Source organism: Rousettus aegyptiacus, unplaced genomic scaffold (assembly GCF_014176215.1).
Source record: "Rousettus aegyptiacus isolate mRouAeg1 unplaced genomic scaffold, mRouAeg1.p scaffold_m13_p_8, whole genome shotgun sequence".
Classification (NCBI taxonomy): Eukaryota; Metazoa; Chordata; class Mammalia; order Chiroptera; family Pteropodidae; genus Rousettus; species Rousettus aegyptiacus.
Window position 1 is genome coordinate 61229926 of NW_023416311.1, and position 576716 is coordinate 61806641.

Sequence of the window (576716 nt, forward strand, 5' to 3'; positions counted from 1 at the left end):
CTTCTTTAAAATAATATACATTCTTATTTAAAATTTTGAGAAAAATCAATTTTTTATAAAATTGGCAAAACATGAATACTTTTTGAAGATGAATAATGATGATACTTGGAGGTTTATCATCCTAATCATTAGACTTTTATGTATGTTTGAAAAGTTTCATAGTGAAAAGAAAAGAATGGTATTTTAGACTTCTATTCATCATTTATACCTTACTTTGTATAAAGATCCTTAGAACAATGCGGGGGGGGGGTGGTGAGGAATTTCTAGTAAGATGCTAGGAGGGCTTACTTCAGAAAGACGCATTCATATCAACCAACAATAAAAAGTTATCATTTTCCAAGCATTTGGAAATAACCCTTTCCCAACCAATAGGATGAAAAAGGCTGAAAGGCCAACAGTACAAAATTGATCTGAAGATAGCTACTAAACATTTTTGAAAACACAATGTCTTTCCATTAGACTAAAGTTGCATTACAACACTCCATTAGTGTGTCTGACTAGTTGTTATGAGTCAATATCACACCCCAACTTTTAGAACATTATGTCATAGTTTTGTAGCTATTATTTCTTTTGTGAACAACGAATCTTTCTTTTCACTATAGCTTTGAGTTATTAAGGCAAATTTAGAATCTAAAATAAAAATAGTATGCCATTTATATTAGTGAGCATCAAGATAAAATAAACATAAATATTTACAAATATATGTATACAAAACCTCTGATTTCTATTTCAATTTTAAGATTCAATATTCTTTGATTTGAAATGAAACTGTTTGATATCCATAAAAGGCACATTTGTACTGAATTCTCACTCAAATTTTTCTAATTATGTAGCTTCATTTTTATCAGGATTCACTTCTGCAAAAATGTTAATTAAAAAAACAAGAGGAAAGGGTCGGTGAATGTGGTGTGTTTTTTTTTTCCCAAGCCAATCTCTCTCATGGATGATTCACCCAAAAGTTAAATCATGTTTATTCTCATCTCCATCTCTGATTAAAGAAAGAAAAGGGGGAGGGGGAAGACAGTGGGGTAGAAGGATACAAGAAAAATCAGAAATCGAAATTGTTTTCAAGTATGTCACAGATGTAAATGAAAAAAACTGGAATAAGACTGAATTATTTTATATAATAAAATACAAAAAAGGAAAGGAGAGGAGAAAAAATATGAAGGTCTTTTGTGGTTTTTTGTTTCATTTTGGTAGGCAGAGAGAGAAAAGAATTTGGGGAATGCAAGATGTGTAAAAAGGTTTTTATGATGTTTTTAAGGGTGAAATATGCATAATTCACTTTCAGAGTCATGCTTGTCTTTATTTTAATGGGTTTCCAAGTTGACATGGGACTGACGTTGCAATAAAGTAAGCCCGGTTTTATTTGTTTTATTTCAATAAAATGAACTTCACTTATGTTAATCTAAAGCATGTGTGTTAATGCAGCTCCTTAAGGTCACCGTTATAAAGATGTTATGTTAATTTTATTATCAATTACTCAAGTATTAGTTAATGTTAGTTCAAAAGACTGGGAGGGGACATTATATAAGTTATATAAGCCCTCGTTGTTCATTCATTTTTCCACTAAATTCAGGAAACAATATAATGAAAAGATCACACGCGTTGTTTTTACCTAGAATAGCTTGTGTTCCAGATCCACTGTATACAAATCAGATGATTTTAGGCAAACCAAGCTTACTGAACTTCAATTTCCCTCTATATATAACTTCGATGACTATATTTTTTAGTCTAGAAGTTCTATTTGATATTTTTTCAATATTGCCTGGTACTGTTAAAAATAATGTCTATACACACACACACACACGCACACACACACACACACACATATAGCTAACACATATATATATGTATATATGATTCAAGATATGGATATATATCTATATCTCAAATCATTTGTATTAGGTAGCTAGTCAGACATGAACAAAAGAATAGGGGCCTAGCCTAGAGTCCACCCAAAGAATACCCCAATTGGTGGTAGAATTCTTGGTACGCACATGCACACTAGGCAGTTATAGCAGCCAGATGTCAATCAAAATGAACTCACTTGCCAATCACCTAGGAATGCCTTTGGAACCACCCATCACGGCCCAAATATAAGGCAGATATTCTCACTTCTGGGTCCTTTTTTTGCCCCTCTGGGCTCCCCTCCCTTTTTGTCCTTCTGGGTTCCCTCTCTTTTTGGTGGTCTTTTTACACTTTCATAACCATTTTGGCCCCTTTGTGTTGGTTACAGCACTGGGACCATGTGCCTCCTTGGGGCATTCTTTGTCTTTCTAAAACATATTTTTTATAAAGCTATTAAATCTCAATGACCTGTAATTCTTCACTGCGTCATTTGAGGAAGAGCCGAGGAAAAATGCTAACTACATGTCTGTGCCATCGTTATCCCTCTCCCTCTCCCTCCCGTTGGGGCAACACTGAACTCCAATTGGCCCTAACAGTGACATTTAACACATACTTATATTGTAGTCAATATCTAAAAATTCTACTTTCTAAAGTAGAACAAATAAAGAGAGCACCACAATCAAGGGTTACCAGGGAAAGGGTATATAGAGAATCCCAGCAATTTTTTTGAGGCAAGGAGATGGAACTGGGAATGTGGAAAGGCCAAGGAGGTTGGTGTTTACAAATAAGAATATGAAGGGGAGAGAGAGGAGAGGGAGAGGGGAAGGAGATGAGGAGAGGGAAAGGGAGAGATGCAAAGTTACTGGATTCTGTTAACCAATGTCACCATAATATAAACAAACAAACAAACAAATAAATGTAAAAGGATAGAAAAGGTATACCACACTAATACAAATCAAAAGAAAGTTGGAATGGCTATATTAATAACAGACAAAATAGATTCCAAAGTAAAGAAATTACCAAGAATAAACAGAATCATTTCATTGACTGATTTGGTGTTTGGTTCTGTAAGTCTCCCCAAGAGTATTATTAACTTTGATATTAATGAACACACTAGGAGAGGATAAGTAGGAAGCAATGAGTTGGCCCTGAGGCTGGGAATTTCTTGGCTTGAAGGTCTCCAGGCCCCACCCTAAGACAACCTCACAGTTAGTTCACACTTTTAACTTTAGTTTTCAGTTTTCTCTTCATGTTTGACCTCTGAGGATCTCCTCTCTTTCTTGCAAACTCAAGTATACACTTAAAAGTATGTTTGTTATATTTTATCCAGCATTTATTTTGTTTTGTTTTGTTTTGTTTTGTTTGGTGTTGTTTTTTTGGAAGTTTTTCAGATATAGATTGACACATTGCTGGTAACGGAAATCTATCTTCCTCTAAGTGAAATGGAAGTAATAGTGGCCATCTTATGATGAGGGTAAAACTTAAAGATAATATTCATGAAATGCTCAGCATAGTACCTGGAGCATAGTTAGTGCTCAATATAGTTAGTTATTATGGGGTGGAAGGTGACTATGGAGTTAAAGTTTTGAGATTACAAAGCTCTGGAAAGAATGTACTCTGGGGAATCCAAAAATAGGTTAGACATGAAGGTCCTGTTAATTTTGTAAACTTTCTGTAGGAATTTATCAAGACTTTTTTTTTCAAAACTTTCTATTTTTGTATCAGCTATTGTAATTTTTTTTTCTTTACATAAAGTACTCTTTGCTTTTTGTGAGGAAAATTGTATATAGAATGGTTTAATTATCTGAGAATGATTACTGTCTAAAGGTACCATGTATTGGATATGGTATTAATTTAATTGTGAAAGAAGGAAAAGTTCATCTGTATCTTCATTAAAATTAGTATTGAAGATAACTGAGACACAAAAGGAAAGTTTTGCCCTAAAGGAACTGGGATTTGAATTGCATATATACTTGCAAAAAAGCAGCTGACTATGTTACCAGAAAATACGTGCTTAAAAAAAAGTTAGAGCTAATAAATACAATGGGATGTTCAGAAGAAAGAGAGCACTTTGGATTGAATTTGTCAGGAAGGACTTAACAGGGAATGTGAGAATGGTTAGGAAGAATTTGGTAGAGGGGAAGAGAGGGCTGGCCATGGAAGCTGTAAAATGAATAACTAAAAAGGCTGGCCTAATTAATGGGGATAATTTGTAAAAGGAGCAGTGAAAAAAGAGAAAAAAGCACATTGATAAAGGCCTTAAATGTCAAGGCCTTATATTTTAAACAGTAAGAGCAAATGAAGAATGAGATGAAAGGACATAGTGAAAGAGACTGTAGTTGCCAATCCCAAATATTACATACTCTTTTACATATGTTCTTGCACTAGAACATGTGCTCCCTGAGAGGGGGTTATGCTGCTTTGTTTACTACTGTAGTCTTAGCATTTAGGCCAGTGCCTAACACAGGAGCCACTGAATGAATGAATGGATGGATGATCTGGCAGCAGTGTGCAGAACTAACTAAATGTAAGGAGAATTTAGAGGCAAGACAACTAGTTAGGCATAAAGCAGGTGTAGTGAGAATGGAAGTTAAAGCAAATATGACAAAACCACTGTACTAGGCCCTGAGGTTCTTGAAGTAGGAGTTGTGACTTGCTCATTGTGGTAGTTTTGGTACATGGTATGGTGCTTAATGACAGTAGGCCCTTGATAAATGTTTATAAAATGAATGAGGGAAATGATATAACTTAGTGACTCTATTTCTTATGGGGATAAGGCGGGGAAGGGAAGGGCATGGAATACGACTTTGTTATTTGCTGCTAATATTCAGTTAACTATTTTTAACAGATAGCATTTTTCTGTTTGCGTTTATAAATGTGCATATAATGAAAATGTCCAAGTTGTAATTTTACTATTGAGTACTCCTTTTTATTTTAGTATCATGGAATTTGAAGGAGGACCTTAAAAATCCTGCCATTCTTTTTTAGAATTTAAGGTCAGGTAGTCGAAGGAACACTTTTCCTGTTTATAGTTAACACGATATCAAGGTTCTATTACATGTTTTTTGAATATGTGTACTCCTTTTCAAATGATAACAGATGTGACCATCCTAATGAGTGTATTTCTTGAAATAGAGCAGAAACTTAAATAGCTAGAATGGGCAGGATACCAAGGAAACAGACTAATCAGGCAGATGGTGACTGTTTCCTAGGGAAAGTCTGAGTAAACCAGTAACTCGGCATCAGTAATCTGAAAATAAAGGAACATTTGTAGGCATGGAAAACTTAATGATTTTCAATATGTTTTTCATTACATTATAATAAGTCATTAGATCTATATATACATTTTTATTCATTGCCATCAATCATATGATGAAATTTGGTTTTATTTTGTTCTCTCTTCATAATAAAATTTTGTCAAAAAATTACTTTTTCATAATTAAGATGTAGCAAGAGGCAGCAATGGATTTCTATTTTTGTAAAATCTTTTGAGCGTTTCTATTGGTCTTTTGAAATTAAACATTTTGAAATAAATTGATTCCTAAATGTAATAAAATTGATTAATAAAGGATCGAGCTGTAGTTGTAGAAAAATAAAAATCATAATTAACTGAAATGCATTTGCTAAGAAATAAAATTTTGCATTAAAAAAACAGAAGTAAAAAAACATATCCTAGCAGGAAACCAGGAACGGAATAAAAACACAAAAAGGTACCTCTGGCACAATGCCCCGAAGGTCAATAACCATGGCCAAGAGCATGAGGTAATGCTAGAAATAAGAAAACACCATGGGTCAGATCCTTGTCGCTGACCCTAAGACTGTTAGTGATGATGTAAAAATGTAATCTGTGTAGTGATTTATAAAGTTGTCATATATTGCATCTCATTTCTATCTCATAACACCCTTGTGAGGCAAAAACAGTTCATATCTTCATTTTACAGGTGAATAAGTATATAGAGATAAATTAGTTTGCCCAAATATACAGTTACTGAGTAGTAGAGCAGGAACTAGAACTGAATCTTCTAATTCTAATTCAATATTGAAGAATAGAATAATCAGGAGAGTGGCTATCAATCAAAGAAATGAATGTGTTTCCTTTAGCATCTTAATATGTAAACACCCCATGATTTGCCTGCATACTTACTACAACATGCTGTATTTAGTTTATGAAGCTGACGCTTTGGGATTAGTATTATTAAAAAGAAAAAAAAAATCCCTGTACCTAGTTTCTTTCCAAAAGCTTGCAAAGAGTTTGCAGTTTCATAGAAATTTCCTTGCATGAATTTTTTGTGCTTTGTTTCTCTTAGTGTCAACTAAGAGAAATTAAAAGGAACAACCACAAAACAAAGGGAATCTGATGAACCTTACAAGGGTGAATGATTCACATTGATTTCATAATGCTTAAGGTATTTCCCACAAACATCCAGGAAGGATAGGAAAAATGAATTTGAAAAAGGTGGTGAGGAGGAACTAACTTTTAGGGGACCTGCAATATGGTACAAGTGCCAATATCATCTGGTGATCCGTTTTCCAAAGAGGGAAAAACAACTCTCTACGGAGCACAGTAATTTCATACTTTGAGTCTGACCTTCTTCATCTATCACAAAATAAAGTTTATTTATTATACTTTAGGAGGCATAGGAGTAAATGGAGCACTTCCAATATTCCAATACCTAAAATCCTTGTAGTTTTCCAGGGAACAAAGACTCTGATGTATACTTTTGCAATTCTCCTTGAACGTAAGTATAAATGCTAAAGATTTAATTGTTTGCAAAGCATGTGTAAATGGAAGTCTTTGGTGCAGGCTAACCTCAGTTCACTACACCCTTTTTCTTTTATTCCTGGACAAAGTTTTAAACATTACCTAGCATTACTTGCAGTTAAGTATATCCATAAGACTGAATTGGAGCCAATGCTGTGGCAGTTTTAGACCAGGTCCATGTAATCCTAAATGCTCCTTCCCTTCTCATTTGCTGAATGCTGATGTCCAGAGTGATCTTGGAAGGCATACATGGAAGTTGGCAAAGTCACCTTTAGTTTGAACTACTGAATGACTGTAGTGGGTGGGTGAAAAAGAAAAAACCTAGTCTACCTGAAAATCTTTAGCTGCCTTGGTCTGTTTATATATGAGAGAAATAAGTTTCCATTATGTTGGAACTATTATATATTTTGGGTCGACTTATTACAGCTTAGTTAGTTAGCCTACCTTAACTAATTCAGTGCCTTAGACAAAGTGCACCACCAGAAAATATACTTATAAATTTATTCTTTTCATAAATGAACACAGTTGCCAAATCTTTCCATGTATCCTACTCTTTTTACCCGAGAGTCTTCACTATTGCCTCACCTTTGAGCTTCTTGTATCGTTTCTAAAGAAAATGATGTGTTCCTATGTTATGTTGGGCTCAACAGTATAGGCCCATTCTATCCCTAATCTCAACTGTTTCAAGTCCTTTAATTTAAAGGGCATTTGTCAGTTCAGTTAAATTGTCTGTCTACTGAATATAATTTTAGATTAGGGGCAGTCAAGATTGTTGGCGACAATACTACCTTAGAATCTGAGGCACTAGAGAGCCCAGGGTATTGCCAGCTTCCATGCGGCCACTCTGCTATAGTTAGGGCTTGGAGTCAGACTAGACTTCTATTACTTCAGACACTAATGAGCCTGAGGGGAGTTTTGAAGACATAACCAGGAGAGTGTGGGAACTTCCAAAGAAGTTTGATTTGTAATCTGGATGCCTGCTATTGCAGGACAGTGGGGAATTAAACATTTACACTCTCAGGTGAATGTATGTGTTAGCTATAACCCAAAAGGGTAGAGGGTACCCTAGTTATAAATAAATTTACATAGATGTAGCTAATCTATAGAAACTTTAGGTAGAGGATGAAAAACAGAAAGGGTAGATTATGAGATTTCCTAGCCTCCATTATCACATAAGGCAATATCTTGCAGTAAATCACACACACACACACACACACACACACACACACACACACACACACAATTTACTATAAGTGTTATATATATTCACATATACATACATATATATGTGTGTGTATATATATATCATATTGATTCTACTTCTCTGGAGAACCCTAACTAATAAGAGGTTCACCCCATGAGGCTTTAATTCTACACTGTGACTTGTGCATGTGTGACTGCCAAGCAATCCTATGGCATCTTATGCCTCAGAATCAAAAAAGAGTCCCAGGACCGGAGGACAGGTGCCGTTAGGTCGTACCTACACGAATTTGGCTGAAGTTCACAAGAGTATGTTGCTTGCTGAAATTGCTGCTGGAATAAGTATACAGAGGCCCCAGAGGCCCCAGACACTGGTGAAACCAAGATGAATAAATAATTTTCCATTACAAAGACAATTGTTCCAAGTGTGTATGTTACCTAGCAGATTTTTAGGGAAAAAAAAAGTGCTTGTATTTAATAAGTTTCTCAAAGATACAAATAGTATTTTCACACTTAGTGAGAAAGTAAATTGTTTCTGAGATAATAGAAATAATATTAATAAATATTACGAATAAAAATAAAATAATTACAAATACAGTACAAATTAAAATGCCAAAAATCATAAGAAAAGTATATGTTAAAATTGTGTAAAAATAAATTTTAAAACTTACTCAAATTGAAAAATTTCTCTAAAAGTTTAAATTACCTAAATTAACTCAAGAAGAGTAAACTTTTTCCCAAGGATATAGCCAACAGAGAAATTAAATTGGCAGGCAAAAATCTATCCTAAATAAAGGCACTAAGCCCAGGCAGTTTCATAGGTAGGTTTTACTAACACTTGAACTGATTAACCTTCCTTATGAGTATACATGCAAATATCTTAAAGTATTGACAAATTAAATTAAACAAGTAGTTTTAAAAATATGTAATGGTCAGGGATGGTTATCCCAGGAATAATGTTTAAGGATTATAAACTTCCCATTAATATTAGGAACAAGCAAATAATGTTCATTATCTCCACCAATAACTATCATTGCTTTGAAGTTTCTAACCAATGAAATAAAATAAGAAATAACAGTTCTATAGTTTAAAAGAATCAAATATTTATTATTGGAAGATTATTTGTATAGAAATCCAACAAGAGTTAAGGAAAATGTCTGCATATATAGTAAGGTACCGAAATCAATAGAATATCTGTTTGCCAGCTGCTAATGAGATTGACACCATGCCTTAAGATTATATTAATAAAACTATATTACTGTTTAAAAAATATATTAATATACCAATAAAACAGAACCCAAAGACAGGAACAGACATACATCTGTGAGAACTTGGTATATGACATTACATGGCATTACAATTGATGGCAAAAAGAAAAGATTACTCAATAGTGATGCTGGAACAACTGATAGTCATATGGGAAAAAATTAAATTTCTACCTCACACCATGAGTATTTATATACATAATCATACATATGTAAAAAGATAGAATACTTATATATGTAATCCTACTTATGTAAAAATGAAAAATAAAATTTAAATGCTATATATATGTTTATATATATATGTGTGTGTGTATGTGTGTGTGTGTGTATATATATCTATATATATGTATATATAAAAATAAAAGTGTATGTGTACAGAAAATAGTTTGGCAGAATGCTACACCAGACTATTATATCCGATAAGGCTTGAGATGTGAAGGGTGAATTTTCACTTGTAACTCTATATTTCTGTATTTTTGAAATTATATGTTTATATACTTCAGTAATTATTTTTAGAAAAAGTCAGATATCCATTATGTGGGTAATAAACAAAGTACAATTTTGGAAGAGAATTCAACAAAATATAAATAGTAATTTTTTTGGTTGTATTACCCTTTCTAAAATATTCTACTTTTCTAAGTATGTGATAATTTTGCAATTAACTTTTAAGTGAGGGGGGAAAAATATATACAGTTGGTGACTATATCAGACAACTCTTATGTACTTCCTCAGATATCCTTGTTTTACCCCAGCCACCACTATTGTAATTAACGCTGAATAGGCTGTACTTTCCTGCATCTAGGTGACCAATTTGTCAGGGCTTCAGTACAACAGCACATTTTCTCATACCTGTGTCATTTGTCTCTTGTCTTCTACTGCAGGACTTCCCTGTTGCCTCTGAATTACAAGAAGCTGTAGGACCCACTCAAAAACCACGCATACCCAACTTGTAAGTGCAGGAGAGTAATTTCCTGTAGAGGGAAGTTTTTCCAATGGGAATTAAGACCTGGCTTGTAAATTCTTCTCCCTTTTTCTCTTATCGACTCTGTGTAGAGAAGCGGTAATTTATATAGTCCTCTTGGAAGACAGTAATCATTTGTGCTTGATAACAAACAGTAGCAACCAGGTAATGCACTCTTCCTAATGACACTGCTTCACACCCTTTTTTTCTCACTCTTGCTTCCCTGAGATTGGAATCTACAAAGTGATAAGGCATAAGATATTGCCAGGCCATACTTTCTGGGAAACCTATTTTTTTTCTGGGAAATCTATGCTAAACTTATGAACAATCTTCTCAGAAGAGTTAATATGAAAAATGTTTATTTTATAACTGTTATAGTAAATAATATATTACTAGTAAAAACAACACTGTGACTGGCTCCAAAGGGGCATCATATTAGATTGGAAGGATGCAAATTGAACAAATTAAAGTTTTAAAAAGATCTTTACACTATTCCTGCTAATTAGAGGTTATAATTGAAATGCAACTATCGGTATACATTTTTTTTTAAGTTAGACACTGAACTTATATTTAATTATAACTGTTATTTATATTATAACTTCAAACAATAGTACTTACTTAATCTTTAATTTTGGACTTTTAGACAGTAAGCAACTATTAGAGTTTTACCTGTTTTCTGAGGTAAATTTCCCCAGAAATTTAATGTTTTTTTTAAAACTTATTATAAATTACACATTAATTCTTATTAATTCTACTGTTTTACAGAAGAATATGTTCACATATATAACTATACAAATGAAAATTTATGGAACTATTTTACTTTTTATAGAATAGAAAATATCAGTTTATTTATGTTTTCTTTTTGTGGCTGTTTTCCAATACGACTTTTTATAAAAGTAGATAGTGTGCTGGGTTTGGCCCACAGGCTGTAAATCTACTGACCCTTAGACTAGAATTTGGATCACACAAAGGACTTGGAACTCAGGGGATAGGCACAGGCTGCAGATACAAATGAAGGAGACACCTAAGAATGGATAAAGTCACCCAGGACCAGAAATGAGAGCCAAGAACAGAATCCAGGGAAACACTGACAGAAAATATAAGTTTAAATGCTAAAATGTAAATTAGTTGGGCAGAAGAGGACTCACACCTGCAAAAGGAAATATAATCTAAATAAACCACTAATAAATACATGTGTAATGCCAAATATTTTGAATTGAGGCTCAGAATCAATAGCTATACTTAAAGTATGAAATTAATGATAGATGATACACAAAATATTTGATAAAGCAATTTATCAAATTTGATTTATCTCAAATTGAACAATTAATTTATATTTAAATGATGAATAAGAAATTAACATAATGTTGTAGCACGATCAAATCTAAGACCCATGGAACCATTAGCTGGAACCATTAGCCGGCCAGCGACTGACTCTCTCCACCACATGGGGTCAGAGAATCAGTCCCGCGGTTCCAGAGGAGGCAGTTTATAAAGCCTTGAACCACTCTGGTTAACATAAAGCAAGCAGATTACAGAAGCAGAAGTTGGCCTTTAGCATATCTTTGAACAGATTACCACACCCTGGTTAAGAATCAGAGTAAATCCTTAATGACAGCTAAATGGAAAATTTTCCACTCTTAATACATCTAGAGAAAAGGATCATCTGCTTTTTGCCTTCTACCTTTTTAGATGGTGATTAAAATTAATTCTCACAATTTATGAATATTATTTTCCCATTTATTGGGCTATCTCTCTCCTTCTCTATAGGGCATAGATATCTGATGATTTCATCACTAACATGTACAGAATTTTTTCAATGTAGGCATTCACTGTGTAGTTTCTAGAACATTGTCTCCACAGTGAGATGTATATCCCCAAGAAGGGGTGCCTCATCAAAAGATAGAGATATTAAACTTTATTTATGTTTAATATATGAATTGACTGGAGATCTATATCTATGAATCTGACTAAAATTAAACTTTTTGTCAACTATTCATACTTCACATACAGTACGTGAGGTATGACTGAAGAATGAGTTCCGTGTAGAAGATTTTTCACTGGTACCCACATTTGTATAAAGCCATATTACCATGTAATGCAGTTTATATGTTTGTAACTGCATACAAACTTCATTTCTTTAATGTAGGTTTTTTTTTTGACTAAGCTGGTTTTGCCCAGATAAGAGCATTATGACTCACTTGCTTTTTTTTTCTGCCCTTATCCTCCATATGCCTGCTCCTTTAATCATTAAGCCTTAGGACATAAGATTAACCAAGCCTCAGGTCTATAATCATGAGAACAATAGGTTTGGGCTTTAGACTAAGGATTACATCTTGGCTTTAAGAGTGTTTCAGCCTCAGGTCCATCAAGGCAGAAGAACTCCACTGGCCATTGGGCCAGACTGGATGGCTCCATGGCTGATTCCAGAACTGGACACAATGATCAATTACCTCATCCCCCTCTAATCATCCAATCAGTAACACCCACAACTCCAACTCCCTTAGTTCCCATGACTTCTGATTTTTCCCTATATAATCTGTACTCCCAAGACACCCAGGGAACCAGGCCTTAGAGCGATAGCTTTCCTGTGTCTCCTGGACTTGCTACTCTTTCTCTAATAAAGCTTACTTTGTTTGCTGCAAAACCTGCATGTATCTGTTTTGTGGCTTAGACACCTGCACATAGACAGACCCCTTTTTGTCCTGATAACATGTTTCTGGTTGAGTAGAACAACTGATTATATCTCCTATGTTATCTGAAATGTTATATAGAGGAGATGTTATCATGAACATATTTAAACAATAGAGGTTCATACTTTATCTCAGGGAAAAGTATTGCTTATGTTTGGAGCCTGAAGGGAAGGCTTATGTGTTACATCAGCATCCAGCAATGCAATCCTCTGGGCCTGGGAGTGAGAGAAAAAGGTGAGTGTGGAAGGGAATGAGAGAGCCAATACAAAGCTGCATTATCAAGTTTGCCGCCATTAAAAGCCACAGCTCAGTTTTACATAATCATCTTTCATGAGACTGTATAAATCACTAAATTTTCCTTTCATCTGTGCCTTGGAAAGAAAAATGGAAAAGTAATAATCTCTAGCCCTCTTCCTTCAAAGATTGTGACAGGTAATTTTATCTGTCAACTTGACTGGGCTACTGGGATGCCTAGATATCTGGTTAAACAATTTCTGGGTGTGTCTGTAAAGGTGCTTCCAGAAAGATTAGTATTCAAATTGATAAAGCAGATTGTCCTCCCTAAAGGAGGACATCATCCAATTTTAGGGCATGAATTCAACAAAAAGTTGAAGAAAACTTGAATTTGCTGTCTGCCTGGCTGTTGAGCTAGGACCTAGATTTTCTCCTGTTCTCAATGTTCCTGGTTTTCAGGCCTTCAGACTCAAACTGGAATCTACCCCATGGGTCTTAGGCGTTCAGGCTTTTGACCTACATCGTTGGCTTTTCTGGGTCTCCAGCTTGCGGATGGCAGATTAGAGAATTTCCTATCCTATCACCATATAAGGTAATAACTTATAGTGTATGTGTGTGTGTGTGTGTGTGTGTGTGTGTGTGTGTGTGTGTGTGTGTGTATCCTGTTGATTCCATTTCTCTGAAGAACCCTAACTAATACAAAGGTTCACCCTATGAGACTTTAATGGTCCTGCACTTGTGGCTTGTGCATGTGTAAATGCCAAGCAGTCCAGTGGCATCTTATGTCTCAGCATCGAAAGAGAGTCCCAGGGCTGGAGGACAGGTGATATTAGGTTGTACCCACATGAATTTGGTTGAAGTCCACAAAGTCTGTTGCTGTAATAGCTGCCAGAATAAGTGCACAGAGGCCCCAGAAACTGATGAGACCAATGAGTAAATCATTTCCCATTACAAAAATATTGTAGTAAGCATTTTACCTAGCAGCTTTTGGGGCAGGGGGAATGCTCATATTTATATGTTCCTCAAAGATAAAAATAGTATTTTAGCAATTAGTGAGAAAATAGCTTGTTTTTGAGAGAAATTTGTGTTACAGAGAAAATGTTTTGAATATAAACCTTAATAAGATATTCATCTTTATGTGATATTATAGCTGAAAATGATTAAGTATAACACCTACAAATACTTCTACATCTGCACACTGAAAGAGAATTTTCCAACTTATTCTAAGTTACCCAAATAAAGAATTTCAGTAAGTTTTAAGTTCATTTGCTACAAAAATAAAAGTGTTGTAACTTTTAATAGGTTTAAGAAAGACTACTGAATCAGGGTAAATTGAAATTTAGTATATAAAAATTACTGAAAAACTTTGTATACTTGGTAGATGAGATTGAAAAAAGTATCAGAAAATGGTAAACATAGTCGATGAAATACTTTTTTCATTTGAATATAAATGTTTTTGTGAAATCTTTTTTCAGCTAAAAGCCATTAAATCATGTACTGATATAAACTAAACTTAGAACCAGATCTTTGAATCACTCAATTATAAAATTTAAATTAGGATTAAAAAAAAACTATTTTCCATTACAAAATGGTGAATTATACAGAGACTCATGGACAAGGACAATGGACTAGTGGTTACCAGAGGGTAGGGGGGAGGAGGGGGAGGGGAGGTGAATGGGGAAGGAGAACAAAAATAAAGACTAGATAAATTAATTAATTAATTTAAAAAAGAGTGAATAGTTTTAGTGAGAACAAAAAGCTTTTATAATATTAATAATAGAATTAAATAGTAGGTGTAGATGTAGTTTATTTCATAGAATTTTCATCCTTTAAAATCTTCTATAATAAATATCTTTAGAATAGCAATACGTAATTTATAAATAAATAAATATTATCGTATATGCTCTAACTTCTTGATTGATAAGAGTGTGAAATTAAAAAGGAAGACATTTTACAAAGTGTTATTAGTTAAATAATAGTATATGTATTTTCCTTTATAGAGCTATGCTGTGTTGTCTTTAGGACAATATCTTTGTAAGCTTAGCTGAAAGGGAACTCTGTGGTTTCTTATCTAGTTTTACTACCTGTGAACTCTTGGTGGTAATTCCTAGCTACCTTTCTAATCTTCTCTCCTCATTCACTTAAGACTTCAACTACTGACTCACTGCCTGCCCATACATCTTAATTCTTGTCATTCTATTTAGTGATTGCAAGAACCATGTGAATGAAATCCCCTAAACTTTAGCCTCTGTTCCTTGACCTCCTCTCCTTCACTCTCCTCAATTCCACTTTTGTCACCTACTCACAGGAGCACTGAAATTTCTTATCACTGGTTGAGGAAACACCTCCTAAGCCTTCATTTAAAGTATCCTACTTTATTACCATTATCTCCTATTCTATTTTATCCATCTTGATCCTCCATTGCCATAGATTGTTAACCACACTGTAACCTCCAATCTATAGACCCCTCTCCTTGTCTGCACTTCAGTAGCTGAACATTGGTGGAAAAAACTAGGCAGCTGACTGATAATACATAAAATTCATGATCAAAATTTCAAATGCTTGTTCGATACTGCCTAATATTTTTTGTATGTTTTCCTAGTAAATTTGCTTTTCACTTTCTCAGATGGCTGTTCCAAACCTTCTTTTTAGACTTAACACCTCTTCCCTGAGCTTAACAGAGAAAATAGAAAGCATCCGAAGGTAAACTCCCTTATCTTGCCACACTAAATCTAACCAAACACTAAATCTAACCCTGTTGGTTACAGTGAAGGTAATATCTGTGCCCCAATCAAATGCAAATCCTTCTACTTTTCTCTAGATTTAATCCTTTCTTTCTTTCTAGTGGACTAGGATCAATTTTTTCCCTACCTCTCACCCCTTTCCTGGATTATATCAATTTACATACCTAATGGGTACCCTGTTAAAAACAGAAAAAAAATAAACACTTCTGTTGATCTCACATTCTTCTGCAGATATTGCCCAATTTCTCTGTATCTTTCTACAGAACACATTGAGTGAAAGGTACTCACCATTACCTCTTTATTATTTACTTTCAATTAATACTTGACCCCATTCTAATCCAGCTTCCATTTCCAACTCTGCACTGAAAACCCTTTGTTAAAGTCTCCCACAATCCCTGTATTGCCAAACTTAGCTCCTCTGCTTTTCTCTCAGTTGATGCCTTGACAGCATTTGACAAGGCCAAACACACCCTTCTGGAAATCTTTTCTTTCCTTGGCTCTGTGACATACCCTCTCCTGGTTTTCCTCTTACTTCACTGTTGTTCCTTCTCTTTGCCAAGGTTCAGGGCTAGCCCTTTTTTTATTTGTTCTCTCAGACCTTTCTCTTTAAGTGATCTTATTCCTTTTCATAAATTTAAGTACTTTATACATGCTAATGGCTTTCCAACTTAAATTTCTACTCCGATGTCCAAAACTGAGCTTTTGATTTTCTTCACAAGTCTAGTCTTTTACTACTCTTCTTCATCTCAGTATTTAGCACAACTATTCGCCTATTATCTTAAATAAAACTTAGGTATCAGCTTTAATTTCTCTCTTTCTGCAATTCCCCACATCCAATCCATCATCCAGTTCTTTTGTTTCTACTACCAAAATATATCTGATTTTGCCAATTTCCTTCATCTGTACACCGCTATCCTAGATTAAACAACCATAATCCCTTTTTTTGTACTATCTCCAATAGCTCTCTAACTAGTTTCTTTCCTTCCTTTCTCACTCTTATTCAAAAATATTTTTTCACATAGCAATCAGAGTTATCACTTAAAAACATCAATCAGGCCCTGTGGCTTGTTTCTTAGACTCATTCAATAGCTTTTCAACAGAAGAAGGAATAGATCCCTACTTCTTAGGCTGGCATACAAAACTCTGTATGATGTGGTGTCTATCTATCTCTACAAAGTCACCTCCATCATGTTCTCCCTTGATTACAATATGCCAGTCCCAATGGCCTCTGTTTCTCAAATTCCTCAAGTGTTTTCTTACACCATGGCCTTTGTAATTCCTTTTCTCTTTGCCTACAAAGCTCTTAACTTAGCTTTACTGTACGGCTAGCTCATTTTCATTCTTTAGGTCTCAGTAAATGCCATCTTCCCAGAGTTGTTCTTTGTCTGTTCAAGACATACCTACACTGCGTATAGTTACTCTTCACTGCGTCTCCCTTCACAACATTTATCACGATCTCTATCTACTTATTTATCTATTCATCACAGGATGTAAATTCTATGTAGGTAAGTGTTATGTATTATTTATTATATATCCTTGGAGTGTAATACAATGTTTGGCACAATACAAATTCTCAATAAATACTTATGAAAAAATAAATTAAGCATCTCTTTTTCTTGACTTCCTTATTGCTCTTCAATTCACATTTTCTTATTTGACCTCTTATGGCCATCTATATTATCTGCTCAGGCTGCCATCACTAAATATTTCTACTATATATTTACAGGACATCCTAAAATATTCTTTTCTATCTCCCACAATGTGTAATTGTGCTAAAAATAGTCTCTAATCCCTTAGTATATATTATTGAAAAGATTTCGTTTCCCAAGAGTTATATTATTTATAAGGATGAAGTCAGCTTTTTCATTGCATGGTTTATTCTAGTTTAATAGTACTTTGAAACATCATCTATTTTAGCATAGCCTGTCTATTGGCATATTGTTTATAAGTCATGTTCTGCCCAAGCTCAAGAACAATTACTTTAAAAAATTCTGTTTGGAGAAGTGGTCATGAGATTTGTGAGAGATTAATGTTAACAGGAAGTATAATATTTTTCGAGAGTGGGTTTCATCAGTTTAGTTCCCCTATTCTTTAAAACACAAAATTTTAAATGTACTCATCTGCTTAATTTCTCTAAAGTACGTTTTAGAGCTGAAGTATGAAAAAGCTGGTCACAGTATTTATGAGATAACAGACTTTAAAGAATGGTGAAGTTTTAAAGAACACATGAATTAAAGCAATATTTACTCTGAAATGTCAACTCATCATTCTCATAACAACCCATGAGTAAAGTATAATTATTTGTCATTTCTTAATAAAGAAACATGCTATGTTGAGTGATTTCTCCCAGCTCTCATAGCTATTTTTAACAGAAATAAGTACCTGTTTAAACTTGGGTCTCAGATATCAAGATAAATGCTTTTAATAGTATAATTGGCCTTCTATATACTTTATTCACTATGCTAATAATAATAAATTATATTTAATACAATATTTAATATAATTTATTAAATATTAAATATAATATTAAACAAGAATTTGTTATTATTACTATTTGGTAGGGAGATCAAGTTTTACTTTGTAACTAACTGAGTACTCACTAATCCACAAGGGTAGTATTAGGTCATTTAGTTCATAATTTCAAGAAGTTCGGTATCCTGTAAGTCATTGGAATAAAATGTCCTGCATATTTAATGATTATTTTCCCTATGAAATCTTTTTAGGTATTCAGGTATTTCAGTAGTTGAGACATACTTTTACTCTGCTTCATCATCTAGCAACTTGCAGTGCTCCCAGCTATAGACAATGGAGCCCAGCAGAGTCCAGATCCTAAGACCATAGGATGTGGACATATTTCTGTATCAGACTATGGCCTGGTCAGTAGCCATGACCCCACCAGGGAGGCCCTTGGACCTTCCCCCCATACTAGGTGCTTTGAGGGCCACAAATCAATTCCTAAAGATACTTATCATCCCAAATAAGCCAGATTTATATATTCTAAATCCTTCTCAGGTGGCAATTAGAAAATTTTAAGTTAGCACCAAATAATTTGAATCAGGTAATTAATCTGTTTATCTGAGATGAAATTCAATTAGCCTTATCCTATGGAATTTAAGTATTACAAAACTCAGTTTATCAATCCAAAATACCACTCAGCAGTGTTTTCTGGAAATATGGGATATCTACCACTGATAATATCCAAGATGATATTAAGAGATACCAGACATGACATGAGGTTCATGGATATGGCATTAATTAGCATTGAATCACATGTCTATGTTATTTTCTCTGCAAGCATCTCTCAAACTTTATAATTATATCAAGGAGGAAGTCATAGTTTGGTGTTCAATTGTGTCTAAATTTCTTGAATCCTCTATTTTAACAAGGCAGAGCAGGTCTCCAACAGAGAATTTTCATCTAGTAAGAGACTGGCTAAAATACACTACCAAGTTTTGTTATTTATACTCTATTGTATTATTGGTTACTGTTACTTTCTTTTTATGGGAAACGATCCTGATTTCCTATTTGTGCCAGGGACATAAAGTTTCTTCTTTGTATACATGTATTTAAGTAAAAAACAGTGAATAAATTTGGGCAAAAAAATATGCTAGTACTGGTGATACTAAGATAAGACAAATAATAAAGAGGATATAGAAATGCCAAGATTGACAAAACATTGGCATAGAATATCAGGAAGCTAATTTTGTCCTCAGGGGGATTCTGCTGTTAATTTGTTAGTAACCATGGGCACATCACTTAATGTTTCTGGGTCTCAGTTTCCATACGCTCTATTTGAACAGTTTGTGCTAGACAATCTCTAATGTCTTTTTTTAGCAATAAGGTTTAGAATATAATTATAATAGTAGTAAAGCCAAGGGTGAGGTTAGGATAAATTTTGTTGGTCAGAGATATATTTTCAGGGCAAATAGATTTTGTGCATATATATTTTCATACATGAATTTTGGAGTGAGTCTCTATAGTGATCAAATCACGAAAATGCTTCTTCTGTCTTCCTTACTTTTCTTTCTAATCCAAGTTTACCTGTGCCTTACCACAAATTGGATTTCCTCTCAGATAGCAATCTAGTGTATACATCATCAATGAAAGATTATGCTACATAACAGCCTAAAGTTGTATACCCCTTTGGAATATTAGTGTTTTAATTGTGAACTCTTGGGAATGGCAATTCAATGAACCAAGGGATGACTGTAATAATAGAATATCAGGCCTGTGGGAGAAATTTTGAAAGGCTTTTCTAATGCTTCTCAAATATCATTTGACAACTATCCATAGCATTTACGTATAACTCATTCAAATTCGTCTTGTTGCACGGCAAGGAGAAAATCAATACTAGAGTTAAAAAGATCTTAGGTTCTAAAAGAAGGCAGACACTCTTTGTTAACTGCCACATTCCCATGGTTTTAGAGTTTATATGAAGATATCTTAATGTTTTTGAGAGGATCAGGTTCCTTGTATATTGTCAAAGTCCATGTATCAGTTTTTATTATAAAGTAGAAATGAAAGCTTCATTTCTTTTCTTGCTTTAATTTTAATCTGGAATGTCCAGTACTGGCTCTACTTCTGCCTCAACCTACTTTACTATTTTTTAAAGGAACCTTCTCTGTCCTGAGGCTAATCCCAACACAGTCCTATCACATCAGTATACTAGCCTTTAGGTATGGGATGGCAAAATATTTTTCAGAAATTCTCCCTGTTGCTTTTGGCATTCAGCCAGACAGCAGTTCTGAAGGACTCACTAAAAATTTAAAGAAAGGCCTTTTTTTTTTTTTTTTCTTTGCAGATACACATTTTATTGTTCTCTTCTTTTCCATACCCTTAGTCAAAAATTGGTTTTGGGACTGGGTATTCCTACAAATTCAGCCTACATTCAACTGAGATGAGTCTGGTCTCCCTTTACCATGTTTTTGCTTGGCTCTGCTATACATGATTTTGTTTCTCCTATTCTAGACAGTTGTTATTTCTTCTTGGTTGGTTGGCATCACAGTAGATTCTGATATTAAAAAACAGGTTAGATTTGTTTAGTCCATGTCTAGTGAGGTTAGGTTCTTTGGGTGGAGAAAATGATTTAAATGAATCTCACCCATTTTGTAACAGCTCCATCAAAGGCTGCTTACAAAATAAGGCAGATGGATTTCGAAATTGCTGTTTTGAATGTACATCGTGGAAGTCTACTGCCAAGTTTTTCATTATCTTAAGTGTCTATTTGTTAATTCTAAATGCCAGCCAAATTCCAGCCATTTCTCACCTTTTAATTGCTAAAATCTAGAATATAAAACTTGAGGGAGAGCTACATTATTTGAGCAATTTTGTTCATAGTTAAGAAAAATATTGCAAGTATAAACCACCCAAAATACACATTTTTTTATTAAGATTACCTCCAAAAGAAAATGGCAATGGAAAAAGGAGCCTCTTTCCCTTATATGTATCCTGTCATGCTAAACTTTAACTTCGTCACAGGGAAATTATACTTCATATATAGCTGGACTAGGGGAGCAAGTGATGCTGTACGGAAGGGCAGGAGTGAATTTAGGAAACTTGTTACATTTAATTACTCAGTTGTGGATTAAAATACTACAACTCTGGATTATAGTTATGATTATTAATTTATTTTTTATTTTAGCCAATTGTTCATAGTATAGAAGTTTTGGGGACTGTTTAGCTAACTTTAGAGAATTCAAAATGTTTTCTCCAAATATTTATATAATAAAATAATGATGACTAAGAGCTTAGTTGTGATTATTTGTGCTTTTAATCTTATTTCTTTTTTGAATTAATGTGGAGAAAAATTAAATAAATTAAACATCCAAGGAAATAGTTAGACATTTAGACTATCTAAATATCTCAGACCTATATATTTGAATTTTTTCCAAATTATTTGCATTTCTTCAGTTTACTGTATTATATGCTACACTACATATTTTATACTTTGACCTCTAGGCCTGATTTAGTGAGCCTGTTAGGCTAAATAGGGACCCAGTGAGTTTGGTACTTTTGGGGACAAATGATTCAGTGATTCTAAATGCACATCCTGAATGTTGTCTTTGCTCCAGGGTCTTAGTCAAGTCATTTCACCTCCATTAGTGCCAGTTCTCTCATCAGTAAAGTGAGAGTATGGAGGCTTACTGTGAAGATTAAAGATGATGTATATAAAATGCACAGTGTATGGTAATGTTTGTGTTTTAAAAATGTTATTAGTTGTAATGATTCATATTAAGCAAGAGTACACTACAAGTTTGGTCTATATTCTTTCTAGATGTTGGTAGCATAATTATCATTGTTCAAAGCTAATTTCCAGTTTCTAGCCCTGTGGCTGGACATATTTTTCTGCTACTGTAATAGTGTTGGAGCCATAAATCTTCCTTTTAATTATATGTTATGTAAGTAGAACAATTAGTAATGGCTTTATAAAGATTACAAATTTATTTGTAAAATAAATCAACTACATAGAAATACCTTCAATACCCATTTCTTACATTGATGACTGATTCTTTTACTATAAAGTTCATAATGTAATTTCATTTCTATAAAAACCAACTAATACCTCTAATAACGCATCTGACTCAGTTGTCAATGTTCATTACAATGTACATATACTTCATCAAAAATTGAACAGAAGGCTTTCTCTATTTAGGAATATTAGTCTCCTCGATTAATATTTACTAAAAGTCCATGAAGTATGAGATATAGTCCGATTGCAAGATATGATTATTAAAGTTCTAAGAGTTTACGATAAAGATAATATGGAAAATTGCAAGACTGATTTGTCTGCATTGCATAATAGTGTCATCTAAACTCTACGAAGGCAGAAAATCTCTGTTTTAACTGCTGTATTCTCTGGGCTTAAAACACTTCCTGGAATAGAATAAGCACTGAAAAAAATATTTGTTGAATAACTGAGCTTAGACTTATTATATTATAAGCATTTCATCTTTTTATATTTAAGTTTTGTGTCTTAAATATATACCAACATAATATGTGAATTTGATATCACTTAAAAATCATTGAATAAAAATTATCTTTGTGATAGAAAAGTGAGCATTTCTTAAAGTAAGCCTTTACTTATCTGATGTAAATTGTAATTATATATTATATATTCTCTATACACAAACACATGTGTGTATATATGTGTGTGTGTTTGTGTGTAGAGTATAAGGGAATATATACATATGTATGGAATATTCTCTGTAGATACACATACATACTAAGTACTTAAGTATAATAGCCAATCACTTGATGATGCAAAGATACTGATTTTGAGGAGCTCTATCACTGTGCCTGACACATCATAAATGAAATGCTCAGTGAAAATTTCTTGACTAAATGCACCTGACTTAATGAAATGTCACATATGTATACATATTCTGTTTTGAATATACCTATTTATTATGCACATTAACTTTTTGTTGTATTCTGGGAACATGGAGCTAAATTATTTAAATCACTAGATTTTAACCTTTAAGATTTATAATGTAGGTCCATAAATTTGTTTTTGAAACATCTCAATAGTGTTAATTTCAAAAGCCAGTAAGAATTTATTCATGCCAAACTACTTAAAATAACTTAAAGCAGAATTTAATTGTTGATACATTTTACTTTTAGTTATATTTTTCTCTCATAAATGAAAATACTCCTGACCATTCTTTTACCTCAACTTTAGGTAACAAATTTAGATTCTTTTTATGTGAATTTTTGTTGTTGTTGTTATAGCAGTAGCACTCTAGAACCCTTGAGAGCTCAGGTAGAATGAATGAAGGCATTCAAGATGTTTTTAATTGTATTGAAGCAAATGATAACATTAATCACTTGTGGCATTTTTTGTTGTTGTTCTTAGGTTTTGTTTTGTTTTGTTTTGTTTTGTTTTGTCTCTGCAACTCTAAACCTTTAGATCTGAATCAAAGTACTACTTCTGATGTTCTTGATAACTAAGTCCAGGAAGTTATCCCCTAAATGTGAAAATATTTGGAATATAACTATTGAAATGAAAGAAAAGCATAGCTTCTTTAAACCCATAGGAGTATTAAAATGTTATGAAAAAGAGAGAAAAATTATATTTTAACCAATTCTATTTGCCTCTTTGTCTGCTTCTTGTGATATTAAAAAAAAATAGCTGCTATTCTTGAGGAGAAAAGAAATTTTTGTTACATTTTGGCAATGTGTGTGTAATGTGAATGTGTATGTGTGCCATACATGTACCACACACATATATATGCATATATATGAAATTAGTGGCTATGTTTTCATATACCACCCAAACCCATAGACATTACCTTTCATATGCCTTGGACAACATATCTCAGACTTTGTTAGAAAATGGTGGGACTGTTCTAATATACAAACTACTTTCTTGGAATTTGGATTTCTTAGTATACTGTAATTAACTCTTTCAAGATAAGATATCATTTTCTTAAACTATGAAATAATGTCACCTGATGACTCTTTATTATCCTGAGTGAAAAACTATCTCAATCTGATAAATTAATGTAGTCAGTCCCCAATTTAACCACAAGTTACTGTCTAAAAGTTTGTTTGTGAGTTTGCTCTCTGAACATGGAGTGAACATATATTCTCAGAGAAGCAAATTTTTAATATTAAGACCAGTAGTAGATGTGGTATAAAATGGGAGATCTTCAGTGACAACTGAAGTATTCAAGATCAACATTAAATATAGGGCTTTCTGTCTTATGGACATTTATGTGGCTATAAACCCTGAGCAAAGACTGCAGTTTTGAATTCACTGTCAGAGCTTCGGCAAGGTTAAATTTTACAAAGACTTTCCTCCCAGAAAGAACAGAAAGTAGTTGACTGTCTATAGGAGCTGAATTCACTGCTACTTAGAGTCTTGTTCATGATCCACTTGTGGTCTCTACATGTTCCACCTTACTATTTGGCTTTATCTTTAGTAGTATCACAAAAAAATGTATTTCATTAGTATCCAAGTTCCTTTCACTTAAATATTCTTTAATATTTTTTTTCTTACAGTTAATAGGGACATTTCTGGATTTGTTATCTCTTGGTTCTTCAGAGAATATAATGGAAAATCTATTTAAAACTACAACAATACAACTTTTTAACAGACTGTATGCTTTGGTTACAGATTATTTCCCAACCAGTTTTTGTGCCATCCCCTTTTGATGATGGCTAGAAAATGCTAAGAATAAATGTCATCTTTTTCATTTGTGACTTCATTTATTAATACTGTGTTCTCTATAAACTTTAAGAAGCATGGGTCTTCAGGAAGAATACAGTTGCCCTCATGAGAAATATTGAGAAATGCTTTCTGAATGTGTGATTAGATTTTGAACAGTCTTCTTTGTCAGAGGGATCCTTCTGACTGAGTGTGTTCTGTGTCCTCCACAGTGTGCACTAGGATTGAGAGGAATTTATTTCTATGCATATATTCTGGACATACATTCCCTCTATTCTGCTATCCTTCTGGCAAAATCTCTTTCTCAAAATGCTTTGGATGACATTTAGAGAAGTTTATTCTTTCAAATTTGTAATGAGCAGGAGGAGAGCAGATTCTACATATGACTTTTCTCAGGGCATCAAAATTGACCAAACTGGTACACTTATAGGCCACCATTGAAGTGATTGATTAATAAATGTATACACAAGATGATATGCAATACTGTTGCCTAAGAAATCCTCACGATTTCAGTGTGAAGAAGGTAGCACAAGAATATCCTTCAAAAAGCTGAGACTTGTAAAACTTTGTGGGGACTCTATAAAATATTCACAAAATTTGTCATGTGGTAGGCCAATGATGAAGCTTCAACATGTTCCAAATATTAACATCAGGTTGAGTATGATTTCTTAGCAAAGTGTGGGATAACTATAAATCGGTAACAAATGAGTATTTTTAAAAATTCTACATATCTGTTATTAAGCAGCAATGTTTTTTTCTTGGCCACTAATTCTGCTTAAGAAATTTAAGTCTTCAAAAATGACAAGATGTAAATGTGTCCATTAAAATACGATAAGTTTATCAATCATCTAACATATATGAGGCAATATTTAGTAGATAGTCTCATTAAGGAAAATGCATGGGCCCTGCAGTAATTCCATGAATTGTTTTCTTTTTTCTCCTTCCTGTGTATTTTATAATACTTCTATAATTAGCATATATTACTTTTAAACATAAGATAAAATATCAAGAAAGAAAAAAAAGAGTATACGTCTGACAAGAAACAGTTCTCAAACCAACCCTTGAAGGGTAGCCGATAACAGGAATGATCTAATTTATTCCTGAAAGTGAAATTTTTTTTTGTAACTCAGAAATTCAGAGAAAATCAAATCTGATATATATGCTGACTTGGTAAGGAAATTATACTTAAAAAAACACCTTCGATTTTCTCAGAAAAGAGTAAAGTCAGTACTTTCTCAGTATTTACATTTTGTTAAGGGTAGCAACTAGATTTATTTAAACACAACAGTTGAAGTAAACTCAGCATTAACTGTTTATGGCCCAGTAGCCAATGTTGTTGCTGTTTTGCCTATGTCCTCTGAGCTCAACCTGAAGGTCATCTGCAGCTGGGTGCACAGTTGTAGGACCTGACAACAGCTTCCTGCTTCAAGTACTTACATCTCTACTTTAGAACCGTCTCTGGATACGTGGAGGAATGCTAGGCATAAGAATAGAGCTGGCTAGCAGTGACTTGAGTTAATCCTTCCAGGAGCAACCCTCTAGCAAGGGATTTCTACTCCGGTGTCCTCCTCTCAAGATAATTGGAGTTCTATATGGTTTCTCAGAGGGTCCTAAGTAGAATTGATCTATTACTCATTATTTTTTCCCAGCTTTATTGAGGTATAATTGACATATAAAACTGTATATATTTAAATTGTGCAACATGATGATTTGATATACATATACACTTATATGTGTATAAACATATACATTTTGGTACACAAATAAGTACCATGATTAAGTTAATTAAGACAATCATCACCTCACATAGTTACTATTTTTTTGTGTATATGGTGAGAATGCTTAAGATTACTCTCTTAGCGAATTTCAAGTATACAAGAGTATTACTAACTATAGTCACCATCCTATACATTAGGTCTCCAGAACTTATTCATGTTATAACTTAAAATTTGTACTGTTTGACCAACGTCTCCCCATTTCTTCCACCCCCTCAGCCCCTGGCAAACACAACTCTATTCTTTGTTTCCATGGAAACCTGCTCATTATTAATGTGTCCCTTTTTGGTTTTCTTTCCTTTCCAATCTCTCTTCCTTACTCCTCACTTCTCAAATAAACTACTTGCATCAAATGCTTATGTAAAGGTCTGCTTTCTGACAGGGGAAAATAACCTCAGGTATATTTCCATCCTAGATTTTAGATAGTTTCTTGAAGCTGAGGGCTTTTTCATGTTTACTCTGGAATCTCTGATACCTAACATGACCCTGGCATGAATAAAGTTGACATATTTTCCTAGGTCTCAGGTAGATCTGAATCTAACAGGAAAGATAGCCACACATCACAGAACAAGATAGACTAAATTTCTTTCAGAGGTTCAATAAAAGTGCTATGGGACGTGGTCGTGAATTATCAATTTGCACATTAGCAAAGGCTTCCAGGAGGAGGTGGTATTAAATCACATGTTGAAGGATGTTAAGATTTGGCAAATGGAGAAGAAAAAGAGAAATGAAATCCAGGCAAATAAAAGTAATAGCAAAGCCACAGAAGCGTTAAGGTACACATTATTTTGGAAGAAAATTATAGCATCCTTGGGCTAAATCTCAGGGTGCATAAAACAGGAGGTAAGAAAGCAAAATAAATCTAAATTAGTCTATGGCAGCCTGGTCATTTGAGGAAGCCCTGAAGAATGGAGGAAGAATGTTTCAGAACTGTACACATAAAGCTATCTTTTTTCATGTGACTTCTAAAAAAATTCTCGCCTACGCATTGACAGTCACTTCCTTTGCTAACATTATTTTGAAAGTCTGACTCACTAATAGAGCATTTTCCCCCCTGAAACTCAAGACATTTATATATTTTCCTTTTTCTTTTATTTTTAAAGAAAAGAGACAGATGCTCGTCTTCTTGCCTAAAGTTTCAATAAATGTTTATATCTTTGTTGTCTATTTTATTACAATTCATTCCTTAAGCCTCCCACTTTGAAGCTATCATGCAGCCCCACTTTTTCCTGAAGAGGATTATGATGTAAGTAGCTCCTTTTCCTTATCATATAAATCCAGTTGGGGACAGGACATGCAGAGAAGCCAATGAAACACTCATGGACATATCTGGGTGGGACAATCACTGGTCTAGAAATCAGGAAACCTGAGCCTTAGCTCTGGATTTGCCCTAACCCAACTTTGTGGCCTTAGGCAAGTCATTTAAATGTTCACTGTCTATAAAATGAGGTGTTGGACTAGGAGATCTCTAAGATCTATTCTAGCCCTAACTTACTGTGATTAAGTCAAGCTCAGAGGATAAAAGCAAGTCTTGTACATGTCAAACACACATGCATGGGTGTGGGTGCACACACATTACTTGAAAGTTGATGACATTATAACTTTTTGAAAAAAAACATTTGCAAACATCGTTGCCACCGATTCCTTTAAAAGGTCTATTTTCTGAAGACTTAAGGTAAGCCCCATCAATTAAAATAAGCATAATAATGCTTCTATAAAAAGTAATTTTCTAAAATGCATCTGGTGGCACCAGGCCTTGGGGTATATTCCACCAGTTGCTGTAAGATAATAGAATTTCATTAAGAAATTAATCCCATCAAAGAACTAGATGTGGAAAGTATCATATTCCCCAACAAAATGTAAATGTAGACATTATTAATAGAGGATAGTTTGAGATCTATGTTCTTTAAGATAGTGTTGTTGCATAAAACATAAGGTTAAAAAATTTCAGTTGTTCCTATATCCATATACTTCACATAAAGTAATTGCCACAGAAACAGTCATCATTATTTTACTACTAGCTTCTTTTAACATGTACTTTCTAAATGAAGTTGTTAGTTGTTTTGTTTTTTAATTGAGAAATATTTGAAATTATTCTATGAGTGGTTTTCCTTATGTGATATGATGGAAAGGTTTTAACTTATAGAGAAATAACTGTGGAAGCAGGAAGCTCACAGACCAGCACCAGCATGAAGGAGTTAGTCCTAGAGCCCAACAATAGCTCTTGTTTGAGAGCACTGAACACAACAGCATTCTAATCTTAACATTTTCAATTTAGAAATATGAAGTAGACTACTGGTATTAACAAGGGAATCTGAAGAGAAAAACTGCTGTGCTTGATAAATATATTTTTAAAAGTCATGTTAGATTTTAGCAATCTTTAGTGCCTGATTGTTTACTTTTGAGACATCAAATAATTCAGAAGAAAACAAAACAAATTATAGTTTGAACGATGACAAAATAACCATTTATTTTTGAAATGTTTGAAAATGTGTCCAATGTCCTTCTTAAGACAACATTCTAGATCCACAAACATTATAGTCACGAAGATGGTTTTGGTGAGAAGTGGTGAGAAGACCAGGCAGGAAATGTGAAGGGAGAAAGAATTGCATTCATAGCTTGCTAATTCTGTGCCAGGTAGCTGATTTAAACTTTATATTTTAATTTATATAATCTTCACAAACAACTCTATGAAGTAGGTGTTATCTTTATTTTACAGTTGAAAGAATTGAGATTCATTACAGTCAATTAACTTACCTAAGGTAGTATAGTGGTTAATGTTAGAGATATCATTTGATTTCAGGAACTGTGCTCTTTCTAACATCATGCTGCTTTCTGCATCAGATTATACAGATTATATACCTCTACTGGAATTAAAAGTGCCTACTGTACATTTATCTTTAAAGAATAATAATAATAATAAAAACATTATTTAATTTTAACACAAGTGTGGAAAAGTTCCTAGAACATAAGCCTGACATTGTTAACTGACTGCACACTCAAGTATCACAGGGCACACTTGTGGCAGTTGGTGGGACCTCAGTTTCATCTGACTGAAGGTTTGATGCACTTGATGGGAAATATTGAGTACTGGACTGTTGGGGGCCACTGACTGGCCACCAGGAACTTCTTGGAACTTGAATTCCAAGCCTTGTTGCCTATTACCAGGATTGGACTAGGGTGAGGTAAATGAGGCATCTGCCTTGGGAGTAAAATTTAAAGGGCACCCAAATGCAGTAATCAATATAAATATTTTAATTTCTTAAAAAATAAAATCAGAAAATTATAGTTATGTGCTAGCCACTTGTTTTTGCAATTAATATGAGGGCTCCGAGTTCCATACTGTTCTAGTGATCTTTCTTTATCTCTCTGGAGTCTAGGGAACAGGAAAGCTCTGACTTAGTAAAATCAGAACTAAGGATTACTTCCTGGGGCCAGGTACCCTGTTTGGGGGATCTGGGGACAATATTTTCTCTGGTCCTATCCAGCAGGAATCTCCTACCTTCTTAGGGTAGGAGCCAGCTTTGGGTGACCAAGTGTCCTGGTTTGTCTAGCCTGTCCAGGTTTTAGCAGTGAAAGGACTGCTTTCTCCAATACCCTCAGTCCTGGGCAAACCAAGACAGCTGGTCATCTTAATGAAGGAAATGCCTTAGAGTTGTACTATTAAAAAAGGAGAATAGATGGATACTCTGCTTGGGGCTGACTCTTTAACATAAGTGGAAGCAGAATATTTTAATCTGAATTTGACCAGTAACACTAAAGTCATACTAACCTGGGTAAGGTCACGAGGTAATGTAATTTGTGTGTCCCCAGGCTACACCAGCCTATACCACTGTATGGAAAAATCATAGTTCCAATGAATTCCCTGGCAGATATCCCCACCTGCTATATTTGGTCCTCCAACTCACTTCAAAATCTATTCTACTTATTTTTAGAGTCCCTAGAAGGTATTGCACCAGTGATATTGAATAAATCCTCTTAGGCTCCATTGTTTGACATGGACATTAGTGACCATCACTGCAATAGAAGGGTTGAGATTTCTGAAGCAGCCATTGTCAACACTTTCTGCAGGAGTAGCCTCCTGCTTTATTTAGTCATGCTCCCTGACTATGATTTGCTTCCCAAGTCTCTCTTCTTTTCACTGTGTTTTCTGCATCTTTTCCCCAACACTCTCAAGTGAGATCTGAATGAAAGTCTAATGAACTTCCTAAACAGAGGCAAAATTACCATGAAGCTGGACAAAGCACAGTTTCAGGGCCTTTGAAAAGCTCTATACTAATTCTGTATCACTTTTCTTAAGGAAGACCCCTAGGTCTATGCTCAGTACTGAACTGTGTCCCCTCAAAATTCATATGTTGAAGCTCTAATCTCCAATGTGACCATACTTGGAGATAGGGCTTTTAGGAGGTAGTTAAGTCCAATAGAACTCATGACCTTAAGAGGAAGATCTCCCCTTCACATGCACACACACACACGTGCATTGCACACTGACGAAAGGCCACATGGAAATACAGCAAGAAGATGACCATCTCCAAGTCATGACGAGAGCTCTCACCAGAACCGGACTGTGCTAGCACCCTGATCTTGAACTTCCAGCCTCCAGAACTGTGAGAAAATAAATTTGGTTGAGCCACACAGTTGATGGTATTTTTATATATATATATATATATATAGCTGAGCAGTCTAAAACAGTTTTGTGGGTTTTTTTTTTTTTTTGGTAAACTTATATTTAAATTAGGTTTACAAATTGGAATCTTTCTCTGCCACCCTCAACCTGAAATTATAGTGATAATTTATGGCCCAGAGAGCTGATATCAACAAGGAATAGAAGTATTTTTTACTTTGAGAATGGATAGCAACTGAATTGCTAGGAAGCTATTGTTGTGAGCACTGGAAGCAACCACAGGAAGAGAATGAAAGCCACGAGGTGGGAAGGAGAAAGAGGTTCTTTTGTTTAAGAAATCCAAGGGACACAATTTTGGGGGAGGGGCAGTAGACAACACTTCTGAACAGTTGGGCAACACAGCAAAGTGGTTCAGAGCATGGCTCCAGACAATATACTACTTGTATCTATGTGTAAATGGATATGTCACATAATCATTCTTTGTCTCAATTCCTCATCTATAAGGTGGAGTAAACAGTAGTAGTGACCATATCATAAAGTTGTAAAGAACAAATTTTATAAAATGAGTAAAGCATTTAGAACAATTACTATTGCATAGAAAATGCTCAATGACTATTGCCCACTTCATTTATAATAAGTTTCCAGTATTCCCTAAATCGATGACATTCTTTTTTCTCCAGTGTACAAACTCTTGACTACCCCTTGTATCTTATAACCATATACAATCCATTACTATTTCTTGTCATTTTATCTTCTAGATATTCAATTAATCCACTTCTCTCTATCTCCACTACCGAGGGCGGGATTTCTGAGAAAAAAAGTATTTTTTCTAGCTTCCCAGCGAGGGAAGTGTGGCTAAAAATTATGATGGACTTAGTTTTGCACTGTTTACTGTGTAACTTATAATTTATGAATGGTCTTTTAATTCATCTAGCTTTCCCTTTCTCTCCCAACCATGGGTTCTCTACACCTTAGGAAAAGTGAATTTTTCAAAAGGCAAATCTGATCACATTACCCTCTTTTTTCCATACCACTCTTCCAGCTTAAAACTCTTCTCTTTGTGTTTAAGATGAAAATCTAGCCTGACTGTTACCAAACTCCCTTTTACCCTTCGACCATTCTTTGCCTCACTCCTATCCAAGCCATTTAGATTTTCTTTCATTCCAAGATGTACTAGGTTCCTTTCCACAACAGGATCATTGCAGTCTTCTCTCTGCCCTTAGTGCTCCCCTTAAGCCTCGCTACTCCCTTGCCCGGTTAACTCCCACTAATTCATCATAACTCAGCTCAGACATCCCTTCCAAAGGGATACTTGTCTTGATGATGATTGTCCTAATTTCCAAAATCTAGGTAAGATTTCCTTATTTAGTCAATTTCCTTTTTTCAGACTGTAAACCATGTGAAAGATCATGTCTAATTTTGCTCACCATCATACCTCCAGTGCTCAGCAGATTGTTTGGTTCACATATGATAATAAACAGTTGTTGAATGATTAAACTAATGAAAGAATGACCTTTGGGGCAGAGTTCCATCTGTTTTACTTTTTGATGTTGTCTTTACACCTACCCTGCTGACACGATGCTTTAATAATTCTCAATATGGCCTGGGAAACATGGGTTTTGAGTACTATCATTTTTTTCCAAGTCATATTAAATTATCCACCTTCGCTGAAATATTCAAACCTACAATTATCTAACAAATTTATCTAAATGTCTAAATGCAAGAAAATATATCCAAACAGCCTTCTCAATGTATAAAATTCAGTTGTGCTCGCTGTGCATTGAATCTTGGAAGACTGGAAACAATATATTGCATAGAAGAAAATATAGAAACTAAACTCAAGGACCTTGGACTTAAAGAGAATTTTATGAATTTGACCTCACAGGCAAGGGAAATAAAAGCAAAAATAAATGAATGGGGCTATGTCAAATTGAAAGTTTCTGCATAGTAAAAGAAACCGCCAAAGAGATAAAGAGACAACCATCTGAATGGGAAAATATATTTACAAGTGATGCCTCCAAAAAGGGCCTAATATTCAAAATATACAGAAAACTCATAAAACTCAATAATGACAAAATCAAACGATCCAATTAAAATATGGGCAGAGGGCCTGGACAGACACTTCCCCCAAGAAGACATACAAATGGCCAATAAACATATGAAAAGATGCTCAACATTGCTAGCGATTAGGGAAATGTAGATCAAAACTATATGAGATACCATCTCATACCTGTTAGAATAGCTACTGCCAACGAGAGAAGTAATAACAAGTGTTGGTGAGGATGCAGGAAAAAAGAAACCCTCATATAGTGCTGGTGGTACTGCAAACTGGTACAGCCACTATGGAAAACAGTATGGAGGTTCCTCAAAAACTAAGAATCTATCTACCATATGATCCAGCAATCCTTCTGCTGGGTATTTACCCAAAAGCCTTGAAAACCTGTATCTGAAAAGATATTTGCACACCGATGTTCACAGCAGAATTATTCACGGTGGCCAGGACATGGAAGCAACTGAAGTGTCTTAAAATAGATGACTGGATAAAGAAGCTGTGATACATACACACAATGGAATATTACTCAGCTATAAGAAGAGATGAAATACTGCCATTTGTGACAACATGGATGGACTTTGAGATAATCATGCTAAGCAAAATAAGTCCGACAGAAAAAGCTGAAAACCACATGATATCACTTATATGTGGGATATAAACCTAAAAGCGACAAACAAACTTGATAAACAAACAGAGACTCATGGACATGGACAATAGACTAGTGGTTACCAGAAGGGAGATGGGAGGGGAGAAGTAGATGGGGTAAAAGGGGTCAAATATGTATGATAGAAAAAAGTCTAACTGTGAGGGGTGAACATACAATGCAAAATACATATGACTTACTGTACACTTAAAACTTACTGGATTTTCTTAACCAAAGTCACTATGATAAAAATAAATAAATAAATAAAATATTGTAAAAATCTCCATTCAATAGGTGGGGAAACTGAAAAAAAAAAAGTGTATAGACCAAAGAAGCTTCTCTTTGAACATTTTTGTAAGAGTCACAAGTTTCAGGTAAGGTAGTTTTAGGTAAGATGTTCTTTTCCAACTTCTTTTCCTGCTACTCTCCCCTGACTCACTCCTCTCCAGATACAAGGGCCTCTTTGTTGTTTTCAAACATTCCAAGAAAGCTTTGCCTTTGGCTTTGGGACTGGGTATTTCCTTTCAAGGAACATTCTTCTTTAGTTATTCTCCTGAGTATTTTCCTTGTCCACAAGTGTTTCCACAACAGTCACTTTCTTATGGAGACCTATCCAATTAGATGGTTCAACCAGCCCCCTCATTCCACCCAGCTGACAATCCCTCCCCATCTCTTTTACCTTCTCTACTCCTTTTTTTCCCCATAGCACTATCATCCTTTAACATACAGTGAATATTAGTTATTTTCTATTGTTATTTATTGTCTGTTCCCTCCTCTATCCATCTTCCCTCCTTCCACCCCAAGATAGAATACTGAGTTCCAAGAGGGCAAGGTTTTTTTTTTTTTTTTTTTTCCACAGATGTGTCCACAACACTTAGTACAGTGCCTGATATATAAAAGTACAAAAGGTACTTAATTAGAATTTGTTAAATGAATAAAAAAGGCTTATGTAATTCACATGAACTGGGAAGTACATATCAGCTAAGGAGGCAATAGAATGATTCTCATATACATCTGCTTTTGCTGTAGCTGGGAGGTACAGAAACAGGAAGCAAAATAGATGTAGGGTTTGTTTTGTTTCCCAGGAGAAAAATTGCCTAGAAACTGTTTTTATTAACTACCCAGTTCATAGTATTTCCTAAGATTAATTATATCTTGCATTTAGATGATGCTTTCAAATTTTTTCCAAATTTCAAAAGGTCTGTGTTTGATCTTAGTTCATTTCAATCCCTATTTAACAATGAGAAAACTACAACGCAGAGAGGCAAAGACTTGCCCATGTGTCACACTTAGCAAATGTGACTTCACAGAAGGGTAGTCAAGTTTTCTAATTCCGTATGCTTTCTCATCACATAGAGAATACAGGAGGAGTACACCAAAAGACAGTGTGTGTGTGTGTGTGTGTGCGCGCGCTGCAGAGTGTGATGTCTGTCAGTAGACCAATAGACCAAGATGAGAAGACAACAGAGCCAAATCATTAGAGCTCAAGGTGAACATTGCCATTTACAATGACCTACATTTATTGATCAGTATTCAAAATATGTTTTAAAAGCTAAAAATGATATCTAAAGTATATTTCAGTGTTCATTAATGCCTGGAATGCTATAAAATTTAGACTTCATAAGGGGACTTATTATTATTTTTCCTGTTTCTTATTATGAGACTACAATTGTTTAGAAAATTAAGATCAATACTGAAAATTTGTCATTGTTTTTCAATAGTTATCAGCTCATGTCCTATGAATTCTCAATATTAGATAGCAATTTTTAATCTTTGTTCTCAAGTATTTATCAGATATTTTGTTTCTGGGATACACAGTTGTTAACTGCAAAACTATTCTTTTAAGTGTCAACTTTCAATCATTTAGCCATTCCATTTCTATTTTTTTCCCTAGCAGCTGTTCTATTGATTGTCTAGAAATTATCCCTTCTCCGTTTAAAATTAAAACTGAGTGCTAAATAAAAAGGTTATATATAAAAAAAGCATGGTGAAATAATAAGAACCCATGCAATGCTTTAAGAAACTGCAATGTACATGCATTACACACACACACTTGGAATGCATATATACAAATTTACTAATTAATATTGGCTTCATTGAAATAATTCAGGAATATATCAAATACATTAAGTGCATACTATGTGCTTGTTACTTTGTTAAATGCTAAAATACAGTTTTAGGGTGTAGGTATGTTATTATCTTCATTTTACAGTTGAGGAACTGGAAGCTCAGGGAAGTTAAATAACCTGGTCAAGCTCCACAGCCAGTACATTCCAGAGACAAGATTAGAATTGAGTTCTGTCCTGATTTCTAAAAGCTTGAGTTCTCTTTTCCTGTTCTCTCCTTTTTCTTGAAATATTTTGAACATAGAAAAACTAAACAGAGAAAATGAAAACTTATGTACCTACTGCTCAACTTAAGAAATAGAAAATTATAAATATGGTTTTATCCCTATTTATTAATCTCATTCTCCCTTTTCCCCCCTCCTTAGTGCTGAATATGTGTTTTTCGTTCTCATTTAAAGCTTTATATGTTTATTATATATGTGTTATTTGATGTTTTTAAATTTCATATACTATTTTAAAAATTTATATTTTTACTCAAGATTCTTTTCATTGTTTTAGAGTATTCTTTTGTTTGATTATAGCACAATTTTTCATCCATCTCTATTGACAGATCTTTAGGTTGTTTCCAACTTTTAGAATTACTTTAATTTTTGACAAGTTTCTGGGTTTAAATGATGTCACTGTTTTTTAATTTGCATTTTCCTGGTTAGTGCCAAAATGTAATATTTTTCATATACACATTGACAATTAATATCTACCTTACTATAAATTGCCAAGTTTGAGCATTTTTTTCTCTTTGTTCTATTGTGTTGTTCATCCTTGCTCGCTGATTTTATGATGATTACAGATTATAATATCTGTAGATATCTTCCTGAGGTTTCAAAAAATTTTATCATGTCTTTTGATATACAGACACTTTTCATATGTTTAAAGGCAAATTTTCTTTCTTTTGCTGTAAATTCTTTGTTCCTGCCATTTGCCCATTTACCTACTTTTTTTTTTTTTTTGCTGGTTTTTTTGGTCTGTTCCTCAAAATTTAATTTTTAAAAAATTTTAAGGGCAATCAGTTTTTTTTCTGTGGTCTGAACCGCATCTATTTTTCCTACTTTTGCAGTTTGCCTTTGACTTATGTTCTTCTGTTGTCTTACAGAAGATGATTTTTATGGAGCATCATTTAATCAAAATTTAAATGACTTTCGGAATATAAGTCATAGTTAGAAAGGCCTTCTTTCTTCCAAAGTTATAAAAAAAAATTACTTGTTTTTTCTTATATGTTTGTGATCTTGCTTTTTACATTTAAATGTTATATCCTTTGAGAATTTACCTTATTGAAGTATTGATTTAAACTTATCTTGGCTACTCAGTTGTTCCTAACTTCATTTATCAAAAAGTATATCTTTATTTCTCTGACGTGAGATGCCACTGAATTCTTACATGCAATTGAGTCTATTTCTGAACTTCCTGTTATGTTCCATTGGTGTGTCTATATGTACCGTTACTGTACTATTTTCATGATCAGGAATTCATAATATAGTTTAATATATGGTACAGCAAGTTACTCCTCATCATACTTTTTAATAAAAGTTTTCCTAGTCATTCTTGCTTTAATATTTTTCTATGTGAATTTTACTATTCGTTTGGCCATTTCTTTTAAAAAAAAATCCTCTTGGAATTTTATCGAGATTTGCTTGAATTTAAAATTAACAGGTAAAATTATTATCTTTAAACTGTTGTGTTTTTCCATCTAAAATATAGAATGACATTTCATTTATTCAAATCTACTTTTGGGTCTCTCAGGGTACTTAAGTTTCTGTACTATAAATTATGCATTTTTAAAATAGCTATGTTTCCAGTTATTTTAGGAGTAACTACTTATTCTTAGGTATTTTATCTTTTTGTTGTTATTTTAAATTGAGTCTTTTATTTTATCTTCCATCAGGTCATTGTTTGTATAAATGAAGACTATTAATATCTATATATTAATCTGATACCCCACTGAATTCTCTTATAGTTTATAGTTTAAAGTAAATTCTTTTGTGGTTTCTAGTCATATAATGTCTCATCTTCAAATAGTGATAGTTTGTTTTCTCTTTCATATTTTATACTTGTGAGCCTTTTTCCTTTCGTGCATTGATGAATACTTCTTTTTTGTTGCATTGGTTATAAAAGACAACTTCCACCTTGGTTGCTGTCTCTCTAGAATCACTTGGTTAGGGGATGTCATGCCTTTACACACTTAATTGAGTTCAGTAATCATGAGGTTTGATTCTTAAAAGGCACATGGGGATAGGTAACAAGGCCTTGGCCTGAACAACATAAGAAATTAAAATTATGCCTCTACATAAAGCTGACACTCAAAAGTTCTCAAAAAAGAGGGAACTCATATTCTATTGGTTACACAGACCAATATATATAGAGTATAGCCAATGAGACAAACACTTTGTGATTTTATATTTGACTTAGAAATATCAGCAAGCACTCATGAGTCCATCCACCTATCTTTCTAATTAAAAAGATCTTACCAATTTCCAAGCTTGATCTATCAAAAGAGTTGGAAATAATTACTATCTAATAGCTGTGAGCACCTTGAAATACCATTTTTCATTAAAAAGTATCTGGGCTCCTTGGAGAAATGGCTGATTCTAGAACTGATACAAAATATGTTCATTTAGCCAGGGATACCATTTGCCAGGAATCAGGGAAGCTATCAAATACAAATGTGGTCATATTAAAAGGATGCATATTCAAACTTGAAGGAGGTCCCCTTGACCTAAGATGAGACAATTTGAACATCAAAAAGATTTATGATGATACTAGATTAAGGTACAACAAATATATAAAAATTTACTAGTCCACAATGAGACAAAAAAAGACACAAAAAGTAGAACAACAATATCAAACAAAACGATCCAACCCCAAGATATTGATTCCCACTGAAGTTTACTAGGACATCGATTTATTACTCTGACATCTAATAAAAAAGATCAACAACAACAAAAACAAAACAAAAAAAACTCCTGAAATTAATAACAGATTATAGCAAAGGTGCAGGTTACAAAGTTTATATACAAAGTGGATCATTTTTTTATATATATCAGCAATGAACAAGTGGAATTTGAAATTAAAAACACAATACCACTTTTATAAGCATCCCCCAAAATGAAATACTTAAGTAGAAATCTAACAAAATATGTATAAAACCTACATAAGGAAAACCAAAAAATCTGATGAATGAAAGTCAAAGAACTAAATAAATGGAGAGATATTCCATATTCATGGAGAGACGAAATATTGTCGAGATGTCAGTTCTTCTCATCGTCAACTATAGATTTGATGTAAGCCAAATAAAAATCTCAGCAAGTTATTTTGTGGCTATCAACAAAATCATTCTAACATTTATGTGGAGAAGGAAAAAACACAGAAAAAAAAAAAACCCTCCAATAATGAAGGAAAGAAACAAAGTTGAAGGACTATCTGACTTCAAGACTTATTATAAAGCCACAGTAATCATGACAGTGTTATACTGGTAAAAGAATAGACAAATAGGTCCATAGAACAGAATAGAGAGCCCAGAAATAGACCCCCATGAATACAATCAATGAATCTTGGACAAAGATGCAAAGGCAATATAATGAAGACAAAGTAGTCTTTTCAACAAATGGCCCTCCACATGCAAAACAAATCTAGACACAGACCTATACCCTTTACAAAAATTAATTCAAAATAGTTCATAGACCTAAATGTAAAAAGCAACACTAGAAAGTTACATAAATGAAAACCTAGATGATCTTGAATATGGTGATGTTATTTTAGATACAATATCAATGGCGCAAACTATGAAGAAAATAATTGATAAGCCAGACTTCACTAAAATTAAAAACTTCTGCTCTGCAAGAGACAATGTCAAGAGAAAAAGAAAGGCCACAGATTGGGAGAAAATATTTGCAAAAGACATTTGATAAAGGGCTATTATCTAAAATATAACAAAGCAACCGAAATGTCTCAAAATAGATGATTGGATAAAGAAGATTTGGTACATACACAATGGAATATTACTCAGCTATAAGAAGAGATGAAATACTGCCATTTGTGACAACATGGATGAACTTTGAGATAATCATTCTAAGCAAAATAAGCCAGACAGAAAAAGCTAAAAACCACATGATATCACTTATATGTGGGATATAAATCTAAAAGCAATAAACAAATTTGATAAACAAACAGAGACTCATGGATATGGACAATAGACTAGTAGTTACCAGAGTGGAAAGGGGAGGAGGGAATGTAGATGAGGTAAAAGAGGTCAAATATGTACATGAAGAAACTTATGTACATATGTACATGACTTACTGTTGAATTGTACACTTGAAATTTACTGGATTTTGTTAACCAAAGTCACCATAATTAAAAAAAAAAAGTGCGGGGGCGGGGGGAGTCAATACAATTTGAAGTGAGAAAGTGTCCAAATCTATTTTTAACTTATGTGCAAAATATTTTGCTTTAATACTGTTGTTAAAAGACTATGTCTACCAATTTGGTGATGGACAGGGGGAGGGAGTTTGGAGGGCTGGGAGAATGGGGCGAAGGGTTAAAGAAGTACAAATTAATAGTTGATAGATAGTCATGGGGATGGAGGACACAGTACAGGGAATGAATTTAGCATTAACATATTGGCTTTGTGGAAAACCAGAGAAGAGAAGGAGCAATTAGGGGGATTGTTTTATAAACTATATAAATGTTCAACCAATATACTATATATTTGAAACTAATAAAAAAAAATTTTAAAAAGAGACTGTACACAGATGACAAATGAGCATATGAAAAGATGTTCCACAGCATATATAATCAGGGAAATGTAAATTAAAACAAGATACTATTACACACCTATTAATATGGCCAAAATCTGAAACACTGAGAACACCAAATGCTGATTAGGATGAAGAGCAACTGAAATGCTCACTTAATGCTGGTGAGAATGCAAAATGTTATAACTACTTTAGAAGATAGTTTGGTGATTTCTTACAAAACTAAACATATTCTTGCCATATAATTCAGCAATTGTGCTCTGATATTTACCCAAAGAAGTTGAAAATTTAGGTCCATGTAAAAAACCTGCACGTGAATGTTTATAACAGCTTTACTCATAATTGCCAAAACTTGGAAGAACCAAGATGTCCTTTAGTAGGTGAATAAAAAAACCGTAGTACATCTAGACAATGAAATAGTGTTCAGTGTTAAAAAGAAATAAGGTATAAAGTTATGAAAAAGACATGAGGGAACCTTAAATACATATTGTAAAGTGAAAGAAGGTAATCTGAAAAGGCTATATATTGTATAATTTCAACTACATGACCTTTTAAAGGCAAAAATGTGGAGATATAAAAAGAACAGTCATTGTGGAAATGGAGTGAAAGGGATAAATAGGCAAAGCAAAGAGGATTTTTAGGGCAATGAAACTATTCTGTATGATATTATAATGATGGATACATGTCATTATACATTTGTCCAAGCCCATAGAATATACAGCTCCAAGAGTGAACTGTAATATAAATTATGGACTTTGATTGATCACGATGTGTCATTGCATGTTCATCTACTGTAACAAATGTACCACTCCGATGGGAAATGTTGATAATGGAGGAGACTATGCACGTGTGGGGCAGGAGGTATATGGGAAATTTCTGTACCTTTCCCTTAATTTTGCTATAAGCCTTAATTTTGCTGAGCCTAAAACTGCTCTAAAAATAATCTTAATACATTTTTTAAAAGTAAGAGGTCTGTGATTGGAGTTAAATAATGATGTATTTGGCAATTATGAGTAAATATGAAATACCTGAAGACATTGTCCAAGTTATCATTATGCAGAAGAATGGTAAATTAATACTATTCCTGCCTTCTTGGTCATGAGATAGTTCAGAAAATGTAAAGAGGCCTACATATTCAGCTTGGTGTAAACATAGTGACCAACAGGCTAATGATATGTCCTCAGAATGATCTGAGAAAGTCCTCAGTACCACACTAGTCATACCATAGTATATTTGTTTTTCCTCTACTTATCTGATCCAAAGTCAAGATAGATTACTTGTCTGATTTGATTTACACCTTTGTCTTTCCTATGAAACTGTTAAGTATTCAAGGTGAGGGATTCTGTCTTATTCAAGTTTGTCAATGATTATTTTTGAAGGAGAGAAAGAATCATTTTAACTAAAGACAGAATTCACTTGAACTCACACATCCCAGGCCTAAAGAAGCCAGGTTACCTGCCTATTTGTAAAAATTGGCAGTTAATGCCTACTCCACAAGCTTACATTTTTTCAGGTTGGCATCAAATTCTCAATATACAGCCTTTCTGGAATATCATAGTGACAGGAAAATCAATCTCATGAAGTATTCTCTCAACAATAGCAATGACAACTCTTCTTTCTTCCTTTTGCTAATCTGGATGTGTGTTATTAACTATACAGAGGTGGAAAGCTAGAAGCTGCTGTTCACATGGTGTTACATGAAAAAAACTTAAAGATTCTTTGCCTCAAATTATTTTCACTCTTCTTTAACTTTATACTTGCAAACCCTGTATTTTTGATAATATGAAAGGCCCTAATTGGATACAGAATGAAAATGTAAAGTGATCTAGCTACAAACTGATAATTAACTTGGCCACTATGACCTTCTTACCTCACTGCTCCCTATGCTTTCCCTTTCGAGCTTTACATCCAGGTTGGAAAGACAAACTTTTTGGATGGAAGAGGATTCCCTAGGAAGGGCAGGACCTGGGTTTACTTGCTGAAAATGCCAAATAAACTGTTAAGATCTATTTAGGGTTAAATATAACTAAATTCCTAATGATGAAGAACAACTCAAAAAGGGAAGATCAAGGTGTAGTGACAGCTCTGGGGAGCATAAATACCACATATCCTTGGAGTGTAGAAAAGCAGTCCGATATTTCCACTTCTTTGGAAACTGTAGATAGTTTATTTTCTTCTTTTAAATAATCAATACTGGGATTTGAGGGTAGATGATCTTATCCAAATGTCAATCCATGGAATTTTTCATATGTCCGAGCAATTTCTGAATTTGACCGAAAATGTACAAGCCATAACAATCGAAAGAATATTTTCTTTCAAATCTCAGGAACATACAGAAATCTCAGCAGAGATGCTGTTGTTCCACTCATTTTGATAAGCAACAAAATTCAAAGCTTTATATTTTATTCATCTAAGATTTTAACAAGAAATAATCTGAAGAGGCTCATAATAATGGATTGTCTAAGCAGAAAGGGAATATGTATTCCCAGTGTTCAATTATGGAGTGAACATCTATGCAAACATCAACCATGAAAGAATATGAACAAAGCCTTGGATAATTAAAATTCTACAAGTTACAGCACAAAAGGGATAAGAAATACATTTTTCTCTTTTCAGTCAATTGCTTTTTAATTATTAGGAAAACAGAGCATTCTATTGAACATCTGTCAGTACTATTTTGAGTTCTCTAGCATATTTTTATGTTTAATTAAAGGTTTGTTTTCATATTACCCTGAACACTATTCAGGGTATAAAGGTACAGAACGGGGACTAACACATTAATACGCAGGAAAACTGAACATATACACTGAGCCTACTTATGGTATAAACTAATTTAAATACCAACAAGCTATGGAATGTATCCATAAATAAAACAAATAGAAAATGTACTCTTTCAGCAAAAATTCGGTTTTAACATACTCAATAAATGCAATAAGTGACCATAAAAATATGAAAAATAAACCAGAGGTTAATTATTCACTTTATAAAAGGAGTTTTTATTTTAAAAGTATTTTTTAAAAAGTATTTCACTTATTTGTTAAAACTATAACTCAATTTACAAATATTTTATTTATTATTTCCTTCAAAGGATGCTAATAGTTGCTTAGTATAAAACGTTCTTGTGTGAACCAGGAGGTACACTTATGAAAAATTCTTGAATGACACTCAGAAATATCTTAATCTTACATATATCTATTTCTTTAATTTCAGTGGGGGTAATGAAACAAAAATAAAAGGCTGGTCATAAGTTCCATTTTTTTCAAATAAGCCACATAATCATTACGTGAGCTGCTTTTATGATGAAACACTACAGGTCAATTTTAAGTATAAGAGAATAAGTGATCAGAGACATTGTACTTCTATCATTCTGTTTTATTCTAAATTCCTTTTCTGTACTTTTTGCTACTCTTAGTCTTCCTCTCCTTTTTTTTTGTCTCCATTATACCTTTGTCTTTGTCTTTGTCTTTGACCTATTTCTTCTTTCATTCCTTACTGTCTACACATTATGTCTACAGTGGTACCTAGTGACATTTCTAGTATTGCTTGGTTCTCATTAGTATGTATTATTATATTTGGGTATTAGTAAGTTAGTATATATATGAGTATATTAGACTATAGCAGTCTGGTCCATGGAATTTCTATACTATCCAACTCAGTGGATACATGAAAGGCTTACTACTGAGAAGGCTTTATCTATGAAGCAAGCAGCCACATTCATATTTTAACTTCCTTGTATTTATATGCCCTAAGAGAAGTTTCTCAGAGCTTGACTTTATTTTCAAAGGCTCTATTTAAATACTAATATCAAACTCTGAAAAAAAAAAGAAAAAAGAACTTCCAATATTTCATAGCAAGACAGGGAAATAATTACTAGTAAATCAGATGAGGTGGATAAAGCAGTTCTCATGATTTCTAGTTACGTTCATCTACAACATACCTGAGAATTTGGCTTGGTAAATACACAACAAAAACACTGTGAAGAAGTATTTGAAGTAGAATTGGATTGCCAAATTTAAAAAAAACTGCAATATTCTGGAATAAATGGGTCTTAAAATAGTGCTTTTTTTTTTTCCTCCTCAAAATAAGCTGTGTCACTACTTTACAGACATAGCTGTTGCTAATATTTTTCTATTCCCTGTGTTACCATCCATGTCATTTGAGTCAAAGAATGAGGCATGTATGAACAAGTATAAGGGCCGTCTCCAAACTAGTGAGTGGGAGACATAAAATAATATGACTGCCATAGATTTGCATATTAAGATTTACAGATTCTAGTGGTGCCTACCATTTGTGATGCCACCACAAAAATAGCATCATATTTTTATACTGAACCTATTTCTCTCAAAATGTAGCTAATGCCATAATCTCTCATGCATGAGTCAGGTGCTTGAGTAGACATTTACTTAGTCACTTTCATATTTACTTGAATTAGATAAAAAGAAGAAAGTTGATGTAGACTATTAATAATTAAAGTTATATCCCTTATTGATAAATCAATAGAACCAAATATGGAGGTAGAGTAATACATAAAGTTAATTTTTAATGACCTCATTGGAGTCATATAAGAAATGTTATATATTTTCTTTTACTTTAAACAAATTAATTTTTTTGACTTCCTGTGGTTCTCTTGAGTGTCATTTGCCTCAGAGCCCATAGCGTTAGTTTCTTCCTCACTCTGATTTCTTTTCTACTTGGTTAAGGTTACAGTATCTTTTTTTTTTTTAAATTAGTTTCAAGTATTCAGTACATTAGTTAGACATCTATATAGTTCATAAAATGATTCCCCCAATTGCTCTCTCTCCTCCCTGGCCCTCCACCGAGCCATCACATTAATGCTAATTGCATTCCCTCTGCTGTGCTTGTGACCGTCCATTAGCTATTAATTTGTACTTCTTTAACCCTTTACTCCATTCTCCCAGCCCCACAATCCCCCATCCTTCTGTCTGTCACCAAGTTGTCCACTATATTTGTGAGACTGTTTTTGATTACTTTGTTCTTTTTATTCCTTAGATTCCGCATATAAGTGAAATCATATAGTGTTTATCTTTCTCTGTCTGACTTAAATACTTTCTAGGTCTATCAAAGCAATATCTTTTTCCATCCCCTTCCTTTAAGTCTGTGTGTGTCTTTTAATCTGAAGTGATCTCTTGAAGGCAGCATGTAGGGGTCTTGTTTTCTTATCCATTCAGCCACTCTATCTTTTAGTTAGAGTACGTATTCTTTTCCATTTGAGGTATTTATTGATAATAATGTAGTTGTCATCATTCTTTATTCCTGTTTTTGATACATGTTTTTTTCTTCTTAAAGAAGTCCTTCCAACATTTTCTATAATACTGGCTTGGTGGTGATAAATTCCTTGAGCTTATTTTTTTTCTGGGAAGCTCTTTATCTGTCCTTCGACTCTAAATGATAGCTTTGCTGGATAAAGTATTCTTGGTTGTAGATCCTAGGTCTTCATCATGTCGAATATTTATGCTGTCCCACATAGTTTCTTTTGAGAAATCAGCTGCCAGTCTTATGGCTGTTCCCTTAGAGGTAACTATATGCTTTGCTCTTGCTGCTTTTAAGATCTTTCTTTGTATTTAATCTTTGGTATTTTAATTATGATGTGTCTTGGTGTGGGCCATTTTGGATCCCTGTTTTTTGGAGACTCTCTGAGCATCCTGAAGTTTTATGTCTATTTCCTTTACCAGGTTAGGGAAGTTTTCCATCATTTTTCTTCAAATAGCTGTTCAACATCTTGTTTTCCTTCAGGTACACTGATGAAACAAATATTTTGATCTTTAATAGTGTTCCATATGCTCCTTAAATTATATTTATAGTCTTGGCATCTTTTTTCTTGCCAATCTGATTGAGTGTCCTTGGCTTTCCTGACCTCTAGATGGGTCATTTGATTCTCTTCTTCATTCACTTTGTTTATCCCTTTGTTTATTCCATTTAATATACTTCTCAACTCAGATAATGTGTTTTTTATTTCAGACTGGTTCCCTTTTATAATTTCCATTTTTATATATTTTTATCTTTGTTGAAGTTCTCACTGAATTGATCTACACTTCCCAAAAGTTCATTGAGCACTTTGTAACCAGTGTTTTGAACTCTGCATCTGTTAGATTACTTGATTTAATTATTTCTGGATCTCTGTTCTGTCCTCTTATATGAGTTCTGCTTCTTTGTCTTCCCATTTTGGCTGCCTTTCCTTATCTGTTTCTATGTACTAAGCAAAGCTCCTAAGTATCCTGGTCTTATTTGTGTGGATTTGTGAAGTAGGTGTCCAGTAGCACAGTCCTGAGAGGGGTTCAGCTGCAGGCCAAACCTCTACTTAGCCCAAGCCTCTACCCATCCGGGGCCACCTGTTAAAATTTAGCAATCAATCCACAGATGTTGTTGCTTATAATTGCCTCAAAAGTCCACACCAGAAACCGAGGCCAACTGCCTCTAGCATGAGTCTAGGTGCTGCTCAGCAAGGAGCACCTGACTCACTGAGGGTATATTTGGATGTGGCTTAGGTGGGGCTGCGAGTTGGGGGACGTGGGGTTTCAGAGAATCCTTTGGTGGAGTGATCTCTGTTATCCAGTTTGATGACTTCATGCCTATGGTGACACTGTGTCCGCGTGCTGGGAGTGGGGAGGGTTCAACAAGGAACAAAGGATTTTGCCTACACTTCTGTACAGAGCGAGTCTCACCTAGGCCCTGCTCCGACAATGTCCCCCTGTAAGTTCCTGGTGCCCCCTGTGTGCAGCCGAACTGGCACTAGTTCTCAGAGTGAGCAGTTCTGTCACCATGAAAAGCTGCTCCCAGGCACAACCACTTTAAGAGGCTTCTGCCTCTACTGCTGCCGCAGCCTCTGCCTCACTCAGCCGCTTGAGACTGGGCAGCCCCATGTCCTCGCTCTGTCCTACCTCCTGCCGTTGTAGGGTGATTTCTTCGATTTCTCCCTAGTTATATGGCTTGTTCATCTAGATATCAGGCAATTTTTCCTTGCTGTTTGCTTCTTGTTTCTGTCACAACTTTGATTTGGTTGCCAGAGGGATGAACAGAGCCTCTACCATCTATGCCATTTTTTCCCCTCTCCTAACATTACACTATCATAATTGAGTTGCAAATGTCTATTTATATAAAAAGGCTGTGGATAACCTTACACAGTTCACACTCCACCTCATATTGCTGTGGATTGCCTTTATGTTTTCTATTCATTTACTAATCCAGAATATTGGGGAGATATAGCATATACTTGTAGATTTGTTTATATTTTGAGAAAACATTACTTGTCCAGGTGACTTCCACGTTCAATCACAACACCCTCTTGTGTGTTAGCAAAGGAGCTGCATCCTCAATACCAAAACTCTAAAGTTGTTTTACCTTTATAGAGTCCTAGAGAAGGATATTCATTCCAATTACTTGTACTTATTCACTGATAATCTGACAGTTTAGGTGTTCGAAGTCATGCAACTTGTTAGAAACTCAAGTAAAACCAAAGCCACAGGCTTCTAGCTCTAGTTTAGTGTCTTGCTCCTTCTGTAACCTATTTTCTTGAATATGTGTATACTCACTATACTTAGAGTGTAGTTGGGTATGCTACTGATAGAGTTTTCAAACAGAATCAAGTTCACACCTAACTGTTTTTTGGTATCTTAAGAGTCAATAGCGATTAAGGTTATAGATGAAGGGGCATTTCACAATATTCTCATATACCATTTGTGTGTGTGTGTGTGTGTGTGTGTGTGTGTATAAAAAGGAAGGATTCTATTAGATGACTCTACTGTTCCTTCTAGTTTTAATAGTCTCTGAGTCCATGAATCATCCCAGCATACATTGGTATGCAGCAAATGGCAAGAAGGAGGCCTTTGCAAATGTAAACATTGTTCTAAATTACTTTAACGCACATTTACTGCTGAAAATGTAAAATAAAAATAACAGTCACAGCTGAAATTAGTATTTATTCTTTCTTTAATTTTGCCACCCTCATGCTTTTCTGCCCCCACTATTTTCTCACCTCATTCCCATCAGTCTGAGTGATGTTCTCTCTCTTTAAATGCAGTGTGGTAGAATCAAAAGAGCATCAGCTCTGGCATAAGATAGAAACAGTATTTGAATCCAGGCTTAGAACTACATACTTAATCTTTCTCAGAGTTTCTTCCACTGTAATAGAGGTTACTAATATGAACCTGTAGAGACAGTTTTAATGATCTGGGCTTATAAATAAAATATGCTTAGTACAGTGTTGTGATGATAATAATGATAATGATCAGACCCTTACCTTCATAAAACAAGTGTTCGGTAAACTTGATAGGAAGGGGAGAGGAGGAGGCAGAAGGCCCAGTTTTGTCCCCTCAAATGTTATGTTGTAAACTCACTTTTCTCTTTGCTCTTATAATATTTGGCTTTACCCAAGTTCAAGGGACAAAATAATTCACTGCTATCTTAAAAGTTTATTTAAATCACAATTCTACTTTGGTGGACTCTAAAATTACTGCTTTCAAGTCCTCAAACCATGATATCTGCCTGAATAATTGAAATATCTTAAGGCATACTTTTTATCTTGCTCTATGTTGCTTATTGCTTATACTATAAGAGAATCTTCCTTGGTTTCAGATGAAAGTATGATGGGGCAAAATGCTGAATTTAGTTAATAATGTGTAATTGTGGTTAGTTAAAATGAAAACCTAATATTGAGATGTACCAAGTAGGAAGAAGAAAAGATTGAATAGGGAATACATTATGAAAGAAAAGTGAATCTAAGCCAATGCTTGATATTCCTGAAGTGAAAGCAAGTGGAATGAAGAGAGGAAATATACAAATGGTGAAATATTTAGGGATAAAAATATCTCCTAGAAAAAATAAATTATTTTGTCTTTCATGGCTCCTGTCTTCTAAGATTAAAGTGAATGCACTGAATGCATTTTTTAAAAACTTACTTTACTGGTGATAAAAGTAATTTGTTTATTGTAAAAATTTCAGAATTTATGAAGAAGCAAAAAGGAGAAAAATAAAGATTGACCCTAAGATAATCACTGTTAACTTCTGGTATCTTTTCATCTATCCATTTTCTATGCATATATGATCTTATTTCATTAAAAAAATTTGAATGTTAATATATAAATAGTTCAAAAACTTTTGATTAAGGATTTTTTTTCTACAAGTGAAAAAGTAGTAAAACTGTATAATGAATCCCCATATGCCATCAACAATGATCAAGATATGGCCATCTTGTTTTATCTATACCTTCTCCTATTTCTCCAGCTTTAAATTATTTTAAAGCAAATCTATATGACTACCATTTCATCCATAAATGCTTCAATATTTACCTCTAAACAATGAAATTTTTTTACAAAACAAACCACATCAGTATTAATCACGGACAAATTAACGGTAACAGTAATTTCCTCATACCATCAAAGAACCACTTTTCTCTCTCTCTTTTTTTTTTTTAAATCTGGTTTCTTTGACAATAATATTGTCATCTTTTACTTGCAGTATAAGAGTTTGTTGTATAGAAAAGTTGAAGTAATTCGCAATGATTAAAGATAGGAGTATCAATTTTTCTACATTTCATCCCAAATTTTTAAAATTATTGTCAGTTGTTAGATTAAAAACAAACTTAAAAAAAAAATTTTGTCCACTTTTACTCTCGTCAGTTGCTTATTCATGCCCTTTACTTAGTGACTATTGAGTTAATTGCTTTTTCTTATTGATCTGTAAGAGTTTTTCACAAAGATGTGTATATTCTCAAACTGTTCACACTCTGACTAGTATTAGAATAATTTTACCTTATGTTTTCTATTAATTTACTAAGATAGAACAGTGGAGAGAAACAGTATGACCCATGGATTTATTTATATTGTGGGAAAATGCTATTTTCCCAGGAGACTTCCAAGCCTGGTTACAATGCACTCTACTCTGTTTCACAATGATATTAACCCTTTATCATGTATATAGCAAATATTTTTCTTATCATTTATTTTTTACCTTTGTTTACAGTATTTTTTTCTGTACTAAAATTTCCTTATCTCAAGATGAACATAAGAGTATAAATTTTTTAAATGTTTTTATCACTTTATTTTTCCATTTTAAAACCTTAACTGAATCTGAAAGTACTGTAATATGAGACATGAATTAGATTATAAGTTTACCTTCTCCAATTGCTAGCTAATTGTTCCACTGCATTTGAAAGGCTATTTTTTCCAACGATTCAATATGCTTTTTTATCACCTAAAATATTTTATATACTAAATAATTTCAAAATGTACATTATATGTTTAAAATATATATATTTTTTGATATACATATATATCAAAAGCAGGGACGTAAGAAATGAAACAAGTTTTAACTGAGTAGAAAGAAGACAGTTTGCCTAGGGTTGATGGAGTGTTTAGCTGGCATGTAGAAAAAAGAACTAAATAATTTTAGGGAATAAACCATCAAAACTTGTATAAATGGATGAGTAAAATAACATCTGTGAACAGGCAATTTTTCCCATCTCATAAGTTTGTTGAAGACATATCACAGAGTAGAGTTTGCTCTTCCAAGCTTACCTCTGGGTATAAGCCCCCCATACCTTTCACTTATTCAACATTTATTTAGCCTCACTATGTGCCAGGCATTTTGGTACATGTTGATTATGCAAAAAAGAATAAGATTTAGTCCATGTTCTTAAGAAGTTCAAACTTTCATTGACTGCACTTATCTGTCTATGGGCCTAATTCTCTTCCCAGACTATGACCTTCTGCAGGACAGTCTCCATGGTTTATTCATGTTCTAATCCCTAGTGTTTAAAATAATTCTTGACATATAGAGCTGCTAATCAATGAATATTTGTTGAATTCTGTGGGAACACAGTACCATTATTTCCAGGGTCATTCATACCCAAATCCATCTGTCAAGAGTAGGTAAGAACCATCTACTAAGCATTCACTGTTGCAAATAAGTGACTTTTTCTCCCCTGCTCAGGTTGCTCTCAATGTTGCCAGGATAGATAATTTTCTTTTTCTCCCACTGATCTACCTCCATCCCTGCTGGCTTCTAGTATATCAATGTTCTCCAGCTACCCAGTCTTGCTGTAAGGTTTTCTCAGGCTGGCTAAGTGCCTCTATAGAAAGTCTATAGAGGATATCAACCTGCTATGATATCCTCTCCTTCTCTTTTGGTTTTCAATAATTTCTCCTTTCTTCTAGTCTATAGTAGTGACCAACTGGCAGCTAAGAGCCTTAGGTTCTTGATAATCCTTCCTGGTTCTAATATATGTCTCATCCATTCCTTTTTGAATAATCTCGATGCAAATAAAACCTCTTCAGATTATACTGTTAAGTGTGACATCTATTTGTTTGCTATCAATATTTATTATCATTATCATCATCATCATCATCATCACCATGATTATTACTTTACCTCATGAGCATGTGAATATTGAGGAAGATAGGTAGGGGTGGAAATGTGGTTGTGGACATGAAAGAAAACAGTTTTGTTTTGGAAGGAATCTATAGTATGAAGAGTACTTCCAAAGACTATTATGATCCTTTGGCAGAAGAATCAGTGAAAATGAGAGGAAAAACTTGGATATCGCTAAAAAATACAGGTGCTCAGAAGGTATGGCGATCAGTTGATGAGCCACCATGAGTCATGACATTTATTTTTTAATTTATTCTAACCCAACATTAACTATGCCTGTCCTGGAACTCTCAATGTTTTTGTTGTTGTTGTTGTTGTTGTTGTTTGTTTGTTTCTTGATAAGTTGCCAAGAAAACCTATTTGCCATTATTATATAAAGGTTGACGACACCATCCATCCTAAGAATTCCATTTTACTCATATCAGTTGAGCTACAAAATCCTTGTCAAACTTTTTGGGAACATATTCTCAGACTTTCAGAAGTAAGTATTAAAATATTCCAAATGATATAATTCACTAATCTAACTTTTACTTTCCTTCATTTTCATGGTGCATTGTGTAGTGTTCACTTTATTTGTAAACATAGACTCTAAGGGAATAAAGTAAATTGCATATTTTTACCTTTGGTCACTTGACTCGTCAATCTGGTAGATCATTCATCTAGTGCTTGCTACTATGTTTACCATTATACTATAGAAAAAGAAATATGTAGATAAAAATACCCTAGACATTGTACTTATTTCATTTATTCTTCTATTCAATAAGCTTTTATGGGAACTAAAGAAATTATAGATGTCATGATAGTTAGGCACTGAGGAACCATAAATGAATAAGATATATTTTTTTCAGGGTACTTAAATGAAGATTGATGGACTGCGAAAATGAACTTCATTAAAAATAAAGCCCCTTCCCTTTCTGGTACAAAGATATAGGAAGAACTACTTTATCTCCTTTGCAAGCTTTTTAAGTGACTGTTACAGGAACGATCTCAAGGGCATCTCAGAGAGTGGAGCCAAAGTTATGCATGATTATTGGTGTTTTTGGTGATGAGGGATATGTATAAGTTAACTTATTCTACATTCTGAGACTTCTCTTTCAGTATTAACATTTTTATAATATTATCATAGTTGTGAAATGCAACTCAAGTATACAAGTTCAGACAAAATAAACTTCAGGTTTTTTTTTTGTTTGCTTTTTTGTTTGTTTGTTTTTGGTGTAAGGAAAAACAAAACATTGTAAAAAGCCCTTACACGTGTGCAGCCGAGAAATGCATGTGACTTTTTTGGTGTACAAACCATTGAAATAACTGCAGTAGGTACTTGATGGCACTCGCCCTATCATCTTGATATTGAAGCAACTTTTCTGTTTATTAAATATATTTCTTTGAAGCAACAGTACAATTTCATCATTCTCCACTGAATAAACATTAATTGGGAGGTGTCATATGCCAGAGAACTAGGAACTCTTGCTTTAAAGTCACTATTTAATTCATGACTTTGCTATTACTCTTGTCTCCTTGCATTTCCTCATGGCATTCTATTTCATTAATAATTGAAAAATCTCTAGTCTTAACACACTTCATTTTTATGCACTTAAGCTTTTTTGGCTGGCATTTGCTGATATTCCTTCCCAGCTGTTTTTATTTCTGATGATACCATTGTATTTTGAAAAGACATATTTTTAAAAGGCAAAAGGAGCATTTTTATAAATTCTATATTAGTAGGAATATTTCATGTTTATATAGTTTTTGAAGATGCAATAATTGATTGAAATAATAGATTTTTTTTTTTTTTTTTTTTAGTATTGCAGATAGGTGCTTATTTTCGTCATTAGATAGATGAGTGTTGGCACTCTTGAGGAGCTATGTCCTCATGTCCTATTGCCTAGAGTTCTGACAAGGCCCTGCAAATGTCCAGTGCTATTCAGGCATGAGTTTGTATATTCTACAAATAAACAAGTAAATAAATATAGAAGCAACCCTGGACTGTAATTGCAAATGAAAGCAAGAAAGTAATACTGCTTCTCAAGAGAAAATGTATTAAGATCTGAAAGAGTTAAAATTAAAATTAACAGTTATTCCTCCATTTTAAGAGAAGTAAAAGTGTCTTCATTTGCCTGTTCATATTAGACAGTCCTATTTTAGACATGTTGAGAACTTGGATTACTTAGAGAATGACTTTAAAGCACATTTAAAAGATTTAATGGCTTTTTGTAAAGTCTTTATTATCTCTTCTTTGAAGAACAGGGATGTGTAAAAGAAAATTAGATTAATTATTCTATTAAAATTAAATTTTCTATTTTTTTTATATACCACCAAATAATTCCCTTATTTAAAATATTTAAGATGGTGCTGACTATACAGTATGTACACAAGGGAACTACAGAAAAGTACAATGGCCTGAGTGCAAAACCAATGACTTTATTCTTAAAGTCTTCATAGAAAGGGATACCCTTTCCTTATCACACATTATGATGAAACTGGTCCTTGTAAGAATTCAAGCAAAGTAAAATGACCACACACATAAAAAAATATCAGCCTAGTTAGGTTTTCTATTTTATAAATCTTAGAAGCAGATAAGTGAAATGTCAGACATTTTGTTAAAAAGCAGTTTTTATATTAAGTATTTTAAATAATGTTAAATATTATCAATTAAGTTAACTTTGTTCAAAAGCACCAGATATTTCTTCTTTTTTTTAGGAGAGGAAGAACAACTTTTTTTTTTTCTTCTTCTCAATCTGGTTCTTACATTAACTTGGCTACAGAAACCAAACTGTTTAAAGCTGTTATAAATAATTAACCAAAAAATGATGTTCTGCAGTTTTTGAAAGTATACATTCTTTTCAAATATTACTGCTTTAATTTTAGGAGCAGTCTTTAAAGAGTGAAGCCAAATGCATCCAAGAATATGATTTTCTCTCATTAATATGTTCTTCGCATTGATAAAAGCATCTTATTTTAGGTAACGTCTTACTAATGGCCTCCACAAAACCCCCTAGTCATCTACATTCATTCCATACGTCCATGTCAGTGGTTATCTGCCACACAAGTTAGTTATTGTTTCCAAGGATAGAAAGTTTTTCATGTGAAAAATATATTTATCTTTGAGAATTTACATTTTGAATTGTGTTTTTAACTTTTCTCATAGGATTGTATTAATTTTACATTTTAAGAAAGCACTTTTTATAAATTGGAAAAATGTTATTTAGATATAAATTGAGTAATTACTGCCATCAAATGTTCTAGATTTTACCAGCCAGTGATTATAAAATAAGATCATATTTTCTTTTAATTCCTTGATTATTATAGCTTGACCTTTGCCATTTTAGTCACTGGAAATAAATCTTCTCTTCTGAGAGTTTTCCTGGGTCCTGCTCAGGAGCAGGTGGCTCCCATCCTGCACATTGATCCCTCTGTTGTTGGCCCTGCTCATGAGACTGCAAAATGTATGGGCTCAGCTTTCCTGTCGTCCCAAAATGATCACTACCACTGCTGCCTTTCTGATCTAATGCAAGCCTGACTCTTGCGCTTCTCCATCTGAAAATGAGATAGACCCCTCCCTAACTCTCCACAGTACAACTGAGACCAGGTTAAAATGTTAACTGGACTTTAATGAAAGGCTTGGGCATCATGGAAGGAAAGAAAACAAGGACAGTAATTTACTATTATTCTAAAAGTGGCACTCTTAGAGTAGACAGGACTTCGAATCTCTTGCTGGTCCGGCTTCAGGCTAACTAACATCTGGCCAGGAATGTCCCAACAAATCCAAATTCCCCATCTAAATTTCTAGGCCCAAAGTGAAGATGCCTTTCACACCTAACCAAGACTCTAAATTCGTATTCCTTGCCTCATATTGGAGTTCATTTAGGATGGTTGACAATCAGAAGATATATTGACTTCAAGGAAAATTCTACACCCAGGCATGAAGCTGTGGTCTTGTGTTAAAAACCATTGAAAAACCCTATAACACTATATAACTCATTGGCGTTTTTCTTCCCTAAGTAATACCTCATTTGCATATAGTCATCCAGGTGAGAGTGTGCTAACCTTAGTCCAGCTTCTTTTTAGTAGTATAAAGTATGGGGCAAATTGTGCTTCTGAGACCCTCCCACCATCCTCTCTGTCCTTGTTTTACACTTCAAATACTCCTGGACTTGATAGACAACTCTGCACATATGCTGCCATTGATACTTACAGTGTGATTCGAATCCAGTTTGTGAAAAGCAGCATTTTCTAAAAACACATCTGTGAAAGCTCATTTAAAACATTCCCCAATTTATATTATTAAATCTTAACTTTTTGTTCTGAAGCATTCTCACTGAGAGTTTTTTCACTGACTTCAGAATTTTCTTCTAAACAATGAATTGATACTCTTCTGTTTATTTTTTTATTTTTTTCCCCTAGCAACAAAGTAACAGGCTCCCTCCAGGACTCCACGCAAAAATGTGGGATTTTTCTCGCTACTTTGAAAGTAGCACTTTAGGGATCTTGTAGGGATTGTCAGCTGCAGAGAGAGCAGTGTGAAGAGGAAATCACCGAGTTTTAAAAAAATCTGAAGTTTTAGAACCCAGAGTACCCTTTAAGAAACTACTCTAAAATTCAATGGCTGCCTTAAAACAACACTTTTTATTCTCGTAAGTCGCATGTGGGTAAGGCTGGACTCTAGAGTCTGGGCTCTGATCTGCTGGCTACATGTCGGGTTCAGGCCTGCTGCATGTGTCTCATTCTGGGGCCCAGGCTGGAGTTCAGTGGTTGCTGAGGCATGTTTTTCTCATGGCAGATCCCCAGAGATCAATGGGCTACTTCAAGCGCACAAGCACATTTCAAACTTATGCTCGTGCCATGTCCACTAGTATCCTATCAGTCAAAGGAAGACATATGGCCAAGTCCAAAGACAAGGGGAAGTTCAATTAGCCTCCCCACAGCTTTCCACAAAGCTGTGGCAAGAGTGAAATATATAATTCTTTTACAAAGGTGTAGAAAATTATGTCCAATAATTCAATCTCCTTTTCTGGACTACAGCAGACTTTGCCTAATTCTATAACCACTATCTTTTGTGGCTAGCCTTGCTCCATATCCTCATCAGTTGATTCAGATGATTTGGTCACTCCTCTACTTAAATCAATTATAGGAAAATTATACTTCTATTATAGAAAAAAATTAAACTTTTTAGTAAGACCAATGGGTTCACTATGGTTAGTTTTATAGCATGTTTTTATTTCTATTATTTTCTCTTTCTCTCCCCTCAATGTCTAAAGTTATGCTTTCCTCTGTTACCTCCTAAACATCTAAACATTTTTAAGGCTCATAGTTTTGTACAGGATATTTCTTCCTACAGAAATTTATTTCATTCATCCAGCAAAATTTATTAAATGCCAGGTACTCAGCAATATTAGAAATACATTGGCGAATGTATTTCTAAGAGAAGGTGCATTCTCTCACCCTCTTATAGGCTTTCTGTGGGAATACGTTCTTTACCTTGGTAAACGTGCGGTGATCTTTTGGGGTATAATTTTGATTGCCTACACCTTTCTCTGCTTTCTCCAGAGGGAGTTAATTTTTTCCTTTGCAATATTCTCATACCACTTTTCATCTGTGTGGCCAAATAATATTTTGAGATTATTAATGCCTCCTTCCCTTCCCTTCCCTTCTCTTCTCTTCCCTTCCCTTCCCCTTTCCCTTTCCTGTCCTTTCCTGTACTTTTCCTTTTCCTGGCAGGGAAGGGAGGAGGGGGGGGAAAGTAGCGAAAAGCGATAGAAGAGAGCGAAAGAAACGATGATTCCGTAAGAGAGTGATGGAGGAGGAGGGAGTGCTTTCGGAGGTTCTTTCTTTTCTTTCTTTCTTTCTTTTCTTTCTTTCTTTCTTTCTTTCTTTCTTTTCTTTCTTTTTCTTTCTTTCTCTCTTTCTTCTTCTTTCTTCTTCTCTTCTTCTTTCTTTTCTTTTCTTTTCTCTCTTCTTCGCTCTCTTTCCTCTCTCTCTCTCTCCTCATCTCTCTCTCTCTCTCTCTCTTCTCTCTCTCTCCTCTCTCTCTCTCCCTCCTCCGTCTCGTCCTCTCTCCACACTCTTCTCCTTCTCTCTCTCACTGTGAGGTTATTGCTCTCGCTCTATCTCTCGCTCTATATATATATCAAACCCCTCCCTCCCTCTCTCCCTCTCTCCTTCTCTCCTCCTCTCCACCCCCCTCTCTTTCTGTTTCTTTCCCTTTGCCATTCCTGTTATTTTTTGCCCAAGGCAATTTTTTTTGGCGGGGGGGAGGGGGAGGGGGACCTTCGTCCTCCCAAAAAATCACATTGAGGACATTTTGATAGATGACCATAGGAAAAATATCAAGATAAAACAGTGTATAATTGGAGGTGGAGAATCTAGGGAAAAGTGATGGAGAACATAGAACCTCTCTCCCAGATAAAAAAGATTTTCTTGGCCTGGTGAAGGGAAGAAGAGAAAGAGATCTATAGGTCCCAGTAACAGAGAGGACTTAGTATTCACCAAGCATGATGCTGTTAGTAATAACAACAACAACAATAGCAATGATAATGATAGCAGCTGTTACTTAACATTACTACAAACCAGGTATTGTGCTAAGCACTTTATATAAATTACCTCATTTTGCCTTCACAACAACTCTATGAGGTAGACAACGTACACACCTGTACTTTGCAGATGAAAACCTGAAGCTTAGGAAATTTAAAAACTTTCGCCTGAAGTTTCACAGATATATGGCATGCCCAGGATATAAGTGCAAGTAATGCCAAAGTCAGCCTTTGAAACAATTCATGATTCAGCCTCTCTACACCTAAGCTCTCAAGACTGGCTGCCTAAGGAACTTAGAGAAAACCATCTGCAGCTATGTAAAACTTCTTGTTTCTTCTCCAGGATGCAGAGGTGGGCAAAGGCCCCTGGGTCTGAGGAGTTCTGCATACAGGACAAACAATACCACCTCTGGAGGGCAAGTCCTCCACTCTCCTTTCCTCCCCAATTCCAAACGCCAGGTAAAAAGGTCGGAGAGAAAGAACTAAGAATTAGCAAGGTTAAATTTTTTTTTTTTTTTTTACTGGCCTGGAAGATGGAGGTTTGGTGTAAAAAATAATAATCATCATAAAGATAATATGTATATTTCTTGTGCATGTAAATTTATAGGATGAGATTTATACCCATTACATAGATTATCTCTATTCTTGCTCTTATCATCACTTGGCATTATAAATAGAGCTTTTCCTGTAGATTATGATCAACTAGAAGTTAGGACACTTCTGTTACTTGACTTTATTATCTGCACATAGCAGAGTACCAGGCATATGCTGGTTGAATGGATTATCGAAATACCCTTAGCAAGAATTTTCTATTACTCTATTTTTGCCCCCTTTAAATTCTGTTCATTTAAAATGTTGGAAGTCTTTGTTGTGACTATAAAGCAAATCAACGCAAAAAGCTCATACTTCAAATATTCTTGTTCTTAAAAGTATATTTTTTCTCACCCCGTTATTAGTATTTCTTATTCTAAGATTATGTACTGAAAATAAGCCTGAGAATGTAACATGAAAACATTTTAGACAAAATGTTCATTAATGACAATATGTAATTTCTAATGGCAAGGGGTACTTAGACATTGTAACAAGAATAGCTGCAGAATTTATCAAGAAAACAATGTTGATGAGTAGGAAGAGGAAATACATTCTCATTCTCGGTTGAGGACCTATGCCAGAGAGAGAACTGCAATAAATGACTCAGCAGAAAGTCTTACTACTGTCAAGGGCCAGAAAGCCAAGCACTGTCACTGGAGAGGAAAACAGGGTAAGAAATCAAGACTCCTCTGAGTGTTGAAGCAACTTAATGAAAATCAGAACTATAGTTGATATCCATAATGAAAACAGCTACCCAATTAATATGCTGCCCTTCTTCCTCCCTTCCTCCCTCCCTTCCTCCCTTCCTCCCTCCCTCCCTCCCTCCCTTCCTTCCTTCCTTCCTTCCTTCCTTCCTTCCTCCTTCCTTCCTCCTTTCTTCCTTCTTCCTCTCTTCCTTCCTCCCTCCCTTCCTTCCTTCCTTCCTTCCTTCCTTCCTTCCTTCCTTCCTTCCTTCCTTCCTTCCTTCTTATTCCTTCACCTCTTTGTGGTTCATGAGCTTAGGTCCTGTGAGCTCATCTATTCTAAACTCTCACTAACCTCAAGTAGAACATTTTTCTTTTAGATATATATCGATGTTTACAGCTTTTATTTGAATTCATGGAGAACAATTATGTCAGTAACACTAAAGTATGTGACTGAACTTATAAGTGTGAACTAAAACTTTAAAGGAATTGAGGAAAAGCAGCAATTCTTATGTTCATTTCGTCATTTACTCACAGACCATCTAGTCACTATCCAATATTTACGACGTGTTGGGCATTGCTCTAGGTGCTGGAATTCACAGGTTTACTGGGGAAGCAGATATGCAAATAAATGCTATGTGTAAAATAATGGGCACTAGACTAGAGACATTCTAAAGTTCCCCAGTAGCACAGAGGGGAAAAGCAACAGAGAAAATAGAGGAGAATTTCTAAAGAAGGGGGCTTTTGAGCTGGATTTCGAAGGATGATAAGAAATTTGCCAACTGACTCAGAAGAGAAAAAGCACTCGGGGGGGGGGGGGCAAAAATAGCATGTAAGAAGAACCAGAATTATGAAAGAGCATAGCGTATTTATGGATTGGGAATTACTGGATGACATTAGCGTGAGGTATGAGAAGAGAAGAACGAGAGATGAAGTAGGGGAAGAAGGCGAGGCTGTGATTGGCTTTGTGTGCGGTACTTAATTTGAGACTGTTACAGCTTTGATTGACAGTTGTTTTTTGATGGCACGTTATTCTGTTGGCTAGTTGTGAATATGCTGCTTCTCTCCACTGATGGCAAAATGACGCTTGTGCCGGGGTGGGACAGCTGACCCCAGCAGAAACAAAACTAGAGAGAGTGCAGAGCTGGTCAGTTTTTACTATGTAGACCCACACATGACATGTACCCACGTCTGTTCTTGACTTACGGGGGTTTGGTATGTGTGTGTATGACATATTTAGTTCTATCACTGGTTTAAAGAGAAGTGGGCTGGAGTGAGGTATAAATCTTGGAGCTCACTCAAGTACCAGAAATTCTTAATTACGCCTCTGCTCACGATTACATGGACAGAGTTGCCCTTCAGGTTCCTCTGAGACATGAGTAATAGGCATAACATGTGAATGTTTCTCTAACCTACCCCTCCCTTAGTAAATGGGTAAGTATTTTAGTTCAAGAGAAAAAAGGAAGCATAAAGGAACTGGTGCGAGAGATAAAATCCTTGAGAAAAAGTTCTTGTTAGTTTTTCTCATAGGTTTAATCTTTTTTTCTCAAAATTAGTCAGCATGCTAGAGTAGTTAAAATCAAGCTTTGGAGGTAGATCATTCTAGGCTCTTATTCTGACTCTATCAATTAACAGCAAGCCGGGTGACATCTCGTAATCCAAGTTCTCATCCGTAAACTGGGCAAAACAATACCTATGTTGAGAATAGTAAGAGTCAAATGAGGTAATGTGTAGAAAGTACTTAACACAATGCCTGTCATACAGATATTGTAAACTATGCAGCCTTTGTCGGAGGTTTCCCATAAAGGATCTCTGCATCTGAAACACATTGGTCACAGCCTTTTCTTTTTAAATAAACCTTTATGCCTATTGCCATATGCAATATGTCCTGTTCATTTCATTTGTCTCAGTCATAAATCTCTGGCCCTCCCCTCTCTTCTAACACTTTCTGTGAGGAGCCATCAGGCCCTACTCCGTTCTCTGGGCAGCACTTCCTGTTCCCCCTTTTGTTTCTGTTTTGACACCTTTGTGCCTGTCTGTAGATAGTTTTGTTTTTTTAATAATAATGTCGAGGAAGTATTTTTGACCTGTGAGCCCATTAACAATTAATATGACTCTACATTTTCTGTTTGCTCTTAAAAACTTGCTTCGGGTTTAAGAAAATCTGAGATCTTCTCTTCCTCTTTTTAAGTTGGCTCCTTAGTCATGAAAATTGGAAAACTAAAAACTGAAAGTCACTAGATTTAAATACTTAATCATTATACAGCCAAATACTATTTGTTATGCTAGATAATTTGATAGTAGAATAGGAATGTTAAGAATAATTGGCTTATTTCTCAATAAAGATTATTTTTATTCTAACTTTAGAATCAGGAATTACCTTTCATTCTTTAATTTTTTTCCAAATAACGTAGTAAAAGTGACTATCAGAGATAAATTTTGTATGATTATAATTTAGCATACAGAGAATGAGATTTCAAATTAGAAACTCTTGGGTAAAAGATGATGCATATTCTGGCATCATATTTGTTTATCTATTAACTTACCATCTCAGTTCCTCTGTCTAAAACGGAATCAACAAATCCTTACTTTCCTTTGTTTATAAGGAAGTAGCAAGGCTGAATAAAGTTATATATATGAAATGTTCTGTGCTCATTGGAGGAAAGCTACTGTTTAAATTCAAGGTATTATCATGGGAAATGATAAGAACACTAAAACAGGAATATGCACATTGATTAGTTCCTATCCTGACCTTCTATGAGCTTCACCATGCAGCTTTGGGGGTTCCTGTGCATTTCACTGTCACAGTCATAAAGTTGACAGGAGGACCCTCAGTTACACAAAGGAGGTGTAAAAGGTCAAGGACACTGTCATGCATAATATGCTGTAGATAAAGACCTAGAAAATCATTTTAGGTTTTTGTTGCCATCCTTGAGGGTCCCAGTGTTATTTATAACAGAACTACCAGGGTGTATAATCTGAGGCATTTTCGACTTCAATTAAAAATAGAAAATTTAGAGTAAGATGTGTATGTGGGCAGAATGAATAGCAGAACTGGCAAAGCCTGTTCCACCCTTCCTTCCTTTGTAATCTGATCTATAGTATCTTTTCTATTGTTTTCCGGCACAAATCTAAATTCTTTGTATCTAACAGTGTCTTAATATTCTGAACTTTAGGTACATTTATTAGAAGTCATTTAGGTTTTAATTTTCTCATGACTCAGTTCAGTAAATATCCCAACTAGTGTAAATATCTTTAGCTTTGTGTTGAAATCTTTGTTTTGCCTTGTAAGCCCAATATTATCTTGTAGCAGGTGCAGATTTTGTGTTTTCTGAGTTCTTAATGAACATAAATCCCTAGTAGAGATATTTTTCATTCCCTGCATGCCATTGTTCTGATAATGCTGCTTAAAAAACACAGAAAGATCCTTTTTTTAGATTCCATGTCTAAGCATATATTTCAAGAAAGGCCAGTGTTCATCAGGAAATGTGGAACTGCCTACGGGTTTCTGTAGATATATGCATATGTCTTTGAGTAAGTTTGCTAGAGATAAAAGCTGCTTTATCTATTGTAACCCTCTGGTTTCAGGGCAGTTCACAGAAAGTATGTCACACCATGAAATTCTTATAAGCCCCTTCTTGGGTTCCTGGAGTCATTTAGTTGTTAAAACATAATTCAAAATGATAATTGCTAGAAATGGGCATGATCAGGAAAGTGTTCAAGGGCAGCACTACAAATAAATATAGAACATTTACAAGCCCACTTTTTAAAAGCTATTTCCATTTCCCAGACTCTATTTAAGAGTTATCCAGGCGAGGGAAAAAAAAATGAAACCAATATTTTCTACATTCACCTAGTCTTTGTCATAATTGCCCAGAAGCAAGCATCTGTTTGTAAATAATAGAATGATGCCCTGATTTCTCTGTCTCTGTCTCTCTACCTCTGTCTCTTTCTCTCTTTTGTTTATGGAAGTAATGACATGGGTGTGAAATCTCTGAGGCCAGTGATTGTGATGTAACTAAGGTTACTTTTAGAATACCTTGCAAATGGCTAGACACAGAGACAGATCCTGTCTTTATGACTTTTTCTTGAAGGTTTAGAAAGTTGTATACCAATCCCAAAATAAATACAAGCATAATAAGCTCCTATCAATTATTCACGAGAAGCTTGTGGGACTGTCAGATTCACAGTGGCCGATTTTTGAAGGAGTAGATGGATTCTTCTGATCTCTATCTCCATTTTGATCTTGCTCCAGAGCTAGCGCCTCACATTTTCGACCACTGCTAGACATTTTTTTGTGAATGCCTCTTTGTCAGTTAAAACTCTACGTGGCTAAAGCTAAACTCTAAGCTTGGCTCATATGCTTAATCTTTACTCCACTGAGTCAATTGACAAAATCTATCAATGTTCTTTCCTCCCTCATTCCCTTTCTCTCCTCCTCTCCCTCCTTCTTTCCTTCCTTTTATTTATCTGTGTATTTATTCAAGCATGGTATATTAAGCATGTCCTTTATGTGGATCTCTGGGTATACAGACATCAAATCTCCAACAGGGAGCCACATGGTTCTCTATCTTCCTTCTTTAGTGATAGAACTATTTAAGGGTTTCCTATCTAAATCTTCGTTTTCAGTCTTATCTTTTTCTCATCTTCTCACCAACCTCCTCCCCATCCTACGTAGTGTTACTAAATCAGTTGTTTGCAAAACTTTCTTTAGAATGTATCACTCTTCAGTTTTAAAAAATCTTAATTGGCTTTTATTTTCCACAGGAAAATGGAAATTATTTGAAGGGTAGGGGTGGGGAGAAGCACTTCTTTTCTATTCGTGTTCCTCAAGCCACAGCTGACATGTCTTTTCAGTGGATGTCCTCTTACCTTCTTCATATGCTCTGTCTACCCCGGCAGCACTAATCTGTTCACTACCTCCGAATAAGCCATATGTCTTCTTAGTGCTATGTTTTGGCCATCATTTTCTTGGAAAATCACCCTCCTCATTATTCTACCATCGCAAATTCTACCTTATTTTTCAGAATTTGTTTCAATATACAGGTCGACCATTAAAGCTTTCCTTGTTCCTCTAGGCCAGAGGTTGACACATTCTTTCTTTTTGAAGGGCTAAATAGTAAATATTGCAGACTTTCTGGGCCATATGGTCTCTGTAACAACCACTCAACTCTGCCTTTGTATCAGGAAAGCAGACGTACACAAAATGTAAAGAAATGAGTGTAGCTATGTTCTAATAGAACTTTGTGGGCATTAATATTTTACTTTCAAATAATTTTTGAATGCCATGATGTATGATTCTTCTTTTGAATTTTGTTCAACCAATTTAAAAATACAGAAAGCAGTGTTAGCTCATGGGCCACATTAAAACAGGTGGTAGGTGTGCAGAGAACTTTAGTAAGGAGGCGAAAGCAGAGTTTTTATTTTATTGTCAACATCTATGATAATATCTTTAATATAATGAGTGCTCCATGAAAATATGATGATGTGATTTAAGCAAGTTATATGAGTTGTTCTGCCTCTGTATTTATGTCAAATAAATAAGAAATAACTTTTTAACAGATAATTTGTTGCACAATTACTATCTCTTTATGTGCTCATGTGTGAAGTTAAAATGTAACTAGAAAGAGGGATAAATATGACATAGGCTTATTTTTTCATTATAATTAATATAGAATTTATATGGAAATATTTACTTGGCAAATAAAATAAGTTAAGAAAAGAGTATGACAAAATGGGAGTTTGTAAAATATGTTTTCAGAACCAGGACAATGAAGATATCCATCTTCAAGACCTCTTAGGCCACCTAGAAATCAGCATTATTTAGTGTTCCATGGATCCAGACACTGCAGTTATGGGTGATATTGACACATCTCAGTATCTGTGGTCTGCCTAGGCTCACTGGTGGTAGAGCTCAGGCCACTGAATAAGTTATGGCTATCATAGCCATTGCAAATAGTGACAGCCTTAAATTTAAGAAATAGTTGAATAAAAAGTTTTACATTTGATTAAATAGAAAGGTAGGTGTTTCTGGGTATTAAAAAACATGCCACAAAGGAAGAAAATACAGGCATTTTCTCCTTTCATTAACTTTATACTCATCTCAAAAAAAAAAAAAAAAAAAAAAAAAGAACACTCTTCTAAATAGATGAGGGGATAGAATAAGCTCTGTAATTCTTTTGGTTTTTATATTTGTTGCTAGTTTTTCAGGCCAGCTGGCTAAGCAGGGACTATTTCTAGCCTAAAGGAAGCTCTAAGGAAGACCTTGTGATTTAGTTGCTAAGTAAGTATTTCTGCAGATGCTGTTATCTTTAGGTAATGATGCCCTACTTTGCAAATGAAACTATGCCTTTATTTTGGAGGAATAGTTGAATTTCTTAAATTTTGAGGCTCCTAATCTGGGATTCTGCTATTAACTACTGGCGTGTCTAAAGATACTGATACTCATTTATAAAGTAAAGTATTGGTTTGAATGGTGTGCAAACTTCTCTCTGGCTTTATGACTCCACTTGTGTTTTAAGGCCCATGAGGACTGAAAATATCCTGGTTTCCCATGCAGAATGGAGAATAGATTTCCTTGTCTAGATCATGTAGGGTGGAACTCCCAACACCCATGAGGTGCAGATATGAGACCCTATCAATATCCAACAGAAAGGTGCACATTGTAACATGGATAATTAGGTCCCTTTTCACATGCACTTCCTGCTTCTAAGAAGTCCTTGCTTATGAAAAGATGTAACAAACTCTCTGCTTTGTCACTGGTGGTGATAGTACTTTAAATAACTCAAATTACTATGGGTTAAGGAGGGTTGAAAACAATATACATTTTTTTTTTTTTTGCCTGTGGGAGCAAATCATGATTTATTTTCAATTGCTCACTTGTTCTCTTTGCTAAAACTTAGTTCCATATCCTTGTTCTTCTCCTTTTCTTTTGAAATTCTATTTTCCACCTTATAGTAAAGTTAAATGATTTGTAAATTAAGTTGTTTAGTCCAGACAAATATGACTTCCTTGGTTCTCTTGATTGTTCTGATCACATTTGTGCAGCAGAACTGACCACCCTGGCCTTCTGGGGCACACTGTGGGGAAAGGAAATGAGCACGATTTGGGAGTCAGATTTACTTTCAAATAATAATTCCGTTGTTGGCTGGCCATAGTAAACTGGGAAAATCACTTAATCTTGAGGCTTAGTTTCGCAATCTTTTTTTAAAGACTAAATTAAATAGAAGATACAAATAATCTAACACTATTTAAATCAGCATAGGAATACAATAACTATTAATTTCTGGTCCCACTTCTTCACCTGGGCCTCTTTTGCTATTGTTATAGTCTGGTAATGGGGTACCTACTATTTTCATGACCGTGGTCATATGTTACAGTGAGGTATCCTAAAAATCTCAGAATTTTTATTGTATGCTGGACTCCCTACCCACTCCCATTCTCCACCCCTGTGCTAGCAAAATATGAAACAAATAGTTACTCTTTTGCACAGTTTCTTACAAAGGGAGAGCTAGAACTAAAAAGTAGTTAACACTGTAGAGAATCAGTGAGGAAGGTGGGAGTAGGATCTGAAATTCTTGCTTTCTCTAGTGCTAAGATAAGTATTATTAGATCATGTTTTCTGCTAGGAATATTTTATAACCTATTTTGTGTGGGCATCCAGAGAAATGGTTTGATATTTTGTTTAGTTAAAGGGGAAAAAAAACCTTAGTACTTTTAGGCTGTAATATTTTTTAGTGCACAGTATGTTGTGCTTCAACATTAACATTAATAAAAAAAAAAAAAACAGTTAAATAAACAGGTCCCCAAATCTATTAAAACATAACACCTGAATCTGGCCCTTCACAATCTTAAATTCCAAAGTGAAGTTTCATTTAATATCAGTGAGTATTAGCTGCTTTAGCACAATATAGACATTCTTTGACTAATGATCATCTTTGGTCTTTACAAATCTTGATTTGGTTTGTGAGTCAGTTTCTTTAAAATTTTTGAAGTGAATTGATCTGAACAACGACTATGAAAATGCCTACCCTCCAAAATTGTGAGAAAATAAATTTCTCTTCTTATAGAGCAAGGGTTTCCCATGTACATCTTTCCTTCTGTCAAAATTCCCTTTAATTCTTTTTTTCTTTAATACCACTAAAATGTGACTGACAAACTACCTGTTCATAAGTATATTAAAATTTCTTTTACAAACAAATATTCTATATTTGGATTTGAGACAAATGAAGTTGAGCTTTTCTATCAATTATAACAAGATCTTACTAAATAATCTATCACTGAGATAATTTTTAAAAAGTTGGTTCTAAGATAACATCTTTCTTATTCTTCTTGTTTTATTGTGTTTACTGTCTTTCTTGTAAAATAGACCATTTTCTTACCTTATTTCCCTTCCAATTTTCCCTGCCCTAATGCAGACACTAATGTCTCTTCTGTGCTCATATAATAACTTCCTAAATCTTCCCACCTCTCGCCTCTTTCTACCTCCACAGACAGCAGAATTATTGTTATGACACAATTTTTTTTTCATGGCAAATTTCTTCAATAGTTTCCTATTATTTAAGAATACAATCTAAACTTTTACAACATGATAGCATATATTCTTCATCATGTAACTCCTGCATACTTGCTCTGCTTTGTGTCTATCCCCAACCTCCCAAGCTCAACACTTGTTTTACTCCCTAATATTTATTACCTATAGGTCCTCAAATGTATTGGGCTTTAAAATAAGTGCCTATATGTCTTCGATGTTGTTCTTACTGCCTGTTATGTTTCCCCTAATATTATCTGACCAACTTCTCTTCTTTCAAGCATTAGCTCAGATGAAATCTCATCTATTGGTGAGTTCAACTATACTACCTTCTGTGCTCCCATTCCTTATCTATCTCCATACTAGATAAATAAAACTAATAGCTGACTTTTTTTAAAAAAGATAAACAAATTGACCAATGATTAGCTAGACTCACCAAGGTAAAAAGGGAGAGGACTCATCTAAATAAAATCAGAAATGAAAGAGGAGATATTATAACTGATATGATAGAAATATATATTATACACACACACACACACATAACATACACTAAAAGATGACTAGGAACAGTTTATGCCAACAAATTGGAAAACAAAAAAAGAAATGGATAAGTTCCTGAAAGCATACAATTTACCAAGACTGAATCATGAATAGAAAATCTGAACTGACTGATTTCTAATAAGGCAATTGAATCAATAATCAAAAGCCTCCCAACAAACAAAAGTCTAAGACCAGATGGCCTTACTGGTGAATTCTACCAAACCTTAAAAGAATAAACATCAATCCTTCTAAAATTCTTCTAAAAATTGAAAAAGGATGAAGGACCACTTCTGAACTCATTTTCCAAGGCCAGCATTACCCTGATACTAAAACCAGACAAGGATTCCACAACAAAAGAAAATTACAGGCCAATATCCCTGATGAACAGCCATGCAAAAATTCTCAACAAAATGTTAGCAAACTGAATTCAACAATACATTTTAAAGATTATACATACACATGATCAAATGGATTTTATTCCTGGGATGCAAGATTGGTTCAACATTCACAAATCAATCAATGTAACGCACCATCATAACAAATGAAGGATAAAAATCAAATGGTCATCTCAATAGATAAAGAAAAAGCATTTAACAAAATTCAGCATTCATTCATGGTAAACAGTTCCAACAAAGCCCGCAGAGAGGAAACATACCACAACATTATAAAGGCCATATATGACAAGCCCACAGCTAACATCATACTCAACGGTAAAAAGCTGAAAGCTTTTTCTCTAAGATCAAGCACAAGACAAAGATTGGCAAAACTAATTAAACAAATTCACTAAAGTTGCTAAGGATAAAAATCAATATACGAAAATCTGTTACATTTCTATACACTAATAAACTATCAGAGAAATTAAGAAAATAATCATATTTATAACTACATCAAAAAGAATAAAATACCTAGAAATAAATTTATCCAAGGAGGTGAAACATCTGAAAAAATATAAGACATTGATGAAAGAAACTGACACAAAAGAAAATATTCCATGATTATGGATTGGAAGAATCAATATCATACAAATGTTCATATTACCAAAGCAATCTACAGATGCAATGCAATCCCTATCAAAATTCCAATGACATTTTTTTACAGAAATAGAAGACAATTTTAAAATCTGTATGGAACCACGAAAGACCTCAAATACCCCAATAGCAATCTTGAGAAAAAAGAACAAAGTCGAAGCATCACGCTTCCTGACTTCAAATTATATTACAAAGGTATAAGTAATCGATACAGTAAGGTATTGGCATAAAAACAGACATATGGATCAATGGAACAGAGAGTCTAGAAATAAACCGATTATTTTTTAACAATGGAGCCAAGAATATACAATGGGGAAAGACAGTCTTCAATAAATGGTGCTGGGAAAACTGAACAGTCACATGCAAAAGAATAAAACTAGACTTCTTATACCATGCACAAAAATTAACTAAAAATAGATTAAAGACTTGAATGTAAGACATAAAAACATAAAATTCCTAGAAAAAACCTAGGTGATCAGCTCCTTGACATTGGTCTTGGTGATGATTATTTTAGATTTGACACCAAAAGCAAAGGTAACAAAAGTAAAAATAAACAAGTGAGACTACATAAAACTTAAAAGCTCTATCCAGCAAAAGAAACCATCAACGAAATGAAAGGTAACCTATAGAATGAGAGAAAATATTTGCAAATCATATATCTGATAAGGGGTTAATATCTAAAATATACATAACACTCATATAATTCAATAGTAAAAAAAGAAAAGAAAACAAAACAAAACCCAATTCATTAAAAATGGCAGAGGCTCTGAACAGACATTCTTCCAAAGAGGAATGTACACGGCCAACTGGGACGTAACAAGGACAAGGTGTTCAACATGACATACCACCAGGAAAATGCAAATCAAAACCACGATGAAATATGAAATATTATGTCACACTTGTTAGAATAGCTATTTTATATATAATAACTATTTTATATATACATATATATAAAAGCTATATATACACACACACACACACACACACACACACACACACACACATATAAGCAATAACAATAGTTACTAAGGGATGTGGGAAAAAGGAACCCCCATGCATTCTTGGTAGGACTGTAAATTGGTACAGCCACTATGGAAATCATTATGGAAGTTCCTGAAAAAAATAAAAATAGAACTACCATGTGATTCAGCAAGTCTACTTCTGGGTATTTATCCAAAGGAAATAAAAACTCTATCTAAAAAAGATATGTACATCCCCATGTTCATCTCAGCATTATTTACAATAGCCAAGACATGGGAGCAACCTAAATGTCTATTTACATGGATAAATACATAAAGAAAATGTGGTATATAGATATACAATGGAATAGTCAGCAATAAAAAGAAGGAAATTCTGCCATTTGTGACAAGAGGGATGGAACTTGAGGGCATTTTGCTAAATGAAATAATTCAGAGAAAGACTAGTATGATCTCATTTATATATAGAATCTAAAAACAAAAACAGAAGCCAAACTCATAGATACAGAGAACAGATTGGTGATTTCCAGAGGCAGGAGTGGAGTGGGTGAACTAAAATAAATAAATCTTGGGGATGTAGTGTACCGTACAGTGTCTATAGTTACTAATACTACCTTGTATATTTGAAAGTTGATTAGAGAATAGTTCTTCAAAGTTCTCATCACAAGGAAAAAAATTTATAACTATGTGTGGTGATGAATGTTAACTAGATTTAATATGGTGATCATTTTTTACCATATATACAAATATTGTGCTGTCACCTGAAACAAATATAATGTTACATTTTATTTATGTCTTAATTTTTAAAAATTCCAAAAACTATGCTTTAAGAAACTGGAAGAAAATTTTTCAGAATTTTAATGGTGACTGTTGCTGAACGGTGATTCAAAAAAAAAAAAACTTTTGTTTATCTTTTCCAGTTTATGCATACTATTTTTATAATTGGAAATTTATTAACTTTCAATATATTCCATTGGCCTTAGCATTTCCTCAGAGTTCTAGAGATATAATGAATAGTTATTGTTGCTGATAGACATGTTTCTCCCAAGTGAGGTCTAACTCTCTTTCATTGCCTCAGTTTATTCCAACCTGTAATAGCATTTCTTGTGTTGATATCTCTTGGTTTTGTGGAAGGTCCTGCTTTCATGAAAATAACACTGCTCATTATCTTAAATAATGCTAAGCCATTAAGGAAAACCTTTAAAATGCATTTTCAAAACATCTTAGCAACTTGCTAAAATCATACTTGAAGAAAATAAAATTGGAGATGGACTATAGTGTATATTTCCTACACTATGCTCTCTTTTTAGTTGTAATAAAGATTTAAAGGTCATGTTTCTACTCTAGATAACAACAGAGGGTCTTCCTTGAGTAGGTCAGTGAAAGTATATGCCAACTATCTGTTCTTTCCTATTTTTATATTTATTCTGCTGTTCATTACTGGTTTTCCTCTGGGTGGTTTTTATTTGTAAGGCACAAACATGTGGTCATACTTTAACTCCTTGCTCTTTTCTTTCATATTTAGTATTAAATGGTATAGTTCTTATTTCAATACAGAATATTTAACTATATCCTCTGAGAATAAATTGATCTTTTCTATTTGCTCTTTCAGCAAATGTTTTGAGCAAATTACTTACTAAAAATATCCTCTTTTTCTTCTGAATCATTTAAAATGATTATTTCTAAAGGAAGTGTCTGACTCACAGAGATGCTTCCCTATTTCCAGTCATTCTGAGCACCAAACCTAGAGAGCAAATAAATCAAACTATCACCTGAGGAACTTTTGGAAGTATAGAAACAAAACAACAAAGAGAAATATTTTAATGTTGGTTCCTTCCATTTTCCTCCTAAGTTTTCACTTTGGCCATTTGCTTTTCCAAACTGGTTGCAATGTCTTTACACGACTGAAACAACATGTGGATTTTAATGGATATCCTGTGGTACTACTGGTTTTGTTACTGGTGTTTGAACTGAAATATTTTCAGATCATCATTTTGGCATCATGTCTACCACTTACAGAGATAAAATTTGGAACTGAAACAATATGTCAATTAACATGTCCTCCTTGGAATGTACTGGATGTCCCACACTCGAAAGGCTCAGCACATTCCTCGAATGTCTTTTTCTTTTGGTGTTACTGGCCTGTCAGTGTATGACACCCATACAAATAGCAAGATTAAAATATGTACTATTTTGGGGTTCTTTAAAAATAAGATACCTGCAAAAGTGCAATCTAAAAGCAGAGGGTTTTTTTTTTTTTCTTTTTAAGGAAAAATTACTACATAAGCATTTCCTCAGGTACTACTGTGACACATGACCTGACTGATAAAGGAAGAGGCCTTGCCAAGATGCCAAGACTGTCAACATTTTAAAGGAAATTCTAGTTGCAGAAACAGAGATGTTAACTGGCACATAAGCTATTGAAAGCTTTCATAGGTAATAAGTATTTTGTTTAGAGAAAAGTTTAGTTTGCAAAAAAATAATTACTGAGATTTGGGGAGACACAGCTCCAATGAGTCGGAGTCACAAGGAATATAGCTCATCACTAACAATATAATTTGAAGATATTCTTAACAACTGGTCAGTAAAAATCAAATAAAAGCACATGATTCTTGAAATATCAGGAGAATTATTTGGATATTGACCATTTACATGTTCTCATAAATGAGTAAGAAGTGAATGAGAAAAAAGGATTTAAATGTTTTTGTATATAATCATGGGGTGAATGCAATAGAATATGTGGAGCTATCACTTTAAAGGTAGAAAGCCACAGTTTTCTAATGTATAAAACGGAACTAATACTTCATATTTGGGGACTTTTTGTGGATTAAATATACTATTATTTTGTAAGTAGTTTGTCATGGGAATGATGCTGGAACTGGGATGAGACATTAAAGGTAGCTGAAAATTGGGAAATTACTTCTACCTCATTGGGGACAGTACCCAAATGATAATTAAGGAGGTTTGGAAATGAGAACAGGGACACGGCCGTACTGGCTACTGTGATGTGATGTATTGCTTTGTCATGAAGAACAGCCAAGAGAATGAAGAGACAGAAGAGAAAATAAGAATTAAGACGGTTGAACTGAATGAGTGGATTGAAGTATTATAGGTGCTGAAAGAAATGAAAAATCCAAGCACGAATTGATAAATAAGAAAATTGCCTGAAACACCAGCTGATCTTGACTGAAAGAAACAATGAACCATAATGAGCAAAGCTAATTATGGAAGTTGATGGAAGATGTGATCTCTTTTATGATGTGAATTTGAGGGAGTGCATAATATAGCTCCCTGTATGAACATATTCACTTACTTGTCCTCAGGATTCATATTTGATTCCCACTACCTATCACATTTCTTAGCCCCTAGAATACACTAAATAAATATTTTTGGATAAAGAATGAATGTCTTATGTTGGGTTTCCACCTCCTCACCCTCCAGAAGTAGACTCTTATAAAATAAGGATTTAAATGTAAGTACAGCAGGTCCTTAAATAATGTATTTTTGTTCAACGTCATTTCAGTATAACATTAATAAGGTGCCATGGAAACTTTTGCTTATGTCAATTAGCTTGTGGTAAAATCGTTTTCATTATGCATCATCTCATTTGAAGTTCATGTGAAGTAAGAGGACTTACTGTAGTTTACTTGGAAAGTAATCTCAAGACACCCCATTATAAGAGTAGGGAAGTGAGAGAAAATGGGGAAAGGACTCCAAAAAGAGTATGTGAATGAGCAGGTTACCACTGTGGGCCACTGGGGCTTATTTTCACTGAGACATCTGAGAAATACTGTAGAATCCCCATTCTTTATTAGTTGCAGGCTGCTGCTGAGGACATTAACTCCTTATCACCCTCCTCCTAAACATGCTCCTATGACAGAGAAAGTCCTCAGGCGGAGACTCCAAGGTGTTTGGAATAAAGAACTGTAGCCTGTACAAGAATCCGCCAGTACTGAGGAACCATGAGCAGCGCCCTGGTAGAGTCTGCTACAGTGAATGAGCAAGTGAGTGTGTGAGTTAGTGGCTGAATAAATTACAGCTTCTTTTCTTTGTATATATGTAGGTCATTCAGTCTTCAAATGACCAACACTGAAATGCGAATGCCTAAGTGATTATCAAGCCCCACAAATGAACGTTTTATTTATCTTCTTTGTTAAATTCTGGTAAGAAACATTTTAGAGGAAAAGAGACACTGGTAGGGAAAAAGCCATTTGATGAAGTGTATATAGAATGGGTGATCAAGAGTCCTGAAAGATAAATTTGTGACAGCAATGTTGCTTAGGACAGAGCTTTTTCATGCAGATTCTGATAATAGTTATCTTATGTGGTAGGATAAATATAATTGTAACCTGGAGAAAATGTGAAGAATGTAAACTTCCTCTTTTCCTTTCTCTCTCCCTTCCAAAATAAATATAAAGTATTAAATAGTTTCCCTCATCTTCCTATAGGATTTGAGAATTCAGGTGATAATGATACAAAGTAAGATCTTCCAATTTAGAGAAAATTAATATTTGTTCCCTCCCTAATTATGGTGCTTAGAAAATTTTCTAGGATTTTGAACATTCAACCCTAAATCTATACTTGTCAGACCTTAGCAGGAGCCTAAGGCTAACACAGAAAGTCAGAATTTGGCTCAATATATTCACCCAGAGAGGATTGTCAGATATATTGCATTTACTAGATTGTGAATTTTTGGTGTCCATGTTCACTTTTTTCCACAAATATTGAAGAGTACTTATATTTAAACAGGATTGCACCCTCGCAAGAAGTACACTTTGTGAGCGAGTTCAATCTTTGGAAAATTGACACACTGAAACGGCATTTTCTTGCTACCTGCTTTTTCTTTGTCTGTGTTAATGCAAAACACTTAATATATCCTGTTATTAAGCTTAAACAGCTCATATTTTAATTTTATTCACTGGTTATTCCAAAAAGTGGGATTTTAAAAATACCTGGAAGTCAGTTGTTTACTGTCGGTGCTTCCAATTTTATATTTTTTCCTGTTAGCTTTTCTTTTATTTAGATGTTGGGAAATAAATATAGTATTTTATATTTATCAAAATATCATTAAAATAGACTATTTCTCAGTTATTATTTCTTTTTACCACTTCACTGAATTCTGACTCTAATATATAATCACTACATCTTTCTATAGATATTTTTCCTTTTGAATATTTAAGTTAAATATTATTCCACTTAATTTAATCCCATTAAATATTTTATATTTAAACACTTATTTAATTGCTTCATATTCAAAATATTAAATGGTCATAATCTCTCTACTTGATTCTGATCTTGCTAAAAAATTACTGTTCTCAATATTTTTTATAGGTTTATTATAATGACTATATTTTTTTTATTAGCTTATAAACCTCTGTGGTATCAATGTCAAAAGGAGATATTACACTCTCTAATGATAGGTATCATTTATGGAATTTATATAGAGCATCTGAAAAACAGAGCTCTGGCTATGTTCTTAAGGATCAGAACTCAGCTATAACAATATGAAGAAATATTATTCAAAGTATAATAATAATTACTAATACCTCTCCAGGTTATTCTGTACTTCTTTAACTTAGAACTATTAGATCATTAAAAACAATATTTAAGTGTTAAAAATCATTGCTACTTAACACAGAATCTTACAAGATATAGAAACTACAGAAAATATTTTGATAGAGAATATGGTTAGAAAATTGTAAGAAACATATCAATTAAATCTAAAACATCATCAACCATTACGTTGTCTCAATATTTGTTTCTTTCAGATTAAAATAAACCCTATGAGATCATAGCATCGGTAAATTTTAAGAAGTCATTTCTATTTTTTAATAAAAAGTTGTCATATTACCTGATTTGGGTCATTTTGAAACTAGAGTCCTAATTGAATGAGGAATATGTAGATTATGTTTTATATTTTTCCATCCTTTGTAGTTTACAAGTATTTTTTATAAACAAATGCATGTGCCTGTTTAAAATTTTAAATTTTTCAAAAGATTTGTATAATGAAATGAACTTTTTCTCCCCTGATAACTGTGCCATAGCTTCCTTACCAGAGTGAATTGATATTAATTTTATATATGTCTTCCAGATATACATATACATTCACAATATAAGCAAAATTTCATGATCTGTTATATATAAATGACAATTTATCTTTATATGTCCTTGGATTGGCATATTATACACATAGTTTGGCGACTTACTTATTCACTTAATAGTTCTTAGACACTGTTTCATGACAATAAATTACAATTCTAACCTACTTTAAAAAATAATTATCTAGTATTACATCATATGAAGATAATTTATATGTGCCTTCAGTATCCTATTGTCAGATGTGTTTCCATGCTTTTCAGCGATGAACATTTACAGCAATCAACATCTGTTTTTATACCTATGTCTTTGTACCCAGATGGAGGTATTTCAGTAGGATAATTCCCTAAGTGCAAAATTGCTGTTTTTAATTTTTATAAATATTGATTTTCATAACTATCTACCAAGTTCTCTTCATTTATAGTTTTTACCAGATACTAATTTAAACTGGAAAAGTAATTTAAAGTTTATTCATTCTATTGGCTCTCTCAAAACTTAGTGTCTATACCACTTATTTGTCACTTTGCCTAGATGACTTTACATTTATTTTGTTAGTCCAAAATAGATTTAAAAGTTTTTGAAGACTGCTATAATGCCTTCCATATTTTGGTATTGCTAACACTAAGCAATAAGGCAAGTTCTATTTAAAACTCCTCTAACTTGTAACTTGAAATATTTGGCATTGATACTTAATTATCAAAGTAAATGGCTAATCTCAGTGATGCTTTAGTGTCCATTTTCTCCTTGTATTAGTAAGTTATTGCAAAAACTTGCATTTGAACAGAAGTGGAAAATGAATAAATATTACAAATAGCATGTTTTACATGATATCACATATGATATTGCTTTTATATTATCACTTTATTAACTTTATTTTTGAAGACTGCATCTGTGCATCAAGTCACAAAGAATAAAAAGATCTTTTTCTTTTATGAGTCCCTTGGGCAGAGCAAATCCTGAGGCCCTTGCTCTAGAATGTTGCATCAAGAGTTCCAAACATCAAATTAAGCAATATTAAAAGGAAATCTCCATTCTGTGGTACGAGGGGGCTGATTACCTCTTTTGCTAATAGAAAGATTAAATTACTACAAAATGGGAAAAAAATGATTGCATGTGTTAGACAACTGCAAGTATAGCACTAAAGACAGTTTAGGCTCCGCTAAAGAGACGTGTCTCTCACATCTGAACTGTATACTGAGAAGGCAAGTTATTTCTAAGTTTAGTTATACTGTTGGATGAGGAAAGAAAGAAAACTATTAAGTTTCACATGTTGTTTGTATTCAAATATATTTTCTCAATTTAAGATCCTCAGCTATTTCATTCAGTGAAAGTTGAAAAGATTCAAGAATAATGATGTTGCATTTTTGTATGTCTCAGGAAACACTTTTTATGATAGATTGCCTGTGAACAAGACCACTATTTCAGACATTGATAAAGTCTTCTTCACATGATAGTTTATATGAGAACATTTCAGACGTGTTTTAGATGTGACTAATTTTAACAAATCTTATTAACATTGTATCAACTAGTTACATGTTATAGCCACGGTCTTTTGCAAATCAGGGCCTTTTTGTTTAAAAAGATGGCATAATTTGAGCCTTTGTATAGCTACATTCTTGTTTTTGTAATAACTCATGCAAACTTATATAATGACTATCAGAATATGTTTGGTTTTAGTGTTTTATTTTAATATAAATTACCACTACTATATTTGTTTAATATAAAGAAGGAAATTTATTATTCAGTGCAATTGTCAATAAAAAGTAATAAAAATTTTTGTTAAAAAAATTGAAGACTTAATTGAATAGCTTTGATTCTTTATTGTCTTTGGTTATGTATACCTTTTAGAGATGTAGATTCATTTTTACCCTGTAGGATTTATTTATTTGCCTTTTCAGGTTGTGTTGTTACCCTTCTTCCTAACATGGAAAAGAAAGAAAGAAAGAAAGAAAGAAAGAAAGAAAGAAAGAAAGAAAGAAAGAAAGAAAGAAAGAAAGAAGAAAGAAAGAAAGAAAAGAGAGAAGATAGCGAGATAGATGAGAGAGAGAGAGAGAGAGGGATGTAGGGGTGGGTTGTTGTGGATTCGTTTTCTGTGTTTTGTTATTGTCTTCTCTCTTTCCCTTTCTTTACTCTTTCTTTCTTTACTTTCTTTCCCTTCCTTCCTTCCTTCCTTCCTTCCTTCCTCCTTCCTTCCTTGCCTTCCTTCCCTTCCTTCCTTTCCGTGACCCCAAAGTTATGGTTGTTAAATGGAGTACATTGGACAGACATATAAATAATGAGTACTGTGAAATAAATCTAAAAATATAAAAGCAGCTTTGTTTGCAATGATAACCAATATAACTAATTTAAATATGAGGTTTGGTTACTGCAATAAGCTAAAATCAATTTAAAATTATTTGAAAGAAAATCGAATGGAGATTCAGGCTGTATTTGTAGAGTTTGAAGATCAAGCTTTAAGGGTTTATATTATTTAGTGGTGATTGGGCCATGTCATTTGTGATACTCCAGGGCAAGTAGCCTTAGGGTGTCATGATATGACATGCTGGATCAGTAAAGTGAAATTATTCTAAATGACATCTCTGAACTACTGTGGAAAGTTAGCTTTCTGAGAACTTAGCTACTGAAGAAGCACTTGGCTAACTAACAACAGATCTCTCTGCTATTGCAAAGAGTAATTTCTTTTTTTCTTTTTCTTTTTCTTTCTTTCTTTTCTTTTTTTTTTCTTTTTCTTCTTCTTCTTCTTTTTTTTTTTTTTTTTTTGCCAGCATTTAAAACACAGCCTGTTACATTTAGGAAGTTATCAGTATAAGCAAAAATGAGGGGAGAAGGCAGAGAGCAGTGGGAAATGTGTGCTTGAAGACTCATTTAGCTATAATGGCCATGCCAGGTGTGGGTAATATTTAGGAAAAAAAACTGAATGCTATACATATAGAATGAAGAGAATTAGTTTTTTTATATAGATGTATTAGAACTGGCTCTGTGTTATACTGGCAGTTTGAAAATGTTTCCTGAAGAAAAGGCTGTCAGATTCTGCTCTGAAACCAATAGAAAAGGACTCAGTCTCAATCAAATTTTCTATTTCGCTTGCAGAAACCCTATAAAATCATGACTAATTAACACTGAACAAAAGCACCCAAAATAAGCATAAATCCTGCTCAAAGACTTCCTGAAAATATTTGTTCATCAATAAACATTTTTTTGAGGTCCAGGAAATATGAAGAGCAAGGCTAATAAGATTCCTACTGTTTTCAAAATTACATCCTAGTTGGGAGACATACAATCAAGTAAGCATATATATTTATAATGTAATTTCAGATAGTATTAAGTTCTATGGAGAAAATAAAATAGAATGATGTGTAGAATGCACCTGGTGTGAGAGTATTGTAGGGAGAGTCAACAATACTCAAGGAAGGCATCCTAGATAAGGAGACAGTTATGCTAAAACCTGCCTGATGAAAAAGAATCAGCCACATGAAGATTTGGAGGAAGGTCATTCCATACAGAGACATACCAACTGTAATGCCCTTGCAGTGGGAACAATCCAATAGAAGCAAGCAAGCAGCATGGTGAGAGTAGAGAGAGCTGTGTAGTAGGAGATGAGGTCAGGGAGATAATGAGAAGATCTGCCTATACATGGCCTAAAAGTAATGACAGATTAGACTTTTGCTCAAAGTACAAAAGGAAGCCATTGGAGAGTTATAAGCAGAGGAGTGAAACAATATTTATGATTAAAACTATCACAGTTTCTGAAACTAAGAAATTACCTGGTACAAAAGTGGATGAAGATTAAATTATAGATAGGTAAACTTAGAAGTGGAGAGACTAGTTGAAAGTTATTGTGGTGGTCTAGGAGTTTGATAATAGTGATGGGATTATGATGATTGTAGCGGAGATGGTAAAGTGATTAGATTCAGGGTACATTTGGGAGCAGAGTGTACTTGCTGAGGTTTGGATGCAGGGAATGAGGGGAAGAGAGGAATCAAATATTACTTCTAGGATTTTGCTTTGAGAAGTTGGTGAGACAAAAGATTGGGGGGTGCACCAATTTATAGGAGAGGAAATTAGAAGTTCGATTTTAGACATGTTAAATTTAAGATGCCTATTAGATGTCTAAGCGGATCCTCACTACAAGTCTGTCTGTAGTCTTAGCAAACTAAAGAGTTCTGTGGGTAATCAGCATTGTTCTCTTGTGCTTGCTGTCCTGCAGATTCCTAGACTGAGGGAATAACAGGAAAAAAATCACTTTTTCTTTTATTCAACAAATATATATTCTAAGCATCTATGCCATAAGCATCATGCCAGGCACTGTTCTAGCAGTTTTAGACAGGGCAATAAACAAGATAGAGTTGTATTCTGCATTAAACTTTTTCCCTTTCAGGTTTAGTTTCAAGAGTGTGGGTGAAAATGAATGACTCATTTCCTTTCTTTACTAGCTAGTACAAGGCTGGCGATCAGTTTGGTCTCTGTTGCATCACACTTCTTTGGTATTCAGTAAAACATCCAGAAGTAGACTTAGTAACCTGAATGTACAATGTCACCTGTCAAAGTCCATTAGTAATGAATATGACGTTAACAGTACTATTTAATATATTTTCCCTCCCATTATTCATCCTATCCTTTATTCTTATATCATTTATTATTTTATAAAGTACCAGAGTAAAATAAATGTCTGAGCTTATGATGATTAATAGAAATGGCTAGGTATAGAAATAATTCAGTTTAAGCTTACCAAAGACTCACCGAAATACTTCTGGGTAATTGGTTATTGCAGCCTTCATGGAATTTCATTAGCAGCAAACTGAGGTTACTAAAACTAAGAAATTACTTGGTCTTTTTCAATATTGATGTGATAGACTGTAATACCACTTACTTAATAAAGTTTTTGTTTTCTTCTATAGAATTCTAAACCAAAGAGAGAAGCAGATAAAAAAATAACTTTTCATTTGTGCTTTGAACTAATTCTGGTCCCAATTAAGCTTCTGGTGAATCAAATTTGAGACATAAAATCCAGTCAGCCTGACTGCTCGGCTTCACTTAATATCCTGCACCCCCCCCTCCTCAGCCTACATTAAAACTGGTTCCTCCAGTTTCCATTTGAATGATGCTATCATTCGAATGAGTTGTGCCAAACTGAGATTACTGTGTGCTATAGTCATAGTCTGGTTTCCTGTCTGGTGAAGAAGTGTTTCATGGTGGTTAGTAGCACTGGCTTTAGACAATTAAACTAGAATTTGATTCTGGCACTACCATTCACCGTCTAGATGACCTTGGGCAAGATTCTTATTCTCTCTTTACCTCAATTTCCTCATCCTTGTGTATGTGTGAGACTTAAATGAGTTAATGTAGGTGAAGTACCATGCACAGGGCTTGTCACAGGCTAGGCATTTGTTTATACACCCCCAAAATATTTGAATGCCTTTCACTATTCTGGGCTCTGGAATAAAGCAGGGCAAATGAGACAAAGTCTCTACCTTCATAATCTTGTATTCAGGCACTCCATGCCCTCAATTCCTTTCTTTATCATTTTCTTTCCTCTCAGATAGCTCTGGGTAAAATAGTAACATAGGAGGAAAAAATGTATATTTTATCATATATTTCTTTGTGTTGATGTGGCTCACCTCAGGCTGTCCTTTCAGGCAGCCTCCACTACGGGCCTTCCCTGCACTGCTCCCCACCACCCCGTTGACACTCACCTGCTTATTCTGTGTCTTATTCCCTCCCTTCCGTCATACAAGGCAACTCATAAAGGAGTTTCTCAGAACTGACACAGGTCTAACATATTACCCTATTTGAAGGCTTTGCTTAGTCTCCAGAAATGAATCTCCAAAAGTAGAATGTTGTAATTTTGGGAATGTATAAGACAGTAGAGGGATATGGAGAAGCTGCTGTGTCTGCATGTTCATGAAGTGCTATGTTTATTAAACCTAGACTGTAACATCAGTATCTTCTTCCCTTCCCTTACCTTCCATGTGCTTTTCCACTTCCATCCCTTTCTCTTATGTTCATGTCCTTCACTTTGCACAAAATATATGTATCCTAAAGCCAGCTTGAATGCTGTGTCCTCCTCTGGCCTTCTCAGTTGAAAGAAATTTCCCTCCTCTGTCCCTCTCTGGCCAGTCTTCCCAGTATTGTCTGCTTATTATTTCTTCATCATTCCTCTGTATCCACAAACTGAATTAGGACATGTGAGAATGTGAGGCATATAAAATTCAAGTGGGCAGCTGAAAGCTGGAGCCAGGTCAGGGCCTTTCAGAGGCTGAGCATGTCATTTCCTTTTCTCCCTCCCTACTTCTCACCCTTCCCTTAAAATTTATTTTTAAAAAACTGAAAGAAGTTTGTAATATGATCATGTATGAAACAATAGTCATAATATATAAATTACAATGTAATAATTGTTATTTATAAAAAATATTTGGGGTATTATTAAAAAGTAATTTGTGATACACTATAGGTATCTACTAATGGGCTATTAAAATTTTACAGTGAACAAGATCTTAAGTGTATGCCAGAGACTACATGTACAAAATAATTCAGATTATTAGAAGTTTATTTTGAGATCTTATTGAGTGAGACTCCACTGTGATATATCATATGCATGAGCAGTTGGGTCAGGTGTAGATAAAATCAGTAACCAGAACATTAGAAAAATGAGGGAGATCATAGGAGGTTAAAAGATACAGGGGTAGAATTCTAGGGAAGGGATGAGACAGTTTTGAGGAATGGTGCTCATACTAGTTTAAGGCTTGGGCACAGAGTTTGAATGCTTTTGGTTTTCACAGAATCAGGGAGGTAAAGAACATAGAGACCTACAAAGAAGGCCTTCCCATGAGAGATTGGATTTTCATAGTGGTGGAGAAAGGGTATCAAGTGATAGTCCTGGTAAAGACAAAGAGAAGAAATTTAAGAACTTAGCATCTTTGGTGGACGTGCTTTGGAGCATCTTCGCTCATAATCCCTTTCTCTGAGACACTATTTCCTATGTAGCACTGGTAATGAACAGGCCCAATTAATTGGTGACCCCCTTACCAGAAAGAAAGTCTGCAAAGAGAATGGAGAGGACCGAGAATTTGTACAGAGAGAAGCAGAAACTAGATGCCATGTGAATCCTGGAGATGAAATGAGTTGTCTCAGTCTCTTGACAATTTCAGTTCCCTTGAATCCTGTTGATACGTTAGATTCTATGGGTCTGTAGCATTATTTGAAGCTCCCTTGCTTTATATCCTACAAGCGAGTCATTGTTTTCTGCAATGAGTCCTGATTAGAACAATATCTGATCTATTGTTGAAAATTGGTAGTCTCTTGCTGTCCCAAGAACTTTAGTTCTTAGTCATAGATATAGGGAGAACTATAACTGTTTCTTCATCTCAGTTAATATAGCTATAGCCAGTTCTTCATTTTCAAAAGGGAGGAGTGTGTGGGCATACTTCATGTACTTCATGCAGTTGGTTGGAGCTAAGTTAAGGCAGAAGAAGACAGCTTTTAATGAGGCCTGAATACAGATTGATGGATGTATTGTTTAGGGCAAAGACTAACCTCTGAAACAAAGGGACCCTTCAAATATGATAGGTCAAATTAGATTAAAGTTTATCTCTTTTTAAAGTCATAGTAATAGGTGAGTTCTTCTACTTAAAATCGGTCGTGCCATAGTCCTTGATTACATGGTGACCAGCACCATGATCATACAGGAATGGAAGAAAGGCAGCAAATGCTTAAGGCCAGAAGCTGAATTTGTCACACATTACTCACAGTCATATCACATTGGCCAAAAACTCAGTTATTTGACCATATGTAGCTGTGAGGAAGGCTGGCTAATGTACTCTCTACTTTGTGTCCACATACCTAGCTAAATAACTTTCAGTATTCTATCATTAAAAGAAAGAAAGGGGAGCAATTACCTCACGATTTCAGGGACCACTGGGAAAATTTGTAGTAAGCAGGAGATAGCTGGAGCACCGCCTCCTGAAAGAGTAACATGGTTTGTGTTCTCCTCTCCTTCTTATGTTGACTGAGTTTGGGGTTTTATTCCTTTCTTTGTTTGTAGTTTTAATTCGTTCATTAATTTTCTTTTTTAAACGTGCAATTTGTTTTTGTTGTTGGACATTTTGGACCTCTAATTCACTAAAAGGCAATCAAAAATCACGCTTAAATGTTATTCATTTTTATATAGCCATTAATAGTTTTATTGGGTATTGAAGGGGTGTCAACAACTTTCTAAAAAAAATAAAATAAAAAGGTCAGTTATTGCTGATTTAGCCCTCTGGATACATTAGCAAGGAAAGTGTGTTTCACTCTGATAAGCCTCTGGGGAATCAAACATTTCTATTTTAAAGCAGAAAGAAATGCCAGCTAGTGGCTGCAGGTGGGGGATGTGTGCGGAATATGTAAAACACACTTTTATAATTTATTTAATTCTTCAAAAGTAGTTGTGTGATAACTCTGCAGGGGGTCATGATAGGGCAGCATCTATCAAGCAAAATAAAGGCAATCAGATGCAGCAAAGCAAAGGAAGGACACAAGAACCTTAAGCTGAAAAAACGAGATAGTCATTCTTTTATAGACAGTGCGTCAAAAAAGTACATTAGTAGTACATTAAAAAATAACCTGACTTTAACTATATGCAAAACTCCTATATTTTTCCACATTTTTTTTTCTATATTAGGTTTGGGAACAAGGAGCAGAAAAATCAAAGTACTCTGCTATAATTTTTGCTCTTATGGGCTTACTGCCCCATATGGGCAGGTCGAGGTGATGGGACCTTCTATGACCTCGAGTCAGATATAACTTGCTTTAAATGAAGCTCAGAGAAGAAAGGTTCCATGAAGTCATGTAGCCAAGATTCTTGGGAGAGATTAGAAAGAGTGAGGCAGCTAGGGGGCTAGAATGGGTGACTACTTTAGATACACAATGTCATTTATCCTTTACAATACGTCTGAAAATTGGCTTTTTAGACTCTCTCTGGATTCCAAGGTCTGTTGCCTGCTCTAAATTCAGTAGTCTCCTGCCCTCCTGGCCTTGTCTAATAAATATGTGCTTCTCAACTACTGCTTTGACCTCAACTTTGACTCTAGCTTTTGGCACAGGTATTTAGAAAATGTAGAATGCTTCATTAGATCCAGTTTCCACCTTGTGATCACCTGCGTCTGAATTTCCATCAGAGTTAATCCACTCTGGTGTCTAAACTTTATTTTCTGCCTTAGCATTGCCTCAGGTTTTCTGAGCCTGGTTTTTCTCCTCTTTTTATAAACTGCTGTTTCAAACTTATTTAACAGTACAAGTGATGAACCATGCATTTCGATTGTGAGGAATAGACCTAAAAATGGTACAGGAAATCGGAAGAGAAAGATTATGAGAAATTTAAGGTAAAGAATAAAGGTGGAAGTGAGTTCTGAGTGAGGCTTTAAAGGATGAGGTGTGTCCAAGGCAGAATGACACCTCGGTGATGCCCTGGAGTGAAAGCAGCTGAACATTCTGGTGATGCATAGAAAACAGTGCCGAGTGAGGTGGAAGTGTTTGGAAGAATGTGTTGAGCTGCCCTAGGGCTGAACCCTTGTTCTTGTCTCCAGATACCTGTGTGTATACTCTGCTTTCAGTTTTGGATACCTCCCAGAATGACAGCTTTTGAACTTCCTTGTTGACAGGCTTCCAGGGTCTTGAGAATGATTAGCGGCTTTTAATATACAAGTCTGTTCTTTGAATCATAGACTATATCCATTTTTTGCTCATAAATGACTTAGTACTGACCCTATATTCCTTCAGGTTTCATTTTTGTTCAGTCCTAAGTAAGAGTTCTGTGGATGAAAAGGGCAGGGAAGATGGTCTTTGAGTACAGAATTCAAAGAAAATTCAATACTAACCTGTAAGGGATTTGCAGTAATGTTAGATAGAGTAAAACAATGAGAAAATAAAATCTATAAATGTATAAGACACAAAATACAAAGCTTTGTTTTACCATGTAATATCTTTTTAATATTACATTTTAATTATTAAATAAACTGTCTTTTAATTATTAAATAAACTGTCTCTGGTTTAGTCACAGAAGAACACAATTATGGCACTCTCTAGAAGATTTATTTTTCCAAATGCTCAACACATGGACCCTAAAAACTAATTGCATGTTTATTTTTTATGTTACATTTGCTGATGGAAGTTATATCTAAAGTTAAAAAATATTTAGCAGATTCATAAGGATGCTTTTCAGACAAAAATTTGACAATGTCCTTTTAGCTTATAATGTAATGCTATGTGTGGAGATGTGGCAATGAAAATGTCTTTCCGGAGAAAACACTGACACCTGGAAGGCTTCTGTCGACTTCCAACAAAAGCACTTCAAAAAAACTGCAGATCAGATGCTATGCAAATGTGTTTCTATTTAGCATACGCCATCAAGTACACTGTATCCTGTTATTTCAATCACACTGGAATATTTTAATACTCATTTTAGGATTTTTTTTTCTATATGAATACTTCTTATAAAAAGAAATTTCTCTGTTAATTATATTGTTTATTAAAATAAGAGAGTCTCGGTTCTGAGCACACCCAATCATATTGCTATCCTTTCAATCACTAGTGCACTTTTCCTATAGTTCACTGATGCTACTAGTCATTTTTAGCTTTCTTTACCTTTTTTCTTCCTCTCTCCTACTTGGCTGTGAATGCCTAGAAGACAGTTTCCATGTTCATTTTATCTACTTTCTGTATAACGTCTTGCTTAAAATTGGTGCTCAAGGGAACAAATTGTGTTGTGACCCTATTCTTTTTCATTTTGTACTGTAAGCTCCTTGAGGTCCAAAGAAAATATCTTATTTATAACCCCTAGCGCCTATTAGATTCCTTAGTCTGCAGAAGCACTTAATAAATGATTGTGCCACAGATCCGTGGGAATTATATGCAAATGCTACATTTTATCTTATATACCTCTTTGTCTTAGTGTTTTGTAGAAGAGAAAAGCTGTGTTCAGACAAACCACAGAAATCACATGAGCCAGTCCCATTGGTTCTCTAATTACAACAGAAACAGCTGTACAATGTTGCTAATAGATCATAAAGCTCCAAAGAACAATCTGGGACGGGTGAAAAATTCATATCGAAATACGGGGGTATATTCTAAAGAGTAATTTTACTCTATATTGTTTTCACATTCATGTTTGAGAGACAAATGTGACATAAACAAATCCATTAATTTTTTAAATGATAATTATCAAAAATGATGTGAAGCCTCTTCAACATTGGTATCCAAGGAAGATGGAAAAGCATTATTTAAAGGCAATCTTTTGGTGATATTATGAGAACAACATCAAGAGGGTTGAGAAGGCCACCTGCCACACAGTTGAATCCACATATGAATATAAAATTATACCTATGAGTTACTACCAATTACCTGTTATAAATTACATTTCGAATAGTCAAATATGGTAGCAAAAGCAGAAAAGGTTGCAAAAAGGACAAAAATGAAAACAAACAAAAAAACCTTGATAATATAGAATAGGATGTTCAAAATAAAGAATGTGATTTTTAGTTTTGTAATTCAATCAAAATCCCTACAAGGATCTTGTTGACTTACTACATATATCACATAAGCCTGTCTTGATTTGTGGGTGATTGCTTTTTCTGGATCTGTGTTAGAGGTTGAATTAGTAGGGATGTAAAGAGTTTCTAGTCATCTTTGTTGATATAGAAAGATAAAACACATGATATCATTTTGCACATATTTCAAAGGCTAATTTTTATAAAAACAAGGAGGCAGCTCCAAGAACATAAATAGCTGAAGCAAGAGCTTTTATAAAAGTAAACTAAATTTGGTATAAAAGGAAAGAAAATTTTTAGAAACACAGATGCATGACAAGAATACAGTATAATAAATCATCCCAAGATTTCAAAAGTAAATTATTTTACTTAATTTGTCTCAAAATTAGCCAAATTTGTCTCAGAATTTTTTTTTTGTGGGGGAGTTGAGGGGTTATTTTTTAGAATCTCTTTTATAACTGTCATAGGTGATTGTTTAGATCATTATTCTATGAAGATACAGATTTTTAAAGTTCAATATGAATTTTGGCAAAAATAATATCTATATTCTTGAGAAATTAACATTAAATGGCAAAGGACAGTAGGCAATATTTTAAAATTGGGTGTAATGTCATGCTACTAGTGCTGAAGTGATGGCATCATAATGCAATACCTGTGTGTGGTGACTGGTGCCGGACAGCTTTGTATAGATTGCTGTAGCAAGGTCAAGGAAAAGAGAGAACAGTAATTTTGATTCCATTTTCCATATCAGTGTTATCATTTCATAATTTCTAAATTCTAATCTGGAGTTATTTTGTAATAAGCATCTCTCACTGTATTCTCTTTGTTCTCCTTCCAATTTTTATAAAATATGTGACGAAAAAGCACAAGTACTATTTTTGTATCTCTGTTGCTTAATAATGATGAACTACTAATTCAGTCGATTCTGTAGGTTATTCTAAATTTCTACTTGTTCAGAAGACCAGGCAGCATTGAGGCTTGAGCCCTATCTTTTGAGAGTCTTATTCAGTCAAACAGGGTTAGGGCTGGGAAATCCATTTATTGACAATCTTCTCAGATGATTCTGACAACCAGCCAGGATTTTATATCCTGAAGTGTGTCCTCTTTTATCTCTTCTTGAGCAGAAAGCACCGTAATGTTTCACTTGAGATTAATTAATCTCAATAATGATTAATTAATGTATTATCTCTTCTACTTCACATTTGCATTTTAAGGTGGCCTTCAATGTATTAAAATAGAGCATCAGTTCTCTTTTGAGATTCCACAACTTCTGGAATTAAGAATTCAAGTGGAGTGGTTTACTCAGTCCAAAAGGTGCAGTCTACTTCCCAAGGCCAGTTTAAGAGATAACTAGCGAGTCTAATCAGTTCACTACTGCATGTGCTTCTAGCAGTTGCACAGTATTTGATGGATGCTTGCAATCATCCCCCTGGAGGCTAGATCCTTGTTTAGGCCTAAGCTCTACAGTTAGGCTTTCTGGTTAGAGCTCCCTTTATATCATTCTCACATGTTTGCCAAAACAATGCTGGTTGTGTGGTCTTCAAGATTAATTGTGTGTATGTGTGTGTGTGTGTGGGGGGGGGGTGTTTGTGTGTGCGCACGCACGTGTGCCAGAATCAATATTCTCTCACAATTCTGTAGACCTTCATGATAAGCTTATTGCTTCAGCCTAGCCTACTCTTTTCTTAGGGTGAGTTGGTGACCTCACTGGCTAGCAAAGTAGCTCTCAAACTTTAACTTGCACTAAAATTACCTAGAGGATTTGTTAAACATAGATCACTGGGCCCCAACTTCTGAGTGTCTTTCTCAATAGGTGTTATGGACTAGATTGTGTCTCCTCAAATTTATATGTTGAAGTCCTAACCCCACTACCTTAGAATGTGACTATATTTGGAGATAAGGCCTTTAAAGTGGTAATTAAGGTTAAATGAACTCACAAGAGTAGGGCCCTAATACAAAATGACTAATTTTTTTTTTTTTTAAACAAGAAATGGCGAAAACTCCAGAGATGCTCAAACAGAGGAAAGGCCATGTGAGGACTCAGTGGGAAGGTGGCCATCTGAAAGCCAGAGAGAAAGAAAGCTCAGGAGAGACCAAATCTGTGAACATATTGATCTTAGACTTCTGGCTTCTAGAACTGTGAGACAATAAATTTCTATTGTTCAAGCCACCTGGTCGGTGGTGTTTTGTTATGGCAGCCCTTAGAAACTAATACAGTAAGGTTGATGTGGACTCAGGAATTTGCCTAATAAATTCTCAAATGATGTTGATGTTGCTGGTCTGAGGACAACACTATGTGACCCACTGGACTAGCAAATCTTTGACTTGTTTTGAAAAATTATATTAAACTAATATAAGTATGGTACTTGCCATTCTGAGTTATACTGAATGATCTAAGCTTCTTTTTAGTTCTCCCTGCTACTCTCGTTAGTCTGAGGTGCTGGGTTTGTCTCCAAAACCACAATTCTGAATTGGGAATAAAAGAGAAACTTATTAGTTAAAAAAAGAGTACAAAAGAAAAACTATTAATGAATTGCTGATTTAGAGTAGTGCGAAGGTACTGTAGGAAGTGTAAGAAGAACATTAGATTGGGAATCTGGAGAATTAGTGGTCTAAAAACTTGGGTGTGGCTTGATTCTACTCCTGGCTATCTATAGGACTGACTGTGATAAACTTAAGAATTAAGGCTACTTTTTTGTATAAAGATAGCACTAGATTATATGATCTTTAAAGTTTCATAGAATTCCAAGATTTTATAGTTTATCCAATAGCTGTTAATGAAATCTTGAGCAGTGTGATGGAGAACCTTTCTCAAATCAGTGAATGGCCAATGATATAGTAATAATAATAGTAAATCTTGGGATTTTCCAATGGGGCATGTAGTAAATAGCACTCCTCTTCCTTATTAATAGAGGCCATGTTGGAAGTTGTGGCTCTAAGTCTTATGTACTAATCATGACAGTTCTAAATTGAAACAGGCCTCCCAGGTAAAATTTAAGGCACAGAAAAACAGAACATCTTTGTTCTTGATGCTTCCTGGTGCTAAGTATAAACAGTTATTCTTTCCAAGTTTACTAAACAAAGAAATTTTTCTCCAGAGGCAGAGCAGAAAAAATAGAACATGTAGAGAGGCCAGTGCAGGTCTCTGGATCCAGAAAAGATTCTCTTTAGTGAAAAGATAAGCTCTATCTCCCACAGTCCTCACCATCCCGTGTAGTTGATGAAGTTTGCAAAGATGAACCACTTATCCAGGGTCACACAGCTGAGAAAGGCAGGGAGCCATATTCTGACTACCTCCAGAATTAGCATTCCTAACTACTCTGCCAAAGGTTTAGCTGCAGGGACTGAATCTGTTGGTGTGTGTGCAAATCCTCCTACTGATATATAAAGAAGCTAAGCCAAAGTTAAATGCCTGGACATCAACGCTGATAATCAACCATCACAGCAGCCATTTTCTTTGTGTATATGTTTATGTAAGTTTAAGGGAAGAAATATATCTCCTGCTTTTCTGATTCTTCATCCCATTCCATCCTGCTTGACCTGAAGAATGCTTCAGATTTACTTGGTATAGTCCTGCTATTGAAGAACTGTAGTAGTTTTTGTTTTTATACAAATACAAGACTATTATTCTATTTTATTAAAATTCAGAGATAGCAGGCTAAACAACATAGAAGCACATTATTTCTCATCATTCCCAATTATTCTTCTTTCTAGTTAAAATGTATCCCATATTCTTTAGTTTGGGGGAGGACTACGCCCCTTTAAATTTCACCAAAACTTTTGAATTTAGAAATTAGATGAAAAAAAAAGTTTATGAAAGTTCATATTCTCTCTCTCTCTCTCTCTCTCTCACACACACACACACACACACACACAAATGCTAGTAACAACAGATGCCTCTGCTTGCACGAACAGATTTATCCTAAATCTGGATACAATGAACTCTTTTTCTTTCATTAGAAAAGCAGATCTTTGGCCAGATTTAGTGGAATATTTCTCTCTTGTGAGTTAACAAAATTATTTTAGCCTGTATTTTAATTATGTAAAATGATGGAAATTTAATTCTTCATCATTTTTTAGGTATTTCTACATAATATTCTCTAGGGTCTAGCATAAGGCTAACATATAGTCCCATTCATTTGCCCATTCTTTCATAGATCCTGGCTTGAGTCTTTAACAAATGTAATATTTTAATATTTATATTACCAAGCAGTTAGAGAACTTCAGGTTTTAAGACGTTCGGAGATTATTATAGCAAACATTACTATTAGGTTAATTAGCTAACTGATCACACAGAAGATAATAATAGGAGATTTTCACTTTATCTGCTTGTCAATATATGATGCTAGACAATTTTTACAGGTATGAAAGACTACAAGAATGGGGTAAATAAGGGAAACTTGCATTGTTATATAACAAACACTTGATCTTTTACATACTCATACATTTTATGTGTTCCTATTAAGCTAAATTTGGGTATAATTTCCTGAGGAATGTTAAAAATAACTGACATTATCCTTTCTGTTTCATATGCTATGTTAATTTATCCCCACATTCAATCACACGATTTAAAAGGACAATATTTTATATAAGGGTTTTAGCAAGTACTGGATTATTGGATTATCAGTTGTACTATTTTTTCCTAGTCGTTGCTAATCCTTCCCTCTCAGTGGGCAAATTAGATTTTTCTTTTTTCTCTTTTTTCTTTTCCAAAACTTTACTCAAAAGGTTTAATTTTTAAATGCTTCCATATAGTTTTCTCAGTGACATACCATTTTTTACATACTATCTTAGCTCTTAACTTTAACAATTTTACTTTAACTGAATAAAGTTAGTTTTCTATTTAAACTGCTTGCTTGGTATTCTAATGTGTACTTTTCTGGCTATTGGAAGTTAATTGTTACAGAAATTGATTCCTTTTGATGAAATTAATACATAAAATGAAATCACTCATTCATTTGGCATATAGTTATTTAGCATCTACTATGTGCAAAGGGATTGTAGCTGCCACAGGAAGTACAATGATATGGTCGTTAACCATAAATTTCTAGGAGTCAAGGATCATGTCTAGGATAATTTCACAGTTTTGTCCTCAATACTGGCTGTGATGCTTGGCATGTGGTGGGTATTTATGGAACTACTTCCTGAATAAATGAATATCTGATATGCCTTACTCTAATTTATCACCTGATTGTTGTCATTTGTATTGTTTTTCCACAAATTTTTAAAAAGAAAATGTTTTCCATAATTATTAATTGATTTACATAAGTTTTGGTTCATAAGTAAAAGATAATGAAGATAATGAGCCTGTGCTATGTAAAATTTATTGTTCCTAAAGTCATTAACAACCTAATAGCAACATTATATGTCACAAAAGACCATTCCCAAACAGTTCGAATTTCTCAGTAATAACTTTTTAAAATCTCATCATTTTCTTATAAAGAACAATAAATTAATGGAACCAAATCACAGAGTTTTCTAATCTGTGGTGTTTAGAATGAGGAGAAAACAAGAATGCCAGGGCTTGGATTGGCAGCTAAGCCGAAGACTTGAAGTAAGTAGTGTTTTCTCCATACTTACATGGGAGGAAGGGTGCGATAACGAAGCATGAAGTCTGGGACTTGCTCACAAATTCTCCTCTAATGTTCACTTAAATACATGTGCACTGCTAAGGTTGAGGAGACAGGCAAGTTGAGGAGATGTAGCCAAGGGGCAAAGCTGGAGAACGTGCTGCAGCTCTACATTCCTGTTCTTACAAAATGAGAGTTGAGTCATTTGTCCCTAAGATTAGAAGGCAAGTTTTCAAAAGTATTATGCTCAATTTCCAGTGTCTATTTTGCAAACAGAATAGAAGTAAAAATTTCTTCACTTAATACAATAAGAAAATCTAAACTTCTTACCATGATGCATAAGAGCCTACAATGAACTGTTTCTAGCCAAATGTCTGATCATATCTCTTATCACTCTCCCCTTTACATGTAGTCTTTACGACATGGACAAGCTTCATAAAGTCTTTCCTGCCTGTAGGGCCTTTATACTTGCTATTTCTCTCCCTGGAATGTTCTCCTCAGATCTCCCAATAGATTCCTCCCTTTCATCTTCGGATATCTGCTCAAATGTCACCTTCTAGCATGACCATCCCTGGTTACTATTTAAAATGGCTTCACTGCCTCTTGGGCACTCTGTTCTTGAGTAAGCATGGGCTTGTTTGACCTCAGATCCCATCCTTGCTGATCTGTGCCCCTGGACTGTTGGACATTGAGGCTGACCACTTGCAGGCCATATTTTCCAGGCTGGTATGTCAGCTGGCTTCCTATTGCACTTGACCAATGGGTGGCATTGACATAGAGATGGATAGAATTTCCCTCCCAATTCTCTCTGTAGTGGCATCTCCCACAGTACCTTATTTTTCCACATGTGGCTCTAGCTTACTCCTTCAGGTGCACTATGGTCCAGCTTCTCCCCCACAACTCCGGTACCTAGTATTTGGTTAACACGACCTCCTTCCTTTGTCCTTCTCCAACCCAGAACTGGTAGTAACTTTCTACTATTGCTAATCTCTGGAAAGTCTCACTGTCCTGTTTGATTCTTCGGCTCTTCCACTAATTCATTACCTTTGTTTTAAATAGAGTACTTCCTTGATTATATACTGACTAATATAATCTTATCACTCTGCCTTATTTTTTAAAGATCCCTATTGGTATCTGTAATTATTTTTGTTAATAAGTGTGCTGTCTGTGCTACACTGTGGTGCTACTGTTTTACCTTAGTAGAACGTAAGATCTGAGAGGGCAGACACTTTGTCTTATTTATCACTGTGTTTTTAGCATTTAGCACAGTGCCTGGCACATGGTAGTCGCTCAATAAACATTTACCGAGTAAAATAGAAGTCTGGATGAATTTCTGCAGGTTTTAAATATAGTACCAGTAGTGGTACACACAGTGTTCTCATGCTAATTAGTTATTTAAACACCAAAACAAATGAAAAGGCCATTTTTTTTCTAATCCAAATGGAAATATGGGTGTTTTAATTTTTTAGAGGAGGGTGAGAAAAAGCACCTAAGAAATTTGATTCTATGAGAGTCAGTGTTCTAAGCTGGATCAAGAGTTTTATAAATCTAAATGGATTATTCCTATGAAGCTGTGGTGTCCCCATTCTTAACAAGTGGTCTTTAATATATAGCTATGTATGTGCTTTTGAATCATAATTCTAATAAAGGCCAATTGTTTGATTCATTTGACAATGTTGTGATTTCTTCTAGTTTGGGGAACATCTTTGCAGACAAAATTGATATATTATGTTTCATCCTAAACAATGTCCTCCTAAATATCACACAGATTTTATTCTGTTGGTGGCATCACCTTTAATAATTCTACTATTGAAGGTATTTTCAGTTTGCTAAAGACAAGGCTTATCTTGGAGACCTGTAAAGTTTTTGTGGAATAATCAAGACCGAAATATATTAAAAATTGAAATTTACAGTTTGGAAAGTAGTTGTGGAAAAGCTAGTGAAATATTATACATATTTATTGGTTTATTTGTGAGTCTTCCTACCTACCTGCCTATTCATTCACTAGTATACAATCATTAGTAAACATTTCTGCCTCCAATTCAAAAAGTAGTTTTAAAGGTACTTATGATACATGTCATATACAGGATAAAGAGAATGAATGGTCATGACAATTAGAACAGAAGTAAATAGAACAGCAAGAGAAATGGGATATAAATTTATTATACAAAAAGCATATCATAATATTCTTAATAGTTCCTAGAGGTAGGTCAATAGTTGGTTCTGAGCTTTCTAGCAACTAAAACAAAGAAAAAATCTGATGATTTACAAGTTCACAGTGTCTATAGGGCTAACGCATAAAAAAAAAATTAGGAGAAGCTAAGTCTTTTCAGGTACTTAAATCTGAAAAGATTTCCATTGGGTTCTATTAAAAGGATACTGTATATCCTCCTTTAAGCGTGACAAACATTGCCTGGGCAAGAAAACACAAGAGAAATGTGAACTATAATTCCAAATATGGTAGGATTTCAGAACTGGATAGACAGATCTTGTCATTGTGCCAGCACAAATGAGCTGAGGACGTGCCCCAGAGAGAAAGCCTGATAGTTTTGTTATATATCATTTAGTGAAGGCTTCTAATTTGATAGGTAAGGCATCTGGCTTCAATAAACAGCTTTCTAAAAGGCTTGCAGTGTATGTGAAATGCAAGAGTTAGGATTCTAATTCTAATCAATGTCTCTGACTCCATAGTCAGTGTTTTATAAACAAACTAGATGAAAAATACAACTTGATTTTATTTCCCCAGTTCCATAATTCGGTGATAGATGGAGAAAGGCTGAATATAGGTATAGCCCAGGCTGTGAGTCTACAAGCCAGTAGGAAAAGAGCTTAGATGTGCAGGAGTTTAAAAAAGCAGGTTTGCCAGAAGAGAGAAAGAGCAATTGGCTGGTGGGTGGGGGTGGGGTGGGGTGGGGGTGGATCTAATATGTAATTGTCCAACCAATATACTGTATACTTGAAACTAATAGTAAAATAAATTTTATAAAATCAAGGAATTAAAAAAAATAAGCAGGAGTTTGAGTGTTAGTGTGATCGTGTAGAAAAGAAAACGGATGTTGAATCGGACATACCTGATATAAATTCTATCCCTGCCATCTCCCAGTTGTGTGACTTAGACAAGTTATTTATCATTCTAGAGATTCCAATTTCTTATCTATAAAATAATAATAATATATACATTGAAGGATTATTTTAAAAATGTAATTACATGTGTATAACAATTGGCAGATAGCAAGTACCCCATGATGTTAGCCTGTACTGTACTTATGATTATTACCGGACAAAGAAGTAATTAAAAAAGCAAACAATTCGATGTAGAGAATTTGAAGGTCAGGACAGGTAAGAAATAAAAATACCAGACTGGAAATAGAAAGTCACAAATTATAAAAGACAAATCTAAACATAAGATCAAAGAAGCCATGGGTACAGGAGGCAGCACAGCCAGGCAGACAAGATAACACATTCTAATTTTCCAGAATGGGAAAAGCTTGATTAAATCGAGAATGGCTCGATTTAATGCACCATTATATTTAATTCAAGAAATTTTCATTTGCTTTCTCCTGGCACAGGAGCCTGTTTCACCACTTAACTCACTTAGGGGACTGATGTTCATTAAAGTGAAAATGAGAGCAGATCCTGACCTAACGGGATAAACAATGTTCCTGCAAATCTCATCAAAAGAAATACATACAGTATTTTCCAAAGCTAATTTTGAGTATACATACATTTAAACTCATGCACCCCCCCTTCACAGTGCTGAGTATTTGTTTTAAGTTCTGAGTAACACTGAGAAAAAGAAAAACAAATGAAACAAAAATCTATTCTTGCCTTCTTTTAACTTATAATTAAGTAGAGGAGAAAAATACAAATGTGAAACAAATTAAAGTAAATATATAATTGTATATTATGGCAAGTGTTATGAAGGAAGTTGATGGTAACTGTTCAGACTTTGGTGTACGATAATACTACATTAAAGTTTTACTGTTCGTAAAACGACAAATGAAGAAAACGATGACCAAGATGAAACAGCACAAATCGAGCACTGCTCATCACTCATCACTTTAAATTTAAATATTAGATGGATTTAGTAGTCAACATGCACAATATCAAGAATTTTGATTGCATTTTAAAAAGAAAAAAATCTTTATACATTTCCCAAATTAATTTGTTAAAGTTAGTTTAGCGTTGCTATTTCTATTTTTGAAATGAGGAAACAGAGCTACATAAGGGATAAAAAAATCTTTATGACTAAGTATTATAAAATCAAGTGCCAAAATCCTTGGTATGTCATCCAGAACCTTCACAAGAAGTTCCTCACCTTCCTTCAGATTTATTTTTTACTTCCTTCCTCATAAATGATATATTCTCATCTAACCCACTACTTTAGAAGTATAGCTTACAATGTCCTCCTTTTCTGTTTTTGCTCGTTTTCCCCTTACCCAGTAGAAATGTATTCTTTCCCTTTCCTTCTGAATATTGAAATCCTAGTTATTGCAATTTCCCTTCCTTTATGGAATCTTCTCAAGTTTCCCTACTCTATTAATTGCACTTTATTTATACTTCACTTTTGGTTATTGCATCAAGAGTTTGCAAGTGTCCCTCCCCCCCGCCCCCGCCCTCGCCCTCCACCCACCCCTTCACAGTGCTAAGCATTTAAGTTCTGAGTAACAGTGAAAAAAAGGAAAACAAACAAACAAAAAGTCATCTTGCCTTCTTTTAACTTACAATTAAGTAGGAGAGACAAATATAAATATGAAACTAAATATATAATTGTATATTATGGCAAGTGTTATGAAGGAAAGCAAAAGCTTATTAGGAGAAAGGCTAACGAGGGGGACCTATTTAGATTTAGGGTGAGTGGAGTGGGACTTTCTGAAGTAATATTTAAACTGAGAGCTGAAAGTAGAATATCTTTTTATTGGAGTTATTTGCATATTTGGGTATTCCCCTATTCCCTTGCTGGATTTAAATTCCTGTGTGCATATTCATTTTTATCTCCTCTTCAGGATCTGCCACAGGATCTTGACTATTGGCAGGTTCAAAAAACTTTGCATGCATTGAAAGAGATCATTCACCTAGCAAAACCTAACTTGGTAAATTCATCTTGGTTCTGAATAAATGCTTTAAGTTCTCTGTTGTCTTGAACTGGACAGTTTGGACTAAGTCCTCGATGGATCAGGAGGCACTGGAATGTGAGTAAGAGGAGAAGGAATGTTGTTGCTGGCCAGGTCTTTACCACAAGATGAAGCTCAGAAGATATAAACTCCAATTCTGCTCATATTAGTTTTTAATCCCTTAAAATCATTGGGAGGGCATTCTGTGTGTAATCTTTGTTTTTTTTAAAGGGCTTGGGGATTCTATCATCCAATTAGGGAAGATCAATTTAAAATGTCAAAACATGTGGAGACTATTATAACTAGAACACATTTAATAACTGCATTTTTTTCTTTTAGTGGAGATGCCTTTATTTCAATTTATCTATGTGGGTTTTTAGTAGCAATGCCACTGTGATAAGTATATAAACTATGTACTATTTCGCCACCCTCACTAAAATTGATTTTCCAGTTAGATACCTCTAAATGACCATCTTCCTTTTTGAGTCAGTAAGTTCTAACACATTGCATCTAGAGATGATCGAACAGGGGGGATATGAAGTATTTTGGCTACAACACTAACTTTTCTTTGATTTCTAGGGTGGATTCAACTGGTCTGGCTGGGGAGATAAGGGTTCCCATTCTGCTTATTTGTCTTTGCTTCCACTTAAATTTGACTTTCAGGATAAAACAGCCAGTGTTGCTTTTCTGAAACTGATGAAAAACTCAAACAAGTAATCTGGGAAAAGAGGCTGAATCTAGACTTTTACAGTAGAGGATGTTTGTCAAATAGGTTATGCAGGTTGTTGAGTTCAACTGGAGAAAAGCTTAGCCCTCCCCTGACCAAAAAAAATCAAAGCCTCCTTCTCAAGTAGTTCAGGCCTCGAGGCATTTTTGAGTGTGGTAATTCTTATCTTTAACTAATTCAATATAAGAATATGACAGTGTTAGAACTGAAGTTAAAGGATTATATAAAAATATTTTACTAAAATGGAGGTTTCAGAATGGCAGCATTTCTCTTACAGCTAGACCAGAAAAAAAGAACATTTTCCCACATGAAAAATACACATAATAGTTTGTATGGACTGAATAGAAAATTAGCATTATTTTACTTTATTCTTTTTGTAGTAAAAACGTAACTGGATACTCTATTGTTGGAACACCTTGTGATTATTCGTAAGACATTTTCCAATTAATAGTATCGGTCACTTAGGTGTATAGCTCCACAATTTAAGTAGCAGCCTATGTTCCAAGATGTATTTCATGTTATGTCACTTTATCAGAAGATTAATATGCCACTGATACTTTTAAAAAGAACTTATCAGTATAGTAAACAAAATACATATTATAAAATAGTGCAGGATTTTAATTTTCAGTGATTTTTGTCTGCATGGGTGTGTTAGGTTGGGGATCAGCTGAAGCTGTTTCAAATATTTGATATTTCAGGAGATTAGCAAATTTAGACAGCTAAGGATTCCCTTCATTCTTCTTGGGATTAAACCAGCTGTTCTTTTTTTTTATGAGTAGTGCTACTTTGAGGAAAGGTTAAGAAAAAAGTTAAGACATGTTTCTATGACTGAGAAGTCATCTTTTGAGGAACAAGGGATTACTATTAGTACCTATGGAGATTTCTTTTATGAACATAATCAACAGACTTCATTTGAGAATTAAGGATGAATGAAATATGGACTGTACTATATGATCTTGATTAATTCTAAAAAAGTTCTTCATGGTTCTATGACATGCAGTTGGAATCATATCCTGTGAGAAGTCAGCAAATGGAAAAAAACAAAACAAAACAAAACTAGAATGGGAAGAGGTTAGAAGAACAGCATCCTGCTGGCTGACCTAAGGACATTTTTAGACAAACAATCCTAATCACTGACGGCCTGTGGCAGATTATTTACACATCTCTAGTGTTAGTTGTTATGTGGCGGCCTCACATTATTTCAGCTATGAAAAGGTGACATTGTGATGGTGTCAGGTTGAAACCCCATTTGAGAGAATCCCACATTCCACAGTGACTAATGACTGGAAATTCTGGCTTGATAAGAGAAGGGAGAGAAATGAGAGCACAATGAAATAGCATTGGCACCAGAATACTTATTTTTTAGAGGAAACATTTGAAACTGATCACTTATATTTAACCATATATAGGCATATCTAAGTCCCTGTTATGGGCTTTCATGTCAATCTGTCTGGCCATATACTATTTCTAAACCTCTAATATTGCCATCAGAAAGTGTTCTCCCTCATAGTATGTGGAAAAGATTTTGGAAATACTGTGAAAAATTTTACAGTAAAACTCTGTCTTTTTACAAAATATGCAAAAAATAAAAATAAATGAAGTAAATCTATTTTCTCTGTCCTTCCCCAACGAAATGCTTTTTTCTCATATTGGTGTATATTGACATTGGCTCCTTGATGGTGGGAGGCAGTGCTGGTTTATCTAGAGGCTTTGGAGTCATAGCGGCTTAAAATTGTTTAAAACTCAACTTTTCCACTTATTTAGAATCTGTTAAAAATTTGGTATCAGTAGTTATAGTATTATTATTGCTCAAGTGAGGAACCTCAGCAGCATTCTCAACCTCTCTGCTTATTCAGTTTTCAAATGCGTTTGGTTACCAAACCCTGTTCATCTAATCTCATAAGTAAGTTTTCAATAGTCACCTCCTTACTAACTACACTATCACAGCCTCTGCTACTGCCATAGGCCTTTATTACCGCTTACTTGGGTTTCTAAGATAACTTCTTTTTAGGACAGTCTTATTCCCATGTAATTCTTTTTACACTTTACCAAAAAATAATCTTTTAAAAATGAAAATCGATAATGTCATGACATGTGTTAGAAGACTTGCCTTTTTTTAACTTCCAGCATAAAACTGTACACAACACTCCTTTTTTTCCTCCTATAACACCCAATGGTACCTTATAGGTCATTCAGGCTGAAATAACCATTATTGCCCCCATTTAGGGGGCCTAGAATTTTCCCCCTGCTGACTTCCCTCTTATACTGTCCCGACCCCCAAGCACTCTAACTCTTACTGGTTCTGACTATGCAAATGAAATGGAAATACCTCTGAGAAATCTTCCCTTATTCACCATAATGAATTTGGTTTACCTTCCTCATGTCTCAATAACACAAGCCCACACCTCTTTCTGCGTACTTGGACTTTATTTTTAATGTTAGTTTTTAGGAATGGCTTTATCATTGAATTGTGTTTTATTTACTTTCAGATCTCTAGCAAAGTCTCAAGCAATTTAATAAACAAGATACAAAAGTTTGTTAAAAAGATGAAAGTCTCAGGTTTAAGGTTAGTAATTCTAGAGGCGTTTATATTTTGAAAGAGATCAAAGATAGTAGAGGCAGAATGTAGATAATAGGAATGTCTCAAAATGCTTTGAATAATATCAGGTGGTTGGCTATTCTATCAGTTAGGAATATCACTAATATAACTAATATTACTATCAGTCATAGAGATTTGAACACATTAAGGTTTGTTTTTATCTTGTAATGAGAAGTCCGGAGGTAGTTAAGTGCTGATTCAGTGATTCAAAAATGTCAGGACAGGGGTCTCTGTAATTCTTTTAGTCTTTTTCTTAAGGCTCCCAAATAGCTGCCAGAATTCTAGTCATCAGGATCACATTCCAGGTGGGACACAGGAGAAAACAGAAATTTCAGGTAGAAATGAGAGTGCCAAGAAAAAAATGTAGGTGAAAACTTAACACGTCACTACGGGGAACTGTGTGGAACCACTGACAAATCTAAGTGACTATGATACTTGATTAAATAACTGAGCTTTATTATACTTCTCCTTATTAAGTTTAATAATGATGAACTTATTGGCCCTTTAAAAGATTAGCAAATATAAGAATATAAACTGTATTTCAGATGAAAACTTATGTTTAGCATATTGATCTATTTAATTGTGCACAATTTATTTTTTCCATTCAATCCCGTCAACAAAACCCTTAACTTGCCATTATTATTTACCCAAATTTATTGATTAAGTACTGACAGTGTGCCAGGTACAGTGCTTTTCGTTGGAGATATAGAACATAGGACAGAAGAACAACCGTCTTGCCCTCTAGAAGTTTACTACCTAGTGGAGGAAAAAAAGAAATCAACAGGTAATTCTTATAGTAGGTGATACATTCTATGAGCAAGGCAAGCCTTCAGAGTTTTGAACAGGTGGCATCTGGACCCACTCCTGTCTGGGCATGGGAGAGCAAAAACCAAGAATACCTCCATGAAAGAAGCTCACCTATTACTTTTTTTAAGAGGAGTAATTGAGGGATCATGACAGTATTTCCAAACAGATTATAAAACAGACATTCAAATATAGATAGGTGTGGGTTTATGATATACTACAAGATCAGTAAGCTCTGGATATATTTTTAAGGATTACATTCATACGCCTGTATGAATCACTAAATTCTGAAATATTATTCTTGCAATATAACTTCCTTTTCAAAACTGTTAACTCCTAGAGCATAGAACCACAAAGCTATACCGAGATATGAATGCTGTGATCACCTTGGCTCACTCACCAGCTGAGGAGGTGTTATCTGAACATGTAGAAGTGTGATGAGTTCAGGGTGAAATATATGCTTGTGATATCTGGGGAACATCTGAATGGAAAGGGGAATAAACAGTGTAATAAAAAAAAATCTGGGAAACTTAAATGTAAGGTCTGGAATAAAAATATAGATGTGAATTCCTTCACTCTACAAATATTTATTGATTATGTAAAGTTAGATGCTGGAAATACAATGATGAACTAAAAAAGAATTCTCTACCCTCAACATGTTTGTATCACGATTATGGAGAAAAGGAAGAAAAGGTTTTAAAGTGGTGATAGGTGGCATTTAAACTAGGAAGCTATATTACTTCCAAACTGCAGAGAAAGTATACCAAGTGAGAAGAGATGACTCATTATGAAATTTGAAGCATATTAACTTTTAAAGGAAAGTGATGATAGAAAAAGAGAGACTCAAAACAGAAGTTGAAGAGGAACAGCTTAAGAGGTAAAAAAAAAAAAAAAAAAATCAGAGAAGAGTATATCACAAAGCAAGAGAGGTATGAGTTTGATAAAGGGAGTCAAGGGTCTCAAAGGCCAACATAAAGGGCAGGAAGCTCAGGACTGAAGGTGTAAAATGGATTGAGAAATTACAAGGTTATTAGTGATCTTGAGCAGGAGCAGATTTGGTTAATTGAAGAGATGCAGAAACATTTCCATTCGAGGAGCAAATAGGAGGTAAAGAAGAGATAATAAGTGTCATCTGCTTCTTTCATGAAACTTGGATATTGTGGGAAGGAGAGAAATAGGGAAATGTAAATTTCATAAAGTCTTTTTAATAAATATTAGATTAAGAAAGAACCAATAGACAGGATGCATCTAAATGTAAGAAAAGATGTAGATAATCTATAAAAGAACATTTCTCAAGGAATTCAGAGAAGGTGGGATCTAGAGAGAGGTTTGGAGGAGTTAGCAGTTGGGCATCTCTTCCACTGAAATCTGAGAGAATATGGAGCTCCAGGATTTAGGGACGAGTATGTCCAGGAAAGTTGAGAGAGTCCTTACCTGATGGCCTATATTTCTCTGTGAAAGGGGCCTAACAGCCTTCAAGGAGTAAGGATTAAGATCTTCAAGAGTGTGGTGAAGGTTTAAAATGCTGTCATGGGGAATTTGAGAGAGAGAGTTGCTTAAAAGCCCATCAAAAGATTGCCAGATGGTCTTGAAATTCCATCTGAAATTAAGAAACTATGACATTTTTGGGGGGTGGGGTGGGGGGGGTACCCGTTCCCATTACTATGTGATTTTTCTCTAGAGTATTCAATAAGTTAGGTTCAGGGACAGAGGAAGGCCATAGTTAAATAAATATGTTGTTTTAAGACTGAGGGCAGGTCAGTTGGGAAAATAAAGGGGTAAGTGATTTGAGGGTATTAACAAAAGTTTGTCAGAGCCTCCTAGATTTCTACCCCCTCAAAAACTTGAACTGTCTTTTGTAGCTACAGCACACTGATGTACTGAGAACATTTAATCCTCTAAGGCAGCAGTCCCCAACCCTTTCGGCGCTAGGGACCAATGTTCCTATGAGAATCTAATGCCTGCTGATGTGAGGTGGAGCTGAGGCGGTGATGCCAGTGCTGGGGACCAGCTGCAAATACAGATGAAGCTTCTTGCACTAGACTGACGCTCACCTCCTGCTGTGTGGCCTGGTTCCTAACAGGCCCTGGGTGAGGGCAGGGGAGCCCTGCTGTAAGGTCTGAGCAGGGCCAGAATAGCCAGGGCTCTCAGGTTTGTTACCTCCAGTGGCATAAGGAACCTGGAGCATTAAAAATGTTAAAATACAGTGGTACACTTAATTAAAATAGTAAAACAAAAATGTCATATTTTGTATTATGTAATGCAAATGGTTGTAAAGCACTGCATTAGGCAATTTATGAGATCTATGCAGGTTAGGAATAGCAGTGATGCCTCCAGGAAGTTTTGACTTAGAGGAAATAGTTGTTTCCATAGGTAGAAACATGAAAAAGGGGAATGACAGAGCTGCCAGGAAAAAGTTCTGTGGTCAGAGAGGAACACGGAAATAAAGATTTCAAAGATTTAGGTGTGGCTTCTCAAGTATGATTAGCTGGACTGGAGTGGAGGGGTGGAGCAAGGATTGGGATTTGGGTTAGATTTTCCCAAGAGACGTTTAAGATCACCTGGGATAATGACAGTCAAATTTGCCAGCATCTCTCTACCTTTTCCCCTTAGTCCTTTTCTTTTCTCCCTCTGTTCTGCTGAGACTTTAATTAAGGATTTTAAGGATGCACATAGATGGAAAATGGAAGATTATCAGATAGATACTAGGGCAGCTCTAGGAATCAGAGCTAATCTTTTTCTTTCTCATTTGAATAAGTGGTTCCATGGCTAAAAATAAGTTTAAAGGCCATACATCAAAAGAAATAGATCCACTAAACACCCTTCAGTAACACTCCATAAATTCTAGTTCATTCAATTGAGATTCAAGCTGCTTTAGATTATCAAAATAATTTTTTTTTTTTAATTTGAAGCCTTCTTTTCCCACCTCATAAACCACAATGGCATAAATCTTATATTAAGATCTGCTTTTCAGAGCATCTTTGTTGTAGATGATACTATTTACTTTTAATGTTTACAGCTTTGTGATTTTTCTGTGAAAAATAACGCATCAGATAACTGGAGTTTGTTCATCATAAACCATTTTGAAATGATACTGTCTTTCATAGATATGTCAAGATAATCCTTAGTCTATAGTGTGGTTAATAAAGACTTTTAATATAGCTGAGGCAGTTCATGATTCTGTGGTTGGTCATAGTTATAGTTTCTATTTGAGGCCTCTACTTTTCACTTCAAAGACATAAGTTTAAGAGATGATTGTATATAAAAAAAGATTTTGTGGAAGCCTCAGCTGAAAATTCAGAACTGTTCTCACACCATTATGGGGAGGGAATTCTTTATTTCTCTCTTTTACTGTTCTTTTATTTTCTTTCTTTACTTTTTCTTTCTTTTTCTCTCTTTTACTGCAACTTTAGGCAATTTCGTTAAAGACTCTTTAGGAGAAATTATGGTCTTTACTTACCAAAGAACTAGGTGCTAGATTATGGCTCATGTTAGTCAAAATTTAAAAACTATTATCTAAAAACATTGCAGAAAAATTCAGCCTTTTATGAAAGACTACATTTTGTAATTCCAGCAGGATCAATGTGGTATAATGTTACAAAATTGCTAGTAAAACAGAATTACATAATTTTTCAGTATAAATGCAAATATATGTAGTCTTACTGCTTGCTGTTCCAACAAATTGCAGTCATTCAAAATGAAATGTAATAGGCTTCTTTAAATGATTTGTGGCAATAATTTTTAAATCTATATTTGTGAAGAATGAATTGTTCAAATCTAAACATAGGAGAGATAACTTGGCAATCTGTTTATAGACATTTGGACTGAACTTTCACAACAGGAGGAAAATAAAATTAACTTATTCAGATTGTGTTTATGTTTAAGATAAGGGGAAAAAAGTGATTTCCGCTATTAGATCAAGTGTTAACATGTAACTGCAAGAGGAGAAATAGTTTCAGAATGTTCTGTGAAAGTAGCAAAAATGAAATGAAAATCTAAATGTGTGATGAAAAGTGAACTATCTCTCAAGGGCAGAATTTTCAAAGGGAATTTACTCTAAAAATCTCTTCAGATGTTCAATCTGTAATATGAACATTTAATCTTTTTTTTTGCTTAGCTTTGAAATTGTACCCATTTAAATCTGCCTTGTGTCATTTTAGAAAGGTCTATACATTTAAGGAGGTGTCTGAGTTATTTCTTGAATTAATGCCAAAGGCAAGATACACAGTCTTTGAATTTATCTTACAGGGACAAAATCAGAAGGTTTGGAGGTTATAATTTTAGAGAGACAGGGAAATGCATAAGGACAAACCAATTCCTGTATCTTGTTTATGGATTGTTTGGAAGAGACAATTTAGTCTGTGTTATTATTCTAGAGAACTTGAAATGACTGCTATATAAGTTTATTTTTAAATAACTTAATTCAGATTCTTATATATTGAGACTATGAAAGATTCTCTTTTCATCTCGTTCAGAGGTATAAATTTTTAGAACCCTTCCTATTCATCTTGTGATATGCTTGGAATTTTCCCAAAACATGAAGAAGGATGGAGCAAGACTGTCCAAAGTGGAGGAAAGATAGAGAATTAAAGTAGCACATTTCCTATCAAGTAAACTAAATTGACACCTATGTGGAAACTAATCCTCCTTATCCTTTCAAAATAGCCCAGAATTGTCTGTTTTATAACATAGTGCTTCCTGTTTCTACTTTGTATTGAAATATATTTAGTGTAGAGAATTAAACATACATAACTGCCTTTAAATTAACAGCGGAGAGATATTTAAAAATTGTTTTAAAGGTGGATTTTCCCCTCTTACTAAAGTGAATAAAGTTCATAAGCCTACAAGCTATTAAGCTAAATAGCTATGTGATTCTCTTCTGAACTAATGGCACCTGACTAAGTATATTGCTTGAGACCTGTTTTAATAAGTCACCTCTTACCTCATTTTTTTCTAGGTTTTCCTCACTGTAGACAGGACCCCTCAGTAGATCTCTTCACTCTTGAAGTAAAATCATTTTTTTTCATTAATTTAACTCATTCGCTTAGGTATTAGTTAATTAAATAAGTATGCACGAATTTATTTGCTCATCTGTTCATTAAAATAAAACAAAAGAATATTGAACAACTACTCAAAATGGTGCATAGTTCGGAGTGCTTGGGGGAATTCATTAATGACTAGTACGTGACTCTTTTGCATAGCTTGCAGTGTACCAGAAGGTGTAGTGTGTCTGTGTGTGTGCTTTTTAAAAACTATAATACAAGGGAAAAAATAATGCTTCAGGAGAAAAGAGGACCATTACTTAATTACGTTCATAAGAAGAAGAAATTAGCTACCTACTAGTTCAACATTTCATTTCCATTAACCTCTCCAACTTGCAACCAGGAATCATTTCAAATAGATTATGTCAGGAGAAAAAAGATGCACAATTGGTTGCTTAATAGAGATTTTGTTTATCTAGCACTTTCTGAATAATTCTGGACTGTAGGCAGCTTTATCTGTTTCTAGTTATTGACACCCAGATATCTTCCTGCCTTCCTCACAAATCAGCTTCCTCTAATGTATGGTGCAGGAGGAGTAGAGAAGACAGTTCCATCTAGCTGGCTCTTTTCAGTCCCCTTTAAGGTCATGCCTTTTACCTCCAGCTACTCCTAGCAGTTTTCTTAAGGTTACCAAACCAGGCTTGGAAAATCTACAAAATTTGTTTTATTGTACATATGGAATCATTTCAAAAGGGGGTTATAAAGTAGTATAAAAATATTTTAAAACTTAATAAATAAATAAAACTTTCCTCAGAGTATCACAGAGAAGATACCTAAATACCTTCCCAAGATGCTCTCATGAGAATTTCTCAAGTCCCAGTTGATTCTACATCCCTGAGATCCTTGCCCTCTCTCTAACATCTTCAATTCTCTGTGATAATCTCCAACTACCTTTTCCTTTAATTGTCATCCATTATCAGTAATGCTCCCAATCTCTGCTTGCAACTCCATTCCCTACATTTGTCCAGTGTGAGGTCTTTATCTGGAGAAGAGCCTCTAGGGTCCTTAGCATGGTCAGAGACAGAGTTGAAACCTAAGACCTTATTGTAGTCTTTGGTTTACTTACCCTTTGGCCAATTGAACCAATGTGAAGAGTGGACATATTTATTAAACTATAACATGCCAAAGGTCAATATTCACCTCTCCCAAATACAAGTATTAACTTCCAGGGACAGCGAACTCCAAACCCATACCAAGAAATGAAATATTTCCTTAATAAACAAATTCTATTTTCCTTCCCTGTTTATGTCATCCACACACAGGCTCACATCATCCACACACCTAATCATATCATCCAACAGACTTATTTAGTGGGGCTTATTCATGTGACATCTGAGTTTCCCAGAGCAACAAGAAGGCAAGTCTGAAGTGCAAAGCACTTTCAAACCTCTGCTTATGTTACATTTGCTGAAGTATCACTGAGCAATGCAAATCACATGATCAATTCAGATTTAAGGGGTAGAGAAATATGTTCCACCTACTGATGGAAGGATCCACCAATTTATGTGGCAAAGCTATGGATATAGGGAAGGAAAGGATTTGTGGCCATTTAAAAAATCCATAAGATTTGTGTGCAGAGTAGAAAAAAATTGGTTGTTCCTGCTTAGAACCTACCAGAATAAGAAAGGGATTACATTGTGCTACAATGGCTGGCCCTTCTCTAATCCAAGAAAGGGTATGAGTTGATAGTTCTTTACTTCCCCACAAGTCTCCCTTTAATCATGAGGAATGAATGATGTTGAAGAAAAGAAAATTACTTATTTTTTCCCATTGCCATTGGTATTGATAGAGTCAACTCTAGAGACAGTAAAAATATTAAGACAAAATAAAATAGCATGATTTTGTCATGCTTTAAACTATGGGCTTAGTGTACAGAAGAGTTGAAGTTACTATCTAGCTATGTAAAACAACCACTCAATTGTTGCTGCTGTTTTTCCGGTTTTTAACTTATTTAAAAATATCTAGACAAGACACAGATCTTTAGCAAAAAAGATATATTAGTAATGTAGAAAGCTGACACAATTTGAAAAATTTCAAAATTCCTTGAGTCAAGATGTTATCTCCTAAAATACCTATTAAATGTATTTCTAGAGAGCGAGGACCAAGGAAATAAAATCGTAAACCGAAAGCAAAACTTTTCCAGTACAGAAATTTTATGAAAGAGGTTGAAGGAAAATATAGTCATATATGACATTGAGGTGTCTAAGAAGTCAGAGAGTAGTATGGGTGTTGGATACACACAGAATTTTCAGAAAGGGGAAGATGTTGAAATGTATATCACTTACTTGATATTCTGCCTAGCACCTGGCTGTTCTTGTGTAATCAAATTCTGCATGCATATTTTTGCTTAATTTGGTATTCAAGTTTCACCTTTCAAAAATAATTTGTGACATTAATATAGGAAAAATTGTTGCCAAATTGCATCAAAATATGAAAACTTTATTAATGAATCGACTTTTTTTTTACCATGTTTTTTTCTTTTAACTAAAGAATAGGATTAACTGCATTTGTCTTACATATTTTTTTAAAAAAGGAAAAATCTGAGGAAAAATTTATGTGACATACTTTTATTGAAAAACAGTCCAATAAAACTTCTCAGTAAAAGCCAGGGTAGGATGGACAGAATCTGCACTTTACATATTTGTATTTCCTTTCACTCATGTCATCATATGAAAAACTACAAAACATTTACTACAAATGATAGTTAGAAAACATATATGTTGAGTTAACAAGGTTTGTGGCCAATATTCTTGCTGTTTATAATCTACCAGAATCCACACAATACACCCCACAGATATATAATTAAATAGGTGACTAGAAAACTGAACAATTGAAGTTGGGAAGTTATAAGTGCATTTTATGGGTTTTTTTTGGTGTGAAAGTCACATTCTACATGCATGCTGAGACCACCTGGGATGGGGTCGAATGACATCTTTCTGAAAGAGAGAAGGGTTTATAGATGAGATAGTATTTCATGAGTTTTTTCCTATGAAAGAAAGGGGAGATTCTGACAGCACCCTAGGTTCTTTATTCTTCTGATATTATTGGTGGTTTGAAAATAGCCTTTATATTATTTTTTAATATAAAAAATTTCCTCCAATTTCATTGAGATATAATTGACATATAACTGTGTATAAGTTTAAGGTATATAACATAAAGATTTTATATACATACATATTATGAAATGATTACAAAAATAAATTTAGACCTTTCATCTTAGTACTGAATTCTTGCTATTTTTATATTGGCATTAGACTGAAAATTGGTATATCATTAGTTAATTGAAAAATATGTAGATAGTTATAATTGAAACTAATTTTGTTTAGATTTTCTTCCTTCTGTCTACTTCAGTACAAACATATACAGATCTCAGACACCCTTTGTGGGCATTCTAAGTCAGAGAAGGCTCTTTTTACAGAAAATGTGCAGACCACCCAGCCACTGAGACGTTTTATGTTCTAGGATCTAGTTTCCTCGTACATCTGTAGGCAGCTCATGCTTTTATCTTCTCAGCTAAATTAGTTCCTGCATGTTAAAAAAGGGGAAGTGGTGAACTGCCCCCACGGAAGGCTTTATTTGGTTTTTAAAAGCGGGTTTGTTACAATCCTGCTGTGGTTATTATAGGAGACAATTTTAGCACATTGAGCTATGTGTTTTTCAGAGGAAGTGTTTAAAGAAGAATTTTGCAAAATGTTGAAGGTTAACATTTCAGCCCTGCTAGTTGTTAAAGGTCAGGATATGTTTTATGATTAAGTTTGAGAGAATTCTTGGGTAATGTGAGTGACAGGAATAAGGAAATATAGCACAGTGCATGCATTTCCACACTTTCTTGTTCCTACAACTTACTTTTTAACATACACTACTGAAAATTCTTTGTTTCATTTTTCTTCTACTGAATACTTTGTTGGAAATAACACAAAGGACTTTCCCAAGTGTTAGTGGGTGGCAATTTTATGTACCAACAACAGCCTAGTGTTACCATAGTGAAAGAGGGCACTGAGAAATGTCTTGATCTTTCTTAAATTATGGATCTATGTGGCTCGTATTTCCACATATGCAGAATCCTTTGACTCAATACAATAGTACTGCTTGTTTAGGACACATTATTGGAATAATCTGTTTGTTGGTATGATGATGTAATAACTTGAAATCTCATACATGTTATTAAAAAAACTGGACATGCAAATTGGTGTTTTATAGTTTTTAATTGTGTCTTTAAAATCATTACTTTGATTTGTAAATTTTTTGGGTTTTCACAAGGAAGTAGTTGTTTTGATACCATGTAGAGAAATCATACGTGAAACCATATCACTGCTTCAGTCCCTCAAACATGGCAGGCGCTCAGTTAATGATGTCGAACATATTACAACCAAACAACTCATAGTGTGAAGGAAATGTTAATTATCTATAAGAAACTATTAAATATCTATTAAGCCTAAAATGTCTTTCCAAAAGAATAAAAGAAATTGGAAATAACTTAAAAATGTCAGTAACTAATAATCCTTTCTCAAGGATCATCCGAAGAGACCCAAAAGGCTAATTATTATACAAAGCATCTCCATTTCAGAAATATTAATTAGGAAGACAGATATTTGCCAATAGTCTTTTTTAATCAGGTAAAAATAAATTCTCCTTATAGTAACTGTATTACACTTAATAAGGTCTTGCTATGGGACAGTGTGCAAAGTGACTTAGAGATATTAATTAATTCTAACAACAACTGGATGAGGTAGATAATAATATTACTTCCATTTCACAGATGAGGCAATTAGAACATAGGGCAATTAAATAACTTTCTTGGGTTTGAAATAACAAGTAAAGAAGCAAGGATTTAAACCCAGACACTAAACACTGTAATACATGCTAAGGTACTTAAAAAATTAAGTTTATATGTTCTGGTAGAGAGCACATGGTTAGTAGCTGTTGTCAACTTTGAGATTCTAGTACTGAATCTCATTCCATGCTCTGCAGAGCTCATAATTGTCACTGATTAAACTTGTGCTCACTCCCTTTACTTTGTAGCAGACTCTTATTTCTGTGCTGGTTTGTACAGAAACATAATTTTTGTTTTTATTACTTCGTTCTCTGCCACCTTCTTACTCCCTTCCTCGCCCCGCCCCCCCCGCCCCCCAACTTGGAACTGTATAGATTAAAAAGCAGAATTTTATATCTGTTTTAGTTAATTTTTTTTCCTGATGTAACACTTTCCATAGCAACTCAAACTACTAGTATTTTTCAAGAAGTGTTTATTACAAGTGTTTTTGTTGTTCTTGTTGTTTTTAAATAGAACAGAGAATGCCAACGAGGTCTCCATCCCTGCAGAGACTAGGAGGAGAGCAAACATTTTATGAGTACATGATAATGTTTATGTTAGAAAGCAGGAGAAATAGTACCTGTCAGGTTGCCTCTATTTCACTCACTAGTTAGTAATTGTAGGCTTGTGTGTTGCAAACCTCTCTTTAAGGCAGGCCTTTTCCAACTGCTGTTCTTGTCACTTAGTATTGCTTTTACTTCTGTTGCCTCCCCAGCCACAGGCCACATTCTGACAGCTCAGCAGATTCCAACTATGGTTGGCTCCACCACAGTTCCTCCTTCCCTATCTCTAATCTCTCAACGCATAACTCAAGATTCAGCATCCTGCTTTCCAGTTGTGACTTTTTAATCCGCTGCCCCCACTTCCTGTGTCATTCCATTATTTTCAAGTCTATCAGTGATAAAAATATCATTTATTCATTATCACAATTTTTACATTTAGTTTTCTTTGTATTTGTTTCACATAACAGTCTAGCTCCTCAGAACTAGAATGTTGCTCTTTAATACTAACTAGGGACAGTTTTGAGTGCCAATAGTTACTGCTTTGAAATATAATAAATATGAAAAGTGAATCAGAGTACACCACACCCGCACCCCTCTACCCCTACCCAAGTCCCTACTTCTCAGCCTCTGTGTATCTCTCAGTAGTTTTCTGGTAGTCATGTATAGGCATCTATGTATTTATAAAGGATTGTTGGAGTTATATTTAATATGTTTATTTTATTCTTCTATTATCTAGTCTGTCATTTCCTTTTTCAATGCTTCCCAAATTCATCTTTTCTTTTTCAAGCATCCCGATATTGGTCAGATCCTTATGATAACATACCTTAATTATGGATTTTGAGTCAGGGCTAAAATGCATAAATTAACTCATCTTTCCCCAAACTCAACCTGCACAGCTTCATAAAAAATCCTTTCTGTTGTGTCACCCACAGTTATAGAAACTATAATGTCATCTTGACCTATAAATTTCAAGTTCCTCACCCACATATATAAGTCTGGGACTACCTGAACTATACGAGTTTCTTTTTTTTTTTTTTCATTGCTTCCTAATATATGCAGTCTACTTTGCCCAGACTGATTTTATTCGTTCTCTTTCATACACCTCACTCATTCCTATCTTTCTTCTTTGATTAAGTTGTTTCTGGGAATCGAAGTTGTCTTGGCTATTATGCTTTGCTTATACTACAATTAGATTCCCCTATGTACCATTCATGAAATATTGCCTAGACATTTAATCCTATTAGGAAAAATATACAACTTTCTTTCCTAAATGCCCATTGCAAAAAATTTTACTCTGTGATTTAACTCTTAATTGTAAATCATTCTGTTTCTTTGCTCTATTCAACATTAACTTACTTTTTAGATTAGGGGTAATTTCCTTATGTTTATATATTATTAAGTGTTCAAGAAGCATTCTGGTTCAAAATTCTATCATAGTCCTCATTATCAACAAAGCACTTCTACATTTTGAGAACAGGAAACAAGTGGTCAACTTCCAAAGGCTTGGGTTGATCTTGCTAAGTGACAAAGAGATTCTGGGAAGAATGCTAAATCTTAAGTCGTCTTTCATTTTTTTCTGCTTCTGAAATAAATAGTACTTACTGTTAGCAGCAACTTACAGATTTTTCTGTTCATATCAGGAAATACTTTGTAAGAACAGATTCAGGTTACTTTTAAAAAGAGCTTCAGCAAGTCATATGCTATGTTTGCCATAAGTTCAAAAGTGAGAAGGACTTTTTCTTGATTTCTTAGTGCCTAGCTCCAGGCAACCAAAATACATCAAAGTGGTTGAAAGGACAGAGCATAACTTGAGCTCCCTCCTGATCATCTATCTGTGCAGTATATTCTCACCATTGAAGGCTACTGGTTGCCTGGCTTTGTTTCCTGCTCACTAGACTGCCTGGTTGATGGGCTTAGGGTGTGACTTTGCTCATTTCCTTTTTGTCACCTCACAAAGCCCTGGTTTGTTTGGTTTATCTAAGACCTCTGTGCTACCTAGCTAAGCCTGGCTTCCTGTGCTGTTCACTGTGTCTCCATGGTCCCAGCTCAGCTGGAAGAAAATCAACTGATGGTCTGAAAGTTCACCAAGTTTTTAACGACTTCCGCAGACTTCTCACTTTTCCCTCAGTGTTAGCAACAGCCAGGTCAGAGAAGAAGGCAGAAGGAGTGATTCAAATATTCAGATTTTAGCATAATAAAAATGGCCAACTTTTTGGTGGATGAAACTGCATGGGGTAAGGGAGAGAGTGGAAATTCTAGGGCAGAGCACTATTTTCTATTGTGAGTATGTATTTGGGTTTACTAATACTTCCCATTACCTTATGTTAGGGAAGTAGTAGAATTTTGGATCTGGGGTAAGCCAGATATCTAGATTTGGAAAGAATAGTGTTGAGCCCATAGTAAATATTAGGAACAGATGGAGTTTTAATAGTGAAAAAGAAATAGCTTTTTAAGAGAAGAATGGAGGAACTATTGACCGTGAACACTGAATGCATACGTTCCTTTCGCAACCAAGCAGGGACTGTGCAAGAGAGAGTTTTTTAAAAATTGTTGTACCTGGTAGAAGATCATTGTATTAGGCGGGAATTTTCAGATGTCTTCCTTACAACTACCTCTCTGAAAGGGGTGGATGCAAATTCAAGAGATATGGATGAGGCCTGTAGATATGATGGGACAGGCTTATACAATTTTTTTGTGGTGGGGGGTGAAAAGTCAACCTTCTGAAAATAGTGCATACCACCCAAGGGCAAGGAAAAACCACTTGCAAGTAACCATGTCTGTGAAAACTCTGAGGTTCACCATAGACCTTGGAATGAAATCTTGAGAATTTGTATCAGTTTACATGTTAATTGGTAGAGCCACTGTGGAAAGCAGTATGAAGATTCTTCAAAAAATTATAAATAGAACTACCATATGATCCAGCAATTTCACATTTGGGTACATATCTAGAGACAATTAAGTCACTATTTTAAAGAGGTATCTATCTCTGCATGCCCATGTTTATTGCAGCATTATTCACAATAGCCAAGACATGGAAACAACTCAAGTGTCCATTGACAGATGAATGGCTAAGAGAAAATGTGGGATACACACACACACACACACACACATGTGTATATTATTCAACCATAAAAAAGAAGGAAATCCTGCCATGTGTAACAACATGGATGGACCTTGAAGGCATCTGTTAAGCGAAATAAGTCAGATAGAGAAAGACTAATACTGTATGATCTCACTTATTTTATATGCAGAATCTGAAAAAAATGAACTCAGAGAAACAGAATAGAATGGTGGTTGCTAGAACTCAGAGAAACAAAGAATAGAAAAGAATGAGTAGATGTTGGTCAAAGAGTACAAACTTTCAGTTAGAAGATGAATAAGTTATGAGGATCTATGTATAGCATGGTGACTACAGTTATCAATATTATATTGTGTAGTTGAAAGTTGTGGTCCTTTAATGTTCACCATAACAACAACAAAATGGTAATTATGTGAGGTAAAGAATATATTAACTAACCTTATTGTGGTAAACATTTCATATTATATATGTGTATCAAATCATCACATTGTACACCATAAATTTAAACAATGTGATATGTCAATTACATCTCAATAAAGCTGGGGAAAGCTAAAGTGAGTCTGAGGTAACTGCCAAATAGTGCTCCTTGGTTACTTTTGCTTTGCCACCACTACTATTATGTAGTATTACATATAATATAAATAGTATATAAAATATAATTATTTAGTATTTTAATGCATCATCAAAAATACACAACAAACACTTCTGAAATAATACTCTATATTTTAACAAATTGGGAATGAGAGCAAAATGTCCAGAATAAAGACATTGATATATATTCTTAGAATTTTTAAAGAATGACTTGGTGGTTTGGGGTACTAACCTGAATATAGATTTTAAGACTACTTGACATTACAATCTTCTCAAAGAATAATCTGGGAATTCCATTTCTCAAAGTAGTAGGTGAAACAAAAGCTGAAAATTCTTCCATACATTCTGATGTATGTGTGGTGCATACCAAAATTTTCTGTTTTCTATACAAGGAATATGCATTCTCTAATTCTTATGCTTTTTCATATTTTAATTAAGTTATGGTTATAAATCCTGATATGAATATAGATAATTAGACAAATTTAAAGAGTGTAGGCATAATATGAAATAAGCTAATTTTTGAAAAATATTTTTTAAAGAGTATGAATTTAATCTAATAAACGTTTTAATTTAGGTTGGCTTCTAGTTTCAGTTCAGTATTTCACAATGACAAAGTTAATGAAAAGCAAAATGAGAATTGATAGTCAAAAAAATATTTTACCCTTAGAAAATATTCAACAATGATAATCTTAAGTTTTCTAAAATACCCCACCTCCTCATTGGGTCCTTTAGAAATTGAAGTTGGTTCACAAATTCTCCAAATTTAAAAAATTGACTTTAGAAAAATAATTACATGGAAATATATCAGTATAGTGTCAAGAATCATTAATTCATTTCTATAATTAATGAAATATTGAAACCAGCACTTTGAAGGGGAAATTTTCTTACAGGAGTACCTTGTGCTAGAAAGTGTGATCTCTGGAACAAAATTCCTAGGTTCAAGTCCTATGTCAGCCATTTACCAGCTGTGTGACCTTGGGCAAGTTACAGACATTTCTGTGCCTCAGTTTACACATCTTAAAAGTGGGGATAAAATAGGACTTATTTCAAGTGGTTGTTAGGAAGATGAAATGAAGTCATTTAAAGTACTCAGAACATATCCCAGGCACATAGGGAGTTTTATGTAAGGGTTAGGTGTCATTGTTATTGAAGCACACAAGTTGCAAACTAATTTACTGCAGGTTGCTTACAACACTTTTTTCAACATTGAAGTATCAGAAGAATGATATAGATTTTTAGCTTCTCCTAGCAAATGAAAAAAAAATCTGGCCATATGGCAACAGGGTTAGTGGTCATAAATAACCCTTACCACTCCTGGGCCTACTTTTCTTGTTCTGTTCAAGTTCACATTCATTCTTGCAACCCTGGGTGAAGCCACAGTTCCTTCAAGGCCAAGAACATTTGTGCAGCAGGAGGTGCTGATGGGAACACCCAGGACTGAATTTCTGCTCTCCCCTGACCTTTTGAAATTAAGCACTTAAAAAATATATATGTAAAAATGACAAGGTTTAAAAAAAGGTCAGTGAAGACTATATCAAATTATTTTCATAAGATCTATAAATGTCTTGAGAATGTCCTTTTCTTTCTGTCCTCTGCATTTTTTTTCTCCTCTCCTCTCTGGGCAGCGCACGAACGCGCCAAGAAGAGTGAGAAGGAAATCGCACGAATGAAGCGCAGGGACTGCGCACGTGACGTGAAGTTGAATTTCCGCATGCTGTCAGGGAGAAGGATGAGCGATAGAGTTGGGCTTTGTCTCTCTCAATCTTATCCTCACTCCCTCCCTCCCTTCCTTCCTTCCTTCCTTCCTTCCTTCCTTCCTTCCTTCCTTCCTTCCTTCCTTCCTTCCTTCTTTCCTTCCTTCCATTTTAGGCCCTTGCAGCTTATTGAATTTCAACTGTCTTCACCTTTGTCCCCATTCTGCAGTCATTCTTTCACGTGCACAGTCTATGCTTTTCTTTGGAAATAATCCAGATTCAGCTCTTAAAATTGCAAGCAAGTTAATCACAAGATAGTTCCCAAGTAACAGCTATTATCCTTACCCATCTGTCCATTTTTAAAGCTCCCTTTGTTTCTTTACCTGTGCTGTGCTTAATTAAAGCGACACTTCTTTTTCATGTTTTGTTTTGTTTTGTTTTGTTTTGTTTTGTTTTCCCAGTAGGTAAGACCCATTAGCCATTTAGTCCAACAGAAAAAGAGCAACTATGAAAATAAATCCTATCAGGGAAAACATCAATATTGAAATATTTCATTTTCACACCATTAAAAATGTTGTTTTAGCCCATGAAACTCTGAATATCTAGATCCTCTAATGATAAGGACATCACTCATAGATCTGACATTATTTAATTTATCTGAGCAAATAAGACAGTTTTCAGGCACCTTTCCTTTCATCTGAAAGAAATAGTTCAAATATTTGTGGTTACATATGCATTAACACCCTGATGTTAAGGTGATAAAATTCTCAGATTTTTCTAAACTTATACTGTGTTTTTTTTATATATAAGATCTTAACAGAGACAGCATTTACTTTAATCAGTGACAAAATGTCACTCAGACTCCTAGGTTGACTCATTTTAAAACTTATTTTAGAAATGTGTTACAGTATTATGCATTAAATACAGATTCAGATGATATTCTTTATGGTTTCTCTGAATTGCAAGAAATAGGTATGATAAAATGTTATGCATTTCAATATATTCTGCTTCAAGTTGTCAGTTGATCATTTAATAGTAAAGTTGGTTTTTTTCCTTTATATGTGATATTCAGATTAATTTTGAAGTTGATCATTTAATAGTAAACTTATTTTTTTCCTTATATGTGATATTCAGATTAATTCTGAAGCTGACATTTTTTTCACTGCATGGAATACATTCACTGCTTCAGCTTACCATAAATTTTTTTATCTCTTCATACTCTCCTTAAAAAAAAATAAAATCTTTAAATTTATAACTACCGTCCTGAAATATCTCAGGAAACTTAATCTATATTGACATATAAAAATAGCAGCATACTAAAACTTTACTCAGGGGCATTACTTCTCTGCCACATCTCTAAAAGTATGAATTTTCAAACTCAGACAGGTAGAAAGGTAGACAAAGGTATTATTTTTACTGTTTGGCTTCTATTTTTAATTATTTTTTTAGACATTCTAAAATAAATTTTAAAATGTAATCAGTAGGTAATAAAATCATCTTTTAAAAATTATTCATTAAAAAAAATTTCTAGAAGAAATACTACCTAGTGCAGTTCTTGGAACATAGGAGCTACTTCATATATGCCTGCTGAATGATTTATTTTATCTTGTATACTATCCAAGATGCTTAGTTGTTTAGAGAATTATTTTATAAGATGGTTTTACATTCAAGGACTCATAAGAGCATAAACTTTGGAGGATTTGATAGGCCAGTCTCAAATAAATAGATTTGACTCCAATGTCTGATGGTATTTTTGAGTCATGGAGGTATCTGCCAAGCAAAGAGCAACCAGGGGAGGATGGATAGTGTGTATAAGGGACTTAGAAAACTTTAACATGGGAAATAGAGAGATGTATTATATATGTTTAGTGTGGAAATGAGAACGGTAGGAAGAACATCCTATCTTTAAATATTTGAATAATAACTAAGATATCCCTTCTCCAGCGAAAAGTTCCACAGTAAAGTAAAGAAAACATATGCTTGTTACAACATAATGAAATACATAATGAAATAAGCTCTAGTGGAGTCCCCTGAGTTAGAGAAAAGGTCAGTTACTGCTCTGCTTGGAGGGGTTGGTGAGAGTTGATCAGGGAGATTCCCCAAAGAGGCTGTCTTTGAGCATAGTTTCAAAGGTGAGCAGGTGTAGAATGATTCATATCATGACACAGCCCACCTCTGAAGAAAGCCCTGGGATAAATTCAAGAATATTTCTCTTTAATGGCAAACTATCAAGTTTGGACAAGAGAGTTATTTCTGTCACTTGATCTACATTCCTCACTTCTGAGCTGTGGCATAATGTAGCATGTAATGGCTAAAATGTATGAAGTATTTTTCAAACTGCTGACTTACAAGTGAATTATTGGACAATATTTTTCTTTTTTAGGTTTAGCAATAATTCAACTGATCCTATTTATGATTATCTATTCTTGGTGATAAAGTTTTTTAAAGAAGGTGAGCAATTCTGTGAGATTTTTAAAAGTGTTGATATTAGGTGGCTAAGCATTCTTATATTTCTATTAGAAAAAGAATTAAATTTCATATTTCTAAGCAATATTTTCACCTAGATAACATTTTCTTTATTTTATTTTTAAGATTGCAAACAAAAGATCTCCAAAGAATTCGCTATTTTCTTCCATATCAAATTGACAAGCTTCATTTGTTTGGAATTTTATTGTATTAAGTACTTAGCTATCCAGTTTTTTTAAGATCCTGAAAATAATTTTTAAAAATTAGCAGAAATTGGTTGCTAACTGAAATTGTGGATTATGCTTCTCTGAAGATATTTAAAAATACAATATCTATTTAAGTTGAGAGATGATCTGTCTGATTCTAGAAATGAGTTCGTTGATCATTTATTCACTCACTCATTCATTCATTCATTCATTCAGGAATTATTTTTTGAGTGGCTATTGCTCATAAAACACTGGAGGTTCTATTTATAACATGTTATAAACATGTATACAAAAAAGGAGCTAGTTCTTTCCACATTTATATTTCAAGTCACTTCAGAAAGCAGTGCAATTTAGGAGAAAGGGTACAGCTTTAGAGTTAGCCTGGTTTAGGTTTGAATCTGAGCTCTGCTACATAGTAGCTGTATAATTTTGACAAGTTATTCAATGTCCTGGTTCTGAATATCAAACAAGATAAAACCTATAAATACCTATAACAATGTCTAAAATGAGTAACTATTCAATAGCCAGCATTATGGCCATGCAAACAGGCACAGTTAATTTAAAAGATTAGCTTATTTGCTATTTTGGAAGCATTATGGAATGTTGACCAATTAATAATAATGATTGTTTATATAATTATTCATATTTAAACAGTTTGAGTAAAAATTCATAAATGTTTTACCTTAAAAAGGCAGTTCTGGGTGTGAGCAAAGTAGACTGCTTTTGACATTAGGGAAAAAAATTGTTAATAATGTTAAATCCCATTAAATTTGTACATTTTAAAAATTTTACGTAAGAAAAAAATAGTTCTTTATTTTCTATTTATGTGGATGAGAAAAAAGAAATACAAGTAAGTTTAATAGCTTCTTTTTATTTTCTTTAGTAATTTCTGTAACTTATGAAATCTCATCATTAAACTTTACAACTCTTTTTCCTATGTGTTAAGAGTTCACTTCTCTATATTTCTCAGATACTCAGTTTCAGATATTTTGTGCACTATTTTCTGCCTTTCACCTTTTGCCTTTCAAAACACTTGTGTGGAAATAACACTTATAAAGTATTATTGTGCTGTAGTCATATAAGCCCTTTTCTTTCTGTGTTGATAATTGAGCCATGACAAGAAAGTAATTATTAAACCAATATTCTTTTGTCTGACAAGAGGTTATAGAACCCAACTATGGTTTAAAGTGGACTAGAAAATATCTTGGATCCTGTGGGTCCTGGTCATGTCAAAACTATAGAATCTAGTGTAATAAATTGGAAACATTTGATATGGAAAATAAATCTGGGTTTACTCTAATACTGACCTGGCCTTATTCTTGGGCTCCAACATATCCTTGGCCTCTCCTTCAGAGAAACCAATTCCTTAAATGTGTATTCCTAGACCTCATATCAGAATCTCTGTACTGAAGGACTGTCTACATTTATTAGGATTTTCAGAGACCTCTCCTGATAGAGGAATATCCCAGAGCTCACAAACCACTCTCAGTGGTTTTGTTGGGCAGTTGTAGGGCATTTCAGCTTTGCACTTTCCATTGGTAACATCTGCTTTTCTCATATGTTTCAGTTATATAGAAAAGATTTCTAGAGGATGTCAAATGCCCTTATTCCTTTCCTGGATATTTTTTAAAGTATATTTTCATACTTCCCCACTAATTAAATTCTTCCTTTTCCTTTTCCTGTTTAAAAAATTCATTGTGTTATACAAAATGGAAGCCTTGATTTCAGGGAAATAGGCTACATTATCATTTACTCCTTTAGCTGTCAAAATAGGAAGCGATTCCACCAAATAAGAAAAGAAATATGCATTAAATCTGTACTCTTTTAGAAAATGTAGTCGGCAAAGTTCAGTGTGAGATAGAGTTTGGCAGTTGTGAAAAGGTAGGAAAGAGACCAGAACATAATAGCTTATTACTTATATGTAGATACTTGATCTTTGCCTATCAATTTTTAAAATTATGATCTATGTTACCTAAGCTGAAAATGACAACCTATATGTTTTGTGGTTCATTCAATTCATTTACGGTTGAAATATATTGAAAATATTCTAAAAGTTGGGCCTGATCTTCCCATATTTGCTGCTTCGCTTGTTAGCCACTATTCTGAATGGATTTCCATAATTATCCAACTTTAGGAAGTTCACTATATGTTTCTCTAAATATAAACTGGTCATAATGGTGTATCCTTACAATCTGTATCAGTCATTTTAAAGCAAGATTAGCCTTTAAATTGCCATTCTAAATTATAAAAATTTCAGGATCTGAATATTAACTTTTCTCACATTTGAATGAATGTTCTTTATAAATAAATCATCAAACTACTAAGTTTTTGCACAATGAAGGAAACCATCGACAAAATAAAAAGGTAACTTTATGAATGGAAGAAGATATATGCAAATAATATATGTGATAAAGGGTTAATATTAAAATATTTAAAGAACTCATATAACTCAACATCAAAAAAAATAAACACCCATTAAAAAGTGGACAGAGGACCTAAATAGACATTTCTCCAAAGAAGACATATGGATGGCTAATAGACATAAGATATTCGATATCACTAATCATTAGAAAAATGCAAATCAAAACCACAATTTGAGGTCACCTCATACATGTCAGAATGGCTATTATCAAAAAAGTCAATAAATAACAGTGTTGGCAGGGATATGGAGCAAAGGGAACCCTTGCACAGTGTTGGTGGGATTGGTGCTGCCACTACAGAACACACCAGGAAGGTTCCACAAAAAAAATAAAAATAGAACTACCATATGACCCTGCAATCCTACTCCTGGGTATTTATCTGAAGAAAAATAAAAAGATATATGCATTCCTACATTTATTGCAGCATTATTTATAATAGCCAAGATATGGAAGCAACCTAGTTGTCCAAAGATAGCTGAATGATAAAGAAGAGTGGTATATATATTATAGAATATTACTCAGTCATAAAAAGGAATGAAATCTTGCCATTTGTGACAACAAAGATGGACCTAGAGGGTATCATGCTAAGTGAAATAAGTCAGACAAATATCATATAATTTCACTTATATGTGAAATTTATAAAACATAATAAATTAACAAACAAAACAGAAACATACATAGCTACAAAAAACAAACTGATGGTTGCCGGAGGGGAGGAAGGTTAGGGAATGGATGAAAAAGGTAAAGGGGAACAAGAGGTACAAACTTTCAGTAATCAAATAAATAAGTCATGGGGATGTAATTTATAACATAGGGAAAACAGTCAAAAATATTGTAATAACTTTGCATGGTGATAGATGGTTACTAGACTTATTGTGGTGATCATATCGTAAGAAATATAGATATTAAATTACTAAGTCATACACCAGAAACTAATATATTGTATGTCAATTATAATTTTAAAAAAGAAAGAAGGAAGGAAAGAAATCAACCAAATATCAATCAGTATATGTCTAATGGGTAACATACTAAACTTATTTTTAAGAAACAGAACTGACATGATATCAATTTAATAACAAATTCTATTTCAGCCCTAACCATCACACAAGGAACTGGTAAAAGCCAAGTGTAGTTCATTTTGATATATGATACATTTACCATATCTTATATTTAAAATGCAATTTCTGTTTAAAAAACTAGCTGAGTCTTCAAAGAATTATCATTCCATTATTCATAGTAATTGAAATTATTTTCAGGGCTTCCATCTTCTGATATGGTTTGATTTATTAGTTTTTATAAATTATACATAATATATAGATGCTAGTATAGGTCAAAAAATAAAATGAATAAAAAAGTAGTAATTCTCCAGCCTTCTTGAGATAGCCAATCATAGTTTGGTGTGTATCATACCAAACAGCTTTTTATGCTCTTAAAGACATAGATTTATTATTTTATATAATCAGTTGCGTGTGTTTGTGGTGTGTGTATGTGTATTATATCATTTATTTTCTTTTGATTTTTTTTTACAAAAATGGGTGTCATAGACATTCTACAAGGACAATACAAGCAGATGTAACTTACTTTTTTAATAGCTGCATATTCCATATTGTAGACATACCAACTTCCTTCTGATGATTATCAGCCTATCTCTAGATTATTGTTACTACAACCAATGCACAGTAGAGTATTTTGAGGCTAATGCTTTAAAATTCAAAGATATGTGTGTGTGTGTATGTATATGTACGTATATATGTGTCTATACACACACATAAAACATATAGTATATAACTAAAAATATCCGAGTGTCATCAAAGGATAAGATCCTGTCTCAGAAAAAATTTATGACAAAGAGCTTTTTAAAAGATTATTTTTCCTGCAAGACTGATCTTCTGACAGTTTTATTTCCACTTTGCTGATGATCATATTTGCTTAAATTTTATTAAAATTCTTTCTGAAATCACAAACTTAAGATGTTTATTCCTTATCAACCATTATTTATCAAAGAATAATGTTAGAAAACATTTCCAGGAACTGGCTCCTTAAAAAGTCATGTTGAGAATGGCTTAATGTTTTGTAACAATCTATTTGAAATTATTTTTTTAAAGTTTAATGATTTATTTCACAAATTTTATAGATATAGAAGTTATATTAATGCTACTAGTACAGGAGAAAGAAAAACCTGAAGAGAAACTGAATTTTCATGAATAAAAATGTAGAACACCAAGCAGTTCACTAGACTTTTGCCTAGAATTTTCAAATTTTAAGTGGGTTTTCATATTTTATTTCACTATATGACATATATTCCGGTTGGATGAATGTGACAGATGCTGCACTTATATTTACTGCAAAATTACCCAGGAGCAATTTATAATTCAGCAGACTTCATTAAATAGTAATCTCCCTCTTATCCATGGTTTTGCTTTCCAGGGTTTCAATTACTGCAGTCAACTGCAGTCCAGATATATTAAGTAAAAATTCCAGAAAGAAACAATGTTTTAAACTGCATGCTATTCTTAGTAGTATGATAAGGTCTTGTGCCTTCCCACCTGATGTGAATCATCCCTTTACCAGCCATGCTGTATATACTATCTGCGGCTTAGTCACTTACTAGCTGTCTTGGTTATCATATCAACTTTTGAGGTATTACAGTACTTATATTCAAATAATCCTTATTTTACTTAATAATGGGCCCAAAATGCAAGCACAGTGATGCTGGCAATTCAAATATGCCAAAGAGAAGCCATATAATGCTTTCTTTAAGTGAAAGGTGAAAATTCTCAACTTAATAGGCATTTTACTACTTCACCCCATTACAAGTAGAAGACAGGTAAATATAGTACAATAAATTATTTTGAGAGAGAGCCATCACATTAACATAACTTTTATTATAGTATATTGTTATAATTGTTCTAGTTTATTATTATTTTTGTTAATCTTACTGTGCCTAATTTATATATTAACCTGTATCATAGCTATGTAAGTTTAGGAAAAAAAAACATAAGATATATAGGGTTCAGGACTATCTGCCATTTCAGGCATTCTCCGGGGGATCTTGGTAGTATCCCCCATGGATAAAGGGGGAACTAATGTATTAGTAATTTTTTATTATTTGTATGAATTAGCTTATGCTTCTCTTTCTAAGTGGTATGGCTTCTCTATCATTGTGGCTCAGCCTATGGCTACCCTTTGTTTTTAATTGGTAATTTGATAATTCAATAAAAAAAAATAAGCTGTTGGTCCTGATCTTTCATGGATTGCTTCAGTGCCTGTAAATAATGTTCTTTTCCCTTTTTCCTTTTCTAATTATATCAATTCGAAGCACTTAGGCTTAAATTAAATTAAGGGAGACATTTGAGTTGATATAAATAGACTAAACATTTATATGTATAAATTGGCTAACTATGCTTCTAACATTCATTTATTTTTGTATTTCGCCTCGAATATGCAAACAGATGTGCAGTAATGATTCCAAATGTTTTTAAGAGTTGGATTATATTGGAGCAGTGTCTGGTTAACCTGAAGGAGAAAATGCAACTGATATTGATTGGCATGTCTCTACTTGGAAAATAACCAATCAATTTATTTAACAAAAATGAATGTTTTTGTCAATAACATCCAGTTTTATTATTGAAAATATCCCTTAAAAATAATTGTTCTCTTGAAAAATGAAGAAACAAAGATCATAAAATGTGGGAATTTTATCAGTGGTTAAAGCTATATAGCAAGTATAATTTGGATTTGGACTAAAGTTTTACTTTGATATATATATATATATATATATACACACACACACACACACACACACACACATATATACTCACACACATATATATATGTGTATATATATATATTTAACAAAATGATCTCTCTTAAACTTGACAGGGGAGAGGAGTAGGATGTGCAGCTTTATAGAGCAAACATATTAGCAAATCACTTTCAATATTTAAAAAACTCAATATACAATCATAAAATAAGAAAAATCTAGTCATTAAAGGCTTAGGCCTTTAATGGGTTTCTACAAGCCTCATACTCAATTCTCTACACACTTGAAAGCAATAATATTAAATTTCTTAACTATAATTTAACTTCTGCTACTTGTTTATATTGTTTTTTTAAAGTGATTTTTCAATTATTGCTATTTATAATCATCCAAAACACATTTGTGAACATTTGTTATGTGCTAAATGCTATGTGCTTGCAGCACTCAAGCTAGATTTGCTTTTTGCAGTGAATGAAAAATTTCAATTCAAGATTAATCAAAGCTCGACAAAATATTTCCGATTTCTTGATTTATAAAGTATCACTTTTCTCTCCTCCTAGTAATCAGTGCCTATCCTGTTTAAATCATGTAATCTATTTGACCTGTAGTTTGTTTCATCATGCAAACATTTTGGAACACTTACAGTCTAAATGGCAGGCTGAGCTGATGCTGAAAAAGACACTCCTTCATTACGGATACATAGAATTACAGAAAAACTATTAAAATTTTATAGCTATATGAAATTACATAGCAGAATTTCAAAAGAAGAAAGTTAAATCTCCAGGTGCTGGAAACCAAACAGTAACAAGTAAGGTAGGTGGGAGTTGGAACTGTGTGACCCACAGGGTAAATCTTTAGAGTTTGGGATTTTAATGGCAACAGAACAGCAGGATTCAAGATTGCAGACTGTGTACAGGAGAGACTAGCCCTCAGCTTTTTGCATAAAACTAAGAGCTGCAAATATGTAGTTCCACTGGAAACATGCTTCATTCTTATCCTAGGAAAGGGTGTCGATTGTAGTCACTCATCCTAAACTGTGTAGGGAAATACTGTCAAAAGCCTTGAACTTTTATGATCTTGTGGAAACTCTCAGCCAAGAAACTAACATGAAATCTAATCTGAAACTAGTGAATATTAAATCCCTCAACAGAACCAATATCAAAACTGTCTCAAAGCAAATGTCTCCTTAAAAAAAGTACACGCAGTACCCCTCCCCGCAAAAGACAATTAGATGACCACAGCAACTTGCTCTTCCATTTGTGAATAAGAAACTACTATGGGACTTGCCTTCTTGACAAAAATAACCTTAATCTTTATCTTACACACAGAAGTTAAGTCAAAATGGATTATAGACTTAAATGCAAAAGCTAAAGCTACAAATCTTTTAGACGAAAACAGGAGAAAATCATTGTGACCCTGTGTTAGGCAAAGATTCTTAGATAGGATACAAAAAGCAAGATCTATAAGAGAAAAGAATCAACAAATTAGACTTCTTCAAAATAAAAAACTTTTGCTCTTTCGAAGACACCTTTAAGAAAATAGAAGAAAATATTTCAAAACATATACCTATCAAAACACTTGTCTCCAGACACATGTAAAGCTTACAACTCAACGGTAAGAAACAATTCAACTAAAATATGTGCAAAAGTTTTGAGAAGAATTCTCAAAAGATAAAATATAAATAACCAATAAGCACATAAATAGACACTCCATATTATTGGTCATCGGAGAAATGCTGATTAAAACCACAGTGAGATTCCATTACATTCTTATCAGAATATTAAAAAGACTGAAAAAGTCAAGTCTGGGCTGAGGAGTGATGGTGGGAAAATAAAATGGTACAATCAATGTGGAGGACAGTTTATCAATCTCTTACAAAGTTAAAAAAAGAAGTTTGTTACATTACCCAGCAATTTCACTTCTAGGTATTTATTCAAGAGAAATAAAAAGATACATATCCACAGGGATATACAAACAAATATTCATAGAAGATGAAAAGTAAAACAACAACAACAAACTAAATATCTGACAACTGGTGAATGGGTAAACAAAATGTGTTACCTCCATACAATGGAATATTACACAGTCATGAAAGGAATAAACTATTGATACACATTAAAACATAAATAATTCTCAAAAGTATTATGCTATATAAAAGAAGCCAGAACCAAAAAAGTATACACTATATGGTTCTACTCATCTCAAATTCTAGAAAAAGATAACTAGTTTAGAATGACATAAAACATATTAGTAGTTTCATAGGATTGAGGATGGAATAAATGACTGCAAGGGGTTAAGAGGGACTTTTTTGTATACTTGAGAATATTCTACATATTAAATGTGTGGTACTTTTTACTGTATGTAAATTATACTTCAATAGTGCTGATTATGAAAATCTTAAAAAACATTTTTTACCACAGAAGAAAAGCTCATAGAAGAAGCTTACTAAGAACACAAAGAGAATGTCATAAAATCAAATGCCATAAAAGATAGTCAGTAGATGCAGCGTATAGGATAAGTCACATTCAAGCCCAAATAAAATTAGGGATTTGGATTGAATATACATTATACTGATGTGGTTAAATTTACCAAATCTTTTGTCAGCTTTATTAGAGCAAATAAGTGTACTTCAAAGCCTTTTAGAATCAACAGTCTCTTGAAAAATAAATCTGCTTATGATATAAACTATTGGGGCTGCTTCAAACATAACTAATAATATGTTTATATGTCCTCGATGCATACTGGCAAGGCTGGTATATGACCACTTAATGAACGAATACTAATGAGGAATAGTTTATGTGTAAAATACTCTGATCAGTAGTTCAGAATCCTAAAAAAAAAATTATATGGTCTTTGTTCTCAAGCAGTCTTCAAGCTTAGTTAAAAAGACTAGACTAAAAATGAAACCAAAGATACATTTAACATGCAGAATACATGAGATGTATAAGTGACAATAGAATTGTAGAAGTTCAGAAAAAGGGAGATCACCAGATTACTGTTTCTCAGAGTGTGGACCATGTTTCCTGGTTCTTTACTGGATGACTTTAGTTGTTACACAAATGAACTTCAAACCAAGAAAGTCATTCCTTTGTGCAATTCTATTTCTCTCACAATAATGTCAGGAGAAAATCTAAATTTGGCGCTATCACATCTTTACTGCATCCCTAGTATTGACTAATCTCCTCTCTCTCTCTCTCTCTCTCTCTCTGCCCTTACCCTTCCCCACCCATGCACCACCCCAGCCCTTCCCCGTCCACTACCACCAAAGAGAAAGCAGAATCAGGATCAGTGCCTTAGACAGGAAATAGCATCTAGTAAAATTTTTAAAAAATTATTTATTTTGCATTTTTTCTCTTTATAGTTACCTTTTATTCATGATCAATAATAGTTTTCCATTTACTAAATCTGTATCTTATGTGTAATATTTTCTACTTCTCCTTTCTTTATATTATTCTGAAAATCTAAGAACACAGCGCAAAGCAGAATTAGATAACAACAAAAACCAAAATTCCTGCTTCAGCAACTTTTTTTAAAAGGTAGATACTATTTGCAAGATTTAAAATCTTAAACTTTAGCATTCTCTAAGCCTTTTGATATTATTATTATAAAAATGAAGAAAAATAAATATACTCATATATAACAGAAAATCCTTCAACAAAACTAAAACCGTTTTAGCTTCTGCTTTAAAAATACTGACTATACTGATTTATGTCTGACTCATTACTAATACTTGGAATTTAGGAAGTTGCACTCCTTTGAAATAGTAGGAAAAAGTCAGTCTTTATCCTTAGGGGATTATGGTAACAGTAGGTTTGACTGTTCTAAAATTCAGATTTTTCTATTAAAGTTATCCAAAGAGTAAGAAAAAGAATTGACTGGAACAAGTATAATTATAAGTAATATTAAAAGCCACAGGTAACTAAAAACTTTGCTACCTATTGAGAATAGATTACTTTTGTAGTGACTTTTAATTTTTAATATAACAGAAGCTCATTATAATTGTGATATATATTTCACTTTTTTTTTTTTTTTTTTTTTTGAGAAACCAGATTTTTAAGCCTAGTATACTATCAGATACTTAATGATACCTAATAAATATCTTTGGTGAAAGAAATGAGATTTTTTTTCAAAAGTTGACAAAAAGGATTAGGAAAATCAGCTCTAGCCAAAAGATAGCTTTACGTTTGTTTCCAGATTTATAACTGCCTAAAAGGAATTTAGATAGAGAACCTGCTCCAGGAAAGGATATCTCATCACAGATAACTGTAATTTAATATGAACTAGATGTGATAGAGGGGAAAAAATCCAGCAAGGCCCCTTTAGTAAAAGTCCTCTCTGTGTGTCATTGTTAAAGATGACCCAGGAAACATTTATTTACCAAATATTTGTTTTTCTATCTCCAAGTGAATTGTCACCTTGACCTCTGGTTTCAGAGCACATATCCCCTTTGGTCCTTAGCTCAAGATGGCATGTAAGCCTCAACTACTCAATGTATCCTTGGACTCATATTCTGATGAAATTGCTGTATGTACATACATATTAAATGTGTTTGCTTTCTTTTGTTAATCTCTCATGTTAGATCATCGGTCTAGCCAGAAGGATTTAGAAAAGTAGTAGGAAAATTTTAGTCCTCAATGTTATCCATATGTTGCCATGTGTAACATTGTACTTACAGTCAGGAGATAAGAGTGGATATTATAGATTATTGATTAGGTAGAAGAAAACCATGCTGTTACAATACCATTTCTAACGCTTCAGACTTATAGGGGTCACTAGGATAGCTTTTCCCTTCCCCACTGGATTTTGGTAACAAATAAATTAATTTATCACATATGAACTAAACCGTTTCAAGCAGAATTGATTGATATTACATAAGATGTTGGAAGATAATGTTAATAACAAAACTTGCAAAAAGCAAATAATATAGAATAGAATTTCAATATGTTTACTTTCTTTGGGTAATTTTCTTAGAAGAAAAAATTCTCTCAAGACAAGATTAAAAACTATTTGAAATAAGTTTTAGTTCGTTTTTGATGAGATTGATTTTCCTTTTTTACCAAAGGCCTTCTTTCATTAGTTTAAGTTTTCTGTACCTTTTTTTTCCTCTCACATGACAGATGAGTCTCAGCTAAAAGACCATGTATTCAATTCAGCATTCTACTATCCAAGAAACTTTTCTTTGAAGAGTTAAGGGGTTTGGTCACCACATTTTAGCAAGATAAAACTATTTTAAATTAAAATAATTTAAAAAATATTTTTACATAATATATAAAATTAATATATTTACTTAAATTTAAATAATAGTTCTGTTCTTCAAACTTCTTACCACATTTTTTTACCACCTTCTTTAGAGGGTTTTGTCATGTCGATGAACTGTTATTGTTTGTTAGTGTGTGTGTTGGTGTGATACAGTATTCTTCAGTGAGTGAGGAAGAATAACGTGAGGAATAACTCCTAAAAGTTAGGGAATCACTTTTCAATTTCCAATTGGGAGCAACTTCAGAGGAAACATCTTTAAATGATCAAATGACAGAGCTGGGTAGGGTACAAGTAAAAATGTCTACAAATAAGGATTTTCAAAATAAAAATGGTAAGTTGTACTTAATCTTTTCTGGAAGCATATAAAATTGTGTTCTTCTCTGAATATGAGAACAAACATTATATACTCCTGTAGGTTTCTTTCTAGCTTGTCTGTTAATTTCAGTATCATTTAAAATCATTAGTGAATCTGAAAATGTAAAGCAAGAAAAAATAAACCTAATTAACATTAAACATATTTTTCTAAAATAGAAATAATGTTTGAACAAAAATGTAATTATATTTTAAAGCACATTTAGAAGTATCTTATCATCTCTGTACATCAAATTGAAACCAATACTTCCAAAAAACGAGCTCATGCTTTTGACCATTAGGTTTTCAGTTTTCCTAGTTTTGTTTTTCAGTGACATATGTTTAGGTTTAAAAGGATTCTTTTATGTGAAGATAAGTAAAATTATTTTAACTTATTTATATACATAAAAATATTTAGTGAACAATTATTTATTTATATAAAACCCATTTAGTAAATATTTATGAATTTTAATAAATATTTGTCATTGTTTTTAATGTTATATTGTAAGAAAAATATTTTTGCTAAATGTAATTGTTTAATCATATAATGAATCCTGAAATTCATTTTAAAATTAAACTCCACAGGGGGGCACTGTTTACTAAGCAATAGTTAAAGTATGGTGTTCTCATAGGGATTAGAGTCCTTAATAAACTACTGTATTTTTTTTCTGTCAAATTGGTCATCTACTGCAACTGCTGAAAATGAATACTGAATTCTTAAGGGTGGAAATGTAACTTTTTTTTTTCCTATAAATTGTTTTATGTATACCTTTTATAAGTATTGAAAAACTTAGAAAACGTTGAATTTGATTTCCTGATTTATATTTTTTGTAAATGTTTACAAATGAAAAATATCAAGAGAAAGTGAATAATAAATATTACCTAGGCATTAGAATTTTCACCAATGTGTATTTACAATATAAATAACAGTAGTTGGTTGAATAATGGCAGGTGTGGGGGAGTGGTTAAAATGAGAAGTTAAAACATTTAAACATGAATATAGTGGATTTATAGACACAGGTAGTAGAACCTCCTTCCTCTTTTCTTTGTTGTCACATCCCTTTTCCTTGCCAGAGTTCATCATTAAATATCTATCCTGCTTATAATTAGTTCAGTTATTGAGACCTTAAAAATATATATATATTTGGAGATATTTTCTTTATTTTTTCACTTTGCTTTGTGTAGGATAGCCTATTCATTCATCTATCTGACACAAAACTTTGAGGAAGTTGCTACTGATTTTTATGATCTTGTGATCCATAAGATAATGATCTGAATAGTTGTCTTTTACATTTGTATCATTTATGCATTTAATTAACCCATAAAACCAGTGATGGGGAGCTATAAACAGGGAATTCCTGTAAATAATACAAAATAATTCCAGTGTCAAGGAATTAAAGCCCATTTCCTGGTGGCTAGTACACACACTTAACTGGGTCAGGGATCTTCAAATGTTGGGATTGCTGATGTGTTCAAATATCTACTGGGTGTTTGATGTGAAGAAGGTTCTCAGTACACATTTCCAATGAATTGAAAAAATAAATCTTTAAACTTCTAGCATAAGTAAGCAAATTAAAAAGTTTTTTTTTTGTTGTTAAATGTAGGGAAAGATGGCATGACACTGAAATAAGAGCTAGAAAAATGAATAAATAATTCATTTTGAAAGTTATATTTCCAATTTCTGGGTCTTCAACAAACAGAAAATCAAATAATATAAAGTTTGTTATAAAAATTTTAAACCATGTAGTGTAGAAGTTAGCTGGAATTGAAATTCAATGACCTTTGTTATAAAGAATAGATATAGTGACCACATCCTTTATAATGTAGCGGTATAGTGACCATATCCTTTACAAGGAGAACAACATTACCATTACATATATTTATATATATATATATAATTTTTTTTTTCCACAAAGAGATAAAGAACAATACAAGATCATGGGTAGGCATGAAGAGCCAGTGAATTTTGAACATTAATATTAATATGACCTGACCTGTGCCTCCTGGTTGGAACTTGAGAATTTTGGTCCTGACCTATGTGAACAAAAAAGGGACCACATACTAAACCTGACAAGCTCAAGGGGAATCTGCATGGCAGGACTTACAAACTTGCCAACCAAAAATAACCACACGGTTTGGTCTGAACATAAAAATTCCTAACTAAGCAGGTTATGGTTGGTAGTCACGTCCTAAGCCTGCAGCTTCCTTGACAAAGATCAATCTTTATGCATCTAGGATAACATACTTTTGAAATGTCAGAGTAATTTTTCTTCCATACCGCTTTTAGTCACAACCACTGGCACCAGACAGAGTAGGAGGCCATAGAACCCCTCACTGTTATCGTGTTGCCCTCATAACATCTCTATGTGCTGTATTAAGAATTAACTATTCTGTACCCACCAAGGTAAAAGTATGCATTTCTCCATTTTGCTTTTGATCCAGCCCTAGAGATTTTCCTAATTCTCTTTCTCCTGTCCCCGAAATCTGTCACCAATGGATTTCATGTAACCCTCCTTATGTCTTCTCCTTTGATTCCAATGTACAAAATAAGCTGAAAAACTGCTGGTCTCCAGAGGAGCATTTTCTCAATCTGTTGAGATTTTGCTTTCAGGCATGTTCTCAAAATTTAGGCTTAAATAAACTCTTGTAAAACTTTTCTATAGGATGTATGTTATTTTGTCAACACTTGAGTATCATTGCAATTACTCCAGTGATAAATGCTGAGATGATGTTTGGGGGTTAACTAATAGAAATGTATTGATTTAATTAACTTTGATCATTTGCCTTCAATCCTTTGTTCTATTTTGGTTGTTATTTTGGTAGCTTCCTGTTTGCTGTTTGCTTTCACTATTTTTTTCCTTTAATGATAAAAATCCTTTCAATAATGAACCTCATCTCTTAGACATAGGGAAGCTTTCTGCAAGTGACTGAAGATAACAAATTACTGTTATGCAATCTCTGGTCTAATAGCGGTAGGCAGGAAGGAGACACACACTTCATCCTACTTTCCTGTCCTATCCATGTTTCTTTCCTCTTCTTTGGTCTCCTTGACTTTCTGCTCTGTTTTACCAGCTCAAGCTGCCTCTCATGTTGTTCTTCTTTCTTGGTTAAAAAAGATTACCTCCAGGGCAGCCTCATTTAAAGGTATTTACATGGTAATAAAGAGTAGTTCTTAAAACCGAAGGAATAAAATCCTTGTGTGAGGCAGAAAGGCTTACTGTTGAAGAGCACAGACTCCAGAGCAGACTTTCGGAACTGAAAATCCAACTCAGAAGTTACTAGCTTTATGATTTCAAGCATAATTACACACCTCATTGTTCCTCAGTCTCCTAATGTGTAAAATAGTATCTATCTGATAAGAGGACTGAATAAATGAATTGTACAAGTGTAACCCTGCAAATCTTCACTTCTTTAAAAAGACTTTTTATTTTCTCTTTGATCCAAACTGGCCTTAGGCTCACTTGCTTCTTTTCTTTCCTTATCCTTCTGCATACTGCACAATCACTTCCTTAATCACTAAGTCTTTAGTTTAGCATCAAACAGTCTTAGGAACGAAGCCTCAGGTCTGTTGACCACAGAAACAGAGTTTTAGGTCAAACAAAAGATAACATCTTAGGCCTCCACATCCATGAAGGCAGAACAACCCTACCACTATCCTCTGGAAACCGACAGAACAAATGCCACAACTGACCTCAGGACCTAATGCAATGATCAACTGCCTCCTACCCTAGCCCTGACCAATCATGAGAGCCCCGAACCCCTATATAACCTATCCCCTATACAACCTATCCCCTAGAGGCCATCGGAGAGCCAGGTCTTGAAAAGCTAGCTCACCTGTGTCTCAGGGCTTGACATCATTTCCTTAAATAAACCTCTACTTTCTTTGCTGCAAACTCTTGTCTGTGTCTTTTGACTTTGATGAGTAAAGGCAAAAGGAACCCCTTGAGTTGGGCTATATAAGTAAAGTTTTTAGCAGAGTACCTGGCATATAACAAGTGCTACTTGACTGCTAGCTGTATTAGGAGTAAGATTTTAGACAACTGTGTGTGGGAGAGGAAGGTGTTGAGGAGGCCTTTGGTGGTTCTAACATTTTTTACATTACACCACTATTAAGTTATATACCTGCTTTACCTGAGAATAAAGTCTCTTGCAACTGTGACCTGGGTTGGGTTATCATTTGCTCTTTCTGGATTTGAAGGACATTAAAAGACAACAATTTTGAGCAAAAAAAAACTTCCCTTAAAACTAAGAAATAGATGTTCTAAAAGCATCTGATGTTTTTATTATACTGAAGCACTTTCCAATATAAAGACATTAATCATATGTCACTCCTCAAAATTTTTGTTTTCTTTTTAATAAGTGGTCACAAAGTTTGCTACAGATAAGTGTATACTCATAATGTGTTTTTGATATTTATGCACAATTCTACAACTCCTCTAATACTAATACTGTTTATAAAATGTAAATTTTTTCTTTGTGGAAAAATTTAATCCTTTATTATATTATTTTTATTTGCATCGTATTTAGGTTTTAGAAAATAAGACTATTCTCAGATGACCTTAACTTGGCCTTCCTACAAAACATATTATTAAAGCAATTTACATGGATATTAATATTAATTTATAGCACTACTAAGGAAATGTTATATGAACTTGATTATCATTTAGCATTGCTAAATCTGTGACTATTTGATGCTTTTTTTCAGGATGTGGGTGAAACTAGAGCAAGAACATTAATTCATCTATATTTTGGTGACAAACTAAAAGCACAGAATCTGTGTCCTAAACCATAATCAATCTCCTTGTTAAGACTAGTTACAAGTTACAAAATTTGTGGGGGCACAGTGCTTAGGGATCCCTGTATCATATGATGGCCAATTGGAAAGTTCCTGGTAGATACTGAAAGCTTATTCTGTAATTGCTTCCTTTGCAGTTTTAAATAATGTTCTTAATACCAAATGAATACTATTTGTTTATATTTTGGCAGAGTTTGACAGCACCCCCAAATAGTAAGTGTCTACCATTCAAAAGAACTTTGGAAAACTAGAAGTTTATAATTTCCTTAATTAAATTACTCATCTCTTAATCAGTAAAATCTAATAGACTATTTATTCTTTTATGCAAAACATACACACTATGGTGAATACTCTAGATCACCAATGTGGCCTTTTCTGCTTCGTAACAGCTTTGGCAATTCATACCAGTTTAGTCTATGTCTTCTATGTCCCACACCCGGCTGTTAGTCACACACAGAGAAGCACATAAAAAACTTAGAATTGAGATAATGTTGGAATTCTCTCAGTACCCCTTCCTCCCTGTACTCTCCAAGGAAATGTACTTTATTCCTTCTCTGCAAAGTACAGAGTATGCTATATTCAGTTTTTCTGACTAGATAGTCCCCTTTCATGTAGTAACACACTGAGCTCATGAACTTAGGAATCATTTTATTAATGCTGATGGAATACTGTTGAGACATAAATATGTTAAAGACAGCAGTGAGTTGCATTTTCAGAATTATTGGCATAAATAAAAGCTTTTGTTCTATATCTTCTCTTTTCTCTTTTTTTCTTATCTTATTCAGGTAATTGCATGTGCAATGGGAAGATGTAGGCTTTTTTTTTTTTTGTATTTTATAACAGTTTCACTTGTTGCTTAATAGTAAGCCCTCTATAAATTGGAGGTTATGAACTTAAATAAACATATTACAATTTTGACTTATAAATAATGATTTCAAACATTAAACAATCCCAGTTAGATAGCATGTATTCTGGATACACCATATAGGTTGGTTCTGTGCCAATACCTGAGTCATTTTTAGGTGGGTACCTATGGATATGCATTAAGGTATCCAGATAGCTGGTATAATACTTAGTCCATAGTTGATGGGAGTCAATAAATCAAATTGGAATGGGATACAAGTTGGAAAATTAGAGTTCAGTAAATATAAATCACTAGAAAGCTGAACATAATTTTTTCTTCTCAGTCAGTTTAGAGAATGATTATAAAATAATAAACATATATAAGTTTATCCAAATCTAGTCTCCATTTGAATGAGTTAGAATAGTTTGCTTTATGATCTAGTGCAGAACCAACAAACTTCATAACTAATAACCGGCACAACAGGTTCTTTTCATTAAATTATTTGTTAACATCTGTGATCATTAGAAATTGGAAAATTAAACTCAGAAATTTTAATTGGGACCACATGTAAAGTATATATGAGTTTTTGATTAATAGAGAGGAGCAGGGGAATTGAGGTATGTATAACACAAATTAAAATGATAGTGCAGTAAGTAGGCTAATATGTAGCAAAGCAGTTTATAATAAATACTAGTTTGGGAAACTGGTTAATGTTGAGTTTAACTAAGAATAGAAAACAGTTGAAATCTGAAAATAATACTGCATTGCATCTGGATCATGGTGACCACAATAAATGTTGGTTGGTTCTTTTTCTTTTCTTTTAGCATTATATTTTAAATATTTATTGATTCTAATAGGAATTTCTGATGTCTGGGTTTACATTTTAGGAGTTAATCATCAAATCATTTCTCTTCCCTGCTATATATTCCCACATCTACGCTACTGTCCCCTTTTCTGCTTTTAATCCATGAAATTCTAAATTCAATAATTCTGCATATGAATTTTTACTGTACACATTGCAGGAGTTGAAGTGTAATTGAATTTCTATTCTTATCATTAGCTGACAAAGTGACTAAGAAATCAAGACCTGAAGGAACTCAGGTTGTTAGAAAGAAGGTTTCTGTGACCCTAATCAGAGCACATTACTCACTGTTCACATAATTTTCTTACATGATCATAATATAGTGAATTTCTAAACTTGTAAAAAAGTAAACATGAAACATTAAAAGCAAGCATTTGAATATTAGTAAAACCTTTGAGTCTAACATTTGTTCCTAGAAAGTTATCATTTTTCACCAGACATATAAACGGCCAGAAGGTAGATGAAAAGATACTCAACATCACAAATCATCAGGGAAATGCAAATCAAAATCACAAAGAAATTACCTCATACCTTTAATAATAGGATGACTATTATTAAAAATAAAGGTAAGTGTTGGTGAGAAGAAAAGGGATTTCTTGTACACTGTTGGTTGTAATGTAAGTTGCTACAGCCACTATGGAAACCAGTATGAATGTTCCTCAAAAAATTAAAAAATAGAACTACCATATGATCCAACAATCTCACTTCTGGGTATAAACTCAAAATAATTGAAATCAAAATCTCAAATGTATATTTATACTCCCATGTTATTACAGCATTATTTATAATAGCCAAAACAGAAACAACCTAAATATCCATAGCCAGATGAATGAGGAAAGAATATGTGAAATATACACATAATGAACTATCATTCAGCCTTCAAAAAGAAGGAAATCCTGTCATTTGGAACAACATAGGTGAACCTTCATGGATAAACATGAATCCTGTCATTGGAGGAATTATGCTAAGTGAAAGAAACTAGACATAGAGGAATTAAATATTACCTGATCTCACTTATATCAAGAATTTAAAATAGTCACTATTATAGAAGCAGAGAATAGAATGCTAGTTACCAAGGAATGGGAGGGGAGGGGGAATTGGGGAGCTATTGGTCAAAGGATACAGAGTTTCAGTTATGCAAGATGAGTAAGTCCTAGAGATCTACTGTACAGGATATGAGTATAGTTAAAACTATAGTGTATACTTAAAATTTTGTTAAGAGGGCAGCTCCTATGTTAACTGTCAGCATAGAAAGAAAAAAGGGAGGGAGGAAACTTTTAGAAGCTAAGTTTATGGCACTGCTTATGGGGATGTAAATACTTACCTTCAAACTTATCAAAATGTACACATTAAATATGCCCAGCTTATTGTATATAAATCATATCTCAATTAAATATTTTAAAACCAACGACTTAAAAACTAGCACAGAAGTAAAAGTTCTTTTCAAATTGCCAACTATAGACTCTATGGATTAAATAACACTCTCTATTACCCCTGTAAAACATTCTAACACACTCAAGGCAAGCAAAATGAAAGTAGATGGCTACTCTTTTGTCCGTTCATATTTTCTGCTAGCTTTAGTTGTGTGTCAAATCATACACTAGTTGCATTTGCTTTTATAATTATGCATTTTAAATAATATATGAATAAAAAAAGGCATACACACAAAGTATTGTTTCTATGAAAATTTGAATGCTTTGAAAACAAGCAATACAAATTGGCTGAAAAATTGCTGTTGAGTGAAGTATGGGAAAGACAACTAACTATAAAAGACAGGAAATGTATAAAAATCTAGAATTTAGCACTCCCATTATATGTGTGTGTGTGTGTGTGTTATATATATATATATTCATTTTAAAGAAATGAGAAAAGAGATGGTGTATTATGGGTGTGAAAAATATAAGAAAAATGTTGTGGAATTAAAACCAGTGGGCACATATCTAAGCAAAGGGTGGCCCTACCAAAAGAACATCAAAGGAATGTACATTTACATGTTCTAGTTACCGTCTAAATTTCAGTAGCTATTGAATAAAAGTAAAAGAAAATCTACATATTACCATTTCCTTTATTTAAAATTACTTCTGGGTTCACCGTACTATAACTTCTCTCCCACTAAGCCACTTGTAGTGAAGACTACTGGTTGCCCATCCAGTCTGCATTGTTTCTGTTCTTACCAACAGAATCTTAATTTTATCTGTGGTAGTATGTACCCTACTATAATCCCCAGTGTCTTTCACAATAAGAGGTGGTCACATGAAAGAATGTTGGCCCATGAGATGTAAGAGGAAGTAACTAAGGCCATTAAAGAAACCTGTCTCCTATGACATGTAGCTCTTTTCACCCTTTGTTCTTCCCTTCTAACCTGTCGGAAAGGCCAGGTTGATGCTTGGAGCTATGGCAGCATTCTTGAGAGCATGAGGATGAGAGTCATTCTTTAAGACTGCTGTAGCAGAAAGTTAAAAGGAGCCCAGTCTCTGATGACAAACGAAGTTACCATATATCTTTAGTTTTCCTGGCTCTAGAATTCTTTTATGTTAGACAGAAAAAAAACCAAACTCTCAAACTCCTAGTTTAAGTTTTTGCTTTCTGTTTTTTTTGTTTTGTTTTTGTTTTTGTTTTTTAGTAGCACAAGATAATTCTTACCTGATTGCTGACCCTTGCAGTTGACATGGGTTCCTGGGTCAAAGTGCTGTGCTGGATATATGGTTCAGTCATTCTCTGTGACACAGACAGTTTACTTAATTCTCTGTACCTCAGCTTCTTCAACTACAAAATGGAATTAAAAATAATCATCCTCACAGAATTGTTGAATCAAGCAAATGAGATGATCTGTGTAAATGGCTTAACACTTATCTGTACTATGTGCTCAGTAAGTGCTATTTTTAACAAGGTCATAAATGACTTTAAATCTCTAAATTTAGTGTATTTTCTCAGTACTCATTTGATTTTTGACATACTACTACACTAAAGAACACTTTTTCCTCTTTGAAACTTCTTATTCCTTTTTGAAACAATCTTATACATTGAATTTAAATGTATCTCCCTTTAGGATACAGGCAAAATTACAAGACATAATAAGGTCCATGTACATCTGGGTACAGGGTGGAAAATCATGTAAAAATATGGTACAGCAAGCAGAATTTCAAAAGTCATAAATAGAGAAATGTAAAATGGAACTTAACATTTTTGTTCTATTTTATTTCTTCTTCTGAGGTACCATCCTGCCTGATGTGGAAAAATCAATCTAGATACACATTTGTAAATTTAGTGAAATTCAATTGATTTCTTCCTTCATCATGTTGAAAGAGCGAAACTAGACTGTTTCTCCTTTATTTGCTCCCTCCCCTCTACGGTTGATATCACCCCTGTTGCGGAGGGTAGTCTTACACAAAAATAAGTAAGGCATCAGCCACCCATTTCTCAGTCATGTGTTAGTTCTGTGTTGACTTTCTTTGAGAAGTCATTTTGTTCCTCTGTAGTATTTTCTCTCATGCCATGAAAACAGATAATTTCTAAGTGGTCCACTTCTCACCCTTTGTTTCAAAAGGATGCAATTCTTTTTCTCCCATCAGAGAGATCCCTGCAGACATGCCTAATATTTTTTCTTTCTCGGCCAATTTAAAAACTCTTTCCCATAGTTACAGGGCCCTCTCCTACAAATATCTGGGATTATAGGGGGTTCCAGCTGTCCAGGGATATTAATTCTGTTACTGACACCCCTTGCCCTTGTCTCAGTAATCTGACTTTCATACCACATGGAATCAATGACACCAGTAAGACTGTCAATTCCAGATTTCCAGATGAATGTGTGAGGCACATGAGAGCTCCTCTCTGGGATCCACCATGTCCACTGCTGATTAGCACCCTGCCTGGTCTCCCCTCCAGTTTAGTTGATGGCAGTTTGCAGAGTACAGAAACAGGTAAAATTCACAAGTTTCTGTTTCTTCTCTAAGGTTCTTCCTTCTCTCTAGCTCCTGGGATCTTAATCTGTTATAGTGAGGATTGTTATAGAAGGCAGAATAAAATAGTTCTGTTTCATAAATACCATTTCCAATCTCTATGTATTGTACTTCAATTAAAGCCTTTCATATTTATGGAGACATATGATTGTTTTATACATATTTCATGGATACAGAAAAAAGTGTATGTTCTTTGTTCAAAGGATGAGACATTCTTTATATTAAATTAAGTGTATTGGTTAAATTATTACATTTCTCATGACATTACTTATTTTTATTTTCTACTAGATTCATTCAGTTCCAAAAATAGTATATTGAAGTTGATCACTATACATTTATTTTCTTATTTAAAACAACATATTTGGAGTCTCTGTTTTAAGGTCCACACAAATTTGAGACCAATTGTATTTGTTATGATTACCTCATGTTTCTCTTTTTCCTGATCACTGATTTTAATCTTTGTACCAAATGTGGCCTATGTAAGATAATTCAAAATATATTTCTGGAAGAAAATTTGCATTCCTGACAAATTGCTTACACAATTTTCTAACATATTTTAATGGGATTAAGAGTGCTTCTTGAAAATTAATTACTCATTGACACAGCTGACTGTCCATCAGGAGTCTAATAATCTTCAAGCAGATATTCTTTTATTTTCACCTTGTTACTTTTTAAATCTAACTGCCCTACCCACTCTTAAAGTAAATGTCTGAACCAAGTAAAAAATGTTTAAATTGGCCTGTTTTAGGTCTTTTGCAGCAAGCTTGAAAAAAAAATTAACACATACTCATATCTAAATTTCTGAAAAGATTTTTTAACAGTTCGAGTGATACTGTGTCTGATATTCACATAACCATGCCTGTTTTCTTTTTCTTTTCATTCACCTGGTAATTATTTATCCAGTTTTTGGTTTTCAACCATATAAAAAAAACTTTGTATTAAGTGTCTTTTTTGGGTATATATCTTACAGCTGACATTAGGGTTTTGATACTCTCTGATGTCTGATTTTAATGACCGATTCGATCTATTAATATTAGTATAATTACTGACATACTTTATTTTATTCTTTCCATCCTAATTCAGGTTTGTTTTTTTTTTTTTGTCTTTAGGAAAAATTGTTTAGACTTGAAAATGTAGCAAGGGGATTGCTGAATGACCTACCCTTTCAGTGAAGTCCTGGGCCATGTTCTAACTCGTAGCTGACAGCTTTTCTGGGGATGTTGTACTTGAACTCCTTAAGTGCTCTAATAATTTTTCTGGTAAAGTTGCCACCTGTCTCCTTTGGCAGTACTATGGGCTGACCATGTGTTCTGTTTATTTTGAATCTCTAGTATACTTTGTCTGCCAGCTTTTTTATTGGATTGCCATTCTCAATTTGTTGGCTCTTTGATTGTCAAAGTATAAGAGCTAGCGGTCCTATTGGTGAAGTGAGAGGTGAGATAACCTTCTGCTCTGAGCCAGAGGCACAGGGTCTGCTGAAGAATCTTCTATGTTCCCCGAGCTCCTTATACACTCAGTCTTAGGAGAAGCAAAGACTCAGCCCAGCCATTGTTGAATGAACCTATCCATATATCTCTGTGATGTTATCTATTTCATGGACGTTTTTTTGTGATCCTCACCCTGAGGTTTCAAAATTCTTTTTCAAGTGTTGACTGAGTCATCAGGAGGTGGAGACACTGGGGAACACTGGTCCAATTTTCTCCTTAGGGAGTCCCTCAGACCCTATAGCTTCATCTCCTCCCAGGTTCCCAGGAACCCAAGCAGGTTTTATCACTGGGCAGAGGTAGGTAACTTGGAGCTGCTAGCATAAATAAAAAGAGCCTTGTCAGGTCATCATCTCTCCAGAATCTCCTTGAGAACTCAGGTTTCTCTTTTAAAAACCAAAATTTTTGATATTTCACTTTCTAGTTTACTCTCAGACAATACTGAAACAATGGGTGCTTTCTTGTCTAGTTGTCCAAATTGGTGAAGGGACACCAAAAAACAGATGATAAAAAAAAAAAAGAACACATCAATGAACACTTCATGTATCTTACTGCTTTGGCTGTGTAGCCCACTGTGAATACAAAGTACCTGTATCAGGAGAGGGCTTAGGAGGACAAAGAGGGGAGCTGGCAGACACTGCTGCTGCAGAGGGAATTCGAGACCTGATGGAGACAACTCAGCAGGTAGCTGCTGAACAGGGCTCACCTAGGAAAGGGGTAACTGGGGGCACTAATATAGGATTTATCAAAATAGACTGGGAATTTTTTGGGGGGGGGGGTATGTATGTCTCTGCAAGGAACAAGGAAGCACATAATTCTAAAGCCAAATAACAATTCAAGAATAGCAGGAAATTTTCACTGCATTATTTGGGGAGTGTCATTACTGAGTTGAGTAAAATCTTCAGAAGCTCTGATAGTTACCTGGTATCTAAGAATCTAAATTCTGTTTAAGCTTAGCCACAAGCTAATTGGGTAAGTTGGGAATAGATATTTGAAGTTTTTCGGATTTAATTCATCATCTCCAAAATGAGTTGTTCAACTGGATTAGCCTTTAAGATGCAGGGTAAATTCAAATTCAGTGACAATTCTTGATAGGTCATACACTCAGACACGTACATGCTGGGATGTATGCACATCTCTCTCTCTCTTCTGCAACTCGGCCTCCCTGTTATAAGTGGCTTAGAATTTGGAGGGTAAGTGATAGAAGGAAGGTGCCCTTTTGGGTTAATATACTTCAGGCACATATAACTATAATAACAGTGGAACTTTAAAAAAAAAAAGGTCATGTGTTTATCTGGAGGCAACATATTTCACAACTGTGAATACTGTTCTGATGGCTTTACTGAGTGACATACACATGGCCATATTTGAGTGGGGCCTAGAGTGCAGAAAGACTCGGTAGTAGGTCTAGGCAGGATGTAAGAGGCTTTGACCTGCCAGATCCTGAGGTATCAGAGTCATCTGTGGTAGGAAAAAATGCTGTGTAAGTTTGTGAGGCTGATGGCTAGCTCCAGTGGGATAATTGCAGGATAGACCCTCAGAATCTCTGGAGCAAAACCATGCTATTTGAGCATTCTAGAAAAAGTTTCAATTGTGTTTCTGGACCCTAGGTGACAAAGAGCTCCAGACAATAAGAGATCAAGTGGCCTTGTAGCCAGAACTTCCCATTATGACCTGGCTTCTGTAAGACTCACTAACTCAGATCAGTTCATCATAAGACAGGAATGGCACATCTGGGATCAGTCATGAGCATGGTAAGAGAACACAAATAAGCTATATAAACAGGTGGTCCAAGCTTCCATGAAATCCACTGCTGTTCCACGAGTGCCTCTCCCTCAATTAATACCATAGCTGCTGTGGTGGGTAAAGGGTTTCTGACTGCTAATAGAGGGAAAAAATGATGCAGCTTGGTTCATGATGGGATGATGGGTTGACTTATTGTGTTATGCAAACCATCAATGTACTAAAAACCCACTTAGTGTACTAAAAACCCATTTAGGTTGACCCTGAAAAAAATGGGGGAATGGGAAAGCCTCCCAATAGACCAAGCTATAGGCCTGAGATAAAATATTAATATATATGGACTCATGAACAATGGAAATAGCTTGGCTGGTTGGTCGGGGACATAGAAGAAGATTGGATGAGGTTTGAGCTGGAAGCATGTGGATGGACCTAAAAGACCAAGAGACCTATGAGCATAAGTTGTGATGATCTTTGTATCAAATGTTGGCACCCACTGTAATCATGAAAGAAGAACTAAACAATCAAGTAGATGAATCAGTCAGCTTCTATCATCAACATACCAAGTGCTAGCACAATGAAAACATTAATAACAACCATGGCAGGAGTGATGATGACCATATATGGGCACAACAGCATAGCCTCTCACTCACCAAGACTGATCTAGCCCCTGCCATTGTTGAATATTCAACCTGCTAGCAACAGAGATCAATGGTGAATCCCTGAGGTAACACCACCTTTCTAAGAGACCTACTTGCCCTTGGTGGCAACTTAATACATCAAGTCCCTTCTATCCTGGGGAGAGAATCATCTTGACAGAAACAGACACATATCTGGTTTGTCTTTCCTGTGTGCAGGGCTTCAGCTAGGCTCACTATCTGTGAATAAACAGACTGCTTGATCCAAAACACAGGATCTAGTATAATAGCCAAGGAATGTACTTTATAGCCAAGAAAGTGTGGTAGTAGGCATATAAAAGTATAATTTACAAGCTCCACAACATGCTGTGCCATAGAGGAGCTGATGGCCTGATAGAGAGCAATAGAACTGCCTTAGGAATAAGTTGTATTGAGATGTAATTTACATACCATTAAATTCACTCATTTTAAGTGTACATATCAATGAACTTAAGTATATTTAGAGATTATATAACCATAAGCACAATGTAATTTAGAACATTTATATCTACCCAAAAAGAAACCTCATGTTCACTTATAGTCACTGTACATTTTTACCCTAGAAATGTCCTTTGAAGGCACAGTTGATGCATCAGCTTGGAGATGATACCTTATAAAGATAAGGTGCCATCCTTCTAGATACAGGGTACACTTAAAATAAATAACCACATGCCTCCAATGGGTAGGGTGCATGAATCTTGGAGCCCAATGGGTAGGATACATGAATCTTGGAGCTAATTGTTAGAAGAGTGGATCCTCTCACCATAATCTCAGTGATCGACTTGGAAAATTTGTCCTTTCTGTCACTGCAACTCTAGATTATGTGGTTCTATAAATTTTGGTTCACAGAGAGGTAATGCTTTCACCAAGAATCACAGCAAGAGTTTCATTAAACTTTTAGCTACACATGTTACCTGGTCACTCTAGGTGTCTTTTTTTTCCCACTAGATTGGTAGAGAAAATGGTTTGACAATCAGAAGGAGGTATGGCTGTTGCTACAGAGTGAAGTCAGGGAATAATATAATTTGGATCCAGGTGATCTATGGGGGATACTTGTTGTTAGTCCCCTGACAAATTCTGACAGTAATTGGACATGTTCAGTAGCCATACCCAAGAAGGGCAAGGTTTCCAGGAATTCAGACCCCTCGGGGCTAAAAGTCTCAATCATCCCATTTAGGTAAGCTATGTAGACCAGCAGAGGTACTTGCTGAAGGTGTGAGTAACCTAGAATTAACAATATAAGAGGGAAATAATGATTATTAATCAGCCATGAAACTAGCTGCAGCCATGGGGACTGTAGTTTGTCCCACTATCCTTTTTCTAATAAATTTTCCAGCATAAAAGAGACCAATCAGAATACGAGAGGAGCTGTATCTGGAGTAAATTCATTATATAAAAGAAGTGGATCCAGAATGTACAATGCCGAACTGTACTGGGTGCTGTAGTTCACCAACCAGAATCCACTCGGAATGAGGCATTCATCTCCCTACCTGCTGGGAGAGTTTCCAGCTCATGACTGAGTTGAATGCTTCCTTTTAAATTGCCCTCATCAAAGGAACTTCCTTGGCCATAATTGTATCCTCTCTCTAGGTACATTTCACATCCAATCACTGGTCTGTATATAGGTACAGAGGCCCAGGTCCTTCTATAAATTGAGAACATCTCTGAAAGTGCCATCTCAGCTTCGGAGTGCCCTATGTGAGTGACTGAGACCTCGAATTACAGGATAAGTGCTCCCTTTGCCTAAAACCACATTGGAGGTGTTGCTTCCCAAAAAGTACTCGCACTCAGTTCTCTGAGTCACTCTTCTTCCTGCAGAATCTGACCATGTCAAACGTTTGACTTTTTTAATGCCAGGATATGTTATAACTGAGTCTACCCTCCAAATTAAGTGAGCAGCTGACAATTTATTTACTAAATGTAATTACAGTAAACAGTTATTTCAGTCCTTCTTCTTCCCACTCACTTTTAGTTTAAGCAAGTTTTATCTCTTGATTTATTAAAAAATTGTTTCAGTTTTCTAAATCCTAACCTACAAACGAGTGCTATTTCAAACTGGATGTCTTTTTATCTACCAATCTCATGAATTTTATTTTATTTTATTATGAGAATTGACACACTACTTGGTAAAACATAGATTCACTAATAGAGTGGAATATTTTATATACTGTTGTAAGAAAATCTTTTCCATCAAGGTTAGGTGTATAATCAATTATGTGACCACTTGTTTTCATTTGGAAGAGCTGCAGCTAGATTTGTTGTAAGGAACAAATCACTGATCCTTCATTAATTAACTAAATAAGAAGTCTGCCTTGCAAGGAATATTAACATTATGTTGGGAAAAACTTAACCGTAGCTAGACTTATTATTATTATTAATCTATTACAACATAATTTTATGTGAAAGTCCAATACTCAAAAGTTACTTTCTTCTTAAATACACCTTTAAAACTATTTTAAACTACATGATCTTGTACCTTGGTAGTTAATAATTAAATTAGTAGCCCATAATTGAAATAATAAAGTCTATGAATCTCTGTGAAATGAACACATGTGCACATATGCACATACACACCAATACACATACCCCACATGCTCATATTCAACATAAATTTCCTTAAACACACTAATAGTATAATCATGAAAAAATACTTATTAGCATACTTATAGCATATACTTAAGACAGTATGATTTCTGTGTAGGGATAAACTACAAATAGAACAGGATAAAGAGTTCAGAAACAAACCATTAGACGTATGTTTACCTGGTTTATGAAAAAAATACTGTATATATGGGAAAGAATGCTTTATCTTTTAAATAAATGGTGCTGGGCTTAATAGATAGCTATCCAGAGGAAAAAAGTACCCTGGCTTCTACCTTACTCTATATACAAAATTCTGCTCTAGGTGGATTGCTGAAATAAGCATGTAAAATAAAGAAAAATTTTAGAGCAAAACATAGAAGTGAATTCTTGTGACCCTGGAGTAAGTAATCTTAAATAGGACATAAAAAGTATTAAGCATGAAAGAAAATAATTTAAAAACTGTATTATATTAAATGTGAAAATGTCTGTTTATCAAAGGATGCCATGAATGAAGAGGCAAGCTATGGGTTGGAAGAAAATATGCAGAATCTATATGTGTAACAAAAGACTTCTGTCAAGCTTACATAGAGTCCCTATAAATCAGTAAGAAAAAGACAGATGATCCAATAAAAAATTGGCAGGATTTGAAGAGACATTGTGGATAAAGATATCTGAATGGCCAGTAACCTTACAAATAGATGCTTAAATTTACTAGTAATAAGATTAAGGCAAATTAATCCCATATACAATATGATAAAATTTCATAGGTACCAGCTAAAAGTTAAAAAGAAATGTTGGTAAAGACATGGAGAAACTGGAATTCTCACATACTACTGGTAGAACTGTGAATTGGCACAACTTTGGAATAAACAAATGAATATTCTAGCAACAAGTAATTCAATTCCTGGGTTTAATAAAAGTTATACATATATTTTTCAAATTGTATACACTAGAATGTTCATATCACACCCTTTATACTAATAAAAAAACTGTATGTTGCCAAAATTCCAATTAACAATAAAATAGGTGAATAGACAGAGTGATAACTAAATAGAAACATGAATGAGTTACTGACGTCTTTAGAAACAATATAGATAAATTTCATAAACATAATAGCAAATGAAAAAAGCTCATAAAAGAATGCTTACTGTATGGTCAGTTTACATAAAGTATGAAAACCAGAAAAATTAATTTATTCTTTTAACTCATTTCCCATTTTCTCTGAGAATACTTGCCAGTAGTGCTTGCAGCTGCAGCGTTTACCCTTAGATATAACTCACGGATATCGTCCTAACCATAACCCCAAAGTTTGCCACAAAATATCTTGCTTTTATTATTTTTGCATCTAGTATATTGATAGCCATTGGAAACAAATGACATCATTCTATTTATAGCATTCTGTTTTTAATAGTGGTATTTCATTTTACAAAATACAGTAATTCTTGATCACTGAAAGGGTCAAATCCGAGATATTCTGCTTTGTGTTGTTCTGTGCTTTGAAATTTACCACAAGAATAAAAATTATTAAATACTGATCATCATATACATTTTTGTTACATTAGGATTAGAGATAAGTATTGTTTAGAAATAGCTCCAAGAACAGATTTTATATTTTATTTTCACATCGAAAACCGGTCAGATTTGTTTCAGCTTCAAAAATGTGTTTTATGTAAAATTAAATTAATGCTGGCAGAAAGCTGCTTTTTGTTTTTTTTTTTTTCTAAATGGGAAATGGGTTTAAAGTCAGGATAGTGATTACCTTGATGGTATAGTGACTGGATTGGAGAATGAGGAGGATCATGGGTGATTATTTATTTATTTATTTATTTGGTCTGAGAGCTGGTTATACAGATTAATACGCTTTATGCCGATGTACTGAGCAATATGCTTAAGTAACTCAACTCTATGTGCGTTTAGTCAATACAAATAAGAAATGATATCTTTCATCTTTTGAAGAAATAAAACCCCTTAGGTTTATTTTAGTAGCACTCTGACTTTTAGGTGATATGAATTCTCATTTGCCTATCTTTAGTCTTATCCTCATACTATAGAACATTTTTTACCCCTATGTTACTAGTAGTTATTTCTAGGATTTCACACTCAGTATTTCAGGAGAACATGACATCAAAAATCTTTGTTATTCTTCTCAGCAGTCTGTTCTAACCCAGAGATACATAGGCCTGTGTGTGTATCAGATTCATCTCTGCATAATTTGACTCAGTTTGTCTGATTGCAGACTCCAAGTATCCTTGGTACATCTGATAATGGATGAAGATCGTGAAACCACTGGACTAGGCTGCTAAAGAGCATTACGTTAGCATCTCTGTAGCTGTCTTGACAGCAGAAAGGTTAGGGATTAGAATTTAAAAAGTCATATTGGACCATCTGTACCAAAATTACACCCTGGCCTCCAAGACTTTGACTCATTGCATCTGATGGTATATGGGGTGGTCAGGAATTTGAAATTTTAAAAAACAAACATCCCAAATGATTCTTATAGTCACTAAAATTTAAGAAATATTATTCTGAATTCTGTACATTTCTTATTTTTTAAAGGGGAAAAATCAATTATTATAGCACATAGTAGTGCCATGCTACTGTTCCAAAATACTTTCTCCCAACTTCACAGCATCTCATTGTTCTAAAATATACATCATTTGCTAAAATTTAGCAAGGGTAAAAGTGAAACTATTGGAGATTTAAATAAAATAGTTACCTAACAGTCCCTTGGCAGTTTACAATTTATACAATTTAATTTTGACCAGCTCTTTTTAGCTAGAAAAAAAAAAAAAAAGTATTTGTATCTCTTACCAGAGACTGTAACAAGGTTTTAAAACAGAGATAGAAAGTGGCTGCAGCACAATCCATGCTGTTCCATAGACCGTAAGGGTCAATTACTCTCTATTGCTGTCTGAATGGCAGTTCACTTTCCTAAACGATTTCTGTGACCACGAAATTCATAATAGACGACTGAAGCAAAAGAAGAATGCTTTTTCACTGCCCTCATATCGACGATATTTTCATTAAAAGCACTTGCTTGTTATTCATAGTCAAAATAGAACAAAATAATTTAACTTTCATATAAAGAATCCATATTTTATTTAAAGACTCATTTTAGTACATACTAAATGTTTCCAAAATTGCCTACATACAGCACTCATTAACAAAATGTCTAGTAATCCCATCTAAAGAAATCAGGATAGGATTTCAGTTTCATTCTCTGTAATGTTAGACCCGAACATTACAGCTAATAAGGAGCTATACTACATCAAGGGGGCTTGCAACATAGATGACAAGCTTTGCTCTATTTCCTCATTTCTAGGGTTTATGGCAAGCCATTATTTTTACTATTGAAGTTTTCTGTTTTCTGTTTGCTCATATAGTAAAAAGAAAGCTGAGAGGGCTTAAAATGAAAGCGGCTATAACCATTTCCTCTAATAAGAAGATGAGTGCAAAATGGACTACTAGTTAAGTGGACAAATCATTTTTCTTTCAAGTGAAACTGTCCAGTTTCCTGGATAAAATCTATTTATGCTGAAAATTGTTTTCATGACTTTGATCTACTGACTGTTATTAAATCCATAAAACAAATCACCATCAAAGTAATTCAAGTTTCAAGCTTATAAAGATTTTTTATTTTTGGCAAGAGGTATAAGATACACTGCCCAAAGTTCACTGCATTTTGTTTTTATCATTAATATTTACTTATGTAAGTTACAACATCAAATAAGGGTTGCATAAGGGGTGTTTTGATCACACTCTGAAAATATCTAAGAATCAGTCAGACTGATCAATTTGGGACAGAACTATTTTAGGAAATATTTTGAAAACTACAAATACTATCTTCCTTTAATAGAGTATTGCAAATTGATAACAGTCTATTTTATTTTATTCCTCTAATAGAAGAGGGGTTTCTCTTTTTCTTCCTTTCTCTCTCTACATGTGTGAAGGAACTGTTTATACGATTTGGGGCAGGGGGAAGTAGAAGAAAAATTTCAATAAAATAATGTAGGATTAAGTCCTCAAAGCTGCAGACCATAACTAAAAATTATTAAATTTATGAGGGGGAAAACTAATTCTAAGCTACATTCAGCAGAGACTGAGTAATAACAGCATGAAGGTATATTGTTACAAGAATCAATATTTGAGTCTTTTGTCCATGTGAGACTATGTCACAGCAGATGAAAGATTAGAAATTTGTGTATAGAATACATTGCTGAGGGAGGTCATCAAGAAGAGTGACCCACCCGTTTGACTTGCAAGCTGGACCCAAGCTATTGGAGGCTCCCCTCTCTCCCTGGTGGTTGGAATGCGCACTCTGCTCACCTTCCCTGTGCTAGAAGCTGCCCAAGGACACAGCCTTTAGATAGAAATGTAATGATGAGATCGTCTGGATTGGGTACATAATTGAACCCTGTTAAGGTCTCCTATGTACTTGAACGGCTCCGTTAAAGCTTCTATATAAACTTTTAAGATTTAGTGGGTAGGTGCAGAAAACTACTCATATTTGTGGCCACCCAAGATAAGCCTCATATAAGAGAGTTTCTTTGTTTATTAAACCTGTCACCAGTCTGGAGTGGTCTGCCTCTTTCCTCGGTCTCTCCTTGCCCTCCGTGTCTCTCCTTGCCCTCCGTGTATGGGGCTGGTTTCGGATTACACTTGGAAAGCTCTCAAGGAGGTTGTGACTCAACATACGTGATGCTCTTTTCTTTTTATACCATATGCTCTAATTTTGGAGATTGAGGTGTCATCTAACAGATTGTTTAATCTAGACGATTTAATAACAACACATTTAAAACAAGATTCTAATATATATTATGCTGTGTGGTCATTCTTTCCCTCATTATAGTAATTTTATCTAGGTTAACAAAGAACAGAGTAAGATCCTCTACACTACCACCATGGAATTAAGAAATATTTCCTCTTTTAAGAAAATAATTGTATAAATCATTTGGGAACAGATTAGCTTTCTACTTTTTAATAAACCAACTTGAGGAACACTTAAAGTATTGGCTAGGACTGTCCCAGTCCAGAAGTTTCAGCTTCGATGTTTTTAAGGTAGAACTTAAAAAGCTTTCTAAGAGTCTCTGAGGGGTTGGGGGTTGGGGGTTGGGGAGGGAGAGAGAGACTCAAATAAGACTACTTAGGATGCTGCACAGACAGAAGTTTTGAGTTCTAATTTTGTTTCTACTGTAAATCAGCTGACAGATGATAGGAACATTATAACCTTGGGATTCAGTATCCTTACCAAGAAAAATAATGTATAGTTAATTTTTAAAGTTTCCTTAGCATTTAGATATTCTTATTCAGCTGTGTTTAAATAGAATGCATCATTTTTTACTTTGATCTGTATGCAGGGAATGATAATAAATTAGTGAAGGTATGATTAATTAATTCTGGGGGCATAGGTTGCTAGTTTTGGGAATTCTTGCCAAGCCTGTAAGAATTCACTTCTGGGTGCTTAATATAAAGGATGACTGAAGCTCATGAAACCTAAATGAATAATTGAGTGTGGCTCAGTGATAAAGAACTAAAATCATATTTAGCTCATTATAGCCTAAGTTTTTCAGACCAGTGAAGATAAATTTAAGTATGCCCCTTCGACTTTTAGGGGATCTAAAATGTCATATTGGCACCATCTATAGATATTCAGAGTGAAGGACACCCATGACTATTTCATTTTATGAAAATTCATTTCTTCCTTTTATTTAAGCTAAGTAGTATTAATTTCGATTAATCAGCAGAGATACTGAACAGTGTAATCTAAGCCACAACGAACATTTGTCTAGTCGAACTACAAACCATTCAGACAAACACCATTCCTCTTTTACCAATTTATATTCTGGAACCGTAATATTTATGTTTGTAGTCTATTCTTAAGAATTTCTACAACTTCTATAAAATGTTGAAGCTTCATTTTCAATAGTGAGTAGCAAATAATTTTAATGTTTAAGTAATCAATTAAAGTTTCATTTTAATGATGAGTTACACCAAGCCTATTTTAGTTTAGAATGGAGAATAGCTTTTTATCTTAGTACATTTTCTGGGAAAGTTCAATTCCGAAATGCAAAAGAAACACTATAATTAAAGACATGTCTGAATGTCTATATCATGAAGTAGAAATTAAAATAATTTTAGAAGAGTGACCTTATTAGTCTGTAGGGGGGAAAGTATATAGTTGAGTCATTTTGTGAGATCAGTTGCTTATTAACCTAATTTTTTAGGGACAATGACGGAATTGATTGAAATGTATGACAGATACGCTAAATTTGTTAAAAAGTTTTGATGAACAGAGGGGGAAAGCACTTTAAAAAATTCAAGGAAAGCAGGATGTGTCTGAAACCATTTTCTGTGGGAGGAAGCAGAAGATAAAAATGCATTTTAAATGCATGTTCAGGAATTATTTGCTAAACCTTGCTCCTTTACTAATAACTACAGTGAGTAAAATAGGAACAATTGAGAGTAAACTGAACCTGAGGAATCAAATAGGTGACTTTTGAAAACAAAAGCAAAATCCTTGAACTCACTCCTCTTGCTGTTTTTATTCACCAGCCCTTTCTTTTACTGCTTTTCATGTTTTGAATACTTTGGAAGAAAAGCAATAAGCAACACATTAACTAGCTCTATAGATAATTATTGTTTCTCTGACACTGTTTTTAGGTTAACTAGTAAACCCTCACAGGTTTTGGGCTTTATTTCTCCAAAATCAGTATTTCAGTATGTATCAGCTATAAGAAGCTTACATCTCTGAAAATGGCTAAAATGTTCTCAGATACTTCCAAATCAACAGAAGAAAATACAAAAAGGAATTCTATCAACTTCTATGGTGATCTTACAACATTAAACAAATTGAACCATCAGAAGAAGACTAGAAATGGGAGCATTCTAATTAATTACATTTTTCTATTTAACTGATGTCTAGTTTCCAAATCTTTGTTTCTACTCGCGCTAAAAGTAAAATGCATTAATCCATGTTTAGTAAGCACTCTATATTAGATGTTGAAGTAGGTATAGATATCGAGACTAAATACTAATATCTTGAAGTGCTCCATACGTTTCTATTTACTCACAATCCTAAAATATGGGCTTATTTTGTTAGGTCTTGCTGTCTTTTCTCAAACTTACAGGTTTACTAAAATTGTAGTTAAAATCTTAAATCTTACAGACACTTTCATTTATAAGTAAAAATGATTTGCAAAGATGCTATCAATTGTTTTGCATTTATAATGGTGCTTTTTAAAATACAGGAAGTGCTTGAAAGTGTGTATTTCTTTAAGTACCATAAATGTTCTGTAGTTTTGAACTATTAATTTATCAAATAGACTAATTTAAAAATGTGAAATCAGAGGGGAGTCAAGATGGCAGGGTAGGTAAAAGCGGGGTTCGCCTTCTTCCAGTACTGCATTAAAATTACAAGCAAATTATAAGACAATCAATGTGGAGAACCAACTGAAGTCTAACTGATCATAACACATACATCCGAAGATATAAAGAAAAAGGTGCATCAAGACTGGTAGGAGGGATGGTGATGCAAAATGGGCTGGTCTCGCATAGGCACGTGGCAGTTGGGCACCAGGAGAGACAGCATGACTGCAGAGGTACCCCGAAGGAATAAGGAGTCCTAGCCCTACACACGGCTCCGCAGCCCAGGGTTATAGTCCCTGGAAGAGGAATTTCCATAAAGTCTGACTAAAATTCGAAGGAGATTCCAGCCATCTGGGTGAGCTGGAAGGAACCTGAAAACCCAGACATCCCTCTTAAAGGGCCCGTGCACAGACTGACTCACTTTTAGACACTCACCCTGGGTGCCAGTGGAGGCTCAGCAACTTGGGAGGCGCAAGAATCATACAGGGAAAGACTGAATTGTGTGGCACAGGAGCGAGGGCTAGAGGGACAGTAGTCTTTGTTCCTTTGTTGGGTACCCCTCTGTGGCAGTCTACAGACAGGCGCCATTTTGCCTGTGTTAACCATCCCCCCACATGGCCAGTTCTGCAGCTGAACTGGCCTGGTGAGATCAGCCCCTCCACCCCCATGTCTCCCTGGGACCCTGCCCCACCTAGCCCACAAACTGCCCCTGGCGGGTCCTTTTCTAGCAGTTGGCCCCTCCCCATCCCTTCCCTGGGCTGCACAGTCATTGCAGGCAATGTTCCTTCACTTGCTACCTGCGCATTTGAGGGAAGACATTTAGTGGCAAGCCACTGGTGCCAGCACTAGCTGCAGTGTGTCTTGGGTGGATCACAAGGGCCTGCGGGCTAGACATGAATGGCAGCTGGCCTCACTGTGATTTGTGACTTTTGCAGGAGTCCATGGACTTAGCACTGGCAATAATTGATTCTGCATTAACTAGGCAAGAATGGCTTGTTCCACCTCTTGTCTCCCTGAGATCCTGTACCACCCAACCCACAAATTGCTGGCAGCAAGCCCATTCCCAGGCAGCCAGCCCCACCCCTGTGCTTTCCCTGGGCCTCAAATTCCACAGCAAACAACCCTCAGCTTGTGTGGCCCAGTCCGTGTGAAACCTGTGCATCCTGGGAGAGACTTTCAGTGGCAGGCCAAAAGCCCCATCCCTAGCTACAGTATTTCTTGAACAGACTGAGGGTATCTCCAGGCTCCAAGGTGGCCTTGCTATAATCTGAGACTTTTATAGGAAGCCACAGATTCAGCACTGGTATAAAACTTGAATGTGCATCTGCAGGCAGAAACCAGCTTGCTTTACCCTCCTGACATTCTGAAACTCTGCACCACCCAACTCGCATACCACCCAAAGGTTTTTCCAGCTGTGAAGTCTTATAGGGGGCTGACAGGAAGCTTCAGGCCTTGGTAAGCTGCCCCAGGCCCAGCACATTCTCTCCCACTTGTCTTCAGAACCAGCACAGGCAGCAACCATCCACAGCTCACTCTGTGGCTACTACAAGGTAGCCTCAAGCAATCAAAGGCAGTGGATGGCCTTGGCCTACTTGGGAAATGTAAATTAAAACCACAGTGAAATATCATCTCACAATAGGCGCTGGCAAGATGCAGAGAAAAGGGAATCCTTGTGTATTGTTGGTGGGATTGTAAAATACTACAGCCACTATGGAAAATAGTTTGGAGATCCCTCAAAAAATTAAAAATAGAAAAACCATATGACCCAGCAATTGCATTTCTGACATTTATCTAAAGAAAATCCAAATTCTAATTTACAAAAATCTCTACACCCCTATGTTCACAGCAGTGCTATTCATAATAGCCAAGATGTGGAAGCAACTTAAGTGCCCATCAATAGACAATTGGCTAAAGAAGTTATAGTACATATATACAATGGAATTTTACTCAGCCATAAACAAAATGAAATCCTACCATTTGCAATGACATGGATGGACCTAGATAGAAGGCATTATGCTGAGTGAAATAAGTCAGACAGAAAAAGATAAATACCATAATAGTTCACTTATATGTGGAATCTAAGAAACAGAAAGAACAAAGTAAACAAAAATAGACTCACAGATATGGAGGATAATATGGTAATTGCCAGAGGGGAGGAGGTTTGAGGTGCTAGATGAAAAAGGTGAAGGGATGAAGAAGTATAAATTATTAGAAGTACAAATTAGGAAATGTAGGAAGACTGGAAACAAGTTTGATAGTCCCTGGATTTGAAAAATTCTGGACCAATGCTTTTCGGGACTGGATCAATACCCCTGGGAGGAAGAGCTCTCTTTCCTTTCCTCTCCTCTGCTCTTTGTCACCACATCTCTTTTTCTGCATTTTTACCTATGCATTCATTTGTTGCATAATATCACATTTTTTTCTGGATATTACAGTGTTTTCCATAGGTAAACATGAAGTACAGACCAACGGCAGTGTGTAATAAACCCCTGGAATGAGATTTCTTATGAGACTTCTCCCACCTAGCTCTTCTTTCACATATTTGTGTTGTACCAGGGAAAATGACTCAGATAATTTAATAAGTAAACATGTTATCGAGTCATACAGTGGAGAATTGGATTATAAACACCTGTTTTATATGGTAAAACTAACTTTGAAACATATCATTAAAAATTAAATTGCTCATAGCCTCACTATAGTAACTATTCTTTTCTCTCAATCCTTCTAAATATTCATACATGTGGAATTATTGTAATTGTCCTTTATATGCCATTTTGCTACAATCATTTTTTTTTTTCTGTATAACATTTGAATTAAGAGCTTCTATTTTATCACTTTTTACATTAGAAAAGCTGGCAACACTGAGGACTTACTACGTTCTAGGTGCGAAGCTAAACTTAATACACACATTTTCTTATTTATATAAAATAGGTCAGAGGTAGTTATTATTATGTCATTTACCAATAGTTGGGACAATGAAATAATTTGTTCAGTGTCATCCAGGTAGTAAGTGATAGATCAAGGATATATATAACCAGATGATCTGATCTTAGAACTTATGCATTTAGTCAATATACTGTAGTGCTTCTCACAACTAACAATGTATGCGAAAGAAATAAGGACTAGATAATGTAAAGGGGTGAAGAAATAGAGGTATATAAAATTTATGTCAGGAATTTAAATCAATAAATCTGAATTCCTTTACTAGATTATTCTCTGTGGTTCTCCCTTCTCTCACCCCAAAATAAGAAATAGCTTTAAGGATGTAACTTAGTATTCCAGAGTTTTTAAAAGGAATATACTTGTCTCTGGGTTTCAGAACTCACCAGAAGAGAAGTAATCCAGACTTACTCTGCATAAGGCCATGGGCTAGGGAATCCAGGGAATATTTATGGGTGAATCTCTGTAACAGGTATCGGAACATATTTAAGTAAATTATACTACACAAAGCTACCAAGTGGTTAGTCGCATTTACAAAAGAAACTAGCAATACTGTGAATGTTAGGTATAAACATAAAAAGGGATTTTTTTTTTAAATAGTAAAATTACGTAGAAACAAAACTTAAAAGTATTTCAAAACACCATTTTGGAAGAAATTCTTTGGCCTTAAGGAAAAGACAACTTTCATTTTTTAAAGGAATTATTTCATCTCTAGAAAATGTGACCTTAGAATAGTCATATTTCTGATATGTGTCCAGGAATTCCTGTGTCATATCTTTGAGTATACCTGTGGGTCTTGAGGAAGAAACAAAATTTCAAAAAATTTTTAAGACTCTGATTTACTATGGAGAACAGTATCTACAAAATGTCATTGGTTAAAGGCCATCTGGAAATTAGGAGAACCAAAAAGGAATTTAGAGACTGTATCGTAATACTCTAAAGGTAACAATTAGATATTATTTATATAACAAATTCAGGGAGAGTTAGGAAATAAATGAGGACATTCGAAGAAAACATGAGAAAAATATATGCTCAGAGAGAAAAAAATGGAGAGATTACATTAGTTTTGTTCTTATGGAAAATGCAATATTTTCTCTCTAAAAATTTTAAACAAATAGGAAGTTAAAACTATATCAAATCGTAATAAATAAATCGGACTAGAGCTACCTGATAAAATATGTGAATAAAATCTAGGACTTAGCTAACCTGAACGTTTGACAAATGGAAATCGACCTTATTAAGAAAGCATTTTAAAAAGGGGCCTGAACACTAACATCTTGATAAGTTGACTAAAATTGTAGTCTGATTCATTCGAACATTAATCTATAAGTAGAAGTGTCTGAGATTATGTGAAAACCCTAAAACAGTTAGAGTGACCGAATCCACAGTCTGTAATGAGAACACACATATTGTGTATGTTTGCAATTTCCATAAGTGTAATTATATACAGTAAAAGTGCTTCCATGTGTCTGGGTCCTGTAAAGAGTTGGCTAATCAAAAGTTATTTAATCCAGGAGTACCTTAAATGTTTATTTAACTTAAAACATATAAATGTTCATTAATTAGACAACCTTCAGATATAGAATGAATCCTTTTTCTGTGCCTGTTCATTGTTCAGAGTTCTGTCTCATCTTTCTTAAATAAGTCATACATATACATTTATTAAAATTTCAGTTTTAGTGTCTCAGTATTTTTACTATGTAGAAAAACATTAAAGATATTGTGAAGCTGAGTGCAGAATCATCCTATATTTTCATGATGACTTCATCTTCTACTACTTTTTTAAATAGTGGTTTCATTCTCACATAATTCAATGGCTTTTTTTTTTTTTTTGTCTTAGACTTTATAAAGCCTTTCCAAAGCCTTTAACTTAATTTACATGTAACAATGACTTTGTTTTCACACTCATATTTTTCAATTAATGCACAATTTAATTAAATTATATAATTATAAAGATGATTTCACAGTAGGATACAGATTTAAGCTAAAATAACATTGGCCTAAAGAAAAAAGAAATTTCATCTATCCCCCACAGAAAATCTGGTTAGATATTTTAAGGCTGACTGACTGGCTCCTAATAATCATTAGGAACAGTGCCTCATTCTAAGTAGTTGCTCTAATGGTCCAACTAGTGCAAAATGACTGCTCCCATTCCTGCCATTACATTCACATTCCAGCCAGAAGCAAAAGGGGAAGTTAGGAAGAGAAGTATATGCTCCTTCATTTTAATGGCATGACACATAACTTGTATACATCACCTCAGCATATGTAGTCGCATTGCTATATCTAGCTACAAAGGAAGAAATGTAGCCTTCAGCTGGGTGGCCTTGTGTTCACTAAAAGTTCTATTGTTACACAAAAACAAGAGAAGAGGAGAACAGATGTTGATATTGAGAGACATAAAGCAGTCTCTGAAATAGTCAGATCCATTAGCCAGCGATTCTTTTGAAATTAGGCAAATGCTTTTGTCGATTTTGCTCTGACTCCCTTTGTCATGCCATACCACATGAAATAAGGAACTCACAAGGCTAAAGGACTTGCCTAATCAGAATCACACCTTCCTGCTAAACCTGGCTACACAGAATTTCAGAATTCCCTGTGTGAACATCCCTGGGCCTACTTCTAGGGCTTCAGGTTGGTCCTTTGGAGGGTGAACTGCATGCACTTCAGGAGTATAAAAGCATGTTGGGCAAGCAGGCTGGGAATCTCACATGTGTATGACGTCCTTTGTAGTTTAGACAGAACTGGAGCTGGGAAGAGAGTGGGAGAGAGTGAGTCAGCTTGCCCGGCACTGGAAAATCCCAATACAGGACTCAGAGGAGTTAGAAAAAATTTAATTTGAATCTAGCCTTGAAGTTCATTATGTAGCTCATTTTTTTTTCTTTTAATAATCAAGCTTTTATTTACTTATTGCAATAGCATTGCATGAGGCTGGGAAAAGCTGTTGGCTCCCCTTGTTCCATTTTCTCCTCCCATGGAAAGGCAGAGTCAAGGTGGATGAGCATAGGCAGAGGGGGCAGTCTCACTGTAGAGGAAGTCCCAAACAAAAGGCCCCTGCTGTTTTATGGACTTGGGACCAGGGGAGGAGAAGACAAGTGCTGAATACTGAATCAATGAAGAGTGTCTTCAAGGCCTCCCCAGTAAGGGAGTCCGGCTGAAGAGCCTGAGAGAAGCCTTGGCTAAGGGGCCCCCCAATAAGGTGGTCTCTTTATGGAGATGTCCTGGTTAGGAATAAGCCTTGACAAAGTAAAAAGATGGTATCAATTATCTATGGTTATGTAACAAACTATGTCGAAACTTGGTGGTTTAAAACAACAATCATTTAATTGTTTTTGTGAGAAAAGTTGCACAAGGTGTAGACTGGGGCTGGAGGACCCAAGTTGGCCTCATTCATATATTTAGAGCTTTGCTGCTAGCTGCCAGCCGGGGCACCCTCTTTTCTATATAACTTTTCTTTCCATGTTTCTTTTAAATCACTGGAGAGTCTATCATGAGCTTCTTTCCATGTCAGCCAACTTCCAAGAAGTTGAAAATGGGAAGCTGCAAGTCCTCTTAAGGCCTAGGCCCAGAAATCATTCCTCTACCACAGTCTAGTGCCCAAAGCAAGTCATAGAACCAGTTCAGATCAAAAGGAGGGTAAATAGGTTCAACCACTTAATTGAAGGAGTGGCAAATTCATATTACAGAAAGGCATGCAGCATGGAAGGTACTGGTATCTTCATCTGAGAAATAATCTACTGTAAACATCTTTTATTTAATAGTTACTGTTTTTCTTTTTTAATCTAGGTATGATACTTCCACTTGTATTCTTGCCTCAGTCTCTGAAAACATTAAAGATGTATCTGTCTTTATCTATCCAAATATTCACTTACTCCTGCATATTCTTCTTTCTACACATAAAATATCTTTAATGGAGGCATCCAGAGTCCCATCTAGTTCTTGCATTCAAGTTCAAGTTCTCTGAGTGATGTTTGATCCTTTCCACTGAATACAAAAGACCCAATGTGACCTGGTGACCTATCAACTAAAAGGCAAGTTATATAAGAAAATATCAGAGACCACCAGGTTTTTTATGAAATTAAGTAATAGTAGACTAACCCTGTAATCTATTTAACAATAATATTTCAAGGACACCATGAGAGCTGTGTGACTCCCAACAAGAGCATATAGTCCATTTGCCATTTCCTGAAGAATAATTGATAAGGCAAAAGGATAAGGGCCATGGGGGACCATAGACAGGGTTATACACCCAGGGAACCAAACTTCCAACTCTGACCAAGAAACTTACTCTGCTGCCCTGGTGGTTTGCCTTCACAACTGCCATGTATTTTCTACTTTCCTTCTGAATGGAAGTTTCTATCGTGGTTATACTGTTTCTACTTCACAGCTGTATAATGCATGAGGTAAAGGAATAAACCATGTAGAGATCTGAGTAAGAACAAAGTCTTGATGTATATAAAAAATAGCAAGATGATCAGTGTAGTTGGACTCAAGCTAGAAAAAAGGAGAGTGAGAGTAAAAGAGCGAGAGAGCAAGAGAGCGAGAGAGCAAGACAGAGAGAGAGAGAGAGAGAGAGAGAGAGAGAGAGAGAGAGAGAGAGAGAGAGAGAGAGAGAGAGATTGAGAGAGATTGAGATAGAGAGAGAGAGACAGATAGGCCTGAAACTACAGAGTGTCTTAGAGGTATAAGGACTTTAGCTTTTACTATGAAATAAGACTTGATTGGTGGGTTTGGGGTAGAATAGTTATCTGTAGAAATGAAGATATTTCTCTTTCTTCTTCATGAAGCATGCTTAAAAATTAAAGGTCAGAGTAGTGGCTAATCTACAAATTTGTCATGACCTGCTCCAGTGTTATACACATTATCTGGGCAGACACAAGGACAAAAAGCCATATTAGCAAGCATAGGCCAATAGAATTTCCTTTTTTGTATCCATAAGTAATCCAAAATAGTTAAATTTAAGTTTGGGATACATTTTCCAATATTCAAATGAATCACCAATTTCCGGGCAAGGAAATTGAAAGATGGTAGCATAGTCACTGAAGGAAGATCTTACAAGTCCACATAAATGGACAGAAAAGAAGCAAGACACTTGAATCCTGGCTTGCCATAGAACATCATTGGGGCAAAATAATCTAAACCATACTTATAGGATGATAAGCTTGGGAATAAAATTCACCAGATCTGAAATAATGATCACTGTGCTTTTAACCACTTCTCAGAATGTGAGAATTAACTGTATATAATTAAGTAAAACTAATTCTGCTGAAATCTGTCCATACAGCCTATTGCCATTATACACCCACTGCAACCGCCATACATCTGTGGGTCATCATTACAATTACCCTTTTCCAGGAATCTTAAGCAATTTGTCAGAGGACATCTGGAAATAAACCTATGATAATTTGAGCATGGTTTTTTAGTCCTATAAACCACACTGTCTCTCTCCAGAAACCATGATTCCAATTTAATTCCCATGTCCTTTGGGGGAAAACAATACTGACAATGTGAACGAATTCTAAGTTCAACTAAAACACTAAATTCAATGTGAATTTGTAGTGAATAAGGACAACTTTTTAATAAACAGTCTAGTGTAGCAATTTAAACATGCACTGGCAATAAAAAGACATAACACTCACTCTACTTTTCATATCTTTACAAAGAGAACAATGAAATTTAAAATATTTTAAAAATAAAATTTAAATATATAGAGTCTCTGTTTATTGAATTAATTCTATCATAATCCCAGCACCCGAAGTCAGCCATCACTGACATTTAAACATCTTTCCTTTTAGTTCAATCTTTTTGTATTGACTTTTCTTTTTGACAATGTTAAAAATATATTTATAATTTAAATATGCACATAATTTTACCTTGCCATTTTACTTAACAAGATATTGAAGCGTTCTTCTTGTCATTTTATAAACTCACCAAAATATAATTTTAGTGTAACATTTCTAAAATATTATATTATCATGAACTTCACTGCCTAAAATTCTTCACTAGCTCCTTACCACCTTCAGTATAAAGTCTTGAACTTCTTGATGTAGCATATTAGGCTTGTCATGACGGGCCCTTTCTAACTCTAGTTTTTGGATTTCTCTCTAATTTCCCAAAGACTAATTTGGAATAACTTACGGTTCTTGAACCAATCACATTTTCTCACTTTTTGCATAATTTCACTCTTGGCCTTCAGTGCCTTTACCATTATTACCTGATAGAAAAAAATTTCTACTGATCTTTAAAGACAGGTTTAGAATTAGTTTTCCGGGGCAGTTGTTCTTGACTCCCGTTCCTTACCACCCAAAGCCCACTAGTTAATTTGGGTTTCCCCTGTCCTGTGAGCCTCAGAGTACCCATGCGTGAAGACACATGGTCTGGTTTCTACCTCTACACTAGGAATTTGCATGAGGGCAGGGACCTTGTCTTTTCCATATTTATATTAGTTCTTAGCATAGTTCCTGATACCTAGGAGGCATTCATTTACTATATGTTGAAAGAATGAATAAATAACCACAAATAAATTCTCTTATCTGTGTCCCTTACTGAGGCTTTGTCCTCTCCAATATAATCACTCTACCTTCCAAATTCCAAACTGTTTTTATCTACTGCCAAGTTACTGTTTTTAATGAACTCATTCACTTTGGTCTCTTTAGGTTTTAGGACTTCATCTGCAATTTGCATGGTAAATTTTGCTAATAAAGTTAATGAAAAATGTTCATTAAAATGAATTTGAAATGAAAAACAAGGGAAAAAACTGGTAAAGATATCTAGGAATCTACAAATTTTAAGTATGTATACTGAATTTTACATCTGACAAATATCCAAACACAAATGATGGTATTTCTAATATTAATGCAATTATAAAATTAAATTCTTAACTGGGTAGCAGCTGCACAAGTTCTCCTTTTTACTTTGAGTTGAGAATTGACGTGGCTACCTCAGGAATGCAGTAACTGTCCCACACTAAAATGTCTTCATAGTAACTTTTGTCTAGGTATTAATAGATCACGAAGGGATGAACTTTATATGACTGTGTTTAGTTTCAGATTCATGAGCTTGAGCAAGCTATTTAATTTCTCTGAGATTCAACATCATCATCTGTAAAATGGACAGAATAATAATATATGATCCACAAGGCTTTGAGTATTAAATATATAACTGTATGAAAGAACTCTGTATAATATCAGGCTTGTAGTGATTTCTGACTTCATAAATATTTTGAGTCTATTATGCCTGACCAGCTGTTTAAGACTGCTAAGCTCCTTCACCTTGTTATCCAAAGTTGTCTTCTAATCTCTGTCCTACAAAATCCATGGCCCAGTCTGTTTCTTGTCCCCACTAAAAATATCTCCTCTTTTTCTACTACTCAGATGTCTGAGTATTTACCCAGCATTTGAACATTGCCAATTAATATATAAATATTTCTTCATAAATACAAAATCTCCATTTGTACCATTAATATAATATTATATATGAAAACATTCTGAAGAACTTTCAGAATTCTTTGCACATGAATGCTATGTGTTTTGGTAGATGTTCATTGTAGTAGTCTTAAGTTTACATTGGAAGGTTAGTGTTTTGTAAGATATTTGAACATTTACAATGAGAAAATTACTGTTTTTGCATGCATAGAATAATGGAAACATAAATAAATAATGAGTTTTTTTCCTCCTTAAATTGCTTACAGTCTAATAGGGAAAAAGGACTTCACTTTAATCTCTTTAAGATTTCTAAATAAAAAGAACTCAATAAGATTTACATTTTTTTAGAGGTCAAAATGCTCAAATACTTATATTTATTTTGCAAAGTAAACAGCATTAAATTATCAAAATAAATCTTGCTACGACGTAGTGAAAAAATGAACTGAGGATACTATTTACAAGAATTATTGGGATCTTTCTTGTAATTCTACCAAATTTATAGAGTTATATTTAGGTGTGAGCTAATATTTTTTTGAGGTTTGTTTATCTGGGTGATAGCACATGCTCGTATCATGGCTAACTTACAGCCTCCGTTAATTTTTAATTATAAACATGTGTGATAGACTAGTTTTATAGAACTGTTTATAGATTTAATCATTTATTCTCTCTCTATTTTAAAATTAAAATTTGGAAACTTCTTCAAGTTTAAGAAATTAATCAGTGTGCATCAAAAATTTAAAGTTGGATTCAAATTGGAATGTAAGTTGATTCATTTACATGCTATGTTATTATTACCTTCACTATGCTTTCTGGTTAAAAAGATATGAAGACTGTTTTTTGAACATAACCCCCAAAGTATACAAAAATATTACATTTAAAATTCCTTATCAAATACATTAACATTTGGGATCTGAGAAAACATCTATGTATTTCCAGAGCCAGTGGGAATTCTCTCCAGTGCTCACTAGGTTGGAGAGAAAAGGTTCTACTGTGGTAGGAAGGATTAGGTTTAACTTAAATTAAAATTTGTATGAATAAGTTTATAATTCAGAACTAAATGCTAATATGACTCAAAGAGAAATTATTATATTTAAAATATACTTGAATATATCTGTTTAAGTCATAATTACGAAGTAAAATATACCCCAAAATAGGAAATTATACATTATCCAGTCATGTGAATAACCATGAGGTGGTGCTATTAAACAAGAAATCGGAAACCACTGAGCAGGAATTTTCCATGTTTCTTTTGGCATGCTAAATCTCTGAAGAGGCACACTGAAACTGTTAAATCATAAGGAAGCAAACACTGGGAACTTAAAGGGACAAATTACTAACTGCTCCATCTACCTCATTTCCTTAGGTCATTTTATTTTTGAAACATATTGCAAATAACTAAATTTGTGGTTTTTTAGAACTGGGAACAATAGTGAGGCTTGAAGACCCTCAGACAGAAAGCTTCCTCCCTTAGCGAAATGTCTGCTGTGAGCCTATGTGTGGGCAGGCAGAAGAGCCAGATCACTGGGAAGGCAAGAATAGAGGCCGTTGTGTTCTCTCCAGTTTACATTTGTCAGATTCTCCACTGGGCAAGGCAGCCCCATGGGTTTGGCAGAGAATGGTTTTGGGCTGAGCAATATGGAATCTTTTGTGAAACAGGCACTGGCTGATTTATATTATTGTAAAAACAAGTCTTTAAAAAGTGTCAAGTAGAAAAGAAAGTTTTGCCTTCGTTAACTCAAAATAGTTTCTATTATTTTGAGCCATTTGAAAAAAAACATCAAATAAGCTATATATTAAAACAGATATTTTCTTTTTCATAAGACGTAGCTATACATGACAGTAACATTATATCTTTCATGAGACTTCTAAGACTGAGTATGGGCTAAATTAGAGTTTAAATTCTACCTTTTTCCTCCAGATAATATGTATGGTTTCTTCAAAATATATGTGGTACCTAGAGTTAAATCCCCTGGTCCTTTAAAAGGAGATACATTTGGAAATGGGGGCAAATGAGGGGAAACCACAAAAAAGTTTCTCATCTCAATAAAAAAACTTTATAATGTGAGTTGGGATTTTCAAAACATTTAGGAAATACCTACTAAAAGAAGCTAAAGAAACCAGTGGGAAATAAAGATGTCCAGAGGGAAAAATATAAGTCAAAATAAGAAAAATGAAAGTAGTTTAGACTTGTGGCATATGTGAGTAAAGAATTCTATGAAGTTTAGTGCTGTTTTGAATTTAAGAGGAATGCTGCTACTTGAGTATAGTAATAGTGGGGGAGGGGGGAACCCAATTTCCTTAGCGGCTTATATCTATGTCCCCTCAGTACCCAAACACACCAACCTATGCTAACTGCTAGGCATGTCCAGTAGTGGTGGGATTTTAGTCATTCTTACCTAGACCAGATGGGAAGGTAAATTAACAATAGATAAGGAACACCAACAAGAAGGGGTTGAATTTGAAAACATACAAGGTGATAAAGAATGATTCTGGCATCTTCTCAAGCTGCAAACCCTATCTTGCTCCTTTTCTCCACTGCTAGGTACATGCTACTGATGAATCAATTTCTTTTTAACATTGGTTTTTCCATATTCTACAATCTGCTATCCCAGTTCAAAACACTGCATGATTTCACCAGATTCCTCCAAATTGCCCAGTAGAATGGTATTTTTTTTTTCCCAATCATCTTCTTTGACACCTGACTCCATCTTCCACTAAAATGACTTCCTTTGGTTTCTATAAGAGGTCTCCCCTCCCCTGAACCTCTTAAATATACTTCTCTATCTCCTATTCAGTCTTGTTCTTTGGATATTGACATCCCTCAAGTTCGCTCCAGGCTTCTTTCTTCCAGCACAACCCACTGTCACAGTATGAGCTTCTTCCCTAGACCAGGTTCATCTTCCAATTCTGTGTTGATAAATCTCAAATCTATGCTCAGTACCAGCCACTACCAGAGCTACAGATCTCCATATTTCATTGTCTGAGGAACATCTCCAAAAAATGTCCGCAGACACCTAAAACTCAGCATGTTTGACCTAAAACTCAGCATGTTCGTTTACTGACAGCTGGTCTTTCCTGCCCAATCTCCCCTCACTTCTGTTTTTCTCAATAAAGAGAGCACTATCAGTTCCCCATCCAGAAACTTTGGGGTCATCCTTGAGTCTTCTCTCTCTTATATCCTCCACCTCATATTCATCAGTAAGTCCTTGGAATGTTTCATACATTTTAGCATATTATATAGGTGGGTTTTTTTTTTTTTTTCTTTATATGTTAAAATACGTTACACATTTGTGCCTGCCATCCATCTTTTTGATCAGATATTCTTTTTCCCCTGAACTGTTTCAATAACTTCATAACTTGGTTCTATTCTAGGTCCTATTTAGTCCTTTATTCAAACTAGTGCCAGATCTAACTTTCTAAAAGACAAATAAGATCCCACACCACATTTTCATTCTTACAAACCTTTTCTGGCTTCCTATGATCCACTGATTAAAATCTAAACTTTCTAACATGGCATTCAAAGTTTTTCATAATCTGTCCCTAACATACCTTTCCAGCCTCACCTCATCTCTCTTATACTTAAACCACTTCAATCTTGTCATCACAACTATAGCTTTGCTAATTCTAGTCTCTTTGCCTCAAATGTTCCTTTCTCTATTTTCCATATCATATTGATCAAGACTCAGATCAAACATCAACTACTCTATGATACTGATCTATATTTTTCTAGTACCTATCACATAATAAGAATTCTGAGTTTTCCTTTTTCTAAAATTGTAAGAGAATTTCAAGTCATTAGTCAAATAATTCATTTATTTTGAATCAATTTTTATGAGTAATTAGTTTGCTTCAACTACATGCTGGGCCATGGAAGACAAAAACGAATCAGACTTAATCTCTGCCCTTGAAGGACTTAGAGTGTATTAGGTAATAAAGACAGAGAAATACATTATAATCATGCAATTATCCAGCCCTTTTGCCTCCATGACAAATATTATTTCCTTGTCAATTCCAAATGTAAATTGTCTGTATACCACATGGATCTCTCTGTTAGACCTCAGATACATGTCTCAGGCTCATCCAATTCCTTGAAATCTATTTTCTTTTTTTTTTCTTTTTTTTCTTTTCTTTTTTTTCTTTTCTTTTTTCTTTTTTTTGCATGACCAGGGCTTGCAGCTTGCAGAACTAAACTTGTTTTCCTCTGTCCTCTAAAGCTGCCTTACCACCACTTAATTTTCTTGGGCTTTCCTAGTTTTCTATAAAGAAAGTGAAGAGGCACCCTCATTAGATGGTTTTTACTACCATATGTTCACTGCTAGGAAACAGTGCGGAAAGGAAGTAATACGCAGGGAATTTATCAAGTTTAAGAGGAACTTCTAAAATTAATTTAGTGTGCTCTGGCACATTGTTGCTGGAGTAATTGGGTGTCCCACTGGTATTCTGTTTTGAGGTTTTTATTCCAGAATGTAAACTCACTGTTCTCCCTCCGTCTTTCTAACTCCCTCTCACTAAAGAGCTTGCTTACCCCTCTGTGCTCTGGAGGTCCCTTTCCATGCAAGGAGGCTAGAAAGGTCTTTCAGAGTAGTATAAAGGGATCTAGCCATCATCAACTTGGATGTCCCTTCAGATTAAGGGGGGATTCACATCTCTATAGACCTTCTGACCTGAAGAAACCTAAGTCCACCTGACCCCATAGGAAGGTTCACTTTTAGTCTTTACCCTACAGAAACTTATTCTAGTCCTTCGGTTTACAGTTTTGCTACCCTAACTTTCTGTTACAGATAGCACCCACTTTTTTTTTTTTTTTTACTAGTATACTATTTCTTCATACACCTGAATGTTTGTTAATAAGTGGCAATGTATTTTAAGGCCAAGAAAGCACAAGCCTCACTAAAACAGTGAGCTCTAGGAGGACAGTAATGTTTTTATGTATACTAATTTCATTTGTTGACTTGTCATTAGTGCCTAGAATAGTGCTTGGCCTTATTTAAAAGAATAAAGACATTATGTTATAGTATATTAAATTGTGATAAATCGAATTGATTGAAGGGAATAATGCACTTAATAAATATATTTTTTATCTCAAATAATGCTGAGTGCTAACAGAATTCAAATATTCTGACTTTTCTAAATGCGGCTAAGAAAATAATTATCTGTAACTTCAGCTTTTTTAATGCAGCTGATATAATCAAAACAATTTCTTTTGTTGTCAATAGTACTTATAACAATGATATATCTAAGTATCTAATTTCTATATCAAATTTATTGTTAATATTAAATTTTAAAATACTTTTATAAGAAAACCTTATCTAGTGTGCTAGAGGGTAGAAGTTAATATTTTTAATTAACTGAGATTCAATTAACATAATTCTTTTTGAGTTCTTAAAGACTGTCATTCTAGTCAGTGCTTTCCTTTAGTTACAATAAATTTATGTTAAATGGTTACAAAGACAAAAACAATACAAAACAACAGCATAAATCCAATGTCACCAATTTACTCTTGTGTCTATCTTCTGGGAAACATACTCTCAAACACTATATGCATAATATCAAGTAGAATTCTTCATAAAAACTGCGTGGGGCTCAAGAATCTTAGTTTTAATGAGTACCCAGGTGAATCTGGTGAGGGCAGTTGATAGATTACAATTTGAGTATGTACCTTGTTCTCAGGGGTCAGACTTGCCACATATGTAATGTAAAAATAATGCAGTCATTATCTTTAAAAAAAAGTCTGTACATAAATTCTGAATACTAATTATTTAGTTTCTTATGCTATGTGATTGAATATATTATTGTATTTAATATTCAGTATTTAGTTTGGTTAATTCTAGATTAGCATATGTTGTTAATTAGAACATGAACTCTGTATGAAGACTGTGTGAATCCAAATCCTCATTCTATATTATTTCACTTTGTGACTTTAATAAATTTTCTTAGTCTCCCTGGGTCATAATTTGCCAATTGGTAAAATGGCCCCTTACCTCATAAAGTTAATGCCAAGGTTAAATGAGTATTTGGGAAATAGTAACCACCAAATAAATGTTAACTATGATTATTCGGATTGCTTTGTGATTTTGTCCATGATATGGATTTAAAATCTTTTTTTTTGTATTTTTTAAATTATATACACAGATCTTATGTGTACACCCTAAGGTTTTCCCAGAAGAGTCCCAATTTATGCCTATCATCTAGGAATTCTCTTGGGATTAGCCTTTGTCCTGGACAAAAGTATCATAGTTTGGACAATAAATTAAATGGTTGCCTTTAAACATATATACTGTAATTGTAGATTTTGAGAGCACAGAATTAATAACTAAGTAAATATCAGCCAATTACACATAAAATTTTTTTCCTTTCCCTTTAGACATGAGATTTGTAATTTTGTAGTATTGTGGACTGTATGCCAATCTGGCCCTATGAACTCTTTTCATTTCTACTAGTACTTGAACTAAGTGAAGCTTCTTAGAAGCGACTGTGAAATGGGCACATTTTCCAGTTCCCCTGCCCTGATCCCCTTGAGCTCAAGATTAGCTTTGTGAATCAATGTTCATGACATTACTTGCTATGTCAGTGAGATCTGTGGCATTTCTTCCACAGCCAATTCTGCTAAATAAGTTTCAAGAATTTTATCTGTATTAGTTTGAAAACATAAATTTCTCTATGCTTTCAATCTCCCTTTCAATTTCCTAAGTTAAATAACTGTCTCATGTATACCTGATCTAAGTATATCCACTTTTCTTTAATGAGCATATGTTAGAATATGTTATCTAAACCTAATCAGAGAGCAGATACTGTGACCAATAATTGGTAATTGGCTCTTAAATCTCTGGTGCAAATTAGAGCTGAAAGTTGATTTCAATGTAGCAGAAGAGTTTGAAGAAATAGAATTGCTCGCATTTTCCCTGTTTGGGGCTGAATTACGTTTCTCTCTCTTACTTGAAAGCCAAGTTGAAGTTCTAAATGATGGGTCTCCTGGAACTGTGGATGCAGTAATATCTGTCAGGGAGCAAATAAAGATTTTTCTGCTTGACCCAAAAATGTCATAGTGTGCCATACAACAAGCAGCTTGACTCTATATAGGTAGTACACAGCTTTTTTTTTTTTTTTTTTTTTTTTGCTTTCAGAACCTGTGTATACAACCTAAAGTATTCCCATTATAAAAAAAGAATACTCTAATTGTAGATATTTAGCATATGCCAACTGAAACTGATCTATAATTATAAGCAATGATTTAAAGAGAGGGAATGTAAATATGTGAAAACACGAGTACATATGAACAGGCCAAAACAAAGGAAACCCTATCAGTCAACTTTTCTTGAAGCAACATTGCATCTAACGTCTCAAGCAAATACCAGTGTAGAATGGGTGTCATGAGTGTCAAAATGGTTGTTGAATAAACTCCTGAATGAATAAATCTTGAGTAGGTGAATTTTAGTGAATAAATGAGTGCAAAAGCATGTTAGTTGTACCATGGCTACTGTGTTTCTATTGCAGTGAAACACTAGTAAAATTAAGGCAGCACAGTTATAGTTTCTAAATGCTGAGTAACTGTATAAAGTATTGCCTTAGGGTATTGTTATGCATTGCTCACTGTAGTATATGACAATATCCAATAAAAAAAAAATGCTTAAGCCAAAATCCCAACGAAGTATTCAATAGGATAAGGATTGATATAAAAAGTTTTAGTATATTTATGAGGATTATAAAATTAGCTCGAAAGTTGCTCAAACTTGGATTGGAAGTGGAAGGAAGGAAAAGTAGAAGGATATTACATAATTGATGTCTTAATACCCCCAACATCTTCTGCCTGTCCTGAATAGAAATAGTCCAAGACAAACCATGAAGGATGAAAAAGGAGAAGGCTGGGAATTGAAAAATGCAGTGACCCTAGTTGTAATCACTGATGTGAAAGAGAATACCCAGCTCTCCAGGGGACCTCTGGAGTGTGTTAGAAAGGATAGCCGGCATTGGCCTCATCTATGGGAGACCCTACTAAGTACTGAATCAGAATGCCAATTTTGCCTATCTACCCAATGTCAACGGCTTAACATCTTCCAATCATTTATGCTTTCGACCTTTTGATTTCTAAAATGAAAGCAGGTGAATTACAGTCATGAGTTAAGATTTTGAATTCTCAGTATATTTTTGCATAAGTTCATTGACCTTATTAAAATTTCTTTAAAATGGCAAACATAGCTAAAATACATTATTTTTATTTGAATATATAATTTCTCTCAGAGGGGGAAATTAGAGAACAGTTTGTCATTTTGACAATTAGAATCTGAGGTAAATTTTGACACCAGGAAGGCAAAACTATTGTATACCATTGTCCTAACTTTATATATATCAGTTCACTAATTGGGGGTCAGGTTCTGATGCTGAAAAATTGAAGAGGATTTTTTTCCTTTAAATAAATAGTATTTGCTATAACTCTAGCAAGTATTTGAGTAGTCACTTTATATAATTTTTTTAATTTTAAAAATAAATTTTGGTAATCCTTCAAAAAATTAAAGTAAGCATCACAGATTTTATGGCAGTGGTGAGAGATGGGTCAGAAGCAAGTAAAAATGATACAATTTATTAAGTCTCAATTTTGTTCAGAAAAAGAAGGCAGAAAGATGTGTCACTTTATATAAACCAATTCAATCATTGTCAAACACATCATGAGGTCCCTGTCAATTTTACAAGAAAACTTGCTCTTCCAGTCAATATTTTCTTCTTCAACTTATAAACATCTTCTGACTTTTATCACTTTATAGTGTTTTGAAAATTCCCTTTTCTTCTGAATAAGATGTCACTGATGATTTGGCAGCAGGACTTCTCACCCTCTGAAATGTTTGCCCCAGTCTGAACTGCCTTTACCTTTGTTCATCTGCTCTAACAGATTACCAGATGCTCCCTGCAAATAGTGATTATATATGTCATTAGCTTTAGTGACTCACATTCAATTTCTAATGCTGAAGGAATGGCTCATTAACTCCTTTAAAAATTTTCTCAAAAAGGTTGATTCTATCTACTTGTCCTTCATTTAATTAGTATCTAGCCTGCAAAATAGAAAAAACAGAAGTTGTACTAAATGACATCTTGGACCATAGAAAAAAATCATGTTGCCAGAAGAGTATATTTAAAAGAATGATTAATATCTCTGGATTTGATAATCAAAACATTTTGACACTAATGGCAGTTTTAATGATTACTGTAATTTAGCTGATGGGTTCATTAATAAAACTCTGGGATCACTTCATAATATTTAACACTGTGATCACTACAGTTAAGGTTATAGAGAACAAGACAGCAATTCCTTAGGACCTATATAACATGCTCTCAGCACTATGGGCTGGAGACTGTGCATGACAATTTCTGGCAAACAATTAACTATGAAAGTCTTGTCTGCTAGTAGCCCTTGGTTCTGCCTTTTACGTGGAGTGCCCCGTAGCTCTCCAAAATGACTCACCTACCAAGAGTTTATTTTGTAAATTATAGCTGCTTAGAGAGGAAGTAAAAAACACAAGTATTATCAAATTAATAAAATACTTTAATAAAATAACCTTAAAGTAATGTTCTAGACCCTATTATAAATATGAGAACTTAATAATATTGGTTTTGATGCAGTAATATAGTATGGTGTGGTCAATCATTTGGAGAGTAAAGTTCAAGCAGCTTCTGTGAGATGGAAGTTTCTTCTATGAGGCCTTGAAATCTAAGAGGTTACGACTGAGTTCATCTTTCTCAAATAAAATGTGAGGTTATAATACCAAATAACACTTAATCAAATCAATCAGTATGTCAGTAACTCTCTGGTGATGTTAGCTAACTCTAAGCATATCAGTTGGCCATTAGGAATTTAGTCATTATAATTTTAACACCTTCAGGGTCCAGTTCAGGTAGTGTTCAGGGCCTGCTAGAGGCTATAATATCCAATACCTGAACATATAGCTAGAGAATTATTTGGCTAGATGTATCCAATTTTCCTCAATGTCAGAGAAATGGCTATGATATCAAAGTAGATAGTTATAACAATAACGAATATTTGCTGAGTGATTATAGTGTGCTAATTACCTTACATGATATTTTGCACAAGGCTTAAACTACAAAGCGGTAAAACCAAATCATTGTCAGTCCATATTCATTCTTCCCTCCTTCTACAGCAAAATAATTTTTAGCTGGAAACATTAAAGGCCAGAATAAAGATTACATTTCCTAGGCTCCTTTGGCCATAAAATTAGGCTATAGGTGGCAAGTAGAAGTGTTATCTGGTATCTGGGAGCCTTCTTTAGGAGATAATGCTCATATAAACTCTGTGCTAGGCTCCTTTGCTCCTTCTTCCCTCCTGCTTTTTGGAATATACATGTGCTATTTTGGACCACGAAGTTGAAGCTACATGTCACATAGCAGTAAGACAGAAGGAGATATATTCTGACACCGTAAAGTGCTATTCAGCCTGGACTTTTATAAAAGAAAGAAATAAACTTCAAAATTGTTTTTACTACAACTATGATTTTCTTTCACTTGTGAACAAATCTAATTCTAAACCCATCTAAACAGATAGCGGCTAATTCCAAATCTGTGATTAATAACTGCTTATTCTACTTGATACATCATTAGTAAATGGGCAGGTTCTATTTATGATTTTTACTTTTTACTTCTGACTTGTATCCTACTTAATGTTTTCTTTCTTCTTCTCTGTCCCTCACTCTCCATCTAAATAAGAAAATTTTCATTCTTCCAAAGTAGCCTGTATTATAAAACATCTACAGCCACAGCCCCACCCCCACCCCCCACACACACTCAGAGCAAAGGTATTCTCTTATTCAACACCATCCAATAAATCAAGAAAAATGATATTATAAACTCAATTCATTCTGATGTATGCTTCAATATACCATTGGGACAATGGTACGACACAGGGTGACTAACTCTGCCTAGAAATCTCAGAGGTTTCACCGAAGTGGTATTATTTGAATAGAATCTTAAATTAAGTAGAAGGAGGTAGACTATTTTGAGCAGAAGGATCTGTAGAAAGCAATAGCACTATGAAAGCTGATAGCATATTTTTGAAAATAAAAAAGTTTACCATGTAAAGAAGTAGAAGAGGATGTAAACTGTGTCATGTTCCCAAAGAGCTTCTGTACAATACTGAGGTCCCTTAGGGACATCATTAGGGACTTTTAGATCTGAAATGGTATAATCATTTTTATACTTTAGAAATATAGAATAAGTAATGAGAGGGAGTAAAGTAAGAAAGGGAACAATTAGGATATTATTGTAGTATTCTTTCAATGAAAGTGGAGGTAGGATAAGGAGATGGATTCCAATATTTGGTTAGAGACTTAGTGGTTCTTATGGATGGGGCAGACAAATACTAAGATCTGGAAGAGAAATAGAATTTTTTGAATCTTCAACATGTAGGGTAAAAGCTGAAGCCACAAGGTGTTTTAAATCCCTTAGGAAAAGGACATAGAGTGGTAGAGTGTTAGGGTTGAGTACAAAATCCTAGGAAATAGGTAAGAAAAAAAGGCTGTGAAATAGTCTTTGGGGTGGGAGAAAAATCAAAGAGAGTAGTCAAAAAAGCCAAGTAGGAGAGAGAGAAGGTGGGACAGGGAAAAGTAGGAATATTTTATGATTATTTGATTAAAGTCTGTCTTCCCTACGAGACTGCAGCTTAGTATGTTTTGTTCACCATTGTATCTTCAGCTTATAATTGAAGTTAATTACCTAACGTAATAGTTAATTATTAAATATGTGTTGAATAAATAAGCACCCAATCAGAGATTTATTGAGGTATAGAAGGGACTCAGAGTTAGATTTTTGGGAGAGATTACACCTAGTATAACCCAATGTTAGAAAAAAAAGTAAAGTTTAACATCCACATTCTGCTTTTGGCTTATGAAAAGAGTAAATAAACTGCATTTTAGGCTTCCATATAGAAAGAATGTGTGCTTTGTGTCACTTATCAGGAGCTCTTATTTGTTAAATTATGCATTCTAATTCTTAGTTCAGAAACCATGATAATTTTATTTAAAGAGGCAGATTTTTAATAGGCACAGACGTATGTGACTACTGTACTGAGGGAGAACACCTTGATGAAGAGACTGGAAAGAAGCACCATGCTTATACTAAAAATTTCTGTTGAAGCAAGAGCAAACTGTAAACATGTAAAAAAAAATCAGAAAAATAAAACAAAATTTTGTCTCTGAATAGAGAACTGCATTTTATCAAAGCAGAATTAAACCCTGGGGTTTAAAAATATAGTCCCTAGCAAACATCAGTACCAAGAAAAAAAGAGAACTTGGATGAAGGAAATGTTAACAAGAACTCATGTCGAGATAGCATAGGAGCCAAAAAACAAATTGAGACTATAGATGTCAGATATATTTTTACTGGAATCCATGTTGGAAAATTCATTCTAAGCTAAAATATAAAAATAATAGGTTAGGAGTTTTACACTTAAAAATTAAATTGCCAGGCATGGAATATAGAGTATCTTCATTTAGTTTTTAATTTCTCTTACATAGGTGGTTCTCAGATCCAGAGGGTTTAAGAATAAACAAAGCAATGTGCTGTTATTACGGTTAGCGAATTTTTTGTATTCATGCAATTTTATTTCCATTCTGCTTAGTTTAAGCACACAGAGACAACAAAACTATGCTCAATTTGACCTTCTATAGTTAGGACATAGAAGTAATGAAATTTCAAAATAAAATTTTTATAGATTCTGTTATGCTTAATGTTTAACAGGAATAGGAAACACTATTACCCAGCACTACCCAGTTGTTAATCCTGGGGCTCTCCTTTCTCAATATTACTACCCCCCTGGGTGTCGAAGACCCATAACTGTCAATTCAAGAAGCCTATAAATGTCATTCCAGATAGAGTCCAGCAAATTCTTGGGTCATTGGCAGGACTCTTAAACTAGAAGTTCCATGGGCAATGGGTAGGCATCTGTAGATGGAAGGCCCATCCAACAACTGGAGACATCCTGCTATGTCCAGGTGATGAGTTATCTCTATGTATTGACTTCCATAGGACTCCCTGCTGCTAGCTAGGGTGATGGGTTGTCTACCCATTAGGACACTACTTTTCTCCCCATGGTTATTTATCCACAGGTCAGCTTCCCTTACCTCCTTCTCTATGACTCTCTGTAAGTATGTGTTCCATCCAGCTCCTTTTTCCTATCTCCCTCTGTCCTCCTCCCTAGCTCAGATAAACCTGCATTCTCTGGGTGTGTATATGCATTCAAAGTGGTCTGTTTCTCCACTGTTCTTTATTCTGTTCAACTGTTACAATATAAACTCTGTGCCCTGCTTCCCTCTTGGCCTCCCTTCTACAATGACCACTTGCTCTATTAATTATTACTGTATAAAATCCTACTTTTCTTTGAGGCAATATGGATATCTCTGACTCGCTGGTGGTAAGGTTCTCATACAAGTGGGAAAAACCAAACACAAAGATTAGTATTTCAAGATGCCTCACTACAAATGGTAACATCCATGCTGTTGATATTGTATGCACAGATGAGGCTTTATCTGGATTTTGGATTTAAAATCAGCATATAAACATGAGAAGTGAGCATTGTGTATAGTGTTGCTTTTATTCTCTCTCTCTATACATACACGTAATGTTATTAATATTAAATGATGAACTGCAGGATATCTTTTAAATAAACATAGGCCAAAAGAGCAATCCTAAGTGTAGGACAGCAATATTGGGAGTTAGAAAAAGTCTTTTCCCATTTACTTACTCTCATTCTTTTTACTCAGTAGCATGTGAACATAACCTGTTCATATGGCAGAGATATTTTTCTTTCATTTTGCATTCATGACTCTAAGTATCCTTCCTCCTCTTTTTTATTGATCTATTTTCTACCCATCCCTCAAGAGCCCCTTCTTCTGAAAATTTCTGATTACCTTAATCTACCTTAAAATCTTTGATCTATTTTCTACCCATCCCTCAAGAGCCCCTTCTTCTGAAAATTTCTGATTACCTTAATCTACCTTAAAATCTTTGAAAAGTAATTATGTTAAAGGGGATTTTTGTCAATTACATATGCTCAACAGCTTGTCCAAAGAAGAGTTTGATATGCATGTGTGTGTATGTGTGTGTGTATGTATATGTATGTATGTATGTATGTATGTATGTATATGTATGTACGTATGTGTGTATGTATGTATGTGTGTATATATGTATATATATACATATATATGTATATATATATGTATATATATATATATATATACATACACACACGGTGTGTGTGAGAGAGTCTCAATTGTATTTAGCCATTGTTACAGGTTGTAGGATGGCTAATACACCAAGATTTGACTAGACCAGTGAAAAATTGTTACAGGTTGTAGGATGGCTAATACACCAAGATTTGACTAGACCAGTGAAAAATGTAGCAAAGGAGTAGAAAAGTTGGCACAGATAATCTGAGATATGACTTTTTGAACTAAAAAATCATTAGTTAGATAAAATAATAGTCAAAGTTAATTAATTCTGTTAGACCAAAGAGAATTCAATCAACAGGCAATTCTTATATAATTTTTAATAGACTAATTGGAAGAAACAAATGTCACAAAATGCTCATTATCTATTAAAGATGTGATATCAAATTTTTAATTTGAATTCTAAGAAGCATAGGAAGTATGACAACTGTGAGTTTAATTAGCTTAAACTGATAAATTACATCTTAAAAAAATAAAGATTATATACCACTCAAATGAATCCTTTCACATAAGTTTAAAATTTATTAGTGAGTGAAGAATCCACAGACTAATTATAATAGTTGCTAGGTTATAAATATAAAAGAAAAAAAAAGAAAAGTTTATGTATTTTGTCAAAGACATTTTAATTTCTCTTGTGTCCCCTGTCTCAGGAGCAAAGGAAAAGGCCACAAAACTTCAGGAGAGAGTGTACTTATTAGCGTTATCTACTTTTGCATTTTATCTACTAGAAATTGCCACCTTGTCTTCCAAAATATTTTTCCAAGTTACAGAGCAATATAGTCCCTTCAGAAAAGACTTTTTGTTCACCATGTATTTCTTTAGCTTCCTTTTAAGTTCTATGTTGATTGAGTATTGATAATGAAATGAAATCTCAGAGAAAGAAAGGGAAAAAAATCTGTAGTAAATTTTTTCTATTTATTAGAGAGGTATTTATCACATATGTGGAACATTTATCTTATCTCTACTAATTATGCATTTTCATAATAAAAAAACAAAAAGCAAAGCTTTTTTTCATAAAAAACTCCAATTTGCATGAGTAAAAGAGATTAGGTTTTTAAAAGTATTTTTGTCTTTCAAGTTAATGCATTTTGGAATGACATTCCAACAAAAAGCTATGGCCAAGGTACTCACACCATTGTTTATACTCTTTTTTAAATAGAAATGCTCAAATTTAACTCTTTCTCCATACACACTAAATGGTCTATCCTGTTTATTTACAGCTTTTAGTTAATAGATCAAAGACATCAGCAGTGATGACCCTATTGGCAATATAAATCTCTATAACAAGTGTCCCAATTTTCAATGGGCAGGAAACAGGCCAGAAAAGCTACCCCACTATGAATAGGGTTATTTCCTATCAAAAAAGAAGAATGACTCAGAGAGGGGAACCAGAACCTCAGAGAATCATTTCTTGGGAGCCAGATGTGCCCTAATCAAATATCTGAAAATACCTGTCTAGTAGGAATACAGAATTGCAATGAACCAGAGACTGCTCTGTGTCGACACTGTTTCTTCCTTTCTTTGTATGGGAGTGTCCATGTAGTTATCTGTTTCTTCATTTAATGGTGTGTGTGTGTGTGTGTGTGTGTGTGTGTGTGTGTGTAGGAGCAGATTCACAGAACTATCCATACCAAGGATTCAGCTATCTTGGCTGAATCGAAGATTAATTACATTATCTTATTGGATATTATATAGTTGTACTGGGTATTTTCAGGTAGTAGATTCAATAATCATACCCTTTCTGTATTCTCTAAAATCTCCATAGTGTTTATTTTAGAGCCAAGTATTCATTAGATGCTTAATAAATATTAAATGATGAACATGACTACATTAATCTAAGTTGTCCTAGACTACTTGCACTATTGGTGCTGACATTTCTTTTGCTTATTAAAACCATTAACAACATGATGTTTGCGCTTTGCTACTATAACATGACAGGTGAGGAAGCTTATGAAGGTGACCTAATTCAGGGATTCTCAAGTAACTGGCAACTGACTCCGAATCTCATGATGGAATTAAAGAATAATCTACTGTGTGAATTGTTCTTTGGGAGATATTTGTCATCACTTTTTCTGTCACTGCCACGATAGAGGTTATCTTTGTATATTATTTGAGAAATATTTTGACAAGATGTCCTTGTTTCAAGGGAACACTTTGGTAAAGAGTAAAAAGACCACTGATCAGCCAAATGAGACAGTTAAGTGAGCGATCTAAAAGCTCAATTTCATAACTGAGGAATGCTTGGTGAACTATTTGGGGTAAGCTTGTGCTATGATGCATACTTGAGAACTGGTTTTCCATTATTCATAGCCCCACTAATTGAAGCCAGAAACTTTATAAAGCCATTTTAAATAGATCCACCTCTCTTAACAAATACTTTAGTTTCAACCTTCAGCTTCTATGAGGAATAAAGTAAAGGATAAAAAGCTACAAAAGTCTCGAAGTTCTTGAAATCCTGCTGACTTCCTCAAGGGTCTTCTAAATAATGCTATTGCATGCATCTTAGCCTTTGACCTGAACTTACTGTTTGGAGGTTTGAATGTTGAGTTACTAATCAAAGAAAAAGGAAGTTTTGATACTTCTTTAAAAATTATGCCTAGGAAAAAAACCACATGAGCATTCACAATAGAACCACTTTTTCCTCAGTAGCTTATAATGTGACATAAAAAAATGATTTATCTATTATCTGGTTAATACAATCAGCCAAAGAAAGGAAGTATGACATTCTATTAGATGCATTTCCTGTTTCTGTTTTTGTTTCTTAAGTGAATTATGTAGAACTAGTCTCTAAAACTAAAGGCCATTTTTGCAGTGTAAAAGAAGTGCCTTTTTGAAACCGAAAGCCATTAGGATAAACTTTATCACATACATACACAAAATCACCCTTATATTTTGAGACCCAAAGCAAAGTCATTTCTTACTAACAGAAAGGACTACTTCACCAGTGTTATTACTTCCATCACTATCAACTATTATTAGGAAATTTTTAGAGAAAAAAGTTTTTTTGACACGCCTTACTTCTTTGTTTTTAGAATATTCCTTCAACGATAGTAATTGAAATAAATTTCCAAGATAATGCTTAAGTGAAAGATTTGATCTTTTGTGGTCCATTGATTTTGTGATGGTTACAATGGGAAGGAGAGTAATCCTATAAAGCTGAATCTTCTTCATCTTATCTGACTCAGCAGACTTCTACCAGGCTGATGAGCCAAAGAAAGTCCGGCTGGTTGTATTGGTGGCAATAGGAAGTCAGAACTGCTTCTCATCCTAAAGCACTACATATGGAAATATCTCTGGTGAAATCTATTCTTAAATTCTGTGACTGTAGGAAGATGCCACAGGAAGAAATTATGTACTGGCTGGTGATGGCGCTGACTTCCAGTGGGAATCTGTGTCAGTGTGGTGAATGAAGTCTTTTTGGTGATTAGTCTAATGCTTTGAGAATTCCCTTAAATTTCCTTCGTAATGTTAAAGAGCTAATAGAAGCCACAGGGAGCTGTTGTCTCTGTTATTTCGACCACTTTTAGTCCAGCAGGCTAAGAGGCATGATTATGACATGCCTGCAGCTTTGAAGGAGTCAGGCAATGGGTGTTCTTGCCAGGGCCTGGATTTCCTCCCTGTCAGATGGAAAAGTTAAGATGGAAAAGATAAGAAAGGGAGTCAAGTTATGCACAGAACTATTCCATCAAAAGATTGTTCTAAGCAAAGTGATATTTTCACTGAATACTCCAGTTGATATCAGTAAGAGCATCTCTTTCCAAAGTGACATTGAAATTAATAATATGTAAATTGAGGGTTGAATATAATAATAATATATTTCCACTCATGTTTCTGGTCCTTAGTCCAAGAAAGACAAGAAAAAAAAAAAACATTTGTCTTAGGATGTAGACTTGTTCTTTTCTGGTCATTTTCTCTAAATCATCTCATTTGCTGATAATAAAATGTTTACAGTAAGCTTTAACATTCTGAGAAAGTTCATGTTTAATTTCTTAGCTTTTATCTTCAAAATCTGCTCATATCTATTGATGGGGGACATGATAAATAACATTACTATGTTAGGAGTATGTGGATGATTTACACGCCGTTTGGATGCCATTTAAACCTGAAAAAAATATATATATCCTTTGGTTGTACTTATATTTTGCAAAGTATTTTTTAAAAAACTTTAACCACCTCACTGTCCTCCTGTCAACATAAAATTATGGGTTTTGGCATCACACTAACCTGGATTTAGATACTAGTCCTGTTACTGAAACATCTTGGGATTTTAGACAAATTATACTATGTAGTGGGCAATCAAGAAATGTTGGCCTCTTTTCCTGACTTTTTCTTTTTTGCCTTTAACATGATTAGTTATCAGAAATATATGATTTCTTTGCATGTTAATGTTCACTTTCCTATGCATAAAAAACAATACACTTGCTGCTCAGGGGCCTGGAATGGAATATATGCGACCATATTACAAAAATGTAACCAGAACACACACATATACACACACACTCCATTTCTGGAGCTGTGTTTCTCAATCGGTAGCAGTAGTGTCTCCTTGGAGACGTGTGAAAATGCTTTGGGTTATCATGATGACAGAGGAGCATTTCTGGTATTTGGTAGGTGGGACCAAATATGCTAAACATTCTGTAATGTGTGGGATAGTCCTGCACATTGAAGACCTGTTCTAATAACAACAACATGTATGATAAACATTCTCCAGAGGAAACTCTACAAGAAGAAAATTTTTATTAATGTAAAATCTTTAAAATACCTATTCCTATCACTTGTTTTTACCAGAATCCCTTGTAAAGATGGGAGTTGGTCCAGAAATGTTCACCCACTTGCTTTCTCTTTCCCCTTCACATTCTCATTCTCTCTCTCTCTCTCTCTCCCCCCCTTTCTCCTTCCCTCTCTCTTTCCCTCTCTCCCTCCCTATTTCTAAGCACAAACTCTTTCTCTGACAGTCATAGGCTTCCATCTTTCTTCTCACTCCCCATCTCACATAATAATTGTTGTTGTTGTTGTTGTTATTTTGCTGCTTCCACTTAGCCTGTCTCATTTCTTGCATTTTCTCTGAATTTTCTCTTTTTCTTTTAAGAGACCTCTAGAGAGAATTGCTATGCAAGAATCTTTTGCTCTTAAGAAGATGGAAGAAGGATAAAGGGAGAATTTGATGACTCATTCATTAATAATGTTTATTACTATTCCACATATAGAAGTGGTGTTGCTGCTGCTGCCAGTACCTGAAGTCCCAAGGAGTATGAGAGAGACTATGCAGAAGGACCAGGGGTGGAGAACAGGTTGCCATTCCTGTCAACACTTTTATGTGCATGTTCCCCAAGGCAAACAGAAGGAAACCAATATTGATGGTAACCATTTCCTGAAGCTGACTCTGTAAGAGGACAACTTAGGTGGTGTCATCAAGAATCTGTGCATCTATTGAATTGGAATTATACACATAATGATATATTTTTATGATAATGATTGTATTTTCTATGCATTATCTTTAACCATAAGTGTCAATATCCATGACATATAGGTGTAAAAAATATTATGTGTGTTCTCAAAGTCTTAATTTTTTGATAAGAACAGGGGGATATATTTATGGTTAAAATATCTCCCCAAATAAGAATAAACTCATAACAATGTTATAAGCTATTGAAGAATTTTTATTATATACAAAGATAGTCAATGGTAAAAGAAAAAAATTTATGCGAATATATAGTATTTTTCTAATTGATAGTAGGAATCTTTGCAATTGACTTTCTCCGTACGTCAGTCACATGGATCTCTGAATCTCTACATTAACCAGATAAGAATTTTGTATTTCAAGAGAATTGTAAAAGCAAGTATCCCCATATTAATCTATCCTTTCTGTCCTCAACTAGGGCACCCAAACATCCATATCTGTCTTAAAAAAAAAAATTTGTGGCTCATAAATTCAACCTTAATTATAATCACTTACTTTTAGAAAGAAACAAAAATTGTTTCAAGTATAGGAATGTTAGAGTATCCTAGCATAAGAAATGTCATAAACACATTACATTCTTACTTTATTTTTGTTCCTTATGTTTTCCATTAAGAATAATTCAAATAGAAAAAGAACAGAAATGATATTCACATGATAGAGAGAAAAATCCCTGAGGAATAAAGCAACTCTATTAAATATTAGAAAATCTATTTAGTGTTTTAGGTTTTAAATTTACTGTTTCAACAAACTATTTCTGAGGTGGAAAAAGTACCTCTGGTTTGCTAAAAACTAATACTGAATTTTGCTTTAAAGGGAGTGCTTGTAAGAGTCCACTGAGCTATTGTTATATTTAGATGGTATAAGTAGTTGTTGGTTAAAGGAAAATAATTGGAATCCTGTCTTAAGAAAACCCTCATCACAGGAAGATAAAGAATAATACTGAGTTTAATACATTTGAAACAATTAAGTTTTCAGATTGTTTTTTAGCTGAGGAGGGATCTCTAAGCCATTTATTCTACCTAGCTATCATCCCTTCATCAAGATTGCATTGTTCTGTAATCTGATTTCCTTGATAAAAGTTCCTGCATGAAATTGACATAAGGCAAATATTCATTCTTTGATGGTGAACTTGCTTATAATGTTTTGTTGGTATTACACATAATAATTCTATCATCTCCTTCATCTATAAGTCCAAGAGTAAACAGTATTATAGCCTCTTGACTTTGTTGAATAGAAAATTATTTTAAAACTCTACTTATAAAAGTTAAGAGTATGGTACAGGTAGATTGAACTGAGTACTTGATCAGCCTAGAATGAACACTGGTCCAGGAGTTGTTATGCTTGACTTTGAGGCCTGGTATAAACTTATCTCAAGTCATCTAATTCTGGTAATTTCCTCAGTTCTGATATGGAAATGATACATTACCTCCCAACCAGCTTTAAAGATAGTTGTGAGCATTATTTAGCAATTTTCTGTGAAGCACATCCTCCCCCATAAAGTTAATCCCCCTGCTGATTCTGTGGCACCTTGCAAATCGTTATGTTATTGCACTTGGACTTTAAAAGGGAATTATTTACATGTCAATTCTACATTAATTTGTAAGATTCTTGAGGTAAATTGCCCGGATTTCATTCATCTTTTTATTCTTAACACATAGCATAAAGTCTACTATATAGTGGGCATGCAGAAAATTCATTCGCTGAATAAATAAAACATTCTGCAAATTGTAAAGACTGTATATTAATAGTGATAAAAATTAAAAATTTTAAACCTACATGCCCCCTTTTTTGATTGCATTGTTTTTCTCTTGCCTATGTTATTACCTGGTTTCCAATTTTGTCTTTGAAATGTTTTAATATTAAGTAAATGCTTATTTGTCTAAGTTAGATAGAAAAGAAAGTAATTAGGTAAATATCCCTTTTTAACTGATGTCAAAACAGCTGGAATATTTTAAATTAATTTTTAATAAGAATATAGTATAAGCACTTAATTATGTATATAAAAATACAAAACTAATTCTTTCTTTGGTAACTGATAAAGCATTGCAGCATCAGGGTGTGCCTTTGGGCCATAGAAAAAATAAAGGCAGGAAGGGAAAAAATAAAAAGAGGTTAGGAGAAAAAAATTAATACTTTTTTTCTAGCCCTATATGTACTGAGAAAGAAAGAGAGAAAGAGAGATCTTTAGTTTTACAGAAGAGATAACTAAAACTCAGAAAGATTAAGTAGCTTGTTCAAGGTCACATTTCTGATTGGTAGCAGAGCTGACCAATTATGTCTAATTAAAAAATCTTGTGATCTTTCTACTAACCACTTTTAGTGCTCCATAAATGAAGTTACTTGGTACAAGATAATTTAAATTCTGCTAAAAAAATGTTACAATGAGTTAAGTCAAAAATATATATCATCCTATTACCATACATTGCAGCCAAAAACTCACTCTGCTCTGTGTTGGGTAGAGCATACATCTTCATTCTGAAACCTTTGAGCCTTCAGTAGCTTTATCTGACTTAACAAATTTTATTCTGTAGTTTTCTATCACCCTTTTCGTTGAAAGAAGCAACTGATATTTGGGTGTCAAATTAAGGTATTACTTTCCTGCACTAGGTTTTTGAGTTTAGTAGAGTTCTGGGATTCACAATCAATTAATTTCTTGGACATTTGTAAACAAAGTTTACAAGATATTCTTTTTATATGATTTTTATAACTGAGTTAGAATAGCATTTTAAAAGTCAATTTCACTGAAAAGAAAAATTTACAGCCTGACAAATATGGATTCATAGATTTCTCTTTTCACTGAATAATTTCAAATATTCCTATTATTCTTTTTGAAAAGTGACATGCCTTATTTTTCCTTTAAATTCCAGCTCTCTCATAAATTATCGAAGAGATTTCCTTGGAACATAACATTTGAGGGAACAACCTTTGAAATAAATTCTCACAAATATAGTGATTTTTATTTTATTGAATATAATTTATAAATCCTGAACTGGTTCTTTTCTGAGGGACTTTTCAGAAACTTGATGTGCACTGTGATTCTTAGGAGGACGATTTAGATGAAGCAAATTTCCAAATTATTTATTATTATTATTAGTTGTAATATAGCTACTAACATATCCTGAATACTAGCTTTGGAAATGTTGGCATAACTTTGGCACTTGAAGCGTGAGTGCATGCTCACACGCACACACATACAACACACATATACACCCCTACATACCACCAAACAGACATAGCAACCCCCCCCCCATGAAATAAACTAATCTATCTTTAAAATAAAATGCCAAAATAAGATTGTAATTATGGTATGCATAGTTATAAAAACCTATCAATTCCTGAAAATAATGTTATCATATTATTAACCTTTACCAACTAATATTGTGCTGTGCAATTTGGAAGATACAATCAGGTATAATATGTTGTCTCTTACTTATAGAGTTTTAAATCAAATGGAGAGACAGAGTATATACACATTCACAAATAAATATAATGAAAGGCCAGTATATACATGTCAAATAGCAATAAATAGTACAGAAATCAGAGAGGGGATGAAGAAATCCTTGTGAATTCAGGTAGTCATTAAAGCTTTATAGTGATGTAAGGTTCAAACTGGACTTTATATGATGTATAGGAATTACATAATTAGAAATGAGGGGGGAATGTTTTAAACAGGGGGATGTCACATGCTAAATGATGAAGTGATGACAATGTGAAAAGTCTGTTTGGGAGATGGATGTGACTGGACCGAAAGCTCCCTGTGCAAAACTAGGAATGAAACTGGAAAAACAGTTGGTGAGCACTGAAAACCAGAGTTATGCATTTAGACCTCACCTTATTAAAAAAAAATCTTTGAATAATATTTTAGGAAAATTAACCTGGTAGCTACATGCAGTACAATTTGAAATGTGGTGAAGGTAAGGGGAAGGAGAAAGAGAACAAAAACAAGTGGAACAAGGTCAATAATGTACACTGAACATTTATGGGGACCATAATATAAACTACAACCTGTACATCTGTGTTCAATTACTTTGGAAATAAAATGAAGATAAGGAGCAAATGGTATCAAAATGTAGGCCAAAGAGTAAAGAAATTTAGGCAAAGAAAAGTTAGAATTAATGCAGCAAGTTAGGTCCCTGATTAGCAAGATTGAATTATTTTTCAAAAAAGGGACGATCTTTGCATGTTTAAAGTTCAAAAGGAAAGAGGCAATGGCGGAACGACTGAAGAGAAGATGTGCTTAAACATAATTGGTTTCTAAAAAGGTTGGAATAGAAAGTGCATAAAGATGATCTGGTCTTTGATAACATTTAGATACCTTTATTTTAAACCTAGATGGAAAGATGCAAAGATGGATACAGGTCATTCCATCATTATTTCCTTAAAGAACCACTACAGACAGAGGGGACTAGCACACTTATAGAATAAATTATAGAAAAGTCAAATGACTTTGTCACACTAAATGCTGTTATTCGTCTACCTGGGAAACTTAAGAAAAGAATTTTCATAGAATTCTGGGGGTAAGTGGTTGTACTTATTACAGTGTTAAATTTAAGTATCTGGTATTTTAAGACCAGGAAATACGCTCTAGTGTGTTCTCCAGCACATATAGCTCTCAACAAAATCTTCGGAGGGACAAGTGACTTGAGATTTATTTTAATCAACAAAATAATATAAATGTTGATATATTAAACTTATGTTGTTAGGTCACTTAACTCTGTATTTAAATATATAAATTTATAAACAATTGGGTTATGTTATTTATAAATCAATGAACATTTACTTAACATTTTAAATTTATCAAAATATTGGGCCGACATTTAAAGGTAACATAGACCTATTATATTTGGTCATTATCCTTGAAGAGCATACCATACAGTTGGAAAGACTACACACACACACACACACACACACACACACACACACACAGCCAGTGTAAAATACCAAATGAAAGGTAAAGCTAACAAGAATTATGGGAATTCAGAAGAAAGATTTAAGTGATCATTGAGGGGCAAGGCCTTAAAGAAAAGTGTAGCTGTCATATACTCTGAAAATTAAATAGTGATACCTATTACACAGTTTAATTTAAAATGTGCTTTTAAAAAAAAAAGCAGACATAATAATTCCAGGTATATTTACTATAATTTGTAATACATATTATATTCATGAGTTCTCTTTTATTCATAACTAAATTATTTTGGACTCTCATAACCTTTAACTACATATATCTATATATATATTTTTTCTTCTGAAAGTAATGCATGATAGAAGGAATCTTGGAAAATATAAAGTATATATACACATATGTATATGATGTACTAAAATATAAATAAAACATGATACCACTAAAGATAAATACTATTAGCATATTGCCATATGTCTTTCCATGGCAGGTTTGAATATTTTAATACATCTGAGTCTGTATTGCACTTCTTGACTAGATTCTTCATCAATAACTAGAAATTTATCTTTATATCTTTCTATTGAGAAAATCACCATTTTTTCTTACATGTATGACAAGCAATAGAAATCACTGCTTGCTTTTCATAATAGATCAGTAATTTCCTCCCTTTTAAATTTTATGTAAACAAGAGCTTTTGCCACTCACAACCTGTTTTCAAACTTAAATCTGAAGAATACTTCTTACACGTATTTTATTGTAGTTAAAAGTCCTCTTAAAGTATGAATTCCCTTTTTTTATTATAAAAGATACTTAAAGATAGTGATTTTTCTTGATTATAGATAAATGACTTACGTTCCTCCCTCATCACTCCTCCCCAAGCCACATATGAGATGTTCTTTTTTCAGAACTTTTTCGGTTTCCAAGACACTGATTCATTCTACAATCATTACGTGCTCTGGAGCTGGATGAAATTCTGAGAAATCCGGCAGCTGATTTCTATAAAAGGAAATTCTTAATCACGTTAAGCACAGAATGATCTGTTCTGGAACAAAAGTCTCTGACTTCTGTTCTCACATTATTGCTTCTTTGAAAGGTCATGGGAAATGCTAGCATGTTGTTTTAATCATGTTGAAGAGTCACAAGCAGGATTTTGAACATGAAAAATTGGACTTCCCAATAATTGAATATTTGTTCTGTTGTTTGTGAGTCAGTTGTGTTTTTTTTTTTAAATTTAAGAGAAAGAAACTCAAAAATAGTGGTATACCACAAGAAACTCTGCTCAATAGCTTAGGCTTATCAGAGCTTGCTCCATTTATTAATGGAAGTAGCTCAAATCTACATAGAGTAGCATGTATCTACTCCTTTAAATTTACTTTTAAAAATATACTTATAAACAGCATTTTTATTGAAAGATGGCAAAAAATAAAAAAGTTTCATAGAACTTCTTCCTTGAGACTATTAGTTTTTTTAACTATCTAGTATTTTTTTTATATTTATAAGCACATTTAGTCTATTTTTTCCATAGATTCACAGCATTCATACTATTCTGCACCATATTTGTCTTTTATATCTTTGCATCTTTAAAAATTATCTTAATAGCATATCTTAGAAATTATACTATATCAGTGTGCGTCTATGTGTATGTGTTGTATTCATTATTACATGGTTTCTTTAAATAGAAATTATCTTAATAGCATACCTTAGAAATTATACTATATCAGTGTGTGTCTATGTGTATGTGCTGTATTCATTATTACATGGTTTCTTTAAATAGAAATTATCTTAATATCATACCTTAGAAATTATACTATATCAGTGTGTGTCTATGTGTACGTGCTGTATTCATTATTACATGGTTTCTTTAAATAGAAACTCTAGAATTTATTTGTTCTCTTATGGATGAATATTCAAGTTGTTTCTGGTATTTTGACATTTCAAAAAATATTCCAATGAACATTATTGTACATTCTTATCTTTTTAAGTATGTGAAATAATAGCTGTAGGATAATTCTTGTAGATGTTACACAGAAAGAGGATAAAGACACAAATTCATGACTATTTGATTCCAAGGTGGTAAGTTTGGAGGTTTATCCCCAAACCACTAAACTGATTTTAGTAAAACTAATAATGTCACTTGACCAATCAGAAAATTTTGGTTAAAGCGAAAGAGCCCGTGGTCAGCTGCTTGGGTTGCAGGGTAAAAGCCTTAGAGGAAAAAACCTTGGATGTAGTTCAAGTACCTATTAGCCTTGGGAGCTATCCATAGTACTGAAGAGCTGCCCCAAGAAAGCGGTCTGATCAGTGGACCAGAAATCTCAATCTTTTGATTTTTATGTCTCTCCTGCCTTTAATCTTGCCCTTGAGATTGTAAACACTTCTAAAGACAGTTATCACACATCTGCCCCTTCTTTCCTCATTCTTAACTCACCTCGTCCTTCATCTGCCTCAATACAAGTCCATTATGCCTGTTTTTTTCTTTTATTTTCCAACCAACGCCATCTGTGACCCCTTGCACAACTTGGTGTTAGGATTTCAAAAGAAGCTAAAAATGTAGCAGTAATGTCACTTGAATTTGCTAGTTCCTGACAATGGTCTCAGTTTATATAGCTATCCACAAATATATCAATAATATATCAAATACATTTCTGTTTTACCAGAGTAAACTTTATCTTGGAACTTTCTATGGCTGATTTTTGACCAAAAATAAATTATTCATGTGAATCATAATTGTTTGCAAATTTCTTCTTAAAAAAAGGCTTTTTTTTCTTCCTAATGAAGGCATGAAAATGTATTCTGTTCTATTTACTTAGTTTTGATATCTTGACCACTTAATACATTAAATATTCATGTGGGAATATCAATATTTCTAGAGCTTTCAGTTGGTAAAACGTCAGAGAAGACATTTTTCTATTTTCTTTAAATTTATATATTCTTTGAAATTTTCCCACTAAAGAACTCAGATTGCAAAGGGTGTATCAAGGGAAGAGTCTAATAAACTTCTCTCATCTAGACTATATACATGAGAGATTGATTGATCCTCAGTGACAAGTATGAGAAAACAGTCAAAATTGGCTTAAACACAAGGAAGTTATTTGTTAATGTGCCTGAAGAACTTAGCAATACAGCCTGATTCAAGAGCCTCAGATATCCACCATCACTTAGGTTCTCTTTTAATTTTAGACTTTGGTTTTTCTGTGTTTACTTCTATCTCAAATTCATAACCCCTGGATGGTAGTATGCAGAAGCTTCAGCTTTACATCCTTCAAGATTCAAACTCAATAAATCCCCTTTGTCAGCCACTCTAGCAAAAGTCTAAATAAACATTCATTGTTCTGATAGCTTTGCTTTTAGTCATATTACCTATTTCTAAACAATCACAGTAGCCAGAGGTATGAAACTTATTGATAAGCTTAGATATAGGTCATTCTTCTACCTTGGAGCTGGGAAAAAGGTGAATTAGCCCACTTATAGAAAATTTAGGAAATTCTTATTGAAAAAATATGAAATGGCTAATAAAAAAAGATAAAATAAAAACAAAAGTGAAATATACTACATAATAGGTGGAAAATATACTGAGGTGTAAAACTAAGTGGTAATAATTATTTAAATCAACATTTTCTTATGGTTTTTATGAGCATTGTACCTATTGACCCCAATAAGAACACTATATGGTAGGTAATATTTTTATAATTTTTAATTATATTTAATTATAAAAATAAATTGTATCTTATACCCAATTACCTCCCTCATTGCTCAAATTGAATATATTAAAACAGGTAAAAGCTGTTCTTAGAAACTTGTAGAGATTTAGCCTGGGGATTGATATTATATTTGCCAAACATAGATAATGAATATCTTGCTTCTCCCAAACTTATCATACAATTCTCTCAGGGTGCACAGCATATGAATAATGATACTTTTTTTTTTTTTTTTTTTTTTGCCTAGAGTACCTCTGTTCCCTTCTATAAATGGGGTGGTTGCACAGTAGATAAGCAAAACTGGCACATCATATCATCCACTTATATCCATCTATTACTATGCTTGATCATTAATAATCAAAGTAATAACCTGTATAGAATTCATTTTCAGGTTGTGTAACATTTTATTTGTATTGTCTCCAAAGGCATTCTTTCTTTCAAATTGCCCCTGGAATACAGCAACAGTCAAATTCCTGTTTTTGGCTCTTTGGATGGCTGATGCAAACAGTGTTACTTTATACTACTTGTCTGTTGTCCACTCTCATTTATTTGTTCCTACTGTCCTAGTCTCATTCTGTTCTTAAAACAGCTCTATTAACAATTCTCTTCCTCTTACTTTAGTTCCATATTACATTTAACAGATACTTAGGTATGATACTTCAGAATATTCTTATCCTGGCTTCACATCACAGTGCTAATAATTCTGAAATTCCTGGTTGTCCATAATTTTCCTAATTTACATTTTACATTTTATTTATGGTATAATAATGCTTAACATCTATTTAGCATTTGTACTTACTGACTTCTGATTTTATATGACAGCTTTCAAGTTAAATAACTATTATATCAATAAGGAACTCAAATGCTGATTTGGTTTACTTGAGAAAAAGGGACAAAACATATACAATTAGTGGTTAATAATTAGAATTCTCATCCCTTTCTTTTGAGTTATTCTTAAACCACAGAATGTACCTAGAGGACTGCTACTATACACATATATTACCCTTTAGAGGTATGTTTTCTATACACATTCTCACTTAGAGAGAGACCCTAAGCAGCAATTATAATTTTTTCTTGTCTCTAGCTTGAAAATAAGTGAAAGGATAATGTTAATTTCTCCATAATTAACATTGGAATAATATCGAAATTATAAGAATAAATAAGAGCAACAAATTATAGGGTATCATAAGGCTAGAAGAAATCTCATGAATTCTACTGAGAACTAATTAAAGAGATAGAGTTTATATAATACATCTTATTGTCCCTTAATTTTTTCAAAGGTGTTAACCTTTTGTCCCCTTCAGTACACTGCAATTTCTTTGAGCACTAGGACCATAGCATTTGTCCTTTGAAATTTTAGGTTCTTTCAATGTGGAGATCAAATTTAACGAATTTTGAATGCTAAGACTAGAAATACAGCCAATAAAACAGAAAGAAATATAAAATATCTATATCTAGCCATTACTAAAAATCAAATAATGGTTTCATCCACAGCCACTTAAATTATTTACATGACTGTGATAGGATAATATTTACTAACCTCCCCCCTTACCTGAATCACCAAAGGGAATCTTGTATTTTGTGATGAACTTCAGAGAAAAAGACTGGACTAGAGAGGCAGTGAAACAGATTGGTTAATTACACTGGCTCTGGTACCAGACTCCTGGATTAGAGTCTGAATCTGTCATTTACTAAGTGTGGGAACTTGGGCAATTTACTTAACCAATTTAAATCTTTAAACTAGGGATTATTATTATAATGTTGTTCTGAGGATAAGATGGGTCAATATAGTAAAGTTTATAGAATCAAGACTGCAACATACTAAACGTTAAATAAGAGTAAGCAATAATTATAGATAGGAAGAAGGGGAAACGCTTGACAAAGAAGTCAACAATCTACAAAATAAAAAATTGAGAGAAAACAGAGGGAAAGGGAGTAGGAAAGGGAACAGTGAGGATAAAGGGGAAATTTGGTGAAACACTGTGGAGAATGATGTGATCTGAAGAATGTGGGGTTCTCCAGAGCAGGAAATAAAGGAGAGAAAGTGGTACAAAATTTTGCAATGATTGATCATGAATTATATTCTCTTTAATATACTGAGGACCATGAATAAAGAATGAGGATGCTTTTTAGATTTATTGCAAGAGAGGGAGAGGATTTGTGTGAATTGGATACTATTAAAGAACCCAGGATATAAATCCTCACTTTTATAGGTTATATTCATGTTTTCCTTGGTACTCTGTCTTTTCTGTTCAGTCCTTCTGGTTATTGAGTTAAAACCATATCCCTAGGCAGATATGAGTGAGGGCAGAAATGCAGAGCTTATACTCCCACATTCATGATATGGATAGGGCAAGGGATATATCAACCCTCTCATGAGCTCATAGGTGCTGAACAAAAGGTTTTACCATGATCATTTTCAACAGAAGCAGAGAGTTTGGGCCCTTCTAGATCTAAGGATGCCTCCAGCTGTTTTTTTAATTGTGTAGGCCTGATACTTATTATCATAGTTAGTAAAGAAATCCAGTTTTAACAAGCTGTATAGCACTCACATGATGCTTATGAAAATGCAAGTTTTAATGGCTTTTGGAAAGTAAAATAATACATATACATTAAAGTTAAAATCCACATATACTTTGACCCATTGATCTGATACCTGGGGATCAATTCTAGACAAATAAAAGCACGTTATGTAAGAATATGAATACACATACATATGAATAAATTAGAGCTATGCTCACTGATTTGATTTAGAATATTCATGACTTATCATTAAGTTAAAAAAATTAATACACTGGGGTGGGAAATAAAAATGAAACCTGCATCAACGTACAGAAATATGAGCAGCGTAATACTGAGAATATGTAAAAAACAAGATGTAACTCATAGTATTATTGTGAATATATTAGAAAATAAATATGCATATGAAGAAACAATCAACAAAATGAAAAGGCAACCTACAGACTTGGAGAAAATAATTGTAAATCATATATATGATAAGGAGTTAATATTTAAAATATATAAAGAACTCATATAACTGAAAAGCAAAAAAATAAAATCAATTTTAAAATGGCAAAAGACCTGAAGACACTTTTTTTTTTGAAAAAAGATATTCAAATGACCAACAGGTACATGAAAATTTGCTCAACATCATTAATGAATAGGGAAATGCAAATCAAAAGCACTGTGAAATACGACCTCACATCTGTCAGAAGGCTTAACATCAAAAAGACAAGAGACAAAAAATGCTGGCAAGGACGTGGAGAAAAGGAAAAACTTGTACACTGTTGGTAGGATTGTAAATTGGTATAGCCATTATGGAAAACAGTATGAAGGCTCCTAAACAAAATAAAAATAACTACCATATGATTCAGCAATTCCACTTCTGGGCACATATTCAAATGAAATGAAATCACTATTTCAGAAAGATAACTGCACCTCTATGTTCACTGCAGTATTATTTACAATAGTCAGCACCTGGAAGCGACCTAAGTGTCCATTAACAGATGAATGAGTAAACAAGATGTGTGTGTGTGTGTGTGTGTGTGTGTGTGTGTGTGTGTTTATACACATATACATATACACAATGGCATACTATTCAGCCATGAAGGAAATCCTGCCATTTATAACAACATAAATGGACCTAGAAGGCATTATGCAAGGTGAAATAAGTCAGACAATGACAAATCATATATAATTTCACTTATATGTGAAATCTAAAAAAAGAAACAAATAAAACAAAACTCATGAAAAAAGAGATTAGATTTGTGGTTACTAGAGCTGAGGTGGTGGGAGGGTGGAGACGAGGAAACTGGATGAAGGTGGTCAAGAGGTACAAAACTGCAGTCATAAGACAAATTAGTACTGGAAATGTAAGACATAGCATGATGACTATAGTTGACACCACTGTATGGTATATTTGAAAATTGCTAAGAGAGTAGAACCTAAAAGTTCTGATCACCAGAAAAAAATTTTGTAAGTATATGAGAAGATGAATGTTAACTAAACTTATTGTGGTAAGCATTTTACAATATATATACATCAAGTCATTAACCTTATGCAATGCTGAATACCAACTATATCTCAATAAAACTGGAAAAAAAAAGAATGACTAAGTTAATTAACTTTACACAATTATCAGTACCACTGAACTTTAGTTTCTCTGAACATTTCAGAGGATCAGAAATTTGAGAACCAGTAAGGAGCTTAGATATTATCTAGTTGAGTCATCTAAATTTATAGAAGAGAAATCTGAAGCTGAATAAGAAAAATGTTATACATGGTCATACAGGTCTTTAGCAGTAAAGTTATTTATACAGACTAGAGGTTTGACTCCCAGTGCAGTATCCTTTCTACTATTAACAATTCTATAAATAGCACAAAATACTAGCATCCTCTTATTCAAGGTCAGGATTTCTTGATTTTAGATAAATGGCAATTCCATATAGGTGTAATGTTTTTATTAGAAAGTTATAAAGATCAACCTCAAATAGTGTTTGATTAGTTACATGAGCATGGAAATAGGACATGTGAGATTTTATAATAGGTCTTTCATCCTTTTATGAAACTTACATTGTGTCATCAATTTTAAGCGGGTTAATCGCTGTAGGCCTTTTGAGGAGATGACATGGTGGGATAGAACAAAGGATGCAAGGTAAAGGACAGGATGAGGAATGGAAAAGTTCTCTGTGTCCTATTATTTGATTTTCTGGATGAGAATGTAAGTTCTTGAACCACACTGGTTGAATTTGAATCTGAACCCATTGTTTACTGACTGTATCACTTTGAAAAATTTACTTAATTTTTTATGCCTAGTTCTACTCCATTAAGTCGGGGAAATTAATTGGTCTTACCTTTAAAAGTTGTTGTATAAATGAGATAACACTAGTAGCATGCTTGGAATAGTGCCTAAAATGTAGTAAGCAGAGAAGAGATATTAGCTATTATTATTATTGCCTTCAATACTAGTCTCGGGACAAGCAGTGTACCACATACCAGGACTGGCATTGGGGCTGCTTTTTCAGTCTAATAGCCTTCAATGCCACATCATCTCCATCACTATTTTTGCAGTAGAAACACTGCATAAAAATTATCAAAGTCTATTTTCTCTTCCTCCTAAACTTCTGATGGACTCCTAAAGTGAGAGAGACAGAAATTTTTCCTCTGTATTTGCCACCCATCATATAAGAGACCCAAAAAGGGAAGAGTATTTATTTATGCCATGGATATTCTTATAACATGGTTTCTCTTAGAGATGACAAAGTCCTTGATGTCTGAATCTAGATATCTTAGTACTTATACGGTACCCAGAATAATTTGTTGTTCAAAGTTGTCTGCCTGTCTGTCGCTGTCTCTCTGTCTCTCTGTCTCTGTGTATCTCTATCTTTCTCCCTTCCCACCCCCCCTTCTTTCTCTCTCTCTCTCGCTTTCTCTTTCTCTCTTTCTCTTCTCTCTCTCTCTTTTCTTCCTTTCTCTCTCTCTTTCTCTTTCTCTCTCTCTCAATACATGTCATGAATAAATCATTGAAAGATTATAAAGACAGGAAGAAATCTGATAATAAAAGAAAAAAAAACTACATAGAGAATAAAGCTTGCAAAGCATGATTTGGTTAATTTAAAAATGCATTGAGATGAATGGAAATTATCAATAACAGAAAGTGGACCATCTGGAAAGAAGGAATTGAGAGACATTTACCTAAAACAAGTATGCCTGGAGTGAGAAGGGAATGAAGCAGAAATATAGAGAAGCAGAATAGAAAGAGTCAAGGAAAATAAGAAGACAGAAAATAGGCATGAGAGGCAGTCACTGAGTTTTATAGGAGGATAAAAACAGTACTTTGAGATAACTGGGCTTTTGGCAACCAAAAAATGGATAATAACAGGCGTGATAAGCATGAAGCCTCTGTGAATGTCTCTTTACAGACTATTTGTGACTCACTGATGCAGCTATTTCACAAGAGATTTGTAAAACTATTTGAAAGAAAATTGAGGATACTGTACACATAGGACTTTTTATAGTTCATTGTGATTATTTACTTTTTGTTGTAACATATAAAACTATTGAAAACTATGGCAATGATCTTCCTTCAAAATTTTGTGTAAATTGTTTTATTCTATATAAAAAGCACATCAGATTGGAAATGTGTAAAAAGGATACTTCTCAGCATTATTTTATATCCCTGAAGCTAATTCTATGCCAAGTAGATGTTACAAATTTTCTGTTGACTATTATACAAATTTAAAAAACCCAAGCCATTGAGTCATAGGATAGTTTACGGCCCATTAACAATACATTCGCTTCTCAGAACTGTAAACATGGCCTTATGGATCTTAATGTAATTGTTTAGGATGAGTGTGTTGGCAAGAACTGTTGGAGTCTGTTGACACAGTCTGGAAAGCAACTGTGTTTTAAGCAAATCTGCAAAATGTTACCAACTCATTAAGCTAAGAGCTTTATGGCTCAGTGTTCTAAAGCAATTCTGTGAGGTACTTCCAAATAAGGCTGTGTATATTCATTTCTGGTTCTGCCATGATTAATGTGTATATAAAAGGCATATAAAAGGGGCTGACTACAATCCTCATTGCATTATGCTCATGATGTTTCATCATTATTGTTGTTTTTCCTTAACATTATTCTTTCATTCTGTTATATAACTAAAAGAGTGTAGAGAAGCATTTATACACATTCCATGAAATAGATTTCTCTGTATTTAAATATACTGTAGAGAATGCAAAAGTGCTTCCAAAGCTATGATCCATAGATGCAACATTAATGAAATACATTCTCACTTATCTGCATGTTCTTTTAAAATTTAGTCTACCAGAGACACTTGGAATTGGAAGGCACTTTAGATATCAGATAAGTACAACCTTGTACTTACTGAAGCAACACTTTCTAGAGCATCTCTATTAGACTAAGATTCAATACATTTCAAGTAAGTCAGTCTTGATTCAGTTAAAGTGTTTTCAATTGGAAATGGAAGAAATACAGCTCAAACAAGGGGAACTGGTTCTTAAGACTCAAAAATTCAGTAGTGTTTCTCATGGGTGGTTTGAAGGTCTTAAATTATATTTCCTTCTCTCCTCACCTCTTAATCTTGCTTTTTTCCAAGATGAATTTCTTCCCCATCTGCTTTCTCTTTGTGGTACCACTCAAGGCTCCAATTTTAACATCTCAATGGCCAGCACAAAGAGAAATTCTGATTCTAACAGTTCAAGTCAAAGTTCTAGATTTGAGTATAGTAGACTGACTTGCATCACAGACTCACTTTGAAAGCAAATGTGGCCCAGGGAAGAAGGTAGACATGGAACATTCAAGTTTGGTCATGTACTCACACAGGAGCAACTACCAAACCATGTGATTTGTTAATTTAAGTGATCTGACCTGGATTATTTTCATTTGTCTCCCTTCCTCATCCTCAACAACAGTGAGGCGCAATTCTTTGTTCTACCTCTTCAGTCAATTCCCTCTCATCTGCTGCCACTGATACTGTTTTAATTCAAATTATCTTTAATTCAAATTGTCTTTCCCTGACACAATGGTTAGAGATACCTCAGTGCTTCTAGTCTCTCTAAACTCTTTTTTTGTATTGTTGTTAGAGAGATCAACTTGAAGTCCATATTTTATTCCCTCCTGCTCCACATCTATCCATTCTTTAAGTTCTATCCATTCTTTTTCCATCTCAAATTCTACCTTCTTTAATTTGAGATCCATATATCTCTCTTCTAGCATCCCATAATTGTCTCTACCTTTACATTAGACCTTACATACCTGTGTCCTCTGTTAGACTGTGAGTAGTTAGAGGGCACAAACTACATTTTATTCATCTTTGTATCCACAAAAGTACTGACAATGAGGCCTTCCTCAAAGTAAGATTTCAGTCAATGTTAGACAAATCTAATGAATGAAATGCCAAACCGTCCAATATAACTAATAATTGTTTTAAGAATGCAATCTGGGCATAAGTAGTCAAGGAAAGGCATATATATTACTAAGTAAGATTTGGTAACCCTATTAAATAGAAGCTGAAGGTAGGTCTCAGTGTCTGGTCAATATCAGGAGATAGTTTTCCATGGGTCTCTTGCATTTCTATAAATCTAGCAAGTGAAATATTGACCACTTTTATCTATATTTTCAAAGATGTTTCTATTGCAAACATAGCTGTGGAAAACAGAGATATCTCCCTCTAGAGCAAAATGCATGTTTGCATTTTAAAAGGTTCAGGTTTCCTAAGCTTAGGGTTTCTGCCCTGTAATACAATCTACTTCAGGTACAGGTGGCACCTAACTTGGTCCTCTTCACAGCATTCCATGGGAATTGAAACTTAGGAAGCTAATATAAGGAAATGGTAATACATACTCTAGCTACTGCTGTTGTTGAGAGTTACAAAACCTTTGCCTCTGTCTCAAGTGTTTCATTTATGAAACTCTGGCAGGCTGACTTATTAATTTTTAAGTAGGGAAAATCTGCGAACCTTCACAGTTCTTAACAGTCTGTGCCACAAATAGACTCTAGGAGTTCTTATTTACCTTTGGGACTTTGGTTTTCACAGTGGCATACCACATATCACACCCATGATATACTACCGACAGTAGTTGTACTGATAGAATTCCATATTCCATAGCACTGATAGAATTCTAGTCATCATCTTGAATGATCTCACTGGATATTTTAAATATCTAGGATGACAGAGTCAACATTTTACTTATAAAATCCATAAAGCACAGCAAGCAGCAGCGGCAGCAAATTAAAATTACAGCTATAGTTACTGATCACCTGTTATACATCAAGTGCATTAAATGATTAATTCATTATGTTTTTGTTCCTTATATCAGTGACAATACCATCACCTACCCAGTTGTGCAAGTAAAAAATCCTGTGTCTCTTCCCTGAGTTGTCACTCTTGCTTTCCTCTGTACGTAACTAGACTTTTATTTCTAGAGATCTATTATTGCTTGAGTCTTTCTATTTCTTTCCATATGCACTACTTTTATCATAATCTCCGCAATAAATAAAACAATCTCCTAAATCTTCTCCTTCCCATCTTGTGACCTCCACCATCAATTTTGTACTGAATCAAAGCAAAAATTCCAAAATGGAAATTTGACCAAATTATTTTCTTAAAAAAAAAACCCACTATTGATTCCCATTGCCCTCTGGATATAACCTATACTCATAAACTACAGCTGCATTTAACAGAGACTCTAAAGGACAGTGGATTAAACAAGACAGAAGTCTATTGTTTAAGATCTGAGAAGATCTCTCGGATATCATTCTGAGGATAGATCATTAAAGGTTGATAAGGCAATTCTGTCCAAGATGGCTACATACTATTACAATGTTCCAAGAAGTGTGATGGAAGAAAGGGGGGAAAGAATGGGCATGTTTTTTTCTTTATAAATACATAGCTAGAAATTTGTTGAAACACCTTTTGCTTACATTCTATGCCCATAGACATAATCATATGCCCATAACTGACTAGAAGAAGGTTGAGAAATATAATTTGTTTTCTGTGAGCCCATACGTCCAACTGAAAATTAAGGGTTTAATTATTATGCAGTGGTGGGAAAATGGATGGTGGGTGACCATGAGTTTTAAATCTGACTTCCTCAGTTGAATTATGAGCTCCTTGATGACTATGTCTCAGTCATACACGAATTCCAACATTTGATAAAATACTTCCATATAATAGCTGAATAAATATAACTGAATGAAAAATGAATGATTTTTATGTTCATAACATTATTATAAATGTGAACATTAATATCTGCATTTTGCATATGAAGTAACTTGGGTTCAGAGTATTAGATAGCTCAATGACCATGGAGATGACCGACTCAGGATTAAAACTTAGATCTATCTGACTCTTCAGTCCTGGATCTTTTTACTCCACTGCACTGTCATCCCTTTTAACTTTACAAAGTTTCCAGAACATTTTAAAATAATCATGATTTATCTCAGTCGTATAATTCCGGATCAACTAGATTTCTTGGTCTCACCCCTTTTCATGAAAACACAGAGTGGAGAAAATTTTGAGAGAGCACCTAATCTTGGTTTTCTCTGATTATGGGAAAGATATTCATATGAAAATTTACTTAAAACAGTAACAATCTTTTATTACTCTACTCTTCCTAAGGGGATGGATACATCTGTTTCTCTGTGCTTTTTAACCGGTTTTATTTTTTAATTAACATTTAAGTATCTTTAATACTTAATCCGCTTAATAGTATTTGGGAAAGCAAAAAAGAGTATAATAAATACATGAAAAAATTTTCTGGACTTTTTTCAGGAAGACATTGCAGAGACTGCTCTTTAAAAAGATGATGATACAAAGGGCTCCTTTAATCTTAGCTGAGAACTCATGGTCTCAGAAGTAATCTTTGATATATTTTTCACAAAGAAGCATTATGAACTAATTATAAAAATGTACACTTTTAAAAATGAACATTTGGTAATATAAGAACTGGTTAAAAATGGTGGTAGTGTAGGGACTGAACACAAGGAAAATCCCAGGTACTCACTACTTTTTATTATTATTATTTTTTTAAATTTTAGTTGATATATCCACTGCCCATTTGTCTTTTCCATCATCTTTGTAGAAACATGAAATCAAAGAATTAAAATTCCAGCTACAGCTCATTAAAATATTTGTGATCTATATCTATATATCTATTTAAAATGGACGAAGCTTGGAAATAAAAGGATAAAGAAAATTTTATGTTTTATAAAAGAAACTTAAAATATATTTAATTTTAAAAAACAATATCTTGTACGAGGGAGAGTGCCTGTTTACATTGGCCTTGAGGTTGCAGAGAAAGCAGTCTTTTTCTTTTTGTATATATTCTTGCAATTGTGAAAATTGCTCCATGGCATATAATATATTGACTTTGGCAGATTGTATACAACTAGTTTGGCCAATACAGTTATTTTAAATTAAATTGACTTTCTTTGAAATGTTTAATTGGAATCCTTAAATTGCTCAGCAGACTCACAGTCCAATTGATTGCCTATCTCCCAAAGGACACTCCTTGGCCACAGACTTCCAAAGTGTTAATTGCTTTACTGCCCAAAGCTCTAAGGACCAGAAGGTTGTGAATTGACTTGATGCCTGACTCAGTTATTCATTTACAATATATTTACATCCCACATTATTATGCAACAATCACAGATGCCTTGGTATTCAGTTCAGAATGTCTGTCTTAATTAATTAGTTCCAATATATATTTTAAAGTGAGATGACGTTCCCTTTCTCAAAGACTTTGAAATCTGGAGAGTAGGGGTGATGGTGGTCAATAGTGATATATGTTGAACATAAGCCCTAGGAACAATGCTGACAATAAAGTTTTTGAATAGAATTTGGAGACCTTTTCATTTCTCTCAATTCTGAATTTCCCTTTGTCCTTCTAGACTTTGTGGACTGGGCAAGAACACAACATATCTAAAATCAGTTTTGAAAACTGACCAGGCATTCTGAGCCTTAAAACAAGAAGTTTAATTCTGCATCATTGAAAGGCTATTTAGAAGGGTATTTATATATTTATTTGTTTATTAAAAGTACATAAAATGCATAATATATCCTCCACCACAAAATTTTTAATAAAAAAAAGTATCTCACGAAAGAAATACTACATGTAAGCAGGAATTTTTTAGTTATGCCAATTAGAAATAAGATTTTCTTCCTCTCTTAAAGAAAAAGATGGGTGAAAGAGATATCTACTTTTATTTTTGTCATCTACTATCTCAAAGGAAACAGAAGCCAGTGTAATACTTTATGAGATAAAGACACAGATTATGGAATTACAGGATCATATGACTGGTTTATCACTTTAAATACATAATCACTATATAGTTTACATTAATATATTTTTGCTTATCAATCACAAACAGAAAATTGGCTTCATTTATTTCTCAGTATTGAGCATAAAATAAAATTTCCAACTAAATTCCAAATATCTATCAAATCAGATACTCCTTATCTGGCTCCAACTCTGACCTTATTATCTACTACTTGTTTTAATGTGGTCTCTGATATAACCAAAAAGAACTGCTCACTCATCCTAGGGTACCCTCTTAAGCTTGTTGATATCCATGTCTTTGCTAATGTTGATGTGTTGTTCTGGAAAACATTTTTTTCTTAATTGCTAGAGCTAAAATTTTACCTACATTTGAAGTCCCCTTTAAATGCCTTTTCCTTATCTACCACTGTTCTGTATTAAAGGATGGGAATAATACCAGTAAGATCAGAACATTATTCTTTTTATTGTGCAGAGGGGCTCAAGAGCAGAAGTAGATGGGTTAAGAGGTTGTTGAAATAATCTAAGAAAGAGACAATGATAACCCAGACCACAGTAAACTCAATGGAAAAGGAAAGAAATGGGCAGATTGTATAAATAACTTGGAAGTAGAATCAACTGATCTTGCTCATGAATTAGATTTGGGCATAAATAAAGAGAAGAAATAAATATTAATTCCCCCCCCCTTTTTTTTTTGGCTTGAGCCAAATGAGGAAGGTTAAGAAAGAAACATTATCTGAGAAAATTGAAGAGATCATCTTAGGCTATATTAAATTTGAAATGTCTATTAGAGATTCTGATGGACGGGACTGGGGAGCAACTGGATATAAGTTTTGATCTCGGAGAATGCCAGACTATAATCATGAATATGGGGATTGATAGCACATAATACCTTTAAAAGTCATGAGAATAGATGTAATCATGTAGGGGACAGGAAAGGACCAGTACAATAAAAAGAAAAAAAGAGTCTGGTTTGCAGAAGAGGGTACTGTTAACTAGTACCAAATGCTGCTTAGAGGTTATGAAAACATGGAAAAGTACTCATTAATTTTGGCAACGTGAACATTATCTCGAACTTTGACGAGGGCATTGATCAGGAAATATTTGGAGTAGAAGATTGATATAGGTAGAAACATGAATTGAAAGTAGAAGATTATTATAGGTAGAAACATGATTGCTATAGGTAGAAACATGAATTGAAAGTAGAAGATTATTATAGGTAGAAACATGATTGCTATAGGTAGAAATATGAATTGAAAGTAGAAGATTATTATAGGTAGAAACAGGAAATATTTGGAGTAGAAGATTATTATAGGTAGAAACATGAATTGAAGATTATTATAGGTAGAAACATGAATTGAAACATGAATTGAAAGTCAGGAAATGTTGGAAAAAATTAAGAAGTTTATCTAGCAATGAAAAATACCTAGCATTGAAAGCTGAAAAATAAGGTAGAAGTGAGTGGAAAACGTGGTGTTGATACAAATTTCTCTTTTTTAATATGGAAGAACATGTACATTAATGGGAATAATCTAGTAAAAAGGGGAAGATTGATGATACAAGAGGGGAAAAATTAGTCAAGGCAGCAGAATTTTCAAGAAGACTCCAACGATTAGATCCATCAGACAAGTAAGTGGGCACTGGCCTCAGATAGGAGGAAAGGTGGTCCCACCTTTTATTATGAAGTAGAAAGAAGAGAGATGCAGCTGCAAGTAGAGCATAGATTTGGAAGTGGGAATGTGAGGGATCTGGAATCTGATAGCTTCTATTCTGTCAACAAAGTACTAGTTAAGGACTTCTGGTGTGGGAGCTGCTACAGAAAGCAGACCTGAAGACTGAAGGAAAGAGAAGAATTGTAAGAGTTGTCTCTGAAAGTGGGAAAGTAATTTTAATGCAGGAGCAGATAATTTCATGGGATGCTTTTCTGTGCCCAATTGAGATTTGAAATAAAAATTTCTCCATTTGATCCTGTGATTTTTTTCACTCACATTTAACTACATCTGGAAAGATGCAGAAGAAATCAGATTACTTTTTATTTTACATTAGAGTTAAGTATTTACATACCTTATTTTTTCTCTAGATAATAAAGTATTAAGGAAATAGTATGGAAAACGATATAAGGAAACAATGTAAGATTCACATCCGTATTCCCCACAGCACGTAGCACATTATAATCCCTTAATAAATTTATCAATACACTTTGGAATGAACACTTTCTTTCCTGTCTTTGTAAAGTGGGTAAAGACTTTTTTAATTTAGAAAAGTAAAATAGCATTATTAATTGTAATAAGGAAATCAATGGAAAACAGGACTATCATATTTTTTTGTCACATTTAAAATGAAATAGCCTTTTTTTGTTCCTTTGAGTTTTTTAAGAAGCTCAGAGAATATGTTATAATGAATTTTTAAAAGTAATATCCCAAGGTTGAGAAGTACAAGAGTGGCTGAGAGGAAAAGGAATATAGACATTCAGAACATTTCAGCAGAGTGCTTCACTGAACTGTAAGTGCTGAGGCAGTATATATTGAATGCAAGTGGTAGGTTGGATCTCTTGCTGGAAATGCCAAAATGAATCACAAAATAGCTGAAATTGTGATGCCTGCTTGTCAAACAATGTGACCTAAAGCTAATCTTGATGTGGAAAACCTACTTGCGTATTAGCAGAAATCCTAACATTTAAAAACCTTGCTGTGAAATCTCAATTTGCTATTCAATTTTTAGGGTAACTTGTATTTTAAATATTTGCATAATTTATAGTAAGCATAATGGACTTTAGAAAATGTGTTTTCCAGACTTATTCTTTTGAAACTAAAATATGTATGTATATTCAAAATATACACCATAAAACAACACAGAAACATGACCTGTCACTTTGGAAAATAAAGGCTGGCAGTTGTTATTGTTTTCTTCTTAATTGGCCTTAAAACAATGCAAGTGAATGATAGTCTTCTCAAAAACTCATATACCTGACAGCTTGTCTTTATGTGAGGAAAAAAAAAAAAGTTAAAATGAAAGAGTCAAATGAAAATGATGAATGGAAAAAAACTGCTGAAAAGTTGTTTCGGAGAATTTTTTGGCTTTTCCCACCTCCCCCCCGCCCCCCGCCCCCGCCCCGCTTCATTCCCAGAGAGAAACAGAATACATTAACTAAAATTTGATCCTGTTAAAGAAAACTTCAAAAAGAGAATTTCTTTGCTTATAAAAATATATCATAGTATTATTATAACATGCTGCATATGTACTTATCAATTGATTTCTTGTACATATACACAAACCAAAATACCAACACAGATTCAACTCCTATTTACTGAGTACCTATTTCGTGAATGGCAGTGTTATACAAATGTTGACAGTAAACAAGAAACAAAAGGTTATATAAAGATAATGACTGATAATGTTTAGTTCGAATAGTCAGTGAAGCCTTGCTGATGAGATGATATGTGAAGTAAGATCTGAATGATACAAGGGAACATATATCCATGAAAAGGACTGAATGAAGATTGTTCCAAGGAGAGGAGGAAGTGAAGGGTAGCTTCAGAAATTTTATATAGGAAGATCTTAGAGATTTACTCTTTGGTAGGAAAATCAGGAGAATTCCTAGAACCTATCATTTCATAATATGCACACTTCTTTTAATCAGATTTCATATTCATTTATTTGGGCTAGATTAATGGAAAACATGATGATGTTAAAGCCCTCATCCTTCTGTCTGGATGTTATTATGTTCTATATATTCTTTTCATAGATTTTAAAAAGTCCTAAAAGAACTTTTTATTCTTTGTTTTGAGGAAAGTATCACTGAGGTTGGAAGTGAATATTTTCCCTAAAAGTTAGAAAAGACTTTCCCCCAGAGGTAAACTTTAAACTACTGTAATCTGTTGCTGTTGGCAGGCTCACATGAGCTTAACTTCAGATCAACAGAGTTTACATTTCACCCTCAAGGGAGATGCTATGGTCACCTTGTGTGTATACCCACAGGAAGTTCTTTAACAATATCTGTTATTTCTATTCAAGAAATCAATAGACACTATAAAACCTGTGAGACCATTAATCTTTCCTATCAGGAACTATGAGGTGGAGAATTTAAAAAGTGTTTTTCTCCTTTTGGAGAGAGAAGGTGTTAAGTGTGAGACATTACAGGGCTTTAACTGGCAGCCTTCTGTGGGGGCCACATCGATATTTGGGCTTGCTGTAATGGAATTTTCTCTGATGTTCCCAGGCACAAGTAATATTTAGATATGGACTTAGTCATCAACCAGTGGTTTTCACCAGTCAAGTTTCCCATGAGAAGTGAATGATTGGCCTAGACCTTATACTTTCTTCTTTCAGAGCACTTATAATTAATGGAAAGCTGCCTGGTTTTGTAGGGAGGTAGTTCTTTCAGACAAGGATACTATTGAGGACCAGAGTTTGGGGCTAAAGTCTAAACTAGAATTTTATTTGAGAGATATCATACAATTCACTTAACTTCTGTGTCATCATAAAAAAAAAATCAGCCTTACTTATATGAATATGTAACTAGTACACTGATCTTTATAATCAAAAACAAAAAAATTGGCTCTCTGGGGAAGTGCACTGTAAGGTCTTTAGTAGCCTAAGGCAATGCTTCTTGAGCATTTCTTCTTTTAAAAGTCTCGGTCTTGGATTTGAATTTGAAACTGTAATTAAGATCTATTAGCTTTCTCCTTAGGAATCAAAACAACATGGTATTGGCAGAAAAACAGACACATGGACCGGTGGAACAGAATCAAGAGTCCAGAAGTAAACCAGAATTTATATGGGCAAATAATTATCGACAAAAAGCCAAACACATACAGTGGAGAAAGGAAAGCCTCTTCAATAAATGATGCTGGGAAAACTGGAGAGCCACCTGCAAAAGAATGAAACTAGACTGTTGTTTATTACCACAGGACCTTGGACTTAAAGAGTATTTTATCAATTTGACCTCAAAGGTGAGAGAATTAAAAGCAAAAATAAATGACTGGGACTACATCAAACTAAAAAGCCTCTGCTCAGCAAAAGAAATCATCGGCAAGGTAAAGAGACAACCATCCAAATGGGAAAATATATTTTCAAGCAACACCTCCAATAAAGGTCTGATATCCAAAATATACAAAGAACTCATATGACTCAATAACAACAATAAAACAAACAACTCAATAAAAAAAAAAAATGGGCAGAATACCTGAACAGACACTTCTTCCTAGAGGACATACAAATAGCCAACAAATATATGAAAAGATGCTCAACATCACTAGCTATTAGGGAAATGCAAATCAAAACTACAATGAGATACCATCTCACACCTATTAGAATAGCTATAATTAATAGGACAAGTAATAACAAATGCTGGAGAGGACACAGAGAAAAAGGAACCCTCATACACTGCTGGTGGGACTGAAAATTGCTACAGCCACTATGGAAAACAGTATGAAGTTTCTTCAAAAAACTAAGAATTGATCTACCATATGATCCAGCAATCCTTCTATTGGGTATTTACTCCAAAGACTTGAAAACCCATATCCGAAAAAATATTTGCACACCAATATTCATAGCAGCATTAGTCACAGTGGCCAGGACATGGAAGCAACTGAAGTGCCCTACAATAGATGATTGGATAAAGAAGCTGTGGTACATGTATACAATGGAATATTACTCAGCCATAAGAAGAAATGAAATACTGCCATTTGCAACGACATGGATGGACCTTGAGATAATCATGCTAAGCAAAATAAATCAGACAGAAGAAGTTGAAAATCACATGATATCACTTATATGTGGAATATAAACTTAAAAGCAACAAATGAACAGGACATGGACAATAGACTAGTGTTTACCAAAAGGTAGGGGGAGGAGGGAGCAAGAGGTAGACAAAAAGGGGGTCAAATATGTGGAAACAGAAAGAAATCTAACTATGGGAGGTGAACATGGTGTAAATATACATACGCCTTATTGTTAAAATGTACAGCTGAAACTTATTGGATTTTGTTAACCAATGTCACCACGATATTTATATACATACATACATAAAATATTTTTAAAAAGTCAATTATACCTTAAGCCTATGTAGGAGCAAATCAAGAACAAAGCTTTGATTTCTGTAAAAGGTGTGCCATTGTTTCTTTTTCTATATCTATTTACCAAAGGGAAATAAGAAATAAACCTCTCTCCCAGTTTAGGTTGGTAAAGCACAGAGCTTTCCATGGGTGGCAGGAACAGTCAGTGAAACGTCTTGGGCTCATGAGCTTAGTAGTGGGTGGTAGGGGCTCAGGTAGTAGAGATATTTCTTGAGGAACACTGAGGTCTATGGAAAGGTTCATCTTGGGGGTGGCTTATTCAATTTTTTTTTTTTTTTTTTTTTTTTTACTTATTTCATATGCATTGATGGCCAGAGCTTGGATTAGGAGAGGCCTCTGCCAAGGCTCCATCATATCCATATATTTGTGAGATATCTACTATCTTTGTCTCTGTACTCAGGGTTCCCTGTTTTGACAGATATATCTTATTTAATATTATATTATTATAATGTTGGATTAATTACATTCACTACTTTAGCCTTCAATGTGTGCTTAACAATTTTAGTTAAATCTTCTTTGCCATCATTTTAAGAAATTCCAAAAGAAAATTTATACTTTACATATGTTTGGACTATGGAAATAACTTTTTGTTTTTTAAAGTTTTACACCAGCCTTCCATACACATAAACGGTATTTTCACAGCACCCTTGAACTGGAGAATGAGTCATTATGAAGTATTATGGGAAGGAAAGGGGATAGGAGAATCTATTCTCTGATATGTTAAAAATTAATCCCACAAATCCTCCTATCCAAAGGACATGCACATCTTTTTTTTCAAGTTTGAGAAACTGGTGCAGTAAATTTGAACATTTGAGTCATCAAATTAAGATATATAAGAATGATTAATAATAGACTATTTATCAAGGGCTATATTTATTCCAGCCATTTTTCTTCTTTCATTTCTCTTCCTCTCTTTCTATTCTTCCTTCTTATTTTGCTCATCTTCACTTTCACCTGTAACCTTATATCTTAAGCCTAATCTCATTTTACCTGTCCCAATACAATTTACTAAAAAAAATGGAATAATGTTTTGGTTAAAGTTTGCTCAAATTTTAAGCTGTCCTACATTCTCAGAAATGTATACATATGGCAAGCTTCCATAATTTAAAAAACAAGTAATAAAATTCTAGCAAGCAAGTGTCCTACTTCTGTTTGAAATTTGGCAACCATGTTCTCAAAAGTTAATATGTATAGTGCAGTTGGGTTTATGTAGTTAAGATAAACATCATCTGTGGCAATTCCTTCCTTAAGTGTTTTCCATATGGTTCAACAGCAGGAGTGATCTTTGTCCAATTCATTTTCAATATATTGATGTTGCTAACTACTCAACATTATGTCATCACAGAGTTCCTATTCTCTGTGAGAATTTGCTGAATTTATCTTATTTTTTCCATAACATTTATCTGATCATACTAGGGGATTTGTGATCAGGACTAGTTAGGTTTTAACATTTGGAATTTATGGTAATTGAAATATATCCTAAAAAGTTATAATTACATGCAAATACCTTACTCAAGTAAAGACTGACATATATAAAGCTATACCCTATTCTGACAACAGGCATTTATCAAGTCTCTATTATGTTTGTCTAAAAAAATTGGATTTTAATTTACATCTTGAAGGATTTTACTTAGAACTCTTTTAGTGATCAAGTAGAATTTATTTAAAGTGTTCCTTGATTTCTGCATTAATTTAATGGTCACATAACTGTGTAAAGTTAGAAACATCTGTATCAAACTTCTAATATGACAATCCAGTGATGTCTTTCATGTAAACCTTCACTTGATTTATTGTCTGTCTATATAGAGTGACATTAAAAATTCAGATCTATACTGTTCTTTTGTACTTTTACTTGTTCTCAATTTTCAGTTCAAACCTGATTCCACAATGCCCAATATACTTCTGAGAAGTTAGTAGATACTTAAGTACTGCATTCATAGTGATTGATTTCCTTAAAAAGACCCATGTTAAAGTTTGTATTAGGCCTCCTGAAAGAAATCTACTAAAGCCCAGATTGTCAAATATGGTTGTCTATCTCAAATCAAAGTAACCAGATAAATACCAAATCTCCCTCCCTTCTCCTGTAAACCGACTTTTTAGGCATTCTTTACTGTGATGAGAAAGAGACAAAGTCTTAAAGATAACAAAACAGACACTTTGCATTTGTGTAGTTCTTTAGAAAGTCAATATCCTGTTAAATTATAGGCACCAATAGAGTAAATAATGCGTGCTAGGCAATGTGGCAACAGCTTTCTAGACCTTATCTTTTTCTCAATCACAGGCTTTTGAGAAAAATTGCTTAGGTTTACATCTCAAGTCTTAACTCCACCACTTACTACTAGTTAACTAATCTCTCTGTAGTTATTTCTTAATCCTCAAAATGAACAGAATAACAGAAGAGATATCGAAGGGCTATTGTGCAAATTATAGGAGATATTTACGTACCAAGAGTTTAACTATCACTATGTGTGACACATAAGTGCTCAAAAAATGTTAGCTTTGGTTTACATTGCTCCTAACAAATACCGTGAAAAGAGTTATTTTTATAAATGTGCAGATAAAGTTTATATATCATACTTATACCAAACTAATTTATGAAAATGCAAAGATAGTTCTTTTATTTCTCAGGATATCCTAGATTGTAGTGTATAAGACAAAAGCTCAATATTTTAATGACTTAAAATTACAATTATTTCTTGTTCATGGTATCTTTTTATTGAGAGTTGGCTAGAAGCTCTGTTCCCAAGTTATCACTGTCCTCACTCCAGGACAGGCTGATAGATCACTCAAATAGTCACATGATAGAAAGAAAGGAGGCCCTGTTGGTTCTCGCACTGACATTAAATGTTCTGACCCAGAAGTAGCACATATTATTTCACTCACAACCTTCTAGCCAAAACTAGTTATGTGGCCACACCCAACTACAAAGATCCAAGCAGTTCGATTCTATTATGAGTACTAATAACTACCACAGTCCTCATCATTCACTTATTCACTTCAATTATTTAGTTTTTATAATATGCTAATCACTTTTCTGGGCACTAGCAATATAGCAAGGATATGGCATAAACTCCCATGAAGGTTTCAGTCAAGAGTAGTAGATAATAAAAAATGAAAGAATAAATGGATAGGTAAATTATTAAATAAGAAAAATCAAATATTAAAAACTATGTGAATAATTATAAAAGAGTAATCTCATAGGAAGTAATTTATTGGTTACTTTAGATTGATAAGCAGAGAAAGTCTCTCTCTTAGAAACAAGACCTGAATAGCCATTAAGAACTGGTCACATAAAGATGGAGGCAGGGAGTACTCAGAGTAGGGGGCATAGCAGTGGAATGATTTCAAGATGTAAACACCTTTTCTGTGTTTGAGCAGATGGAAGGTAGGTGTGGAAAAACTTACCTTCTTCACACTTACCTTCCATCTGATTGAGAGGGAGGGTATTACTGGACAAATGATAGAAGTAAGCCAGGAAAAAATTTTGCATTTTGTTCTGTTTGATAGAAGGCTAAAGGTTAAAACATTGGAATAGTATAAGCTGGTTTACAGTTTTAAAAGATTTTACTGGGTGTTGTGTAGAAATGGAGTATAAAGGGTTAAGAGAGAAAGATGGGAGTAGACAGATTTAAAATATATTCTCAGGAAGGTCTACAGATCTTGCCAATGAATTCGATGGGGTTGTAAATATAAAGATAAATCAAGAATGGTTTCTCAGGATTTTTGCCTTAAACATCTGGATGGCAAATTAGTACTAAAATGGAGGAAACTGGGAAATGAGGCAAGTTTATAGGGTGAATGGGGTAGGACTACGTGGTGATGAAGTCAATTTTTAGATGGTTAATAGACAACCAAGTAAAGACATAAAAATGATAGTTAGATAAATTAGTTAGGAGACTAGGCTAAGTTTAGAGATATAGATAAGGAACAACTTGTTAACCTGATGATATTTAAAACCAAAGTGCTGGATGAAAGGACCTATTTAGAGTATGTAGACAGGAAAGAAAAAATTACCCAGTAGTGAGTCCCAGATCATTCTAATATTTAGAGTGATTTAAGGAAGAGGCATAAGCAAGAGACTCAGATAGAGTGACCAGTGAGTTAGAAAATAATCTCCCATTGAAGCTAGGAGGAAAAAGGATTTCAAGAAGAAATAGATTGTAGTAAATGTTTTTGAGAGATCAGTAAAATAAGAACAGAGAAGTGCCCGCTGGGTTTAGCAACATGGAGGTCATTGGTTATCTTATCAAGAACAGTCTCTGTGGAATAGTATCAGGAGAAGCCTTTGAATGAGCTGAGGAGAAGCTACGAGGTGAAAAAGCAGAGGCAGAACTTTTTTTTTTTTTTTTTTTTAATAATAGATGATAGAATTCAGAGAAGAGGGAGAATGGAGTGAGGAAGATTGAGAGTGAGGAGAAAAGAGAAATTTGATGGTGCAGAGAAAGAATAAGTTCAAGAACAAAGATCTTAAAAAGAAGAGGGTGTCTAGAATCCAGAATAAAGTGAATTCCAGTAGGGACGGTTCATTCATAATTATTGGAAGGAAAGGGAAGTATCTGTGCAAATGGAGGTTTACTGTTAGATTTGTGGAGGGAAGAAGAAAGACCACTGGTTGTATTGTTTCCTTGTAAAATTTTAAGTCTGAGGTAATATCAGCTGATGTTAAGGAGGGAAGGGAATGTGGGTGGTTTTAGGAGAGAATTCAAATTGTGAGATAGTCAATAAGAAAATATGGAAATATCACTATGTTGTTTTGACTGATCATTTTATATTTGTGTTCATGTATAAATATAGTGAGACTGATTAGTCAACTTGATTTTAAATTATTCTTTAGCAAAGATAATTTTTTGGGTGCAGGCATGGGAGACAAAAATAGGTTAAGTTTAACCAGAGTTGAGGCTTTGCCTATGAAGATGGAGGAAGAGATATATAAAAGAAATAACTGTAACCTAGTAATTATAGTGATAGATAATGAGCTCTAAATTTAATACACAGAGAAGTGAGGATATGACAGGTTAGAGGGTGGGTGGTTAATGGTAAAAAAGTGGTATGTTACTGGATTAAAATCTTAAACTTTGGGGATAGATAAACATATAAATAATTAACTATAAAACAACATGATATATTCTATCTTTAGGCAAGTTTAGAGTCCTATGGGAATGATTATTTCTATCTGGGGTCAGGGGTCAGGGAGTATATCTAATACACACTACCTTCTCTCTAAGAATTATGCTAATTCTTTAGAGCAGAGGTGGACCTTTTACTACCTAAGCTGTAAATAACCTTTACAATTTGGAGAGCTAGTCACAAGCTGTTTTGAGAACATAAGTGTATTTTTCTACAACCATCCTTTATTCTAGAAACAGATATCAGTTAGAAAGCCATTATAGTAATCTGGGCACATGGAGATGCACTAAATCTTATCAGACTCTTGAGTGACAACTGAAATGAAGAAATAATACCCTGTTGGACATTTGATCTAGTGGACAAAAAGAGGGAAACATTAAAGATATAGTTTGGAAGACTAAAAGAAATAGAATATCAATGTTAAGAAAGAGAACCTGTCTGGGAGAAAAATAGTTGGCATTGGGAATGAGAGATTGGAGGTGGTTATAAAGCATGTTTTGTAATCAGGTGGAAATACAGAGTTGGTGTGCCATGACTAGAAATGAAGTCCGGGAGCCGCCAGAATAGGAGTAATAGCTGACCATCACATTCATCAAGATGATTCTCAGCCCAAGAATCTGTAACAGTTACCTATGTTATCGATTTTACTGTTTCCATACTCTGTTTCATTCTAGATATCAAACTTCTTCTTTCACTACTTCCTTAGTCGGCCCAGACACCTAACCAACTTACACATAGCTGTGCCTGTAGCCAACCTGAGTGCATTTGTTTTGTTCTGTTTCCTTTATCTGTAATGTTTTCCCTCTTTCCTCGGCATACATGCAAATCTTATCCATCTTGAAGTCCACTTTCCCATAAAATTGTACTCTAGACCTAAATTATAGATGTACAGTAGATACACAAATTCTTTTTACATTTAGGGTTAGTACTTGCTCTTGTATTAGCTATTAATTTTTCCATGTAGTTAGTTTCATCTTCCTAAATGGGTTTATTGGCAGTAGTGGTATAACTGTAAGAGCGCGGGATTTGGAATCTCAAGTTCTGGCTTTAAAACATCTTTAGCTACTTAACTTCATAGTGCAGATGCAAGATAATTTTATAAGCTGGCTTCCTTCATCTATAAAATAAGGATTGCAGTCCTTAACCTACAAATTTATTGTGGGAATTATGTGAAATAATATGATATTAGAGTTTTTCATTGTGTACAATAAAACACTGTAATTAGTTGTGACAGCTAATTTTATGTGTCAACTTGGCTAGGCCATATACCTAGATATTTTGTCAGACATTATTCTAGATGTTTCTGTGAAGGGAATTTTTTTTTTTTTTTTAGGTAGATTAACATTTACATCAGTAGCCTTCAAGTAAAGGGAATTACTCTCCATAGTGGGGGTGGGCCTCATCTAATCAGTTGAAGGCATTTAATAGAAAAAGGCTGACATTCCTGAAAGAGGGAATTCTGCTAGCGAAATATCTTGGTACTGAATGTGCAACTCTTCTCTCCATTCTACTGGCCTAACCTGTAGATTTTCAGGCCTTCACAATTATATGAGCCAATTCCTTACATTAAATTTATTTATATAAGTGATTTAATTCTTATAACAGCCCTATGTTGTAAAACTTTCCCATTGTACAAATGAGTAAACTGAAGTACCTGAAGGATAAAAAACAAACAAACAAACAAACAAACAAACAAACTTCTAAGGACACAAAAAGGACAGAACAGAATTAGAACTCAGACATCAGGCTCTATGGCTGGACTTCCTAACCACTACTTTTTGGTCTTTATTTATTACTAAACAATATTATTATTGTAGGGCATTTATTTTTGGTTCCCATATGTATGTCTCTGTTTTGATTGGCAAGATAAATAAGAATTAGAGGAATATGTTATTTCTAAAGATTTTAATCCACTATGCACCCATGAAAGTTGCTCATTTGGTCACCACCCCCCCATCCACTTTAGTTTTTTAATCTTTTTGTATTAAAATATGAACATAACATATGTGGTTCTAGACAAGGAGTTTTACCTAATTCCACCCAGCCCTGACATGAAAAACTGGACATGTACAATCTGATAAATGAAGCTGTAGGGTCTATGAGTAGCAATAACATTTGGAGTAAATTCTGAAAATTCAGCACAGAAGGCAAAAGGAGGAGTACATGGTATATTTGGGGATATTCATTTGCATCTCAAGTGAAATAAAGTTTGGGGACAGAGAAGCAGACCATTCAAATGATGTAGCAGAGTGCATTTATTGGATGATTGTGCAAATTTTCTTTCAGTGAAAAGAAGAGCCTCATTTAAAACTAATTTGATCTTGGAGGAGCTTCGACAATTTTTTTAATCTTATTAGCATTACATAAAGCTGTATTTTTTAAGAAAAAAATTCAGGATAAACTGAATTCTGAATCTAAATTTTCATAAATATTAAATACATATATTCTCAGCCTTGTATTAGGTACTATGAAATCTATAAGACATTTAAAGTACCAGCAATGTTTATAAATCAGAACTAAATTATAGCATAGAGTGTATTATTTTCTTTTTCTCTTAAAGGTTCTTATGTTTTCAGCTCTAATAGTATTGGGTTTCAAAATTAAAGGCTGCATGACTAAAAATGAGAAGAAATGCTATTTAAATTGTTCTCCATTTTCTTTGTCCTGTAAGATTAATTACCTGTCATTTTCTTTGAGAATTTTACCTTCTTTTGATGATCCTAACATAAGTAGCTTAACAAGGAAGAGGGCAAAAGTCTTTCATGATGACACTACAGAATCTCCATCTGTAAATTATATGGTTGTTTGAATTAGTTGGGTATTCTTTGTGTTTTCTGAAAAGAAGCATGAGAATGAGGAAGAATAGCAATTCAAAACTATGAATCTACTGCTTTAATATTGCATGTAACCTGGAAATTGAAGTTCTGGGAGTACATTATAAAGAGAGAGACTTCAATGAACAATATGAAAGGAAAGAGAATTAATCTCCAGGAGGAAGTTCTCAACATTTAGTTGGCTTGCTGGAGTGAACCTGGATAAAATACAGGTATGCTGAATGATGTATAGGGTGTTTGCCAATCCTTCAAGCTGAATTTTCTTACCTCTGGGAGAAAAGGTCTTTTGTGTATGTGCCTTTGTTCTTTTTAGAGACCATAACCCTGTTTTATCTGCTATCTGTGCTTCAGCAGGAAGTATGTCTGTTAGTGTCAGAATATGTACAATGATAGCATTGTGAAGGAAATTGTACAAAGGAAGGGTAATAGAAGTGAAATTTACATTTAAAAAAATGGAATATTTTGAAGTTCATTTAGGATGTTTCTGTATATTCGGTGTTATAATATTGAACTCCCACATCATTCTTTAAAATGTATTCAAAGTATACTATCATGAAGCACAGCAGGAGAGAACTGTTTTGCCCTGTTCAACTACGGGAAAACTCAGGTAAAGAGGTCAGTTTAGCCCAAGAGCTAAATGGAATAAGTCCAAATACTTTGGAACTTTTCTGACTTACTGTTATTAATCTATGTTTACCTATGTATATATTATGTCACTTTAATTGTAGTAGTTACATACCCTCTGGAGTAGCACTTATTTTATCCTCAGAAGGGTTACTCCTCAGAGCAAATCTAATAAAATTTGTAGAGGTTGGCATTCTGAATGATGACCCCAGAAAGACAGCAAATATAAGGCGTGTTACGTCAATATGAAAATGGATGAGTGAGAGGCTCTTTCCAGAATTAAATCATGATTCTCTGAGCACAAAAGCCAAGCAAAGTTTGTTCTTCATTTGTCTTTCTGAGTCCCCACCTCTGTTTCCACTCTCTCTCTATTCTTCTTTCCCAGTCTTCCTCAGGAACCCGGATCCCCATGTGGAGCCTCTTTAATACCAGGAGCTCCTTCCGAGGTGTCTCACTTATAGCTCTGAAATCCTATCCAAATAACTTCTCCATTTTGGTTTTTACTCCTTTTTTTTCCCCATCAAAATTCAGCTGTCATCTATCTACTCCTTCAGGAGACTACTATGTAGCAGGATTTTAACACCCCTCAAATCACATCCTTCTCCCCACAGGCTTGTGTGTACATTAACATCAGAGGTTCTATCTCTCTGTTATGGATGTCCAGACTGAATGCAACTTTTATTTTCCAGCTTCTTTCTCACTCTGGGCCCTGTCCATACTCTTTTCTCTGTATAAAAGAGAATGTTAAAGCAAAATCAGAGTAGGTTACATTGTGGGGAACAACATAGTGGTCAGTTAAAATATTTGTTAAAGTCTATGGCCATGCTACCCTTTATAAGCCGGATCCTGTCCGATCTTGGAAGCTAAGCAGGGTCAGGCCTGGTTAGTACTTGGATGGGAGACCACCTAGGATGACCAGGTGCTGCAGATATAAAAAATAAAAAATAAGGGATTGTAAGCTGACAAGGTCCTTTCAATCTGTGAGGTCAACCAAGGGTCTCCTCGCCTAAAAAATAAAAAATAAATAAAATACAAAATAAAATAAAATATTTGTTAAATAGATGTTATTTCAGAATGCAGAACTAAATTTCAAGATTAGAAACTGGTTTTTTATTCCTTTCTAATGTATTCATTACCTGTATGCATTGGCTAGAGTTATCTGTTGGATGAAGATGGGAAAATATCTTGAAAACAAGGTAGGAATGATCAGAAAAACAATGATGCACATTAGAAAATGTCAATCAATTAGGCTGTTACTTGGTTTAGTAGACATAAATTTTCTAACCAATGATTTTGAAGACCACTCTGATAAAGTTTAAAAATGCTCCTTTGAAACATAAAAAAATTTTGATTAGTCTTTCCCCTTTTTTCAATAATGTCTGAAGAAAACTATCCTCACAATAAAAGACACTAGGAATAATTATTTTGATACTTTATGAGAGCAATATTAATAAGTATATTGGAACAGCAGGTATAAACTAGGACAGTGTGGTGGAAACCAGGCAGATGGTTACCTTTCCAGGTAGCATATGGACATTTTAGCTGTATTCACACAGAGCAGGCAAACACCATCAACATTACTTAATTTCATCAGAATTGTGTCCTTCTCTCCCAATGTTTGTATTTAAACTTGTTAGTTATTAAAAGGTCTTTATGTAAGTGTCCCGCCCTGATAAGTGTGGATCTATTAAAATGTTCTGAAGAACATGGCAATATCCCAAGTCTCCTACTTGAGAGACATGGGCCTTGGTGTGAGACTTTAGTTTCAGTGTTAGTTTCCCTCCCTTCGGTTATGCAAATTCAGCCTATTAGACCCTATGAACGTCCGTTTTTACATCCATTAAATGGGGGTGATGTTAGTACCTGATTCATAGAGCTGCCATGAAGATTAAGAGAGATAAGGCATTAGCAGAGTACGTGGTGTATAATGGTGGTCCCAAAACGTTAATGTTAGGAGAGGCAATCACCGTGGGCCCTGAGCATCCTGATTGACTCCTACTGACTTATCTTTTTCTCTTTTTATTTTTTTGTGAGGCAACCCTTGCTTGACCTCACAGATTGCAAGGACCTTGTCAGCTTACGATCCCTTATTTTTAATTTTTTACACTTACAGCACCTGTCCTTCCTAGGTAGTCTCCCATCCACGTACTAACCAGGCCCGACCCTGCTTAGCTTCTGAGGTCAGACAGGGTCAGGCTTGTTCAGGGGGTCATGGCCATAGACTACCTGACATTCTTTACTCAGGCCATTCCATAGCATTGTGTTTGTAGTGAACAACCTGAGGGAGGGGAGGTAGAAGATCAGGCTTGCTTACTGCTTGCTTTAAAATGTGAGTTTCCCTGAGTGTTTCTCAACTGCAGTGCAAACCTGGCCTGCATGTGCAGCATTCATCTGGGCCCTGTGCATCACTGCCATGGAACTTGGCGTCGAGGGGTGCCAAGGCAAACATGCTGACCTTCATGCCACCTGCTGTGCTTTTGTCTCCGACCCAGGAGTCCTATGTCTTAACCAGTATCTTTGAGACAGTATCAGGCTAATTTATTAGCTTGTAAGGAAGGTAAAATCAAATCCCAGACTCAATAGTTTTGGCAACAAGGATAGGATACTGAAAGACATGGCTTTCTAGTAGGACAAACCTCAAAGTTTGGGTTCAGTGATATGAAGGACTCCTTGGGATTCAGTAACGAGTGCTCTTGCCCAAGTCATGGGCAAGGAAGAGAGGGCAGAGTAATGGTCTCTTGTCCTATCTGCTAATGAGGCAGGTGGTGAGAGGAAAGGTTGAAACAAGCTGCCCAGAAGGTGCTTAGGTTTTTTTCTCTCTCTCCTCCAGATCAGAGGAGGAAAGGATATTACCATGATGATGGGGCAATAAGTCCACACTCTAGAGCTGAAAGGCAAGGTGGCTGTGATTATGGAGGTGAGAAATGTACAGAACTGAAATCAATTCACACCTTGCTACTTGACAAAGACCTTTGGTTGGACCACTGGAAGTTTGTTTTGTTTATATGCTTGAAATGTAAAATAAACACAAAACTGTTTCTAATAGTGCAGAGACAGCTGTTCTTATGTACCTGTTGTGGTCTAACTTAGCTGGAAATGGGGAGAGAACACTAGATGTGAAGTGAGCAAAGTAGCTGAGGGCTTTGAGGTCTGGAGTCACAGTGGCATGGGCAGGGGCAGAAAAGGGCCCCTGGGTCCTGGCACTCCAGTGTTAGGAGGCACACAGGGAAGGAAGTAGCACTGCACTTTGACCCCTCTCTAGAGTAAAGGACCAAGGGAGGAGAAATGTCTTCCTGCCACCTCACCGTCTCCTGTAAGACAGCCTCGTCTGCCACCCTGCACATCATGCACCCCTTGCTGGTAGATGGTGTGGTCTCCTGGCAGCTGTCGCTGCGGCCTAATAACCCATGTACTCGTTAACTCAGTCTATGTTCCCTTAGGGGAATATGGTGCTCAGATTCAACTGATGGGTTTTTTAATTATCCTTTTGGAGGTGAAATTTGCATAACATAAAATTAACATTTTAGAGTTAACAGTTTAGCACATTCACAGTGCTGTGCAACCACCACCTCTAACCAGTTCCAACTGATAGGGTTTTGATGGGGCTTCTGGTAACCAAGAAAAGTTAAAATGACATTGTAAGACCTACTAAGCTAACTCAATATGCTTTCTGTGGTTCCCATATCTGAATGTAATGGAATGATGCATCAGATGCTTGCACTTCCGTCTTATGAGTGCCAGAGGGGATTTTCTCTCTTAGGAACTGTTGTATACACTGTCTCCTCCGGGGTACTTTCTCTGGAAGAGAAACAATAAAAATTCCAGGAAGAAAAAGGGAAATCACAATTTTAAATGCAAAGATGTCAGGAATATTTGAGAGGTCATCTTCCAGCGAAATAGTGCCATCTGCCTGATAAGACATCTCTTTTGAAATGCAGCTATTGGTCTGCTACTACTAAGCTCTTATTGAAACTGAGTGCCTTACTTAAGGATTCCTTGTGACTTCCCAGCTTGACATCCTTATTTCCTGCTGAGTCAACCTGAACTTGATGACTAACAAGGTGTGTAGGACCTGATATGCCTCACTAGTCAAGTGGAAATGGCATATTCATTAGTGTGGCTAAGCTGGCCTTAGTGTCATTTCAGTTTTGTATGAAAAAAGTAAATTTTTTCCTTTGAGAGAAAATTATCCCTCATTCCACTACCTGAAGTCACGCAGCAGGAACAATGGAGCTCTGGATTTGCAGAGCTTCCCCTAAATAACTGGGCCTGGTGCACAGATAATTCAGTTAAGTTGACACCTGATGGCATCCACTGGGCCGCTGCCACTATTTAGCCTCAAGGGCAGCTCTGTGAGACCAAAACGAACACAGTCAATCCTCTTAGTGAACAAACTCAAGGAAGTCCTCATAGCCTTGGTTAATCCTCACCTTGATCCCTTGATAAATCTTGCTATAGTCTTATTGTCCCCTGGCTGTTGTGGTGGTCTAGCTGTCTAGCTGTCTAGGTACTTGAACGATGACATTAGACTGGCAGATTAAAGGCATTCCTCTTCAGGCCAATGGTTGTAGCCTGTTCTCTTACCAGACAAAACAGAACAAGCAGCTGATAAGCCATACAACACCCAGGTCACTGCCATCATTACCAGGATTTAGCATCACACCAGACATGGCAATACAGACATCATCATAGATTGGGCACACGGGAAAGAAGCCAATGTTTTAGAAGCAGAGCTACCACTGTATGTTAGATTTGTGATTCCAGCAAATATTTACCCATTTGTCTTGCAGAGAAGGAAGCCACATTGCTAGGAGGCATTGACCCTGTTTGGTTCTGACAAATTGAATACATCAACCTTTGACCCCACCCTTTCAGGGCTACTGCTGTTATCTTACCACTGTTGAAACTTTTTCAAATTACAGTGTTACTGTTCCCATTTGATCAGTCAACTCCGAATACATCACTATGGACCTTGAAATTAAACTGTCATGTTTTCAGTTTTCTAGTCCATCTAGAATTCAAAAATAGCAGGCTCTTGTCACAACTAGTCCTAAATGGGACATTAAGGTATTTGATGAACATTCCACATTCCCTATCATCTTCATGCATCAGGTATTGTTGAGCACAGGGAAATCTTCCTTAACAAGCAATTCAAAATATATCTAAGTTCTCCTCCCACCCTCCTCCTTGTTTATACACCTGAATAAGGCAGTTTGGTCACGGAATGCTACTGTCCTTAGAAAGTGTTTATTTTTTGGAGGTGGGAAGCTGTCCTCTTGGTAATGATAAAGAGGAAAACAATTGAGGTTATATAGATATATTCTAAAAAATCAGAATTCTTCCTGACTACTCCTGGGCATGTCGCTTCTTTTTTCTGAAACTGCAAGCAAACCCCCTGTATGTGCAGTATCCATCTGGTTCTCTGCACCACTCCTACAGAAGTTGGAACAAAGGGAACCAACACATCATGCTGATGCTGATGGTGCTTGCTGTACTGTAAGTAATAAAATCCTTTGTCTCTGAATCCGGAGTCTTGTGTCTTCTACCAAAATCCACAAAACAGTAACAGATTATGTAATAGCTTGTAAGGAGGGCAAAATCAAATCCCAGACCTGACAGTTAGTGATAACAAATTGCAACTTTCTATCCTTTGGTACCTGGTCTAAAGTCCAGGTGCTTGAAGCTTTCTCAGTACCATCAAAAGGAAACTCAAAGATATTGTCTAAGCCTTACTCTCAATAAGCAGGTGTTAAAATCAATGAAAATTGCTTTTATTTTGCCGCCCTACTAATAAGCTAATTATTAGGTGTTATGCATAATGAAGAGAATCATCTATGAAGTTCAGATCTTACCTTTTCTAAATTACAAATTTTATAATTGTCAAAGATAGTGAAGTTTGGGGAAGCATTTATGTTATTGTTTACTCAAAATTAGTGGAAAATAATTCAGCCAACTAGCAGTTTCACATGCGATAATTTAATACGCTTAAATTAAGCTCCTTAATTTAAGATTCACCTGCCTTAATTTAAATCTCTTAAATTAAGGCATGAAGATCACAATAAAATAAGGATTAAATAATATCTGAGATTTTAATTAGGCATTTATTTTTATAAGAATTCTGCTTTACAAAAGGAATTGTTCTTCCCACAGCTGGAGCAGTTTCATGTGTGCCTTCGAAAGAAAATAAAACCAGATAACCTGAGGCCTTGGAAATGTATGAAGTGCCACCTCATTGCTGCTAAGATTGTGTAGCCTCACTTTCCTGCTGTTTGCCACCCACTGATCAATCAATTACAGGTAATCAGCAAAAAGTAGTAGCAGTAACCAACAGGGGAGATGACACAGTTTAAACTGCCAACCTGTGAACTCTTATGAAAGGCACGGCCTGAAGAAACACACATTTTATTACTATCTAGATTCTATGATTTATTGTCTTCATCAAAAATATCACATAAAGGGTATGGTTCAAAGAGAGACAGATTTTGTTTTTAATATTTTTTGAAAATACGTAAGTAAAAAATTGGTTTGGGAACATGGCTTGGTTCTAGTATCTGCAAAATATTCTCAGTGATAAGGGCTTGCTTTGTTCCACAAAGGGCTAAAATCCTTTCCTCCAATTCTGAGGTGAAATCATTGTTTTCTTATTGATTTTATCCAGGTCTCCCTGACATTAGTGAACTATGAATTTGGCATGGCAGCCCCTATGTGAGATATAGAATGAAAAAAGGGGATTTTGAGCTCTGAATCAGTAATCACACTGACCTGATAATGAATAATTTTGAACTTCCAGATACATGCTCATAGGTTGTATAATAGATTATATATATATATATATATATATATATATATGCACATGCATACATTTACACACATACATCTTTCACTTCCATATTGTTTGATAAAATTGTTATTTGTACATAAATATTACATTTTTTAAATTCATTTTATTATACATCTGTTTTGAATTTCTAAGGTACTACATAAAGGTCAGTACATTAATTGATTTCGTGATTTCTTATTTCTTTTATGCAATACCTATTAAGTACAAACTATTAAGCCAATTTTATGAAAAAAAAGGAAATAATATAGAATCGGTACATGAATACTATGTAAGGTCAACACTAGGTATATTTATATACTATAAAAGAAATAACAAAAAATGTAAGATTTAGAAGAGCAAGGTCACTTCTGGCTTTGGAAGTGAAGGGAGGTTCACAAAGAAGATATGACTGAAGCTAGGGTCAGAGTATTTGTGATGAGGCTGGAATACTTTGAATTGTTAGATGGTCAAGGTTGATTTATCAGAACAACACTTCCCACAACTTGTATTTTATTTTGATTGTATTCTCAGAAATGTACCTGATTAGTAAAGTTGTTCATATCTCAAAGCATGTCAGGTTCCCCACAGAAATTTAATATTTTAGTTCAGAATTTTCAAACTTTGGTCATGCCCACAGAAATAAATATATTTTATATCATGACCCAGTACACATACATGCATATTCAGCTAAAGCAAAATGTTGAAAAAGCAATAGCTACATTGATTAAATATTTTTTCATTTTTATTGAGGTATAACTTCTACAGTGAAATGCACAAATCTTAAGTGTGAAATTTGATGAATTTATACATGGAGGTATATAATACCCTCCATGTTACCACAGCCTTGATCAAGACATAGAACATTTCTAGACCCTAAGAAGGCTCCCTCATGGCTCCTTACACAAAAGTACACAAAGAGGTAACTGATATCTGGAGCTTCATCTACACAGAGTAGTTTTGCCTGGTTTTGAATTTCGTAGGAATGAAATATTTGTCTTCTTTCAATCAACGTTGTGTCCATGCTACCTACTTTTATTTAAATTTCAGATAAACAACATATATATGTGTACTTATATGTATATATGTATACACACACAAAGATATAATTTACATACCATAAAATTCAGCATTTTAAAATGTACAACTCAGTGTTTTTTTTATTTTATTATTTTATTATTATTATTTTTTAGGTGAGGCAACCCTTGGTTGACCTCACAGATTGCAAGGACTTTGTCAGCTTACAATCTTTATTTTTTATTTTTTACGCCTACAGCACCTGATCTTCCTAGGTGGTCTCCCACCCAAATGCTAATCAGGCCCGACCATGCTTCGCTTCCGAGATCAAACAGATTGGGCTTGTTCAGGGTGGTATGGCTGTAGACTCAGTGGTTTCTGTACAAGGCCTGAGTATGTTGAGTCATGCAACTTCCTGCTTATGCCAAGACCTAGGGTTAGCCAGAGATGACAGATAGGATCTTCTCTGGTCTTTCTTGAGCATGTGCTCAGTTCTGGACATGTGCACTGTCCACTGTTTGCATACGGCCTTCTAGATTCCTAGAAATATATTATAACTTTCCAAAGCTTCCCATGGTCATTACTTCTTGGCTTTTTCTTTTAGGCTTTTCTGTTAGCTTATTGTTTGCACCAATTATTACCTATGAGGGTAGCCATTTTTGATGTTGAACAATTGCCTCTGATTTTTTTAAACATGTGCCTAGGGAAAAGGTTGTTTTCAATAAGCAAATTCCAATCATGTAACAAAAAGCTAGCCTGTGAGTGCCTTCTTCAAGGGAACCACCAACAGGTCAATAATGACGATTCTCTGAGAACGTTTTGAAAGAGCTTAGTCCTCCTTGGGTCCTGTCCAGTAGTTGCCAGTGTTCTGAATTCACCATGATTGTGGCTGTTGGTTTGCAGGTCTACCACAGGAGTAGGGCAGAGGGATATGGAAAGGTTAAATGCCACACAGTGACCTGTTTTTTACCAAGAGTGAGCCAGGTTCTCAGTTTACTGAAAACCTTTGATTAAATTCTAGAGTTCCGAAAAAGTTGATTCTGACAATTTTACCATTTTTATTGCTTTTATGGAGGAGATACTTTTTGGAGATTCTTACTCCACGAGATTTCTTGATATTACTTCAATACTCATTATTTTATTGTTTTATACACTGAAATTTTTTTTTAACTGAAACAATGGTTACTACTCACTAAATGATTTTATGGCCTACTCATGGATTCCATTCTACAGATTTAAAAATCAGGATTCCAATCACCTAAGGGAATTTATATAGTTTTAGTACCAACAAGCATACAGTCTTACAGAGTACAAAATTGATGTAATAGCAATAAACAGTACTGGAAAATCATGTACTAGCATATAAAGAAATAAAACGTGAGACGATGATGGATACTACAGGATAACATACTCTCAATGTGCTTATTTGCCTTGATTATGAAGCAGTAAACAAAATTAATTTGATTCATATTATCTATATAAGTAAGCTACATCAAGTCTCTACTTTATGGGCTGAATTATGTCACCTCCATATGTTGAAGTCCTGACCCTCAGTTCTAGAGAATATGACTGTGTTTATAGCAAGACCTTTAAAGTGGTAACTAAGGTAAAGTGGGGTCATATGGGTGGGCCCTAATCCAATATGACTGATATAAGAAGAGGAGATGTAGACACAAACAACACACAGAGGAAAGCTCATGTGAAGACAGAAGACGGCAATCTGTAAACTAAGGAGAGAGGCCTCAGAAGAAACCGAACCTGTTGACACCTTGATTTTGGACATCTAGCCTCCAGAAATGTGAGAAAGTCAATTTCTGTTGTTTAAGTTACCCAGCCTGTGATATTTTATTTCAGTCTTAACAAACTTTATATATATAATTTGCCCGTGCCTCTTTTTCATTTACTTTTCCCATTTAATCAAAATAACATTGTCCTCAATGAAGTATTTCATAGGAGAGGCATAAAGTCCTAAATCCTCCCATCTCCCACAAATCCATTCTGGCATGTATTTTGGAGATAATTATTATAGTTTTAAATATTTTTTTCACCTACCCAAAAGAATTTTCTTGTAGGTTTTTGAGTATTTTTGAAATTGAGTAAAATGTTAAGATCACAAGATCATCTGAGATAAACTTGTTCTTCCAGTGCTTTTTCCTATCCTATGAGAGAGATACAGTACCCATCTTACTTTTCTCATAGGTTAGGCTACAAGTTTCCCTCTGGAAGCAGATTGTTATAGAGGTGTGATCCAATTTTCTCTGCTTGAACAGTACTTTTGGGTTGCTGAAACCTAGTACCTCCAATTCTAAGCTGAACTGGATATATAGAGAGGGGATCATTTCCCTAGTTTGATCTGCTCCGTGGTTTTAACCCTATTTTCGCAGTAGGTCTGTTCATTGTGGTCCAAACCATCGTAGGGAGAAAACCAGATATGTGGAGGTTTACCCACTTTTAACTATGACCTGTAACCTGCTATGTTATTTCACCTGAATTCAGTATGAATGTGCAATAGCATCAAGGTTTTAAGGTCTATAAATCTCAATCATAGTATAAATAACTGTATCTTCGCAATCCTCACACCAGCCAAATATCTTTTATATGGAACTTGTTTTAAGCAATATTATTTCAAAGAGGGAGACTTTTAAACAGTATTTTTATTTTTTTAGAATTGGTTCTTCAGCTGTTTGTTTATAATATTTTTGTGGAAAGAACAAATTATATTTCTGTTGCATAAAGCTGATTTTTTTCCCCTTCACGTCAACTTGATTTATGGGATTTTTTCCCTCTTCCTTAATAGCTCAGACAAGTTATGTGCAGTGGATGTAAAAAGTTGGCAGTGTTTAAAGGGCATCATTTCCACATGTGTCCAGATACTCTGAAAATGAACACCAAGAAATTGGAAATAAGCTTGTCAGCAAACTATTAAAGCTTTTATTAAACACTCAAATCTTACGTACTTATTTATAACATTTGTATTGAGCATGTGTGAGCTGTTGGTCTAGGAACTGACATTTACTGTTGTGGTTGGCTATGACCCTATATACCAAAAGAAGTAAATGATTTCGTTTGAAATATCTCCTGCATAAATAAATTTTGATTAAAAACACTGTAAGAAATAATATAAATAAATCAGTAATAATATAAATAAATAAATTCCCTTATAATACAACATCTGGGACTTGGAGATGGTATTTTTTTTCATTACCACAGTAACAATTATAGGTAATATAGATGGAATGGAATTTCAAATGGTTTCATCATGATATTGAAAAAAAAAATAATGGTTTAAATGGTTTAAACACTTGAAAAATAAAAAGACATATGGATACTCTATCATATGCAGGAGAGCTTCTATAAAACACTTTATATTATTTTTCTTATTTATTTTTTGATTTCCTTTTATCAGGAACGTCCAGAGGACTACATTCGCTTCTTAAGCCTCTAAGCAATAAGAAATTCTTGATAATGGTATTTTTCACATGTGAACTAACTCAGGAGGGGAAGTAAGTGCTGCCATGCTGTGAAGCTTCACAGTGGCTGAACATCAAATTCTAAAGACTCGTAGGCATCTGATTCGTGTTTCAAAGCAGTGAACTGAATGGTAACCTGTGCTTTTTCCCATCCTCTAAGCTGAGAATACTTAGGCAGACTTTTAGCAGCCAGGGGGCCCGTGCCTAATACCATGACTATATTCTCAAAGTATTTTGACCAGTTGAGCCCACTTTCAAAAAATAAGATACATGAAAACCAAATTTGCAACAGAGAGATTTCAAATTAAATTCTATTTAATTTGAAAATGAATGTTTAAATCCTCAAATAATGTAGCATCAAGCTTCTTGAAATGATGAGCCTAAGTGAATTTTATAAATGCAACTTGATTCAGATTGAATTCAGTTTAAGAGGTTACAGGGCATTGAGGTCCAGCATATCAAAGAAATGACAGGCAGGGTTGAAGAGTTTCACTCTAATGACAGGGGCAAGGACTGCGAGCCTAGAAATCATGAGTGTAAGATAAAGTATAAGATTGCATGGAGCAGACTGGTAAAGTCAGTTTAATTCAGGAAGGTCAGTTTATATATCTGATAAGACGGTTTGTCTAAATGATTTTGGAACTCTTTCAAGTTTTTTTACATGTGCAATTTACTGAATATATGTATTGTGGATACTAATAAAAGGAAAAGGTAATAATCAATTAAGAAAGTTTGCTTATTTGATTTTAAGATAGGAGAAGGGCTCAACTTGAGTTTTAAGGAAATACAATATTTGGACTGTTATCCAGAGAAAATATTTAGTTGGAGAGAACAGCAGAAGAAAAATGAAAAAATAGAAATGACGCTGCATGTGTGTAGGGGAGCTGAGTGTTGAAGAGATGGTGGTGGTTAAATGGAGCAATTATGTGTCTCCAGATACTGGGGAAGCTTGAATGACGAGATAAGAAATTTGGATTGATTCCTAAAGGGCGCAAAGTCCCATGACAGAAATTTTAGCAGAAAAGGGAGGTTGCAAAAAGAGGCATGAGGGAAAATTCTCTGGTTCTGTTTTACCTCCCTGGCATCACCTCTCACTTTTGCTCCTTTCACACTCTACGTTCTTGCCACTTTGAGCAGGCGTGACCTCTTTCGTTTCAAGCCTTTTGTATAAACTTCATAGTGGCTGAACATTATCTTTTTCCTAGATGCCCTTCCCACTTCCATAGCCTGGTTAATTCTTACTTGTTTTTCATTCTTCATTATGGTTACGTATTTGGCATTCTTCAGTATTTCCGTATTCAGTGTAAATGTGACTTCCTCCAACAACATTCTCCTAACCACTCTCTCACCTTCCACACAAATTTAAGCTGAATGACCCTTTGGGGTACTCTTATTGTTTGGTGTAGTCGTCAAAGCACTTATCTCTGGAATATTCTTGTCTCATGACTGGTCTGTACCTCTTTTAAAGTCTAATCTTTTGCAGATGCTAATCTGTAAAACGGATAATGATATAATGATATCTACGTTACATGGTGGTCATAATGATGAAATACCTGGTGCAGAACCTGGAATGTAGCAGCTGCTTAATGAATGGTAGCTATTACTACCACCATCGCTACTCCTATGATTTACTGTTCCGTTCTTTTAGATAGAGAGACTGAACTGTCCCAGAAATAGTGCACGAACATTTGGAAACAAAACACAGAGAATGAGGAATAAAGAAATAAACTGAAATAAATGGAAGGATTGGTTCTGGCTTCTTAAATTGCTTCTTAGATATATTTCATTACCAGCTGCTAGAATTCACTGCAGCATCTTTGTTGGGATGCATCATTTGGAGATGTGGGCTTTCTAACCCAGGCTGATATGGTTGTCTCCTGTCAATACCTGTCCCCACCCTCTTTTGAAACAAATCACTTCACATTCTCTGGCTCGTAACCCTGTCAGAGGGAACAATGGATGTGGGATTGAAGCAATTCACATACAATTCACAAAGAGCAAGGCTGAGGATAACACTACAGTAAGTGATTCAAAACAGTTCTGCTCCCTTGGAAACCATCCTCTGCCTCCCACCAACCTGGCCTCTATATCTTGGCATTGCTGATCTGCTGGCTGCTTTTCCTGCTAGCTCTCTTTTTGCTGGCATTGGCACACCATGCATCTGGCAGTCTTCGTGTCCATTACTGAGCTCCTCTTTGGAAGTGCCAGGCTTTCAGGGGGGTACTTAGAAGCCCTTCCAAACATTTGAGCTTATGGTTGGCTTGTTACAATGTGCATTTAATCCATTTTTTGGTGTGTGACCTGATGTATTCTAGCTGATTTATAACTGTATTTCAGAATAAGGGTAAAAAGAATAGAAAACATTTTTTGACCTTCCAGAAAAGGGGTCCTAACTACATTTGTTACTATGTCATATTCATGTACATTCCCAAAAAGAATAACATAGAGATATATATAAAATAGATATAATTTTAGCTAGAGATACATCCTGAAGCTTTTAAGCACAGATGATTAAAACCAAACAGTAAAAATATCCTGTTGTACATGAAGTTTCTTACTTGCAAGCTGGTTTACAAATGTTCTTTTAATGTTGTTTTCCACAGGATCTTAGTCAGTTGTTTGGAAAATAAACCAGCAACTACTCTCTGTAAATAACACAATCTGCCTGATTTTTCACTGCTGGTTTTGGCCCAAATATAAACCCTTTAGGAGTGACAAGGGGAGAAAATTCTCTCCTGGTGTTGCCCTTGGAATCTGACTCAGACAGCAAATTGAACTGGTAATCGCTATAGCATCTAGCTAACTCCTCTTTTGTCCATTTCCTTTCTCTTTAGTCTAGGAACCCAATGTTGTTCTCCAAATCTGCAATGTTTAGAGACAACTAAATGTCAATGTTGCCAAGCCCTCTCCCTGCCACACCTAACCAATTACACAACAGGACGGACCTCATGCTTATTCGATTTTTCTACTTCCACTTCTGAACATAAGCCACTTTCTTTCCCGAGGAATGCAGGCTTGGTTGTATGTGTCAACCTATTCATCAATGAAATTTGTCTAAGTTCTTCACATATATCATCTGGTCAATTCTGAAAATACTTTAGATGGACTTTTCTATAAGTCTGCTTTATATGGGTTCTATGAATCAAAGCAATTTTTAGATTTCCAATTTCCTCATGAATCATAGATCAAATCTGGGGTACATTTCTAGTCTTAGTTATTCTTACATTTAGCTTATAATTTTCACAACATGGGGGATGAGTTGTACACAATAGAGGCACTTTGGAAAGCTGTTATATAGGTGGTGGTAGTTGTTATTTTTAAAACTGTACCAACGTAAGAGGACTTTAGGCAAATGACATTTATCAGTGACATTCTCTCCTGTTACCACAGGACACTACATATTCCTCTATTGTCAGATTTTTCATAATTTTTTTTTGTTCTGTATTTTTTTTTTGATATAAGTAGAATTGTAAACTCCTTGAAAACAGTACTTTTCTTTTTTCGTTTTCCCCCATAATATCTGACAATAATGGGTACATAAATGAGATACAATAGATGAAAAACAAAACAGCATGAGGTCCTAAAAGAGATGCAAATAACGAAACCACAAGTCCTCCCACAACAAAACAAAACAAAGTCATCCATAGTTCTCTTGTGTACTTCATTGTGCAAATGTTATTGTAGACCCTAATTGTTTTAAGAATGACTACAATATCGTTTTCTGTTTTCAAAATATTTTCTCATTACTTGTAAGAAGCAGCCCTAAACTTCTCAGAACACTGAGTTATCTTTGTTTGATCCTCTAGAGTCTTCTTAAGGATCTCTCCTTTGAGGAGCAATCGCTATTAGTCTTAAACTGGAGAGAGTATGAAAAAATTGGCTGAAGTATAATATAAATTGATAGGATGACTACCTCTAATGTTGGTTGTGAAATAAAAAGATAAAGCATAAATTTTCAGGAAACTGACTTAATTGTATTATTATTTTTTTTACAAGATCTAGTGAGCTGACAAATGGCATAATTACAGCATAGTGTTGCGTTAAGCTCCATCCACCCTTCAGAGCAGCTGAGAGCCTTCTCTAGAAAATGGCCTACATACAAGAAATGTGCAGATGAGTTTAATCATAGGAACTGCATTTGACCCAGGCACAAATCTCTTTAACAGTAATTAGCATACAGTTGAGGCAAGAGCAGCAGATGTTATTTTGCAGTTTGAAGAATCTGTTTTAAAATTCACTGAAAATGTGAACCTTAATGTAATGGTTTGACTTTCAGTATCTGGCCAACTCAAATAGAATCCGAAAGCTCTGGTCTTCTTTTAGGCCAGTCCACGCATCTCTAATAAAACAAGAGTCTGTGGGGATGTGTTACTCTTGGCTTTCAAACACAATGAAATTGACAAAGTTTACTTCTATGTAAATGTGGGTAGGGCATGAAAATGTGGCTGGACTGTCTCATCATCATCTCTGAATGAATAAAAATGGAGTTTAGACAAAACACATTGTGTGCATCATTTTGGTTTTCTTCTCTCATTCATGAAATGAAATAAAAGGTGGCATCCTAGTCCCCAGAAAGTTTTCCTTTGCTTGTAGAACAGAATATGTAGGATTCTAAAGTGTTTACCTCACTGTGGAAGAACTGTGAGATCAGTATTACGGGAAAGAATCACAGGAGGCTTGCATACAGTCCTGATTGCTAATGTCACTGGCAAACCATACACCTACATTTACGGGAGTTAGAGGTGGTTTGATCAGAGGATTGGTGCCAGACTATAGAGTAGCTCTACCTCTGTCCCTAGAGTGATACTGCCAGGATTCTTTCCCCCAAATTCGTTATACTTTATTTCAGCAAACAAAACTAAACTACCTGAAAAATAAATAAATTTTGACTAAAAGACTCAGCAAGCTCATAAACTTCTCTTGTCCAACTCTTCAAAATTCTCCTTTGTACTTAAGCCCTCTATAATTTTTGCTTAAAATTTTTCCAAAGTATTTTTATATATATTATTTATTTTTCTAATATTCCTCAGAATTCTTATTACCTTTATTTCATAAATGAGGTCATTATAGATCAAAGATATTAAGGGATTACCTCAGGCTCACACAGAAAACTAGAACCAAAATAATAACTTTAGACCTCCAATGATGTGTTTTTATAATTTCTGCCTCATTTCTCTCGCCAATTTAACTTTCTTATATTATATGAAATACTACAGATATTACATGTTTTCTTATATGTATTGAATAGATTTATAACTTTCTCTGAGATGACAGATTTGAATTTGGCAAAAATAACTTGAAAATTTGTAGGATCTATGTTATCTAGGCACTTTGTTTCACTCCATTTATTGCTCCCTTCTTCTCTTCCCCCACACCCACCCCCAAATATCTACTCTTTGCCTATAAACTATTATGTATTGGTCAGGTCTTCTGATCAAATGACAATATCTTTTTTGCTGTTAGAGAAATATGACAAGAATTTTTATAACAAATGTGGAGGATCAATGAATCATAAAAAGAGTGGAAAGATATCATTAAACTCAACAGATTCCTCCTTTCTGTTTAACAGTTGACAAACATCATTGTAGAATAAAATAAGGCAGGTGGTGAGAATACACACAGATATAATAATTGATAAATGGTAATTATGTCTTGTATTGTGATGCTCTGACTTCCTAATGGACAAGCGAGAGAATGGAATTAGTAGAGAGGTGTTCTCTGGGATGAGGATGAGAATGGGGATGAGAAGGTACCCAGGAGCAGTTTGAGAATCAGGGATTCAAAAAGAATATCAATCAACTATCTAATTTCTTTCAAATAGGTATCTTAACTATATCTACTTTTAGTGATGACATATGGCCAGTCTAACCACCTTTCATTTCTTTTCATAACTTTTTCCATGCTTCCATTCTGGCTCTATACAATCTTTCCTGTGAAGGATTAGGTCATTTCTTTGGTTCCTGATCAAAAAACTGAATTTCCTTGAAGCTGTTCTCCTACTAATCAGCTCTTCTTCTATGCAAGTGCAAAGGTAGAATTTGCCCCCTGATCGACTGAAAAATATCATACTGCTTTCCATTTTGGTCCAGTTCTAAATAGAGCATAATGGGTAAATGGGTAGAAGGACAGTGAACTGTAACAGTGAACTAAACAGCTCTTTGTGTCTCCCTTTTATTTGATGTCTCATTGCTTGTCATAATCCACAACTATAATGTAAATTCTATGGAAGCAGAGGTGTTCTCTATCTTGCTTTCTGTTTTATTCCTAGCAAGTAGCTCAATAATGGTCATCAGAAAGAATAAAATCATAAATGAGTAAATGAATGACCAAGGAAAATAAATGGAATGTCCTATGGGAAGATCTATACAAATCTGGGTCTTTATTCATTCTAACTATGTGCCTTTCTACTTGGAGAAACATTTTTTCTTGGTGTTGGGGATAACAGTTTGGTGACTATGCTTTGGCTTTCATTGTGTATATGTAGAGGTTTCTTCCTCGGAAAGACCAAAAGGCCAATCTTGCATAAAAAGCAATCTGTCAGCCTGCTGATGGCTTTTGATCAGTTCCAGCTACACCATTGGGCTTCTTATTTCGGTAAAATATGCCTTTCCTAAATCATTGTGACAACCTAACAGTGAGAGTGTTTACTGCTAACAAAGGATCAGACTCCAAGACAGAGAGGGACTGTGCAGAGTGGAGGAGGACATTTGCATCCCAGAATTGAAACCAATGGTCTGTAACCATACAATCATCTAATCCATTGAGCAAGACAAGGGTCACCTCCAGAGAGGAAATTTTCCTTCCCTGACAACTACAGGACAGAGAAGTTGCTAAATTGCATAAGAACATGACTGTAAAAGGAAAACCACCCTGGAAATTGAACAATGGTTCTGGAGTACTTGGTTACCCCATATCAAATTTAGCTAGCCAGAATATTTATTTTATTTATTTGTATCTCACTTCTTACAGAAAAGATTTAAGGTGAATTTGCTAGAAAATAGTATGAAGTAAAAATTATATCTGTTACCATAGGAAGACCAAGGTAAGAATCATTTAAAATATCACATTCGATTTTTGAAATGTTTTCACACTTATGTTGTATTTTGATATATTTCATGTTTTAGGAAATCACAAAATTAAAAAGTAAAGCCACACTGTGCAGGCCTAACCCTGCCTTATGATTAGCACTCTTCCTGACTCCCACACAGCTCATGATCTTGCATACTTATGCAAAGTATTAGCCCATGATTAGCTGCATTTCAACAGCTCAGTGAATTAGAAAGTAATTTAGACATTTAATTTAAAAAAATAGCATGTTTTGAAATAAATATATAATAAATTATGTATATGTACTAAGCTATGATTAGAAAATATTTTATAACAATAGTTGAATTTATTGAACCAGTATTATGAAGTGTTTATTATAATTTGAATCAATCTACCTTTCATTAGTTTATGTAATCCATGCATATAGATGAAACATCTACTTTGTGCCATATGCCAGACTTTATGTAAGCCATTCAAATTTTAGTGATGTCATATGACTTTCATTTCATAAATAAAAAAAAGCTTATGAAAAATATTTAAACATATAAATGTAAAGAGAAAAACCAAATTCTGATAAAATGATCAGAATCAATAGTTTTCATGATTTTGCACCACTTTGTCTATTCTTGCTTAGATTTTTTCCAAAGTATTTAAAAAATCCCTGTTATGTCATTTTACTACTACATAGTTCAATATATTTATAAAAATGTGGAAAATTTCTTATGTATTTGCAATTCTATTAATATAATTAATACAATTAAAAATAAATTCTTGGTGTCACCTAATTATATTAAAATTTCTCTATATAATTACTTTTCGATCTTATTTAAATTTAAAACATTATCTCCAGATTATTTCTCTTTTTTTTTTTCATCTTTGCTTCAGATAAAGTCATATTTATTTTTATAAACCCTTGAAAGTAATCAGTTGACATCATTCTGGTGTTTTTACTTTTGAAGAGGAATGAATCTAAAACCATCTCTTCCAGCCCTATCTTCCCACTTATCCCATGGTTGGAACTATGCTACTTTAGGAATAATATAGAATTTAAATAAAATGTGGTTTTGTAATTATAAGAAATACTAAGACTAGATCAGAAATCACTAAAATAACTTGCCTGGACTTTTCTTGTATCCTTTTTAGTAGCCGTGCCTTGTAGAATCTGAAAAATTCTGCCAAGATTAACTACTCCTCTTCAAATCAATCAGAAAGCTTTTGAAGACTTAACAGAAGTGGCATTAACAAATGTTTATTGTACAAAGATTATTATAAAATACAGTTCCTGCTTCTAAGCAGCTTAGGGTCCTTTGGAAATGTTCATTACTTCTTCCTTGAGATTTATGTAGCTATGCAGAATCCCACTCTTATCCCACCATGAATGGAAACCATTGAGAAAGGGTAATCTCCATTTTCAGCTCTGACCAAATTTTAACAGGCTGTGAAGTGAAAAAAGTAGAAACTCCTCACTACTGAGATTTAGACATTGTAGAATCTACCTTTAGAACACCCTTTATAACACATAGTGTACTTATTTAGTATATTGATTTTTATGGTTTGACAGGCCACACTTATAGTTGGCTCCTACCACAATCAATCATTCATTCATTCATTCAAAATTTATTGAGTTCATATTTTATCCAGTAATATAAAGCATATTCCAGGAGTGCAACTCTAGCCAAAGTCCTTGCTCTCAAATAATATAGTTAATTAGGGGAGACAACTGAATTAAGTAATGGTTGTAGAATAACAGGAACAATTAGTATTTTGCCTTACCTCTGATATTATTCTTACTCCGCAATGCTACTGACTACAGAAACCCATGCTTTTGTTCATTTTCTGGGTAGTCTCCTCACATTGCGTCTGACATTTAATCTTGGTCTTATCCTTCCTGGTCCTGGCTTCCTGTTCTATCTCTTGCTTACCGAGAATGCAAACCACTTTCAACTACAGTCTAGACATGAATCACTTAAAGTTACTTCTAATTCTATAATTATAAAAGGATTGGGGAGAGCCAGAAGGAGAGGCATATGTTTTACATAAAAGTTGAAGTCTGGATATAGTCCTTTGCTGCAGAAGTTTTCATGGAATGAATTTGCAAAACTATATCCAATAAAAGGAGAATATTTTTACAATGTTCTAAATAAAAATTTAGAAATTAAGTGATTAATAGCATTAAAGTCTTGGGTAAAATTGACTTAAAATGGATGAGAAAATTCCATCTGTCTGTATCTATGGACATCTGAGGGATCAGTTGCATACATTTGGGTTTTCAATTAGCTTTACCCCAGGGGCTTAAAATTTATCAGTTTTCACCATCACAAATTATTAAGATTTCTGTTCATATCTTCTATGAAGTCATGACATTTTCCTACCGAATGTGATTTTACTTTCTACGTTTTCTCTCTTGGCTTTTCTTACTGTGTATATTAAAGTAAAGAGAATAAAAATGGATCAAATGTGAGATATTATTAGTTTGCTACTTGAGTAATACTTTTGATTGGAGTTTAGTTGTCTCAGGTTAGTTCAGATTCAAAAGAGCCAAGAGATTTCCTTGTTCATCCCATTTAAGAATAACACTTTGGTGAATTTTAATAAAGATGCCATTCAGATAATTTTAACTTGGGAAATACCAGTTTTAATACCAGTTTTAAAGCATTAAAACTGGTAAATTTTAACGCTTTACTTCTTACAAAGCAGTGCATAAGTAAGTAACATTGTGTTTTGTTTAATTTTCACAGCAAGCATATGAGGAGGAGAAAAAGGAAGAGAAGCAATGAGGCATCGAAGGAGGAAATAACTGCTGTTTTTCACTTGTGCATAATATATTTGAAGGAAAAGCACTGGCTATAATTTCCTATCTTCCACTTTTAGCCTCTTCTGTAGTTATATACAAATTTTGAAAGGGGAAACTTCCAAAAGTTTGTAAAACACAAAGCAGTATTTTTCTGGGCTAGAAGCTATTATAAACCCAGACAAGGATTAAGATACCATTCCTCTAATCTGGGGTCACTGGCTGCTCACTGCAGCATGGATTAATAGACCAAACCAAACAACAGTGAAAATGCTTTTAACCAGAGAAGAAACAAACTTTTCAGATTTTAAAATTAAATCATAATTTTTAAAAGAATACCATTTAATTTACAGGAAATATTAACATCTATTTTTAGCAAAATATAAAATAGGAAGGAAAATAAAAATGTCCTATTCTCAGTGTAGTGGGAGATTCTGGCGAGGCAAACCAACACTGCTCATTCATCCAAGCCCTTTGCTTATCCTGGTGATAAGACTAGGATAGAAGCTTCATTAAGCTAAGAGAACTCTCTGTTCAAAATCTGTTAGCATTTATCTGAGCAAATGTACTTGCTACTTATTCTCTTGGGCTATGGAAAAGAATTTCAAGATTTTAAGAATTCAAATAAAACCATCTGTATTATTTTATTCTGAATATGTAAGCTCCTATAGTAAAGTACTTTTGGATGATGCCTAGCAGAGAGCCAATGTACTTATATCATTCATAAACTCATTATGATGATGATAGTGGATGAAAGAAAATAACCCTATTCCTTATCCTTCTATTAGCTTCCTCTGTCTAGAAAGTCATATCTCTTTGAGTTAGGCAGCTGCTAAAAGAATGTACTAAGTGCTCAAATATTTTGCTGAATATGTTTCCTAGGAGATGACCAATGTAAGTATTTGTGAAGAGACAGAGTCCACCAATTAGAATTCTTTATGAGTCCTTTTTTAAAAATGCAAGGTTCACATCCATGATTTTTGGCAAAGAAATACTGGTTAGGGTGATATTTAGAGTTGCAAGATGACATATCTTTGAAAACTATAGGATTTATTTATTTGATAGTTGGTTTATTTTGATTTCCTTGCATACAGAATTCTTTACTTGGATATTTTTCTACTACACTTGCACATGTGAATAAACCAAGTTAGATACTGTATTCCAATCAGTCTTATGGGTATGTGCACTAAATGACTAGCTCAAATACGTATTGAGGAGTGGGGGATTCAGTTAAAAAACACTGTCGGGAGGTGAAGAGGACCTTGATGCTCTAACGGCTTGTTCTGGCATGTCCCCAAATGGTGTAATATTGCATGGCTAATCAAAGAATGGGCTTGGCTGGAGGGCTTGAGCTGGCAGTACTCAGTGCAGGAATGGTGCAGAAGCCTCAAAGATGCAGGATATACCTAAAAATGTTTGTGCTGCTTCTCTTTTAATCACCTTTTCTCTTCCCTCCTGTCTTTAATCACCTTCCCCTCCTCAGGAAGGCTGGCTGCTAGGAATGGCACTGGCTTCTTGGCAACCACGAGTCTCCTCTATCCCATAGTCAGTATGTCCTGTCTGTTTTTCCTCTGCTAAAGTCCTTTTCTCTAGAGCTTTCTGCCAGAGCTTCCACAGTTTTGAATCCTCAGCTCCATAGTGATGGTTCCAGCTTCTCCCTGGACTCTGAAAAGGTGGGGGTCTTTAAATAAACACAACCATATGTGTTCTTACTGTTCAAATCTGATTTTTATTTGCTTTCATCTCTAGAAATTCCTGAACTATTTTTTATCCCAATTGTACACTACTTTTTACTGTTTCATACTAATTTTAATTTTTTTTTCTAATTCAATTCCTTAAGGCTTCTTCATTTCCCTGTTAATCTCTTATTTTCTGCCTCTTCTTCATGCATCATTTTTATATCTGTCTCATCTCAGTGGGGTAGTGGAAAAAATTGAGAATGTGAGTGCTCAGGATCAATTGGGTCAACCTCTATTACTGGCAAATGACCTTGAACAGGTACCACCTCTCTTTCACTCAGGCTCTTCATTTGTGCAATGAAAGAGTCAGACCAGATGACCTGACCTATAAAGAAATCTTTGTCTTAAAACTTCTATGATTCTATGATTGTTCCTATTCTTGTCCCTCTTGCAACTCTGTTTTTTAATGTTCATTTTGTAGCAACTCCATCTTTCCCACCTTTCCCTTGCAGTATTGAATAATTTCATCAGGTTGAAATTAATTTCAGATTTCATCTCCTTAAAAGAATTCTTGAGTGACCAGAAGTGGCCTACCATGTGACTTATATACAAGGGTGGATTCTATCAGAATTAGTTCTGTCCCCTTGTATAGATTTCCTGAAAGTTCCAGTAAGGCTTTCTTTCAACAGCCATGACTTCAGAACTTCCTCAGCATGCCTCATCCAGCTTTTTATGTAACCTAGGTTTTCCATCCAGAGAATTTTAAAATACCTTGAATGGAGCCTTAGAAGTTCAATTTAGTACAGACTGCAGTCTCTAAAGTAAGTGGTCACCAGAATGGAATAAACAACTTCTGCAAGCAAAGTAGCTATACGGGGAAACAAAGGTTACAAATGCCTTCATAAATCTCATCAACTAAAACTATCACATTTGTTTTTACAAACACAAGAAAAACCCCAAATTAGAATTCAACCTATGAATATACACAAATACTTGTATTAGGTGAAGAATGATGAGTAGGAGAGAGAAATATTTCTTTGCCAAGTTAAAGTTTGTGAAGACAAACAAGGTTGGGCCACAGAGACATTATTTGTAGTATTTGCTGAAGATGTAAATTGAAAATCTTACCAATTTTTCTTCTCTTTTTATTTTACATATATTAGGAGCTTTCTGTGATTTACTTATTATTTTGGAAAAAAAATGTTTGGCAAATAACTATTTAAAATCAACCAAACTCACTAATCAAAATGTTCCATAATACCAATTATCACTTCTCTTAGAAATATTTAAAATATAGTAAGAGGCATTAAATAACATATATCATTTTTGGAATGTAAGTAATGTAAAATTCACCTTAAAATATAAACAAAAGTACTATTTTGAACTCAAAAACTTTTACTACTTTATTACTTATAGTATAAATATAAATATTTTGGACATTTTTCTTTCATACTCAAACCACAAAGAGACAATAAATATACATAATACTTTTGAAAACAGCAATAAGATGAAGATTAAAAGGAACAAAATGTCACATAGTTCAACTTTCAATGCTATTAATAAAGAATACACATTTACTCACATGACACTAACCAGTCCTGAGAGCTTGTTTTGACATTAGAGATTTTAAAGGCTGCTGTGAATAAAGGTGATAATAAATAAAGATTGGTAATAATGTGAATAATAATGTGCTTAAATTTACCATTACATTGATGGATGGATTTTCTTTTTGCTGTGAACATTCATAACACTATTTCTGTCCAAATAGTCTAGAAAAAGAATTCTGTAGTTGTGTACCAATGGTTCTTAAATTTTAGCATGCATTAGTATTTCTTGAGGGCTTGTTAAACCACAGATTGGTTGGCTCTACTCTCAGAGTATTTAATTCAGTAGTTGATGGTGTTTATTCAGGAATCCCACTTTGAGAACTATTGCTTTATATAATACTCAAAAGTCACCTAGTCCATCCCCCGACCCTGCATAGGAGATAGTGAACAAATCATGAACCATGATTATCAGGCCTTAACTCCATTCAATATGTCATTACAATCTAATTTCAAAAGTAGCTCAAATAAAGTAGAAACACTAGGCCACAGGACAGGGAGCATAACAAATAATATGAAGAACTGTCTTAAAACTGGTCATTCCTGGTCACAGGAACAGGTAATAGATTACCAATAGGGGTCTGCCATTAGGAGTTATAACCTTCACCTTTTACTTTCTCTACCCACAAGAGCCCTTCAAGGAAACTGTTACTGTTGCTGTTGGGTGGATGCCCCAGCTTTCCCAGCACTGCAGAAAGGAGACTCACATCTGAGAAATGAAGGCTAAGTAAAGGAAAGACGTGAGGGAATGGTTGGCAGAGGGCAGTGCAGTTTTATTTTATTCACCTATGACTCCAATACCTGGTACTTGGCACACAATAGAAACTTGTAAAAATTGTGTAGAATGAAATGAGAGAACTTTTGCTTTTGCTCTATTTGAAATACTGTATGATGTTAGGAAAAAATCACTTTTTCTACGTGAGCCCATTTTCTCATTCATAAAGATGGCTGAGAGGAATATCCTCATTGCAGGATATTTTGAGAATGCTGAGATAATGAATACATCTGTACTGAAAAATGCATTATAAGTCTAAGAGATGTTTCTGTGTTAACCTTTTCAAATATTCTCAGATATTAATATTGAGTGGCTAAAACAATGTCGAATTTCTCATTGATTTTTTTTTTTATTCAATAAGCTGTCCCTCTACATTGTTAGAATAACATATCCATCCCCACCGCCTTCTAGACATGAAACTCGAAGGCGTTTTCCTTTTTAAATTTTTAAAATTATTTGTAAATATTTTTTATTTTTTCTAAATGTTTTTAAATCAATATCAAGTGAACTATAAGACAACCAATATCTCTTACATTATTCTTACTTGACCTTTCTGTCAAATTGATATTGTTGATTATTCATTACTTGAAATTCTTGTTATTTTTTATACCAATTGTGTACCATTCTCCTTTTGAATATGCTTCTTTCTCTGTGGTTTCATGGTTCCTCTACTAGTTTTTCTACTAGCCTCCCTTTAATGCAAAGTTTCTATACTTTTGTCTTTAGATAGTTTGAATTCTTATCCTCTATGCTGTGCTTGACAATTGTATCTCATCTATTACAGACTAAATGTCTGCATCCTCCCAAATTCATATGTTGATGATCTAATCCCCAATGTGGCTATATTTGGAGATTGGCATTCTAAGGAAATAATTAAGGTTAAATGAGTGCGTAAAGGTGGGACCCTGATCTGATAGGATTAGTTTCCTTATAGGAAGAGACACCAGAAGGTTTGCTCAATTCTTTCTTGATGTGCACACACTGAGGAAAGGCTATGTGAGGACACAGTAAGAAGGCGATAGCCTATATGCCAAGATACTAGCAAATTCAGTTTCTGGTAAGAGCCCTTAATAGAAAGTGAATTTGCTAGTACCTTAATCTTGGACTTCCCAGCCTCCAGCACTGTGAGAAAATAAATTTCTGTTGTTTAAGCCATTTAGCCTGTGATATTGTGTTATGGCAGTCTGAGCAGACTAACGTACCATCTTATGGCTATAACTCTCGTGCCTATGCTGGTGGACCACAAACTCAGGCTTCTTGTCCAGTTATGTATTTAGCCATCTGTTTACAAGTTCTGAATGACCGACAGGCAGTTTATACCCAGTGTATCCAAACATAGCCCATTTTCTCTCCCCTCAAAACTGCACCTCTAAATGTGTTACTTATCTGAGTGACTTACTTACACATCACCATTAATTCTGTCACCTAGGCAAGAAAGTTGGGAACTGTTCCTTTTTAAGAGATGTCTGCTTCTTCTAAAATCTTTGAAGGCAAAAACCATGTCTTTGGACATATTTATCTCTAGAATGATATTCGATACCTAGCAATTGATAGACACTTAAAAGTGAATAAATTAATAATTAGGTATATTCTGCTACTTTGTTTGCTATAACCCTACACCTTTGAGCCAGCCAGATTGAATCCCTTGCCATCAGAAGAAAACTATGACATCTTACTAGTTACTGAGCACCATTCTCTGCTACACTCATCCCACACATTCCAATCCTGCTAGTCTTGTAATATAAACTTTTACAATTGTCTCTAGTTTTTGGTCTTGCATTTTTCCTTTGGACTTGCCAACATCTTCTTTTGGTCTTGATTTCTCTGGCTTAACTTAGACTTCCTAAGGGTTTGATCATGGAATTTGAACTCTAGCTATTTCTGTCTTGGGCATCTTGTGGAAATTTTTTCACCCTAACTCTGTTCACAATACTTTGGCCAGCACACTGGCCATAATCATTACATTTCTCTTTGAGGTAGGGGGTAGGTAGGCTTATATACATATTTTAATAATAGTAGCAGTAGTTGGTTACTGAGTGTTTAGTATTGGCTGGGTTTAGTGCTAAGCATCTAAACCCACAAAGAGCATAGAGTATCTCATTCATTTCTCATATTCATTCTATAAAGGAGATAGCTATTTTTCCATTGTCTCCATGAGGAAACTAAAGTTTAGAGAAATTACAAAACTTATTCAAGGTTATACAGATAGTGACACAGATAGGCATCAAGTCAAATCTTAAGCACTGCATTTTAAACCACAACTAAACTTGAAATTTTCCAATTGTCAATTTAGTAGATCACATCTGAGCATAAGATGCGCAGTGTGAACCCAGCTTAGAGTATATCCTGTCAATGCTGTGTAAGTTATCTGCATAATAGAGTTCATAGGTTGATTGCTCAACTGTTCTGCAGTGGTCATTAAAATAGACACATAGGTTAAGAGTAGGAGCAAAAAGAATGTCAGTTCTGCAAGTCCATGTGAAATAAAAAGTTTATTCTTTCAGAGAAATAGGATTAGAAAAGATGCTTTCTGACACATATCAGAAGTGATTTAAGAAGCTTAATCACCCTTGGGCACAGGATAGTGCTTCCATTAATGTTTTTCAAGAGGAATGTCATGGGCTGAGTTTTCTGTCCTAAGCACAGCTATGGAGCATATAAAATAATTTGCCTGCCATAAAAAGCACTGGTTTGTAATTGCAAATGTAACGGATTAACCAAATGCCACACATGTGACTCTTAAGGAGTCCATTTAAAATAATAACCTATTTAGAATAATCACTTAAAGTGTATCCTCTCTAAGCTGCTCCTGGAGGCAGGACACTTAAATTAGTTTAACAGGAGTGTTGTAAAAAGAAAATTTGCAAACTGCTTGTTTAATCGCTTTCTTTTACAGTTGGCTGTTCTTGTAATGTATCAGTGGTATTAGGTTAATTTTGTTCTTTATCCTAATATATTTAATTAAAGGAAAGGAAATTATGTCTTAAAAAGATATTCATTTCTTTTTAGTTAAACTGTGCAGGATGGTTTCTCTAAGGGTAGGATCCAGACCTCAAAGGAGGTCAAAAGAATATTAGAGAATGCTATGCAGAAGTGAGTGGAGGGATCCTAACAAAAATGTTTTCCTTCCTATGAGCAATCATGTAATTGATGACCTCTTGCCACATTGCCTTTACTCTGTTAACAGCTCTATTTTCTCCGCGCGTCTCTGTTATTACCTATCATCTTATTAGCAAATCAAAAAAATACAATGAGTTGTTATGTGCACACATATTATTGAGTTAAGATCTTAGAGAAACTTACAAACTAAAATATAGCATATAAATGGGGATCTAAAAATTATTTATGCAGACTTTTATTTACCTTATAAAGCTATATGTATATATTCAGTTAAACATGAGACTATCTCCATATAGCACTCTTTCTATTGGATATATGTAAAATAAAAAAGGCAAAATTACTGATAGGAACTATCCTAACATACAAATTTTATTTTGTATTAAAAAGTAAACATAAATTTAAAACCAATTCAATTAATTTTCAAGTTTTTATCAAATGAAAAAACTTAATTGTCCTATAAGTACCAGAATTTAGTGTAAGAATTCTTAGCTTGGAATATATGAACCCTTCCTGATCCCTCTAAAGGGTCTGTAAACTTTGACTGAAAAAACTTTTATTTTATTAATCTCTAACTAAAATTTATCATTGCCTTAAAACAAAAATAAAAAAAAAACTACAGCAGCATAATCGGTTTCTATAGTTTTGCCACCAATAGAAATTATAAGTATTTTCATATCATATTACAGTTCTGGAAAATATATTGAAATATTGTTATACTTATCATTTTGAAAATATGGTAGTTATTAAATGCATTGTTTGATTTTAATTACTGATAAAGTATCACTATTAGGGTGAACCATATGAAATTGCCAATATTTGTATACTTTTACCTAAAAAATAAGTTTGTATGATTCAGTTTAATGTAGTATCATATCAATTTGTTTTTTAAAAAAATATTTTGATAACTATTTCAATAGAATTTTTGGTATATTTTATGGGTTTTCTTTTATGCTTTAAAACCACTTTTTTCTGAAAAGTGATTCATAGGCATCTGAGATTGCTTAAGGGGTCTATGGTACAAAAGAAATTAAAGAATACCAGTGGTTAGAGTTTTGGCTCTTGATTCATATAGAAATTAATTTGATTCCCAGTTTTATCACTTAATAGCTGTGTCACTGAGTAACTTTTTTATGCCTGTTTCCTCAAGTGAGGTACAAAATGGTGCGTGTACAATGATTTCCTCATAGAACTAAGGGAGACAGTGGATGTGCATTGGGATAATACACAATAAGCATGTTACTTCTACAATGACTCCTGCTTTATCAATCATATTTATTGCTTTTCTTGTTTTAAAAATTCATTGAAGGTGTTGTGTGTGTGTACGTGTATGTGTGTGTGTGTGTGTGTGTGTGAACGACTTCATACTTGTTATGGATTGAACCATCTCCCCCAGAATGTGTCTTGATTTGAAGATGGGGTCTTCACAGAAATAATCCAATTAAAATGAGGTCATTAATAAAGGCCCTAGTCCAATACAAATGATGTCTTATCAAAAAGGATAGGGGGAAATGTGGATACAGAGACAGATATATACAGAGGGAAGACAATATGAAGACACACAGGGAGAATGCCATGTGAAGACCAAGGATTAGAGCAAAGTATCTACATGCCAATGATTGCAGGCAAACCACTAGAAGCTAGAAGATGCAAAAAAGGATTCTCCTACAGGTTACGGAGGGAGCACGACCTTGCCAGCACCTTGATTTCAGACTTCTAGCCTCAAAAACTGAGACAGTAAATTTCTGTTGTTTTAAACTACCAGGTTTGTAATATTCTTTGTTACAGCAGCCCTAGGAAACTAGTAAAACAGTATTATAAATTATTTTAAATTTCTCTACTTCTGTATATGTCTTAGTACACCTTTTTGAACACAATGCCATTTTGTGTGTTTCTATACATTTCTTTATTTGTATATGAATCCTTAAATCTCAATTTAAATTTCCTAACATAAATTAGAACTTAACATTAAAAAATACCTCATAAATGACCATAATTTTCAGAATTACTATAAAAAAAACATTTAGAGTACAACAGGAACTGAATTACACCAATAAATAACCCTATAAACATTTTATTGCTCATTGGTTAGATTAATATACTAATACTAATTTGTCATGAAACACTGCCCATTTCAAATGAGGTCTATGATTACTGCTTGTATAGAATGTCACTGAAAGGACTTTCCTGGAAAAATAAGCCAAAGAATCAATTTTTCTCAGTTGTAAAAGAGTAGCATTGTGATAAAATTGGTGTTTCACCTCATATAGTGTTGTATTCTGTGCTATTCTAAAGGTCAGAATAAGTTATAGGAATTCCTTGTAACCCATGATGCTCCTTAAACAGAAGCACTAAAACATGAAAAGAACCTGAAAAAAATTTTCATTGTAATCTTTTAAGGAAACGATCACATACTCTGATATTTAAGATTTGCATCCATATGAAAAAACACATCTTATAATCTTCTGAAATGTGGGTACAATTACGAAGTTAATGCACATACAGTCAATTGCTAATACCTGATAACCTTAGTACCGGTGAGGGAAAATCCTGTACTGCTTGGGGCATGATTTGAGTGTCCCTGAATTTAGTGGGAAAAAAAAAAGTCAGCTATTCAAAATATTATTTTTTATATGGTACCTGTGTACAGTTAAAGAAAAGTTGTATTTTTTTCTTTCATTTGGGACAAAATGCTTTCCTTCTGAGCTTATTTTGACACTGCAAATGAAGAAATATATAGCACATTAAAAAAATCACATAATAGCATTTATACAGACATTTTTCATCCAATTTTCAGTGCAAATAAAAATAAGATCCCTTTCACTCTAGTATTCCATGTTGCTGTGTGCTCTGGTGTTGGTGAGAAACTCATAAAGGCATAAAGAAAGGTCACAAAATGCAGAAAAAATATTGATGGTTTTAATTTTCAGTAACTTAAGAAGCTACATTACAATATTTTAAAAATCTTGTCATAGTGATAATTCCAAAGTACTATTGTAAAAATTCTACAGCACTTTTGCTTCCACCCATGAAGGCTAACTTCTAAAGGAATAGCCCTTCTTCTCTAAACAATGATAATCCAGATGCTAAAAATGAAGTAACTATTATCAAACATTGGATTCTAGACAGCACAGGAATGTGACAGAACCTGATTAGAAAAGGGAAAGGTGAGCCCAACACAACTGTCTGATGGCAGTTTTCAGGACATCGGTGGGAGAAGAAACCCAAACAGCCTAGAGATCTTGCTGCCTGGAAGAGACAGAGATGAGTGTAAGGAAAGCTTGCATGCACGTGGCTGAGTTCAGGAGAGGAGAGCTGCATAGAGAGGGAGCCCTGGAGATGGGGAGAGAATTTCCTTCTCAGTCTTGGGCAGAGTATGAATCTGCATGTAGACAAGGTAGAACCGGAGGCAGAGGACATAGAGCAAACATTCCCAAAGTCACAGAGAGCAGAGAATAGTTTGTGTGTCTAGATAATAGACAGGAAAAAAATCTCAACATACAAGGAATGTTGAGTAGAGTCTTCAGAAGGGTCCCACCTTAGTAGTAAGGTTAATATATTCCTAGAGTAATGGCTGCTCTGAATCTTTACTCTCAAAGCTTAAAAAGAAGTCTTAAAAAAATCAAAATGATTCCAAGTAACTGTGTGTCTGGCAAAAAATGCAACACTCTTTAAAGGACTATAACACAATTCACTCAAAAATGCAAAATTCACATTTGTATCTAGTTAAAAATTACTAGGTTTACAATGAAACAGAAAAATTTGACTCAATCAGAATAAAAATCATTTAAAAACAGACACAGAAATACAGATTATGAAATTATCAAATTTCTTTAAACACCAATTATAAATATCATAATATCAACATCGCCTTCATAATAAGGCATACTCAAGCCACTTTATTTTAAATTGCAATACTCCTACCCTCCATCCCATTCCCCGCCCAGTTCTCCTACTTTCTCTGGTCTATTTTTTCACAGCTCTTCACCTTCTATTACTACGCATAAAACTATTATTTATTTATTTTTATTTATAAAATTATTATTTAAAATCTATCAAATTTTTTACTTATTTACTTATTTAATCCATCTATTCATCCACCCATCTACCATCTGTTTCCCCCACTAGAAACGTAAACTCTGTGAGAGCTGGGATATTCATTCATCTGTCTTGTTTACTGGAATAACCCCAGAACCAAGAACAATGTCTAGCACATAGTAAGAGTACAATAAATTTGTTAAATTAAAGTTATTGATCATTTTTATTTGGTATTTTTGTGGTAAACATGCTTGACTAAACATCTTCGCCATAAGCATTTTTGGTACATACCTAATTGTCTCGCAGGCAGTTTTACCACAAAAATAAAATAACAAAAAATAAAAGAGGGACATCTAAAAGGACATAATATGAAAAATTAACAAAATTAAAAAGCCTTGTAAAAAATAAAAATACATCGTCTTGTAATTATTTTTTCCTATTATTACACATTTTTTTTCATCTCCTTTTTTTTTGATTCATCTCCTTATTAGGCATCACACTTTTTTTTTTTTTGCTACAGTTTCTTCATTTAGAGAGGTATCAGTTTCTAACTAAAGAAATGATAATTAATGCTGTCGTGAATTAGTAGCTACTTCTTTTGTGTTTGCCATGGCTTGGTAAACTTTTGGTTTTGAGAGATGGAGGGGATGATTCTGCTAATTGAAAGATTTGCAAACTGAAATGTTATTTTCTACTGTAGTATACAGTCTGCTTTACATGTAGTTTTGCAATCTGGCTTTACATATAGTTGCTATCATCTACTATTTTAAGAGCATCATGTCTACTTGTCACTGCATAGACCATTGTGAGGGCTAAGATTTTTATAATATAAAAATGAGAGTACTGAAAGAAACTTATCAGTGGAGAAATCAAACTGACAACTAGCTTAAACACATTAAGTCTGTTAATGTAAAACAAACTTAACTGGTTATTTTATCTTTTATGGCAACATTGCCTTATGGCCAATTAGTTGTGAGGGGAAAACATTTTCTGCAAAGATATTTATGACAAAAATGCTTGGGGCAAAAATACCTGGAAACTGTCTTTTATATTCATGAAATTGTGCTAGGTTTCTGGAAGCTATGAACAAATTAAAAAGCATCAATCTTGGCCTTAGGTCCATTGGTGTCAATATAGCAATGTTTAGTTACCCAAACATAGGGTTATACAACTCAAACTCTTTCTTTGGAAATGCAAACTGAAAATTAGTTCATGTCTGTATCTTCTTATTTTTCTTAACAGTTTAAAAATCATTTGAGTCACCTCTGTAATGAGGAACTTGAAGATATAATATTAATTTACAAATAAAAATATGATAAAAATATTAATATAATGTAAATGGATCTCAATAAGACTGACACTAACTAGAAGAAACAAAGTGATAATTATGAGAGAAAAATGAAAGAAGATATCTTGAGTACAAAATTTGATTCTGAGCTTCTTTTAAGCCATGGCAAAAAGGAAGTATAAATATAATATATAATTACTGTTATTAAACCAAACAACAGTAACAGTGACAAAAAGCAGCATAAATATTGTCTGTAGAGGCAAAAATTAAATTCCTGGTATTAAAGTCTAAGCAAAATTTGTCACTCAAGTTATATATTTAAAATATACAATTTATAATATATGAGAGATATCTTCAAGTCCAATTTTGTAAAAAGTATAGAAAATAGTTTTCATAAGTCTATTTTTCGAGACAAATATTAGTAGAAATCTAAGCTTAACATTAAATAGTAACTTAGCAAAGGGGTTCATACGTGTAGTTACAATAAATTACTGATGAGATAAATTGATGCCAAGATATGGTTTTCTAAAATATCAAGCTATTTTTCTTAAATAGTATTTGTAGCAATGGCATTTTGACAGTATCCAGGTGACAGTCAATTCAAAATTGACCTTCTTAAAGAATGAAGATTTAGTATACCATGGATAAGTATTACATGCTAAAAAAAAACAAAGTCAGTGATATGTTCTAGAAGCTGAAAAGGCTAATCTGCATTCTAACCTTGAGATAGGTCAACTGTCCTCTGCATGTGTGATACAGGTAGGTGAGAGAGAAAGGTATACTTTTTTTTCTAAACGAACCATTTAATTTGTTCACATGGCTAGAGATATTGTTTAAATGGAGGTCAGGGATATGCTCCATAAAGTTTGTTTAGATGATATTGCTTTGAGAAATTTTAAAAGCAAGTGTTACCAATTATTTGTGCCATAAGATAATTTTGATTTGTATTCTACAGAATGCTAGTTTTGAGTAACAGTGCAACCTGGTGGACCAGCCAGAAAGAAGAACTTGCTAAGGCTAACTCTGAAGTAGCTAAAAAGCTGAGGTAGCTATTTTTCAATAAAATTATATTTTTAATGTAAGTTGAACAACTACACACTAGGAGAATCCTTTTGAAGCCCAGTATTTATTCAATGAATAAATTCAAAAGAAGTGATTTGGTTTGATCACATTCATTAAAGTTAAGCCAGTATAAAAAGAATGTTACATTAAATTCACTTGGGAATATTAACAAAAAGATTTAAATAAAATAATTATCAATTATCTATATCTATAATATTTCTAGTAATGAGCAATCAAATTTAAATTAAAATGCTATTTATAATAGCTCAAAATTATTAAATACTTTAAGATTAATCTGATTACATATATGTCAATCTGATACTAAAAAATACAAATTTCTGCTAAGAGGAAGAAGACATAAATAGAGAGCAATACCATATTTAGGGGGCAGAAGAACCAAATATTGTCATTCTCCCCAATCTGATTTATGGATTTAATCTTGTTAAAATCCTAGAAGACATTTTTTGGAGAAACAAGCTGATTCTCAAATTCATATGAAAATGGAAAGGATCTAGAATAGTCAGAGTCTTGAAAAACAATAATAAAGTTGGAGGACTTAAACCATCTGATTCAAAACTTATTATAAAGCTACAGTTACCCAAGACATTGTCATATTGGCATGAAGACAGATAAATATATCAATGAAATAAAGAGTTCAGAAATAGATCCACATACACATGGCAAAATTATTTTTGACAAAGGCTAATTCAGTGAAGAGAACATGGTCTTTTCAACATTGTCATCATCGTGCTGGAAAATTTGGATATCCATATGTAAAAAAATGAACTTAGATGCATACATCACACCATAAAAAAGTTAATTTGCAATGAATCATAGATCTACATATAAAACCTAAAACTATAAGACTTCTAAAGGAAAAAAAAGGGGAAAGCATTTGTGAACTTGGGTCAGGAAAAGCTCTAAAAGCATAGTACAAAAAAAGAAAAAATAATTAAAATTCATTAAAATTTAGAACTCTGTTCTTTGAAAGACTTCGATAAGAGAATGAAAACACAAGCCACAGACTGAGAGAAAATATTTGCAAATCACATGTATGTTATAGGACTTGTAGCCATAATCTATAAAGAAATCTCAAAACACATAAATAAGAAAACAATTTAAAGAAAATATGGCAAAAGATTTGAACAGACACATTTCCAAGGAAGATATATAAATGGCGAAATAAGAACATGAAATGATTCCAAACTTCATCTGCTATTAGTAAAATGCAAATTAAAACTTCAGTGAGAAAATACTACAAACCTATTAGAATTGCTAAAACTAGGAAGACTGACCATGTCAAGGGCTGGTGAAGATAGGGAAGAACTAGAACTCATACACTGCTGGTAGAAATATAAAATGATATGCTACTTTGTAAAAACAGTTGAACAGCTGCTTGAAAAGTTAAACAGAACACCATAAAAGAGGTAATTTGTAATGAATCATAGATCTACATATAAAACCTAAAACTATAAGACTTCTAAAGGAAAAAAAGGGGGAAGCAAAATGCAGCCAGTATTTCAGATACACAAGGACTCAAAATTTTTGCCCCATATGTGATGTTTCTCAGGAATGTACCTGAAGGGCACTGTAAGAAATAAAAGAGAAAATAAAGCAAATGAAACAATGAGGTATTGATGCCAGAGAAAAATGAAAAATTGACCAGTAAGAGAAATAGTCATAATATATTGTCTCAGGAATAAATAGTATTTTTGTAATCATGTTAATAAAAACACCAAATATTCATTTAACCAAAAATTATGATACACTTTTATTATTATTTATGCCTACAGCACTTGGTCTTCCCAGGTGGTCTCCCATCCAAGTAGTAACCAGGCCAGACTCTGCTTAGTTTCCAAGATCAGACATCAGGCTTGTTCAGGGTGGCATGGCCATAGACCATGGGCTGTGGCTCCACTGGGACACAAACTCAGGACCTTCTGCATGTAAAGCAGATGTGCTAACTGCTACACTATGGAATCATGTCCATGATAGACTTTATAGGAAAGATTGGGTAAGGGAGAAAATATGATGGGGGCCAAATAATATACCATAGTAAGTATTTATTGCAAACCAACTCAAGTTAATTGATTTCCAATTAATCCTTAGATTTAGTAATACAGAAGCTTCCAAAGAAGACTGAAGTGGGTATAGCTACTATTCAATATCCTCAAACCAGGTATTAATGAAAAAGCCAGTCTCAGAACAAATGATGTCACACACAGTTTTACCTGTGCCATAAACATCTATCGGCAAGAAGGTACATAGACAGTTATGCACTTCAAGAAGTCTCTCTTCTTATCCTTTTAGGTGTTCTGACCACATCCAGGATAAAGAATTTATCAGAGATAAACAAGAAGATGTTTTCAAGGCAAGTTCAGCTAATCTTATGATCAGCAACTGATGACCAGAGTCCTTCCAAATTAGTCTGTTCAGAAGACCCTCTAGGAATTAAATCCAGGGTCGACTGTAAGGGTATAAACTCCAAGCTTCTCTAGATTATTTCTATGTACAGTAGAGGAGTTTTCTAAAGTATTGTAGCTAGTCCACATATCTTGATTTGCTAATTGTACAATGAGAGCTCATTCGAATTTTCCATTTACAAGCCACTCACTAATTTACTTATGGAAAACCATTTTTCTACCTTCATTATTCTAATTATCAAATCCTGTAATGTAGGAAAAAAAAAAACTAAACAAGACAGAAGCATTTGTAGTAACAGCCTCTGGAGGGTATTTTTTCTGATTAGAATTGTAGCTAACTACGTCTAAGGTATGATTAGAGTAAGTGCCCACACATAGGATACAATTAAGCCAACACATACATGTTTCATTCTATGCTGAACTATTCTAAAGTATTATTACTAACATAATGAAAGCCAATAGATGAATGTCTAAAATGAATAAAATAACTAGAGATACAAGCATATTATTTAGAAAGTTGAATGTAAATATCAGAAAAAGGGCTGAAAGAGTTGAAAGTGGTTAGCCCCCAGGGATGAGGGATGGGGTGATGTGTGGAGTGGGGCAAGGGATTATCACTGATTTTAATTTTAAGTCTTTTGGTACCATTTACATAATTTTAAAGCCATACACATATATTTCTTTGCTAAGGATAAAATTAATTTCAATAAGACAAAAGGTGAAAAACAACAGCCAGGATAAGAATCCTCTCCTGGGGAGCTAAGAGGAGCTTCCAGTCCCCTAAGTGGGAGAAAGGGACAAAAGCTTCTTGTCGCCCTTGTTTCAGAAAAGCATTGCAGTTGTTCCTGGGATCTACTGATGTGTGCACTTTTGCTGTTCTCCTTTGAATAAAAGATAAAAGATAGACAAGATGATAATAATAAAATTAAAATTACACACTAAATGGAATATAGATGAAATACTGAAAGGAATATGCTTTGCTTCAAAGCAAGAAAATTCTACAAAGAGTTCAAGACCTTGATTTGAATTAAAATGAATAAAAGTAGTTAGAAAGTTTCTTGTATTATACACTACTTTATAAAGATCTTTATAAGAAGAATTTCAGGGACAGGACTGAGTTCAGGGCAACACCCACTCTGAATCAGACTGTGCTAGCTGCTGCAAGAGCACAGTGATAAATAAGACAGCCTTTGTTGTGAAAGTGTTCATGTCTGATGGGTTAAAAACAAACTTAAGCCAGTCTGCTGATGGATATTACCTAAGATGTAGAGTATCATTGCAGTTCTCTAAACATGGCTGTACATATGCCTTCTTACTGGTGGTTTCCTCTGCTGGGAATGAGCAAACTCACTTTTGGAAGAGCTAACTTCAACTTAGCTAAGTTTTTCAAGACTGAACTCAAAATTTGCTTGTGCTATGAAGTTTTCTATGATTTCCCTCACCGATTTAGACTGCCTGCCCCTTCTCATCTCCCTTAGCCCATGTCGTATCATATTTCCATAATTATACTTATCCAACTAAAATGTAATTGCCTTTCTAGATTATCTTTTCTAAAGAGATTGCACTTTTTTTTTTAAGAAAAAGGTCAGTAGTACTTATTATTGTTAAATAATAACATAATGCTAGATACATAGGTGCACAGTTAACATTTGCTGAGTCACTACTGAGGAATTTATTCTGGGGGATGATGATGAAGATATCTTAGATGAGTCGACACCTAAATTGAGATTTACAGCATAAATAGAAAGGCATTTACAGGCAGGCAAGGTAAGGGTAAAAAAATTTTAGAGAAAGAGAGAGTTCAAAGACAGAATGCTTGAAACACCATATAGTATTCAGAAGATTTATTGTAATTCAGAATGACTGAGAAAGGGAGATATTGGAAACACAATTGAAAAAATAGTCAGAAGTCAGATCACAAGATGTCCTATATTACATTTATATGGGCATCATCCTGGCGGTCATGGGGAACTATTTAAGCAGAGAATAAGATGTGTACTTTTTTTCACACACAGAAGAGTTCACTGTTTATATATATATATATATATATATATATACACACACACACACACACACTTATTGTGTAATTTTCAAACAACAGAAAATATAAATTAAAACATAAAGAAAAAGGTATAAGAAAGTATAAGGAAAAAGTTTTAAAATGTTCACCACCTTGAAACACCACTATTAACATTTTGGTGACCATCTTTTCTTGCATCTCTTGTTAGGTACCCACAGAAGTATAACACACATTTTATCTGAACGTAATCATATAATACATTCTCTTTCTTCCTATTTTAATTTATCCATTTTTCTCCCATTCTCCTCCCTAATTCCCATATAATGTTAATCTGTTATTACATGTAAATAATCATGTATACATACAATTTTTGCCATTGAGAGGAAATGGGCTCATATTATATACTATCCTCTTCATTTAACTTTTCCCACTGCATAGATTGTGAAAATCCCTTATGTCAGCTGGCATAGATCTGTCTTTTTGATGTCTACACAATATGCTGTTTGAATGTATTAGAATTTATTCAATCATTTACCTATGGATGAGCATTTAACATGTCTACAAATTTTGGTACTGCCAACTATTGTGCAGTAATTTATTTAGAAGTTTAATTACAGCAATTGCTATTTTCCATAGACTAAATTCTCAAGAATGGATTGAAGTGCAAGTTTAGTTTTAATTTTAATAGATATTGCCAGATTTCTGCTTAGAAATGGCTGCAGAATTCATTTTTGTACCAGAAATGTATGAGAGCATCTTTTCCTTGTATATTTGCAGCCTGTACATACTTTTTCAGCAATTTACTTATTTACCTCTAAAGAGACAATCAAGTGCTGGGGTCTAGTAGGAGGAAGAAATCTATTAAAATATTAAAGACACGAAAGTCCCCAAACCATAAGTACAAGAAGCTTGATAGGATAAGTAAAATAAGCAAAACAACTGGTTGACCTTTAGTAAATGTCCCCAAGTCCTAAGCCCTAGGAATCCAAAGAGTTTGTGAATCTGTTATTTTCCCCCTTTTTTTTCTGCCTCTCTTGCCAGACTTTACTGAATACTTGCTGAGGAGAAGACTGTTAGATGTGTTTTCAGTGGAACCAATGTTTTTTCAGTAATAGGAGGAAGCCCTTAGACAGTGAAGGGGGTTGGAATGGGAAGAGGAAGTGACTGTTGGAGCCTAAAGCTGGGGCTCAAAGGGCCTGTGTGGCAAGGGGTGGAGGGCTGAGGTTTAGAATGAGGGGGATCTAATAAAGGTGGAGTGTGATACTGGGGTGGGGGAGCAGATATTTGGCTGGGACTTCAGGACCTGATTGGCCAGAGGTATTATATTTTCCAGGTTTTATCACCCAGTACACTGTGAAAGCAGTCATGACTCCAATTAAGAGGACCAGTGAAAACTCCCCCTTCTAATCCAAGTTTTCATGTGTGAACCAAAGATCTTGCACTCTTTGCTAAGTTCTTTGACAGTAGTTAAATAAACTTGTGACTATGCCACTGAAAGATGGCAAGTTATCCTCTGCATATCAGATTTGAAAGTTATACATTTTCAGTAGTTTTTCTTTAAAGGTTTTTTTTTTACTATTTTTATTTCTTTAAAAATAGGTCATTCATATTTTTATATGTGGTTATCATCTAATAATCAGGAAATTTGATTTCTTAACCACAACATTCCATTTTGGTATTATGTCACAAATGATTTTCCTGAGAGAACTAGCCAGTAGTCACTGGTTTCTAGTAAAATCCTAGACACTCCTTTAACTAATAAATTCTCTAATCATTGTAATTGCCATTGCTAGCCTTATTTGACCATAAAAAGCAATAACTAGAAACAGATAGCTCATACTTCTGTGTACTGCTTGATGTATGACTTCACTCAAAACAGAAACCTTTAAATGGCATTAATATAGATAAAGGCATCTAGAAGAAACACTGTCAAGATTTGAGGACTGGGTGTATGTGGTTATATTTAATGAGTAAAATTTTAGGAATAAATGAGTTTAAAAATTCTTTGGGGTACTTTAAAAGAGAGGTCATGTGAAAATCCAAAGAATGATTTATTTTTATGCTTTGAAACAAAGGAAATCAGCATGAGGAAAGGCTGAAAATTTTGAAGAAAATGGTTACTTACTAATATACCAACTGTACATATATACAAAAAATTGTATGTAGCTTCTTAAGGGTGAATTTTACTATTAAAATTCCAAGCATGATGGATTCCCATTATTTATTTTTGTCTTATTTCATTCTAAAGATTATGTAATATTTCTTAAGAAATTAACATATTTTCATGCAACTCTACTAATCATAGAAATACTTGTTTTCTTTCCTAAAGAGCTAACTATAGGCATTTAATCTTTTAATCCTCATAATTGTACCATAAAAAAAGTGTTTTTTTTCCAGCTGAGGAAGCATCACAAAATGGGTATCTTTCCTAAAATCACAGAGTTAATAAGGAAGAAAGCTAGGACTTGTACCCAGGCAAGTTTGATTTAGACTGTCTGCATGTGTACACTACTCTAGAACATCCGACAGTAGCTATGCTATTCCCACTGTAGAGTCTTCTTTCCTCAGTTAGTACTTTCCACTGAGTATGCACCAGTCCACCAACAGAGACATTACCATATCTGCCACAGGACATGGTGGTAATGTAACCTGAATTTTTCAATGTCATGTGACTTTAAGGATAAGGTTACCATTCCCTTCAGAAACTCAAAGAAGTAGGAAATTGCTATGAAGTGGGTAACTCAATGACATCCAAAGTTGTTTTTGATGAATAGTAGGAATGTAAATGAATATTAGTTAACTATTTATAGCTTTCTCCAATCATATTTATAGAGAATACAGTTATTAAAACTCATAATCTTGACATGATAATTTACCAATTTCCTTCACATAATCAAGTGTGTTCTACACAGATGATCATCATCCCCACTTTACTACACATGCCACATGGTGGGGCCAGTTGTTTTCAATGTTCTGTAACTTGAAAGTGTTTAGAACTCATACCTTTGACCTTAAGTTGATCTTTATTTTACTCTGGGTGGTATACAAAGTAATAACAGAAATCCCGTCAAGCTTTGTTGAGCATATTTATTGTTCAGTGACAAAGTTGAAATCACTTTGTTCTAACAGTTGACTTCCACCGAACTTTGAAAAAAGTAAGCAATTACTTGGTTCAAGTTATTTAGCAAAGTGAACGTTTGCTTAGTTTAAGCTTCCAGATTTGATCTGTCACGTTAGAAATGATAAGACCCCTAAGCAATTATGGCATTTGTCATTTGTTGCTCTATTTTATATTTCCCTAAGCTCCAGACGAAAAATAAATCTCTTGATTGCTCCATGTATAAACCAGCCGGTCACAGCTATTGCAGAAAGAGGTGTTTAGCAGTGATGAGACTTGGTTAACAAAAGTAATTTTTGACTTTTCTAGTTTTTAGTCTTCAAGTCTCTACAGAATAAAATCCAGATGGACCAAGTAGCTGAATGTGCTTTGTACATAAATGGTTAACTTCTGGTAGATATCTTCACATCAGTTGCTTGATTCTGCTCTTTATAGAAAATCAAAAGAGTTGCTTGCTCTTTGACTTGGGGAATTTATTGTTTTTCTATTTTGACAGTCGTGTGGGAAAATAAGTTGCTCTTCAGGGAATAAAACTTAAGTTCCCATCTAAAAGTATGGTTTAAATATTTTTCCCAATACCAATTATTTAAATTAAAGCTCCTTTTACTGAGAGAATGTATAACGACTATTTAACTTCTGAATAACATTGTGGGGAGACAAAGATAATTCATAAAGTTCATTCATCTTTTCCCTGAGAATTTGTAACCTATAAATGACTAATATGGAAGATCAGGAGAAAAGAAACCACTCTCCACTCCAAATAAAAACAAACAAAGAGAGAAACCTTTATTATTAGAGGGAGAAAATGATAAAGATAGAATTTCAGTTTCTTCAAAGATAAACTTTCTCTTATGTGTACTCTTCAGTTTCTTAAAAATGCACATAGGTACTGAGTAAGATTTATTATACGGAATTGCCAGCTATAAAATAGTTAAAAGCTGACAGATGCCTACCAAAAATGATGGTATTAATTCTAAAATAGTTAACTATAGCTCCTCTCGCTGTCTACATTAAAATGGCAATATAAAATTTCTTACAGGGCCATTCTTTAATAAAACAAAGTTATATATTTTTGAGAGAATGGAATTTTTCTGTTATCTACTAAAGAAGAAGGACATTTATCTATTCCTTGCAGTACTACATCAAATTTTAAAGATTAACATGAAAATAAAAAGAAGAAAAAACTTCAGCGTTTTCTCTAGTGGAATCTGTTATCTAATTCATCAATAGTCCATTCCTCACAACTCTGAGGCTTATGATAGAATTAAGGTATACATGAAAGGTTAGTAAATTTCATGTTGAGTTAATACAGTTTGGTATTTAACAGATTCCTGTGCATAAAGAATAGAAAAAAGTATAATAGTACTATAAACTACTCTAGATTACTCCTCAAGGATTTCTCTGTAATGTTACAATGTCTCTAGGGAGACAAAAAAGTGAAGAGTTGTTTAATTATCTGTTAGTCTTTGTCTAGATTTTCATTTGCCCGAGAAGTTTAGATTTATAGTTGTTTGAAAAGGAGATTAGAATAAAATTAGGTGGAATAACTTGCAGCTAGTGAGCCTAACTTTGGGAGTGACCTTCATAGAATAAATCATATCCCAATTCCACATAACATCTCAAATATCTGAGAGTAGCAGTGGTATTTACCCTGACATATGGGTGTCCTCAACCATTCCTCAAAGGATATGTGAAGTTCCCTTTACCATCCTCCTCTCTTCAAAATTATTCTGGTAAGATCCAATTCCAATATAGAAATGTTATCATCAATATCATTCTAGATATTAGAATATTATAAATGTCATGATGAATATGCCTTCAGATCACATTTGTTCCTTGGCAGACAAATCACACAGTTGAGTCATACTAAATTTAGAGTTAACTATACCTATCATTCTTTCCCATGCATGCTTCCTCTAAAACCAGTTATCTCCATTCTGCTTTGATCCAACTTATGTCTTTAGATTATAGTGCAGGGCCTATAATACACTTTATCAAATTTCATATTCCTTGATTTTCCTTATTTTATTTACTTTAATGTTCTTTTGGATCCAGAATTTGACACTGCTGTATTTGCTGTCCATTCTGGCTTCCCATCATTGGCACATTTGCAAAACATGCCCTCGATGTTTTCATGTAAGTTGTTAATGTAAATGTTAAACAGGGTTATGTACTGTTACATGACATCTGATAATTGCCTCCAAGTTATTATCAATTAGTCAGCATCTTAATGAAAATGATTCAGTTACTAATATATTTTTAAATATTCTGATAATGTATTTATGTGTTATCTTATCCCTTGATGAATTTTAGTTATATCCTGCCTGCCATTTTTTCCTGATATAGAAGTTACTCGCTGAAATTTATAGCCCTTGCTTTAAAAGGATTTGTTTACAAAAACAAGAAAAAAAATTCATATGCACTTTCATAAAATTCGATTTTGTTTATTTTTACTGGAAACCCCAAGTCTTTGTTAATTATAACAAATTGCTTTTAGAGTTCAAATTTATTTGGTCTTATCTATTAACAAAATCAAAGAACTGAAGGTTCCATTTTCAAGGCTAGGTCACAATTTTATCAACTGTTGCCCATTTATATGGGGATTAATGAGCTTCTGGTTATTAAAGATTGTGTATCTTCCTAACATAACAGTACTAATTATTTTGTAGTAATAATATGCCCTCATTTCTTCTCCTAGATTAATTTTTTGCTTGTCATGATAAGAGCTTTCTCTTTTTACCTGATTATTTTTTTCATTTCTTATTCATAATTTGGGTGATCCAGAATATCCGAAAAGTTGTTAATAAATGACTGGCTTCATATGTCCAATGATACTCTAATATTCTTTCCTAAGACATTAGCTTAAAGGAGAGCCATTGTCCTGAATGTATATCAGGGTTTTTCTGGCCTCATTGTCATTTCTGCAACCATTTATTTTTTTCCACTAGAAGCTGATATTCCTATGTTTTGATACCTAATGTAGCAATAACATTTGTAATGAGTTCCTAAGAATTTACATCCACATAGTTAAAGATATAATTCCACATCTAAATAGATAAAGGAGGGGTCCATATATACTATCTGATATTTATTAATATTGACCCAAGTTAGTAAAAGTAATTTTAATTGTCAGATATTTTGAGTGTTATGTTAATAGTTTTTATAATAGTCAATATTACATAATTAAATATAATTGTGTATTAAATTATTATACTGTATTATTAAATAGTAAATAATTATTTAGTAAATGGGATGAAAGACAAAAATTTAATCATTAATGAACTGTTAATTTTATAAAAATATATTACGGTTAAAATTCACAACAATACATCTTCCTGATTTATTTTGCTCTATCACCATTCTCAGAACAAACACCTTCAAATACTGGATGTTTAATATAGTGCACCCTTAATATCACCATCATACAAAAGGCTAGCATAATTCAAATAACCAAGCAACCATCATTTCTACAAAGACCCATCTGTCTCTAAAGTAGGTCTTGCCTTGTGACTAACCCTACGTTGATCTTTCAGAACAAGGAACCTCATGAATAATTTAGAAAGAAGATCACTGGAGCCCTACATACTATAATGGGTCCCAAAAGGGAAACAAGAAAAATAGAAAAAAAACTGGAAAGGAAATAGTCAAGATCTAAGGCACTAGTTCTCAACCAGGGGAAATTTTGCTCCTTGGGATACAATTTTGATGTCACAATTTGAAAGGTGCTCTGGGATCTAGTGGATAAAGGCCAGGGATGCTACTAAACATCCTGGAGTATGTGGGACAGCACTGATTTAGAATCAAGTTTTCAATTTTAAAGCCAGATTTTTGTTTTGTTATTAAAAATTATTGGGTGACATTAATAAAATCAAGTTTCAAGTGTACAATTCAACAGTATGTAGTGTATATACTGTTCACCACCCAAAGTTAGATTTCCTTCCTTCACCAAATATTTGAGCCCTTTTGCATCGACAAATGTGTAAGAAGACTGAAATGATACCAAGCACATTCTCTGACCACGATGTTTTGAAACTAGATATCAACTGGAGATCATTTTGTTTTTTAAATCCTAAGGGCACAGTACCTTATATAAAGTGAATCTATTTTATATTGAAAATCAAGGGAGTGTCCATGGGATTATACTGTCAAAACTTTGAACTTCCATTTCTTCTTATATTGTAAACAGCCTGGTGAGCAAGGATTGGCCTTTATTGTGGAGACATACTTCTGGTGAATCCCCAGAAAGGTCATGAACAAATGACAAACACTCTCCTCCATAATCTCCTAATAACACAATATTAGGAAAACAGCAAAAGATATGGTTTATAAAATGAAATTAAGGACTGTGTTTAAATATTAGATTGACTACATAATGCATTAAAATGTTTTTATATGTATTGATCTTCAGAGATGGATAGTTTTTCTAACATTTAAAGAAATTTTCTGCAAGAAGATTCCAATTTATAAAGTGTCCACAATATAATATCTTTAAATATATCTGAGAAAAATTTAGAGAACTTAGATAATTGCCATGAAAACAAGAGAATATTACATCACCCTTTCAAATGTTTTATTTGAGAAAAAGAAAGGGTTTTTAAAGATCACTATTTCAATGAGTCAGTTCTCTCTTATTTCACACTCAAGTTTGTATCATCTGCTTTTGGAAAAGAATAAATATTCAGTGATGACACAATGAATGCTATAAATTAAACAGAAACCTAAACATGTAACTAGGTAGAGTAAATGACATTTAATAGACATTAGATTTTACCTTTTCAAAGATACTTTAATAGGACGATCCCTAAAATAACTCATTTACTACATATAGTTGAACGTCTTACATCTGGATAGTTCTATGGTGCCCAAGGGAGACTGAGGATGAATTGAGAAGAGTGAAGCCAGAAATAAGAAAAGAGAAGCTAAACTCTCATTTCTTTCATGTGAAGACTGAACAGCAAACCTATATCTTTTGTGCAAAACAGAGAATACAAAGAGCAGCTTGAAGCTACTGGAGTTTCAGAAAGGTAGATTCCATCTAAGAGGAAATCAAAGGATGAGAGTTTTAATTTCTTTCCTTGTTTCCCTCTTAGAGAAATAAGAAAATCTATATTAACTGTCTTAATGAAGCAAAAGAGCTTCTGACATTTGGAATTCATATTTCTTTGGTCCTATGGTTTTTATGATATATTTATTTATATCTTAGCTTAGTGATGAAAAGCGATGAAAAATTCATTGTTTAAAGAAAATTAAGGAATCAGAATTATGCCAATATAGTTTTACACATTCATTCATTCAATTAGTATTTGTTACGAACATAATATATACTGTACAAGTGATACCAAAGCACCAAGATGTCAACCACACCTTAATTTATGTTTCCAGGGATGAGTGTGACAATACTAAAGAGGCTCTTTGCCTATTCTCAGAGATGAATCAGAAAACATAGGGTTACATTTTAATATAAAAGACCCAAGTTAGGAAGAAATGAATGCTACCTTTTGTTAAAAAGAACACTGTGCTGGTTACGAAGTTAGTTTCTCGGTTTCAAATCAGCATTGGGATATTAGGGCTAGGATGTAGCAAACTGCTTTTCTATTTATTTGACAGACAGATGTGTAAGGGGCACGAGAGGGAGCCTGACGGGCTGAAGGAGAAGGGAGAGACTGCATCTTGCCAGGTCTCTGCTGGCTTGCTCTTTTCCCATTTACTATGAGCAGCACCTTAGCCATACTTCTTCACGTTGGCAGGAACAGTTTGGGGTTTCCTTTTTCTACCATTTAAAAAAGCCAGCCTCATGGCTTCCTCTTAGAGCAGCCAACACTAGCTGGCAGCACTCAGAGGTCTGAGCTCCAAGGGTTCTTCCCTTAAATTTCTAAGTTTTAATAATTCCTTCTTCTTCTCTTTATACCCTCAGCACTAAGGGGGTAGCTTCTTCCTATATAGTTTCTATTTCTATGATGTGTTAGTGTTTTCTTGCCTTTCAGTCTTCAACACTTAGTTCGAAATTATTTATATTAAATAATTTTTGTTAAAATAACAAGTCATTTCTGACCGGACCCCAATTGATATATTAAGTACTCAGTAGATAACACATTGTACTGATTTATATTAAGGCTTTAATAATATTAGTCATAATCAGGATCACGATAACCCACCTGTACTCTGTAATTGTCAGAGCAGAACACTAAAGTTCTTGTGGTTGATGAAATTTTTGTAGTAATTATTTGTGGTAGATTATTTAAGTAAACATGCTTAAGTGCATTAATATATGAAAAACATTTAAAACAGCACCTGGCACATAGAGGACTGTGAGGACTGTGTGTGTGTGCACACATGCATGTGCATGTCTATGTATGTGTGTTTATGGAAATCAATTTATCTACAGGGTGATGGCCTAAACATACATACACACATATCTTACATAAACAAAATAAGATTAAATAAAAGATAAAATATGACTGTTCTGCAAGTAGGTAGGTACAAACTATAAAAAGTCATAGCAACATTATCTTTGATATGTTTAGTTTCCCAACACATATTAAACAACAAATACTTATTGTTAGAGATGTCAGTTTTTATGTTTCTTATGGGGGGAATGTCTCTGCAACGAATGAACAAACTTCATATTGGATAATTCAGTCTTACATCCTCCATGCTGCCCATGGTCTAAGGTACAAAACAGAGGTATAAAGTTCAGCACCACATTCATCTAACTTGCAATGACCTTGTGTAAGCATACTCTGTATACTTCCATTTGAATCATGTCAAGGAGATAGTATTTTATCACTTGCCCGATTTGACCCCTACAAAGTAATCTTGTTTTACATTTCTGATTTTGTTTTGAAGTGCAAAAATTTGCTCTTACCACCATAAATCACTGGATATTTTATTTGATTAGAATTGAAAAAAGTCAACCTTTTTCATGGACATGTGAGATTAGTAATTTTAAAATTTTTAATAACTCATGTAAGTTATTGATATTCTCTTTCAAAACTCAGAACACCTGAATAATTGGTGTACTTCTGTGTGAGATTGGGATTTTTGTACTTTTTCCCTGAGATCTTAGGAGAGCTTCATCCTAGGAGACCAGTGAATTCCTGTTAGTCTTGTGGGTTTGTCTGATTGCTGTATATGCGTGTGCTATTAAATACACTCCAGGCAAAAGTGATCCCTTTAATTTTCCATTAAAAAATATAGTTTTCCATAAATAATGCTTCTTTTTTAAATGCTCATGAGATATGCGTTTGCTCGTATTCACAACACACAATTTTTTTTTTTTCCCCAGAGAAAGTTTCTGAATCCTACAACATTCTTCTCTCCCTCCATATCTAGATTAAGTCAGACTCAGCTGGACTTCTGATATGTTTTGAGTGTTTGAGGAAGGACACCATAGAAATCAAATCTTCCTAATCGATCCCATGTTGTATTTATCACATCCCCCACAACTGCCTATTTTTTTTTAAGGATTCCATTAAATATAATAACAAACATTACTAAAAAATAGTTTATGAATCCCGCTATGTTGTCTCTGTTAGGTATTGACATTTTTCTCAGTTGTTTAGTTACATGAAAAGGGTTTCTTTCAATTATCAAACAGATGTATACAGATACAGCAAATCCTTAGGCAACCACCCTGTAAATTGATTTCCATGAACATTACAGCAAGTTATACGCGTATTTTGATCTATTTTTAAAGTTGATTTAGAATTCACTGTAATAAGTTATGTTCTGATTCTCCCAGTAGGTCCAGAAGTTCTATAAGCTACTTTAAAATGCCAAGCATTGCACACCAAAAACCTTCACAGATATTTCCTGGATTCTTAAACACAAAAGAAAAAAAAAGCCTTCCAGTTCCTATGAAAAGTGGAATCTAGAATTTCTTTCTTCTGAATGAAACTTAAAATTAATAAACTTTTCTTGTAGATTTGGTAAGAACCATCCAGAGTAAGATTTTTTTTTTATTTGTAGAAAAATATTAATTTTTACTTATTATTCTCTGAGTCTAAGGCTGTGATTTTTAGCCAAGGACCACTATTTTTTTTTTTCAATTATGTATCCTGATCTTGAAAGAACTCCCATCATTTCATTTGATTTCTATATTACAACTTACTATTTTTTTTTCTTTTTTTGTAAATCCAAGCCAATATTTCATGTGGAAGGTTACAGAAGAGGAATTAGAAACTATGGTATGGTATGGTATGATAATAATAAAATAGATTCCACTTTTAATAGGAACTGGAAGGCTTTTTCTTCTCTGCTAGTGTTTATCTAGTAGTTTCCCATTTAGATGAATTCTTCAGATTAGCTAACTACTTGCTCCCTTAGAAGATGAAATCCAGGGTAGGTTCTCTTCCATGTGTTTTGGAGTGGGGAAAAAGGAGCAAGGGAGGCTGGAGTGAGAGAAATTTCAGTTGTGTGACAAAAGGAACTTTCAGGGAATGAAGCAAGATTTGTGACTGGACTGGAAAACTTACCCACATCAATCTTCACTGACCTCACAATTTTGTTTGGGGTCAGTACTCTGTAACAAATAGGATATTGAGGACACATTTTTTAAATCTATATTTTAAACATTTTATAAGTCTTGCTCAAAAGTAATAATTAGAAAAACAAATGGTATAAAGAATCCACTTTATGCATGGCCCTTAGGTGCTTTTGACTTTTTGGAAGAAGGAACAAGGAAAAGTTGACTGAAAGCAGGAAAAGAATGAAAAAGGAAAACAGATCGTTAGTTACAGAATAACTGAGTATTGTTAAGGAAATAGGAAAGTTTGGCACTATAAATTGGAGTTGGTTTATATAACCACTCTGGCAAAGTTTAGAAAAAAAACAGGTAAATTCATCAAATATTCCATTGTAATGTGAAGCATTACTTTTTCATATTCTGTATGTGTTTATGAGAAGAAACTATGTGCTCTAATAAAAATAATTTTTGAGTTAGATAAAATGGTATCCAAACCCACAGAAATTAAAGATATAAAACATTTTTCAGACACTATAAAGGCAAAATAGTCCTTTTTTTTTTTTTAGCTATTTTGTATATGTGAGAGAATAAAATATCCAAATAAGTCATAGCTTTCTTGCTTAAATTTTGTGTGTTAGAAACCACTAGGTGACAGTGTAACTTCAGAACAAAATGAGTACACCTTTTCTGAGCTCACATTAACCCTGAGATGTGAAATTTTAGCATCTAGGCTTAGCTACATTTATTGTTAGAGACAACAAAAACTACTACTTACAGAGTTGCTTTCAGGTTAAAAAAAAAATAAAAGCTTAGAATAATTGTTATTATCCCAGTTGACTCCAATTTCTCTCTACAACACTATCAGTTGACTCTTGGTAGACCCCTCCATGGTTTATACCGACATGGTCAGTGTTACTGACCAATGATTCAGAATTGGGGGCTGGCCATGTCAGAAAGATAAATGATGTGATTGGATGTTTGGGGCTTTGAACCATGTGATATCAACTCAGCCTCTGAAGAGGGGAAGAAGACAGCAGACTGAGTTCAACCATATAGACAATGATTCAATCCATTGTGTCTACATAATGAAACCTAATAAAAACTAGATATGGACGCTCAGGTGAGTTTGCCTGGCTAGCAATACTCCGAGTATTATCATACATCTATATTAATGCTGGGAAATTATCTTCCTGAGGACGTGGACGCTTCATGTTTGGAAACCTCCCAGCTCTCATCTATCCATCTCTCCTTTTGGCTGGTTCTGATATATATTCTTTTGCTATAATAAGACTGTAGTTATAAATACAGCCTTTTTCTTGTATTCTGTGATTCATTCTAGACAATTGTCAAACCCAAGGAGGTTGTAAGAACTCCTGAATTTGTAAATAGCTGGTCAGAATTAAGGGTGGCCTTCTGACCCCCAAAGTTGTGGCTGGTTTCTGAAATGAGGACAGATTTGTGGAAGCCTATCCCTTTAACCTTGGGTTTGACGAGATCATGGCAACACATGAGACAAAAAGCTCATGTTCAAATTAGTTTAACATACTTTCATAGATATTTTAATTTTTTCTCAAAATCAGCATGCAATTTTCCATATTTCCCTCAGGTATTAGTGACACTTGCCTCTGAATACCTCTTTTATGTAAGCATTGAGTCAGCTCTTTTTCTCCAAGAATAATAATTTATGACTTATGTATGAAAATATTGGTTTGAGGATTGTGACCTCCTTGTAGATTCTTATGAGAGGAGAGTGCATTGTATATATTTCCTTCTAAATCTGAACTGCTCACTTTCCTATTCTGCTTTTAGAAAAAGTGTAACCCAGAGAGGCAACAAATTGAAAGGAATAGGTATCTTAGGCCAGTGTTACACATCAATCCTTCTCCCAGGGTGAAGAAGGGGCCAGAGATAATCTGAGAGCATGGCACAATAGGACTACAATTTTTAGGCTCTACCTAACCCGAAGATAGTGGACATTTGACATTTCTTTGATCCAGCTTCAAATCTTTTCCTTCCCACTTCTCTATTAGCACCTTGATTTCCCTATCTGAGGCCATTTCTCCACTGGAGGTAGACTTGACAGATGTAGTGCCTGGCCCCACAGTCCCTCTCATTGCCACGGGAAGTCAGAAGGGCAGATAAGTGACTTAAATTCTTTCAGTTGAGAGCTTTGATTTCTCAACAGGTGGCTTAAAGTTCCAGGAATAATTAAAAGTCAGTCAGCTTTAGGTAAGTCAAAGTGTTCCTCTCTCTCAGATTCAGTTGCTCAAAACTTTCCAATAAACCTTAGTTTTTCCCTTAGGTAGGCAGTCATATTTTGTTGCCTATAATCAAAATCCCAACTCATAGAGTGACCTGAATTTAGAAAGTGACTTATAATTGTGTTTTAAGGTAAACAAACTCCCTAAAGTAGAATGTACTCTACTAGTAATGGCTCTAAACAGAATTATGTTCATAAGAACCAGGCGGGATGTAAAAGAACTAGAATATGTTAGTAAAGCAAGTGCTGCTTCAGACACTTAGAAAATATATAAATAACCTCAACAATAGTCTGACCCATGACATGGCATGAAATAAAGGCAGAAATGAAACAAGTGTCAAAGAGTAAATATAAAGAAATGGGAAAAATGTTGTAATAATTAGATTCTAAGATATTTCTTTCCTAAATAAGAAAAAGGATTAAATCAAAAGATGCATAAGTATATTAAAACATTGTGTTATAACTCAGAAATATTTACTAAAGATCTACCACATGCCTAACACTATAAAATTACCTTTCTTCTCTCAATAATAGAAGATGAGGTTAGAAATAAGAAATCACATCCTAAAAAAATCTATTTGGAAAGATTTAAGGGCAGATAGTAGTTGAAATTTCCTATGGAAGATATATAAAAAACAATTTTTATTTTCTGCTATGAAATAGTTTAGATGTAAACCCAAGTTAGAAAACCCTCAGTATTCTGAATTCTGTACGACAAGCAAATATTGTTAAATTAAAAAATTGTTTCAAAGGAACCCTCACTGCCACTACAACATTGCCACTAAATGTGATCAGAGAAACAATAACATCATGAACACTTTGGAACCTGTTAGAAATGCAGACTCTTAGGCCCTACTCCAGATCTTCTGACCCAGAATCTGCATTTTAACAATATCCCCAGGTGATTTGTATGAGAAGTATTAGTATAGAACACAGCAAACATTTTATTGTAAACCAAAATCTCCTGCTTTCTAAGCCACTTTTTACAAGTCGATAAGGCATCTTTAGAACATGAATTAAATTGCTTAGCTCACTAGGATTTGTTTAATGCAGTGAAGTTCTAGGCTGAAAGAATTAATTATACTGACAAATTATATTCCAGGTTGAAACTATGTGGCCATTTGAATTAATCTGCAGACTTAAATCTAGAAAAATAATTTTAGTGATGTTAACCTAATTTCTGTGATCATGGAGCAGAAAAAAGAAGAATAAAATTCTTTACTGTTAAACAAAAGGGTCGCATTTAGCTGCAAAAAGTGAATTCCCTGTAATAATACAGAGCAAAGACCATTTTTTAAACCATACTTTTAATAATTTCAATTTGAAAATTTTAACAGATGTGCTCAATACATATGAGATACACACATACACACACACACACACACACACACACGCACGCACGCACGCACGCACATAGATGTATAGATAGATGTCTTTATCTCCAAACCCCAAAATACATGCCTTTGCATCGTCCCCTCCTACACTGTATGTGCAGTACAATAGAATCTGGTGAAAATGATGAACTTTCTATACTGGAAAAACATCACCTCCTCCTCCATGCTCCCTTGGATCACTTGTCCTGGGGGAATCCAGCCACCATGTCATGAAAACACTCAAGCAACTCTACGGAGAGGTCTATGTGGTAAGGAACTGAGGCCTCTTGGTAACAGCCAGCAAATTCAGTGAGCCATCTTAGAAGCAGACATCCCCAGGACAGTTTGATTGCAATCTCATGAGAGTCTCTAAAACAGAATCATCCAGCCAACCACTGTTTCTTTGACCCACAGAAAGTATGTATAATAGATGTTACTATTTTCTTAGAAGTAATTTGCTATGTAGCAACAATTAATGCTAGATATAGATTTAGTGTGAGATTGGTACTACATTATATCATATAAATTCTTTCTACAATGCAAATTTTAAAATGATCATCTGAAGTAAGTAAAGTTTTTGGAGATCACCTGATGTAGAACCTTATCTGTACAAAGGCCTCATTTAAGCCAGTCAAGATAAATTAAAACTATCTGATGGTTTAGGAAGCTATGTTCTATAAGCTGTTATAAAGATCATCACAAAAAAAAAAAAATTTGGTTTGCCATGAATGTGTGATAGTAAAATAAATAAATAATTATTTTTCATGTAAAACCGTATAAAGTTGGGAAGGCCAAAAATTGAATGAAGAATCAAACTCTTCTCTGGTTCATTTTACTTTTTTGAGTGACTTCTTTTAAAAAAAATCACACACATGTCCACATGATTATTTTTCTCAAAATAGTTTAATTAGTATAAATAAGAGTTATCATATAATAAAAAAAGATGTCTTCCTAATAAGCAAAATTAAAAGGTGTTTGAGGTTGACCAAAAACCAAGGTTAAGAGTGTATATATGTAGCCTACGTGCTTGTGAGTTTAGGCTAATTAAATTCTGGGCTTTTGCAGCCAGGAGTTTTGTCTGAAGGTGTTACTAAGGAGGTGTGAGAAATGATCTTTGTTGGGTCGGATAACTCAGTAATTCGCTCTTTTTGACAAAAGCTAGAGCCAAATATAATTCACCTCACTCTCTCAAGGTAAACAAGACAGAGCTGAAGTCTATTGGAATTAGTCTAATGCAGAATAATTCTACAAGACCAATACAAATTGTTGACAATCCCACAGAACATGGAGATATTACCACAATATAAGGAAGAAATCATCATAAAAGCCAATAACAAAATAGAACTCAAGTGTGAACTTTGAGTATTTAGGTTAATAATGTATAAATAACAAAAACTAATAAGGAAGGCCTTCATTAGAATGAGTCATTTTTCACCAACCGGTGTGGGATTAGAAGAGAACGGAATTCACAGATGATAAGGAAAGGAGGGCACTCTAAGTCAGAACAGAGATAATTCTCTTAGTCACATTCAACGAAAGTTTCACCAGTTCTTTCAAAGTTTTTTTGTGAGGAATAAGAAGTCAAAAAACAAAACTCTACCATTTTTCATTTATAGTTTACAGATGCAACTTGATCAGGTTAACTACTTAATAGGCGACACAGATATCACTTCATTTGGTTATGATTAGTTCATTGACTCTCTATTCTTTTGTTATATGGCTCAAGCTTAAGAGCTCTTTAACTTGGAAGGCAATATATTGCAGCAAGTTCTGGTGCATTTAGAGTACATGGGAATACAGTCCACATTTTGGCACCTGTCTGCAATTCTAGGCATTCAATTTCACATGGGCACAATAAAAAATATGGGCTCAATAAAATTATAATTATCCAGATTATATAAATACATATTTTGTTTTGTTAGAATGGAACAATCGAGGGAAATAACAAAATTTTGGATATTTAGTTGTCTAGGTTAAATTATTTTCTGAATTCACTGTTAAAATTTATCCCTGTCAAAAGGGAGAATGTACAAATATTAATGGGTTAAAGAGTTCAGTTAGCTCTAGGTATATACCATCTTAGAAAAACATACCACTGCAATGGAAGTACTGTTGCCCCTCAGAGTTGGACATAGTGGTTTGTTACTTTCTGCAAACTTAGGAGAAAATTTGATTTTACCAACTTGGTATTTAGGGAAAGGCAGCAGCTATCTTTAAAGAATTGCCAAAGGAAAGGGCTCACTTTTCATATCTGCTTTGTATTTATGATCATGATCCTTCTCTTGCAAAGGCATCACTTTCCAGTCAAAGCAATGAGTCTCCTTCATCCCCTAAGGCCTCCTAGTAATGATCATTCTCATATATTTTTAGTGAAGCTATAGGCTGTGGTCCAAGAATCAAGAAGCTGTTTTTTTTTCCCCCTATTTCTGAGGCAGATTCTCTATAAATCCTTGTAGCAAATTTTTCCTTCCTGCCTGTTTTCTCAAATGCAAAGTAGAAATATTTTCATGATTTTCCTCTTCCTAGCAGAGTATAGCTGGAAGAAAATTTGCAAGCTTCTTGGGAAGACCTGTCACATAAATGCCAGATATTATTTTATTTTTCACTAGGTTAATTCTAGTTTAAGGGGGGCAATCAGGGATGAAGGGCAAAGAAGGTGGTAGCTTCAAGAGTAATTTGGTAAGTGTTTTAGAAGAATAAACTGCTGAGTCCTGATTTCTAAGGCTTTAGTAGGAATACTTGGAACTACTCAGCAGGTGACCCACCGTAGAACTGTTGGCTGGGTGTATATACTCCTGGCACATAATAGGGCTCAGGAGTCTAGAGAACAGGAAACTATGAATCAAAGAAATGAAAAAAGCTTGGAATAAAGTGATGGTGGAAAGAATAAAAGGAAAAAGTAGATTCCCAAGATCTATGCACAATTTAAAATATTACACTTCTATTTCAGGAAAATGCAACTGTTTCAATTCACTGTGCACATAGACAGAGTGTTTGGTTAAAAGCCTAGAAAGAAGCAGTTACCTGTCACTCTTTTGCCAAATCTACTTGAATGAAAGATTTTCAAAATCTATCTGTTTTTCATTGGATTTTAAGGAGGATTTTATTCTTACTTCCACTGTATGTTACACTCCTCTTTTCCTTTTTATTTCAACTCTTATAGTTCATATCTCCTCAAAATTTGTACTACTGATTCAACATTCTGCCCACTCCAATCCATCTGAAACGCTGTGACCAGAATGATCTCAATATTATGGCTTTCCACTTTAATCTTTAAGAAACTTCCTCATTTTTAAACAAATAACATTTACATTCCATGTTCACACATCCAAAGCCCACCACAGTTTGTTTTTAACTTACCTCTTTTTCATCTCCCACATCCTTCTAATAGCAAATCTAAGGTCTGGCCATTCTGAGTTGCTCCCCATGCCCTAATTAGGCTTGCACCTTACTTACTCTAGACTTTACATATACCTTGCCTTTAGACTAGCATGTTTCTGATGCTTTTTCAAAAGAATTTAGGAAAACCCATGTGTGGAATTTCAGACTATGTCTCATTTCCTGCCTCTACAATAATTTTTCTGATCCCCTGATTTGAAAATAAGCCCTCCCACATAACGTTAGCTTATAATATATATGTCCTATTCATATAACTACTTAAATTATAATTCATTCATTTGTTATCTTTTCCAAGTTATTTAGTCACTCATCAAACATTTACTGGTTCTATATTATGTGCCAGAGTCTAGACAGGAGTTGGGGATATGGAGATGTAAGACCCAGTATTTGTTCTTGAGTAACTCAAAGACCATTGTGAACACAAGTGTGTAAGCAAACAAAGAGCACCGTGAAACCTGCTGCAAATAATTGATGTTATCAAGTACAATATGAGCAAAGTGGAGAAATATCTAAACTACTGAAGGAAGTAGCAATGTAATTTAATTTCAAAAAAATCAAAATTATATTAATAGTAAAATGAAGGGCCATATTTGGCATTCTAAAGTACAGTAAAATTCTCTCAAGTACAATTATTATCACCACTTTTGGATGAGGGAACTGAGACTCAGAGAAAAATTAGTTGCCCCAGGCCACACAGCCGGGAATTAGCATAGCCAGGATAACATCTAGCTCCACTGGAGAGAAAAGGGTCAGGACATCTGGGAAGGATGGGGTTGGGGAGTCATAAGTGGAGGGAGACATTCTTCCCCCTAATAAAGAGTAAGCCATCTTATTTCGTAGACTAGGTCTTACACAAGTTTTCTTCTTATATATTGCTTGTGTAGTAGCATCTTTAATAATAATTTTTAAAAATAAATATATTGAATGTAGGCTAAAATATAGGTTAGTCTGTGCCAGGTAAAAGTCATTAAAACTTTAGACAACTTAGTAAGTAAAATCCCTTATTACCAGGCAGGTTTGAAATGAATTGGGTCTAGACGGAGAGTCAAGAGATAGGCCAAGTTATTAGCTTTATTAATGATAAAGGCTAGGTCATAAGTCCATTAACCAAATGGCCTGAAAGAAATTTGCCTATTGCCACAGCCAGCTCTAGAAAACAGCAGGCCTTTACTGCAGAAGTGCAGCCTTCGCCACTAATCCTGCCTCACCTGAGTACATGCAGTCTCCTCAAAGAGATGGGGAGAGGAAGGACAGGGCAATACCAGCCATTCCTGCTCTCAATTTTACCAATCCTTAGATCCTTCTCCTCCTCTGGAAATGAGAAAGTAAAGAAGCCAAATAGGCAAAGAGTATGGTTTCAATGGATTCTCTCCACATGAAAATGCATGGCAAGGAAAAAGGACTTAACCTGCACTAAAAACTGCTTGGTTTTTCTTATGCAATACTATTCAATTGAAAATGAAAGGAGATTTAAGTGGAAGTTAGAAAATCTGGCTTCTAATCAAAACTAATTAGTTCTGTGGCCTTGAAAAAATCGCATGGGCATATTTCCTCATCTATAATTAATACTTAAGAGTATTGGGCTAGATCATTTCCTTTCAGCTCTAAAATTCTACAATTTGGTAATGTATGAGACAACTCTCCTCAACTCTACTGCTGTATGTGGAATAAAAACCTTTTACAATAATTACAATCATTCAATGTTCAACTTTCACTTGAAGGAATTACTGGCATTTTATAAGGTTTGTGGTTTAGATTCAAGGAAGTGAAGCTTAAAGAAGATTCCTCAGGAAAGAGACAAGGATGTCCATTTTTACTGCTTTTATTTAACATAGTTTTGGAAGTCCTAGTCACAGCAATTAAACAAGAAAAATAAAAGCCATCCGAATTGGAAAGGAAGAAGTAAAACTCATCATTTGTAGATGACATGATGTTATACAGAGAGAATCCTAAAGATCCCACCAAAAAACAGTTAAACTGATAAATTCAGTAAAGTAGCAGGATATAAAATTAATATTCAGAAAATGGTTGCATTTTTATATACCAATAATGAACTATCAGAAAGAGAAATTAAGAAAACACTCCCAAATATAATTGCATCAAAAACAATAAAATACCTAGAAATAAAATTAACCAAGGAGGTTTACAGGTCTCTTAAGACCTGTTCCCGGAAAATTATGTCACTGAAGACAGAAATTGAAGAAGATACAAATAAATTGAAGCACGTACTGTGTTCATGAATAGGCATAATTAACATCATTAAAATGTCCATGTTACCCAAAACAATCCATAGATTCAATGCAATCCCTATCAAAATATCAATGGTATGTTTTACAGAATTAGAAAAAATAATCCAAAAATTTACATGGAACCATAAAAGACCCCAAATAGCAATGAAAAAAAGAACAAAGTTGAAGGTATCACACTAGCTGATATTAAACTATACTACAAGGCTACAGTAATTAAAACAGCATGTCCCTGGCACAAAAACAGACACATAGATTAATGGAACAGAAGAGAGAGCCCAAAAATAAATCCACACTTACACACTCATTTAATATATGACAAAGGAAGCAAGAACATACAGTAGGGTAAAGACAAGTCTGTTTAATAGGTGGTGCTGAGAAAACTAAATAGATATATCCAAAAAAAAATAAAGCTGGACTACTTTCTTTTACCATATACAACAATAAACTCAAAATGGATTGAAGACTTAAATGTAAGACCCAAAACCATAAAGCTAGAAGAAAACATAGGTAGTAAACTCTCTGGCATTGCTCTTGGTAATTTTCCCTGATACATCATCTTGGACAAGGGTACAAAAGAAAAAAAAAAAAAGTGGACTATATCAAACTAAAATTTTTTTTGCAAAGCAAAGGAAACCATCAGCAAAACAAAAAGACAACCTATTAAATGGGAGAGATTTTCTCCAATGATACATCCAATAAGGGTTACTATGCAAAATTTATTAAGAACTCATATGACTCAACACCAAAAAAAATTTAATTAAAACCTGGGCAGAGGATCTGATTAGACATTTCTCCGAAGAGGACATACAGATGGCCAATAGACACATGAAAAGGTGTTCAACATCACTAATCATCAGTAAAGTGAAAATTAAGACCACAATGAGATATCACCTCACACCTGTCAGAATGGCTATCACTAATAAATCAAAAAACAAAGGTTGATGAGGATGTGGAGAAAAGGGAAGACTTGTGTACTGTTAGTGGGATTACAAATTGCTACAGCCATTGCAGAAAAATGGTTTGGAGGTTCCTTGAAAAATTAAAAATAGAACTATCATATGATCCCACAATTTTACTTCTGGGTATTTATCTGAAGAAAACCAAAACACCAGTTCGAAAAGATATATGCACCTCTATGTTCACTGCAGTTCTGTTTACAATTGCCAAGATATGGAAGCAACATAAGTGCCCACCAATAGATGACTAGAAAAGAAGAGGTGATACACATACACAATGGAAAATTACTCAGCTATAAAAAAGTGAAATCTTACCATTTGCAACGACATGGATGGACCAAGAGAATATTATGCTAAGTGGAATAAGTCAGACAGAGAAAGACAAATACCATAGGATCTCACTTGTATGTGAAATCTAAAAAAATAAATAAATAAATGAGGAAACAAAAACAGTCATAGAAACAGAGAACAAACTGATGATTGTCAGATGAGAGGGAAGTTAGGGGGTTGGGTGAAAAAGGTGAAGGGGTTAAGAAGTACAAATTGGTAGTTACAAAATAATCATGGGGATGTAAAGTACAGCATAATATTGTAATTACCGTGTATACTGTCAGGTGAGTACTAGGCAAATCTGGGGATCACTTTGTGAATTAGATAAAGTCTAACCATTATTCTGTACACCTGAACCTAGTATAAAATAATACTGAATGTCAACTATTTTAAAAATAGTACACTAATTACAAAGTATAGTAGGAAATTGTAATGAAATCACTAAACTTTAAAGCTACTCAGGATCAACACGGTCTTAGAGTCACCAAGAGATTACTTTTGAAGGTTCAGGAAAGAACCCAAAAATGTGCACACTGTGGTTTGGTTTTGTTGTTCCAAATACCTTGCCAAAATATGTAGTTAGATTTTTTACATGGTTATTGCTTATACCTAAATTCTACTTACCCATTAGGTCTTGTTTTGTACATGCCTGAATTAAACTCAAAGGGTAGCTCTAAAAATATCCTATATTTTTGAGGCATGAGGGATGGAATGGTAAAACTATTTGAGGTTATAAGTCATGGGATTTTAGTACTATATCTTATTAGTGAACATATATTATTATTCTGGAAGAGCAGAGTCCTTATAGAGTAGTAGTATAAAGTAAACGATGTTTTACAAATGTGTTGAAATAGCGAAGTGATAAATTTGTTGATTATGATGCATACATAAAATGTTTAGTTGTCTTGATATAGTCAGAGATTTTTCAGTGTGTACTTAGGCCATTTCCCAAGTCCCCATCCTTCCCCAAATAATGCTAATCTCTGAAATTGAGAGAAGAGAGAATGATATCATTACTCTATTAGAATGCACTTAAGGGCTAAGAAAATAGAAAAAATACAGTGAGACTATAATAAAATTTATGGAGTTTTCTAAGCATAACCAGATAAAAAGTACTTAACATTTACAAATTTCTCTCTGTGCTTTCACATTATTTAAAATACTCCAAATTTCAGTACCACTAAAAAAACTGAATTTACAATTTAAATTTGGTGGGGTAGGAGTGACCTCCAGCCCAAAGCTTCTCTTTTAGAGATAATTAGACATATTCTCAAAGAGGCTCATTAAATTGGTAAAGCCATGGAAACCATAAACAGTGGAGCTAAGAGGAGTTCTTGGTTTCTAATTCATTGTTCTTGATTTGGCCCTACTTCTCTACCTTTAATAAATTAACAGAAATAGGGCCTCTGCCTCTCCTTGTACACGCTCTGGTATAGTAAGTTTAATTCCGTTCTCTCAATTAATCATTTCGTAAAGGCCTCCCTTCCACTTCACCTTTTTTGAAATGAAAACATAAATAAATAACCCCAGGAAAAGTGATCTTTTACTTTGCTACTCTATGCTATCTTCCCTATCTTACCTTTCCTCCAATCTTTCTGGTAATGTGTGGACTGGTTGCACAGTATTTTCATATCTGGGATAACATTATGTTCCCTGTTCTATGGATGCTCAAACAAAAAACATGCTGTGCTTTCCTCATCTTCCTCCTTTCATGTTTCTTCCCTTTCCTTCCCCCCCCCCTACTTCCTCCTTTACTTTCTCCTTCTTAATTAGATTCAAAGCAAGATGGATGTCTTTGCTCCCAGTCCACTGTCCTGAAAATAAAATCTATGGCACGGCAAGAAGTACTTTTTTTAAAAACCACAGACATAATTGTAGACACTGAACACATTGAGAAATAACTCCCCAAAGTTTTCTATTTCTCATTAACTTTTAAAAGCCTTGCTGACTACATGTGCTCATTACATCGAGTTGTAAATGATGTTTGAAGAGAATGAGTCCAGCCCACTCACTGCACAAAGAGAATACAAACAAGCATTTTGCTATTGCTTTTCCAAGGTGATACATGCTATAATATTGAGCAGAGTTACTACTATGAAAATCTGAAGTCCCAGAGTCTCGAATCACTGAAAAATGAATATGAAATGAAAATATATAACTTGTTCCATGTTAACTATCTCACCTTCCACCAGCTTATTAAATATAGGTAAAAGCTTTCTTCTCTAAGATAAAGTGCCTCAGGAGGAACTCTGACTTCTTATTCTCTCTTACAAATAATTTCTCTTTCTTCTCTGGCCTGTTTGTTATTAATAACTCTTTGTTCATGCTGGAAGCCATAGCTATTAGTGACTAATGCTGGTATTTGAGTGAACAGGACAGATGTCACTGATGGCCACTTCTTTTCCTAGGCAAATTGAATTTATTTGCTGTTGGCATTCATAATGAATATTATTATAGTTCTATCTTTTTATCTGAACATTGTAGTGGTGTTGGGGTGACTGGAAGGGTTACATTCTTGATAGCCATAATTGTCTGTTTCTCATGGTCTTCTGAGTAGGGAATCTGTCATATCAAAAGGTCCTTGAATCCATCAACAGAAATTCTATTAAAGATCTTTCTCAAAGTAGAAAACTGTATTTTGAAAACCTACTCTTTTTAAGATAAATGTTTTTTATTGAGAAAAAAAATATATGTGGAAGCATCATAAGCATCCTTTATGCTTAACTTGGTACTTTGGGATGAGCAGAATAAATACCACCCTAAATATACTAACCCTATAGCATTAGGGACAAAACTGTGCCACGTAAGGAAAAATACATGACTCCAGAGAGTACACGTTGATATTGGTTACCTGGAATTACCTATGAACATAAATCATGCTTATGTTGAGAAAATAATTTTCAGAAAAATCAGTCCCACCTAAAATCTTTTAAACAGATTTTTTCTAGGCTACCAGCTTGAGGAAAAACAAAGAAGGTATGAGGTGACAAAAACAGTGATATCTAGCTGAGCTTCTGCATTGTAAATTCTGGAAATCAAATTTGCCCAATATAACGTTCTCTTTGCTGCCTTATATGACACTGTCACTTCTAAAGTCATTGCCAAGTTCCTCCATGTTTTTGTTGGTAGCATGGGGAATGCTTTGCTTTCCTTGACCTTTCCATTAAGACACTGAGATTACTGTTATTTTTTGCTGTCATGGCTACTGAGCATGATCATGTCCACCATTTTCACAGCAACTGCTCTGACTCATGTGCTTTTGCTGTACCATTTAAATGCAGGGCTGCTGCTCACTGTCCCTGGGACTTTGAGATGTTACATCCTTCTACCGATGTTTCTCTTTCCAAAACCTGCACTGATCGCCTTCTCTAAGACCCCCAGTCCATATTTTAGTATCCAGGGCTCCAACTTTTCTGTTATCCTCCATTCCCCTAGGTTGGGCAGCACCTGGGGAAATTTATCTAGCCAGAAAAGGGTGCTGTATTATCCCATACCCAGATAGTTGTGGTCTTTATTCTGCTTCCTCCCTTTATTTCAGGGCTGGATATAGATGCCGAGGGTAATTCTTTCTTGATTTCCCCTCAAAAGGAAAGAATCTCATGCTACTGCCTCTTATATTAAGTTGCTTGAAGTTAAGTTGCTAGACATAATCAGAGCTCCCATGTTAAAACTTGCAGATCTGACTCGCTGCTTTTTGGAATCTCTTTGAGTTTTGAAAATATATTAGATTGTAGTCCATGATTTTAGATAAATCAACTCCTAAATAAATTATTACTGTGAAGTAGGCAGTATGGTACACTGAAATCGGAGACTGCTTACAATCCTTGCCTTGCTATCTACTACAAGCTGCGTGACTTTGAAAAGAACCCCATATGGTGGTTGTGAGGATTAAATAGGATAATACATGGAAAGCTCTGATAAAAATGTTTGAGACAATATCCAATTAGAGGACATCATCAGAGAAAAAAACCTCATTCATGAGAGTAACACAGAGGATTAAATACCTAGAAATAAACTCCACAAGAAATGTACGAAATATATATGAGTAAAACTTTAAAATTCTCCTGAAAATTACAAAAGTAGAATTGAACAAATGGAAAGACAATTCTGTTTTTGGATATGATGACTCAATATCCTAAAGCAGACAGTACTCCCTTAGCTAGTTTATAAATTGACCAAAACCCCAATAAAATGTCAACGAGCTTTATTACAGAGTTAGATAAGTTTATACTAAAATCCATAAAGAAAAATGAACATGCAGGAATAGCCAGAAAAAAAAAAGAATAGCCAGGAAAAAAAACCAAAAATGAATAAAACCTACCATTATCAGATATTAAAATATACTATAAAGTATCTATAATTAAAATAGCATGGTATCATCACATGAAGAGACAGACACATCAGTAGACTACAAAGCCCAGAAATATATCCAAGCAGATATGCAAATTTAGTATAAGATAAAGGTGGTATTTCAAATCACAGAGACAAAAATTGACTTTTTAATCATCAGTATTATGACCATTGGGAAGTCATTTGGAAAAAAACATATAATTAGACCCATCACACATTTCATGAGACTAAATTCCAAATGAATTAGAGACATAATGTAAAAAATGAAATCATACATGTATTAGAAGAAAACATGGGTGAATTCCTCTTTAACTTTGGCGTAAGGAAAGTCTTTTAAACTATGACTAAAATTCAGAAGTAGTTAAAAAAAATCAGTAAATTTGACTACATTAAAAAATCATGATAAAAAAAAAGTCAAAAAAGATCTGATAACCTGGGAGAAAATATTTGCAACATGTATTAGAGACCAAATGTAAATATCTCTAATACATTAAAAAAAAATAAAACTCTTAAAATTGAGTAAGAAAGGACTGAAAACTTTAAAGATAGAAAAACAATATATACGAACAATTCAGAAATATGTATTTTATTCATGGCCTCTAAACATATGAAAAGATATTCACACTCATATGTGGAATAATACAAATTAACAAAACACTGAGGTACCACTTACAATCTATAAGCTTAGCAAAAAATTGAAAAGAATAACAATTCAGTTTATTAGCAAGGCTTTGGGGAAATTGACACATAAATTACTAAAGAGAATACAAGTACTTATTTGAGATTAATATATTTTTAATTTTGAATAGCCTGACATTTTTTTTCCTAACTGGCTGAATGTAGGATAGTCTCTAGGAAAGAGTGAAAGACACGGGATTTTAAGTCCTCATTAATACACAGATGCCACTTGATAATGAATGATGGAGAATAAAGCTCTTGGCATAGTGGTTCACCATTAATAAAAAGTTTTTTTCTTTCTTTTTTTTTCTATTTTTTTATTTCCTCTCTCCTTCCTTTTCTACTTTCCATTTATTATTTAAATCCACATGTAGTTCTTTAGGTAAGATAGATTAGTTTCAGAGAGCAGCTATATATGTGCTTTAAACTTTTAATTCTCCTGAAATCTTTGACTTTCCACCAGTTTGCCTTTAGTTTATTAACGATGAGAAATATTTCAAATGTTGAATTTCTAGTATTCTTCTTGCTGGTTAGAAATAAATTTCATTTCATTTCTGCTAATAGACAGTCTTTAATATGTAGATCATATATTACACAAAATTTAAACTTTCCAGTGTATGGTTTCCTCTAAACCAAAATGAAAAGGTTTTTATGTGGCCATTAGCTTTTTTTGAAAGGAAAAAAAAAAAAAAGATCTTCAACATCTCCTAGGCTCTCAAGTTGCAGCTGCCTAATGTCAGGTTCAACCTTTTTTTTAAAATTTTTTATTTTTACTTCAGTGAAAGAAAGAAGAAAATGGTGCCACAATTTTTTTTCAAAAAATCCTAACATTTTCCTAACATCAATGTACGCATAGTCTCCCTCATGTCTGAAGAATTGGAGCTCAGTAAAGGCTGCCACATAAAACTATCTAAACAGCCTAATCAGTTCAAGCTTCTGTGTCTGACTAGAATGTGCTTGTAGTGTCAGGCTTTCTTTTTCTTTTGAGTGTTGTTCGCTGTCATCACCTCCTACACAGTCTCTGCCCTTCTAGTCTTATCTCTCATAAGAGGTTAAGAAAAATTGGAGGGAGTTGCTGATCAGCCAGCAGGAACTGTCAAAACATCAGTCATTCTGGCCTTCCTCGAAGAAACAAAACAAATTATTCTCCCAGTCAGCCTCCTCACTGCCCTCTGGGCTCAGGTCTAAAACTGTCTAAACTCTCCCATATGGCTCCCCATGTGTGACTGTGTCATTCCATCAGAAAGCCACTCAAAAGGCATTTTCTCAGTTTGATTTGTATTTTCCTTTTATCTCTAATATGCTCCCTGGAGCACAAAGATTTTCTTTGTCTTGATTTGTTTTCCTACATGCTCAGTTTCCTTTTTCCTTCATGTTCCATAGTCCACTTATTTACTATATTTAGGAGCAGGAAACACACCAACAATTTTTATTTGTTCTAGATTTGATACTGTTATATAAAGCATTCTATCTTTATTTACATTTGTGCGAAGTCAACAAATTTCAAAAGATTTAGATTCCATTAAACCACCAAATGTTTATTTTTAAAAATAAACATTTTTCTATAAATAGTTTTCAGAAAAAGGCTATTAATTAATATATAATATTCCTGTAGTTCAGGTACAATCTCCTAAAAATTAAATAGAGTTAATACACATCTGCAAATGTGAGGAAGCAATGACATGTGAAACCAGTTTGTCTTGTCCATTCTAATAGTGTAAGTAGTACCACTTATCTTAAAACTCAGAATGCTGTAAAACTGTTGTATGGTCAAAGAATTTACAATCTAGTCATGTTGACAAATGAATAGAATTGGAAGACAGACTATAGACAAAAAATGAAGACCTTAGAATTTCATCCTTAAAATGCTTAGAAATAAATTTCAGCAGCCTTAGGAAATGAGGAGACTTCTGTAACCTGCTATAAAGAGTAAATGTGTGTGTGTATATATATATATATATATATATATATATATATGAAGAAAAAAAAATGAAAGACTTAATCAGAGAAGAAAATGAGTTTGTGTTCATTCTGTGTTTTTGATTTTCCAATTCATGCTCATTTTCCTCCCAGCAATATCCCAATGTTTAACTGATTCAGCTTAAGCATGAGAGTAACTCTCGCTTGGGATTTTAAGAAATCCAAATCCATGATGAATTGTGAGAGATGATTTATTATTGAGGGAAGGAAGATTTTTCTTCTTCCTTTCCATTTTGTGAACTAATACCAACTCAGAATGTCTCCAACTTCTCTGAAACAATCTAATAAGACATTTTATGGTAATTAACTTTGTTTAGTTTTCTAAAGACTCATAGCTCCCATGGGTTCTGTTTCACCTTTACAAGTAATGCTGAAATCCAAAAGGTCCAGGGGAAGGTATGGGAGAGATTCACTGAAAATAATGTGTCCTGGGCTGTAATCCTGCTGTAGCTGCTGCTGCTGCTACTGCTGCTGCTGCTGCTGCTACTACTACTACTACTACTACTACTACTACTACTACTACTACACACATACCACAGATATGTATATAAATGTACAAATGTATAATAATAATAATAATCAACTATTACTGCCCTCGTCTGATTCGATAGAACATTTTTAATTGAAATATAAGGTAAAAGTCCTTTTCTTTTCTCTCATAGGCCCTAAAAGCCTTAACAAGCATAAAAGTGATGAATCTGAGTCAGCTCATTAACATCATCATCAATTATATAAAACAAATCCTTTTAATCCTGTTCAGATGCTTAAGTAAAGCCAATTATTTTATTTATTATGTTTAACTCTAGTCATATTCACTTAATTGCTAGTTAAATTTAAAACACAACTGAAAGGCTGAGAGTGCCTACCTACACTTTATATTGGTTTACTTGTTCATTCATTTTTACTAAAATATTTGTCACACTCCCATCATGAACTAGCCTCTGAGGAAACGAAAGCAGAAAATGTGGATGAGGTTCTTACTTTCGAAAATACTATATTTTGGTCTGAAATAACCAGTTAAAACAATAAACTAATGGCAGCATTTTTTGTTTTTCCTCAAAGGATTAGTCAATTTTTTAAATATAATAATTTAAAAATTAATAAATACCTACTATGTGCTAGGCACAAAAGATACAAGTATCAATACTTTAGGCAAAGTCCTGTCTCTTAGAGTGTCTACTGTCATTAATTACTGTAGAGTTTCCATTAAGTTGAGGCTTTGTTCAGAATTTTGATATATATGGCAAAGATCAAAAGAAAGTCACATTACCTTAAATATTCATTAGGATGGTGCCACACTAGAGATCAACACACCCTTGCTCCATAAGTCTACCAGAGACAATCTCACTGTCCTCTAGCCCTAGTCTTATAATGAATCACTATTTGGGGTTCCAGATGAAGTAAATTATTTGGCTTTGTGGTACAACACCTCCCCCAAAAGTATATTTTAAAAAATTAGTATCCCACTCAGCTTGGTGATGCTTCTGTGATGAGAGATATGTAGGAACTGAGACCCTATGTTGAAGAATTGATTTATATTTGCCAACTCCTATACATTCCAGGGCACGAAGTCACTGAATAGAACTGAAAAGAAACACCTACACTGTTGAGAACAATTGACAGTTAAGATGGCAGAATAGGTAAATGCTATGTTACCTCCTCTTATAACCTCCTCAAAATTACAACTATAACACAACTATCATTGAGAATCACCTGAAGTCTAGCTAAAGTTCTATAACTAAGGATATACAGAAAAAGCCATGTCAAGACTAGTGGGAGAGATAGAAATGCTGAACAGGCCATTCTCACACCCACATATGGCAGTTAAAAATTGGGAGGGATATCTTATCTGTGAGGTACCCCCTCTGGGGCAAGGGATCTCAGCCTCACACTGGTCTCCCTGGCCCAGGGTTCCAGTGCCAGAAAGAGAAGTCTCCACAACTTCTGCCTATGAAAACCAGAGAGGATTACAGCTGAGTAAGAGAGAGGGCTGCTGGAGTACCAGACATTCCTCTTAAAGGGCCCACATATAGACTTATTCGCTAACTGACTCACACACTGTGAGCTCCAAAAGTACCAAGGACATACAAGGAGGAACGGAATTGTCTGGCTTCAGGATGAGAGCTGGAGGGGCAACTTCCTCTGAGACAGAAGTGCTGGCAGAAGCCATTGTTTCTTTGTTGAGCCCTCCTCCAATCCAGCCTGCAGACACAGGTGAGTGTCAAGTCTGATTCTCCATAAACTTGGTTAACACTGTTTGCCTATGCTGGTGGTTCCCTGAGACTCTGTCTCACCTAACATGAGGGTCCATTTAAGCCACATTCAGTGGCTTTTTTATACAAATGGCTATCTTGGCTCTTGCTACAGTCTTTTCTAAACTCTCTTAAAGGTTCACAAACGACCTAGGAGCATCTGGCCTTGGCATGCCTAGTACCTCTTGCTAAGTAGCTCCAAATCAACACAAATGGCAGCCAGCCTCAGTTTGCAGCTTAGCTTCTCCCAGGCACCTCCAAGACCAGCACAAGAGAAAATCACCTGGTGATCACTTTGTAGCATATGCCAAGTGGCTCTGGGCAGGGTATAGGCAGCAGCTGAACTTGGCCTGCAGCAGAGCCCTTCTCAAGAGGATGAAGAAACAAAATGCCCAGCGGCAAGCTTCAGACCACACTAGAACACTACCCAATCACCTCCACAAATGACACACACAAAGGGCACCTGGGGCAGGCTCCAGAACCCTGATAAAGCAAATTCTGCTCTACCAGTCAGCAGCTGAACAACAGTTAGTTGTACACTGTAGTTGCAGCCAGTCCTCACGACCAATCAGACTGAGGATCAGTCCCACCCAGTGACATGTAAACATCAATCAAGGCTCAACTACGAGAGCTTACACAACCCGCACAAGGGACACACCTGGAATACCCAGCTCAGGTGACTAAGGAGACTGTGCCTTGGGCCCTACAGGACACCTACTCCTTAAGGCCACTCTATTAAGACTGGGAGGCATAGCAGCAATATCTAACACAGAAAAAACACAGGGAGGCAACCAAAATGGGGAGACATAGAAACATGTCCCAAATGAAAGAATTAAACAAAGCTCCAGAAAAAGAACTAAACAAAGTAAGACAAGCAATCTACCAGATGTAGAGTTCAAAACACTGGTTAAAACGATGCTCAATCTCAGTGAGAACTTCAACAAAGTGATTAGAAAACAAAAATGGAGAAAGAAAACATAAAAAGAACCAATTCTTCATTGGCAATGAAGAATACGATAACTAAATTGAAGAATACATTAGAGGGATTAAATAGTGTATTAGGTGAAGCAGAGGATCAAATCAGAAATTTGGATGATAAGGTAGCAGGAAATAATTGGAATAGCAAAAAGAAAAAAAATCCCCCCCCCCCCGCAAAAAAAAATGAGGATAGTTTAAGGAGCCTCTGACACAACATCAAACAAACCAATATTCACATCATAGGGGTACTAGAAGGGGAAGAGAAAGAACAAGAAATTGAAAACTTATTAGAAGAAATAATGACAGAAAACTAACCTGGTAAAGAAAATAGGCATACAATCCCAGGAAGCACAGAGAGTCTCAAAGAAGATGAAACCAAAGAGGCCCACAGCAAAACATATAATGTAAGTGTCAAAAGTTAAAGACACAGGGAGAATCTTAAAAGCAGCAAGAAAAAAGCAGTTAGTTACTTACAAAGGAGCTCCCATAAGACTGGCAGCTGAGTTCTCAACAGAAACTTTGAAGGCCAGAAGGGATTGGCACAAAATATTCAAAGTGATGAAAAGCAAGGACCTACAACCAAGGTTACTCTACCCAGCAAAACTACCATTTAGAATCACAGGACAGATAAAGAGCCTCCCAGATAGTAAAAAGCTAAAGGAGTTCATCACTGCGAAACTAGTATTATAAAAAATGTTAAAGGAGCTTCTTTAATAATAATAAGAAAAGATCAGCAATATGAATAATAAAATAGCAATCAGTACATATCTACCAACAATTATTTTAAATGTAAATAGATTAAATGCTTCAATCAAAGATAAGGTGGCTGAATGAATAAGAAAATAAGACCTTTGCATGTGCTAACTACAAAAAAAAACTTACTTCAGATTGAAAGACATACACAGACTGAAAGTAAAGGGGTGGAAAAGATATTTTATAGAAATAAAAATTAAAAAAAAAAAAAAGCTGGGGTAGCAATACTTACCACAGACAAAATAGACTTTAAAACAAAAACTATAATAAGAGACAAAGAATGACCCAGTAACCCAACTGCTGGATATTTATCCAGGACAATTCAAATCAGTACTTCAAAGGGACTTGTGAATCCATATAATCATTGCAGCATTACTCACAATAGCCAAGATATGGAGGTGATCTGTGTGTCCAATGGAAGAATGGATAAAGAAGAGATGGTACATAAATACAATAGAATATAACTCAGCTATAAAAAAAATTAAATCTTGTCATCTGCAACAACATAGATGGACCTTGAGAGTATTATGCTGAATGGAGTAAGACAGACAGAGAAAGAAAATACCATATGATTTCACTTATATGTGGAATCAAAATAACAAAAAAAGCAAACAAATTAGAAACAAACATAGATACGGAGAACATTTTGATGGCTGCTGGATGGGAGGGGAGTTGATGGGTGAGTGAAAAAGGGGAAGGAATTAAAAAGTACAAATTGGCATTTACAAAATATTCATGAGGATGTAAAGAACAGCATAACAAATATAATCAATAATATTGTAATAACTATCTATGATGTCAGATAGATACTAGATTTATTGGGGTAATTATTTCATACGTTATGTAAGTATCTAATCAGTATGCTATACAGCTGAAAATAACATAATATTGTATGCCAAAAGTAATCGAAAAATAAAAGATTATTTAAAAAAGAACAATTGAGGTAGTGATGTTCAAATGAGATTTTTTAAAAAAGGAAATACCTACAGAGCTGATGTTCTCAATCTCTCTCTCCAACCTATGCTCGTCAAAATTATACAGCTGATTTTGGAAAAAGTTAAATGAGAATCAAATAATTCTACTATCTATATCAGCTATCTATAATTTTAGGGTAAAAATCATCGTGGATCATTTTCCGAGTAAATATTTCTACAGTGTTTTCTGTGCTTTCCTTAACCACTTAATTGGAATAGAATGAACATAATTTAACCTTTGATAGTGAGTCAATAAAAATTATGAGTCAATAATTGCACTTGGTTATAATATAGTGATCCTCTAAGCAAGCAAGACTAAATAGGTTCAACGAAGTGGCTTTGCTTAAGTTTTTCATGCTACTTGATTATCAGTAGTCATTTCACATTGATCTCAATGTGCCTATGCCTATCTGTCTGCTTGTCTGTAGCTTCCTATCTTCCTCCTTTACTATAGACTTCTGAGAAACTGTAGAGCCAAATGAGACAATATTTGTTTAAAATAAGATTAAATAGACTTGAGCAAGGGCCCAAGGAGCTGTTCTGTGACTAAAATGCATTAAGATATAAACATGGTGAGCTCCCATTTAGTTGTTTTGAATATGTCTACCATCTCACTCTCAGGTGAAATCACCACGTAACAAAACTGTAATTTCTGATTCAACTCAAATGTTTAAACCAGTTGCAAGTAGAGATGACTCACAGTGAATAAAATTGTCTATTATATAAGGGATCCATTTTTGTTCCTCAGAGTATGTACACAGGCTTATTTGCATCTGTGAACTCTTTATTCAGAAAATAAGTATACAGTAATTGGAAAGTTACTCTATGCCTAACTTAACCTCCTCTTCACTTTTATTTACTCAATGTGGTTTCAATGTAGCTTTTAGCTACATAGCTGCATTAACAGAAATTAATTAGAGCCACTGGCTTCAGAAGTAGAATATTTACACATTTATTTATTCAATGAAATATTTACTTATTAGGTCATAAATGTTTGGTGCTGTTTTAGTTTTTGAAAATATAAAATGGCAAGATAATGTGCATACAAGCAAGGGATCAGTACATGACAGAAAAGCCAGGATCGATTTCTTTTCAAAATGACATCTTAAATCTGTACTTGGAAGCATTACTTCTGTTCTTTTCCTGTTTCTTTTTTCCCCCTCCAGTATAATGATTTATATATCACTCTGTCCTATCTTGATACATAAATACCCACCTCCACTTATGCCCTGGAGCATGCCAGAGCCGTGGGACACCCCTTCACTTTTAAACAAATATATACAGAAAACATAAAAAAAGATACTAACATCTCTTAGGTATAGAAATTGGACAGAAATATAAAGCCATGAGAAGGGCAGATATTATGATCTTGATGAATTTCAAGTCCACAAGCAGAGAATATGGCGCCTGAAGAGTAGGAGACTAAACGTATTCCACATGAGAGAGATTAGACCTGTGTCACTGATGAAGTACGTTAACTCTAAAAAAAGGATAAAAAAAAAATCTGCTGAAGATGATTCCCTTAATTAACATTCCAGTTTAGAGAAGTAGAAGGATACAGATAAAGTCTGTAGAAATAAACCAAACCACCTGCCAGCGAGGTAACAAGAGTTGCAATATCTAATGTATCACTTGGAAAGAAAACTCATTAGAACCTCTGGGGTCTCAGTGGAGCCAATTGCATGGTTAAGTAGGGCAAGAGAGACAGAACTTCTCATTCCAAAGAGACTGTAATCCAAATCTTCCAAGAAAAATACTCTATACCAACCAATAATCGAAATAAAGTCTTATTCCAAAGATATTAAAATGAATCTAAAAAATCACATTAAAGTAAATATGTTGCAAAACATCAAAGATATAAAGGAATAATTACCATTAGGAATAACACAAAATTATTTTTTTAAAGGAAAGATGGATTCAGATAGGAAAATGTTCAGTTGGCACAATCTAAGAACAAACTAGTGAACAAGGCGAGAATTTCACCAGAATCCTCTCATTCAATTCACTAGTTTTCTAGTCAGATAAAGAGATAAGAGAGGAAGGGTTATAGAAGATAAAGAGTTCCAAAATTTCTGAGAAAGAATTGAGAAAATTATAGAGAATTCATATATACAGATATGATAGCTGAATGTTTTCCGGAACTTAAAATATGAGTCCTCAAGTTGAAAGGACACTTAAAGTACCAAGCAAAATGACATTAAATTCACACCAAGACCTATAACATTGAAGTTGTACACTATCAAGGAGAAAACGCTACTAGAGAAAGAGGAAAAAAACTCAAATAGGCTCCAATAACTTTAGCGGCAAAAATAGCTACTGGAACATAACGGAACAGCGTCGAAGTGCTAGAGAAAAATAACTGTCAGCATAGAATTTTGCAGTAGGCAAATGAATATTAAAGAGTGTGAGCACATCAGAACATTTTCTGACTTAAGACGACAGAAACAATTTACCGCCCAAACACCCTCACTGAAAGAACCAGTAAAGCATTCATTTAACAAGATTGAAAAATAAACAAACAAGAAAACAAGAGTGTCAGGTACAAGCAATGACGAGAAAATGGGGTAAAACTACACTGAGACAATCTTTTTTTTGTAAGGAAATTTCTTGAAGTGCTTAATACAGTAGTTACTAGCAATAAATAGCTATTTAAGTTTAAATTAAAATTAACTGAAACTAAGAAATCAGGGTCTATGCTATACTAGCTATATTTTAAGTGTTCAGTAGCCACATGTGGCCAATGGTTACTGTATTGGACAGTGAGAATACAGAACATTACCAACATTTCAAAAAGTTCTATTTGATAGCACTAGTGATTGTTTAGGAAACCCTGAAAAGCTAATATCTGGAAAGAGTATAACTAGATGATATATCTACTGACTTTAAGAATATCAGCTTAGGTCTTCTTTTATAAAATCATGTTTAATGAATGATTTAATCAGTATATAATTTTCTCATCTCATTATTTTATATGGCAATCAGTAGATGGAATAAACCAGTTTTTCAGTCTCATATAAAAACCATCACATATGGGTAAGTTCTTTTTAAACTTAGCAAATCAGCCTTGGTTATAAAAATCTTCAAAGGTATACCTTAAAAAGAATAAATTGAGAAAATCATCTAAAATAAAAAGAAACAAACAAAACAGAAAAACATAAACAAACAGAAAAACAACAGCAACAACAACAAATGTTCCTATTGATTTCATATGCATTTAGGCTTCATTTTTTCAATAGTTAAAAAAAAGTTGCATAAAACAGAACTATTGTTTTGAAACCTCTACATTATTTCTATCATAAATTATGTTACGGCCTTGGATAGCAGAGGTGGAGCTAATTGGATAGGCTTTACTTTTTTCACAATGTCCATAAACTGTTACATTTTATTTGCTAATTTATTTTATTTATTCACTTTCATAAAAATAATGTTGAATTGCTCCTATATTTCAGGCACTGTGTTAAGCTCTGGGGATTTATTAACAATCAAGACACAATCCTTACCTTCAAAGAGTTTTTTAGTGTAAGAAACAAACTTTAGAGTGAATCATATGAAATAGCTGTATTTGTAGTTCAAAATTGGTTGAATATCAGCAATTTCATGTTTAATGCATAGGTGATTTTAATCCAGAGTAATAAATCTATAATAAGCAGAAGTATATGCTGCTGCTATGAGCTCATACTGGGATACTAGATTTTCCAGGAGGGCTTCTTAGAGAAAATGAGGTCCAAGCTTAGGTTTGTTGAGAGAGAAAAGATTGGATCAAGAAGAAATAGTGTTCTAGGTAGAGAAGTCAACCTGTCAATGAAAGATTGTTACAAATTAATCTGCTTTGGCATGCATGTAAAGTTTGGAGATTCACCATTAATAACGAGTAAGCACTTTAGGGTATGTAGAACAATGGTGAAGGGGTTCATTTTTTTAAAGTTTCTATTTATTAACTATATGAAATAAAGGTTAAGAAAAAGAATGAAGAAGGGAGGGAGGGTAGGAGAAAAGCATAATCATTGATGTAAAACCAAGTTGTGAATTTCAGGTCCACCCCTTTTAGGCTTGTAATGTTGAGCAATTTACTTAGCCTATCTGAATCTTAGCTTATTAACTTAAAAAAGGCAAAGATTACTGGAACCCTTGTGCATTGTTGATGAAAACGTAAAACTGTGAAGCTGCTGTGGAAAATATTACAGAGGTTCCTTAAAAAGTTAAAAATAGGAGTAAAGTCAAAAGCATGGCAGAGTGAGAGATGTTCCCAGATCTCTTCCCTTGAAATAATAAGCTGAACATCTAAAACTCAATAAATAACATTCAGTCTGCACACAAGTGTGTCTGAGCCAGTGATCTGTGCATAATTGCTACCAGAGGTCAGAACTGTGGGAGTCCTGTGATAGATTGGGAGGAACAAAGAAGCTGCCCTCTCACAGCCAGAAGCCCCTGAAGAAGGAGGGGGAGGGGAATAGGTATGGTGGATTCCCTGAACAACCCTGCCTGAGAGATCTGTTAGCTCCACACAGTGGCAGAGCCCAGAAATCAGAGCAGAAAGCAAATGGGGGATGACAGAGAAGCAACAGCTGATTATTACCAGCTGTGGTTGCAACACACGAGGCTAAGCCACAAGAACCCATCCTCCAACCCGGAAGGGAACCAGAGGGAAAATCCATCACCCCCCCCCCCAAAAAAAAAATAAAACTCAGAAATACAAGGACAAGGAAGCAATGAAAACATTGAGGTACCAGAAAGCAAAAGATAAAATGGTTTTAGGAAAACTTCATATTTCAATAATCGCCCTAAATGTAAATTGATTGACCTCACCAATAAAAAGGCACAGAGTTGCAGAATGGATCAAAAAGCAAAACCCAACCATATGCTGCCTTAAGAAGACACATCTCAGCTCCAAAAACAAATATAAACTCAAAGTGAAAGGGTGGAAAATGATATTTCAAGTAAATGGCATTCAGAGAAAAGCGGGAGTAGCAGTACTAATATCGGAAGAAATAGACTTCAAAATAAAAAAGGTAAAGAAAGATACTGAGGGACACTTCATAATGATAGAGAGAATCATGCACCAAGAAGACATAACACTTATTAATAATATCTATGCTCTCAATCAGGGAGCCCCGAAATATGTAAAGCAATTACTAACAGAACTAAAGGGAGAAACACACCAAAACACTCTCATAGTAAGGGACCTAAATACTCCATTGTTGGATATGGACATATCATCCAAACAGAAAAACAACAAGGAAATAACATTGTTAAATGACACATTAGTCCAACTAGACATTTACAGAGTCTTCCATCCCCAAACAGCTGCTTATACATTGTTCTCTAGTGCACATGGAACATTCTCAAGGATTGACCATATACTGGGACACAGAGTTAGCCTCAAGAAATATCAGAGGGTTGAAATCGTGCCAACCATATTCTTTAATCATAATGCTTTGAAGCTGAAGATCAATTGTAAAAAGAAAGCAGGAAGAACTACAAATACATGGAAATTAAATAACATGCTACTAAAGAATGACTGGGTCAGAGAGGAAATAAAAAGAGAGATCAAGAGATACATGGAAACAAATGATAATGCCAGTATAACATAGCAAAACTTTTGGGACAATATATCAAAACTTTTGTGACATGGCAAAAGTGGTAATAATACGAAAGTTCATATCATTATAGGCCTATCTCGAAAAACAAGAACGAGCCCAAATAAACAACCTAACATTTCATCTTAAAAACCTAGAAAAGGAAGGACAAGGAAGCCTAAAATCAGCGGTAAGAAAAAAATAATCGAGATTAGAGCAGAATTAAATGAAATTGAAAACAACAACAAAAAAACAATGGAAAAAGTAAATGCAACAAAGAGATAGTTCTTTGAGAAGTTTAATAAAATTGACAAAACCCTGGCCAGACTCACTAAGGAAACAAGAGAAAGGGCACAAACAAATTTAGGGATGAAAGAGGTTACATTACAACAGATAACAGCAGAAATATAAAGGATCATACAAGAATACTATGAAAGAGTATATAACACCAAATTTAATAACCTAGAAGAAATGAACAAGTACTTAGAAATATATAATCTTCCTAGACTGAATCAAGAAGAACTGAAAAATCTAAATAGACCAATCAGCAGTATGGAAATTTAAACAATCATCAAATACCTACCATAAAGTAAAAGTCCAGGATCAGATGGCTTCACCAGGGACTTCTACCAAACATTCAAAGCAGATTTAACACCTATACTCCTCAAACTCTCCCAAAATATTGAAGAAGAGGTAATACTTTCCAACTCATTTTATTAGGCCAATATTACCCTGATACTAAAATATGATAAAGATAATGCAAAATAGAAAACTACAGACCAATATCTCTCATGAACACAGATGCAAAAATCCTAAATAAGATATTAGCAAACTGAATTCAGCAACATATTAAAAAGATTATACACCATGATCAAGTGGGCTTCATCCCAGGGGCACAGGAATGGTTCAACATAAGCAAATCAATTAATGTGATGCACCACATAAACAAATTAAAAAATAAGAATCATATGATTATATTAATAGATGCAGAAAAAGGCTTCAACAAGATACAGCATCTATTTACAATCAAAACACTTAACAAAATTGGTATAGTAGGAAAGTACCTTAACATGATAAAAGCCATATATGACAAACCCTTAGCCAACACGATACTTAATGGCAAAAAACTAAAAACCTTCCAAGGTCAGGAACAAGGTGAAGCTGTCCACTATTGCCACTGTTACTCAATATAACATTGGAGGTCCTAGCAAGTGCAATCAGGCAAGATGAAGATATAAAAGGCATCCAAATAGGAAAGGAGGAAGTAAAATTATCTTTTTATTGCAGAATACATGATTATGTATATAGAATACCCTAAAGACTCCACAAGAACACTACTAAAAACAATAAGAAAATACTGTAAAGTTTCTAGATACAAAATCAACGTTCAAAAATCTATAGCGTTCCTATACTCTAATAATGAATTGTGAGAAAAAAGTGGAAAAAATAATTGCTTTTGCAATTGAAAAAAAAGAATAAAATAGCTAGGAATAGATTGAAATAAGAATAGATGAAACATGTGAAGGACCTATATAATGAAAACTAAAACACCCTATTAAAAGAAATAGAAGAAGATACAAAGAAATGGAAAGACATTCCGTGTTCTTGGATTAGAAGAATCAACATAGTTAAAATGACCTTATTACCTAAAGCACTATACAGATTTAATGCAATCCCCATCAAAATCTCACCAGCATCCTTTAAGGAAATAGAACAAAAAATCATCGGATTTGTATGGAAGCAAAAAAAATCCTGAATCACCAAACACATCCTGAAAAAAAAAAAAGAATGAGGCTGGAGGTATCACTCTGCCCAACTTCAAATTATACTACAAAGCCATACTAATCAAAATGGCATGGTATTGGCAGAAAAACATACACACGGACCAGTGGAACAGAATCGAGAGTCCAGAAGTAAACCGATATTTATATGGGAAAATAATTTTCAACAAAAGGGTCAAAAGCATACATTGGAGAAAGGAAAGCTTCTTCAATAAATGGTGTTGGGAAAACTGGAAAGCCACCTGCAAAAGAATGAAACTAGACTGTTTATCATCACATACCAAAATGAACTCAAAATAGGTTAAAGACCTAAAAATATGACCTGAAAATTGCATAGATGAAAACATAGGAGCTGAACTCATGGTCCTTGGACTTTAAGATGATTTTATAAATTTGACCTCAAAAGCGAGAAAAATGAAAACAAAAATAAATGAATGAGACTATATCAAATCAAAGAGCTTCCGTGCAGCAAAAGAAATAGTCAATAAGGTAAAGGGACGACCATCTGAATGGGAAAATATATCTACAAGCAATGCCTCGGAAAAGGACCTAATATCCAAAATGTACAAGAACTCATACAACTCAATAACAACAACAACAACAAAAAACAAATAATTCAATTAAAAATGGGCAGAGGACCTGAATAGGCACTTCTCCCAAGAAGACATGCAAATGGCTAACAAATATATGAAAAGATGCTCAACATCACTAACCATTAGGGAAATGCAAATCAAAACCATAGTGAGACACTATCTCACGCCTGTTAGAATAGTAACTGACAAGTAATAGCAGGACAAGTAATATCAAGTGTTGGAGAGGGTGGAGAGAAAAAGAACCCTCATACACTGGTGGTGGGACTGCAAAATTGGTACAGCCACTATGGAAAACAGTATAGAGGTTCCTCAAAAAATTAAGAATTGATCTACCATATGATCCAGCAATCCCTCTACTGGGTATTTACCCCAAAGACTTGGAAACATATATCCGAAAAGATATCTGCACACTGATGTTCATAGCAGAATTATTCACAGTGGCCAGGATATGGAAGCAACTAAAGTGTCCTACAATAGAAGACTGGATAAAGAAGAGGTGGTACATATATACAATGGAATACTACTCAGCCATAAGAAGAGAGGAAATACTGCCATTTTAGATAACATGGATGGTCCTTGAGATAATTATGCTAAAATAAGCCAGTCGGAAAATTGAAAATCACATGATATCACTTATATGTGGGATATAAACCTAAAAGCAACAAATGAACAGGACAAATAAACAAAGACTCATGGACATGGACTATAGACTAGTGGTTACCAGGGGGTGTGAAGGAGGGGAGTGGTAGATGAGGTAAAGTATGTGGTGACAGAAAGTAATCTAATTATGGGCGGTGAACATACAATGTAAAATACACCTGCTCTTTAATTTTCCTTGTTTCTCATCTCACCCACAATTGGGTATCCTTACAAACTCGTACATCTCACAGGCCTCTGCACAAATGGTTAGATTCCAAAGTGTCCTCAAGTGGCAGTGTACATCACTTTCCCCAAGACTGAGATCTTAAGGAGTTAGTTGGCCCTAGCTGCTCTTGTCCTAATATTCTTTTTTTAATTCCTGGGTATGCTGTCCTTGAAAGGAAAGAATTACTTGCAGTCTAAAAAGCTTGAGAAATGAGAAGTAAATTTCCATATGTTAAACAAGAGTTATGTTCACTGCAGTGCTGATAATGTTCAGATTCTCCCTTAACCATCATAAAGATGAACTTTACAGAGCTGCTACGAGGATTCTAGGTTGATTTTATTGACTGCTCTAGTGCTGAGGGAGTTCAGTTCTCTTTGTTCCAGCTAACAATGCAGGCTCCAAGAGGCAGCCAGCTCTTGCCAGATGTGTAACAGCTCAGGGCTCCACAGCCCTGCTTCACCACCTGCAGTCTGTGTATATATATAGCGCTTGGAGAATGCTGCTCAAATGGGAGAATTCTTTTATTCAGTCATCAAATTTATCCTGAAAATTGTGGAGAAAGCAGTGAAGAAAACAAAGGTAGAACATTTTAATGCAGTGAGTAATTTGGAGAAGAATGAAGAAGTCTTTACTCTTTTCCACGATGGGAAAGGTATGTGTATTATTAGCAAAATCAAAGGAGTATTAAAAATGTCATTTATATTCACATCCCTTTAAAACACTGAGTTGGACAAATAAAATATCTATATTGGCCAAATTCTACATAGAGCCTACAGGTCAATGACCTCTGAATTCAATCCTTTATTCTACAAATGAGGAAATAGATGCCAATAAAATTGCGTGACATGTCCATAGGGTATGACTAATCAGTGACTGTGCTTGGATCAGAAGGTATGTATTCTTCCTGTAAATGACTGAAAATTTAATGCTAACTTCTTATAACAGCCATGTGCAGTAGCCTTGCCATTTATAAATGTTTCCAAATATGTTTTAATGCATTTATACTTCCTGAATGGAGCCTCTCTTTGACTAATATATTCAATAAATTAATCCCATTCTTTGTAAATTATTACAGTAATCCCAAATTGGCAAGAAACTACAGTCCTTCTGAATAGCACATCTAGCCAAGGCTTAAAAGAAAGGCATGTGGGTTTTTCAAAATCATCTTGGTCCCATTCTTACAAACTCGGCCCTTCTAAACATACTTCCACAAAGACAGCACACTAATTATGTAAATGAATGTAATGTTTTTTCTAGGTCACAGTGGGCCTACTTTTACATAGAATGCACCAACAGGACTATCAGGGGATTTCTGTTGCCAGAATGTAAATGGCTTCTACTGACCAAACTTGATCAGAAATGAAAGATATTATGTAACTCTTATTTTCCAATTCACTTAAGAGCCATGGTCGGAAACAGTATTCTACCACTCCAGAAATGATGATCATGTTGGCTTCTAGATGAAATGAGTTAGAAAGTTATTAGTTAAAATTTATTCCTGCTATTTTATCATTAACTCTACACAGTCTTATAAACTCTTTGGGTCTCAGATGCCTTATCTAAATAATTGTTTATTTTTAAATAGGGATAGAGGGCAGGTATTTAACTATGGTATCTAATACTTGTTAACATACCTAGAGAGACCTTGATCAAATAATACTGGCTGTTTGGTTTCTTCAGATGCAAAATAAACACCAGCGCTGCTGCTATTTAAGATCTATTATAAAATGTTAAGAAATACACTAAAATTCTAATATAAAGCACTTCATCATTCCATAATTTTTCTTCTACAGTGGGTCAAAATATAGCCTCTATCTACATGGATTTCCATGTTTACTGAATTTCTCACTATGACAGGAATTCTATGACAGTAGTTACCTCTGTCAATTGTAAAGGAATACGTAGTTTTGGTGTGGTAGAACGAGCACTGGGCATGCACTAAGAACAAGCAGGAACCAGTGCTTGTTCCGCTACTTACACCTGTGGGACACTGGACATGCTCTCAACCTCACTGAGCTTCAGTTACCTCCATGAAAAATAAAGTCAGCATAATTCCACAACAGAGTTCTGTGAACCGAAAGCTTTTGTATCCAAAAAAAAAAAAAAAAAAAAAGGCAAGCATTAAAGCATTATTGTTAGGGTGTCAGTAAGTAGTTGAAGAGCACTGAAGTCAACATTAACATATCTTGTTGCTCTTTCTTTCTGGACTTCTATTTCTTGCCTTCTTTTAGAAAATTTTTAGAAGAAAAAAATGGTTCTCATTTTGGAGAAATTTACATTTAAGGCACAATAAAGACATGCATACTATTCTAGGCGGTAACATCACCTTTCATTTTGCGTGATACTTTAAAATTTATTGCACTTTTACAGTTATTACATTCGATGTTTACTTAATGCCCAGGGAAAGTGCTGTTTATGATATTACTACACTTTTGTGCTTGTGGCTAGACAACTATGACTGCAAAACTTCCCTATATACTTTTCTGTGGAGGTTACACATCCAGTCTGTCTCCTGGCCTGCTTTGGTACACATGAAATCTTTGAGTGAGCATCTACGGAATTTCCTCTAGATATTTACAAATCTGCTCTTTGATTTTTCAGGTTGCACAGTTCAATAATATAAACATGGTTTTTGGAGACAGACTGATTTCAAAATTCAGTTCTACAAAGCTGTGTGACCATAAGCAAGACACTTTGCTTCCTGCACTCTAGGTTTCCCAACTGTAAGGGGTGATTATTTACTCCACTGCATATGACTATTATGAGGATGAAATGAAATCCTGGTGTAAACTGAGCTGGTACTCAATGCCCCACTTAAAGTAGGAATTCAATAACTGTTCACTCCCTTTTCCCTTTTTCTTTCTTTATTCCTTTCTTAGTTGACTGATTTTCCTGATCTTCCTAATGCTATTGCTTTCAGAAATGATTGTTCTCTGGGAAGAATTTTCATCCTCATTTTGCCTGTATAAGACTTCCGTATTTATCTAGTGGGAGGATTCAGGCTGCCTATAAGATGAGAACAACAGTGGAAGAGCACTGGGCTAAAAATCAGAACTCTGCTCTACCCCTGGCTCTATGTGAGTTGTATGATCTTAGGCAAGTCACTTCTGTGTTCCCATCCTTGTAAAATGAGGATGCTAATATTCATCCTACTACTTCAGAGGTAGTTTGTTACCTCAGATAACACAATTACATAAAACATTTTGAAAAGTTTGCAAAATTAAAATGGAAAAATATAATTGTGATTATAGTGTGTTAATCTGAAACATGTTCTAGACAATTAAAGGACCCTTCCCCTTCAAATACCATAACAAAGCAAGCAGGCAACTCCATAGTCCACTTTCCGATCTAATAATCTGGGAATTTTTCTCCATCTGTGTAATAAAAGTCCCCAAAACCTCCCAGCAGTGTAAATTTTGGGCGAAAGTAATGAGGAACTGATTCAGGATGCTTCAAGATTCCTACTGAAGGGGTATGCATGGTTGGATTCAGTAGTTCACTCTCCATCAAGGTTTGTTACTGCCCCAGTATACTGTAAAAAAAATGTCTTTTTCATCTCCAAAGTAGTTTACAAATAAATAAAACTCTGTCAAGGTATTTTGATTTCTAACTATAAAAGTGGTGCATTTCCTCAGAAACAAAGTACTAAAACCAAAATAAAACCAAAGAATTCACGTCTCTGAGTCTGATGTACAGACATCAGGACCTCCACATATTGAGTTAAGCACTAGACTCTCCCCACTTATGTGACAATAACAGTTTTGACCTCTGCCTGAAATATGTGAATTCTAACAACAGCAGCATATAAAAGCAGGAAAACAACAGACTCTTGTTCAGATAGGATGTGACAACTTTCCATTCAAGGTGAATCACTGACAAATCTCTACAAGGGAGAAATTCTTCAATGTATTGTCTGAGGCTAAGCCCATCATCATTCAATAAAGATTGAACTTTGGTTTATTTTTCATTTCAAAGTGTGTGTTTATATGTGTTGTTTTCACTTCTTCCCACTCATTTTCCCATCTGTGAACTTCTTTTTACCAGGAAGGGTTTTGGCAGAACAAAGGTGTCCAAAGAAATTCAGGCAGGCAGACACAATGTGAGCTGAACACATAATGGGAGTTAGCGATATGTCTCAGGAAATGAGATTTTAGTTCTTAAATTCCAGAAACTTACTTCGATTGAGAAAAATAAGGATAGGACAAAGTAAAAGAATAAAAACAGGATTACAAGGTTAATAAATTATATAATTCCTTCAATTAGAGACATTTTTAATTATCACTTGAAACTTGAGTTCATTGAAAATACTTATATTCACAAGTCATCACTAAGCTAAAGGACATGGGATATGAACATAGCGGGTACCTCTGTGTCTTAAGGCCTAGTGATACCATTTAAAAAAAAATAAACATTTCATGTATTCATTCAACAGATATTGATTAAGTACATACTATGTGGCAGGTACCCATAAAGAAGAGACTGTATTAGACTATGGTATGATAAAAATGTTCACATTTCTACTGGATACTTTTCTTTTGAGGTGTGATTATCTTTCCAGATAGGTCTACTCCATGAGTTCTTAATAACCCTGCTTTTTGCCATTTCTTATCGACAGAAAACAAAAACAACAAAAAACAGAAAAATAGGAATTAGGCAGAAATGATGGGCAGGAGATGCTTGCTAGACTAATGGGTAGAGGCTTCAGAATGTGACTCAGGGTGTATGTAGGGTGGGAGGAAAATGGTAAGGGGGATGCATTTTTAACATGATCAAGTCAAGGATATGTTAAGAAGGGGAAGTCAAATCTCATATAACCCTGGTTAAGATTGCTGGGAATGTTATTTAATTCTCACAGTGTTATCTTTTCTGTTTAACTTTTGTTTGTTTTTCTCTACTTTTAGAAAAACTAAGTAATAGGATAGGAAATTTCCAACATGCTTTTTTTTCTCGATCCAGCAGATCAAAAATCACCCTTCCCTTTAGCCAATAGCAGAGATTAGGATACACAATTTATGATATGTAAAAGGGACATTGGTACAAGACAATTTCTGAGGGAAGGGAGCTGAGATTTTACAGAGGTATAAGGTTGTGGAGAAAGAAAGAATGGGAGATTGGAGAATATTAAGAGAAGCAAAGTTCTTATTCAAGAGATGGACTTTAGAAAGAAAAATTTGGGATATGTAAATTAGAAAAGGAGACAGTACTCATATGAGGCACTTCAGAGCCTACAGACTGAGTGATCAGCCCAAAAAATCCTGGTGGTGAATCTCTTCTGTGTAGAGTACAACCATATGGATTAATTAGTAGTGAAGAATAATTTTTGAAAAGATAAAATGGCTTACCTATGCATATAAAATGAATACATATTAAAGAATTTAACTAATTTATAAATGAAGGAAGTAATAAGATAAGGTACCAAAGAAAATGTGTAGAACTAAGATACACATGAAGGGAGGGACAGGGAGAGATGGAGGGAGAGAGGGAAGAGAGAAGGAAGCCAAGTGAAAGAGACAGAGAGTCAGAAATGCTGAAATAAATTTGTTAATAGAAGCAAAACTGTCTAATATCCTACTGGGCAATAAACTGTAATGTTTGTGTGACTGTTTCAACCAGGAGGAATTCAATTTTATCTCTACTGGATAAAATTCATTTGCATACATATGAATAGGCATCATTCACATTGTCATAGAGAGGAATCACTTGCAACTTTTATGATTTAATTTCTAGACCTACAGAACATACAATAGTCTAGTCAGTAGAAAATTAATCAAAATTGCAGAGAATACTTGGAGAGTCCACCAGACAACAACCAGTATGCTACAGAAAGGTAACTTAATGATATCTTTTGCCCATTTTCAAGTTTACACTTTTTCTTAAAACTTAGACTAGGGGACAATTGTTTTTTTCAATCCCTTGTGTTTGTATAGTTATGACACTAATAAAAAAATACTTAGATCTTCATGAAGTTTTATAATCTATGTTTACTTTCAGAAAAGTAGCCAATAAGTTATCCTGAATAAAGAAGAGAATGACCCCCGTTCTCTAGTCACCAGCAAGAATGAATGTTTATTCTGAAAAAAAATGTTTATTTCCTTAACTTTCCCTCTCTCTAGAGTATTAATCAACATATCCTATGGGACAAAATAAAATATCCTTTTGCACAATATTTTGATGCAAAGAGCAGATTTTCTAAATAATCTAATAGAGTGTTACTTCAATGCACTCTTCATTATCTGAACACTGACTAGTCTATTTAAGATTTTATCTTAAAGCATCCTGACTGCTTTTTTAAATGAGACACTTGGGCCCTAAATATTTATAATTTTCCATCTGCCCACCTGAAGACGCACTGTTCCTATGGTTTTTGGTATGATACAGTATGAAGCAGGTCCCGGGGTAGGAGGCAACCTGGCTGAGCACAAATGTCCTGAGAAATAGCACAGGGGGAGGGAGAACACCAAGAGAGACAGCTGGGCCAGTTTACAGGGAAGTAATTTTCAGTATAGCAGTGAGCCACGAGAGCGGATTAGGCAGTCCAAAACTTTATTAAAAAGGAACAGGCAGAACTATGATGAAATTCAGAAAATAATCAGTATTAGGAGGTATAGTTCAACAACCAGCAAGTACTGGAAAAGGTTTCACTCAGAAATCAGACATCAGCAGTCAGAAATCTGTGGATCCAGGGAACAGAACCCAGTTTACTTATTTTAGAGAAAGCACTAAGCAGTGTACCCAAGGCTAAAGACATGAAAAAGCAACATTGGTGTAAATCTAGACTTTGGATGGTGTAGCTTTTTGGAAGCATGGTTTCTCCTTGGCATAGTCTATCAAAGTATAGTGGCTTAAGACAAATTTGGTGAGATACAAAGAGGGGATTAAGAAAGGATTCCTTAATCTAGCTAGGGAAGTATGCTGGAATTACCAATGGTACTAAGAGTGGTATTGAGAGTTGGGTTAAGACAGTTTTAAAATCTGGAGTTAGAATGATTCTGGGATGGAAATAGGAATAGACTCGCAATTAGAAAAATCTTAAGGTAATGACACAGACACAAATCTGGAACTAGATAACAACTACTATTATTTTATTCTTTCACCTTGAGCAAAACTTAAAGTTATGTCTTGTTGACCACCTTATCTAATATCATGGGCTACATTTAACTGGATATTAGTAAAGAAACACTAGTACATGTAAGCTTACATTCATTTTACAATGTCTATAGCTATTAATTAGTGATCACACCATTTCTTTTATAAAACCCTCCTTCTTACAGACTTGTTAACTAAATTGACATATTTCACATATTTTCATCACTCATTCTCTAGATTTTAATCTTCCAAGCTTTACAATTTTATAAATTTTGTCTGCCTAGTCTTATAATGATTTCATGACTTTTGAAGTTAATGATCTTATATCTGGACTTTCTGTCCATTTAAATCTATTCTGTGACACCTTGCTTCCAGAAATTTTTATATTATCTATTACTTTCAACCACTGTGTTGAGAGATGCCGCTCATACTTATTCTACTAGCCCACTAAACCTCATTATTAAATATTTAGGAATCTTGTGAGTGGGTTGTTAAATTGGTCATGGTAGGAATCTTTATATCAGGGAAATTCAATTGTTGCACCTGAAATGTCCACTTTATAGATGAGGAAAATGAGGTACAGAGAGGTTCATTAATTTTCCTAAGATCAAAATGCTAATAAACTGTGGCAGTAGCACTAGAATATGGGTCTTCTCTGTTCTAATCCATCATATGGGCATTTGGGGATTCTTAGTATAAAGGCAATAATGAAATGGAATTAAATAACTCAGTTCCTCTTGTCTCATTTATTCTAATAAAATGTGTGTAGATAAAATTTTTTAAAAATGAAATGGCATGATGTTTAGTATTTTAATTAAAAATGGAAGATATAAGAAGACTTAGATGCTTTTGTTCCTGAAACAGGGTTAAAAATTGTAAGACCCACCTCTTCATAAAGGTTGCTTTCTCCTAGAAATTACAACTGCATTTTATATAGTTAGTACAAGCTCAATTATGGTTATGAAACTTGATAAGTTAATGTCTGCCAATAAATAAAAATGATAAATATATTTTTATAAATTTCAATATTAAAATGGTGGTAGATACAGTTGTACTAAATGTCAAGAAATGTATAAAGACTTAAAAATATACAATGCAAACTAGAGATATCTTTCTATTATTAACTTATGTCTATTACTGGTGAACTGAATTAGTTAATTCCACACCACTACCAAAATTTACATTCACCTCTAAATTACAATGTACCTGACCTGTACCCTTTGCTTTATAGAGCCACATGTTTCCTTAAAAAATTAGCTACTTGTTCTTGTCATGGAAAGTTGTTGCTATCTTTCCTACAGAGCCAGCTCTTGGCAGCGTTTCTCTCTTTTTTAAAAAAAATATCTCGGCAGGAAACCACATTATCTATTCTATGACTAAGTTGACCAGAGGTCCCTAAAGATAAGAGCTCACATATCAGGTTTCTTTTCCCTGTTGACTTCTTTATACCCCTTAAAACTTCTTGCTATTAGAACCATCCATTTAGCCCATTCTGTCAACTAACTTCTGTGTCATTTAAAAATTGTCCATTAGCATTAAAAGCAAAACCTTATTTATCGATGGGGTTAGAAACAGTAGTTGAATACTGAGAGATCTTTCCACTCTCTAAGTACCTTCATTGAATTGTAAATCAAAGTTCATTGATTAGTATCTGAACTTTCTTTTCTTCCGCTGCTACAATTTTAGTGGAAATGTTGATCAAATTGTTTGCATCAACAATAACAATCTCTAAGTTCTCTTTGCATCATTTTTTTTGCTTCCTTCACTATATTTTGTCTTTACAGTTATTGTTTCAAAATATAAATCATATCACATTCAATCTATAAATGATAATTTTTGTGTCACTTAAATCAAAATTTACATCTTTTAAATGTTGGGTCCAAAGATAACCTATTGTTGAAATTGTTTTGTTATTATTAATAATGTTCTGGCTATAAAAGTAGAAAAGCAAAAATACATAAAAAATATTAAAAATTATTTCAAATGCTATATTTTAGAGATAACTATTATTAACATATTATATCTACTTTTAATGTACACATTGTTTTCTTGGTTGTGTAGTTTGGTAATGTCATAAAACAGCTGAGCCCACCATGATGGTTGAGATGAGTCTGTTCTCCAGGTAGATGAGGCAAATGCTCATCGCCTTATTGAAGAATAAAATAGAATTTGGTTTGCTTTTGTTTTCTTCTTATTTTGGTAAGAATGGCAACCTCTTTAAAATGTTAACTCTAAATTCATTCACATTTAAAAAAGACAACTTATAATTTTAATTGTTTTCACTTTATTCATTCAAGCATTTATTCACACTTTGTATCTGTAGCAATTAATTGTTTATAAAATAGAAGAATAGACTGGGTTTTTGCCCTCAGGTAGTGTGTAATCCAACAGGGGAGTTGTGACAGGTACACAAATTCTTTTAAAACAAATTCAAATGATACTGAGGTAATTAGAAACGAAGTGACCAAGTGTTTCTGAAGCAGAGACTGCTTTCTTCTAGGGCCATGGGAACTTCATGGATGGGTAGTGGTGCAGCTGACTTTTGACATGTAGGTGTACATGTGGATGAAGTACTAGAACAAGACTAGAGAAAAGAAAATTGGGAGTATGTTTAGAGAGAATTGTGGTACTGGGTAGGGAGATATAAGATAAAGCTGGAAGATGTATCATGTTTGACAGAAAGAACTTTTGATTCAAGGAGTTAGTTTCGCATAACTTAAAAGAGTGGGGGCATCCTTCGGTGCATCTGTTTAGGAAAATGACAAAATTATATTGTTTAAGGAAGATACATTCAGCAGCAGGCTGTGAGATTGGTAGGAGAGGGAAGAGCAGCTTCCGAGTGCTGGTTAGAGCAAGCCGGGGTCTGAATGGGAATAGTGGTTGTGAAGACTTGAAGAAAAAGGAGAATTTAGGAAACAATGAAGACTGAAAGTGACTGGACTCACTGGCTGAATGTGATGTGATAAATGAGAAAGATAGAGAAGGCATTAAAAATATCACCAGCATCTTAATCTAGGATAACCAGGAGGATGGAATGTCTTGAATAATTAAAAAAAAAAAAAAAAAAGGAAAAGAAAGAAAAAAAAAGGGAGAGAAAGAATGAGAGAAAGAAAGGGAAGGAGAGAAGAATTTAGATGGAAGATGACTGGTTTCAGATATGAGGATTTTAAATGTTAATCAACTCAATATATATGTTTCAGCATGAAGTTCAACTTAGTTCTACTTTCAGAACTTATAAAAAGTATTATTATTACTTTGTCTCAACTATTTCTTCTTGAAAAGAAAATTTAGACCATTTATCTGTGTTAGGCTAATTTCCTTTTTCTACTTTCTGTTCTTACATCCTATAATCCTATAATCATACCCTCCTTTTTTAGAGTACATGTAGTAGGTCCTCACAGTTCCTTTCCCTGTATACTGCCCTGTAATTTTTGTATTGTTTGCCTGGCCTTACAGATCTGGTTAATTTTGTATCACCCCATACCATGACCTTGCTCAAACTATGCTGTCTGTGTCTGCTGGAAGGGCAGGATATTCACCTTAGAGCAGCATGCTTGAAATCAAAGTTCAATGAAATATTCTGTATCATACTTGATAGGAGTGGATATTGGGTATACTATAGTTCTCTGAAATTATTTGGTTTGAAAATCAAAACTCAAAAAACTTGGGCAAGCTGCTATTTTCTGTTGTCACTGAGTAATAGATAATTTAAGGTTTGGTAAAACATATCAGCATATTTACTATGGTATGCCAAATGACCCTGTTCCCTCTTCTTATTTAAAGGGATTCTCAAGGTAAAAATGTTGTTTTGCAATCCAGTGATAATTCCAAACTGAATTATAATTGTCTTTGCCCTATAGTATAGATGCAAAATACAAAATTATGTTTCACGACAGAGTTGTGATTTCTCAGTTGTGATTCTAGTCCTGATTTTAATATTGTCACTCTGTACTTTTTGGTGACTATACTAGTGGTTGAGGGTAGTGCCAGCTTAAAATTTATATACAAAAAGTCCTGACTTAAATTTTTCAACTTTATGATGGTATGAAAGTGATAAACACTCAGGAGAAACCATGCTTTGAATTTTGATCTTTTCCCAGGCTAGTGACATGCGGTGAGACACTCCCTTGTAATGGTGGGCAGCTACAGCAAACTGTCGCTCTCAGCCAGCCATGTGATCAAGAGGGTAAACTGATATTCTACAGTGTGCTGCGTTGCCAGGGTTTTTTTGGTTTCTTTTGATATTGTGTTTTGTGTTTTCATTTTCTATCATGTCTACAGGACACCCTTATGTCTCTCTTGCTTCTGGTGAGAAGAGAGGAAGGCAATTACGGATGCTCCTTGACTTATTATGCGGTTATGTCGCAATAATGTAAGAGTTCTGAGCATATTTAAAGCACGCTAGGCTAGCACATTTAAACTTTGGTAAGTCTGGTGTATTAAATGGATTCTTGACTTAACAATGTTTTCACTTTACATGGTTTTATCAGCAAATAACCCCACGGTAAGTCAAGAAATACCTATAATTACATTCATAGTATTGCATAATTTACATGGTATTTACATAATGCCACATTTACTTGCAAGGTTTTCTGCCCTTATATGACCTACTTTGACTCCAACTTTTGACTGTTATTTTGTTGTTGTTGTTAATCATGACTTGAAGAGCCCAACTGCCAAACTCAGTAAAGGGTTTCTTGACTAGCCTAACTATACTTTCACTGACTTGGTAAAACCGAAGGTAATTTCCCACAGATGTGACATTAAAGTAAGTCTATGGACTATAGCTAAAAATAAGCCTATATATTTATAGGTGACAAATACCTTTCTAGATGAAAGTGTTGAAAAAAAGGTTTTCTTTTTTTAAAATTATTAAACCTGAAACATAATTTATATCTATTTGTATTCTTCTAAGTACCATATTATTTATTTCCTAAGATTTTTACCTCACAAAATATCTATTTTCAGTGGGTAGAAAAATAAATGATACAAGAACTTAGAAACTTTAGTAATTTCTCTGAATTCATGACTAGATTAATTTACAAACCACTGACTCAATATTGAAGTCCATGTTCAGCATGACTGACAATTCCAATCAGAAGTACAAAATAGGGTGTGATACTCTTTAAGGGAGGACACGTGAAAGACAGAAAACACTACAGCTTCCACAGCTCACCATACAGTACTGTGAAATTTAGTTCTGTTCATCTCTTTGCATTAGTTGCTAGAAATGCTGTAGACATACATTTGATAACTGTACTAATATTCATGATTTTTGTGTATTTTGTGTACTAACCTATTCATGATGTATTCTTTTTTCTTTTTTCTCTTAACTAATTTTAAACTGCGTTTAACATATTGTTTACATTTGTCTTTAAATCTACTTTGGATCTAGATATAGAATAAAATTAAATATGTATTTACCTACAAAGACAAATTTTACATAATATACATTTCAATAATTATAAACAATGCCCTACAAATAATACTTTGCTTAAAATCAGTATTATGTGTACCTTTATTAACATTTCTCAGTTTTTCTGTAAAGCAATCACAAAAGATTCTAGATCTTGAGGTTCTAGGGTGGCATCAGGATTTAATTCCAGGCCTGGCCAAAGACCCAGTATAATTTTCCAATCTCTTTCTACAAGGCAAGGACTTTTACTGACAAAGTGAAAATCAGCTAAACCAAAGGGAAATGTTTCATTGAATATTTCAGAATCTCAATCTCAATCTCTCAATCTCAATATCTCTCTCCTCCTTCTCCCTCTCTCTCTCCCCACCCCCCTTTTTTTCCGTCTCTTTAGGATCTTCCCACACAGTTCAGTAACATTACTGAGCATCCCCAAATTATACTGTACATATACCTTGATCTTAACATGTGCCTGAAAACATCCATTTCTATCATTGTTTTTTAAAAAATACTTTGGAACATGGAGCTCAGGTATTATAATTTACCTTTAAGAAGTTTGGTTTTGTGTCTTGGATAGATTCCCAATTTTAGACTTTAGACTTATATTCTCAAGTTTTCATTGCCTGAAAATAGCCTAAGTATCCATCACTTTCCCTCACAGTATGTACAATCAGCAGTAACAAGGACATGGTCAGTGAATTTCCCTATTGCATATTAGGCTTCTATTTTGTGCTTACCTGGAATAATAAGAAAGAAAACACTGTGATAAATCTTAAGTTTTTAATACTTGTAGTACCTAATCTGTCTCGATCGCTGAAATATGCTGGATAATATCAGAGACAACATATTTCATGAGTATAAAGAATGGGCATTTAAATTCACCATTAAAATAAACACATTAAGGAAAATGTTTTGTTTTTTGACTGAATATTTGCCTACATTTCCCATTTCATTTGGAAAACTACTAGAAATATGCCTTCCTGATTCACAGGAGAAAATTAGCTGGTTTCTATTAAATTAATAAGACCTAGTTGGAAGTTTATTATAATTTCTTGAATCTTTTTAGTCTCTTTCAATCACAATTCATCTCAACATATTCTTAGTTCAATGTTTTAAGTTGTACACTCCCCCTATAGCTGCTCTCTAGAAGACCTCTACAGATTACCTCTTTCATTGCCTTGTGACCTTTCTTAGACTCTAATATCTAATAATCTTATAAATTCATTTATACCAATTGTATTAATATGTGATCACATTTTTGTTATTTCATTCTCAAAGAGATACCATATCTGTAGTTGTTTGAAGGCTTCTATCTCTAAATCTGAAGGAGGGGCTAATCAATGATAAGTATTTCTGGCACTGTGTATTTGTTCAGGGAGCCCAGGAATACTTCTCATATCGTATCAGTTACCTGTCATCTCCATTTTTAGCAAGACCCCCTTTGGAGAAAGACCTCCTTTTCTCTGTTGCTGTATTCCAACCACATCGGTGTCTCAGTCCGAATTCCGAGCAGTTCAGGTCCTGGACATACTAGTTATATACACTCTTTTTATAGCTGCCTGCTTAGTAAGGAAGAGAGGGAGGAAAAGAGAGGTGTAGTAGTAGTAGTAGTAGTGGTGGTGGTGGTGGTGGTGGTGGGTGGGTGTGGGTGTGTGTGTGGTTGTGTGTGTGTGTGTGTGCGCGCGCGCGCGCGCATGTGTGTGTACGCATGCTCCTGTGCCTCAAGAGTAAGTTTTTCTCTCCATTCCACTCGGCTCAACATAACAAGTCATCAATATTTCGATGTTTGACACTCTAAGATCTTTGAGGAAAGAATAATTCTGCTTGCAGCTGCTTGGACCATTCAGATTCAACAAAGCACCATTTTGTAAAATGATGACATCTGTTCAGCACATGATTGTATAATATTGACACCTGCAATCTTTTTGGTTGCTATGGCAATTTGGGTAGGGGGACTAGTTGGCAAGTGAATCTAGCTTCTACCAAAATAGGAGTCTTGGCTTTCCTCAGCATATAGTCCTGCCAGTGACTCTATATCAAGTAAACAGACCTGGGGTCAAAGAGTAAAGAACAAAAAGAATCCTAGGTCAGTAGCACTAAGCCCAAGACAAGAGCTGAAAATACATAATGACCTTTAATGTACTTAAGGAAATAATAATCTTGGTCCTGGTAACTTTAAATAGTTAATAAAAAAAAAGCCAAAATGCTTAAATCTTGGTAACCTACCAAAAGGTAAGCTACATTCTGGGAAAATGACTTTCAGCATGATATTATATATGCTCAATTAATTTAAACATAAAATTTTGAAATGTGGTGCCAAGGCTAATTCCAGCTGATGTAATTTTCCCAGATTAAGTTTCAATGAATATAACATTTCAAAGAAAATTATATTGTGATATTAAAAGAAAAGCACTATTGCAAAGGCAGATCACAGCTTCTTTTGCAATAAAAGGAATAAAAACGAATACTGATTAGTAGGAATGAGTAAAGTTCCCCCTGTGTTAAAGCATAAGATACAGGAGGTTAATTTTTACCCACCGGGTTCTAAAATTGCTCACATAAATTTTCTCATTTATTCATGTAAACTAGGTTGCATGTTGTGTGAGGAAAAAAGTAAGAATTCAGCAAGGAAAAATGCACATTAAATTTACGGCTGCAATTTTCAAGTTTAAAATGAAGTTGTCTGGACATTTGGTCTTGAAGCTGCTCTCCAGTGATTTCAAACATTAAAAAACAAAAACAAAAAAACATGCAGGGGCTTGAAGGTGAACTCCAATATCAACATTCATTTGGTGCGCACCTGACATTGGGCCTGCACAACTCAGAGAATTCTAAATGTTTCTCATTAGACTTTGTCTAATTGTGTGGTGAAATCACTGCAGCAGGATCACCTGAGCTACCCATCAAAAATGCAGACTCCAGACCTTACCTCACATACTCTAGGTCAAAATCCCTTGTGATGGAACTGGAGAAAATGCATTTTTAATAAGCTGCCAAGGTGATTCTGATGCACACTCAAGTTCGAAGACCACTCCCTTGTGGAGTATTTGTGGGAAACACTCTGCTATATACATTTTTATAAAATACAAATAGTTTCTTAGGATTAATGAATATGATGATGGAATTTGTTGAGAACTAGGAATTATGTCCACTATTTGGGTGTAAGCTGCTTCAGCTGTAAGAGTAGTCAAACAGCATGAACTCATCTCAGTCATGCTCTTTCCCCAGTTTTAACTTAATCCCATCTCCCATTGGTCCAGCCCTACTTGCCATCCCATGCCTGACAACCACGCTTCTCTAACTGGCACTACTGGTAAGATCTAAGGCTTTCTCATTTGTTAAACTTGTCACTGCCATGTTTCTTTTCTTTTTATGTATTCAAATAGTATAGTAAAGTTCGAATTTGTTTCACACTTGATGACAATGTCTTATGAGCATTCAATCAAGCACATTTGCTTATGTACCTCTCTGGAAAGATCCAGTAGGGCTGGTGATGGGGGCTGCCTCCTGTAATTGGATTACTGGAAGATAATTTATACTTTTAAAATGTTTTTATACATGTAATTTATACATGTGCATATTTCCTATTCTAATGTGAATCAAATTAATTTTAATGTATAATAAAAATTAGCTCTATATTTATATCCTACTTAATATTAAACTCTTTAATAACTTAGTCCCTTGAATTTTCTTTTTAACCCCAGTAAGCCTGTATAACAAATAGAAATTCCATAAATGTCGTTGAATGAGAGTTTTGAAACAAACAAATCTTAAATTGCTTGTTTGTACTTTGAAAAAAAAAGTACCATTTTGAACCTTAATGTGTTTCCTGCAAAGTGCTGCATTGGTTTTCAAAATAATACCATTAGATTAGACTTCTTTCAGGATCACTAAAATAATTCACTTCAGATATACTTCCAAGGAGATAAAATCTCTGAAAGATGGATTGCTGAAGATATTTTAAAATCTAAATCCTAATTAATAAATACTCTAAGACTTAGAGTGGTCCCCAGTATTTTTGGCACCAGGGACCGATACTCTCGTGGAATCTATGTCTGATAATCTAAGGTGGAGCTGAGGCTGTGATGCTAGTGCTGGGAAGAGGTTGCCAATACAAATGCAGCTTTGCTTGCTGGCCCATTGCTCTCCTCTTGCTGGGCAGCCTGAGTCCTAACAGGCCACAGACAGGTACTAGTCCCTGGCCTTGGGGTTAGGGACCCTTTCTCTAAGTGGCTGCAATACCTGGGGCAAGGATTGAGTCACGGACTGTTCCATACTAGCTCTGATGCTTCAGAAAGTTCATGTTTTGCTTCTGCACTAAAAATGGTACCTCTAAGGAACAAATATAAATATAGGAATGTTTGCAAAATGCCTTCTTGTGTCAGTTCAATACTGTACAGTGTCCTTATTCATCTGGCTGTTATTTAGCTGACAGAATTTTTCTTTTTTCAATTTTTTAAAAGTTGTATAAATTTTTTAAAAGTTATTTTTTTGGCTTAGTCATTGTAAATAATAAATGTGAGCATTCGATGACAAAAAAAAAGGCCCAACTTCTGCCAAGCATCCAGCCATCTATTATCAAACCAAAGATGCACAGACTTAAAATGTTTAAAATATTGGAGAGGATCTGCACAGGACATTAAGTCCAGAATTAGGTTTCTGATTATTCTAGTCCTTGATTTTTCCTTCTCTGAAATTTTACAGTAAATTTGTATCTAAGTGATATAATATAGTATCTAATAAGTATTTATTATTTTATATAAATATATAAATACAGATTTTAAAATATTAATATATATTTAAAATATAAATATATAGGCTTATATTCCTAATATATATTTTTATACACACTATATATTTTTTAACTGTTTTATATATTTGTCTCATTTTCACTATTAAGTATTAAGGTCCTTGAGGGTAGAAATCATACCTCATACTTCTTTGCTATTCTCCACACCTGGAGCACACTGTATGGCAAAGGGAACATGAAAAACACACTGCCTAAGAGAAAGTGCCATTATATATCATGATGGTCAATTGCCCTCTGAAGTCCATATTACCAATAGAGATTTATAAACCAATGGACCAATGGAGTATAAAACCCCAAATCTCTGCCTCCTCATTTCCCTGAACTGAGCTATTTTCTGCCAAGACCTTTCACCAGTTCTTTAAAAGTTATTCACATTTAGGTGGCTGGTTGCCTTGGCAATGCTTTTAAAATTTTGCCTTTCTTGAGGCAGATCAAATTTTTAGATAGAATATATTTTAAGTAAGTTTAAAATTAAGTATTTATGCTCACCATCTTTTTCAATAAAAATATGATTGCACTCTTATGTATATTCAAATAAAGACTTAGGGACAATGTAAAGATTTAATTTAAAGAAACAGAAGTTTGCTGATATTTCAATTACTTAAATCCAAATGTAGCATTCAGGCTCAGCAATTCTAATTGTATTTCAAGAATAGAGTTAATTATTTTATGAAATAAAAAAATTCAGTCTCCTAAATAAGTTACTATTGTTAATAATGAAGAAACTGAGATATGCAAGATTGAGATATGTTGCACAAAATCACCCAGCAACTTGAGGATTTCTTGTGCTCAAAGATAAGAAATGAAATACAGAGAAAAGAGGCCTCTGTGTAACGTAAAAAGCCCGGAGTTGATGAATTGAGTCAGCAATAGAGTGACACGGGTTCTACAGGCCCTGCCTTTTGCTCCTGTGAACAATCTCTTGGAAATGTTATTGAGATATTATAACTGACAGGCTTATAAAATAAAGGTATAATTAGAAGTAACTTTAGTCCAAATAACTGAGGAATACAATAATATTTTAATATAGTTTGGAGAAAATTATTCAGCCAAATAAACTTACTTGGCATTTATTAGAGAAAAGAAGTTTCTCCAAAGCTCCTCTGAGGTTGAATTGTACCATTCTTGACCCAGTCACTGTGGCATAAACACAGCCTACATTTTATGCTGACCTAATACTACTTTAAAATTTAACTGAATTAGTTAAATGTCTTCTACCACTGTGTCAAAAGGAGAGCCATGGGACTTCTAAAAGAAAACTGAAAGACTGGGGTGCCATAATAATTTTTATTCTAATTTAGGCAACGCATAAAATGCACAGTTGCCATGGCCAGCTTTTCTCCACTGACCTTTAAGAAAATTTCATTTATATAAGAAAAGTGTGCAAAAATCTCAGTGTGGGGAAATATAAGTATACATATATGAAGTTCTATAACCCAATGATATGCTTTCAGGCCCATGACATAAATTTCATCTAAGCCTTCCACGCCCATTTTATTGGCTTTAATCATAGATCAAAATGCAAAGCATACATCTTAGAATTATCTTAGAGAACATTTGCATATTCAGGAAAAAAACACAAGCAAGGTTAAAAGGGAATAATACCATTATTGAAATGCTGCCATCCGAAAACAGATTTCACTACATCTGCTAAAAAAAGAAGCAAAGAAGCATAGCATCAATTTAGTCATCTTTTTTTTGTACTTATCCAGATACAAAGGAAGAGGACTCTCCTCTCCACCTCCATGGGAGGACCTTCTCCTTTTCACCCTATACCTTTCTTCTTGCTAAGATTCCACAGCTGCACCATGCCCTTCTGCACCCTGTGTTTTGTTTGAACGAACATTTCTTGAAATGTCAAAGCATACCACCATTCACCTCTTAGAGCCGGGGCTCTGAGAATTCCTGGTGTGAAGCTGTTAAGCTCTACAGATAATTATTTGAGGTATGTATGGATGTTGATATGGTGTGCATGTTTGCATGTATAAAAACACATGAATGTTTTGCATTAAATTCCAAATATCTTTTTCAACTAAAAACATAGCCTATTAAAAGATCTTCAAGAACTAGCATTTGATGATCCTCAGGGTTTCTTTCCATTGCATTTTTAAATATAAATGTGAATTAGTATTATTAGTTATTAACATTGATATTAACTTCTCCCTTTAATAAAATTTTGATTGAACAAAAATTAAAAACTTAATAAGCTTAATACCTCTGAGTTTTATAAAGACTGGTAACTCTCAAGTGCATAGTAAAACTAAAACACTCTGTCAGATAACTCAAGCCCTGTACTAATCTCTAAGGTTAACCCGACATTCAGCACCTCTTTGTAGTTACAAAACATCATATCGCAACTGACTCTGTGGGTACCTTTCTGAGTAATTTTGGTTCAGGTGTTATGTTTAATTATAAAGATGAATGACATTTTATTTTTTAAAAATTTAAAATAATTACTTAAAACATTTTTAACAAATAACTCCCTTATTAGTTTGCTAGTCTTGACAATTTGAGGGTCTTGTGATTTTCTCAAAGCAAATCTGCTCTAGGTGATGATGTTTCAAACTATTCAAAAGTAACAAAACCTATGGAGGGCAATTGGTGATATGACCCTTTGACCCAGTAATCCCTGGGTCAGAAAATTCTGAGAATTTATGCTACAGAAATATTAGCACATTTGAGAAATGACATAACTGCAAATTATTCACTTCCATATTGTTAAATAATTTCAATGACGGGAATTATTAGATATGTCCAAACTTAGTAAAGTGACTAAAATATGATAGACTGATAAAATAAAATGTGATACAACTCTTAAAATGAAAAAATTCTCTCTATATGGATATGGGAACATTGGCAAAATATACTGCTAAATGAAACAAAGGTGAAGAACAGTGTGCATGTAAAACTACCTTTTGTGTGATAAAAATATAAGACAATATATTTACAGTTGTTATATGTGCATAAAGATATTAAGAAACTAATAATTATTACCTACTTGTTAGAGGGGAAGGGTTACTTGAAACTGATTGGATGGAAGATGCAGGGTAGGGAAACTTTTCACCATATTTATTTTTATAATTTGAGATTTCTGAACCACAAATCATTTCCTACTCAAAATCGTATAAATCTGAAGCAATAAAAATAGTTTTAAAAATAAAATAAATCATTCTAGTATAACAGGATATACTAGGGTGATTGAAAACCTTCTTTCACTGCCTGGTGCCTATTTCCGTAAACATGGACTGACTTTTTCTCTAGTGATTTCTTCATTCCTCTCAATCTACCTCAATTACATTCTGCTAAAGACGAACATGCTCACCTTCCCATTTTCTGTAAATCATCACTTTTAAAGTCTTCACAGTTGACTTACTTATATCTTTACAAATACCTAAAAATGCCGTATGATTTTATTCTACTACTCCGATGTCTCCAAGAGTGTATTTACCTTCATTGAATTTTAATATTTTAACAACTATATATAAAGCAAAAACAATGAGTCTACCACTGAACAACAAAAGATTAAGGTGTGATCCAAAGTAAGGTTACAATTCAGCCACCTTGCCTCCATCTTTAACCTATAAAGTGTCTTTCTTTAACACTGATTGAAACCCAACTCTGTATCAAGCACGAACTTTTCAGTTTTATTTCTTAAACTTCAAGTTCCTTTCACCTCTATGAGTTCCCCTTCTTGATAGTAACCCCAGTTGTCGTTTATAGATCTAATTCTCTGTGCTGATCTTGGGACTTCATTCTTTGTAAACATATCAAGTATCAGTTTCACTAAGTGTAAAGTTAGTGAGCCAAAAATGTAACTTTATTTCTTCCATGAATGAACTTTTATTTCAAAACCTATTCCACTGGTGGTAGAGACAGAATCCTAATTTCAGAATGGAATAAGTTCATTCAGAATTTTCTTCCACTCTCTCTTATCTTCATAGTTCTACATAGTGCTGTAGAGAGGAGGTGACAATGGGGATACTCATACAGTATTCAGTCTTTAGTAAGAAAAATATTTTGACCTCGGCCATCACCCATCTATGTTGATCTCTCCTGAGCTGTTGTTCATTGTCTCATCTGACTGCGATAACTGTCATCCTTCCTCCCTGACCTTTCTTGGTCTTACTCAATTCACTGACACCTGCTCTTCCATCCTCCCCACGATTTCAGCAGCCCTCCAGACCCAGTATTGCCAAAGTCCCTTATAATGTTGATCACGCTGAAAAACACTGCTCCACATGCCCCTCAGGATAGGATGTTTTCTAGTCTAAGCCCTTTGTCTACAGATAGCACAGAATTAGTTCTACTCCGCTTCTCTCATACCCTATTCATGTCCCCTCTAACCTGAGATCACCAAATATATCTGGGGAAACTCTAGCTTCCTCTGAATGGAAAGGTAGTGTATGCTTCCTTCCTAAATATTCTCAGAATTTCTTTCTCATTTATATCTGTACTCCCCTTCCCAACTCGCTCATCTTTTCTCCTAAGCCAGAGTTTGCTTTAGCCTGCGGCAATAAAACCACTCAGCAGCTATTCCTTCAAATCTCTTTGCTGCTCAAATAACAAGAACTAGCTATTTCATTTCGACATTGTGCTAAGTGCTCCACAAAAAGGAAAACACATCAATTAATATACACCAAAATTTTACCCCTGATGCACAAACATTAACTCATTTACTATTTATAGAAGCTCTATAAATGAAGGTCTGATGAATTTATCTTCTAGAAACTGAGGCTTGGTTGTTTACTCAAGGTCATGAAGTTAGTAGGTGAACAGAGTTGAAACTGAACCCAAACCTGTTCCCAGAGCTTATGCTTTTAACCATAATCTTTTTTGGAAAATAAAACAAAACAAAATAAAACAAAAAAACCTCCTTTTTTTCTCTTAGCTTTTCCTGAAATGTCATGCTTTTATTTTTTTTTATATATTTTTAAAAAAAATTAAAATTACAGTTGACATTCAATATTACTTTATCTTAGTTTCAGGTGCATAACACAGTAGTATAGCAGTATAGTATAGTGGTTAGACATTTATATAATTTACAAAGTGATCCCCACATTGTGGTTCTTAATCCCTTCACCTTTTTCACCTAGCCTCCTAATCCACCTCCCATCTGGCATCACTAGTTTGTTCCATGTAGCTATGAGTCTCTTCCTGTTTTATTTATTTATTTTGTTCTTTAGATTTCACATACAAGTGAGAGTATATAGTTTTTGTCTTTCTCTGGATTATTTCACTTAGCATAACGCCCTCTATGTCCATCCATGTTGTCACAAATGGTAAGATTTTACTTTTTATGGCTAATATTCCATTGGATGTACATACCATCTCTTGTTTATTCAATCATCTATTGATGGGCACTTAGGTTGCTTCCATAACTTAGCTATTATAAATAGCACTACTAGCACTACAGTAAACATACAGGTGCATATATCTTTTTGAATTGGGTTTTGAATTTCTTTAGATATATAACAAGAAGTGAAATTAAAGGGTCATATGGTAGTTCTATTTTTAATCTTTTGAGGAAACTCCAAACTGTTTTCCATAGGGGCTGCACCAATTTTCAGTCCCACTAACAATGCACAAGCATTTTTTTCTCCACATCCTCACAAACCCTTGGTTTTTGGTTTATTGACGATAGCTGTTCTGACAGGTGTGAGGTGATATCTCATTGTGGTCTTAATTTTCACTTCACTAATGATTAATGATGTTGAGCACCTTTTCATGTCTATTGGCCATCTGCATGTCTTCCTTGGAGAAATGTCTAACAAGGTCCTCTGCCCACTTTTTAATTTTTTTTTGGTGTTGAATGGTATAAGTTCTTTATAAATTTTGAATAGTAACCTCTTATTGAATCTATCATTGGTGAATATCTTCTCACATTCAGTAGGTTGTCTTCTCATTTTGTTGATGGTTTCCTTTGCTATGCAAAAGTTTTTAGTTTACTGTAGTCTTGCTTTTTCTTTTGTTTACCTTGGTCAAGAAGCTATATCAGAAAAAAACATTACCAACAGTAATGCCAGAGTTTATTGCTTATATTTTCTTCTAGAAGTTTCATGGTTTCAGGTATTATATTTATGTCTTTAATCTATTTTGAGTTTATTGTAGTATATGGTATAAGAAGGTGGTCTACTTTCATTTTTTTTTTACAATTATCTGCCTGATTTTCTTGCTTAAATGATTCTGCACTCATTTAGTGAGAAGAAAACATCTTGACTTGTTTCCATATTTTGCCATTAAGCATGTCTCTTGTTTTGGTTTCTATATTATTGTATACGAATTTCATTGCTTTTTAATTCAGTCAGATCCAAATCAATGCTATTAGTTTTCAAATCTGTGTTACTGATGCTTCTTTCACTTTCAATGTTTTATCTTCAGATTCTACTTTGCTCAACTTTGGGGCTTTTAGTTTTTTAAAGCAAAACTTTAAAAGAGATCTATACTTTTTACTCTCTCCTCAAGTATGACTTCATGCTTAGATTGTCCCAAGGCACTGGCATGAATTTTGTTCTCACTCCTTTTGTTAAAGGGTCCCTGACTCAAGTTGCTGTCCAATGCTCCAGCATATTTTAGGTGAGTTTTCACTGCTCATTCTTGTTCTTCCGACTCTAAGGATTTCCCTTTCTTTTAGGGACTTTCAAGGAAATTATGCAGGCAAAGACACAGCATGTGGGCACAGCTTCACTTGAATAGTTCAGAGAGTATCTCTAGTGCTTTTGACCCTCATGCCCACAGGTCAGGATCACCCAAAGCAGAATGGTTTCTTCCTACCTACCCCATACCTCACCATGGCTTTGGAAGAGGAGAAAATGCAGGAAGAATAAAAAAGGAGAAATTGGGGAGGGGGTGCAAGAGAAAGAAGGTAGGGAAGAAAGGAAGGAAAGAAGAAAGAAAATAAAAGGAAAAAGGCTGAACATAGGGAAAAGTAGCTTGGAAAGCAGATGACCCCAGTTGAATTTGAAAACAAGGGGAATAGAATCAAATCTCTCTACAGAAACACAAATGCTAGAACATTATGGGGAGATCTGATAGGTATATTTTCATAACCCCTAAAGAAGTACATTGCAACAAAACTCCCAACAGGTACACACAATAGTGTCTAGGTGACTGATAAATGATTTGAGAAGTATTGGGTCAAACAATTTATGAGTTCAGGATAGTTCTTCAAGGAAAAGGTATAGTTAATTTCTGGGGATCTAGAAATTAATTCCAAATATCTTGAGTTGAAGAAAATCTTAGGTGGAGGCACTTCAGGTAATGACCATAGTCCTATTTAGAGCCAGACTTATGCATTGCAATTGAGTTCAAATCAACATATACTTACTTTTGTGCACATACTAGGTGTCAGTTGCTATTTTGGGTCTTGGGGATGCAATAGTGTATAACACATGGTCTTGGCCCTCATGGAACCTAAATGCTGATGGTATAGAGGGTTCCTATATGACATTTAACTTAGATTTAAAAAAAATTGAGATAGTGACACATAAAAGTTTGTATTCTGAAGTTAACTAATGCATTCTGTTTATAGTTGCCTTAATGGCAATTCACCACTTGCATGGCAGATTTTGGATATTCATTCTTTTCTCTTTAGCTCAGTTCATACCTGAGTAACTCCTCTGTACTAACACTGTGTGGAATATATAATGTATCTAAATTTTCCCAACCATTAGAATCACCTTGGTAGAAAAAATTTGGATTCGCTTTATTTAGTGAGGTTAAAGTATACCCCAGAAATATATATTTTCACTACCCACTGCAGAAGATTCTTATAAACAAAGAAGTTTGGAACACCTTGCTCTAAAAACACAGAGATTAAGTAGATATGAAGCCTACTCTAAAAAAATTTATATCCTCTCAAACTTCTTTGATTAGATTTTCCTCTAACTTTTGAAGGACTAATTCAGACATCTTTAATACTTATTCCATGTAGCAGATGCTGAAAGAAAAAAACAAATGGTCTTCCATAGCCTTTAAGATTCACTAGTGTGAGGTTGGGCATCTTTAGTTTATCGCTGTATCCCTAGTAGGTTGTGCAATGTCTACAATGCTGCAGGTGAGGGGGGCCATCTCTTCTCACTCCCATTAAACCATGATTACAAGTTCAATGTAATGATGGTATAAGTAAATATCAGGTTACCCTTCCCTCCTCCTCCCAGCTTTTCTGGGCAACAAGCCCTGCACCCACCCCAAATCTCCTTTTCCTCACCCCTCCCACTCACCATCCCTGCCCCTTCTTAAAGAATATGTACACAAGCATTTCTATCAGGTCCTGTGGAACCCTTCTGCATAACTACTGCCAATGTGTTTCCATATCAGCACCATGGGCATTAGTTGGGAACTTATTAGAAATGTAGAGTATCTGGACATCCCAGACCATTGAATCAGAATCAGCATTTAACAAGATCCCAGCGTGATGCACATGCACATTAAAATTTGAAAAGCACTAGTCCAGGGTTCATATCAAATGCACATTAAATATATATTTTACTCCCTTTAGAGATGTAATAGCAAGGGAATAAGTTATATTTTAGAGAAATAGAAGATTGCTGACTTCTTTGGGGGAGGCCGATAAAAGAATTTTATTTCCAAGATATTATTATATTATTCTTGGAATTTTTTTCTTTTGCCTTGTATCTAATTTGTCCAATATTAACTTTTCGGTTCTAGGAAGATTTGTTTATTGTATTATTACTTTAAACTAGTGTGATTTTGGCAGATAAAATTGCAGTACAGGGATTTTGAGGATTAATGACAAAACTGGAGGAATGGCTGACTTGAGACAAGGCTGAAAGCAATTAGTCCAACAAGTTATTAATTCTTAACACATGCTTTATATTGAAGTTGCCATTGTTTCATCTACAGAGCACTGAGAAAAGAAAGAAAGAAACGATTCTATAGATCTTTTCTCATGCTCTAGGCAGTTCCATTTTGTTGCTTGTTAATGTTTTCTGGAGGCCCTCATAGAGAACTGCTGTTTTGTTCATTAACCTTCCAAATTACTTAATGTTTGCTGCAAACTGTGCAACATGATCTATTGTTACCTCAATATGTTATTTAGTTCACTCTGCCACCCCTACCACACATAGGATATACTGTCAGTTTGAAACTCTATGGAAATACTACACCTAGGCACTATTATTCTGACTTCCATTAGTTCTCCTCAACCACTATCCTGGCCTCCTGGAATCAGAAGTGTCAAATTACTTATATATATTTGTGGGGGATGTGGGGGGCAGAGTTTTGGTTTGGTACTGAGTGATCGGCAGACTCAGCAGAAAATTAACTGTACTTCAAACAAACACTACGTTCTGCATTTTCAAATATTACAGTTTGATTATGTCCTCTCAAGAAAAATCTTGTAATATATGAACCTTAAGAATAAGCTTAAGAAATCATTTTACATTTATAGAGTCATGGGAAACAATTCCCCTCAAAACAATTGCAGACCTGTCTGCTAAACCTTCTACCTGAAGATGGTGGTTAGTTCTAGGCTTAACTGGATAATATACTGCTCTATCAAAAATTTTAAAAACAAAAGAAAGTAATCCTTAAGGTTTTACCTTCTACACATCAGGCTTTACTTTATATTTTAAATAAAATAGCATACCCTAAATAAAGCTATCTGCCCCCATGTGCAGATGTATTTGAAAAAAATGTATTTGAATTTTCTCATCACATTCTTTGTCTTTCAAGAAAGGAAATATCCTGTCTACAAGTGCATATGTAAGTCACTCCTTTATTCAAAACACAGATCTTAAAACACAAATGGTAATTTTTCATAATGTAAATATAAACAGTTTGTTCACCATTCTTCCCAACTGAGTTGGTTTGGCCATCTGAGTAATACATAGCTAATCTAAAAGTGTTTGGATAAAGTATTTTGCCCCTTTTCCCAATCCCTCATTGATTCCATCGCCAGCTAGTTCTAAATACTTTTATAATATTGGGTAAAATCTAAACATTTTCATCAGTTGTTTCCTGTACACTGAATAAATATATCTCATACATATCTATTTCCTTGTCATTAAAAATATGTAGATATAATTTTGATTAATAATTTTTGATTAATAATTTTTGATTAAATGACAATGCACTTAAAAGTGTTTTTAAATTAATTTTACCATTATGTTTTAATCTAAATTAATGGATACATAGTTCAACTCTAATGAATAGAAAGTGATTATTTTAAAAACACTTTAAAAACTGGATTTCATGATCAAAGATTTGGGTAAAAGTACTCTAAGGAACAAAAAACATGTTTAAGTATATGTGCATCTTCATTTGCTGTGCAGTCTAAATCCCTCAAGCACCACTGAAAACTTTTTTGTGTTGAGCATTATGATAGGAGATGGCAGCATCAACCTGTACATGACTCAGTCTTTGACCTGAACTAGATCATAAGAAGACTACACTTGTAAACTAGGGCATGAGTCTTAATTTTTAAATTTTCACATGATTCATTCAATTTTAAAGGGATAAAATGAAATGCAATATGTGAAACAGAAATGCATCATAGATTATATTAAGACTTTATAGGAAGTATATGCATTGGTCATCTAGGAGATTTGTGGGAATTAACCTTATGTCCATTTAAGAAAGATGGTGAATAGTGGCAAAAAATGCACTAGAACGGCTTCAGGTACACAACATCTATTATACATTTAAAACACTGCTCCCAACAACCTTAAAAAGCCTTTGATTTGTGTATACTTTTTACCAGTTCAATAGATTTCTTCAACATTTATCATAGGCTGACATCCAGGGATATTGATCCAAACATATTTCATCACTAAAAGAAGCTGATGTATTTAAGCATTCAGAGATTTTTGTTTTTAATGCATTTTTATCTGTGTTATCTCCTCAAAACCAGTAACTGTTAGTGCTATGTGAGGCAGCAATTTCTTGACACTTATTTAAAGCATAGGGTAAGAATATTAGATTCTGATTTAATTGACTCTTTTATCTCACGGTCATGAACACTTATGGACTCCTACAAATCTTATTCTTGGAAGTGACATGAGACCATGAGTATATTAGAGCAAATATTTTAGGCAATGTATATTTTCACCAAACTAACTCTTGTTTGAATAAATTGCCTAGTCAAGTTAAACTGTTTCACTAATGAAGTCATAGATTTGTTTCACTAATAGAACTCAAATGAGCAATAAATTTACCCAGGTCATCAATTTAAGTCTTATGACCTTTTTCACATTTAACTTTTTCTTCCAAATAGTCATTTAGAGTCTTATGGTTTAAAATGTAGGCTGGAATTTGGGAGTGATCAAAATCTGAGAAAAAAATGCTAAGCGTAGCAAAATGATGTAACATTTAGGTTTCGGAAATTTTATGTTAACCAACACTGTAACACCTTTCCCTGTAATACAATGATTTAACTTCTTCATTTGAGGAATCAGTAGTGATTATTCATCATTTAGGCAGAACATATACAATATTAGACAAGAGAATGAAAACAAAGAAACCAAATCAGAAGCTCAACATAATAAAGTAAAAAAACAAAAATCTAAATTAACTCATTACTTTTTTCATGCCAGTTGTCCAACCAATTAATGTGGATATTCTGATGCAGTGGATGACATGTTGTATATCTGCAACATAATCTGGCCAGTTGCAGTATGGAGGATGAGATGGTGGTAACTAAGAAGAAAACAGGTGAGGTGGGTGAGAAGGTGACTGATATCTGATTTTGTGCTTGTGTATATCTTCAATAATACATCTAGGTAATATTCTTGACAAATTAAGAAGAAAAATCACGTTGTCAAATTTTAATTTACTCATCATCGATCAAGAAGAGATTCTTTGATGGAAAAAGACTAAAACTAAGATCTCTTGCCTTTAATTTGCTTAGCTTTGTAATCAATAAATCAAAATACGTACACAAAATTGGATGGAACATTTGACAACAATAAACAAGAATAATAGATTAAAACAACTAGTTACTAATTTTTCTCTATTATCTCCAACAACTGATGACAGCAGTAAAACAATCTTCTTTGGTCCATCATATTGCAGAAAAATACTTTGAAGACATTTGGTTTCAAAAGAGTATTTCGACATTGGATACAGCACATAGTTATTCAGTTCCTAATATGTCAAGCACTCCTTTAAGTGCTTTCTCATACGTAAGATAGATCTAGTCTCTGTCTTTGTTCTCAGCTGCCAATGAATAAGCCTTCAATAACAGAATTCTTGTAACAATAAGGACAAAATATCTAAATCAAAGTTCATTATTTGGAACACTGTTTAGTTTGGAGGCCTTCATTGATTCATCCATTAAAAAGTTATTAAACTCCAACTATTTGCTGGTTACTTTGTGAATGCTCAGCAAGCCACCAGCAGAGAATTAGAATCCTTGCTGTTATGTAACTTGATCATAGTAAGGTGTAAGGAGAATAAATAAGCAAACAATTTGATAAAAAAAAAAATATAAAATTATAAAAATTGTTAATTAATGCTATGAAGGAAATAGACCAAGTAAGCAAAGTAAAATGAATATAAAGTATTTTAATTTGGTACCAGGGGAACACCACTAGAAGTTGGTGACCTAGTTTACAAAGAAAACACCGCACTTGTAATGAGTTTGAACTCTCAAGAAATATGCAAGCTATGGAGTCACAAAATTACTTTTGACACATATGGTAAATCTACAAACACAAATGTAGATGATGAAACTTAATAGCTCTATAGAGAATACTGGAGAGGTCAAACTCTCCTTTAATGAACCATTGAAACTTAAAGATATATATTAAAATGATGTTAAGATTAGAAATGTAGCAAGAGGAGTAAGAAAATTCAATGATCAAGTTAATACTCTAGTTTTGCTACAGGCTCCACTATTTTACAAACCTCTACTCTATATGTGATGAATAATAATATAGGTCAGACGATGTCAGACAGAACATAGGGACAAAAAAAAATTAGGACATGGTCAAACTCTGAGCAGTGGTATATAAAAGGATACTGAATGGTATTTTCTCCCTCAAAGAAATCCTCATCAGTTTTTTTAATCGACAAAGTAATTTTTAGTCTCCCATAGAAATATTTTATTCACTTATTAATTTATAATATAAGAGATACTTTATTCAAAGCATTATTTGTTCATTTAATCATTTATTGAACAGATATTTATTGAGCATATATTATAGTTATTCCTAAACCTAACTTGGGAAACAGTAAGCTGTCTTACATTTGATTAGTCCAAAGGATTACGGCATGACAAAACTATCCCTGTATCACTCATGATAGACTTTCTCTGTGGCTATGGATTCTTACAGGGGTGTTAGTGATACAGGGCTTCGAGTTACTCACTGAGAACTTCCACAAGGCACTACACAGTTGTGCTGAGTAGTTGGCTGCTTTATTACATTTTATAGAAACTGGCTAAGACCATTTGCATATTTAGATAAAATACCTATCATACAAATGCTAATGGAGGGTTGTCTTATTTGTATACATTCAATATAAGATCATTTTATTCACTACACATGCAACATTGAGCCATTTAAAGAAATAAACAAATAATATTTGGATAAATAAGATAATAAGATATGTAATAAATGTTAAAAAAACAAAATTCAACTGAGTAGATTTGAAGATTTAATTGGTTTAAGACATTCATAAATCAGACAGCATCCCATCCAGCCACTACAAGGGTGCTCCAAGGGGTTGTAAAAATGAAAGGTTTTTATAGGGAGAAGGGTGGGGGGCAAGGGAGCTATTAACAAAGTAAAAGGAGTTGTTTGGGGACCTGGACATATTGGACATATTTTCTATTTTCTTTGGTTTTATCGCACAGATTACCTCTTTTTTTTTTTTTTTTTTTTTTTTTTTTATGGGAGAGAAGGAGAGGGCTCCTGTGACAGATTATCTTACTGGTGCTTGACCAGAAAACTCCAGATTGGTTGATTGAGATTCTGTGTCTGAGAGAATTTGAACTTAGTATTAAATCTAGATTTGGTATTATGGGGTTTTAGCAAAGGGATGCCATTTCAGGCCTGTAGTTTTCTCTTGAATAAAAGGGAACTAAAAGGAAATCCTTTATAGTTGGCATTGGTTAGAGCCTTACTTAAAAACCGTGTCTAGGTTTTATTTCTATAACTAAAAACATTGTGAATGAAATGAGACAGCAGAAAAATTAATTTTAAATTAAAAAATCAGATATAAGAGGAAACATTACCAGTCACTTATCTTAAAAGTGAAAAAGCTGATGTTATTGCAATATAATGTAATATAATATAATAATATTGTAATATAAATATGTACATAGCTACTAGATAAAGAATATTAGAGAGATATTTTCTATAGCCATAGAGTGAGAGTAGGATAAAGAAGAGAAAAAAACAGATGAACAAAAAAGAATGAAATCTGTTTTGTATTTAAACATTTGGTCAAATGTTTGTAAAATGTTCTCCTCCCAAACATGATCCTTAAACATGAACAAGTTTAAGGAAGTTTTAGAATGTCTTTCCCAAACACTTAAGCATGCTACAATGTGCTACTCCTATCCTAGGAGTCATTCCAAAGGATTTTTACCTGAAATCCAGAGCTCTGACTTACTAGCCTTAAAATTATAATTATTTTTTAAAATTGAATTTGAATATGTGCCAACCATTTTTCTAAAGCTTTACATTCTAAGGTTACAGCAACACTACCAATTAGGTGTTATTAAAGCTGTTTACTAATGAATTAAGTTGGGCATGGGAGTCCAAGCACTTGCCAAGGCTACTCAGAGGCTGAAGAGTCCAATCAGAAAGCCACTGAACTCCATCCCTTTCCAATGATCTCTGTAAACTTGGGGCTTGTACACATGCCTATCCTTTGGGCCACATCTGGTGTCACATATGCAGGTCATCGGAATGAGGCATTGTAACTGTCTTTGAAATAAGAATACCTAGAAAGTAAAGTTGCACTGACCTGCTAAAGTTTGAGTCACTATTCAAATTGTATCAATAACTTTTTCAAAAGTATAACATTTATTTGGGATGAGTAGGCAGTGAAATATGTATGCCAATAAAGTTACTTGCAAATGCTGAAGCACTAAGCACAGATAATTTAAATTACTCTGCCCCAACAGGGGCTAACAACAGTTGAATCATTAAGAAAGGATTTATATACCTACAAGTAATAAAATACTGTTTTCTTTCTGAGACTGAGGTCTCTAAGGCAAATTCCAACTTAGTCATAGAAAATAAATGAGATAAATAAGATAGAACTTAGTAAAGGTGGTTATAGTTTCAAATATTAAAGAACTTGAAATATCTAAGAAGGTACATTTGAAATTAATGGTGCATAAGGATGAGATTTTTAAATGTCAGTCTTGTAAGGAATGTGAGTGGGATGAGATAATGAAAGTTTATTCAACTTTAGAAATGTTCTGGCTTAAAATGGTGTTGCTCCTACTAAATAATCTTTTACCTTCATGAAAATGTATTAAACCAATAGTCTACAGAAAAAAAAAAAAACATGTTTATGTGGATAAGTGAGGTGGGGGCCAAAGGTAAGCATTATAAACTAGATTAATTTCAGCAAATATTTATTATTTTGCTTTGTTCTCAGTTAATAGTGGCTATAGAAGAAATGTGCTCAAAGTCGAAACATTCAAAAATGTTTAAGTACATTTTAATCGTCTCATCATATATTTTTTTCCATTTCTTCATTAATACATTCTATATTCCTTCCCTTCCCAGATATATTTAGTTTGTTTAACACTTTTATTCCTTTTATGCCAAAAAAAAGAGTGTTTTCAAGATTATGTTAGACTCATTCGATTCACTGAAACATGAATGTTTCATCTCAGGAAAGAGAACATTAGTCCTCCATAGTATAACACCCGAATCCCACACAGCTATTGTGGGTTAATGATCATGTGGGCTTGAAGCAAAAGCTAGATTCTCAGTGCATTAGCTAGTTAAGGTTACTACACCTCTCTTATAAGATTCTACCTGCTGCCAAAACCAGGTTTTCATAGGTATCTGGAATTTCTCAAAGTTCTTAAATAATTTTCCCCCATTTTTTTCTTTAGTTTCTGACTTATGAAGTCATTTTACAGTTAATGGTGCAGTCCTGTGTTATCTAACTAGAAATACAATCACTGGCATTGATGTGGGAATATTCCTAGAAGTTTGCTACCCTATATTATGTCTAGGTTCATATTTACATTTGTGAATATTGGCATATGTCATGGTATTCAGGCACCAATATTATGTTTTTAAATGGGGAGAAATTATTAGAACCCAGAATGTTTGTTTTACATGGCAACAACTAAACTGTAGCTATTTATCTGTAATTGTACTATACCAGTGTTATTACATCCACACACTCTCTCACATATACGTATTTAAGGTAAGTACAGAAATTCTTCCATACTCTTCTCCCTATAGCTCTCACAGTTCCTAGGCGTCTAGCAAATACTTACACTGCCTTTAAGAGACCCACAGCCTTCTGTTCCAGACATTTCCCATGCCACTATCCTCTTCCCAAAATTCCATAATGTACCATCACCACGACCACAGTCACACATATGCATGCACACACATACACACCACACCTTCCTATTGAAGCTATGCCCCTTACTCTGAAATGACTTTTCACGCACATCCTCCCTCCAAGACAAAATCCGACTTCTTTACAGTATTTCTCAGGTCGGCAAGCCACTGAAATGAGCTAATTCCTGCTAAAGTGCTAAAGATTTAATTGCCTTTAAGGGGAATACTGGAATTTTAAAAGCATCTTTTATACAGCTGTATTATGTTTTAAGGAGTGAATCTTCACTAGTAGAATCTCAGATGAAGGGACACATTACAAAACAGATATTTGGGAGTACAGGAATAGTATCTTCCAATGCCAGTGAAATAATTCCTCTATAGACTGGCAACATGTGTGTGTGCATGCACATGTATACATATTTCTTCAGCTGCCTGGCTTAGGGAGGATAATACAGTGAGAAGGAGATTTTCTAAGGGACTGAGACCTATATTTAATTTTGCCACTAATGTTTGGCATCTCCGGCATATCACTTAAACTATCTCAATATCAACTTCTCTATGTATAAAATGAGTTGTTCAGCATTAAATATTTGATCCTACAATATTATGTTCTTAGAACTGAGTTCATCCGGTATTTTTAATGTGAAACAAGGATATGGGAGAAAAAAAATACACATTTGTATGGGAGGAAAACAATTTCTAAAATAGGAATGAGAATTAAGCAACTTATATAAATGGTGGACAAATCAAAATGTACATACCTTCACAGAATCCATCAATTGAGTTCCATAGTAAAAAGCTAGACAAGGCCATTAATGTATTAATAGGAGCTTTAAGAATGAAATTCAGAGTAATTCAAGTTTTGCTGTTTCTCAATCTAATTTAATACTGCCCACAAGTAAATCTATTTCCTAAACAGATGGCCCTTAAAATAACTTGTCAATTAATCTTGAAGGGGAAACAGCTTTGCAGCTCACAGAAAGAAGTATCTTATTTAAGGACATTTAGTTGTAATTATATTCGGATGAGAGGGATAACACTTTACAATAATTCCTATGCTGTATACCCAGTCCAGATTTTGAATCAAATAAATGCTTAAATGAATAACTGAGAATCCAAGTTAATCAACACAAAGTCATTGTAAAAATGCAAAGTATCCCTCCACCTTCCAACACCTAAATGCAATTTCTAAAACAAAGGAAGTACAGGAATTAAGCAAAATTAATTCTTCATTTCAAAAACATGAGCTTTTTAGATAAGAAATGACTTGGTACAGAGAGCACATTGCAAAAAAAAAAAGGGGGGGGGACAGAGATTTTAATTAATTCCTATGAAAAAGACTTCAGTGTGGAAGAATCAGGTGAGAAGTAATTCTGTTCCTCTGCTGAGCTTTCCCAGACCTAAAGAAAATTTGAAGACAAAATCCTTTAAAGGAGGGTGAGGAACAGGTTGTAATCTTTTTCAGGGCAGGGCAAGGGCAAGATGCAGTGACAGACTGTACTCAAAGCGGATGAGAAAATTAAAGTTTTCAGGGCTATCAATATGACAAATTTCTAGCAGAGAATTCAATTGTAAAGATGGATTCTTGACTTAAATGAACTAAATCCTCGCGATAAGAAGAAATTGACAATACCTCATTCCCCAATCTTAACTCTTTGCAAGGTCCATCCTGGGCCAACTTATAAATCAGTTTCCTCTGATTCTCTTCTCTCTCTCCTTTCAATGCTTTTTACAGGTTTATTTATCTTCCATGGTCCTTTTCTTTATGATGTGTTGTAGTCTTAGTCTACCGTAGATTATTGAAGATCTTTAAGACCACCAAGGTTGAAAAGAGATGTTCAGGAAAGAGACCAATTATTATAATAATTATCATTTATGCATGCTTGATTCCTGGCACTGTACCAAGTGTCTTGCATAATTTTTAATATTCCCATAAAAATCTAAGTGTATTTCCATTTTAAAAACAACTGAGATATATAAAAGAGTCTGGCCTCCCTTTTCCCAGTATACCACTAGGAAATGTTAAAGTTGGAATAGGAACTAATGCCTCTCTTCCTCCAGAACTCTATCTCTTGTACTGTGCTTCCTGCACAATCCCCTACGCTTTTTTTTTTCTGTTCTCCACCTCAGAACTTGTTACCTCTTCTATTAGATAATTAGATAAAGCCAGCTTTCTCCAACTCAAGATTAATTGTCCACTCCACTCATCTACTACTACCTGGGGCTAGGGGAAAGATGAAAGCACAAGAAGGCAAATAAGTAGAAGGTGTTATTCCATAGCTCAAAGATCTACAACTCTTTCTACTTCTTATAGTGTCAATTCTAAATTCTGAAACTACCCCAAGCCTCAAGCCTGACCCCACTTTATTCATCCAACCTATTTGGACCCTCCACTTGGGCTAGTTTTTTCATGCTCCTCCACCTCTCATGGAATGCTTAGTTGTATAGTCAAAACTCATACTCCCCCTTTCTTCAAAATTTTCTGTGTTCTGTTCTTACTTTTTATTAGATTCTACTTAATATTTAGGGCCAACTCTAGCTCCAGTCCTTCCTGAACCTTTGCCAACTCTTCTAGATTGTCCTGACCTTACTTGAATTATCTAATGAAAAGTCCTTGGAAGCTGTGCTATTTTTCATATCTTTTAAACCATTTCACATTGTATCTTCCCAAGAAAATAGCAAGTAAGAAGTGAATAAAATGCTCCTACACAATGGAGCAAAAGATGCTCCCCTCACACAAAAAATTACTCTCCAGCCATGGAATCTTAAACTTTAATTGTGTCAGGGTCATGGATATTTTTATCAATAAGTCTTTCCCAGTCAAGTTATAGGACCTTGTGTTTGCATGGGGTAAGCTTTATAGAAAATTCTGGGGAAAAAAAATGGGATTTTCAATGAGTGCAATCTTCTGAATTTTCACAGTATTACCCCTATCTACTGTCGTTATTGCAAGTTTCTTAATTATATCTAAGATGTATATTGCTCTTTCTTGGGTTTAGGAACCTCAAGTCAAGAGAGAAGCAAGCTTTTATTTTATTTTATTTTATTGTGCTCTTGTATATCTTTGGTGAATACATCACCTTCAGAAGATACTCCAAAGAGCAACACAGTTAATGTCAACCCTGGAACTTTGCAGAACTAGCAAAGTCTGCAGCTGAACATCCTTCTTTAGAAGAGAGTTTAATTGAAGAAGTGTAATGAGTCACTGTTTCAGGTCTGGCTTAGATTCATATAATGAGTGCAAACATATTAGCACATGTTGGGCTGTCCCAACTGCTACTGTGTATTTTTCACTTTCTCTTTGTATCAGAGAAAATATTTTACCTCATGTCCCCTTCCACGAAGGAAGGAAGGAAGGAAGGAAGGAAGGAAGGAAGGAAGGAAGGAAGGAAGGAAGGAAGGAAGAAAGAAAGAAAGAAAGAAAGAAAGAAAGAAAAAAAAAAAAGAAACTGCCACAAGTAAATTGTTAGTTTACCAAAGGCTTCAGAAAAGTCTGGATTAAAATGAAGATGGTGATTTTGTATTTTCCTTTCTATTTTCAATATTCTCATATGCTTAAATCACCAACTTTGTATCCATTGCAATGACAGTGTCTCCTTAACCCTCGTCTGATTCAGGCTCAGCATCTAACCTTTGACTTGCTTTCAAAACTGCAGAGAACATCACAGTGAGGTGTGGGAAGAAGAAAATTAAAGTTTCTGATTAAATTTTAAAGGATTGTGAAATGCTGATATATTAAGCCTTCAATTCACAAGTTTTATTTCAAGATACTTGTTTAATTCATCTTGCTCTTCCAGCTCTTTTCCTAGTGAATTTCTAATAATCACCTTCTCTAAATTGGGGGTATAACTGTCATCTTGTGAAAATATTTATTTGTGTTCTGAACATTACAGATATTGCTTTACACTGTATAATACTCGGCCATCTAAAAACAGAGTAGAGCATCTTCTAGACACAGGATTTTTGTTAGTGTTCTGAAGAAAAAAGTTGTTTAGATCAAGGCACTGAATTATTTTGAAAGATTTTTCTAAGACTGTTAAAATGAAAGTCACACATTCAGTTTTAGAGTTTTTGAAAATATAAATTTTACTTTCATGAGTCAAAAGTCATTATTGATAACATAGCCAATCTATTCATTGAATGGGTTAAAAATGTTTTCTCTTGCTAAGACATGTACTCATTCCCCCAGCTTAAAGAGTAATTTATATCTTTCACTCTTATTTTCAAGACATAGGTCATAGGATGATTAGATTAAATTTGAAGTCATAAGTTTTGTCAAACTCTATTTTCAAATAGCCACTGAGCGGAACACCTAAAATCAAATTCTAAATAGCATTTATGAAGAAGGAGTAAATTTTATCTCTTCCTTGGCATAATTAAGGTACATGAATAGTTTTTTATAGTACTTTTCCAAAGCTTTAAATGAACATGTCCACTCTTTGGATCTTCCCTTTAGTTAAATATATGACTGTTATTAAAAACAGATTCTAATCCTTATACCTTTATTACTTATATGTCTACATGAAGCAGCTGATAGATGAGTCCATATACTGTCCTCATAAAATCTTTCCCGAGAACATTTCTATTTAATTCCCAAATGTTATAACACTAGAAAAGATCATTGAAGTAAAAAATTATCAATATAGTAGAATTTTTTGATAGGATTATAGAACTTTTAAAAAGGCTTTATTTTGATCCAATTTCTTTCAAATTAATATAAATTCATGAAAGTGTTAAAAGTACTTGGGAGAAGTATCCAAGATTTAATGAATCTTTAATAATCTGTATTTGTATTACAGCCAATGTGCTACTTAAATTCTTTTATCAGTTATCTTATGTTTTCATTTATACCCTCTTGAATTAATCTTATTTTTTTCATAGTATTGTAAATTTAATGTCTAAATTATTGGTTGAACTTTATATTACAGAGGGTCATTTTAAAATTAGTCCACATTTATTTCAATGGGATGTCACTGCATAACTTTGTTGATTATGTGTGATATTCAACAAGTAGTAAATTGGATCACATCCAAGAGGGGGATCAGTTACTAAAATATATTGAAGAATTCATATTTCCGCTTGACAACAATCCCATATCACAGATCTTTCTAACATCGTTGCATAGTGAGATGTTCTTTAAAGAATGTTCTACTGAGCTTTGTAACCAAGAATAACTGATTTAATACTTAAACACTGAATAGAAGCAAATTTGTTTTTCCTTCCAGTGGGAGTTGAGAGAAAAGCCATCTAGTATGAGTAAATATTGGAATGCCCAGTGTGCTTGTGTGGGGCAAACACCCCTACGAAGGCATTTTAATGAGGTCAAGGTATAAGGGAAATATGGGCTGGTGACCTCTAACAAAATGACTAATTTTCATAGAAGTTTGAAATCTTTGTATATATGTACTGACCTTCCAAAAACAGAGTTAAAAAGTGCTTATTTTCTCCAGGGATACTTTTCAATAACTAGAAGTGTCTTTCTCACTTTTGACATCTAAAGTGGTGTGACTTTTTATTAAAAGTAAATGTTTTACTATAAAGTTAGAGGAAAAAATCTTCCAAAGTCTGTTCTCCATACTCATGATCACATATTCCCTGTACACTGAAGGTCGAAGAATTGCAAAACTCCAGGATCAGCATTAATTGCAGATGAGTCCATGTCTACTTGTGGTGCATCTTAGTCAATTTGGGCTTCTATAACACAAATACTATAGACTGGGTGGCTTATAAACAACAAACATTTATTTCTCACAGTTCTGGTAAGGCCAAAATCAAGGTACTGGAAGATTTGATGTCTGGTGAGGACCCACTTCCTGGCTCTTAGAAGGCCATGTCTTCAAGTGCCAGAAGGGATAAATGAGCTCACTGGAGTCTCTTTTATAAGAATATTAATTGCATTAATCAGGTCTTTGTCCTCATGACCTAATCATCCACCAAAGGCCCCCACCTCCAAATCCTATAATATTCGGAGTTAGAAATTAACATGAATTCTTTGGGAGGCAAAAATGTTCAGTCTATAGCATAGTATAATTTTAAGGACCCAGAGATTTGTCCATTACCTTACCCATATATTTCTGCTTTTTTAATATTAAGATCGATCTTTGGCAGAAGATAAAATTCTTTAATTCTGTCATTAGAGATATGTAAATTAGATACCTCTGGGAGTATAAACACATTTACCTATATCCATACTATGGTGAAAATGGCTAAAAGCACATCCCTTTAAGAAGGTAGATTCCGCAACTGAGAAAGCTTGAGGGCAGTGAGCGCCTGAAGTGAAGCAGTGATCTTACAAACAGAAGGGAGAAAACATAGAAAAGCAACATTGAATATAACATTTAAGTGGCATGAACAGGTTTAAGCACAACATATATGTTACACAGTTATGCTCTCCTTAACGACAGTGATACATTCTGAGAAATGGGTTGTTAGGTGACTTAGTCATTACAAGAGCATCATAGAGTATACTTACAGAAACATAGATGGTATAGCCTACTACACACTTAGTGTCTATGGTATAGCCTATTGCTCCTAGGCTACAAGCCTTACAGCATGCTACTATACAAAACAATACAAGATTAAATCAAACATAAGAGAAAATGATGCAACCAAGAGATGTGGTAAACAGAAGATATATGAAGCTGTTGCCAGCCTAACCCAGCATATAGTTTTACGGCAAACTTTTACAAATATATATGTTATGTAGAAAGAGTAAACACTCAAATAATGATAAAAGTTTAGTATAGTAAATACATAAACCAGTAATGTAGTCATTTATTATCAAGTATCATGTACTGTACATAATTGTATTTGCTATAATTTTATAGGACTTACACCACAGATTCATTTGTGCCAGCATCACCACAAACACTCAAGTGATGCATCGTGCTATAACAATATGACAGCTATGATGTCACTAGGCAATAAGAATTTTTCAGCTCCATTATAATCTTATGGACCACTGTTGTATTTGTTGTCCATCACTGACCTAAGTGACATTATGCTGCACATGACTGTACTCAGTACCTTTAGCCTTTCCAGAACTGGCATGACTTTATGTTCTATGAGATGCATGTAAAGAACAAAGAATATCTTGAATTAAGTGCATTTTGAAGAAATTTTTTGAATTAGGCACCACTGATGTCAGAAAAGCAAATCACACTTTGTTCTGTCTTCTGATCTTGAAGATTTTAAAATACTGCTGGGAGAGATCTAAATGACTCACATAGTAAAATTAAATAACAATAGAATATTAGATCACTCTGTTCTATGTGTAGCTTTCTGCCTTCATTAACTCTTGCTTTACTGACTTTGAATCTTTTTAAAGCAGTTTCAGATGCCTAATTTTCCAAATGAGTCATTATGGATGAAATATGAAAATACTGAACATAAATTATGAGCTGAAAAAACTCATGACTTCTAATGGCTTTGGTTATTAGTGTTGGCTACGTAAAAATTTTCACTATTTCAAAAGGCTGTTGTTGGGATATCTGAACATGTAAGCAGTAATAGTTTCATGGTTTGTAAAAACATATTAATTATGATCATTAAATATTTTCAGGTAAATATATATCAGTAGTGGTGAAATACAGAAACCTACATTACTTTGCACATTTAAAAAGTTCTCCATATTCTTTTAAAAATATATCCAAGGTTAAAAATAAAAGTTTTCTTCTCTTTTATAAAACTAACAATACAACTGCATCTTTATTCAAAGAAACCCTTATTGGTTAACAATGGCCCAAATTTGGCTTCAAGATTTTTGGTGAAATTATTTCTCAAACTTTCACCTTAACATTTAATATCACTGTATGCCTTGAAAATGGCTATCCTCTTGGCTTCCAGACTAGCCAATAATTATGACAGTCATAACCACTATTTATAAAGCACTTTTCATGGGTCAGACAATGTACTAATTATTTATTTTTAACTGTGTGTGTTTCATAACAGTATTTGAGGTCAATACTATTACTGTGCCATTAAATAGACCAGGACAGTGGAACTCATTTAAGAACTATTATTATTCAACTGGTAAGTGGTAACAAGGTTTAATTTACTCTTTCTGATTCTAGAGGTCAAGTTCTTGATTATTTCTTTCTATAATCTTTCTTAATAGCATTGTAAACTCGGATTTTTGACTCCTGCAGCTACTATCTACGGTATTTTCACTGTTTCATTATTGTTTCCCAGTTATCTACAAATTTGCTTTATTCTCTATGCCTTGTATATCTTAGCACATCAACTTCAGTCCGTGTTTCCAGTGCCTCCTGAATATCTCTATATCTCTAATGGCTTTTTCTTTCTTCTTCTTCTTCTTCTTCTTCTTCTTCTTCTTCTTCTTTTTTTTTTTTTTTTTGGTAATATGAAACAATGGGGATATGTTAAGCTGCACTTAACAAAGCTAGATCCAGAGTTAGGGATTCTAAATTATTGTTCTAGACTCTTTATTAACTATCTAGTTGTGATAATGCCACTTAAAACCTCTGAATTTAAAGCTCTTTGTCTATAAAGGAATGATATAGAACTCCACAATTTTAAAGGCTATTTCCAATTTTAAAATTTCATAATTTTTTGGTACCAAATACTTTTCTTCTAAAACATACTCTATTTCCAACTATTTTATTTCTCCTAATGATAATTCCACTCATTTCTATAGCATCATTTTGGAACTTAATCTATCTCCTTACTCTAAAATTCCTATACCGAGTCATAAAGTTTAATATTTCTCTGTTCGTGTGTGTTTATTTTGCCTCAAATATAAAGTTTCATTTCTCAGTCTAACTGGCAGACTTGGTAAACAAAATGAACACATGAATCACTGACTAGAGCCAAATTCTTTGATATGATGATACACCAGAAAATACTAGTTTTTTTTTTTTAAAGACTGTGAATGTAATAAAAGGATCAGAATTTAATAAAACTATAATAGGAGTAATACACTATGTGTCTGTATACTAGGATGGCTGAAGATTAATTTTTGAGGTTGAAAGACAGAGATAGACAGATTTTCCTTTTCCTTTTTCTTCTCTAAGTACATAAACCTCCATACACAGACAACAGGGAAAGTGAAAAACCAAATGCTGAGGTGAGTTCCCCTGAGACCCAAAGGAAAGAAAAGAGGTTCCCTGCTGAGGAGAACTAGGAGTAGAAGTTACAGATTCCATGGCTCCAGATAGAGTTTGGGGTGGGGGGAGGGGGAGGATTGTGTAAAATGTTTCCAGTACCCTGTGGGTATCAAGCCCTCCTGTTTATGGGGTCATCCTAAGTATAATCTTAATTCTTAAGCGACTGGCCTGGCCATTCAGCAATCAGGCAGCTGAGATACACGTGTCTCATTAATCCTTTTAACAGACAGCATTGAAGCCTATTAGACTCTAATATTTCAAGGGTAGCATTTACACCTAAATTTAAATTGCTATATCATAATCAGGTGGTATCAACAAGCTACATATGTAAGAACTACAGACTGCCAATTCTTTAAGGACTGTCTCAAGACCAAAGAAAGTCTCATTACAAAGTGGCATTTACTTAGGGAGTTTCAGGCACCATAAAGGGGATTATGAGAGGCTCTTAGGAAGACAGTCTATATGACTTTTCCACAGTAAATTCAGAAATGTTTGCCCTGATAATTTTAACCTTATCGGCAGATTTGAGTCACTTGCATGATTGGAATCACTGTGTAAAAAATGTCTGAACAAATTTCAGAGAGAGACAGACAGACAGACAGACACTGAGGAAGGAAGGGAGGGAGAGGGATGTCCAGGAGGGAGAGAGGGAGGGGAAAGTTGTGGTTAAATCTCTCAGTCATTTTCTTGATGATACACACAAATACTTCAAGCCATTTGAAAAGTCATTTGAACCTACAGTTGGGCTTAAATCAGAGAGAAATTTGGTAAAGAAACTAAGGGGCAAAAATTTTAAAACCATGTTTGCAAAAGGCATAAGTGAAACCAAAAAAAACAACTCTTTTTAGCTTAAGCAATTGCATAATCCTCCCCCACCAATACTGGGGTGGAGGTGGGGGCGGGGGGGGAAGTGGGACACAAGAAGGGCCATTTATTTGTTCAGGAAACTGAGATTACTGAGTTCAAAGTGTTACAAACCCCTGACCACATTCCACTGAAGGAAAATGGACCTGAAGTGCTAGCAGTGTTACATAGTAATCAGCAGCAAACTTTCTTGGCATTAGTGAATTACTACTACACAGCATTAATTTCATGCTTGTCTACTCTGCTAAACTGTGAATGGTTATAAAGAGTTAGAAATCAGAGGAGTTAGAATAGGTCAGAAAGCTCCTTGAAGAAAAAAAAAGAAATGAATAATTGAAAGTGTTTAATGCAATTAAGTAACATTTTTCACCACAACAGTGTTTGCAAATATTATGATTTTATCTGAGGTCTTATCTGTAGGGACAGAAAACTATTAAATTCTACTGCAAAGGCAAAATTTGTCTTAGAAAATGATTTTAAAGTGACTGGATGAGATGGCTTGATTTAAGTTGAACTGGGAAGGCTTAGGAATGTATTAAAATTAATTTCAGATGTTAATTCCCCAAAGCTTTATTTTTTATTAAACTGGTTAAAACTGAGGAACATAAAAAGCATAGCAAGACACAAACCCATAAATTCTGGGTTTCAACAATCAGTTCTTTTGGTTCTTTTTCTTTTCTCCTGATTCCACTTCTCTATCCATAATGACCTTTCCTAGTTTTTTATTTAGATTCATTAGTTTAGTCCATAATGTAGCAGTGATGGTCCAGAAAGTTTATTATGCTCTAATAAACTGCTCACAGAGATGCCAGCACTTTTCTCAAGTCACTTTAGCTGCATGTCTGCATGCCCTTGGGGATATTGCTTTTTTTTTTTTTTTTTTTCCCTTCCACTTCCCATGTGTAAACAGAAAAACTAGCAGAATGGCATCTACATGTATGGGGAAATTTGCAGTCGTTATCTTGCTTTTGCCATTAACTAATTCATAAATCATTTTCAAATATATTCTCAATTTTCCAGTAAAGTGACCTTGTCCTCAACTCCTGACAGGACTCCAAGACACACTTCATGATCTTTATGGGAACAGTTAAGCTATAAATACCTGAAGATAGAACACCGTGTGTGTATGTGTGTGTGTATGTGTGCGCGCGCGCGTGCATGCGCATGTGTGTGTGTGCATGTGCATGCTCTTAACACTCGTGATCTCACATCTATGTTTAGCTTCCCAGCTCCCTAGATAAAAGACAAAAGGGATTGAGGCACATCCTTATAACTATAACTGAATCAAATGATGACTAATTCAGGCATGTCAAGGTTGTGTGTTTGAGACAATGGGTAAAATTCTGGTCATCGTATCATATAAATATGTATATAATATCAAATTTAGAAAAAGAACATAATCCATTTTGACTTCTTTTCTAGAATAAGTAGAGAAGTTCAGGAAGGAGTGGGAATTGTAGAGCTCTGGCCTGGTTCAAACATAGGTTTGCCAAATGTCTGGTATTGAACTGAATTATGTGATGTCTGAAACTTGCATTTGGGAAACATAATGATAAATAAAGTTCTACATTGACTTTTTAAAAAAGTGAAAAAAAATGGATAAAAGCCCACAGAGTAAGATGTAATTTTGTTTACCAACATATTTTCTATATAATGCTGACAAATTTTCACCAATTGAACAATTTACTGAAACAATGTGGTAGCCCTATCAAGTTCAAGAAAGTAACTCATAAAAAGTTCCTTATGCTTCTGTAAACCAGAATTTGTATACAACAGAAGGGAACATAGAATCTGGTCAGGGTAGGCAGTTAGAAAGGGAGGTCTGAGAAAAAAGACTTATGCCAAGAGCCGAGAAGGATGGTGGAATGTAGTCGGATAATCGGAGTTCCAGGAAGAGCTGGTTGGAGGGAAGGTGATTCAAGGTTATTACCAAGACTGTTACTTATAGGTCTCCTGTGTTACCCACAGCAAGGAGCCTGGGAGGACTGACTGAGCTGGGATGACCAGGGATCGTATTGAGAACTGAGCTAATTTGGTCATACACAATGGCTCTTAGGTTCTGTTTGGTGGTTTTACCCCATAGAAGTTTCGAATGAAGGTTAACCATTCACCTTACTAGCTCTCAAACAGAAAACTGTCACATGTCCATATATTAACTAAATTTTATTGGTAAGTGAACTTAAACATAACCTGTTTTAAACCTTCTAGGAACTCCCAGCACTTGCTTTTTATGTGTTTCAATCATCACCATACATGAAAAGTTGACTTGAGGAAAACTCCAAGACGATAGATATAAAATTCTCTCAGCCTTAAAGCCAGCCTCAGGCAAACAAAGTCCTCCAATGTTCATCATAAAATATAGAACAACTTAGAAATTTAGTCTAGGCCTTCAAATCTAAGATTTAAAAAAGTACAGCTTCCCTGGTTTCTTATACTATGTATGGGTTGGAGAAGATCTCTAAAAGATGTTCTTAGCTATGTGCCTCAAATTCCTTTAACAAACAAAAAAATCGCATTTTAATATTTTATGCTAATTAAAAGTCACTTTGTATCCCATGCAAACCCATATTTGACAGTGTGATAATTATCAAAGCCTTGATCATTAATTGAGATTATGAAAACAAAAGTACTTGTAGTAGGTACTGTTAAATTTCCCTAATCAGAATTGCAACAAACCATTCCACATTTAGCTTACTCTAAATATCACACATATAATAACACACTGAAGTATTTTAAAGAATGTTATAGACATGTAACAGATAAGCTGAACAAAAAAATCACTTAAAAATATCAGTTAACCTTTCGTACGTGTATTAGTCTGAACTCTAAAAAAAAAAATGTGGAAAGTTCTCATATTATTTAGTATTTTCTCGGTAAATTAGTAGTTGATTTTTTATGACACAAAACTTCACAATCTCAGAGATTCCAAGATTTCTGGAAAGTATATACCTATGTACATTTTTCATAATTTTAAAATACTAATACCTTCTCTTTTATTTAATTACCCAAAATGAAGTCTTTTAATCATTTCTCATATGGAAACTTCTATCATTAATGAGGTTGATTTATTACAAATTCCCATACTCCATTTCAGAGAGTCATAATCAATTAATTTCGGGGATAGAATTCAGATACTTTCCAAGTTCCCCAGGTGAATCTATTCTGATGACAAGATTGAGAAACTCAGTGTTTGTTCAGAAACCTGTTCAGGACACAGGACATCCATTTACATTCTGAATTTTCAAATTTTAATGGGTAAAAAAACTAATAGACTTCTTGCTAAAAATCTAGATTCTCAGGCTACAATCATAAAAGTTCTTCATAAATAGGTCTTAATTATCACTGAGAAATCTGCATTTTAAACTACATCCACTGTTATTCTGATACAGGAAGTCTAATATCCACAGTTTGAAAAACAGTTTTCTATAATATTCAACAAAGAGAATTGTGAGTGACAGTGGCTCAGTATAGATTTAGTAAATTGAATAGTAAGTGAAAGAGCTCTAATTTTGGTAAATGATTTCATAGTTAATAACCATTTCAAGAGTTTGGCTAGGGCACTGACCAAGTGGCCTTTAAGGATGAAGAGAAGTTCTATGTGATTAAAGGCAAAACACAAGCTCTTACCTGAGGCAGCAAAGCAGGCCACAAAGCATGCATAGGACCAGGCCAATAAGGATAGGAGACACCTGATATTTTACGCAACTAGCTTTTATTCCTACTCTAGTCTTTCCAAGTGTGGTCCTTGGAGCACCATCAGCCCAAGCGCTCAGGAACTTGCTAAAAATGCAAATTATCAGACCCATTCCAACTCAACTAAACCAGAAACTTGGGGCGAGGCCTAGAAATCTATGTTTTAATAAGCCTCTGAGTGATTTTAATGCACATACAAATAAGAGAATCACTGCCCTATTCTTTTGGTATAAGCTCCCTGATTTTCTTGTAAGAAATAACCTTCTGGCAAACTCAGTCTAGGTCTTTTAAATGTGATGATCCCACCTTATCCTTAATCTCAGAGGTGGACTTGTAAACCAGTATGTCCAAAGAGGCTCAATTTCAAACCTTGACACTAGAGAAGGAGAAGCAGGAATTTCTGTCATCAGTAAAGGGGCTAAAAAAATAAAGAGCAACACATAGGAAAGCAGAGGCAATTAATAGAGTCCTGGTATCATAGCTTGAGCTCCTGGACTGAGTAAGCTTTACCTGAAGTTTGTTACATGAACTAATAAATTCTGTTTTATTAACTAAATTTGAGCTGGGTTTCTGATACTTGCACTTGGAAGAAGTCTGACATAAACAGAATCATTTAGGGAAAGCAAACTCTGAAGACTAAGACACAAAATACAAGTCGCAGAAGGATGTAAGTCCAGCCAAAGTGTCAAGAGTTCGGGCCAGGTAGATGCAGAATCGGACTGGGACTAAGTGAAGGGAGATCTTGGGGCTGCAGTTACAGTTTGAATATATAAGAACTTAGGTGCTTGGCACACAGGTGGGTCAAGCTGGCTTAGATGGCCAGAAATGGGTAACAATAACTATTGTGCCTTCTCATAAAGCTTGCCCATGTTTGACTGTCTAAAACACAATGCTAGGAAAATAGAACCTTCACTCGATGAAGAATATGGTTTCTCATTTTTTAAATATATTCTTCGCGTGGTTGAAACATCACTTTGTATTCCTTTGCTTGTGATAAACTTTAAACTAAATAAAATCAATAAAAGCAATTGGCATTTTTGGTACACTAGATGCAATTACAATCCAATCACACGCAATCACAGTAGCCTCCACATTCAGAAGCCTGTGGCTATAACTGTTTGATCAAAATGTGATTCACTTTTGTCAGCTGGTTACCATGACTGCTGAAATGGCAGGAGCAAATCTTTTGTAAAAGGACTCCTTAAAATGACAATAGTCAATAAAAGAAAAGGTTTCTGAAAAAACTATTGGTTTCAATGATGCTGAACAGGAAACTACAGTTCAAGTTCTTTAGGAACATCCCATGGTCTTCATGGGGCAGTTTCACACCTCATCAATAACATGTTCTGTAACCACTGAGCTAATTGTTACACAAGGTCATTACAAAGAGTCTTCTCTTTTGGAATGTACCTTCCATTTAATGATTGACAATGGTTTTTTGTAGAATATTGTTAAGGATATTATTACTTTAACCATGTGATGTTTATATTCAGATAAATTATTCCAGATACGCTGTATTTTCAGGGAAGAATACCACAGCTTTACGAATGTATAAGCTTCTCTTTTGGCCCCTCCTATGTTTCAGTTCATTACTTTTAAAGTCTCTTACAATATACAACACTGAAAAGACAGTTGTACATGACACATTTGTATAACAATAGCTAATAATATGTACAGAGCATTTATATGAGCCAACATTTTCATAGGCATTATCTCATTTATGTTTATGGCAATTCTGTAGGATACGCATTATCTTCATTTTATAGACAGGAAACTGAGATGCGGAAAGGCTAAATAACTTGCCCACATACGTAGTCAGCTAGGATTTGGACTCCTGCTGTCTGCCATGAGAGCTTATGCTTTTGACTATATTGCTTAATAAAATTCTACAGATTACATATGGTTTTCTTAATATATAAAAGTTTTGTGCACAGAAATGTAACTTGACTGCAAACCACATGAAGCAAGATGCCATGACCTGTTTTACTCATATTTTTTCCTAGTGCTCCGCAAGTATAACATAGTGTTTGTCACATAGGTGATCAGTACTTATAATTATTTATGAATGAATAAATGACATGAATGGGAGTATATGTTGATATCAAGTATAGAGCTTATTTTGAAGGACAGACCCAAATGTTATTGCATAATTGTATGCCATATAACTTTTAATTTTTGGAAGATATGCTTTGATATACATAAAATTTCTATAAAATTCTATTTTGAAATTTGCTAAATAAGCTAATCTGACTATAGATACAACGAAGGCTTATTTTTTCCCTAATAATCTAACCTCTTGAGTATTCTGAAAAATTACTGAATTTTAACTTGGAAATTTTTTAGCCTGAACTTCTACTCATTATAGAAATATTATAGTATTCTTCTGTTTTTTCTGAAATTAACTTTCAGTTAATTTGACATGCCATATTGTATTGGTTTCAGGTGTACAACATAGTGATTAGACATTTATATATGAGTGATAGAGTACCCTTCGGCCTCTACAGAACATTTAAAATGACACGGAGCCCATTACAACATAAGGCAATTCAGTCCATTTTTTAGCAACATTAATTGCTTAGAAAGTTCTTTCTTATAGTTGGTTGAAATCTCCATCCCTGAAACTTCTTCCGATTGTTGTTAGTTTTATCCACTAGAGCTACTCAGACTGACTGGCTGGAGTGATATCTACATGACAGTCCTTCAAATAGGAGAAGGCTGTAATCATGTCCTTCGAGGTCTTTAGTGCTCCCTGCTAAAAACTCCTAGTTCCCTCAAACATTTCACATGCTGCATGGTTTTAGCATTCTAGGAACCAGTTTGCCTTTAAAAAGTATCCTCTGATTTAGTATGAAGTTAAGAACTTTGAGGTTCCACTTACATGTGACCTTGTACAGCCTTAGGAGGGCACTGAGCAATGTGTTTTACATGGCAACGTGTTTTGTAAAACTTGCGAAAGTAAGATGTTTAAACCTCAATTGGTTAAGAGTGCTCTGATTTTTCAGATTTTTAGTGCGAATGCCAGGTGGCTTTAGATTGACCACAGGGATTTCTGGATTTGGCTAGTTGGCGATATCGTTCAGTGGGTTAGTGGGATATACTTGTGTTTGCTGTTACTTCTGTTACTATTAAGCTATCACTAGATGTCCCAGAGCAAAAATGGCTTGCAAGAATCTTTCTGTATGTGTTGTGTCAACTCCTGGCATCCTAACTTGAAGATGAATTAAAGACAGCTTGGTTAGTGAATGTAATTAATTCAAAGGGTATTTAAAATTAGTGTATAAGCAAACTTGTAATGATCAGAAATTGTACAGCTTAGATATGAAAGAAACTAAAGTACAGTTTCCTAAAGCTGACAATAGTCCTAAACATTTATATCACATTACTAAAGAATTGTGAAGCTATAAAAATGTTTCTAAGCAATCAATAATAAAAACATGTCAATCAACCATGCTAGAAGACTGAATTAACTCTTTCTCTAGAAAATAAATCATAAAATTGCCATTATATAAAGAGATAATCTAAGGCTCTAGAGTCACCACATATTTTTAGTTTTGTGAAATTTGTGGCACTTATCAGCTTTTCATTATTTTGTGATCTCTTTCTTCATTCTAACTAATCGTTAATTTTTATATTTAGTTTTGTACTTTTAATTTTGTAATGCTTAAAGAGGACCCCCAAATTGTATAAGTTTTAGGCTCTACAAATCCTAGATCGTGAATCCACCTATTTTTCAAACTTGGTGAATTCTGTACAGAAAAATTATAATGGGGCTTTTATCTCCTTTGATCTAAGACTCCACTTTTACTGAATCAGGCTGGATTCTATTAGCCTTTCTGGCAGTCTTGCCACACTGATCACTGAATTGCTGAATCAGAATCTTGGGGTTTAATATAATCTCAAAGGTCATCTAAACCAAACACGCATCCTATGCTCAAATCCCCTGTTGATACCCCTGCCAGGCAGTTAGCCCATGGTTGAATGCTTCCAGTGACAGGAAACTCATTAGGTCTTGCAGAACCCATTACGTCTTTGAACAACTCGAAATATCAAAAGGATTTAACAATGCCTCTTATTAGACTGCCGAAAAATTAAATATCTTTCTATATTTTTTGCATAAACTGCCTTTATCTAAATCTTATTTTAAAATAGCTTTTAAGACATAATTCACTTATATAATTTATCACTTATATTTTTTAGCAAAGTCATAAGGTTGTACAACTATTGCTACTACGTAATTTTAGAGCATCTTTATACCCTTGAAAGAACCCATGTACCTATTTTCAGTCAATCCACAGTTCTACCTGTTCTCCTAGTAAGCCCTAAGCAATCATTAATCTATTTTCTATCGCTATTAATTTGTCTATTCTAGAAATTTCATACACATAGAATCATAAAATATGTAATCTTTTGTAGACTAGCTCCTTTCACTTAACATAATATTTACGAGGTTCACTCTTTGTTTTTAAACATTTTTTGATAAACTTAAATGTAGAACTTTAAACGTCCTCATTTAACTTCATCTTATTACTTATGGCTAGTGTTCTAACCTGTCAAAAATAATTTTAACATTCCAACATATCTTTCAAATAGTTACTCTCTTCCTAATGACCTATTCTATAGCAGCCTGCTCACTGATGGGGTAAAAGAAAATTGAAGTTATGGTAATTATCATTTATAGATCACTAAATGGCAACCAAGTATTTATTTAGTAGTATCATTATTTATATAATAACAATACTATAAGGTAATGGTATCTCCATCTTATTAAAAAAAAAAAAAATACAAAAAACCCGATGCTTAAACCAGGTAAGAAACTAGACTAAATTTATACAGCCAGGAAGCTGCAGTACTGGAGTTCAAATCTAGGTGTGTGTGGCTCTGAAATCCATACTTTAAATGAGTAGACTCTATGATCTCTCATGACAATCTTTAGTTTCCAGTAATAATATCCAGAAGTGTTACTATGTACCATTCTCTATATGTATATTGCTTCATGTCAGTATAATTCTCTGGAAAACAAAATAAAGTGAATACTATCTTCAATATTCAGTTAAAGAACCTTAAGTTCAAAAGGTATATGGGTAACCTAGCCAAGTTTACACAGCTAATGAGTGATCAAGCTGGTATTTGCATCCAACTGTATCTAATGTCAAAGGCTTTGCCTCTCCCCCAAGTTGCTCCACCACTTTGGTGGTAGAGTAGGTCAATTCTCTAGTAATGTTCTGCGGAGGATCAGTATTTAAATCATCTAGAGTCATCATTCTGGTCCTGCAGTTGATCTCTTGAGGGTTAAGAGTAATAATAGCTATCAGCATTGATGTGTGAGTATATATATACATGTATAGCTAAACATGTATAATGTGTATATGTATACATGACATGTGTATTATATATATGCACATATTATATACATAATATATGCACATATGTGCATATATACATATATGCACACAGATATTTATCTATATTCAGATATATATCTGAATATATATGAATATATAATGTGTGTATGTGTATATGTAATCTAACTTAGTCATTTGGCTTAAAACTGAGTGAATAGTAAATTTTCACTGCTAACAGATTTCTATTTCGAAGATGCCAGTTTCATGATGAAAACTTCAGCGTATTACTGCTCTATCTTTTTCCCTGCTTCAGTCTAAGAAGTTATTCATTTTTAAAAGTACATCTCTAGAAAGCCCTTTGGATGGGAAGGTGGGACTTGGAAAATGTCATATTATGGATTCCCTATTAAGGTCCTTTGTTCATATGCCCATTTTAATATTAAAGTCCAATATGAAATAGGAAATAAGGACAATATGATGTCTGAGGCATATAGGTTATGAGGTAGGAGTTGGCTAAGGCTGTCAGTGCCTTTGAGCACAGGATATATGTGTATTTATTTATGTCATCTACAAAGGTTGTAACATGACCTACCCTATCTTTTTAATGGTGAAAGTCATAAATTATATAATTACAGTACAGAAAAATATTCATAGTCTACAAATTGCCAACTATTCTTATGATGATCATTAAAAATAGTGATACCACACTTTAGTATTGTTCATTTTAAATGAGATTTAAAAATTATCTTAGGAAAATTATTAATTATCTTTGGAGCATGAATCTTAGGGGAAAATTTTAAGAAGCATTGTTTTAATCTCCACACAATTTTATAAAATGATTTTTTGACACCATTATTTTGCTAAATAATTTTTGACATCTTTGGAATTTTTTGAAATATAGCAATTGTCACCAATATGGCCATTGCCTCTGTTGTCAGGTGTTCTAGTTCTGGTGGTCTAATAGATGGCAAGATTTGATTGTGAACTCCAATCATAACAGAACGCTTTGTTTGGTTTGGGTTCGTTTTAAATTATGATGACAGACAAACTTTCTTACTGATAACATGACAGCTTTCCTTACTCATCTCAACTGCTTGTTTCCTGTATCTGAGTCAGACTCCCAAATCAGAAGTTTTAGACTTAAAGCTTGTTAGACTGACTGACAAAGAAGTTAGCTGCAATCTCCTAACTCTTCGACATCTAAACAGCTTGTCTTTAGCCCCAAATTCATGGTCTCATGAGAGGAAAAAGCTTTCCCTCCTTTCTGGTGAGTTTGCATGACTTTCCTGTTCCTGTCTCTGTGCCTGATTCTTCGTTCCATCTATTCCAATATGGACGATTGACACATATGAATACTCACTTTAAACATTTCATGATTTTAGTAGCTCTGCTAAAAAATTTGACCATTAAGGAAATGACCACATCATGAAGTGCACTGTTTGTATTGTTTATCTCACAAGCTCCAAACCTTTGTCCTCTCAGTTTCTCTCTCAGTATTTCGCCTTTCCAGAATAACAAATTCTTCCATTTTCTCAGGCAAAACTTGTTTTTTCCTCTTAAATTCAGCCTTTTCCCATAACTTAAGCTTCTTATGGAACTTCTTTTGAATAGGGAAAACCCCTAAAGGCAGTATAATTTCCTACATGCTGTGTATTATCAACTGCCCTATTCATTGCAAATGCTACTTCCCTGCTGTGTCATTTCCCAGGAGAAACTTTGGTGATAAGATGGATCCAATATTTACAACACACCCAAAACCTAACCACTTCTTCTTCTTTTTTTTTTTTTTAACATCTTCTACTGCAATCACTTTGGTCCCAGTCACCACCATTTCCCACCTGTATTATTCTCATAAGTGGTCTCCCTGCTTACCTTCTTGATCCCGTACTGACCACCCTAACACTGCAGCTAAGGGAACCTGTTAAAACATGTTTTCTCAGCTTAAAATCTTGAAAGATACAATGGCTTTATTTTCATGCACAGTAAAAGCCTAAATCTTTTCAACTGCCTTACCCCTCCCTGGCTTCTCTTTCTATTCTCCCAACTCTTCCTTGGCACACTTCCTCCTCCAGGTATTTAAACCTACTGTGATTTTTGTTTTGCTTTATTTTCTTGAAATGACTTTTCTCCTGGTAGAAGCTTACCCTAGTCATTTTATTTAAAATCACTCACCCTTACTTCACACTCATGATCTTTCTTCCCTAGTTTGTTTCTGTAGCAATTTTGAACTTTTTATTATCCCCATAATTTTTCTATCTTCCCACCCCCTCACACACACTCCCATCCATGCCCAGTATAAAAGCTTGTGAGACAAAGTTTGTCTTTAATTGATACATTCTCAGAATCTAGGATGGTTCTTGGCTCTCAACAGCCAATAAATATTTTTTAGATAATAAAAATCAATGAATAAATTACTGGCATATTTCATATTTATATTGGGATCTACGTCTAGCTCAATATGTTAATCAATGTTCTTTAAAATTTGATTAGGTATATCATTCAACTACTCTAGGGACACATCATTGAATAGACACTTAACATGTACATGTATAAATAAGTCAACAATTTTTTTTTTTTTTGGTAAGATCATAAGTGCTTTGAAGGGAAAAAATAGGTACACTGATAGAGAATAGCTAGAAGAATCCAACTTAAGTGACTAGCCTCTGTAAGAAGGTGTCAAACCAAAATGTGTAGAATGAGTTTGCTGTGTAAGGAATCCAATATCCTGGAGTATGAAAGCATATCTGAGGGACTGAAATGCCCCTGTAACTGGAGCCCACTGAGGGTATGAAGGAAAGTGGATAATGAGATGGGCAATGATCATGCAGGGCCTTATAGAAGACTATAAATATAATTTTAGCATTTGTTTAGAATGATCACTTTGTCTTTCTGAATAGAGAATGATCACTCTTTGTCTTTCTGACAAGAGTGTCTTAGATACTATGAATAACTATTTAAGAAAGACAAGCCAACATAGTTTTCATAAAATATAATAAAACATAAAGGCATCCATAGAGCAAAATTCAGAATTTAAATAGAAAAAGTGAATCAGATTCTTTCCCTACCACTACTTTCCTATATTCTTCCAAAATTTTGTTAGAATATCTTAGTTTTAATAGAAAAAAAAATCAGATGCATGCAGATAAATATGAAAAAAAAGAGAAGAAAAATTCCAAAATAAAGTGTACAGTTTGCATGCTTTACAGGATTTTTAAAGTAATTAATTTGTTACTGAGTTTTTTTTAAATCACAAATTACCACTGGTAATAAATTGAAGTCATATTTCTTCTGTGAGATTACCTAAATAAAAGAGCAGATACAAATAATATGAATATTCTTTATACTTTTCCATTAGTAAAAAATCCTCACAAATACCAGTAGTAGCACATAACAGAAATTTAGCAATGGTAGACAAACTATTATTAGCTCTGTGATCAAAGATAATTATGTTTTTAAAATTAAAAGGGGGCATTAGAGGTTAAAGTAATTTAAAATGTTCCTTCTATCTTTTGTGAAAAATAAGTTATATACTTTCTTCTATCATATAAATATCCTCTGTCTATAGTGTTGGCTTAATTTCTTTGAAAATCTGTTAGAAAATTCCAGAATTATATGTAGATCAAGGTTTAGGTTTTATTAGTATGTTGAAATTAAACACTGTAGGAAGAGACCAGCAGAGTAGCTGATGGAATTAATACTTATGCAATTCAATGTTGCCTAGTAACAAATTTTATGTGTATGAGTCTTTTGCCTTCTGGAAACTATTTTCAAGGTAGGAATAAGTCTGTGGAATGTTTTATGAAATCACTAAATAGTTTCCTAGACCTAAAATGACTACTTTAAAATGTCTACAATTATATTTTCTGGTTGTTAAAAATGACTATTAGTTTTTTTGAAATGTCAAATTATATCCTTTTTACAAAAGCAGTTGTTTTTTCAAAATTTTCTCAGAAGTTCTTTTAAGCCTTTCCTCAAATCAAGAGTCTTTTTTGTAATATCCTGGCTTTCTTGATATGTAGAATACTTGAAAATAACTAAATGTTACAAAAGATATTAAACCAATATGAGCATTGGCTGAATGTAATGCTCTCAAACCCACATTTCTCTCTCTGCCCCTAAAACAATAGGATTCTCACAATCTCAGCCTCTACCTTAAATGACCTTAGGGAAAAAAATATCTACTTTTTTAATATATTTCTCATATATATGTTGCTTTATATTTGTATTAATTCTAACAGCCCTATATATATATATATTTTAAATAGTTTTGGAGGGAAACTTACACAAGTTTCAAAATTATTCATTGCCACTAAAGGCAATCTAGCGGTTAGTCATTTCCTGTATGTGGATATTGGTTTTAGTTCTTGGTTTCCTGAGACACAGCAAAGCCTTTTCTCATGTGGAAATAATGCTTGGGAAAGAACTACCCTGTCCATGTGAGCAATGAGGTCATATCAGTCTACAGTGGGTTATCAGAGCGTCTTCCTGGTGCCAAGTTGAACAGGGGAAGACTATATTCCCCATAAACTACCATGCACACTCTCAGAATGAACTGAAGGGGGCAATATTTACCAAGAAAATTCGGCAGGCAGTACTTTGGAAATAAACATGGGGACTTTGAACATTATTTGAGCCACAAATCATTTTTATTTGCCAGCTGACACTACCATTACACACTCAACACACAATGTAGAACTACTAATATAAATGAATTTCAGATAGCACGGATCATAGTATGGATTATGTTCATATATTATACTAATAGCAAGTTTTTGTCTGAAAAAGTGCACACTCTAATAGGTCTGTCCCAGGTTCAGCAAACTATTTATTTTATTTGATAAAATGCGGACTTGGAAAGTCCCTCATGTGATGAACTTTGATTGTTTTCAGACGCCAAAAATGATTTCTCCTTTCATTTGGGTTAATGTGGATAGTTAGTATAGGTAAATCAGGCTCTGTGGTACCTCTTCTTCCTAGAGCTTTTTTTGTGTGTGTGTGTTTCAGGTTTCTTCTATCCCTTAATAGGAAAATCATTGCAATAAAATCTAAAACTTGTGCTACAAAAAGTAGTCATCAGTTTATGTCTGAATGACATCTGATAACAAACATATCAAATGTAGGTTATTATTTGGGAATAAATATATATGAGTAAATGTGAATGTGAGTGCGTATGCATTTAACTTCATGTATGTAACACAGCATCCAGTAAAATAGAATGATAAACTAACATCTGTTAGTTTGGTTACCCTGCCAAAAATAAGACAAACCAAACATATTATAAGTATATATATGCTCACTTTATAACAGGAACCACATCACCCTAGTTTGCCTGTTCCAGAAAGTTTGTGATTCTTCAAACACTTCTCTCTCCCCAGATAACTCTAGTCTCCCACGTCTACTATGGAACTATTCATTTCACTCCCCAATCTAAAAGAAAGCCTTTAGGAAAATTTGAGTTGGTAGTATAGTATAGATGAGGTATTATCTGAAATAGAGTTTAGAGAGGTTAATATAAATACATATATTTATGGGGGGTACTCAATAGCTGTATGTCATATGCACATAAAAATCTATATAGACAATTATATATAAATGCAATAATATAAACACACATTATCACTACTTCAAAATAAATTAAACTCCATACCTTAAAATGAGAAAGCTGGATTAAATTAGCATTGGAAAGAGTTTACTTCCTAATCTAATACAATCACTTCAGAGACCAGGAATGAAGATTTGATTGTCCAAAGACAAAGAGCTAAAATACAGAGTCTAGATTAGAACCCAGGTTTGCAGAAACCTTTTCCATGATTTCTCCACCAGAAATGCAGTGCATCGCTCCTAGAATAAAAGCTGTCCCATGATATTTGCTGTCTCTAAGTCAAGCCCAACAGCTCAAGGATCATATTAATGATAAGACACATAAAAAAAGCAGATGTTTTCTGAGCCATAGTTTCCATCTATAAAAGTAATGAAATGTCTTCTACTGATCAGGAAGGAATGCAGAAACGACAATGGGGATGAAGGCAAGAAGCATGGGGAGGAGTTGTAGACTTTCATTAAGGACAAGGAAAAAACATAGATGTGGAGAGGGTGGGCAGGGGGCTGGAGACAGGGAGCTGGATCCTAGTTTGCTGAAATCAAAACAAGAAAACACGTTTTCTTTAGGTTGTCAGGGACTCACTTTCCTTCTGCCTCCCTTTAGTATGTTCTTTTGAGAAATTTTGATTTCCTTTCCCTTTTTTTCCTCTCTTCTTCTACCTGCTCTTTATTCCCTTTCGGCCCAACATGTGTTCATTTTTATTACTTAATTTGGTTTAATTACTCGATGTTGAAGTTAAGTTTTTACTGATTTCAGTTTATTATTATTTTTTAACTAGGAAACAGTTTAAGAATTGGCATAGTCCTGAGTTGGGTCTAAATTGAAAAATTAAATTGTATTGTATTGCAAAAGAATTTACCCTAAAATAAAGAGCCTCCTACAACTACAAATTTAGAGGTTTGCATAACATTGCTGAGACATTTTTATTCAAGTATTTATAAAAAGACACAATTGTCACAGTTATATAAACTATCTGTTTATCATTTGAGGGGCAAGTCTAAGACACATATTTTCTTTCCAGTATGATTTTCCAATAAATAATTTGCCATGATGATCTTGTTCTGCCCCTGGAGCACTCTAAGTCAGTTCAATGATCTTATGTTACTCCACATAACATTACAAGAGGGATCAAGTTAGTTGCATATTAGCAATGGTCAAGGCTACAAGATTTCTTATGATTATTCCTCTGCACATGTTGATTTCGAAGACAGTTGCAAAGTATCAATCCCAGGCTCAATTCGAAACTATGGGTTTAGGGACAATCTTTTTTTAAAACACACATACAAAAAGAAGACTGCCTCTTGGAGAATGCACACGTTTCAAAGAGCTGATGTTCTTCTCCAAATATGATGACACTATTTGCATTTGTATATGGTTAGAAGCCTTTCCATACTATACATTAATGAAGTTATTTCTCTCACTGCTCCCTTTGATTTTTAAAACTCTAACTCTGAGACTCCTTTACGAAAGCAGCTTTTCTTCTTCACATAGTATCTGCTGTTAAGGCTGCTCTTTCCACTGCTCTGTTTGTCCAGCCCTTCTAATGCTGCACAATAATTAAAATAAGCAGATTTTTAGTCCCCTCTCACTCCTGCTTATTCATCACCATGAGAATAAAATTTCCTATAACTACTCCTTTCCAGAATACATATTGCTTTTGTCAGACACTCGAAAGATCATTACTGTTATAAAGTCATTACTGATTTGTAGAATGATCAGAAGAAATTTGGGGGGGGGGGTCTTCTTAAATGAGGTTCATGAATTTAAGAAGCTTTCCTACACCAGAGCATGTCAGGTTATACTGATCATCTGTGAGTCTTTGGACTCATAACCAGCAAATATGTAGCAACCCAACAAAGCAAGCAGAAGAGCAATTTGTTCTGACTACAAAAAAGTGTTGAATTATTGCAGATTATTATAACTACAGTAGTTGTATTCATGTAGGTATTTTCATGCAACCCCTCCCTCACAATCATTCTCAACAAAATTACTAAATTCATGAGTAATAAAAGTATCTTTTCCTTTTCATAGAATTCTTTGTATTCACTTGTCATGTATCTCTCCTGTGAAACACTTTCACGGTTTAGAGAAACTGAAAACTGAGGGAGAGAGGATGATCTGGAAAAAGCGACTAGTGAGTTTTAAATTAGATAAAATTGGTAGGTCTTTGGAAGAAAGGAAAAAAATAGAATTTGTATTTACTGGAATCTAACCACAGTGGTCTGGCTGCTTGAAACTAAGTTTTGAATTATTAATACTAAAAAAGATTTTCTACAAATGTGCCTAATAAGAGTAGAAGTAAATGAATATAAGTAGTACAGCAAGTTCTTGAATAACTTAATTTTGTTCAATGTCATTTCATTACAACATTGATGAAATGCCATAGGAACTTAACTCTTGTTTATATAAATTAGCCTATGGTAAAATTGATTTTGTTATTTGTCATTTTGCTTAAAGCTGCAGAACCTATTGATAGTGTTAAGTGAGAACTTATTGTAGTCTTTAGTCAAAATATATACATATCTTGGTTCTTTATGATCTTGACTGTGGCGATGTCTTTTAAAAACGGAAGTGTATATAAAGAAAAGAAAGCACAAAGTTAAAATAGCACAACAATTACATAAGCACTAGAAGTTAAAATAGCTGTACTTAGTTCCTGTGAATTGGTATAAGAACATATACTGTATTAATGCCACTTCCATGTTATATATTTAGGTATCTCCCACTTTCTGAAAGTTTGCATTATACCACTTTGTTTTTTAAAAAAGACCCACATTAGTACAGTAAAGGCTTTTTTTTTTTCATTAAAGTGAAAATCTTCTTCATATTTCTTTCAGTTAGCAACAACAGGTACTAAAGTATGTAACATAATACAAACTTTCAGAAAGTGGGGTATACTCTTTGCTTTATGTCATTTTGGCGTATGAAAGGTTTCATAGGAGTGCTCTACTTTCAGGTAGAGGGAGAAATTCATATATTGCTGAAGGAAAGGGTGGCACACACAGACTTATAGTCTTTGTGGGTTTTTTTTTTTTTTTTTGACTAGTTACTATTGACTTCTTATGTGCCCAAAATGAAGCAGGTGAAACCAGTTTTGCTAACTGTCAACACCTGGCCTGTTAGACAACTATGATGATTTTTAGCAGAATCATTCCTTTGGGAAGACCTGGCTGAAAACCTTTTTATTTCTAAAACCTTTTCAACTAATATGTGTTTCGGGGTTCTTAAAAGTCATCTTAGAAAAGAAAAAAATAATGAATATCACTTTCTCTTAATTAATGTGGCTATAAAAGACATTTGACAAAAAAACATTTGCCAATCCCTACTCTAGATTGACTAGAATAAAAGCTAACACTCCTTTTGTTAACCAATTAACCTGATATTTCTATTCGTCCTTATTACTGTATACATATATAAATATATAAACATAAAATTTTGCTTTTTAAATTATGTAAAATTTGATGCTGAAATCTAAAAACAACACAAAACCAACCTAGAAACTGCATGGACCTACATGTGCATTTAGACTGCACTTCTCAGCAATCCTCTGAAAGACAGCAGACCTGACATCTCCTTTCCATACATAGTCCTCAGCCCCAGGCTGGGCCTGAACCAACCCATCACCAGGAAATGTGTTGTTTTACATCCTGGTTTTTACTTCCAGAGTCTTTCCATCTAGTTATAGTGATTCATGAATGAACAAAAATAATAATGAGCCATCCGTTATGGGACTAAAATCAACTCTTGCTTAATGATGAAGACTGAGGTATTTATATGAAAACTAGCTTTGTGAGAACTGTAAAGTCTGGCCACTAAACAATGATATACCCCTTTCCATTTAATGAGAGGTCAAGCCTTATATTAAGAGAAAACCTTTTCTTGCCTCAACCATACTTATAATAATAAACCATGATACAAAATGACCCTCCTTGTCTGTTAACATACTTTACTTGGAGAATATTAATCCTGAATTTATATTTTGTGCGACACTCTTTCCTTGTCAATGAAACAACTAAAGTTGCCTTTGTATAAATTCCACAGAGACCTAAAACTGTACTCTCATAGATCTGCTCCTTCAGTGACAAAGTGGCCACATTCACACGTTTCTGTTGAAATTAAGGAAGTTATCTGACGTGTTGGTGAGTGACTAGTCTGCCCTTTAAGAGAAAGTATGAACAGTTTGACACAGTGAGCAAAAATAAGATTTCATTTACATAGCAGCGCTCATAGGAAGTTAGGGAGTAGGGGAACATGGCTTAGCAAAAGTTTTTATTTTAACAACAGCCATCATTTGTCCTTTGAATATTAAAGTCTTTATAATGGTGATAAATACATTTTTGCTTTAAGTTACCCATTAGATTGGAAGACAGAATGGGAAAAAAACAAATTCTGTTCTACTAGGTGGTTTTAAGCTAATATATTGTCGCAGGCTAGAAATACAAAAAGTATCTTATTAAATCACATTGTAAATGACCCATGTAGAACAGTTTATTTTTCATTAGCAAGGTGAGAAGGTGTGGGACCAAATAAATCAAAATGAACAAGGCATTAACTGTTCCTCCCATGATATCATCTTAAATGTGGAAGTAAAGAAGGAAACACAATTTAAAGAATGTTTTATTGGTGAATCCATTTTTTATATGTATATTTAGAAAGAAAAACTTTTCCATGCCTCTGGGAAATAGTGAGTCTATTATTTTATGTGAAAAGTAAAATTAAAAAAAATATATAAAGTTAGATTTATGAAGCAAGTCCAGGAAATACACTAGTAATTTACTTAAAATAATAGGAGTGCAAGAAAAAAATTTTAACTTTCTAAAATAACTTCTTAATAACATTGTACAGTGACAGATGGTTACTAGACTTATTGTGGTGCTCACATTGTAAAGTATATATAAATGTAGAATCACTATGCTGTACACTTGAAATAATATTGGATGTCAATGATAATTTAATAAAAAATTCCTGGCTAAGAAAATGATTATTTCTCATACAAACTCCAATGCTTGCAAAAGTTAACATTCAGAAAGCAACACTGTCTACAGTATCTTTTAGATTTATAATGGTATAGATTTCACAGGAATGTAATGGCAATTATTACAGTATATTCTTTAGAATACACATTACTGGAAGCTGACAATAACATCTCGAATGGCAATGAGACTCCCAGAGTTCAAATATCTCTTCCTTAAGTTTGAATAGGTGATATCACCTAGTTAGTAGGTATCAGTGATACATTGATTTTTGCAATGTTATAAAGCAAGTAGATATAAGCCTATGACTTGGTCCTCTAATAATTTATTTTCTAAATCTTATACTAAATAATGAGAACTTATGAGCAGCTTTTGCTTTCTCTATATTAAGCAAAATCAGTGTCAAAACTGTATCACAAATAGCAATCAACTCTGTCTTTTAGAATATACATATTACTTCCACTTAAGGAATAACATACTCCCTTTAAGATTTGAGTTAATAAGAATTTCTCTCCCAGATAAGAGTAGATATATAAGCAGTAAAAACAATGAGCAATCACATTGGAATATAACATAGCAGATGAGAAAATGTGCAAACTTTAAAGATTGTAGATCCAGGGTTGATGAAAGCATATCAGATGGACTCAAACCCAAACAGTTTTTCCTAGTTATAACCAAACTGTTGGTTGGCATTTGTAGACTGTATGACACCTTTTAAAGAAATTTTGAAAGTGTCTCCAGGTCCTTTTAAGTCCTAATTAGAAATAAAAAGGGTTGCGTTGTCATGTCTTAAAAGAGAAAGTAGACAAAAATTTGGAACTACTAAATGGTGTCAAAGAAGAGGGTTTTACTCTTGAATCATGGCTCAAGTCACCATTTTGATGAGCTACAGTTAATAGGTAAAATATTCCTTAGAAGAGAGAAAATTAGGTAATTCAGGAGGCTTGCTGACTATATACAAAAATCTGATCATGTCACTTTCTTGGTTAAAATTTTTTATCAACATTCCCATTCAAGTTAAAAATTCTTTACTTAGGTAAATATATGGAACTTTCTTTACCAAAGCCCCTCTCAACATCTCTCACTGCCCCTCATTCTTCTATATCCAGCCCATCGCAAAGCAGACAACACCACATACATACAGGCTGCAGCCACCTGAACTATAGTTCTGTGGTCTCCACAGTGTGACATGGTTTTAATTTTGTCTCCGGGCCTTTGTGTATGCTAAGGACAGTCTTTATCTCACCTTTTCCTTGTTAACTTCTCATCCTCATTTGAGAAAGTCTTTCCTGAACTATTTCCCCAAGTTTTTTCTGGGTTCAGTAGGCATCCTTGTTTGCTTTTGTTTTTTGTTTTTTTTCAAAGAGTATAGAAGTATATGTTATGTTGAGTATTTGAATACAGATTTCCATTACTATAAGCATGTATCCATGTCAATACATCTACATCATGAAAAAAGGGAAAGTATATAGCTAAGAATCTGAGGATTAAACCACCTGAAAAGATCATTTGTCTGATTAAAGAGGTAGAAGACTACATGGGTTATCCATGTGGAATAATATTATAAATAACCCAGTCAGACTGTATATAAATGATGATTTTGTAAAATATCTTGGAAAACAGGCACTAAGGCAAAATCTATTAGTTAAGTATTTACTTTCTGAAAGCATGTAACCCAGAATATCGTTGTCTTAATTTGAAGAGGGTGCAGGTGTGGTTAATATGTAAACAGGGGTCTGCAGACCAACTTATGTTAAAAAACCCAATGAGCTTGCTAAAAATTGAGCTTTCTAGCCCCACTTCAAACTTCTAAATCAGAATCTCTGAGACTGGCTTCATGGGCCAACGTTGAAGCCAGGGTACTTGGTTTAATGTTCTGCTATCATTATCTTAAAATTCTTACTGACTTTAGAGCAACAGGCTTCATTCACACTTTTATTTTGCACTGTGCTCAGATAATTATGCAGCTTGTCCTGGGAATGAGTATCCACTGTAGGTGATTTTGATTCAGATATCTGTAGACAACACTGTGATACACACTAACAGTTGAGAATAACTGACTTTTAAGGTAAAAAAAAAAAAAAAAAGCAAAGGAGAAATGTCACTCTAGGCATATTTATCATCTAGGAAGGGGCTACAGCAAAACCATGGTATAGTAACAATGTCATCTTAGAGTCCCTAAAAGTCCAGGAGTGAGACTCAGAGGAAAGCTAATCATAATATTTATAGAAAAGAACATTTTCAAAGTGAGAGAAATGGGATTGTACATTTGGTCAGAAGTTCTATATGGAATATTGCTATAAAAAAAATCAGTGAGTCTAAATTATTATAAGCTTAAAGGGAAATATTGACCAAATTTGTTAATCAGAAATCAAAGATCTTCATGGATGAACATGTCCTGAGCTCAGACATTTAAGGTTAAAAGGCAGAAAAATACCAAAGACAGAAAATATGAAGTCCACAAAGACCTGGAACATTTTAAAGTTCTCAGGACAGAATAACAGAGCTTTTAGATAGATTAAATAAAATAAGAAAATTAGAGTCAAAATCCAACACTGAGAACCTTGTAGAAGAATCTGATGAAGTTATTAATTAATCAATCAATCAATTCTGAGAAATGAAGCTTTCCCTGACCCAAAGGGAGCCCACAATCTTCCTGTAAGAGAGAGTACTAAATTCTAGCACAAATATTGAAGACATTCATTTAAACCAGTGTCACCATGTTAGGGTAAGAGCAATCATAGAGACACAGCACAGAATGCAGAGGATTCTATATACACTTGTAACTCTGTGCTTCTTAAAATATGGAAGTGCTACCTTAGGCTGCTTCAGATAAAACAAAACAAATAAAAACTAGCAAACAAACAAACAAAAAACCCCTGTTTAGCTAGTGTTCTGTAGCATCGAAAAAACATTTCAAGTATTTCACTGAGTTCTCTCAAACACAAATTAATCTCATTAATTCACCTCAACAATTTGTTCGAACACCTGTGTATAAATTTTTAGTTTCAGCTTCACTGGTTATTAACTGGTCTTGATTCCTGGTAAGTAGTATTTCTTGGCTACGTAGCAGAAGTACTCATTTGCTCAAAACAATCCACACCCCTTAAGAAAAGACTGTAATTTATGACAAAATATATAATGTTAAGCAACAAAGCAGAGAGAGATTTATTTGTATTGTTATGTTTATTTTTTCTCCATCAAGGAAAATAATTTTCATGCTGGCAAATCTAGAACAAACATCATTAGGGGCGATAAAATGCAAGATATGTACAGAGATAATAAGGGAGTACTTTACAGCTTTAAATTAATTCAAGTTTTCAGGCCTAGTTAAATTATGTCCCAAGATATTTAAATGACTTGCAGACGTGATCAAGGAACTACTGTTGTTAAACTCTAAGAAACTGCAGAGGAATAAAAAAAAAGGCCCCTAAGGTCTAAGGATAGACAAATGTTATTTTCTTTTCTTAAAGGTGGATGTATAGATGAGCAAGAGAGGAAATTAATTTTTAAAATTATAAACTTAATTCTTGAACAATGGTTAAGTGGTCTGTGAGAACTCCCTTGAATGTAGAGAACCTATCTGTGTAGTTCAACATTGAATCCTCAGGGCCTTAGTAGGTACTTAATATTTACTGAATATTAATTGATCATTTAGAAAGGAAGGTTGTGCTTGAAATCAGCATGGATTCACTGAGAAAGAAACTTAACTCTCTGAGACTCGTTATAGCACTAGGAAGAACAGATCAGATTATACTATGGAGGCAACTCCAAAATCTTGAAGTCTTAAATCAAAATGACTTACGTTTTGTTCACACTTCATGTCTTCCTGATGAGCTGTGGTCTCTGCTCTGTGCCATCCTCAGTCCAGAGCGCAAGCAGACAGATTAGGCACCACCTGAAGTGTTGGCAATCCTAAAAGCAAAGAGGAGAGAAAACCATGTGAGGATGATAAATCCACTCATACAGCTTCCACCTGGAAGTGATTCACACCTCCGCACACATTTGATTGGTCTAAAAGGTCACATGGTCATGCCTATCTGCAAAGGGTTGAAAAGGAAGTGTAATCCTACCTTGTACTCAGGAGAAGTAAAAATACGTAGCTTAAAATACCAATGGCTCCATAGTTATCCATAAAATGGAAATTGTTATAGCTGTTACTTATAATATCTGTAATAATGTAATTATAATATAGCTGTCTGTTATAATAGCTATCTCATATATATATATATATATATATATATATTTTTTACAAAACATATCATAGCACTTTGTTTTTCTAAATCAATTTAAATCTAATGCTGAGCCACCAATACCCAAGCTGCTGAGTAGTAATTTAATGCTAATCCTGGTTTTGGTGGGGTTGAAAGAAGAATAGCATAGTATCTCCTTAAGTTTGCACAGGTATCCAAAGAACTTTCATTCAACTTTGAAAGTTGGATTCTCTACTCTTCTTTATATCATGGTCACAGTTAAGAAATAAATTGTCCAATTCTATTTGAGTCATTAGAAAATTGGCTTTTATTGCTATTCTGTGCTTAGTTTGGGCACCATTATTCGGAATTAGAATGGGATCATTGTGAGGCTAAGCTTCAGCCCATTGTCTGGCCTCCACGACTGCACCTTGCAGCTGCTCCTGCTATTCCTTCCCCACGTTACATGGGAACATAATTATCACCATCATTCACACACAGTCTTCCATACTCTTAAGGAATCTTTTATGTTCATAGTTCTGCCCAATTCTGTCTACACATTCCATAGCTACCTCTCTTTTCCAAAAACTGGTCTCCCTTCCATCCCACTCTGGAATGAACTGGCTTAATCCTTTAAATGGATTTGTGTTTTCAAAACAAGAGGTGGAGAGAGGAGGTTGTGGTTTAACAACTTCTACTTTAACTCTTCAAGACAACAAAAGCCTGGCCGAATCCTTGTTAAGAGAAAGAAATGTATTGGGAACAAGATACAAATTAGGGACTCAACAAATTACGTTTAATAATATGTCAAGGTAATGTCTTCCATTTGGTAATTAAATGAAAATATAAGCAAAATCAAATATCATAACTGACAGAGTAAACTTTCAATAAATGATACTTTCCATTATTATTGTGAAATCATGTCTAATTAGCCAAATTTCTGTGTTTAGAACAGTTAGTTGGTTAATTGAAGGATAATACAGTCAAAGTGTTTTTGCTTTATGGACTGGGGGAAAATAAGCACTGTGTTTGTAGGACATAGTACTGGAATCTTACATCTAATTCTACAACTTCGTTTTATAAATGAGAAATTATAATACAGGAACTCTTTGCTTTAATAGTTATAAATTTTACATAGTTCCCTTTGATGAGTATTACTAGTTCTATTCTTGTTTTTTTTTAATCGTTATTTTATAATTTTAATATTATCAGAAATAAAACAATGGGTATCTGTGTGTTTATCATATAATGAATTCTCATCTGAAATTATTTCTAATAACCTAAACACTGAAAATTCTACTAGGCCTCCTTCAGTTTTATTTAATTAGAAATCAAATTTTTAGAATTTTAAGTCATTTGAGTTTGGTTTGAGCAGACACCCCTGGAGTTCCTACGAATTAATTTAAGAGAACCGTCTAGCAACATACTTTGAAATGTATATCCCTCCCAATTCCTTAAGAAGGCTTAACTCAATTACTATTTGAAGGATTCCATTCTGTTCCTCAAATTTATTATACTTACTAATTCCACAGAGAAACTTGAAATCAAAATCGACCTCAATTTATTATCAAACTAAAAGGTGACAAGCAATTTCAATCTTAATAGTCTGAGAAATAAGGGTCAAAAATCTATAAACTTTCAATCCTGACAATAGCTTTCAACCCTGCACCACATATCCACTTTCTGACACTTGCTAAAAATGTCACCAACTCACTATGTATCAGAACCAATAAATAGTGAAGAATGATTTTATTGAATTCCTGTTAAATGTTATTTTTTAAAAAATTTTTACTTTTTCTACTAAGCAGTTTGCTCCAGTTGTTAGAGATGGGTTGTTAATAAGCTCCATGCTTCCATGTATCCACAGAAAATGGGTAAAATTATGTGTTAACAGTCATGTAATATTATCCTTGTGATAAGGTCTAAAAGCAATTTCTACTACTCTTATAAGCCAGGAAATTATCTAAGTAACAGAAGAGCAAATCAAATTGATTTAATTTCAAATCAATGAGGTTTCTCTACAGAGTGTATCAATTATAAAAAACTTTCTAAACAAAATAAACAATTTTGCATCCTGACATTTTTGATCACACAAAATAAAGTATGGATAGCTGTAGATTTGTTAATGCTAAACTACAGCTGAAGAAATTACTTTAAAAATAAAAGTTATACAACCCTGAGCTACAAGAAACAAGAAAATCTTGTGGTTCTGGTAAAATGCTATGATACAGCATGGACTTTGTTTTTATTCAGAAATTTAGGCCTCTCTACCACATTTGCTAACATTTTCTTTTATCAATTTCTTTTATCAACCTAGCTTTTCTTTTTATCATCTGACCGTGATGAAAAACAACAGACAAATCATATTAAATAAGTGCAAAATCATATCAAAAATGGTGAAATGTGAAGTGCTATATTAAAATGTTCTTGTTTATAAGTTAGGCCTTCCTATTTTGAATTTAATTCTGTGTTGCTGCAGATTCGAGGTTCCGAGGTAAGGAGCATGAGGCTCAAGCAGTTGGAAGAAAATGCAGATAGCTGTAGGCAACTGTGACATAGCCCTTTATTCCAGCAAGGGCACAGCCAACCGTGCAGGGCAGAGGTGACTTTTATACACAAGTTAAACAACTGTGGCACACTGCCAGAGAACAGAAGCCTGTGCATGTGTATCAGGCACATGGTTACGAAAAGGGGAGAAGTGCTGAGTCACTTCCGTCCGGAAGATGCTAAGGGTGTCAGGAGGGAGCCTGACTACAGCCATCTTTCTTTCTCCTCGCATTCCACTCCCTTACACCTATGTAGGCTTGCCAGGGGAGTGGTGCAGGAGGGCAGAGCTCTGTACCCACATGCCACAGCAATGCAGGGGACAACAACGTGCCACCAGTAGGTAGGCTCCACCTTCTAGGAGAGCTAAGACCCAGTGCCAGGTGGACATTAGGCCTGTCCACCATTCCTGCAGAGGATCCCAAGTAAGCCATTGGACTTCCTGTATTTCTTGGGAGAGACCTACCATGGCTTGTGAGGTGTTGCACCAGTGGTCCAGGATATAAATGCAACATTTAGTGTGGAAATGGCACAAGTGCCCCTGTGGGCAGCTGTTAAAATGTCCAAAGCAATATGATTTTGCAATACTGCTTTCCTCATTTGATCTAACTCATAAGTTACCATACTGAGGGCTTTATGAGTATAATTCAAGGCTCGACCAGTATGTTCTGCCAAAGCTGTTCAACTACCACATCACCTGCCACAGGCAGAAAGATGGCTAAAGAGAACTATGGGGTCTGTTTAGTATGGACATGTTGTGAATAATATGCATCCCAATTTGTGGGAGTGTCTGTCACACAGCTGCTGGTAAATACTGGAGTCCCTAAGTACAGCAGCTTGTCTAATTTGAGGGAATGTAGGGCCATGCAAACAATAGCCCAGTGGCTATGTCCACCGCCATAAGGGCATAAGATGCCCCTTGAGCTTTTGGAAGAGGTCCTATGTAATCTCCCTGCCACATGGTTAATAGGACCTTTCCCCTTGTTACTTGCGCATGTTCCCATTTCATGCGATGAGGATAAGGCATATCTTGGCTGCATACTGGACATTTGGCACAGGCATCTGTGACATCCTCCCACTTCAGGGGAAGGTTCCACTGTTGTTTTATTGTCCACATAGTTCTGGCACCCACGTGCTGCAATTGGCTTGGAGCCAGTGCACCACGTCAGTGGCGGAAGCCTTTTCTGGCCATTGCATGTGAGAGGACATCTGCCTCATCGTTTCCTGGAACATGACCCATACCATGATAAATAGTAAACAGTTACATCTTTTCCTTGCCCTGTCTCCCAAAGGTCTTGCCACATGGCTTGTCCCCAATAAAGGCCTAGGGCCCACTAGCCAGTTTTGCGATCTCCACATAGGCAACCATAATGTCAAGCCTTTACACACTACTCAACTGTCAGTACAAATAGTCAATGGGCCATGTTCATGGGCTATAACCATTCCACAGCCCACAGTTTAGCCAACTGGCTGCTTTGGCCTGTACCTGTATTATACCAAATGTGGTTGGTAGCTGGTTGCACTGCTATACTACCCACTTGGCTCCTTGTCCCCTACTGGACCTGACTAGTAACCCACTGGGGTCCTAGTTCATTCCAAACATTCTTATAGGCCCCAGTCATATTCTTCCGCTGTTACATGGACGTCTAACTCAAAGGGTTTACCTGGATCTGTTACTTGTAGGGCTCGGGCTTGTTGTACCACCTGCTTGGTGGTGGCAAATACCCTCTCTGTTTCATTCCAGTCTCAAGTAGGTCCCTTCTTCATCAGGCCATACAACGGTCATGCTAGCTGTGATAGGTGGGGCACGAACACTCTCCAGTACCCCAAAAGTTCCACATAACTCTGCAGTTTCTTAACTGTAGTTGATGGTAGATACAGTTGTATCTTATCAATTATGGCATCAGGGATAACTTTCTTACCTGACCAGACAACAGCCAAAAATTTGACAGATAAGCCAGGTTCCTGAAACTTGGCTGCATTTACCACCCAGCCACGTTTTCAGATGCTTTGACAACATCGGTGCTACTTGTCCTAGGTCTATAAGGGAAGCAGGCATTAACATAATATCATTGATATAATGAAAAAATTCCACTGTTGCCATTTGGGGCCAGATTGCCAATTCTGGGCTACCAACCCATGGCACATTGTTAGGCTATGCAAGTACCCTTGGGGTCGTACCACAAAGGTCCATAATTGGTCTTGACTTTCTGGAGCTAAATCTATAAAGAACAAGCGTTAGCTAAATCCAAGACATAGTGATAGGTTCCCAGTCTTATAATCAGTTGATCCCTTAGATCATGAGTGGATGGTACTGCTACATGCAGTGGAGGAGTCACTTTATTCAATTCCTAATAGTCTAAAGTCATCCTCCATGAGCCATCAAACTTCTTTACTGGCCACATAGGGACATCATAAGGACTATGGGTGGGGTGCACAATCTGAGCTTTCTACGATCCCTGAATCAAAGCCTTGATTTCATTATGTCCACCAGGCATGTGATATTGCTTAACATTGACAATCCACCTTGGTTCTGGCACTTTCTGTGGTGGGTGATGAGTATGTATGTCTCCACACTACAGTTGTCACTGCTTGGACCCACAAAAGAAATTTACCAGCAGAGGTCTGCAGATTAAGCCCTTGCAATATAGCCACCCCTAGAATAAATTCTGGCACCGGAGAAACACACACTTTATTACGGACATGGGGACAAACGTACTGGTTCAAGAGGCAAAGTCACAACTTCAGTCTTAATAGTCTTACCCCATAGCTGTCTATATAGGCACAGGTCTAGGGAATCTGTCTGAATTTCCATAGATGAGACTGTGGTTGGCCCCAGTATCCACCAATGCTAGGACTCTGTATGTTGTATGAGAACCATATATTGGATTGCCAATTCCACTTGCGGACTCTGGTCCCTGCCTATTCCTCCGAATAGGAACCTCGGCCTTCTCTCTAATCATGTAGGGTCAAGAGAGAGTCCTAGGGTTTCAAAAAGTCCTTCAAGGCTATAGGCCTAGACCTTTTGGTTTTGCCTGCACCTAAATTGCTGTTCAGGTTTCAATTACCACCACAATTCTAATAACACTGCATTAGGTTGGCAGTCTATCTTGTCTTGATCAACTGCAGCTAGCAAATCAGTCCATATTTGTGTTCTGGTAATCCACACAGGACCCTGCATAGGGCCTTTTTCTTCTTGGCCCTTGGAGTGTTACCACAAGGACACTCTTGCCCTGTCTCATGGCATCTCCCCTCTATATCTCCCAGAGCAGCCATTGCTGTAGTCACTTCATGTACACTGCTCCCCACACAGAGAGCCGGGATAGCAACTAATGAGCCAAAAGTGGTAGAGCCAAAAGTGGTAGAGGTCCCTAACACTAGATCCCTCATGCTGGTCGTAAACTGTTCATCATCTGGTCCCCAAGTATTCAAATTAAACACAGCTTGTCGCATTCCTGGTTCACGAATATTCTGCATTAGTTCAGATTATTAATAATAATTATTAATAATCGGCATACGTTTACCATGTACTCACAGGGTCTGGGAGTTCTCTGCCATCATCTCAAACCATCCACACAGCAGCAGTAAGCCATTCCATCAGGGTGTGGCTCCCCTGACCTTGAGCCAAGTGGCGACTGTTCTGTAGACACTGCCGTAATGAGAGCTATATGGTTATGGATGCCAATTTCTCCAGCTTGTCAGGGGAGCATGAGATACTACTGGACCCCTAGTTCCAAAGGCGCAGCAACCAGGCTGGCAATGGTTCACTAAGTTGCTATCGACGTAATTTTCCCAAATCCCGTAATTCCACAGGTGTATACGGGGTAGCCACAGTGAATTCTCTCACTGTGGGGCTTCCAGCTTGTACCCCACCTGGACCCAGGGGTTGTCCATGCTTTACTTTTTGGTGTATTATGGGCCATACTTGTGGGTAGATTTCTTCAGGGACGTTTTCCTCTACCTCTGAGGGCAACTCCGAGGCTGGACTTCTTTGGATCTCGGCTTCCTGCTGTTATACCCTTGCATCCAACACATCTGTTTTTTTGCTGAAGCTTCTGTACCCGCACAGCCTCTGCTGGAGCTTCATCCATGTTCTGCTTCAAAGCCATTAAAAACATCCAGCCCACCTGACTGGCCACACTCGTACTTTTTCTGGCAGGTACTCCTCCAGGAAGTGGAGCATCTTCTTAGTGCTAATTGGGGACCCATCGACTGCTTCCCAAGGCTCAGGTGGAGTCCAAGTCATTAATACCACTGCCACGAGATACCATATGCTCTGAGAGGGCCACAGTTCCCTCCCTACCTCTGGTTGGTCAGATAGCTCCCTTACCTGGGAATCCTGCTCATGACTATGCCAAGTTGCTGCAGATTCGAGGTTCGGAGGTAAGTAGTACGAGGCTCAGACAGTTTGAAGAAAATGTGGAGACCTGTAGGCAACTGTGAATTAGCTCTTCATTCCAGCAAGGGCACAGCCAACCGCTCAGGATGGAGGCGACTTTTATACACAAGTTAAACAATAGCGGCACACTGTCAGAGAACAGAAGCCTGCACATGAGCATGCATACTGAGCACGTGGTTACATAAATGGAGAAGTGCTGAGTCACTTCCGCCCAGAAGCCTGACTACAGCCATCTTTCTTTCCCTTCACAAGTACCTTAACGAAAACTACTAAATCAGCCATTTTCTCCTACTTGATTTCAGCTCCACACAATCTATTATTGCATGTGGTTCCTTGTTGTTAGTTGCTATTTAATTTTCCTTACCTCCAGTTCCACTATGTAACAGTTTTTCCAGGGCTTATGGAAGGAACCTTATGAAAAATGGAAGATTTCTTCAAAGCTCTGATTTCATTTTCCTTTTTCCAAATATCTGATGTGGAAAAATTCACTCACATCCATTAGCGTAGTACACTAAAAATATAGATAGAGTCTGTTAAAGTTAAAACAGGCCCTGGGCACTTCATTTTTTGAAGCTCCTGTTGTGAAGGAGGAAAAAGGAGAAAGGAGGGGAAGGAGGCAAAGAAATATCAAAATGCAATAGAAACTACGGGACATTTTCAATATTTCTATTTATCAAATCGACATTTTAAATTTAAAAATGCAACGTGATTTAAAATTTCATTTGGCGATGACATCAAAATATATCAATTTGAAGCTCTTTGGGAATATGAGATGTGGGCCCAATGACCCTCCTGCCCTTTTAGGCCCACTCTTATCTTTGTCTCCCTTTCCCATAACCTTAATCACCCTTACCCCTACTCTGGCCTGCTTTCTTTTTTTTAATGAGATTTCCCCGTCCTCCATGAATGTTGTTTAATTGATAGGAATGAATTCAAGGGAAACAATAACAACAGGGAATTGTTTCGATGTAGGTAATATTTTATGTGGTATAGTCATTATAAAGCCAATATATGTTTATTATAGACCTTTAAGAAAATATAGAAAATTGTAAAATAAGTCATAAAAGAATTTTAAAGCATCATTTAAAATATTTCTAGAATGTTTTTTTCTAAATAAATTGTATATGTATTTTAAATGTTTTTTCCTTTTTAAAGAAAATTTCTCCAATCTTTATTAAGGGATAATTGATAAATAAAAATTATATGAACTTACAGTGTAAATGTAATATTTTGATCTTCATCTACATTGTGAATTGATTATACAATTAAATTAGTTAATACTTAATTTTTTGTGTGTAGTGAAAACATTAGGTATTTACTAAGAAAATTTTAAGTATACAATATTATTAACTATAGTCACCATGGTGTACATTAGATCTCCAGATTTTATTCTTCCTGTACAACTGAAACCTTTTTTCTTTTGACTAACATCTTCCTATTGCTCCCCTCCCCGCTCCCCACCCCCCATCTCACTACCCACTGCTGGCCCTGGAAACCACCATTCTCCTCTCTGCTTCTATGACTTTGACTTTTTTAGATCCCACATATAAGTGAGATCATGTAGTATTTGTCTTGCTGTGTCTACCTTATTTTACTTATCATAATGTCCTGCTGGTTCATCCATGTTGTCACAAATGACAGGATTTTCTTATTTTTTAAGGCTAAAATATTCCATTGTGTGTGTGATATACATATATCATACAATGTATATACACACATAGATTACATATATATCTCATATTTTTTATTTTCAATGACACTTAAGTTGATTCCATATCTTGGCTATTGTGACTAATGCTGCAATGAAAATGAAAATATGTATATATTTCTTTGAGATACTGATTTTATTTCCTTCAGATATATATACAGAAGCAGGATTACTGGATCACATATATGGTAGTTCTATTTTTTTTTTTTTTTTGAGGAATCTCCATACAGTTTTCTATAGCAGCAGCATCATTTTACATTTCCATCAATACTGTACGAAGGTTCCATTTTCTTGGCCAACTTTTTTTCCCTTTGTCTTTTGATACTAACCATTCTAACAGCTGTGAAGTGAGATCATGGTTTTGATTTTCCTGATAATTAATGATGCTGAACACTTTTTTTCATGTATTTGTTGGCCAGCTATATGTATAAATCATGAAGGAATACAAAATCTAAACAGACCAATAACAAGTAAAGGACTTAATCATTGATCAAAAAACTCCCAACAAAGAAAAGCCTCTTTGAAACTCATTTACAGGCCAGCATTACCCTGCTACCAAAGCCAGACAAGGACACTAAAAGACAGTTACAAGCCAATATCCCTGATGGACATAAATGAAAAAATATTCAACAAAATATGTATTAGTAAACTGAATTCAATAATACATTAAGGGGATCACATACCATAATCAAGTATGATTTACCCCTGGGATGAGAGGATGGCTCGAACATCCACAAATCAATACTACATTAACACAATAAAAGATAAATATCATTTCAACAGGTGCAGAGAAAGCATTAGAAAAAATTCAACATCTTTTCATGATAATAACTTTTAACAAAGTTGGCATAGAGGGAACATACTTCAACATAAGAGAGGCCATATATGACAAGCTCACAGCTAACATCATAAAGACAAGACAAGGCAAGGATGCCCACTCTTGCCACTTCTATTCAACATACTACTGAAAGGCCTAATCACAGAAATTAGGCAAGAAGAAGAAATTAGGGGCACCTAAATCAGAAAAGAAGTCAAAATATCTCTGTTAGCAGATGACATATTTTATACATAGAAAATCATAAATACTCCATTAAAAAACTGTTAGAATTAATAAGTAAATTCAGTAAACTTTCAGGATAGAAACATAACACATAAAAATGAATAGCATTTCTATATACTAACAATAAACTGAGAAAGAAATTAAGCAAACAGTCCTACTTAGGAATAAATTTAATCAAGGAGGTGAAAGAGCTGTACACTTATAAAATTATAAAATTTGGTGAAAGAAATTGAAAAACACATAAATGGAAAGATATTCCATGCTCATGGAGAGGGAGAATTAATATTGTTAAAATGTCCATATTACCCAAAGAAATCTACAAATTCAATTCAATCCCTATAAAATTCCGATAGCATTTTTCAAAGAAATAGGAAAAACAATCCTAAAATTCACATGGAACCACAAGACTCTGAATAAGCAAAGGAATCTTAAGCAAAAAGAACAAAGTTGGAGGCATCACACTACCTGATTTCAAAAGATGCTATAAAGCTTTAGCAATCAAAACAGTTTGGTATTGGCATAAAAAAACAGACACATACTCAATAGAACAGAACAGAACAAAGAACCCTGCTACAAAATCCAGAAAAGGACACTATAAGGAAATTACAAACCAGTATCTCTGATAAACATGGATGCAAAAATACTCAGCAAAATATGTATGAGTATATCTTCTATGTATTTACTGTTGATTTATCTTTGACAAAGGTGACAGGAATACATTGTGAAAAAATAGTCTGTTTAATAATAAGCTTGGGAAAACTGGATATCTACATGTGAAAGAATGAAATTGGACCTTTATCTCACACCTTATACAAAAATTAACTTAAAATTGGTAAAGACATAAATGTACAACTTAAAACTATAGAACAACTAGAAGAAACATAGGGAAAAAGTCTCGACATAAAACTGGGCAATGAATTTTTGGATATGACCACAAAAGCACAGGCAACAAAATCAAAAATAGAGAAATGGGATTGCATCAGAGTAAAAAGCTTCTGCACAGCAAAGAACACAATCAACAGAGTGAAGAAACAACCTACGGGTTGGGAGACTATATTAGCAAACCATAAATCTGATAAGGGGTTAATACCTAATAAATATAAAGAACTCAAACGACTCAGTAGCAAGAAAACAATTAAGCTGATTAAAAATAGGCAAAGAACCTAAATAGACATTTCTCAAAGGAAGATATACATATTCAGGAATTCTTCTGAGTCTTTTCAAAAGATGGTTCAGTTGTCTTGGTTCTCCTGATGGTTCCTGTATTGGAAGTACCATGGAGCCTCTCAGAGAAAATGTGTTCCTCTCCATATTTCTCCAGAACATCACAAGGACATATGAACTCAATGTCCAATCAGAAAATTAGGGAAGAGAGGAAACCAAAGTGGATTCTACAGATGTCTACATGAATTTTGGTCATGTGTATATTGTGATAGAAACATGTCTTAGTACTCCAGACTTCAGTTGTTAAAAATACACAGGAAATAAATTATTTAGAACTTAATATTGTGCCAATAAAATGACAACTGAATGTTTTGTATATGAGAAGCTGGTTCTAGAGTACATTTGGAAAACAAAATATGCAAGAATGTGAAGGAATTTTTGGAAAAAGAGAGCATGTACACATGAAAGAGAGGAGAGCGGAGAAAAAAGAGGGAATTTGACTTACCAAATACTAAGGCTTACTCTAATGTTAAAATTGTTAAAAGCATAATGCTATACTGGACAAAAAAAGAGCAAACAGATGAAGTAATGTAGTACATTATTTTAAAAGTCTAGCAGTAAAGCCAAATATATAAGAGAATATGATCATGATATAAGAGACCTTTTATATCATGGAAAAAAAATGGATTATTTAACAAACAGTGTTAGAACTACTAGATATACATCTATGGGAAAAGTTTTTATGGATTTCTCCCTAATTTCTTATGTAAAAAATAAATTTCAGATAAAATTTATAAGCAAAGAGCATAAAATTATAATAGCAATAAAGAGAACATTAAATATTATTTTAAAAAATTGGCATTGCGAGGTATTTTCTAAATATAACACAATAAATGTAAGTCATAAAAAAATTTAATATTGAAACACAATAAAATAAAACAAGAAATCAGTTTGGTAAAAGACAACAAAAGCAAAAAGCAACAACTATCATATTTAGAAAGCAAACAAATGACAAAAATCTTAGAAAAAAATACAAAACATTTAACAGTTACTACAGAAGTTCTGACAAATCAATAAGACTAAAAAGAATAGAGAAACAGACAGAAGGACAGTTCGCAGACAAGAAATAAAAGTGTTTTTAAGCATATAATAAGCTGTTTACTTATTTTGGAAGGAAGGCAAAAATTAAAGCTACATTAAAATTCTAATGTTCACTTATGTAATTGTCAAAGATCAAAAAGTTCAATAACATAAGAAAACAAAGTCTTAGATACTATTAGTGTGAATTGATATAGGTATTCAGGGAGGGAAATTCAGCAATATATATCAAAATTGAAAGTATATGTTCTTTTTTTCCCAGAAATTCTACTTCTGAAAATTTATCTAGTGTATTCTTGCACATGTGTGAAATTATACTGTCACAGAGGTATTCAGCATTGTACTATAAGAGATTCATAACAATAAGTGGCTAGCATAATACATTATGCTATATTCACATGAAGAAACCTTATGCAGCTATTGAAAATAATAGAAAATTATATCTAACTCACATAAAACACAAACATAGTTATCACATAGAGATAGACGATAGATGGTAAGTAAATACAGATATACTCTTTGCACTTTGGTATAATATATAACTATTTGAGTAAAGGAAAAAGAAGAGACGAATACACATACACATACACACACAAATACATATACAGTTGTGTTTGGAGACAATCTCTGAAATTGGCAACAATGGTAGCTTCTAGAAAAGGAACATGTGGCCAGGTGGCTAGAATAAAAGAGCTGTCCATTTTTCCTGCTCTATCTTCTTTCACACATTTTGCATTTGCTGTATAGGAATGTGCTATTCAGGAATTTTTCTTTAACGTTTGAAAGAATGAAAATAAATTCTAAGGAGATGAATTTGTGTCCTACTGCTAAATGTCATGTATGAATATGGGGACAAGTACAGAGACTTTATGCAAAATTAACATTCCATTTTGAAACTCATTTCTTCCTTGAGAAATAATGATTAAATAAGAGTCCAGGTAGGTACTTATTGTTGAAACAAGATATTTTTCCTGTGACTTTTATATTCCTCTCACAGGTGTTGTTTCTTTAACTGCCTTTATAGATGGTAGGGAGAACGCCCAAGGGAAGTTCTAATGTACCTCAGCTGAAGCTGGTTTTCTTTGGGCAAATAATCCTGCATGGGAGATTTGAGAGCCTGCAGCTGTTTTTAAGGTTGGGAATTCCAAAGGTGAAAGTGTCTCTTTGTAATTGAGAAAAATATGTAAACCCCAAGGGTCAACACAATTGATAATCTTTAAGCCAAGCAACTACCAAGCCATATCAGGGATTAGAAATGTACCTTCATCCTTTCTTAGATTGTGGAATCGCCCTCCCTATTTATATTTCCAAGGCTCTGATTTTCCTAGTGTAAAGTAAAGTATGAGTCTTCAAATTGAGTTGCACAAGAGAAGAGGATAAAATTGACTATGTACAAATAAGCTACAGGGCCAGGCTTGACCTATGTCCTATCCCCATTTTCTGGAGGCTTAATGCCTCTGAGCATCTGTGAAAGCTGATGCCTCCCCGTTCTTTCTGGCAATGTCATAACCCAGTTCACTTTATTGGGAGGGTCTAATATTAGCAGGGTCTAAACTATAAATTAAATTAGAGCAGGTTCCAATTCTTCTCCTCAGTACACTAGTGGTATCTACATTTAAAACCTAGAAGCATGTAGAGCATTGGGAATTCATACATACTATGTTCCCTTCAACCTAATAGGGATACTGTTTTCTGTTCCACATACTACCCAAATAGCATTCTTTGAGCCAAACATATGTATGTGTTATAAATGCATATCACATGTATGATGTGTGTGCATGTATGTGTATATATATATATGTATGTGTGTCTATATATGCATATATACATGTTTATACACATATGTTTATATATATATACGCATATATATATACACACACATATATGCAAACAAAGGGTTTATAATAGGCTGGTCAGCTATAGCTTCCATTCCCTAAATTATTTGCCTCTAGGAAGAGAAAAAAAATGTCTCAACACAAAATTTTTCCCCCTGACGGACCAAGCTTAGGCAATAGCTTAAAGTAAGCTTATTGGTGTTCAGATCTTTTCATGTCTATTTTTGGACCTCAAACTATGTAACTTTCCTAAACCTGACCTTCAGACTCATGTATTGAATTTTCCCCAATTCTCTTCCTCCTTCTTCCTTTTTGGTTCTTAAGAGTAACACTTTGGTATAAGAATTATTTTGGCTACTTGAAAAACAGCAGATATATGAAGAATGCTCTGACCTCCAATTTTTGCCCTTAAAGGAGGAAAGAGAACTCTGATGTGAAAGGTGGCCTCCCTATATCAGGAGGAAAGAAACATTCTTATCGGAGTTGGAGACCCAAGACTGAGAGAATACTATACAAACAGACTTTGGTAAAATATTACCTTTCTTTTGCCTTCTCATAAATTTTAGTTACTTTTCCACAATTGTCTCTCTTTGTTCAACTTCATATAAAAGCATTTAGATTTTGCCACTTTTGTGGTTCTTTATTTCCTTATGGGACTTCCATATCACATAAAATTTACATTTAAATAAAATCTGTGTGTTTTTCTCCTTTCGATCTGTCTTTTAAAAAAAATTTTCAATTCAAGTTGATATAAAATATTACATTAATTTCAGGTGTACAACATAATGATTAGACATTCATACACCTTATAAAGCCTTCACCTGTATAAGTCTGGTATCATCACAACACACACCATTATTACAGTGCTATTGACTATATTCCCTATGCTGTACTTTTACATCCCTGTGACTATTTTGATAACTGGCAATGTGTGCCTCTTAATCCTTTCTACCTTTTTCATTCATCACCCCCCCCCCCCACACACACACACACCACTTCCATCTGGCAATCACCAATTTGTTCTCTTTATCTATGAATTTGTTTCTGTCAATTTAATTCTCAGGCCCAGCAGGACACCCTAAGAGAGCAGAAGTTTTGCCTCCTCTAGTTTCTTACCCTCTCTCATCAAAATGTAATGGCCTTATCACCCATTTCTTCAGTGTCAGATTTTTGAGAAAAAGCCATGTACTCTTATGCATAGCTAAAATTCTAACATGTGCTAATGTTATGCCTTCTTATTCAACGTATTTGCATTTAAATAGAGTTGTCCTGAGATTTAAGGATTTAACCCAAAGGGATTAAAATGTCTCACATTTGTACAGCATTTGGTAGATTATTTCAGAGAGCTTTTCACAAACAATATTTCTTATAAAACTCTAAGTCACCCTTAGACAGAGAGGGTAGGCATTTTAACTTACCTGCACATTGTTGATAACTTGAGGCTTTGAGAAGTTTAGTGGATGCCTTAGAATCACACAGTAAAAAATGAGATAGCCACTAATATCTAGTGGCTCCTGTTTCAGCATTCTTTCTAACAAAACTAACACCTCCAGAACTATATGTAAGTTTTGTGTGTGTGTGTGTGTGTGTGTGTGTGTGTATGTCATTAATCATGACATGTAAGTGCCCAGTGGCTCCAGTAAGTGTAAATGCTCACAGGGCTGGTAGCAGTCAAGGGATGAAGCTACAGATGCCATTCTGAAACTCTAACCTATAAGAACACATAGGAAGGAGAGGAGATATTAAAACTTTGGTCAAACAATGGAAGAAACCACTTGACTGGTTTGAAGAATAGCACAATAATTTTCTTTGAATTTTAATAAAAATTATTGCACCAGAATTACCTAGGGATAGGTTTGGAGGTTCTGTTAAAAATGCAGATTTCTGGGCCATCACTCCTATTTATTGAATCAGAAATAGAATCTCTAATGTGCAAGACTTTATTAAAAACCTTAAATAATTCCTTCTTCCTGACTACAGATATAGGTCATCTTTATCCTAAAATCCTCCAATGTTTACCATGGTCTCAGACAGGCTAACTTCTTTGGTATAACACTCAAAGCTCCCTAAAATATTTTCCCAGTCAGTATTCCCCCATTTAGTTTCTTATTATTACTCTTCACTCTCATCCCTGTACATATTCTGCAGTTTTCTCCCTCAGGGCTTTTCCAACCATGAGTCCATGAGTTGCCATTACTTTTATTGTCTAATGCAGTAAATATATATATATATATATTTGATCAACTAAGACTTCCTCCTTCCTCTAAACTCACGACACATTTTTCTTTATTTTGTAACAGCTTAACCATTTTTTACACAGTTCAGTGGTGTTAAGTATATTCACAGTGTGCAATCATCCCCACCATCCATCTTCAGAAAACTTTTCATCTTGCAAAACAAAAACTATATCCATTAAACAATAATTCCCCACTCCCCACCGACCCCAAGCTCCTGGCAACCACAATTCTGCTTTCTGTATCTACAAGTTTGATCACTTTAGGTACCTCATATAAGTAGAATCATATATTACTTGCCTTATTTCCCTGAGCATAATATCCTCAAGGTTAATTAATGCTATAGCATGGATAGGAATTCCCTTCCTTTTTTCTAAATTTATTTTTTCTATTACAATTGATATACAATATCATATTAGTTTTAGGTGTACGACGTAGTGCTTAGACATTTATATACCTTATAAAGTGTTCACCTCGGTAAGTCTAATACCCACCTGACACCATACAGCTATTAAAATATTATTGTGTATATTTTTATACTGTACTTTATATCACCATGACTATTTTGATAACTGGCAATTTGTACAACTTAAACTCATGTTTTTCACTCATCCTTAAACTCCCATCTCATTTGACAACTCTCAATTTTTTCTTTGCATCTATGAATTTGTTTCTGTTTTGTTTGTTAGTTTATTTTGGTTTTTAAGATTCCACATATAAGTAAAATCATATACTTGTCTTTCTCTGTCTGAATTATTTCACTTAGCACAATATCCTCTAAGCCCATCCACATTGTCACAAATAGTAAGATTTAATTCTTTTTCATGGCTAATGGCTGAACAATATTCCATTGTGTATATGTACCACCTCTTCTTTATCCATTTGTCTATCTATAGACGCTTAGTTGGCTTCCATATCTTGGCTATTATAAATAACACTGCAATGAACACAGGGCTGTATATATCTTTTCAAATTAGTGTTTCGTATTTTTTCAGATAAATACCTAGAAGTGGAATTGGTGGGTCATATGGTAGTTCTATTTTTAATTTTTTGAAGAACCTCCATACTGTTTTCCATAGTGGCTGCACCAATTTGCCATCCCACCAATAGTGCACAGGGTTCCCTTTTCTCCATATATTTGCCCACTCTTGTTGTTTGTTGATTTATTGATGATAGCCATTCTGACAGGTGTGAGGTGATATCTCATTATGGTTTTAATTGTCACTTTCCTGATGATTATTGATGTTGAGTACCTTTTCATATACCTATTAGCCATCTATATGTCCTATTTGGAGAAATGTCTGTTCAGGTCCTTTGCTCATTTTTTAATCAGATTTTTTTTTGGTAATAAGATGAATGAGTTCCTTAGATATGTTGGATATTAACACCTATTGAATGTAGCTTGGCAAATATCTTCCCCCATTCAGAAGGCTTTTTGTTTTGTTGATGTGAAAAACTGTATAGTTTGATTAGTTCCATTTGTTTATTTTTTTTCTTTTGTTTCCCTTGTCTGAGGAGGAATATCAAAAATATACCTATATTTCTAAGAGCGATGTCAAAGATTTTACTGCCTATTTTTTCTTCTTGGAATTTCATGGTTTCAGGTCTTATACTTAAGTCTTTAATCCATTTTTAGTTCATGTTTGTATATAGTATAAGAAAGCAGCCTAGTTTCATTTTTTTGGCATGTATCTTTCCAGTTTTCCAACACCATTTACTGAAGAGACTGTCTTTATTGCAAATTCTTGCCTCCTTTTTCATACATTAGTTGACTATGTAGGCATGAACTTATATTTGGGGTCTCTATTCTGTTCCAGTCTTCTATATCTATTTTTGTAGCAGTGCCATGCTGTTTGCTATAGCCTTGTAGTATAGTTTAATATCAGGTAGCATATACTTCCAACTTTGTTCTTTTTTCTCAATATTAGTTTGGCTATTTGGGTTCTTTTGTAGTTCCATATAAATTTTAGAATTATTTGTTGTAATTCTGTAAATTGCTATTGGCATTTTGACAGATTGGTATTTTGTAGATTGCTTTGGGGAATATGGACATTTTAACAATGTTAATTCTTCCTATCCATGAGCATGAAATAGCCTTTTATAACATCTTTTTCAATGTTTGTTCTGTGACTTCTGACAAATGCATATAGTCTTGTAGTTACCACAATCAAGACATAGAAGCTTCATCCCTGGTAAATTCCCTTGATGCCTTTGTAGGAAATATTTCCCCCCTACACACAGAAACTGGCTCACCAGTTTTCTGTCCCTCTGGTTTTGCTTACTCAGAATGCCATATAAATGGAATCATACAGTATGTAATCTCAAGTCTGGCGTCAAACACTTAACATAATGCATCCGATATACATCCATATTACATATATATCGTGAGTCACTAGTTTATTTATTTATTTATTTTTGCTTGCTGAGTATTATTTCATTGTGTGGATGTATAATTTATTAATAGAGTCACCAGCTGAAGGGCATTTGATTATTTCCACTTTTTGGATATTATTGAATATAGCCACTCTAAATATTCACATACAGGCTTTTGTGTTAAACCTAAGTTTTTATATCTCTTGGATAAATATCCATGTGTAAGATTTATAAGTTACAGTTAAGTGTAAGTTATAATTTTATGAAAAACCGCTAAACTAGTTTTCAAACTGTTGCATTCTTACTAACAGTGTTTGAGAGGGCCGGTTGCTCTATATCTTTGTCATCTTTTGGTATTGCCTGTTTGTTGTTGTTAAAATTTAGGTATCCTAATAGCTGTATATCAGTATCTCATTGTGGCTTTAACTTGCATTTCCTTAATGACTAACGATGCTAAATATTCTCTTCACGTCTTCACGTACCTATTTGTCATCTGTATATCTTCTTTGGTGTCATTTTTGTTTACATCTTTGTGCACATTTTTTCTTGGGTGGTGTATTTTCTTATTATTCAGTTTTGAGAGTACTTTAAATATTTTGGATACTTGTCCTATATTAGATAACACATTTTGCATATATTTTGCCAAGTCTGTGGCTTATATTTTCCTTTTAACAGTTTCTTTCAAAGATGTTTTTAAATTTCCATAAAGTTCAATTTATCCATTTTTTTAATGGACTGTGCTTTCGGTGTCATATCTAAGGAATCTTTGCTGAACTCAAGGCCTTAAATATTTTCTTCTTTGTTTTCTTCTAGAAGTTTTATAGTTTTTAGTTGTACACTCTGGTCCATGATTCATATTGAGTTGATTTTATGCATGAGTCAAGTTTCCTTTGGTTAGAAATACTGGTCTTTAGTCATTAAATTGTCTTTGCAATGTCGAAAGTCAATTGAACATATATGTGTGGTTTTATTTCTGTACTATATGTTTTGTCCTATTAATTTATGTGATAACTAATTTTTTATAACTCTTTATGTCTTTGTAAAAAATCACTTCTATCTAGCACTAAAGTTCATTAATATGTCTGTCTTTGATCTTTTATTAAAATATGAACTAAGAGAAAGATCTAGGTCTGCTACATTTTTGGATCTTCTTGGCTTTTTTACTAAATTGTGAGCTAAGGGAGGCTCTGGATCTGAAACATCTTTGCATCTTCAGGATTGCTTAACCAAAAGGTTACACAGAGAAGATAATCAAGATATGTTGAAAACATGATTTCGAATCACATTTTTGTCTGTATAGCTACCATCATAGTTTCATTTGCTGGACAACAAACTTAAGTTGTTATGCTGGATAGAAGGGATATTATAATTCTCTTTCCATTCATTCTTAGAAAGATTTATAAACTCTTACATGAAAGATAATCCAACTTGTTCAGAGCCACCAGATTCACATAGCATCTCTTATGCTGAAGGACTTACTAGAAAAAATTCATGGAGATTATTTAAAATATGAAATGTTTTCAAGTGAAAGTTAACTCATTCTGGAAATAGGGAAAAAAGTATAGAAATGTTATATATGTAAAAGTTGTTGATTCACATATGTATGTATGGAGCACTACTAATATATAGCACTGTTATATAGCAGTGGTAAATATTTGGGACTTTGAAGTTCTGAAATAATTTATTTAGAAGATGAGACAAATAGTGCTTTCACTGTCAGTACCATCTGAGTAGAAGGCCTTAGCTTAGAGTATTGTCATCTGCTGAAAGCTAGTTTAATCATGTAAAGCAGGTTACAGAACAAGTGGCCTTTTCAGGATTGAGGGGAGCACTAACTATATCAAATGAGCTGTGTCTTTTGTCTGACAGGACAGATGTTAGGCTGCGTTGACATTTGTACAAATGCACAAATAATGTCAACTATGGTTGTTAATTTATAGAAGATTTCCTATTACTCAGTGCCTCAATATGATAAATCTTATTACTATTCTTGTCCTCATATACTTTTGTCAACATTTGCTGAGACACATATAGAAATATTTTGTTCCGGGAAAGGTCACCTCATGCTGACTGATTAGTGTACTGGCATTGTAAAAATTATTTAAAGTGTCCAGACATTGCCATCTCTTTGTCAGTTTTAGGTAAGGTAGTTACATAAGTCTAAAACTTATAATCAAGGACAAAAAAGGAGATAGTTTTTCAGAAATCTTTGGATATAATGTAATATGGACATTATAATATTTCATATAATGTAATATGAGATATTTCATGTCTCCCATTTCTTTCAAATCCAGCTTACCATTTCCTTTGTCATTTTGAAGTCTTTTTGCCTTCTGTCTCTTCAGCTGTGAGTCATAAGAATAAAAAATACATACTTTCTAAAAGCCCTATTTGACATCATATATTCCTGTACCCAAGAATAATACCAATGGGGTCCTCATAACAACATAGGAAAACAATTACAACAATTAAAATAACATTTTATTAACAAATATATATAACTCTTTTATAATGGAAAATTTTAAAACTAAGTATAAGAATGAAGCCTCATGCTTCACAATTATACAACTTTTGAAAATCATCTATTTCTCACCTCTTGCTATTTTTCTTTTCTTTTATTGCTAGAGTATTTTTAATCACTAGATATATTATTTCTTTCATAAATACTTTAATAAGTCTCTCTAACAGATTTGTAAAAATAAAATTACAGTACCATTATCATACCTAACAAAATTAGCAATATTTTATATCAGCCAATATCCAGTTTATGTAGTCTCAAAATATCTTTTTATAGTTGACTTACTTGAATCTGAATCCAAACAAGTCCCACATTCACATTTAAATGATCACTCTCTTAAATTTCTTTTAATCCATACATTTTTTTCTCTTTCTTCTCTCTTTATTGTTATACATTCCCTCCAAGTTCATTTTTTTTTAAACCAGGTCATTTGTCCTATAGGATTTCTCACTTTATATTTGGCTAATTGATACTTTTTTAGATTTAATTTAGCATATTTGTCTAGACTTATTTTCTATATATAATGGTTGGATCTATAACCTTGATTCGATTCAGATATTCAGGCTTTATTTTATTTTATTTTATTTAGCAAAAATATATAAGTGGTTCTATGTGACTTTTATTGTTTCATGTCAGGAGACATAGAATATCTGATTTTCTTACTTTTACTTATATTAAAATTGATCAAAAGGTTTGGCTTCATCCATTTATAAAATTGCCACCAGCTATTTACCTAGAGGTTTAATAGCCATTGATGATTGCTATCTAGATAAGTTATTGTATTAAGGTTTACAAAATGAATATTTTTAAATTATATTATTCCTTGTCTATTATTAGTTATATTTATTCTATACAATTCTGTTAATATGACCAAAAAATAACACTTATTTTCCCAAGTATTTTTTATGATAATTCTACCTTGTCAGAAAACAAAAGACTGTGATTCTAAATAATGGGAATAATTTTATAGTAGGAAAAAAGAAAGAGACAAGCAGATTTTCAGTTGTCCTGTACTGGAAAACAGCAACAACATACACTTGATTCATTTACCCAGAGCATACAACTATACTGTCAAAAAGAAAAATAACTACTTAAGACACAAGTATATAAATGTGTAACATTAGCAAATTATATGAGCATAGAATGATATAATGCAATATTAGGTATGTAAACAAAAAAATTGTCTGTTAAAATTCTGATTAATTGGTATGAACTCCAACTGGAATTAATTATATGAAGAGAGGAATTTTTATCTATTTTGTTCAGCACTGACCTAGAAATTTACTTGGCATATAATACACTTAGTAAATATTTATTGAATCAATATTGAATTAATAAGTGAGATAATTTCAAGAAGTGAGTAATTGATAGGGATTACACCAAAGGAGGAGAGAATTAAGAGGAAAATCCACTATGGTTATTTGTGGCAATTGTTCACATCTGCGAGTTAAGAATTCACATTAGGAATGTATGTGTGCCACAATATGTAAAGTTTAATGGCTTTAAATTAATTACTTCCCTTTCTGATAAAGCACAAAATTCTCTGGGTCAAAGACTCAATGGCATAATTTTTATTTCTCCCATTAATATCCTCTAGCCCTTTTTCTCCAGTTAGAAACAATTTCAAATTAAGTGTCCTCTATGCTTAACAAATACTTGTTGAATGGATGAATAAAAAAATTATTAGATTCCTGAGGTTCCTGATAAAATATGTTCTCAAGTTTTCTCTATAGAAAAGTAGTGTTTTAAGATTTCTGATCTGTAGTTATTATCTTGTTTTTTAAATTAATTATACTATTACTTAGGATGGGAATAAATATATTCGAAAGTCCCTTCCGAAATAGAAGAAAATCAAAAGCACGACCTAAAATAATCTTGTGATGCCCATATATTTTTTAAAGACGGAAAAATGCTCTTGATTTAGAGATGCTGGTCTGAAAATTCTCCTCCAATGCTAACAACTCCTACTCTCTTCTTACATGACTCCTCTTCTTTTCATCTCTTACATGTAAAGGATATTATTCATTGCTTCTCCTTTAGTGAGTTCATCGACTCTTACCCTATAACAGAGTTACTTAAATTTCTCTCTCTCTCTCTCTCTCTCATTCACACACAAATGATATCACCAGTTATGACCTTTTGTCTATGTCTGGGTTTGCATTTTCAGTCTTATAATACCTCAAACATGTCTAAAGCCAAGCTCCAAACAGAATTACAAAACGATTCCATCATATCCTATAGAATTTATTATTTCTTCAAATGATATAATTTCCTTAGTCTCTCAAGCTTAAAAGCATGTTATCTTTACCTCCTTGATTCATTTTGCCATCCACCTGCAACTAATCACTAAATTTCATTGGTTTGACTTCTCTAATCTCATGAATTTAGGTTCCATTCCCATGATCTCGTCTCTCATTACCTCTTAGATGAACTACCATAATAGCTTCTTAGTTGGTCTTCAGTATTTCTCTACTCTCATTTTGCCTCTTGTTACAGATTAATCTTCCTAATGCACAACTTTAAGTATATCACCTTTCTAGTCACAAAACCCAGTAGCTTCCAATGACTTAGAGGATCAAATATAAACTATTCTGTTTGGCATTCGTGAACTTTCTCAGAATCTTCCATCAGATGTACTAATTTCCTGCCAAAGTGAGCTAATTTCTCATTTCCCAAATAAACCCCAATTTTCTTCCTCTATTTCTTTGATTATGTTTCTCTTCATGCCAAATGTCCCCTTTCCATAGCCCTTTCCCCATCCTTGTCTCATCTCTCAAGATATCGCACAAATGCAACAGCCTTCCAGGAGACTTTCTTACTATGCTTTCATTATATTGCAGCCTCTCTCTTTTCTGAATATTTACAGCATTTTGTCAATACTTCATACAGAACAATTACTACATGTGAATTTATATAGTGACCATTTGTATACTTATGGGATCTCCTCTTTAGGAAAGAAGCCGAGTGTTTAATTCTATTCACATTTTTTCATTCCTCATTAACAAAACATAGCACGGTATTTTGCACACTGTAAAGCTTCATAAATATATGTTCAATTAACTTTAAGGGCTCTTAGTGGTAACTCTGAAAAGTCAGCTACACTTTTAACCTTCTATGTTCACTGAAACATGTAACATGGTACTGTGCTGATATCAGTTAGGTGCTACCCAGGTGTTACTGGCTCAGAAAGGCCATTAGAGTCATGATTATGGCAATGTTGACCACAAAAACTTAAAAAGATAGAAACCATGCTTTCTACTTCCTTTATGCCCATCTCATAAAAGCTAATAGAATTCAGATCATGCTTTGACTAATATAGTCTTACTAAGTGAATGGTTTATATAAACTACAATAATTATATCCAAAATTCCTCCAGTAATAACAAAGAATTCATTAATTCGAAATCAGTTGATCAAAGTCTTCAAATACCCAGATTTGTTTTCAACCATCTAAGAAAAAACAATGAAAATCATAACAAAAACTAATTTCAGAAACTAAATTCTTGTAAATAACTTCTGGGTAGTAAGTATACACAAGCCCAAATCTCTGACTTTGCTCTGTCTATTATTCCTTATGTTATTCTGCTGTATGTGAGGACTCCTGTTCATAATGATAGTCCAAGGATACTGCTAGATCTTTCAGCAAAGTCTGATCTGTTCTCTGTTTACCTTGTTTCATAAAACAAATAAGTACTTTAGAGATTTTAGATTTTTAAAAGAAGTTCACACTAAAAGCATTTTTGAATAATCAACTTAAAAAGATATCACATATTACAGTCCCTTTGAAATGAAGTTACAATGACTCACTAAATAATTCAAACTATAGATGGCTCTGATTCAGAGTTTCTCACAATTCCTTACTCCATATGATGGAGATGGGATGGTAGGATACCTTAAAAATTCTAAAAATCTCTACAGTTGTCTGGTGCCACCACATAAAGAAAAGTTATTGGATAAAGCATCTCAGTTATTTGTGATGGCTGTAGGAATGGATAGTTATGTGAATATTCCTGATATGACTAAGAATGACATACCTCTATTACAGAGCTGTGGTAGGTAAAACTGCAGGTCTGTGGCAAGAAGGTTGAGCTCTCTCTTCGCTATGAGATATCTTGGAAAAGAAGGGATAAATGAATTAAACGAACATTAATGAATTATAACACAGAAGAACAGAGCAGGAAGAAGTCTATCATTTCAGGAAAATTTATCTTCCTTTCTAGCTTCACCCCTAACTAATAGAATGTACACAGGAAAAATACTTAGCTTCTGTGGGCCCCAATTTCTTCTTAAACAATAGAAGGAAATTGAACACATGGTCATTATGGGCCTTTCCTGCTTTATTTCTCTTAGGGAAAAACAGATAGTGAACTTATAAATTAGTAATATAATTTAAGATAACGATAAGTACTATGTAGAAAATAAAGCTAAAAGAGTGACTAGGAATGTGACATTTAAGCTAAAACTCGGCATATGAAAATGTGGGGGAGAGTGAACTAGTCAGAGAGAACAGAAAATGCAAAAGCTTCAAGGCAGGAAAAAGGCCACTATGAGGCACTGGGGTGATGATACGAAATGACATTGGGAAAAGTGAATCTATGGTAGAGTTTAAGTCCACTGATAAAGGAAAGCCATTGAAGAGTGTGATGCTAAAAAGTGAAATGATCTGATTTAAAATTCAAGACAACTACCTGCAGTGCTATGTAGCCAAAAGACTGTAAGGAAGCAATAGTAGAAGCAGGAAAGGCAGAAGGGCTAGGATAGTAATATGGATTGGTCTTTAGCAGTAAGACAATGGCGAGAAACATTAGACTTAAAAAATATGTTTAGGAGAGAGAAAAAAACAAGGCTTGATAATGGATTGGAGGTGAGAAGTGAGAGAGGAAAGTGGGCTAAGGATGTCCAGTAATTGATCTCATCAAATACATGATTTCGTCTATAGAGATAGCTTAATATATGGTTTTGCCTTCGGTAATTTGCAACAAGATTTCAGTGGAAATGTCAAGGTTGCAAATGGAGATTTGGGAGACCTCAGCTTATACGTGGTACTTAAAACCATGAGAATGGATAAAATCTTATATGCTCTCACATTCACCTTTTTATTATCTAGCTGCAGAAAATTGAATCAGATACATTAAGTAATTCTTATTAAATTACTTGCCATGATATTTTAAAATTCTTTGTGGTGATTTAATGAAGTAATACAGATAGGGAGAGGAGCTATGAAATGGGCCACTAAAAATATACAGTTTTAGTTGTAGCTTAATTTAAGGCTTCACTGTTGTACTTTATAACCATGTGATATTTTCTATGCATATCACTTAATGTTTATCTTTTTCAGATTGAAAGGTAAGACACAAGCTGTTATCATCTAAATTTACTTTGAGTATGTCCCATTACTATTTAGTTTCTGATCTATCCAAAGCCAATTGATTTCCTAGTAAGAGCAAAATTTTCTTTACTTTTAAATCCATTTAATTAATTGTTTTAATCCCAAGCCTAATATTTTCAAACCAAAAGCGTGGTTTAAGTTTTATTCTTAACTGAAAAACTGTGAAAATTGCAGGAACTAGAAACATAAGTTATTTTTGTTAACAATAAATTATTTCTCTTTTATAATAGAATCTAGCATTTCATTCTTAATTCCACCTTTTCATTAGGATTCTAAGATAAACACTTAAGTCTGCTTTACACAAATGGTATGAAAGACAAAAGGCTTATTTCCTTCACAGAAGAAAGTCCTTATCAATCAATAAGTAAATAAATAATAACGTATGTCTCAAAAAAAAAAAAAAAAAGGAGGCAAAAGATAGCATCAGGCAGTTCACATAATAAAAGACACTTAGCTTTAATTCACACACACTATCTAAATTTTTCCAAGTGTTTCTTATTTTAGAATAATAAATTCTAATTTTGAGAATTATGCCAAATAATTCTGCATACCACTGGCCCTTTATTACACTTTCCTTAAATTCCTAAACTATTTTTGTGAGTCTGTTTTGTTCTAATTAACTCTGGTTTTAATCCTTATCAGAAGAACCCTTTCATATCTAAGTAGAAGGAAAGTGGGGAAATGGAAGTAAGAAATAATGCTGGTCCTAATTATCGACCACCAATTCTGAGCACTCTTACCCTCTTGACCTTTTTTGATATATTTTCTAAATCCTTTTTCATAACTCTTCCCAATTTCTAATTGATTTATTTTTTACATTTTTTTCTGTATTTATTCTTATAGGCCCTTCTGCATCTCTCTGTATATCAAGATGTCTCTTTTCTTGAAACTACCTAAGGTAATACCCAATTAAGATTACCATTGAACTTAATTAATATGAAAGCATTCCTTAAAAGGTAGAATAGAAAAGTTTTTGACAATTCATACCAAGGAAAAGACTTTCAAAATGACATTTTAGAAATTAAAACTTGGAGTTGAATTTATATAGACATTGCTTCTAGCAGATAACAACAACAAAAAAATGCTCTTAGATTAAAAACAAATCTTTCAAGAGTGCCTTAAATTGCTCTCAAATAGCAAGAAGATAGGCTTTAGAAGCTCCAGAGTTAAGAACTATATTATTTTTACCTCAGAAGGGAAAAAAAATTGATCAGAGTAAGCCTGAAAGTCAGATGGAAGTCTGGTTTGAAGAAGAAGCTAAGGCAGTTTCTTGGTAGAGTTTAAGGAGTTAAATGAAGCAATTCATCCTCCCTCTTCACAAAGGTACTTAATTATTTTTTCCTTTTTGAGTTAAATTCTCCTCTGATGTACCTCTACTCTTAATTATCATAGTATCAGGTCCTGTTTTGGCTATTTCTAACTTTTTACTTATGTGGTGACTAATATATTTTATTATTGGCTTACCACAGAATTCAATATCCTAGGATAGATGGAGCAGCCTGTGCATAGAGATGCATGGTACTGACAAAAGGCTTTACCAATAGCCTGCTGTAATAGCTGGTCCAAGGATGGTCCTCCTGTGAACACTAATAGGAAAATATGTTGATCCACGTATTGCTCTTCTTTTATAACAGAGTAACAAACATCTAACACAGTTGATTTACTATTACATGGCATCTCACTTGCTGATCGTGGTACAGCTCTGACTGGAGTCATAATCCTGACCTAAACACCTCACATGTGCAGTGCAGGCAACTGGATCCCACAGTCCTTAGGCAAGTGCTACACATTTGAAACAGAAACTACCTTTCCATCAACCTAATTGACAAATCCAGACATTGGCAGCTAGTCTGCAACTCTTGAAGATGCTGTTTTCCTAAAATGAGACAGACATAGGTTGACTGTAAAAGACCTACCCATGTCTCTTCTGAAACTCAGAGTACAGACTCAGTGCTGAATTGGGTTCCCTGCTTGACAGCAAACTTTTTTCCATTAAACTGCCAATCTTTTTTATCCCATAGTCTTTATGTTTTTTTTTTCTTTTTCCTCTCATAGTCATAAAGAAATTAGTGACAGAATTAGCTAGATTGATAATTATTGGTAAAATAAAAATTGACTGAAATATGAATATATCAAAGCAACAAAAACAATACTTTCTTTTAGTTTGAAAAGAAATTATTTTTGAAGTTAAAAAATTATAATAAATTAAATCTCTACCAACACTCTCAGATAATAACCCATCAGAAAAACAGCTTTATAAAAAATAAAAAAGAATGTTGATGGATTATGTGGGCTGAGAAGCCTTGAGTAGAACACAAAATGTATCCATTCGATGAAAAATAGAAATTATTATTAATTTGAGCTATCTTTTAAAATCAAAAGCCATTCTTCCATCAAAGTACATTCTATTGCAACAAAACAAAAATGGGTTTCTTTGAAATACTTGAGAAATTAAAGAGGTAACTTGGACTTAACTGAGGCATGAATTTTTTTTTTATTATAACTTGTGTGGATATTACATACTCCTATACCCTAAATTTTATATTTTTAAAAAGATATCTTAAAAATTGCCCCACATTTACACACTGACACACACGCACTGACGCGCGCGCGCACACACACACACACACACTAGAATACAGATAACTTACGTACTCAAATTGAAAGACAGTGCCTGAAAGACATCACTTGAAAATTGAATACAAAACTCTGAATTTTCAGATAATCAGTAACGATAAGGAATTGGATGTTTGTATCAGTAAAATCTACAGAATCCCATATGATGCCCCAGATCCTAGATTTTAGCAGTTGTTCATTTGTCCACCCAAATTTTTTCAATCACAGTACTGTTTGTACAAAATGATCCCAAAATTTAGTGGATTAAAATAACAATAATTGTTTATCTCACAATTTCTGTGGGTCAGATTTTGGAAACTCAGCTGTGCAATTTTGGGTCAGTCTCTTGAGAAGTTGCAGTCAGATGGCTGTGGCTGGGTCACCTCCCAGGTTTCTTTAACCACATGCCATGCATCTTTTCTGAGAAGACTCAAACAAGTGGGCACTGATACAGCTGTGCTCTTTGGGCATCTTTCTTCATCTCTATTCTATCCACACGATCTCTTCAGCATGGCAGCTTCAGGGTAGCCAGGTTTCTTACATATTCACTCAGGACTCCCAAGGTACATGTGCTGAGAAAGAGAAAGCCAGACAGAATCAGCATCAACTTTTATGACTTTGCCTTCAACCATCTTTATTGATAGAATCAGTTTAAAAATCCTACTCAGATTCAAGGGGAAAGAAACATAGATGTCACTACTTCATGGAGAAAGATAAACATCATATTATAAGAATGTGATGTGAATTATATATTGATGTGTCCAACTTCAGATAATATGATCTGCCAAATCAACAAAGGTCTGGCTGAGACCCACACTCAGATTTTTTCCTATACAATGGTATTTTAGGAAAGTAATGAGAATAGTTAAAAAATGGCAAATAAGAAACTACTACCACCATGGAAGAAAGATTCTTCTGTTTAATAAAAAACAGCTTCACATGACAGCTATCCATATTTAATTATATCCATTTCATTTATACCTTGAGTTCTTATATTCCTTCCCCTTTTTTTTTTTTTTTTGGTTCAACAGATATTTACTGAATACCTACTCTGTACTAAACAGTATGTAAAGTAATGAGAATGAAGTTGTAGACACAAAGACATAACACTTGCCTTCACTGAACACATTGTGTATGTACACACTAAGAATTTGATTTTAATAGTTTGTGTGTGAGGCAAATCTTCAACACAAGTAGCATATTTAAATTTTAAAATAAGAACTGATTATGAGCTAAGTATTACGTGACTCTAATACAAAAGAAAACAAATAGCACCATTTTGAGTTCAAAGGAAAGTAATTGAAAATAGGGAGACCCATTTTCTTCGTATTTAGAAACTGGTTTTGAAATGATCCAAAAAAGGAGTTCTAAAGAGAAAAAAAAAAGAGAGAGAGAAGTTTTTAGTCCATGAAAGCAGTATTATAAAAGATACTTAGCTCAGTTCTCCAAGGAAACTTATTGGAAAGAACATATTCATTTGATTATATAAATTTGAACATAAAGTGATTTAGTGTATAACCTGCAGGGCTTTTTTTTTGTGTAAGTTTGTCTATTATCCTAGAACTTTTTGTTTTGTTTTTTGAAGATCAAAACAACGATGTCTAAGATATTGCCAGAAGAAGGCATTTATTTCAGGAAAAAAAGTTATACTTATATGACAACTTAAAATCTCAGCTAATTATTATTAAAAATATTTTATTTTAAATCTGAGGTCCAAGGTATCTTTTAGGTTTGACATTCTGGTGTATAATCTGCACAAAATAAAGTCATAAAATCTCAGTGTTTATAGAAACTTTAAAAATCATATAGTCCCCAAACTTCTCCCATGTTGATTCATTCCATAAACTATCTCACCAGTCTTGTTTAGTTTCCACTTAAATACCAGTGAAAGGGCAAAGCATGGCTGCCTATATCCAGTGATGTAGTGCTTATTTCATTTTTAGTGTCTTTGCAAATACAGTCAATTATCATTTTCATGGATTTTGTATTTCAAAATTTGCTTAGTTATAATAAAATTATTAGTAACCCCCAAAATCAATATTCATAGCATTTTCACAGTCTTATGGACATGCACAAAGAGGTAAATTTTTTTTAATGGCAAGATGTGCATGTTCCCAGCTGAGGAACAAGGTGGCATCCTGCCTTCTTGTTACAAATCTCATACTGTAAACAAGTGTCCTTTTGAGGGGTCTATTTAGCACCAAGTTTTTGTATATTTGTGGGGCTTTCTGTTGTTGGTGATTCTGTTTAAAATAGCTCCAAGCCTAATGCTAAAGTGCTATCTAGTGTTCCTGAGCATGGGACAGCTGTGCTATACCTTACAGAAGAAAATACATTTTGGTTAAGCTTTGTTTAGGCATGAGCTCATAGTGCTGTTGGCCATGAGTTCAGTGTTAATGAGTCAATGATATATATTAAATATGGTATCTTTAAACAGAAAGATACATAAAACAGAGCAATGTATTTATTGGTTGACAAAAAGTTATTAAAAGGTGCTTGCAGAAATCTAACCCTATATTTTCTGCAGGAGCAAAGATTCTATTTCCTAATTCAGTTTTCATGACAATATCATAGAACATACTGAGAATAATAAGAATTGACTGCACAAACAAGTGTACTACAAATACCCAGTGTGACAGAGAATACTGAGCTTTCTTTTCCTTTCTGAGTCTTAGTAGTCTCAAATGAAAAATTTAAACTTCTGATTCTTTCTCACTGTAGAAATAATGCATTTCATGGTGTCATTCTAGTGCTGTTTGAAAAAAATTCAAATAATTAAAATCATATCTATGGTTGTTATGCCCATCAACCAGACTTCGGTTGTGCTATTCCTTTGTCAAGAATTATTTTTGCAAAAATAGCCATAAATTATAGCCCATTAGAATCAGTGAACTCTCATAGAAATGAGAGAGAGATTGCAAAATCATATTCACCCTGGCTAGAGAACGAGCAGCAACATGACAGAGAAATACGATCGGAATAAAACTTTTAAACCATCCTTGAAATTCAAGATCCCTAATGTTTCCCTAGCATTAGGATTCAAAGGCAGTCCTTCAGAAACAGCCTCGGCAACTGACAAATATTCAAATGTGTGACAGGGAATGAAAAGTTTGTCATATGTTAAAATGTTGATGGTAGAGAAGCTGGAGAGTTCATCGAGGGGAGAATTAAAGTTCTTAAATTATCCTTCACTTAGATTAATATTCTAATTTTTTTTTTTTTCACCCAGAGGCTGTGTAATGACCAGAACAGAAGCCAATATATAGTGGAGATGTTTAGCATGTATTACATTTTTAAATTCTCTTCAATATTTCCCACTCCTTTTAGTTAAACAGGACCATATAATTACTTCTAGCCAATAATGTTTGAACAGAAGTGATATACTCTTCTGGTAGAAGCATAAAAGCAGGTATTTTCAACCACCACTTCCCTGGCACTCTCTTTCCCAACACAATAAGCTCTATTATTGTAGTAAATTTTATTGTTGCCACAAGAGGACAGAACCTCTGTCATCCTGGGTCATTGGACAAGGAGCACACTTCCACTGAACTTGATGAATAATCATTATGAGGATTAAACCTTTTATTTTGTTAAATCACTTTGACTTTGGGATTATTAAATTATTGTTAAATTTTCAATGTTCCTCTTTATTCATCTTATCCTGAATGCACAAACAAGAATTTCTGAGTCAGAGAGAGATATCTTCATAAATTCTTTGCAGTGAATAATAATTGCTTCGGGCTCTGTTTCATTGTGCCCTTAGAGTACCCTTAGAGTGGCACAATGAAAGACAAGTCACTTGTCCTATGTGAGTGGCCAAACATCCATAGTGAAGATGAGTAAAAACAATTTTTCTCTGCTTATACAAAGAAAGGAGGCAGATGTTTCCCTTCTCTTTTGTAAATAAAATCTCTCCAGGAGGAGCCAGATAGCCACTGCCTGTCTCAGCTTGTATGACCTACTTGCCTACATAAAAATCTCTATTGAGGAAGCCCTCCAGTCTTCTAGCTACCTTGGGACTTAACCTATGGACCTTCAAATCAGAGGAATTAACTAGGCAAATGACTATAGAATTAATTTTCATGGTATGTGAAGATGTTTTTTACATTCTAAGAGAAGTGAAAACAAGCATTCTTTAACTTTATAGTATTAAAGTTTCTGTGGCCCAGGAGGCTAGATCAGGAGCATTGAGAAATCTGATTCTCCACATTTACTATGATCTAGCCTCACCTGAACAATGAAAGAGTTAAGAGTCAGACTAATTTGGGTAAAGAAAAGTGTACTTAAATGAAAATAGATGACCCTGAGAAGGTAGCCTGCATATACATTTTTGAGGACTAAGAGCATCAAGCCAAGGATTTGACATTGTATTCATCCAAAAGCATTACAATGGCTTTGGAGGCCTCCTTATCCAAAGGTGTCTATGTAGCAATCTAAATATTTCTAACAAGTCTCTGATATGTGAGGGAGGCTTAAAATAGTAGTAAGTCTGAAGAGAGGAAAAGAAACTTCCTTGGAATAAATCCTAGAAAGGCCTTACTCTCTAGAAGAGTCTAGGGACTATGACTCCTTGAATTCTGACATAGTCTTGATATAGTAATTTAAAGTAACTTAACTACATAGACCTGGCCCAGAATATGCCATAGGGGACCAAATATCTCCCCTGGCTTGGCTTCTGCTGTCATCTTCACCATACTTTTCTCTAGCGATGACCTCCAACAGCTGTCATTCCAACTGACTGTAAATTGAACTGGATACCTAAAAGACCAAGAGAAACTTCACATTTTTCCCTTGAAAGGCTAAAGTAAAGCTCCTAAAATGAGGTTATTATTACTTCACTAAGTGAAATTAAATGGAGCTCTAAATATCAGCTATGAAATCTTTGTAAACATAAATTCTAATCTAGGTTTTAAAGAGGATCTGAGATTCTCTTGAGGACCCATGGTTTTATAAACATAAATCTTTGGTGTTATCATGTGCCAAAGATTCTTCCCTTCTGTAAATAGAAAGTCTAGCGGAATACAAAATAAAATAACATGACCTTTATCCATGGCTTTAGTTCATCAACACAGAATCACAAAGATCTGCCTTTAAAGCCCTAATGTTCAGCCTTGAGATTAGATGTGCCAATGAAAATAATAAAAATAATATTTTTCTCTCAAAAAATCCATATCTTCAAAAAATTGAGGTAAATAGTGACTATATTTGTTATAACAATTATCCATATCATTATGGTATTTCACATGATGTTTGATTTTTCCTCACCTGTAATTTAGTCTGACACCTGGGAATGAATATCTGAAGCATGTCTTGTTAAAATTTTCTAGCTCTTAGTAGTGTATAATTAAAGTATTTGTAAGCATTGTGAATTTAATTGACGTGTAAATGATATGCTTGTGGATGATAAGCACACGCTAATTTCCATATCAAGAATTGAAAGTAAATAAGAAGATTTTTTCCTTTGTAAGTCTTTGACAGAGCTTCTTTGAAAGGCTTAACTTATTTTTTTCTCATAATTATGTTATCAGAATAGGTTTGGCTCAAAATAAGAGTATTTCTTTGAGCCTTAATAAAAATCCAAATGCTAAGTAATATATTGAAAACTGAATGGGAGGAACACAAATTTAGAAGACAAAAACAGAGAAATGAGGGAGTTTGAGGGTGTATAGGCACAAAAATAAAAAATCATTTACAGAAGAAATACTTATTCTGACAGGGAAGAAATGAGTGATGCTACAGCAGCATCCCTCTGCCATCTTCCTCACCCAATGTAGTGATTAAGAGCTAGACCTGAATTTAAATGTCAATATGCCATTTAATTGGTACCTGTCCTTTGACATACTGGGTATTCTCTAAGCCAGTTTCTTGGTATGTTAAAAAGCACCTTCTCTCTTTCTCTCACCCATTAACAGCTAATTTGTAGAAAATATTTGTTAAGAAATCTTATTGGCTCTACCTTCAAAACATATTGTGTTGTTCCAAGACTCCATTATCCCTTGTCTGAATACTGCAATATGCCTTCTTTGCCTATTTTGCTCCCTCCGTGTATTCTCAATGCTGAAGCCACAGTGAACCTTTGAAAATTTAAGTCAGATTGTGCCACAACTCTTCTCTAAATATTCCAGTGACTCTCGTTCTCATTCAGAGTAATAGACAAGGCACTTGGAAAGGTTTACAAGGCTCTACCTGCTCCAGCCTTACTAGGCTCCCTCACTGCTGTGCTTTAGCCACTCTGATCTTGATATTTCTTGAACCCAAAAGGCAAACTCCTGCCTTAGAAACATACTTCCCTCAAATATCTCAAGTTTTCACCTAAATGTTAACTTCTCAGTGAGGCCTACATTGACAACCCTATTTAAAATCACAACTAATCCTTCCCTACCCTACCTACTATCCCTCTTCCCAGTTCTATTTTTTTTCCCGAAGTACTCCTGCTTCTAAGACACTATATTATTATGCTTATTGTTTATTATCTGTCTTTACTCCTTTAGGATATAAACTTAGCAAAGGCAGGAATTTTGCTCAATTTTGTTCATTGACGTATATCAAGCTCCTGGAACAGTACATTAGACCTGGTAGGTGCTCAATAAATATTTGTTAAATGAATAAATAAATAAGTACTTATGCCATAGTCTTATTTTGAAGATTAATTTTAATAGTTTAATAGTGCTACCACTATACTCTTGCCCAGACATTTCTAAACTTTCCTGTTTATAAAATGTCATCAGTCCCCCTCCCTTATTCTCAATTATAAAAAGAAAAGAAAAAACATAAAAAGACACTACGTAACAATTATTTTTAAAAAATATTTTTTTAGCTTCATTAATATGCTTGTTTGCTTTGTGATGTAGGAGCCTGGGCTGCCAACACATTCATAGTTTTATTAGATGCATTTTAACTAATCCTTTGCAGTACCTACTGTTAACAGAACACCTTGAAGAGATTAAGCCTCTGTAGAAACACTAAACACAAACACACACAGGAAATCAAGAACAGAGGCCAGTTTTAAGATCAAGTAAATGAAGGAGACTCAGCAAATGCATTAAGAGGTGACAAAATACATTGAGATCTAAATAATGTTTCTATCTCAATTAACACATTAACAACTCAGGTAACTGCATATGTACAAAAAAAAGAAATATTAATACCTCCTTGCACTGTGGTAATCATTATAGATAATTAGGCACTTATTTCTCAGTACACAGTTGATTTTGAATATTGAAACCAGGTATTCTGTACTTTATAGTTTGATATCAAAATTCTTCCATGTTTTAAAATTTTATTTTCTCTATAACTATAAAAGCATACTTTTTATATTAACTTAATCCCTCTAGCAGATTTTCCATTACATCAATATACTGTCATTCTTATTTATAATGCAGTCTTCTGTGATTTTGGTTAACCCGCACAAATAAAATGACATAATTGAATGCTTAAACCTGATAGACACATGCAGTCCTCAAATCTGTGCAGATCCCTCATGAAACACAGCCTGAAATGGTCCACTCATTTGTCTCTACCATATCTTAAGTGTAAGTATAATCTTTCATTAAATTTCAGGTCATAGTCTCCCTTCTCTAGGAGACTTTCAATGTATTCATAAACTCGAAAATCCATTCATTTTATTTACTTTCTTGAAATGATTATGATACATATGTGTACATGAACACATACACACACAGAAAGATTAAAAGGTTAAAAAGCTGAAGTATATGTCTAAATTATCCTTGAGGGCAACTCAAAGATATATGCAAATATGTATGTGTACACATATTTATACATATATATTTTTATATGTATGTATTTATATACATATATTTCTATGACCATAGACATTAAATGAAAAAATTAACAAACATGGCAGAAAATTATTTCTAAATCTACTAATTCTTGATTTCATTCCTTTTGAAGAATCGTTTTTGTTTCTCATAGGTAACATTTCAACAGCTAAATTTTAGCCTTTTTATGTTCTCATAACATGTTATTTTAGTTTGTTGCCTGGGAAGTTTTTCACATTTGCAGATTAATGATTGATTTGACTCCAGGGCACTAAGGTCCAAAGTTTTGTCTTAATGAAGACTCCTTCTAACAATGTGATATTTTGTAGTCTATCATCTTTACTTACAAACTATACAAAAGAGGTTGTCATAACAACCAGAACATAGTAGCTTAGTGTTCCAGATTTTCAGATTTAATTTTATACCTAAGTAATATCATCTCTCTGCATTGCTTTAAACCACCTGTAAAAATTAATGAAATATTTACCTTAAGCATTAAAAAGGAATGCTTAGAGAATTTCCTGTAATTCAACATATATGTACAATTCATATATGTCTCTCTCTATATATATAAATATGTTTATGTGTTTTATCTATAATACATAAACAAATATGTGCTCTATTTCAGTATGGTCCAACCTGTTCCTCACATATATATGACCTTAAATTCTGCTTATCCCTCAAGACCCGGACTCCACAAAAATTGTCTCACATACCTTAGATTTCTAGCTCCCACATGCTCTGGAATCCCTCTTTGAGCCTATTTCCAGCACTTACCCTACTTTGTACTTAATTTATGTGTGTAAGCATCTATCTTAATCCCAGGTTACTGTGCTCCTGAAAGATGGGAAATATCATTTTACTTTTCTTAGTGTTTTTCTCAAAGACTACTACAGAGATGGTCCCCAACCTTTTTGGGACCATACACCGGTGCTCCTATGAGAATCTAATGCCTAATGATCTGAGGTGGAGCTGAGGCAGATGCTAGTGCTGTGAAGCGGCTGCAAATACAGATGAAGCTTCAGTCCCTGGCCAGGCACTCACCTCCTTCTGTGCGGCCTGGTTCCTATCAGGCCATGGACCAGTACCAGTCCTTGGCTTGGGGTCGGGGACCCCTGTATTACATACAGTACCTTAAAACAGAGGACTTAAATAGATATTGAGTAAAACAAATATATCTTTGTCAAGTAACTCCTTGGGCAGGGCACAAAGAATTCTGCTTTGATGGAATACTGACACCTTATGTACATATACGAATGGAACTGCCTTCAACTTTAGAGTACAACATTCATCTTATTAAATATTAAAATGAGCTCTTTGTAGAGTACTGTCTTTTACTGTCATTTGATTAACTGCTCTATAAAGTTATTTTATAATGTCAGAGAAAGTGTTAAGTATTCAAGACATTAAAAGACTTTATCACAGGTGTTAGAATGTAGAGGCCTTAAGGTTTTAAGAGCAAAACTAAATTAACATAGAGAAGATACGATACTTTTCACATTGGCTGGACTCTTGAAAAATTTTCTATTCTCATTTCTTTTTGAAGTCACAATGTAAGATCCAATTTTTGCATTTTGCACACATACATGATATAATATAATTGCTAAAGAATCTAATAAAGTACACAAATACAACAAGCACATTACGGAAACAAGACATTTAGGGACAACAGGAAATGTTCTTTTCCTGCCTTTCATTTTCAACTATCACTTATACCGAATATTCTACCCTTCTACTTTTAATATTCTTATCTTTATTGAACCCTCATATTTCCATTCTCAAATCACCACTTTCTGGTTATTCTTCTATCCCAAATTCTCTTCTTAACTAGGATATCCTGCAGGTGGTTCCAAATTAATATCACCCTTGTCACCCATATGCTCAGAATTGTAATGAGTTGTAGCCCACCATCAATCCTAAACTTTAAATTATCACATCAGTCCTTACTCCTTCCCCCCAAAATCACCCCACAACAACCCTTCCCCTTTGCCATATGTATTATTTGAGGCTCATCTTACGACACTCAGTTAGTTAGGCCAAGGGCTTCTTCATAATTCATGAAGTTTATTCTCCTATCTTCAACTATGCTCTTCTCTTTATGTTTGGAATGATCTTAAATTCACTTCCACAAACATTAATTGAGTACTAACCATTTATCAGAGACTGTGCTAGGTATCAAGGACAGAAAAACATATATATGCACAGTCGCCTTTAAGGATACTTTATTCTTTAATCTTTCATTGTCAATTCTTTTTGTCTTCCTCTACATGCTCCTTAAGATATCTCTGAGAAGAAAATTTTCTGATTCACCTCACCTGATGAGGCTCATTCTTTTTCTTCATATATTCCAGTTCTTTAACTGTATTATGTTATCTGTAAGTTCTTAGGTCAGATTTTCTCTGGGAAATGTTTTGAAAATGCTGGAACTGATACTAATATTTGTATTTCCTAAAATAACACCAATTGATAGGTTCATCTAAGGCATCTTTATGCTTTGAAACTTTTATATATAAATTATAAAAATTATATACCCTATGAAGTTCTAGACACAACTAATCTATGGTGAAAATAATCAGAAGAGTTGTTGCTTCTGGGAGATAGGGATGGGGTTGATTGGGAAAGGGCATGAGGAAGCTTTTTAAAGTTAACATTCTGTATTTTAATAGAAATTTTCATTATACAGGTGTATGTATTTATCTAAATTCATCAAATAGTCAATAAGATTTTGTTCATTTCACTGCATGTAAATTTTACCTTTTTATCTTTGTTTTGTATTTATTTCTTATTCTTAGCTGTTTTTTAATGCTGTTCCTTCAGTTTTTTTTTTTTTTTCATTAAATTTCAGGCAAAGCCATCCTTCCTCAGGCATCTTGTTAATTTCAAAGATTATTGTGTCTTTTCACCACTATTTTTGCCAGTTTGATCAGCTATTGCTCCAAACTCCCCACTACCAACTCCTGTTCTAAGTTTCTAAATTTTTAATTCAAGATGTCTTTTTTTCCTTTCAATATTTTCAAATGTTAAAGATATCTTATTTCAGATTGAATTGTATTAAGATTCCTTCTGCTTCAAGGATGTCTTTTGGCGGGGGGCAGAATTTTCATCAGCTGAAATGAAATGCTATAAATCTAAATTTCTGTTTTCTTACTTTGTGGGAATGCCATCTTGTCATGAGCTTTCACTTTGAAATATTATTTTCCTGTACTAGTAATATAACTGTATGTATCCAGAGTGAGAGTTTGAGAAAGCTAACTAGGTTTCTTAGTTCAAAAACATTCTCTTCTTTTGATATGGTGAAATATTAGGGTTTTTTTTTTTAACCCAATGTTTTAAAGAGGGCTTGATGTATTTTCTGATTTTGACTCTGTTTTTACAGAAACCTTAATTTCTCCCTCTTGCTTTTTTTTTCTTCATTTACCAGAAGCCTCCAAGGGGTGCATCTCCCTGACACTCGTATATAGTCAGAAGAGGTACCATGCTGAACTTCAGCTTTGGGCTCTACTCATTTATAGTAGCAGTGCACCAATATACAAGATCTCGAGCTGATTCTCAGTATTTTCCCATTCTGACTACAACTGGTTTTTGAGTGATTTTTATCTGCATCTCAACATCTGTAGTCTCCCTACTTCCACCCCTGATTCATATCCTCTCTTCTCCCACTCCATCTCTGCTTAAGTCTCCTCTTGGGTATAGGCTCTAGACATGATTTTGCTGGTCTGAATGCTTATTTCCCTACTTACAGGTAACAAGATCTGTCTCTTAGTCATTAGAGTTCCTGAACCAAATTCTGATGTGTACATGTAGGCTTCCCTACACAAACAAGTAATTTTGGGATACCAGCAGGATGTCTGAGAATTCAACTCAATTCTGATGCTATCTATCTGGAGATAGCATCACATTCCATAGGTAAAGGGCTCATTTCCATAAGACTGCCCTCTACTTTAGATGCTCAGGTTATTTACCTGTGCTTCTGACCAAATAGCTATAGATCAGAGGTTCCCATGAACCTCTCCTTGGGTTTGATTAATTTTCTAGAATGGCTCACAGAACTCAAAAACCTGTTTACTCACTAGATTGCTGTTATGGTTACCCAACCTGGAAGGTCTCTAAAACCCCTCCCTTTTGGGTTGAGAGGCTTTAATGATATAGGCATGATTTATTAACTCACTGTCCACTTGTGATTGATTTAACCTCTACCTCTTCTCCCCTCCCTGGAAATCAGAGGGTGGAACTAAAAGTTCCAACTCTCTATTTAAGGGTGATATCCCTAGAAACCATCTCCCATCCTTTGGCGCATTCCAAAAGTCACCTTCATTAACATAAACCCAATTGTGGTGTAAAGGGACTAGTGAGGAATAATAAGACACTTATTGCACCTTTATGGTTCTAAAACCTTTTCAGGAACAGTGAGGACAAGAGACCAAATATTAAAACAAAAGATGCTCTCATTACTATTATGGCTCAAAAAATTACAAAGCTTTTGGGATCTGAGCCAGGAACTGTGGATAAAGACCAAATATATATGAGAAATATTTTTTGGTTATCTGAATGACTATATATTTTGTAAATCAATATCACACTTAGTTACATTAAAGGCATAGATTATAGGTACATTTGCTTTTCCTACCAATCAGTAAGATTTTTTGCAGAACAATATTTTGGAGGGAAATTTAGATTTAGGAGATATATTAGTCCATTCAGGCTGCTTTAACAGAATACCATAGACAAGGTGACTTATAAACAACAGAAATTTCTCACAGTTTGGAGGCTAGGAAATCCAAGCTCAAGTTGCCAGCATATTTAGTCTGGTGAGGGAGCTCTCAGGGGTTTCTTTTATAGGGGTACTAATTCCATTCATTAGGGGCTCCAATATTATGATCTAATCACTTTCCACAGGCTCCACCTGCAAATACAATTGCATTGGGGATTAGGTTTCAAAATATGAATTTTGGTGGGACAAAAACTTTCAATACACAGCAGGAAATTCTCTCTCTCTCTTTTTTTTTTTTCCTGCAATTACTTGGAAATATTTAGAATTCCATTTATAAAATCCAGACACTTTTTTTTTTTCCTTTCAGACAATTCATATTAAATCCCATAATGGCAAAGATTGCAAGCCAGCGTTGCTATAAATTCATCCTACTGTGTGAATCAGGAAGTATTTTCGGTACTGTAATCAATAGCAATGTCTCCCAAATCTGATTGTTAAGGAAAAACCTGCATTTGAGAATTTTAGATTATCTTGCTCTTTAACTGATAATAATGATACTAAAACAGTTTTGGTTCTGCTACACTGAGTGCATACAACTCAATCAATTTATGGTTGTGGGAAACCCCATGGCTTCCTAAGCAAGTATTTACATATACGGAAGGAAGACACTCCATGAGAAGTCCAATAGCTGAAAATAAAACTATAACCATTGAATCATCATCAGTTAATTGCTGTCTTCTACGTTAAAATTGTGAAATGTTTGTAATTTCATATGGTACAACTTGATATATACCCTGATTGGGAAAGTGTGGTTGATTTTGATAGCATGAGAGCTTAAGCATGAATAGAGATTTCACACACCATTTATGGATAGAGTAAAATTGCATTGAGAGAATGTCTCAGAATATAATACATTGGGAATTTTGTTGGTAATATTAATTAGAGCAGATAAGGGTTAAGATGTAAGCCTGATAAATTCATTAATATATATTTAACTGGTCATCTGCTATTTCTAGGCATTTGGAGAGAATTTCTTAGAATAGCTCCTCATATACTTGTAAAGTGCTATTAAACCCAATTAGTATTCATCCTACCTCCATCTATCTAAACACATCGTTAAAAGCCTAATATTTATGAAGCATGGTACTAAGTTTTGGAATTCAGAAAAAAAAAATCATACACACAAAGCTTATTCTAAAGAATATAGAACTCTATTAAAGTACTGAATAATTATTCAATATCAATTATTGTGATACCTGTTTTCAGATCTGGAAGAAATGGGAAAGGGCAACGAATTTTTGTAGGAATAATCTAAAAAATTCAAATTCGAGATGACCGTGCAGGAATACTACCTAGAGCTGTCCTGTTTTCAAATGTACAATGTAAAATGAAGCTTACTGAACAAGGGTACAAGTGTGTTCTAGCTTAATGGGTCCACTTGGAAGAAATTGATTTTTCTAGTTTTTACAAAGGTGTCCACAGGATAAGTGGGGTCCATTAAAATGAGAGATAAGGTAGAAATACCTAGTAAGTAGCAACACAAAACTGCAGCTCAAAATCACTTGATCATTAACTCACTGCAGTAACAAAATCACTGCAGCTATGACCTTCATCATTCTGGCCCCTGTTCACACTTGGGAAGTGCTGAAAAGAGGTTTTTCCTCACTAACTTGAGTCAGACTTTTGTGTGGTACCCATATTTGTAGCTATAGATACAATTCATTTTAAACTGGAAGAGTACTTAGAAGATCTTCAAGTCGATGCAGAATTCTACAATGAAGAATCAGAGACTAGAGAGGTTAAGTAAACCTTTTAAAGGTCATATGGAATACCCAAATACTTCAATGAGGGTGGGCCAAATTTTGCTGCATTAATAAACAATCCTCAAACTCCAGGGGCTTAAAACAATAAGTTTCTTGCTCTTCTATGTATTTGATAAAGGGCTGCTCTCAAGAGCCTCCCAGGGACCCGGGCAGATGGAGTTTATATTCTTGCAGCAGGAGGAAGGAAACTTGGTGGGTTGTACACTGTCTTTCAAAACTTCCATGAAGAAGTAAAACACATTATTTCTGCTCATATTTTCATTTGTTAAGCCAAGGAACAGTTCAATACTGCCATGCATATGGAAACTGGCACTTTTGTGAAAAGCTCTAATGACTACTATACCATGTGAGAGGACTCAAATAGCTTGTACTTATATTCAAATAAGTTCAAGAAGTCTCTCTAAAATCAACTATAAATTATAATTATATACTCACAAAATATCTTCACTGTATTAATGCAGTTATAAAGAAAGTGGCAACGTTCCTTCTGGTCTACAAAATTTTGATAGCTATGAGAAAAAATATCATTTAATAATGGATGAAAAATTTTAAAAAGCATTGATGTAGGTGGAGTATAAATCATGAGAAAGTTTTCATTACTTACTACAAAGAAATTCACTTCCAATTGAAGAGAAACAGAAAACTATGACACTATTTCTCCTTTCTTCTATAATCAGCTTATTCTGAAGTTCTGCTCTAAAGACCTGTGCTATAGTCTTTATTTATTGGACATACTAACATAAAGTCTTATTACATTTTGACATTTATCTTTTCTGTATACTATTTGGTATAGTTGCAGCAAGTGCTGTCTTTGGCATACCCAAGAGCCACTTTCTTCTCCTTTTCTGTTGGAATCCTGATTTGTTCCAAGGTCCATTCTTCCCACTAGAGACTTGGGAGAAAAATCCTAATTGTCCAAATCTAATCACTGTGGCCCTTATTACTCTCCTTTCTTCTTAAAAATAACTTGAAACAGTAATTTTTCTTGCCAGATATTGTTGAGTCTGCTGGACCTGTAGCAGCCAGCTTATAACAGAGAAATAACTTAGGAACAATGGCTGAGTAAAAGAGGCCTTAAAACTCACTGAGATTTATCTTTTTTTTTAATGTAAAATTTAAAATTTAAATTTCTTTTTTAAAAATACATCCCATAATTTTTTAAGCCAGTGCTCCTCAAATGCCAGTCTGAAACATGATCAACAGCTGTTAGAATGTACCTCAACACACATTTTCTTTCATCAGGGAAGGTTTTCTACAAAGTATATAGATGGACTAAATGGTGCGGCGACAGTCGAGTTATATTTTGACAAAAGCGCCTAATCTGAGTCTGCAATAATTGGATTATTTTAATATACATTTGCTTGAAGAACCCAACTTAGCAAGTTACTTGGGAAAAACATCTTCGGAAAACATTGAAACGTACCTTATTTTGGTGTAGTCTAGGCGGCCTGGAGTTTGCTCTTTTAAGGTCATTTTATCATCCTTGGCTTCAATTCAATAATCCATTCAATAAATGTCCATTGACCACTCACTAAATTATACATGTAGGATACATAAATAAATAAAAGCCTCCTTGGTTTCAGAAAGATCACAAGCTGATATGGAAAATATGTAAGAAATCATTAATTACAGTACATGCTGAGGTAATTATAAAGCTGTTTATAGGGTGTTTGAGACTTATTATGTGAAGTGTTTGGGATAATGGGGAGGAATCAGCAAGGATGAACTACAGAAAATGTGGCACCTGAGCTAAGAAATATAAGAAATGGAGCTGTGGCCAGACTGACATACTAAAGAACTGGCATCTTATTGGAGGTGACAGCTTATTACACAATGACTGGCATTTTAGTACCATGACTCCAGGAAGTTGTACAATGGTAAAGTGTCTGCTGGACAGTTGGTTAGAACTGTAGCTTGAGTAATTGAAACCACCTAAAACTGAAGAATGCCTTTCAGATCAACTTCAACAATTTCCAAAATGTTCACTTTAGTTCCTCTGTATTTTTCATTTAGCACGCCACAACATAAAGAAAATTTACCTAAAATTAGACATATTCCTATTTTTAATCTTCGCAACCACACTAAGATACTGACATATGAAAAACTGAGGCAGAGATAATCACTTGTTGAAGTGGTTAAGCCTGGCTTTGAGTACAAGCAAATCTTAATTTAATCCTGAGCCCATGTTCTTCACCCATTTTTACTGCCTCTGTAGCAAAATGTAGGATATCTTTCTTAGGGTAGCCAAACCTTAATTACAGAGGTAATAGTGGCTTCTCTTAGAAGCAAAATCTGGGTTTTGGGCTTCTGCCAAACTCCCTATGCCAGTATTCTGAAATTGGAAACACCCGCACAAGGTACACTTTACTTGGCCTACCAGTTTCATGTAAGTATGTATGAGTCTATCCAGTGTTATTTTTTCCAAAACCTGAATTTTTATGAAAATTTTGTGGTTGTATTTTCTTGAATTAAAAAATGTACATGATGGAAGGGGTGAGGTAGATGGGATCAGAGGGGCCAAGAATGTAAAATTGGAAGTTATACAAATTACATCAAGTGATAAAAAATACATGTGTACATAGGGTGTATATACATACACACAAATTACAAAAATATTGTGATTTTTAAAAATTCAAGCAAACACAAAATTATACTGGAGTCATATGCTTTGTATGAAACTGTGATGGCAAATTTTAAGTGTCAATTTGGCTGGGCCACATTGTCCAGCTATTAGGTCAAACATTACTATGGTATTTCTGTGAAGGTGCTTTGATGAAATAAAAGGTGATTATTCTTCATAACATGAGCGAGTTTCATTTAATACGTTGAAGACATTAGAAGAAAAAGACAAACTTCCCAGGAAGAGGGAATTCTGCCAACAGATGCTTCAGACTGGAACTTGAACACTTCTGTACTAACCCCCATCAGATTTTGAACCTGTCAAGCTTCAATTCCCATGAGCCAATTCCTTCATCTCTCTGTATACACATCAGATTGGTTCTCTCTCCAGAGAACACCAATACAGAAACTAAACATTTGTCTGGTCTCTACCATTCAGTATACTCAGTGAAAATCAGCCTATCGAACACTTTTTATAGGGGCGGGACAAACTATGCCTCCTAACCCAGGATACGAAAAGCTTTTTATCTTTCACTTACAGCAGGTCCTTGAATGTCATTTTGTTGTAACACTAATGAGAAAACAGTGATCTTGGCTAGGGCCACTGTCTGTGGGTTTGCATATACTTTCTGCGTGGGTTTTCTCTGGGTACTCTGGTTTCCTTCCACATCCCAAAGCTGTGCAGGATAAGCCATGCCTAAAAAGTCCCAGAGTGTGGGTATATGTACAACCTATGGTGCCAGAACAGGCTCTGGTCACCCTCCACCCTGAAAAAAATAAGTGGGTTGGAAAACAATTCATGTTTTCTATTAAACTTTCTTAAATGTATGTATAGCTCACATTTATTTCAACGTTTAATATTAGGAGTGTTTTCGGTGTTTATTTAGGTTGGTCATTTTTTGAGGGGGACCAGATATATGCTGTAGGAACTTAAACTCTTGTTTATACCAATTAGGCTATGGTAGACTGGTTTCATGAAGTTGTTTTGCTTCAAGTCGCAGAACCTACTGGCAATGTTAAGTCAGGTCTTACTCTATGAGCTTCAAATACTTTAATTTAGGACGACAAATTTAACAAATGAGACTTCTACTTGCACCCTGCTGTCCTGTACTGTTAACTTTTGATTCTTGATGCACTTTAAATCATAAAAAAAAAAAAAAAAAAAATCATTTAGGACTTGCCAGAAATTAAAATATTTTTATACAGCATACAGATTCTCAAAATACAAGTTAAGGTTCTATCCCCATTACCTTTAAGAAAACCAAGACCACTCAATTTGTAATTTAAGGGCAAAAATTTGAAGCAAGAATTCAGAATTATTTTATGACCTCTAAACTTACTCTTCTTAAAGGTAAGAAGCCTTTACGTTCCATAGAAAAACATTACAGGATGATGTTTCATTGATGGAAAATCAAAAAATGACGACACGTAAGTATAGAAAATAGGTGGACAGAGTCATTTAGATTAAACTTCATCCATATTTAAGTAGTTGCCAGGTAGTTACCAAAGTCTAAAATAGGCCTTTTCACACAAACTAAGAAAAATAAAAAATTTAAGGTTCCAGTAAATTAGTTAGTTTAATATTAGGGACAAACAGCAAATCTAATGTTGAGGAATGACATAGGCAGCCATTTTGTTTCACGAAAGAATGTAGAATCACCCAGAGCAATTTAAGAATCCTGAAGTAGACTTTTATGTGAATATTCTAGTATTAAATATTAATTTAAATAGTACATAACCTCTCACCAAAAAATCAAGGAAAAACGAGCCACCAGCGATATTTCAAAATTGACCAAGCTGGGATTAAAATATTCAGTAGCCAATCACTTTTTCCTTGCCCTAATATAAAACCCTAGAAATTAAGTTATATTATACTTTTAAGTGGCAAGCAGCATTTCACTACTCATGTCAATCTGATTCAATGATACAATGATTAATCAGAGGCTTTTCCTAACCCATTTCTACTCATCAGAGCTCCAGAATGAGTAATATTTTCTATATTCTACCTTACATGCTATTGCATTCTATTTCAAATGTCTTTTTATTCAGTCTAAGTCAGACTAATATTGGTCAGTAGCACATTTATTCAGGCAAAAATCTCAGTTTTAGGGTATAGGTCTGGAAGAAAAAAAACAAAGCTTTGAACTGTAACCTGTATACACTATTGTTTTCCTCATGATTATCAGTCATGGAGAAAAACCAACATCTTTAAGTAAAAAGGAATACTACATCTCTTCAGACCTTTAAACAAATTATTATAGCACAACCAAAGCCGAGTTTGAATTCTTTGATAACGGAAATTACCAACAAGGTTGTGACCTAGGAACCAATAATTAAATCTCAGAATTTAAGACCAAGAAACAGGCTATATCACACACATTTTGATCAAGAAACTAATATTGAGATATTATCCAAATAAAAAGTACGCACATGCTCAATTATCACATTTTGTATTTCAGAGTAAAGGCATTAGGGATCATGTCATAAGTTTATTTACAAACATATCTAGTATGTTGAGTTCAACAGTTTGATCCATTTTTCAAGGGGACCACACCTCTTAAAATGCTCTTCACACCTGCAAATGAAAATACACAAAAAATTAATGGCATTTTAAAAATTCCATTCAACAGAAATCATGTAGTTTAATATATTGTCTGTTCATTAGTTTATGACTGGTACATCAGAAAGCGTTTACAGTATCATGACTTTACTCATACTGATTTGCTTCATCATATGCACCAAAATCTTTCCATGGCTTGAATAAATCATCTCCCTTCTAAACTATGACAAAGTCTTTACTTTCCAAAGTATATTTTGGAGTTTATTCTGATTATCCCACAGCGTTTCCTACAGTGTTGGTTTGAGGAATATTCTGGTTATCATTAAGCTAAATAAATCTTTTCATTTCACACAGGGAATCTGCTAAATTTCCAGTACACAAGTTGGCACACACTAATATATTGCCTTCAAGATAGACTAACATTAATCAGTTCGCTAAAACTTTACCTGGTTAAGACTGTGAGCTCTGGAACAAGATTGCCTGGGTAAAAACCCTGATCTACTGTCACTAGCAATGAAACACTGGACAACTTAACTTTTTTTTTTTGTCTCAGATCAGGTTGATATCATCCAATTCACAGGCTTGCTTGGAAGACACATGAAATTATTAATGTAAAGGATGCCTCACAATCAGTTACCCTCAACAAACCCTGGTTTTCAGGTAAAGAAACACTTGTTTCTAGGTTTGTCAACAAGTCTCCACCAATGCCACACACGCACTTAACTTCAGGAATTAGCCCTACCTGTAAAAAAGGTATTTGTAATTTTTTTTTTTTTTTTTTTTTGAGGGAAGGGTGGAGAAAGGAGGAAGAAATAAATAAAAGGGAAAGCACTGCTTTGGGAAGATTAGAAATCTATTAATTACCTGTTTGATGGATTAACTTAAACATCCTTATTTCTTAAGGAGCTGGTGTCTTACTATAAAGAAAGGGGCAGCAAATCCAGATCCAAAGTACAAAGTCATCATTGCTAGCAACCGCCATTTATTTTCCACTGAAAATGGCAAATTCTGTTGGAGAAAAAAGGAGAACAGCAACAAAAACAGGACTTCAAATTATCTGATTTTATACATCAAAAATACAACGGGGATGCTAGTTTTTTTTTTTTATTTTACATAATCGGGTTATACATGCCACGTATCATAGCATCCCTTTAATGATTATCTTTCAAATCCTATGACCTTCATCATACATAACAGTAATTGGTCTGATGAACTCAGGTGTAAAACAGTGAGCAGCTTTCTATTTTAGAAAATGAGAAATACGCTCCAAGTCATTTTAGAAACCGAATGCTTGGCTCTAGTTTACTTATAAAATTAGCCACCAAAACACATTTCAAGGTTAACTGTACCATGTAGTTTTACTTTTTCATAATCAAGCAGCCCTACCCTAATTATCTTTTCTCAGCCATTTACTACTAGGCCTCGCATATCCCTTGGAGGATGTTACTGCTAACTACCCGATTTAAGTATTTATACTTGAGGCTAAACCTGACCTTAACCTAGGAAGGTTAACAATGTATTCACTCATTAGAAATGAATGTTGACCCAAAATCATAGGCCCTTATTATCTTTATTAGTTTCCAGTGACCTTCATTCCGAGTTCCGTGACCTCTAGCTCGGCTTTAAGACACAATAGCTGCCGCAAAGATATCCAAGACTCTCCAGATCTTGCAGCGAAAAGTGGGACGGCTAGGGCGAGGTTGGGCCTTCAGTCCACCTTCTCATTCCTTTCCTCGAGTAAGGAATCCAGGGTCCTGAGCTTTCTACCTTGTGTCTGAGGTAAGTGGAATACCAGTCGGCGCCCCAGACCAAATTCCCGGCTTACCGTCTCCCTCTACACGGCCCATAGGCGGCCTTGGGAGTTTCCCAAGTCGCAGCCAAGTGCCCCCTCCCTAAAGAACCCGGGGTCCTATACACACTAACCTTCCCTGGGCCCTCCTCATAGTGGCTCCTACGGACCACTGAAGTTGTGAACCTCCGGAGGCTCTGGCCCAACATGGCGCTGTTGGCAGCCCTGCAGAAGTTGCAGAGACCCAAAGCTGAGGAAATGGCGGAAGCTCACCGAGGCCGGTTTTTTCACGACCTTGTTCCCCTGCGCGCAAGGATCGAAAGGGATGATGGGAAATGGGGCGGAGCTCTGGGAAACGCGACAACGTGGTGGGCTCAGAGTATTTTGGGAATTGTAGTTCGAAACGTCGAGTCGCCTTGTTGGCCCTGAAGGATTATGGAAAATGTAGTCTCGAGTGAGGCTCAGGGAGGATCGAAACTCCGTTTCTTCCTAAGTGACTCATTCAGACTTGAGTTCTTACCGAGTTCTTGACAAGATTCTTGGGGTCTGTTTTCCAGGACGATTTTACTGAATTTAGTGAAGCTGTTTCACCACATGCGCTCTAGTTTGTGAACAAAAATACTTCCCCCCCCCCTTTTTTTTGTTACTATATACTAGAAGCCTGTGATTTACATTATTACTCTGCCCGCGCTGAGAGGTGTGTGCTATGATCTTATCTGAGGGGACAAAGCATAAATGCAAGTAAACAACCAATATGCAGTACAAAGGATGTCAGAGAAAAATGCGTTGAGTGCTAAGAGAAGGATTCCTGAAGATAAAAGGAACAGAATACAACATAAGTACGGACAGAAGGCAGAGAAAACGTAAAGCCGGTATGAGAGTGTCATGTTCAGTGTGTGGATGAGAAAAGCAGCCTCTGACATCCATCCAGGAGCTAGCATGGACAAGGAATTGGTGTCCTCCTGCTGAATGTAAACAATTTCACAAACATCAGAATCAGACAGAATTACTCTGTGTCAGAAATCAAGAAAATAATAAGATCATTGTATTACCATACCTGAACATAGACAAAACATAAACATTGTCACAAAAATGACCAAAATCACGGTATCCAGTATAAAATGATGAATTCTGCTTCTTTACCAATTACAACCTTAACCTTGGACTAGTTTTTCTTCTTCCTTAGTAATTTAGTAAGATAGCCAAAGTTGCAAGAAAACAAGCCCAAATTCTATAGGTCCTAACACCTTATTGAGATGCTCACAATTCTTCATGATACTCAGTCTCTTTTACTGCAGTAAGTAATAAACACAGTTTCTTCAGTTTTAGGTGTGTTACTGGTGGGAACTGGGAAGAAACCAGGGATAAATGAGGCTGGGAAAGTGGTATGTTTGATTGTGAAGGGCCCTGGTAACCTAAGTTGTATGTTATTTATATATGGGAAAGTCTATATAGCCTCATACAGCACATTTATATAGATATAGTAAACAAAATTAAATAAGACTTAAGTTTTGCTTTGAAAATTGGGTGTAAAGGTATGTTTAGTCTTGCTTTTGAAAGAAAAGCCATGTCTCCCCCCCCCCCAAAAAAAAAACTAGATAAATTTTTATTTTTACAAATTACTTCTGATTGACTAGAGATGAATGTAATGCTTTATAACAGGTGTTCTAATAGATACATAATATTCAATTTTTAAAAAGTCCTATTTGACACCTTTTCATGTTAAAGGGTTTTTATTTGACCATAATTGGAAAACATTTTTCACATTTAGGACTTCTAGAGTCTCCTTTTCAGTCTAATGTAAGCAATATACCCTGTATCTTTGGTTCATTGTTACCTCTAATGCACATTAATTGGGCCTCCTTTATATATCTGGCTTTCAGCCAACTCCAAAAGGAATTCCAGGAGAGATTCTAGCACATGTCTTCAGAGTTGTCTTCTCTTAATGGGTTCTGTGGCAAATTAAAGATAGTTGCAAATTCTTTTTATCCAGAGATGGGCTCTATGCCTTCTCTTTCTGAATCTGGATGAACTCTGTGATTATTTTGACCAAGAGGATTTGGCATAAGTGTTGCTGTGCCAGTGTCCTGCACAGGCTTTATGATACTGGCAGCTTCCTTTCCTGTATTTTGGAACACGTGCCTTTGGAACCCTCAGCCTTTACGTAAGAAGTTTGACTAGTCTGCCAGAAGGATCATAAGAATCCACCAAAAGGAGATGGCTCAGGTGTCAGGCATGTGAATGAAGCTATCTTGAACCCTCCAGTCTGATCCAGCTGCCAGCCTAACAGCATTGAATGACTCCAGTCAATGCTGTGTAGAGAAGAGTTGCCCAGTTTAGCCCCCAAAATGCTGACCTACAGATTTGTGATTATTGTTCTTTCAAACCATTAACTTTGGGGTAGTTTGTTATGCAGTAAAAAAATAACTGGAATAGACATCTAGCAGCAATGCTGCTTTACTTAGGAATTTGCTTTATTTAGGAATGCTGCTTTATGTAGGAATCTGTCATGAGAAAAACACAGTTTCTCACTATCAACCTATATATTCAGGAATTTTGTTTTGTCATTTAAAATATCATAAAAAGAATGTTTTTGTCAGGGGGCCAACTGAGCATAAAGGTAAATTTTATGTTTCCATATTGTTTTTCTTAATTGCTAATTAGTAACCAATTAATACATTAGCTAAATAACATGCTCTGAGTTTAGGGGTTTTATGCTAATTTCAATTTCTTAAATTCGCTATGGAGGAAAAAGGAAGTTTAAAGAAATCTGGTAATCTTCCATTTTTCAATAGATATTGTGGTAGATTAAAGATGGCTATGTCTTTGTAACTCTTCCAATTGAGAAGTGGGGTCTAACTCCCCTCCTCTTGACCTTAGTGACGTTCTTGATCAATAGAATGCAGCAGATTGACATTCTGAGACTCCTGAGGCTAGCTTATAAAAAGTACTGCAGTTCCATTCAGACAACTTGGAGTTAGCCACCATGTAAGAAGTCTAACCTGAGACCACCAGGAATATGAGGAAGCCCAGGCTAACCGTTTGGAGATGCCTCATGGGTAGGGGAGGAGAGTGCAAAGGAAAGAAATATACCACCTGCCTGACCAACCACGGCTCTTTCTGCCATCCCCCACCTAGGCATCAGATATATGAGTAAGGAAGCCTTCAGGTGATTCCAGCTGGTCATGATTTGCCTATACCTATGTGAGGTATATTAAATAAGAACTGCCCAGCTAAACTCATCAACCTCCAGAACTATAAGAAAAGACAATAAATTGTTGTTTTAAGCTGCTAAATCTTGAGGTAGTCTGGTATACAGGAGTAGAATCCTGGAACAAGATTTCTGATATATATAGCCTAACAGGCTAAATTCAGTCATAATAATAGATAGCAGGGAAGAAAAAAAAAAAAGTGACTTGTCCTAGAGAAACTTTGATTCAGTATGATACTCTTTTGCTATAAAATGAATTTTAAAAGAAATGAGACATTTCACGGATTGGTACAAAATAGAAAACATCTTTAGGGACATGAGGTTTACTCCAAAGTTATATTTAAAAAATAAAATCCAATTCTTGTAAGTGGTGTGTAGGGTATATATCATAGACTGAGCGATGTACTTTCTAGACCCACAGTCTTTAGAGACTGAAATTACATTGTATAGAACAGTATATCTAAAAATTAAAGTAGAGTATTTGTCATTTCTTTAAACAGCTACTATATTAGCTTCTTAAGAACTAGGTTAGGCTTTACATTAAAAAAAAGATTGTTTAGTAAAGAAATTATGTATTTCTATCCTACATTGAAAAACTCAAGACAACAAGTTTCTTTGGGTCTTAAGTTTTTAGAATTTCCTACCTCTATGGAGTTAAAGTCAGAACTGCATGTTAATTTTTATTTGAAATTTTGTATTTGTAGGTAGAAAAAAAATACCTTGTTTCAGGAAAAGAGAAAGTGTGATTCCACTGAGGCAGTTAGAGTTGGAAAGTATTCTGCCAGCTTTCAGAATGATTTAGTGCTGACTGCCTGGAAGAAGGTTTTGCAAAAAATAAAAATGCTTACTTAATCAAGATGTATACTTTACTCTTCATCTTCTTTCATTAGTTTTGAATACCATTTTTCCCTTAAAATCATCTCATGTTTCTTATTTCAACTCTATTGCTTAATCTCAATATAAGTTTAAGGACGATTCACTTTTTTAAGATTAACTCTATTTGTCATTGAGAATTGCCAAGCATAGGTACATATATTTATACAAGATGAATACAGAAACAAACATTTCTCATTTTGAAAATCACTGATTCATGTTATATTTATGTTCCATCTCCTTCTTGATTTAATTTGCAATGATACTTGTTATCATTGCTTTGAACAGGTTTCTTTAAATTAAACTACAGCATTTCTTGATTGTTTCTGTAACTGGAATACTAAATGATTAAATAGTTTTATTTTAGGGAAACATATAGTTTAAATGAGGAATGGGATTTTGAAAACAAATTTGATGCATCATTCTAAAAATAAATCCTTTTTTTGTTAGAGTAGAAGAAAAACAGGAGATATTTGAGAGTAGAATCATCTTTCTTGCATTAAATTTGGTGATTATAAAGAGCTATGCAAATCAGGACTATCTGGAAATCTTGATTTAATACCAGGCCCATTATTGCTGATCAATAAATGTAAAGCTGCTGCTCTATTTATACGATTCAAATTAGACTACAGGAATCCAGTCAAAGGCACTCTATTCCTCTAGACAATGATCTGGGAACTACAAGGTTAATACAGGCTATCAAGATGTGTTTGTTTATTCTATAACAATTTTTCTATTTGTCTTTTTCAGTTTTGACTTATAATTAAGGAAAATGGGATTTACAAGAATAACATTTATGCACTTTGAGTAAATTATTACTAAATTCATCAAACAGTTCTTTTAGACATTTCAACTAGTTATAAAATTATTACATAAAGGGAGTTAGATTTAATTTCTAGTTCTCTTTATATTCCTCAATTAAGCTAGAGCCTCACTGAATAGCATTCTAAAACTGTATCATTATCCTGGGCTTGTCCTCGGTGTCTTCTTAGCAATTTGTATTAGGAGATTTTATAAATAACAGACATGAAACTCATTTCTGGGTTTACTTAGAAGACTTTTTTTTTCCCTTTAAGGATGTGTTTCAATATATTTCAATGTATCATTTTTATGAGGACCCACAGGAGAAATTTCTCTTTGGTCTTAGAACTAGAATAAACATGTGTCTCCCAGATAGTTGATTTGTTTTCATCTTGTAAGTACTGTGAATAACAAACTTCATTGTGATTTCCTCCTGATACTGGTTCTTAGAAAGCTTTGAGCCAAATGTGTGAGACACCTTTAGTGGAGAAGATGAATATATTTTATGTATTTTACTCCTGGCTCCAACTTTTTTTCTAAATTTATTTATCTTTGCTTCACTTTTCAATTTTAAATTTGTTTTATTGTCTTTGTTTTGTACCTTAAATGTTTTCTGGAACACTATTAGCATGTAAATAAACTAAGAAATCATAAATTCTCCTGACATAAAAAGTTGTTGGGGTGTTACTTGTGTGTGTGATGTGTTGAATCAGCTCAGACTTGGTGACTCTATGAATGAGTGATGTCCTCAATGTCCTGTCTTCAGCCTTGCTCAGCTCCTATAGACTCACGTCTGTAGCCTCTCTTATGAAATCAAATCATCTCATATTTGGTCTTCCTTTTTTCCTGCTGCCTTATATTTTTCTCAGTATTATTGTCTTTTCCAAAGACCCTTGCTTTCTAATGATGTGTTCGAAGTAGGACAGCTTCAGTTTTGTCATTTTTGCTTCTAGTGATATTTCAGACTTAATTTTCTCTAGGACTCACTTGTTCATCCTTCTGGTGGTCCAAGGTATCTGTGGAGTTCTCCTCTAACACTTTATCAGTTTTTCTCTTCCTTGCTTTATGGAGGCTGGGCAAGGTAAGTTAGTTAAAGCTAGCTATTAACACAAATGAGCCCCAAATGTTAATGTTTTAACACAATAAAAATTTCACACTATGTTACAATTTGAACTAGATGTTCAGCATGCAATCTTCCACATGGTAATTCAAGTGCCATCATCTTGGACCTCCACTCAATTGTCTGGGTTGACCCTGTCTGCTGCTATGCTAAGAAAGAGAAAGTAGAGACTCTCACAGTATTTTTCAGAGGCCAGGTCACTAGGTGGCATGCACTGCTCATGCCTATATTATAATATCCAAACTAATCACATACCACCTAGATGGAAGGGGTCTGAGAACTGAAATTTTTGTATGTCTGAGAGGACATTGGAAATGGTTTAGTTGAACATATAGCATCTCCTCTATGGAGACCTTATGGTTTCTTGTTGCAATCTTACAGAGTGCCTCTGCAAGAATTCAATATCCAGTGTTTATATATAATCTTGGGACTTTGCTATAGTGGCTGCAAGTCTTAATAATTCTGTAATTTCTTATTTCTGCGTTTCCCTAGGCAATGCATGACAATATGAAATCTGACTGACACAGGATCAAATTCAAGATCTACCCTAACTACTTAGCTTTGATCAAATTGCATGACTTTTCTTCATCTTTCCAATGGGGACAATAAATTTTCCTACTTTATAGGATTGTTTAATTGAGATATTTGCTGCTTCAGAGTGTTCTATTAGCAAATGTCCCTGTGACAACTCCTTTTTGGGATCCCTCCCACATGTCACTTTTTAAATAACTGTCTGTCTTTTATCAATAGGTTGGCCATTGAAATATGTAGGTCTGAAATAGAAAAAAAAAAAAGGCTGATACACAAGTATAATGTAAGCTCTCTGAAATCAGGGAGTTTTGTTTTTTTCTGATCAATGCATAGCAGCTATTATTATTACTTCTTTACCACTGTTTTCCTTTGCTGCTGCTATTTTTCCCTCTTTTCCTTATGTTGGGATCACTCTTACTTTCATCATACATGCCACACTTTCTCTGTTTATAACATTAGCTTTTGTTAAGGCCACACAATCTGTGCTTACATGTCCCAAAGGTATTTACTTCGCAAGTCACACAGGTTACCAAGGCACTTCTACCTCCTGGCCTCTTGGGTCACTGATCAATGTTTCTCAGCTTTTGATGTAAGAGGTTTTTTGTTTTTTGTTTTTTGTTTTTTACATCAGCTCCTTAGGAAATCCCATTATTATCTGGGAAGAACTGTTTTCCTGAGTAGTACTTCTAGAAAGAACACCCTCTGAAGAAAAAACCCAGACGCTCTGTCTCTGATAACTTTCTAGTTTTCTCACTGTCTTGCCTAGAAGAGCTATAGAGCTCTGTACTTGTACCTTATAGATGTTTTGAATAACAAAGGTAAACAGAAAATTTGATCGAAAACATCTACTAGAGTTCATTAAAGATAAATAATTTAAAAACATATAATCTTAAGATCTGAGAGAATGCTTCCATACTCACTGGATGAGGAAACCAGAATATTGTTCATTTATTGTGAGGAGAACCCAAAATAGTCATAGGGATGTACAATACAGCAGAGAGAATATAATTAATATTGTAATAACTATGTATGGTACCAGACTTGTTCTGGTGATCTTTAGGGGTGTGTGTGTCTGTGTGTGTGTGTGTGTGTCTGTGTGTTTGTGTGTGTGTGTATGTCTAATCATTATGTTGTACACTCAAAACTAATATAATACTATATATTAACTATAATTTAAAAATAAATTTTAAAAAAGGTTTATTGTGCACACATCAAAAAGACAGTTTGCAAACAGGAAACATTGTAACCAAAACATAGAATGAGTCTAAGGGGTATATTATTATAAAGCAGTGATTGTTTATTCTTCACAGTGATTTATTATAATATCAGCATTTTCAATGGTTACCTTATATCAACCATGGAAAACAGTTTGTTTTGCTTATGATTTCCAGAGGCATAAACAAGAAATGACCGAGGTCAGGTTAGTTTTGCAAAATAAGCTAAATTAAATTTCATTTGTATGACTAAACTGGTTTTGTCTGCCTAGGAAATTTTCAAGGCTGGCTTCCAGGTTTTTTTTTTTTTGTTTTTTGTTTTTTGTTTTAATTTTAACAGAAGTGTTGGCTATTATTATTATATTCTGTATTATAGAAGTATAAATTATCATAAACTTGGAAAAGTTTATTGTAGTGGTTGTTGAACGAGTCTTAATTTTGTATTCTTATAGCATAGCCATCAATATGAAATTGGCTTTTTACACTCAATATCCAGGGATGTGAAGTCCAAAACCTCTATTGCTCAACCTATTGTGTTACCCAATATTTTCCAAAGTCTTTATAGAAACTCAAAAGCTGAGATTGTTTTTTGTTTTTTGGTTTTTTTTTTTTTCTGTTTCTCTTTGCATTTCTGCTGTAGAAATCCTATCCTAAAGGGAGGAAAGGTGGGAGAGCATAGTGCTAAAGGCTATTTATGGTTAATAAAAAAAAAAAAGGATGGATTAAACATTATTTCCCAGGACATAGGTTTTTACTATCTGAAGTAAAATAACTGATTTGAGTTATAGTCACTCTGAGAGCAGTAGACAAACCTGGGGAAGTAGACAAATCTGACATCAGGGGAACAATAAATCTTCAAATTTTTCCTATCATTTTCAAGAGGAAAATAAAACCTTTGATTCTAAAATTAGAGATAAAAGCTTAGATACTTATTAAGAAGAGAAATTAGAATTTGACTTAAATCTGTAATCCAAGAACGCTCTAGAAGGCAAGATTACCTAGGGAAGTTTGGGGATTGATACCTAGAAGCAGCAAGTAAATAAGCAGAGAGTGGTTGGAACAACATGCAAGAAGAAAAAAAACAATATTTGCAGAACTGCATAGTTTTGTTGAGGACAAGGTTTTTCACTTTCATTTTCTCTCTCTTGCTCTCTTTTCTCTCTCCTCTCTCTCTCTCATGAATCATGTATTATTTGCAGATGTGGAAGATATACAGTTGAATTCAAAGTTAAATCCAAATTTAAAAATCATTTTACAATTCTAAATAACTTGGAATTCCAGAAAAAAAATAGGACAGAAACAGGTGTTGAAGATTAAGAATGCCAAATTAAATAGATCAGGAAACTAATATGATAGATTCCGAAGTCTTCATCATAAAGATCAAAGAATTCTGACACAGAAATTTGATAGTGATAATAGGAGAAAAAATTCTCATTCCTCTTCCTTTTAGATGTCAAATTGGCCATCTTCTTTTCAAAAGAAATGCTCTTGACCTTTTCTGTACATAACCTGACTTCTCTCATTGAAGTGTTTTAATGATAAGTTCTCCCATGAAGTAAGTGATAATGGCACCATAGACTCAGTCTGTGTAAAAGTGAATGTGTTACATTGGTGCAACTCCATCACACTCCACAAATCTACTCTCCCTCCCAGTTTTCCTTTTCAGTGGTGTCATTCCCACTGTTGGTCATCTGAGCCCAGAATCTTGGAATTGTTTTTGACTCCTTTTTCTCTCTTCTCAAGGGACTAGCCACTTAATGGAGTAGGGTGGAAAGGAAAATTCAGATTGATAGAGGAAAAAACAGCATAGAATGTTTTAAATAACTAGAAACAGGAGGGTTCTAGACACAAGGCTGAATATTATTTTCCATAACTGTGCACGCAGAGTTTCTCTGTTGCAGTGCTGACAATTTTAAGTGAGTATCTCAGGGCAGATAGATTCTTTATTTCTTTCTTAGTCCAAGGGGAAGAATGAAAGGAAAGTATTCCCCATGCATTGTTTTAAGAAAGTTAAGAACTTTACACTTGATTTTCTAGCTTATGATTTTGGCCACACCTGTTGTGTATGAAAATAGTACCTACATTAAACACAATTCTTGCACAGAAAAATTTTGCCATTAGTCTTTGAATTTCTGAGCTCTACTCCAAGATTCTGAGAAACACATTCTCTCTTTGAAAAAAAAAAGGCGGGGGGACTCTAATGAGATCTGAAATCAATACATCCATCATAAATGTATAAAAAGTTGACATTATAGTGGTGTGTTAATGTTCTCTAAAGACTTTCCAAGTTAACAGGAATCAAAACCCAAGTAAAAGGAATGATGCTTCTATAGATAATTTCAGATGGCATGCAAAGAAAAGTTCTTTGTGTCTGTTTTTGTTTAACCAGGAGAGACTCTTCTGGACAAAATTTAAAATACTCAGGTGGTTTCTGTATCATGTAAGTGTTATGAAATTATGGAAGTTTTTAGATAATTGGTTTCTTTCCTTGGCATGGGTACAACCATACAATTTACATACTATATTTTAGATTACATTTTTCTTAGGTATTTGAAATTAGTATCTTTAATAATAATTTTTAAACAACTCAACAGTTTCATTTCTTCCATATTGGTTAGAAAGGTATTTCAACTTGAAAATACAAGAAAGCATGATGTGTTAAGTTTTAACAAAATTTTACTGTTTCTGGTAACGTTAAATCGTTTTTATCCCTTCTAAAGAAATTACTATATAGATGCAATTTTAAAGAGAAAGATAAGGCACCTATGCTAAAATTTTACAATTTTAGTTTTTTTGTACTAATAATTCTATTTGTAAATGTAGTACATAATATTAGAGATAATCTAATGGTATGTGATTTTACTAATGAGCCAGTTAAGATTATAAAAAATGTATGGAAAAATTTGGATATGCCAGAAAAAAACATGGAAAATTTGCAATCAGTTTTCTAAGAAAATGCTATCTCATATCTTTAAGAATATGTAGTATGTTAAGTTTCAATTACAGTATACAAAATGATTTTGTGGAAACAATGGAATTATCTTCGAAGAGCAAAAAGTAACCAAAGCAAAATATAGGGTTTAGGTAAAATCTTTTCCTTGAGAAATATACAAATAACTGAAACAAAGAAATATATTTTAACACAAGCCTTAATGCTCCATTTCAGCTCACTTTGGTGCCTATAGAAATAAGCATATTACAAATTTTTTAAATAAAAGTTTAAAAAATCTAAAATAATTATTTTGAAGATGGAAGTACTCAAAAGCGAAGTTTTCTTGAATAGCATTTAATATTTTAGGTATTTATTAATAATTAGCTAATTTTAAAATGGATATACATAGGCTTCCAGCATTATCTAACATCTCTTAACAGTGCATAGATTTTCCTTGAATCTGTAGTAGACCTAAGCTACAGTTTTTGTTTCAGTGCTGAAGCACTTGTCAGCCCATTTTACTTCCAAGTAATCGAAACACATTCCAGAGTTTACCATAAAACTTGAGATAAGTTCATTGATTTTCAGTTGATAAGAAAAAAAAATGATGTCTAAAAATGTTTGCTCCTGCTCAGATTTTATTGGTAAACTCTGGTGGAATGTGTTTTGATTACTTGAAAATAAAATGGGTTGACAAGTGCTTCAGTACTGAAACAAACAAAAAAAATGAGTATAAAATTTTATTATCTTAGCCTAATATTTTGTTTATTTAAAACAAACATTTATTTATTTGAGAATGAGGTAACTTTTTTTAAAGGAAGAAATAGATTAAATAATTAAAGTATGAAAGGACTAAAGAAAAATCTCCCAAATTATATAACAACGAAAAAAATCTCATTGTATTACTAAATGAGTATTGGTTTTAGGAAGCACAGTGAGATCAGTGCTGCTTTTGAGCTACACTCTTTTGCAGCCAGTGGGTAGAAAAGAATGTTTTGGAAGATATTCAACATTTAATTACCTTAATTCTGATTTTTCCTAATGAAAGTCAATATTTTTAATCAATTAAATTCAAATGCTTACTTTATGTTGTGTAGTACATGGGATATGTCAGAACTCATAAAAATGTAAATGAAAGAAGGAAAATGATAATATTTCCTTAATGTTCCCTCTTCTACTAGCACATTAAAAAATGTGCAGCCCTCTATGTCTGTGAATAGCTTGCCTATATATGCACATATAGTACCAGAAATCATAAAGACTGATGGCTGTTTTAATTGGATTTTAATTACAATTGCATGTAACTTTGAACTATAAAATAATTTAGCAAGGTTAAGCTGAAAATTAACTATAGTAAGAAAGCAGAAGTTTTGCAGTAAGAACATGTTCTACTTGCTAGCAATGCAGATTTGTTTTTCTTGCTAATCATTATATTCTATTTTTTAAAGATAAAAAGGAATATATATGCAGAGATACAAGCTCAACCTAAAAAGGATTTTCAAATTCTTAAGACCACAGTCCTGTAGTCTGTCTCTGATAACAATACTCAGTTACTTTGTGAGAGCACATGGATATAATTCTTAAAGATTAGGGTTCGCATGTATTTTATAACTGAAACTTCATTCTGGAGTATATCTAACTTCCACAAGCATAATGAAATGGTTGTTTATACCACTAAATTTGGGGTTGTTTTTTATGCATCAGTACATAACTAGAACATAATTTGGTATCTGAAAATAAGGAGCTGCCATCGTTTTGGGGATCAGACACCAGGCTGTCTTACTGTTTGCATCTTTGTTGTCACATAGCATTCTCCCTGTGTGTCTGTGCCCAAATTTTCTAGTTCTATGGGTCCACCATAATGGTTTCATCTTAACTTGATTGCATCTGTGAAAGCCTTTTTCAAATAAGGTCTTGTTTACAGATACCAGGAATTAGAACATCGACTTTTTTGGGGGTGGGAGGCAAAATTTTTACTTTTTGCTTTTTTTCGTTAAAAGTGAAAATCCTCTTCAGATTTCTTTTGGTTAGCGAACATGGGTACTAATGTAAGTCTTTTATAAAAGCCAAGTAGTGTAGTGAGAGGTACCTATATCCTACTAACAAGCCTCATCTATCTAATCTAGTGAGTTTTAACTCTAAATCTTATTCCTTTCCTTTTTCCCTACTTTTTTTTTTAAAGTTTTCTCTTTTATTTTTCTTTTAAAAAAAATTGCGTGTGTGTTTATGTGTGTCTGTGTGTTTGTGTGTGTTATTAACATGAATTTGTATCTGGTATGGCTTCACTGTATTTTATTTTATTTTTATTTTTTTTCATTTTTAACTCATGACTTTATTAATAAGAATTAGCAGAGTTTAAATCCAAATGTTGAAACATTATTATCACACAGTAAAGACAGTTTTTTTTCTCTTTTCAGTGAAGACCAAAGTTGCTGAAGATCCTTAACAGGTTTCAATTATTCATCTCCAACTAGGATTATCACTGGTTTTTATGTAGCTTGTTGGCTTAACTGTATTTTAAAAGGTCATCAGATTGTAAGACTGCTTCTTTAAAACATTTTTGTGCTATTGTTTTAAAAAATAATAGTTAAAAAAAGTTTGTGTTAGTAAGTCCTAGCCACAGCAATCAGACAAGAAAGAGAAATAAAAAAAAAAAATCCAAATTAGAAAAGAAGTAAAACCATCATTATTTGCAGATGACATGATACTATGTACAAAGAACCACAAAGATTCCACAAAAAAACTATTAGAACTGATAAATGAATTCAGTAAAGTAGCAGTATACAAAATTATTATTCAGAAATTAGTTGCATTTTTATGTACCAGTAACAAACTATTAGAAAGAAAAATTAAGACAATCTCATTTACAATTGCATCAAAAAGAAATATCTAGGAGTAAATTTTACCAAGGAGGTAAAAGACCTGTACTCTGAAGATTACGACACTGAAGAAAGAAATTGAAGAAGCTGCAAATAAATGACAGCATATTTAGTACTCATGGATAGAAAGGATTAAAATATCCATAGTAACCAAGACAATCTAAAAATTTAATGCAACCCTTATCAGAATACCAATGGTATGTTTTACAGAACTAGAAACAAATAACTTTAAAATTTGTATGGAACCATAAAATACCCTGAATAAACCACAACTATCTTGAGAAAGAAGAACAAAGTTGGAAGTATCACACTACTTGACATCAAACTACACTACAAGGCCATAGTAATCAAAACAGTATGAAACTGACATAAAAACAGATATGTAGATCGATGGAACAGAATAGAGAGCCCAGAAATAAATCCATGCCTATGTGGTCATTTGATCAGTGACAAAGGAGGCAAGAATATACAGTGAGGTAAAAACAATCTATTCAATAAATGATTTTGGAAAAACTGGAAAGATACATGCAAAAAAATAAAACGGGATCCCCTTCTTACTCCACATACAAGAATAAGCTCAAAATAGATTCAAGACTTAAATGTAAGACCTAAAACCACAAAACTCCTAGAAGAAAACGCAGGCAGTATACTCTCTGGAATTGCTCTTAGTAATGTTTCTGATATATTTCATTGGACAAGGGAAACAAAATAAAAAATAAAGAAATGGGACTACATCAAACTAAAAAAAATTTCACAGCAAGAAAAACCATCAACAAAATGAAAGGACAGCCTACTGAATGGGAGAAGATATTTTCCAATGATGGATGTGATAAAGGGTTAATATCCAACATATATAAGGAATTCATACACCTCAACCCCCGAAAAAATTCCCAAAGAGCAATCCAATTAAAAACTGGACAGGTGACCTGAATATACATTTCTCAGAAGAGGACATGCAGATGGCCAATAAATATATGAAAAGATGCTCAACATCACGAATTGTCAGAGAAAATGCAAATTAAAACCACAATGAGATATCATCTCATACTTGTCAGTGTGGTTATCATCAACAAATTAAAAAATAACAAGTACTGGTGAGGATATGGAGAAAAGGAAACCATTGTACAGTGTTGGTGGGATTGCAAACCAATGCAGCTGCTATGGAAAACAGTCTGGAGGTTTCTTGAAAAGTTAAAAATGGATATACCTTTTCACTTAATAATTATACTTCTAGATATTTATCCAAAGAAAACCAAAACAATAATTCATAAAGATCTATGCACCCCAATATTCGTGGCAGCACAATTTACAATAGCCAAGATATCGATACAACCTAAATGCCCATCAATATATGATTGGATAAGGAAGTTATGGTTAATATATACAATGGAATATTACTCAGCTATTAAAAAAATGAGATCATACCATTTTCAATCACATGGATGGACCTAGAAGTTATGCTGAGTGAAATAAGTCAGACAGAGATAGATAAATATATGATTTCACTTATATTTGAATCTAAGGAATAAAAAGAACAAAGTAATCAAAAACAGACTCACAAATATAGAGGGAAATTTGGTGATGGATAGAGAGAGGGAATTTGAAGGGCTGGGAGAATGAGGTGAAGGATTAAAGAAGTACAAATTAATAGTTGATAGATGGTCACGGGGATAGGGAGCATGCACAGAGAATGCAGTTAACATTAATATATTGGCTAGGTGGAAAATCAGAAGAGAGGAGGAGTAATTAGGGGTATTGTTCTATAAACTATATAAATGTCTAACCAATGTACAACATACTTGAAACTAATGAAAAAAATAAAAAAAGAATGGCTATCAAGTAAGTCTAGATGTATAGGAAGTGACAAGATAATAACTCTTAGAGTTTTCTTTTTATTCTTTATCCCATGTGATGCATTTTCTTTCAGATTATGATGAGGCAATGTGCTTGAAGGCATACAAGCAAAAGATTTTGTCAAACCTGTCACTCTACTTTTAATAATACATTTCAGCAATAACAAAGTCTTGCATGATGTATAAAGTTAATATTCAGTATAATAATGCTGTCTTTGATTATGCTGATGAAGTTTGATATAAATATCTTTTTATTTTAAAAGAAAAGTTTTGCTACAGCTACAAAATTCATTTAGTGCTTTGCTGTTGTCTGGGAATAGCATCTATTTTTTTACTTAGCTCCTTTTGCAATGTTTTAGCTTTAATGGTTAAGGTTGCAGTAAATAACATTTTTTTTGTACCCTAAGCAAATAGAATTTTAAAGATTGCCTGAGTAAACATATAAATCCAAGGTGAAGAACTAAATAACAATATACATATATATCATACTTGCATTGGGAAATGGAAAATGTGCATATGGAAAGTAGGCTAGCTTTAATATACTTATAATACAATCAGAAAATAAAAAATATTCATTTGTCACAAAAGTTATATACATTGGTATATTCTTAATAATATAATAGTAATAATTTATGTTGTAAAAAAAAAGCTGTGTATTAAAAGCAAGTAAACGAGAAGTATCTTAGTAACTTTAAATGTAGGACATTACTTAATTACCTTGAAATTATTCTTTTGCCTGATATCATCTTTTACTAATATACATTAATCACTTTTGAGAAAACAGAAAAGAGAAAAGTGATCAAATTAATTCAAGTCTTTGATATTTAAGTGGGAAGAAGAAAAGGGTTGCTTTTGGTCCTTCGATGTTAGTTTATATTTTCAAAGCATATTTGATAACCATATTTTCCAACTTAGCTTTTGGAGAAAATGATAAATTACAAAGTAATTGATGATGAAGGGTCTTTAGTTTGGAATTAAATAAAATTTCTATACTATACATATATTTCATTTATGGTAGGTACACTCTAGAATAAAGAACTTTCTTGGAGATCTAAATATAAATTGAGAAATCTGTTTTTCAAAAATATTGCCAGAAATTCATTTATTGCATATTGTAAATAAATCTATATCAAGCTGAAATCAGTTTATTCAACATAAGTACATTTCAAAACATCTGAAACATCTTAGATTTCCTATTATGATTAATAAAACATTTGTACAAACCAATTTTAAGTTTTATGAAAACAAAATATGAGCATTATTCTTTTCCCAAATGTCAAAAAAATGCTAACTTTTTCATGTTTTCTCCTTCTAAAGTCTTAATCTTCTAAGATTATTTCTTGAATGGATAATACTCAAACCAAAACTACCACACTGAAACATCTGTTACTGCAAGCAGAGAAATTATCACTCTATGGCCCTCATATCATTTTGAACTGGATCCACCCCCATCCCCAGCCTAGGAAACTACTTAGGGCCTGGATAGTTCAGAGATTATTTTATTAACATGTATTCCTGAGGATAATTTTGCCACTGAACACACCAAATCTTTATTTTCTTGGCATGCTTTCTTCCTGGAAATACACATATACTTACTGCTATAGAAAATATGTATTCATCTCAGGTGTGTTACTAGACTAAACTCAAATTGATTAAGTTTGTTGAATGGTATGTTTCTTTCCTTTTTGTTTTGATCTGAGATTTATTTTCTTATTAATATTGAGCTCTGAGAGATATCTGGTTATAATAGAAAGTAACTTTCACACCTTAGTAGATTTACTTTCTTTCAGGTCAGAACTAGACACATACAGTAATTTACTTGAATTGAGGCAGAAATCATGGCGTTGTTGCTCAAAAATGACTACCTAACAAAAGAAATCCCTGTACTAAACTTTATATAATCTGGCTAGATTGCAGTTTTGTTTACCTCTATAAACTGTACCCCAATAACACCTTAAGTATTCCTGTGCAACCCATTTCTCAACACCTACTCCACAGTCCACATATGCAACAAATTAAATAAGTGCCCTTATTTTATTTCGTGGTATTTTTAACTATTCAGAAAGCAGAAGATCCCGATTTCTGTAATAGAAGTTTAGAAAATACTGACTTTTAGTAGTTCGAAGAATTTCTGATTGAAATAGTTTTTATTCTTAAATCTGAATATTTTATAAAATTGAAATGACAAACTCACATAGTAACTGTGTGGACAAATAAAATCTATCTGTCCAGTTTTCCATCTATAATGGGAGAAATGAATAATTTTATCATTGGAATATTCCAAAAATAGAAGAAACAGAGAATGTAGTAAGTATAATGAATAGTGGTAGATTAATGATGTCTACTAGCATCTTTTCCTTCTCTAGGAATTTCTTTCATCTTTTGCACATTTTTCTAATTGGTTGGTTGCTTTTTCTTATTGATATTTATATTCTTTATAAATTCCATGTAACAGTTCTTTGTCACTCATATTAATAGCCAATATTTTCTCCTAGTTTGTGGCTTTTTTTACAGTTTATTTTGAAATAATTGTAATTTTATTGGAAGTTGCCAAATTAATAGAGAGGTCCCACGTACCCTTTACCTAGTTTACCCCAAACATAGTACAATATCAAAACCAGGAAACTGACATTGGTACAATGTGTAGGGTGTATGTGTGTGTGTGTGATTTTATGTCATTTATCAGATGCGTCAATTTGTGCAACCATGCCACAATCAAAAGAAAGAACTATTCTATGAACACTAACATCTCCATCATGCTATCCCTTTATAGTCACATCTACCTTCCTCCTTCTCCATGACCCCTAATCCCTGGCAACTACTAATCTGTTATTCATCCCTATAATTTGGTCATTTTGAGAAATTTATATAAATGGAATCAAACAGCATGTGACCTTTTGGGATCAGCTTTTGTCAGTATAATATTCTACATAGACCATCATGTCTTCTGCAAATAAAGGCAGATTTATTTCTCCCTTTCCTATCTATATGCCTTGTACTCTTTTCTTGCTTTTTGGCACTGGCTTAAACTTCCAATATTATGTTTAATAGGAGAAGTGAGAGTGGATATCATGCCTTTTCTGATCTTAGGGGATAAGTATTAAGTCTTTCATTATTATTATTACTTTTAGCCGTAGGTTTTGCAGATTTTTGTAAATCAAGTTGAAGTTCCCCTTTAATCCTATGAATGCATGTTTTAATTTTGTCAAATGTGTTTTCTGCATCAACTGATACAATCATGTGATTTTCTTCTTCAGCTTGTTAATATGGTAGATTACATTGTTTGATTTTCAAATATTGAGCCAGTCTTGCACCCTTGGAATATACTCCATTTTGTCATGGTACATAATTCTTTTTATATGCTTCTGAATTCTATTTGCTAATATTTTATTAAGGCTTTTTACATCTATATTCATAAGAAATAATGATCTGTAGTTTCCTTCCTTCCTTCCTTCCTTCCTTCCTTCCTTCCTTCCTTCCTTCCTTCCTTCCTTCCTTTTTTTCTTTTTCTTTCTTTCTTTCGTTCGTTCGTTCGTTCGTTCGTTCGTTCGTTCGTTTTCTTCTTTCATGCTTTCTTTCTTGGTTTGTCTTTGAATTTAGTATCAGGGTAATATTAACTTCATAAAAGAAAAGGTGGAATGTAGATTATGAACTTGAAAATTTTTATTTTTTCTAATGTAAATATTTAGAGGTATACAATTCTCTCCCAGCTCCACTTTAGCTGTGTACCACAAATTTTGATTTTTAGTATAAAAATTAATTAAAGATAATAGTTTATTAAATTTATCAACATATTTTCATCAACTTCTATATTCTCATTAGATTATTATATTACATGCCTTTACCTGGACTTTCTTTTCTTCTTGTTGAAGTACATATTTAAATGTTAGTGCCATATTTATCTGAATGCTTACCATCTTGTAATATAGGCAGGGAATAATTTGGGAATGTAAGCAAATGGAAAACGTTAAAAAAAAAGTAACATAAATCTATTTAGTTTGATAATGAATAATTTCACTTGAAGGATTAGATAATAGTCTTTTCCTTTTTTACCTACATGTGATTACTTTTTAAGTATCTTTAATGTCTTCATAGTGCATGATTTAAGAAATATGTCATTTTACATAATTATAGTCTTGCCACGCTATCACTTCAGATAAAAAAAAAAAGCTGGGGATCATAGTCTCTGGAAAAATGTGCATCACTGACACTCAAAATGTAAGTAAACATTCATTAGATTTAGTTAGCCTTGTTCCTACTGAACTATATTGTCAAACCTGCACATAGATGATCTCAGCTTAAAAATCAGAAAAAAATCAGAACTGAGTTAAAAAAAAAATAACGAATATAAAAGGAATGATATTTTCAGAGTTAGTCCAACTCCTCCCTCATTCAGAGAAGCAATTTATTTTTATGTTCACAAACAGCAGGACTTGTATTGCTTTTGTCCTTCTCCAAAATAAATAAGTACTATATTTTCATCTTTGCTAGTTTTCATTGTGTTGTGTTCATGCTAAAACTAGGTGGGGGGCAAATAGTTCATTTAGTCTAAATTACATTTATGTTTTTTTAAAAAACTCAATTTGTGTGTTTCGATGTCACATCACTTTTTTCAACTAAATTCAGCAAATATTTGCGTACTTATTGGGTATAAAAATTTCTGGAAAATACCAACTGGGATATAAAGACTCAATACTACTCTCAAGCCCTTTTTGGTCATCTCTAATGATTACAGATGTGCAGGTAAAAAGAAAATAAACCTGACCTTTTGGTTGCCAAATACAATTTAAGTATTGGCAAGAAGTTACTTTGATTTTGAAAGGGGAAAACCAAGATTCTATAGCTTTATTCTAAATGGAAATCAGCCTACTTTCTAACACAATGATATTTTTTCCTACTCAACTACTCAGTGAGAATAAAACAACAATGGCTTCTCAAATGATTGTTCACAAGAGAATGATTCTTATATTGTTTTGATAGGCAATAACTGTAAACAGATGGTGCTCTGTGCAGGCAGATTGTTTCTTACAAATCGCAATTGAGTCTTATGGCTCCCTCTGTGCTTTCCCATGTATGCAGCCAACTCTTACATAACATAAAGGAGATGCCTTTCATGCTTTAGAATGCTGACTAATCAGTAAATACTGTATTAGAATATCTTATAATGATTATCTTTATATGTTCTCTTGGCTCCAGCCGTGTTAAGAGTGTTTATGTAGATTTGCTATATGAGTCTATAATAACAGCAATGAACCATTACCCTTCAGAGTGGGTGTCTTTCCTTTTGTTTATTGAATCCTACCTCTGTTGGGGTAAGACAAAGCTGTAAACAATGCCAGTTCTAAAATATATTACTTAAGGCAGTAAGGAAATAGGGAGGGTTTAAGAAATTACGATTTTTTACACCACAGCACTGAGTATGAAATATGTGAAGCTTGGTTTTTCATCTGAAATAAGAATATCTTTTTAAAAGACTCATCTACAGCTCACTTAAAAACCAGAATGCTACAAACCCTAGTTCACATATGAGAGTTTCTATTTTTGTATGACATAATACCTTTATCTCTACGTGGAATACTTTTATCTCTACGTGGAATATGTTTTTAATTGTCATGACAACACTTGAAATGCACATATTCGTGTGTGTTCACCCACTTACACATTCATAAAAATACATTGCCCTTGACAATTTAGTTATCCTAATGTGTGTGTGTATGCATGCATGTGTGTGTGTGCGATTTCCTTCTTCTCCTCTCTCAATATTGAGAATATTTGTATTTTATATAGTTATATTCATGGTCTACATTGCTATCTGTGGAGTTGTTACTGTAACAACAATAATTTGTATATCAATTGACTTTCTTTCCCTGGCAGCTATGCCAGAGTAACCTCAAGAAAACAAGAAGAATAAAAATAAGAATGAGAGCAGAAAATAATTAAAATTTCCTCTAAAAAGCCTGACAATTGCCCATTCTTTTGGCAGTTTTCTACAAGCTAAAATAACTTATATGTAATTACACACATTAATTACATATAAGTTACATTTATAATTAGTAAAATTGCTTAAATAGTGTTATCCCCCTCCCCCCCAATAGAGTGTTTTTGTAAACTTGAATTGCTTTTATTCAGGGGAAATAAATATTCAAACCCTACTTGTTCATGCTCATTTATGGCAATTCATTGTTGTGTAGCATGAATATCAGTATACTTTAGTATCAGTATATATATTTATATATATATGTAGTATTTGTAAACATATAAGAATATACTACTCATAATTGTTATATAAAAGAGCTAATGATGGCCACTGTGTAGTGGCCCCTAGACTGTTTATTTCTTCACTACAGGTTGAGACAAGTTGGCTCAAAAGCCTACTGGTACTGAAGTCAAATTTTTCACACATCAAATTATTTTTAAAGTAGCCCAAACAGATCTTTAGCCATTTAAAGCCTGTCTGCTTTGTACACCCTGAGAAATCTTACCCCACTTCTGCTGGCCATTTATAAGAAAGAGCCTTGGAGTTATAAGACCCCAAGCAGTTATGGCCCTTTGTAGTCCTCTGACCCAGAAGTGTCCAGACATGCTGTTGAACAGCATCACCTAGATATGTTAGCCTCCTTTGTTATCCCTCTTTCCCCAAGACTTCCCCTGTGCTCCTTGCCATATGCTTCTGGATAATCTCATGATATGATGGGCTTTCCTCTTTTGCAAGTCTGTCTAAGTGCAGTCCAATAAAGCTTGTGTGTGTTACATCATATCTTTTCCCTAGGTCAGCCCACCAAATCCTTCCATCCCTTAAAATAATTATAACTATAATATTTATAAAGGTTATGTAGCCTACTCAGTCATCCTGGTAACTTTAATGAAAAGTGGTAATTTTAACGAAAAATGGGGTTACAAACCCTGTTATTAAAACAAATATATAAATAACTTCTTTAAAATAAAATGATTTATAGTCAGCTTTGTACTATTTTTTAAATAAATATGAGAATTTTTCCTATATGACACGATTATGATCCATAATTGCTGAGTAGCCCAAAAAGTTGACTCTTCAGTTAAAATTACACACACATTATTAAACATTTCATTTTAACTTAAAACATATAAATATATTTTATTCACTTTTGTTTAGATATAGGGTTGAAAGACATTCTGAGTACATTTCTCCTAATTGCACTTCTACTTTGTTTTACTTACATATGCTGCATTCTTAAAAAGGCATCAATAATTTTCAGTTTCTGTTTCGTTCAAGTGGAGTGAGAACTTAAGACTCTTATGAGGTAATTTGTAGGTAGAAACCTTGAATGCTTTAAGTTTTACTCTCATTCTTTTCTAATTGTCTCAGCCACAACTAATTAATTCAAAAAGAATTTTGTTATATACTTTCCTTTTACTGAGTCTTTTTCAAATATTATAAATGATCTTGGACATATAAGCTTTAGATTTTTCAAACTCCTAGTTGATTAGTCTATATATTATTTAGATAAATTATTTGATTAGCAATTATACCTGGCATAAAAATATTTGGAAATTATCATAGTGGACTCTTAGTTGGTGATTTTACAACTTAAATTGTGAAAGCAAAATTAGAGGTAGCTTGTCGCTCTAGGGGGTGAACCTTACCAAAAAAGTAATATTAAGTTAATATATCATTAAGTTAGTAGATCATAGAATGAATTGAGGGTAGCCTGCTAGTTTGGATACAATTATGAAATGAAATGTGTCTCTCTCAAGTTCACATATCAAAGTCCTAACCCTCGATGTGACTGTATTTGGAGACAGATAGAAATGTTTAAGGAGATAATTAAGGTTAAATGAGATAAAGATGGAGGCCTAATCAAATAGAACTGGTGTCTTTACAAGAAGAGGAAGAGACACCAAGAGTGGAGGTTCATAGAGAAAAGGCCAGGTGAGGACACAGTGAGAAGGAGGCCATCTGAAAACCAAGAGAGTCCTCACCAGAAACCAAACTCTGTTGGAACCTTGATCTTGGACTTCCAGCCTCCAGAACTGTGAGAAAATAAATTTCTGTTATTTAAGGCATTCAGTCTGTGGTATTTTGTTATGGCAGCCTTAGAAGATTAATACAAAGAATCAGTATGATTTACATGGGAATGAAGGTCCCTGTTAATTTAGTTGAGTTCAATTAAGAGAGCTTCTACTGCATTGCTATCTCGATAGAGTTAACTGGTTTTCAGTGCTCACTGCCACTCCTTTCTGATCATGAAATTCTCCTTCCTGGATTTTTATTCTTGCCCTTCAGAGTGTCTTTGATTCACATGGTGAGGGAATATATCTTGGAAATATTTCCTGTACTCTTGCACATCTAGTATCTTTCTGCTGCCTTCACGCTTGAATTGACAGTTTCCCTGGAAAGAGAATTCATGGATAACTTTTTTCAAAGTTTAATAAATATTGCCTCACTATCCCATGGCATTTAGTGTTGCAGAGCAATCAGGGCCAATTGTATCTTATTTCTTTGTACATTATTTTTTCTGTAAATGGCTGTAGTTTTTTTCTTTAGTATAAACTGTGATGATTCCACTACATATGTCTTGATAGTGTTTTCTTTTACTGATTTCTTGAAATATAGCACTTATTCTCATATTCGAGGATAAGGTTTTGTTAGATGAAGAAAGTTTCCCATTAATCATTTGATTACTCAATCTACTCTATTATATACTTCAATTAAACTTTGGCAATCGTTTTCCACATGGCTTATTTTATTTCTTTTCATTTAACTCTTTTATTCTTTCTTTATGTGTTTAAAAAGAATTTCTCATGTTTCCTTCCACATCATCAATTTGATCTTCTGTAGCATCTATATGCTTTTCACTTTATTTATCTACCTATAAAATTAAGAAACCATAACTTAGAAATAAAATATGTTCAATCATTCCTTAACTTTTCATTTTACTATTTACAGCAATTTATTCTAGATTCATATGTGCAGTGCTCTGTGTGAACATAAAGGAAACAGTAAACTTTTCTTTTTGTTCTTGTAGTCTATTTCAAAGAAAAGCAACTCATAATCTTTATAGAAGTGAACACTGCATTCTTTAAATTCAGAATTTCTTCATGGCCTGTGATGCTTCTGTTTTTATTTTTTCTTATTCCAACTGTGCCATTCGCTACCTGAGTGATATTTGACAAATTATTTCAGCTCTTTGTACCTAAATACCCTTATACGTAAAATTTGGATATAATAATAGTGTTCATCTCACAGAATTATTTTGAATATTAGGTTTATCAATAGAGTTTTCTTCACCATCTTAGCTAAGAAGAGTACCTGGCATATGGTGGAAATTCAATAATCATTACATTGAAATGAAAGAACAAGGTAGGCTGATATCTAGGAGGGGAAAAAGTTTTATTCTTTCTATCCACTGCTCACTCTAACGTGTTTTGTAGGGGTAACCGTTTTCCACTAGTACAGGTCTCATGACTTTTCTGGTTACTCCATGATACTTAAAATAATTCCGGGGCCATTTTAATCACGGAATCTTATTTTAAGAACTGAAATGTTTACAAATGCATTTAGAGTTAAAGCTTCTCCTTTCCCCTAGCTTGGGCCTACTTTAGGCTCAAAGTCAATAGTGGTATTGTCAGTCTCTTTCATATTTCCTAAGCTTTATGGTTTTCCTTTTCCCTTCTTGCTCACTGGCCCAGTTTCTGATCCATCCAAGATTGGAGCTTGAAAATATAGAGAATGAGTGAGAAGAACTAACATGCAGAAAAGGTCTTAACTAGTTGATTCTAACATGACCTGGTATTGGAGCTTTCTGGGCATACAGATGTTCAAAATGACTTGATTTCTTGGCAAGTATTTCTTAATTCTTTAGAGGCTGCTCACAGGGACTTCTGCACTGTACATTTCACCAGCTTGGATGTGGAACTCTACTCTAAAACTCTTTTGATATCCCACCACTTCTCAGAGCCAGGAGCTTGTTAGGTTCCTCTCACTGGGTCAGGTCAGAACCACTTTGGGTCAGCAGACCTTTAAAACAACTTGAGCTGGGTGACCTTCTAGTGCATCCTAGAAACTACTCATCCTTATCTTGCTAAAAAAAAGTGGAAGGAGAGGAGGTTTCAGGGTCTACACTGAGGATATTATAACAATCTGCTCTTACCTTCTAGCCCTTATCCTGTCTGAGTTCCTGAAAAGAGAGAGGGCTTTAATTAACTGACAGCAATGGTTTGGGATTCCTATAACAGGACTTGACACCAAGAAGGAAGAGAGTGGTTCTCTTCCTCTTTATCAGGGTCATCATGCAGATTTTGCACCACATTCTCTCCAGTGCTTCAGAGGCAGTGCCTTACTGGAGAATGAGGAAACAAGGTAAAGATTCTGGTTCTAGATCATGAAAGAAGCAGCCCTTAGCAGACAGGAAAATGAACAGCAGTGTTGCCTGGCAAAATGTGCAGGGCTGAAGCAATAGTGCCCAGTTGTTGTGATCATCAAAGCAGCAATGACATATGAAAAATGCAGGGGTGATGACATCGTGGGGAAGAGGCTACAATGCCCAACAAAGATAGAGTATTAAACAGACACTACCCCAGTTCTGAGAATAGTTTAAGTACCCTCAGGGACTTCTGTGTTTATTTTGGAAGAATGTGAAATAGCTATATATTCAAATTTGTGCAGCTGAGACAGAAAGACCTAGTCCCCAAGTGAAGTCATTAATATTACTATTATTTATTTTGTTCCATGTAGCTGATAAGGCTCTCCAGAAACATGGGTTATATGTAGATTTCAACAACCCTTGAATAATATATTAGTAGAAAATAAAATGCTAAAAAGTCAAATCTAACCTCAATGCAACTTGAGTCAGCTAATTATAGCTAATTTCAAGTTAAATATTTTAGGCAGTTGTATTAATTTTCAGCACAAGCTACTGCTTAATAATTTTAGTGTTATTGAAATAGATGAAGTGTTACTATAACTTCCTTATTTTCCCAATTTTCAAAATATTATAGCTTAAGCAATTGCTTAGTGATTGCTAAAATTTTAAATTCTAAACACAAAAACAAAAATTTCTCTGCATTTTTTAACAAGCATAATATTATTTAACAAAACTGACAACTAGAACACATTCGTATTCTTCTAAACCATTTTTAAGACTTGAAAATTATCATTGTATTGTTACAAAAAGAAACTTTACTAAAAATTAAGATGGTCATGGTTTTTAGTTCAACTCTTCAAGCATTTGAATTACTCTTTTTTTTTACAAAAAAAATCTATGTTATTCCCCCTACATGAATTGCTCTCTTTAACATGACATTCATCAAAATCATGCCAACCATAAAACCAGACTCATATTTTCTACCCTGAGAAATTTCTCTTGACTATAGTAACTAGAAATATATTCTGCTTCAAAACTCTAATAATAATTGTGTTATACACTTTATTTCATAGTATTTGTTTGGTAGTACAGAGGCTTCCATACGTATTTTAGCTCCATTACCAAATTTGAAATGTTGTATCTCTCACAGTAGCATTCTACCACTGGGCATTGCAAACAGCTGGTGTTTAGCAGCACTACTGGATATATAATTTTTGATCTGGTTATGGACAACTTGACTAAATGTTAAAAAGCTGCAGTTAAAATTTTAGATTTTTTTATTTATTTGAAGAAATATAACATGATAGAAAAATAGGCAAAGGATGGAAATAAGAATTTCATAAAAGAGCAAATCCAAATGGCCATTAAGTGGATATGAAAGGAACCCAGACACATTGAAAGTTTTGGGCAATGAGAATGAGTATCACAATGTGAGATTACATCCTATGCATCAGATTGGCAAAACTGAAAAAGATCGATAGATAGTATGACTTCTGGCAGTGACTTAAGCAAAATGGTACTTCTTGACCTTGTTGTGGGAGAGGGAAGCATAAACGTTTTCTTAGAAAGCCATAAGACAACATATTAACATAAACAAAACTAAACAAAACATATACTTTCTGACCCAGAAATTCCACTTCTGGGAATGTATCCTATAGAAATACGGAGATCAACTATTACAGCATTTTTGTAGTGGGAAAAACTGGAAATAGGTATGTTCATTAATAGGAAATGGCTGATATTTTAATATATCACTTGAAATTATCCTGCCATTAAAATTTAGCTCTATGACATCTGGCTTACCAAATAATGTCCAAAATTCCATGAAGAAAGTCTCCCTAAGGTTGGATGAGGCTAAGGGTAAAGATTATCCCTAGCTCTAAGCTCGCACCATCCTTAACCTCTCTAGTATTTGCATTATCTAGAGTTTGCTTTATATCTCTAGCTAGCTATTTTAACATCTATATCTTGTCTCCTTAGTCCCTTAACATTTTATGTTTTTCCCTTCACAATGTTAAGGCTTACTCTTTGTGCATAGTAGGCAGATAGAATTTGATTGATCAGTTTTCCTGAGTGGAACTTGTTAATAGATGACAGGCCCCTAGTCCTTGAATATTTGTCAGTAAAACCATTTCCTATTCTTGTCCCTTGTGCACTTGGGGATATAGTTACTCTCTTCAATTATTCAGTCATTTTGCTGAAAACTTGGAGTCTATTTGTTACACAACATAATAAAAATGTAAAGCCATTGTCATTAATAAATAACCGAACATATGTGTCAGTTTTCCAGCAGCAAGCAGAGTTTGAGTATTCATGTTGTTCAAGTTTAGGTAAATCACCATAGACAAGAAAAATTATACCATAGTTTATGTGATCAGATCAAAACAACAGTCATTTTCTTCATCAATGAGTCCTATTAAATGAATTGTATGCTAACAGTTTCCGATGATGATTGAGTTTAATAAATTATGTACTCCTCATAACATTTTAATGTACATCCTTCCAAGACTGGCCTGTTCTCAGAAGGGAATTTATCAAACAGCCTCTGCGCATCAGAAATAAAAGCAAAATGATTGAAATTGGAATGGCTGAAGCATAACTAGTGGTAATGGAATTGGTCTTGGTTCACTTTTTCTGTCATCTCCCAGATGTGAGAAATCTCTCACGAATGGCTCACATTATCTTTTTTCCTGAGTTTTTGTTTTTCTCATAAGTATTAAATATTGGCTACAGACAACAACAAGATAGTATGTGAGACTGATCTGTGTACTGCTCTGTTGCACCAAAAACTTTTATTTCTAAAATATGGTATAGAAAATGAGGCCACTGAAAATATCCAAACACATACACATTCAGAACCCTAAAGCTATATATGAGAGACTATAGGCAATTTATTTTAATCTTTAATCTTGATCGTATACCAAGGAAACATTGAAGGAGAAACAATCAAAAGTGATAGAGATAACTTTTTAGATTTTGACAAACCATCGAGAGAAGGCAAATTCTACTTGATAGGATTCGCTTAAATAAACACAACATTCACTTTTGCATTCTAAATCAATTAAAGTCACTGTTTCTTATTATTCAGTTTATTAAGTATTCAGTCTGAACTTCTTTCCATTCAAAAATAAACTTTATATTTGGGAAGATACCATATAATAAATCTCATCTACTTTGCATCACTTCCTAGTGCATAGAGAAACTATTCCTAATTTTATCGGAGTAGGAAAAGGATTCTGTATGGACTACATATAAATGGCAAATTTATCTTTCAAAACATAACACTATTAAGGTAGAGCATTTTTCAGTGGAATAGGTGGCACAGCAGGTTATTTTTGCACTTATTATCCCACATGATTAAGCAAACACTTTACATATATATGAATATATATATTTACATATACATATACATTTACATATACATATATATTTACCATATCAGTTTTGTTAAAGCAAAATTAGAGACAAACTATATGTCTGCCAAATAATTTTTTTCTCCCTCCTTGCACATAGTTTGATTGCTTTCTGTAACCAATTAGGTGGGTTTATACGACAAAGGTCCAGGTATTGGAATGGGGCTCTTTCTTTTCTTAACGACCTCTTTCTTCCCATGTTCTTCCTTTCCCCACTTTCTGGCTGCATATAAAGAAACTTGGAAGAAGCTTGGCTATGGATGGCTGCATGGAGCAGAGATCTCTGCTGGCTCAAATCCAACTACAAGTTGATCAAGGAATGAATTTCTACTGAGGTCTCTGATGTTTATTATAGTAGCTAGTTTTTCTGACTAATACATTATGTACTAAGAAGGATGCTTTCAGACATAACACAATGGCCAACTTATAATGTCCTAAGTAGTAAGGACACTTACAATCTCACATAACAAGAAGTCTAGAGTTTGTTAAATTTTAGTGTTGATAAATTTAATGACTTAGTAAAGTCATAAAGGATCTAGATTTTCCAGATTTTTCCATCTTTCCACGTTGTATCTTCTTAGGCTGGCTCACTTCTTGGTCACAAAACACCTTCTGCAGTTCCATATATCACATAGAGATGATAATGGTCAGAGGAAGTAAAATTACATTTCTCATCTTTTTTTTTTTTTTTAAAGAGCAAAGAAAACTCACCCAGAAGTCACTCTTCAGACTTTCTTTTATGTCTTACTTCCCAGAATTGGGTCACATGCCTTTTTTTACACTAATTGCTTGAAAGGGCAGTGGTGTAGACTAATTGCTATGTAGCCCTTCCGTACTTAAGTCTTTTCTGAAATACATGATCAGTAACATCTGAATAAAAACAGGATTCTTTTAGCAAAGAAGGAAGATGGCTTTCAGGCAACCAATAGCATATATTCAGATCATTTAAGGTTTATTAAAGTCAAAAATTACAGATATTCCCAGTCCCTTCTAGTTAGATACCAAAACAATGTACTAGTTTAATGGAGGTGTGTGAATAATAAAAAAAATAGAATTGACCATCTGTGCAATTTGCATATCCAAAGTGAGGTGGTATTCAGTTTCTACAGTATTAAAGATAAATATTTAATCTTATAAGAGGGTGCTACTAGTGTGGGTACTATTGTTAACAACTTTGACATTTCCATAAAGACATGGTAGCTAAGCATTTTAAAAAATTGTAGATAGGCATAGACAACATAAAAACTGTGTTTGTTCAAGTTTTCTCAAATAAAAGCAAGAAAGAGGAATGTATCTACTCAGTTCATGCTATGACTGCATAAATGACAGTATATTTTGATCATAGGAATTAAATGATACCAGAGGTCAATAAAGCAATATAGAACTGTTGAGCCCAATTCCGCATATCTCAGACAAGTAAACTGAATTCTGCCATGATGAAGTGACTTGTACCAAGTCATACAAAAAGTCAGTCTTTGGCAAGACAGGAACCCACAATAGGGTTTTAACTACCTTTAGTCTAGTTCTCTTTGTAAAATAGTATTGCACTCTTAATGTGTAAACATTAGGAAAATGGCAAAGTAAAAGAGGAATACATTACACATGTGCAAAGCAGCACACCATTTGATCTTTAAAATAATGATGATAGTTAAAATGTATTGAGGTTTCCCTGGGCACTGTACTAAACTTTCTACATTGCATTAGTTCACTTGTTACAACTCTATGATGTAGGTCTTATTAATGCTCCCAGTTTTTATGTAATAAGGGACTAGCTTTCAGAGAGGATAAATCTATTTTATAATCCAGGATCCATCCCTCATTTTCTGTAGTTGTGGACCTCTGAGGTAATGACTACTAGGATAATTTGAAATGAGACAAAGACTAATTAGGCAGAAGTCATTTGACTATTTTTATCTTTGTGCTGAACAGGAGTCAAAGAGAGACAGGCTGTCCAGCTCTTCAAGCTGATCTTAATAATGCATATTTCTGATAGTTTCTCAAGAAACACCTTTTCCCAACACAAAGTTACATCTTTTAATATACTCTTTTTCAACCCTGTATCTGCCATATGAACCAACTGGAGGAAACAGCTTGGTCCTGTAATCCTTGATATTTGTCTTGGAAGGTCCCCTTTCATTGTTTCTCTTTAAACTCTAGGATTTTTTAATCATCAATATCTACTCAATGCTAAACAATCTGAGATTAAGTTTCATCTCCCATGTTTAGTAGCGATATTAATCAGCAGGAAAACACCTACATGTCCAGCAAGGCCAAGAGTATGTGCAATCTGAGGCAATACAATAGGAAGAGAGTCCACTTTCTAGGTGGCTTATTGTGAGAAAGAAGACCAATGTCTGCCAGTCAGTGAAGCTATACTTAATACAACAATCATTAACTTTAATTAAATCTACTTTCATTGTGCACTGATCAAAGGGTTTGCTTAAGATTCTTAATGAATGAACATTGCTTTCTTCTTCCTTCTGGTCTTTTGTGACTGACAGCAAAGAACACATCAAACTTTTGGTCCTGCTTGTTCTATCTCTCTTCTACCTGTGAGAAGGGTTAAATAAATGGCCTAATAGAATTTTGGAGTTGTTTAATTTTCCCAGGTGATCCAGAATATATGTCTCAATGGAAATATAAACAACCTCAAATTTTTCCCATGCTGGTGCAATAAATATAGCTTAAGGAATGTTACAATATCTATTTATATGGAAAAATCTCTCTCTTTTTTAATGAAATGGCCTTGAGACCTGACCCATTCCAAAAAAATGTCTATATTGTTCTAGAGGTAACAATTTTATTTTTCTACAAGAATAGTTGTATCCTAACATCTTTACAGGATGTCTCTTGGAAAGATGCCTCTTGGCATCTCAGCCTGCCCTAGCATGTATGATAGATAGTAGCATTATGGCTTTAGACATTACATTTCAGCAAATAAAATCCAATATTTATTTGTCCATAAAACGTAGGTATATATAACTATATTTGCCAAAGTATGGATGTGTGATAAACACCTACTTGATTGACCTGTTTGGTTTAATTATTTGCATGTTCATGGCTACAGAAAATGATAGTTAATGAATGTTAAGGGAGACAAAAACTTTAGGAAAAGTTAGAATACTGTTATATATACTAATACTTACTAAATGGCACATATGGAGTGTCTGAAAATCTTAGCAAGAGGGCAATGATGTTTCTAGAAGGATAAGGAATAGTAAATGTCTTGTCCATATACCTGACAGTGGTGTTGGTGTTTATATCGTTGGTCTCCTGAGTCACTGGTCTGTGGCTATCAAAATACTAACAACAACAATAACAAAGTCCTTAGTATTATGTTTCTGATGACAATGATAGTGCTTTATTTACATTTGTCATAAAATTCTTAATTGAAAATGAGAGATATTGGAATTAACATGACTTTTTCACGTACTAGTTCATATTTTTACCATGTTTCTTTTTACTTGACTTAGATGACCAAAATTTAATTAGATTTTTGTTGGTTTATGTGCATCAAATATTTCAACTTATGGCTCTTTAAATTTGTGTGTGCATGTGCAAAATAATTATTTTTACAAACATATATAAACCTTGCTTGGTATAGTGAAAAATTTAAATTATAAGAATCAGAATCAGAGTTTAGAAAATTCATATTGAATTACTGAGTCTTCATTAATAAAAGGCTTTTCAAAGCTACACTGTTGATTCTGTTGTCTCCATATCATCTAAGACTGATGATTCATATTTTAAGATTTCTAGAGAATAGTGAGATCCATAAACTTCTCGGATAACCTTTTCTTGCACTAAATAACTTTGGAAACAAGGTGTTTTATTCCTTATTTTACTTAATTTCTTTGAGTTACAGTTAAAATGTTTGCTTCCTTTTCTGATTTCACTAGAGATTAAGAATGCGGTCACAAAACACTGTTCAAATATAGGACCACGTTTGTCTTGTTTATCACTGTTTCACCTTTCATAGTAACTGGCATATAGTAGGTGCATGAAAAATATTTGTCAAAAATATAAATTAAAAAACAAAGTCTACATTTAACTATTTTTCAATATTTTTCCTTTTAGATAAATAATCCTAATTCTAGACTACCTCCACAATATCATATCTGCAATTTGGAAGTTCCAAAATCTCTTACAACTAAAAATCGTAAATTTAAAAATAACATATTTGGTGGTAAATCTTAACTTCACAGGAACTCTTTTTTTTTTTTTTTTTTTGGTGGCAAATGTGGATCTGAACTGCCATAAGAATATTTATAGCTTTTATTTATTGTATTTGGTATGCATAGTCCTATATTTTGTTGTAGAAATATTAATGTAATGCTGCCCCATTAACATAAGGTATACATGCTGTGTTCCCTCCATGCACATCTCTCTGAAATTCTCTGCATATTGACATCTAGCCTCAAAGGCTTTGAGAAGGTATTGAAATTGAATTACTATTATCTTATCTTTTAAATTATTTTAGACATGTTTGCATATTTATCTTATAATGCTCTGACAAGATGCCAAACAATCAGTACTCACAGATCAACATCAGTGTTCCTTGTTTTAATTATAATAAAGGTACAGAACAAACTTTTTCTAGGATTTCCACATTTCTGCTCTTCAACCTAGAAGAACCACTTATAAGAAGAAGCAATTCAGCTTCTATGAACCTCAAGTTTTGACCTCTCTTTTGAGAATGCTAATAAGGATGCCGATTAGTGTCAGTTGTGGTAGAAAAGTTTTATCATTTTGACAGGGTATTATTTTTAAAGAAATGGATTTTCTTACCTACTCATTTCACATAGAATTTTGATGAGGACGCTGTATGGTAATTATTTTGTATTCACCTCCAATCTAGATAAACCAAGCTAATAATCTTAAACTAAGAAATCTGTAAATTCTGTGTTTGATGCCAGGATTTATTGTTATTAGTCACTAAATATTTTTTAAATGCTAATCTATCTCTCTGACGTATTTATTATTATAGTACTTAGAAAAACATATAGCAGATAGATGCAACTAAAACAAAACTCCTTAATTCTGAATAGAATGGTAAGACCAGATGCTATATTAAAGATATACTATAAAATTAGAGTAGAAAAAAAGTGATGCAATTGTAAATTCGGTGAGTTTCTTTATACTAAATTGTGCTAGCCTTACATGTAGACAAAAATTTTTTTTAATGACATCGCTTTTTAAAAATAGACACATTTTACACACACAACTATTCAATGAGAGGAAATATAATAATAATGACAATTGTTACTTGGATCTCTATTGTACTTACCATTATTATTTAAAAAAGAAAACTTCTAGGAGGGTAATTTGGGACTACTAAGTTATTTACTCTTCAGCCTACATCTCTGATTCTTTGAATATAAGTTTGAACAGGACAGTCTGAATTAAAGCACACTGAGTGTCTGAGGAGAAAATCAGAAGTATAGACTACTTCAGGTGGGAAAAAGAATAAACCATGGAGTAGGTGGGCACCCTAAAGAAAAACTTACCCACTAAATTTTATCAATTTTAGCTATGCTGTTATTGCCGTGTAATAAGGTTATTAATGCTAAAATTGCTATTATTTTCTTATTTTATTACTAATAAATTTCATAAATTATATTTGGTAATATTTGAATGTCCACAGCCTTAAAGTATAATTGATATCTTTTCCAAAAAATTATTTGACCTATAAAACTTGTTTGGTTTAGATATTAACACTGGTCTGCTCAATTGTGTATTAGAATAAAAGAAAGCAAACATTTACCTAAATAATTTCCTCATAAATGTTCATTATATTTATCTTGCCCAAATCATAAACATGGTATATATCAGTTGTTAAGCCAATTATCCTATTATGTTTGTATATAGCTCCTTTAGAAAAATCATCTATATAACATATATACATGACACTAAATATATTTTAAGATATAAAGAGTAATATATTTTAGCAAAGTTCTAAAAATTGAAATTAGGAGTTGAAATTACTACTGAAAATACTGCAAAGGTGAAAAAATTTTCATTATATTCTATCAATCTTTGGGAACACTAGTTAGTGTTGAGATGCTGGATCTTCAATTTTAAACACAACACACATACACACACATCTCTAGCTGCTTTGCTTTTCTGATTGTGGAACAATAGCATTCTTTTGGGCAAAACTATCAAACATTTGAGAGATGTCAATTCTGAAACAAATGAAGCAACTAAAGTTATATGCATAATGGCAGAATAGGCTTTACCGCAAAATAGACTTGATTATGAGCTTTGACTCATTTCTTACTAACAGACACATTACTTAACTGTGTTAAGATTTAGTGCCATTATCTCTAAAATGGGGACAATAATCTTGCATCAGAGAGTTGTTATGAAAATTAAAACAATCGACACTGTCATATCTAAAGTTCTTAGCATAAATTAAGAAATACTTACATTTTAGCTTAAATCTTGAATAGTCAGATGGCTAACAGATGCAGAATAAAAATCATAAGAAGGTACAATAAGAAACACTCAGAACCCAGGCAAAGACATGAGACTAGGAAGCAATGGGACAGAGCTCCATCAAGAGGGTTTTAAGGAATATCAAAATCCTGAGCACTTCAGGGTGGTTGAATTACTGTCCCCTAGTGGTAAATGGTGGTATACCTGACCATGTTGAGAAACACACAAATCCAGGAAGCTGGCCATAGTCCTCAATGATTTAACCCAGGTCCACCATCTTTCTATCTTTTCTGACCTATATCATCAGCTCAAGTTATTTCAGTCTCCATACCGAAGACATCAGGATGAAGATTTCTACATGTTCATTCCTATCTCCCTTCCCTCAACCTCATGCTCAACTATTTCCTTATAACCCATTATTCTAATTTTTTCAATCTATATAATAGATTCTGAAATGCTCCTCTCTCACTGCAAGAAAAACAAAAACAAACAAACAAACAAAAAAACCCATACTTTTACAAAACTTTGATATTTGGGTTGATTTCTGTAGAACAAGTAGGAATTAAATATTCAGGAATTTCCAGGCTAAAGAATAGGAGGAGTCTTTTCCCTTTGTGAGTCCTAGAATGCTTTGCTGAAAATTTTCAGTAACTATATATATGTGGTTGCTATTCCTAAGGAAAGGAAACAATGAGGATAGGCTATAGCCCTAATTCTAAATGTCTAGGCAGCCACTTACAGTAATGGTCACCATCTGACCCAGGGTTTCAGTTCCAGACACCAGTGAGAAGCAGTGGATAGTAGGTTTGATCTTTGTCCCTGAACACAGTTTATGGCTCCGGGAGGAGTGCTTCCCTGGATGTCACATTAACAAAAATGACATTGAGCATAATCATTAACATATTATTTTGCTTTGGGATGGAATATACTGGACATTTTAATTAGTGTAAAGTACAGCATTATGGTTAACTGTCTATCCCTCAATATTTAGGAGAACCATTTGGCACATTTTGTATTTTCCACGCCAATTATCAATTTCTCCTTTGTTTTTTGTTTGTCTCTGGTAAATATATCATCATGCATTCATACTGTTAAGTTGATGAGCACTCTCTTGTCACCATGGATCCAAAGTTTTGTCCTTTAAAATTATTTTTTATAAACTAAAACTTTGCCACAGTAATTAGGAAAATGACAGTGATTAAGAGAGATGTGTGTGATTTTTAAATTTACAGATATGACTCTTTCTTTCTGAGCAGTGCTGTCTGACGGCCAATGGTAAACAAAATTTCTCTTCAATAAGAGACTCATTACAGAAGACCGAAACAGTCCACATTTGATAATAATGGGTATACGCTAAAAGTAACAATGACCAATTTGGTGCTTTAAAGTCATATAACATGCAGTTAACTGCAGGCTGTTTCTGCCAAAGTGAACATCTGCTTAAGTGTGAGTTAGAATAACAACTCAATGCAACTTTCAAAATTAGAGTGCCACAACTCTAGGATTATTATTTATAATAGAGTAAATTGAATTAATAATATATACAAAATGCATAAAAACTGTTAGTAAATTAGGAGTCTTCTAAAGTACACTAAATGCTAGTTTGGAAGGCTTAAATGTGGCTTAATTTTTTCACAGATTATGCAATACTTTCCATCTTTTGACATAAATATAAATTACTTTTATTTCCTCTCTCATATTAATTATACACATAATCTTATTAATATGTAGACTTTCAGTGATTTTTGTACTCTAAGAGAGGTGGCAATTACTTTCAAATGAGTGTATTTTCTCTGTACTAATCTATACAATTTTTTAAAATTCCCTAAATTAAAAATATTTTATAATCAGCTTAAATATGAATTGTGGTAATACCTTTTGGCTAACAAACTCTAACTAAAAATGACACAAATTCCTATTGGAATACCTAAAAATAAACAAAGAAAATAAGATGGAAATATGCACTAACATTAAATTCTGTGGCTCACAGACAATATTGCTAGGCTCTGGGAAGAGTACTCACTAATATGAGATCCATGGAACAAGAATTATAAAAGTAAAAATAAAATGGGAACATGTCAATAATTATTTCCTTATAGAGCAGAAAAGCATGGCCCACCTGACAATAAGTGGTTCATTGGCTTAGATAAGGAAATAGTTCATCTCAGACTAGCAGTGTCTTGATAAATAAAATATAATTAACACACAGGAAATTAGATTAAAATTATGTATATCAAGGCACTGACTGTAGATTTAAGACAGAGTTTCAAGCAGTCTCCCAAAAGATAAATAAGTAGGGTAAAGGTCTAGCCTTGCTTACTGTGTTTTCTCAAATGTCATTTTGCTAGATGTCTTATAAGGGCTATGAGGAAATTACCACAGGTGAAAAGAAAGAGGAAATTATTCTGAGGACTCAGAGGAAATATAAATCTCTAAAATGATTTATTATGGACACTGGAAAAATATTTTAGAAAAAGAATATTATAATAAAGAGGTTAAAGCTATAGAGACCAGGTCAATATGACAACAACCAGGCAAATTTTAAGAACTTTTCGTTAAGCTTAAAAGTGATGTGGTTAAGTTTTATAAGTAATATCAGGACATTTGAGTTTTTAATTATAGAATTAAAGTGTGTCCTGGTTTAAACAAAGAGCAAAAACAATGTCAAAATCTAATCAGTGGTGGCAAAGATGAACTTTCCTAGAATGTAAAATATAAGAACAAAAGTGAGAAGGTGTTGATAAATACAGAGGAAAGAGGATGAAGAAATAGCCTAGGATGGAGAAGTGATACTAAGAAAAAAAATATCTTGAAGCCAGTACCTATCCATTCTTTTATGATTTCAGGTTATTCTCATCAACCTGCTTACGAAGGATATGATTACAAGGATCCCCTATCCGGAAGAACTGACATGAAAATGTGACATAAAGGAGCTATGTCAAGGTAGAAATAGGGTTAATTCAAACATAGCCCCACCACCACTCAGAAGACAAAGAAGGCTGCTTGGTCAGCAGTCCCAAGGAGGACAATGAAAAAAGGACTTTCTGGGACTACCTGCTCCCAAGGACATTTTCTGCTGTTCCTATAGGCACTGTATGCTCCTTCGGCCATTGCCATGGACATTATCCATCTGCTCCTCTCAAGAAGGTGTGGTGGGGAGTCTGTAATTCTCAAAAAAATGCTATGTGCTCTTGTAATTAAGCAGAACATTTTGCTCTCACTTGCTTGGGAAGGCAGTTACACCCCTGATAAGCTAGTTTTTCCCAGGATCAAGGTCATGGGATGATACAATAGCTGATTCCAGGACTGGACACCCAGTTCCTCTTTTGTCCTCACCAGGTGGCCTAGGAAACAAGCCCCAGCTAAAAAGACACGGTAGATGACCTTGCCCGCCACCACTCCCTTAAGTTTCCATGACTGCTTATTTCCTTACGTAATCGGTGCTCCTAAGACACTCAGAGAGCCAGGCTTTTAGAGCAATAGCCCACCTGTATCTCTGGGAGTTGCAATCCTCTAATAACCTGTTATTCTATTTACCCCAACTCCTATGTCAGTCTTTGGCTGTGAGTAGTGCAGGTAGCATGAGCCCTGGATTCAGTTTTCCTTTGGTTTCACTACTATTCTCTGCTTAACCCACTCAACATAGGCCTCCTTCATTATTATTCCTCAGAATCTACTAGGAGTAGACCATGTCTATCTCTTTAGACTAAATTCAGTGGTCCCTTTGTAGTCTTCATTTAAGTCTAATGAACATAATTTGACACAGTTTATTATTCCTTCTTTCTTGAAATACTTCTTTCTCTTGACTTTCATGACACAACACTTCTGTATATTCTACTTTTTCTGTATATTCTGCTTTTTCTCAGCCTTTTTTTAAGCCTCCTTCTTTGTTCAGTCAAATACACAGTGCACTACTGGGCCTTTCTCATTTTAATAAATGTTATCACAAACCTCCCAATTACTTAATTTAAGAAACCTAGAATATTTTTGTTCTTTTACTGGCCTCTTCCTCCTACCCGACCAAATCATCACTCCCATCCTAGTCTAAATCACTATCTTCTTTTTGTGACTTCTCAAATATTTTCCTGCTTCCTATTGTTCTTTACTGATAATTCATTTGCTAACTGGGAGCCAGAGTGATCTTGTAAAAACATAAATCAGATCATGTCACTCCGTTACCTAAAAACTTTCATTTTTTTCCATTGCACTAAGAATAATATCTAGTCAGAACAACACAGAAATATTAACAATAAAATAAAGGGGAAACAAATGAAAAGATACCAGAGCAGAAATATTAATTTCAAGCAAAATAAAAATCAAGAAACTCAAATCAGTAACCATAGGTTAATTTGAAATTGATGGAATGAAATATACAATGAAAGTTACAAAATTGTACCTGATTTCATTTCCTTTTTTAAGGAGTAAATGGATTGAATAAGTTAAAGGAATCACTTTTAGACAAAATACGTCATGGGCTATGTATCCATTCCAAAAAATAAATTGTACATTTTAGTGAAAGTAGTCTCCTTTAGAGAAAGGAGACATGCAGTTTCTGAAAATCTTTTCTTGAGCATTTTTGTTTGATTGATAATTATGTTTCTAAAAGTTCTTTGTTAAGTGTCTTTTATTGGAGAATTATGCCAACTCATTGTGTATATGCATGTATATATGTAAGATTATACATACATGCACAAAATATATAATAAATAGTTATATCTATTTAAATCTATAAAACACATGTCATATATAGAATGTTAAGATGTTTTAATTTGCTTTATCATATTAGCACAAATTAACAACATAAAGTGAGATACATGCAGATTTGTTGTTTCAGAAATAAACCGATTCTTCTGTTTTCTACGTTTTCTTTCATATAATTAATTGTACAATTTATAAACAACTGTGGATTCTATATATTTTTTTGCTCTTCTAAAAAAATCAAAAAATTCAATCTCAATTTTGTTTTCTAATTTAGAAATTCTTAACAATTTTTAAGGTGTGGCATTTTCTTTTTCTACCCATTCTTCACATCATATTCCTGTCAATATTAATGTACACAATTATTAATCTATTGTAGAAGATCCTTTAATCAACCTCCTCTTAATAAATTTAACTGTTTATCTAAGTTTTCCATATAACATGTGCTGTCTAATGCCCTGGGCATGCTTTAAGTTTATTGCTCATAGGATATGCTCTATTTGTCTTGACAAGAAATATTTACTCCTACCAGTTGAATTAAAGAATTGCTCTAACAGGTTTATGTCAAGACTACCTGTTAATGGAAATTACAAAAGTTTAAATAAATATAAACTGATGAAATATGTTTAGAAAAAGAGTTATTGCAATGAAATCTAGATTGAATCCTTTGGAAAGACTTGCTGATATATGTAAATGGCTAAAAATTGTCTCTAAGTTCTGCTTTTACTTTAAAGAAACTGAAACTGGAATTGGAGATGATGCATTAGAGATGGTTTATACAATAAAGATTTGTAAATATTCCAGTTCATCTATGGTCAATATTAAACTGGTGAATCGATGTTCATGTATTAAGTCAAATTATAACGTACAGTGCTTTTCATCTATTTATTACATTTATGTGTCCACATACTATATTTTTAAGATTTGCTCCTGAAATGAACTCTTTTTTAAAATGAACTCTTTTGATTAGCCAACACGGTATGACTCCAACTCTTGTACAATAAGAGGGATTATAATGTATCTGATAACCTATTTGTAAGCTTTTTCCACATAGAATTGAAGATCCATGATCAAAGTCATTATCAAGATATTCTCTATAATTATATCATATATTATAACATATTCAGCTTATTATATAATTCTCTTAAGTATAACTACACAAATAACCAACTCCAAATAATAATCACCAAATTTTAATTCTAGAATTTCTCTTCTTTATCATGATAGAAATGTAAATACTCTTAACTAGATGTGAAAAATAAAAAGTTTGTCCTTCACCCTTGTAGTCAAATTCTAAGGATTCATTTCTTGTTTCTCTTACTATGACAATTGGGCCGTTTGGACATTATAACAGTAAAAGTTGCTAAACTTCCTTGTCTATTATTAACAATTTAGATTTTTAAATTTGAACCTGTTTTTATGGCATATGCTTCTTTCCAAATTGCCAAAAATATCAATTTATTAGTACATGGACTTTCTAGCTTTGTCTTGGACTACCACTTATCTCAGTTTCTGCCCTTCCTTCTCTGCATTTCCACATCTCGGGAAAAGCCTGTTGTAGCTCTGTCTTGAGTTGCCTCCTTCTAATCTGCCTGCACATTTTTTGATCAATTGCTTCTGTTGTCCTAAATTAGTCAGAAATTTTTCATTTCACTCACTTTGTGGGTAGAAAATGATTTCTGTTAGACAGAGGTATAAAATGATTCTATCAGATCGAATCATAGAAAGGTATGTCCTGCATTATAGAATTAAACATGCCCTGTGGCTGTAGGGTTGTGGAGTTTTACTATTTAATCTTTTCATGTTCACTGTTATGTGGACCATAAGAACACTCCCACATTTTTACTCTTAGTGGCTGGTAAGTTTAGATGGTTAGAAATTTAAATTACATTTTATCTATTATATACCTATCTTTTATATTTATAATTATTATTGCTATTTCATAAATATATGTACATGTTTATATATGCATATATGTGTATACTTATATATACATAGATGTGTATATATGCGTGTCTGTGTATTTCTTATATGTAGCATGTAAGTGATATGACTAATTGGCCACTTCTCACAAAAAGCAAAATCAGTGGTTTGATAAATAAAGGGTAATAATGTGTATTTTTCCTCTAAACATGATTTAAATTTGTTATTTATTTTATAGAGACATCAAAATGAGCAACAACTCCTGAATGTTCTGTGTATGTACAAATTATAGTTTATCATAATAGAGAGATATTTTTGTAGCTCATCAAATTGTGGTGACAGTTTTCAGTCTGTCTTCCTTTGCTACTGGTTTTATATTATTTTTCTGGAGGCAGAAGCAGATACATAAATCCTCAGAATGAAGAAGATTTCTCTTCTATTAAGCTCAAACAAAATCACACAATTGTGAGTCTCAACACAATCCCAGATTAAGCCTAGAAATTTACTTTAAAGAGAATCACTTTCAAAAAATTCTAATAAAATTCTAAAAAAAAACTATTCAAAAAAGATAAAGCTATTTTTTATTGCTTAAAATTTTTTCTACTTTTCATTTTTTTAAAAAAAATTATAACTTTTTTTTATATCTGATAACATTTGCATCATCTTCTTTATATCTGGCACGATTCTGTTGTACAGCTTGTCAATCTATGAAATTAAATCTCTGAGGCTAGGGCATAAAAATCTGCATTAAAAAAAATTCAAGGTGATTGATTTTATATACCCTACAGTTTAAGAATCAATAATCAATGTTTATAATGAAGTTTACTGGAATTGTCCAAAGCAGACTTTAGTGATCTTTGTGTAAACAGCCCTCCAGTATTTAAAGTATAGTTTGGTTCAAAATGAATAGGAGCAGCTCTATATGAAGAATAGCAGGAAACATTATGCAACAGGGTGCCATCTCTTAATCCCAAAAGCTCTCTCATTGACCCTATAGTTGGTCTAGGAAATTTTATATTATCAACCTTTTAGGCTTAATAAAATCGAGATTTGGTTAAAATTAAAATGCCTATTTAAAAAAAGAATAATTTATAGCTTTAACAATTTAGCATGAACTTTTTTTTATTAGACTAATTTTAGAAAAATAGAATGACCTGAATGACTGAAACAGAAACAGTTAAGTATTATTTGTGGAAAGAGTTCAGAGCACAAGGAAACTAGGCTAAGCACAGTTTGAATAATTAATCAATTCAACTCATAAATGAATCTTGGTAATTGTGTTAGGTGTTATAGAACTTAAAATACATAAAAGAGGTAAAGTATGAATAAAGATATTTCATCATATTAATTAAAAATTGCCCAAAGAAATGTATGTAAGTATAAAAGAGGCAATGATTCCTAGGGTGAGGAAACATAGCTCACAAAGTTCCTTGGAGGACTTAATGTTTAATCTTTACCTTTAAAGAAAAAAGAATTTGGATAAACAAACTTCAGAGGAGAACCTGGTACCACTGGAAATGAATATTAAAGGAGCTGAGTGTCCACTAAGGGAGAATAAAGGCCTAGAATAAAAAATAAAATAAACTCTGCTACCAAACTACACATCTTTTTCTTCATAACAAGGTTTATATTGAAATTTTTTTAAAATGAGGACTTCAAAAAATTTTATCAATAAGATAATAGAAATCTATAGTTCCAATCTAGCCAAAAGGTCCACCGTAGAGTAATTGAACTCAGGCACCCATTAACACATTAGGCAGGCATATGTTTTGGGGCATTGAAAGGTTGGTATTATCTCTTACTTGTTGCACATCTTAAAATGTTATTATTTTTGCTTCTTTACTAAAATAATGACTTTACTAGAAACTGACCTGTCTAGATATGAAAGAAAATTAGAATCTGGCACTTATGCTAGAAAGGATATTCGAATTGCCCAAGACAATATAACAGGCACAGGGGCATTTCCAAAAAAGTTTCCGTCCTGTTCATGAATGCCAATGACAAAGGAGAAGATTAAAAACTCCAGCTGTTGTACATCTAACTTTACAAAATGGTAGCATGCTGAGGTCATGAGTAATAACATCTCAGAACCATCAGCAAATGCAGTTTTTAAGAATTTTCTCCAGATTAGAATAATCAATAAAATCTGAATAAAAGATAAGATTGGAATCTAATCTAATTTTTTTTAAAATTAGTTTTTATTTTCTTATATAAAAAGAAACAAAGTTGACTTTCTACAGAGTTGGGATTGGAAATCTACATGTTTATGGATAGAATTCAGAAAAAAAACTTAAAAGTAACAAAGCATAGAAAAAAATAATTGACAGTAATTTTCCCTTCTCTGAGAAATCATATATTTAGTAATTTTAATTTAAATATGTTACTTACATAGGTCGTTTATACTTGAAAAATTTATAGTTATATGAAAAAATCAGATAAAACAGGCATTGTGAAAAAACAATCATTAACTGACATTTGAAATATAAACACATTCAAAGACTGACTTAGTAGACAATACAATCTAAAGAAGAAAATTGAAAATCCATCACATGACTTGTAAAAAATGCAAGAGATAGTAGCTTATGATACTGGGAATCCCAAAAAAGAAAAAAAAGGAAAAAAAGGAAATAAAAGGAAAAAGAAAAAGTAAGCAGTATCAATATTGGGGTAAATACACTAATTTTGAGGCATATGAAGAGGGTAACAAAATGATTCCACCCAGTCATTGAATCAAAAATGGACTTTAATTGGTAACAGACAGATGGCATAAACACTATTAGCACAGGGAAAGCTGTCGTGTAGACATAGAGATCTAGGATATTGACTTTGGCAATACTGTCTTTACTTTGCATTGCCAATGTTATTCAAATTGAAAAATATCAGGGAAGTTTGACTTTCATGCTTAAGATTCCTTCAGTCCCATTCTTGCTCTTTTAAATAAACAATTACGTGCTCTCATGTAATTTAACAAATAGGCAGGGCATGTCTATTTCAGATATTATAACACATACATACACATATTGGAAGAAAAAATATTTTCATATTGATGTTTTGTTTTCTTTTGGTAACATTAGTTCAAAATGAGAATTTTTCTAAGTATGTTTATTATGAGAAGGCTAAATTTTTTTTTATCATTCTAAGAGTTAAAAATAAGGATTTGGGAATAATTATCTAAATCATTTTTTATAGTGCATATCAAAACAAGATAAGAACATCAATGAGATAACCCAGAGATAGAAATTTTTTCATCTGTCTTTGCTTTTATCAGATATGATTTAAAGAGTTGGTTAGATATTTAATCATTAGATTCACCTGGCCATTTTTTCAAGCTTAATCTATAAATCCATTTTAAATAGGCTTTGTCACAAAGCACTTAGTAAAAATGCTTGTAGATAAATGCTTTAGTAGAACCTTTTTTAGAAGTATCTTATTTTATGAACTAGCTTTTGTCTTCTAGCTTATGTTGGACATTGAAGAGAGTATTATTTAAATCATTGACTCAGACTCCAATTTTTTGATTTGTTTGAGAAACTAATTAAAATGAAGGACATTCCTCCTTAAAAAAAGCCCATGCACATGAAAATTTTTATATACTTTCAAAAAGTTTATCCTTTGAAGCCCTATACTTGGGGTCCATGGATCTCAGGTAGAGAATCTCTAATTTCAAGTAAATTTATAGGTGATGTTAGTAATCCTTTATTTAACATGAATAAATATGATAGAACCTGGATACAATGGTAGAGCTCACTTTTTTAATTGCCTACTTAAATTATTGCTCATGTGTTTAAAAATTCCTAATAGTTGATTATCTCTCTTTTCTGTTTTAGCTGTCTGAAAGTTCTACTTTATAATGTAATAGAGTTTTCCTCTCTATAACTTCCATTAATTGCTCCTAATTCTGTTCTCCGGCATACTCTAGAATAACTCTCTTCCTTATTTTAGCAGACCTTTAAGTTTTCTTACTCTTAGAACATTAGACATAGAGAAGGGACCATACAAATCATTTTAGTTTAAATCTTTTAGTTTACAAATGATAAAACTGAAGACAAAAATAATGTCATGTATTACTTCTCTCAACAGTATTTTACCAGAATGCTTTATGTGCCACTAACCTTATTTTAAAGCATGTTCTCCAGATGATTCCTTATCCATCCCTCCTCCAACTGCTTTTCTCAGGGCTCCTCATTAGTGTGGCACCAGGAATGTGTCACAAGGCTCTATTTGGGGCTTGAGTGGCAGGTAGTAGAATTTGTGCTAGCTTTGAAATGGCCAGTTTTATTAAAAAAAAATGTTTATTTAATCTTTTAAAGTGACTGTAACTTGAAGACTTTTATATGAATGCTTGTCAATTGATCAGTTTTGCAAGTTTAACTTTCTCTTTAATGGAATTTTTAAAATGTCCGACACACCTAAAAAAAAACTGAGTAAGAAAAATGAGTAAAATAGAACCACTCAATAGTTGGTCACATTTATGGAACAGTGTGTCAGGAAGAGAATTGAGTAATTAAATGAACTACTATCTCATACAATCTTCCCAAAGGCTTCATGCAGTAGACACTAGTTGGTACTACTACTAACGTTCATTTTATTGATAAGGAAACTGAGGTCCAGTCATAGGATGGTCACATAGTTTGAAGTGCTAGAACTAAGACTTAATTTCAGAAAACTTTCCAGGGCTCAGAAAGTTAGCCACTGTATTGTAATGCCATATTCAATTGATAATAATAACAAATATCAGTTCTTTAATATTTTATTATAAAATTAAATTTAAAAATTTTTAGTAAGAAGTGCACATAGCAAAAATGATCTTCACCTTCCAGATAGTGTTAACCAAAATTAACTTAGTTATGTTTTTCTAGACCATTTTCCTAGATAAATTAATTCTAAATTTTGGGTGGTATCAGAAATTGGTAGTAGTGTTAAAAGCTGAAGTTCAAAGATAACTGCCAGACATCATTTCTGCTATTAAGAAAAATATTTTCCTTCTGTAAAATATTTTAATAGAATAGGTAATGTATAACCAGATTAACAACTGTATTTTCACTGTTTATATAAGGTTATAAAATTGATTAGCCAACACAATTTTATAAAGCTTCATAATCAACACATCTTCTAATATTTTTTCACTTTGAGTACATCATTATGTTACATGAGCCACAAACTATGAAGGCTGAACATACTGCAAAATGTATGTTACAGTTTTGATAAATAAAATGTACATAAACTAATCTAGCATCTATTTAATGATATGCATAATTGCTGTTGTGTTACATAGTAATTAAGCCTGAATGAACAACAGATGATTATAATTTTACATAGCCGAGCTAAAAATCTATTGCTCTTCTCTTTTCTTTGTTATTCTTTCACTATTTTCATGACCAGTAGTGCTGATACCATGTAAAACTTAATCTTCATTAGTCCCACATATACATTCTACTGTCATAGCTACTCCCCCACCACCAAGGTCTGAATCTGACTTCTCCACTGTTAGAGTTCTATTCATACAAATCTCTCCTTTCTTCCTGTCTCTGCAGCCACACACCAGTATTAAGTCCTGTTTTCACTTTTGTGAAATCTTTCCTCACGTAAGATTTAAATAGAATGTAATTTTGAAAAGAATGGCTATGGAGTAAGGCAGAGCTGTCTTTAAATTTAATCTGTGCTCACTTCCTAGTTGAGTAGAATTGAACAATAAATCTAAGCTCTAGAACCTCAGTTTCTTCATCTGTAAAACACATGATGATTGATACCTGCTTGATAACTGATACCTACTTGTTGGCTGTGACTTACACAGCCAACAAGTGTAAAGATTTTGGCCCAGGCTCTGACACATAGTTATTGTTCACTAATTTGTAACCAATAGTATTATCTTTGCCTCAGACTAATTCTCTTATCTTAAGCTATCTCAGGTCTGGAGAGCTAGAGACTCTGTGGATCTGATGCTGTGGTAGCTGGCTTGCCTGGCTGAGCAGACAGGATTGTGGCTATCTAGAGTCTCTCAGAATGTGGCCTGAGTGCTTAGACCTGAGACTGAGGGAAGTTATATGGGAGCAAAGATGACTGTTTGCATATGGGGAAGGAAGGCTGATGAAGGAAGATCAGTAGTTCTAAAGAGTGATATTACAATTTACAAAAAAGTTTGGCAAGAGTAGATTAAATTATAAAGGTCCAGAAACTGTAGGCACACATGTGGGTGACTACATATACATTTTCTAGTTCCCAACAATTTCTGGAAATAATACTATGGTAACTGCAGCCAGGCAATTTCCAGAATCATTATTTGTACTATCAAGATGCTCCTCTAAAATAAATTAGTTTAGATTTCAAATAAACCATAGAAGTGGTCATAGTATCTGAAGAACAAGTAAAACATACTACTAATTGGTTCTTTGAAAAAGAGAAAATGTTCATCCTGTAATACTTTTATGTCTAGGTACACCATGCAAATAACCGGAATTGATGAGACAGTGAAACTCATTCACACTTAATTTAATAAATCAGCAGACATGAGTGGACTCAAGCCATTTCTCACTTTCACCAGTGGAAAAGGATTAGAAAGCAGAACAGCTCTGTAGATGTCCTGACTTGGGTGCAGGGCGTGGGGGATAAATATTATAAAAGAGAGGGGAACAGGTGCAAAAACAGAATAATGACACTGAAAACTGACTTTGATGGTGTTGAAATTTTTCCCAGGAGGTGCTTCTTTTCTTAAAGGCAAACAATGAGTTGTGTTTTACTGTTCATGATGTAGATTAGGAAAATATTGTTCATAATTATGCCGTAGTGGAGAAATTACATATAGAGAGAGTTGGAGGTAGTAATGATAGCGATAATATTTACCTAGATTTTACAGTGCTCTAGGTACAGGGAAACTGGCTCATGATTAGCAGAAATAAATAAGCAGACAATGCAAGAAGCTTTTATAGCTCTACTTGTTTTCCCACTAGTCAGTAAGAAACAATAAACCAAAGTACATTTTAATTATCAAGGCATGATAGACTGTAACTAACTTCTGTATTAAAAAGTTGCTGGTGATAAATCAATATAATTGAAACCATATGTGTGCTAATTCCTAATTTATGATTGAATGAATTGGGTGTCAGAGTAACACAAGCAGAATAATTACATACCGTCACTTTAGCTCTCAAGAAATTAAGAGCCCATGTCAAGAGAGAGAACTTAATTCAGGGATTTTGTAAGTTCTATGATCAATTCTAAGAGCACAATTGGGAACATATTCTAGATGAACATGGATTTTCTTATTCATTCTAACTGGAAAGTAACAGCCTGTATTTAATCAACTGGAGATAGTTCATTTCATTGGAAATATAGCCTTTACTGTGATATCAAACTGTTCTGGCTTGGATGATCTTGATACATTAGATTTATTTTACTTGATAGGATAATATTAATTGAATATAAATAAGTTATTTTATTTTATTCAAATATATTTATAAAATCTAGAATAATAAAAAGATATAACATCCACCGTAAGTGTACAAAATGCCATTAAGATAACATACTTCAGCTACAGTCTGGCATGAAGAAGGTGCTTGCACAGAAAAATATTGGATCAAGAAATTTATTATTAAAATTATTACTGAAATCATAAATAGTTCATTACTTCATTTCAAAAGCAATTATTGGCTGTATTCCAGGCTTATTTTAGGTAGCAGTGATACGAAATTACATAAAATGTGGAATCCATTCTTAAGGAGCTCATAGTTTAGACAGTGAAATGGATATGCAAATACTCACTTTGTAATATAAATGCATCATTATATGTATATGTAAGGTATAATAATGGATAAAGAGAGTTAGTAATGAATTATTCCTGAAGAGAGTTTTTTAGGTAAGGGAATTTTTAGCAGACAGAGCGGCATGAATATTTTAGACATAAAAAAAGCACCTAATGAAGAACCCATAACATATGCATTTCGTGTACCTTAGTGAAATATAAGAGTGACCACAAGTAATAACAATGAGATGAGAGGGAAGACTGGATAGTAAATACCAAAGGAGATGCATCTAGAGAAGTAAGCAGTGTACATATCAAGGTATGCACTAATTTCAAAATTATTTTTAAAAGACTACTATGGAAGTAGATGTTGACATTCTCCTTTCCTGAGAATTGTACAGGCTGGCAATAACTGGCTAATGGTCAATAGCTAGGAGTAGGGTCTCGAATGTTGTATGGTTGATGCTGCCTAAGGCGGCACAAAATAGGTAAAGCTGCAGATTATTCATGTCCCACAAAGAATTGGAAGAAGCACCATTTTGTTATTAAACTTACAAACTTTCTAATTCTTTTAGAATATGTGCAAATCTCTTCTTACACTTCTATTCCAATTTTGATCCCAGTAGCTACCGACCTATGTGTCACAGCCAAAATTCTGTAAGTCCCGGCTAAAACCACAGATTTCACCCTCCATTTACTACTTAATGTTTAGCAATCTGACTTACATCTCCACTGATCCATTGAAATCATTCTTGGTGAGGGCATCTTGTTCTATGTACTTAATTGATAATTTTTAGCCCTCTCACTGGAGCACTCAATAACATTTGAAAACCCAAAATTATACCTTGATACTCGTGCCATTCCTTTCTCTCGGCTCCCCTCCTGTCACTCTAGATCTTATTCTCCTTGCTGAATCGTCTTCTTCTACTCACTTCTTCAATACTGGATTTCTTTAAGATACTTATCTTTGACTTATCTCCTAAGATTGATACTCTTATAATCAATATTTTATTAAATGTGAAACTTTTTCTGAAATCATTATTTATAATTGATAACAGATTTTATTTTGGAAACATGCCTTTATCATAGCGTTGTAACACTTGATGAGACGCATTTATTTTTGTCTACTTCTCCATATTATTTTACCCTTTTAAGGGCAGGGATCCTACACAATTAATCTCCCTTCATTTTATATCCAATGCCTGCTATAGAACCAGTATTTATTATATACAAGGCATTATGCCAAATGTTTTATTTGATTATATTATTTTATCATTACTGTTACCCTGAAACATAATTATTCCCATTTTATGTATTAAGATGCTATTTTAGGAGTTAGGTAAAATTTTTAAGATCACATAGTTTTTAAATAGTAAAACAGAGTGAGCAAGACATCAGTTTTGATTCTAAAACCTAATGCTAAATGCTTTACATACATTATCAGATGTAAGACCAAAGGAGACAAATTGGTTGCATCTTTCGTGCCTACTTAATTGACCAGCAAAGACCATCGGGAGTTCTGTGTAGATGATTTTGAGGCTGAATCGGTACTCACTGGGAAAGAATACTATATCTGCTCAACATCATCTATGAAGAATATCCAATAAGTAATGTCAGCATGTCTGCAATCATCACATGATTCTATATAGTCTTCCTACTGATGAAGGAATGATGATTGAATAATAAATATATTTTATATTTTCTTGAACTAGTAGATCTTAAAGCATTTTGTAGCAGATCTACAAGTAGGATACTATGATTCTCTCTCTACATTTATGGTATTCCTAGTTGGCTGAGAAAAATAAATAAAAGTATCTCTTTCCTTATTGATTCTTTCCTCTGCCTCCCTTCCCCTATCCTTTGCTCAATTCCTTCTTTCTCTTCTCTCTCTCTCTCTCTTTCTCCCCTCTCCTTCCTTTGTCCTTCCTTCCCTCGCACCACAATTTTCTACGAATCTTAGTTAAATTTCTAGGCTTCAAGAAAATAAGCATTATTTTCAAAAGGTTGGTGACATCTTGCTTTAATTACCCTGACACATTTTCAATTCAGAACAATACTACTTAAAAAAATTATCGGCTTTTGATCATTATTTTTTAAGGTATGTAACAAGTTAAAGACAATGCCTTTACTATACATTAAGTCTAAAATTAGAAATAGAAAAATAAAACAAATTGGTTTATATTTCCAAATAAAAATTTAATATATTTCACAACTTATCTAATAATAACAGAAAAGAAAAATTTAATAGTTTATATTTTGATTAATAATTAGTTTTGGAGATGCTACTTATAAATTTTACTTTGGAAATGAAAGACACAATCAGGAAGTATATTTAGTTACTGACTACAAAATTCTATATTGCTTTTTAAATAGATTTATCTTGAAAAAAATTCAAACATATAAAAGTTGCAAGAATAGAACAAAGAATCCTGCAGATTTTCTAATTGTTAAGTTTCGCCACATTAATTTTATTGATCAGTCTCTCTTCTCTTTCTCAATGCATGCATATGGGTTTATATATATGTATTTGCTATTACATAGCATATGTATTGTATATATACATATTAGCATTTTATATTATGTACTTCGAATATATTCATTTTTTTTTCTGAATCATATGATAGAGACAGCATGCCATTTCACTTTGGGGTATATTTTCTAAAGGTGTATTCTCTTACAATTATCAAAATCAGAAAATTTAACAGAAATGCAATATTATTCTGCTATATAGTTCATATTTGAATTTTGAAATTATCTTAATAGTTTCCCTTATGATTTTTTTTTTTTATTGAGCATCTAATCCAGGATCACACACTGTTTACTATCATGCCTCTTTAATCTCCTTCCCTAGCTTCTCTTTTTTTTCAAAGAATTGATTTTATATTTAGTGTATAGGCTAGCTCTTTCATAGAATATCCCTCAGTTTGGGCTTGTCTGATATTTACTCTCGATTAGATCAGGTTATACATTTTTGGCAGGAATACTACAGAAGTGATGTATCCTCTATGAACCATAACAGGAGCCATGTAATGTCAATTGTCCCACTATTGATAATGTTAATTTTAATCACTTTGTCAAGGTGGTATCTGCTGGACTTCTCTGCTGTAAAGTTAGTGTTTTATACTTTAGTACCAGCAAGTAATTTGTGAGGACATAGTTTCTACCTAATTCCTTAGAGGTAGTGTAGACATTAATGATCATATTGTTAAGTAGTTAGCCATGAGTGACAGAAGTAAAGGCCCAGTTCTGTAACCATAGAAACTTTCCTTGAAGACCTCCCTTAAGGATGTCCCAGAAATACCTCCCTTTTAAGATTATAAATTACCCCAAATCCTAAAGCACAAAGGCCATAAAAGCTGCTGGCTAAACCAGCTACAACTGCATGAGCAGAAAGTACTGCCCATAACGTTAGCCTCATTATATATAATTATAATATCATGCCTGGAAGTTCATGAATCTACTTATAAAAGACTGACTTCTGGGTAAGCACATGTGCAGTAGGCAAAGGGTTATGTAGCAGCCTAGTGTCAATCAAAACAACCTCATGAGCCAATCATCTAGGAATGCCTTTGGAACCGCCCATCATAGCCCAAACATAAACAGACTTTCCCACTTCTGTGTGGTTACAGCTCTCTTTTCTGAAAACCTGCTCCTCCCTTGGGGTGTACTGTCTTTTCTCTTCACCTCCCAAATCCCACAGGGCTGCAACTTTCCCTAGTGTGGCCTACCTTCTTCTAAAATGTACTTTCAATAAATCTTACTTTTTCTAAATCTCGCCAACCTGTAATTCTTTGCTGAGTCGGTAAGGAAGAACTGAGGGACAACACCCAACACCACTGTCCTCCACCCCCATGCCTCTGGGGCAACGCCGGAATTTACATCACTCCAGCAGTAACAATATCAAAGTAAAACAAAATAAAAAGTAAAAAAAAAAAAAAAAAAAAAAAAAAAATTAGACCAGTTTCCTTTAACTCTTGTAATTCTAGTAAAACTACTTCCCTGACCTCTTTGTATCCTTCTTTATCCCTCATTGCCTAAAATTTCTTTACAAAATATGGGTAAAACATGATTCCCTCACTGAAAAAAATAAGCGATGGTCTTCCAGTAACATCAGGAATATCTGTTATATAGAATATAGTAAAGATTTCTTAGAGTGTCTCTCAAGATTCACAAATTAACCTCAGCTTCCTTTTAGTGTTACCTTCCACTACTCACAGTATCGCATCTTACAATATCGACAGACCCTTGGTTGCTGCTGCAGGATACTCAGAGGTAAATGCTTCTCTTCATTTACATATAATGTTTCTTGAGTGAAATTCCCTTTACTCTTTCTCTATTTGGGAAAATTCTGTCCTTTAAAAAGAAGTTTATATGATATATTTTCTATGATTACTATGAATGAGTAATCATTCCCCATTGCACCTCTTATTTGAATGCTTTTATTTCATTCAGATTCTTAATTGTACTTATTGAAGCATCTTTCATTTATTTGCATGTGTTTTTGTCTCTTGCTCTTGATTGTGAATTCCTTGAGAAAGAAATTTTTTTTTTTTTTTTTTGTTATGGGTTGTATATTTTGGCCTCTAAAAATTCATGTTAAAGTCCTAAAACCCTGGTACCTCAGAATGTGACCATATTTGGAAGTAGGGTCATTACAGATGTATTTAGTTAAGAGGAGGTTATACTGGAGTAGGGTGGGGCCCTACTTCATTAGGATTGGTGTCTTTATAGAAAGAAGAAATTGCCCCTTTGCCACACACACACACAGAACACCAGGTGAAGATAAAAGCAGAAAACGAAAGACATCTGGGCGATGCTGAAAAAGACAAGGAATGCCAAGGATTGCAAATCACCAAACCTAGGAGAGACATGGAACAAATTCTCCCTCCCAGCCTTCAAAAGGTGACAAACTGGCAGACACACTGAGCTTGTACTTCTAGACTCTAGAATTTGAGAAAATAAGTTTCTTATGTTAAACCACCTAGGTTGCAGTATTTTGTTATGGAAACCTCAGCAAGCTAATACATTGTGTTTAACTACCTAGTATATACTTGCAAAATATGTAGGAATAAGATACTTTATATTCCTGACCAACAATTACTGGCTATGTATGTTAAGGGTCATCACTGGTGTTTTATATGCATTCTTTTTTTTTTTTTTCCTCCCCCTGGTTTCTTAACTAGATTGTTGTTCTTGGAATACAGATTATGTTTTCTACTACCTTTGCAATATTTTGTAGTTTGTAATATATTTTAACGTTAAAATCATTTTAAAAAGTCAGTTGCTTTATTGGATACAATTATGCCACCATTAAGAAAAATATTTTTCCAATCAGAGATTTTCATTCAGATACCAAAAATTCCAACTTTTTGTTTGGTAATTTTATATATTGCAGAAGTATACTACTAAAAATATGTATTGGCAAATGGGATAGCTATGAAAGACTGATTCTATTCAAAGACAATGTAAAGCATAGGCTAAATCTGCTAGGAGAAATTCAAGGAGAAGATTCAGGGCCCGGGGCACTGTTACAGGCACCTTATTCTGGTGATGCTAAGGACTGTTGAGTAATAGCCCTCAGGAAATCTTAGGGAAGGGAATTTAAATAAAAATGAGGAGAGTGCACAAGAGACAGTGTAGTGTGATTCACAATTTTGTTTAGGTTTGGCCCTATAATCTACATCAAATCCAACGAAGCACATAAATTACATAACCTTAAAAAAAATAGAAGAGAATTTCCTTTTTCTTTTTCTTTTCCTGAAAGGAGGAAAAAGTATTCTCAAAAAAGGTAGATAAATTTTTATTTTGTAGTGTATCATAAAGAGAATTCCCACATTGTCTAGTTTAAGATTATTCAATCTTTACACTGAGATTTATTATTTTGAAGCTTCCCTCAATATAAAAACACTTTCTAATTCACAATATGGGCCATTTTCATTATTTCTGAGCATATATTCATTTTCTAAGGCATTAAATTTATCACAGACTTAATGACTTAAATAATTATGTATTGTGTCAGAAGTCCAGGCATAGTGTGGCTAAATTCTCTACTAAGATTGAAATCAAGATTTGGCCTTGCTGTGCTGCTTTTTGGAGACTCTGGGTAAGAATTAACTTCCAAGCTCATTCATGTTTTTGGCTCACTTCAGTTCCTTGTGGTTTGAGGGCTGTGATTATAGGATATTTCCTTTGGCTGTAGCTAGAGGCTGCTTTCAGGTTTTAAAGTCACCCACATTTATTGCCACATGGCCCTCCCAATCTCCATGTCCAGTAATGGAGACTCTGGCATCAAATCCCTCTCACAATCTGAATCTCTTTATTAAGGAATAGCCTAGTCTCTTTCAAGGGCACAAGTGATTAATCAGCTCTGTTAAGTCTAGTAGGGCCCTATTCCTACCGCCCCTCCCCCCGCCCCCATAGTGTGTAGACTCCTCCCTTACCTTTGTGTGGGAACCAGACTTTGCAATGTCAGGGTCCGCAACACTACTCAGCTCCCCTTTCACTGGACTTTACTCTCTTCTCTGCCAATTTCCCCCCCTGAAATATTTCCATCAAAAAAGCCAGCAGCAAGCCCCATATAAGTCTCAGGTCCCCTTGCATTAGGGGCTGACATAATGAAAGCCTTATTGTCACTCTGTTACAATAAACCTTTCTTAACCCCTTCGGCCTTGTGACGCTCCTCCTTTGGTGAACCTAACAAGGTTCACCAAAGATAATCTCTTATTCTTAAAGTCAACTGTACCATACACAATAACCTAATTATAAGAGAGATTATCCCATCATTTTCTCAAATCCTGGGGATTATACAGAGCTTGTACACCAGAGAACAGGAATCTTGGGGGCCATCTGTGAGTCCTGCCTACAAAAGAGACCTAGTTAACAATAATTAAATTGTTATTAATTGTGACATATGGTGAGAACTACATTCTCTTCAGTTTTCTACTTCCATTTTCCTAACTTAAGCACTCATTTTCTCTCCTTTACACTCTACAATTAGTCTCTCAATAGAAGTCCCTGCTTCTTGTATCTCTACTACTTAACTGTGCCAGTATCTTTAAGTACAATTATGATCAATGCAACTCCATTACTCAAAATCTTTTACTCTCTAGTGCCTCTTAAATAAAGTGATTTAGATGTATAAAGTGTCCATCATAATTTGCATTAAAACTTTATTTCTAGAATTATCTTTTGCCATATCCCCTCGTTAACTACATAGGCTCCAGCCAAATTAATCCTTGATATTTCTGATAGTTTTCTGCTTACAAACACTTGTAAATAATTATATTTCTATCTGGAGACCCTTTCCTCTCATTTTTCCACAACTAAATTCTATCCATGTTTCTAGTACTGTTTAAGAGCAACCTTTTCCATGAAGCATTTTGTGGTTTCCCTCAGAATCCCTATAGTTGTACCAATTTTTGGCACTATTCACCTAAGAAGAAAGTTTATAAACAATATTCATTTTTAAATTTCATGGCTTCTGCTGCAACTTTAAATCTCTTGAGAACAGGTAGTGTGTTTTAGCAATGTTTGTATTCTTCATAATGCCTTGCATATAGCTTGTATTGAATAAATATTTATTGAATAATCACTTTAAAAAGTTGTCATTCTTTATATGCCTGACCTCCTAATAAGCCTTTTTTTCCCCAGCCCAATTTATTATAAGAAATTAATTGTTGATTGGGTGGTTTTATTACCAATAATTATGATCAGAGTAAATTAAGAGTACGACTTCTAGTTAATCACTTTCTTCATTATCTAATTTACCCCCCTGACCCTGCTTAAAAATAGCATCTTTATCCTGAAGTCTTAATGAAGTTATTCACATTGAATACCCAATTAGATTGTACTTTAAGTAATACATTTTCAGTTCTGTGTTCAGCTTAAAGAGGCAGATTTCTGGGATGCTAAAATAATTAAACTTTTACCTGAGAATGATTGTTACTGCTGAACATAGCTTCATATATATGGATTTTTATTATGGTAATACCAAAATTTTTTATTACTATCACTTATTTGATATACATAAATCTTAGAAAGAACACATTAAAGACAATAGCTTTAAAGGACTGTAAAGAAATGTTGGTTGAAAAATTCAAATGTTTTTCATACTAATGAAAAATACTTTAGAATATGAAAATAAAGTTAACAGATAATCTGACACATAATTTGGCTTCAAAGTTGCAATTGCTTTAGAGTTATAATCCCTTTTTACTAATAATGCTTTCCACACTAGAGAAAGTATTACTATTTAGGATAACAAATATGATTATAAAAATGAAGAAGTAAAAAATCTTAGATATTACAGAGTTCTGAAACTCAACAATAAATGTAAAAAGATTTGATTTCCTGGATTAGAAGAGGTGGGGTTTTAACATTTTTAATCAGAATGGATAAATATAGTTAGAGATCAGAATATATAAAATGCTGACATCAAATTCTTGTTCATATACATGGCAGATATTATTAGTCAATCATGCTATCTTTTCACTGTAAGTGGGACTTTGGTTCAGGTTCATCCTTAAAACAGCATTGTTATTATTTATCAATGCGAATTGGAACAAGAGATGAAACTTGGTCGCTCTGTAAAATCTATTTGTCTTTTCAAATGATATCAGCAAATCTTAAAAATCAAGGAGGCTGGCAAATTCTCTCACACTCAAAGAATATAGATATAACTCAACCTCAGTAAAATCTTTCATATACATACCATATTTTATCTTTCTTTTCCTTTTACTTGACTAATTATTTGCTGTGCACCTTTCTCAGCTGTGGAAATATGAGCTGAACTGATAAATATAGTTCATAAAAAGAATCCATGGTATTGAGTGTACCACATAAATTGTGCTGTCCTGAACTACTAAGATGGCAAGACATCATGACTCAGTTTTATTTTATTTTGTTCACATGTGTGTGTGTATGTGTGTGCATGTATGTGCATATATATATATATATATATATATATATATATATATATATCTGGAATAGTCTTTGAGATGATTTACCCAATAACTCGTTTAACCAAATGATGAAACTGGGGCTAAAAGTGTCAGCTTTCTGAAATTATTGGTAAGTAGCAGAGATGAAAATAAGGTGCAAGTCTTAACACAGCTTAGAACTGTTTAGGGTTTTGTCCAAAGAATCATCATTTAGTTCATTAACCCATCTAATCACAGAACTAATTTAGGGGAGAGGAAGAAGTCTTTGTTCTCTTTATAAAAACTTATTCAACCATCCAATCTTGAAATTATATTTTTCTCAACAACTCAATGAAATCTTATTTTCTTAATTTATATCTTTGCTATACAAACCACACTAGCACAAAAGTTTTTCTTGACCTTGCTGGCCTTGATATCTCTAATTTTATTTTACTGTTTCCTCAACGGTCCAGATTTGCATACATTCTCCCTTTGAATTGTGGTACAAATGTCCTCATTAGTCTCTGCACATGGTATTTTTTCACTCTTTTCACTCATAAACCTTCATTAGAGGAATTTTAAACACTAATGTCTTTAAAGCCATATTCCATTCTTACTAGAAAAATTCAAATTTTGTCTATTTTGGTTTTCTAGGCATCCATAATCTAACTTTATTCTCTTCTCTCCCTACTCCTTAACTTAAAATATTTCCTACTCTAGAGTAACTCCTCCTCCTCTCTAGAAAGTGCTGCGCTCATTACCAAGTTTTATTGTCTAAACTATGCAGAATGTTTTTATGGTTTCCTCCAATCCCATTCTTTGTTCAGGTAGTGATTTCAAATTCCATGGAGCTTCCATCAAAGGACGCAATTTTTCTCATTCTTTGGAATCTAGTAAAAGGTGTGTGTGTGTGTGTGTGTGTGTGTGTGTGTGTGTGTGTTTATTAGAAGTAAAGCACAATGTTAGAATGTGTGCTTTGGATTTACAGATGTGGACTTTAATCCTGGCTTTAGTGCTTGTCATCTGTGTGAATTTGTACCCTGAGGTAGTCTCTCACTTGTGAATAAGGGAAAACAGCATTTACCTTTCACCTTCGTTTTCAGGATTAAATGAGGTTGGCCAGAGGAAGCTGCATAAATAGTAGCTGCTAATCCTCTCCCATTTATCTTATTACTAAATTGACTGCTGTGAGTGTATCTTATTTCTCTGATTCATTACAACGTGGACAGGGACCCTATCTTTTGTGTCTCTGCTCAGGTCTATGTTTTTTTTCTTTTTTATAGTGGGACTAATTTTTAAGCTGTTATCAGATAGTCTATCCAATAGTATTATCCCTTATATTCCTGTGTAAACATCTTACCTTTTCAGCCTATTTCTTCATCTGAAAAATGGAAAGAATGACACCTTCTGGGCTGGTCAAATAATTAAGATATACAATATTTACAAACAGGCTTAAAAACTGTATATTGGTGTAAAATTTAACGGATAATTAATGTTTTAACAATTAATTATAATAGAAAATAAATATTTTAAAATTTTAAGTAAAAAGAAGAAACAATTTTCAAGATTATATTGCTATTCGGAGAGTGAAATAAATGACACTTAAGGAAAATATCAGAGCTCAAGTTTTTAGCTAGGTGAGACTCACATACTTTTGAATAGATTAATAATCTTTAAGACAATTGAAGAAGAGATGGCATGAAAATTCTGTCTTTTCACAAGTATTTTTGAGATCCTATTGATGTTACCAGGTGAATTCAGTGGTGAACATCACAGAGTTCTAAACCTATTATTCTGGTAAATGTAAAACAAACAATTAAATGAATAAATATATAACACTGTGTCAAATACTCTGAAAAAAAAAAATAAGGCAAGAAAAAGACTCCACAAATGCTGAGAGTAAGAGTTTGGATGCTCTTTTAGATTGGGATGCCAAGGAAGGCCTCTTAGAGAAGGTGGCGTTTGAAAACCATTCGCAGTGAAATGAGGGAGCAAAACTTGGTAAAAGAACATTAAAGGCGAAGAGGTCAGAAATGTCAAAGTCCCTAAGTGAGATTTTGGAACTTCTTGAAGAACATAACATGTTATACTCATCAAAATCTTTCTTCTTGAAAAGCATAGTATATCTATTTCTTTCACTGAACCTGGTTGCTTCACTCTGAGTGTGGTGATAAAATATCTTATTCAGGTTATATTTTGAGAGTTAGAGCAAAAGTTAGATGAGTTGTAGCTGAGGTATGAAGGAAAGAGAGGAGCTAAGGATTATTCACGGGTTTTCACTTTTAGAAGCTGGGTGAATGAGCATTATTTATCAGATTTTGAAAAAATGTTGAAGCTTAAGTAAGTTTAAGACAGTTCTGAAATCCAAATAGAAATGTGAAGTATGCAGGGAAGCATATGAGTCTGGAGTTCATTAATGATTTTTGGAGTCTCTTAAATCTCTAATCTTTTAAGGATAAATAAATTTAATAGAGAAAGTTTCATGGCAGCAATCTGATTTTCAGTAAGATTTTCTGGATGATGCCTTCTGCAAATTTAACAAGAGGAAAAAAAGTTGACAATGAATTATTGAAGACAATAGCTTTAAAGAATTGTACCTGAAGAAGCATGGCTGGAAATACATTCAAAGCTTCTAGCAAACATTTTTAGAAATAATGTACTCTACTGATGTGGATCTGATTCTGCATTTATGTTGTACTTTGCCTTCATAAGTAAATTGCTGAATATTGCTTTACTTTTAAACTGCTTCACATTCTCTAATTTCTCGAAGTGTAATTCAATCATTAATTCTCAAGAGAAAATAAGGATGGCCATTGTATCAGTTAAAGTTCAGCTGAAAATAGTTAAAATCACCTTATTTAGTTTAAACAAAAATAAATTTAATACAGGGTATCAGATACTTACACAATTGTTGAAAGGACTGAAGAAACAGGCTCTAGGCTGAGCTTGTGGGAATTATTCCCAGAAGAGCGTTGCAATAGAAGACAAATATATAGTACATCCTATGGAGCAAGGATCGTTCTATGTATATTTTTGCATTATTAATACTTTAATCCTCACTAAGCATTTTTATCTAGTGACTTACTCAACATCACACAACTAGTAAATGACAGATTTGGCATTTAAATACAGGCAGTATAGCTCCTAAATCTGAGTTCCTAAGCATTGCGCTCTATTGCTTCTCTAGGTACTGACCTAGCATAAGAAAGTTGTTATCTCTGCTAAGATCAATAGTTTAAGGAATTAGGAGGTAGCTATTTAAATTGCTGGGTCTAGGAACACTGTTTCAATCCCATTCATACCAGCAAAATGATTGCCCTGAGACTAATAAAACCAGGACTCAGGCTTTGGTACTTCTGATACTATAGCCAGTAAAAACAGAAAGCAGAAGTAGTACCTAACTGTACTTCATTTCAATTACTGCAGGAGTGAATCATCTTGGTGAAATTTTGATAACCTGTAGACCCCAAACTAAACTGTGTGATGTAGCCTTTAGTTTTAAACCTCTTGATTTCCATAAGGCTACATGAGATAAGAGTGAATTTATCTCCAGCGCATGCCACGACCAGGCATAATAATGTGTGGATATGGTGAGCCTAAAACTGAGGCCAATACATATATATCCCTGTTCAAAAGCAAATAGTAAACTACGGTTACAAATGGTTCTATATTTTCTTTCACGCCAGAACAATTATAATACTTGGGCATATCACTTCTTCAAATTATTGTGACATAATATGCACCAACTTGTCAATCCTTGAGTATTTCAATAACCAGTGCTCAATGAGCCTACTTCTTACACCCCTTGTCTCCTTCCTCCATCATCAGGGAAAGAAAATTTTCAGTGGTATGTGATGGAAGCCTCCTGATTAAAAGTTAGAACCGTAGCCATGTATGTAGGTTCTTGAATCTTCTTTTCATGGTTGTTTTATATATAAAATAAACCACTACCCTCATCTGTTATCCCTTCCTTCTCCTGAAATAGTTCTGGCTTCTAATTTACAATAAAGGAACACAGATAAGTATATAAAAAAGAGTCCTCAGACATCAGGATCTACTGTAACTTCTGTAGTAGAAATTTCAAAAAAAAAAAAAAATCAAGAAACTACAATTAAGAAAAATCAAGTCAAGTTAATACAAAATGTTTTAAGGTTGTTATTATAGTTCTGATTTTTTAATCTAAAAGGACATGAGCTCCAGGCTTGAAGATTTAGATCCTGCTCTCGCATTTAATTGCTGTGCAATTTTAAACATGTTACTTTTTTTTTTGCCTTTGTCTAAATTTCCTCAGTCATGGAAGGGGAATAACATCAGTCACTGCCCTCAATTATAGAAAATCATAATAGATGCTGAATAACTATTTTCGGAAAATAGGGGATTGTGACTTAAAATGGGACAGCTTGGATTCAATTACTTAAGCCAACACTTGAGAGCTCTATGATCTTAAGCAAGTCATTAAAACTCTCTGAACTTTTGTTTTCTCATTTGTCAAAAAGGAAAATTAAAAGTAGAAATTTCATTGGATCCTTGTAAGATTAAATGAAATAATGTAAGAGATGTGCTGAATCTTGAGACTTCCATATATAAAATACTTATTGGATGTTAATTGTCGGGGGCTGTTTTGACTAAGATGGCTGCTAGGCCGAAAATGGCTGCTCAGCAGGGATTCCCGCAAAGGCCACGTAAGCCTCCTGGATGTATCTGCCTCGCTTCCCGCCGAAAGGACTTTTCGCGGGTCTTTTCGCCCGGCCCCTTTGTGTTACACAGTATATATCCTGAATGCCTCTGGCCAATCAGCCCCGCTAACGCAACATCACCCAATCACGCCCTATATAAGCCTGCAGCGAGCCTTAATAAACGAGACTTGATCAGAAAGCCTGTCTTGTCTCCATTTTTTGCGTCGTCTTGTCTCCCTCCCCTCCCCGTTCTGTCTTAGGGTCCCTGTTGACTGTCCCGCGGGCCGGGACAGTTAATTATTAATAAGCTCCAGTAAAAATTAACAGATTTTCACCACTTCTCTGGAGTTCTAATGTTTATTATCATGCGTGATTGAATGAAATATTTTTTGGAATCCCCCAACCTCATGACTGACTACCTTATTGCACACTAGGTTCCTGATCCAATGGTTCCGTGTAATTTATTTTTCCTAATAGGCTTAAATTAGACCTAATTCCAATTTACCTCTTTGGTGTTATTAAGGTACATTTGATAATAACTATTAATGAAACAAAACTGAGTCATTGGCATTTGTAGAATTATTTATGTTGAAGAAACAACTATGAAGATAGGAAGAAAACACAATTCTTTAGGCAAGAGAGGAAAGAAATTTATACAAGGGTGAAAAAATGTCACTTTACAAAAAACATTTCCTTGGTGTTTGGTTTCTAATAGCGGAAGCCATAGGGGAAGATAATTTTTGAAATTATATTGCTAATTAGCCCAGAATAGTCTCAGAAGCGTGACTTCAGCCTGACTGACACAGTGAGTGTTTGGAATGCTAAACAGAATTGTCATGGTTTATTCATATCATTGTAGCAAAAATGTGCCCTCAAGAGCATTAAATTATCTTTCAGTCTTAATAATTCCTAATTTAAAACTAAGACTAAATAATTTTTATATTTTCACTGCTTTAAAGAAGGTAAATAAGTATAACTATTGATAAGTTTGTTAGGCCTCAACTATCCCTTAAATGTTTAAGATTACTCAGATTCTGGAACTTTTAACCTAAGACACACACACACACACACACAGACATTGATAAGTGAACTTAATATTCACAGAGCCAAGTTTTGATTCATTGCTGCAGAAAAGATATTGCATACATGTCGGCTTTCTGCCATTTATATTCATTTGAAAGAAAAAATAAAGCATAGAAGATGTATTACTGAATTAGATAATGGTGTGCATCAAAGTATAGGGAATATAATCAATATAGTTATTGATATCATTTAGTTATTCATACCAGAACATTCTGTCATCAGATGGTAGGCCCTTAATCAATCTGTTAATATTGCCTTCATGATTTTTCATACAGGTAGTTGGCAGCTATAAAAGCCTGAAACAAGAAATCTGAATAATATATTGAGGCAGCTCATTCAATTCCAGAAGTACTTAAGTTGTTCATTAATGCTGTAGCCAGTAACAAGAATGTTTAATGTGTTATTTTTTATGGAAAATATATTTCTCCCTCTGTGGAACTGTAGCATGAATAATACTGCTGCATTGTTTTACAGGACAAAAGAAAAGAGATTTTAGTTAAGTTATGGTAAGTAAAATTTTTTCTCCCCCTCCCCTCTTTTTTTTTTTTTTCATTTAAGGGAGAATGGATGATAATAGGCTCAAAATGAGTGGACTGACACATTTAATCTCATAAAAAAAACAAATCGGTAGTTTTATTTCTATTCCCTTGTTCTAGATCAGAAATAAACCTGACATTTATCCTGTGAAATGGAGGAGAACAAACTTCTTGGTTGGGAAATCCTAGTTATTTGTGAAAATTTTGAACGTGTCTCATGTTAAGGCAATGATAGGGATTTACAGCTCAAGTTAAGGCAAACTTCCTGATTGCACAAGAATAATAGAGAAAATGTGTCTATGGATGTTTCTAATTTAAGGTTAGATCTATAGAGTGAAGTCTATTAGCACAGGGTGGGCCTTTTTCCGTTTTAAAGGAGATATATAATTGTGCGCTTTTGGTTTGAAATTTAACCTATGATTTTATGATCTTAATCCCATTTTTAAGATTGCTGAGGAAAACGGCACTGTCAGAGCAAGTGTTTATCAGTTTAAGACTATAAGCTAATTTGTTATAAATGAATATACCCTCAACCTTCCCAAACACTCCTTCGATTCCATAACACAAAGATTTAACTAGAATGAGTTGTTAAATTGTACACAGGTTATCTGAAAATGGTCTGGACCTCTGCCGTCTTCTCTTGTTCCTCTGGAAATCATTTGTCACAGAGCAGCACAAATGATCTTGTAATGAGATAAGCACCATCAAAGCATTTTTTTTTTTTTTTTTACTTAAAACCCTTTGAAAGTGTCTCGTTGCATTTAGAATAAAATTCGATTTCCTTACCAAGTATTAAATGTAGGACCTTTATGAGCTATCTCAGCTTAGCTTTTCCACTTTGTCAGCAGTGTTTTATTTTTTCAATATTGTTTAGCGACACTGTCTTCCTTCAGGCCTTCTAACATGTGACTCTCTTCCTCTGCCCTAGGAACTTTGCACATGCAATCCCATATATTTTTTCCCACTCCTCACATACATAAGTTCTGCTTATCCTTCAGATCTCAATTGAAATATCATGTCCTTTGATGAGTCTTAAGCTCTTTTTTAGTTTACTTTATGGCAATATCACAATTTATAAATATTTTACTAAATTGTTTGATGATTATTGTTTGCTTTTTTTCTTTCATAAAGCAGAAGCACCAAAAATTCAGGAAAAAAATTGCCAATCTTGTTCATTGAGAACAGTGCCTAGTATACAACTGTCACTGATTAAAACCATCATTATAAGTAATTCTTTATGCAGGAATCTAGTCTAGGAACTTGGGTAGTTTATTATTAGTTGGCTACAGTAAATGAAATGACAAAATATCTGAGTGGTTTCAAGCATGGGTTTGTAACAAGCGTCACAGGGATCAGTTAGTAGAACATGTTTAACTGCAGGGGGCAGTGCTGTCTAATGTGCCACACAGCAATCCCCTGGTTCACAACCAATACTGTTTATTTGATAACCTTTGACTGATGCTCTAAAACTCTTTCATTACTGTTTCACTTTAGAAATGACACTTCTTGTAAGAAATATCAGAATTTTAGCTACAGATGCATCAGATTGTTTCTTAAATTAACTAAATGGCCTTTTGGAAATGAAAAATGGAAAAATCGTAAACACTTCCATTTGATCCTAACTTCTAACTTCACTTCCTTTAATCTCTCTTTAAAAAAAAAAAAAAATGTTTTGGGGATTTAATCAGATTCAGCAGTAAGTAATGCAACTGCCAAGCAGTCTCACTAATTTTGAGAAGACTAAATAGACTTCAAATCTAAAGTGCTTTCTCTCATGTTCTTTCCTACAAAGTTTTTGGCCTCTTGTCTTCCTCATCCCATCCACACAGAATACTTTGCCAATCTTCGAAGCAATATCTCTGATCCTGAAAAACCTTTTAAGGTGCCTGATTGCTTAATCAGCCTTACTCAGTCTTCAAGATATTCCAAATGTTGCCTGCTATCACCTATCTGATCTTGTTCTAAATGCTTAGCTATTTGAAAAGGATCTAGACCTACCCAGCTCTGCCCTTCCCCATGTCTTTGCTTGTGCTGTTAGTGCCAGCCAAATTTGTATCAAGGCGGGATCCTCTAAAAATCTGGCAGACAAATGAAAAACCCAGATTTCTGCCATTTCCTTGGCCTCAGATTTACTCTGTGAATGTTGGAAAAGTCTGCTTTTACTTTCATAACTATACTATTGAATTAATTCCCTCATATGAGGAAAAAGGCTTTCTTCTCAGAGTGATGATCCGAGAAAAGTTTTAGAGGCTAAACTCGGGGGAAAGAAGGAACTAGCTGTTAGGAAAGTGTTTTGTCTTGGGTACTCTTTTCGATACTTGATTTCCATTATTTTAGTCATTATTTTCTTTTCTATTCTTTCCCTTCTTTTAAAAAGTACACGTGTTATGAAACTGTTTACGCCACATCTCTTTATATGAGGTATCTAGAAAATACTATGTTATCTTTTTTATTTATCAATAACAGGACATAATGTATTAATGAAAATTAAAAAGTTTTTAAAGATTTCTTTCATCTCTTTTCTCATCTTCCTCTTCTTCCATAACATATTTATAAATTTTGGAGGTTAGAGCACGGACTTTTTGGGGAAGTTAGTCTGCTTTCCACACTAACTTAGCCCTTAATGTATGTAATATTGGATAGATTTTCAGATTTATCTTTTAATGTTTCTTATTATTTATTTTTTATAGCCAAATTTATTACTCTTTACTTTTGGGATGGTGTATTTTTGAGTTTCTGTTAGAGTCAACTCTTTATTTCAAGGAAATGAAATTATTCTGCCACGTTTTATTCCAGAATATTAATCGTCTCATTTCATTTTCATATTTAAAATTTTAATCCACTTGGCAGTTACCTTACTACACAGTGTGATACACATCCACATTTATTTTTCCATATGATTAATTAATTGCTCTTGTGTATGGTTTTCTTATTTAGTTACTCTCATGGCATCCATGAGTGTTTAATGTACTCCGAAAATTTCAGCAAACTTTTGCATGTACGTGCATTTTTTCGCAAAGAGACATAAGACTCAAAATAATTTTCTTATTGTAGACAGAATACTAGCACCAGACTTAGGGACCTGTTTCCTGACATTTGCATAATGTGGGCTGCATCTCAGAGCTTGAAAATTCTCACCTCTGAAATAAGAGAGGTGTGATTACATAATTTATAAAATTCTGTTCAGTCTTAGAAACATGAACTACACCAAACTAATTAGGTATAAATTTACTGAAAAAAAAAATACTTTGTATGCTAAAAAACTACAAAAGAATGATAAAAGTAATCTAAGAGTATCTAAATAAAAGGAGAGACATATTGTCTGCATGGATGAAAATATTCAATATGTAAAGAGGTCAATTCTTCTCACAATGACCTATAGATTTAACACAATTCAATTTCCAAGCCAGCAGGATGTTTTTTTTTTTTTTTTTTAAAGTTGGACAAGCTGATTTTAAACTTTATGTGGAAAAGCAAAGGAACTAAAATAGCTAAAACAATTCTAAAAAAGAAGAATAATGGTAGAGGAATCACATAGTAAAGATAACACAGTAATGTTATATTAGGCAACATAGACTATGGAAAGAACAGAGAGTCCAGAAATATACCCACACATATGACTGACTGATTTTTGGCAAAAGTACAAATAAGTCAATGGAGAAAGTAGTATTTTAAACAAATGGTGTCAGAACAAATAGGCATACATATGCCAAAAAAAAAAAAAAAAAAGAGAAAAAACTCAATTTAAATCTCACACCATTTACAAGAATTTAAAATTGATCATAAACCAAATATAAAACACAGTAAAACTCAAAAAAAATTTTGAGAAAAACCTTTGTGACCTTATATTTGGCAAACAAGTCTTCGATGGGTTACCAAGAACACAATCCATTACATATAGTTAAAATATTAACAAAACAAAACTTTTGTTCTGTGAAAGGCATAATTAGGAGAATGAAATATAAGTCATAGACTAGGGTAAATTATTTTCAATCACATATCTGACAAAGCATTTATATCTATAATATATAAAGAATTATCAAAATGTAACAATAAATATACCACAATCTAATTTAAAAACGAGTAAAAATTTGAACAGACCACTTATGAAAAAAGTATGAAGTTGACATATAATAATATATTGAACAATTAATTTCAATTCCCTAATGACAACATGATGTTCAATATTGTTCAATTAGGGAATTGAAATTAAAACCACAGTATGATGTTACTACATATATATTTAAATTGCTAAGAGAAAAATTACTGGTAATACCAAAGTTAGTGATATTGCAGAACCACTCTATCTGTCATACATTGCTGGTGAAAATACCATACCAAATAGTATACTGCTCTAGAAAAGAGTCTGCAGTCTTTTAAAAAATAAAATTAAACTTACCATATTATTCATGACTACATACTATATAGAAGTAAACTTTATATTCTCTAAAAAACCTATACATAGATGTTTATGGTAGCTCTACTCATAACCACCAAAGTCTGCAAACAACTGAATGTCTTTCAACTCGTGAATGGATAAACAAACTGTGTGTAATACTGCTCAGCAACTAAAAGGAATAAACTATTATACATGAACTAACTTGGTGAATTTTAAAAACATAATTTTTTGGAAAATTCTTGGAATTCTTTTCAAGATAGCCAAAATATGGAAATAATTCAAATATACATTATCAGATGAATGAATAAAAAATATGGCATATATATTTCATTTGCTGATGGATATTTGAGTATACATACATACATACATACATAAGGAATGTTATTCAGCCTTAAATAAGAAAAAGAAAGAAAATCCTGCCATTTACGACAACATGGATGAACCTGGAGGACATCATACTAAGTGAAATAAGCTAGTCACAGTAAGACAAATACTGTATGATTTCATTTATACAAGGAATATAAAATAGTGTAACTCACAGAAACAGAGAATATCATGTTTGCCAGGGGCTGGGAGTTGGGAGAAATAGGGATAACTTGTTCAATGAATATAAAGTTTTAATTATGACAGATATATAATTCTAGCGAAAGATCTGCTGGATAATATAATTAACAACACGATGTTGTGCCTTTCAAAATTTGTTTAGAGGGTAGATTTTACTTTAAGTGTTCTTGTTGCAAACAAATGAACAAAAAAACAAAGGGGCATAGGAAACTTTGGGAGGCATTGAATATGTCTATTACCTTGAATGTAGTGATGGTATCACATGTGTTTGCATGTATCCAGACTTATTCAAATTGTCCACATTTAATATCTGCACTTCTGGGTACATCAATTATACCTCAATGAAGCTGCTTAAAAAAAAAGGTATACCAACAATAAGCTAATATTTTAAACAGGAAAAAAAAAAAAGATAAAACTATAGCGTAGAGAACAGATTAGTGGCTGCCAGGAGTAAAGATGAAAGGAGGAAGTGACTACAGAGCAATAGCATGACAGACTTGGAGGTTATATTTTGATTGTGGTGATAGTTACCAAATCAATGTTTGTGTTAAAATTCATAGAATTATATACTAAAAAGCCAATTTTACTGTATGGTAAATTAAAAACTGAAATTAATTTTAGGAAAATAGTGTACTTTTTTGCTTAGAAAAAATTAAAGGATCGTGAATAATCCCAGAAGTATCTCTAAAATTAAAATGTATTAAAATTAAAAGCTGATACATTTGCAGAAAGTAGTGTGAAATTTCTCCTTTGGTTTGCATAAACATGTCCAAGTAAGCATCATTGCATCTTACTGCACGACATATTCCTGAAATTAGATTTGATTTGACTCCATGAAGTGTACATTTTTATTTGACTCCTTAGTTTGTGAGGGAGAAGAGGAAGAATGGAAACTACTTATAAAAGTAAACTGTGAAGCTAATATGTTTATAGAGTAAAACTTACCAAAGAACTCCATGGCTCTTATAAGGGTTCTAAATCTACACAGTGAATGCAATATAAATTCTCAAGGGTTCCTGATATGTACCTTGACAAGCATCTGTACCACTGAGATAAATGTCTCTCTTTGGATTCTGAGTTTAAGAAAAATGTTTTTCTTTAGTCTTGGTATGAAAAAGATGTGAATGGAAACATCATTTTTCCCCCCTTCTTATTCACACAATCTCTTTGTTATATATTTTCTTTTTTAATAGGCTCTGCCTCTCCAAGGATGACCAGGAAATTTTGCTTTGCTGTCATCCAAATATCTTTTCTGAGACACCTGGTTAGAAGTAAGCACGTCCTATCCTCTCCAGGTTATGTATGCAGAATCATTGTAAAGGTTGAAATAAAAACTTTTACATAGATGTGTTTTATACAAAGACTCTTTGACCTCCACTGGGGTTTTTGTCTGTTGCTGTATTTAGTAAAAATAAACATTTTTTTTTTAAAGCACTGATTATTTTTCAAGGGTAAGGCATTTCAAACAGACAATAGTTCACTTGAGGTGCATTCAAACCAGCTCTTCAGACAGATCTTTCTCAATGACCCCAGACTGCACACAGGGACGCATGACAGATTAATAGTTTTTCAGCTCTTACCTGGAGCAATATTATTTTGACTTTTGGATAACTATGCATTATCAGTTTCATTTTATCTGCCTTTTACATAATGGATTATAAATATTTTCTCTTTCATAGATTCCCCCGTCTCTTAACTTTCCTTTTTAGACAATCACTTTTCCTCATTTTAACCTCATTTTTTTCTTCTCAGAAGACATAAGCAATTCTATACCCTAGCTGCTAGATTGTGAGAAACCAAATTCCACTACTACTTAAAAACTAAGAATATTTTTATGTGGTAGCTAAATTCAAAATGAGATAATTTACTTATTTTGAAAATGGAAGTTTTATTGAATATGAACACTTAATGAAAACAGTTTTGGCCTAGAAACCCTAAAACAAGATGGAAATCTTTATTTGAAAACTTTAGTAAAGATTTGAAGGGCTTTTCCTCCTCTAACAAGGAAAAAACTAAATTCTCCAGTAGGCAACTCTGAAAGGCCACAAATTTTCTGGAAATTTATCAGACTTCTTAAAGCATACTGCATTGAAGAAAAGGTCTCCATTATTTGAATGTGCTCTGTGAATCCAGTCATCAATTCCATCTATTCTTAGGCTTTTCAGATGGAGACTCTGAATAAAGTTGGTAAGACTTTAATTTAGTTTTGAATTTTTCTCCCTAAAGTTAAATATTTGCTGTCCATCGATCAATGAAAGGCTCTGCTATTTCTTGGTATTACTCTGACAAATCTTAAGGCAGACTGTAATTTCCTGTGAAATATAGTTGTCTTGAGGTTGAACTACGTATAAGCTCAATATGAAAATAGGAACAGAGGAGCTCCTACAGGGCTTTTTATTTTTATTTTTTTATGTTTTTTCCTTACCCATGCTCCTTCTCATTTCCAACAAGAATAATTTCTCTGCCTTTTATGGACTTTTCCAGTTCCTGTTTTACATTATTTTCATTTTATGGGTATAGATCAAAATCATGTGGGTGGCAAAGAGAAGTGCTGTTGTGCTTGAATCATTTAAAATGTTACTGCCACTATACTGAAAGGGTGAAGAAATGAAAAGATGCGAACTCAGTGGACAAATGGGAGTCTAGGGGTGCAAATGGAAAGAAGAGTGGTATGTGTGGATGAAAAATTGGAAAGAGAGAGGAAGGAAAAAAAGTCTATTATTAAACAAAATGTTCAGATATTTGTCATTTAAAACCAATTTAATAAACAAAGAACAGAAGATTAGGCAATGTGTACCTAAGATGCCACCTTAATCACCACAGCCCTTCCTTCAGGGTGAGGGCTTGTATGACAATTGCTTATATTTAGAAAGGGAAACACATTATATAGCTGTTTATTCATTTACTCAATAAAACTGATTAGCACATATCAATTTAGTAGTGAAATTCTTCTGATAACAGAAACAAATGCTAGACTAGTCCTTCATGAAGTCCCATTATTATTAAGAGGGGTGAATGAACCTGTGCTAGTTATTGGTAACTTGTTTCTTTTGCTTTGTTTGTTTGCGCCACATAAGATTTATTATCTATACTAGGGAACTTCTCAATATGTGTAGTCTTGGTACTACACATATTTGTTCTAACATCGAAAGCAGAAGAGTCAGACGCTATTCTTTGCCCCGTGGCAATGAGGATATAGGCATGTGATTTAAGCCCCACCAATCAGATTCTCCAGCTCAGGACTTGGAATGTTGAGCTGGTCAAGCAAATGCAAGGGCATAGTCTGAATTCCCTTGCTGCTGCCACAATGAGTATGAACTTCAGAACTGTCTTGATGCCTATCTGTTTCCAAACTTGGTCCTCTGAGTTCCATCCAATGAATTCTTTAAAATCTATCCAATTCATTCCTTTTTTTGACCTTAGATCCAGAGTCAAATTCTATTACTTGCTGTCAAGAACTCTACCTGATTCAGTAGAAAAAAAATCTTTTCTAGGAAGGATGAACCTACATATTAAAAATCAATTATATTCAGTTAATTTGTTTTTATTTTTAAAAAAGGGTCTACCTAAGTATAGAAAGAGAGAACAGACAGGAAGTTGTCTTTCTACTGATGATTTCTGTTTGGCAGGTATCTTCTGCTATCACATAAGTGATTTTTATCTGTATGAACTTATCAGTGGGTATTTTAATTTTCTTTGGCTTAAAAACAGAGAAGAAGAAATGGTCTTTTCAAGGCTGTCTGAAGGATTTTGTGTCTGAATTCATTTATTTCTGAGAAATTAAAAAAAGGAATTTAATTTGAACTCACATGCCCATATTTTAAATTTGAGATACTTACAGAACTTAAACATATATGCATATTATAGATAATTTTATGTTAAAATGTTTATATGCAATTAATACACATAAACATAAAGAGTAAAGTAAAAATTAAAACACCAGTTTGAGTGATTCACTTAAGTCTCTCTTTAAATGAACTTAGTTTCTATCAGAAATATGGCACTTTTGTTCCAGGGATTTTGAAAACTGCAAAATGTCTAAATTTCAAGCTAGGTGTAGATTTGTGTCCTCAGAAGTGGTTTCTCTTTTTCAAGATAGGAAATTGAATTTAGTGCTAAAGGGTAAAGCACTTTCCTTTAGAAGATCAGGATATGCCACTGTACAAAAGATAGAGAGCTCTCTTTTAATCCTAGTAATCCGAGTAAATCACTTTATCTACTAGGTCAGTTAAATATAACAATTCATTTTCAAATCTATGACAGAATCATCTAAATTTGGGATATTTAACTTAGAAAATATGACTTCAGATATAATATTTTTTTGTGGGGTGTGTGATTTGTTCCCTCAGTATTTCTGTTATGTATCATCACCTGACCTCATCCTCCTTAGAATAAACATCTTAGAATTCCATATATATTTTTTCTAGAGAGATGTAAATGCTTTGTAAATGCATACTACTACCACCAAAAAAGGAGGAAATTAAAAAAACAACAACAAATTTTACCAAATTAAAAGTCACACGGAAGGATTCTTTATTAGTTAGGCTTTCTTGTGAATAAGTTAATAGCAAGTTACAAATTTACACAGATACACTGCAAAAAGAATATCCCAGTGCTGTATGTATTGAAAGCATCATAAAAGATCTTAATCTCATTTTAATTCATGCCAACAGAAATAATTTATAATTAAAAAAAGAAAACCCTCTTCTCTATGATATAAATTTCCTTTATATTCCTATTTTCTAAGTTTTAAAAAATACTTCTCATGTATTAGTTACCAATTGCCACAAAACAAATTACCCCAAAAATTTAGCAGCCTGAAATAACCAACAACAAACTCTCAGAAGGAAAAAAAATCCTACTTTCAATAACATAAAAAATAATAAAATACTGAGTAAAAATCAAGGAGGTGAAAGACCTGTATACGGAGAACTATAAGACACTGATGAAAGAAACTGTAGAAGACACAAATAAATGTAAGTTTATTTGTGTTCATGGATTGGAAGAATTAACATAATTAAGATGTCCATGCAACCTTAAGCAATCTCCAAATTCAATGTAATCCCTATCAAAATTCCAATAGCATTTTTTCATAGAAATAGAAAAAAAAGTCTTAAAATTTGTATGGAACCACAAAAGACTCTAAACTGCCAGGACACTCTTGAGAAAAAACAAAGCTGGAGGTACCACACTTCCTGATTTCAAACAATATTACAAAGCTATAGTAATCAAAACAGTATGGTATTAATTTAAAAATAGACACATAGACCAATGGAACAGATAAAAAGCCCAGAAACAAACCCATGCATATATGGTCAATTAATTTATGGCAAAAGAGCCATAGTTATACAATGAGGAAAGACAGTCTCTTAAATAAATGTTGTTGGAAAACTTGACAGTCATATGCAAAAGAATTAAACTGGACCCTCATCTTTTACCACACATAAAAATCAACTCAAAATGTATTAAAGATTTGTATGTAAGAAGCCATAAAACTCCTAGGAGAAAGCATAAACAGTAAGCTCCTTGGTATGAATCTTGGCAATGATTTTTTGGATTTGAAACAAAAAGCAAAGGTAAAAAAAAGCAAACAATTTTGACTATATCAAACTAAAAAGCTTCTACACAGCAAAGGAACCAACAAAAAAATATCAAAAGGCAATCTATGGACTGGGAGAAAATATTTGCAAACCACATATACGGTAAGGGATTAATATCCAGAATATATAAAATACTCATACAATAGCAAAAAACCAACCACTAATCAACCAACTAACCAACAAAAATAAAAAATAAGCCTCAATTAAAAAATGGCCAAAGAACCTGAATGGACATTTTTCCAAGGAAGACATAGAAATGGCAAACAGGTACATGAAAAATTGCTCATAATTACTAATTATCCACTAAATCTAAGTCAAAACCACACTGTGTTTCTTTTAATAGGATGCATTAGATTTAGAAAAGGAAAGCTTGGGAATTAAACATTAAGTGATGATCACTTTTCTGTCCTCATGTTCTGTTATCTTACAGTAGCAATTAGCACAATTGATCATTCAATCCAAACTCCTTTTAGTATTCCTTTAATCTTATGAACTTTATCTTAGCCTGTTTCATGGGTTCCTCTTATAATATTACCCTAAATTGTAGAGTGCCAGGGTCTGGTCCTACATCTCTTTTTATTTTAAATGTTTTTGAAATGGAATTTATTTTATTGTATTTCAACTATTTATTTTGGTTCATTATACATACAGGAAATACACATGAGTGAACAGCTTAAAGAGTTTTCAGACTGAACACATTTGTGCAACTAGTACTCAGATTAAGAAATAAAATATTGCCAACATCTTAGACTTCATCCCCATATGCTTTTCAGTTACAATATTCTATCAAAAGTTTTGTCTGTTTCTATACTTTGTATAATGGAATGACACAATATATTTTCTTTTGGAGTTGGTTCTTTTTTAAATTAGATTTATTGAGGCAACATGGGCTAATAAAATTATATAGGTTTCAAGTGTACAGTTCTATAATACATCATCTGTATATTGCACTGGAGTGGGTTCTTTTAGTTAATGTTTGTAAGATTCATCTATTTATTATTATTGCTGTATAGTGTTCTATTGTATTAAAACATCACGATTTATCCATACATCTATTTTAATAGATGCTGAGGAAGTTTTTCTTTTTCATATATTACTAATATTACTGCTATGGATAGTCTAATGCATGTCTTTTAGTAGTCATATGTATGTATTCTTATATGGGTAAAGAACATGATATAGTGTAAGCCTCTTTGTGTTCTCCCACTTACTAGCGGTATGACTTAATGCAAGCTACTTTTATAAAGTACTTGTAACAAGTAGTCTGTTTCAATTTCCTAATTCATAAATGAGAATCAAACGGTACTCAATTTATAGGGTTATTATGAAGAGTAAATGAGTTAAACCTTTACAGTGAGTCAAATCTTTAAAGTCAAGAAGAGTGCTCAACTCTTAGTAGATATTTTTATTTTTAACAAATATCATCAACTTCCAGTTGACCAGCTCTCAAACCTCTGTAGCATTCTTTATTTCCTTTTTACCATAAACTCAACCTATCTATCCCCAAATCTCCTAGTTCTGTCTATAAATGTACCCTGAATTGATCTTTGCATGTCTTCTAGCTTCTGCTATTTCAACCTCAGTTCACAGCACTTCACCTCTCATTTGGTATTTTCCAAACTGTTCTTCTTGTTTCTATTTTTGACTTTTTTTTAATCAGTCAATATTAATTAGAATAATTACATGTATATGCCTTTATATATAATGGTATATCACTCTATGCATTCAAAACAAAGCAAAACAAATAAATGAACAAAAATTTGCAATGGCTTCCCTTCATAATTTTCTATTACGCAGAGGAAAGAATACTGGTTAGGGATGACATATTTCCACACAGGAAGAGTATGAATATTGATTATATATGTATGAATTAATTATGTGAGTCCTTTTTACTTATAATGAGTAAAAATACATATCTATCCATTGTTATGTCTTTAACCATACTCTGCCAATAAATAACATGAATAAGTTTCTAGAACACCAAGTTAAAAGTTTTCTCCTCATCTTTGAAGTTATTTTGTTTCCGATTCAAGGACTTCTTAGTATTTATGATAGAAAACAAAACTTTCCTATATTTTGATGTTGGGAAATATCTATAGAATGGTTTAACAACTTCTCTAAGATGACCGGTAAAACTTGAGAAAAATTGAGTTCTAATTTGAAGTCTTACTTTTTTAATTGAAAAATTCTGTTTTCAATATCTAAAAATGTTTTAACAGTTAGGATAGGTTATGCTGCAGTAATAAACAAACACCAATTTCAATGGCTGAAAACAATGAAGTCCCCCCCCCTCAGTAATATGTATATAACAAACCCACAGAAGGTTCTGCACAATGTAATCACTCAGAAATTCAGGAAACCAGAGACTTCACCTCCAACATGCTTCCATATCAAATGCTTGAAAAAGCAATTATGATAAATTTTTCTAAAGTGACACGTGTCATTGTATTTTCTTAGGCAAAAAAAAAAAAAAAAAAAAAAGTTACATGGCCATTCCTGAATTCAGTAGTGCTGGGAAGGACACTACATTTTAGTGAACAAAAGAAAATTTACTACATCTCTTTCATTGATTGCTGCATTGCTTTGAGTAGACTTACTGGTACATATAAGATCTTGAATAAATATAGCTAGTAATTATTATTATCATCATTTTACAGAAAAAGAAACTGAGGCACATGGAAGTAAGGCAACTTACCAAATTCTAGGAAGAGCAGCATGTGAACCAGACAATACGGCTTTAGAAACTAGACTCTTACTAAAAAAGAGGAGCTGCAGTATACTGAACTTATATTTCTCTCTCAGTAGAGTTGTTAAGTATGCTCCAAATTTTTATGGAGAAATAGTAGCATAAACCAAGATAGAAGTTAGACTTTATGGCATACTGACTCACCTCAAAAAAAAGGCTTTTGAAGTTTGACATTTTGCAGAAAATTGGGAACACACTTTGTCTAAGGTTCTAGGGCAGAGGTACGGGTTATTTTGTGGTCAAAGGTACTAGGTATTTACTCCTCTTAAATTAATTATTCATAAGACATATATTTTTCATCAATAGATGCAGAATATATATGTGCATTATGGAACTTTCAGAATGTAGAACAATGTGCTTTAAATAATTTAGGAACCTCAGAAATATAAAACTTTTATACTTATCTTACATCTAACAAAATAGACATAGGTAAACAGGGTAATATTTTACATTTTGTTGGGAAAATTATTGAAAAAAAATTGAATTAACAAATCATATAGCCTAATAGGATGAAAAATAAAACTCCCATATATTTATAAGCTAAAAATATAAATGGATCTCAATGTTGAATAAGATATTTCTTGTTTGAGGAAAAAAATGTTAGTTTTATAGCAGAAACTGCTAGTGTACACTGGAGAAACTAATGTTTAATTTTATTTGTATTTTATCCAGAAGAAAGCAAATTATACCAAAATATAGACCAAATTTGTTCCCAATTCTTAAAAGCACAAATACGATACCTAACATGAAGCACATTTGCTAAAATCATTCATTGATACACAAAATATCTATGAGGCACATATTATATAGCAGAGGGTTAAGTGAAGGTATTATAGCAAGCTATAAAATCATTTGGATAAGTTTTAAGCTCATCTTATTCTTTCTGGTGTTTAAAAAAAATTGATTTTGGTTTTCCTAAGGAATTAGGTTTGAAACATGTGTGTTTTGATAAATTTTGTTGGGCAATATGTACATATAAAATGATACCGAAAATAAGGCATTATTATGGATCTCTGTAACTGTTTTTAAAGATAGTTTGTCTTTATTTTGTTAGTTTATTATGTCATTGCAAAACTTGAGAAGGAATTCCTCTCTATTTTTCTTTATCATGTAATCTTATATTTGAATATAAATTAATCGTTTTCTGAGGGATATCTATACGCAATTGCCAGTATCATACTCATACTCTCATACATATTTTTTTGTGTAACTTGCTATCTGAAAGTTAAATCTGCATTATGTTTTACATACTATATGAATAAAAATGATAGACCAATTATATTTTTCAGAAATTAAACAATACTTTTCTATATTTACTTGATGGGCTTTCACTTGGAATGAACCCAACATTTCAAAAGTTATTTCAATTCCCTTTAACTGCTACTTAAGGCAATAAAATACCTAGGAAATATTCAATAGCAGATAACATGCAGGCATGTTTTTTTTCACCTTTTTCTTAATACAAAATCTTTATATTATTTTTCCTATTTTAACATTTTAAAAATTCATTTAATTTTACTAAGATATAAAATAAATCTAATATTACAAGGTAAGAATATTATGATTTCACAGAATTAATGTCTCCAAATTTTTTCTCAATTTGACTGTGAGTTAATAAATATCAGTGGTTTGCTCATTTCCCACCTTTAAACCTTGAGAAGGAGAGGGAATAATAATAACGGCTAACATTTACCGAACAATTCCCATGTGGTAGGAATTTTACTAATGCTATTAAAAGATAAACTAAGGCATATTAAAAACTTCAAGAGCACACATTTATTCCAATCAACAAGGGCCAAACTCAACGTGGTTAGGATCATTCAACTGACAGGAAATAGGGAAAAGCCTTTTATAGAGAAGAGGTGTAAACAAAGCAAGGAGTTACTTGATTGGCTATAGATTAATTGGTCATATTATTCAGGAAAGCCTAATTGGCTCCTGGTGGTTGGTTATCTTTAGGTTTTGATTTCTTAACCTTAAGGCGTTTACAGGCTTAGGCGTGGTTTGCTTGTGTATGCTGCCAAAGCATTAGAAGCACCTCGGCCTAATGGCCTCCCTGTTTAACAATGCTATACACACATTATTTTGTTTAAACATCAGAGCATCCACCACAAGGTATGCAGTATCATTACCCTTATTTTAAAAATAAGAAAACTCAGGTGTAGGGAGATTAAGTGGCTTGCCACAGTCATTGAACCATGAAATGTAAGAGTAGATTTATAAACTTTGGAAGCAGGATACCAGATTAGACTTATACCTGTCCACAAAATTGCCTGTCTCTGAGGGTGCAAGGCCACCTGCTTAGAACTGAGCAGTGTCGAGAGTACCCCATCTTATTCTCTACACCAACTTTGCCTAGGGAGGTATTAATTCCCTTTTACAGATAAGAATACACCTAATAATTACATGAAACTGCTCAGGATCTTACAGATAGTAAGTGCTGGGAGCAGAATTCCAATCCTGCCTGAGACCAACCATAGTGGAATTGATAAGGCAATGCACCAAACTGTAAATGTGGTTTTTTTTTTTTTTTGAATGATTTTTGAGGGGCAAAACAAACACCAGTTTTTAATTTTCTTCCAAATTAATTGTACTTAATCAAAGAGTAGAAAACATGTACAGCAAACTCATTTAAAATCTTCCCAACACCTATAAATCGGCTGGTAAATTTGTTAATTTGTTGTAAAAGATATTGGAAATGTAGGGAAAACTTAAACCTGCTGCTCTTTTTTTAAGATGTTAGAATGATTTTGATTTTTAAACTGCATGAATACTAAAGCAAAACATCATTAGGGAGTTATCATCTTGACAGAAATCTTCGCATGATTTCCACAAAATCTCTCTTTAGTGGGGGATACGCGTTATAAGGGGAACTATGTTAAATAAGGCATATGCTGAATCATATTATATAAAGCAAAATCAACTGCAAAATAAACATGCTTTCTGTTTAGTAAAATGAGACAAAGATATGAAAATAAGAAATATAAAATTGAAAGTACCCAGGAAGTCCTGAGATATGACCTTGCTGAATTCTTTCTACATAGCAATATATTTTTTTTCTCAATAGGTAACATCTTAAATTTGAGTAAGTGTGAACTACCAAGGCATTAAAGTAAACAACAGCTAATAGATCATGAATTTTAGAGGACTATAAGTGATAAAAATAGCAATTAGGGTAAATTTAGTCATTTTTTAAACATATATTCATTTTAGATTAGTTGTGAAATATTGCTTTAATGTGTGTATTGCACCTTTTACTTTGAAAATGTTAAACTATTATTGATCATTTATTTCTACCCTTTCTTTTTCCTTTCTTTCCTTCTCTCCCTTCCTACTACATATGTTTGTTTATATTATATTATTCCTACTATATTCCAGGTATTAAGCTAATTACATTGTTCTTTCAATAGCTGGCTCCACCACTATGAGCTGTGCAGTATTGGGATAGTTACCTTTAACATTTTTCCTCTTTTTAAAACTGGAATACTAAAAATACTTCTAACATTATTGAGATGTACATTTATTATTGTGACACTCTTATTTCAGTGTCTGGCCTATAATGGGTTCTCAACAAAGATTTTTACAGTGAATGAATAAACAAATGAATGATGAATGGTAGCCATGAGATGAGAATTTAAATGTATTTGTAGTATACAATCTTTAAAGAGAAATGAAATGAGAAAAGTATAGTACAAAAAAAGGCTATTTACAGGCTGATCTTTCTCATTATATGCATTTAGAAAAATTTTAGCAAAATCAAATCCTAAACAAAAGCAAATTCTGTAAAATATTAAAAGGATAACACATCATAAGCAAGTTTTATATCAAGAATCATGTTTTTTATCCAGTTTTATTGAGATTTAACTGACATAAAATATTGTGCAAGTTTAAGTTGTACAACTGACAATTTGATATCTGTAGATATTGCAAAATGATTGCCACAATTAGGTCAGTTACCGCATTCATCACCTCACATGCTTACTACTGTGTGTGTGATAAGACCTATTAAAATTTACTCTTAGCAACTTTCAAGTATATAATACAGTACTGAAAACTGTAGTTACCATGCTGTACATTAGATCAGCAGAACTCATTCACCTTATAACTAGAAGTTTGTATTCTTTGATCACCTTCACCAATTTCCCCTACTCTCTTGTCCCTGGCAATCAGTAACCTATTTAGTATTTCTCTGTGTTTTTTTTTTTTTTTTATATAAGTGAGATCATACAGTATTTGACTTTATCTGTTTGACTTATCTCCCTTAGCATAGCTCCTGCACAGGGCAGATGATCATTCTTATTTAGTAAGTCTTTGTTTAAAATAGCATATGCAAAGATTATTGGCAGGTTCCTTAATGCTGATCTATGATTATGGAATTATGCATAAAATCTCTAAATCGTCAGTATTCATCTTCTAGTTAATACCAAAAAATGAAGTGAATCATTTTTAGCATATCATATTTTGATACATTTTAATTTCCTTTGGAATAAATGGCTGAGTTAAGAAGAGATTTAGATGGATAATTTTCCTGTTTTGAGTCTTGCTGAAATCAGCTCAAAATTATAACAAAATATTTATCCCTAATATTTGGTTTCCTGTTATTTTAACTCATTTTTAATATTAGCCCTTTTTTCTAATTTTGTGATATTTTTCTTAAATATAGCTCCTATAGTCCCTTATGTATTTTGATTTATCAAAAAGTATAATTTATTACTTTCACAATGCATTCTGTTGTTGTTCCTTCAAAGGAAAATATTCTCCTGTTACTCCCTGAGCAAACAGGTGGTGTTGTTTCTCCAATGTCAAAGTGACAGTCTCCCAATCATAATCATTTCCAAATAATATGCAGTGGGAAAATAACACCTGTAGATTAACTCAAACCATCTTGATGAAATGAAGCAGGTGCTCATATTAGCATTTCTAAAGCTAGAGAAATTCATCTGCAGAAACTTGATTTACTTGTAACTTTAACCTGATTAATTTTTCATTATAAGTAAGTGCAATACTCAGGAGATACGTGAATCATGGTACTTAGCTAAATAAGCATATTTAGAAGATTACGATCTTGTAGAAAAGCTGTTGTTACTCTCTTGAACAAGGCTCTTTATAAATCATGTGCCTTGTTTTATTTAACTGTAATGATATATATCTGTGAAAAATAATTTTTCTTTTGATAAATGACATTTTATAACTCACATACAGATCCAATAGTTTTACATGGGGTATTTCGTTTTGATCACGTATGAAAAGCTCTATGCCCATTCAAAGTATCTAAAATTTAAATATAATTTGAATATATTTTTTAGAAAATATAATTTTATCTGTACCTGGGTTGAATGCTATCAAATATTATAAACAATTAATAAAAATTGAGAATCTGATTGCAAAATTCTTTGGCATGATGAATACAGTCTAGCATGTCCAACTAGTCAATGGCAATTTATTGATTGCCATGGCATTTATAGAACAGAGATGACAAGCTAGAAGAACGGTAGTAGCACTGAAAGATTCTGACCTGTGATGTATTGTCTGTTTAGATGAAACTGTATCTGTATCGGTTTATTCATTAGAAAATTCAGAATCTGGATGTCTCCTGAGAGTATTAGAGTAATGTGTTGAACTTGCTCTCTCCTGGGTAGTTGTTTTCTTTGTCTCGAGCTACTTTTTGAAGGAGTGAAATAGATAAAGAATAATATCTATATAATAAATAAATATCATCAGAGATTTCCTTAGAAATATAGGGAGATACAGAGTCTGATAAAAATCATATTATTTATCATACCTTTCTGTTTGCACCCCATCTTACATACCTCCAACACTCACCAGCCTCAAAAAATGTTAGTAAAATCAAGTTACATAAATAACATGAACGTTAAACTAAAGAGAAAAGAACATATCTCAAATATAGAATAAAGTAATATAATAGAATTGGGAATGATGATTTAATATAGGCATTTTGGGGAATTTCAGTTAAATAAATGTATATGTCTCTTATCTTCTTTTTAGATGTACAAATTATTTTTATTAGTCCCTCATAAACTACTAGATGTCTTATTTCTGCCACATGGCAGATTACTTTTTCTTGATTTATCTTTTAACAGGATCATGGTAAATTTTCAAAGAATTAAATCTTTAGCCACATCATTTACAACCCTGGGCTAAGTTCACATGCCTTCCATTTCCTTTGCAGAGCCTACACATTTAGCCAGGTGGTTTTTCATTTTTCAGTTAACTCCCTACATTGTCTTCTTTCAAATCTAAATTTCTTATCCTTCCTTCTCTTATCCTTAATGTAAAGTTAAGTACAAAATATGGTATAATCTTTTCCCATGTCTCAAATTTCTGGCTGTGGGTTTTTGTTTCTTTTTCTTTTTCTTTTTTAATTTTTAAACTAATATTCACCATAGAAAAACAGATCAGGACAAGAAAAAAGGTGTAACATACCTAAATACAAGGAAATCTGCAAAGTTGTTAAAAATCAACCCAAACTTTCATAATATCTCCTTAAGTTAGGTTCTCCAAAAGCAGGTACTGAAACAAGGATTCAGTGCAAGTGATTTTATTAAGGAAATGCTCCTAGGTGAAATCCTTAAAGGGGTGGAGAAGGCAAGAAATGGAAATGAAGGAAGTCAAAAAAGGGTGCAATTTCACACAATCTCCCAGCTTCAGTCTGATCCCATTGGGGAACTTTGGAGTGAAATTTATGCCTCACAGTTTGTCTTGATTTGAGGCAAGATCTCTAGGTTTTCAATCTTCTGCACTAGTTGACTATTCACTAAGACAAGCCTGCAGGGGCAATCTAAACTCACTCCTAGGAATCTACAGCTTCTAGTGTGAGAGGCAAAGTGATTCAGTAGCTCAAGGGCAGGGCTTTGAAGTGTCTCAGGTGCTGACTGTTAAAAGCAGGGCTCAGAGAAGCTGCAAGAAGGCCTTACAGGAAAGATTAAAGGATTTCTGTAGGATCTGGCCACATCACAGCATTTAGTATCATCTTTATTAAAATGTGGTTGAATTGGCCTTTGTGAAACTTCCATTTTTAAAAAATTTTTATTTTTCGAGTTAATGTTCACTATTATTTTATATTAGTTTCAGGTGTATAGCATAGTGGTTAGACATTTATATAATTTATGAAGTGATTCCCCGATTAGTCTAGTACTATCCATAGTTATTATAATATTATTGACTATATTCCCTGTGCTGTACTTTACATCCCCATGACTGTTTTGTAATCATTTCTTGATTGCCTTTTTATTTCTTCAGGATGATTTTTTCTGCTCCCTTTACCTTTCTTCAAACTGTTCCTCTGAAGTTAACAGTCTTTTTAAATATGTTCATCATGTCTCCCTATTCTTCAGCAATGAGAAATATAGTTTTCAGAAAGGCAACATAAATATGAGAGAAATATCATTATCAATGATATATTACCATTGAGGATTACTAATGTTCCCAAAGATAGTGTATATTTTAAAAAAAAAAAAAAAAAAGTCATTTCTAACCCAGTGTATATTTTTAGAAAATTCTGATTTAAATTAAGTTGGGCCTACCAGAAGCATTTCTGACATGTAGATCTACTTTTAAAAGTGCCCAAACCACAGGGAGTAAGTTCTGCATCATTCTCATCCTACAGTTGTGCTACTGGGTAATGACTAAAGATGATTTGCTATAATGAAATAAAATTCCTCAGTATGCTTATATTTGTGTATTCATTTCCTCTTTCATCTGAAGTCTTATAACCCTTTATAGCAGTGATCTCCAACCTTTTTGGCACCAGGGACCCATGCTTCTACAAGAATTCAATGCCTGATGATGTGAGGTGGAGCTGAGGCAGATGCTAGCGCTGGGGATTGGCTGCAAATACAGATGAAGCTTTGCTCTCTTGCCTTCTGCTCACCTCCTGCTGTGTGGCCTGGCTCCTAACAAGCCACAGACTGGTACTGGTCCAGGGTTTGGGGACATCTGCTTTATAGTGTCCTCTTAATAGGATATTTTAACTTTCTGACTTTGTAGAAAGTGATGTGTATACCTGTCTGATGCCTTCGAGTATGCTAAGATTGTCTAAAATTATTTTTAAAAGTATCTATTGAGATATTACAGTTTTTTCCCCTCGTATAGATGGGAATGGTGGGAGATTAGAGACCAACTTGAGATCTAGTAAATGGAGAAAATAAAACTTAAGCCCAAATCAAATGACTCCAGGGCCCTTTCATTAAAACACTTAGCAAATTATATTTAAAAAAAAAAATTTAATTAGTAAATAAATAATGGATTTTTCTTTTTTTTTTTTTTTTTAGGACAGGGACATTAAAAAGAATATGTTTCCAGTCTTTCAAATATGGTGTCTAAATATTGCAATGCAATTTGTTTTGAAATTTTCACTGTTATACTCTATATGAAATAGCATGTTTTAATGACCTATTGCCTTGAAGTTATACCGAGGAATTTTAAAAAGTATTACGTTGATGCTGACCTTTGCACATTTCAACTTATCGCCCTGTGAGTGTATATTCTGTATATTCATATGTCTGTTAGGTACTTAGGTAGACATGAAAGGCTGAGGAATAAAGGCCCCATCCAAAGACTTCCCTTAGGAGCACCCTAAAATATTCATTTTATGGTTGTAAATTACCCCTACATCCTGAGGCACAAAGAAGTGAAAAGCCATAAAATAGCTGCAGGTTTGCTCGGCCACAAGCACCTGTGCAGTTAGTACTACCTTAACCCTTCCATAACCTTAGCTCATTATACCACCACTATAATATCATGCTTATTCCTGGAAGTTCATGAATCTAATTATAACAGACTGAATTCTGGGTAACTGCATGCACAGTAGGCAAAAGTTATATAACAGCCAAATGTAAATCAAAATGACCTCACATGGTGATCATCTAGCACCATCCTCATAACCTACCATCATGGCCCTAACGTAATACTGACCTTCTCTCACTTCCACGAGGCCACAGTCCTCTTTGGTTGTTGCCTGTTTCTTTCTCGAAACATACTTTTAGTAAGTCTTACTTTTCCTAAATCTCACTGATCAGTAATTCTTTAATGCCTTGGTGAAAAGAACCAAGGAAGCCCCGGTGCCACCATGGCAATGACAGATTTCAGATTGCCCCAACAGTAATGTATGTATTTAGTTGTTATTTTAACATTTTCAATCTATTAAAAACATGTGTGTATATGTCTGTGTATATGTATTCGTGTGTGTGTGTGTGTGTGTGTGTGTGTGTGTGCGCTTGTGTATCTGTTAGATACAGGCCTTTTAGTATAGGTAATGTGTAGGTCAAATTAATTGTGTAGTTTTGACTGTTTATAAACATAAATTTAAATTTAGGCACGGTTCATTACATTTATAAAATTTGACAATATTTTGATTCTATAATGAGTACTTGGTGTTGAGAAACTCCACAAAATTTTGTTTAATCAGCTAGACTGAGAGATAAGAGAACTTCACTTTGAGAGCCGTTTTGTCTCTCTTAGACCCTTAGGCCAGTACCTGTGTTCAGACAGCTTGCTTTGGAGGTAATCGCAAGGAAGTACTAGAGAAAGGGTAGAGATAGTGGAACTGAGAAGAAAGAGAAGTGCTGCCTCTTCAATTAATGAATTCTGACTGAACTGGTCTGGATGTAATGAAGGGAGGCAGGCAGCGCTTCAGTAGAACACACATCTCAGCAGCTATAACCTAGAACTATCTACACAGTGAGATCTTTGCAAGGTCTGTAGGCAATTGGAGTTTACCTTCTTTTAGCATTGTGCAGAGCCCACTTCTGCTGCCCTGAAGTGTTTAGGAAATCTGGAGTCAAATGTTTCTAAGTATTTCCATCCAAGCAACTTCTATGCAGGTCTTTTGGGGTTTGTACATATTCCTATCAGTCCTCTCTGACCTTAGGAAAGGAGACCTGCCAGATTTATTTGAGATTTAAAGTCTGATATGAGATTTCTGACCAGACGTCAATGAATTTATTTTTCAGTGTACAGCTTAAATGTAAGTAACAGATATAACTAGTTGGAAATTTTTATAAAAATTTTGAAGTAAAATTTGTATGTATGAAGACCTAGACCAACTCATTTACCTAATGTACTTCTTATCTATGTTAATGTTAAGTATAAGATGTTTCTAGCTTAAGAATCAATGAAGAATTTAATCTTAATATTTTGACCTTTTAATATTAGTGGCCCTTTGGCTGTCATTCCTATCCCAATTTACTTTCTTAATTTTCTCTAGAATATATCTTTTTGCTTTTGTCTTGCTTTATCTATCACTATTTTATATTTAGGTCCCTGCAGGAAAACACCCACGCGTTTGTTTCTTCTGTTTTATTTCACATTTCTTTTTAAGTTTTAAAGAATTTATTTTTATTTTTATCTATTTTTTTTTTAGGGAAAAAACTTAAAAGAAAAAAAAAATGATTATAGTAGATCTGTTTTTCAGCAGGGATAAGTGTTTATATGCCAAGCATGAGGTATCCTCTTGTTTGTAGCTCTTATGCTATATTTCAGAAGAAAGTTTAGATCCAACTTCACTGTAGGTCTGTGGTTTATTTCTTGTAATCATTATGTTAGAATATATTAGAATATATTAAACTTATTGCTTTTCTTTTTTTCTTTTTTTTTGTGATTACTAGTTTAGGAAACATAACTGGATTTCCTTGATGACTGTATTTATATTTTAATGAAGCTGTAATTTAATTTAATATTGTATAAACCTACCTTTTTGAACACAACATCTTTAACAATATTACTTTTCATCTACTATTATTTTCCCAATGTTTGTAAATCTCTTTTGAAAAAGTTCCATGCAACATTTCATTATGGCAATGCCAAGCAGAGATCAGAGGTCTTCAGCATGGAGTTGGAAAAATGAGATGAAAAGGGAAGATTCCAGAGATAGTAAAAAGTACATAAAGACCCGAGGGTCAGAACTTAAATATATTGGTTCCCAGAGCACTGAAGGATTTAAGCTATGTAGGTAAGATTTATGTGGTTTCTGGAGGTAGTTATTTACTCCTTGAAAAGCACACCTTTCAGAAGAGCCAATTCCCATGAAAATGACAGAGGAAGAAAATATAATTCTGCAAAGGGAAACTATTAATACTTATATTTGCCATTCATCGTAACTTTTGTTTTTCCTAACAGATTCACACATTAATATAATATCGACTCACTATTTTAAAGTGAATTAAGTAAAATGACAAATGATATTAATGACATTTAGTTTACCAGATCACAATTTTAACAAATATGCAATGTTCTTACATTACTCTCTGTTGTCATTTGAAAGATTAAATGTTTGATCTTAAGAATCTTAAAAATCTTTCAGTATGTCGAATAACATAAATTGAACTTTAAATGAAAGGGAATCCAAGATCTCATAGTTAAGTGGTAGTAGACATCTGTGTTTAAGACTTCAGACCAACAGACTAAAAATAGAAATCAATGTAGAATACAAGTGAGAGATGAGAGCAATACCTCTAGGTTCAAATCAAACACCTCAAGTACAAGTATTTTGTGCTTGAGATTTCAATGAGGTGGGAGACACTAATAAGATAAGGAAGGAAGAAAGATACTACTATTATGCTTGAGGACAGGGATTGGTAAACTATGGGCTTTGGGCTAAAATTGGCCTGCCACTCATTATTGTAATTAAAGTTTTCTTGGAACATTGTCTCATTAATTCTTATGTATTGTCTTTGGCTGTTTTCATGCTAGAACCACATGACCTGCAAAGCCTATAATATTTACTATGTGGCACATTATCAGAAAAAGTTTGACAACCTCTTCTTTAGGTAATAATAATTTTTAACATATTAATGGAAAAAAATGTATCATCATTATCATTTTTAAGAACACTAGACTGCAATTGTTTTTTAATCTTCAATTTTGTAAACTCAGAAAGTGTGATTTATATGTCTGGACATATCTGAAAAAATAATTTTCTAAACCAGACTTTCTCAAAGTGTGTTACACTTTGTGTTACCTACCCAATAAACTGCTATGATGTACGTGTTGGAACTCTCTGTGATCTAGGTCTCTAGGCCCAGTTTTTCCAGGCAACTGTCTCTGCTCTGAGAATCAAACTTGCGGTAATGTTACAATTTCAAACACTTAAGTGCATAAATCTGCCTGCAGATGTTGCTTTGAATGTAAACAGACAAAAGGGGTGACAAATGGAGGGTTTTCTTTTAAATTTTATTTTTATTACTACTGGTTTTATTGTCTATTTTTTTTTTCTTGTTAGCCCCAATATCTGTTCATGAGACAATATCTGAGAATTATCAGAGGTGCTGTTGAATAGTTAAAATAGGATTAGATGAATAAATAGCCTAAATGCTGAGCTTAGCATGGTAAGGTGGCAAGAGTATCAAACACAGGAAACAAGGGACCTTTACTCCAGTCATATATTTGTCTTCACTTTTCTTTCTATCTTTGGTCGACTTACTTAACCTCTTTCAAACTAAGTTTTCCTCATTTTTAAAAGAAGGCCAACAATCCTCTAACAAAGATAAATTTAAATAATATATTGAAATATTTTGAAAAATAAGGTGCATTATACATGAATGGCAGGAGCTATTATTTGTTCACACATGAAAAGCATAATTTTTGAACTTGAAAGTGATATGATAAAAAAATTAGAAGTTTTTTTTAGAAGATGAATTGGTACCTGTGCAAGAATAAACAAAGGAGGAATATAACTGCACTAGATTAGGGTGGTGCATTAAGTGGTGACAAAAAAGAGAAGATGAGTGAAATCCTAGGAATATTTCAAATAACAAATCTATGGAACATGTTAACTAATTGGATGTGAACTGAAGGACAATAGTTTAAGCTAACCTCAGAGTTTTTAATTTTGTGAATTAGATGAAAGCTTGTATGATTAACAGATACAATAAATTTTGAAAAGAAAATCAGAGAAGGTAAAAACAAAACAAAAAAGGGAAGGCAAGGAGAACAGGAAAAGAAACTGATAAAGGATATGTGGACATTTTACCCAATTTTTTTTACATCTACAATTAAAAAATAATATCGTCCAATGCACTAGATCTATGTATATATTTCCTAAGTCATTTTCTTTTCTCTCTATAAAGGACTGCTCAAAGCCTATATGGTTTATTAAAAAGTGAGTGCTCTTATACTGCAAGAAATAAAACAAGATCAGAACTTTGCTTTAAAAAGCCACAGTTAAAGATTTCTATCAAGGTATTTCATTTCAAACTAAAAGTGCTTTTTTATCTAAACAATAGTAGATTAGATATGCATGGAATAGACATGCTTATCTCTTGCTTTCTTTTCCCTTTGAAAGGGCTCAATTTAAAAACATCATTTAAAAATATGAATTGTTTTCTTTTAAGAAATCATTGCATAGAAAAGAGTAAAGAGAGATTAAAATGTCATATCTTTGAAATAATGTATAAAATATTTTAGGATTATTTATTTTTAATTAAAATTATCCTTGTCTGAATTGTTTGTTATTCATTGTTGCAGGCAGAAACTGTATTAAGAACCTACTTAAAATGTAACAGTAAAGAAAATTACCTATTATTATAAAGTAGTCTTACTCCTTGAAACATGTAATCCCCATTACATTAGTGGAATAATAATAACACACTGAAAGTACTAGACTCTTTTTACTACTAACAGAATGTTTTGTCTTTTGTCTTTAAAGAACTACAAATAAAGTATAATGACCTTGTAAAGTCTGAAAATCAATGTACAAGAAAGTTGAGAACTTGGTTTTCTCATTAAATGCATTAGTGACAAACCTAGTATTTTCCTCAGTGTTCTTAAAATGATCCAGCCTCATTATGTCTCAAATGGTGCTTCTAAAGTTAATAGCAGCTGAGCCTTAGCTCTTCACAGAAAAAGTTAAGGTGAAAAATGAAGGCCATAGAAAAATTTCCAATATACTTGTTATTATATTGTAGAACTAAATAATTTATTAGAGTAGCCAAAAAGTAATGACTCATATTTACCTTCATCAGCATATATAATACATATACACAAATTATATGTATATAATATTCTGCACACACATTCATTTACCTTGATGGAACTATACTTGAACTATAGAATTTGACAATTGTCTTCTTTCTCCACCTTCTTGTAAAGAAACTCTTGCTTCTTAGAGCTTGTAGCACTAGAGTGTACTGGTGCCCTTCTTTTTACCTCTCTCAGTATATCAGTTTTCTCCTTCATGGGCTTGTCATATCGTTTCATCCCTGTGGGAGAATACTCATTCCTAGGATGAGTTCTTTCTTCTCTGTATACTCTCTTGTTCTCTGATTTCATCCATTCCCTTATTTTTAACAAACATCTCTATTTAGATGAAAACCAACTCTATATCTAGAATACTCACTGCTGCCCTATGATTATGACTTGGAATTTCAGCTACTTCTTAGACATTTCAAATTGGACCTGAGACGTTCCCCTGAAACAGCTTTTGTTTACAAAGAGCCTCTCTACTATTAGCATTAATAAATTCTTTTCATTACCCTTCTTTTGCTCCTTGCTATCTCCCACCTTGAATCAATCCTCAATCGCAATCAATTTTTTCCATGTCACTATTTTTTTTTCATTTCTGTATTTCCTATCTTTGACTCCATCCTTTAGACTCTCAATATCATCTCTGAATAATTATTAATCATTTACCAAATTCTATTATGACTCTGTAAGAAACAAAAAATGAAGATATTGTAAACCTTATCAACAGTTTGTAATCTAGAAGGATGGATAAGATATGCCCCAAAAGTGACCACAAAAGGCAGTATTGTTCATATCCTAAGTTGAAGAAGGCCTATACTACAGAGTGGATGATTGAGGAAGATTTCATTAAGAAAACAGCATTATAGGTGGAATGGTAGTTAAATTGAAGCCATAGTGGTTCTAGGTGAAGGCAACTGAATAACTCAAGGTGGAAAAATAGGAAGCTCCAAAATGGATGAAGTGTAATAGAGTGTAATAGAAATGTATGATAGAAATGACAAATAGATGGTAGCCTAGTTATGGAGAGTTCTCTGTGTTGGCCTAATACACTGGGATTTTATTCCATGGGAGTGAAGAAAAGCTTTACTCCCTATTAGTTTCTTTCTTAGAGTATGGTCTGATTTAGTGAGCATTGTCCTCTTACCACCACTATGTTATATATATGTCTAGTCAATGAATCAGTTTGAGGACAAAGAATAAGGACTATAAGCAATTCTATAGCTAGCCAAAATATCTCAAATATTTTTTAAGGAAACAATATGTTATATTCTGTATACTAATAAGGTAGTTATTTGAAAAATATGTGATGTACTCAAATGATTCTTTAAACATAAAACTATATCAACAAAAATCTTGTTTTCCTCCTGTCCACATAAATGCTTTCTCTCTGCTTCAAGAGTTAACCATTTCTAAAAATCTTTCTGTGTATTATTTCATATTATTCATAAAATTGCCAGCGAACATGATCATATATTTATTTCCTGTTTATTTATATACAAAACCTGCCACTATATATTGTTCTGCTTCTTGCTTTTTTCAGTTAATGATAGATATATCATGAACATACTTCCTTATTAATACATAGAATTCTCATGGTGATAATTTCAGTACATTCCAGTTTTGGTAATTTTCTATTGTTTATTTAAATAGTCACAAAGAGGGACATTTAGATTGTTCTTGGCCTTTTGCTATTACAAACAACACTGCATTGAATAACTTGTTCATACATTTTACAAATATGCTGGCTTATTCACAGGATGAGTTCCTTTAACATCTTTATATTAATTTAAGAACCATTTATAGTTCTTTACTGTGAAATTTCTATTCATACCATATAAAATTTTTTTCCTGTTTAGTTATAATATTTTCTTTTTTGATTTTTAGGACCTTTATATATTGAAAAGATTATCCCTGTTTTTCTAAAACTGATATTTGCAAATTTTTTGTTTGTTATTTGTCTTTTGACTTTACTCTCCCTTTTTTTTTTTGGCCATGCATGCAGGGTTTTTTTTTTTTTTTTTTTTTTTTTTACTATAGTTAAAATTACCCATCTTTTGTTTTACGGAATCTGCATTTTTGAGTCCCAACTCCAAATTTAAAGTCATTTTACCATGTTTTCTCTTAATTCTTCATAGTTTCATTTTTACATTTAATCTTTATTCTTTTTTAGGTTATAGTGTTTATAAGTGTGATTTATAAATTTATTTTTTATCCAATGACTTCTCAGTTTCTAAATACCATTTACTTTAAAAAAGAAGGGAAAAAAAGACTTTAGCTGCATTTATTAGAATGCCACCTTTATCTTACAGAATTCTCACTTTGTGTCCTGTATTGGACTTTTCAAATTGTTTTAGTGGTTTGCACATATTTTATATATTAATTGCTTACTGTTCTAAATAAGCCTGATTTTTTTGAATAGCAACTAACTATACATATTAAATTTTACGTACAATTGCAATACTATTTCTAATTAAAAGAGGGAACTGTTTTCATCATATCTTTGAGAAATTTGTCCCTAACCTTTGTAGCAGTTATAAAACCCTTTCCCTCCTGTCTCTCTGATCCCACTATCCTAGTCTCCCAATACACATTCTCTATTTCCATTGAATTACAGTAGCTTGCTCAGATTCAGACATCTTTAATGGTCAGGCCCTTGGTGAGAAGAATGACAGACAAGCTCTGATATAATACTAGATGTGTTTTGCTGAGGCTGTCACCTAGATCTGGGGCATTTAATGGTTGAATGACAGAGAAGTGGAATATTACATACAAGGCAGGCATAAGTTTGCAGGCTGCCATCTCTCCATCAGCTAAAGAAATCAATAGAAATATCTTAAGAAAATTCAACTGGAATTTCTTTGCAATAATTTGAAAATAAGAGAAATGCTCTGTTTCTTTAAAAACAAGTATAATAACAATTGGCTCATATTTTCTCTATGTTTTATCTCATTTAGAAAATTAGAAGAAAGTGTTTTCATTACTGCCATTGATCTGGTAGGAAACATTAAGCCGTTTGCAATAATACTGTGATTTAAGTTCAAGTGAACAACTCCAGGCTTTTTCAATATAAAAAAATAAAGGAATATTTTCCTCATTTCTTTTTTGTTTCTTTCATCAGTTAACACAAATTGGTGAAGTTACAATGTTCAAGGTGATTTCATAGCTAAATTAGGGAAATAAAACTTATTTAAGTGTATCTCTGACCTCAAGGAACTTATATTTTATCTGGTTATTACAAAAATGTGCATAGGAAAAATTAGATAAAAGTAAAAGGCTACTTAGAATAAGGAACAAATGCATAAAAAAAATAGATGCAGTATGAATTCAAATGAGGAAGATGACTTCTCATTGCAGAGAGGGGTAGCAATCAGTCAATGCTTTTTGAAAAGACAGGGTTTGAGACTGACATTTAAGAGACGATAATATTCAATAAATAAGGGAGAATGAGAAATTGAAAAGGCTAAAGTGCTTGGGTCAGTGAGCGGATAAATACCATAGTTAATCTTGACTCAGTATAGGAGTACTCCTCATTTTGGTTATAAAAATAAATTGTTCTTGGTAATTAAGAGTATAACTTGATGAGATATTTAATCATTTTCGCCAATCGTTGAACCCTATTTTTCATCTCCTCTAGAGGAATTATGCATCATAGAGAGTGTGCTTAAAACCCATTTCTGTATACACTGAGGTTTTCTTTATTATGTCGAATGCTGGCATCATGTGGCATCACCCTCCTGTGATGAATTTGGATTCATCTATCTTAGGTCCTCTTTGAATAAAGCATATTTTCCACAATTGCTATTTATGATGTTGTACCTTCATGTATGATTAGGACTGACTTGTGCCCTGCTTGTGATACCATATGTTTATTTTTGTAATTACCCATGAATACTGTTATTTTCAAAAGCTAGTCTTATTAAGAACATGTCATTATTAATTTATTATTCACATGATGCATTTTTGAGAATTTAAAGGAAGATTAACCATGTATGTTTCTCTCTAAAAGTTTAATATTATGTTACATTGTCTTACAGTTTGTATTATTGCAAATGCAAACAATAGCAACAACAACACAACAAAAAAAATACATACATAGTTTTCCTATTTGCCAGGTACTTTTCAAGAGCCTAGATGTATACGCTATATAACCATTATGACAACATTATTACCTCTATAGGAGGAAACTGAGGCACAGAGAGTTTAACTAGAAAATGGCAGAACTGGGATTTGAAATCAAGACTATTTCTCTCTAGTCTCTGTTTCTAACTGCATAAAAATGTCAATGTGATTTAGTTCTACAGCACATTTACTTATGCAGTCCTATGTTTATGAAATTACACTACAGATCTTGCTCATTTGAATAATTAGTTTCTTTTGGTGACTAGACACTTTAATGTACATTTTTTCCTTTGGATTTTATAAGTATTGGTTTATTAATTCGTAGCATCTTGTGTTTGTTTGCTTTCATTTGGTTTTAGACTTTGTGTTTTCTTCTTTTATTAAATTTGGAAAAAAACTGAAACATTTCCCCATGCCTTAACCATATTCTTTGGTTTGTAGCTTTACGATTGTAAAGGAATGAAATAATAATAAATCTTATGTAAACAGGGCATGAGGGAGTGGATTTGAAATTGTTTATTTTAGCTAATTACTTAATAGTTCGCAAACAAAGCAGCTTTTGAGAAATAATCTTTTTAGATGTTTTAATGATTTTGAACAGATACAATATGTATGAAACAACTCTCCTTGAGATCCAGTTAATAGAAAAAAATTGATAAACTCATTAAATCATTACATATCAGCTGTCATTTTTCTTCATTGTTGCAAAAATCACCATTGTTTCTTATTCACCAAACATTTATTATTAGTACTGGTCTTTGGTACTCTATGAGTAATTTCAAGCTTCATGCTTTACAAGACAAAATTGAAGTTATTTCCAAGAAAGATGTCAGAGGAAGAATATCTCCAATTCTAGCTAATTTCAAAGGGAAGAGCAATTAAAAGTCCCATAAAATGTTTTTTATATTCTGACAAGCTTAAAGAGGAACAGAAGAAAAAAAATAAAGTTGATTATACATGGTAGTGTGACTTATTTTGTGGAAGGGCAAGGGGCTTTTCACAGTAGATGATTGTTCAAAAAATATCTCATCTTAAGTTACATTGCTTTATGCTAATAATTTATATCTTTCCTTATAATATGTGGAAATGCTGAACCCAACAGGAATATCAGGTAATAAGAAGTCAAATCTTCAACTTAAATTGAAGAAGAGACTTAGGAGATCCTATCTAAAGAAACCATACTACTCAGCATCTAGTCCCTTCCCAATATTTATCTTGATCTTATGATGACGGCTTTCAGTGGGCTAATTAGATTTTAAATTATGCAGATTGAGGAAATGCACTAAAGCAGAAAGGGGAGGATCCAGACAGCAAAATCATTTTCTGTTGGAAACATTTTTAAATAGATGAATAGAGAATTGCAAAGAGAGTGTGCACAAGGTGTTGCTTTTCAGGGTGCTGCAGAGCCTATGAAAAACACCCAAGCGGCAGTGGGAATGTACAATAGAGAATAAAGAGATTTAAAGAGAAATAATGTGAAGGATTTGATTCCCTATGTGACTGTCTTTGGATTCAGAAAAGTTTTATTGTAAGAGCAGCTTTAATTTTCCCCTCCCATTACACTTTAATTAAAAGTGCCGCATGTCTTCAGTAAAGCAATTGCTACTTAACTGTATAGTCATGGGCCATATAACTACGTTTCAGTCAACAATAGACTACATATACACTGGTGATCTCACAAGACTGTAATGGGTCTGAACAATTCCTATTGCCTAATGACATCATAGCTATTATAACATTGTAGCACAACCTACTACTTATGCATTTGTGGTGATGCTGGTGTAAACAAATCTGGGCTGCCACTTATATAAAGTATAGCATATGTACAATTATGTACAGTACATTATACTTGATAATGATAACAGATAACTATGTTACTGGGTTATGTATTTACTATAGTACACTTTTAATCATTATTGTGGAGTGTACTCTCTTAACTTATATAAAGAAAGTTTGCTGTAAAATAGTATGTTGTAATAGGCCAGTAATAGCCACATACATCTTGTGTTTACTACATCTCTTAATTACATCATTTTCTCTTGTGCTTGATTTAATTTAATGCTGTTTTGTTAATTATGGGTCCTAAGCTTACACAATTCACTGCTAATGTTGCCAGTAAGTTGCCATGTCAAGTTTTGGACCTGAAAACAAAATTAAAAGTGATTAAGGACTATGAAGATGGAAAATTAGTGATGGCTATTGTCTCCAGTCAGGCATGTCCAATTCCACCATAGCTATGATCTTGAAGAACAAGAACAAAGTGAAGAAAGCTGTTACAGGATCTGGTTCATTGAAGGCAACAAGACTAACAAGACTTCGAGACAGTCCTATACCAGACACAGAAAAAATTGTAATTACCTGATTTGAAGACTAGCTACAGAAGTATATCACTCACAGCACCATGGCGATCATTGCCAAAGCAAAAAGTTCGAATTTTTGAAAGAAAAGGCTGAACTCGACTATAATGTTGAATTTACTGCTAGCTCTGAGTAGTATAAATGATTCAAGAACAGTTATTCACTACATAGGTGAAAGTGAGTTGTATGTCTGTGAGTGCTGATGTGAGGGCAACTGAAGAATTTTTGAAAACTTTAGATAAGCAGACTGTGGAGGAAAATTACTTGCCAGAGAAAATATTCAATATGAATAAAACCTCCATATTCTGGAAATGGATGCCTGAAAGAACTTTCATCCATATGGAGGACAAGTCAATGCCAGGTTTCAAGCCTTTGAAAGACAGGATAATGGTCTTGCCTGGGAGCAATGTTTCAGGTTTCAAATTGAAACCCTTTTGATGTGGCATAATGAAAACTCCAGGACCTTCAAGCATATCAGTAAGCACATACTGCCAGCGTAGTACAGAAGCAATAAGAAGTCGTGAATGACTCAACTCTTCTTCCAACTCTTGAGTTACTATTGATATTGATAATGCTCCTACCTGGTTTTATTGGTGATCTTCATCTTAATATCTAAGTAGTGCTTTTCTTTCCAAACACCACTTCTTTGATCCCATCAGTGGATCAAGAGGTAGAAGCTTTTAAGGGCTTCTACCTCTTCCCAAGCTATTGCTGCAACTGAGGAAGACACTGAGAAGACACTGATACAATTCTGGAAGGATTGCAACATCTATGACTCCATTAGGAACCTTACTTGGCTTGGGATGATATCACCAAGGAGTATATGGAAGGCACATTATTAGGTGGTTAGGTAGACATGAGTGACAGGTGAGGACAAAGGAATAAAGGCCCCTCCCAAAGACCTTCCTTAGGACATCCCTGGAACCACTATTTTATGGTTATAAATTACTCCTATAACCTGAAGTTCAAAGGAGTGAAGACCCATAAACTGGTAGCTAGTTTAATCCCTCTGCAAGTGTATGAACAATCAGTTCTACACTAACCTCTCCATGACCTAGCTTCATTATACCTTTGTTATAATATAATGCCTATGTCCAGAAGTTCACGAATCTAATTATAACACGCTGAATCCCGGTAACCACATACACAGTAGACAAAGTTATATAACAGCCAAATGTCAATCGAAATGACCTCACATGCCAATCATTTAGCACCACAGTCCTAATATAATACAGACCTTCCCACTTCTGAGGTTACAGACCTCTTCACTGTAATCTAACCCTTCCTTGAAGTGTACTTTAATCACATCTTTTGTTTCTGCACAGTAACGACCCTTTTCTGCATAACCCATTTCTCTCTTGAAGTGTACTTAATAAATCTTACTTTTTCTAAATCTTGCTGATCTGTAATTCTTTATTGAGTCAGTGAAAAGAACAGAGGACCCCTCAATGCTACTGGCACAATGATGGATTTTAGATTGCCCCAACAGTAACAACATGAAAGAAGACCTCAAGAAGTTTGTTTATGACTTCAGAGGCTTTTCTGAGAATAGAAAAGGTTGCAAAAATCAACAAGGCTGTGATTGAGCTGTAAAACAACCATAAGCTGGGTGTGGCTGAAGATGACTTTGGGGAGTTCCCAGAGAATTGACTTAAGCTGTTGAACTGAAACAGGCATGGATAGCTGAAGAAGAGGCAAGAGAAGAGAAAGCAGCAGAAGGAAAAGAACTCAAAAAAAAAAAAAAAATGAAACTTCACAGAAAAGGAGTTAGTAGAAGCTTTGGCAGATCTCACAAGCTCCTTAGAAAGTTTGAATACATAGACTCTACTAACAAAAGGTTTTCATTAAGATAGAGGAATGTTCATGGTGCAATATCAGCTTACAAGCAAACCTATAACCAAAAAAAAAAAAAAAAAAAGAAAAAGGAAGGAAGAAGAGGAAAGGAGAAAAGGACACCAAGCAAACCATCATGGACATATTTGAAAAGAGTGACTCTTTCTCAAGAAGAGCCTCAGACAGGTCCTTCAGGAAGGAGTCCAAAAGAAGATATCGTTATCATAGAAGTCCACAGCTCCATATGTGCTATTGTTCCTGAAGAATTGCCAGTGAGACAAGAGGTGGAGGTGGAAGACAGTGATACGGATGATCCTGACCCTGTGTAGGCTGAGGCTAATATGTGTGTTGGTATCTTAGTTTTTAATGAAAATGTTTTAAAAAGTAAAATAAAAATAAAATATTTAAAAAATAGTAAAAAGCTTATAAAATAAAGAATATTGTTGTTCAGCTATATATAATGTTTGTGTTTTAAGCTGTGTTATTAAAAAGAGTTGAAAAATTAAAAAAAGTTTATAAGGTAAAAAAGTTACTGTAAGCTAAGGTTAATTTATTATTGATGAAATAAAAATAATGTTCATAAATTCAGTATAGCCTAAATGAACAATTTATAAAGCCTATAGTAGTGCACAGTAACGTCCAAAGGCTTTGCAGGCACTCACCACTCACTCGCTGACTCACCCAGAGCAACTTCCAGTCCTGCAAGCTCCATTCATGGTAAGTGCCATATACAGATGTACTATTTTATATTTTATACTATTTTTACTGTACCTTTTTAATGTTTAGATATACTTAACATTTTGCTACAGTTGTATACAGCATTCGGTATAGGAACATGCTATACAGGTTTATAGCCTAGGAGATATAGGCTATACTCCATAGCCTAGGTGTATATTAGGTTATACCATTTAGGTTTGTGTATATGCACTCTATGATGTTCACACAACAATAAAATCACCTAACACATTTCTCAAAACATATCCCTGTAGTTGAATGGACATGACTGTACTTCTTGAGAATACTGCTCTTATGTAGAGTGATTAAAGATGGTTTAAATAAAAAGGACAGTCTATTCCACCCTTATCTTTCTATTCCTGAAGTCCAGAAACTAGATTTAACTGAATGGGCTGTTTCCTGTAATTTAGGCTTGAAGTAATGATCCACACATAAACTATAGGAAATATAGTCTCTAACAGTTATCTTTTGGTAAAGAGCATGTAAAGTTGAGGGCCACTTTCTGAGTTTAAAAAAAGTTCCCTGCAGAGGGAGGCTCTAAATCAAAATGATGGAAGCTAATGTTATACTCTGGTAACAAGGAAGGTAGTCATCAAAAGCTAAGGGGTGTGTGTGTGTGTGTGTGTGTGTGTGTGTGTGTGTGTACATGTGCGTGTGTGCTGCCAATACACACTCTAATGTCCTCTAGTGTTTTGAACCTATGGAGTCTAAAAAAATAGATAGGAGACTTTAGATTGTATTACCTTACAGAAAAATTTCCTTTTGAGAATTATGGCACAAAATAATAGAAATTAATTGAATCCACATTGGATACTTTGGTATCTCATGAATGGATTGTATACATAATTGTCCTTGGAGTACTACCTCATTTTCTTTGGGGCTATGTTTGACATTTGAGATATTTGAAGGGAGAGAAAAATCATGACATTAAATAGACCTGTATTTTTCTTGCTCAAAATGATGCAGACTATTAAATCTAAATGCTGTACCCAAGACATCCATCAAACATTTACCTCTGGGCAGCATTTATTTGGATACTACCTGGAATGGTAAACTATTATAATGCATATGGAGAGACTGTCATTAAATGGCTGGGATCTTGGCTATATTTGTGGGCATGATTAACTTTTTTGTTTTCTCTCACAACAGAGACCAATAGTCATCAGTCCTCCACAGTCACTCATTCTTTGGGCAAAATACTTTTCAAAATTTGTGTTCCCTGACAAAAATCTACTCTCATCATGAAGTAGATTTTGATACTGCATTATTATGTGACATATTCTATGATTGGCACTCTGGTTGAATTCTTCAGTTAGAGTATTTCATCAATACCTATTGAAGATAGGAGAGTCACAGTGTCCAGACTAACTGGGGCAATAGATTCCACATGTGAAATTTCTAGTTCACTTGGCCACTGGATTTACTCTCCAGTTTTGGGTATTTGGATATAAACTGATTAATCATTGATGTCTACTTCGAGGTAGAATTAGAGTAGAAATAGGTTGCATTTCCCCAAAGCAGATAAGCTAGAAGATAACTTTTCAGAGGCTTATCACTTTATTATAGTTATAGTTTATAATAATATGTTTAGACAAAAATATATTTATCTAACTTAAGCACCATGTTAGAAGTTTCGAGCTCCTGTTATAGGACTCAGGCATTCCTGCTAAATGTGCAAGTACTATCTGAGTGTTTGAGATTAAAGAGAATAAATTGAGAGTTCTTGTCTCTTGATTATTGCAATACATTCATATATGTCTTTACCAGGTGGGCAAATACAGTTTTAAAAAATAGATAGGCTGTGAACATTTATGCTTCCCAATGATGATTGTTTACAATCTACCAGGGTTCTCTTTCTATCCTTTGGTCACTAGCATAGGGAGGAAGGCTACTCTTTTATGCTTTTAATATTACAAACACTTACTGTGTACAGGCACTATCACACATACCTTGAAAATATCAACTTCTTGCTAACTCTTGTCATGCCAAAGTCCTCATCACCTTTAAAAGATACAGAGCTCAATTTACACAGGTGATTATTGCCTCGATGTGGTGAACATTTCCAATCCATTTTAACTATTTAGAACCTAAACTCCTTCCTAGTGGTTGAGAAATCCCTCACATTATGAGCCTTGATGGGAGGCTGTAATATGAAATTGTCAAATACTTGCTTTCCTAGACTCCCTTCGGCTAGGTTGCAGGCGTACGACCTTAAATCCACCCGAGTTTGACTCAGAAGCCAGTAACTAAGAAGAAAAAAAAATAGAAAATTCCTCCTGACGGTAGAGTCACAAAAACACGTTGAGTTTTGGGGGCAAGAGCAGCAGCTGCAGCATCCACTGCCAACTGCCACACAGCAGCAGTACTGCTCTTAGCGCTGGTTGTGTACTGGAACTTGCCAGGTGGCAGCGGTTCTAAGGCTGATTTTAAGTATCACCTTAAGCTGTTTCTGAGTGTGGTTCTCCAATTCTGCTACTCTCTAACCTACTAATGTCTTTTGAATACATTCATTTTCTGCTGAGATCGACTTGAATTTGCTTCTGTAGCTTGTAACTAAAATCCCTGACTGAAACAAACCAATTAGACAAGGGTGGTGAACATTTTCCATTTATTATGGAAATCTTTAGGTTTATGATCAATTTTCTTCCTTCATAGGACAAAGAATCAGGCACAAAAACTGCAAATTGAAATGACATATTGTTTTCCAAGGCCCCACACCTTCAAAGAACATAAGCAATCAATTCAGAGCGTATAAAATTTTAAAGCAATGTTTTGAAAATGTTGTTTTGCCAAACGCTAGTTCTTCAAGCGAGGCCTGAAAAAGAAAGCTTTTGTAATATAAAATTTTTGGAAAATAGAGGAAATCATACTCTCTTCTTAGTACATTGTCATATTTTGGGTTCTAAGAAGTCCTACGTAAAATAAACCATTTTAAATTTTGACTACAGATTTCTACACACATTGCATGCTTCGATTACTTTCATGCAATACTTATCAGTATTCCTCAAACCAGTGTTCTATGGAAATTCTTGGAAGACCTAAAATATCTATTCAGTTATTGAGTACCCACTGAGGATAAGATACTATGCTACGCCTGATTAATATGAAAATTTCAAAACAACCAGTTTTGATTTTTCTTTTTACGTTTCAAAAAAATTCAAACTCTGGGCTTAAGTCTCTTTTATTTTGAAAAGGAAAAAAATAATAATACTTACATCATAGGGTTGTTTTGATATTAAAAGAGATAACTTGGTTAAAACTCTTAGAGAAGTGCCTACATAGGTATTAGCCTATATAATTGTCACCATTTATATGTATACAGATGTGACATCATAAATTCATTTCAGGGAACACAGAGATAATTTCTTTTATGATAAATGTGATGAAGCTGCTTTAATCTCTCACTTACACACACAAGTAATTCCCTTTGTGAGCAATTAATATGCATTATTTTAAGATATTTGTAGAACATTGTTTCTACAATTTAAGATAGAATGAAAGTAAGTAAATACAATGAAGATCAAATTGACAAAAAATATGAAGAGCATTCTGTATGAGGTGTCATTATTATAATGTAAAATAACAACACCTAAATTTGTTTTCTTCTCAATGTACATCTGTTTATATAGCATTGATAATGTTTTCAGGCCTTATGTTACTATTAGTAAAGCTACAATTTTTTTTTCTGACAAGAAAGAAAGTTATTGAAAGTACATAATAGCTTGAATAGCAGGTGTGAAAAAACTTTTTTTTTAATGGCAGAAGGATTGTTGTAAAAAATGTTATTTTAAAAACTTTCCTCAAACAATTATGATGCTAATTAGTATTTCAGCTTCCATAGATATTAGACAGGAATTTATAAAGAGTGGAGAGTCCATTTTTAATCAGCTACTTTGACATACTACTTTACAGAAACCTTCTTATATTCTGATTTTTAGATGTGCCACTTTTTATTGAAAAGTCCCCTGGTAACATGTCAACTGTGCACCTGAAGACTTTTCAAATGATGTACAGAACATGCATAAAACTGTTAAGCAAATAACGGATTTTGTGCAAGGCATGTTCCCAGGTGGTATTTTGTAAATATAGCTTGTCTTGTACTGTTATATCAGGTGAACCCAAGAACAGAGAGCAAAATTGCTATCAAGAGTAAATGATTGGAATCCAATTTTTCTGTTAACTGAACTGAACCCATATGCACATTCTAATATTCCTCAGGTTTGATAGGCATATTCTATTAGCAATGTTTACTTGTCACATACTGTAATTTGGTATTTAATTATTTGCATAAAGTAAATCATCAGTTGAAACTTATTATACTAAAAAATACAAAAATAATCCTTTTTTTAATACACACCAGTGCTTTGAAAAACTGGCTTGTCAAACTTAAAATGGTGAAATTAATAAAATGAGTAGCTAAGCATCTTATTTACAACTGTACTCTTGGATGTATTTTTAAACCATAATTGAGAAAAAATATATTTATTGACTTTCCAATAAGGAAATGTTTACTTTCTTTTATCTAGTAATTATGGAAACAAATTGCCTGGCTACATTTGAAACAAAGAAATCAAATTTGAATCAATTTGTTATAGATAAGTAATAAATTATATAATTGCAATTTTTCAGTTTTTTTAAATCATTAAATCAGTTGAAAAATATGTATACACTTGACCAAAATGTTAAAATATGCAGAAAACTTGTATGAATATTGAAGGCTCAGGGATGATTTGAGAGTTGTCCATGAAAAGCTTATCTCCACTGAAGAAAAAACAAGGGTGAACTCCTTGAGAGACTTATTCATAGAGAAGGAAGATTTTTTTCACAGTGTATTTTCAAGGTATAAATTATGAAAGATTAGAACTATTCTGCTGTAGGCCTGGAAACATCTTTTTCTAGGATAGTTTAAAAGTAGGAAAACTCCTGTTCGCAAAGGTTACAACACAGTCTTAATAGAAATTTGGAGAAGACATCTGATATTTTAAGTTTTTTTCATGGACAAGATTTAAACATATGAATTTTGTCTTACGTGAGAAATGTGGTCTCTTGATTCATTGTTCAAAAGTTTTTCCCCAGGAAAATTAACTGGGAGGTACACTCCAAATGCTCTCTGGTAATAAATTAACTATTTTGCATGTCTTCATTGCTGATTTTCAAAGATCACATCTCACATACAACCGCTTTCTTAGTTTATGGAGAGGGCCAATCCATGAGAAGACAAAGGAAGTATGGTCTATAACCGTTTCTTTCGTACTTGTGCACCTTGAGTTGGGTCATTTCTTCAGGCTCACGTTGAGCTCTTGCTAATGTCAGGTGGGCAGAGGTGGTCTGGCCTTGCCTCTGTAGCTTGACGATTCTAATCATTCCAACACAAGGTGGTTTCTCTCTCTCTAACTCTTCTGTTTCCACATTTCTCATTCTTTCTCCATCTTTTAGGCTCCACATATACTCAGTTGTTTTCACCAGGCAAGGTGACAGTGAGGTTGGTTCTGGATGGTTTGACACTGAATGTTTCCCACAGGGCTAACCAGTTCCACTCCCTGAGAAACCATTCATTTCCTTCTTTCTGAGAGACTGAGTTTCTTAAATACTACACTGGGTCATCTCCTTTCACTAAGATTTGGATTTGATTTTCTGTGCTTTCAGTTAGCTTCGCCTGTTCACAAACACATAATCATTTTCTTATTCTTATTATTGTCTTTGGAGTCTATACCATACAACAAAACCACATTTGTTTTTATTAAAGGGACAATTATATTATCTTTAAAATAAAGCATCAAGATCTTTATTAGTTTGAGTTCAATTTCAGTAAATTAATGTCAAGGTATTTTGTGCATAATTAAAAGTTATTCCAGGAAATAGATAGAGTCCTATGTGATAGACAAGATAATTACTGCATAAATCACCTTATTTTTATTCAAATACTTTTATTTAGCAGTGTGGTGAGTACTGAACACAAGGAACAAAAAAATTTACTTTAAAAAAACTGTCTTTTAAAGTCATAGGTTTCATTTAAAAAAGAGGTACTCTAAGTTTTAAGAATTACTAGTGATTTGCACTAGTAGTAGTAGTAATGAAAACCATGATTTAATTTTTTCATAACTTTTGAAAACTGCATTGTAAAGTTTCTAGTATATGGTTATCAATGTTTAGTTTTTCTACAGAGTAAATCAGTAGATTAATTAACTGTTAATGAATTATGGTTCAAGATTAATTCAAAATTGAATAAGACTGTGCTGCATATGTACCCTGAGGTACCTAGAATATTTTATTTTAGTAAACTTGTTTGCACCTTAAGGATAGATCTGACTGTCCATGTCTATAACTCAGAACATCTATTTTTAGAGACCAGGGCTGTCCAACAGAACTTTCTGCAATGATGAACATATTCTACAGCTATAATGCCTAGTTCAGTAACCGCTAGTGTTGTGAGGCGAGTAATCACTTGAAATATGACTAGTGAAAATGAAGAACCATTTTTAGTTTAATATAATTTTAATAAAATTTAAATTAGATAGCCATACAGTGGATATCATATTGAAAAATGAAGTCTAGAATTCAAAATCACTTAATACACCTGAATTTAAGTTCTTTCATTGGTAAAATAAAAATAATCACCCTTCTTTTTCTCACAGAACTGTTATAAAAATCAAAGGAATGAGGAAAAAAATTTAAATATAGTGATGAAAGTCCCTGGGGAGGCTCTGAAATTGTACTAATTAAATGTGGATTCTTGCTCTATTAACAACTGCCTTGGGCAAGGTGCTATACCTCTCTCTATGTTTCAGTTTAATCTTGTATAAAATGGGAATAATAATAGTATCTAACATATTGATTTTTGAGACAATTAAATGAGATGATACACACAGTCTTTAAATAGTTCCTGGTAAGCATGTGATAGTGCTAAACTGCAGTTACTGTTCTTAGTATTGCACATACAAACATGTGGAAAATATGCTCTAATGTTTACAGAAAACTCGAGTCTCTCTCCATTCACTTCCCAAAGAAGAAGAACCCTGTTATAATTCAAGGAAGAAATCAGTTAAAAATACATGATGAATGAAACTTTGGGGGTATTGCAAAAGGCCTCAGCATCTCTCCCCCCCCCCCCCCTCTCTCTTTCTCTTTCTCTTTCTCTCTATGATGTGTAAATTGGGTCTGCAGGGAAAACTTCTTAAGGTAAAACTTCCAAGAAAGGAAACCTGTTATGGCTTAAAGGGAAGGGGTGATGAAAAGGGATGTTGAATACTGTTCATAAGGGAAGAAACTAGAAAGAGGAATTTGAAGTTGATGCCTTAATTAGCAACACAGAGTATATATTAGCCTTATGTTAAGTGCCTGGACAAGACTTGGGATATGGAATTTTGAGATCTAGAATCTTGGCAGTATTTATACCTATGTCTATGTTTTCCTTAGAAAGCATGGCCAATCACAGCTAGAGTAGGTAGGGCATCTATACCATTTCGATTCTGATGTATGGGAAAAGCTACTCCAGAAATGAATCTTTTTCTAGAACATGCCCTATATCTTCCATTTTTGATACATTTATTGAAGTTAGCAAGCACAGCCTCTTAAAATGTTAAGTCCTCTGAAAGGAAGACTAGAACAAGACACTTACTTATAATTTGATAAATATTCTGACAACTAACTTTAAATAAAGCTGATGGTGGGTAAATTTCTGATGGAGCCAGAGGGGCCTCTAAGATGGAGAGGTATGTGTAGGAGGCAGGTAGTAGAGTGATGAAAAAAAAACTTTTTTTTGCCTAGTGTTGTATCTGATTTTTCCCCCAAAATCATCTTTACCACCTACATTTTGGATAATTTGCCAATAGGATATTGAAAGTTACTTATTGGTATGTAATAATATTTTCTATTACTATCTGTTTAAGTGGAGAATAATATAGAATTTCATGAGAAAAGACTTAGACTTATACCTAAGGTTTACATGGATCAGAGAGAAGTAACCACTTTAAAAAATACTACTATATCTTATTTTAACAGGTATTTCCCTGTTGATCCCCTAATTAAAACATGGGTTTTATACAACAGATATACTTGGTTTCAATAAATGAAAGATGCTTCTATTTGAAAGATAAAATTCAGATTTTAGAACATATTTTAAAATTTTGAAATCTGATATTTAAAATATCTTTAAATGTAAACAAATAATTTTTTTTTCCTTCAGTTGGAAAACATTGATTTTCTCTGTGCTGGATATAGAAATATAAGAGGAATATTATACTGTTATTTTTTAAGTTTAAATCTAAGAAAAGTTGTGGTGGTGTTTTTCTTTGAATTATTGAACCACATGACAAAATATCATTTCAATTATTAACTGTATAAAATTCATCAAACAGGCTTATCAGCTAAAGTATATAAAGTATGAAAAAAGCATTTAATGTTGACATGCATCTATTTCTTCTTCAGACGATAAATAAAATTTACTTATTAATCCTTCTATCATCTATCTACCTATCTATCTATCTAATCTATCTATCTATCTACCTATCTATCTATCTAATCTATCTATCATCTATCTATCGATCTTTCCTACAGTTCGTAGCATCTTACTCATTCACCAGATATATTTGCTGGTTAATGTACAATTAACAAAAGGAACAAGACATGGGTTTAGACTACATAATCATGCTTAATGTTTATGTACATTTATGTTCATGAACATTAAAACAATAAAGCCATGGGCTCAAATCTTCGTTTTACAATGACAAATACAGTGGTACTAGGAAGAGTAGATTATAGTGCTTTTTACATGCTAATGTGTACAGGTACTGTGCTTACTCTTGTTAACAATGAAAATGTTTTTAAAATCAGAAGTATAAAATAAATATAAATATAATGAATATTAATAACTGAAATAAAATGATTCTAGAATAAATAAAAATCTTATAAATGTCACAACAAATATACTTCAGACACTTATAAAAGTATAAATAAAGAAGTATTTTGATTTGGTTGGGATGGTTAGTAAATCTGTTATCTATAAGTTACATTTAAATAGATCCTTAAGAGATGATAGAATTTTGAAAGACATTCATAGAAAGGCATTCTATGTGTATGTGTGTGTGTGTAGGGAAATGTGATTAGAGACAGAGTGGAGAGCAGAGTTTTTGGGGTAACGTTAAATAATTTACTTTGCCTTTAATGTAGACTGTATAAACAAACTAGTGGAATATAAGGCTAGGTAGGATATATCAAAGATAGATTGAAGAAGAACTTGAAGTCCTGGCTGAAAAGTATGATGAATATTATTTACAAAATGCACAATGAGGAGAAATTATTGAAATGAGAAGCAACATAATTAGAGTTCAGATTTTAAGATTTTTCTAAAATTATCATGTGTGTCAAAATGGGTTAGGGAAGACTTAAATCATGGATGCTAGTTAAGAACTAAGCATAGTGGAAGTGAGAAATATGAGGACATAACAGAGTGGCATGCATGGATGAAAAAACTGAAGAGTTTCTATATGCACTGAACCATTTTATTAGACTGAACTTGAATGTAGAGGAGAAAAAAGCATGAAGATAAAGCAAACAAACAGAAACATAAGGTTTGGGGAGATTGTACAACGATGGTAGATAAAACAGTTTGAGGATTATAAAAATCATGGGCTTAGCACCTGGGACGAAGGATAGGTCTAGTAATAAAAGTGTGAAAACTTAAGGATAGTGCCAGGAATATACATCAGCCCATTGCGCTCCATCTTTAAAACTTCTAATGAAGGGAAATTTAAGACTAGTTAGGAACCCAATATTATTCACAAAAGAAAATGAAATAAAAAATATTTGCAAAAGACACGTCTAATAAACAACTGTTATTTAAAATATACAAAGAATTCTTAAAATTCAATAATAAGATGCAAAACTCAATGAAAAAATGAGCCAAAGGCCTTAAAAGATATGTCATCCAAGAAGATATATAGATGGCAAATAAGCATGTAAAACATGTTCCACATCACATGTCATCGGAAAAATGCAAGTTAAAACAATAATGAGATACCACTACACACACATCTATTACAATGGCCAAATCTAGAACAATGACAACACCAAAGGCTGGCAAGAATATGCAGCAACAAAGGAATTCTCATTCATTTGCTGTTGGCTATGCAAAATGGTACAGCCACTTTGGAAGACAGTTTGCTGGTTTCTTACAAACTTAAACATACTCTAACCATACAATCCAGCAATCATGTTGTTAAAACATATCCCCTCAAAAACCTGCACATGGATATTTATAGCAGCTTTTTTATAATTGTCAAAACTTGGAGGTAACCAAGAAGTCTTTCGGTAGGGAATGAATAAATAAACTGTGGTACATCCAGAATGGAATGTCATTCAGTTGTAAAAAGAAATGAGCTATCAAGGCATGAAGAAATGTGGAGGAAACTTAGATGCATATTAGTAAGTGAAAGAAGACAGTTCGAAAAGGCTAACATACTATATAATTATAACCATATAACATTCTGTAAAAAGCAAAACTATGCAGTTGGTAAAAAGATCAGTGATTGTCTGGGGCTGGGGGAGGTGCTTTAGGGAAGAATGAATAGACAGAGCACAGAAGATTTTCAGGACAGAGAAAATACTCAGTATGATACTATAATGACAGATTCATGTCATTATACATTTGTCCAAATCCATAAGATGCATGACCCCGAGAGTGAGCCATAATGAAAACTATAAACTTTGGGTAGTTATGATGTGCCAATGTAGGTCCATAAATTGTAATAAGTGTACCAATCTGGTGGAGGATATTGTGTGGGGGTAGGGGTATATGGGAAATCTCTGTACTTCCTCTAAATTTTGTTGTAAACCTAAAACTTCTCTAAAAAATGTTTTAAAATTAAAAAAACCCAAAATAATAACAATAGTCATAAGGACCTGAAAACAAAACAAGAGACCAGTGGTTGCTATGTGTTTGGGTAGGAGGAATAAATAGCACAGAAGATTATCTGGGCAGTGATATGTTTCTGTAGACAAGGGCCTAGCATAAAATAGATGACACTCAGATCTGTAGTGAATGAAATTAGAACTCATCTAGAGAAAAATTAAGTGGTATCTTATTCAGCAAGCATGAATATGTAGTGAAAAATATTAGTGAATTTTCATGATTTTCTATAGCAACACCTGCATGGAAGCAGTGGGGAATAAAATATAATGTGATTTCACACAGGGTTAGAATTGGCAGAACAATTGTGTTGGAAATGGACATGGGGACAGATAATACCAGGATGCAGATAAGAGCATTGCTGGAAGGAATTAATGTACCCTTCCACATGGGTAGAAAGCTACATGAAATGGCAATAATAAATGAGAAAATAGGAGTGTTTGATGTAATGGAGGCAATTTTTACATGTGTTTTCTTCCATAAGGTCAATTTCTTGAGGGTAGAGTCAGAGTCATATTTTTGATTGCTTCCTCAGTGCCAAGTGCAGTGTTTAACACAAAAGTATTGTTCAATGAAAAAATTCTAAATTCATAAATGAATAAATGAAAGGTAGATGAGACAGATTTATAGAAAGCATGAAAGGCACACAGGGGGTATTAATTTATTCCATAGGTTAGTGGTTTTCAGACTGTGAACTAAAGAATCCTTCTATGAGGTCATCTCAACGTCTTTAAGCTCTAACCAGATCAGAACTACTTTTATGTACTTCCTATACTAAGTATTTATGTAAAATTGCACTTAAGCAAGAGACCTGCAGCTAAAACTCTTTTGAACCACCGAAAAGTGATGGAGCACTATGAATTTTTCAACAAAAGAATGACAAGATAAATGATTTAAAAAATAATAATTTGGCATATATACTTCTAGATGTTCCTTTGTCTCTCATACACATATATGACACATGTGTAATATTTATATATATATTCTATATATATATCACCTTATAAAATTTCTCTAACTTAGGTTTAGCCTACTGAGGCTATAAATTTACTTAAGGTTATTTCCTAAGCTTCTAGACAGATGTTTATATTCAAGATTGTGCTTTGATGTGAAAGTGACACTGCTCAGAGTCACTGTTATTGGATACAGGTGATTCGGAGCATATAAACTAAAACAAAAGTTTCAGTGTCCCAAGTATTTTGTCTCATGATGCCAACACCCCAGATACTGGCAGACCTTTGGATAGTTAAATTTTCTACTATTCAATCAGAATGCTTTGGTGTCATGTAGATACTGCCTTAGAAGATATGTCTTTAAGGATTAGATTTATAGAGTTCTCCATTATGGAGAGGACCAAAGAGACCACTTATGTCGAGCATTAAGAACTGTAAATGCATTCTTGTTTAAATGTTTGGTCTTTGAATCTCATAAAGAACTGCCGGAGCTGGAATTCTGCAATTTCTAAGGCTAACAATCTGATATTGTGGAATGGCTCTATGCTTACAGGAGTACTATGTTCTATGGAATTCAATACGGCATACTTGTATCTGTATATGATATGAATTAATTAATCCTGAATGCAAATGCTAATATGGGAAGGTATTTGGCTTTACAGCCTGTCAAAAGCACTCAGAACTATTAGTCATGGTGCTTAATTTTATCATAAAATATCTGTCTAACACATCAGTGTTCTTATGATTCTAGAGATTTATTCTAATTTTAGGAAGCAAAGAATTTGAAATATATCTTTATCAGTTTCTAGGTAAACTGTGATTATAAGTTTTTAACTCTAAATAGTTGCTAAAATTCTAGTAGAAATTTCTGAATACTTCAGAATGCACGAAAGCTTTTTTTCTAATGAGACATTGTAAATGTAACTTCATTTCATGCCTGAAAACAACCATTATCATGTGAAACTTATTTTTCTATGACTCACCATGTGATTACAACCTGGAGACTGGAAATACTAATACCCGATTAATTCTGAGTTACTAAGTGCAGCAGCAAAATATTTAAATGAGAACTACTTAATTTCTTAAGTGACAGAAGCACAAGTAAAATAAATGTGCATATATTTCAGTCATTCAACAGTCTTTTATTCATCGAATAAATATTTATTAAGTGTGTACTGTGACAACATCATTCTAAGCCCTGGGGATTATACAAGATTTATACTAAAAGCCAGGCTCTAATTGTAGGGAGATCTCAATAAATAAAAGAGACATAAACCTGCTTACAAATGGAGGAAAGTCTCGTTTAAAGGAATTCAACCTAATAATTTAATTGTACCACATACATTGATGCTCTCCACTACTATAACAACACATAATTGATGGATGTCCATGACACTCTGAAAGTTAGGTTAATTTGTGGATTTTTTTTTTCTGATTTCATTACCAACAATGTTGCATGCTTATCAAGAGATCTGGCTATTTTTACCAACCATGTTTATACCCATCATACTTATTACTAATTTAATTTTTAAAAATATACATAAAATAGTGTATACAATAAAGTGATACAGTTTAATAATAATAATGAAACACATGCCCATGTACCCACTACCAGTTTAAAAATATAGCAATCTAACACTTTGCAATTATGTCCCTGTGAACTGTGCTTTTTGTAATTTTATAACTTAGTATTATACAAATAAACAAAATAATGGACATAAAAATTAGGTGTCATTTATGTGAATATTGTGAGAATGGTTTGAAAATAATGGGTAAAGATAATTCACTAAAATAAAAAGCCAACAAAAGCTGAGAAAAAAATATTATGAAAACATGAAATGTATCTTTCTTCAGAATTTTTATATTTATTTTCTCATTCCACTTGAATAAGAACAAACTCTGATTTGTGGGAAAGTTTTTGTATAAAAGATGATATAAAACTTTAGTCCTCAGATTCATAGTCAAAGGGTTTTGACCCAATATCATAATATTGGCAAATGAAAGTACACTGTTAAGATGTAAATTAAAATAAAATGCTCTGAATAAATGTATTGCTTTCAATTACGTGCTTTCAAAGTCATTTGTTTTTTGTTTAACTGAAAAACTACCCAATTCAAGGATTAAGTATAAAAGAATTTCAACCTTAATTTCAATATAATGAGAAGTTTTGAAGAAGGTATCTACAAGGACACCTTATTCAAGAGTTGATTAAGTGCCACTCCCTCAGACAGGTCTTACCAGGTAATCCTAGCTCAACTAGCCTTTCTTCAGCACTCTTTATATTCTCTTACTGTACTCTATTTTTCTTTATGGTACTATTACTACCTAAGTCATTGTATTTCATTTATATTTATTTTCCGCCTTCTTGAAAAGAATGAGTTTTGTGAAAGCAAGGGGTCTATCTTATTTATCACTTTATCTTCAGCGCCCAGACAGAAGCAATCAGTTGCTGGACAACATACTTGGCGCTGAATGTTCACTGAGAAACTCGTGAACGGATTGACTCAGAGCTCTTACTAGGGGAATTAATGTGATTCTGGAAGGTATTTAGAGTTCTGAGATATTAGTGCTAAGGTTTGAGGGACAATTAAAATTCTCTATGAAAAGGAATGAGAAAGAACAATCCTTTTAGAGCAAACATGTCTAAAAGGACACATCTGTGAAACTATGGCAAATGTTTAAGGATTTCAACATGATGTACTAATGAATTCTTATGAGACAGTGCTACAAAACAGGTTGGAGAAAAAATGTTTTGGCCAAATCATAATGAGCTAAAGATTTTGAATTTCATCCGGCAGTCAATGAAGTTGTTGATATATTTCAAGCATAAAAATGACATGTTCAGTTTGAAATTATATCAATTAGTGTGAAGAAACAGATATGACAAATGTACTGGAATCAGTGATGTCAATTAGGCCAACTCCCAGACAATATATTATTAAGGATTTGGTGAATTTGTGAGGGACTAGAGAGGCTTTGGTTGCTGACGGCAAGCATATATCAGACTGTTTGGGACTGTTGAATTGAGGAGCATGGTGAAAGCCTGCATCAATCACTAGGGAAAAGGGAAGAAAAATAAAGTATATTTTTCCTGAATACTCAAGAGATTATGTATTTTAATTTAATAGTTATGGAGAGTAAATCTGAAGCCAGATTTTTGTATGATATTTTTGTGTCCATGGTTTACTAACTGCAGAAAAAGCAACATAGTATTTAAGTCTCAGAAAATGTGGCTAATTTCACAAATTTAGCAAATATTTCACTTAGAATGAGAATCGGCATTTGGAAGAAAGGTTGCCTTTTATCCTTAAACACGTTCCATTCAGAAAGAAAGGAGAGAAGCACAGCAAGAAGAGAGGACCTCCAGGGACATGAGAACATTCTGTTATATGCTGCTACTCAGTCTCTTCTGCCAGCTTTGCTGATTCACATAAACTATGTGGCCATTCAAAGAGATGGAATGAATCAAGAGCAGACAACATTTGAGTTACTTTACAATAATCCAGGCCAAAAAGATTGGTTTTACCTAGATGAAGGAAAAAAACTTATTTTTTATAGCAGACAGCTAGATATATTTTGTCTTGTTTAGTATTATCTATACGTACCTGCATTGATTTTTGTATTATTTAATGTTCTGAATCTCTCTTGATAGCTTTTATGTGAGTCTATAACACTGATAGAAAAAGCATCAGAAGTTGAAAAGAAAATTTTCTCTTCAAAACTCAGTTATTTAGTAATTTGTTTCATCTTAGAACCAGAAGTCCTATCAGCTAAACCAACCTAACTGATGCTTATTTGGGGGTGGGGGGTGGGGTGAGGGGGAGGCGGGGAGAAAAAGAAAAGAAAAGAAGAACAAAGCCCTTAAAAATAATCATGTTACTATCCATATATCTTGTGTTTTACTTACCAGGTAGTTGATAAGAACATTATAAAGATGGAGAAAAAATGCTGAATAAAAACTCTTAACTTAGAGTCAATTTGAATATGAACAGTTCAATTTTAATGTCTAATGTTAGAAATAAATATTTTTTAAATTTTAAGGAAAGAAACCTTAAATCATTTAAGCTTTTGGGATATGTGTTAAGTCTTACTTAAAATATTTCTACTTAAATAAGTTGTGTACAAAAGCTTTCACTTATAATGAAGATATATACAGAAAATTTGACTGCAATATAATTTTTTAAGGTAAAGATTTTAAAATGTCCTCATAAAATTTAACTTTAGAATTTTATTCATCTATTCTCAAAACTTGTTCTTGTTATGGTAAACCAATTGTATCCTAAGTGAATGTAGAAAATATCTTAAACAGAAATTAAAGGGTGTGAAAAATAATTTCTTTAAGCAGGTTCCACCATCTCTACTTCTGAATGACAGCAGAGCATTCTTATTATATGGAAATAGAGAGTGATTTATCTTCATCCTAGTAAATTACTGAACACTTCACAATGCACGTGAAAAACAGCTTTGTTATTCAGAGTGAAGTGGAAGAAATTAGCAGATCGATATTTTTGGGTTCCTTTCATGTTCTTGGCACCTTTATATTTGCTGATTTTATTCCATGGCAGGTTCTCTATTATCTATAACTAGGAAGAAAAAGGAAATATTTTATTTAACCTTCTTCTTTGAAGAAGTCAAATACTGATGACATGACCCACTGGTGCTTGGTGGGGTGAAAGTAGGGGGGGGTGGCATATTGATTGATGCAGAGGAAAGGATGCAGAATGATAAATTATATGTCTCTTTAGATTGCTATTTCAGATATAATCCTTAGGGTTCTGTTTCTCTATTTTGCAGATTACCCAGTCTTTTGAATTCTATTCCTACCTCTTTTGGCTTCCTTCTTCTGAACCATTTTACTATTCAGTACCATATTGACTTGGAAAAAAAATAAAAGAATAAAATTCAAACTAGGTTCTTTTAATCATTGTTTATGGTTCTAAGTGAGAAAAAGTTTGGTATGGGGGTGGTTCAAACTACTAGATAAAGTTACTTCTGGAAAATTTATTAATTCCCACTGATCTTAGTAAAACAGCTTCTTGGATAATCCTTTTTTAATCATATGACATCAATTCTCAACTATCTGGAAATGATCCTCATGTATGTATCTTCAGCTTAGATCTCTCTTCCTACAGAATGATACAGAATCACATATCCAGCTGTCTTCTGGCCAATCCACTCTATGCAACTGTAACTTAGTATGTTTGAAACTGAGCTTATCATCTCTTATACATTTCGTATCTACTGGCATCAGTAGTTATCCCAAACTCCCAGGAAAAAAAAAATCTAAGTGACAACCTTGATTTTGCCCTCTCTCTTACTGGTCATATTCACTCAACCATTCAAGTTTTATCAATTTTACTGCCTTCTAAGGTTAGAAATGTTTTACTTAATTCATCAACTTCTCCCTTTCTTTGTCATATTATTTTTATTTTGGTACATTATTATTTTTTATCTGAATTACTACAAAAGGTTCTTAACTGCTATGCTTGTTCCTTTTTAATCCATTCTCTACATGGCACTCTGAAGCAGACAGATCTTTCTAAAAAACAGATTTTACAGTGTCCTTTATCTGTTTAACCAGAGCAGAGGTATTAGGTTGCTGTTAAGAATGGGACCTGTGTACCTAAGATACTTAGGTTCGAACTTTGGATCTTCCACTTACATTATGTGTGATTTGGGGCAAGTTCTTTAACATCTGTGTTTATCACTTTCCTCCTCTGCAAATAGGTGTGCTAGCAATAGCACCTAATCCACAGAGTTGTTATGAGTAAACAACTTAATACGTGTGAGAAATTTATTATAGAAGCTGATATAGGGTAAGTATTTAATAACTACTTATTATTATTATTATTATTATTATTATTATTATTACCACCTTTCTACAGACATGACTGACCTTGAGAATTGTTAAAATCAGAATTCAGTATTGTTTAAAAGGTTTTCTATGATTTGGCCTCGTTTTTCCAGCTCGATCTCTTATCTTTTCACCTCTTCTAATTTATTTTCCAGCAATATTAAAATACTCACTCACTATTATTTTGTTGTTCAAACTATCATTTAAAGCTCTTCAAATATAAAGAGCTAAACAATTTTTAATTACTAATTTAATGTGTTTTTAAGCTTTAAATTCAAAACTTTTATGCATGAGGCATATGTAATCATGGAGATAAATTTCTCAACTTGTTTCCCCTTTTACTTTTTTAGTTTCATAGGTTATTTTTATTTCTAATATTTCATTAGTAAGATATCCCTAGATTATACTGCAAATGGACTTTTTCTGTAAAGCTTTCTTCTATATTACTATATAGTTAAACTAAATATTTCATTTCATTCATTATAATATCTAAACAGTAATCATTTCCCGATCTTGACAAGATGTTATTTACAGACTACCTACTAGTTTTTGTAAAGTAGAACATACAATTTATTATCTTAACTGAACACTGTGAGGTATAAAGAGGTATTATTAATATTATATAGGGACAAGAAATGTAAAATGATACTCTCTTGGACAAATCTGGATATATGGTCACTTTCTCTATTCCTCACAGTAAAGGCTCAAGTTAGGTTTTACAACTTCCATTTTATAGGTGAGTAAACTTGTCCGAGAATGTGACAGAGCTGAGCATTGGTTTTAGAGCTGTTCTTTGATATTCATACTCTTTGTACCACATAGGCTGCCTTAATTTACAGTTCTTTTGACTCGTTTCCCCTTTTACTTTTTTGTGATGACTCTGACATCTTCACTCAATCAACCAACTCATTTTTAAGTAGACTTTCAAAAGAAAGACAATCAAAATGAATATTTAAAAGTAAAAAGAAATGGTACTTACTGATAGAAACATTTCTGTTGATGTGAAAATAGTAAAGTATCTTGAAAAATATGACAACCTATCATGACTGGATCATCTAGTCCTTCCTCGAAATTTAAAAAAAAAAAATATTGTAGTAATTGTTTGAGTCAAGCAATGTTTTGTACTTTGATTAGTTACCAGTTTACAAAAAACAAAAAAGCCAGAGATGAACTTTCATCTAATTCTTATGCAAATGAATTTGTCAATATATTTTACCATGCTTAGTGTTAACATTTATGTATATACTTATGACGCATCTAAAGCAATCATGTTGTTCTCCTTGTTATTGTGCAGTTATGACTTTTTTTTGTTTTTGGTCCTTTATAAAATAAATTATGTTTCAGTTTCAGAAAGAAATGTAGTTTCAGTGTATATTAATCTAGGTAAGAGGCACTATAGAATCTTGTAAATATTAACATTTTATTCTGAATTCGTAAGTTTGACTTTATTGTGGTTTTAAACTGCTTGAGACTTATAAGTTGTATGTCTATCCAATCTCATGCTGGGTAATATTTTTTTAAAGTTTCAAAAGTAAAATATGCTTTCTGGGGGCATCTGTTTTGAGAAAATGAATACAACAGTATTGTCCTTTGGATCTTTAAAACATATTGGCTCATCCTTATGATTATTCATCAAGACTCCAAAGGAGAAAAAACAAACTTAAAGCACTATTTCTGTAGTATAAAAGCAAAACGTAAACAGGCAACAGCTAAGAAGGGGGAGTGGGTGGTGGCAAGATCACTACGAAGAACACTAATTCTTTTACCTTGTCAGAATGAAAAGAAGATGCTTTATGCAACCAGCCATTAAATTATGTAGGGGAGAAGAGAGATAACTGAAATCTTCCATGTGCCAGAATAAGTGGCAAAAAATAAAAAAATAAAAAAAAAATAAAAAGGAAACCAGCAGCACGAGAGCCATGTTTATGGCTGGAGCATTAAATTTGCCTTCTGCCTTTGCATTGACTTGATTAAAAAGCAGTCTTTAGATCTGAGTCATATGTATTATCCGAATAGACACATTTGTGTTTCCAAATCAAACATTATTGCTGTGCTGCATGATTTAGTGTACTTTAGGATAAACTTTAACAAGTTCTAAATAATAATTTGAAATATATATATGTGTATATATATATACATATACATATATATACATACACACACACACACACACGCACACTCATAACGAGATTATTAAGAGACCTCAGCAACTCAGCTCCAGAATTTAAACTTGCTTGTGGTTAATCTAGTGTAAATATTGTGTTGGCACAATTTGATACCATAATGGAAATTTTATGTTCAGATATGAGTATGTCTGACGATAAAATGCCAGAAGTATCTGGTGTATTGTATTGTATTCTACAGGTACATGTGTGGGTTGTAAATCTCAGAGAAATTGGAGAAATTTTATTTTGGATATACTGAGATTAGAAGTAACAAAAGTGCTAATCAGCTATTTTAACAATATTTTAAAAAATACGAACTATCAGACAAACCAGAGAAAGCTGAATGAAGCAAGAAAGCAGGAGATATGCTGAGAGAAAAAAAAGAAGAAGAAATTCTAACAGGAAATGTATTAGATAAAATAAATGTTATGTATGGAAGCCTGAAATCATAAAACTGATTAGAACACTAGTGATTAATTTCAATGAAAAATATTACTCAATTTATGAACAAATTAACCCAAAGGATCCTTTAGTAATGTCTTCAATTTTTACAAAATATTATCTACTTAACAGAACATTGGTACAAAGAAATCTATAACCGAAGAATTAGAATCCAGAGCCAAAGAAATTTTAACGAAAAGGAAAGAAAAAAAAAGTAAAGTAGCTGAAACTAAATCAGTGAAGATCTTCTATTCTTAAATATGGATGAAACCTTAAGATTTCCCAATGACTGCAACATTATTGACCGAATCTTTTTTTTAGTTCTAAATAGTAATATAACATTCTGCTTACTAACCTAAGTTGTAAAGATTGCCTAGAAATTAACAAAAAGTAAGGACTTTAAAAATTCAGAATTTTGTAGGAGGAAATAGAATCAATTAAGGAGAATCAGGACATTTAAACTGTTTTTGAAATGCAGCAATGTGCCCTACATCACCTAATGTTAGAGTAAGACATTTTAAGAAAAATTGGCTTGAGGCAGTATGTATTTCTTTTTCCTCAAAATGCGCTGAAGTGGTTATGAAACTTATGGAGGTTATACGCTCTGATATATTTGGAGAGTTAAGGCCAGTTCTGAGACAGAACTTTATCTGAAATTTTACTGTTGATGAGGCTCTATCTTAAAGTTGTTAAATTGTTCTAAAACTCTTATTTTACCTCCCCATCTTCACCTCTCATCTAGATATAACCCCTATCCTCCTTGCTTTGTCTCTTTCCTTCCCCATGTAAAAATCTTAAGTGCAGCACTTACTGTAATCTGTCTTTGTTCTTGGAGCAAAGAGGGTAGGGGCATTTTTGATTTTACCACGTTCATTAAAATAGTTTCATGGCAGTGTTTCTATTTTAGTTATAAATATTATGCATAATTTAAAACATCTTGCAACTCAATTTGACAAATCTATGAGATGTTGGATATGAAGTAATGGATTAAAAAGTACACATTAAGATTTAAATAGAAGCATTTCATACTGAGATCGATTTGAAGCAGATATAGATGACAAAGTATTTGTGAAGGAAATACAGAATAGAACACTTATTGGTACATCATACTCAATGAAAATGAAACAATTGATTTTTTTTATCATATCTTCAATTTCAATATTCATCACATTTTACATAAAGTAATAGATTATATTTAACGTGTTCATGATATTAAACTATCAAGCAAATATTTTATTCTGATAATTATGATTCTGTTTAGAAATATAAATAAAATAATTTGAAGAAGCAAACTCTTTTTGCATGATACGCTTGAATAAGTGTAGCATTGTTTATGCACAACGGATGAAGGTAAGAACAAAGACAGCTAACTAAATATGCATTTAATTTTCATTTAAACCTTTTTTAAATTATGAACATCTGTAGATGTCTAAACACAATTAAGCAATTAATCATTACATAAAAAGGCTAAAATGTTATAAAAGCATAGGATGTGATTATTTCAATCTTTTGTTTATATATGCTTTTTTTCCCTTCAAAATAGCATAATTGAATGGTTTAGATATTTGCAAATATGTCAGTGAACCAGTCAATGTCTAGAAAAAAATCTACATTAGAAATGAATTAGAATAGGGTCTAAAGTAAAGTTTCTAAAACTTAGCTAATATCATAATCCCCAGGAAAGCTTTTAAAAAATATAGGTGCCCAGGCTTTCTCCTTGGAGATTTTGATTCACTAAGTGATGGGAACTGAATATTCTTAAGTGGGATATTAATAAGTATTCCCATTCCAATATTTTTTTTATTGTTCTTCCATCACATTTCTTCGCCTACCAGTATTATTCTATATAAAAGTTTCTTTAACTGAGCTCTACTGCCACTCTCAAGGATCTGTTTTGTGATTAAATTTTGATAATTTATTGTATGATTTCATTTATGTGAAATGTTCAGAAAAAGCAAATTCATAGTGGCAGAAAATAATTAGTTGCTGACAGGGGCTGAGGGAAGAGGGGAAATGGGTGATGTTATCAACAGGTATAGAATTTCTTTTTGGGGTGATGAATATATTCTGGAATAGATAAGGATGATGGTTGCACAGCCTTACAGCTATATTATAATCCAATAAATAGCATACTTCAAAAAGGTAAGTTTTATGATATGTAAATTATATACCTTAAATTTAAAAAATGATAAAGTGAAAACAATTTTTGATGATAGCATAAAATTTGATATTAGCATGTTCTGGATTATCTAGGTTACTGCTAAATAACCTAGCATTATCTGCATTTGTTTGTGTCAAATTTGTTTGTGTAGTACTTTATCATCAGAAGTAAATGAAAAATAAAAAAGAGGATTTAATGAATAAAACATATGTAGACAAGAAAGAGTAAAACAAGCTGCACAGTTTTTCAAATAGAGGAAAGTGGTGGGAGCATTGAATATTTCTAGTACTTATACTAAATAGACACACCAGATTCAAAGACTGTGTCACACACAGTCACCATCATATTCATGTTGTGCTGAGAAACTTAGTTTCCACAAGTAAAATCACCCTTAATAAGTTGGTGCTGTATGTATCATCATGTCAAGGTAATCTTTTATTCATGTGACATCATTTCCTTTATAAAAATTTTTTTTTCTTCATTGCTGTGATATAGTGCCCCACTTTTGGATCCATCCATCCTTTTTTATTTTTATTTTATTTTTTAAAATTTATTTATTTAAATTAATTTCAAGTATACAGTACATTGGTTAGACATCTATATAGTTCATAAAACAATTCCACCAATTGCTCCGTCCTTCCTCTGGCCTTCCACCTAGCCATCATATTAATTGCATTCCTGCTTAAAAAAAAAAAAAAAACAACAACAACAACAACAAAAAACCCCTCTCTTCTGTAATTCATGCATACTGTATTTTTTAATATACTTCATAAGTCAAAACTATAAGGAGACAGAGACGTTAAAGATAATCTCGAGTGATCTTTGTTTATGCTGTCACTAATCACTCAGGGATTTTCTTAAGAATTTTATTATCTGAATTTAAGGTGAAGCTTTAAGTAAAACAGGATGTATATAATAACTGATTCTAGGGTTTTTCACATACATCTCAACCCACAAATGTTCCTTTTTTTGATTTATTTTTGGGTGAAGAATATTAAGTGGAAAGTGATTTTTAGTGTGAGTAATGCCAATTTTTTAAAAAGTAGTCTTCACACATAGTGTGAAAAGGCAAGAACTGGATGAAAAGCAAATATAATTGTTAATTTCTATTCATAACAAAACAATATATTAACCAAGAAATGTAATCAAGACCTTATGTAAATTAAGAGTTATTTTTTATATGACAGAATCATGTTAAACGCTATTTATATTAAAAAGTAAAAGTCCCAGGGATGGGGGAATCCTCACAATTTGCAATAGAGTGTTTCTTCTTGACTTTCTGGTTAATAACAAAAGTCAGCTTACTTGTGTGCTTACTATGTGCCTGGACTTGTGCTAAATATGTGTTATATGGATTCTAGTTACAGTTCCATTTTACAATAGAGGAACACTGGGGCTTAGAGAATTTAAGTTGACCATGGTAAAATAAACAATAACACAACAAACAAAACTGATAAGTGTCTGAACTTGAAGAATGGTTTCTGGAAATACATAAACATTTTTGATTGAATGAATGAATATGTAAATGAACTCATCTGCCTTTAAAACTTGCTTTGGTAGATAACATATAATACCCCCAAGTGCCATGTAGTCTCTCTATTCTTATACTCATTTTTATTCTTTTATTTTTATTCTTTTTCTTAAGGGTCAGTAGGTTATCTATATTGATTAAATTTTAATGATAACTTATTATATGATTCCATTTAAATGAAATGTCTAGAATAAGCAAGTTCATAGAGACAGAAAGTAGATTAGTAGTGGCCAGGAGCTGGGGGGAGAGCACATCTTACTGTGTTAATTTGGTATATGCAACAAAGTCATATAGTTTTCATTTCTCACATATGGTGAAATCTCTTGAAAAACTCTAACGTGTCTTACTCCAAAAACTTGAATGAAACATTTGAGTGAGACTTTACACTACTCAAGCCCATGATGAAGAGTATATATGATAAATGTGACAATTTTAATTATACCCACAGATGACAAAATACAGACAATTACTATATTAGCAGGAATTATGTATGTTGATTATTCTGCTATGATGATATGTATTCTTTTCAATAATAGCATATTTGTAAGGGTTAATCTAATAGCCTTATTTGTGATAGTGTCAGTTAAGCATTTGTATTGCTCCCATGATATTGACAATAGAACAGTCTAGTTTAGAATTACTGTAAATCTAATTTTCATTCCTTTTTTTTTTGATTTTCATAATTTAGCCTACAACTTTACAGCACAATTGACAATATTTGAAAGTATTTTTCCAATTCCAAAAGGATGAATGATTCTTTCCCTTTTAAAACTGGGTAATCGAAGATGTCTATAGTGACCAGCTGCCAGTTTATTTTGCAAAAACATCTTGGATAATGAGAATTTCTACACAATTGAGGTTATCAATATGCTAAGTTGTACACAATTGTTTCATTTACTCTTTTGATGGCTGTTGTTTCTAAATTTTACTTAAATAATAGTTGCTTTACTTTGACAAAATATAATCTTAATCTACCTTTTGTTTCAAAATCAGATTATTTGATTTTAAATATTTACTTTTTAATTAATTGCCAATTATCCTGAGTTTTATTTTATGATTTTTACTTTAGAGTATATAGTTCGGCTTCTACACTTTCTTTCTTTACTGCAACACATTATCTCTGTTAACTTATCAGCATTAGTCATGAATCCATTTTCCTTTTTATCATTATGAAATGCATTGCTTAATAAGAAACAATATTCCAGACAAGCACTTTGAGGTATTATGTTTTCTTGTTGGTATTCTCGGTAGGCATTGCTTCCAAGAAAATTTGTCTTCTGTTGGCAAATTGTTATTCTGCTCATTACCTTATTCTCATTATAATGTCTTCATTTTAGCAGTGCACAATTTCTATGCACAATATTTCTTGTTATGTTTCTGCTGGTTTTAGTACTGGGATGCTGCCTTTGACATGACAAAGTTTGGTGTCCTGACAGGTAGAAAAGAAATTTTCCATGAACTGAGCAATGGGTTAACAAAAATAACTATGTGTTTAGACATGTAAGATCATTGATCTATATATTGAGCCAACATTTATCATGTGCTCCAGAAGCACAAACCAGCATGAAATGATTTAGGGAATGTGGTAGGCAAATGAAAAACCGACTTTAAGTAGTTTATAATCTATACTATATCTTCCATATGCAGAGCTACTGAGTCCAGGAAAATGTGGCTATGCAGTTGTAGAACTAGAATAAATTCCAAAAATTACCTTAAATATTTCAGTTCAAACATGAGCAGATTCAGGTCATCTCTCAAATAAAAGTCACCTTTCAGGGAAGACTCCACAATTTATGTTTCTACCTCTAGCATTCTAACTTTGAAAGACTTTCTCTGTACTAGACACTGAGAAAAGCTCTTTATCTGCCAAATGTTAATTCTCTCAATAAATCTATCAGCATCACATTAAAAATAGAAAATAAAGACTTCCTGGTGGTAAGGAATCCGGGTTTGTCTTGTCCAAGAAGCATAGTTCTTAATTACTACATTTAACTCATAAAATGCTTCACATATTACATAATTTTTTATCCATCAAACAAATTCCACAATTTATAAACAAATTCTTTTTAACTTTTCTCAGCTTTTGCTTTTCCCTCATTTATGTAGTATAATTTATTTTTAAATCTCAGAGGAAAACATAGTAGTGAGTCAACTGTAAAAAACTCTATAATATCTACCTGGAACATTTCTTGCTTCAATTCATCTTCTTCCTTCATAAATGTATCTTGCTCCACAAATGCACTTATCTTTTTTCCTTTTTTTTTTTCTTTTTTTTTTAGGTGAGGCAACCCTTGGTTGACTTCACAGATTGCAAAGACCTTGTCAGTTTACAATCCCTTATTTCTTATTTTTTACACCTACAGCACCTGGTCTTCCTAGGTGGTCTCCTATTCAAGTACTAACCAGGCCCGATTCTGCTTAGCTTCCAAGATTAGACGGAATTGTGCTTGTTCAGGGTGGCGTGGCCATAGACACGACAAATGCCCTTTTCAAATGCGCTATATTATACTTCAGACCTTTGTTGATTTTGTTATTCCATTTTTAAAGTAGATTCAGGCATTTTTATCCTCTCAATACAGGGTTCATCATTCTTTTATTTTTTTGCTTTTCCTTTTTAAGGGGCTGCTCTCCATACTACTAATTAATACTGTATTTACAGATAGAATAATTTTATGACTTTATATATTAGGTCATTAATTCACAAGCAGACACCTGTACATTTCTAGGTTTCAAGGAGGAAGGAAGTAAATGAAATTTTTTAATTCAGTAATTAGTCAAATTCCACCCAGAACTTAAATGTCTTTATATTTTATACCAGGTCTAAAGGATAATTTTTATCATACCATGACTCAAAATATTTTTCTTTTCTACTTATATGTATAGAAAAGGCAGAATGTCAACTTGATTCAGTGATGAGAGTAGGACAAAATAAGCATTTTTAAAAGTTAGGGTAGTTTTGGGAGACTGGAATAAGGTATTGAATGAAAATCTGAAATAGCATATCAGCACATCTATGGGAAATTTAATACAAATTAAATGAAACTGCTGTTCTAATGTTCAGGGCATTATACTTTTGACTGCATTTTGAGAACATTTGTCCTATGCTCATATATAAGTAGATGTTTCTCTTTTCAGAAGGTTTTAATTGACTATAAAAATTAGCGGGGAGAGAGAAAGCGAGAGAGAAAGAGAGACAGAGAGCGTTATTAGACTATTTAGAAGAATAGAGTTAAACAAGTAGATTATTGTTATTAAGTATATATTATTTACAGTAGAATCCAGAATATGTTTTTGTTACTTAATATAAGTGTGTTAAAATGTGACAGGAATGTGCAAAGTAACCTAAGTAAAAACTGAATATAGATTTCTAGTATTCAAGAATTTTCTGGCAAAAGTTAAAAAAAAAAATTCTTCCTATAGGTCTGAGTAAAAGAAAAATCAAAACATTAACTTAATCAGGATCTATTTCTTTCATCTGAATATGGAAATTTATGTTTTGAAAGTTAATGTAGAATTATTCAAAATATGAAACTGACACATAGATTCAAAAAGGGCAAATGAAAATAATCATCAAGCTTTTTCTCATTACTGAGAATTGTCAAAATTCTATGAGGGCGTACTTTGCAATAAAACTGGCAATTCACAGTTTACTTTGTACATATCTTAATCATTGTGAATCTAAAAGGCATAGTTAATAAGGATGGGCTTTTGTAATACTTTTTTTCTCCTGGATGAAAGAAGATTCTGGCACTTTCAATATTTCACCTGGAATCTACCTTTGCATTGCTCTTACAGGACTCCATCCTAGTAGGGATACAATCTTTGTCAGTCATACAGGAAGAAAGATTCAATAACTTAAAATTAAAAAGATTCTTCACCCTACTCTGCGAAATATCTGAAACTCAGAAGATCCCTATCTCATTTCTAGTGCAGCACTTTACCCTTAACTAAAATCTGTGTTGGCTAGAAAAAAGCATGAAACTCCACCATAGGATTATGGTGTCTTAATCTAAGAAAAAGGTTGTACAAAGACTAGTATTTCAAGTTGTCATTTTGTTTGGCCCTCTGGCAGGTTTTACCCTCCTTTAACGAATACTACCCTCAAGTATATCTTATTTATATAATACGAAGATTCTGGTTGAGTGAAATGTATGGCTCTTTGTAAAGTGGGAGCAGGGCTATTATGAACAAGGACATGGGAAAGGAAAAAGTCCTGACACCTTACTTCCAGAAAGAGGACATATGAAATTTAGGATCTAGAACTAATTTTGTTAAAACTATGTTGTTTACATGAACCACTGGGACACACATACTTCTATTTGATTTGCACAGTTTTAAAGGTAATGGTCTCTTTTAGGAGTAAAAAAAAAAAAAAAAAGAGTTGAATCACTAATTATTCTCTGCTTTGAAGGCTGTTTTTTAAGACTAGCATCTCGGGGTGTCCAGTGGAGAATAAGCTTTAATGCTTAGGTGGCTTTTTGAGAACTGTTCTTCTTCCCTCCGTCCTATCTCCCCCCCCTCTCTCCCTCTCTCCTTACTTCCCTTCAGGGCATGTTATTGGTATTTAATGGTTTCTGGAGCTATATACCTTGCCCAATCAAACACTGTGCACTCTGAAAGTCTCTGATACTAAAATCTGAAGAGAATATAACTTGTGATCTGCTTTATATTATTTAGGAAAGGTTTGGATTAATGAAGCTTTAAGCCACATTCAGTATCAGTACAATGAAAGCTTCGAATTAAGACCTTCTAAATCTTACAACCCAAATTACATTCTCATTCTCATTCATTCACTCCATCAACATTTAATGAGCATTTACTCTGTTCTACGTACTGTGATCAGTTTTAAGAAAAATAAGATGTGATCTTGATCCTGAATGAGCCCACAGACTTTGGGCTTTGGAAAAATGATGAGCAATATTTTGTAATACTATATGAAGAAAAGTTGTAACAGAGATGTGCACTAAATACCTTCGACGCCCCAGGAAGAAAGTGACAAATTCTCTCTTGGGGGAGTGGGAAGAGATTTATCAAGAAAGTGACATTTGAGCAGGGAAGACACTTAAAACAGTTGTTAAAGATTGATTTCAACTAGAGGCTGATTATATATGGAACAATGCATCCCACCATTTCTCTGCCCTCTATGTATAAGATTTTTAGGAACATTTTGAAATATTGAAACTGCAATAGAGGCTTATGTTATTAGTTACTAAAAGAGCAGAGTGTGTTAAAATGACAAGCATCTGCTTCTAATAAAATATCCGGAGATTTTGGAAGACAATTTCACTTAATATATTTCCTGTCTGCTTTAAAATTATAATATGGCTTATCATAGTTACTTCATTTTGAGACCCGAAGTAATATATTTTTCTTACTCTTCTGGTTTTATCATTGCCTCTTGCAAGAAATAGATTTTATTTATTTATTTGTTTGTTTGTTTGTTTGTTTACTTATTTTTAATGCCTACAGCACCTAGTATTCCTGGGTGGTCTCTCATCCAAGTACTAACCACGCCCAACCCTGCTTAGCTTCTGAGATCAGACAAGATTAGGCTTGTTCAAAGTGGCGTAGACATAAGAAAGAAATTTACTTAGAAGTCCAAGATCAAAGGGCTAACAGATTTGGTGTCAGGTGAGGACCTGCTTTCTGATTCACAGATGGTTATATTTTCACTATAACTTCATAGGGTAAAAGTGGGTAGGAAGCTTTTTAGAGTCTCTTTTCTAAGGACACTAATCCTATTCATGAGGGGTCTACTTTCATGACCTAATCACTTCCCAAAAGCTCCACCCCCACACACTATCACAATAGGGATTAGGGTTCAGCATATGAATTTATGGGGGAAACAGTCATGGAGATTATAGGATGTTTAGCAGCCTCTCTGGCCTTTACTTACTAGATACTAGTAGAGCTCCCTAGTTATGACAACTGAAAATGTCTTCAGACAGTACCAAGTTCCCCTGGGGAGCAAGATGTCCTCAGTTGAGAATTATCAATTTAATTTAATTCCATTGTTTTTAAGTCACTTTTTTTTTCACTTTTTATAAGTCAGATATTATCCTATAATCATTGTTATTTAGCACAATATTATTATTACTATCATTATTATTTCGTATCTGGATGGTCACTAACAATGTAACTTTCTAAGCAGAAAGAAGTATTATCCTTGATCACATACAGGATTTTCTTAGGCAAATGAGCCTAGAGTGAATATATCAGTGAATGATCTAGATCTCCTTTTTCCTTCTTCAGAAATATAGAAATGTTAAAAGATTTAAAATAGAATCATAAGAAAAGCACGGATGCTAGGTGTATTGCTACCTCGCCTATCCTGGGTCATGTCTCTTGTATATGTTTTTACAATACAACGGAATACAGTTTAAAATTCTTTTGTGAATCTATAGGTTATACTATATCTCCCTGGCTGGCCAGAGGTGGGAGGAGGACATGAAGAACAATAAGAAAATGAACGGTAGGAAGCACCCACTGTACTTAAATCTGAACTAGCTGTGAGTGCCTGCTACACCCATGTAATTGAGGTAGCAAATCATGAGAAAATGAAAAAAAAAAAGTTATTGTTCAGAGAATTCTCTGAGATGTTTCCCAATTTAAAACTAGGGGCAGGCAGGCCAAGATACAATACTAAGAACAGAAATAAAAGCACATATTTACCACTTCAGTGCTACTTCCTTATATGAGGGGAAAACATCTCTTTTCTTACCCTCTGCACTCGAGGTTTCTTCATTAAATTGTCAAAAGTTCCATTGCACATCATAGAAATTGAGTTTCCTATTTTCTGAGCAAAAGGGAGAATGTTCAATGAATGGTAAATGAACAACAATGCTTTAAAAAAAAGTAAGTTCAGTGATCACATTTTAAAATGCAGGATACTCAGATAATGAAAAGACTCATTTTAAAGTCTGTCTCATTTTTTCTAGTTCAATATTTTATGTATGTGGGAACATACGGAAAATATTTTAAACTAGTTCTCTTCTTAAGACGTAATCTAAGAGAACTGCAACACTTAATTAAAATGTACAACATTTTAATTATCAAAGAATGCTAGTTTAAAATTCTGTTACAGAATCTCCTCTTTAGCATCTATTAAACATAGCTCTGCTGGGGAGCTGGGCAAAAAAAGCTGCCAGACACTTTTTGATTTTCTAAGAGCTTCTAATTTAAGATACTGAAAAGTTAAATATGTGTATCTTATATAAGTGGTAAAAAAATCAGTAGAGAGATAATTTTTTAAAATACCCCAACATTTACATTAATACGATAAGATAAATACTACGTAGTTAAAGAAGGAGGCTTTTCTGTAGCTGTTTTGAGGACAAAATATTTTTGCATTCACATAATGATGAAATTCTAGGGATAGAATCCATCTTTGTACAAAGTCTAGAGTAAAAACTAGTATGGTAGTGGAGCTAAGCAACAGATCTGACTTTTAATTTTACTTGTTATAAAAATATTGATGCACATATTTTCAATGAGTTATATAGTGTGGCATGATTTATGAGGACAAATATGTCCCTCTCTGCCTCTCCCCACTTTCCTTCTACATAGTATTCTATTTTCCAAAAAAAGAAAATTGCAATCCATAGTCATTTATTTTTTTAATTTAACTACATTATTTCCATATGCTATACTAATGTTTCTGTTCCTTAATTTGTAGATTTTGGTCATAATTTATCAACTTATTATGATAAATGAGTGTGTTAGGTCTCATGTGACACCTAATTAGACATACAATTAATTCAATTAGATGAAGATCAAAATTGCTGGGTGGGTTTCGAATAAAGCTTTCTTAAAACGGTGGTGAGTCAGCTGATGGGCACTGCTTATATTTCCCTCAACATCCTCTTCTCTGGGAATAAGGATATGATGACTGTAATTGCAGCATCTTTCTTATGATCATGAAAAGACACAAAGTAAAGGAGAGGCAGTAGGCAGAATAATAGTCTATAATATTCTCCAGGGATGTCTATTATGTCCTAATGCCCAAAACCTGTGAATATGTTGCTTAAATAGCAAAAATAACTTTGCAGGTGTGATTAAGGTTATGGATCTTAAGATGGGCAGATCAACCTAGTTTGTCCAGATGGGCAAAAAGAAATTGCATGATTCCTTAAAAGCAAAGAACCTTTCCCATCTGTGGTCACAAGAGATGTGATAATAGAAGGGTTAGAGAGAAACCTCTTTAAACAAACAAGCTTTATTTATGAAGGGTTTCTAACTTTGCTTAAAATGCTAGCAAATATTTTTTCACAGTTAAAGTTCTAAAAATCTGATAATCCCAATATTAAAAAATTTATTTCAAAATTAATTACGACAGCAAACCCACAACAGAAAGAAACAGCTTTTAATTGGCTTGGAGTGTACAGTCATTGATTTCAGCTCTTCTTTAAAACAGGCCCGCCACTTCCTTGAAAATCAAGTACAATGGAGTCACAGACGGAAATATTTTTTAATAAGCAAGTTATGTGTAGTGATTAAATTTTTGTCTACTTTACCACAGGGTGTCTAGATATATAGTCAAATATTCTTCTGAGTGCTTCTGTGAGGGTGTTTTGGATGAGTTTAATATTTAAACTGGTAGTAAAGCAATTTGCTGTCCCTAATGTGAGTAGGTCCCCTCCAATTCAATGAAGGCTTGAATAGAACAAAAAGGCTGACCCTCCACTGAATAAGAGGAAATTCCTCCTGCCTTATTGCTTTTGAGTAGAAATATCAGATTTTCCCTGACTTAGAACTCAAACTGAAAAACAGACTCTTTCTATTTCTCAAGCCTGCAAGCCTTTAGGCTGAAACTACACCATTGGCCCTCTTGGTTTTCAGCTTGCAAGCTGCAGATCTTGGGATTTCTCATCTTCCATAATTTCAAGAGTCAGTTCCTTATAATAAATCAGCCAATCAATCAACCTATCTATCTACACGCACGTGTGCGCACGCGCACACACACGCGCGCGCGCACGCGCACACACACACACACACAAACACACACATTATTGGACTCTTGGATCTGTTTCTCTGGAAAATTCCAACAAATATATTACTTAATCAGGATTACACTCCTTAGAAAATATAATCAGAAAACAAGGGTGAGCTGATGAGGTGTATATTGTCCATCACCAATTTCATAAGAAGCTTATGTGATGGTGAGATCAGAAGTATGGGGCACAAAATAAATTCAGTGAAAGTGGGAAAGGGTATTGAAGGGGTGGGAGTCTCCCCCAGTTCCCACTTAGCCTTTTAGCTCGCTAACAAACAGTAAAGGATGTGCTCTGCAACATCCTAGTAAGAACATTGGAAAGAATGTCAAAAAAGTATACTAGGTATTCTTTTCCAGAAAGGCTATAATTGAAAAGAAAGAGGATCCTGGTCAGGGTTTCAATGAGAGAATCTGCCTCCCATACACTTCTGTTCCCATATATGATGCCATCCAGAGGATGTTCTACCACAATCCCCCTGTCATGTCACTCACAAGATGGTGAGATGTTGGAGGATACTTGGAGCACAATTCAAAGTTAATGGAAACCATGCAGGACTTATACTGTAAGATGGCTGGAAAGTAAATCCCCTCAAAAATATCTTTGTAAGCCATATCTGTATTGACACCATTTTTATAAAATATTATCTCATTATGAGAAGCTTTAGACTCTTCTCTGCTTTCTTCACAAACTCTTTTTCCTAAAAATGCAAATAACTTCTGAAGTTTAGGCAGTAACTTGGTTGTCTCTGTGTCTTCAAGAAAATTGATCTAAAATCTCAGGACATCTTCCTATAGGTAGCCAGAAGAGAAGAGCTTACCAAGGTACTGGTGGAACATAGTTCCCTTTCTGCTCCATTATTAATTAGCTTTGCTGGCTCCAAAGACGGAGGAACAGAGGCCAAAGGCCAAGGAATGCTTGGTGGTCTCAAGAAGCTGAAAATGGCTAGGAAACTGATTCTCCCCTAAAGCCTCAGTAAGAAATGAAATCTCACTAACACCCGATTTTAGCTTAGAAAACTCATGTTGGATGTGTTATCTATATAACTATAAGATAATAAATTTGTATTCTTTATGCTACTTAGTTTGTGGTAATTTATTATGGCAAAAAAGAAAGTTAATGTAGACGCCCATTGTCATAATACAGGAGCAGAGAAATAGAAGGAATCTGGGACACTGATGATCTCATGGAGCCCTGGATGACTACATTTGGACACTGTATATTTGAAAAAGAGAAAATTAAATCCCTATCTTCTGTGTGTGTTGTTTTCCAAATGTCTGTTCTCTCCTATCAGGATCCAACTCTTCACTAATACAATGATTGAGTTCCCTTATATATTCTTCTCCTCTCTCTCATCCTCCAAACTAACATTTCAATTTTTTGCTGAAATGAATATTCAGTGTTTATATACACAAATAATTCATTGCTGAGCCAAGAAATCTACTACAATATCTTTTTTTACCTCTCAATGGAGAATGTTTTATTTTCCAGAAGTGTGTATGTGTGTGTGTGTGTTTCTAAATGGTCAAAGCTATCAGTTTAACTATTAATTCCACTAATCTGATTTTGGGGATCTTCTCCTAGAAGCATCTAGTTCCTTTGTCCATCCAGACTGGTTGTACTATGGGATTTCTGGCCACTTTGTATACTGAGAATTCTTTTGCCTCTTTTCTGTGTTGGATCCTCTGATTCTTGAGGTCTTCATTATCTTAGTTTACTTATTTTGGTAGACTACCCAGTTTAGTAGATTTCTGAGAAAGATTAATGGAAAATATTTTTAAAAAAAAGATTTTATGAGTTTGAACCATCTTAATTCTGATCTCACAATTGGTTTTTGGGGTGGGTATATGATATTAAATTATTTTTCTCTCAGGATTTTGATTATATAACTTTTAATGCTGTTATGGAAAAGTCCAGTCCAACACTACTTCTCTGAGCTGTTTCCCTGGAAGCTTGTAAGTTCTAAAAATTTCCAGTGATTTATTTTGTTGTGAATCTTTTTTCCAATAATTGTTCTGATGCTTTGTGAGTCTTGTTCATCTGTAGGCTCATTTCCTTCATATTAAAATCTGTTTTTATATTTTTTTTTCAAAAAAATTTTTTTTTAAATTTTTTTACTTTTTAGTTCTAGGATTTCTATCAGTTGTTGATTTCCCAGGGCTAATGCTTTATTCTCTTTTCCCTCCTATTTTTTCTTTCTTTGACTTTTTTTTTTTTCTATTTACTATAACATTTCCTTTTTATCTTCCAACAATTTTGCACTTCTGTTGGTTTTCTTCATGGTTTCTAATTGATTTTTTTCAGTATCCTGCTATGATTTCATGCATTAATACATATGTCCATTGCTCTGAGTACATTATCTCTAAGTTAATTTGAGGAACTATATAACTTTTCTGGTCTTGTATTGTCTCTTTTTTTCCTCCAAATTTCTTTTTTGTGTTTGTCTTTTGTCTTGATTAGTAATACTGAAAGTTTTTGCCTCTTTTTTTTTTTTACAGTCTTTGGTAGTTTATTCAGATTTGAGAATGACCAATTAAGAAACATTTAAAAGTTTTATGGTCTTGGTCAAACTTGTTTACAGATAAATTTTACTGTGAAATGTTTTTTCCAGTAGAAGACATTTAAATGTTGTTTTATGTAAGTCTTTTCCCTGGTGTGGTCCAGGTTCCTTAGAAAAGGTCCTTTTTAATCTCTTGCCTTGAGGCTATAAATATGCCTACTAGATTTATGATTAATCCTTTATTTTATCTTCTGTTCATGACACCATTTTCTTCCTTTTTTGTGCCTAGTGTTTTCAAGTCCAGATTTTTTTCTGATTCTATTTTTGTAGAGAATAATTTTCCCACCACCTTCAGGATAGAAGAGCTGTATTTGCCTGGTTGAGATAGGAGGAAGAATCTGTGCTCAGAGAGCTCCCTCTTTTGATTTTTCAGCTCTTGCTTTACTGCAATTTCCTGAGACACCTAGTGCTTCGATTTATTGGTATTTCTGGGGATTTGTGGAGCAAATAGTCTTGCTTCTTGTTGACATCGTCATTCATTTTCCTGTTTTCTATTGATTTAGTTTACATTTTTTAGTCTCTCATTTTTAATATATTTACTAATTTCAAAATAAAGTTGGTGGCTCCCATTCTAGTTCTAGTTGTTCTGTTATTCTGATTGTTTTTTTTTTAATATCTAAGAATAAAGTACAGTCTTAGCCTTTTATCTTAAAGATGAAATTCTGTTTTAGACCTATTTAATGATCTAACAATATTTCTAAACAAATGGTGTGATTTTTTTTCCTGTTAAAGTCTGCTGGTTTCAGCAAATAATTTAAAAGTTACCCCAAGTGTATGAAAATAAACATCAGAAGACAAACAGTTTTAATCACATGACTTGTTTTAAAAATCTATTCAAAAATTAAAAGGCAGGCAAGTTTGGACATCATTTAGGCAAATCCACTCAGACAATAATTCTCAAAGTAGACTCTTATCAAGTTCACACTCTTTGTGGCTATGGCAGTATGAGCAAGGCTGCCGGGTATAGGAATTTCAATATTGTGCTTGTCCTATTGCATAGCTTGGTATTTTGCTTGTATTTTTGATGGCATAAAGGGCACAGATGACTAAGTGAAAACTAGAGGCCAGATATATGAGAGAAACCAAAGCAATGAGGGAAGAAACATTAATACTTTCTGGCGTTAGCTGTATAAAAGAGAAAGAAATGCAGAAAGTCCCTGAGACTTACTATTAACACTCTAGTCAATGTCGAACATTCTTCTAAACTTCCCCCCCCCCTTTTTATATCCTCCCCATTCCTCCCCACTTCCACCTCTGACCTACTGATGTTGCCATCTCCCCTTAAGAACTGGACCTCTGAAGGTGGATCTCTAAGACGAAGCGTTTCCTCCCACGTGTGCTCGCGGTGTGCACCCGGGGCCTGGCGCACCCTGGCACACTCAGGGCACAAATCCAGGACATTCTGCATGTAAAGCAGATGTGCTAACCACTACACTATGGAACCACCCCCTCTTCTAAATTTTTATTTCCATGTTTTACCTTATACCACTATCTAAATTTGGAATGCTCGAATAGAACTTTTGGGTTTTTTTTGACTATTTGAATTGAATTTAAAGACCAAGTCATATTTTATGTCATTATATATTATTTCGACTAATTATTTGTTCTTTAGGTGGATTGCAAACTGTTTTCATATTCCGGCATACAGCAAAGTTCTTGTATATGGCAGTTATTTCATTAGTCTTTGAATTAGATTTGAAAATCATAATTAACTAAGCTCACAGCAAATTGTCAATAAACTTAACTTGTAAGGTTATCATTTTCTATTTTGGAAACATTTGCATGGTTTTAATTTTTCTTTTCATTTGAATGTAAAACCTACAGAGAAATGAAATGTCTTATATGTTAACAGTATTATTTTCACTCCTGTTTCTTTTTCAGCCCTTCTCACAGGTTCCTAGCCATAGAAAATTGAATATATCTATGTTGATTAAATAAACTGCAAAGAGATGCACCAAAGTAGAGAATAATAGAATGAGAGAAATGCATACCGATAATGAAATGGAAAAAGAGAAATGTATCTCCATTTTCTTGGAGAACCATCACAGAACACAGTAATCATAAACTAAAAGTGTTTGGGAATTTATAATTTATAAACACTTGCAAGATGTCAATCTACCTTGCATAGCAGGTATTATTATTGATATTATGTGAGTGAGGAAATGTAGCAAGGTTAATAAGTTTGTATAAAAAGCATCTTGTCACTAAATGACTTTATCTTTAACAATTATTTTATTATTATTAATGTTCATCATTATCATCACATTATTTAGAGATAATTGTGAAGGTAGATATGGCTACCAAATATTTGTTTTAACAAGTACAGTGTAGTTACATAAGGTAATATAATCTCTAAATACTTGTCCTGTGCACTAGATAAATGTAAATGACCTGGTTATTTTCCCCTACTCTTTAATACTATTAATGTCAGACTCTGAGGATAAAAACTGTGTGAAAGAAAGCATTTCTTTGTAGAGTATCTCCTTTTAGCATCATGTATAACACAAAGGTTGTAAGGGAGCCATGTGTTGATGATATAGGAGCAAGAAAGAAACATTTGCTAACTCTAAAAATTAGACAATGGAATAAAAAGAATAATTATCAAAGAGAATTAATTCTTGGAGATACTGAGGAAACATGGTGGAGTGAGAGACATCCCTAGATGTCTCCCCTTGAAACAACAATAAGAAGAGAATTGCTATAGCAAGACAGTAATGAATGTTCAGCATACATAGGGACAAATTGAGATAACAATGACTGAAAAGGTAAGGATTCAAAGATCCAAATTTTCAAAGGGGAATGGAGATAAGGCACACTCAGAAGAAAATGGATGACTGTATATATATAACTATCCTTTACATATTTGTAATGCTAACCATACACCAAAAACTCAGAACTGAAGTATATAACATAAAACAAGAAGAACCAGAGACAAAACTCACAAAAGCCAACCAAAATAAAGAAAACAGAAACACATGGACAAGAAAGCAATGGAAATACCGAGCTACCAGAAAGCAAAAGATAAAATGGCTATAAGAAGACTTCTTATTTCAATAATCACCCTAAATGTAAATGGATTGAAGTCACCAATGAAACGGCACAGAGTTGCAGAATGGATCAAAAAAAGAAAACCCAACCATATGCTGCCTCCAGGAGACACATCTCAGTTCCAAAGACAAATACAGATTCAAAATGAAAGAATGGAAAGTGATATTTCAAGCAAATGGCATTCAGAGAAAAGTGGGAGTAGCGGTACTAATACTGTACAAAATAGACTTCCAAAAAAAAAGGTAGAGAAAGATACTGAGGGGCACTTCATAAAGATAAAGGAAATTATGGACCAAGAAGATATAACACTTATTAATATCTATGCTCCCAATCACGGAGCCTCAAAATATTTAAAGCAATTAATAGAACTAAAGGAAGAAACAGACCAAAAAAATTATCATAGTAGCGGACCTAAATACCGCACTGTCAGATGGAAAGATCATCCAAACAGAAAATCAATAAGGAAATAATATCCTTAAATGACACGTTAGACCAACTGGACATAATTGACATTTACAGAGTCTTTCATCTCAAAATAGCTGCTTATACATTCTTCTCTAGTGCACATGGAACATTCTCAAGAATCAACCACATACTGGGACACAGAGATAGTCTCAATAAATATAAGAAGGTTTAAATGATGCCAATTATATTCTCTGATCATAATGCTTTGAAACTAGAGATCAACTGCAAAAAGAAATCAGAAAGAACCACAGATACATGGAGATTAAACAACATGCAACTGAAGAATAACTGGGTCAGAGAAGAAATAAAAAGAGAGATCAATATATACATAGAAACGAATGATGATGACAGTGCAACTTATCAAAACTTTTGGGACATGGCAAAAACGGTCATAAGAGAAAAGTTCATATCATTACAGGCTTATCTCCAAAATCAAGAATGAGCCCAAATAAACAACCTAACACTTCATCTTACAAAACCAGAGATGGAAGAACTAATGAAGCCTAAAGTCAACAGAAAAAAAGAATCAAAATTAGAGCAGAAATAAATGAAATTGAAAACAAAACAAAACAATAGAAAAAATAAATGCAATAAAGAGATGATTCTTTGAGGAGGTAAATAAAATGGACAAATTCCTGGCTAGACTCACTAAGGAAAAAAGGACACAAGAAAGGACACAAATAAACAAAATCAGGGATAAAAGAGGGGAAATGATGACTGACATCACAGAAATACAAAAGATCATACAAGAAGACTATGAAAAACTATATAACACCAAATTTAATAACCTAGAAAAAATGGACCATTACTTAGAAAACTACAACCTTCCTAAACTGAATCAAGAAATGGAAAAACTAAGTAGACCAATTAGCAATATGGAAATTGAAGCAATCATCAAAAACCTACAAAAAGTAAAAGTCCAAGACCAGATGGCTTCACCAGTGAATTCTACCAAATATTCTAAGAAGATTTAAAACCTATTCTCCTCAAACTCTTCCAAAACCTCAAAGAGGAGGAAATACTTTCCAATTCATTTTATGAGGTCAGTATTCCTCTGATACCAAAACCTGGTAAGGATAACAAACACAAAAAAACTACAGACCAATATCTCTCATGAATACAGATGCAAAAATCCTAAAAAAGATACTAGCGAACTGAATACAGCAACATATTTAAAAGATTATACACCATGATCAAGTGGGCTTCATCCCAGGGGCACAGGGATGTTTCAACATACACAATTTGATAAATGTGATATACCACATAAACAAATTTAAAAATAAGAATCATATGACCATATCAATAGATGCAGAACAAGCCTTTGACAAGATACACCATCCATTTATGATCAAAATACTTAACAAAATCGGTATAGAAGGAAAGTACTTAACATGATAAAGGCCATATATGACAAATCCTCAGCTAACATTATATTTAATGGTGAAAAACTAAAATCCTTCCTTCTAAGATCAGGAACAAGGCAAGGCTGTCCACTATCACCACTGTTATTCAATATAACATTGGAGGTCCTAGAGAGTGCACGTGGACAAGAGAAAGATATAAAGGCATCAAAATAGGAAATGAAGAAGTCAAACTGTCACTATGTGTGGATGATATGATTCTCTATATAGAAAATGCTAAAGACTCCACAAGAATAATACTAGAAACAATAATCAAATATAGTAAACTTTCTGACTACAAAATCAACTTTCAAAAATCCATAGTGTTCCTATATTCTAATAATGAAGTGTTAGAAAAAGTAGAAAAATATAATTCCTTTTGCAATTGCAACAAAAAGAATAAAATACCTAAGAATAAATTTAATGAAACATGTGAAGGACCTATGTAATGAAAAACACAACACCTTATTAAAAGAAATCAGAGAAGAGACAAAGAAATGGAAAGATATTCTGTTTTCTTGGATTAGAAGAATCAACATAGTTAAAATGACCATATTACCTAAAGCATTATACAGATTTAATGCAATACCCATCAAAATCCATTCAGTATTTTTAAAGAAATAGAATAAAAAATAATCAGATTTGTATGAAGGCACAAAAAACTCCGAATTGCCAAAGCCATCCTGAGAAAAACGAACAAGGCTGGAGGCATCACTCTGCCCAACTTCAAATTATACTACAAAGTGACAGTAATCAAAATGGTATGGTATTGGCTGCAAAACAGACATATGGACCAGTAGAACAAAACTGAGAGTCCGGAAGTAAACCCATATTTATATGGTCAAATAATTTTTGTCAAAAAATTCAAAAGCATACATTGGAGAAAGGAAAGCTTTTTCAATAAATGGTGCTGAGAAAACTGAAAATCCACCTGCAAAAAAAAATGAAATTAGACTGTGATCTATCACCATCCACCAAAATTAACTCGAAATGGATTAAGGACCTGAATATAAGACTTGAAACAATAAAATGCATAGAAGAAAAAAATAGGAATTAAACTCAAGGACTTTAGACTTAAAGAGGATTTAATGAATTTGACAAGATACAAGACTCCACAAGAACACTACTAGAAACAATAAGCAAATACAGTAAACTTTCTGGATACAATAAAATAAATAAATGAGACTACATCAAACTAAAAAGCTTCTTCTCAGCAAAGAAAACCATCAACAAGGTAAAGAGACAACCATCCAAATGGGAAAATATATTTGCAAGCAATGCCTCCGATAAGGGTCTAATATCCAAAATATACAAAAAACTCATATGACTCAATAACAATAACAACAACAACAAAAAAAAAAACAAATGATCCGGTCAAAAAATAGGCAGAAGACCTGAACAGACACTCCTAACCAGAGGACATAAAAATGGTCAACAAATACATAAAAAGATGCTCAACAACGCTAGGTATTAGGGAAATGCAAATCAAAACATCTCACACCTGTTAGAATAGCTATAATCAACAGGACAAGTAATAATAAATGCTAGAAAGGATGTGGAGAAATAGGAATCCTCATACGCTGCTGGTGGGACTGCAAATTGGTACAGCCACTATGGAAAATAGTACAGAGGTTCCTCAAAAAACTAAAATTGATCCACCATATGATCCAGAAAATTCTCTACTGGGTATTTACCCCAAAGACTTGAAAACCCATATCCGAAATGATATTTACACACCAGTGTTCATAGCAGCATTAGTCACAGTGGTCAGGACATGGAAGCAACTGAAGTGCCCTACAATAGATGATTGGATAAAGAAGCTGTGGTACATATATACAATGGAATATTACTCAGCCATAAGAAGAGATGAAATACATTTGTAACAACATGGATGGACCTCAAGATAATCATGCTAAGCGAAATAAGCCAGACAGAAAAAGTTGAAAATCACAGGATATATCTCATATGTGGTATATAAACCTAAAAGCAACAAATGAACAGGAGAAACAAGCAGGAACTCATGGAGTAGGACTATAGACTAGTGGTTACCAGAGGATAGGTGGTAGGGGAAGAGGGGGGGAGGTAGACAGGCTAAGGGAGGTCAAATATAAGAGGGTAGGGGGAGGGTGAAGTGGGTAAACGGAATCAAATATATGGTAGCTGAAGGAAACTGGACTTTAAGTGGTGAACACAAAAGAGAACATACAGATGTTAAATTATAAAGTACACCTGAAAATTATATGATTGTATTAACCAATGTTACCTCAATAAACTTAATAAAAAAAGAGAATTCTTATTAATTTCTCTAGTAATACTGGAGGAGTGTAAATAAAAGGGAATTTCACTTTCAGAATAGATGAGTCTGGAACAACTATATATAAAGATAAATTTAAAATATTCAAAGTTTGGATGTCACAAGGAAAGACCTACTTGATGAGGCCTTTGGTAAACACTACCATAGAGGGAATCCTTACCCTATAATTTATGTTATAAATGTTTTCTGTTATCAGGTTGGCTTAAAGTGATTATACTTCCACATATATCTTTTTATTATCTTTGATTCCAAGGATATGATGCATAAGAGATCTTATGCATATGGTTCTTTCTTTGTGAGATTTGATTGAGAGTTTTATTCACCTTTTAGTATATTAGTTTTTGAAGTTTTTAAGTTCTCTGTTTTAGAAATAAACATGATAGATACAAAGTTAAGTTTTTGTATTGCCAATCTAGTCTTAGGAACATTTTGCTTTGCCCTATTTTCCCTTTTATCAAAATACTTTAAAACTAGATGTTGTGAAGAAAATTAGTATGCATTATGTCCATATTCTCATTTCTAGGTTCCAAAAAATCAATTGAATTTAAAACAAAAAAATGAACCAAGCAAACATCAATGTGACTAATATCACTCCTTGCTATAATCAGTGTTACTGAGAAATGTTTATCAACATGAATCTTTTTAATCCCAGATACCAATATGATAAGATGTTTGCTTTTAATAAGTGCAATATTCCAAGGTGCCATTCAACTAGGCTTTATATATTTATCAACACAGTAATTATATATTAAGCACTAAATGTATGTTAAGCTTTCTACTAAGATTCTTAATGTATGTTACCTTGACTAGTCCAGGCAATAACTCTATGAGGTAGGTATTACCTGTATAATCCAGAAAAGGGCAGTAAGAAGTTTAAAAGGGTTAAGCATGGTCCAGAGTCATACGGACAGTAGTAGACAAGGAATTAAATACAGGTAGCATGATTTGAGAAACTGCATTCTGTCTTCAGAGATGGCTATATTTTAACTCAGAAAGAGATTTAAAAACTTGAAGCAGATATTGAGGAAAAGTTGAGAATAACAATCTGTAATCACAAAATAGTTCTTAGAACTGCAGGACACAGTGAAATCTTAATATGGTGTTAACCTATGCTTTCTTTCTTTTTTTCTTTAATCAATTTTATCCCAAACTTTAAATATTGTAGAGTGGATTTAAGGATATTAGGAAATGTAGTCTCCTGTTGAACTTTTGTAAGTCACAATTAAATATTTAAGATATAAATAGAATTATACATAAGCATTTTATTTACAATATATTATTTATGAGGTATATAGAAATTTACATATCTAAGTTTTGGGGGGAATTATTTTTTCTCAAATAATAAGTAATTTTGAAGAATATTATCTCTGAGTTACTTTAAATTATTCCTTCAAGGATTTACTAACAAAGATCGTAAAACCATAAATTAAAATAGAACAAACTAGAATCGATTATCAAAGCATTTGTTTTTTAAACTTGAGTAGATGTAAATCCATTTTTAAAAGATTGTTTATATTTAAATGCAGAGCAGATATGAATGACTTGATTTTAACTGACAATTTGCTATTATCATTAACTATTCCACAAAAAGTTAGAATGACTCTCTGAGATTAAATTTTTCATGTGTAATGACAGTTTAATTCAATTTTTACTACAGATATGCATTCATACATGAACTTTAGTTTTTTTATTCATTAATGTTAAAGTTAAAATCCATAAATAGATTATTTGTAACTTAAAAAAAAAATCCATAGATAGGTATGAATGTGAGTGTGTGTGTGAGAGATTGTAGTCCATAATATTTCTGGCCAAACCAATATTTTGTTAAAATATGTTTATATTGTTAAAATATGTTTATATTACTGGTGTATATCACCGCTTTTTATGTAAGTTTTTGAACTCTCACTAAGAATCACCCAATAGTTTTCTACCAGTCTCACATAAAGTTATAAATTGGCTGTACTTCTTCTACCATATTCTTCATTTATCTTACCTTTCTTGGTGGATGCTGACCACTAAGTTACTTTAGACAACATCAAGATACATTAAAATTGAGTTAACTTGGAAATTTTTAAAAAAATGATACTTATATAAATGTGCCAATTATGAATTTAGCCTCTAAACTCCAAATCAACATTGAATTGCCTGCTCTGTGATCCCGGAACTGGACACTATACATATTTCTCCCTTGCTAGCTGTCATGAGTCTAAGCTTTGTCAGTATGGTGTATTGGAGAAACTCCGGAGGACAAAGGGATTCATCTTCTGGGGTTAGGAGGGTTCCTAGAAGCAGGATCCTGGAGTGCATATGGTTTCTGCAGTGCCCAGCTCTTGCCACAAGCCAGCTTCTGTAGCACTAGCCTGTGGTAGCACCTGGCTGAACAGTCAAATAGACTGGTGGCTCCTTTGAATGGCCTACTCTAGCACCCACTCAGATAGCTTTGTAGCCTCAGTGACTGTTTCCATAACCAGAGTCACAGCTATTTACTTTCTAATGATATCTGGATCTCAGGTCTTGGAAATGAACAAGACAGGGAAAAAACTCTTCTATATGTGCTCCTTTCCTTGGGCACTCTGTCTCAGTCTTACAGGTAGCAGCTGCACCCTACATCTTCTAGTCTTATATAAGTTCTTTACAGTTCTCTTTACTTCTTCCTAGTCAATATTCTGTTTCTCTAATCCCCTGTTACAATTAGTAATCATTTATATTAAACTTTTCCTTTGCAAATTATTGTATGATTTCTGTCTCCTGGTTGGACTCTCAATATAATCAATAACAAGGTTATATATATATTATCTGTCCTCGGTGGGACTGAATATTCTTCAGTTTACATTGTTGAAGAAGTATCTGTGTATATGATATGCCTAAGATATCTGTAGAGTAGATAAAAGCCCAGAAACCCACCAACATGAGCCTTTATTTATAATACAACTTCCTCCTAATACTTAGTTTACTGTGACATTGAAACATAGTTATTAGGGCACTGGAAAGCATTTAATTGGTGGAGATAACTGGCTTAGGCAAAGAAATGCAAATCACCACAACAGGATAGTTTAAACATATAAATGTGGCTAGGTTCCAAGTCAACATTATTTTCATATTGAAACAAATAAATTTAATGGATGAATGTACAAGAGAAGCAGTCATTCCCAGGCAATTTTATATTCTTATCGTGAGTAATGCATGCATCCATTGCCGACTCAGAAGATTTAAAACAGAATACATGCCAACCTGAAAAGTACTTTACTTCAGCTATCTCCACTCTAAAAATGCCTATTAAGTTAGGATTCAATGGGGTCCTAAATAAGAGAAAGTAAATACTAATTAAAGGAGTGACTTCATCATCTAAGAATCCCTAGCAGCTAGTACAGGTCCTTAGGCATTTTAGGCACACAATAAAAATTTGTTCAATGAATCAGTGTCTTATATACATGTGGCTAGGATTTTACTTTCCCCTTTATAAAATAAATATTAAAAGATTTAATAATGTGAGAAAGAGATTTGAACTATAACTTTATGCACCTATTGTAGCAAACTAATCTTTGCTCATAAAATACAGCCCGAATTGTGTTAGGTAGTAGCTGTTTTCACCCTTTTCTGGCATTATGAAGAGAGTGAGGAAAATATTGAAGCTTTGTTTCTAAACACCGGAAAACATTTATTGATTTTATAACATTGAAAAGTCACCATTATTATTGTAAGTCACCTTTTAAATTGCTATGAATGGGTAAAATTTTTACTATATTTGTCTTTAACATCTTCTTTCTAGACAATTGCATTGAGTGGATACTAAGAAGAGTCTTACCTTCTAGGAGTTAGTACGGTGGGAACAAAAAGAAATATTATGCCGGGAACTAAAAGATGTGGGTTCTTGTACCTGGTCCTCCAAATTCCCATCAATGCTTGCCCCACACTATTTCATTTCTGGTCTCTAGGGGAAAGTAAGATAAAAATCATGTCTTAATTTCTCCATATGAAAATAACAATGATAATTTGCTTTGTTTCATATCACAAAGTTGTTTTGAGGATTTGAGAAGATAGTATAAGTAAACATGTTATAGAAATTGTTAAATAATAATAGCTATAAGATATTTTATAACTAAACTATAAGGTATGGTTAAAAGGCATACTTCCACAAAATAAGTACAGATACATTGATTAATATGTGCATAAGAGCCTATCTGGCAATACTTAGTACTATAGAAGTGTGTTGGACTTATTATATAGTCGACAAAAACACAATCTTTGAAATCAATCCAGCATGAGTTAAAATCTACAAACTGTCCTTTATTAACTGAAATACTTTGGGCAAGGTATTTAATCTCATTGATCTCATTCTTTTCTCATCTATAAAATGGGATAATATAGAGTTGTGAAATATAGATAAAATGAGTATGCTAAGTACTTATCACACAGTATATGAGACATAGTAAATTTCCTATTAATATTTCATTGTATAATGAATCGGTTACTTTGCACACACATGACAAGCTGGGCTAATTATATATACCAACATTAAATTTTTGGTACAACTGCTTTACAGATTATAGAGGGCAAAATCACAAGACACGGAGGTTAGAGGTCTCACCTAGTCATTTTTCTGAAATCTTTGAATGCAGATCAGACAAATCAGTCCAAGATGATACAACATAGAATAAATGCATTTGCAACTCTGTTGAATTGACTTGGTCAGTAATTCTCAATTTTCATGTGCATAAAAATCACCTGAGGCACTTGTTAAGAATTTAGATTCTCAGATTTTGGTTCCAGAGACATGATTTTGAGGATCTGATGTGTGTCCTGGGGATTAACGCCTAGAAGCACTTTAGGTGATTCTGATGTGAGTGATGCTACTTTGAGAAATATGGAGTATGTATGTCTAGTGTATGTATGTCATGTTCAGGGAGATGATGCTAGTTATACATGATTGCAACATTTTTTTTTACTGTATATGGATTCTAGCATAATCTATGATTTCTACTTTTGCTTCTAAAAAGTTTTTCCTTTGTTAAATTGTTAAGACAAAACAAAGCAAAACAAAAACCATTTTGGATCCAAATGATGAGATATATTTGAAATAGCTGCTTTCCAAAGACTTTAAAAAGACTTTTAAAGAAATAAATCTAGAGAAATGTATATTTACTTTGATATATATTTCTGCACATTTTAATTGCTCTATTTGTGATGCTCATCTATTTTCCAGTTACATTTCTGACAGTTTTTAGAGGGTGGTCATGAAAATAGGAAACAGAAAAACAATTAGTTTTGCTTGCTTCCCATAGATAACACAAAATCCCTGAGGCTATTTCTAGTGTTTGTTTACTTTGTTCAATTTTTGAGTTGTTCGCATAATATATTCTGAGAATTTAAAGATTTCTTTCAACAACCATAGAAATTTCATTGATTTGCCTGTGATTCATATTGTCTCAATTTAAATACTGAAATCGAGAGTCTTTATGGCTTTGTTTAAATTTAGTTTTAAATCATAATTTAGAAATCATCTCTCTCTTTCTTTGCCCTTCAGAGACCTGTCCCTTCCCCCAGAATCAACAACCCCTGAGGCAGCAGAAGACGGTAGCCCAGATATGACTAACCAGCTCACAGAGGTTGTCAGTCCTGATCCTTGACAGGCTGAAGATAACATCTTAAGTTTTGTTTCAGCTTCTGAGCTCTAAGTAATGACCCTTGGCTACTTTTCCATGAGACCAAACCAAAGGACTCCTGAAAGACCTTAAAACTGTCCTCAAAGTCTGAAGAAATGATTCATTACCTTCCTCACCTCCAACCAATCAGCTCCTAACATGACTCGAACCCCTAACCCCAGTGTCTTATGATTTTGCCCTCCATAATCTGTAACCTACACACCATCGGGAGCCAGTTCTTAAGAGCAGTAGCTCACCTATGTCTCTGGGCTTGGTTCCATTTCCTTAAATAGACCTCTATTTTCTTTCCTTAAATAGACTCCTGTTCTCATCTCCTTTGACTTTGACGTGTGTAGGCAAAACAAACCCCTTAAGTTCAGTAATGATACCCACGTTAATCAAATATTTTTAACCAAATAGTAACAAGCATACTGAAAAAAAGTAAGGTGTTTATTTAAAATGTGTCTATATAAATCAGCAATTTCACACTCAGACTTATAAAAAGATTTTAAAATTAAGCTAAAAGATATGCTAAACAATTGAGATTAATACTATTTATCATTGATTGTATTATTGCAATAATAATAAAATGGTGGTAATTTTGATAGTTAACATTGGCTGAACATTTATAGGCCATTTAAATCTCAGAAAATTTTGTGAAATGGATACTATTGTAATTCTACTTTATGGATGAAGAAACAGGTTCAGAATAGCATGCCCAAAGTTATAGAGCTTGCAAGTGGTAGTACTGGGATTCGAATGAGTTTATCTGATTCCAGTACTTGAAATTTTAAGTAATACACTAATAATCTGCTTCTAGAAACAAGAGTAAGTGCTTAATGTTAAAGTAAAGAATAATTTCACAAATTTTCAATGATATAAAGCATTTTCCTTTTCATTTAGTAGGAAATGGAAAATAAGAACATGCACTTAGTTCCTTTTAAAATCTGAATTAAGTTTCTTAGTAAATACACAAATATATCTTAAATAACTTTATTTGGATTGTTTTTTTTATTGACTGATTTGTATTAAGGTAGAAAATCTCAAAAGTTATTAATAGACACAAAGAAATGGAGAATCTTTAAAGTAACATTTGCAGCAAGATGGCTTCTACCTAGAGCAAAGAAGAGGGTTGCATCCTTTCAACTGAAAGTTTGCCTTCCTCTAAGGTCAAACAGCTTGGGAGTTTGCCTTTGTTTAGTGTGAAAATCACTTCCTGTCATCAGAAAAGATAACTCTGGCTTTTCCTCTAGGCTTTTCTCTCCTGTAGATACATGGCAGGATCTGCTGGCATGCCACAATTATGAGTGCCTTAAAGCAACTGTAGGAATGATTGTAACCTAAGTGCACATTCGCTCTGGAGATATACATATTCATGTCCACACACATATCTATCACAATTGTAAGCTTGAGAATAAGTAAACATCTTTCACAGCACATTTCCTGTGTAAATTCCTTGAGTAGGGCAGAATCGGTCTTCAATTTTCCTACTAAGAAGAACCATATCTCAGGGCCTAACTGAAATCCTATTCCCATGCACCAAATATTGTCTAAATGTTTAGCAAGATGAATATAAAATCTACAGCTTATTCAGATTTTAACTATTTAGAAATTGTTTGAATTGTGTTAAACCTTGAACAAAATCAAGGAAATCAGTTTTGTTAGTTACAAAGAAAATTTGAGAAACATACTAAAGTGAAGTCATTAAAGTATACTCTGCTTTACTGAGTACATCAGGGTTGTATTTAAATTTGAGGAAAATAGCTCAGGTAGAACAAAGTGTCTATTTGTTTCATATTGAAGATAGCTCTATACATGTAGTATTTTTAAAGTAAGTAAATGAAGAAACAAATGTATTTTGGCAGAAATAAATGATAAAAGAAAAAAAAAGAGAAAGAAAGAAAGGAAGGGTAGAAGATGACAAGGATCAGAATGTGAAGGCTGGATAGAAAAAAGGGTAGAGTTGAAATAATTTATGTAAGAGTAAATGTCATGACTAAGAAATTGATTTTGATGGAATAAAAATAGCAGCATATTGTGTGTAAGAAAAGATTACAAACTTCTTTCCATAAAGGTAATGTTGAAATATAAAATATAAGAAAGGTTTTGTTTCCCTTGCTTGAGGGGGCATATCCAAAAAGATATTACTGCGACTAGTGTCGAATAGTTTATTTCCAATATTTTCTTCTAGAAGTTTTATGGTTTTAGGCCTGTATTACAGTTAAGTCTTCAACCCATTTTGAGTTTATTTTTGTATATAGTGTAAGGGAGTCGTCTAGTTTCAATTTTTTTACATGTCTGTCTAATTTCCTAACACTACTTGTTGAAGAGACTGTCATTACTTCATTGTATATTTACCTCCTTTGTCATAGTTGTCCACTGACAGATGATTGGATAAAGGTGTGGTCTGTCTCTGTCTGTCTGTCTGTCTGTCTCTCTCTCCGATGGCATATTATGCAGCAATAAAAAAAAAAAATCTTTCCATTCTCAATGACATAAATAGATCTAGAGAGTATTATGCTAAGTTACATAAGTCAGGCAGAGAAAGACAAATAACATACGATTTCACTTATATGTGGAATAAAAAACAAGCAAACAAACAAAAACAAACTCAGAAACAGACCAAAGGCATAGTTACCAGAAGGGAGGAGGTAGGAGATGAGTGAAAATGGGAGGGGGTATAGTCAATAATATTGTGATAAGCTTGCATGGTGACAGATGATTATTATAATTAGTAAGGTGATTACATTATAAGATATAAAAATGTCAAATCACTATACTGTACACACACCTGAAACTAATATAACCAATATAAAATTAAATACTAACTATACTTAAATAAATAAATAAAAAATATATCTGAAAGGAAAACTTTACAGTAATAATTGCATCCTAGGTATTGCATGGAAACGTAGAGGTAAATGTTACTAGAGTTTTTTTTTTTTAATAAAAAAGAAATAATATAAAAAAATGGTCTAGAGTTTTGTGTGGATTATCACTTAACACTAAGAATTTACCAAAAATCACAATGAAATTAAGGGTTAATAAAAAAACAGAGTCAGTCACCAAAGATTATCAGTCCACTAAAGATAATTAGTGTCCTCAGTCTTATATTAAAAATAGTATATATTAGAAAAAATGAGAAAATTGTTTAAATAATTATATTTAAAAGTTGACAACCACATTATTGATTATAATAGATGTAATCTTTCCATTTTTGGATTGGTAAAATTGACATTACAATTTGAAAATAAATACTTCAAAACTAAAAATAAAGTCATAGTTTTTTTTTATTAGAAAGTAAAAATTCTCAAAAAGATCTCTTTTTAGAATTTAGTAATCAAAGTGTATGTGATCACTATCTCAAAATATTTTAAGTGAATTGATAATTAAATTTCCTAATTGTTGTTAATATTATTTATTGTAAAGTAATATTATTTAAATTTATGCAAATTTATGCCAATTCCCATCCTTAAATGATAGACACTGGAGCATGTTGAGAAAACTATTTGCTTTATATACTGAAAGATTTTGACTTTAAAGTATAATACGAATTTTCTATTAATAATTCAAACCAGAAGAAAATACAAGTAGGATTGTGTTGAGGAAAATTCAAATATAATTTTTGTGCTCATCTTTTTCTACGTAGACAAAGAATAATGAGTAAAAGTTATGGTTTTTGTTTCAATATAAACTGAATGGAAGGATTCACTATTAATACAGGGTGGTGATACCAGGATAAATTT

At 33.8% G+C, this 576716-nt stretch overlaps 1 protein-coding gene, 2 long non-coding RNA genes, 1 other non-coding gene and 3 pseudogenes across 4 annotated transcripts; 1 reads left to right on the forward strand and 6 right to left on the reverse strand.

Annotated features, from left to right (window-relative positions):
- Nucleotides 1-142069: 142069 nt before the first annotated feature.
- Nucleotides 142070-378879, reverse strand: LOC118606525. The gene is made up of 3 exons (XR_004952489.1): nt 377277-378879; nt 372423-372532; nt 142070-142986 (listed from the first exon to the last, which is right to left on the reverse strand). It is a non-coding gene; the product is annotated as an uncharacterized LOC118606525 (long non-coding RNA).
- LOC118607570 lies at nt 223943-224061 on the forward strand (annotated as a pseudogene).
- LOC118606987 lies at nt 231215-231332 on the reverse strand (annotated as a pseudogene).
- Nucleotides 378880-378891: 12 nt separating the features above from the next.
- Nucleotides 378892-401274, reverse strand: LOC107498049. The gene is made up of 3 exons (XR_001593934.2): nt 400596-401274; nt 397777-397853; nt 378892-380329 (listed from the first exon to the last, which is right to left on the reverse strand). It is a non-coding gene; the product is annotated as an uncharacterized LOC107498049 (long non-coding RNA).
- A 19837-nt stretch (nt 401275-421111) lies between these two features.
- Nucleotides 421112-423344, reverse strand: LOC107498048 (cytochrome c oxidase subunit 7C, mitochondrial). The gene is made up of 3 exons (XM_016120634.2): nt 423162-423344; nt 422103-422246; nt 421112-421253 (listed from the first exon to the last, which is right to left on the reverse strand). The coding sequence occupies exons 1-2, from the start codon at nt 423234-423236 to the stop codon at nt 422130-422132; spliced, it is 192 nt and encodes a 63-aa protein (XP_015976120.2). The 5' UTR covers nt 423237-423344; the 3' UTR covers nt 421112-421253; nt 422103-422129.
- LOC118607187 lies at nt 421355-421417 on the reverse strand. The gene has a single exon (XR_004952726.1). It is a non-coding gene; the product is annotated as a small nucleolar RNA Z39 (small nucleolar RNA).
- A 127561-nt stretch (nt 423345-550905) lies between the features above and the next one.
- Nucleotides 550906-551024, reverse strand: LOC118607668 (annotated as a pseudogene).
- Between the last annotated feature and the right edge of the window lie 25692 nt (nt 551025-576716).

Bases quoted from the DNA above. Each gene is read 5' to 3' on its own strand.
- LOC107498048 (XM_016120634.2), bottom strand. From the start codon at position 423,236: ATGTTGGGCCAGAGCCTCCGGAGGTTCACAACTTCAGTGGTCCGTAGG. The intron at 422,247-423,161 runs GTTAGTGTGTAT...TTTCTCCAACAG, and splicing joins ATGAGGAGGGCCCAGGGAAG to AATTTGCCATTTTCAGTGGA.